Consider the following 517964-nt stretch of genomic DNA (forward strand, 5'->3'; position numbering starts at 1 on the left):
TCAGTTGAAACACAGTGGCTGCTACCAGCTGTCTAATATACATTCCTAGAAATTAGCATTTATATGCTTAAGTCCAAATTAAGCATTTCCGTTTTGCGTATCAAAACTATATCAACACCAAATGATTGGTCTTCTTTTGTATCGTTATTAAAACACGGGCACCTTACATATGTAATAAATGATAACACAAGTTTCCTAATAAATTATATACACCGAAAATGGCTATTATTTATAATCTGTTAATGGTTATAGTTCAGTGTACTGTTTTGTGTTTACTTAGAGCATTTTGGAACAATGTTTCTAAAAAGTAATTTATATTATGGGAATTGGTTATCTAAAAAAGGTTAAGTAATACTTAAGTAAAAACCGAGATAGACTTTGTGAACTCGTCTGCGCGGGTACCTCAATCGCGAAGCAGCTTGCTTTGTAAGTTGTGTTTGGGTTGAAGGGTGAGACAAGGCAGTGAAATTGCAAGGGACATAACATCTTAGTCCTCACGAGCGGTACTATAATGTCGGATAACCGGTAAAAAAGTAAAATCGGTGACCGTCTTATTTTTCGTCAGACAAAAGTACTCTGCCGCATTATTGTACTTTTTTAACCCACGATTATTGTTATCGCCAAATAAATATGCCTATAATGTTAGTTTAATTAGTATTTTCCTGCAACATCCATTTATTTTATCTGCGTATAGAGTAACCAGCTTATCAAGTTCCTTTCCCCTTTTATTATGTTACGCACGCTCTAATTCTACATAGGATTAAGTTACAATGAATTTTGTATGTACCTACATACTAAAACTATTCTATCTATAGAGTTAGTCGTCGTTCGTACATAAAACCTTAAACCTTTAAGTCAGTGAAAAAATTCCTCAAAGTAACAATGTGATAATGAATGTTGTATGAAAACTTCATAATTTATTTTGAGAATTATACATTATTTCTTGGGTAATATGGTTTAAATTCATTAGTATTATACCTGGCTCTAGACTTGGTATACGAAATTGGTGATGTAGTTTATGGATGCTCTCTTATACAGAGGCAAAATGAATAAAAACAAATGAGTTGCTTACACATATTTAGTTTTATTTGCTGCAATAGATAACTTATACTGACTAATTAAAACAAGCATGGCAACATCTTAGTATTACAATAATAAGACGCACTACAGGTACGCAGGTAAAAATACACAGTTCCTGGCACGCAATTTCATCGTTATTTTGCATGAAACCGCAAATCAAATATACGCTTAAATTACGTGCCGGGAATTATACAGGGATAACAACGATTTACATCTTCACATGCCCACTCAATACAGATATAAATAATAAGTACAAATTTAGTAAACTCATAGATAATCTATGTGTGAATTCAGTAATATCTAGGGTTACAATTTGAAATGCTATTCCGGAATGTAGGTATACTTACTAATAATACAAAATCTAACTATTGCTGCCCTAACATGTATTCGTCATAATTTTTAGCAAGATGCCTTTGTATGTGGGTTGTAGAAGGACATAGGTTTATTATCGCGGTCGTTAGATATGTCCCAGCCACGCAGACGAAGTCGTCATCACAGCAAATATTTCACAATTCATTCCACCTAATTTCAGAGTCCTCGTTAATAAACAGGGGGCTTAAAAAACCGCTGTCCTTGAATATTAGAAAACCAAACTACTAAACAGTGGTTACACTAAATTAATTTAATTATGACTCATGTAAAGTAGGTTTTAAATACTCCAGAGTTGTAATTACTTTCTTTGTTTTTTATTACAAATTCATGACACTTAATTGTGCAAAATTACCTATATACTACGTATACTAAAACAAAAGGTAGGGAATTAAAAAGTACACACGTCACCTAGAAACTAAAAAAAGCGTGATAGGTAAATATATACCTAAAAATATTAGGCCAAATAATCTTTAAATATATTAAAAATAGCTCGTCAATTTCGTGCGCGGTAATTCAGTGGTAGAAGACGTACAAAGATTAGTTTTTAGTCGTTGCTTCCTATAATCTGCTTCGCATCGTCGCTGATGTCTATGTCATCATAGGCGCTTACTCTTACAACGGCAGAGTTGAAGTTCGAACCTCGAGGCTGAGGTGTTTATGCTAAAAACGTATTTGTATTGGCGGGAGTTCCGATGAAGCTATAAATACCAGCGGCCAACAGGATTAGAATATATAATAACTTTGCCACATTAAAAAAATTCCGCACATGAATATGACGAACTATAAAACTGCCTGTAAGAAGCCATTACACACTCACTGAATGGAACTATAAACATAATGTAACTTTAATACGATGGTAAAACCTTCGAAAATTTAGCACCACATGTTGGCTTCTCACTTTCATTTGCCAATACTGAATTAATAGGTACATATTATGTCCATTTTATTATTTTTTCTGTCACAGCTAACTTGAATGTAATATATTTATAAGTAAGTCATTCTCTTAAAAATATTTGTTCATTCAGATCATTAATTACATTAAAAATCATAATACTTAAAAGCAGCCGTTTTACAAGATAATTTATCACCATACTATGTCATTTATGAATAAAATATCATTAAAAAATAATAAAATGGACAAATAGATTGATCCATAGATAGATCAATACAACTTTCATACAACCATAAATATTTTGATTAAAATTAATTGCATTTTTTTTAACTCACCGGTCAATATTATTAATATTTATATAAGATGTACAATTGACAAAGTTCCATTTCTTCACAGGTGTTCAAAGACACACCTTTCCTTATCATCCACCAAAACATGATATGTTTGTGAACACATTTTGTGCAACTTGAAACTTTGTTAACTGATACAGGAATTGGAGAGTATATTTAAGGGAACATATACAACATCAGATTATATGCAAAATATCTTGTAAACGGTTCAGGTAATGTATGCTTGGTGGACTTGACTTGGAATGTTACAGAGGTGGTTGATCCCATTTGAGGTGTTTTTCTGGTGTGAGGTGCACTATACGTACATGCACTGCTTGATTCTTCTCAAATTTGGGTGGGATTGGACAGAGGCGATATATTACCTCATCACCAGGCAGTGGAACAAACTCACCTTCAATACTGTAATATAAACATAGTAGTTATTTTCTATGAACTAAAACTTCATATAAGCACAATTAGCCTATTATAATATAGTGCAAATTTATTTAAAAATGAAATGAAACACAAAATACATGAGAACCTAAATTTTGTATTCATTATTTACACAAATTCAGCTTTTATGTTTTTACAAATTGAGTTATATTCTCAATAATATCATTTCATTAGACGCTATGGCAAATAAAATATATATTTGTAGTAGATAACTATGCCATGTAATAGGATACTATTACACTTTTATATATATACTCTTCTCTCAAATAGATACTGTAACATATAGAATCCAAATTAAAAAGAAATTGATATCAATAATTATTTATATTATGTACTCTACACATTCCGCAAAGTCTGAGCAGCATTTATTAGTTGATGAGTTATTAACCTTTCAAATGTCTGTCATTTGTCACAGCACCAGAAAGTGAAGAGGATGAATATTTTGTTTCAAATAAGGACTAAATTGGTTAAAAAGAAGTCACGGTTTTGCTTGCACAGATCTGTGACAAAACGGTAATATGGCTTAACAGGGATGCACAGATCTGTGTCAAAATGTTCGAATGGCTAATGATAACTTCAAATTTTTATTGCCTGTGCATGCTCTTTTTATTCAATACCTTTTCAAACATTATTGAATTAAATGATGAATCAATAATACACAAAAAGTTTGGAGTTACACTCTTTGTGATAATTGAATAATGCCACACATTGTTTTAATAACAATATACATGCTACATAAGTAATTTGTAATGAGGAATGTAAACATAACTATCTCGAGGTCAAACTATGCTCAATGTTAAAGTGAAGTTACTATATCTTATTTGAATGGTCACATGGTTCATTGTACACAACATTATAAAATTAAAACCTCAGCAAATCTCTGACAATATTTTTAATCCAATAAGTTGAGTTGGTCTTTCTTGATAAAGATTCATGATATTATAACCATCATTCATGATTCAAGATTCATGATATATACCAAATAATTATAACATTAATAGTTTTTCTTGTCTTTGTTCATGTGACCAGGATATATTAACTGACTAGAGTTAGAATTGTCATATGTCCTTCTTCATACTACAGATATAACAAATCTTATGATGACGGTTGAAGCAATCATTATAGAATTTTGCGATAGGGCGCCAAGAATAATAAACAATGTAATTATATCTATGGTATTATTAAGGTTAATAGAGTTTAAACAGAATACTTCCAAGAGATTTAATAAATAAGCTTACTCACTCAGAGATATGTACGAAAATGTCGGCGCCTCCTTTTTCCGGTGTAACAAAACCATGACCTTTTTCGCGACAAAATGATTTGATTTTCCCACTTTCCAATGGGTTAACTAAAGCTCTATCCGATCTGTAATTAATTATTAAAATATAAAGTCGACATAAAAATAATTTAAATAATTTCTATAATATAAACAAAATGAATAACTTACGTTGACGCAGTACGGTTCCGTCTCGTAATTATGGGGCTTGGGAGTTGTAAATGAGAATTGGTTTTATTGGGGGAATCGTCACTATTAAAACCATAATCATTGGACATGTTGTCTTGATTGTAGCAGAAATAGTACACGGAAGTAATATAAGGAAAAAATAAATTATCGGTTGCTCGTGTTTGTAAAGAAAAGTAAATTGTGAAACGTCAATTCAGTGTTACCATATTTAAATCAAGAAATTCCAAAAATCACATCGAATTTATTACTGTAGAATTGAGAAAGAACAAGAACATCTAATGCCGTTTATCTACAATTTTCTCTATAATTTTTAATAAATTATTATAATTACGTAATAAAAAATCCTTATCGTGTGTCAAACAACAAACATATTGTTTTCGTAATCAATTAAAAAATTATACAATTTACAATATCATTATTTATTGTGATATACTAATGTAGGTGTTTTTTGGTAGAAGGCATATGAAGTATTAGTTACTATTCTAAAATATGTATCGGCATCTGTAATACTAGCATTTTATTTTATAAACTCCTAAAATATATGTTTCCCATCCATATCTGGTATCATTGATTAACGTAGTGTAGTAAAAGCTATACAAAAAAGAAATAAGGGTTAACATTATAGAAATATTTTAATCTGACTTCCTGCACTACCAAATTTGGACTTTTCTAAACTATTTATACTATTAACTCTATGGCACTCTATGCCTAAATCTAGCATCATCACTAATGAATTTGCATATAAGTAGTATTCAAACAAAATTGAATTTCGTCTAGAGAGGGATTTAAGTAATTGTTCTGAGAATTAGACAACCTCTTGTACATTTTGAATGAATTTCACCTGATATTCTAATATGGTTCGGTCATTTGCGATGGCGCTTCTAGTAATCCATTACTATACATATTTTTTTAATTTTACCTCTACCTCAAAAAATCAGAAAATCCAAGATAAAAAATATTGATAGGATAAATAAAAAACAGTAATTAGTTTTATAATTCTTATTTTATATTTGTATTTTATTAGATATACGTACCGATGACATATTTAAAGTTAGAATAATGTTTATCACAAGTTAATTCAACATACTTTTAATATGTATTTAGTAATATTGGTTTTCTTGTTTGTACGAGTATGAGTAAGTAATTGTTAGTGTTATTGTAGTTTTATTCGACGCCGTTGAGAACATCGGGACACAATCGGGGCTCAATATTCAAAGGAACTCGAATTCTGGGAATTGGTATTCCTTCCCAATCACCCTGTAACGAAAAAAAATATATTTATAAAACTAAGTATTCAGATTATAGACAATAAATAGTGTATACTAGTCGTTTACTATCCTTAAATGAGTTAGTAACGGGGATATATGACTGCATTGCCAAGTTGACACACGGGCCCCCTCTGGATACCACCGTTAATATAATATCTGGCGAATAGGGCACAATTTGCTAACTGCCCTGATTTCATTATCATCCTATCATCCTTCTTGGGTGACCCCCTTAGCAAAGTCCTGGTGAATTCGTCACGTTGAGCTAACGGGCCTAATAGGTAGGGCGTTGATAGGTACTTCTTTCTTATCTATTACATGACAACTTCACCACAAGAAGCTGATATAAAGGGTGAGATAGGGTAGCATCATGAGGGATTATTAGCAATGGTGATTCCTGGTGAATTTATCAGGATAGGCTAACTGGCCAAACTTCATGCTCATTCTATCATCCTTCACTAACGCCTCGCCAGCGTATACTGTTAGCGCAGTCGAGTGCACCATTCAATTATCACCCCTTAAAATAATATTTATTCTCCCAATTGGACCACAATTAAGGCTTGAATCTAGCCAAAGACTTCGCGTGTCCATTAATATGTTTGACTGATTCTCCGGTGATGGAAACACCGATAATAACCGAAATTAATCCGCTCCCGACGCTCGCCTCCTGTCATATTGGATTCAAATATGCTCACTAAAATGAAGTCATATCACTCTATCTGTGACAACAGTCCGAAAGGTATTTTTAATATAAATCGAATAATTTAAATAGGTACTACAATATTTTATATTTGTATTATACTTATAATAATAAAGATAAGTGATTTATTCCTGAACGATTTTGGGTACAATAGAAGTACAATTAATTAAAATTAATTAAATCATGGCAAATATCATAAGGGATAAATACAAAATATGCTTATACGAAGCGTACAAATATTGAGTATTGAATATTAATGAAATATACCTGAAATCTATTACCATCCGATTTGTTACATTGCATAGATATTGGTGATTCAATATAGAGACTGTTCAAAGTATTAACCCTCAACGGCGTCCATGGACTGATTGCTAAGTAATTGTATCGTGGGGGCGATTTGTACGAAACAGACATATTATCCCACCTGAAATATAAAAATATGTTCTGTATGATTACTATGTATGATATTAAGTTTACTACTTACTTAAGAAAATAACGATATAGAAACGACATTTATGATATGGATCAAAATTAGGTATGTTACTTGAATTTTCGATGTTGATTTCTTTATGTTTATCTATATCTACCTGTGTTATAGACAGAGCTATATAGCACTTATATAGCACTACACACACAGTGATAGCAATATTATAGGTAAAACTATATAACTTAGGTTTCCTAGAAAATGTCCCCAATTTTTTACAATAATATAAGTAGGTATTAGGTAAACAAAAATGTATTGTATTTTATTTAGCGTTTTGTTTTCAAATTTTGTACGTATAGTATCGTCTCTATAGAATGAAAAGAATTTAAAAAAAAGTCGAGTATAGCTTGGTCATCCAAATACCTACTATCATGAATAAAATTGCAATACTATTAAAGAAAATTCTAGCGAAGCTTGGTCACCCAGGTACTTCCTTGAATAAAATTGTACTATTAATGGTGAGTAAACGAAATACTTGCCGATGTTCAAATTTAAAATAATTCTCAAGAGCAATATTAGAGACGGCGCTCTTGCAAACCTCCAGATGTGTAGCGGGATAGTAATGTATGTAGTTGACACACATTTCATCAGTGATCGCATGCCCGCCAATTGTAGCATTCTCTTTATCTACAGTGTTATATAAACAGGTTGTCTCTAAAAAGTCACCCTGTAATTATTAAAATATAATAAAATAAAAACAGTATCTTAGTTTCACAGTTTACAGTTTGCCGAGATGAGTATTGAGCGAGTTGCAATAGTAGCAACATACGAAGACGTGTGAAGGTAGACGAATATGTCTGTCCATGAATGATTTTATATACCCGCTACTCTTTTGTTTACCCGTGATCATGGCGGTTGAAACACTGCCGAAATATCGGTCTCTCAAATAAACTCAATAAAAATAAATGAGAGATGGTAATATCCTGTGATTTTTCTAATTGTGTGTATAAATTGATATGCATGCAGCCATACGGCGAAGTCACGCCGGCGCCATGTCAGGGTTTGTTGCTTTTGGTTGTTGTTCGAAAAAAATAGGTATTTACAAGTAGGTACATACCTACTTACCGACATATGCCTACATACGCTTGGTACAAACACTCGTATTCCCGAGTATGACGATTGTGACGAGTATGATACGATTGTTTGTATCGGCGGTCTGTCTGTGAGTTTATATATATATTATCGTCAAGGGGTATAATTAATATTTATTTTTGTATAACCGTAGTATTAGTATAAGCTGACTCTGTGTAAATTTAAAAAAATACTTTCATTTTTTTACCTACCGGCAAAACTTGTACAGGTTTATGTAAAATCCTAATTTCCTGAAAATGTGTTGAGTAGTGCATATCCTTATTGAGTAATGGCAATTCGACTCCATGACGGGAGTGTCGCGTCCAAACTGCTATACCGGTTAAATGCGTATGAAGCTGACTTCCAAATACTACGATTCCACGATCTGGTAGACCCTATAATTATAGCAATAAAGTTAAAATTACTACAGCTCAGATATGCTTCATCTGCGTTAATAGGTTCTTACTTACTTACTTACTTTTTTCTTTTCTATTACATAACAATTTCACCATAAGAAGCTGATATAAAGGGTGAGATAGGGTAGTCAAATTACAAGGTACGAAGCAATGATACTGACTACTATGTCTTCAAGACAGAACCTGAGGGGTATGTGGGATACTAGTAGCATCATGAGGGATTATTAGCAATGGTGATTCCTGGTGAATTCATCACTATAGGTTAACTGGCCAAACTTCATGCTCATCCTATCATCCTTGACTAACGCCTCGAAAACGTATACCGTTAGCGCAGGCGGCACTATTCTATTATCACCCATTAAAAAAAACCTGCGATCATCACAAATTTTGTAACGTCCTTCTTGTCTATAAACGACATTTTTTTAAAAATTGTTCATAATGGAATAGTGCACCAGTCAGCGCTACCGGTTTACCCTGACGGAGCTCAAGTGGAGCATGATAAGATGAATATGAGAACAAGTCAGTCAGCCCATTGTGATAAATTCACCAGGAATTTATCAGGTTTGTTTCCAGGGGAACCGCGTAAAGATCAATCTGACATAATATCTACACACATTAATACATTGCTAACAATGGGGTCATCAGTGGGCTAATTATCTAACTTCGATCGCAACGATTTTCATATGTAACGTAGTGAAAATGACGTCATCTGTCAATAATACGATTATACTGACGCCATTTGACGCTGTCATAGTTTACATTACAAATAACCCCTTCCCACATTATAAATCACCACGAGTGGTCATATTAGTTACACAAGAAAAAATTACCACGCCTGTGCATTGGGGTATACAATAACCAGTTAAGGGGAATGCCTTCTGTCCACCAGGGATGGCCATTTTATCTGTATATTCCAGACCAAGCTCCATAATAGCGGCATCGTATTGACGCTTATGTGAAGTTACATGTATAGTGATCCCTGAACTATCCACCCAATCTGAAATGGAACCAAAATATTTATCATTAATTTGATTGTTGGCTAGTTAAATCTTCCTAGTGGTCGAAATTCGATCGTAATAAAAAGTAAGTACAAAAAAATCTTTGAGCCAACAATAACAATCAAATAAAAAGAGTAAGTATATGTACCTATATGTGTGTGTGTCACATACATGGTCGTGTCTAATATTTTTTATTGATTAATGTATTTTTTGTACTTTATTTTAAAATGCGAAATTTCATACTCCATAGGCGCAATTTTCGTAAAAAGGAGTACAAAATGTTGGCTCATGTATTAATATATACATTTATATAGAGTAAAACTTTCTATTTGCGTACTATTTTGAACAAGTGGTACATACATTCAAACTTCGTACAAAGTCTGCGTGGGCACCTAAGGTAACATTACGGTAACAGTAAGGTGACATTACAGGGCAGTAAAATTACAGGGATAAAATCTTAAGACTTTCGAAATGAGACCACATACTGGGTTCTACGGGCGATACGTGATGACGTGAGAATTGCATCATATCTATGATCTACAGGCATCAAAGTATATTTTGTTATGTATTATTACATAGTAAGAGCATGTTTTTAAAAAAGGTTCTTTTTGACGTCAAAATTGTTCCTATTTATAGTATCAATTATTATGTCGATGATAAGTAGGTAAGTCGATGATTACCTTTTCTCAACGCAGGATTATTATAATGCACTTCCAACATTACATACTTGTTATTATTAGGACCTCCTATAGGTAATCCAGCTTCTTTTGGATAAACAAAAGGTGGTGCTCCCATGGCCCATGCCGCCTTCACCTGTTAGTAAAATAAGAATATTACAAAACCATCCGTTTCCATACATTATTTTCATTTAAAAACCAAACAACTGAATGTTTCCATTAAAATTTTGTGGGACTAATATGAAAGTAGGTATACATGTATACCTTTCCAATAGAAAAAATCATTTTTACTGAATACAATATACAAATTAATAATTTTCTACATTTCTAAAGTCTGTAAAAAATAATAATCATTCATTAGACACGTTTACACGTGAACAGAATTTATTTTAAATATACCTTTGAACATGTTTTTGTGATTTCTGGTCGATCAGGAGCAAAACAACTACCCTCGTATGTCGGTATGTCCAAACTGGGATCAGCATCGCAATAAAAAAGTTCCATATGATGAACTAAACCTTCATTGCCTAGAGTAATGGTTGATTGAAACTGTAAAAAAATAAATACCATCTTCACACTAGGTACCATACAGACTGGACTAAGTAAAACAAGTGTCATTCGCAGAAGCCAAGAATTTAATTATGGGTAGAAATTCCTAAGCACTATTGTTATTTCTTACTTCATTCACATCGATAAGACTTTTCAAGCGTACATTCCTGTTTTGAAAATATTGAAATCGTTGATTCGACAAGGTTTATCCTGTCAGTGTAGGTTACAATGTCGACTTGGCGGCCAAAATATGTACCTACCACAAGACGACTTTGTAGAAAGCCGATCTTATTATTAGGGGTGCAATTATTCCAGGCATTTTCTTTTTATAAAATAGACAGTCTATATCAGCTACTAGTTGATAATGTAATTAATTTAATATGTGAAAGAATTTTTAAAAAGATTCAAGTTTTTTCAGATTATTCAATATAAAATCTTTTCTCATTTTAATGTTGATAATCATAATATAGGCTGTACCTGAATAATGTGATGTGGTGTTCGTGTTATGAAATCGGGTAGTTTCACTACTTTACACCAATATGTTGTGTCACCGTCTGGTACTTTTAAATTGTTGTTAGTAATATGAACCTGAAGAGCACTATTCTTCAAACCAGCCGGCGGCGTTAGCAATCGCACTCTTATAAAACCTCGGTTTTCCTTTGCTGTACATGTTATACACAAACCTTTCGATGTAAATAGTTTATCTATCCCTCGAGACCAAATTACGTGAGTAGTACCATCCTGAAAGTATAATCTATTACATAATTAGTTTAGAGAAATTCATAGAAAATTCAGTATCTACTCTGAAATTGAGCAAATATTTTATGTTGCAGGTAATGCTTCAATAGTCTTAAATGGTTCTTTCAATAGTCGTAAAATCAAATTTTGAGTGATAATTCTAAGTGTCTAGTACTAGTATACAGAAGCTTCCTTTCGCGTTCATTTAGATTGTGGACTGATTTTCCTAGCCAGGTTTTCTCTTAGGATTGCAGCACGGGATATTTCGAGAAGGGTATAAGGTAATAATAAGGTTTCTTAAGGGTCGGCAACGCACACGTAGGCTACTGTAACCGTTTAGGATCAGATGGGCCGTATGCTTGATTGCCACCATTGTATGTATAAAAAAGAGTAATTTAGCGTCAACTGTAATAAGGTACATGCTTAAATGCAATTATGATGTACTAACTAGAATATATATCATCAAATAATTCGTAGGCTCGTTTGCCACTATTGCGACTTATAATAAATAGAAAAATAAGACACCTCAATGACGTAATCATCACGGTCACATGTATCGAAAAATCTTTCAAAAAATATACTTCTGGATTGACTATTCAAGTGAAATCCTTTACAATCCTGTTTTTTATCACGAATTAATTTTCCACTCTCATCACTGTGCATATCCTGAAAATAAAAATATGCAAAATAATATTAAATTTATATTGCTGTAAGTTTTTTTTATAATAATGTACATGATATATACGTTAGGCCTACCTCTGTCTGTCTATTGAGTTAGGTGGAGATAATGGCATTCCAAATGCAGGAGGCATTTTGCCTAACATTTATTTAATTTTATTGATGTTATTAAAAACTAAACCAAGTTCCACATTATCCAATTATGCTATAAGTCTGGTTATCCTCTAAGTAATTTGCGTTCACGAGTATGACATTTTTAATAATAATGCATTATTATTTCTTCACACATTTTTTAAAATTATTTTAACAAATAAATAATCAAATATTAACTACTACCTACTTACCTCGAAATGGTCATGGCCTTTGTAGTCAGTCCACAGCAGGCATACATCAGCATTTTCAAGATCACCTCGGTCTGAAAACCCTAATGCGAACCAACTGAATGGTGATGCCTTTTCTAACAATTTTATTTCGAATTGAATTTTTTGGCTTGAATAATCTACTCTCCACTTAAGTAATACTTCGCCATGCGGGTCTAACACTGATTCACTTTCTGCTAGTTCGACTTCTGCTAAGGAACGGAAATGTTAAAATTTTAATTTAGTAACGATATTCAATTTTACATTAAAATTAATGAAAGTATCTGTACCTGCTTTTTCAGGAATTGAAAATGAATAATTAGAACATACAAGGAATGATAATAGTACGATTATATATTTGGCATGCATTTTTAGAATAACTTTACACAAAATATAATTTTGTAAACTCGTTTTGAGCACTGTGTATGAACGTTTTCTTCAGAAGTAGAGACGATAATGAAGAAGGTAGTCATGGAGGCGCCATCTTGGCTCTGAAATAATCACGTCTCTCTCGGCCTGGGGCATTGGAATGTTATTGAGCAAGTACAGACAGGAAGAAAATGTCTATCGTTTCTTAAGATTATTATGACAAAATAAATACATTGATTAAATTTTTATTCAATCAAAATTGGTTAAAAGTTCAGTAATAAATTTATATGTAGGTAAATAAGAATTAGCTTTGAATACCAACGAGATTTTTCAAAATTACCTTGGTCAGCCCGACTTAATTTAATATGCAAAATAACTGGTGTTTTAAAATCAAAAACCTATTTTCGTGTTATCTACCCATTTTCATAAAATTTAGTTCATTCTTATTAAAATCATCAGTTAACAATTAATTATATTTTATAGATAAGAATCTCCATACCGAAACCAAATTACAGATTAATAAAAAATGTTAGTGTATCTTATAACTAATAAAACTGTTAGAGTTTCCATTTAAATCTAGTACCTACGTGTAAGAGAGAATATGACTGTACACGCAATATTAATATGTAAATCGAAGATGTGAGAATATTAAGAACGCCTGAGAAATGCCAGGGTTCGGGCGCAAAGGTATTTCCCAACATCGTTGACTCGAACGATATTAAATTCCGGAGGAATTAACGTCCGCTGCGCCAGATGCAATCTAAATCAAGTTAAGTAAGGACATATTAATTTGATCCACAAATAACTATGTATTATGGTTTAATTTAAGCTTACAGTTTTTGTACCTAGACAGGTCCCAAAATTTGATAAGTTTAAATGTACGACGAAATTAGAAATTAAAAACTCTGATTATTGAAACTATTAATGGCGTCATGACTTTAGTTTAAGGGTAGATAGCCTAATAGGAACGAACGGGTAGTTAATTACACATTTTTTTATAATAATAATAATCTTAGGACAGTTCATACAGCGCTATCTAGACCCATTTTAAGCTAGCTAAAGCTTGTGTTATGGGCACTAGATAACTGATACCATTACATATATTTTTAAATTTTAAATTCATCTATTTGATTTTTGTATAATATAATCTTATATATAAAATTCTCGTGTCACAGTTTTCGTTCCCATACTCCTCCGAAACGGCTTGACCGATTCTCATGAAATTTTGTGAGCCTATCGAGTAGGTCTGAGAATCGGCCAACATCTATTTTTCATCCCCCTAAATGTTAAGGGTATTCCAACCCTAAATTTTTATTTTTATTTTAAGGCAAAACAACGTTTGCCGGGACAGCTAGTATAATAATCTCAGGACAATTCACACAGCGCTATCTAGACCCAAGTTAAGCTAGCTAAAGCTTGTGTTATGGGTACTAGATAACTGATACATATATAGATATTTTTTTTGTAAATACATCCATATAATACATAGAAAACACCTAGACCGATACAAACAATCATACTCATGAATACAAATGTTTGTGCCGTGCGAAGAATCGAACCCGCGACCATCGGACGTAAAGCGGTGTGCTAGACCGCTAGACCACCGAGGTCGTCAATATACATACATACATGTCGTGTATATACATACATATCATACATATAATTTATTATTCATTATTTAGGTACAGCAATGCAACACTAAAGTAATTCTATAATTCGAACCAGAAGTTCCCGAGTTTAACGCGTTCAAACAAAAACTCTGGTTTATAATATTAATAATAAAGATTGACTATAATTAATCGTATCATACCTAAATAAAGTATCGCAATTAACAGTGTATAAATAATGTTTCCATAGGTTAAAATTTGCAAAACATATGGTAAGTTTTCAAAGATATTCGGTGCTGCATCGAGTCCGTTCAGGACTCTGTATTTCTTACTTTTTATGGCTGGTTTAACCCTAAAATTTGTCGTACCAGTAATTTTGTTGGGTAGATATGTCATGGATTTTCAGTCTGTGCGATATGACTGAGGGATACGACTTTAGTCTTGGAGTCTGCTGAGTAGAATCTCTTTTTGTGTATGTAATTTTTTGCCTAAAATGTAAGTATGGCTATTTAGTGAAACACCGCTCATCGTATATTGTGTACTGCCTCCATGTGCTGCTTTGGATAATAATGTTTTTTTTTTTGTGAATAATATGTAATCGTTCGTGATTTATTTAATAAATGGACAGATACTAGTTTTTACCCCTAAGAAAATATTACATATTATTATATAATACATTTTATTCATACATGGACGTACTGTAAAGGGTAAATCAGTCTCATTTTCTTTATTTGTTCACCTGTGCAAAGTCGGGACCAATAGCTAGTATATTAAATAAAATAGTGTAATTAAACAAAAGAGATATTTATTTCTTAAAAATAAGAAATACATTAACATTATTAGGAGCATCAATAGTATTTCAACTAAATAATTAAAATATATCGTTTCAATTGTTACGTTACTAACAAAGTGTTTTATTTGAAACATTATCATATATTATTTTAATGGATTCATGAACTATTATCACTTACCACTTTTTAAGTAACATTAGGTACAACCATATTTATACTTTGTAATAAACTTTTTATACCTTTATTGTAATTTACCATTACGTAAAAATATAAGAATACTTTTTCTTTATATAAATATAAACGTTATGTATATAGATTTAACAACAAGAAATGGAACATCACTAGGCACGTGTTGCTATATGGGTAATGAAATACTACTGAAGTATTTTTTTTACTATAATCTAGTTTTTATATATTTTTATCAAATAAAAGGAAAGGGCTTTTATTATATAACAATGTTATGAGCAATTCTCAATTGTAAAGAATTATGATTGACGATTATTAAATAATGAACACAACAATTACTTACAAATTGTCGATGCGAACTTAGATTACGGTTTGCAATTGCAACTATTATTAATAGTCCGTACATAATTGGAAAATTGTAGATTTTAAACCGTTTGAAATGGGAATTGTTAGATTGGTAAATAGTCAAGGCAGACTTCTAATCCCTTGGGTATATATTGTTCCATATATAAAATACTTTTTTGTATTAGCTATTTATATTCAGAGTGACAAATTTTCTTCTCTCTCTCTCTCTCTCTTTTTTACAGTTTCGAACTATAATTATTTAAAAATTAAATCATTATAATTATACTAATGACAGAAATTATTATTCAGCATCACTTTTTATATCTTCCTTAACTTCGTGAGCGTTGTCTTCTTTGATACTGACTTCCTGCTAGAACAAGAATACATGATATATCAAAAATTTCATTAATTGTATTATTTCAACACCATTAAATTAATATATTTTTATATATCTGTATTTATTTACATCTATATTTATTTTAAACATTTCGACCTAGGTAGACTATGTGCGAACGTCGGCATTTTTACCTCCGTCTTAGCTACTTCAGTTGGCAAGCAGAAGGGTAGGACTATGTAAGAAGGGTTCAGTAGAACGTTGAGATAGGGCAATAAAGTATATGAAGAATACATAGAATACACATGAGCAGTGCGCCAGGCGTCACAGGATAAAATTATATTCATGTATATAGGGGATATTTAGTGTTTACCATCAGAAGGACGGGCATGGACATTCGTGGCAGACAAACATATGGTCCATCTGATGGTAAACGGTTACAGTACCCTATGGACGCCTAAGATACCAGGTATGTCACGTGGGCGTTGCCATTCCAATGACATTTACTCTGCACACTCACATTTTTCTCTCCACATTGACTGTTTTCTTAATGTCTGTAAATTATGGCTTGTATATTTTATGTAATTATTGTTGCGCTTGACACAACACAACGAATCAATAAAATATATCCTATTCTATTTTCAAAAATTGCACAGTTTATGATAAAGTTATTAGAACTGTACCTCTTGTTCTCTTTCAAAGAGTATCACTAATTCGACATGCTTCGTATGCGGGAACATATCCACGGGGACCGCTCGGACGGGGACGAACGGAGCGCCGCGTAGTGTCTTTGACGACTGCCGCGCTAAGTCCGTCAAGTTTTTCACAGCCGACGCCGGGCTGCATGTTATGTACACTAATCGCTTTACCTTCTTTGTGTTGCGCAGTTGGGTTATAGCTCGCATATCTATAATGATTTTATATTTAAATACGCAACCTCATTATATATGTATAAAGCAAAAAGTCAACTATAAAAGTTTTATATGCAATATTCTTGGTAACTACTCTTACAATTAGATATATACAAAACATATTTACATTACCAATGAAAAAATGGTTTATATTAGTTTATTTAAATATAGATTATTTCTTCTTAAGTATCAGAGAATACAATCAATCAAAAGTATCTTTATTCATATAGGTCTAATTGTAGACACTTATGGAAAGTCAAATCTATCGTTAAATAACTACATATAGAATCTCTATGTATATTAAAAAACTACTTACGAAGGCCAGCTCTAGGGGGATCAACAATAGCTATAATATCATCAGCTGTAGTTCTAGCTAGAACAGACTGTAAGATATCCTCAGCCTTGCCCGTGAAGAAATCGCAGTTTTCTATGTTGTTCAATTTGGCATTCGCGTGAGCATCTTTTACTGCCTCGGGTACGACCTCGAGCCCGAAAACTTTACTGCAGTGCTATAAAATAAAATACACTAAAAGTACATACTATTAAAAGAGACACCAAATATTTATATAATCTGTATTTTTTAAATCTTCGTACTCGTATTCATTATTAAATCGCACAACCTTACTTATACTCTCGGTTCAGCGCCACGGTTGACTGGTAGATAATGTCTTATAGATGATAATGGAGTGGTGCATCCGCCTACGCTGACGGTTTACGCTGGCGGAGCACCAGTGGAAGATGATAAGATGAGCATGAGGTCAGGTCAGTTAGCTCATCGTGGTAAATGTACCATGAATTTATTATGATAGAAACCCCAAGGGGAACGTGGAGGTCAAGCTGATATGGTACATCGCTAGCAAATAGTTTATTAATCCAACAATCCTCTACCTTCTTTACAGTCATCAATTGCGATTTAAAAGATCTATACACTGTCTGGTCTGGTTTAGGCCCTTACCGACCTGCTGGGTTCGGGCCCCAAGCTTATGCTCTTTACCCTGGCGTACTGCTGGGGTGAACAACCCCAGTGCCGTTCCGTTGCACCTTTAATTGGCGAGGCCGGCTACGGTTATGTAATCGGCTAAAGGAATAGTATGCAAATTAGTCGTTCGCCGGGCCGACTTTACGCGACGCGTTTCTACAATGAGAGAAGAGACGGATTACGGGAGCGCGCGAGTTGCGTCCGTTGAGCGCGCGTGAAACTGTCAAACGGTCATTTCTGCACACTGTACGCTGTAACTTTGAAGACCTGCATAGAAAACTATTGTTACCTTAGCGAAGCACAATCCAATAGTTCCTGTGCCACAGCATATGTCTATTATAGTGGAGTCCGCTTTAATATCACTCATATCGATTGCACTTTGGTATAAGATTTCGGCGGCTGCCGTGTTTACCTACAATTAATAAAAAAAAAGTTCTTGATATATCCTGCCCTCTACAAACTGTGACTACTATAATAGTTCAAAGTTAATGTAGTAGACTTCTACATTTAAATCTAATATTGAGATAATTAGGGATTTACATATTTATGAGTTTAATTGAAACAATAGTACAAGAAATGTCATTAATTTTCCAACTATAATTTATACTTATTTAAACCAAAGCAGACACTAAAGTTGTACATTGCTTTAAAAAACTTGCAGCAAATTTTCTTGCGTTACGAATAAGGCATTAGAAGTTTAAATTTTTTTATTCAAAGTATGTTTATTTGCATAAAGATTATTTCTATTCTGTTCTCAAATTCTTTACTCACTTGAAAGAATGCTTCAGGAGATATTCTAAACTGACGTCCTAATATACTATCAGTTATATGCGTAGATCCCATCAAGTGCTCCGCTTTAGAAGTGTCTTCACCAATCCTCCTGGAAATACAAGTATCTTATGTAATGTACAATTTAAGCAAAGCTTGTGTTATGGGTACTAGACAAATTAGTCATGTGAAAGAAGAATGTATATATATATAAGAGTCAATTTTTAAATGTAAATATATTTTTACCTTTTAGTGAGCTGTTGAAAATACAGTGATTTGATTCCACAAGCAGTAGCCTCTTCTGTACTGAAATGTTCGATTAGCTGTTTCTTTACAGATTCTAACTGTTCCTCAGATAGATCCTACAAACAGAATGTAATATGTATATAACAAATACTGCTGGTTTTTTTTTTATACAATAAATATAGACACTGTGACAAAATATGTCTTGCAGTTTATTCAACCAGGTAATATTTGTATGTAATGTTAAATTCAGATCGTGAAAGATATTTTCAAATACGTGATTGCACTGCTCTGAATTTTCACCCATTAAACATTCTCTAGTGACATGTGGATTGTATCACATACATAATGATTCACTGTTTTTATAGCTTGGGATGGGTAACGGAGTGATATTAGTGGGGCCACCATTACTAAGAATATATCCTATCAGATTAATATATGGGGTTTCACTGGCAAATGTAGCTTATGTATGAAGGATTCTACACATTCAGCTAAGAAACTTAACTTCATACATAAGCTATCATCTTCCAATAATGCCCTGCCAGAGTATACTGTTAGAGTACACCAGTGTGTACCATTCCATATTTATTCACTCAAAAAAGAGATAAAATAAATTAGTATAATAATGTTTTCCAGTTAACTTAATAAATAATACACATTGATAATTTGCATATTGATAAACAATATGTGCAATAACTCACCTGCAAATGCAGATAAACAATAAGCATAATATCCCCAGTTGACATAGAATGTCTGACAGTTAGATATCTCCAATAACCTGAATAGTCTGCTGGTGAAAACGGGGGCAGATCAGACTTGCGAACAAAATCTTCAAACAACTGAAAAACAATGGTCACAATATTATGTATGTAATAAAAAATCGGATCATTTTTATTAATAATTGATTCATTATATATTCATAATTTAAGAGCCACACTATTGTTTCCATCCAACCATCCATTTCCATCAATGTCTTTACTTGTTGATATGACATAACTGCAAGTTTTTCCTTGATCTGCTTTATATAGCTGTGTCTTGGACTTCCCTTTCCCCTCTTTTCATCAATAATATTATTTATAACTTTGTTGTTTTGATTAACTGCCCCAACATTTTCCCCCGCCTAAATTACAATATCTATTTAGTAGTGTGCTCTATTTTTTACAGAAATAGCCTGTTATTACACTCTATGTACAGCAATGATACTAAGATTGTGTATAATGTGGAGTTAATGTATGCAAAATTCTGGAAGAAGCAGGTGGTATGTTCAGTGAAATGATATATTGAAATGTTAATATTTACCAAAACAGCTTTTTTAGTTCCCTCAGAGATGTGGTATAAGGATTGTATTGGAGCAACTGCCACAGTACCAGTGACATAACCGCCGAGTCGAAATCCCACCGTCGGCAGATTAGTCTCCTCATCCACACCAACTGTGAACTCGCATTTGTTTCTGTATCCTTCTGTAACAGGCGATTTTCTTATCCCCATCAGTTCGAAACTTAATCCATTGTATAGCTTTCGTTTGGCTTCTAATTCATCTCTATTCATTTTGTTAATTTTCCATATTTCATTGTCAAACTTCATAAGTAGATGCCTAATTTCTTTCTCTTTTAAGGTAAGCTGAAAATGTTATGACATAGATTATTTATATCTTTTTATGTAACTGGAATGGCAAACAAAACTGTTGTCATTCAAATGACAACAGCTTAATATTTTCATCATTATGTATAGGATCATAACTCATTGTATAAAGATATTGACTGCATACTCTGCAATTTCTTATGGATGATAATGGAATGGTGCACCTGCCTGCGCTAACAGTTTACACTAGCTGGGCACCAGTAGAGGATGAAAAGATTAGCATGAATTCAGATCAGTTAGCCATCATGGTAAATTCACCAGGATTTATCACAATGGTTTCCAGGGGGAACCATGAGGAGTTCAGCCTGACATGGTACATTCTTAGCAATGGGGTTATAGTCTACATTACTAAGAACCCCCTTCCCCCCTCTCTGTCATATTTCACTCTCCGACAGAACCACAGCAAAGAAGCTGCTTTGACTAACTAAAATGGGTGAGATTATCTGGCAGATGACTTTATACAAAGTCTATTTCATCTTCTGTTTACCTGATTTTCATAAGGCATATTCCAATATGGGATTGTGGCATCCTTCAATCTTTCTTCTTGACTTTTTGTAGCATCTTCTTTTTTCTTCTTACCTTGTACTGTATCTTCTTCATCTTGTTTTCTTTTCCTTACTAGAGGATCTGGTGCTGGTTTGGCTACTTCAGCTATCAGTGTTTTACCTTTAAATAAATACACATCTAGAATATTCTAGAGTTACAATTGGTCAAATATGGCATATAAACCAATTTTTTTAAATATTATGGAGAATAAGCACTCATTAGATTAGATTTAATTAATAGTTGTGCCTGCAGTTTCACCTGTGTGAAATTATAGCCTAAATATTATTCTGATGTACAATCTAACTGCTAAGCTACTGTAAAGTTGCATCAAAATCCATTCAGCAGTTTTTGTGTGAAAGATTAACAAACATCCATACTCACAAACTTTTGCATTTATAATATTATTAGGATAAAATAAGAGAAGTTATTGGCTAGGAATGTATTGGATGTAATTATACTTCTTAGACATAGAAACACATAATGAGAAATCATGGTACCAATTCCTTAATTAAGATACCATAAACTTTTTACTAGACAATATGGTGACAAGATACAAAGATGTAGAACAGGATGAAATTGTTGATGTAATTTTTTATGGGGAATTAATCAAAAAAGCATACAGAAATTAAATATGGACTTCTTGAAGTACTAATTTTTTGTAGATAATTTTACAGGCATGAACATGTAAGAAACTTTTTTACCTTTCCAAGAATAACCATTAAGAGCTGTTATAGCCTTGGTTCTTTCATCATCGTTTTGGAAGCATGCATACAGCCAGTGGCTGCCATTCTTAGGTCGTTTTATTTTACTAGTGTTAAGACTAAGTTTCTGATTCATTAGTTTCTTTAATTCCTAAAAAATAAATTGTATATTAACAATTTATATATATAAATATGCATAATTTGGTCTCAAATTATAAATATTATTACTTACTGCAATTCCATAAAACTTAGGTAGCCCTCGTAATTCAATTTTAAATTTCTCTGAAGAGAAACCACCTCTATCTAAATACGCATACTCCTCATCTATTTTATCATTTTCTTGATTTACATTATTTTGTGGAACTACCTCTGTATTTTCTAACATTTTAATTCAAATTCAGAAGTCTATAAACTCAAGTACCTTAGATGATTTTTGTGAGATAAGAGAGGAAAAATATAATTCGAAAGGAACTATTATTATTACTATTATAATATCATCAATAGCAATAGATGCGATTCTATGCCAGCTGTATCATATTTGTTTATTAATTTTAGGTTATGTATGTTTATTTTTCTGAAGAACGTGAACAAAACGACATTGAACATTTGATAAATGACAGCAAAGAATATACTACCAGTGGCACTCAATGAGGAAATAGCCATTATTATTGCTCAAAGTTGCATATAGATGGCGTGATTGGTATCGATGGAATTCTTCATAGTTTTGCAAACGTTTTAAAAAACAAAACTGTGTTTTCAAAATAGTTTAATCCATTTTAAAAAAATATATATACATGTTAAAATGAAATAATGCGTTTAGAAAAGTAATTTTCATATATTTACTCATTTTGTTATTTTCCAGTACTTAATTACACTTTAATCAGTGCTAATACGGGGCTCAATGTTTTCAAAATGCTTTCATAGATGGCATTGTTGTCATTTGTATCGGCCTAATTAAATGTCTTTTTTATATTTTCCAATAATAAGCACTTAATATATTATTATTGTAAATTAAACATATAAAAAAAGTTTAAGTAAATTAAAAATAGCCGAACAAGCAAATAATACTATTTCCAATAATACTTATGTATGAAGTGTTGTCATATTAAAAATAAATACATGTATTATCGATTTTTTTAATAATCGATAACAGGATTTTATTACAGCGCATTATTCGATGATGCTCTAATGAGTCGTTGTGAACAGTAAATTTTCATTATTTTGTATTAAGTATAGCAGTATTCCGTTTCAAAGAACGGAATATAGTAGTACATTATTAGTGTCGTTGGTTATTTACATTTTTACTGAAAAATCGATTACATAATAATTTAAAATATCGAGTACGAATCGTAGCTGTCTTCGAATACTGGCAACTGGTAAGATTAAAATAGTTTTAAAAAAAGAGAGAAATCGACCCTAACTCGAATACCATAAAGTTTATTTTCCTTTCTCATTAATATCATAGCAGTTTGTTTTTAACTTGCGTATGACTCTGTGGTATGATGTTTAACGTGTATTGTTATTGTACGGTGCATACATTTCAAAAATTATATTTTAATGTAGGTACAAACATTTCTTTCATACATTTCATACATGTCAAAAATTATCTTTTAATGTAGGTACATACATTTCTTTCATACATTTCATACATGTCAAAAATATCTTTTAATGTAGGTACATACATTTATTTCATACATTTCATACATTTCAAAAATGAACTTTTTATGTAGGTACATACATTGTTTTCATACATCTCATACATTTCAAAAATTATATTTTAATGTACATACATTTCTTTCATACATTTCATACATTTCAAAAATGAACTTTTTATGTAGGTACATACATTTCTTTCATGCATTACATACATTTCAAAAATTATATTTTAATGTAGGTACATACATTACTTTCATACATTTCAAAAATTATATTTTAATGTAGGTACATACATTTCTTTCATACATTTCATACATGTCAAAAATTATCTTTTAATGTAGGTACATACATTTCTTTCATACATTTCATACATGTCAAAAATTATCTTTTAATGTAGGTACATACATTTCTTTCATACATTTCATACATTTCAAAAATGAACTTTTTATGTAGGTACATACATTGTTTTCATACATCTCATACATTTCAAAAATTATATTTTAATGTAGGTACATACATTTCTTTCATACATCTCATACATTTCAAAAATTATATTTTAATGTAGGTACATACATTTCTTTCATACATTTCATACATGTCAAAAATTATCTTTTAATGTAGGTCCTTACATTTCATACATTTCAAAAATTTCATACAATACAATTCTTTCATACATTTCAAAAATTATCTTTTAATGTAGGTGCATACATTTCACACATTTCAAAAATTTCATACAATACGTTTCTTTCATACATTTCAAAAAGTATTTTTTAATGTAGGTACATAACACCCCATGTCAGACCCCTTATATTTGGAAGAAACTTAAAAATAATGCCAAAAATATTAGATGAATATATTTTTAATACGAATATTGTTTTATTTTTGTTCATCAACTTTATCCCTCACTAACAATACTAGTAGTAGTACATAACCTGGTTTATACCGCTAAAGATATTGAAAGATATACGAGTAATTCAGAATGTTATCAAGTTCAAAATAAGCACACATTACTTGCTTAGATAACAGAGTAATATTACTAGTAATAAAAACATTTGTAATACCCATATGTATACTACGTATGTATAGTAAGTACTTACGCTGCGGCGCCGTGAGACTCGTCTAAGTACTTCATCTACTCATCTACGCGCGGTAACCGCGCCGACCGACCAATAGGATAGCGCCTCTCGTGTTTCCAGAAAGTTCGCGACTAACGGACGATATAGTAGTAAGGCAATGAGTGTCCCAGTGATATCATTATAATATTTTCTCGTTAAATTTTATTGTAATATACACAATTTCGCACTAAATAACGTGTTACCCCGTTACACATTTCTAATAATGAAAAACCTAGACCGACCCTGTTCACTTAATCTTACAAGATCTGACTTTAAAAATTACGATATCCTCATATAGCCTTTCATTTCCCCTTTCAATACTTTTTCGCATTAAAAAGTAGCCTTTCTCAGGGTCTACATTATCTGTCTACCAAATTTCAATTAAATCAGTTCAGTAGTTTTGGCGTGAAAGCGAGACAAACAGACAGACTGAGTTACTTTAGCATTTATAATATTTGTAAGAATATCGCTATTAAAAATAGGGGTTGTGAAAGACGGGTGAAAATTTAGGCGTGTATGTATTTTCAATGTAACATTATAAATAAATAAAAAATTGTCCATAATACAAAAAAATATTTTTTCGGGGTAGGCCACCCCTATGACTTAGGGGTATAAAAAATAGATAACAACCCTACCTCAGATGGGAAGTATACATATCAAATTTCATCAAAATGTGGGAGAAATATGGCAACTAACACTGTGATACAAAATTTATATATAAGATATAGCGGAATTCTCATTAGGTAAAAGAGGGGTACATCGTAGAATACATGAGGTATATACCAGTAAATTAATTGTAGCTAAAATCAGTCTCATACATATAACGATTGAAATAAAAAATCGTATAGCCCGATTTTGATACGTACGAGTATAAACGTATCAAAATCAGGCTATACGTATAGCGCAGACGCGTTACAACATATCAAAAAAAATAGGCATGGAATGTAAAATAAACCATAACACAATAGATATATACATTGGCACATAAGCCATATCTGCAGAGTGTCGGCTAACGATATTATACCTACACATTTACATTGAATCTTGAATCGTCCCTAATGAGGTACACGATACAGTTACCTACATATCTATTATATACATATCTTTGCAAAACAGATGTCATGTAGACTGAATTCACTGCCATCTATTTTCATGCTTTGTTACTAAGCACCCACTAGTAATCCGAACTGCTTCAGATCTAGCGACATCTAGCGGCTACGGTGGCGAAATAAAATAGCCCGAAGAATAGCCCGAGTTAGGAAGGAACCATTTTCTTGTATGGGATGGGGTATCTGTATGTAATATTATGTTATCTGTGATACTACTCAAGAGAATGACAGTGTCAGACGCATTATAGCCACAGTCGGTCATGATGGCACAGATAATTATACAAGTCAAGGTACTGATGAGAATGTAATCACTTTGTTTTTAGAGTAGTACTTTTACTCTTGATGGATAACTATGACAAAAATCTAACGTAAATTTTATTTTTTGTACAACTAATATGGCTCACGAGAAAATTTAAAATACAAAGTAGCCTTGGTCGTGGCGTATATATAAAGAAACTAAATAAAATCGTTTACTGCTTGGATAGCGTAATAATAATAGGAATAGGAACTTAAATATGTATGTACTGCAATCGATACAATTCTTATTGGGTGTCGACCAGATTTGAGCGTAAGTTAAGACGTTCTGAAGAACACCGTATAATATTAACAATCAAATATACAATGCTTTTAAATATTTTTACACACAATTTTTATAAATATACACTGCGGGTTGTAAGTACATTTATTTAATCAAAATCACAAGAGATCACAATGTATGAAAAATAGGTATAGACAAAGCTAACAGATTTGTCGTGAAATTTATATACCCGGGACTGTTGGCACCATTCTCGCTGTGTATGGCACAGCCTAAAAAGCATAATTTAGATGACCACATCTTTAGGCACATTAAGTTAAGAAACAGTTCTTTTTTTAATTGAGCTGTTACATTTATTTATATATCTATATGTTTTATACCATTCTCTGTATAGCGACACTCGGCTATATTAACATTTTTTGTTCACAACACACTCAGTATATCCAGTCAGTTCCAGTCTGAATAATAAAATACGTATTTCATGTTTGTTTTATATGAGTCAAAGTGTCTATATGTGCATATCAGTCCGCAAAGCAACTTAAAGACTAGATTAAACATAGCATTTTAATAAAAACTACTAAGTAAGTGGGTATATGAAAATATTCAATTTATATAAATATGAAAAATTTAGAATAAGAAAAATAGACTATAGCATAATATATTCTCAGTGCCAGAGTAACACTGTACAAGGTACACAATATTTGGAGGCACAATTTTTGCTCATGCACTGTTAAGTACCATTTTGTTCATTACTGAACATATTTTTCAAAGCATCCTTGTCTTGTTCTTCTTTCTGTTTGCAGAGTTTTTTAATATTCTCTAGCTCCTTGTCAACGGTGGCACTTACAGATGGGTTCAAAATTTTTAGCTTTTTAAAGTCCTCTATAGCTAATTCTGGATTCCAAGCCCCAACATGTGCTTTCCCTCTTCTATACAAAGCCTTTTCATTATCTGAAAATGTTGAATTTTTTTGTGAAGCTAATAGAAGAATTAATATGAAGTATATTAGTGGAATACAGTTTCCATACCTTCATCATATTCTAGAACTGTGTTGCAATGTTCTATGACAGCATAATAATCTCCTTTGATAAGTTTACACTGTGCATAATTTAATAATATAGGAAGCTTTATTTTGTTTAGATTTATCCATTCATCATCTGTTTTCCTTTCTCTGTGAATAAAATTAAAATTACAAATACTTACTTATAAAAAACATAAAAAATATCCTATTAAATATAGCTAAATATTACCTAATCATTAACTGTTCACATATAGCAATAGCCTTACTATAAGCCTCTTCAGCTTCATCATAAACTTTCTGACCATACAACTTATTTCCTTTTTCTTTGAGAGTTGGTATCAGTTGTAGTCGTTCTTCACTACTGTACTGCCACACTTCTTTTTCATATTCATCTGATTTTTCAACCTTTAGTAGTTCTAAAAAAAAAATATGTCACTTTAAAAGTAAATGAATGTGATAATAAGGAGAAAATATAGTTGATAAATAGCAGAGTATCTCAATATGTTCTCTATGTTCTAATTAAAATGCAAAAAAATATACAGTTTTCAGTAAACCTACCTAAATCTTGAACATTGGTAAGGTTGGACCCTTACCAATGTTCAAGATACTATTATTATTACTATATAGAACTGAATAGAATAGAATAGAAAATCATTTATTCAAATAAACTTAATTTAGGCACTTTTGAATAGTCATAACAATTTGTTTTTTATCTACCACTCGTTCGGAAAGCTGTCTCATCACAAGAAGAACGGACAAGAAACTTGTGTGTTGCTCTTTTAAATAATCCTTGTAAGTTTACATTTACAAGTCGAAACGTGTGAATACAAACTACCAACAAGCACTAATTTTTGGGTCAAATATAAATATGCAATAAGATTAAATCAGTCGTAGTGATAAGAGCAGACCAGTTCCTACAAGCAGCACTCGTTTCACGAGTATGACGGATGAGCCAGCCATCACTGCGCTCGACCATATTTTAGGGAGCCCAATGACCCGGCCCACCACGCCGCCACATGTCTGGACATTTTAGTGAGCATGACTACTCATTCCACACGACCACGTCACAGCTACAAAAATTACTATATGGTAGTTACAGCATTCGTACTTTACATAAGGATGCATGCGGCAATCAATACAAAAGCCGCTACGCTATCATATATCAAGAAAGCAGTATGAAAATTAAAATTATAACGTTGTCCGCAAATAAACTTATTCTTGCTATCATCTATAAATTCATCTATTTTATAATAGGCTTTTTTACATAACATTTGTTTAATATAAGATTTGAATTGCCTCTCTGTAAGATTTAGCCTAGACTCTGGCAGTTTATTATAGAATCTTACGCAATTACCATAAAATTAATTACTAACTTTGTGCAGACGACATTTAGGTAAAATTAGCTTATTTTTATTGCGTAAGTTTCTACTTGTACAGTCTTTAAGTTTCTTGAAACTATCTAAATTTTTCCTTGTATACATAATATTTTCATAAATGTACTGTGAGGCAACGGTGAGGATTTGATTGTTTAAAGCATTGACGTAATGACTCTCTAGAACCCATACCATAAATAGAACATATGGCTCTCTTTTGTAAAATAAATATAGTATTTACATCGGCAGCTTTACCCCACAGCAGTATGCCATATGACATAATGCTATGGAAATAACTAAAATATACAAGTATTGATACATTACGACCAATTTTAAACACTAACGAAGTATCATCCGCAAATAACACTATATCTGCAACTTTCTCTACCATGTAGGGAAGGTCATTTATATAAATTAAAAAGTGAAATGGGCCTAATATTGAACCTTGAGGAACGCCCATTTTTATATTAGTTCCCTTATACTTTACACCATCAATATCTACAGTTTGCACCCTATCCTCTATTCATTAGACTTAGGTCATTATCTCTAATACCATAATGTTTGAGCTTGTACAAAAGTGTTTCATGATCTACGCAATCAAACGCCTTCGACAAGTCACAAAAAACGCCGAGAGCATGCTGTGAGTTTTCCCATGATTCGAAAAAATTAAATTAACATTCTCTTGTTAATAATAATCAATATAAATATAAAAATAGAAAGATAGTAATTAGCATTAAGAACAAGAAATAAAATAATAGTAATTAAAGTTTTACCAATAATAAATTCCAAATCGGATGGATTATTGATTAGGTCATCTAAATCAGGATAGCCAATGCCTTCTGTGTGTAATGTCATAGTGCAAGTATGTTTTACTTTGTGTGTCTCCTGACCAAGTTCTCGCAATGTTTTAGACACAAATGGGTAGCTATATACCAACTGTAAATAAGTCACAACAGTTAATTAACAATTTATATATTTTTTATTTTATTAAATTTTGTAATCTAACGACTAACACTCTAACAAAATCTATCTGCTAGGACTAAATTAAACTGACACAATCAAAATGGACATAGATAATATATATTTGGTAAGTCCCATGAAAGATTTGAATATCCTTGGAAAATTAAAGGCTACCCAATTTCTGATTACAGTTTTATAATTGTATAACTACAGTAAGCAATTACAAAGCAAGCAAAATTTACTAATTTCATAAAACATTATGTCCATATATGAATGTAATTACACAATACTGAAATGAATGTATTTAAACATACCTCTTTCTTCACTGTGAAACTTGCTACTTCACCAACAGCCATCATTTTCACAACAGTTTCCCATACCTCCAATTTGAATTTGTGACCTATTACTAAAACCATAGGTTCTTTCTTGCCAATTTTCTTACTATCATCAATTAAGATCTTTTCTTTTCCCAGTTTCCATGTTTGAAAATGGAAATGTGCCTGAAAATTATGATAACAAATTTAAATAGTAGGAAAAACATTCACTGTATCAATATCTCTATTTTAGTCAGTTTGAATTATCAGCCAGCATAAAACTTTTTTAACAGCTTCTTCAAAACATCATCAAATTAATTGAAACAATAGCGAAGATTAATTTCTATTTTATGTAAATGTGCTTATTGAAAAAAGATCACTATCATTATATAGTACAATGATATATGTAGGTACATAGAATTCAAAACCAGACTTTACCTTACTGCCGTTAGCAATAGCTATATACTTTTGACCTGCATGTAGCACATTTTTGACAATGGGAGAGTTAGCAGCACTCATTGTTTAATAACAATTAAATTAGTTTAGCAGTAATTCAATTAATTATATTTATTTCCTCGAGTTAACTTCCATTAATGTACAGATTTAATCGTTTTATTTTTGTAAAATTTTAAGTAAGATTTGTCAGAAATTATAATGTATTTGAAACATTTGGATTTGTCTAATAGATTAGTTGCACAAAACTATAAAATATTGGAACTTAAATAGAAATTGTTATTTATATACTTATTATTATTATAGCATAAATAATGAAATAGGAAACTATTGTCTTGTTATCTATTTGACTTTTGTTTGAACAGTGATACTGTAACACTGACAGCGGTCTGTTTTTGATTTTGACATTAAGAACAACAAATATCATAATCTTGGATAAAAAACTTTTAATCAAGCTTTGAAAAAAAAATTATGCTAACATTAACTAGTACCAACATTATAAATTTATTCTAGATATGAAAAAAAAAATTAAGAAATAAAAATTGTTGCTAACATTAACAAGTTCCAAAATTATAGGTAGAATATACGACATTAATTAGTGCTTGATTCAGCGTGACTTGAATCGAGAAATCGTGAGTAATGAACGATTGATTTTGAGTTCCTTTCATTTGAATGAAAGATACACTGAATGAATGAATTATTTGTAATTTTCTTGAATACGTACTTTTGTAGTTTAGAAAGAATAATAATTTGAATTTTAATTAATATTAATCCTAATCTAATTTCGTTAAATGTTTTAAACAATTAAATACAAGTACAGCTTTTCGTTAAAGTAGAAATGGCTGATTTTCTGGAGTCCGAGGCGGAGGAGAGCGAGGTTAGTGCTATGTCCAAGTTGTAATCTTGAGTTTTGGATTGCGTGTAGTAATTGTTTTGTGTATTAAACCTTATAACTATACGTTTTATCTTCGTAGTTGGATTCTGAAGATGAACAGCCAACTGAGCGTAAAAAACCCAAACGCAAGGCAGCAGTTCAGAGCGATGATGAAGACGAAGAAGAAGAAGGTAAACGGAACTATTTGACCTAAAATTGAGCACGTCTAGGTTATTTCACGCTTAGTTTTATTATTTATTGATCTGTCTCGACGCCAGGTTTCTTTCTATAAATACTACTGCGTCAGTTCGTTGTTTGATAGAAATACTATGCCATGTTATTAAACCTATAACTTAGGTTTAGATTATATACACTGCATAATTTCTTGCTTAAACGTTACTTGAAAGATTTGCATAAAAACTATAGTTGTAGTAAGGTATTTACCATTTCATAATGTTTGTTACATGAGCATAACCATAAAATTATCAATAACCTAGACACAGTAAAATAATCACACCTACCTATATAATTTAAAACCCAAAAAATGGAGGCTACTATTGTGATTTTTGTAAAGGTCCTTAATGAATTTCCTATCAAGAATTTGACTCCAATCTACAACTTTAGTATTTAAGTGATTGTTGTTTATTGGCTAATCAGTCCTTAATTAAAAACAAACAAAAATGAAATCTAACTTATACTATGCCATTAGTTCTATACCATCTATGGACACTTCAGGTGCTTAATTAACTAACAGTTATACCAACAATTCTTTTTGAAATGGATTAAAATCTATAAGCATTACAACAATGTATGAATTATTCTCTTGTTACTATTGTAAACATACAGCTTTTGTACCTATTCTCAAAATGGTCCTAGAAAACGCCAAACTTCTCATATATATACAAACAACTCATTGATCATATATAGGGCCCTTATATAAAAAAGCTCCATCTCATTGCTTTTTACACTTTTGACATGTTCTACATTTATACATTCATTCAAAGTAAAATATGTAACTTACAGATGATGAGGAGCGGTTACGTGAAGAGTTAAAGGACTTGATTGATGATGCTCCTATAGAAGAGTCCGGTAGTGATGGTGAGGATTCTGATGCCAGTTTGCGTAAGAAGAGAAAAAAAAGTGATGATGAACTTGATGATAGATTAGAAGATGAAGATTATGATTTAATTGAAGAAAATTTAGGTGTTAAAGTAGCTAGGGTAAGTAACATTGAAAATTATTATATTTTAAGGAGATATATTTAGTTGAAAGTTGCCTGCATTTTGTAAGCTATGATAATGTAAGCGGCTTTCAGTTTGATGAGGGAGAGATTATATAATATTGGTAGTACTATTTAGAAATAGAAATATTTATTCATTTAAACTTAATATGAGCAATTTTCTTAAGTCTATATATTTTTTTAAACCAGTTCTTTTAAATAAATATTCAGAATCAGATTTTTAAAATTTTGTGTGAATATAAACTGCCAAACAGCAAAGTAGACAAGTATAAAAATAGTTAGTTGAGTAATAAAAAAAATAAAAGTAACTAACAACTAAATAATTGCAACAAAATTAAATTACTTCATATCCAGAATTATAATATAAAACTTTGTAAAAAGGATTGTTTGTCTACTAAAATGATTTATTTTCCCCTAGAATAAGTTTAAACGTCTCCGTCGATTAGAGGATGATGATAGTGACAATGAGGGTGCTGATGACCCCGAGCTGGAAAGGGAAGTCATTGCAGAGAAATTATTTGTTGGTGGCTCTGATGAGGTAAGTTTAATATCTAATACAGTTCATCCATGTCAATCAATATGTATATTATGTAAATTTGTCAGGATTTTGTAGTCTATATTTTTAAAATTATTTCTTCTGACTGACTATTAATGTACACAAGTTTGTACAGCTATTTTTACGGATTTATTGGTAATTCTTCTATTTCCTGTGACAATGAGAATATAGATGCTAAGGAAATAGGATGTTTTAAACATCCTATTTCCTTAGCATCTACATGTATATTATATATGAAAATTAGGGCCTGTTTTTTTTATAATTGGGGTTCAAGGATACTGTGGTTAGGTCCTTCTAGGGACAACTATGTCATGTCATTAATATATATTTTTATCCTGTATTGATTTAAAAGTTTCTTACATTAAGAATTTTTATTAAATCCATTAATAGATTTTTTTAATCCATATATTATGCACATTGCTCATAAAAGTACTTAAAACTCAAATCCTTTACAATTGGTAAAAAAACACTATATTCATTATTATTTTTTTAATAATGTACTTTTTACAACTCATATTTTTAATGACATAAACTAATTATATTAACTGTAAGTTTATTCCATATACTTTGTCACAAAAATAATGCAAAATTTTCAATCAGGAGGATGAAAACCGCTCAGAGTCTGCGGCTCCAAGAGAGGTGGAGTATGATGATGAGAATGAAGATGTGGAGTCAGATGCGGATGACTTCATTGTAGATGATGATGGCAGACCTATAGCTGAGAGAAAAAAGAAACGCAAACTTATATTCACTGATGCGTATGTCGATATAAATATTGTATTATAAGTTCACATACATATTTTATTACAAGTAAATAATCTTAATGTACTGTCATTTCAATTGGCAATATATTTTGAGTTTGAAATATGATATACAGCAGTGAAATTTCAGGGCAGGGATTAAACTATTTAGTATCCTGAAAGGATAATGCAGGAGAGGTAACATGGGCCTCATAATGTATATTGTGAAGTCGGTGTTCCTGCTCATGTATATGTAATTGTTATCACTTTCTGTGTACCCTGTCATTCTAATGTCGTAAAAAGTATTAATATTAATCAATTATTATTTTTCTTATTCAGTTCCTTGCAAGAGGGTCAAGACATTTTTGGTGTGGACTTTGATTATGATGAATTTGAAAAATATGGGGATGAGGATTATGAGGATGAGGAAGAGGAAGACCTGGATGAGTATATTGAAGATGAGGATGAAGGTTTGTAAATATTTATTTAAGGTTTATTGCATAATAAAATCTGTACAAAAGGAGACCTAAGCTATGGGTTTCTCTATGGGCTAATGTCTTATATGAAATATAACACATGCTATAGTTCCTATCAAATGTTCTATTATTTAAGATTATACTTTTTTTAGGCGCTGGAAAAAGGCCAAAGGGTAAATCTAAACGCCCCAGTAAGAAATCTATATTTGAGATATATGAGCCGAGTGAGTTGAAGAGAAGTCATTTTACGGATTTGGATAATGAGGTAAATTATACAATATACTAATGTTGATCATATTGAGAGACAATTATTTTCTTTGTGTATAAAACATTTAACTATTAATAGTATACATTCATCATCTTGTTCTTCATTCATTCATCACCAGAGAGTGAGAAAGAATGATTAATTGACACAGTTTTTTGTGTGATCCATATTGGAACTTAGTACCTAAGTAAGTTGCGGTAGTAAACCTCTGGGTCATAATACTATAAATTATTATTATAATGTTTTAATAAAAATATGTTGATTTTTCTTTAATACTGTACATTATTCAAGTATTCATAATAACTAGATAATTTCTTCACTAGATACGCAAAACTGACGTACCTGAGCGTATGCAAATCCGCGAAGTACCCATAACAGCAGTGGAGGAAGGCAGCACCGAGCTAGAGGATGAAGCTGAATGGATATACAAGCAGGCATTCCTCAAACCACCCGTCTCTAAAGCTGACTCGCAGGAAGCCAGGGAACGATCGCGCAGGTAAATGAAATTTATAATGAATAGAATAGGTCCATTGAGTTTCTTGGCAGTGCATCTCAATTGTAAAAAATATTCGCTCCTATTTATATCATTACTTCGGAAATTAATATTTATATGGTTGAAATGAAGTTTATTAGTATTATTAAATTTTGTTTATAGGGGCCCAAGTACTATAACAAAGATCCGTCAAGCACTGGACTTCATGAGGAATCAGACCCTGGAAGTTCCATTTATTGCATTTTATCGCAAAGAGTACGTGCAACCGGAGCTGAGTATCAATGACTTGTGGAAAGTTTATAAGTATGATGCAAAAGTGAGTATGATATCACAGGTTAAATAATAACAAACCAGGACAATCCACACAGCGCCATCTAGTACAAAACTAAATATAATGTGTACAGTTAAAACATTGAATATCTCATTCAAATATGTATTTAAAAATTGTTTTTCACATATACATAAAAGTACCAGACCAATTCAAGCAACATTGTATATTATTATAACTCTATTTGTATGAAAGGATATAAATGTTTATATCCTGCAAGAAAAAAAACTCGTTACCATCGGAAATAAGGCAGTAGTTTATCACTCACATATATACCGGCTAAATATAAAAAACATGAAAATAACTAAATTTAGCATCCTCTATCCGTGTTGTCTTACAGTGGTGTCAATTGAAGCAACGTAAAGAGAATCTCCTCAAACTATTGGAAAATATGCGAGAGTACCAACTAGACAAAGTCATGCAAAACCCTGATGCACCCATACCTGAAAACATGAGACTTATCAAAGACGAAGATATTGAAAGGTAAACCAAATTTACTCACAAAAAAAAGACGCCTAAATAGATATACTTTCCTAACTAGACTAGATATCCGGAATGAAGCAAATTAATTTATATGAGATTGATCCTTCTGTTTTAATCGTATTTACCTAAACTTTTTAGGCTAAAAAATGTTCAAACACCCGAGGAGCTGCGCGATGTACACACACACTTCCTGTTATATTACTCTACTGAATTGCCTGAGATGCAGAGAATACAACGCATCAAAGAAAAAAAGAAGGAACTTGTAGATAAAAAGTAAGTACATTTATTTATATCATATATTATCAGTATTTTTAAAACTGTGTGTAAACTGTTGCAAGCACTAAAGTCGCAAAGAGTTTATCAGGGCGAAAATATCGGTTAAAGTAAAACAAAGATTTCAAAGAAGAAAATGTGTTGGTTCTATATTACAATAGAAACTAAAATTTACAAATATGTATATGTACAAACTTACTTGAAAAGAATAGTTGCCGAGTGTCTTTTCATATAAGAGTCTGTAATAGGCCTATTTGAATATAGATTATTTTCATTTGATTTGATTTGATATGTTTTTAAAATGATTTTTTTCATACAAAGGAGCTTATTTAAAATGTTGACACTGATCTATTACATAAATTCAATAAAAAATAACTGACGTATGCATGCCAGCATGTCACTCTAGCTCGCATTTATTTGAAAAATTAATATTTGCTTGTACTTGTAATTGTCAAGATTAGGTTTGCATGAAAGAAAATGTCTGATAAGTCATACAAAAAAGTATAAATTATGTGTTATAAAATTATTGATGTCCTTTTTATTATTAGTATGGTTAACGGTACTTAAAACAAAAATAAGAGCATATAAAATATTGTTTATGGTTTGTGCTAGGTTTATTATTATATTCCATGCCTGTATATTGTATAGGAGACTAGCACGGGAAGAAGCAGAGAAGAATGGGTTAGATCCTGATGAGGCTGTTGCTGAAGTTGAAGCCAGGGCTTTACAGGAAGATGAAGTAGTTACTGATGTGAAGTATGCAGTGAGGTCGGGACCATATGAACTCTGTAGGAAAGCTGGCATTGGTGAGATATTCTCGATCTTAACTAAACATAAATAATTTATAATAAAGCTTACATTAAAATATAGTTGTTTAGAGATTGTATCAATAAAGAGAATGAGTCTGAAAGAATTATATATATATATACTAGAGGGTGCGTGTGTGCGCGGGCCTCAAGAGGCCCGCGAGGCGTTGTCGTAGATTTTTTTTGTGAAGACGGTTTTCTTTTCGAATAGACTTGGTTGGCAAGTAGAGTTGTCTGTTTTGATACGAAATCATTCATGTGACTTCAAATTGTAACAGTGTGGCAAAACTTTATGTTGTAATGTTCACAATACAAAACCTAACCTAACCTACCTTTCTGTATACTATATTAGTCTAGGGTCAAGTTTTTAATGTAGAGATTAACCTACCTTTTTGTTTACTATATTATTCTGAGGGCATAATTTCTACTGTAAGAGTCGCAATAGAAATCCTAACCAAACGTAACTTTCAGTATACCATTTCGACCTGTGGCTTTAATTTTTATTGCAATAGGCACAATACAAAACCTCACATTACCTACCTTTCTGTATACTATATTAATTTGGGTTCACAGTTTATAATGTAGAAATCATAATACAAAACCTAACCTAACCTACTTTTTTGTTTACTATATTATTCTGAGGCCATAATTTCTACTGTAAGAGTCGCAATACAAAACCTAACCTAACCTACCTTTCTATATACCATTTCGACTTTTTATTTTTTTTTATTTTGGCTTAGCTACCCGGGTGACAAAAACATTTCGTCCATACATTGTCAACTCCTTCTAATAGTTTACTATGAAAACCGATGTATCAAACTTACATCGGTTTTCATAGTAAAGTTTTCCAAATAATTTTGATAAAAGCCTTAGGGTTATTATTTATCGTAGGTAAAGGACCTATGATAAATAATAACCACTCAACACTCTTTTAATTAAAATATCATAAATATTAAAATCGGAGAAAGTTTTTAGCGCTGGCAATACTAAGATTCAATGCCATCCCATAAAAGCGGACTCGCTGCATGGTTACAATGTACCAAAATAAAAAAATCTTCCAAATTTTGTTCAAAGCCAACCTCGGCGACCATCTTGGATTTTTCCATTTTGATACTTCTGACGTATATATTACATGACGACAGATATATTTCGTCCATATAATGTACAGAGACACGGTCCTTTTAAAATATTCGGTCGGTTCCTTAGTAAATATTACTTTCTACGAAAATCTATGCATGGTGTTGCCCCCTAATTTTACAAAAAATTGCATAAAACTATTAAGATGAGATTTATTATAGATACCCGTCACTTTTATGTTTAAATGTCGAAAAAAAATTCCCACATTTAAGGTTTGCAAAATTACCCAAAAATCGGGGAAAATTTGTAGCCTATATAATACTTCACGTCTTTGCTCCATAGAAGTAACTTGCTGTAAGAAATAAAATACTACCCCAAAAATGAGTTTTAAAACGTCCCTAAACTTGTCATCGGGAATAAAGTACCCTAACTCGGCCGCCATCTTGAATGATTCCATTTTAAATAGTTGTTTTAACATATACACCTTGGTGAGAAACATTTCGTCCATACATTGTACAGAGCCAAGGTAACTCCTTCTAGTAGTTCCTAAGTACTGTTTACAATGGAAATCTATATATGGTGTTGCCAGCTCATTTTAACAAAAAACACCTAAGACCCCTTGGGGATTATTTTTGACAGATCGTCATCATTGTTTGGTCTAAAATGATGAAACAAAAAATTCCACGTTTTTTTTTACTTCTCTCCGATATTACCCTAAAATCGGGGAAAATTTTTAGACCAGATAGTGCTTCGTACCCAGAGTTTCCACTGTTCCATAAAAGTCAACTCGCTGCAGTGACGATGGGTACCTGAAAATTGAATTTAAAAAAGTACCCTAACTCGGCCGCCATCTTGGATTTTTACTTCTTAATACTTTTGACGTATTCACCCTAATAACAGAAACATTTCGTCCATACATTATGTAGAGTCTCGGTGACTTCTTCTTGTACTATTCCCTAAGAAAACTGATCTAAGATGTTGCCAAATAATTGTGACAAAAACCAATAAGGGGATGATTTTTGACAGATATCCATCATTATTTTGTTTGAAATATCGAAAAAAAAATCCCACATTTTGGACTTGTCTTCTAAATTACCCAAAATCGGGGAAAATTTTCATACCATTTTTCCTTTTTCGTCCATATATTGTACAGAGACACGATCCTTCTAGTGGGTCCTTAGTAAATATTACTTTTTACGAAAATCGATGCATGGTGTTGCCACCTAATTTTACAAAAAATCGCATATAACTATTAAAATGATATTTATTATAGATCTCCGTTGCTCTTATATATAGTTTGTCGAAAAAAAAATCCCACATTTTGGGTTTGCAAAATTACCCAAAAAACGGGGAACATTTGTAACCTAGGTAATATTTCGAACCGAAATCTACCACGGCTCAATAAAGGTCGACTCGCTGCAGGGAAGCCAGGTAAATTTATCATCAGAGAAAAAATACTCAAACTCGGCCGCCACCTTGGATTTTTCCTTTTTTAAATACTTTTAACTTATCCACTTTGGTGACAGAAACATTTTGTCCATACATTGTACAGATGTAAGGTGACTCCTTCTAGTACTTCCTTAGTACTGTTTACTATGAAAATTAGTTAATACTTCGCACCGAGAGTTTCCATTCCTCAATAGAAGTCAGTTCGCTGCAGGGTTGATAGGTGCCACAAAACTGAATTTACTAAAAAGACCTTAAAATTGTCATAATAAATAAAGTATCCTAATTCGGCCGCCATCTTGGATTTTTCCTTTTTAAATACTTTTAACACATACATTTTGGTGACAGAAACACTTCATATATACATTGTACAGAGCCCAGGTTACACCTCTAGTTCCTTAGTACGGTTTACTATGAAAATCGATGTATGGTGCTGCCAGATGATTTTGACAAAAACCACCTAGGATCCTTTGGGGGATGATTTTGAACCAATGCTCATCACTGTTTTGTTCAAATTAACGAAAAAAAAAATTCCCACGTTTTTTTACTTTTCTCCGAAATTACCCCAAAATCGGGGAAAATTTTTAGACCAGGTAAAATTTTCCACCGAGAGTTTCCATTGCTCTATAGAAGTCAACTCGCGTCAGGGATTAATTGTACCCCAAAATTGAATTTTAAAAAGTCCCTAAAATTGTCAACATAAATTAAGTACCCTAACTCGGCCGCCATCTTAGATTTTTACTTTTTAATACTTTTGACATATTCACCCTAGTGACAGAAACATTTCGTTCATACATTGTATAGAGCCTCAGCGACTCCTTCTAGTTCTATTCTCTAAGAAAACTGATGTAAGGTGTTGCCAGATAATTCTGACAAAAAACACCTAAACTCAATAGGGGGATTGTTTTTGACAGATTTTCATCATTCTTTTCTTTGAAATGTCCAAAGAAAATTTTCCCACTTTTTAGGACCTATCTCAAAAATTACCCTAAAATCGGGGAAAATTTTTATACCAGGTAATACTTTGTGTTGAGACACATCATCTCTCCATAGTAGTCGACTGGCTGTGGGGTTGCCAAGTGTCCTAAAACTACATTTAAAAATATCCCAATTTTTCTCCGAAAAGCAAAACTCCCCTATCTCTGCCGCCATCTTGGATTTCTAAAATTTCATAATTTTCCCTAGAGGCCGAGTCCTTCGGCTATCCGACGCCGTACAGTGCGTTGAGCTAGCGTACTCGTAGGTACCCTATCAATTTCAGTTTTTGAAGCTAGACCTCAATTTCAAAATTTGTCCGATGATGTATGGGTGTTGCCAGCAAATTCTGAAGAAATCCACCTAAAACCCTTCAGGGGACGATTTGTAGTAGACCAAAACGAGTTCTTCATTTAAAATGTCAAAAAAAAAAATTCCCACTTTATGGGACTTTTTTCCAAAATTAACCCAAAATCGGGGAAAAATTTTAGACCTGGCAAATCTTCTTACTCAGACTTACCCATGTCAGTAGGTGGCGTTTAGCTGCAGGGTTGCCATGTGCAGCAAAAACTCGATTGAAAATATCCCAAATTTTTTCCAAAAACTAAATCTCCCATAGCTTGGTCGCCATCTTGGATTTTTGAAATTTCATAATTTTCCCTAGAGGCCGGGTCTTTCAGCCTCCCAATGCCCTATAATAGGGATCGGTAGCTCCCCCGCAAGTACCCTAGGAATTTCAGTTTTTGGAGAGACACCCCAATTTCTATTTTGGTCAAACCATGTATGGGTGTTGCCAGCAAATTCCAACAAAACCCACCTAAAACCCTTTAGGGGATGTTTCTCGATAGGCCTTGATGCCTCTTTTGTCAAAAATGCCGAAAAAATTTTTTCCCACTTTTTGGGACATTTCTCCCAAATTACCCTAAATTCGGAAATTCTTTTTATCGCTGGCAATACTTCTTACCGAGACCCATCATCGCCCCATAGAAGCCGACTCGCTGCGGGGTTGCCCTGTACCTAAAAAAAAATGATTTTGAAAATAATCCGGATTTTTAGGACCAAATTCACACGCCCCCAACTCGTCGGCCATCTTGGATTTTCGAAATTTCATAATTTTCCCTAGAGGTCGGGTCCTTCGAGTTTCCTATGCCCTACAACCGGTGTCGCCAGCACCCCCGCAACTACCCTGGGAATTTCGGTTTTTGAAACCCTAGAAAATTTTCAACCAGTTTTTGGCAATTTTTTCGCCGCCATCTTGGATTTTAATTTTTTGTTTTTACGCCATATTCTGGGTCCCGCCGAGACGTGCCAAATCACTCTTTGAACGGAATCGATCCGAGCGAAACTGTAAAAGTTAGCCGCCATCTTTGTCCGCCATCTTGGATTTTCCCAAATTTCGGAATTTTCTCGTGGTCACCCTAGCCAAAGGAACATTTCCCCCATACATCGTCTCGACCCCAGACGCTCCTTCTGGGAGAACAACAAAGTCAATCAGTGAGTGAGTCACCGTAATGCAGCTTTATATATTATATATATATCCACTTTGTATAAATTAAACAGTTATGTATTATTTAACATTACATCATCAACGCGAGATGCTTATGAAACTCGGTGGGTTATAAAATAACTAATTATTACTTTTAATATTCAAGTTTATAAAATATTTTTTTTAAATAATGAGTGCCTCTAACTTCGCTATACCTACAGGCCTGACATGGTTAATGTAGCTATCTGTGTGCTATATTAACTTGATTGCCTATTTTGTAGAGCCACTTGTGAAGAAATTTGGTTTGACACCGGAGCAGTTCGCCGAGAATGTACGCGATAATTATCAGCGACATGAGGTCGAACAACAACCTGTACCGCCGCTAGAAGCCGCAGCTGCCTATGTGAGTGCATTTTTTTATGTGTTTGAAATGGTCAGTAAGGGAGCGGACTATCTCATAGATAGTGGCAATCAATACTGAATATTAAAACATTAATAGCACTACAGATATAACAAAATATATTTAGGAATGTAAAAAAAAGTGATTATAATTTTACTTCGAGGCCAACTTATTTTTTTATATATTTTTTCACCTGGTAATCTAGTGGTGTATCTAAAGTTTTATTAGTAGGGATTTCATCACTCCATAATCCAATGGTCACGACGATATTCATTTGCATAGTGATGTTTTCTATTAATATGTTAGGTGCCCCCGCCTGCGCTAACGGTATACGATGGCGAGTCACTAGTTGAAGATGATAGGATAAGTGATTAATCCATTAGGAATTAACTAAAGTCGTTCCTAGGGGGAAATGCGATTATTTATTATAATGAACCATATATAATTGGCAATGGGTCCACTGTATGTCTGTTTTTTTATCACTGAGATAAAATTGACATCAGCTTAGTACATACACAGTAGTGTATGTACCATATGTGAATTTGAAATATCAATATCAATAATATCAATAATCTCAATAATCTCAGGACAATTCACCAGCGCCATCTAGACCCAAGTAAAGCTAGCTACAGCTTGTGTTATGGGTATTAGATGACCGATACAAAATACATAGATTTTGTTTTCGTAAATACATATATACATGGTAAACACCCTGACCGATATAAACAATCGTACTCATGAATTCAAATGTTGCGAGGAATCGAACCCGCGACCATCGGACGTAAAGCGGTGTGCTAGACCGCTAGACCACCGAGGTCGTCAATATATCTTGTATATTACCATACATGGAGTACCAACAACTCTCATAGAATGGATAAACAACATGCTGAAAAACCGTGCAATCCAGTTCACCGTAAACACTACCACACGTGGGATCGTAAGTAGAGGATGTCCACAAGGAGGGGTCCTGTCGCCACTCCTGTGGAACTTAGTTGTTAATGAACTCATTGAGGAGCTCAACGACAACGACCTCTACACGGTAGGTTACGCAGACGACATTGCCGTACTTATATCAGGAAATTTTGAGGGAACCTTATGCGATCGCATGAGAGAAGCCTTCAGAACAATAGAGAGATGGTGCGAAAACCATGAACTCTCCGTGAATCCTTCTAAAACAGAACTCATCATGTTCACCAACAAAAGAGCTCCAGGTACTTTCAATTTACCGAAACTCTTTAATACAGAGCTTAAACTTAAGGAGGAGGTCAAGTACTTGGGAGTCATACTAGACAGCAAACTTCTCTGGAATAAACATCTTGATCACAAAATTAACAAAAGCACAATTGCATTCTATCAATGCAGGAAAATGCTTGGTAATAAATGGGGTGTCTCCCCTGAAAATAACTCTCTGGCTATACACATCAGTAATAAGACCAATGCTGGTATATGGGGCCTTGGTTTGGTGGACAAGGTCGAAACTTACGACCACAGTCAACAAACTAAGATCTTTCCAAAGACTTGCATGCTCCTCAGTTACTGGATGTATGAAAACAACCCCAACAATGGCAATGGAAATAGCCCTTAACATTACACCCCTTGACCTATACATACAGCAAGAAGCAGCTATAGCTGCCACAAGATTATACCATCTTGGTCTATGGGGCAAAAACCATTACAGTTCTCACACAACCATCCTGAACCAAGCAATCGAATATGAACCTTTGATTGCCGCTCCGTGTGACAGAACTCAAGCATACCACTCGTTTAACAGGAAATACCAAATACAATTGAAGGAGGAGGAAAGGGACCAATCTGCAGTAAATGAACTACGCATCTACACAGATGGCTCCAAAACACAGAACGGTTCAGGAGCTGGGGCACATTCCCTTGACCTCAACATGAACATATCTATACCGCTCGGCAAACACAGTTCGATCTTTCAGTGCGAATCTGTATACAGGTTAGGGGTCAACAATTTCAACATTAAATTCATATCGGACAGTGCAGCCGTGCTTAAAGCACTACAGAACAGAAAATCCAACAACAAACTAATAATCGAGTGCCACATCGCCCTGGAAAAAATTGCAACGCATAACGGAGTAATTATCCAGTGGATAAAGGGGCACAGCGGATCATATGGCAATGACGCCGCGGACGAACTAGCGAGAGTAGGATCCGGCATGGTGGTTGCAGGCCCCCTCCCGCTCATGCCAATACCATTCTCGCAATTTCGCACCTGGATTCGCCAGAGATCCACCGAAATACAAAACCAAAGATGGAACCTAACCACTGATTGCAAACAATCTAAAGTGGCAATTCCAAAAACGAACCATCGGTTAACAACACGTCTACTTAATCTAGATAGACAAAACCTAAAAATAATGATAGGGACAATAACGGGCCATTGTTCCTTAAACAAACACTTATACAAAATTGATGCTACAGACAGCCCCCTCTGTCGGGGCTGCTTTGAAGCTGAAGAAACGGCGGCTCACGTAATCCTGGAGTGCACGGCAGTGGCCGAACAACGAAAACAAATCCTCGGAACGGTGAGGTCGCTCCGTGAAGCCTGCGAAGACACCAGGAGTCTTCTGCGCTTTTGGGAGGAGCTTGGCTGGCTACGTTAGTAGTCTGGCTCTACACGCACAACGGCCCGAATGTGAGGCTAATTGCGGAGAATGGAGTCTAACATACCATACCATACCATACCATATATATCTTGTATAATTTCATAGAAATCTTTGAAAATAATTTTATAATCTATATTTTTTGATCGTAAAGGCAGCTATGAGCAACGAAACCGACTTCGGGTAGATAACACCTAATCGTATGTAATATAATCAGACGGGGTCGATCGGGTCTGCGGCGGAGGTGGTGCGGCGCGCGGTGTACATGTGCGGCGTGCAGCTCGCGCGCGAGCCGCAGCTGCGCGGCGCGCTGCGGGACGCGCTCCGCGAGCGGGCCACGCTCTCCGCGCGGCCCACGGCCCGCGGCCTCAAGGAGATCGACGAGAACCACCCCTGCTACAGGTCACCCACTCCACGCTCTCGTTGTCTCTATGTTCGTATCGTGTATCGTGTATCGTGTATCGTGGCGAGCCGCAGCTGCGCGGCGCGCTGCGGGACGCGCTCCGCGAGCGGGCCACGCTCCGCGCGGCCCACGGCCCGCGGCCTCAAGGAGATCGACGAGAACCACCCCTGCTACAGGTCACCCACTCCACGCTCTCGTTGTCTCTATGTTCGTATCGTGTATCGTGGCGAACCGCAGCTGCGGGACGCGCTCCGCGAGCGGGCCACGCTCTCCGCGCGGCCCACGGCCCGCGGCCTCAAGGAGATCGACGAGAACCACCCCTGCTACAGGTCACCCACTCCACGCTCTCGTTGTCTCTATGTTCGTATCGTGTATCGTGTATCGTGTATCGTGGCGAGCCGCAGCTGCGCGGCGCGCTGCGGGACGCGCTCCGCGAGCGGGCCACGCTCTCCGCGCGGCCCACGGCCCGCGGCCTCAAGGAGATCGACGAGAACCACCCCTGCTACAGGTCACCCACTCCACGCTCTCGTTGTCTCTATGTTCGTATCGTGTATCGTGTATCGTGTATCGTGGCGAGCCGCAGCTGCGCGGCGCGCTGCGGGACGCGCTCCGCGAGCGGGCCACGCTCTCCGCGCGGCCCACGGCCCGCGGCCTCAAGGAGATCGACGAGAACCACCCCTGCTACAGGTCACCCACTCCACGCTCTCGTTGTCTCTATGTTCGTATCGTGTATCGTGTATCGTGGCGAGCCGCAGCTGCGCGGCGCGCTGCGGGACGCGCTCCGCGAGCGGGCCATCCGCGCGGCCCACGGCCCGCGGTCAAGGAGATCGACGAGAACCACCCCTGCTACAGGTCACCCACTCCACGCTCTCGTTGTCTCTATGTTCGTATCGTGTATCGTGTATCGTGTATCGTGGCGAGCCGCAGCTGCGCGGCGCGCTGCGGGACGCGCTCCGCGAGCGGGCCACGCTCTCCGCGCGGCCCACGGCCCGCGGCCTCAAGGAGATCGACGAGAACCACCCCTGCTACAGGTCACCCACTCCACGCTCTCGTTGTCTCTATGTTCGTATCGTGTATCGTGTATCGTGTATCGTGGCGAGCCGCAGCTGCGCGGCGCGCTGCGGGACGCGCTCCGCGAGCGGGCCACGCTCTCCGCGCGGCCCACGGCCCGCGGCCTCAAGGAGATCGACGAGAACCACCCCTGCTACAGGTCACCCACTCCACGCTCTCGTTGTCTCTATGTTCGTATCGTGTATCGTGTATCGTGTATCGTGGCGAGCCGCAGCTGCGCGGCGCGCTGCGGGACGCGCTCCGCGAGCGGGCCACGCTCTCCGCGCGGCCCACGGCCCGCGGCCTCAAGGAGATCGACGAGAACCACCCCTGCTACAGGTCACCCACTCCACGCTCTCGTTGTCTCTATGTTCGTATCGTGTATCGTGTATCGTGGCGAGCCGCAGCTGCGCGGCGCGCTGCGGGACGCGCTCCGCGAGCGGGCCACGCTCTCCGCGCGGCCCACGGCCCGCGGCCTCAAGGAGATCGACGAGAACCACCCCTGCTACAGGTCACCCACTCCACGCTCTCGTTGTCTCTATGTTCGTATCGTGTATCGTGTATCGTGGCGAGCCGCAGCTGCGCGGCGCGCTGCGGGACGCGCTCCGCGAGCGGGCCACGCTCTCCGCGCGGCCCACGGCCCGCGGCCTCAAGGAGATCGACGAGAACCACCCCTGCTACAGGTCACCCACTCCACGCTCTCGTTGTCTCTATGTTCGTATCGTGTATCGTGTATCGTGTATCGTGGCGAGCCGCAGCTGCGCGGCGCGCTGCGGGACGCGCTCCGCGAGCGGGCCACGCTCTCCGCGCGGCCCACGGCCCGCGGCCTCAAGGAGATCGACGAGAACCACCCCTGCTACAGGTCACCCACTCCACGCTCTCGTTGTCTCTATGTTCGTATCGTGTATCGTGGCGAACCGCAGCTGCGGGACGCGTTCCGCGAACGGCCATCCTATGTAGGATATAATATCCTAGTAGACTAAGATCATAATTTTACATAATAATAAGATGAAATCAAATATAACATACTTTAAGTGTTTTTTAAATTAAATATTAGTAACTGATATACAATACCTTAATAGTAAAACATTTAACCTAGAGTTATGATAACACTAGGGAATATATAACTATAATAATGAAGTAATTTTTATCTACAGCTTGAAATACCTAAAGAAGAAGCCGGTGCGCGATTTGACTGGCGACCAATTCCTTAAGCTGACGATGGCTGCAGAAGACAAATTAATAGAGCTGACTATCAGTGAACAGATTGAGGGCAACACAAGCCCTAGCTATTTGGAGGAGCTTAAGCAGCTTTATCAAAAGGTTAGTTATTACAATTAATGTAATTTTAGATTAAGTTGTCAACAGTTTTGCTTCGTAGAATTTTCTTACTTACTTTTATTGTTTTAATTCTAGTTTTCCTCCTTTTTAGCTCATGTGCTAAGGTTGTTTCTAGTTTTCTAATACAAATAAATAATGTTGGTAGGACGAGTTCGCCTCTACAGTACAGGCGTGGAACGAACTACGTGCGGAGGCAGTCACTATCGCTCTCAACAAGATCGTGATGCCGGAGTTGCGGCGGGAACTGAACGCTGTGCTGCTACAAGAATCAAAAGAATATGTACTCAAGTATGTTCATAATACAAAAAATATACAAGACAATTAATCTATTATTAGGTTGAAACCTTCACATTAAAGATAACTGAAAAACTACCGGTCAGATCTGGATAATGTTTATATAGATAACCTGAATATTCACAACTTTAAAAAAAAATATCCTAAAAAAAGTGGTCATACATAAACAACACATAAAAACAACAACATAAAAAATATTCGAATTGAGTATTGTCACCTTAAAAAAATATGAACTTTTCTAAACAACAAAAGTATAAAACATTTAGATATTTTATACATGCCTTTTGCTGTTCAATTATTAAAAAAATAAATAATGTACTAGTTTATGCTAGTGGTTGTATATACGAGCGTGTTTGTATTGTTACATAGATGCTGTCGTAGACGATTATACGACTGGTTGAAAGCCGCTCCGTACGAGTCGCGGGTGTCTGACGACGATGACGAGGATTGGGATGCATCGAATGGTATTTATTTATTCATCCAAAACAATATCAATTAGGTAGGATAACATAATAGCAACTCTTACATTAAACTTATGTCTACAACATAATAGCAACTTATTCAGTAAATCTCGTTTTATCAACTAGCATAGTGCAATAGGTCAATTGAAGTCTTTATGGTATATTATTATTTACATTTATAAAATTACTCTATTTCTATTTTGAAACAAAATATAGTCCATATTAGTTGCTGATAACATACCGGGCCTGTTTATGACAGAATTAAAAATATGGTAAAATATATATTTTTTGTTTCATTCCTATAAAACAAAAAAATATAAACCAAAAACTCGCTTGGTTGGTTATATTGTTAATATAGATTTGTATAACGTTGTATGCGGTGTGGGTGCGCAGGTCTGCGCGTGCTGTCGATCGCGTACGTGCCGGACCGGCAGCACTCGGCCTTCGCGTGCGTGGTGGCGGCCGGCGGGGAGGTGGCCGACCACCTGCGCCTGCCGCACCTGCTGTACCGCCGCAACGCCTGGGACGCGCTCGAGCGGCGCAACAAGGAGGCCGACATGACCGCCTTGCGACGGTAACGAGACAACGGCTCGCTGCTCACTGCTCACTGCTCACTGCTCACTGCTCACTCAGTGCGAGGTGGCCGACCACCTGCGCCTGCCGCACCTGCTGTACCGCCGCAACGCCTGGGACGCGCTCGAGCGGCGCAACAAGGAGGCCGACATGACCGCCTTGCGACGGTAACGAGACAACGGCTCGCTGCTCACTGCTCACTGCTCACTGCTCACTGCTCACTCAGTGCGAGGTGGCCGACCACCTGCGCCTGCCGCACCTGCTGTACCGCCGCAACGCCTGGGACGCGCTCGAGCGGCGCAACAAGGAGGCCGACATGACCGCCTTGCGACGGTAACGAGACCGCGGCTCGCTGCTCACTGCTCACTGCTCACTGCTCACTCAGTGCGAGGTGGCCGACCACCTGCGCCTGCCGCACCTGCTGTACCGCCGCAACGCCTGGGACGCGCTCGAGCGGCGCAACAAGGAGGCCGACATGACCGCCTTGCGACGGTAACGAGACCGCGGCTCGCTGCTCACTGCTCACTGCTCACTGCTCACTCAGTGCGAGGTGGCCGACCACCTGCGCCTGCCGCACCTGCTGTACCGCCGCAACGCCTGGGACGCGCTCGAGCGGCGCAACAAGGAGGCCGACATGACCGCCTTGCGACGGTAACGAGACCGCGGCTCGCTGCTCACTGCTCACTGCTCACTGCTCACTCAGTGCGAGGTGGCCGACCACCTGCGCCTGCCGCACCTGCTGTACCGCCGCAACGCCTGGGACGCGCTCGAGCGGCGCAACAAGGAGGCCGACATGACCGCCCTGCGACGGTAACGAGACCGCGGCTCGCTGCTCACTGCTCACTCAGTGCGAGGTGGCCGACCACCTGCGCCTGCCGCACCTGCTGTACCGCCGCAACGCCTGGGACGCGCTCGAGCGGCGCAACAAGGAGGCCGACATGACCGCCCTGCGACGGTAACGAAACCGCTGCTCGCTGCTCACTGCTCACTCAGTGCGGCGATACCAGGAGCATACGTAAAATACACTATTTTACATGTGCCTGGTCTGTCGTGGCGTTCTACATTTTTGTCCGTTTTACGAACACACTGTAAGAGCCGTAAAATACTCGATTGAGTCTCGTACTAATAAGCTGGTACAATCAATATGGAGATGGCTTTCCACTTGCTACATATAATAATGTTACCAACCATTTGCTCATAGACAAAAATATTGATTGCTTAATAAAAAAATCTAATTACTTTATCCGCAGGTTTATATTACATAAGAAACCTCACGTGATCGTGATTGGCGGGGAGTCTCGCGAAGCGCTCAACGTAAAGGCGGACGTAGCTGAATGTGTGCAACAATTGGTGGAGGATGAACAGTTTCCCAGGATACCTATAGAGATAGCAGATAATCACATAAGCAAGATATACAGCAATAGTATACGCGGACGGGTATGTCTTGTGTTTTACCATAATTTTTTATCAAGTGTATTTTAGACATATCTTAAATGGTTTATTTTATTTCCCTCAAAGCAATAAGATATTTTAAAAAGTAGCTTATTTCTTTCAACATTTGCTTGCCCAAATTATTTATTAAAATACTGGCTACTACGCCTCAGTTGTTGACTGAGGTTATTTATGGCACTGTTTAGAAAATAATGTACAAATTTGTATTTTTTTTTAGAAATTGACAAGAAAAGACTAGGTGACTTAATAAACTATATGTAATTGTAATATTGACTTAATTGCAATTGAATTGTTACAGAATGATTTTAGAGAGTACCCAGATATTCTACGGCAGGCAATATGTCAAGGTCGTCTATTACAAGATCCGTTGATGGAAATTTCACAACTGTGTGGCCCAGATGAGGAAATTTTATGTCTCCGCTATCACCCATTGCAGGATCAAATTACTAAAGAGGATCTACTGGAAGGTATTGAACTAGAATTCGTGAATCGGGTGAACGAAGTAGGTGTAGATATGAATGAGGCTATCTTGACTGGTCGCGGCACAGAGCTCTTGCAGTTCGTATGTGGTTTAGGGCCAAGAAAGGCTCAGGCCCTAATAAAGCTCTTTAAACAGACCAATCAAAAACTTGAAAACAGAACACAGTTGGTGACTGTTTGTCATATGGGCCCTAAAGTGTTTATAAATTGCTCTGGATTTATAAAAATCGATACGAGCAGTCTTGGTGATAGTACTGAGGCATATATAGAAGTATTAGATGGGTCGAGAGTTCATCCGGAGACTTACGAATGGGCACGAAAGATGGCCGTTGATGCTTTGGAGTATGAAGACGAAGATGCGAACCCTGCTGGCGCTGTGGAGGAGATTTTAGAGGCGCCAGAGAGATTAAAAGATCTCGATCTGGATGCATTTGCGGAAGAGTTAGAGCGCCAAGGATTCGGCAACAAGTGTATAACCCTGTATGATATTAGAGCTGAATTGAATTCTAGATACAAAGATCTAAGAGTTCCATATCGCTCACCGACTCCGGAAGAGATGTTCGATATACTAACTAAAGAGTCTCCAGAAACTTTCTATGTAGGGAAGATGGTGTTAGCCACTGTCTTCGGCATTACACACAGAAAGCCCCAAAGAGAGATGCTGGATCAGGCCAACCCTGTAAGAAATGATGAGACTGGTTTATGGGAATGTCCTTTCTGTCACAAGAATGATTTTCCTGAACTTTCAGAGGTAAGTAGTAATAGTAATAGTAGTAATAGTAATTACTAAATGTTATCCATAAGAAATTTTGCTTTTTTATGTTGCTGTGTATCATAGATGTTAGAGCACATAAAGTTGGACCAAACAATTGCAGTTTCATTGCATGGGGTGTAATTGTTTTGTGTGAAAAAAATTACTGGCTATAGTTTGGTAGTTAGATATTTTAAACTGCTGCCCCATCCTGAATCCAAGGCTCGCTACTCCCATAAGTGAATCCTGTTTGTCAATTAATGGTTGTAAAGCAATGGGCCAATATGAATACAATTGAGTGTTGTAATAATTTCTTCAAATATTTGATGGTATATTAGGCCTGACTGGTTATTAGGGATGACTGGTTATTTCGCCAAGCAGAACTAGAAACGCCATTAGACATCCTGTGTGTTGTATTGTAGTCTACTAATGCATAAACGAAATATCTTCTTTGTAAAGGATACATTCTATCCTGAGGAGATAAAAGTCATCGCACCCATGAATATCTTTCAATTCTTGTCCCTGACGCCTCTAGGTACTTCGAAAAAAGGCGAGCATAATAGATCTACGCAGGTCGCAGTCTTACAGGTCTTAGCACCTGACAATAGCCCAAAACTTTGAATAAAATAAATACTGGTGACAGGTGTGGAACCACTTCGACGCAGGCGCGTGTCCGGGCCAGGCCACGGGCGTGCGCGTGAGGCTGGACAACGGACTGTCCGGGTACATACACATCAAGAACCTGTCCGACCGCCACGTGGCCGACCCCACCGAGCGCGTGCGTATCGGACAGACCGTGCACTGCCGCATTCTCAAGATCGACGTCGAGAGGTTCTCCGTCGACTGCTCCTCCAAGTCTTCAGATCTCCTGGATAAGAATAAGGAGTGGAGGTGGGTCGTTAACTCGTTACATATAAGCGGTCATATAAGGATACTATAAATCCTCTCTTTATAAAGAAGAATCCACATGATCTAATGGAAGTCACTTACAAAAATTTGGAAATTCGAAATGTCTAATTCGTTTCATATCTTATTTATATAATAACGTACAGAAGTAAGAATAATTTATTATATTGTTGCAGACCTCAGAAAGATCCATATTACGATCAAGAATCAGAAGATAAGGATGTACGTAAAGACACAGAGGCAAAGCAGACAAAGGAGCGCATGCAATATGTGAAGCGTGTGATCGTGCACCCCGCCTTCCATAATATCTCGTTCGCTGAAGCTGAAAAGCTAATGGAGAATATGGCCCAAGGCGAGGTCATCGTCCGTCCTAGCAGTAAGGTAATAAATAATCTCCTTAATCATAACTTTTAGACTATTAGTGTTTTGTCCGTTTCTTTCTAATGAAGAAAATGGCCCGAAAGAAAGGATAGAACAACTCAAGCTTCAATAGGTTTATCACACGCTTAACGTTTTTATAGCTAGGTAAGTTCATATCTAATTATATCGTAGCTACAATTGGTAATTGGCACTAGGCATGTCTAATTATTGAAAAAACGAACAACTTCAATTTAAATGATCAACCATTATTATCTTTACTATTTATCATTATAGGGTTCTGATCATCTCACTGTGACTTGGAAAGTGGCCGATGGTATATGTCAACATATCGACGTACGCGAGGAAGGCAAAGAAAATGTGTTCTCATTAGGTTTGTAATATTGATTTATGCTCTTATTACCGTCGATTGTCTTAAAATTTTTATGTTTAAGAGTTTGCAATTAAAATTTATTATTTTATGACAGGTCGAAGTCTATGGATTCAAGGATCTGAATTCGAAGATCTTGATGAAATTATTGCACGTCACGTGACCCCCATGGCGGGCCACGCTCGAGATCTTATCGCCTACAAGTACTACAAACCACTAGGCGGCATGAGAGATAAAGCCGAAGAGATACTGAAAGAGGAAAAAGCTAAAAATCCAAACAAAATTCACTACGTCATTTCAGCTGCCAAAAATCACCCAGGGAGATTCCTACTCTCTTATCTACCTAGAAGTCGATGTACGCACGAGTATGTATCTGTGATGCCAGACGGTTATAAATTTAGACAAAGAATGTTCGATTCCCTCGGGAGCTTATTGAAATGGTTCAAAGAGCACTTCAGAGATCCGCCGCCCAGCGGTACTCCCGTGCAGCGAACGCCGGCGCTGAGGACCCCACACGGTGGAATGACGTCCACCATGTACCACACGCCGGCGGCCCACACTCCGGCCTTCCACACGCCGGCGCACACGCCCGGACCCGGCGCCGGATACATCAACACGCCCTACACTCCATCCGCTCAAACTCCATACATGACGCCGTTCGCGACGACGCCCCGCCAGCCGGACTTCCTCACCCCCATCGTGCCGAGGCACAAGCCTGTGCAGATCCCGTACACGGAGCCGGCGGACTGGCAGAAGGCGGCCGAGGATTGGGTGAGGCACAGAACGTTACGCGATACGCCGTCGACGCCGCGCAGTGACGCGATGTCGACCCCGCGGCCGTCGACGCGCACCCCGCGGCCGGACAGCCGGCCGTCCCGGCACGAGTCCCGGTCCGGCCGGCACGACAGTCGCCACGAGTCGAGCCGGACGCCGCGGCCGGGCTCGGGCCGGTCGTCGCGCGCGCAGTCGGTCCGGTCCACGCCGCACACCAACACGTCGCCGCGATCCATGTCGCTCGGGGACGCCACGCCCCTCTACGACGAGAATTAGAAAGACTGACGGCTAGCGTAAAGGATGTTGTATTTTATTTTTGTACCGCCTTAGACTCGACGGCGTTCGATTGGCGACTCGTAACTGCTACGCTCTGTTCACTTGGTATATTTAGTAATTAATCATGAAAGAATTGTTTACCTAAATAACGCGTAAAATAAATGTGGAATAAAAAGGTTTTATGGTAAATCGATCATGTCGTTAGTATTATATATTTAATGTCTTATTTTAAAACGTGTATATACGACGGAAATTTACAAAGATTGTAACAAACTTGTATTGTATCTGTCACTGAGTATGCCAAGAGGAAATGAACAGAAAACAAGCGCGCTTTCTGAAGAGTTCGTGTAAGCATAGCTTAATATAAATTCCAATGTTAATGTATGGAGTGGTTTATTTAGTCTAGTGACGTATATTACCAATTTTGCATGCATTCATTTTCATCAATATCAAATGGAGCATAAGTATCGCCCATTTTTATCTCCGGTGTTTGATACATGGCGTCATAATTAGAACAATTAAAACGAAATGATTAGTAGATAGTCGGAAACTTATTATTATTAATTACACATATAACAACATTTTATTTTTAACAACTGCGTAAGTATATTGAAAGGGAATAAAGATATTTCGCAATGTTTATGGTAACTATTACAATAGGTTTATGTAATACAATATTTACTTTCCGTTACATAAAATTTCACTTCAGTTTATATATTTTTAGATATTTAATTATCTAAATTACACTTATACAGTATTTATATTTTGACGGAACTAGTTGATTGTCCATAATTGATATTATCAAATAATCAGAGTTTCATAAAATTTATTATTTTGTTTTTATTTGAGACTCTAAGATAGGTGAATTTAATGGTTTATATTTTCCTAAGGAATTAAAGTGTAGATACCTGCTACCTAAGATATTTTAATTATAATAATAAAATCATAGTTATTGTGATTATGAATAATTCTATAAAAAGCGCCTTTACGATGTACGCAGTACTATGAATAAATATGTCCTATTATTAAACGGCCAAATATTTTTAAATTACAGTTTCTTATATTGTTTCCATTTTTTTTGTATTTTTTTCAAAACATACACTTCTGTATGTAACTATTATGAAACCCAAAAAGCTTTGTTTTAACTATGTTATATTTTCTCTGTCTCTCTCCTTTATTAATGACGAGTTGAGACTTGTACCTATCTTCTATTATAATGAACTGTTTTTTTCATATATTTAGTGGAAAGACTATGGTTATATGGAAATGCAGCGACAGTACTCATGGAAATGAAACAATTTTGAATAACCTATTGGTGAAAATTTTCTATACTTTTATATAAGCCGCGCCTTAAAAAAAGGAAGGTAAGTCCACTAAGATGTTACGCCAGATGGGAAACGGTTTCCGAAGCTTATGGATGCCTACAAGATGGAAATGGTACGAAAGCATGTAAGCGAACTGCAAATTGATCGTTGTACTCGATTTCATGAATACTATCGCAAATTATCCGTTTTATTTATATTAAATCTCATTAGAACGGCGACAGGCGCATAAAAAAAAGATAATAACGATAAAATTTAATATGGTTGTATTGTTGTGTTATTGCAAGAATTGTCGCTTTAGTGATGACGGCGACAAAGATTTTGTATTTAATTTTTTAAACTGACAAATACAGAATATGCCTTAGGGATGGCTATTGAAGTAATCCGGTTGTGTAGAGTATATTCATAGCCATTCTTTTTAATACACTACAATAAATATGATGACAATCTGATGTGATGTTTTATTTTATTTTATTATAAGAATTGTGGACGACGCGGCGACGGTGGTAGATTGTTTCCAGGGGGAACAGCGTGGAGGTCAACCTGATATAGTACATTGCTAGCAACGGGGTTATTTGTCATATTACCAATAATCCCCTTCCCCCTTATTCAGTATAAGGTACTTTTTTATACATGATAATTGAATTGTGCACTCGTCAGCGCTAATTTACGCTGGTTAGGTACCAGTGGAGTATGATGAGTATGAGTTGAGGTCAGTGAGAGGTGAGAGTCCTGGTGAATTTATGATGATGGGCTAACTTCATATATCCATCATCATAAATTCACAAGGACGTTAAGGTTTCAAGGGAAAACCGCGTAGCAAGTGGCTGATCTTGTGATACCTCTGCGTGGCCTTTCCTTTACTGGTGGTATGCATGACCCTTTTAATGTACCCTTTTAATTTTTAATCCAATATAAGATTAAAATATGAAACAATATCTACACAAATTGCATTGTGGATCTCGTTTCTACAAAACAATTGTGATAATGATTTAATTATAATTGTCTACCATAATTATTCAGTATGATTCTATATTTGTAAGTCTAGATACCATTATCAAAGCGCATCTTGTTGAGTATAATCGGTAGCCTTGCATGCATTAAGATCTTTTTGTTTTCAGTACTCTAGGTCATTAGTTCGGCATTGAAATTATTGATAATGATCAGATAATCGACAGTTGTACTTAATTTAAGTAGAAGTCATATTTTTTACACCCTACATTCTATTTTGAGTAAGATATGATTAAATAATTATGCATTGCGGTCTATTACCTACACGACACGACACGACACGACACTAATATTATAAAGCCTTTATAATAACTAATTTTGACGACCTCTGTGGTCTAGCGGTCTAGCACACCGCTTTACGTCCGATGGTCGCGGGTTCGATTCCTCGCACGGTACGAACATTTGTATTCATGAGTATGATTGTCTGTATCGGTCTGGGTGTTTTCTATGTATAATATGTATGTATTTACGAAAAAAAATATATCTATGTACTTGTATCAGTTATCTAGTAACACAAGAAATAGAAATAGAAATAATCTTTATTAAAATAAACTCATTACAAGCACTTTTGAATAGTCATATTTTGATTTTACCACTCATTCGGAATGCAGATTCATCACAAGAAGAATGAGCAAGAAACTTGTGTGTTGCTCTTTTTAATAGATGTTTTTTTATATAAATAATTCAGTATAACAAGTAAGATGCATGCGATAATCAACATAGAAATCGCTACGCACTCATTATTAGTGTAATCAGATAACATTGTCAGTGCTATGGATTTAAGATTTTTCTATAAAAACATTATTATCGTTAACGAATTCTTCAATTTAATGGTAAGCTATTTTGCAAAGGAAGTGTTTTATTTGACATTTAAATCTTTTTTTCTAGCAGATTTATAACAGACTCTGGTATTTTATTGTAAAACCTGACGCAATTGCCATAAAACGAATATCTAACTCTAGCCAAACGACATTTAGGTAAAATCAGTTTGTTATTGTTACGTAAGATTTTATTAGTGCAATCACTCTTTTGAAATTGTCTATATTCTTCCTGGCATATTTTCATAAATATATTGAGAAGCAACGGTGAGGATATTTGATTCCTTAAAGCTTTAGATAGCTTAACTTGGGACTAGACGGCGCTGTGTGAATTGTCCTGAGATTATTATTATTATTTGTGAGGATATTGTCCTTCTGTTATGCAAAAAATACTAGTCAGATTGAATTAAAATCTGGTAGACAGATAGATCGTATTATAGATTAGCACACAGGCTACTTTTTATTCAAATTCACACAGGCGACTCCAATAGACACAGATAGTTTCAAATAATTCGTAACTCGTATCAACGATTATGACAGATATCATCTTCATAACTGATAACAGTCAAGATTAAAGGCTTAATTAAGGCTGGCAAGCAATGACCTTGATATGTGAAGAGGAATGTTCTTACCTATGTCACATGCACGTGTACATATCTACAGTCAGGGTCATGTAGTTAGCGTCTAAATTGGTCAACTTTAAAAAAATACAAATTCTATTTCATGTACTTACTCAGGTTGATCCAGGTGGCGACTTTAAGACCTTCCTGGAATCTGAATCTCTCAGGAAAATAATAACTTTCCGATTGATTATAATAAAGGATTTGTATGTTTATAATTTTGAGTTAGCACTACTCTGACGATCAGACAAAAATAGTACCTAAATGGATGAAAAATAAATAAATTTCGACATTGATAATTACATTAAAATATGACCACACTGGGTGATTTCCAGTGTTAATACACTTCAAATCATCCAACCAAATTTGAAGTTAAATCTTTACTGATCTATTCAAGCAACAAGTTTTACTATAGAACATTTTTCGACAATCTTAAAAATAAAAAACGTCATTACATTCCTGTAATGTTGTTTTTGATGTTTTTTAAAAGTTTAGCATATTGTGTTCTTTCTGTTAGTAAAAAAAAACATGTCAGGTACAAAATAGAATATAGTTGTTTTTCAAAAGTTTCCGTAAGTAAATATGATTTAAATGATTATAGAAGATATAGGTACCTACGTTAATTTTCTAACGAGAGAAATAAAAATAGTAATTATTACATAGGTAGGCTCTTATGATAATTATTTGTTTAAGTAAGTATTTTTTATTTCACATATTATTTTACTATTCCTTATTATAATAATGTGTGCAACTTGCTATATCAACTTCTTTCTGAACTTTTATCCTAAACATTGTATTTTCTTACTAATCATTTAGAGGGTAGAATTATTAAGAAATTTAGAAAAAAAAATTCGATGTATTTTACTAACGCGACGTTGAAAGATAGTTGCTTTGAATAAGACTGTTATGTTGTGTGTGGCACATGTGGCATCATCATTAACTGCTATAGTGAACATATGTAACAAGAAGAAATGAAAATTTCTTCTTGGTATCGATATAGGATACTTCTATTATGCTAATTTAATTATTTTAATTCTATACTAATTTCATCACGATAATAGTTGGGTTGTATGTAGAAAAAATGATAAAATATTTATTTGCCTGGACACTGTTATAGCACTTATAGCTAACACGAGAGCGTAGAATCCACATAATTCGACATTCAATTAAAGGAGGTGGTTGCCCTCTTTATCTCTCTACCTTTAATTGTGTAGGTTTTTCCTAAATATATTTTAATTTATACATCAATTATACAGTTAGTTTCTTTTGCCATTAACAACAATGAATACTTCTTTACTATATGTACCTAATGCACGCTATCATGCGACCACTAAGTGGCTAAGAAAATAATCACATTGTGCCTCCTTCGTTTAATTCTACGCTCTCGTGTTTGTTCAATAAACCTACTTGGTTGTCGAACTGAAAGTGATAACAATTGCCATAAACTATTATTGTGGAGAGTTAATTTTCCACAATATAAGGGGAACACAAATCTGTTACAGTACCTGTTAGAAACTGAACTAGTTTCTTGTCAGTTCTTCAATAATCGTATCTAATAATAATCTCGGGACAATTCACTAGGATCCATCTAAACCCAAGATAAGCCAGCTAAAGCTTGTGTTATGGGTACTAGATATTTGATACAATTACATGGATATTTTTTTTCTTAAATACATACCTACATATTCGTAATACGCTGAAATACAAATATTTTTTTATCTTATAGTATGTACTCGAACCAACACAAATGCGTACCAATTTGTATATTTAATAATAATATCCCTCAACTATTTACACAATGTTGACTAGTCCCATGCTAAGCAGAGTCTATGGGTGTTGTAAGTAACTAGGTAACTGATATAAATACATAGACATATTTTTGTTGTAAATACATACATATTATACAGTAATCATCCAGACTGATATAAACAATCATACTCATGAATACAAATTTTTGTGCCGTGCGAAGAATCGAACTCGCGACAATCGGAAGTAAGGCGACATGCTCTAGCTACTACTGCTCGACCGCCAAGGCCGTCGAAGTCAAAGAATAAAAATATGAACCCATTATTAATACAAATAACACTTAGTATTAAAGAATAAGGTACAAAGAAAGGGTATCTAATGTACTACTTTGAACTCTAATGACAAAAAATAAACTCCCTTGCATTGTCTGTTTGTAAATTTGCGATAATCTTAAAAACTAGCTAGTGAACGGATTTTTACCTGTTTTTCATTATATTATACTAATATATAGGAACTTTAGGATTTGTGTAAATTGAACTTCAAATACCAGTGTAAAGCCGGGGCAAGTCACAAGTTCATCATATTAAATAGATATTTACCTTTCTAAGAAACATGATGTCTATAGCATCCATTGTGTTCTAACAGATTAGAACATCCACAATCCCCTCTATTCAGTACAAATAAGTGCGTATGAACTTGATCTATTCATGATTTATTGCATGAAATTACAGGATGTGACGCGTATGTCGCAATATATTGGCGACATGTGGGTATCAATTGGTAGAGGACGAAGAGACGAAGATGTTACTTGTAGTCTAATAAAAACGAAGTGATTATTTGCTTTATAGTTTTATCTTCAGTTGTAGAACCGTGTTTATACAACGCGCATGCGCACTGGCAGTTACGAAAAACGCGCGCGCGTGCAAATTGACGGTTATCGGTTAAATATTGTAATGAAATGTTTTCAGTGTTTAAAAATAGAATTACTAATGTCTGATTTTATTATTTTTTAAAATTATAGAATAAGTATTTTAAATTATTTTTGACATCCCAATATTTAAGCTATAGGTTAGGTGCGTAACTATAACAGAAACAAACGAATTTTTTAAAAGTAAAGTTAAATATTTAATATAATACCTAACTCTTTACCATATGGCATTTGTTCAATAGTGGAGAATGTAAATGTATTATCTAATATTATACATTCTTAAAGGTATCTAATTGTTGTCTGTTAGTTTAATTAGAAAAATTGTAATGTGCTGGCACTTAATTTTGGAGACAAATAATTTATATTTTATAACTATGTACCTACGAGAATTAAAGAAGTTAATATGTTAAGTCAAAACAATTGTAGCGAAAGTGGAAAACGTATTAATTTAATTAAAATCTCTTAAGGTTTAAGAAGTATAAATTTACCTTCACGGCTATAATCTTAGAAGGGGTAGTCAAAGGTATTAGCAACTGTCAACATCGTAGTGAACGCGACAATTATATTTTCACATTTCGTCTTGTACTTATGTAAGTGAAATTCTGAATCAGGTGTAGCGAGAAGCCAATCTACTGGCGTCTGTAAATTTTTAATTGCGTTTGTTTCAAAGTAGAGTTAGCCAAAAATGTGTTTTTGTTCTATCGACTGTTAGTTAGAGATATGAACTAACGACCTCTAGCGTTATAAGTTGGAGGTCACGACGTCTTACTTATTGAGTATCATCATGTTTGTAATCATAATAAAATGAAATCATTAATTACAATGTAGTTAAGTTATGATCGTATTAGCCATTGACTTGTAAGATGTATTAGGTATTATCCTTCAACCAGAACCTATATTTTAGTTTGCAAATTACAGAGTAAAATATACATCTAAATCTCTAATGCAACGAAGGCCTATTAACGCGACATAAAATGCAACCATGCAACGAAGGCAACGAATAGCGTTATAAAATAATAATTTCAGATTTACATTAACATTTAAAAAACTTGATACCTACCCTTAATTCAACGGAATAATATATTTTTCTGTAGTAAAATCAAGCCTATATTGAAAGTTAGGTATATTTGTGGTAACTGCATTCAATTGTATGTACTAGTCTTCCCGTTATGCGTTTACAAACATACAGACAGATAGACAAACAAAACTTTCTAATTTTCGTTTTGGCGTCCATTGCGCTAATAAAAAAGGCACCATATTAGTTTTTTTTAATATTTAATATTCAGACAGTGGCTTGATACATTTATATAATTACTATTATATACATATGTATGTACCTATAGATTAATAATGATAATTTATATATATGAAGAATAGTTACTTTATTTAAAATAGCAAACTAGTCAATCTAGAAATCTTCAATGTTCACGGGGCGCCAGTGGAGCCTATCATAAGTCGAACATTTTTTTTAATGGATGTTAAATTAATGTCTTTATCGACTGCCTTAGCGGTATCACAGGCGGAGTATCAGTGGAGAAGGATAAGATGAGCATAAGGTCAGGTCAGTTTGCCCATCGTGACAAAATCACCAGGGGTGCACCGTGTGTTTTGTGAGTTCTCCTCCACTTGTTGTCAATTTCTAGTCCACATTACCAACAACCCCCCCCCCCCTCAAATTTGACAATTAACTCCGGCCAGTTAGCCCATCGTGGCAAATTCTAAAGTAATTAACCAAGATGATTTCTAGGGCACTCTTCGAGAATGTCGGACTAAAAGGTTACAACATTATACACAACATTGTATACAAACATTACTATTAATCTACTCTCTAAATAAATTTGAGAATTTTACTTTCAAGATAGTTTAAAGAAAATTTTGAAAATGTCACTACAGAATCGATTCTTACCTCTATTTTTGCGAACTCTATCAAAATTAGAAGAAGTACCTAAGAGTCTCATATAGGTATACATTACACTCCTGTTTCGACGAGAACACATCGACATGTAGAGCACACACACAAATAGAGCCCCATTCCATATATTTTTTAAACTAATGTACCTACCCTATTTCCTTGGTCATGTCATAAATTAGAATTTCCGATTTCATTCGTCTTTTATTTATTTATTGCTTCTCCCATGGTACATTATAGATATTATCGTCTTTCTTTCTATTCTTTTATAATATATTATAGAATGTTCTTAAAAATTAAGGACATTAGGCAGAAAATTGTTAAATTTCTCTGAGTATTATAACGTTTGACAGTTCGCGATTTCACTAATAAATTTGATTCTTTCATTTTAGTTTCATCACGTGAGCCGCAAGCTCATTTGCCCCCTATAAAAAAAACTTCTTTAGAGTTGAGAGTGCGCGGCAAGTAGCTGCGGTGTATGTTCACATAAATATGTAGGTAATTATAAAAATGTTAGTGTAAAAATAAAATTAAAATCGCATATAAAAAAATAAGTAAACGAATTAATTAATGAAACCTTTCAGGAGATCACGATATAATTAGTTTATAAACGTCTATAAAAACTGTTGGCGGTATTAAGTCAAGGTTGATAATCTTCCGTCTTCCTAAAAGTTAAATGTCACGCGTTAAGGTTATTTGATAATGAAGTGCTGCTCTGAAAAACCATTGCAAACATCTTCATATTGATATTGATGTAATCCCGGCCGATTTCGGCCACGGCGATTACTACGGTTTTGCCTATGATGTGCTCGCATGTGACTTATGTAGCCAATTTTGTTTGTAAAAATCCTTGCATATCTTCTTATATCTTAGATATATAAGAAGAGGGTTGGCAGTGATTTTTCTATCTAATGGTTATATATCATCGTAGTGCCACGCGGTTTCATGCGACAATTATTTTATACATTCAGGATCATCTGCAGGCCCTCATGGACCGCTGGGTTTGGGCCCCGAGCTTGCTCTTCTTGCTTGCGCATAACTTAAGACAATTATTTAAATAGAACTGCCGCCTCCCTTATCCTCTAAATTACGTTGACGAGGTCAACCAGAGTGACATAGGCAATATTTTATATTAATACTAACTGACCCAGCAAACGTTATTTTGCGATATAATTTAAAATAATTATTTAAAAATAGTGGTTGGTGGTAGAAGGCTGAAAATTAAGGTTGTATGTATTTTTTAATGCCAAAGCATAATAAAATAAGAAAGAAAATACCAAATATTAAATATTTAAAGCTAGGGATGGACCGACCTTAGGGTCATGAAAAATAGATGGTAATCGATTCTCCGGCCTACTGAATATGCATTTAAAATTGTATAAAAACCGTTTCGGAAGAGTATCGTAACTAACGTTGTGACATGAGAATTTTACATATAAGATATAACTAATAAAATTAACCTGAGCGTAGTTAGGGCTAGTCACTAATTTCAGATACTAAGGTATTCAACAAACAAATAGCCTCGTGAGCTTGATATATGTACTATTTTAAAAAATAATTGCAACATTAAACGTTTAAAACTAAACGGTAGGAGTTTGTCTACACAACACAACCACTGATAGTGGAGTTCAATAACAAAAGGTTATTTCGTTAACAAATATTAGCATTTGTTAACGAAAACTTGTTAACATAAAAGTGATACAGTAATTTAAATATCTAATAATATAGAAGTAAAGCGAGTAACTTGAGTATATTTACGTATGTAGCACTTTTTTTAAATTGTATTTGCAAATTCTTTGAGATCTTAATGTGTGAAGTTTGAATTTGCTTAAGTTATCATGTACATATATACAATGATATGGGTACGTGACATCTCGTAGGGCTTCGGAATAGCAACGTATGAGAGATATATTTACGTATGATATTTAGCACTGTTTTTTTAAATTGTTCTATTTCTCGCAATGTACAAGCATTTATATTCGTGAGTATGATTAACTATTTATAATATGTAAGTATTTACAAAAAAGTATATATATGTATTTGTATTTGTATCAGTTGTCTAATATTCATAATATAAGCTCTGCTTGGCTTAATTTGGGTCCAAATGGCGCTGTGTGATTGTCCTGAGATTATTATATTATATGTACAATGATATAGGCCTTTCTAGTGAAACAGGATTACTATTAAATAACGATATGATTTTACATCGGGCATTTTACATCGGGAGGGCAGCTTATTCGTCATTTTAGTTACATATTGTAAAAAAATATAAAGTATTTAGTTTTAAATTCATAATCACAAGTAAATCTGTGTTTTTACTAACATTGACGGACTCGGTTTGCACATCGCTTTACATCTAATCATCGCGGGTTCGATTCTCGAATTTGAATTCATCTATATATCACTATATATAGAATGATTGTTTGTATCAGTTTTTTAGTATCACAATACAAGCTCTGCTAAGCTTGCGACAAGATGGCGCTGTGTGTATTATCCTGAGATATTATTATTATTCTTAATATACAATTTGTAATAACAATACTTTTTGTTATATTTACTAACAAAAGATTTCAATTTTTTTCTTACACGTATAGCCTGTACAATTCGTCACGTTATGGCTCATTAGTGATCATTGTCTTACGACTATCAGTGAAGTTACTTTACAATTTTTGCACATTACGTGACGTAAGTGTGATGTACTGAGATGTTTGTAATAAAAACAATCTTAATAGTAATAATCGTGTACAACGAACCGATATAAGTAACTGCTTGCCTTGAAAAAATTGCTATAAGCAATAAGGCCGCCATGTTGCCGCCATATACCTATATACACATATGTTTAGTTTACTCATTTATTCTACCTATTTTCTATCATAGTATAATGCAAATAAAGTATATTCTATCTATCTATGTACATACTTAGCATGAAATTTAACAACAAACAGGTTGATTTTTTTTTATATTACTACTATTTGACAGCCTCGGTGGTCTAGTGGATTAGCACACCGCTTTACTATCCGATGGTCGTGGGTTCGATTCCTCGCACGGTACAAACGTGTATTCATGAGTATGATTGTTTGTATCAGTATGGGTGTTTTCTATGTATAATATGTATTTATTTACAAAAAAAAAAAGTATCCATGTATTTATATCAATTGTCTAGTACCCATAACACGAGCTCTGCTTAGCTTGGGACTAGATGGCGCTGTGTGAATTGTCCGGAGATATTATTATTATTATTACAATTTGTATTACTGCTATATTACTACTTAACTATAATATACGCATATTGTATAATTGTACAATGAAAGAGTAACGATCTATTATTATTATTTATTACTACTGTATTATTATAAAAATTCGATACTATTATTATTTATGTTTCTTTCATTCCATCATGTGTCATCCACCACCTTCTGTCTTTAACTCCTCTACGTAAAGGTTGTCTAGAAGAGATCGCTTAAGCGATATGACCGCCTTTTGTGCCTATATACTCTAAAGTGGATTTTGCCCGCGGCTTCGCTCGTGTTAATTTATCCCCTTAGGGATGGAAATTATCAAAATCCTTTCTTTTGGGGATGCCTACGTCATAGTAGCTTTATGCATGCAAAGTCTTAGCCCGATCGGTTTAAATTGACAAAGCTTCATACAAATTTTTATCTCCTATTTTATTCCCTTGGGGGTAGAATTAATCAAAATCCTTTCTTAGCGGATGCCTACGTCATAACATCTACCTGCATGCCAAATTTCAGCTCGATCCGTCCAGTGGTTTGGGCTGCGCGTTGATTGATCACTATGTCAGTCATTCACCTTTGAGTTATATATATTTAAATATTCTGTTTTCTTTTGCATTATTTTTTGTTAATGTGCAATAAAGAATAATAAATAAATAACGATCAAAAGAGATATTTAGTATATCTCTCATAGAGCGAGAATAAGTTAACCGATCGAGGCGTAGTTATGTCGGCCAAATAGATAAAATACTTATAAATGTATGTGTATTAGGTTTTTGTAAAGGATGATAATGAAGACTGATAATTATGTATATATAGTGATATGATACAGCCGTCTGTGTTAACGGTATATGTTGGCTAGGCTGGAGGATGATAGCTGATGAGCGTCTAGTCAGATCAGTTCAATTCAGGAGCATTTGGCATTTGATAGAAACAATAACACAGGCAAGGACTATTAAAAATATATATTTATTTATTAAAACTACACTTTGCGCAGTTCCGCGATGGAGGCTGGTTCTTATAAATCTAACTAATATTAAATTATATATTTAAAAGGTATGGTGCTGTATCGTCAGCGAAACCTACATGTGAAAGAATTGGCAGCTGACGGAGCAACCTAGATGCCTATGTATTATAATAAAATACATATATTTATATTAATTTATTTATTTGATTGATTAATCCTAGTCGATAAAATAAGTTAAATGTTCATACTAAGAATAAATAATAAAAGGTAGGACGTTTTTTCTGTTAAATTTAGCGTTTGAAGTTGAACTAACTTGATAAGAGTATCATCAGTATTGTCGGCTCGTTATAGCATCATGCGGGCGACAGCCAAACAAATTACTTAACGTAAGGAAGTCATTTAAGAAGGATTCATCTATTGAACAACGCAATTGACACAAAGGTCATTGATTACAAAGGTCTCACTAAGTTTATAAATAGTACAGACTTCGGTTACTTTTTCAAAACCACGTAATAGAAATAGAAATACAAATAATCGTTATCGAAATAAACTCAATACAAGCACTTTTGAATAATCACACAGGGCACAGGGCAGACTTATCACAAGAAAAATGAGAAAAAAACTTTTGTGTTGCTCTTTTGAATATGATTTTTAATACGGTGTAATTTCAATTTCTTTTAAATGTTTATATGTATACATGCATTTAGTTATACGACCTTCGTCAATTTTATTATACAGCCGTAAGAACCCGAAGTGAATAGCAGTAATATATAATATATACCTATAGTTACTCTAACTAAAAGAAAAGACAATGACAAAAAGAAAGCTGTCACTCTCATGTTACTACGTCAAGAAAAATAAAGTTTTATAGGTTATTGATTTGAATGATTATTATTGTTATTATTATAAAGAAAGAAAAAGTCGTACGCTCATTGACCTTACTCTGTACAAAAAATATTGCCCTTAATATAATTAAGTATTTTTATTGTCACGTATTTGTATCGCGTTATAAAGTACGTTAATCTTAGTATAATCTACTATATATAGTAGTTACTAGCTATCCACCTCGGCTTCAAACGGGTCTACATGTATATACACATATTATAAATAAACCTTCCTCTTGAACCACTCCTATCTATTGCTAAAAACTGCATTAAATCCGTAAAAGCGTAGTTTACCATAAAAGATCTAGGCAGAGATAGCGGAAACGAGATCATTCTATCATCTATGTAAAGCTGTACTAATTGCTAATTTTTTTACTAAGCATAAGCATTTTTAAATGGATGTATATCATGCAGCCGCTTGTAGCAACGGTAAAGGGTGGAGGATGACAGAATGAGCATGTAGTTTGGTCAATGAGCTTATCGACTTTTTACACGATGGTTTCAAGGGTTATTCGCGAGTTGATCAAACTTTAGGGTCATCTGATACGGTACTTTGGTAGCACCAAAGGTAGAGTATAAATTGATAGGTTTACATTTTTTTACATTAGGCAAACAGACAGATGGAAACCTCGACGTTACTGTGTACTCGGGACCATTTATAAATTACGACACATGTTCATGGGAAACTCCTGCGACCTCTACCAACTGCTTTGAGGGGTCTTAAATTTTGTGACATCACATTTAAGATTAAAACACGAAATATTTATCTATAAAAATGTGACCATTTGTAACAGGGGGAGGGGGTGGAATGAAAGGAGTGTGTGACATAATTTATCGGCCCTATTTGTGGATACTTTACTTTTGTCGTTTCTTTAACTTTATTTGCGCATTACAATTTAATTAGTTTTATCCAAATCGGTATGTCGTCAACGTGACATACACATACGGGCGACCTCATTAGATATCAAGTACAACCACTGGGCAAATATAATCGAGAACCTGCCGCGGTATTGGTTAACCTCCGTTTAGTTGTCTTACACAGAGGAAATCTTACATCCACATCTTTCAAGAGCTATGTTTAAGATCAAAATCATCTATACTAATATAATAATTATAAATTCAAAAGTATGTTTGTTTGGTCTATTTGTTAACTTTTTATGACAGAACAGAGTTGTTACGAAGATTCGTTGTATCACCAGACAAATAGCTAACTTTTGTCTCAAACAGAAATCTAGAAGGCGTTGAAATAATGGATGAAAGTTTGTGCAGACGATTATTTCTATAACGAAAGATTTAATGGTATAAGTTATAAATATTCGAGAATATTATATTATACTAATATTATTCAATGTCTGTAAATTAAATGGATATAATTATTCGTTTATGTTATTATTTAGTGTATTATTGCAGAAAGACAACTAGAGCTACTGAAAACTGTATTGTAATCGTTTAAGGCCATACTGAGTGTAGCGTACATAATTGCACTAAACAAATAATACTTTAAAAGTTATTGATTTAACCTGACCGGAATTATAAGTATACTTAGGGGCCATCTATTAATCACTTATTACGAATTTGATATATTTTTTATTAGATTTTACGCCCTGTCCTTGTCACAGATGGTTACATTTGTAAGAATTCCGCCTCCCTTGTGTGACATTATATTTTCCAAGACAAGTAGAATTGGATATATTTTTAAGATTTTCGTTAATAGTTAAAATTTTCCTTATATAATAAGTACTTAGATTTTCAAATATGACATCACTAAATTTGGGACCCCTAATTGATCGCTCCAGAGGCACAGGATATCGTTGCACTGCTGTTGACCCAGTGCTTCTGGACGTAGACACAAATGTATGAACTGAGAGAATATCTCTATAAATTATAATTTACTAATATTGCTAACAAGTTGTTTTACTAACACAATATGGATTTAATCCGAATCAAATATGTATTATGATAGTTCTAGACAATTTTGATAGCGGGAATTGGTTCAAAAGTTACTTGCGAGTTTTGACCCTTCTCTCAGATAACGTACTACGTAACTTACTTAAACAAACGAAGTAAACTAATTAATAGTTAGTAAATAAAAATAATATTATCTTCCTTTTAATGTACTGAAAATTATTCTGTGATACTCTAACCTAATAAAAGTGGTGATAAATATGCCTTAAGGTCAGCGTAAACAAGGAAAATGTGTAATAGTTAAGAATTTCTGTCTGCTGCAACAAAATAATATCTTGCATAAGATTTCTAGTCAGAATTATACACATATTATACGCGAAAGGAGTAGGTATTGAGTACCAACGAAGTAATAATAAAGATTCATTTGTATAAACAGTTTTTATTTTAATTTCTAAGATATAGTTGTCCGATATAGATAATAAAATATGGTCTCCATGGATAACTGGATTCACTTCAGTCTCACATAAAGTGTTTCAGCCATCAGTTAGTTTGCTTGGTAAGCCGTGTTTCGAGTATAACGCGAGAAATCAGTGAATTCCATTCAGATAAGAGGCATGACATTAGAGTCCTTATATGAGCGGTATCACGGGTATTACATGATAACGTGATATCCGTAATGCTAATCATGTAAGTATATAGGTGATGATGTTAGCTTGAAGAAAGATAATCACTTATATGTATATGCCTAAATAAAGGTATAAATTTTTAAATTTTACCAAAACTATTTGTTATTAGTAATGTTATGTAATATTATGTTATCTGTGAAAATGTATATATTATACAGGTACGTCATATTAATTAAGTCGTGAAAATATATTAAACAAAAACTATATTGTTGTAATTAATAGAATGTCTACTATAAATCAACTTTCAGTAATAAGGTGTTTATACTAGAGAGAAGAGCAAGTAAGTAGTTTTCGTAGTTACTTATTCGTACCTTGAGAGGCAGTAGGTATTAGTTTAATGATATTACTACCTCACTTTGATAAACAACTTGGTACATAATGTTTTGCTATGGTGATTTCTATCTACAAAGAGTTAAACCACATTTAAATGAAATAAAAAGTGCCACGTATCAGATTTGAACTTAAGTTGTGGTAGTAAATAACTATGCAATAACGCTACCTAAACGTCGTACCTAGCGTAAATATTAATATTTTTATAATTATGACAATATGATACCTGAATAAATAGTTCCGAATGAAGTCAAAACAAATGTCGCGAAGACGAAAATTGAATAAGTTAGTAAGTTCATTAAATTCCCATACACAGTTATAAAAACGAATACAAAGTTTAAAAATAACATAAATATTGTTTTGTAAGTACTTAAACTATTTATAGAATTCACTATAAATAGATAAGGTTAAATAGGAACTTTGTATTTATATGGCGAAGGTTAAACGATCAAGCTTTTAAAGGTCAATAATCAGAATAGATTATTAAAATTAACAAATATATTTTTTTATACAAATGTTTGTTGCAAGTCACTATTATTTAATTATAAATATACAAATGATAATTGCGTGATGATTATCATCGTTACCAACAAATTTAGCTGCGAGGTATTCATAATACAATTGTTATGATGATCTTACAAGACAATAGGATTATTCCGTTTGTTTGTGACTTTTTGAAAATTAGTTTTTATTTATGTTAGATGCCTATATAATTTATAATCCGGTACCTACATGATTTATAATTACTTAATCACTTGGCGGACATCCTTCAGAACAATGTTGTATAAAAAAATGTATTGCACACGATAGGTACTATGGGTATTTTTTTTAGATATGGAAATGCTTATATAATATAATTTAAGGCTGTTTATATTAATATTCTTTACAGTTGAAAATTCGATTTGATAGACGTTAGACAACAGTTTGATACTATAATATCTGATATATAAAATTATCGTGTCACAGGTTTCGTGTTTATACTCCTCCGAAACGGCTTGATTGATTTTAATGAAATTTTATATGTATATTCAGTAGGTTTGAGAATAGGTTTATAACTAATTTTATACCCCTTAGTGTGTGGTGGGTCACCCCGGTTTTTTTTTCATTTTTTTGACAAAACTTTAAATTTTTAATTTTTTTAAATGTGGCATGTAAAAATACATACAATCCTAAATTTTCACCCTTCTATCACCAACCTCTATTTTTTTAATAGCGATTTAATTTATATGGCAAAACAACGTTTGCCGGGTCCGTTAGTATGAAAATATAAATAATCATCTTGCACTTATATGAATTCACTAACTATGAATACTTTATACCTCATAATTTAGTCTAAACGGCATTATTACGTATCACGGAACGAGTTATTGCTGTTATTTGTTTGTAGTTTGTCTTCTAGTATGTTGCACAGGTTTGTCTTTTGTTTCTGTGTCGTGAAATTTCGGAAATTTCATTCGTATTGGATAGATTTGACTCACCAAAAGTGTCTGCAAGCTATATGAATTGTTAATTATTATTTTGAGAGAAAAATAAATTTAGTTCAGTTTCTTGACAGTTTTTCTCAATTGAATCTGTGTACTGAATTGGACGGCAGGGGAAAAATTATAATTAAAAAAATATTACGTTCAAAAGCGGCTAAAATGTCCTACATGAATAAATTATTTTTGATTTGAGTGAATAATAAGATATTTATATTTAAAACGAAATTTCGCCTCTGCTATTTGGGATGTGTAAAAATAAATAATCCGTCAATTGTTTCTAATTTTAGTAGGTAATATAATATTATTTTATCAATGTTAATAATGAAAATGGAAAAGAAATAATATTTAATATTATACTCTTAATAAAGACAATAATCATACTGTACGTATTTATATAAAGTGAGTGAATGAAGAAAAATGGGTAAATTGGAGAAGAATAGTGAGAAGTTACAGAAGGAGGCGTTGAATGCGTCAGAGACGTGGCGCATTCTGAAGAATGTGGTGGTTATCAGTGCGGCTTTCATGGTGCAGTTCACTGCTTACTCTGTAAGTTATATTTATATATTGGACTAGTGGTTCCCGAGACTTTAACGTAATGTACACGATATTTCTATAGGCCATTTATTGACGGTAGTCAATTAACAAAAACAAATAAGCCTTTATTCAGTACTTCCATCAGCAGTAAGTACAGACACACAGACACACACACACACACACACGCACACGCAAACAGTACCCTGCGCAAGAACGACACGCAAAGTCTTGCAGCATAAAGGATTTGCGGAAGACTTGTGTCAGTCAGCTTTTAAACAAGGCCATTTTTTATTAACAAAATTAATTAGAACTAAATAAATTCATAAATCAATTGGTAATAGTGAATAGTGAAATAAGAGAGAGTGAGTGAATCACAGAGTTAGTAAAGATACTAACTCTGTGACTCACTCTCTGTTTCACTGACATTTAAGACAAGAGTCTTATATTTCAGCGTGACAAAAGAATGTAGAGAGTATAGATATTTACCCTGAATACATGGCGATGTGACACTTATTGTCTATTACAACTAATAATCCATAATTAAATCATATTTACGTGTATATGTGTTAACAATTACAGGGGGCAGCTAATCTCCAAAGTTCTATCAATGCTGAAGCGGGTTTGGGGACTGCGTCGTTGGCAGCAGTGTACGCTGGCCTAATATTTTCCAACATATTCTTACCAGCTGTTGTTATAAAGTAAGTTTTCTTACACAATTTATAGAATATATAGTCCTTCATTTTATTCATGATTTAAGAGCCACTCTCTTGTTTCTCACGATCTTCCACCGTGCTCTTTAAATAATGCGCGCGAATACAAATGAAAAACTCCAACGCAACTCCAACTTTGTCCTCTTTTTCTTTCAATATTTTCTTCAATAATAATTGTGGTATATATAGTCTTTGGTCTAATTTATTTATAATATTTGTAGTAGATGTTTATAACGTACTCTGTGCATTCGGGAAGTCTTTATTGTAAAAATGGCGGGAACGGCCAAATTTAAAGTGTAGCGCGAATTAGCTCTTTATTTAAATTCAGTACAATAATATTCTTTAATTATTCGTGCTTAAATATGTGCATAACATTTTCAATAAAATTGCTAACTTATATAATATTTCATAATTACAGATGGCTGGGCACAAAATGGGCGATATCCATTTCATTTATTACTTATATGCCATACATAGCGGCACAATTATGGCCAACATTTTACACACTCATTCCGGCCGCCCTGATTGTTGGCCTGGGCGGCGGTCCTCTTTGGTGTGCCAAATGCACATACATATCTGTGGTAAGTCTTTTATTTGTATTACTCGTATAATTATTAGAAATTACTGTATAAGAGGCATGACATCTTATTACTAGAAAATTTAATGATCTCCAACTACGTAATTTTCATCCTGATCTTGGTAGTTTTGGAGTGTATTTTTCTGTACAACAAAACACTTAATCTTTTTAGTTTAATATAGAAGAAGTTCAAGTTTTTAGTACTTAATTGTATTTTTATGCAATACCACATTTATGTTATTTATTGTGTTGACAGATATTTTAATTAAATATATTTTACATAGAAATGTATTTAAATAAGTATTACTACAATGGCATATATATGTATACATACACATATATATGCCATTCTCCTAATTATAAATAAAATAAGTACAATGCGTTTTTCTGTACCTACTGATATGACAATTTGTAAATTTCAGGTGTCAGAAGTTCATAGCAAGATTTCTAAGATACCCGTTGAGGCGCTTCTTGTTAGATTTCTAGGATTATTCTTTATGATCTTTCAAATGAATCAAGTATGGGGCAATTTAATTTCTTCGCTTGGTTAGTATTAATTAGATTATGGACGTATTTATTATCAGCCAATAAAGTATCATTAAAGATACACTACACTGTTGACTTTCAAAAAACTTTATTAATAGATTTTCGTACAATATTTTCTTTTTCTTTTATTAAATAGGCAAAAGACTGCCAACTTTCATCTAAAAAAAAAAATTTTTTTTTATTGAAAATATATATGTATCTATAAGCTCAATAAACCTAAGTTTCTAATAAAAATGAAATTAGTAGAAGATCTAATACAGAGGTTCCCAAACTTTTTTGTATCGTAGACCTCTTGCCATAATTTTTGGGTTTAGGGTAGACGCCCATTCTTTCCTGGTATTGATTTATTGTAAATTTCTAACTAAGTAAAGTTTAGTGTTAAAAATATAAAGCAAAAACAACAACATGACCGCGGTCGTAGACCCCTTGCAGTTTGTCATAGACCCCTGGGGGTCGATATAGACCATTTTCGGAATCACTGGTCTAATATAACAAATGTTGTACACACGATATGTTTTGTTTACTTTGCATTTTGCTCTAGTACTAAACATAAGATGTTTTTTACAACAATATTCTTAATACGGAGGTAAGTGATCTCCTTTCATCAGTATACAACCATACATCCATCTAATAATATATATATGTATATAATTTATATAATATTGTTGTTTTATAAAAAAAATCTTTGATTTTAGTGTTGTCATCTGGCGATAATGCCGCGGCTGTGACCGCTGTTAATGCCAGTTTGATACCGGAGATATGCGGTGCAAACTTCTTGCCCAGTGCGGATGCTGGAGAGGCATTGCAACAGCAACCGGCAGAGAAAATCCAGATGATTGTTGGTATGTATTTTATTACAGAGCATTTGTGTTTGTCTCTGAGCTATGTGAGCTGTGTAACTTATTTCAAAGGACTTTTTAGGGTTTTGATCTTTTTAAAACATATGACGTTTCCAATTACGGTTTTATTGAGTTATCATAGATAACCCAAGAAAGTTTATATCAGTAACAAATTTTTTTATATATTTGAACATAAAGGAAAATTATATGTCATGATTTTTTCCATCTATTCGTCCATTTATCCGGTCGACTGCATTTTAGGAAATAGTAACGCTATATTGTTTTGAAATTTCGTATAGCTCTATGTATTGGTTAGCAAATATTTTTATTTTCTTTACAAAAGTTATGAGATAACTCACGAAAGAGTAATGTGTTACCGAAAACGAAGTAAACCTAAACTGCAGTTTTGCCCTGGAATTCATCATACTTACAGGTAGAAGTATGAGGAGATATATAGAGTCAATGTAAAATAAATAAACAATATTCTACTAGAAAATAAGTTTAGTTCTTCAATATCTTTCCAGTCCTTAATTTAGTAATATAATCATTTTACATTGCAGTAACTTTGCCTATTAATTGATTTCAGGTATATACCTGGCTTGTATGGCTGGTGCCGCATTGATCGTTGCCATTGGAGTTGACTCCATGAAAAGGTATTTTCTACTGATAATATTATAAACACAAAGATATTTGTTTATATCTGTTTGTTTAAAATAGATAATTTTGAAAAATATCTGATTAAATTTAAAAGCTTACATATGATAAGATTTATTATATTATAGATTTATAAATATTAAAATAATATAGAATTTGCTTTAGCAGTGAGTAAGATAGCCATATAAGACACGTTAGATAGAGATAGAGAGGGTATAAAATTAATCTTTTCTAAAATTAGAATAAACCGACGTTTCACATTTCATGTGGGTGGGTACATTTTTCACTGCGGCTCAGCCCCTATTTGTTACTACAAATACGTCGGTTTGTTCAAATCTTGTGAAAGATTAATTTTATACCACGGAGATTTCTCTCTATCTCTATAGCCTTTCTCGATTAATGAGTACTTATACTACACTAAAAATAATTTTTAATCAGCTCAGTAGTATCGGAGTTCTCGAACTCGATAAGCCAAAGTCACTAACTATACCTCGTTATCATTGTCATTAGTATAGACAGAAATAAATAGACGTAATGACATGCATCGAACTGTCGAGGTCTCATTTCCTCGGTTGTACCAATTTTCAGATATGATTCTGGCCGTGTCGGCTCCGGTACTGGACTGTCTGGGCTAGCCCTATTGGTGGTGACAGTGAAACTACTGATCGAACCTAATCAATTGCTGCTGGTGACCATCAACATATTCATAGGCTTTCAGCAGGCTTTCTTTGGTGCCGATTTTACAGTGGTAAATAGTATTACCATTTTTTTATACCACAAAAGAGGTTTTGGCTCACCTGATGGTAAGTGATTACCACCCATGAGCACCCGCAATGCCAGCGGAATTTTATGGAATAAGTTGTTTTCTTGAAGGTTTCAATATCGTATCGGAAAGGAAATATCATTGCTGGAAGGTTGTAGATCCTCAATGTGGTTGTGTGTCGCAAAAAGTTTCTAGAAAACCGCACTGTGGAAGACCGTCATTCATCCAGATAATTAGGATGGTATTTTAGTTTCTCGCGAGAGGTACGGTGGCAAAACTCAGCAGTTACCTACTATATTATGACACCTACAAGTTAATAACTAATTAAATTTAATTACGCATACCTAGTTAAAATGTATTTATCAAAATACAATTATCCTGTAATAACTTTACATTAGTTTGAAGGAATTTAAAAGTGTTTAGGTTTCAGTACACAGATCGGTATTCCAAAACAATAAGTTAAAGGGGAAGGGGATTGTTAATAATATGGACTGGTGACTCCATTGCTAGCAATGTATGATGTCAGGTTGACATCCACGCGGATCCCCCCCGAAAACTGTCGTCATAAATTCCTGGTGAATTTGTATCGATGGACTAACTAACTTGATCTCATGTTCATTTTATCTTACTCCACTGGTCTCCCGCCATCGTAAACCGTTAGCGCAGGCGGGTACACTACAAACATTATCATGTATTAAAAAATAATAATTTAATGCAATTAAATATTCTATATAATTTGCTGTTCAAAATTTCACAGGCGTTAAAAATCTACTTAGTAGACGTATTTAGGACGTAATTGAAAATGAAGTTATCAAGTGACTACCAAGTGATTGATTAAATATTTATTTTAGAACTGCTTAGCTTTGAATGAATCCTTGAAGTAGAAATATTATTTTATTATGTTGTAATAGAAACTGCCATTTTGTGCCACAATATTATTCAGAATATAAAAAGTGTACTTTATTTATTTGCAGGCCTTCGTATCTTGTGCAGTTGGTACTGGGTCAGTGGGTTTTGTGATGTTGACATACGGTTTGGCGGATGCTATAGGATGTGTAGTAACTGGATATATTGCTAAGGTAATAAATATATTAATAGCCTAATTAGTACACTAATTCGAGAAGAAATTTATAACCTATGTGTTATTCTGATGTTCAATTCAGTTCAATTGAAAATTCATGTAGGTCTATTACATATTCTTACGATATGTCAAAGCTACCGTCAGTTCGGAATGATTTCGAAATTCTATTTGACCAGTAATTCTAATTAAAATTTTTAAATTATAATTCGTATATTATAAGTTAATATGAAAATTATATTGTTTCAGATTACAGGTCGTCTTCCTTTGATATGTTGTGCTCTGACGGTTCATATAGCGTTATTTATCACGGTGCTGGTGTGGCGGCCTCAGGCTGGACTCAGTCACGTCATGTACATTATAGCAGTGTTGTGGGGCTTATGTGATTCTGTATGGATTGTTCAAATTAATGGTAAGATATGTATAATACCAGTTGTGCCCGCGACTTCGCTGGAGTGGAATAGACGACAAATGACGGATTTCCTTACAAACTTTCATTATCTTTTTATTATACTCCTATTTTTTTGTACGAACTTTGAATGTCATTTTCATTTGTATTAAATCAACAGTCTAAAAAGTTTCAAGCTCCCAGCTTTAAAAATGACGATATTTCCATACAACCTTTCATCGCCCCTTTCAATACTTTTTTTCGCATTAAAAAGTAGACAAGAATTTTTTTTCAGGGCCTGACTGACTGACGTATGAAATTTTATTTAAATTGGTTTAGGAGTTTTTGTGAAAGCGCAATAGACACACAGATATACAGAGTTACTTTTGCATTCATAATAATAAGTAAAGAATCGTTTACTAGAATTTTTATTTTTGGTAAGTTAGTGTAAATTGCATACAATAAATAAGATAAAAAAACTATTTTGTATTTCAGCGTATTACGGGCTCCTATTCCCTGGTAGAGAGGAGGCGGCATTCTCGAACTTTCGACTTTGGGAGTCCGTTGGGTACATAATAGCGTACCTGATATCACCATACATGAGGACGAGTTCGAAGACATACGTTATGCTCGCCTTACTAATAGTTGGGGTGTTGTGTTACTTCACTGTAGAGTACCGGGAACGGAAAGTGAAAATGTTTGATATAAATAACCTGAATTTAAAAAACAAGGAGCCGTGCTCTGAGAAAGGCTGTGATAACATAACTTTTCAGCACATTGAATGAGCTGTCTCTATTTCTGTGATTGTTAGTTTGTAGTTAGTTAAGTATATTAAATAAATAAAATCTAATGAAACGAACCTATATTTGAATTTTGTCTTTTTCATTCAACTCTCACCTCTTCATTTGAATGAAAGTAACAAAACACTATATTAGTAAAAATAGGTTGGTTAATTTTATTTGGACGGTCATTTTTAATGAAATGTGATGTACAATATCAACTACATCAGCGCTTGTCAGAAAAAACGTATTCAGTAATGAATTAATGGATTTATACTATTTTGTTTAATTCAGCTACTAATAGCATATGTGAGACAACCTGAGACAAGACAAGACAAGAAAACCTGACCACCCTTGATACCGATCAAATCCCTGTCCCATAAGTTACATTCCAAACTGGTATCAAAAATACAACAACCTGAGACGAGGTTTGAGACATTCAGCGACTCTTTATGTAATCGCCCCGCTGAAGCTGTAATGCCAAATACGGGTTAAGGCCAACAATATATGTAAAATGGATGCACTATTATTTGTGTTCCTTAAGGATTTGGTATCGTCAGGACACAGAAGGTGAATTAATAAGTCCGATAGTGTTTATGTACAAATGTGTTTTCTTGAATAATTTATAGCGATTATGTGAATAAATAATAGTACAAAATAAAAGTAACGGTCTTGCCGCGCGCTGTCCATAGATTCGCCACATAAAAATAAGGTTGTTTTAGTTTTGACATGTTATCAATTAATTGAATAGTAAGTACAACTGTCGAAGATGTGTATCGCACATCTAGTATAATACTGGATTTACTAAAAAGATATTAATTATTGAAATTGGACTTTAAAACTAAAAATATTCGTACATATATATGACTTCAATACATTATAATGCCAATGTGTGCTGTGTATAGTAGTAGTGTTATATTACTGAACAAATAAAAGGTTGTGTGCGTAATTGTGTCTATGAATGAAAGCATAATAGTTTCAACAATGGAATTATACAATTACGTTTTTGGATCCCATGTCTGTTCAAACTAACGACATATCGTAGTTCCGGTGACCACGTTGTGACTGACAGTGCACTGTCATTTAATGATTTATAAAAACTAATTTAATTATAATTAAGAGAGAATATGTAAATACATTTTTTTAATATTGATATATTAGTTATCTTCATACAAGTTTTCATTATAAGTAGCTTTGGGGTTATAAAAAATATTTAGGTATTCAAAGGAACAAAAATCATGTTTCATAGGTATTTAAAATAAACAACAATCTTGTGAGATGACATAATATAGACTAAAACAAGCGCTAAAATAAGAAAATATAAAAACAGGAATTCGAATTATTGGAATATTTTGAATAAGACGAATGTCTATTTTAATATGAGTCAGTTACACATACGTGCTCGTATTTCTACTAAAAGTTTTATTTTCAACTATATCAACAACAGTTGTAGGTTCATATATAATTCTATACAAGTCAAAATATAACATAATGTTACAGAGATATACATAGATATACACGTGTTACTAGATAAATAACTATGTTACGGGAAGATATACACAAAAAAATGGTTCAATTTTAGTCTATTTAAGGACAAAAAAAATAATTAATTGGTATCTAATTGTTTTTTTCACAACATATATTGTATTATGTACATTGACCTACCAAATGGTTGGCCTTTTCGATTTTGCAATCGCTAATAATACGTGACTTTGTTACCTTGGACATAACTACAGGAATATAGTCACCTCTCAACTGTGACAGGAGACCAATGCAATGTTTAGAAAGGCAGTATAATAGCATTTACCTATTCTGTCAGTTATATCTATACCACAATGTTAAGCTGAAGGCTTTGTTTATATATTGTCGTATTTAATGAATAGGTAATTTTTCTAATGAATGTAAACCATTACTTGTCACTTGTGGTATTGTCAATATGGTTATGAATTTTTTTATATACCTAGTTATAAGGAAATATATTTAAACGTCATTCAAAATATTAATACTAATCTTCGACATATGTGGTTATAACTTTATTATACTGTGATGTAAAAATTATCGCAATTAAATATCATTTACGAAGTTTTACTTATTGTTGTGTTGTAATATGCTCTTTGTCGTTTATTAGATACCTTTTGCACCTGTCGTGTTGTAAAAAATAGTAATAAAAATAAGTTAATTAACTATCAGATTTATATCAACAATGTAAAATATTTATTTATTAATTTCCGTAATGTTTATAATTTTTAATTTCGTTTTAGTCAAAGAACATATGACGCAGTAAACATATAACACATTCACGAAAACTTTAGGTATGTTTTAGATGTGTAATAACAAAGATAATGGTAATTCTCTATAATGTAGGTGGTATTTTTATTAATAAATATACCGATTCTTTTCTTTGGCTTCATGTGAGCTAATTTTACCTGTTTTTAATTTCAACTTCAAAGTAACAAAGATAATATTTTTAAAAATGAAATGGGCATTATCAATAGTTTGACCAGTATACAATTATAAAAACTGCTCATAGAATCTTTCACTCAGGGATAAATGCTTGAGGAAACATCGTAATATGTATAAAATGTCTATACTGAAATTAACAAATTAACTAACAAAAATAAGGTATAATTCATAGTTGAGATGATTAAATTATGTCAGAATTAAATTATTGCACACAATGTTTATGTACAATATATTTGTTATCTTATTTATAAAATAGTTCCTTCATTATTATTAATTTATTGTTAAAACATGTATTATTTTATTACAATTGTTAAGTTATAGGAAACTTACTTCAGCCAGCTAGGTCACTTAGCTTTTGGGGTCATTTAAGTCACGACACAATTGCAATACAGATTTGTCTGACAGCCTGTGTCTCTATACAAGAAATCTTATTTTTATAGAATATAATTGATTTGGAAATAATATTTCTGTTTTGAATAAGACAATTAGAATACTAAACCCATCAAAATATGAAGTAGAAATAAGAAATTCTCCGAACTTTCGATTAAGTTAAGTTTGATTAGGTAATTGCTGAGTATGTGTGAGTAATTGGATCGATTTAAATCTAAAGTTGTTCTAAGAAGATTATCATAAGAATTTTCAGGTAATAATATAATAATAAGCATTTGCCTTTACCATCAATTACATTTCGCCTGATCTATACATACATATATATTTTCGAGTTCATATTTCTTGTCCTCTAATAAAACATTGTATTAATTAAAATTATCCAATAACACTATTACGACTCATGTGCATATTAAATACATTAATTAATGTACATATATTCGGATTGTTTTTGCATAAAATCGAATAAATATGTAGGTACATTATACATAGATCACGCGATACGTAACAGATAGTAGTTCGTAGTGGGAGCAAATGTATTATATTAAAATAAATCCACCGTTGTATACGGCACGACATCTATTTATCACGTTGTATATTATGTTTTTGTCATTTATATATTATAGCTTATGATCCGTATACTATATGTAATATTATAAAGATGGTCATTCCATTAATGACCCATAACAGAACAAATAATAAAATGATGTTAGGAAATTGTTGTAAAATTTTTTTAGAATTAATAAAATTAATTTATATTAAATGATGAATTTATATTAACTCTACAAAAACTCATCACAGGTATATTACTATAGATAAGGGGATTTTTTATTATATATTATATTATTTTTGCGCTATGGTGATTTTTACAAATGTATAAATATTATTATTATTATTATATTTAGTTACTTCAATATATTTTTTAAATGCATTAAGCAGTTGGATTGGAGAATTTTATAGGTAGGTATTATTTTATTAAGTAGGGCATACTATTCACGGTTTACAAATGAAAGAGGCAGACATAGGAGAACAGGTTTAGAGGAAATTAACTATAGATATTAAATTGGTATTAGTTAAAGTCAATTAATCAATTAAACAGATGTTATATTTTAAAGTAAAATACAAATGAATGTTTAAAGAAAAGGTAGACAAATAAAAAATATCTTTAAGAAATTATAAACTCTATGTAAGAAAGTTTCGAAACAATTGTGTTTGACGCATTGAAAGATTTTGGACACAGACGCAAACCGCAGCATTCATTCATTCATAGTTCTCCCACACTGGCAGGCTTGCGTCGATTCATAGTGTGCTCACACTGGCCGATAGAGCCTGCCATAAATTAAAAGCATGTTTCATTAAAATGATAAAATATTTACAAGACAGTGACTGTGTTAGTGTTTTGTTATTATCACATTATTCCATTAAAAAGGGTAAGTTACTCTATAGTATTTATACATTATGCTTATATATAAATTTAAGCATTTAATGCATATTTAATAAGCAGTAATGAGTATTTAATAATAAAAAAATATAGTTTGTTGATTAAATTTATTTAAATAAACAATGTAAACATTTCGAATTTATAAGTACAACTAGCGCATAAACTTTGTACACACACTAAAAATATCGTTAGTCGGTTGTACTAAAATTATTTTGGGAACTAAGACCAGATATTATTTATTATATATAGTGGCAGTATGTTTTTTATTAATTTGTTTAGTGAAAAGTATTATTCATTCATAAAATAACTACGTGTTAGAATTAAATAAGTAACAGTGTATGAAAATTACAAGAGGTTTAGTTCTGTTAGAAAATGAAATTCGATATCAGTATTATAAAACAGTATGGGTAACATATTTGGTGAGAGTATATATATAAAGGTGTAATAGAAATTACAGAGGACGATGATAGGATGAGCTGTAATGAGCATAAAGTCAGGTCAGTTAGCACATCGTGCGGATTTACCATAAATTAATCACTGTAGTGTCCAGGGTCAGATTTTTTCGAATCAATCTAATGCAGTTGGCCATAGCTGATTTCTAGCTACACCGAAAGATTGTAGTTGGCACTCCAAGCCCGTGGAGTACTTCGGCTCAGGCCGTCGTAATTTCGATCCCCGTTTGAATTGGACAGGAATAGATCGGATGGTTTCAGGGAGTGCGAGGTCGACTTGATATAGAACATTCTTAGGGCAATTAGTAACCATTACTTATCAGGTATCAAGGTATTGTTTATAATGTATTTGGGATAGCATCTAGTTAAATCTACTATAAATACATAAGTGTACATCGTGTAGGCTAAGGTCACAACCCGAACAAACAATGAAAGAATGACAATCGAGATTATATTCAATCAAGCGGAAATGGAAAATTACCTACAAATATTTGTTTATTTCGCGTAAATTGTAAAAAAACACTACGATTACTATGTCAATAAACGGAGCTCGCCTTGAACTTACAATTTGATTTTTACCCGGAAAACGTAATCGAAGTTATCCAATTGATAGGTATACGTTATTTGACAATTTTAGTCACGAATCGAGAGAAAATTAACGCAAGAAAATTATAGAATTTAGCAACATCTTAAATATATCATGAATCTATTTACGAGCGATAGGCTTTATTCATTACATTAATCCATTTATAGTTAATCGTTCGAGTGTGTTTCAAAAAATAATTGTTTGATAGTATATAGTATAGAGTTTTATAGAAAACAGCAGCTCGTATTATGATCAAATTTGTGAGCGATAGGTTTCACCTGTCTTAGTTTCATAGTAATTCAGACGAATTTATATGAGAAATTTGATATTTTTTTTACATGCCCCTCTATCTAATAATAAGAATTATTGTAAGTCACTATAGGTCCTGCGTAATCGGTCCATCAATATTAAAGCAGCAGTAGTTAATTATAGAGAATGTATGTAGGTCAAATATTAGGTAGGCGTTAAACGTTCTAAGTGCGTTAATTTACGATAATTTTGACATAGGTATGATATGTAGATACATCTTTATAATTACTTACTTTTGTTAGTACCTATATAGTATTTTAAGCGTATAGTTTGTGTCAGTAGTTGTGCTTTTATTCTGTAATGTATTTATAGGTCCTTATAGGAAAGATGGACAACATTACTTTGTACAATATTATATGTTCTTATTACGCGTTTAAATTAGGGATTGTGACTACATTTGACTTAAATCATGAAAGGATTCATACATCTGTCTATTGTAGACCTATTAACTTGATCATACGTTTCTTTATTCTACGGGAGTCGCAGTTCCACAACTGTACCGCTAAAAATCCATATTTAAAATATAATCGATTTTACCTAAATATCGTAAACACAGCGCAGAGTAGCCAGAAGAAAGACAAACCACTGAGCAAGTACTCATTATATTTTAAATATAACGTAATGAATACAAATAAATTTAAATGTTGAATGATCTGTGATGTTACATAAAACATTAGTTTCACTGTAGTACGACATTGCACTACTAATAAATAAAAGTTATTTAAAATTTTAAAACAATTTGATGTGAGAACCGTACTTGACGTTTCAATAAATTATAGTTAACATCACTGAACGAGTAACATCAAGGAACATAATACTCTAAAGAGTAGAAATAGTTCTTAAATTTTGTCTATAACTGTTTATATTTTTTCTTTTTATTGTTTACAAAGCGAGGGAAAAGAAACGCAGTATCTGTAGGTATTTAGCCTAAGGAGAATTTGCGCGCTGTAACGAAAATTTTGTTCTAAATTCAAAATGGCTATAATAATTCGCGCCAACAGAGAATTTATTGAGTCTTCTAAAACCTTATTAGCAAGAACTATTACTTTAGATGAGTCAAAATAAAAATGTAAGATAAATAGTCTTACTTATTTTGAGTTTAATAAACAATGTCTCTGGGAAATAGGATATTAATAAACAAGTAAGTAAACGTCATTTTTTTATTCTCTTGGAGGTGTAGTATAAAACAAAGCAGCAAGCACTACATAGGTCATTATAGTATAATGTATAATATATATTATTGAAAACAATCATGATAAAACTATAAAACAGAGATTAAAGTTGGTGCAACACGTTTCTGCGAACAGTGTTTACCTGTATGACATGTATTACAATTTTGATTTTATACCGGAACTGACAATCCAGTTAAATCTGGTTCTATCACGTGACAGTTATCCTTGAATATCAATTAAGGAGAAGGGAACGTATTTGCACGCTTTAATGCCCACAGATTTACTTTTGTCACAAAAAATGACAAATCACATCTTTTGTCAAATAATCTGTATTATCATTTAGTAAAAATGGCCATGGTGTACGTTTTGCGCAGTATTAATTTTTCATGAAAATTTTATTGCGGCCAACATCAATGTGTACATTAGATGATAATATTAATAAATATAAACTATACATAATAATAATATCTTAGGACAATTGACACAACACCATCTAGTTCTAAGCTAAACGGGCCAAGTGTTATGCGTGTTAGACAACTGATATAAATAAATATTTTTTTTGTATGAATATGTACATATATACATATGTAGATCGATACAAACACTCACACTCATGAATACAAATGTTTGTACCGTGCGAGGAATAGAACCTGCAACTATCAAATGTAAAGCAGTGTTAAACGGCTAGCCCACCAAGGTCGTCGTAGGTCGTAGTAGTCCCAGTAAGGTAGTAGTAGTAGTATGACAAATGATGCATTTGTTCTAACAAAACATTTTATAAATTTACAATCATATTAATCTAAGATTAATATTGCTTTCAGTAATAAGGCCGCCTTATTGTAACTATACATGTGTTGTTTATTATATTGTTTATTCCTTTTCTTTACTGTATGTTACAAATAATGTATATTCTATCAATCTATCTAAGTTATATTATGATTAGAAGAGTTTTGAAATGTTTTTATGGCTCCTCATAAGATTGTAAAATATTTAAACTATAATATCATGTATGTATAAAGTAATCAACGTAGGTAAGTTTCATTTTTGAATAAATATGACTGAGTTAATTGAGTAAATATGACTATATAATTTCATATATCTAAGCAGAGTTCTACTATAGAAATTAGTCGCATTATAAAATTTTGAATATTGATTATTTTTATTAAGCCGGTTTTATAATTCTTCAAACTTCTTCAGGAATAATAAAAATCACGTAGCGGGAAGCTACATGGACATATTTATATGTTTTTTATGAACTAAACTTCAAAATTATTTTAATTCTAAGGCGGAATGGAGTTCGCGGGGTCAGCTAGTTATTTATATAATAATATTTAAACATATTATATATTCCTTACGGTTTAACATAATACAAGTTTTAAATAAATGCGCACAAAGTTCTAATTGTTTTGTAGCATGTATATTACGTTAAAGCCATCTAATCCTGTAATAAATCTAATAATGGTATAATATACTGTGAGTAAATAAAGTCGATCTCATGAAACCAGTATTTCAAGTTGTGTAGGTGGTTTTACCACTCAGTTACATCAGCAGCTATTCTATATGTTTTGTTATATATTTCGATAATAATTTAAGATTATGTTATGCAAATAAACTAAAAAATAGTATAGGACTAGTACGATCAATCAAGCAATCAAGCAATATTTCGGTTAAAAAGAAACATCTAAATCGGTAATGATATCGTGATACATACAAATGAATACATTAGAATTGAGTACCTTTTTTAAGTTTACGTTGAGAATTCTCAACCAGATTTGCAGAGTTCCATAAATTATTGGACAGACTACTTATGTCTTAATTTGATTTAAGTAAATTTGTCGTAATCTAACAGACCTAGTGGCACATTTTCGCATTTATAAATTAATATAGATTAGTCCATACATACGGATTAGTTCTGACTCTACTAACTGTATGTCTATTTGTCTAATTATTATGAGTAAACAACTGAAGGGAACTTAATAAAACTTGAGAAAGTTGCTTTTTAGTTGGTTGTGTATCTTAATAAAACTATTCCATCTGGGATTACACTCGTGATGATATTATTATGTTAGTGTTAGTACTAACTATACCATGCTATCTTGGGTAGAGCGTATATTCCATAACTCAACGAGTATTCTTGCCATACCTTTCAGAGAAATCACCATGGCGGAAAACTCTATGGTGTTCGCCTCAAACGAGAAATGGCGTATCAACCGAAATATCCTGGTGCTTGGCTTCGCATTCATGATTCATTTCACTGCATTTCACGGTGCCGCCAACTTGCAGAGTTCTGTGAACACGGATGCAGGCGCTGGAGCCTTCACATTGGCCGCTATATACTTCTCCCTCATAATCTCCAATATATTGCTACCCGCTATTGTTATCAAGTAAGTAGCTCTACCAACTTATTTATATGCAAAACATTATAACAATTTTTGTAAGGATGGAAATTATCCTATCATATAAGATCCTTATAATACAATCGACTTAAAAATGTTTTTGTGTTTGTATTAATGTATAATCAGTAGATAAATAAACACAAATAACTAACAATATTAAAGCAGTATCAGATTGCAACTTAAGTTTTAGCATGATCAGTATCCAGTACCGTTTAACGGGAATTGTAATTATTACTATTTGTGTACACACGACAAATCACACAGCGCTGTCTAGTTTCACACTTAGCTGAGAATATTATGAGTGGTAGATAAACTTATTTAAATATATAGATACAAAATATATATAAAAATTAAACAATAAAAAAAAAACGTCTAGAAAAAAGACTATAATCATATGTATTTGTATAATAAAGGAATTGAACTTGCATCCATAGTTAGGTTGGATCACCGATATTTTCACAAATATCAATATGAATGTTATTTCGGATTACTCAAATGAACGTCTTTAATTTTGATAAGTTATGTTTGGTACCTACACACAAACCCGGTCTATTAAAATAATTATCGAGATTTAGAATTTAATATAAATGCGTAATGCCTATGGTATGGCCATATGCGCTAATATAGACGGGGATTAATATTCGGTCAACATCAATGAAATTATAGTCATTACCAAGATCGTATCTTCATATTTTTCCAGATGGCTAGGCTGTAAATGGACAGTGGCGTGGTCATTCATAACGTATATGCCATTCATGGCGGCCCAGTTCTATCCGAGATTGTACACATTGATTCCAGCCGGCATGATGGTGGGCTTCGGCGGGGGACCACTGTGGTGTGCTAAGTGCACCTATTTGTCCGTGGTAAATATAATTTAAAACCAAAAGCCTTACTTATCCAGGTTTGTTTTTACTTTTGAAACCATATTAACGTAAATAATACTAACTGCATTATTCATAAAAATATTAATTTAACGCTAATTATAACGGTCAAAGTAATTTAAACTTTGCCTGTTTTTTTACAACTACTTTTTTTATTTACTTATTTTCTATTTGTAAACTCTTTATTGCACCAATTTAATATACTAGATAAAAAGTCTACAGCCGAAGGGCGCAAAAAAAAACAAAAAATATTATATATTAAATTTAATTGAAATATAAAAATTACAATTTAACTTATTAACTATTATAGATGCCAATTGGTCGATGTTAGAACCAAGAGTGATTCAACTCCGATAGCGTTCTTTGGTCGATTTCAACATTTCAGTTTTGCTGACTCGACGGCACGTTTCGGCGCATGGTACGATGCGCTGTATTGAGGCCGCTGCCTATACAGCGTTTTCAATGTTTCATGATTTCGTAACGCCTCCCCTCGAAGATAGGCAACTATTCGTAAGCTGTACTGAGAAAGTTGCCGGGATGCTGTTAGTGTCGATCTTCACATCTTTAGGTTGGATATTTCTCACCTCAGGTTGTTCATTTGTAATGTTCACTGTATCCATTACATCAGTTGAATTTATTTGTCCGCAATAGCTACGGAATCGGCGATATAATTTAATAGTTACAAAACTTGCACAGATGATTACTATAATAGTGTAGATAGGTATAGTTGTGTGGTAGACACTATCTACATTGACTTGTTCTAAGATTGCTGGCTGCTGCAATGATATTCTAGCATTTGTCTCGTGAAGATGTTCTAGATTGATAGAATTTAATCTTACTATAGGTTGAGGTTTAGATGTGGCACGCTCGTCATATGGTACTTCCGTCAGTGTAATCTGCACGGCATGTCCTTTAATTCTATCTTGAATGTTAGAGATGGTAAAATCTGGAGTTGACAGCATACAATTTATAGGAATTGATACTAGATAGCTTCCTTTAAGAATTTTGTAGTACTCGTGCCCGCAGGATATATGTACTCTAGTTGCTTTAGGTAGTGTCATGGTGTAGTGCTGGTCATCGAGCTTCTCGAGGGCTGCTCTGGTAAGATTTACTGAAGTCAGGTCACAGGAAGGACTGACCTGTTGTTTTAGGATAAGCTGTTGCATGCAGTCTTGGTTATCACGAATCTGGTACTGGTACTGGAGCTGTTCTTCACAAAGGTAGTATGTGCTTAACTTCGGACATTCTGTCGCAATGTACATAGAACCTGTTCTCTGAATTGCTATGAAGGGTTGGGTAGGTATAAGTATTTGATTATGTTGGTTTGGTATGATTGATAGTTTATACAGGATATAGGTATTAGGAGAGACAATCGGCACCTTAATAACTATAACTATTTTATTTCCTACATAATATGAACCCGATTTTATAATGTAAAAATATTCCCTTAATTCTATATCTATAACCTTTTCCTTAGAATAAAGTTGTCTAAGTTTAATTAGCATATTATTTAATGAATTAATATTAATTATAGAATGAGATATACTCTTAGTCTGAATAAAAGCTAACGTATTTTCTAAATTAAGTAAATTTTCTGACAAATTATCTGTATTATCTGTGAGCATCAATAGATACTGAGCTAGATGTGCATACTTTATTAAGTCAGTATCTCTGTCTGCATCTGATTTTAGTATTAGGTTAATAGTTTTACTTATTTCATCCTGATTTTTTACTATGTTATTTAATATTACAGAGTGATCGGTTATCCATTCTTTACCTAAACTAATGTGTTCATTCAACTCTGTTTCTAACTTATTTTCATTATTTTGAAGAGCTTTTATAGCACTGTCATATTTCACAGCGTCAGAATAATCAAGATTACCTGAAATACTTTTAATTATTGAACCGAGACCATCTATGAGTCCTCTTTTATTACGTGACTGTAAGAAAGTTTGCAACTGTTCGCGTACTCTTATGAGCTTATTATTAAGATGTAAGAGATGGGGTTCATAGAGAGATAACGTTTTATTTTTAAGTTGAGGATTAAAATTATCTATCTGACTTATAACTGATTCTATTTTTGTGAACATGTCATCTAGGTCTATGTAGTATAAAAATGAGTGATAATGGGAAATGACTTTTGTGGGTCCAAGGTTGAAGGGAAGAATTCCTGGTCCATTGTCAAGGGTGTCAAGTGTTACGTCTTCCGCTCTGGTCAGTTGTAATGTGATCGTCAGGAATGTTCTGTAACAACGGGTTACTATTAGGTCTTCGCTTAAGGCGTGCTTTAGCAATGGGACCTCTTTTCTTTTTAGTATATATGTGTATTGGCAGATCAGCCAGTACCACATCTTGGGTGAAACGTGGAGCTAATTTTTGTCTGCTAGCCATAGGGTTACGAATGAAAACCTGCTCATCTGGACTATATTCTTTTTCAATTTCTCGATCTTTATTCCTAGCCTCTGTAATCTCCGTACGATTGTGTAAAGATGTTTCATTAATGATGTTATAAACCATACTCATTCGTAACTTATGATTTATTACGTACTGTTGGAGAAGATGTTCATTTATGTTCGTATCTATAGGGTCACGTGGGTCAAAGTGACCTGTAATAACTTCTATAGGCCTACATTTCGTAAAGCTATGGATAGAACTATTGTATCCTAGTACCGCGTACGGCATTAAATTGACAGCTGGTTCATTGCGATGTTCTAATTTAAGAATTCGTAGATGTTCCAGAATAGTCGAATGGAATCGTTCAACTATTCCATTGCTATTAGGATTATGTGCTAAAGTCTTATGATGCTGTATTTTATGTAATCTAGTAAATTCTAAGAATATTTGGTTTGTGAATTCAGGACCTTGATCAGATATTAACATTATGGGAACACCGTGATGAGTAAAATATTTAAGTAGCGCTTGTATTACGCTTACAGCTGTACCATCCCGAAGGTGATACGCCTGTGCGTATTTAGAATGCGTCAACCAAAGTTAAATATTTCTCATTTTCAGCTGTAAATAAGTCAATGTGTACTGTTTCAAATGGCTTAGTAGGAGGTGGTACAATAGAATATTTTTGTTTTATTGGATTACGGTCATACTTTGCCATTCCACAGATATTACATTCACTTATGTATTTAGAAATATGATCTCTCATCTTAGGCCAAAAATATTTATTTGATAATGCAAGATAACATTCACCTGCACCTCGGTGGTTAGTCTTACCCTCGTGGTACTTCTGAATGATATCCTGTTGACGTAAATACTCTTTAACATTTTCAACTTCTAATTTGGTTAAAATGAGATTCATAGCTGAGCTTTTAAACTTTTCTTGTATTATTGGAATGATCTTGTACATTGCTAAGGGTGGATAAATTATTATACCAGTTCTAACTTTGGGGTTGACATATTCTTTAATCGCATTTATGATGTCCTGTTCTAGATTATTTTCAGATAATTGAATATTAGTTCGAACGTGTGATTCGAAAGGTTTATTAACAACTGGACGTCTTTTTACATCGCCTACAATCGTGAAACATATTTGTCTACTAAATTTATTAATAGGTTCATCCGTAATAGGTATCTCTAAAATAGGATTTTCGTTACTAGTATGAGCTGTAAGGGTTGTAGAGTCGGCTCTTGATGGAGGTTTTTCAGAGGGTTGCACGGCAATGGAGCTTAAATCTTCGTTATGTATTTCAACTCGAGATAAAGCGTCTGCATTTTGATTGCATTTGCCTTGCTTATAGATAACAGTAAAATTGTATTCACTTAACTTTAATCGCCATCTAGTTAATCTAGAATTAGGTTCTTTTAAACTCATAACCCATTGAAGAGGTTTATGATCTGTAACTATAGTGAATTTTCTCCCAAACAGATAAGGGCGAAAATACTTAGTAGCCCACACAATTGCTAGCAATTCCTTTTCAATGGTGCTATAGTTTATTTCGCTTGTATTTAATGTTCTCTAAGCATAAGCTATGGGTTTATCGGCACCAATGGGTCCTTGTGATAAAATCGCGCCTATTGCCAAATTTGAAGCGTCAGTTGTTAAAACAAATTCTTTAGTGAAATTTGGGTATTGTAAAATTGGGTCATTGGTTAATAAAGTTTTGCACTTTTCGAAACAATTAATATATTCTGGGTTATTGATGGAAATTTTTGAACCCTTTTTTAAGCATTGTGTCATTGGTTTCGTTATGCGAGCAAAATCGGGAATGAATTTGCGATAATAGCCTAGTAATCCTAAAAATCGTTTTATTTCTGTGGCTGTTTTAGGCAAAGGAAATTTTTGAATAGCAACAATCTTATCTGGATTAGGTTTTATACCGTCTTTACTAATAATATGTCCTAGATATGAGGTTTCTAATTTTAAAAATTCTGATTTGTCCATCTGAATTTTGAAATTTGATTCTCTCAAACGTTTGAATACTTTTGCTAAGTTAACCATATGCTCTTGTAGCGAGACGCTGAATACAATTATATCATCTAAATATACGAGGCATATTTCATTTTGGAGGCCTCTTAGAACGTTATCCATTACGCGCTGGAACGTGGAAGGAGAATTTTTAAGTCCCATGGGCATACGCATGAATTCAAAATGTCCATGTTCAACGTTAAAGGCGGTTTTCTGTATATCATCTGGATTCATTTCGACCTGGTAGAACCCGCTAGCCAGATCAAGAGTTGTGAAATAATGACAATTACCCAACTTATCCAAAACATCAGTTATATTCGGGATAGGGTACTTATCATCAATGGTCTTTTCATTTACTTTTCTAAAATCTACAACGATACGCCATTTAGTTTTTCCTGATGCATCTGCTTTTTTGGGAACCACCCAAATGGGAGAGCTCCATGCTGATTGTGAGGGCCGTATAATACCTTGCTCTAACATTTTAGATATTTGCTCTCGAACTTCTTGCCTATGAATGAAGGGATAACGATAGGTTTTAGTGTAAACTGGTACCTCATCTGTTGTGCGGATGTGGTGCTTGATTTTATTTGTGAAAGTTAATGGTTCACCTTCTATATAGAAAACGTCGGAATATTGACTACAAAGAGATTCTAAGTTAGCTTTTTCTTCTGGATTTAAATGATCGGTACGCAAACGTGATAAAACTTCGTTTACGCGATTGGACTGCTGTTCGGTGCGAATGCACTGAATATTGAATAGCTCTGCACTAACTGGTTTGTCCATAGAAAAAACTATGTCATGTCTAGTCGGGTTAGTAACTTCTACTATGCCGCGGTTATTTTTAACTGTAGTTACACAACTTTTAATTTGACAGTGTGAGATAGTCTGATCATTTATTAATGCATCACCATCATGAAAATTAACTGGGATACGAACTAATTTAGATGTATTTGCGGGGATTATATCCTCATATAAATTTAAATTACGAGAATCGTACATTAACAGAGGTATTTTCGAATTCCGTGTAACTAAAACCTTATCCTTTAGATTAATGCTAGATTCTAATTTTTCTAATAAGTCATAACCAATAAGGCCGTCAAAATAATCATGAAATTTATAGATAAATAGAGTAATATCTTCATTCTCTTTAAATTCTTGAAAGCACGGTAAAGTTAAGGAATAATAATTTTTCGTGGTTGCATGAATGTTTGTTACCTCAAAAGGATCATAATTACATGGTATATGCTGAAAGAACTTTTCTACTGCCTTGGGGCTTATGAAAGACTGATTGGCACCGGTATCAATGAGTAATTTAAGGGGCGGATTTAATATCTGAATATACGGTAATTGTCGCTGTGTCTGTAAGTTTATCTCTATTTTAGTTTTCCTGATTTCTGAATATTCATTTTCATTTTCAGTAACTTCGTAATTTTCGTTTTCAGTAAATTCGTCACGAGTTTCCTCTACATACGGGGATGGATAAGTCTGTTCGTCGTTTTCTGTATAATAGTCGGGATAGTAATAGTCACTGTCAACGTTATTATATGTGTCGTAATAGTATTGGGGTTCGTAGCATTCAGTTAAATTTAATTCGCGTCCTTTAAGGTAATTAGTAGGTGGTGGATTTCCATGTTTCCTCCAATCATGTCCAGTCAACATCGGTTTTGTTGGGTAGTGACTGACACCGCTCATAGGGCGTGGCGTATTATTCGAATTATATGGTCGTTGGGGTAGTGCAAATACATTACTACGTGGATTATAATTAGGAGGGACTGCGCTAAATATCTGTTGAGTTCTAGTTGGACCTCTAAATTGCGATTGTTGATTGTAGTTGGGTTTCCACATCACGGGAGGACGTGATGGTTGAACCATATGCATGGGTTGCGAACGTGATGGTCCGGGCATATTAAATGTAAATGGTTTAGATGGACCTTGCTGTGGTGGTATATTATTAAATTTATTATTATAATTATGCATAAATAGAGGATTAGTCCTCTTTTCAGGCATACTTTCATTGCGATTTTGCAAGTAGAGTGTGTTCATCTCTTCATGAACAAATTCTAAAGCTTTTTCGATAGTTTCAGGCCTCATGCACCTTATACGCGATCCCAAGGGATCCTTAAGTCCGCGTAGATATGCTTGTAATGTAAGTTTTTTATAGAGTTCGCGCTTAGAATGTATAGTGGTGGCAATAGTTTCATGTAATGTTACATATGTTATGATGGTACTGTACAAATTTAAGCATTTTTCGTAAAATTCCTGAGGAGTGCTTGAGCCCTGAGTTAATAAAGCGAGGTCGTTATAGAGAGAGGTCTCGTCTCTCTGATCTGAAAAATTATTTATAAGTGCGTTACGGATACCCTGCCAGTTCTCCGGTATGCCGTTAGAGTTTATTAAACGTGCGGCGGGCCCAGTAACTTTATTCAGGATGCCGTTCAGTAGTGCAGCATTTAATAAGCCATTATCAGGTGATGAATTGACATACTCGTTCACTAAATGGTCACACAAGCCAATGAAACGTGTTAAAATATTCGGATTACCATCGAATTCAGGCACCATTCGAAGGGCCTTCCATATGTTGTCTAAATCTGCCATAATTAAATTAAATTTATCTCCTATAATAAAATTACTGCTTGATGAAAAAGATTTTTCACTGCTAGTGTCACTATCGTTAAAATTTAAATTCCTATTTAAATCTATATCTTTATTTCTACGGGTCCTCGATTGCCTCGATTGGAAAATCTTGGAAAATTAAATTACACAGGATCTAAAAAAAATGACACAGGAATATAGATAGGAAAGCAACTCTAGATCGATTCTAGTGGTACTTACATGAGCATTCTTTAGTTGTCTCTGCAGTATCGATGTCTGGATACCCCCTCGTCTGTAGCTTCTTAGGTTCAGAATCGCCGCCGCCAGATGCTTGATTCACTGACTCTACTTTACAGCGATCCTACCGACTGCGCCAGATAAAAAGTCTACAGCCGAAGGGCGCAAAAAAAAACAAAAAATATTATATATTAAATTTAATTGAAATATAAAAATTACAATTTAACTTATTAACTATTATAGATGCCAATTGGTCGATGTTAGAACCAAGAGTGATTCAACTCCGATAGCGTTCTTTGGTCGATTTCAACATTTCAGTTTTGCTGACTCGACGGCACGTTTCGGCGCATGGTACGATGCGCCGTATTGAGGCCGCTGCCTATACAGCGTTTTCAATGTTTCATGATTTCGTAACGTACTTGTCAAGACTTTTGATACACAAATGGCCGTCTTATCGCAAGCAAGCAATATTTTCCAGACAACTGTTTTAATTTTTTACAAAGTGACACTAAAATAGTCACTTTGGCTTTTATTTTTTACGCAACAAAATAAAACTTGAATTCTTATGGATAATAATGGAATGATGCACCCACCTGTGCTAACGGTTAACATTGGCGAGGCACTAGTGGAGATGATAAAATGAACACGAGGTTTGGTTTCCAGAGGGAAGTCAACCTGATATACTACATTGTTAGCAAAGGGGTTATTAGTCCACATTACTAACAATCCTCTTCCCCCCGAGAAACTTGAATTAGAAATACGAGTAAATTAATGATATAGGAGATTTCATTGATATATCTGAATTTTGGTTTGTTGTGAGTAGTTCAATATGTTATTACTCATATAATTACATATCTACTTATTTTAAAATTTTACTGTTATGTTTATATTTATATGTTATTCTATTTGGTCATTTATATTCACATAAATTTTGTCATTGTTTTCATGCTCATTAATCTTATCTCTGCGTGAATAATTGCGAATGAGTGCTTAGTGCATCATAAAAAATAAGTGTAAAAAGGAATTTTATGTTTGGTAAATTCGAATTCACGACATCTACGGTTTATAAGTAGAAGTTGTAACTCACTGCGCCATAATATGCGCAAAATTCTCACGTCGTCCGTTGTTCTTAAATTTTGCAGGTTGCGGAGCCATATGCCAAGTTGTCGGGTATACCCGCTGAGGTTTTGGTGGTGCGATTCTTTGGCCTTTTCTTTATGTTCTACCAAATGGCGCAGATCTGGGGCAACCTTATATCTTCTAGCAGTGAGTACTTTAGTTTGATATACATTCGTATTTATTTATATTTTTTATACAATTGGAATAGCCATTTTGAATTTACCATCGCAATACCCGCCATAAATTAAAATATCATGCTGATCATCTGGACCTGTCTGATAGCGGTATCTGAATAGCGGTCCTCTATTGTGCTATTTTCTAGAAACTTGTGCCACACACAACTACATTACCGTTCCCTTCCCCTTCCAATGGTATTTCCGAACCGATACTATACTGAAACCTTCAAGAAAAGAGCTTATTCCTTTTTAAAAGGTCGACAATGTGCTTGCAATTCCCCTGGTGTTGCGGGTGCTCATGGGCGGCGGTAATCACTTCCATCAGGTGAGCCGCATGCACGTTTGTCCCCCGTGTTGTAAATAAAAAATGTGATGTATTCATGTATATAGGAGATGATTATCTCTTACTATTAGGAGGGCAGTCAGCTTGTTTGCCATAATAATTATATAAAAACATGTAATATAGAATAGGTTATTAGAATATTATATGACATTCACATAATTGCAATTATTGACGTCTCATTGCAAATCAGTTCGCGGAATTCCTACAGGTGAGAGGCTGTGTCTGATCGACCTTCACAGAGCCAATACTTCTGATTTAATTGATAATGTATAATAATTTGTGTTCCTCTTGACAACAAATTAATATTCACGTGGGTACATTCCGTATTAAATATTTAGTATGAGTACGGACAAAAAGTAAGACTAGAAATCATGATAATTAGGGCCTCTTAATTGGCATTAAACACTTATTAATGTAATAAGCTGTATATATTATATACTATATTTTTTATAGTTGTTGTAGTAATAATTTCTAGAACATAGCGCCATCTATTACTAATAGCATAGCTTGATTTATGGGTGGAAAACAATTGATAGACTTACTTGGACAAATTTTTATATATCGGTAGTAATCGGTAGTAAGTTGGTCTGTTAAATCACTTGACGACCGAGGCCGTTATTATTACTTAATATTTCTATGATTAATAATATTATTATTACTTGGGAGAAGTACATACTCGTATACGCCAATTAGTGGACTATATGGTAGATGGATTAATTCTACTCTTACATTGATATTGTCAGTACTCATTATTGACTACTATTTAGCATACATACAGTTTTATGGTCGTAGATTCAGTTTCCATATGGTACAAACATTTATATTTTTGAACATATGCATACTAAATTAGTTTATATTGGTTTAGAAGTTTTCTGTACGTAGTACCTGTGTACAACGAAATGTATTTCAAAATGTCTATAAATTGTATCAGTAAGCATAGTACAAGCTTGGCCTAGTTTAGGACTAGATGGTGCTGTTGTTTGACCTGGTTATAAATTATTGTTATTTATATTTGTAGTTCTCAAATCCTCACTCGGCGATGTAGTATCACTCAACGAGACGCGGGCGATTGGTGACGTCACTAATAGTACAATGTTACCGTCGGCTCTGAACTTGGGAACTTGTGGCGTTAACTTCTGTAGCGGGAGTGCCTCCGAGGTAAATAATATGTATATTTAACTAATTATATTTTTGTAACTCTAAAGTTTTAAGCGTGTACCTATACGCTTCCACTAATGAGTAGGGCCAAATAGGTCGCCCTAACAACGAGTTAGAACCGGCCTACACCATCTATAGGGCGGGCCAACGCCGCCGGGTTTTGTTATGGTTTTCCAAGGTTGTTCCGACTTTGATGGTGATTGGATCACGTCCTTTAGTGACGACAAGTCCAAAGCCGGGTTGCCCGATTCGGTCTCTGACGCCGCTGAAGCAGACATCTCCCTCGATTTCACCTTGAACAGTGCCACTAGGTTCACCTCGGATAGCTCACTCAGGCTGCGTCAATGCCTTATTAGGCGCATCATGGAGTGCGACCATCCTTGGTTCCCCTGGTGCGGCGACTGTCTTCGGCAGAGAAGTGGGAGCTGCCTTTCTTGCATCTTTGGTCGACGCTGCTGGTACTTTACGGGACGCAGCCTGAGTTGGCGCATTCCGTTCAGTAACCTTTTTCGGCGTGTCCTCAGCCGCAGCCTTTTCCAGCGCATCTTTGGGTGACGTAGATGGTACTCCACGGGACGCAGCCTGGTTTGGCGCATTCCGATCGGTAGCCTTCCTCATCAAATCCTACGACGCAGCCTTGCTCGGCGCATCCTAGGATGACGTGGATGATACGTCACTGGACGCAGCCTTGCTCGGCGCATCTTTGTCGGTAGAATGTCCAGTGCATCAAATGACGCAGCCTTGATCGGTGGTCGTTTTGGCGCATCTTGCGATGCAGCCTTCGATGGTCGTTGTTTTGGCGCATTCGTAGACGCAGCCTGTTGCTTCTTGCTTTTTTGTTTTTTGCCTCTAAATCCATGAGGTTTTTTATATACTTCACCTCAGGAGCTCTCCACCCTCCACGGAGCCCTCACGTCGGGGACGTCATTCGTTCTACGAATGATCGCCAGAGCTACTCCCTTGGTATAGGTCCAGCAGGCTGAGAAGTAGACGAGTCCGCACGCAGCAGCATAATGAGGACACCTACGTCACGAGACGATGAGGCAGGCTAGCCCCGAGGCACCGCGCCACGCCAACTGCCTCCCCCCAGCTCACCGAACCTCGCTTGACTACCCGCTTATGGGAAATCGCAGCCGGTTGATCGTGGTTAGCTACTCTACGACCGCCCATTTGCCAATTTTTTTGCTCGATGATGGACACGCAAGGACATGACCTCTCCATCCCTGTATTGGTCGCCCGGTAGTTTCGGTTACGTCTATTTCATAAGGAACTAGACCAAGAACAGGGCGGCAACCTCTTGGAGGATATCTACCGAACTTGCCTTAAGGATCTACACGACTTGCGCTCTCCCTTATGACCACGCCTCTCTACCACCTCCCTCAGAGGTAGTAGGCCTGTGTCCATATCTTATTTTTTTAATGAAATATGACTGCAGGCCCGGCCCAAGGTTCGTAGGTATAAATATAGACGAGAAATATAACAAATATAACAGTAACAGAAGATTTATTAATACATTCGTACTACCTAATATTCCAATTAAAGCGAAAGTGTTTCTGCATATCATACATAGTGCATTTTACATTATCGTAAGTAAAAGGATGAATGGATTATAATCATGACGATGCATATCGATGACGATGAAGTGAAAGAAGGAATAAAAGTTTGGACAACTTACTTATAAAATTGCAATCATTGATAATGTGACGAAAATATACTTATATTCAAACAAAATAAATCTGCAACTAATAAAAAGAGCTGATGACCTTTAAACGCATGAACACATCTTCAAAAATTTGAAAAAATCGTATCTTATTCGTTTTTCTAATATAGAGCCTACGAAGCCACAAACACACACATTAAATGTATAACACTTCTCCTTTTTCAATCTCGATATTTTAGCTCTTTCAATTTTCATACTTGATACTGAGCCGACTAGTTCGTGTCGTTCACGGGTATGACGGGTGCGTTGTTCAATCTATGCAGACAATCAAATTTTAGAGATACTAACAATATTGATACAAAAATTAAGTTAAATCTTCTTGTTTCACACATGTATAATAAATATACATGTATATAAAATATTTATTATGACGCCAGATCGCCGGCAGTAAAACTAAACAATGCATGGAAATGTAAAATATGCTAACATCAATAATGAGGACAAATCAATTATTGTACAATTCGCAGAGTATACATTACTTAGAACATGTTATTTTTTTAATTTAACATATTATTACTTGGCTTCCGCTAAGGAACGCTTCCCTGATAGCGATTTAATTATAAAATGTAATGTGTACATTTGAAAACTATGCAATTACCTATAAGTTTCCGTAAAATAACTTCGACTCAGTTCTAAGAATAATAACTTATACATTATATAATTATAAAATATACCTACGATAGAAAAGTTAATACCCGGTACCCAATCCGATTTTGAAAATACTTTGAAAGTTAGGGAGCCCATATTACGAAGGTTATAATGAAGACGAAATGGTAGTAGTTCTGTTGAGCTGTATACCAGCTTAACAGAACCACTTGTACTTCATACAACAACACCACTCGTACATATAAATAAAACCCTATCTCCTTTGGTTACGCCAATAACTTAAGTATAAATTTACTGATTTCATTCATATCTTCATATGTTTTTTAATTGTATTTTTTGGTCAGCAGCACAGATAACATAATATTACATACAGCAGTAAAATGAATGGAATACTATAAAATACTAATTGATCTGACCGTCAGACTAAAGTCTTATCCGTCATGCAGGAGTCCGTGTCCTTCAGTCGCTCCATAAGTCCTCCCGTGGGTCTGCACACACCCCAAATCATTCGGTGAAGCTGTAAAGGCCAGCTTCGGCCAACAGCATTAGAGTAGTCCGAAAAAAAAAACATTATAAATCCAAATTTCTAAATCTAAATCGCAATATATTTTGTTCTAATAATAAGCTGTAAATTTCAACTGCACCCTATAATAGGTCGGCTAGTATAGTTCGAAAAATAAAATAGAAATAGTAATTAAAATAGAAATTCATATTGATGGACAAATCATGTCCATTTAACTATAGGTATCACTCGATGGCCATGACCGAAGTTAATAAAACAGTGTCAGCTACAGCGCCCTGAACTTGAACTGGCATACTTGGTAGCTTGATCAAACTTGTTTGTTAATATCGCGACTTGATATGGTCAGCAATTTGCTTCACTGACGAATATCAATTAGGCTGGCTAACCACGTTTTTCTTTACTGTATCGTCATCGGTTATTTAATGTTTGGTTCCCAGAAAATGTTAAATTAAAAGTATATATTGATATATTTTGTATAAACCAATGGATAGAATATATAGTAATCCGATATATTACCCAAAGTAAATAATAAATAAATAACATTCTGGACAACTAACACAGCGCCATCTAGAACCCGGTAAGCCGAACTTCTGTTGTGGGTACTAGACAAATATAAATACTACTTAATATACATAGAAAACACCCAGACCCATGCAACAATCATACTCATGAATACAAATGTTTTCACTGTGCGAGGAATTGAACCGGCGATTATCGGAAGTAAAGCGGTCTGCTAAACCGCTAGATCACCGAGGCCGTCCTAGAGAAATGTGTATTAAACCCTACAGTACAATAAAAAAAATTCAGTATTGCCACTTTTATGTCTCTATAGATGTAACTATTTGTCCATGGGACTTACCTAATGGACATTATGTATACCATATTCATTTGACGGCCTCGGTGTACTAGCTGTTTAGCTCACCGCCTTACTTCCGACCTACTACCCATAACACAAGCCTAGTTTGGTACTAGATGGCGCTATGTTGATTGTCAAACAGAGATATTATTAATATTATTATTTTTATACATCAGGAGAACACAAATCTCTCGCCTCCATCCGAGATGAAGATTCACGTAATTGCGGGAGTGTACCTCGCTTGCATGGCGGCTGCTGTTCTCCTAGTTGCTATTGGTGTCGATTCTCTGTCCAGGTAAAATAATTATCATCTATTTTACATATATAACATTTGTTGCCAATGTTTGTCTATAGGGCTAACAACAATTTCTCACATCTATGGTTAGTAGAAAAAAACAAATATAGGGATGATTGATATATAATTATATGTGTATACCTAAACATATTTTAATCGAGATAGACTTTGTAAAAAGTCATCCGGTTTTATAAGATGAGTTTCGGTTTAAGGCAGTGCATGTAATTCCATACATCTATCTATATAGATGGGTAGATGAGTATGGAGGCATGACAACTTAGTATTCTGGAATGGGAACAAATGAGTGATGTCCATTATTTTTTATTGGGAGTTTTGGGCTATTTATAAGGTGGTTGAGTCCTGTAATACTGCATAGGTCTATTGTGCTCGCCCTTTTTCAATGTTTGCTATCTAGACCCGTCGGGGATAAGAATTAAAGGATATTCTTATGAACGATGGTTTTTATTTCCTCAGTATAGAGTGTTTCTTTCCAAAGGAGATATTTAGTTAATGTAAGAGTGGGCTACAACCACATAGGATGTTTAGCGGCGTTTGCTCATGTCCATAGTAGGTATACTGTTCATTTTTATTGGAGAAGGTTACCCCTTACCAAAAGGTTAGCTTGTGAGCCATTCTAATTACATGAAAAAGACACTAATAAATACATTTAATAAGTTTCTATAATATATTATTTAATTATATTATAAAAACTTATTATATGTTTAATATTAATATATTATTAATCAATATATATTATTATTATTCTAATATATTATATATGTATATACCGTATATATGCAGTTAGAAATATGCATTGACACAAAAAGGTTTTGATGTGTTTCATGTTTAAACCTTTAGGTCCAAATCGGACAGGCAATACCATAGCATAACCACGATGTCCTCTAATAATATTAATATAATACAAATAATTACTGTACAGATACACTTCCGGCCGTAAAATAAGTAATGAGGGAAAGTCGGGAGTTCGGTTACTAGCAGTGACTTTGCGGCAACTTCGCCATAAGTACCAGCTGCTGTTACTGCCTGTGATCGGGTACATCGGTGCTGAACAAGCTTTCATGGCGGCAGACTTCACTCAGGTAGAATCTTCTAGAATTTGTAATAAAAAAGAACATCATGTTTATACTGACACAGACGTTGAACAAAGTAGTTGCATGTATGCTTTTTAAATATCTGCTTTGCAGCTTGCTTTCTAAGTTGTTTCGATTGAAGGGACATGAAGAAACATGCCAGTGAAATTACCATATGGAGATATTACACCCTTATGAAATGAAAATACCTCTGGAATGGCAACTTATGAGGGTACCATGGTTCTGCCCGCTGTTCAAGTATGTTTTTCATGGTAGCTATTAAGCTTTAGGTACTTAAAAGAGACAGCGCCTACGTCAATTTTCAAGCACAAACACTCAATTTTATAAAGACAATGAGTTGGAAGACAGGCGTGCTATTCAAAATGTAATAAACATATGAGATTACAATTTTAGTGGAATTTATATACTACAATTTATAAGCTAGTTCTATTGGTACAATTAAATGATTACTAAATAATAATAATAATTGTTCAATTTATTAAATAGGGCTTGGCCAGTTGTAATTCAAATAGGTAGAGTCGTTGTAAAGATGACTACTCTACTTAAATTACAATTCAGTATAGTAAAACAATAATATTCTAGTTAAAAAAATATAATCTGAAGTATACTAAAATAACTTTCTTTTAATTTTACGATATGTGATGGATTATGTGATATATACTGATACAGTGATATATATAATCGTCAGCCTCGGTGGTCTAGTGGTTTAGCACACCGCTTTACTATCCGATGGTCGTGGGTTCGATTCCTCGCACGGTACAAACATTTGTATTCTTGAGTACGATTGTTTGTATCGGTCTGGGTGTTTTCTATGTATAATATGTATTTATTTACAAAAAAAAATGTATCCATGTATTTATATCAGTTGTCTAGTACCCATAACACGAGCTCTGCTTAGCTTGGGACTAGATGGCGCTGTGTGAATTGTCCGGAGATATTATTATATTGGCAAATTATCTGAAGATCCGTCTAATGGTAGTCGTCGCCTATGTCGATGAATATAATAATAATACATTTAACCTTGGATAATCTACGCAGTGTCATCTAGTTGTAAGCTAAGCAGAGTTTGCTATAGGTACTAGATAACTGGTATAAATACTTAAATTTATTTTTTTATAATTATATACTCAAATAATCAATCATACCCATGAACACAAATGTTTGTACTTAGTTAAATAAAAAAAATAGAGAAAATAAGAAAGGCTTACTTAGATCAGAATACTTAGCCATTTCATAGTATTCTTCCTAACAGCGTGTATATTTTGCACGGCAGGCATTCGTGGGTTGTGCGTACGGCATCAGCAACATCGGGTACGTGATGATAGCGTTCGGAGTGTTCAACGCGCTGGCGGCGCCCCTCGCCGGGGGAATGGTGAAGATCACTGGACGGTATCCTGTCATGGTCACGGCACTGGTCAGTATATAACACGTATTTCTTTAAATAATTAGTAATATCTAATATACTTATATATATATATAAATTCTCATCACGATGCCAATCCGGTATTTTTAAAGATACTAAATGTTTAATGTAATTTGGTCTAATATAAGTTATATATATTATAAGGAGAGAGAGAGAGTAAGAGAGCAGATTTTGTGATATAGAGAGAATAGTAAACTCATAATGGTTCCGATCGAACGAATTTAAGAAATTGTTTAAGCCAGGGCGTATTTAGCTCCTTAAAGTTAGATATCACAACTACATCTTCCTTGCATTTTTTTATGTAATGATTTATTCACTATCGTAATCTTAATTATAATTATTCTCTGCACCACCTATAAGACTGGTCGATAAGTCCGCCATATGTACTTCGAAATTATATATTACATTAAAGTTTTATAAATAAATAAAAATACGTACCAATATGGGCTATCATTCTGGCAAGTAAATAGAACTATCTAGTTACATTAAAAAACACGATAAAACTAATTCTAAATCTGTATCCACAGATCTTGAATTTATGCCTGCTAATAGCACTGCTGCAATGGCGGCCCAATCCTGACCAGTGGTTCGTGTTCTACCTCCTCGCATCCATATGGGGGGCTGCTGATGCTGTTTGGCTCGTGCAAGTTAATGGTGAGTTATATTTTATATTTAGCGAAATGGACTTCCGCAAAATAACACATTTCATAAAACGTACACAATATTGTTGTCTCTGTAAATCATGATAACAACTGTTATCATGATTTGAAAAGACAAATAGTTAGTTCTTAGTTAGTCCATTTCATTACTTAATGTTATTATGGTTGATTCCGCTATCGAATTATAGTTTATACTCGCTTACTACTATTTATTATATTCATATACATGCTTGTACTAGGTTACCAACTATATCCATATTAGGCCTGAAAAAATAAAACTAGTGTGTTTTTAATATACTCTGAATAAATGCGTTAAGATGTAAAATTAAAAAAATTGCAAAACAAATACATTTCTCTGGTAGTACTATTCAGTATAATAATGTCGAAATGGATCACAACTAATAAATTATTCAAAGATATAAGAGGGTAATGGTATTATATTTATCAAAAAGCTATTTAATTACTTTGTAGACAAACAATATTATTGTTTTAACGTTCCTTAAGATTGTTAAAGTTACTTCGTAATTTTTAATTTTCATTTGTCAAATATTTGATTATATATTAATTATTAATATTCTATTCATAATTTAAATAAACTAAATTAATCAAACATTGCAGCCTTGTCTGGCATCTTATTCCCTGGAAACGAAGAGGCAGCCTACTCGAACTTTAGACTGTGGGAGTCGACGGGCAGTGTGCTATCCTATGCAACCGCACCATACCTCTGTGTACGAACCAGGTATGAAAAATATGTATATATATACATGTATCTTAGTTATAACAGATTTATATATATATAATAGGTTCTAGTTTCAATACAATTATACAATTTTTAATGTAAAATTAAGTAAAATATATCACTCTAAGAAACTGCACTGATTCACGATAATAGATAAAGGAATATTGTTTATAATTCCAAAATTATGGAATTCTATTAAATTGAAGTTTTTGAGATTTGCAATTTATTATTAATTATATTATATATAGATCATTAGAAATTTTTAGAACCACAAAGCATATAACATTACTTATGAATATTGAATCTTATTATCGCAAACAAAATAGAATTTATAATGAAGTTTGCAACCTTTATAGTTCTAAGCGAAGATGCTGGCTTGTTAGCTTGGCGTCATTTTAAAGTTTTAGCCTACATTAAATTTTTTTATGAAATAATAATGGCTAAGAACAATAAAACCCATTTGATGGTACTGAAACTACTTATAATCATGCACAGTTATGCACTATGGGCATAATGATATAAAAAAATATATTAAAATATAATATTTTCTCGAGACTTCGATCACGAGCATACTTATAATATTAGTGTGGTATTTAATTTTTAGGTTATATATCTTGCTGGGACTACTTATATTCGGTTTCTCCGGATATACAACAATAGAGGTGATGGAGTACAGAGTGAAGAAGGCCCATCACCGCGAGAGAAACTTCGACCTCGTGGGGAAACACGGGGACTTGTAGTATGTAGTGTGTAGTACGTATCATCAGTGACACATGTATTCTGTAGATAATTTAATGTAAAAAACCGTAAAATATTATCTCCCTTCCCTTATCCACCATAATATGTTTCTCTTCCCTTCTTAATCTTTGTTCGCAGTCATATCTTATTTAGCCTTTCTTGTCATATCATCACACAGTCCATCCATATCTTTTTGGTTCTAGAGAACAGACTCTTATTTCCATCCAAATTTATATTAAAACATTTTTTTTATATGATATGAGTTATAACTGTAATCTATCGCATACCTAATATGTCTTCAGCTTTTTACATTTATATTTGTTTTTAATGTAATTTTATCTGTATTTCTTTTCAGTTCCTATTTGAGTTTCATTTATAGAATTTCTTTTGGAAGTTATATACATATAATACATGCATACAGTACAAACTTTGTGACATCTTTGTACATGCATGCGAAGCAAGGGATGATCGCCAGTTTGAAATGCAAATATTTAATATTTTAGGTGTATCTTAAGGCGGTCCGTGAGGAAGAGCACATCTTAGTTTATTAAAATTTATTCAGTTTATACTATGCATAAGTCATATTTTTGTACTGTTAGTTTCTTCGAAAGTCTTTCGGTATAGGCTTCTACATCATCATCCCTTTCCATTTTGTAGGGCGTCAACTTGTTTGATATTTCAGTCATATAAAAATTCGCCTTTATCAACATTACAACATTATACATGTTTAAAAAAAAAATATATTATTATTTTAATATCATCCAATCCTATCATTATGAATGTAAACTCTTTCGTCAAACTCTTGTGGTGAGTATTGTATATAAGATTTTATTACATTGTATTTTTAATAGAATGAATTTCTATTTTTATATTACTAGCTGACCCGCGAAACTTTCATCTGAGTCACATCTTACTTGGCATTTATCATTACATTTCTCCCAATTTAAAAAATATATTTTTATATTATACCCTTAATATTTCCCTGTTGTATAAACTGTATCACTCTAAAGTTTTATCAAAATCCGTTCAGTAGTTTTTGCCAGAAAGTGTAACAAATATCCATCTGCAAATTTTCGCGTTTAATATTATTAATATAAATAATCGTTCTTTTTATATACTCATGTCCGGTATTCTAAATACGTAATGTCTTATGAATTAGATGAATATCTGTTTTTATATTTGCTTTTAAGTGTTAATTTAAGGTTTATTTTAAGTAATATATGACGCATATTTTAAGATATTTCTCAATTACTTGATACAAAATAGCCTAAGGATCCGTCTATAGAAATAAAGCCCATAAAAATTTACGATAAGATGATAAGTCAACAATAATGGAAAATATTTACAATTGAATAGAAAATTGTAAAATTATTTATTTTTTAACGAATGTTCAATATTACATTTTATTTTAAACATTATAATATTATTTACTTGCAACTAATGCTAAATTAATTAAATGAAATTATCCGTCTTAATGTATTTAGCTGTAATTAACTGTTAGCCTTAAGTGTTAAAATTAAAATGTACTCGTAGTTCCGATTTTTAGAAATATGTGATATAAATATAGATTTATAAGTATTTTAGCACCGCTAGTATTGTAAAAGTTTTAATTAAAATAAAATTCAAATTAAATGTAAATAATAATGTAATATATCATAATAATATATAAATAAAACAACAGAATAGTTTCAATAAAATCATCGTTTTATTCTCTCCACATAAATACTTATTGTTGGATTAAAGAATCCTTGATTACCAGCTAAACAAGTTATTTTCATTAACTAAGTACAATTGTCGATTAACAAAGTGACTAAAAACATGTTTCGTTACACACATACATTATTAACTAAATACAACATACATACATATTTCTTTGTATGGATTAGTTTCAGGTATATTAGTTGTTCTACGGTATTTACATGTTGTAAGTGAATTTTCACAAAAGAATTCATTATGACATAAACAAAATTGCGTATTACTCTTTATTTTATACAACGATGGTGACAATAAAGCTGATTTTAAGCTATGTACAGTCAGCTTCATGAAGTTATTATATATAGGTCCCAGAATGGTCAATTTTACATTGACCGTAAAGTTTCAAATACATAATTATGTAACATTTCACAAATAAAATATAAACTAACAATCTATTTTAACTACCTTCAAATTAGGTAACAATATGTATTTCTGATATGACACATAATAATGATTGGTTGTGTTTTACAAGAAATTTTCAAGACTCTATAATGTAATGATACTAGAAATTAAAGTTGATACAATGAAGCTGACTGTACAGTCTTTATTGCGCCTTTAAAATCAGAGAAATGTGTTGACGATCCTGAGGTATTTTAACTTATCGTAAACCATAGACGGAAATTTTATAAAAGTTCTTCAATATTTTATTAATTATTTTCAGGATCTAAAATCTACTACACATCCATTTTAACTTTTAATCTAAATAATTATAAGGAATTCTTTTATGAAGTATGACAGTTTGTTGGTCTAATTCAATCAATAGATAGACTAATTTAAAGTTACTTCTCTTTTTACGAATTACCTATAACATTATGCAGGATTTTTTCATTATTATATTTATGATGCTATAGGTTACCTGTAGTGATTTTATTTTTACTTAATTATTATTTCAGTCATAAGGAAGACTTACTGATATTACAAAAAATGGTGATAATACGTAAACTACAACTCTAATACGAAAGAGCTACAAACAGTTTTAGCAAAACTATTACCAATGATTCAAAACACTTGATATAGGGCTTTTATATATTAACATGGAATGGTTAAATTGCTTAGTATGGTGTGATTCACAATTGTACAAAATAAACTTTAAGTACCTGTTAATAAAGTAGGTTGTGTATTGCAAGTATATTCTGTTAGTAGATGGCGTTCAAAGAAGGTTTCATAAAAAAAAACTTTTTTAGTAGAATTCCATTACTAATTATGAGAATGTCGAGTGCTATTATTCAGGAAATTAAAAAAAATATTTCATTCTGTTATTATCTCCATAATAGGTTTATTAGTGATTATTTTTATCAATAAGGTAGTCATTATGAAGCAATATTTATAGATCTAAACTGACTAAAAATATTATAATATATTAATAAAAAAATAGCCCTTCTCAATTGAAGTAGATAAATGGGTCAGTAGGAATAGTGATAAAAATATGACGTGCATAAGAGGCCAAAAATGTGATCAAATGATCTTAAGTTTACCGATTACCAAACGACCATACTCTAACCATTCCATGTAACACACATCATTTTTCCAGTAGTATTTTCAATAGAGTTGATAGACCTAACCTGCATTTATTTAAGTACCATACAATGTTCAACGCACAAAATATATTTATACACATTTAAGTCACTGGTCCGTACAAAATACGTTAGTTACATAAAAGCAGTGATCTATTTTATATTAACATCAAAAATCACCTATAAACAAATTCGTCGATTCGTTACACTATAGAATAGTACAATTACTTGTATTATTATCATCATCAGATTTAAAGCGTAGAACCGTAATACTCGTGGAAAACATTTTTACATATATAATATTCATTACATTTACAAAGGAAGACCGATAAAGGCACAGACATTATCATATCCATCTATATTATAAGTAGCACCTCAAACTTTTCGCTGGCTGTAGTATTTACGATCATTGTATGTATATAGATCTTAAATATACTATTTTGGCAATTAAGGAGATTACCACAGGTAAAAAATATTCTTTACATTCTTTATTTAACCTCTCTCTATAACAAAATGAAAGTAGGACATTGTGATATATACAAACAATCGTTACACAAAAAATATACAGGCGAAATTGTGTTGTAGAAAATTTATACACGTATACACTAACTATTTCTAATACATTGTAACAATTTACTGTAAACGGTATCGTACTGAGCTTTATTCAGGTGTGGCATAAATAAATGCTATTTATATAATGATGTTTAAACTATACATCTTTTAACTCTACATGTATAATTTATATACAATATAACTTTGTGACCCTGTATTAAAATGACAGTAGTAGCCTCAAAATATTAATGAAATATTTTTACATTGCGGCCGCTATATACAAAAAAAAATCTACAATGAAAAGCTCGTCGCAGGGTCTCTTAGCACCGAAAACTTTATAATATAACATTTCATAAAACAATGTATACTAGCTACACGATATACAAATGTAATATAATTATGAAAAATAATTAAAGTTCGTTTTATTGGAAAAATATATTCAAGTTCGTATTTTACGAGTAATAATTGTGAGTTCTTTAAAATTACATGTACACTAGTTTTAGAACTCACATTCTTTTAAAAGCAGTTCTAAATTTAAAATAATTAGTACCATTCATTTCATTATTGTAATTTCCCTCAACATTCTTCTTATATTTAAACAAATGATTTACTTTTTACAAATGGTTTTGTTATCATAAAAAATATAGACAATCATTTTTAATAGACAAACGAACATAATATACCACAATCACATATTAACAGTTAAAACATTTGGACGGCATTACGTTATTTAACAGATTTATTTACAGTTATTAGAAAAAAAAAACTAAAATAATCACTAAAAATACACTAAAGCGCTTAAAACATAACTAAATGCAAAATCTATATTAGGAAGACTTTACGTTCATGAACCAACTGACTAAAGTAATTTATCTAACTAATAATTATTATGAAAATGTGAGAGAAGTTGGTTTGACATTAACATTAGAAAGTGATCAATCAGATTTACGGGATTTTGTGCTATTAATTTATTCAGATTAATTATAAATTAATTAAAACAGAAGTGACTAATATGAATGTCACAGTAAATTATTAAGTACACTGAGAATAATTTATATGCTCCGACAACATCATAAAATATATATGTACAGTATGGATAGTGATTTTGTGTATGTATCATTTATTGTTCAAACAAATTCTCTATGTTATAAATTAAAGCACGAAACGGATAAACAAAATTCAAATAACAAAATTGAAAAGAAAATATACTAACTTAAAAATAGAATGTCTTTGTTTTAACTGGGACTTGTTGTGTTGCTCCTTGGTTCTGGTTTCAATGCTGCACCGTTTATTCGGGGACCTGTTGGTTGTGCTATATTTGTGTTAGCGGCTGGATTCAGCGCTTGACATTGAGCACAGGGCTCGAGACGATTAGCCAATGCCACTTTTAACTTTAGAGCTGGACCTAGCTTCATTTGTAGCATCCCGGTCAGCTGATCCTCGGTGACGAGAGGCAAGACTGCGCCGTCGATTCTTTGGTCCCGAAAGTTCTGGAAAAAAGAAATAGCAAGTTTAGTTTTTACTCCATTTATACAGAAACGTGCATATTTTACTTAATTTTTATTTGTGTATTGTTTTTGCTTTTCTTAGAACAACATATTTTTTTATATAAAACTGTTGATCCAGTTTTTTAACATTGCATATTTGCAAATCAAGAAATTGTATAGATTGATTTTAAAGGTTTCGTTCCATGGACCACAGACATGCTTATGGCTGTGGTACTCGAACCAAAATAGTATAGTATTGCATTTTTTTTATTTAACACAATGTAAGAATGAATACAACGGTGCTACAAGTGGACATGAAGTTTTAGAAGTTTTAATCAACGGTCCATTCGGTGTCCGGCACAAGAGCACCTGTCGCGGTATCACGTTATATCGTACTGCGACCGAAACGTTTAGATACTTTGCAATATAAATAAATTATTTTGATTAAATAATGATAACTATATCTGACACATGTTTTAAAAAGATTCGTCAATACATACTTATAATATTTTCAATATCCTGGAGAATCTATAACTGAGACGAATTTTTTCCAATTAAATCAAATCAAAATATCTTTATTAATGTAGGTCAACAGACTCTTATGATATTTCAAAAACTACCTTTAGTTCGGAGAGCATTCGAGCTAAGAAGAACTAACAAGAAATTCAGCTTTTATTCTTTTCAAATGTTTGTACATGTTTACAAAAATATAGATTCATTTTAAAATTCAAAATTCACTCTGTTCTGCCTGAACAGAGTGACCACAATGCTATTGCAATTTTGTTTAAAGGAAATTGTAGCAGCAGTGCACCCGTTCACGAGTATGACGGATGATTAATTACGACCTAACACCCCAATTGATATATAGGTTTATTATTCACACATGATATATTCTCAGACTACTTAATGTATATATTAGGTATTTATTTCTAATGTAACTTGTAAATAACAAAAAGTGCAGATTGACAAACGAAATAGTAATAACAATTGTGAATCCAACAATAATACAATAAAAATGCGTTACAGATAACGATTCTATTGAATAAATGACAGAATATCTATAATATATTGTAAGTACATCAGTCGTAGAATAAGCTGGACTATGGTATCAAGATGTATCAATAGATCTCAGAGGGCTATGCTACGAGCGGCAGGTCGCGGTCGCAGCGTCCAGCGACCTGTCATCTCCGCGGGAACGTTGACAAAAAGCGAGCCGCCTACGTGACGTCCTGCCTCCCCCCCGCTCCCCGAAGTACTGCGCCGCCGCCCGCGCACTCCTCCACGCTCGACCACTTTTTACCGCGCGACATTTGCCCGGAGTTCGATCCGTGTCATCCGACGTATTCCTTTTTTAAATTGCGCCGGTGTTCGATTATTTTATTTTTTAATTTTATAAGGCTTCGAGAAATACGCGGACAGCCGCCGGCCCATTGAGCGGTAAAAAGTGATGGCGTATAAAAAAGTCTATGAATAATTAAAGTGAGATAGCTACTGGCTAGATCATGGGAACGGAATTACTTGAGCGGCGACAGGTCGCCGGCGCGCCGGCCGCTCACTGTGAAGGACAGGTCAATTTGCGGGGAGCATTTTGCTCCTAAGATTGCCATTAGCGCTATACGTTCCCATCATTTTCACTTTATTTATGTAAATGGGAACATAATACTTTAAACATTCTTCCTAAGGGCTTACTGAGGATAGGCTTTGTTTGTTTCAGTTTCAAGGTTGTGTTGTGGTGGTAGATTAGAGGGTAAGACGACAAGACTAAATAAGGGCTGGTTTCTAGAAATGGCAAAGCAAAGTACCACGATTGTCACAGGATGATGTCAATAGTACATGTAGGCATACAGGCGATGGTTGCCATTTTCTATAAAAGTGTCGATCAGTTTATTTGTTATTCCAGTTACATAAAAAATAGTTTCTTATTTTTAGATAGAATAGTACTAAAGTAGAACAAAGGGTCACGCTGACCCTGATAACCTTCGCTCGACTTGGTTGCAGGGCATATTTATGTATAATGGGGGTTAGACGCAGGCGCGGTTCGGGACTCTAATGCCTGTGCCCGGGGGTCAAGAGTGACCTGCGCCTCGGTTAAATGGAGCCGAGTGATATTTGAGAAAATTGTTTAATTGGGGGTTAAATTATAGGTCCGTTGAATTGGACTTCGTTATATTTCTTTAAGAGTTCGGATCGAAGTTGTTTCCAATGATTTCTTGTGATATAAGAAAGTAGTGTAAATATGTATGCATGTAATATATTATTACATATAACGTCGTATTTACTAATAAACATTAACATGGATGAAATTTTTAATTAAATACGAAGATATGTAACTTTCTCATTCAATATAGAAGATACCTACAACTACAGTACCTATGTATTTTTATTGGTATTTGTTAGTTAATAGTGAATTTAAATTAGATTACCTATCATTATCGTGAGTTTAAGTGAGACACCTATTTACTGCAAACTGCATTATTTTTTACGGTTTGTTTAGTCCTCTAAAAAGTTTCCCTTTATACTTGTACTAAGTTACTCGTCATATGAAATAATAAAATAGACTCTAAACTAAAATTTCTTAGAGTTCGTATTTGTTATCTAACAAATTAGTAGAGCAAATTAAAGATTATATCTCTACTCATTACTACCTCATGAATATGTTACACTTTATTTTAAAAACATTTACCCACATTTGGAGCATATATCTAAAAATACATAATGATTGTTATTAAAACATAGCTATTATTATGTTCTATATTACTCTCGCTTCTTTCTACATTTACCAACGACAGCTGGCAATGGCGATTACAAGACACGCTCGTATCCCAACTAAAATTATCATCACTCAAGTCATTTTTGCTGCAACAAAACCTCATTGTTGCTGCACTTAAACCGCCCGAGAGAACTGAGCGATAACTACTCACACCCAGGGCTGCTACACAAGACTACTGTAATATAGATACTATTTAAAAAACTCTTTAAATATTCCATATAAATACATTCCAACAACTATCATTTGTATTTATAGAATAATTACAGACGATTCCTTCCTAATACTACATAGTTTTATTAATGTTTTAGTCTGCCCTGTAGCCCTGTGACAACCCTATGGCCGCCTTATATTTACGCAGGCTATATAGTTAACAGGCTACGGATACTGCGTATCGCCTGTGGCCATGAACCGATCTTAAATTGCGGCGTGTAGCCACAGCAGCCGCGTCCTGCGAACAGGTTGCCAGCTTGTGGGGAGCAAAAAAGGTTAAAGTATGCTCCCTCGGGGTCGGGCGGCGAGGGGGGCGGCGGCGGGGCGCGGGGGCTAATGACAGGGGCGGCGCGGCGCCCGCGGCTACCGCGCGCAAATTGATGCCTGCGCCCTCTACGAACCTTTGCTCCCGGCTAGTGATGTACCCGCACGATAAACAGTGACAAGCACGCTTTAGTACCTATTATTCAGTTGCGATATTGCGCAGGTGGGATGCAAGGAATTATTTACGATGCCAAATAGTTTCCTTGAGGTACTTTTATAGCTATACAATTCTGATTGCAGTTTTTAAATTTGGAATGTTTGTACACACTTACATACCTAGATGTATACATTTGCAAGAACGCATAAGTAATATACGACATGCCTCAATTAGAGGTAGTGGGTATCTCTATAATTATGAAACGTAAGTTAGCAATTACAATGAAAGTCGTGGGTTACTATTAAGATTATTATGAACGGAAATTCATTCTGAGCAACAAAACAAATAAAGACTAATATTAGGTACACGCAATTTTACTGCACGCTAATAACATACTATCGATATCGATAATCGTCAAGGCGATAACATCACTATGTGAGCCCGCATTACTCTATAAAGATTGCTATTAAGTTTAAAGCATGGAGCGCACTGGCTTATATTTAGAAGCTGACGGTGCACGGCTGAACGTAATTATAATCAGAGACCATCGCCAATGGTGGTCAATTTTCAATGGCTTTTTTTTCTTTTTAAAAGTAAGAGGTAAGGGGTCATGGGACTGATAGAGATTTTGATTATTTTTTCTTTTTATATCAATTGTCGTTTTTGTCTATTGTGTGCGGACTTTCTAACTTTTACTTTGTGATGGTATCTGTTATATATGAATACAGGTACCTAGGTCACTTTTAATAAGTACTAATCAATATCACTTAGATTTTTTTGTATAATTTTATGTCTATAAATAACTTTGAATATTAATATTGCCGAATATATATGCATAGTTTTGACACTCTAAGTCTACATTTAAAACTTTTAAATTATTGTTGTGTTGAAAAACAAGCAGGTGTTTATTTTATGATAAGTTTGTGGCAATAATACGGTATCGTAGTATTTAAGTGAATATATAAGTTGTTATTGAGAACAGACAAAATATATAATTAAGCATATAATATACATATAGTATATAATATACATAGACATGACACGGTGGTATCATTTGGAACTCAGATTAAGTAATGCTTTTTAACTTATAGATAGATAATATAGGGACTTAGCTAAATGAACATATTTATTTTATATGTATCTCTAGAAAAAATGTGATTAAATCATACTTACTTATGTTCTACAACATATACATGTTAATTATAATTGTGAAACAATAAAAACAAATTCACACTTATATTATACTATGAATTTAAATTTATTTGTTTCAGCATTTATTACCCGTATAGTGTTTAATTAAGTAGGTACTATCTTACGGATTAAATGTGTGATTATAATAATTAAACTGAATAATATAGCGTTCGTATACTAGTAGAATTTAAATTACTTTACTCATTTTGTTACTAGAAAACTTATCACCGTGGGGATCGGCGCGAGCGCAAAAAGCTCTACGTAATAATTGGAAAATAGTTTAACGCCGACCTGTGGGTGTGGCGTGCATTTATAACGTTCTAGTGAGACAGACTATGTGAAGCGCTAGAGATGGACGAGGACAGCAATTGGCGCGCGCGCAGGTGGGCGGGGATATAACTAGCGAGAGTTCACGAGCGCTCCCGAACGTTGCCGAGATGAAACCGCCCAGTCGCTAATGTACGTTTGCCGGTTGACTGTTTAAAGAGACCCCTAGCTTTCTTCGATGCGCTTCGTAGAGAAGTAACATCGAGGACCATGTTAAATTGGCGCTATTGGGCCGGTCAATGTTAACAATGTTTGAGCAATGCGGCTCTATTATTTAGGTAGTATCGGCGTTACGTATGCTAGGTTATAATGGACGATGGTATGCCTGGATTGCGATATCCCTTATAATGGTAATTAGTTGTTGGAGATTTGTGTAATAGTGAATTCTTTGTATTTGTGTGTTGGTTGCGTACGCTTTATGATTACGAATTATGTTCATGCAGCTGATTTGAGTAGGTATACAGGTATTTAATTAAAATATACAAAATCGTACCTGCAGAATTCCTGATATAAAGTACAAAGAAGTGACAGATACTCATGAATTATATGTATGTTCCTTTTTTCTTTCAATCTCCTAAACACGACCCTTTAATCATAAGCAATATATAGTAAGTGGTGGTGGGGTAAAATCTAATAGGATGGCATATTATGAGAAATCAGCCCCGATTTCACGATGCACATCTAGGTAGCTACCACTCAGTCATACCGCCGGCGACTGACAGCGAGTCGAGCACGGAGGAGTTTTTAATGGGTAAGAATACTATATCTGCTCATACACCGTCTTAATGGCGGGCGGTTCTGCATGCAATATTTCCCCTCGTATAAAAGGTTACTACCTTGCTCCTGTATGATTCCTCTTGATTTTAGTGTTGTGGCTTATTAGAAATTACACCTCACCTGATTAAAAACGGGGACTATGTTGCAGTTACTGTTTTAGCGAGATTTTTGTGCTGATGAAGTTATTGTTTCATGCATGTATTGAGAGCCGCAGGACTAGAGAAAGGTGGCAACATGTGGATTAGAAAAGAATTCGAAAAGTTCGATGATTTTATATAGATATGTGTTTGTGTAACTGTTAGTGTAAGTACACAGTTAGTGTAGATATACAGTTAGCGGAGGCACTAACTGTATATAGTATATAGAGCATAGTTTTTGTTATTTGATCATTTAAGTAAAACTGTACTGAAATAATAGGTATATGTAGGTACATATCAATGATTGGTTATACTACATTTCTTGAATTTGTAATTTACTACTTAATAACCTTACACTTACAGCAGACGTAGGTATTTTACAACTTAATAAACTTCAGCCTAAGTAAATGAAACTGAACACGAGGTTAAGTTAAGGTTATTTAATAGTTAAGTTAATCAGTGGGATCGGTGAAACCACGGTCCGTGCAGGGCCCGGTATCTCCCGTTAGTCAAACACTTGAAATGCGCTGCTATGCATTGTGCAACAATGGCCCATACAGTAGGCTCTTCAACTGATATAATCTATTTAAAGCATTAGCAAACTCAATGTTCATTTTTTTTATTTTTATTTTCATTTTTATTTTAACCAACTTTAAAAAAATAGGTGTTGTCCGTTTCACTGTATTTTATATAGAAGGCAAGTTCTAATGTACCTACGGTATCTTCATCTGGGCATGACAGTTACTGTAATATTCTTCTTCTAATTCAATATTTCATTGCATTAATTATTAACTATTTACTACTATCTAACTATTAGATTAAGAAAATAAAGATAAATCTCGAAATCAGTTTCTTATCAGAGAATATAACTAATTGATTTAAAAACTTACATAATTAGAAAAATATATTTTTTTAAATAAAGGCACTTGATTGAATGTTCTTTAATTTAACATTATATATAATAATTCTTTAATTAAATATTTTTTGGTGAAGACATAGACGTCTTTTTTAACCCTCAAGTACATTATCAAAATTAAATTGAAAAAGTTCTTATCATGTTGAACAGAAAAAAACACTACAACAGAAAGCTGATAAGTAATTTTGCTTCTTAATCTATTATTAATTAGGTTTTATTTATATTAATATAGATATACAGCATCAAATTTAATTTGCTCAGTAATTAATTATTCAATCGTTATCTGATCGTAACTATGCATTATAATGAGAAAACGAAGATGTATTCACATCGCCTACTTATGTATTAATATAGATCCTTATAGGAAAACAATATACTTTCAGCAATAAGGCCACATTACTGTATACATGTGGGACTTGATATTTTATTTGTATCTTTATTTTATTGTATAATGCAAATAATGTATTTTTTATCTGTTTATCCAAAAGTATTCTATATTTACGTTTTATTGTGAAATATCAATTTATCTGCTCCATAACTGTCAGCGAATTATTCAATACGTAGTTCCGTTGTAAATAGCTGGAGGCGATCACAACACAACACTGAGCCTGACCTGTCGATCGATGTAAACTATTTGTTTAGATCTTTTATGGATAGAGATATAAAATGTCATTATATTATTATAGTAATGGCATTTTTAGCCAAAACTTAGTTCACGCCCTATATTATTAATATAGGGCGTGAACTAAGTTTTGGAAAACAAAAATAGTAAACGCTAAACACTTAAGTTTATATACAATCAACTACTCGCGTCGTCTTTACACGGGTGTACCTACATCTATTATACATATCAACCTTCCTCCTGAATCACTCTCGCTATTGCTAAATATTATGTTTTTTTTTTTATAATACAGGGGACAAACGAGCATGCGGCTCACCTGATGGTAAGTGATTACCGCCGCCCATGAGCACCCGCAACACCAGGGAATTGCAAGTACGTTGTCGGCCTTTTAAAAAGGAATAAACTCTTTTCTCTTGAAGTTTAATATCGTACCCGCGTCGGAAATACCATTGCTGGAAGGTGATTCCACAATGTGGTTGTGCGAGGCAAAAAGTTTCTAGAAAACCGTACTGTGGACGACCGCCATTCATCCAGATGATCAGGATGGTATTTCAGAATAGTTTTAATGTTAAAATCCGTTGTGTAGTTTAAAAGACCTAAGCGAACAGACTGCAGAAGCGACTTCTTAAAATATAAAAATATTATGTAAATTGAGATTTATTGAAAAATTTACTACTCTTGTTTTGTTGGCGTTACAGAGTACCAATATGATATGCTATACCCTATTACACTGTCATATCCCACTCATCTAGACAACTTGGTACAATATCTAACTCTTATTGTTTATGGCAAGTAATTTTGAATTCATGTTATATACCATACACACATAATAATACAGAATTGGTAGTAGATAATGAATAAATCTGCAACACATCGGGATAATGAATATGGGATTAGAGAAATTATTAATTTGTAACATATAGATTCAAATACCAAACGTTTGTCTGAAAGTCCTTAAAAAAAATAACCAGTAAACAATATTTATTTTAAAGAGTCAACAAAACTGCTTTCCAAAACGTGAATCGTTATATCTAATCGATTACCGATAATAATAATCGAGTAATATTGCAAACTATTACTCGATATCTGTATAAGCACCGCGTTATACCGGTGAAACAATCTAGTCGTATCATCGGCTGGTAGATACTATCGTAGCTCGTGCCACTTGTAAACGTGTACTAGTGCGATTGCTATAATGTCCGCTAATACGCCCACAATGTCGTCGTTATATCGATATTTTATAATTATTTACTTGTAAAAATAATTTATCGATATCGACCACCTCGGTGGTCTAGCGGTTTAGCACACCGCTTTATGTCCGATGGTCGCGGGTTCGATTCCTCGCACGGCACAAACATTTGTATTCATGAGTATGATTGTTTGTATCGATCTGGGTGTTTTCTATGTATAGTATGTATTTACGAAAAAAAGGTTATCTAGTACCCGTAACACAACCTTTAGATAGCTTAACTTGGGACTAGATGGCGCTGTGTGAATTGTCCTGAGATTATTATTATATTCTTAAAAATACAATTTTTGTCATATCAATATGTAGGTACTGTCAATATTATTCTAAAATAGATTATTCATAATTAAATAATTTTTTCAAAAATAAAATTTTTAAAATTGCATGCGTACATAAATACAAAGTTATCGATAATCAAACCTTATTTTTTAAATATATAGATATTTTAAAAATAATTTCAAAAGAAATATTTAATTAATATTATAATTAGCGTACGAACATATCTAACGATACAAGAGTCTAAATAAAGTTCAATTAACGACAGCCTCGATAGTTTAGCGGTTTAGCACACTGCCTTATCTTCTGAGACTGCGTGTTCCATTCCATTGTAAGATATAAACATTTCTATTTATAAATATGATTGTTTGTATTGGTTTGAATGTTATCTGTATACATTATGTATGTTTACAAAAAAAGTTATTACTATTAATTGTTTACTACACATAACACAAGCTCTGCTTAGTTTGGGACTAGAGTGAACTGTGTAACTTAGAAATTTTATCGCGAAAAGTCAGTTTTTTTCAAGTTTTTAATTAGCGGATTATGTCTTTATATTATAATAAAAAAATATTAAGTTTATCGATAATAATATACACGTGCCTATGTCTAGTTTTCCACGAGTAGCGGTCGCGTGGTCGCGTGCCGGGCGCGCCCTCTCGCGGCCATCTAAGAAAGTGCGCCAGTGCCTGCGCTCGCGCCCAGACTGTGGCCAGGGTTGCCAAGTTTTAAACAATTAACTTCGAATGCAGAAGTTTCAATTTCGTAACCTTGTTCTCTAGCATACTACAAATACGATAAGTTTTGAAACAAACTCAAAATATTTTACTACATACTTGTCAAAGTCGAAATAACTTAGAATTAAGACTACTTCCATCACTTTTGTTTGTATGTTATTAGAATGAAAAACAAACAGATTCATGGACATCACTCTATCAACGGGTATAGATAGCATCATCATCATATGCTTCCTTCATATCCCATTTATGTTATGTTAAACGAGTTCGAGTTTTAATATATCCTCGAACCGTAGTCCAAAAATCTCGTACTTATCTGTACGAGTATTCTCGTACTGTTGACATCCTTGACCGTAGTTGCTTGTATATTACGCCGCGCCCGATTGTAATCGCGGCATTACTGTTTGATTTGACCATGCCATTGTTGGTTTTTACCTCCACCATTTCAGACAATATTCCGTGATTATAGACGGCCTCGGTGGTCTAGTGGTTTAGCACACCTCCTGACCTCCGATGGTCGCGGATTCGATTCCTCGCACGGCACAAACATTTGTATTTATGAGTACGATTGTTTGTATCGGTCTTGATGTTTTGTATGTATAATATGTATAGTATTTACAAAAATATATATGTTTATGTTTGCATCAGTTATTTAGACACATAACACAAGCTTTAGTCAGTTTATCTTTAGTTGGGTGAAAATACCCAGGTTGATATAAAATCATACTTAGGAATAAAAATTTGCGTGGAATCGAACCCGCGACCATTGGAAGTAAAGTGGCGAGCTAAACCGCTAGATCACCGAGGCCGAGACCGAAATATAGACCTATATCCGACATCGAAATATATCTAAGTTAAATTTGGTTTGAACTTAGTTGAAAATAAAGCTTAGACAGGATAGACAGTCTTCGTCCGTTAAGGTAACCACTTGTAAGCGCAGTGTAAGCTGGTCGCTATCCGATATTCACATTAGCGGGTAGGTGTTAACATACGGCGTGGACGTAGATGGTCATAGATAAGCAAACGATTCAATGTGCTTTATTGACTTACTAGCATCTGCGTATTTACGTATTATTAAATATATTTCTTTTAGTTTTCCTGTGTTATCATAACAAATATATTAAAAACTTATATCCAATGCAATTTCATTAATACCGTAAATGTAGTATAACATATGTAGGTAAAATCATATTAAAAAAATATGAGTTTGGTTAACATGACAATAATACTGACTTATTTAATTCGCTATCAAAAAAGTATACCTATATTTTAATCTGCGACTATCTTTCTTATTATTATAAATACCTTTATAAAAGGTTTGTTATTATAATATCAAATAAAAGGAAGACTAAAGATAAATATAGAAAATGTGTTCTCCATTTCGGCTATTACTCTATTGTGTTTATGTTGCATAGAAAAGATCTCAACGGCATGGCCCGTTAGGTAGCGTCATTCAGTGAAAATTATAGACTGGCGGTTTCTTAATGTTTAAATTAAATTTTATTTAATATCTGTAGCCTGTGCAATAAAATGTTAAATATATTTTCCATTTTCATATTTATTACAATAGGCTTGTATCTAATAAATCTATATTCACACTTTTACCAGTAAACTCATTATTTCATTATCATCTGCACTAATAAAAAAAGAACCATTACATTGGTCTCGCTTATGGTAGATAAATAATTTTGAAAGTACCAAAGCTGCAAAATTATTGTGGGCTTACAAGACTCAAGTTGTTAGATATTACAATTACAACCTCAAAGCCTTAAATCTTTGCAACACCGGCCTAGTCGTCAAGGAGACTTAGATAAATTAGTATAACAGATGCCTAGAGATCTTAGTGCATTATAACTGGCGTCGTTATTAGTGGAACAGGGCTGCTTTCATCGAATAACTGGATCGCTGCTCGGTGGCTGATCGGCCCTTATACGGTGCGCGGATACTGGAGCTAAAGTGACCATAGCATGAGGTGAAAATGGGAGGCCATACGCTAATTGTATCTAATCACGGTTACATGGCGTATTGGGCACAATGTGGATTTATATGAAGTCAATTAATTATATTTCTACGTAACAGTTCACGTTAAAAGGATTTCTATAATTTATTTGTTATGTTACGCTTAGCAACGAGCATTTGACATGGCTGCTGTTTCGATTTATATTTTCGCCTGCCTTTGATTTTACCAATCGTACAGCAAACTCTGAGGCTTCGCCTGACATTTTGTAATTCTATTATATGTAAACAGCAGGGTGAGAGGATTGTCTTGAGTGGGGATTGAGGATCCCTCGTTGTTATTGCGAGTGAACTTGTGAAATGGGCTAATTTACCTCATGTTTATGCTATCCCCCACTGGTGCGTTAACAACATATATTGTTAGCGTCACCAGTTGGACGCTATTAGAGTACTCTATTCTAAGAGTTGACAACGCGCACGTGACACCCCATGTGTTTTAGGCGTCCATAGGCTACGGTAACCGTTTACCATCAGATGGGCCGTATGCTTGTTTGCCACCATTGTAATATAGTACAGCGATTATATATATAAATCGCTGTAGGTATAATAATAATATAAACAATATATAATATATAATAATAATATAAACAATAATTTTATTTATTTATTAAAACTTTAATGCACAAATACAAAAAAAAAAATAAAGGTGCAAATGGGGGACTTAACACCATAAGGCATTTTCTCTCAGTCGACCATGAGGTAAACAGAGATTAGTGGGTAGTGCATTATTAAGAAAATAACATGAAAATAAATACAAGTAAGTAGGAATAAATAAAGTAAATATATATATCCAACCACATACTTATATATAAAAACATAAATATATAAATGTATACACGAATACATACATACTAAAAAAAAAACATTAACAATGAATAGTCCGGTAAAAGCAAGAGATCATTTTGACAATATTCCATAAATTAGTGTCGTATTATTAATTACCGACGTCCTTGGAAAGATGTTTACGTACTTTGGATTTAAAGGTAAATTTGGTAGTACTAGATTTTATGTCAAGGGGCAAAGCATTCCAGTGTTTAATAGGATATATATAGTATATAAAGTATAAAAGGCGGTCTTATCGCTTATGCCATCCTTCCAGACAACCTTGGAGTAGATGAGAAAAGATATAAGATGTTTCCTTTATTTTAAACTTATCGTTATATATAGCTCAATTTACATAATATCTTTTTAAATTACAGCCTATGTGTTATTCTGATGTAAGCTATGTTATTGTAAAGTTTCATAAAAATCCGTTCAGTAGTTTTTGCATGAAAGTGTAACAGACTCACCAAGTTTCGCATTTATAAAATATTAGTAAGATATTAATAATGAAGTAGAAGATAAATGTGTTTATTCATTATCTGGCACGTTTAGCCACCCTACCGACAACTTCGTTGGTGTCGCAACAACCTATCTCATGCGTGTTTGTTCGCCTGTTGTTTAATATGCATGAGCCTTTATTTGTACCGTCTCTGACCAGCATTAGTGGTTAATGCATTAATATTAAATATACAGCCATTATACAGCGTGATTATTCCTCGGACCACACGTAGTTAACTAATATATGTTATGTTGACATCGGCAACTTTATGTGAATGAGCTTTCGCTGTTTTGTAGAATACATTTTGTACCAAAGATGTTTATGTGACAGATTTTTAGTGCGACATTGTCTTATTTTATTATTTGTATATTAATGAGATGTATTAATGGGAATAGTTGAGAATGTATATGATGACGCTGTGTGGTATTCTATATAAATCAATATTATACATTTTTTGTTGATTTTTTATACTTTTGTAGTCGATAGAATTGACTCCTGTATTGCATACATACCATTTTTTGCTATTGATTTTTTTTTTAAATAATATACAATCTAGAAGCGTATAACATATTTAGATTCCCAGCAGATGAACAATTACTAGGATTATTCATATTTTGATTATATGATCGTATACTAATGTGCATATGTGTTTGTGTGTATATACACATAAACACATATGCGCATTAGTATACGGTATAGTATAAGTATGTGTATGTGTGTATGATGAAAAGAATCAATTATTAACTTTCCGCATAAAGTAAGAAATGATATTTTTATAGTCAGTTGTATCAAACAGTAATAGCTGCACGTGTGTGGCGCCCTACAATGACTGTACAAGTATCTTAACATTACTTGTAACTTTGTGCTTTACTGTAAATCTTCAATTAGATTAAACCTTAACGTCTAATAAAGATAATAACTATATATACGGAACACTAATGTCACTTTTATCTAAGAATTTCTGAATGTTCGCAATCGTATAAAAGCAACATTACGACTGTTACGTCGTTTCTCCACCGGAGGTGTCGAGTACAAATCACCTTTTACGAGTTAAACAGTCGATAAATCTATCCGGTACACCCACTGCGCGCCGGTACCGATATTATCACGACACTACGCGCTTTGTGGTGTCCCAGACGCGGAATGAAGTGCGCCGCCGGCCAGCCGGCCAGCTAGATGGAATCATGATAATAATATCATTTTTAAATTAGGAATCAGATTTTGAATTGGCCTCTATTTTTATAGCCCCTGATTAAATGTATTGTAAAATTAATAAAAGATATTTGAATTTAAAACAAAATTAATATTAATAATCACCAACAAAAATTGTAGAGTGCTATGAATGAACATATATTTTAAATTACGAACGAAACTGTATCACTTGATTACATTTAACTATTATATATAAAAAAAAATAGAATTTATTACAAAAAAAGTATAGTATACTCACTGGCTCTATTCAAACGATCATAATTGATATTTGAAAACAACGCAATAACAAAACGAATAGCAATACAAAGCACGTAATATAGAATCCGAAAATTCTAACAGCAACGCCCAAACAAAAAACCCACAAGTAAATAAGCTCGATTACGTTGGGAGCAAATCATGCAGCTCCTTTTAAGAGCGATCGACATCCGGCCAGTAAACCGATTCTGAGTGGCCGATACCATCCGTCCGTCGGATCGGGCGATCTCTCTTTAATTATATTGTTATACCGCCCGGGAGGTCGTGAGGTCGTACACCAAATAGATTATCTACTGCTGCATTGAGAATAGCCTCTTTCAGTTGGATTCTTTTTAGTACCGCCCGCGGGTCATTATCATTAGAGTTTGGATCGCACAAGCGTCTTTGATTGCTTTCTGTAATTTGGATCATTCAATGTTTGATATTTGAGGAATTTGTATTGTTAATACTATCAGGTCAATGAGAGACTTTATAATTTCGTTGAATTGTAAAAAATATTCTATGGATTGTATCTACTAATTGCGGATTATGAAATGCGACAGTTATATATCTTGAAATCAGTAATAAAAACATTGTACATATAATATAGTGTTATATGTTTTGAGTTTAGTCGATATTAAGTCTGTTAATTATCTAGTTTTCACAATCAGATAGATTAAAACAAACGGTTGATTGTTAGAAAATTTTAAATATGTTATAATTCTCTCATATTCTCACTTAATCAAATCAGAAATAAAAAAAAAATATTATAAATAAAGGAAAGTAATAAGTAGTATAATGTAATTAATAGTAAATATGATTTTGTATAATTTTCTTATCACTTTTCATATATGCTACATCTTACAAAAACATGCAATTTGCCATAAGATTAAAAATTATAATGTATTATTGTAATAATATATCATGCATTATAAATTGGCAAATAAATTACTACAGATAAATATCTCAAATATGAAAAGCATTGAATACAATTCGGAGGAAATAATACATAATGTTTGTGACGTGACATTTGATTGCATCCTTCTATATTCATTGATTATCTACAACCTTTAGTAAGAAGTGTAACTATAATAAATAATTTAGTTACTAAACTTTAAATTATAAATTATATAATAAATAAACACATCTATCATACAAGCTGACATTGTAAACTATAAAATGCTTATTTATCAATTAATAAAATAAAAATATATCATATACTTTATTTTGTTAATCGAATGCTAATTATTCGTAAATAATATCTATAATCACATTAAGTTAGATTTTATCTAAAACAAATATATCTATTTTAATAAATATACGTTATCCGTAACGTAATAAAGATATTTAATTTTGACAGTGCTGTCAATGCACTGTTATATACACGGTTGCATTTACTATGAAATTGTAAGATGTGACAAGAATAGGTAATTTTATAAAATTCTAACGAACTATAATTTTAACTTACATTGTATTTATTGTAAATTGAAATTTCGAACAAACCAAATGTCAGATTTCATCGAAATATGCTATCGAAGCGACCTCAATGGACAATTGGAGACGCGTGCCTCATTCTAATTCTACTGAAGAAAACAAACAAAAAGTAATGATAATAACTTGCCGCTGGACAGTGGTGAATTCTGTGGTCGCGTGTACACCTGGCTACCATCTACATACCATTATACATGCACGACAAAAATAATAACATACATATCAGGGTTGCCAACTTCAAAATATTTAGCGTTGTATGAAAAAGTGAAATTACAGGATAAGGGGCGTGATAGTCCTATGGAATGATAAAGCGTGAGTGGTATCGCGGGTATTATATGAATTATTATGATGACGTGATGTCTGTAGTGCTGTTCATGTATATAGGCGACGATTATCGCTTGTATCGATTACCAGGTGGGCCGTCAGATTGCTTACATAAAAAAAAGTAAAAATTGTAATAGTATATTTTGGCTCTATCTAACCTTGAACATCATTGTAATTCATCTGATCTCCGGAGATCTAAACCTCCTATATACTTGAGGTAGAAATGTTATATACTGAAGATCAATAATCATGTAATTACACATGGAACCTGATACGGTTGACATCCCTGACACGTACTCCTTTCTATACAAAACGACTACCAAATGTGGTCACGAGATGATTCGTAATGTTTTTCACCATTTGTCTTGGTTTGTTACTAGTTTCAATAGCACTGCAATAACATAAAAACGTTGACAGCTGTAGAGAGTTGGTAATTTGACTTTTGTAACGGAATTTGTTGGTAACTTGATAGTCTATCGTCTATACATATACTGACCTACTGATCTACTCAATTATCTTTTTGCAATTTTAAAACCCAAAACTTTTTAATTTTGTAAGAAATTTTCTTATATTTCTAATTTATGGCTAAGCCTGCAAGGCAGCAAAGTATAATAAACAAATTATTTTTACATTTATACATAAGAATAATATTTCAATATAAATATCTAGTACTACTAATTAGTTATATAGGCTCTACGGATTTCTATCTTTAAATAGACCTGATTAGTTTCGGAATTGATTGGTGTTCAAAACTAATGTAACTGCTACTGGATAAAGCTAGGAGAACAAAAAGCAAATATTACAGATACTATTTTCAGATAATTACAAATATATTTTTTAGATTATTTACTAAAAGTGACAAACCCGAATTCAGTATATCTACTGATATTCCAAATTTCCAATCATGTGTGTATATCAATTTTGCCAATTTGTAAAACAATTCAATGGGCTGTATGCTTGTTTGCCACCATAGTAGTGTAAAAAACAATACATTGAAATTATATGAATGTAACTATATATTGCAGTTACTTAATAATAAAATCGTCGATGATGGTCTAATTGATCTGACTTCAGGCTCAGTTTATCATCCTCCACGGTGCCCCGTTAGTGTAGTGTGCTAGCGTAGTAGGGTGTATTATTTCATCAATATCAAAAATATATATGTCTATACATAATATAAACAATATTAGCTATGGTATAAAAAAAATATTTGATACGAACTAGCATTTTTTTTATTCATGTAGGATATATCAGTCTCTTACGCTTGTAAGTTTTATACAACCTTACGTTCAATATACTCGAGTTAACACTTACGCATAATAAATGTATTTAAAATAGCTATAACTATAATAAAGTACCTCGTGGCGACTATAGGTAATAATTTGCTGACAAAGATTATTGATCTATGAAAATGTATTGGTTTACAATTAATGGCCGGGGGCTTTGACAAAACGACCTCGCATACCTGGTTTGACATTTAGACCCGACCTTTCGGGGTTTCGAATTTGGCTACTCCCACAAATATATTGGTCGAACGTGGTTCAAATATTTGAGTGGATATTTTAATGTGATTTCCTTGTTCGTTAAGCTATATTGCTATTATTTCCAGCGGAATAAATTCACACGCACAGTGCTTTAAGTTGTTCGATATAAATATTATTTTAGGATAAATAAACATAAATATTTTTTCATTCTACCAGAAAATTATTATAAAGCTGAAGATTTTGTATGTTTGGTTGAATGCGGTCAGGAACTACTGGGCCTTTTAATATTGGATACCCAATTTATTGAGGAAGGCTATAAGGCTATAACATCACACGATCAAAAGGAGCGTAGCACCAATGAAAAAGAGTGCAATAAAGGGAAAAATGTGTGACACACGTGACATGTAACAAAACTAATATTGGGCCAATGTTGTACAGAAGTGGTCCCAACGTTTGACCAATGTGGGACCAATTGTTATTTGATACGTTCCGTGTAGGCCCACACGCGCCCCGGCGCCCACGCACCCGAACTAGATCGCTATTTATTGTGGTCATTGTTCAGTTTTTTATTCTGATGTTAGAGTAATAGCCGTTCATTTGTTGGATGTGCGCTAATGTGGAATGCCGTCCGTGGCCCAGCTACTTATAGCTACTTCATATTTTTTTTAGCAAATATTACAATCATCATTAAAAAAAAGTATAATAAGTATTCTCTATGTTTTTTTTGTCTACGTATTTTAATATTAGAAATGCGAAAGCGTGTCTGTCTGTTCGTTAACTTTTCACTACTAAGCTGGACATATGTTAACGAAATTTCAGATAAAAATAGACATAACGAATATAAGATATCTTTAGTTCTAAAATAAGTAGATGAAGTTGCGGGGTATACTTAGTTTAGTTCACTATGTTTCTATATACAGGTAGATATGGAGAGAATTGTCTTATTTAATTTCAAATAAGTGCTATATACCTACCCCTTAAGGTACCTGGCGTAGAATATTATATAACGTAACGATTGATCAGTGATGCTGCAGTTGTATAAGTTTTCTGTTCAATATTCTAGTATTACTGTGTGAAGTTTCGTGTTATGTGCCCAGTCTTTTCCTTACTCAAGGTATATTTAATTCATATAAATGAACTATAGAAATAAGAATCCAGATTAAACTTTGATATACATTTCAAAATATTAATCGATCATTTGTTATGCAACTTTGCTTAATGATAGCATGATCGTGACATTTCACGATGCCCGACACATACCCAGTGCGTTTTGTTTATGTTTTTGACCCGCTAATAGTCGACCAGAATCACTTTTCGCCATAAGTGACATATATTGCGAGGCACCGTTAAGAAATAATCGTTTTTGATGCAGTTTGATATTATTGCATAAATATTTGCACGCTGTATCATTTATATGTCTGTTCATTTTGTAATCCATTTGTGTCGATATAGGTTTATTAAAAGAGATGTTACTGTTACCATTTCTATTATTATATACAAAATTTGTGAAAGTAAAAGTTTTTGAAGCAAAAATTTTGTACGCCTGTTTATACAATTTGAAATGCGAACGGAGCATTATAAAATTTCGCACACTAAACTTAAATAGAGAAAATGACATTAAATCAATAAAAAAAGACATCACATCCACATCTACCATTATATTACAAGACTGATAACAAAAACTCTTATTAATTGTCAAAACAGCGAATTGAGGTTTGTTTATGTGCTATTATCGAAGTAAGTTAGATATTATATTATATATACGTGAAGTATTATATATATATATATACACAGTTCTTATTGAAATTAAACATGCAGGCAGTTGGTCAGTTGATATTATTATTATTTTCTATTATACGTTTTAAGTATACTATTAATTTTAATTATAAGTTTGAATTAAGGTTCTATTGTCAAAGACTTACATATGTGTATGTATATCGGCATTGTTTCTACATTTATTTTGTTTTGTTTTCTAATATATTGTAAAACTATTTCTAACCAATAACCAATACGTTCAGATTGTACATTTTAAATAATCTTTTAATCACAATTACAGCAATTAAAACAATTTTAGCAATGTTTCTGATAAATGCAACGATAATTTCTCCTCTCTATATTATTTACACGTAATTGGTGTCTAAGCTTCCTGACATTAGCATCGTAATCGATAGAAAACTGATCGATTGAGGGTGACAATTATGAACCTGTTAGGAATATAAATCTTCTTCGAAAGTCTCTGTAGCATGTTATAAATGGACCTCAGTGAGGGAATGAAAGTTACCTGTGATGTGTTCATTATAATTCTATTAGAATTATGGACCTTTCATTACTCTAAGCTCATTTAAGTGCAATTTTGTGGCTTCACTTTTGTTATACCTAGCGTTTACTACTGATTTTCTTAAGTACATCTAAAATATGTTTCTGTTATTATATTTTTCTTATTTATACTGTAAGATAATGGAATCGTATACTACAGCATTATCTATAGGTATTGTTAATATTTTAAGAAAATATATTATATTATATCCCTTTCTTTCTAAGAAATACGATTTTTTTTATTCCAAGTTTCCTGAATAGTAGATATTGTTTGATTGAATTATCTTTACTTTCATCAATTAGAACGTATTTTGATTTTTCTCAAGTTAACTAAAAATTTCGTAGAATTTATATTTGTCCTATAATTTAAGTATTTGTTACTGATTTCACTTAATACTAAACCATAAGTACTTTGTTTTGCTTATCAAAATTCATTAGTGTTATATGAAATTAGGCATTGTTTTCGATATTTATTATATATTTCTAATCAAACTCATTTAATATATAGGAGTAAATTGTCTACTATATAATATTTGTATTTACTACGTCCTGGTTTATAAACTTCATTGTAAAACTAATAAACAAAAGGTTAAGCTACAAAGTTGTATTGGCATGACAGCTGGAATAGCCAGAAACACCTTAAATCACTGTTTTATTGATATAAGCCGGTGAAAGGAGCAGCATCACCGGCGGCCGCGCACGCGCCGTCGAGGCCTGCGCCTGCGCACCCCGGCTCTATGAGCCACTCAATAAATATGGCTGCCATAAGTATAACGGTCCGGATATAACACTTTATAGCAGTAGATTATTAACTTTGTATTTAAACAAACAAGTTATTATTTACAATGATTCAAATAATCGTAAAGTCAAAACTGTAGGTTTTTAAATGTCCGTATAGAAAGAAAATTCTAAATACTTTCTTTTTAAAAATTTACTTACCTAAATCAATATTATTCTTGAAAAATACTTAACCGATTTAAACAATTCTTACATCTACAGAAAGCTGTAGAATATCATAAGGTACATTTAATTTTAAATAATTAGACAAATCTTCAAAGTTTACATCAGTTTTACTTATTACCCGACTGCGCAATGTAACGCATACGAGGGTAACGTATAATTTTTATTTTACTCATTATAAATCAATCAATCTAACAGAAATTTATCATGTTTATCATACATGATCTTATTTATAAAAAATATAAAATAATTATTAGCTTTTTGTAACTAGTACTCAACTAGAAAAATTACGATTATTAGACGTACATAAAATGCATGAAATTAATTTTATTGTAATAGCGTTTCCTACACGCTTACCATACATAGAACTAAGATTTCTTTTATCCCAATCAGTATCTACTGATAACGCTAACAATACTTAATAACAATGCCTAGTAGATATAATTTACTTGTAATTTATTTTTAAATTATATTTAGAATCACCTATAAACTATGTCATGTTACCTTTGTTATTACTTCACCCATTACAAAGATTGTCGGATTTAAGTCGAGTACCGATCTCGAGCGACCTTTCACTTGCACCAATAAAGAGTTATAATTCAGCGTAACATCGAGCAAATCTGTAACCGTAAAGCCGGCCGGCCGATAACTGTCATTTGGTAGACAACACTGTAATCTGCCATGTCCTATATTTTACTCACCCTGTTCTATTCACTTCATGGGTGGCATAAATAACAGAATATTGTAGAATAAATTGCATCTGGCTAATCGAAAATCAATTTTTTTATTCTAAATTTGTATTTAAATCTATAGTTCTTTAATAGTACTTTCTTGTATATACCATACTGTCTTGTCAATAGTTTCCCAATATATCTCTCCGAATACCAAGTCTTTTTCTATAGGTTTCTTTTTACCTATACACATATAGAATAAACCTATAACACATTATCAGTACGATTTCAACAAAGTATTTAATACATTTTTTTATGTTGGGATGGTAAATAGTTATCGGGCCACCTAATTTTGAGTGGTAACCATCTCAGTAACGATATGGGCCGAATACTGACACGGTATGTAGAGCCTTGTATGACGACTTACTTCTAAATGCATTACAATAGTCCACATTAGTGTATTGTAGAATGCAAGTGAGGCTGAATAGTGAGGCTCTACCCTAAACTCCGCTTTACAGATAAACGAACCGTCATATGTATAAATGAATAGCACAGCGGATATCACGTTATCATGTGATATCCGTGATACCAATCATGCGTTGCCATGATGATGACCATGTCGACACTCTTATCCTGTAATCCCTCCTGTATTCACAACTTACAAAGCATGGTTGCCTAGCGACTGAAATAGGTGAGACAGAGGTACAGACAACTTTTTAAAGATTCTACCTCGGTATAAAATTAATTATTCAATTATCCTCACTAATTTTATATAAATGCGAAAGTAACGCTGTCCATCTGTCTGTTTCGCTTTCTCGCCAAAACTACGGTACCGATTTAAATATAATCCGGTACACATGTAGACCCTGAGAAAGGACATAGGATACTTTTTATGCGAAAAAAGGGGTTATAGGTGGTTCAAAAACTTGAAGTATCGACATTTTTAAAGCTTACTATACTTAGAAATGTGATGAAGTGTTTTATTATAATTGATGCATTTTTTCAACTCCATGCATCAAAAAGTACATTTGAAAGTTATTGAATATGGTTACGTATTTGCTTGTAAATAATTCTCCCATTAACAGTAACTCAAACGGAAGACCTGTTCCGTTTTATTTACGGCTGTCTGTTTTTTTTTATGTGTAGGATCATCCCCATTCATAATCTTATGAATTGATCGTTCTAAAGTGTATTGAAACATTATACTCGAACGAATGCAGTGAGTAGACCACACACAGCGTTTACATTGGGTCTATGATATACTATATCAAAATAATCATAAGTTAGCACTTACTTATAATTTAAGAAATAAGAAGTTGTAAGTTATTGCTTGAATTATCAAAAACTAGTTATTACCCGCTACTTCGTCTGAATTTTTAGAAGTAAAAGATAACTGTCTTCGTTATATATTTTACCTTGATGTCAAATTCCATTAATCGCTTCAGCAATTTAGTCATTGCTAGCAATATTTTTTCAATTCAAGCCTCACAATCTTAGGTTGTTAGGATTTATTGAAAGAAAAAAATTCAGTTATGTTAAGCATATAGGCTTCGCACAGGGGAATATATATTATACATATAAATTTCTCTTGAATCACTCTATTTCTAAGACTGCATTAAATTCCGTATTTTAATTTAAAAGATTTCAGCGAACAGACAGTAGACGTGACATCATTTCATATATGTAAATTTTAATACTTCATACTATATAAATATTCTATACTCGTTGTTAATTTGGTCAAAAGTCACATCTTGCCAATTAAAGTAACCGCAGCCATCAAAAAACATAAGCATGAACGACACAAAGTTATTTGTCTGGTAGTTATATTAAATCAGCACGGAGCCTGCTAATCACTGCATTACTATTCAATTGCTATTCCCGTGGTTTTATCGGTGTTGTGGCCATATTTGTTTCGCTAAGTTGGCCGTTTTATTTACTTTTATTGAGGCAGTTACTCATGACGCGCGTTCCATAATCCCATTGCTATGGTGGTCCATCCACATGCGGTCCATACGTTCTCTTCTCTGTTTGTTATTATGTGGATGATTAGTGTGATTTACTAAACGGTTATGTTCAGACATTCAGAAGGAAAGGATTTTAATGGACAATCAAGATAAGGCATTATATACACCTATGAAATTAACTAATTTATCGATGCTTTTAAGATTTCTTAGTTGTGACAGTAACCACTTAATTTGAATTCTTGATTTGATTCTCATTTGTTAATTCAAACCAATTAAGTTTGAAAAAAATGTATCTAATATTAGAAATATTGATAGTTATTTTCAGTATTACCGTCCGTATATTTATATATATTAACTCACAATAAAAAATAATATATATATATAATATTTCATTTGCTGATGGATTTATATATAGGCTTACATTACATATTAGTACGTACATGAAAAAGAAAAATATGATATGTACTTCTAAATAATTTAGTATTAATGAAAGAAATTTGAAAAATCTTTATTATTTATATAAAAATTAAAACTATATTCAGGATTGTTCTTAACTTAATTATTCTAACACAACCTCAAATAGAGCTTATTATGTAGGCCACCATGCTTAAAAGTTTTTTTATTAAAGATTTATTCTAGACAATAAAAAAAATACAAACATTAGCTTCGACACACTTGATAGCTATATACTTTAAATTTATTATTCTAATTAAAGACTAATTTCAAGTTTAGACACTAATTATTCATATATGTAATAGTAATGAAAAAGAAAACTTAAATAAGTGTAAGTTATTGAGTCAAATCGCTAAACCGACGTCAACATTGCCCCATGTCAGTCTAGCAATGTGAAATAATTACATTGCAGACTACCCGGGTCATTGGTTAGGGATACCGGCTGAATACTAAACAGAACTAGTATAGAATTCCACTAACACTGGTACTAGACTGTCTGTTATACATTAAAAACATAGATTAGAAATAGTTTATGAAATATCATGTAAAAAAAAATTATTGCTTATATATAGCAGGTCGAAATTCAAATATTAAATAGTAATCATCACTTATTTAATAAATACCTAATAATTGGTTCGTATTTAAGGATTGAAAAATCCGTCAGTCATGATAGATAGTGCGTACGATAAATAAATAATAGCTTTAAGTAACTCATATTTTTTTTCTGGACAATTAACACAGCGCCATCTATTCTCACGGTAAGCAGAGCTTGTGTTATAGGTACTAGACAACTGATATAAATACTTAGAGTTTTTGTATATACATACATAATATACATAGAAAATACTCAGACCGATACAAACAAACATATTTATGAATACAAGTCCACCGTGCGAGGAATCGAATCCGCGACTATTGGAAGTAAAGTGGTGTGCTAAACCGCTAGACCACCGACGAAGTCAGTAAATGGGATTATAGTAAGTGATAGCATGTTACATATGAATAAAATAACTACCATACTGCTAAAATGTATACATGTAAAACCTACTAAAGTAACATATTTTAACTGAAACATTATTATTTTTCCATAGTAAAATATAAATAAAATCAATTGTAAGTACATATTCTATTTTATGTACATGATATTTTTTATTATCGACATATGCCTACTCGTTTCGTACTGGAATAATAAATAACATACTATAAATAATTGAATTATAAAGGTCAAAAGCTACAGAATAAACAGGTATATTGCTACTGGCAATTGTTGTTAATTCAGGAAGTTCTTTTACTACTTGACTACGTAGATGGTAGGGTATTTTTTTAGGTATATGTACATTAACCGTACATTTATGTGTAATATGTTTAATCATAATTGTATATACAAATGTATGAAATTTAAACGCGTTGAATCATGACTGATCTTACCTACATTTACATTACAAAAAATGTAATATATTTCACTATTCATATTTACTATTCCTTGAAAGAATCTGTGTTGTATAATGCTGCAAACATAGATAACAAGAAAGAATTCAGATATTTGTCTATTTGGATTACAACGAAGAAAAGGCAGTCGGCACGTCAAGATGGAATGTCAACAAAAATCACTAAACCGAAATTGAGATCGTTTGATGACTGTTACAGTAGTAAACTACTGACAGCCAGATAACAATCAGTAGAGTCCGTCCGATAATTAATCTTAAAAGTACTGAGTAACATTAGTCACAACTTCAACAACACTGACATTCGGTATTTAACTTCACTGCAACTGCCCATTATATAAACGTAATATTCTTTGTTACGACTTTTTTATGTTATTTTTTAGGACTCACTTCGAAAGACTTGTGGTATTCAAATAGAAACTATTGGCGTACGAGTTACGTTTCAATTTCCATTGGCGTTCAATAATTATACGACGACAATTAGTAAGTGTTGTTATCCAGTGAAAGGCGGTTTATATCTGCACTGGTTATCATTGAATGGTCGAGTTCCAGTGGTAAGGGTTTGAATAACGCGCGTACGGATAAACTTGTTCCTCTGGAGATGGATGTCAATGCATCAGTTGTGACAAATGGCGCCGGAGTCAGTTCTGTTCTAGTTTCGCTATAATATGTAAATCATGGTACGATTAGAAGCTCAGCCAATTAAGATAATTTCAGGCATTTATAGGTAAGTCTACTGTTGTAATTTGGAATGACGGACGTTAGAGATCAGTACGAGGAAACAAGTATTTCTAAAAAAAAAATTTATATCTGTAAGAAGTTTATTTAAAGTAGTGTCCATGTTTTTTTTAAATACATGAACAAAACGTAGAGACCATATTTAATATACATATTACGGATTTTAATTACTTATAATTTTATTTCAGCAATCATTTTTATATATGTTTTTTTTAACACTATATATATTATTTAGGAATTTGTTCAAATACAAATAAATATAATTATAGAAGAAAATACGCAAATTAAAAAATAATAAGTAAATTGGTAAAACTGATTATTCTACAAACGTTATAAATACAAGTCAATAAATTATTCTGAACGTTGAAAATAATCACTTGGAAATTGATTATTATATAAGTATATCAATACTGTATTATGAGTCTGTCTCATATATTGAACATGTATCAATCTAACATTGTATTTTTTATCGACCATTAGTTCATTCTATTGTAATATTACGCTAAGGTCATTTATTTTAATGTTACTACGGTGTTGCCATATTATTTATTTTAATGTTATTTATGACAATTGTCTTTTATTAACGAACAGAAAACTTTTAAAGTATTTCAAAAGTCAGTATACCTACCTACAGCGAACGTCACACACGTTGAAAGAATCGGAATTTAACAAAATAATAAAAAAATATTAAGTAATTCTCGTTTCTTTAAACTATTGTTGCTTACATTATAAATAACTAGCTACTCAACCCGGCTTCGTGCGAAGTCGGATCGAGTATGTACATGTATTATATATATAAACTTTCCTCTTGAAATACTCATCTATTAAAAAAAACGTTTTGGAAATCTGTTGCGTAGTTTTAATGATTTAAGCATACATATGGACGGACAGACATCGACAGCGACTTTGTTTTATACTACATATGTAGTGATGCAAGTAATAATATTTAGAAGGTCAATGTGCTATCGGATTCATAAATATTTTAATTTACACATGTCCGATGAAGTAAGAATTCACGGTGTTATAGATACAGATACATTAATTAATACATTCGGCTACTTCTTATAATTGTCTGAAAGGAGAGCGATGGTCACGACCGGTGAATAACTCTTTATTTATGTAGAAAAAATGTTACTTGTATAGTATAGGTAATAGTTTTTTATTCGTGACTTTGCGTGATCAGGACATATTGATTGACAGGGTAAGAAGTAGCCTTCTTTATGCCAATTTCTAAAAGTATTCCAATTTGTATGATCAAAGTAATTTATTATTTTAAACACTGAAATATTTACTAAGACAAAAGAAATTCTTTATACATCTGTAATGCAGATGCATCCAGAATTCGGTATTAAAATTGTAATTTAAATTAAGAATTCTAGAATTACTTAAAATGTATAAATTGAATTTTGTAACCATACATTCTTTTGTTTAAGTAGATAATAATTTTTAATTTGAAAACAAGTAAAATAATTTGTCTATGATAAAGAAAAAAATACACTATCGTTTGAAATATTCCTATAACCACATATCTACCCTGTATTGTAATCTAAAAAGTTCGCCCTTATATAAATAAATATTTTATGTATACATATATCAGTTGTCGTTATTCTCTTTATTTCAGATAAAACTAGTTATGATAAATATTGAAATACTTATAAATTATAGAGAACAATGCATAAATCCAGCTCTCAGCTAAGGCTTTAAAATCTAGTACAAACTATTATGAAGAAATAGAGGAACCGGAGCCATTACAAGATTACAGTACAGCAATCTTATCTAAACGATTATTGCAGTGGGCACTACCTCTAAATAAGAGTGTAGCAGTACTAAAGGCGACGTTGACATTCCTGGATTGAAAGGTCGAAAACTGCACCGATTACCGCAACTATTATGGTTAATGGTCGTACGGCAGTGGTCACAGAGATTACTGGCCATTCGCGTCTGGCGACCGTCGGCGACCGTCGGCGACCATCTGCCAGATCGCCGGCCATTACACTAGCACGCGCTGGCCGTTTCCGTTCGAAAGCGCAATTTCCTAGCACTGATTGGTAGGAGAAGCGTGAAATGGTGCAACTTTAATGGGCCTCGTCGTGTGTTGAGCGACCGCGGCGTTTTCTTATGGCCTCGATTGATTTTCCGTTTTTTCTCGCGAATGCCTAGAGACGGGTGAGAAAATTTCTTTAAGTTTTTTGTCTTGCGACTGTTACGGATGAGAAAGTTCATGGATTTCGTTTTATGATCGCGATACAATATCTATCTGCCTCTGAAATGTTCATATTGAAAATTTTGACATATTATTGCTAATAGATATGCGCGCATTAGTACATAAATTTTAACATATATTTTTATAACTTAGTACAAGGGATATTTTTGTAATATCTAGCAAAAATAAGGATTAATACTTTTATAGCAAGAAAATTATACATATTTTTAATCATCATTTTATTTTAATAAAAAACCGAATAGTCATTAGAAAAAATTGTCTGAATATAAATATTTCCAACACAATGGTGCTTTAGAGAGTTTTAATATAACTCTAGTTTAAAAAAGTATGAAAAGTGAGTAACTTATAATAACTTTAATTTTAACTTTTTTTTTTAATTGATTAGTTTTAGCTTTTTGGTTTGGATCTGTAGTCCTAAATAAATATATTTTAATTTCATATTATTGCATACAATTAACAAACTCACGTTACCGATCACCACAAAAATATCTCTATTAGTCATCCACGATATGTCGTGAGATGATTTGTGACAGATTGCAATATATCACATAAATTGTCGTAATATGACTCGATATGTTTTACGGAATGGGGATATTACCTTAAATTGAATCTCGGTCCCCTACGTGACCCATGGGTACAGAGTGATCGATTTAGAAAATCATTTTATAGCTTAGCAATCATTGGGGAATTTCATTTCATCTGGATGCGTGTTGGATCGGTTTTGATAGATGTATCTAGGAATTTCCGATTTACATAATTATGCATACAGATTATCTTATAGGCATATATAATTTATATTATTTCTTCCCTTATATTATTTTACGTAAGTAGTTACTTCTATCATATAAGATAGAATGTAGAGCTACGTAATACAGTAATGTCTGTGTTTTATTATTGAATAATATATAATTGTTACCTATGCCAAAGGCTTGTGTTCCAATTTCTTAAGTAAGATATTACAGTAAAGTTACAGGATTATAAGGTCTCAAAACTTAGTATTCTGGAATTATACATAAGGAGTACCATGATGTCAGGATGTTTATTGTGATGTCTGTAATAATTAAATCATCATCAACGTATATATGACGTTTGGCACTTTAATTTAAGTGTGCTTATTTCCTATAAATATATAATATGTATTTTGATTAATCTTACGATTCTATCCGGTATGTCCGATGAGTAGTAGAGTCAATGCAACGTTCATGAATTAAAACTGTTTTTAAGTATGTATATATCCATAAAGTAAGTAGCATATATAATCTTAGGCTGGTTACGATGGAATACAGTAGATACCTAATCAAACTCGTTAAAAACCACAAACCGATCGAAGCATCGTATCGAGTAAGTCGGTACGAGTAACTGATAAGATCAGCGTCGGTCGCCGCTATCGTACCATCTTACGTCTTCATTTAAATCCGCCACACTGGCTAGCGCGGAGCCGAGCTGAATTAAAACCACGTCCGTTGATTTAATACTGGCTAGAATGTTACACGTAGTAATTTACAGTAATAATTTATATTAGTAGTGATAATAATAAAAAAAAAAAATTACATAGGTACTACTTGCTACATTTAATTAAAATGTATTTTCCTAACTAAATTATGCGATAATTCGCTAATAAACGTCAACTAATTTAGTTGCAATCAAAATACCACTTATTTGCTTTGACTTTACTTATGCAACAAAGCTTGAAATGAATTCATGTTCGTCAAAAAAACCTGTTGTGTAAAGAATATTTATTCATATTTAATAAACGATTAATTAGAAGACAAATATGCAAACCGCTGATTATACATCCCGCAGCCAACTTTATTTTGCATGTTATTTTCGATTGAAATTGTCATCTGAACTGTTCGTTAATGATAATAATAATGAAAAGCATAAATGGCTAAATGTTCCATTTGAATAAAAAATCTAATATATTAGAATTATTTATTATTTTTAAAATATTATTACATTCTAGTCCTCATACATTCTGCAAGTATATGTATGAGTATATATAAATTGTTTTTTTTTTATATATAATCATATAAGGTTTAAGGTTCAAGATATAAAAAAGAGTTCTAGACCGACTCTCATAGAGTATAATTATAATCTGTACTATTTACTTAATGCTCATCACCATCCGTTGAATCCATATTGATTTTAATTTAAATAGATATACGCTAGTACGCACGATTGAATTCATTACAGGGTTAGAGGTTAATCAATAATTATATATAATATAATTGAATTATACCAATGCCATTATCTCTTACTTTCATTTTCGAAACCCATGTATATAAGGGATTTACGAGGCAAGACACATTCGCGGAATTATGGTGAAAGTGCAATTCGACTCGGAATGCAATGAAAATTCATAGAAATCGCTCACTTTACGTGTTGACGATTGAAACTAATTACGAATTTATGACATTACACATTTAACAATATATTACATATACATATATACTTATGAGATAATAAGAGATTATTAGATATTAAGAATTTATATAAATGGACAGCTTCTATCGTTATACGAACATACATACATATGGGTGACCTATAGTTAAACATCGCAATTTTATCTGCATCACTTTCACGCGTCTTAATTTCGTTATACATTAATACTCCGGATCTATTGGATGTAGCGTGATTTTTTGTAGACGATAGCTAGCCTCGATAAATAGGCTATTCAACACTAAAAGAATTTTCAAAATCGGATAATAAATACCCGAGATTACTCCGAACATTAAAAACTCACAAACTTAATGTATAAAATTGTGATATGTCTGAAATGAATTCTTATCACGGTAAATTTCTAAATTATACGGATTTATGCGCGTAGGCATACGTTTCTTTACGAAATTTAACAGCCGCCAGAACTAATTTTATATACTCAGCAATAAATACATAACATATAATTTTTTTACACAAAGACATTTCACAAATATTAATGGTATTAAAGATCCATCCATATAATTCATTACAAATATCACTCGGTATATAAAGGTACACAGCCATTTACACATATGTAGACTATTATAGGATACATTACTTTAATCATTAACATTATATATTTATAGTAAATAATTTTACCATTAAGGTTATATTACACGTACCACATAGTGGTCAAACTGGAAAATTCCGCATAGTGGAAAAACGCTAAGTGCAAAAATGTCTTTTATTAATGTCTCAATTAGCATAACGTTCAAAGGTTGTGCGAGTAGGTAGCAATAATAAAGTTCTCAGCCCATTAGTACCAGTGGGTATTTTAGCCGAGTCAATAATGATTAAGAATTTATTAAGGGATAACTTAATGATTATATTCTTACATGTTTATTAATATATAAATTGTGTATAGTTTATTTTGGATACCTTTAATTAAGTTTGTGTAAAATTATGTGGTTGCTAATTTTTTTTGTAAGGGACATTACGTTATCATTTAAAAAGTATTTTTAGGTATTTTATGTAGGCACCAAAATTCGACAATTGTTAAATGGCTTAAGGATTAGGTTTAAATGTTAAACATTTGATTACGATTTTCGTATAACAAATTATAATGAGTTTAGTATATTTGCTTTCCTACTGTTACCCTATGTATACATATACATACGTACTTACAAAATAAAAATGTATTTAAATTTGGAACTAGATGACGCTATGCGTGATATATTTATTTATTAGTTGGTTCTTGGGAGGATGTAATACTGCGTCAGAAAACAGAGGATGAACAACTGGTAATGTAAGTTTGGATTAGAATGCTGTATCAGCGTCCGGAAAATATCTAATTACAGTACCAGTAAGTACCTATTGATTAGAAATTCGCCGGATGTCGATGCTATGTTCGATTCCAGTTTGTATTTTACCGGCATTGATCAATTTCAATTTCAAACTTTATGAACATAAACTTTGAACGCATTGTGCATCGACTACAAAAAAGAGGTTCTCAATTGGACTGTTTTAAGACGTTGCGTCACATCTTCACTCATCTAATTTTTGTATTGAATTTTTATATTTTATCTAGTTTATTTCGGTAACGGTTTGTAAAACTGTAATCTTAAGAAACAAATCAATTCCATATAAACAAGATAAACCATAACCTACAGTATACTGGATATACTACTAAGAATAAGTCCATCCTCTTGTAAATCACTGTAAAATTTATATACCTACTTAGAAAAATACATGTACAGGTATTTTTAAATAAACAAAAACAATCATATCTTTACTAAGATAAGATTCTAGTATTAAAATAGAAACGATCATTATTCAAATCTAAATTAAATACTCGTAAGCAGTTTGTAGCCCCCACCCTCCCTATTCAGAATGCAAACTTGTCTATTTCTCTTTAAAACAAGATACTGTATTTACATTTTCCGAATTAGAATAGACTTTCGGTCACTTTGATTTATTGCGCCGAGTACCAGCACTAATGTAAACATAGCTTTACAAACCAATCACGGACGGTGGTCGTTACCGGTGGTCCCCGACTCTATTAGTCAGGTCTGGGACTATCTCGATGAACATACACGTTAAAGTTTCATCTCGTTATTAAACTAACTGGTTGAAAAACCGAACGGTTCCGGTAAATTGTTTGCGAGCTACGACCCATTTCTATTGAGGGTTTGCCAATAAAATTACGACTATCTATTTTAAGTCTTACAAAACTAATCTATCTAATTTGATACGTAAGAACATAACAGAACGTAAAAATGATTGCAATACAATATAAAATGTAATTACATTTAATTTTAGTTATGTCATTTAATGTTTTAATGATTAATAAAAATATCAAATGTCGCAGCAATATTTTCTTTTATAAAATTAACTCTGTACAGTTGTAGTTTTAAGATAAGTAGTATTTTGAGATATCCGAATAAAGATTATTTAAAAAATAGTAATAAAATAATTATTATTTATTACCAGTTGTAGGCGCTGCCCGGTCACCACTAGGTTTTCAGTTGAAGATTGATTAATTGCTCATATATGCCTTTTTAGAGTAGACTTAATAACGGTAGGTAATGAAATTGATTGTTGATATCGAAGGTAATGCCTATTCAGTTTATGAAAAAATAGCAACTATACGTTCTCTATTCTCTTATGTGTACTCTCACAAGTAGTGCAAATCTGTCATTACTCCATAGAGTATCTCATCATAACATGAGATTTACACTAAATCAACTTCATTTTTTTTTTATTGCAGTTTATATAATATTTCGCATTTTAATGAAAAAATATCTTCTTCATTAAAAAGGTTTGCGTGAAAACTAGATGAGAATGAATTATGATTATCACACATTGGACAACGGTCGTAAAGCGTCAATACCAATTAAACCGTTCAATAAATTAAAGTTTGGTCGCTAGTTTGGTTTAATTGAGGTTACAGGTCATCGATACGGTCTAGACTAGACGACTATATCTCGTTCTAGATCCAGATGCGGAGAAAAGGTAGTTAAAATGACTCGTTGTACTGGTAATAAAGTTAACAGTCTATGTTGCCCACCCGTGTTAGGAAGTCCAGTTTTTGTGATGGAGGATCGATTGGAAAGTTCAAACGCTGTTTGCAATTGTATCTTAATTTAGTTGTAATTTATAAAGCTTGAGTTTAGAATTATCCATCAGAATTTAATTATTCTAAAAGTAGGATCTTTTGTCAACTCGATGTTATAATTTTATATTACTTGGTAGTCACAATTGCTTTCTGTTTATGAAATCTTTACATAATTACAGAGGAAAAATATTTTTCTTGTGCCCTACATGTAAAAAATATTTTTGGATCGGTAGTATTGAGGTTGATGTACATATTTCTTGGTAGTAAAAATGTCGTTAATCAAATGACATGATCATTAATCCATCTATTTCGTTAAAACTATCCAAATAAGAAGACAGAGCAAGGACTTTTTATATTAATTAAAATTGCACAATCTTGGCGCCTCGATATTAATCTTCTGTGTATTGCTCTCATTTTGCAACGATCAAAACTAATGTCATCACTCTCAGGTGTCAAATGAACCGGTTAAATAATCGAGAGAAAGTCACAATTTGGATTTAATTTCAAAGCGTCTAAGATAATATTGCCAACTGATGAAATACATTAACCGAGTCTACAGCTATTAAAAATAAAAAAAAACTACGAGAGGTCGTAAATTGCGTAGTCCCAAGTGAGCGACGGTGGACATGCGAACTGCGAGCTAATTAGACTAGCGATCTTTGTTTTCAATGTGCAGACAGATATACAATAATTTGTTACAAATACGTCACAAAGTAGACATGTGATATTACAAATTAGATTGCTAATCTCGAATATCAGATGTTGGTATGATAAGAACAGGTTTTCGTTAATCGGCGTCATCTTGTGATTTTCATTGACGTATCAAGAAAATATTGTATTACTGAAAAGATGATGACATATTCGATAAATGATACTCATAGTATTATAATATATCTGAAAAATAGAATAAAATCTGCAAAATGCCGGTAATACCTGAACAAATATTGTTAGTCGAAAAGTTACATAGTGGTTATTGTGTAACATAGTTTTCAGCATATTTTGTGTGTTACGTCTAATTACGCATATGCATTTTCTAGCGGTACATATTATCTTGAGCCGGAATGTAGCTTTTACTGACATCCGGCAGTACGAGTTTGAAAAGAATAACTCTCTGCTTACATAGGACAATTGTTAGAATTTAATTTTGCAGTTTAATATAACAAATTTACTGCATCATTAGAAAAAATATATGATGAGCTTGTACAATTTGCCGCAGCAAATAACCGAGAGTTGATTATTAATGTGTGTGGAAATAGAAATTTTTATAATACCACCCGCGGTGTCGAGCGGCGTACTAAACGCGCCTATCACAGTCTCAGCCATACATCTATCATAATATAATTAACTAGTGGACACCGTATAAATGTTTATGTTTCCATTATGTCATTAAATAATAATAAATTGATTTGTGCGGAGTAAACTTTTAATACGATTTATTATTAAGTTTTTGTTGAAATTTCTTAATGTCATCGCAACTATTGGTGGAAATGTGAAAATTGGAATTAGTAGGGACTTTATTGACGGTACATTTTATAAATTAAGTCTTTCATGTTAGTAATGTTACCTACAAATATAAAAGTTTTATTGTAACGATTTAGTTAATAACTATTTTATGTCTATTAAGCTTTGATTAGCACGTTTTTTTAATACAGTAAGTATTGGCACAGATTGGGTTATGCTACTGGTATTAAGAAATAAATCCTTATTGTATGTTAAATATAAAATATAATGATTGGAAAATTTATTTGTTCAGTATAAACGTTTTGATTTGTTATAATATAATGTATACAGTGAATAAATCGGTTTATATATTATCAAATTATAACAGTATAGTATAATGTTTATTACATTCGACTACATTATAATAGTTATAGTATGTAATAAAGGGCACCTTTCATTTCCTGAACGTGTAACACGCAAACGTAGCTTGCCGATATAATATAAGGCCATAAATAATTGTAAACTGCATAGAATTAGTTCGAGAAAATGGCTATTTAGAAGTCTACCTCGGTTTACTTTAATGTCTGTTTTTATCGCATCTGTGACTAATAGTGCATTTAAAATGTATCTGCAAGCAAGTGTACATTTACGGAGCTGCCGAATTATAGTCGGTTCGTTTGCCACCGTGTGTAATAAATTGCACCTATTTAGGGCTCACGATCACGAGACTTGCTCGAGTGTGAGGCGAGTACGGCTTCTATGGGCCCGAAGTGGCCCTCTTCATAAGAGACCATCTATTTAATGATAAATGTGACGCGTGCAGCATAAACGCGTAATGAAATAGTATTTTGACGGAACTAATTCGACACGCGTGAGTCTAACGAATATCAATGTTTCTTGATGTTTTTTTAACAGACTACTCACGCGAAGGCGGCCGTAATTTTTCACTGTTACGTACCCATAATATTATGTCCGGTACACGGCTATTTACATGTTCTTTTTTTAAATGTATCATGTCGCGTTTTCTAAATTCAAATATTCAATTGGAGTACGTTATAGAGTACTGTTATTTTATACTAATAGTCCATGTGACTTCGTATTTGTATACGTTTGTAGATCCTTATCTATTAATTGTTATCAAAGGACGACAATAATTAAAACAGGTATAATTTTCACTAAATTAATTATTGCCTCCTTCGGTGGGTGGATTCTCTTATCAATATTTTCTATAGTCTATATTGAACTTCATATTCTTTGAAAATGTCGTCATATTAGTACTACATTCGTAAACAAAGAGTTTTCTCTTCTTCATGATATTACTATTTTATTAAATGTAAATAATATTTTAATGGTTTAAAGAATGAAAGTCGGTGTCGAAATTGGCGCATCCATGTAAATTTCTAATGTCGTGACAAAAGTTGATAAACGACCTCACATGTAATAAATATAAGAGATTCGTTAAGTGAAATCGAGATGCCCAATCACTTTGCGCAACAAACGAGAGCAAGTCACATGATCAACGCTGACCTGCGACTATTTTCGATTTCATGAGTTAAATCATAACAATATGTTCGAGTGGTCACGATAGAACCATCATCGAAGTAATTACGTATCAACAAAAAACCAAGAGGTTGTGCATTTTGATAATGTGGCAGTGGGCATAATTGGAGGTAATAAGGTGTATATTTGCTAGAAATCTGGTTTGATCACGTTAAAGCATTATTGCCATTGTATTTAACAATAGTTGGCTCTCTCGAGTCGTGTATGGCTCGGGGTGGTGACGTGGGTGTACATTGTTTGTTTTTGAGTGATATTTAAAGTGAATAACGTCGTACAGATGCTAACTAGACAGCAAATTATAGGGGCTTCCTTGTATCGTGTGTGGCATTTTGTAAGAAAGCATGACCTACATTGGAATTGTATTTAATACAAAGTGCAGTTCCTATAAAATATCAACAACGTTAAAACTAACATCTATTTTTTGATGTAACATCAAACAGGTAATTTCAAAGTATAGTGTCTCCAAAAATGTGTACATTCTAATTTAATTTTACAATAATTTTCTTAGCATTTCAAGTAATTTTATTCATAATCAAATTCTGATTAGATGACGCGTTGTGTAACTTATATGTAACTTAAAATTTTATTTTGGGACATTTGCGGTGTCTATTTGCCAGTTTTTATTTACAATCCAGTGCTGTTTATATATTTTGCAACTAATATAATTATAGGTATAATAAACGATTTATAATAGGTCAATATTGACATGTATTTCTAGGAATCTAAAGTTTACCTTTAAATAATAATCAAACGAAAATTGATTGGTGTTGTCAATTTGTACGGATTATTTCAATTAAGACTCGTGATGTCGTGCAGAAATACTTAACATTTTATAATATAATTGTTGAGATTGCAGATGAAAAGGTACAGTCAGTTGCAAAATATTTTTTTCCCATAAGTAGAACCGCAGTTATTATTCTTCATCAGAAACAGCGACAAATATTTTTGTTTTTTTTTTCATATCTAATTCTATTTTGCTGTGAGAATATATGTTCCTGATTAATCGCCTTGTATACTTCGAAACATAATGTCTAAAGCGCTCTATAAAAATTAGAAGCGTTCATACCGAAATTTCATAAGATCTGTATTACATGTGAACTATTAACATAATTGGAGATTTATAATAATAATAATTTTGAATTAATAATACCTGTTCTTCTGAAGTACTTTTAACCTGAGAATTACCATTTTTTCTCTACATTCGAGAATACATTTCTATACATTGAAATGTCATTAAAACACTTGAATGTGTGTGTGAATACGTGGTTATCCATAGATACTTATAGAACTGAAGTGTCGCGCGTCGTCTCTATGCAGTACAATATCTTACTTGAAAAGGAAACTTCAGATAAATGTAAAAAAAGTATTAAACATCTTATCAACAGTAGACGCTTGTTACTAAAATATATTTAACTACGAATTGAATGTTTAACATTTATTTCAAAATTGGCCCTATCGACGTCACCACAGGTATAACGAGTCGTTAGCTAGCTGTAACGTTGACTGCACAAGTGACAAGACAGATAACACAAGTCCGGTCTCTGTTTAATTAAGCCTTTACTTCAGAGGAATGCGCCAGTTTCGTATGGCGCAAGGTACCGACGGGCCAGTTCTGTCATCGTTGGATGACATATTCATATCTACTAGCTAATATTGTTGTGTTGTACATATATCCATATATGTATAATACAACACATATATTGTTGTATATACACTTAGTAAATAACTTCTGAAACGAGGTTCTTAATTTGAATGTTCTTAGAACCGATTTTGATGATTTTGAAATGGATTATTTTCCCGTGCTCGTGACTAGTAGTATATTTGTTGATAAAATTATAATTTGACATCATATCTTCTATATTTTTATAAAAAATAAAATTAATTAATTAATAGATACAATTTTAATATCTAAAATAGTGGTGAATAATTTAGGTACGTAAAAGTAATTTCGAAGCAATTGGAGTTACGTTATTAAATTTAATATATTATATCAATAAATATTATGATTTGAAAAATATGGATTTTTTAGTTACGAATTTGTTGACTGTACCTACGAAGACGATCACAATCGAAAATGGCCATATTTTAAGAGCTTTGTATTTCACATATAGTGCCTTAATTTATATAAATCACCTGATGTGGCAACACTGTATCACGATCGCACGAGAATCGCTCGTGCGCCGCTCGCCGCACGCTAGTGTCAATGTGCTATTACCATTATTACATACTATCACAAAAGTTTAATAATTACTATAAGTATCACTCGCTCTAGAATATCTCATACTGACACTGTCACTTCAAACACATATCTTTTTGTCTAACATAAATTTTTATGTGAAGCGACATAAGCCGTTTCTGATATTAGTACGTGTAATTGGACAAACAAATAGACAAAAAATCTAATATCACTTTTTTGGGTTTCATTGCATTTGCTAAAGTTCACCAATACAAATTTTTCCCATATATCTTTCATGTAGTGACAGCGGTCAATGATATCTTTATTATATGCATAGATGTACTGACAAATTCTAATTAAATCATTTTAAAGTTGAGCAAAATGTTCATCATGTAAACTTTCATATAAAAAAATTTTGAAATGAATGCGTTCGACTCCACAAGGCATAGTTTTAACTATTACTGTTTATTTAAAAATTGATTGTTCACAAGCCAATTTAATACTGTAGTATTTTAAAATAATATAAGAGGACATAAAATAGGCAGTAGCTTAAAATGATATGTTTGCAGGCATGTACTCTACCGTCGAGCACGATATATTGAGTAATTTAACAGGATTCTATACAGCGTGAGCCACTGATGGGGTCAGGCATCAAGCATCACAAGATATGCGAAACGTGGTGTATTAGCAGAATGCACCGAATTCATGGGTGTTGATAAATGCAGTCATTAAAGGTAGCAATATTCTCACCATCACAACTAATGTATCTATCAAGTAACAGATATTCTCTTATTTGTGGTAATTGTAGGTATATATGTATACATTAGATGTTATTCTAATGAACTAGTGTTTATAATTTTTTGTAATGCCCATTTCCGGTACTTATATTTCTTTTGTGATTGGAATGAGTATAAAATGCATTATGATATCGCAACTGTAAGTTTACTCTGGAGTCTAATTTCAATCGAATAAATATTTATACAGTTCTTTTGAATCGGTTGTTAGACTAAATCGAATTATTCGATAATGATACCAGTTAGTTCTAACATCGAACATGAAATATTGAATTACATTGCTATTATATTATTCAGAAGTACAAAAAAGTAAAAAACGGCAAGGGCAATGTAATACTATTGAATCTGAATTAGTTTTAAGAGTAGGTCTGCTATTACGCGTTGCTTTTCCTAATGACTATGATATAACGCTATCTCTACGTTTGTGCTCTAATTTCACTGCCACATGACCACCACATCTTTCAACAAACACCTGGGACTTCACCAGGGACACGGTATTAAAAGTAAGATGCTGGTGATCCTGGTTTGAAATTACATACAATATACAATAATATTAACAGACCCGTTCACGTTTTGCACAACGATGCAATACAAATATTATGGAAATTTTAAATCAGCCCCGTTTCCCACGTCTGGGTTGCCTCACGTTGACATAATGTATGCGATGCCATACTCTGTGCGTTATGGTTACACCACTTACGCTGTGCAATTATGGCAGGATTCACATCACGCCAAACGCATTGCCAATATAGCACAGATACTTATCAATCATTGTATCTACATATTCTGTGTAGACCGTAAAAATAAATATATAAATAAAATAGTCACTGTACATTTCATATTTTGACATTTCGATTCTTAATGCATTTAGTAATCTGTATTAATAATGTAAAGTTACTATAACATTTGTTTTAAAGAGCAACAGGCAAGTTTTTTACTACGTTGTACTGAAACTGCATTCTCAATAAGTGGTAGATTAAAAAGTGCGACTATTCAATCAAATATAGTTAAGTTTAATCAATAAAGATTATTTCTAATCTATATGAATCCATACTAATATTTCTTTTAGAAAAGTAACCAAATATCCTTTAATAATAACAAAGCATGGTTATATAATATTTATTATATATACAGCAAAGTTATAAGTATAATTATTTAATGTTACTTGACAATTCAACCTTATAAATTAGTTTCAACTATTTGCAGAAATAATATCTAGCTTTTGCCTAGTTGCAATTTAATGAGTTGTATTTTGATTATAAACAACTCAATTTAACAATGTTCACGTGAAATCACGTGTCTATTATTCAACAAGTTTACTTGCATTAATTTCCAATTGGTAGAATAAAGAATTTAATCTGCAATATAGTACAATATCAAAAGCTATTTGGTGATAAAATGAAAAATAAACAAAATCTTGGCAACATTTAGGCGTGTAGTTAAAATGAATTTTTAATAAAACTTGAACCAATACTTATATAGACGCATTATTTACATTTTTTTTAGTTATTTTTGTACGAATAGAATGATTTACAACTTTAATTCAGGGATTATATATCTGTTTCTGTCGATGTCAACCCGTGAGTGCTGAGTCATAAGACTTATCTATATATTTTAGGAATTAGAATGCGATATCGGAAATTAAATTCAGATTAATACTCTAATAAATAAAAATGATACCTATTTTAAAATACAGTTTTACTGCAATCGCCATTTCTTGGACGCAAATATACAGTGATTATACCAAAAAGGAATTTATAGCAGTATGATTGTATTTTCTTTAAAACTGTCAATTATAAATTAAAACATAAATAAATCTTATGTCGCGTCTGTCGCATCGCCTGTTCCTTGTCGTTGTCGCATATACGACTCGCTGACATGTGTCGCTCACTAAATTAGATAAATTATAGTGTCCTGGATAATGGTAGATTTATTTTAACTTTAACAAGACAATTATAATGGATCGTTGTTAAACTATCGAATAGATACTATTATTAGTTGTAACCTTGCGAATATTCTGTGTAAACAAGTAGGTAACTAGGTGGAATAAATTAAGCATAGAGTTTTATACTTACTATTGTAGAATGTAAGTAAACTGATTGATTCATCTTGCATTAATAAGCAATGTAATGAATGTTTTTATTGACTAATTTTAATAAGAATGTATTTATGTTATTATTTTTGTTATCAGTACACATTATATTTACAAGTTCTGCTTTGCTTTGTTTTGGTATGGTTTGGCATTATTGAATCACCTACTATTTTCTTCTTATTGTGTTTTTTTTTCCAATTTGTATTAAACATGTGCACTATAAATTTTAGACCAATGTCATTTCAAATTGTTTAAATTTGGTATAAACGCTATTCAAACAGACGGTTATATTATGTATATTGTGGAACTTGACCAAAATCTGGTCTGATCGGTAGTAAATATGAACAGATTCTCCGGGGCCGAATAATAAATTATGGAATCGAGACGGGAACTTAATCCCCATTACCAATACCAATAGCTGAGAGCGGTCATACTTACTATAATGTTTTAAGGCCTATAAACTTGGTTAGGGCTCTTATCAACAGTAATATATGTTGTTAGTACAATGCAATAAACCTAACTGTTAATACCCAATACAAATCCTTCTTTACTACCATACTTTATTAATTTATACCAAGTGCAAGTAAATAGGTGGTAAAGTTTTGTATCTGTCGTAGGCGCCAGAATAAAGCTTGAAATTTGTATTACAGTTATATTAAAGTTGTATTTTTTTATATAAATTTTTATCTTATTTTTTTTTCTACTAAATTTTATTTGGTAAATAAAGTTATTTTGTTAAAAAAAAGCGAATTGGCTATTTTCTATAGACTTTTTATAGAAAACGAGTAGAATATTTTTTTAAAGTTTTAGTCATAAAACAAAAAATATAAGAAATTTTAATGTCCATAAAATAAGCACTGATTCGCCCGGGACTAGATGCCGCTATTTGAATTGTCCTGAGATATTTTCTTTCTTTTTCTATTTAATCAATGAATTATTATGTAATAGTCACTGTACATTTAATATGTTTAGGTATAAATTACTTGTAGAGCACTGGTGTTATTTGCTTCCTTTCACCGTGGTAGCAATTAAAATTAATCACAGAACATTATGTTGGAACTACGATATGTATCGTCACTGGATATCGAGTTACAATAGGCATTCCGTAACAAATTTACGTAGACCTTCAGTTTATTTGTAGTTGTTGTATTGGCGGGGATCAACGTATAGTAGTGCGGTGGTGAGGTGTTGAAACAGTGAGTGATTACATGTAATCACGATTACAGCCAAGAGTGATGAAGTGATGCGGGTTTCACTGTTCGTAGCTGGATAACTTTATTGTTACGGAGAGTTATATAGGGTTGCTACTATTGCACGATATAAGTTAATAATATTATAACCGCGAAAGTTTGTGAGTATGGATGAATGGATTTATATTTATTACTCTTTCACGCAAAAACTACTGAACTTTGTGTAGTACGTTAGTACGGTTATATAATTAAAAAAATAATCTGATGCAAGTACTTATATATTATCAAAAGCAGACTGCAATAATAATAAAAATACCGTATAATTATTTTCATGAACTGACGTAATCATTTCCATTACCATTATATATACATATAATGCTTTTTCATTACGCATATTAAATTTGCTTACTACGTCATTTGACAAGAAATCTAGTACCATACTAGAATAAGTAAAACTTTCAAATAGTTGAATTTAGACTTAAACGCTAAAAATTCAGAGTGGATTTTCCAAAATCTGTAATTTCTGAATTAATCCTGTATATATACTTATACTGTATGTGCAATATTATTATATATTTACATTCTATAGTAAACGGATGATAACAATATAAAATTTAGGTCATAATATAATGATAGCTAATTAAATTTATCAAGGCAAAAGAATCTACAAAGAAATAATAGACGTATAATGTAATTACCATTATTACCCAGTAGCGAATTATTAAATTGTATCTATTATAGTTAGGTATAATTATCTACAATATTTTCTGTTGATAAATTGCACAGATAAAGGTTAAAACATTTACTCATTAATATATGTGTATCTAAAGCAATGCAGCTGAGGTAAGTATATGGAGTTATAATAATTATTTGCAATAAAAGTTTTTATTAAGTAATAATAATATAATTACTTGCAATACATAAAGTTTTTGATATGTAATAAACATTACTTGTAATAAACGAGTATTGTCATTGGTCAGTATACATCTTGAGCACCTGCTACGCATGAGTTACAGTTACAGGAGTGTTGCCGAGATGGATTAGGATTTTAAAGTTCCGAAATATTTCTGTGGGAAGTAATTTCAGAGTGGTTCCGAGCTGAATGACAAAAATTATAATACGAGTATATATATAAAATATGTTACATTTCGTTTAATTTTATCAATAGCACAGATAACATAATATTACATATCAATAGTAATGTTACGTAAAGAAAGAGTGTGTGTTATAAGGAAAGTAACCTCCAGAATCACTGCACTACCTTGAGTAATTCTTTCATGTTTCAAAGGTGTATATTTCAGAATGCAATAGGGTATATAATGTTAACATATAATAAATTGGTAAATAACAAGTACTCAGGTGGAGCCGGGGTAGACGAGTACTTATATAATAACATATGTTAATTACTGTAGTTTTTGTTAGTATGTTACGGTTGTTTTAATTTTTCTTTCGAAGGACATGGGAAGAATGTAAATTTCTTCATACGAGTAAAATGTATATTTTAGAAAACTCAATCAACTTAGAAAATATCTGTATTATACGAATTGCAAATATATATTTTTTTTTAATTAAAAATATTATACGGCAACTTGGCAACCCTATGTGGCAGTTCTGTTCGACTAGCGATCGTAAAAATTTGTTTCGACTTATGACGAGTTATTATTATGATTGGTCGCGATGTGCTTCCGATGAAAGTTGTTAATGGATAGCGAACAGTCGCTTATTATGTTTGTACTGGAATTTCTTATCCCACGTTAATTGCCTACAACAGGTGTAACCTCGTATTTATGAGGTATCAACTATGAACCAGCTTATTAGAGCAACACGCAATAAAAGTTACAGAGCGCCGATCTCTTCACTGTGTAATAATTTATGGTGATTATAGAGTTATATCTAGATTTTATTGTTAGTCTAGTGATGGGTAATGCAATTTGTAATAATGTAGCTTTAAATTAGCATTAGCGCTTTACAAGCTTTTAATTTGTAACTTAATTTCTCTTTTTTTCCTCTGATAAAAAAAGGCGAGAGCTTCCTCATTATTACAAAAAAAAAATGAAAAATTTTTTTTAAAAAAATTATTCTGGTTTTCATTATCTCAGATTACTTACAGATAAAAAGCTGCATTGACAATTCTTTTTAATAAGTATATAAGTACATATAAAGACAAAAATTATTGACAATTAATTGCAAATATGCAGTGCTAAAAAATTCAAACTAGAAATATTATGTTCTAAGTGATAGTAGTCTAGGTACTATTGCAAAACACAGGACATTCGTAAGTAATATCAAAATAAAGAAAATAACTAGAGATAGTGCACTTACCGATGCGTATTCCGCACAATTGTCTATGGAGTTGACGAAATCGCATACTTCGTCTACCGACCACGACGTAAGTCGAGCACGCGCCTCTGCGCACATACAGTCACTGCGGGCTTCGCTTCGATCTGCAATATAGACCACATTTAAAAACTCCTCTCAGGTATACTTAAATTAAAAAATCGTAACAAAATAAAAATGGAAAATATATTCTTTTTTCAAATCAAATCGAATTCAAATTTGAAATATTTCCTATTCCACAAAAGTACAGAGACGATTAAGGAAACAAATACTAGTTTTGGAAGTTGGCACTGTCATCAGAAGCATCAAATCAATTAAACTGTGCAATAAATGACTTGGAAAGTTTAATGCAGCAATGTATGATTCGAACCATCAAATTTACTTTACATCTAATCTAGTTCTTCAAAAATACTAACTGAATTTTTAAAGAACTAGATTAGATGTAGTAGTTAGATGTGTAAACATACTTTACATTATTTATTGAACACGCCATATGGAATTAGTACGTTGCCAGTGTATAATTTAATAGTATAAAAAGGTGTAAATCGGTTCAATCCAATGTGATTACATTGGTATTAGAGATGGCCAGCTGATTTGATTTAGAACAAAAGAACAAAATAACGTGTAAGGTGTGTTTAGATGAAGGGTGAGGCAATGAATTTAAATGAATAGTCATGACATTTCAGTCGTCCGGAATAACATCACCTGGTAAATGGTATCAGGTGCTTCATCTTATAACTTCATGTCCGTAGTTCATATATTCAGTATATAGGTGAGGATTACCAATTACCATCAAGTAGGCCATTAGCTTGTCTGCCGTTCCAATTACAATATATACACGAAAGCGAGCGAGTATATATAAGACTGTGAAATAAATTTGTTTACCATCATTAGAGATTCTGTCTCTGTCTTCGCTGTCGCTCCTCGTGCTGGGGCTGGCTGATAGCCGTGCACGTTTGGCGGCGCTCTCGCCCGCCGCAGACAGGTCGAGCGGCGAGTGGTCCGCGGGGGCTCCCGTGCCGATGCGCTTGCGACGCGATCTTCCGCTACGGTGCACCCGTGATATCGCCAGTAAACTCTGTTAAAACACATTCTAATTTTATAAAGAATACTCGAGATTGAATTGGAAAGAATTCTTCAGAAGTAATTTTTTTTTACTATAGCCATTTTCTTGGGTACTTCAGTGGGACCAAAATATTTTAGCCGCTAAGCAGCTTTGTAAGCTGTTGTCCGTTGTAGAGTGCAGTTTATACAGTGATATTATTGTATGAGAGACATATCATCTTTGTCTGGGCTAGCGAAGCATGGTGATGTCCGTGGTGCTTTTATTATGTATAGGGGATTGTTACCACTTATTATCAGATGGACCGTCAGCGTGGAACATAATTTACAAAGCAAATAGTTTTGCTGCAGAAATGTTCGAGACAAAGGTACCTTTTGTTTGTTTGTTGTTTGTACACAAACAATACGAAATCTCCATCGGTGGGTAGTTTAAAAATACTTATATATACAGTATATAATTATTGCAGTTTTTATAAAAAAATATATAGTGATGTTTCTAACGCATTCGATCGTGTGCGTTAGAAACATCACTAGTAGTTCCTGTTTAAGACGTGACCGCCTGCCGTGATGTAGGTACTCAAGATATCGCCCGCAACTGGCGAATTTATTTGATAAATTTAACGTAAAAGCTTTAATGGGTATTAATGGCTCTATAGAGGGAATGTGGACTGTGAAAGTAGACTGTTAGATTCCAATTAAATTATGTAGGTTCGTAATAAAGTTGACTTGATAATTTCATTAGATATCAGTGAAATTCGCAATACAAAGTAACAGTTAGTGTACTCTAGCTATAAGTATTCGCAGGAATTAATTGTTTATTTGGTAATTGCAAATAGTCAGATCAATATCGACTTTGTATAACCAAATTTTGTACTTAATCTCTTCAAACATTATAAAGTGTGTTTATAGAAAAAACCGATAAAATTAATATTAAGCTTAAAGGTTATGTCAAGGAACCTAATAAAGGTTGTTTGAGGTTGACTAAAAACGTGTAATATATCACAATTTAATTTTATATATCATAGTTATACGAAAGACATCTTTCTAATAATATCAACATGTAATAAATTGAATAATTCCCTAAATTTATAAATGCCATGAGATTATTCTAATTAAACCAACTTAATTGAGGCGCAATTCAAGTTTAAAAACTCAATTACAGAATACCATACACCAAGTAGCATATAGTACGGGTATTAAGCAAACACGAAAGCGAGCGAGTATGTTATTATCTGATCGAGAGCACTCTCAGATAGTAAGTGGCGGGCATTCATCATAATAACGTTCCGAAGCGTCACGCTCGCCGCCCGCGGGTCAAATTGCAATCTATCTTTTTTAATTGCCACGAGCACTAAAAAAGGCGAATGCAGGGTAATTCCGAATGAAATTCAGACGAAGGCGCGCGCGCGTGAAATGAACATGGTTGTTAGCGCTCGGGCGCGTGCGCAGACGCCCGCCGCGCCTACAAGCTACGTGCTAAAGCAGAGCCACTGCCATAAATTTCACGATTTATTTCCGCGTCGCTCCTGTTTCTCTTTATAGGCGAAAATAAATTTAAACTACTATTTATGGTCATGATAAAGCATAAATAGAAACTTAACAAACATTCGGCGGCCTCCACCTTATGCGCCACAGGTGTCAGATGTTATTAATACAGTAAAACAGGGATATATGCTTGACTCCACAAATGAATATACATGTTTACGAGGCAGCAACGTAGCAACTATTTTACTAGAAAGTCGAATCAAATAACTGTAACGATTTAATACTGCAGTTTGCGCGTGTTTCTTATTGCACTCGTTTGCAAAAACTTCTAATTTTTAACTGCTCTGTGTCGATTTCACATCCCATCACTAGCATGTCGCGGGGCGCGCTAAGCACCGCGCATGCGCGGCGCGTGCCGCTGCCAATTAGTGCAGCTCCAGTTCCTTTTACAGTCGAGTCGAGGAGAGTCGAGACGGTTCGCTGGCGAGCGTCGAGCAATAGGCGGGGCATCACTATTACCCCGCCGATTGTGCGCGCACAGCGAACGTTAAGAAGCGGTATGCAATTAACACTCTCTCCACCTTATCTGTGCAATAGCGAAGGAAGTGTAAAGGTCGTGGGCCTTATCAGATTTAATTGCCTTCATTATTACTGGAAAGGAAGCGGGTTGCTCATCGCGCATTATGATTTTAAAGAGGTTCAAATTAACATAAACGAGCCGTGTTCAATGGAGATGCGTTGCACGATAATGCCTTATGAATTTTACGATTCCCTGAGATATTTTAATCACAGCCGTGAACTATGAAACGGTGTATGATGTGTAATTAAAACAGGAAGGTCAGTGAGCACTTGTATATATAATTAATATGAATTTAAAATGTATCTCTTTTGAAACGAAAACTCAGCTGACCGTAAATTATTTCATAGGGGCACTGGCCTAAGTAAAGCACACGGTGAAGTAATAATCATAAAATTGAAACTGTTCAAAGGTTCCTCTGATGAATAATAAAAATAAAATTGCTATTATGACATAAAAAAGAAGAATTATATTTTACTAGTCGTTTGTTAGATTAGAGACATCCTGTTTCATGGCTCACGCGATCTTGGGCAATAGGAAATTATTTGTATTGAGGGTTCCATACATAATTTTGGGCAACATGACCCCCATTATTTAAAGCAATGCACGTTATAATAACAACCAAATTATACCTTATTTACGATAATATATTCAAGTCTACAAAAAAATCAGTATTCTTATCTAAAAATACTCATAAGAAATGAGAAGAAATAAATATATAGAGTTTAAGATACAATTATAGAAGAAAACGTCAAAAGCAACAGTGTGTTAATCAAATAAGAAAATTGTTTAATTTTTGTTAAATTACCTTAGTGGAGCTCATGTCGAGCATGACAGGAAAAGCTGGTAGCCGCTGTGGACCGCCTTGCTGAGTCGCCAGCTTTGTGAATAGTCCGCCAAGAGGGGGATCCGTCGCATCCGCTTGTGCTGGAGATGTTGCCGTTCGATCCACACCGAAGCCATTCATGCGGTACAGATAACTGGGTGAGAGATACAAATTTTATTATCTATACTAATAATGTAAAGAGACAGACCGGATTTCGTTATGAGGAAACTAACTTCGGAGCCACTGTCTAATTTGAAATTTTTTTCAATATTTGAAAGTTACATTATTATATAGTGACATTGGTTATATTATTATAAATCATGTTAATATAAACAATACTCATAAAGTTATAAGAACCTTTCAAACAAGTTATTTTTTTCTAAATCGTTTTATAGAGATGTCACACTCCTGAAGTAACAAATGTAAAAAACACACTACTGAATTGAGAACGATCTTTTTTTTGTTTTATTTTACGGAGTAACTAACCTTCAAGACGGGATTGTAGGTATGGACAATGTAAGTGAAAAAATATCTTATATTACATCTATTTACGTCTATAATACAAATAATATATATTTGACTATCAATTTCAATCGTCAGTCATACTGAAATAGTCAAATCAAATTGACTATTTCAGTATGACTGGGCATGAAATGATAGTAGTATATAGTTGTAGTTGTCATTTAAATTTTTATTCAACTCTGCGGTAAGAGTTCGTGCCCGAGTGTTCCCTTTACAGGTCATCTAGCTTAGCAGCAACACTAGTGCAACGGTATACTTATTTAAAGTAAGTTAATAATGAATTAGCTTTCAATAAATATATCATACTTGGTTGGAAATTTGTTATGAATTTTTAGATTAATTAAAATTAAAACGTAGCCGCATATAATTAACGTTTTAACGGCCGATGTTTCTGATTCTTACTAATAAGCTCTTTAATCTAATAAAGCGTATAATTTACAATCAATCGATATCTTTAACTCGCATTCGATGTGTGTCAAAACAGATAATATTTATAAGGCGCCTAGGAAGCCAGTGCTGCATGGATAATTAAAATTGACAGAGGTCGCCGACCGAGCACCGAGAGATGAACAATTCATTAATATAACATAAGTTCACGCCGAGAGCATTGGTTCTCACGAATCATGTAAATTTGTCGACTAAACGTAAGTTATCGAATCGATTAATATGCTAATTGGTTTGGGCATCACTAGCCGGTCGCTGAACTGTGGGTCGCGTAGTGTTGTGACATGAGTGACCGTGTGAAAATCTCGCGACTCGAAATTCGGGAACGCCAGTGATGGAACACTTCCCTTTTGCACAGACTATAAATTAACGTAATCAGAATAAGGCTAATCGCACATTTATGGAACTAGTGTCGTGTTAGAATGGTCGACAATATATCTATTTTATTTAATTGAAATCTTATTATAAGCAATTTGGATGATAATTTATTGATATCGATCATTTCAAGCCTATGACATGAGACCATTTGTGTAGTAGTTTTGCAATCATCTTAACTAGTCTTTATGATAAACGAGTTCAAACTTTTTTTATATTATTTACGGTTTACACTTGTTTTCGCCGTTATATGATAGGTTCTTCAAAGTTATAAACAAGGTAGCTAATTAAATTAATACACGTATTTTTGTCTAAGGCGGTATCGTATTATCAATTAATGTATTTTAAATTAACCCGCGTATATTAATTGGAAGTGATCAATTGGATTCTTTAATTATTATTTAAGTGATCGGAGACTTCACAGTCGAGAGACATTCTGTCAGAGAAAGGCTTAATAATCTGAATTCTTTATGGGTTACTTACACGGTTATGGTAAGCATGTTACTTCATATGTTTTTTTATACTACTTTGGTGGCAAATAACCCATCTGATGGTTAACTGTTACCGTAGCTTATGGACGCCTGAAACACCAGGAGTGTTACTTGAACAACCCCACGCTGTAGTCTTCTTGAGAAAACCTCGGCATGTTATATATTGATGGAAGAAAATAATAATTCAAGAACACTTAAAGGTCTTGTTGTCATTAATTCATTACAAAAAGACCTTTGAGATATAAACATGACAAAAAGACGTTTGAGGATTCTTGAAGTATTTTTGTTATTTTTTATTTATATATATATTGTATTTTATATCATTAGTTTTATGTATCACCCATGTTTACCTGTTAGAAAATGCCGCAACGTGTTAACTATAGTTACATAAATAAATAAAGTAGTATCTATAGATATTTCTATACATATGTATATGTACATAGTCCTAATTAGATATAATTCCAACAAGTCTTTAATAAAGTTTACTTACTCGTTGTTGGGATGCGTGTTGTATCGCGCTGCTAATGAGCGCATTATGTCTGAGTAGTTGCGGGGCGGGTGTGCCGGCGCCGGGTGTGGTGGTGCGTGCGGGCTGCCGCGCTCCGGCGGCGTGCCCGGGTATGACGATGTCGACGGCGTCACACTACGTGATCTGTACCAAGTATGATACTAATATAACAAAGCTGTTTCTTATATAAACTAATAGTGGGCATAGATTATTAGTAGTGTTCTTCTAGGATTAAGATCATGTCATTTTTCTTTCAAACCAGGATAATAGGTTAAAAATCTGCGTAACAATAGTGATATACGTATTACTGGTTTATTGTTTACAGCAAATAGGTCAAGAGAATTGCAAATGAGGGAGTCTGTTCAGCGTCCTTGGAAAATCCTGGGAAATTCACCACGGTGTACTAATTTGGTGTTGCAGGCGTCCACAAGATACGGTAACTGTTTACCATCATATCCTTTGTTTCCAATATCGTAATATAAAAAACCGGACCTTCTTAATTTTATCCAATCATCTTCCATTGGTGCCCCACCAGCGTATTATTATTCCCTCATAGTACCTACAAGGTATAAATAAGTTAACTAATTTGAGTCTTGTAGGCATGTCATCAATAGTGAGCATTGTTATCACGGTCGTAGTTAAATGTTCCGCCAAAGCCGTTCTGTTCTTTTGTCTCATACTAAAGTAGTATCCGTCAGGCAGGAGTTTGCCTTCAGCCGCTCCATAAGTGTTTGGAGTGTCATCTGAACTCGCCCCCTATTGTCAGGTAAAGCTATAAAAGCCATCTGCGGCCAACAGTATTCGACTAGTCTGAAAAACAATTGCCATATCTTACGCAACCGAAACACAACTTACAAAGTAAGCACTTTGTAAGTTGTTGTACTTGACTGAAATATTCGTAACTGAGGTATGATTTACCTACCTACTCGACTTACCTACGATCGTCATCGTAGGTAGGTTGGTTATTTGGTTTGGTAAATTGGTACCTTATTTATCGGTATAGGATCCGCGTGAGGTACTAACCTGGAGGCGTTCGAGTCATGTGGGCTCAGACGTTCGTTCTTAACGTGGGCTTGTGCTTGTCCGGGCGGCACTGGCGTCGGCGTCGGCGCGTGCGCGTGCGCGGGCGACGCCGCCGCATCGCGCGCACACCGCCGCGCCCCGCCACCGCCGCCGCCGCCTTCACCTGGACAAAAAGAAAAACAGTATTATTAACATAGGTATAATGACTAATTTTGGATAACCATTCAATAACAGATTTAGGGTGCTATTGTCGAAAATTTTTGTTGATATCTTTGCACATTTATATACAGTAACTTTTTAATTTCGAAGATATTGTTTTACATTATCAATGGAATGAAAATAAATTGACTGTTACCTGAATAAAATTGCTAAATAATTATATACGTAATATATTTGTTGTAAAAATTCATTGTATTCATTAGTTAGCCTAGTACCCCGGATTAACCCTCATAGCCGTATGACTTTTGAATATTTTAACTTAATATATAGTCTATACAACTCTGACATATAAGTAGCACTTTTCAAACAGTTAAAAAACATGCAAAGCATTTTTTGAGTTAGTCCATGAAAAAATAAAGATATTTTTCTTCATAATAAATAGTTCATAAAAAACATTAAAGTGATTTATAGGAGCTGTAAATTCATGCAGTTAATTCGCGTATATGTGGATCTTCCTTAGAGTATAAAAACAATTAATAATACCAAGAAAGGAGCGTATGTACATACGCATGTCAAGACAAATCCGGTTGTCGACACTCAGTGGTCGTATTACGCGCTAGATGTGTACCTTGATAACAGTTACAAGTTCGTGGGCACGAGTAACATCTTAAACTCATATATCTGTTGGCAACACCGGCCAACACTAATTTTAGTAAGTTTTTTTATAGATAGACTAGCTGTCCCGGCAAATGATTTTGTGCCATATAAATTAAATTATATTAAAAAATAGGGGTTAATAAAAAATGTCCAGAACATAAATGTTAGTGTTTGGAGAATTCTTTACACTTAGGGTTATAAAAAATATATAGTAGCAAATTCTCAGACCTACTATAGAATATGCTTATAAAATTTAATAAAATTCGATCTAGCCTCTTCAGATGAGCAAGAAACTAGCGTGTTGTTCTTTTAAATAAATGTTGTTAAGAATTTTGTGTGAATTAGGGTAAGCTTATTTATATTTTTGTATTTCTATATAAATTGAGGACAAAACGGGAGTCGTGTCGTATCAAGAATTAATAATAAATAATGGAAGATCGCGGAAAGTGGCAAGAGCTCCAACGATAAGAGCTATAGTTCTTAAATTATAAATGAATGAATATTAAAATGTTGTTATATGTCGTTTGTTTCTTTGAGTTATAATTGATGGTATTTTCATTACTTCCTATTTTAGATTACGTTTTATTCCAAATAGATCGTGTTTTATAATCAGCCATCTGCTGAGGACAGAATAATTAAAATAATACCTTGAACTCCTAAGCCTTTGACGACAAATTGATCAAACCGCTAACAATAACGTGGCAATTAGCATAATAAAGGATCCATTATCAGTCAACATGCACAATCGAAGCATTATGATAATTCAAATTATCGTAGTATTAGAATTTAGTTCATCACTCATTTATTGTGTATTTACTGATTAAATGAATTGACTGAGTACAATAAAAATAGTTATCCGTCATAAACTTGCATTATCATTTTTATTAAATATAAAACAAATCGTCAGATATTTTCAATTACACAACGAATTTTAAAGCAGATTTCAGCAACAGACAGAGTGATTCAAGAGGAAGGTTTATATTATAAACCTTCCTCTTGAATCACTCTGTCTACATATTATGTATAAGACATACATATTATAGCACTGAAAAGAAATTCAAAGATTTGTAATACACCCGTGTAAAGCTGGCCGGGTCGCTAGTGAAATATATTCAACTCACTCACTTATTTTATCTCTCCGTGTGACTGAACAATTATATATTATATATATTTTAATGAATTCTTTTTTTGTCTCAGTGGGTAGAGATTCATAATAGAACCCGGTACCCGTTGTAAATAGTTTTAAGGGATTTTTTTCAAAAATCTATTTTTAATATATATCTATATTCTTGCAAGAAAATGTCTGTCGCATCCCTTAGTACAATATAAATTAAATATTATAATATTAAGAAATAATTTTGTTATGAAGAACGTCCATTAACTAACAGAAGAAAACTAAATTTAAATTATTAGCGACAAAGGAATATCGTATACAGCCGAACCAAGTCAAACCAGTGGCCAATGTAGAAAACAAAAAGCTGAACATCAGACAACTGTCCGTGAACCGCGAGACATCTCGCACTGAGATAGAATCACCGCGGTCTGTTTGTGTCCGCGCCGTCTGAATTCTTACTTTCTTTGTACCCGACGCCGGTATTGCCAGTTCCACGTGAGTGAGGAATAATTTAGTAACGTTTTCAATTATGTACGCACTTATAAACGAATGCATGTGAAAGTTTGATTAAGACATTTTTTACTTAATTGTCGAAGAAAAAGGGTTAAATTTTTCGCCGTCTAAATTCTTACTTTCGTTTAACCTGAAGTCAGTGTTGCCATCTTAACATGAGTGCGGAATTAATTAACACTTATGTACTCATTTTTAAACGGACTCGCATGAAATTTTGAATCAGACTTTTTAATCGGTTGCCAAACATTTGTATTTTCTCGTGCATGTTTTTGTATATAATTTAACTGAATTAGGATGGCTATTTTCATCTAATAATGACTATATATTTTATTTTTAAATATCACTGTACCACTCGGCCATTCTGTATAATATTAGTTTTTTTTTCTGGAATATCTTCCGTCACTAAATCAAATGTAACAATAAGCTATAATTTTAAAATGATACGTATCAGCTAAATTTCTAAGTTTTATAATAAACAAAATGTTATATGTTATAGAATAAATGTTTGAAATAAACATTAATGTTCATTTGTGTTTGTGTTCACCTACCAACATAATACCACATTATATGCAATAAATTCCACACGTTCATTCATTCATTCTTTTGCCGACCTATATATATTATTTATTATTAATTGAAATACTTATCTGTTGCTGTATCAACCTTGTTTATATTTCTTTAGTTGGACGCGTTAATCTCAGGAATTACTGGATGAAATAGATTTTTTTTTAAGTTTTATATAGCTCACTTATCGATGAAGGCTATACGCTATATAACATTACGCTATGACTACTAGGAGCAAAGCATCAATGAAATTTGTATATGTAGCAAAAGCGGGGGAAAATTCCTCTGATTCTTATATTACAGACAACGTTACCCGCGGCTAGTCGTAACAAATATAGTTTATGTAATTTGTTTTGTAGTTTTGCACAGGTATATGAGATATCAAATTAAGGTTAACAAATTGCTATTAGCAGAACAACGCGACTAGTTATCAAGTTCTATTCATAAATCATAAAATGTTGCAAATCCTGTCACTTCAGGTTGTTAAATAAATAAATTTCAACGTCATAATGTCACCGGCAGTTATTATTTACTTACGCAAGTCTGTCACTCTAATATTTAGTGGTGTGACACATTAATAACAGGTGATATATCGTGTGACCGGAGCTGTTACTTGTCACAGATAACTAAAGCTGCATAATTAATTGTGGCTTTAACGACTTTACACAGTTTCACATTGTAACACGATACTATTATTTTCACTCAACAGGTGTTAAAGATAGCATTATGATATTTAACGACAATTTTATGTTGTTACATTAATATAAAACAAGAGATTTGAAACTATTTACGACTGATAAAGTTCAAAACCGAAATATTACTTCCAGTGCTGTCACGAAAGTTGCTTGGAATATTTATAACCCGCATTTATTTTAATACATAATCGTAAATCATATTTAATTAAGTTTTTATTTTTATGATTATGGCTAAAATTTTATGGTACTAAAATATAATAAAAAAGCATTTTTTTTTTGTGAATAGCACATGTTTTTGTGTATTTAACGCAGTAAATCGTCTAGTATATTGTTGAACGATGATTAACTGTTTAGTTTGCAATAATTCAGTCAAAATATATATCTTCAACGTATGTGGTCTCCGCTCTGTGTCATAATCGCTTAATAAACATAATAATATTATAAGTCTTTTGAAAAGGTGAACCCATAACTATCGCCTACGTAGCGTCTCGTGTGGTATCATTGTGGATCTAAGAGGCATGTTTTCCACAAAACCTGTCAATTTATAATCATTGCTTCTGCGGTAATAACCTCACCATATATGTCTGAATACAATAGAATGTCGCTCAAATAAATAATAATATAATATGGACAGGAAAGTCGAGTTTTTGAATGCGTGAAAAGAAATGACACAAAACGAATGATAATGTACAAAATGAACAATCCATTATATGAATGATTTTACAAGCTCAGTCTCATCAATTGGGTGGGTTTATAACATATTAGGGCTGCTCGCGATTTAGAACGCGTGCATGTTAGTATATATTGGTGGTGATAAATATATAACAACAATAAATAGAATATTGGTGGTGAATAACACATAAATCATCTATACAACGTAAACGATTAATGAATTAATAAACAAAATTATAGGTCCTTATTAAAAATTTACAAAAATTATTGATTGGTTAGGTTTGGTTTGGTTTGGTTGTTTTTTCTAATTTAATTTCTAAAATTAGAAAAAAAAACAATGTTAATTTTGATATTTAGACAAGATTTCGTGAATGTTTTATCCTAAACTTTCGCCGTTTCGCCTTGTCACATATGTTACAATTTTATTATATGAACAGATAATAAAGATTGTTGTCATTATACCGTGATAAAAGTAATAGTCATTTATATGTAAATATATATTATTTTTCTGCTGAAATGACCCGCTTGAATTGACCCATGGGACAGAAAACTTTAAGCATTTTGAGTGGGAGGGGGACAATAAATACTCGACGATTAAGTTTTTATAACGACTAAATCTAATAGACATTATTTTTGGCGGATAGTGCGGTATTTATAATAGCAATTTATAAATGATTTCCGGTACTTTAGATGATTGGTATGGTACATAGGTATTGGTAATATTGACAGGAAATTACACCGTTATTATATATTGCATCTTACATTCTGATATATCAATTTGATTAATATCAAAGACAGATTTATAAGATTTTGTGGCTTGTTTGTCGATGGTAATCGCTAATTAGTATATGCTGAAGGATGTAAGTCTATATATTTATTTTTGTAATATTGAGAATGGTAAAAAAGCTAACGGTCCACCTGTTGGTAAGTACCAATTATTGCCACTCGCACTACTCGCGCACTCGCCACATTAGTGGTAACCCTCATACATTGCTATTCTGGAGTACTAAGATGTCATGCCATCGTGCCCTATATTTCATTGACATATTTTACTTTTCAACTAAAATACAACTTAACAAGTTAGCTGAATAAACAGCTGAAATAGGCTGAAGTCTAAGTTACCCATGCAGACAATTTTATACAGTCCATCTCGGTAAAATATATTTACAGTTATATAAAAGCAATATTATAAATAAATGAATGTAACGGAACATAATATTAATTTCAGACATAACGAGCAGTTTAATATAAGTGTGAATTACCAATTTCAATAATTAATAAACTATTTATTTGATTTAATACTCTTGAAAATATTTATGTTGGTGCGCATGCGTGGGTAGTTATTTGCATAACAATATTAATTTGGCGCGAAACATGATGCACGACATGACTAACTGAAGCACCCACCTAGTGAATGAAAAAAATAAACAAATCTCTTCATCGTTGGCTTATTAATCACGCTGTTATTTTTAAATTTTATTTTGACTGTGTAATATATTATTAATCAGTCAGTTTACAGAAGCGTTAACAGTTATTTTGCAATTAATTATTCAACATTATTTGATATATCAACTCTATAAATTTGGTGCTTTGGTATCATAGTATAATTCATTACAATTATAGACGATATATGTATGTAGTGATACATAATAATTATTAGAAGTTGTTTTTTATCAATAAATGTCTTTATATCTGTAATTCAATAGGTTTTTTTAGGGATTTTTACACTGTTGACGGCCGTTAACAACTATTAGTGCAACCTAGTCAGAGACTTTTATTAACCATAAATAATAATATTAATAATGTTGAAGTATCCATGTCTTGCTGAGTAGTATATTCGAATCCAAATAATGAGAAGGCGAGATCAGTTCTGTCTTTTGAACTGGTGTCTTACTGGTGTTTTTATTACCGTGGAGTCGATCAGAAATATAAGCTGACCAAGTTTTTGTTATCTACATATATCCATCCAACAAAGATGTTTATCAAATTTTGTTTAGTATATATTGACAAACTTTTAGTCATACAAAGTAAGCCACCTATAGAATACTAGGTTCTTTACCAATTCAAATTTACTTTCGGTTATTTTTTCCTTCTGTATAAGAAATCAATTAATTGTTCGTTGTAAATGTTGTAATAAAATACATACTGATGCGTAGTTTAACTAACACTTACATTGTTCACAGATGCAATGGTCTTGACGCCTCTATGTATTTTGTGTTTGGTCTAAGTTATAAGCTAATCTTTTATAAATCTTCGGCAAATATGTACTAATTACTCATAAAACAAAACTACGACTATTAAAATTACATATGTACGTACATACATACGTTTACACGTTACATTACATATACACGTGTATATCGTGAGAAATTGTTTCAAACCGAATTTTAATTTTATAAAGCCTCAGTAATACTTAATATGTGTATATCTATTGTATGTATTAATATATTTTATATTTATTATTATTTATAGATATTTATTTGTTATTATTATTATTATTATATAGCCTAAAGTACAATAATTGCAGGATTTGACGGTTACAATTTAAGTCATCGTTTTATTGTGGTCTGTAATTATTTCAAAGTGTGAATATTTATTTATAAGCTAGGTATTATTCTGATGTTAAAGCTATATTATTACTCTTTGCGTGAGTAACAAACATCCATCTATCTATCCGTACTGACAAACTATTGCGTTTATATTATTAGAAAGGTTATTCTTATTACTTGTATCTAAGCATATCATAAAGTTATTGTAAATGACGAAATTCATCCGATTAAGCAATAGATTTGAAAGATACAGAAATCGATAGCTTCAATGCAATTTCCTTTGGTTTAAATTCGCTAATGGCTCATGTCTTGCGTTGCATCAGTTGCATCCGTTGGTAGGGTCAGCAGCATCGTCAAACAAGGTACCGTTGGCAGCAGCACCTGACCCGAATGGCGGCACGTCCGCCAAACAGACTGCCTAAGTGATCGGTACCGTTCACAAATATGTGTTCGAAGCTTGATTACTGTGCGAAGAGTTTTAAAATGACGCGGATGCGGTATGGGACTATAAGGTTTCATGAGATTCCTTCTTATATTTCAATAGGATTTTTGCATGACTAACAAAACTGTGCTGTATTTATGGATTTATTTAAATTCAGGGTATTTGTATCTTTAGATAGAAAAATAGATTTCATAAATATTATTTCCATCGGGAACATAACAATTCTTTTGTTACTTAATGGATTTAAATAATTTTGTTAAATTTCTCTACCATTAGGATTTGCGATATCACAATTATTCAGGGCGGTAACCTGACCACCGCTACTGGAGTGAATTATTCTATGATGGTGATTAAATTCTGGCCGTTATTGAATCAACTAGGAGGCATAATGAGGCATTGAATAGGGTTTAGATATAGCTTGGAAGTCTTGCGTTGACATTCAGAGATCAAATGCGACTGAATCGAATATTTTGTTATTCACATATTGTTGTTTTACCATATGGTAAATGATAAATATCTCCCATGTATATACAATAGTATCACAGTAATACTGTTACACTCAAGTCCTGCCATCCCGAAGAACTTAGACGTCATGGATTCATATCCTGTAATGTCACTGCCTTATTTCAGCCTTCAACTAAAACACATTTTAAAAGCATTTAATTATGTTACTACAACAATTACATTTCAAGCTACAGAAAACAAACCTATTTAATAATACAACTGACATTTAAATTCAGACCAAAACACGAACTCGAATCGAGTATTTATTTTTTTGGAAACCGATTAAAAATTACCACATCCAACACAATAAGTGACCGTGTGTGGTTAATGATATTTTATGGTCGGCAAACATAAGGTACGAGTATGTCTTTCGACTGTTCACAGCCGATCGGCGGACGGGTCATTTCGACTGACGGGGTAACTTGAACTGTATAGTACCAGGAAAGTTAAACAGCCAATACCGTTTTTATTACTTAATTTTGTGTATATGTCATTTTTGTTGCTGTGTGATTGTTGGTATAACTGTAAAGTCATTTTCCATACAAATGGTTTCTTATTCTTTTGAAAGATAGATCAGCTGATTTACTCTGGAAACTACCTATCCAATGAAACTATATTACGCTTTTAAAACACACTTTAATAACAATACACCTGAATTATACACTAGCAAAATATTAATTTCATATATGGTGATCAATATACGAACTATTGAAGAATAAAAATGTTATAAAATCATTCAGTTTACTTTGATTACGTTTTAAAAGAAAAATAAAAAATAGATTACATTGTGATATCGAAATACACTCTGAGGTAGTCCTGTTTGAAATGTTTAGTTCTTTCATTTATTTGTTCTTTTGCACATTAAATTGTATACATGGTGGACTTAATGCTTGATGGCATCTACCAGTCAACTCTAGCGTTGATCGGATATAACAATTTTAAATACAAGGTCAGTTGTAATATGTATACCAAGCTCAAAGCCAGTATTAGCAACTATAAAGTTGAAAAATTTAATCTAAGAAGTAGAGTGGAAAATTGAAAATAATATTAAAAACGTTCAGACAAATCGTTGTACGTAATCAATTTAGTACGAAAAGTTCAAAATGTAATATTAGTATTCTACCGTGATTATAGCTGAAACTGAAACAGTCTCATAAGTACTTATTACTACTTGATCTTAAATTTATCCTTTTATGATTATATACATCAGGTAACTATTTTCTATACCAAATTAAGCAGAGTTCTGTTTAGTTTGGGACTAGATGACACTGTGTAAATTGTCTAAGATTATTTACTATTACTATCGATATACATATATATGTAAAATATTATTATACAGTTTTACAAGTTTTATGCTGTGTGACAGCAGAAAGTAGCACCTGCTGACCGCGTGTCATACCAAGCATTTTGCGGTCACTGTGCTGATGGAATGCTATTAGATTATAAAAGCCTTATACTTGATTTCACATTTGAGACTTTGCACTGGGAATACTTGAAATTATATACACACCGGCAAATAACTTGAGCACAAATGAAATACACAGCATTCAAGCAAATTTTCTCTTTTAATTTCCGGCGTAGAATTGACGTTGCAGATACGTTTTAGTTTTAGTGGTAAATCTATCGTAACTCCAATTCCTTTTCTTTTTTTTATATAGTAGAAATGGTAAACAAGTTGTCGGCCCACCTGTTGGTAAGTGGTAACCACAGATGAGGTAACATGACGTGGTAACCGTCGCCTAATACATGAACAGTATACTAAGGACATCACGTTATCTCAAACTATTACTAACATAGATTGTATTTGCGCTCCTATCTAGTCGATAACCTAAATAGTGTAGTTTTAAAGAAAAAAAACATCAGAGAAGGTAGAAGCAGATGAATACTCATCAAAACAAGTGCTTCCGAACTCGCGACCATGTCAAACTGACCAGGTAGTCTATTCGCTAAACCGTTATACTTACAGAACTTATTTTATTCTGAATGTTTCGTAAACAGAAAAAGTCTATGCAAAAATGCAAAACTTTATTTGAATAAAGATTATTCTATTTATAAGAATGAGGATGTCACAGAAATCTTTGAAGAAATATATAATATCAATACAAAACCGTCACTGATCACAATACAGCATATCGTCATTGGTGCTCTAATACAAAAATCAACATGTATTGAAGTCTGTTTGTGGTGCGCGTCAGGCACGCGTCCCCGGTGAGTGAAGCGTGGGTGGGAGATACACGACCGCCCGTGAGTCCATCTAAGGCACGTGGAGCAGTATTGCCAACAAAATATAAGCAATTCCACTAGCTAGAACTTCGAAAACTACCAAATTGTTGAACGTTAAAGAAATCACTCATATAATCACAAAATTATAATTTTACAAGAAAATAAAGCTTATTTTCACTAAAATACTACTAAAAATAGGTAAGTAATAAATATTATTCAATAAGAAAAAAATATGTATTCACTGAATATTTGTAATGTATAATGTTAAATTTGTATTAATGATTTTCTGTTTACCAAACTCACTAAAATACGTTAAAACCTAGAAACAAAATTTCAAATGGCATCAAATCGACCAGTAATTGTAGTAAACTTACTAAGCTGACAACACTAACATGGAGACAGTTATAATGCCTTAATTAAAGTATACATACCTACATGTTTGCATAGCAAACAGATTAGTGACTTTTTTAATTGGCAGGTTTGGCACTGTTTATTTTTAAACAAAAAACTACAAACTAATAATGGAATGTAATCTATTATTCAGTTTGCTAAGTTTATTTGAAGGTGATTTTAAATTACTTGAAGAAAATACTATCAGATGGGCAAACGGTACAGTTTTATTTTCAGATTTCATATACACTTATGTGTTGTGCTTTGTTTTCCTAATCAAACGACGAAAGTAATGGTGATATACGTTTTTATTTAGTAGAAAATATGTAGAACGCATTTTAAATCGCAGCACTAAAATCTATTAAGCAATTTCTCAGATAAGCTCACACAAATTCTAAAAAGTAAAAACATTTTAACAATAATTGTTTTCGGTTCTATCAGGTTCATAAAGTTCTTAATAACAGTTAATATTATTAATATATCTCAGATAAGATAGCGATCAGTATTTTTTATAAAATGTATGTATAAACAAATTCCAATTGGAAGGCAGGTACGTAGAAGATCAGGAGTATCTAAGCACTGCAGTGACCATTGCATCGTTACGATGCAGGTGGTTGAGAAGCAAATACAAACACACTAATGTTTATGTAGTGGACCGCCCGACTGGACAAAGTCAATACTGACAGGTGAGTTTCGGGTCGATGGAGGTAGCATCTGGTGATCTCAGTTTAATAACAATAAAACCATTTGATATTTAATCGTAAAGTCATATGTATAAGGTCCATTTTATCCAGGTAATGTTAAGGTGCGATGGATGTTTTGAGAATTTGTTTGGAAATATTGTTAAGATCCCGTAAGTTCGTTTGGGTTAGTAATATTGATGGTATAGATCTAGTATTGTATACATGGTCATATATAAAGGTAGATATTGAATATAAAAAATTAAAAGCTAATACATATATTATAAAATTGTTATTACTTACATTGTGTTGAACAAAACAAAGCATTAACTTTGAAACCCGGATAAAATGTAAAGGGTATTAAGATAAAAAAATGATGTTCAGTTTTTTCAAAGACATATTCCCATTCAAGATGTAATGTAATGTTGCAATAAATATATATTTATGTATATGAATATGTGACCATTACTAGTTACATTAGATAGTTATGGATTAAAACAGCGATTGTATGTAAAAAAAAACTAAAGATGTTTGGATATATTTTACCAAACCATAATTATAATTCTACAATTGATACGGATATAATTTTTATTCTAGATAATAAGGTACTTCTTATTCTAATTCATTTAAACCTACGGATACATGTAATATGTAAGTTTAAATACAACTTGTAGAAGGAGTGCCATAAAATAAGAATTACTATCTTGTACGCCGTTAAAAGTAACCGTTAATAAACACATTAGGTACATCCACAAATAATATAGACATCTGCAGCTTACAAATATTGACACAAGTACAAGTCAAGCACGTTAAACAGTTAAACGAGTCGTCAGTCCCTCGTACGGGCCCAATAGTACCCTTGAGGACCAAACGTTTGGATGCCAAGGAAAACATTTGTTCAAATGAGGAGATGACCTCTTGACGACCTCTCAGGCGATGACAACCACCCAGTCCGGTTTAGGGAACCCGCGGTTAATTGATTTGGGTAGGCAACTTATTTTTAGTTACGACATTATCGTCATATTTTTAAGTATTCTGTTTCATAATTAGAACATTTATAGCCGATTTAAATTTAAATTCATCATTTAAAATATTTATTTTCTTGTTCGCGAAACGTAATATAACAGATGGGTTGATAATTGTTAAAAATATAAAAAGAAACTTCAATATTATTAAACGTATATCAAAAATTTTGAAAATATGTATATGATATTGATTTTTTACGACGCCAAACCCCAATAAAACTGAAGGATTGTATCATTCCTGCATAATAACCATATAGACGAACGAGTTCATCCATACATGTATCCACCTACATGTGCACAGGCATTCTTGAGATGCTACTCATACGGTGAGGTTCAATGGTTTAAATTCCACTCGTCTCGTCTGTTTTCTACAGGCTGGCTCTGAATTCGCAATTAACCTGTATTAGCATTCGAACCGACGCGACCCGCCGCTACCTTGCCCCACTACGACCCGCCTTGGCTCATGTCACGGGAGTTCAGCGAGCTAATAACCAGCTTTCTCGTTTACTAATTATACAGTTCTATAAATGATAGCTCTAAGAGATTTTCATAAACAATATAGTTTTATTTTAATAAGCATGGACAACTGACACAGTGTCATCTATTCCTTACTTTGTAGAGAATGTACTATGGGTATTTAAATCACTTATAGTTATTTTTGTAATATAGATATAAAATATTCAGACCAATATAATAATTATACTTATGAATACAAATATTGCTATGCAGCTAGACCAACGAGGGTGTGAAATATCAATATTTAATAGTAGATAGTAGGAGTTTTTTTTATAAAATTATTACATCTGAAGTATAATTATTAGGACGGCTATATAAGTTGGTGTTAGCCCCTCAGCTAACCCGAAACTTATCCGCTTACTGTATTTACTTATACCACGTTTATTTACTTCAGCCTTGAATTCAGCAGCCAATCGAAATGCTTAGTTCTTATATACCTATATTGAGGTTAACTTTAAATTTTACGAGAACTGTTTTTGTATTCTAAATTCAAATGATTAAATACTAGAGATTCTTCTTAGCTTATTACCATTTCTTTCTATCAATGTTTCTTAACTCCAAAGCATTTACAACTGACGGTACATTGGACTTTACATAAGACTATGTAATACATAAATAAAGAAATTTTGAGTGGAATGGACTACCTGCCGAGGTTTTCTCTGGTGACAACAGCAAGGGCGGTATATTAAGGTTTCTTAAGGATGGGCAACGCATATGTGATACTATTGGTGTTACAAGCGACCATAGGCTACGGTAACCGTTTACCAACAGTTGGACTGTTTCTTGATTGCCAGCATAGTTGTATAAAAAAAGTGTAATTTAACGAAATATCAACTAGTAAAATATTGTAACTAGTGAAGTATTTAAATATTCCGTTCATAATAATAGTCAGTGACTGAGGAAAAATATAAATAGTCCTCCATTTGCATAAAAAACACTGTTATCTGGCAACATAGCGTTGAATGTCAGGAGGGCGCAACCTTCGGCCCGCAGTGAATCAACATTAGCACACGCGCCCGTCTCACGACCTCTGTCACCCCGCACTTGAACTTCACCTTGACTTCTGACGACGAATTTTTACCTTTACCTACGTCTTTAATATGCCGCTTTGTTGAGATCCACGTGATTTGTAATCCGTTTATTTTTTGTACAGAAATCCTAATTGCTTTTGTGTTTTACGTGTACTGTTGTTTTTTTTTTTTATTTTATTTGTTTCACTGACATTATTATTATTATTATTTTTTTAATTAACATGTATTGACTTCAGCTGCGATTTGATACAGCAGAAGTTTTCGTAGGGCTAGTTGTGTTCGTGTACTGTTGTTATAAATAGGTATACATCTAAACTATATACTATTACAAGGAAATATGAGATGTGTAGTGGTTTGCTCCCCTGGGTCTAATTAGTAAAAGAGCACATGAGTGAGTTCATATCTTGTTGACCAATAAAATTTTATATTTTTGCTGACTCTCTAGTGAAAAAACTACTGATAACAAATCAAAAAATACTTTACAGATTATAAAAGTTTTTCCATTGTACAAAGGAGACTGCGAGGAGGATATTAGTGTTATCTATTTCAGTTGCTAAGCAGCTTGCTTTGTTGTTCTGTAAGCTCGGATGGAGAGTGAGATTTGACAGTGGTCTGAGAGAATTATAAAGATGAGATCTGACCAAATTAAAGCGAGAAAATTCGTTGTTCGGCAAGTTCGTTGCCGATATATTGGCCAACTGCCACGTTGGGTTTAAATATACCTACTCAATCATATGTGGCCATGTAAAATGTTGGTTCACTACGATATCCACCTCTAGTCCGAGTGTAGTCATCCTATTTAGGATTACATTCGTGTAGGAATTACTTTACAGTATTTTCAAACAAATATCTCAATCACAGGTCCTACTCAGCCTTGACAATATTACACATTGTTTGAACTGCAGTTTACAATAACTTATCCCCTGGGTACGTTTACAATCATCATGACCGTTCGACATTGTAGCGATTTCCTGGCTGTAAACATTTTTTTAACTATACTGTGTAGGTCGGGTACCTACCTGTTTTTTTTTTTTACTTCTAATGGTCAGGTAAGTAAGGACATAATGTTCCTTCTAGGAACTGCAAGATGCAGTTAAATACTTGCAAAAAAATTACCTTTATCTTTCTTCAGGTATAATTTTGTATTACAATTGTAATAAGGTCGAAAGTTGCGTGACAAATATATTCAATAGCAATGTGTAAATACATTGTTGGTTAGAAACTCAGTACATTGGAGTTATAATACGCAGTGGGGTCGAAAAAGGCCAGAGTAAGACCCTTTTTTTATTTATGCTTTGTTGTTTTCGCGTGGAGGTCGCATTTTATGTTCAATGAAATGCGAATATTTCGTGTTGTATTGTGTTTTAAATATCCCATGTCATCACTACTTGAATATTGTTAAAGTACAGTTTTTATTCATTACTTTGTCATATGCGTATATACAATTCTGATATTTGCAGTTATATCTAATTAATTTATTTTATAAGGTTGTCAAAAATAGATGGGTAATAAGGTAGCTTCTATTCGATATTATAATTTGGTATATTGAATTAGACTTCAACTCGCGACTTCATAAATATATCCTTCTTATATCGTTAATAGTAAATAATAATAATAATAAAACGACAATCTCTATCCTAAGTACTTTGTAAAGTAACTTTAATTTATGATTTATTAAACCGGTAACAAAACCGATTTGGATTATTTATTTTTATTTGAAGAGATACATTTTGCGATTGGTACCATAGAAATTTCATAAAAATCGATTCAAGAAGTAGGTATGCACCTAGTTTATTTTCAATATCGATATAACAATATAACTTACTACTACCTCTTGTCATAAACTACTTATAGAGAATACTATAATATATATAATAATGTACGCATACTATACATTATAGTGATAACGGTATATGGTCAGTAGAAGATGATAGTGCAAAAGTGAAATCAGTTAACTATAAACACGAACCACTAGATTAACAACAAACTTTTTAAACATGCATTTACAATAACGGTCAGGATACATTACATAAGAATTAAGTTTGTATTTATATCATTGTAATACAGTCTATACACGAATTGATTTGTGTTGCTTAAATTGAAGACATTATCATAACAGTTTTAAGTACAAAGAGTTCTCTATAAAGTATAGTTGAATTAAATCTACACTTAAAACACTTTAGTGTATATTCATTGACATTTAATGTATACGATTTTGTAAACAATAAACGGGTTTAAACAAATATAGCTACGCAGTAAACCGTTTAGTACATTGTAAAATAAATATTGCTAATTATTTTTATTGTTTTGAATTAACATTAATGTTCATACGAAGCGTTGTACTTAACCGTTTTACAGTACAATTACATTATTTACTACAAATTGAAAATTTGTTTATAATTTACTTTGTACAAGCTGATATTTATCTACATTATATTTTACATATAAAAATGATTGACGTTTATTAGTCATATTAGTAATAGACGTTTTTAGCTTATTATATTATACATAGATTTAGCTTATTTTTCTTAATAGTCCAAGAAATAGACAAAAGTAGAGAAAATATGATAAATTGCAAAAAAAAAAAAAAAAACAACGTAAAGGAAATAGTTTCGTTTTCTCCATATAAAATTACGAACAGTTTAGTCATGTCTTTCTAAGTTTAGTCATAAAATATTCAATTTTAGGATGGTACTACGATCGCCATGTCAGCAAGTAGGTTCAGCATAAATTTATGACAAAACTAGCAACCTTATTGATAGCCTATTTTTGGGTAAAGTACTTTATTATAGAAACTGAATAGGTAATCTACATAACAAGTAGTCATTTCAATCAATTTTGGGCAATACTTGCCAATTATGGAATGATAATAGTCAATTATGAACGTACGATAAATATTTAGAAAACATTACAGCGAAGACAGTTATGTTTTATTCGACTTGAAATGAAGACACTTAACTCCTATTTTCCTATTTTAGAATCTCAATTGCTTTCATGTAAAGAACCTTTAAGTACGGTACAATTTGGTACCCGATTGATCCGGGCGATTTGTTGGTTCCTAATAAACTAACACAGTAGGTAGGTAACACAACAGTTATTGTCTTTACTGTTATAACTTATTACAATATTAATATTTCAATGTAATTCTTAAGAACAACATATAATAAAATCAAAATAATAATTTGGAGAATATTATTTATTGAAGGCATTTTTTATATAATTGGAATGACAAAAAGCTAACGGCTGACCTGACCCTAAGCGAACATCATGACGCTCGTGACATATACGTTCCTATTCAGGTGGACAAGCCTTGTAACCTGAAATCTCACCCTTTGATAGCTTATAGAACAGCTTTGCTTGATCTGTAGTTAACTATACTAACTGGTTAAAATCCGATAATTAACCTAAGTATTAGTTATAAATAACAAAATTCTGTATTTCCAACGTTAGTTAAAGTAACTATATTTAAAAATACTAACAGTTGGTCTAAAAAGTTAACCACCCATGAAATATATAATTTTACAAGAATTTAACTGACGCACTTATTTAATTAAAAACTAACAGTTAACTTTTACAAATATAAAAATATGACAAATAACACTGCACATAAAAATGTACAGTCACAGTTTCATATTTAATAATTGTGAATTTCTTGTGAATAAATAGAATCTTTAATTTAGAAGAACCCACTAATCCTTCTTTACAATAAATTGACCACACAAAAAATATGGTCAACATTATCGTCCCTTATTATCTGCGGGCACGGTTGGTTGATCTGCCATTTTGGGTTCCGTACCTGCTTCATTTGATGTTCCGACTCTCTTTGTGTTTAATTAGCCCTTAAGCCTTTCCAAGGTTCAGTTTCGTACCTGATGCAGTTGTAAAATGTGAAAGTTGAAATGATTGTGTTCGGTAATATTGTCGAGACGGTACAAGAAGACTTTTAGGGTTAAAATGTGAAATGTATGGATTCTTTATTTATTTCTTTAGTATTTGTATTTATGATTTTCAAGTGGTGGGGTGGTAACAACTTGCCAAAATCATAAATACAAATACTAAAGAAATAAATAAAGAATTTACGCCGAAAAGAGAGAAAGATTATTTCATCTGTAAAAAGCTAAATGCAAATAATGCATCTGCAATATTTCAACTGGACAGCGCTGCTGAATACAACTATCATACATAATGATTTTCATTCTATCTTTCCCATTTCTCATCATTATATTTGAATTAAATTAAAATAAATAAAACTACTATATATTATATAACCATGATTAACAAAAACAGTAGTAATTTAATTATATAAAGGCTATATGAGCGAATAAATATCCGACGGATTATCGCGCGAACAAAAGACATCAACGCTTCCGAGAGCACGCTTCAAATTGGCCTACAATACATCATACTGTTAAAACTATTAAAATAAAGTTAACAATGATGGTTAACTTAATATCATAAAATTGCAGTTGACAGTCTATTTTTGTAAATTAGTTTCATATAAAGTCAGTAGTAAACTGACTTTAATAACATGAATAACAGTTTATAATAATAATTTTTAATTATATATTTTTTAATATAATAATAGTTTATAATAATATTTCAGGATAATTTACACAGTGTCATCTAGTCCCAAGGTGAGCAGAGCTTATATTATGGGTACTAGACAACTAATACAAATACATAGATACTTTTTTTAATGCATAGAAACATATTTGTACCGTTCAAGGAATCGAACCTGCGATTTTCGGAATTAAAGCGATATGCTAAACACTAGACCACCGAGGCCATCACCTATGTATTTGAATGTTAACTAAATTACTTTAATTAATGTTTTGTACATCGAAATGTAACTGTATCATATAATATGCATTTGTAAGAATTCACAGGCAATTTTATACACATATTTTGAGTTATTTAGATTTAAGAATTGTTTAAAAAATGTAGATAAAAGTAATAATATCAGACAGTGATAATTGTACTAAAACAAATACCTTTAGCAAACGGCCCACTATATGATTTGTGAATTGCTAAATAATAACTGAATTATAAATTATATTAATTAAAGTTAAGAGCTGTATTAATTAAAAATGGCAGTATGGTATGTGCTATAACACTTCATTAATATTATAATTATAGACATTGCAATTTCTCAGCGACTACACGTTATGTATAGTCTATTTTTTATATATCTGGTCAAAATATACGTAGATCAATATTATTTATTTATTTTATGTATTTTAATAGCTCATAATCAATTGTTATTAAAACAGCCGTCCTATGAATCCTTAAACTGAGGATATATGTAACATTCTCATTTTCAATTAATTTCATTCTTTTCACTCATTTCATTATAATATAATATATATAAAAATGACTTACGATCATCTAATTCTTCCTCAAAATCTGAAAAACATCTCTCCTCTTTCAGTGGCTGGTTATCAGGCTGTTGGTAGAACCTTTCCGATTTTATATACATTTTCAAATACATCACTTTCAATTGTCATGAAATTTATACAACTTATTTCAACATAGACATACAAAAAATATTCACAGTACAACACTAGTTATTGAATGCACTGATAAAAAATAAAGGTTAGTTTTATAAAAACACTAAATATAAAGTGTATTATACACGACACAAATCTAAAAGTTACATATATCAAAGTTATTGTTAAACAAAACACGCTTAACAATGCAATAACAAAACACAAAATGTCACGAACTGTCAAAATTGTTTGGTCCAATATCCGTTTATGTAAATGCACACTTTGGACACGAGTTCTAGAGTAGTTAATAATCGAATTACGATTCGGACGTTATCGATATATCGCGGCGGTACGGACGCGAGGTGCGCGCGACTCTACCGAGGTGCACCGACGCACTGGCGACCCGATGCTCGCGGCCGGTGCTTCGGACCCTTAACAAAAAATACAGGTAGTGCCTTTGAACTATACAATCATACGATTTACAATTTTGGTATTCCCGCAATGACATTTTTGTAACAGCCCCGCGTCGCATAGAACGAAATATTTTTGGATGCATTTACTTTTTTAATATTACATATTTGCAAGCAATTGATTGTGTAATTTAATTTTGCAGCATTTGTCCTTATATATTATCATATTATATTAATATGTAAGGTGAGACCAAATTTGTACCTTATTTACGAATATTGCGCGGTTGAAGTTGTATCAAATTTCGCACACATATAGTTTATATAGAGATAGAGTGCATAATTGTAATAGTTTATTAAAATGATGCATAAAAAATAGATAAAAACGATAAAGACAATACTACACCTGCTACAATGTATTTGGCATACAGACAATGTATTTGTTTATTGTTAAAGTCTATGGTCAAATTAAAAATAGATTAATGTTGTTTATCAATAATAATACTCATCTATAGTCTTACTGAACGTAAAATCATTTATAGTTGAATTTCGATCACTTAGCTACCATAGTAATATAAAAATAAATAAGACAGAACTGGATAGTGAGTATAAATATGATCTGTATTAACTTGATTGGATTGAGACTCATGAAAGGAGTGTTAATTATTACAATTGTTTATATACGCAGTAACTTTGGTTAATCCTGAAAGCACTTGAAACATTTATATATATGATAATTTCTGTAGAAACATATATTTCGATAATTCTTCCGAGTTTTAACTATATAAATGGATATTTCGTCTACACAAACCTTTAAACCATAGGTGATGCTAGTTTTACTGTTACATTCATAAATAGTGTATATTTTGAGGAAAATGTTTGTTATAACGTAAATTACTATATACGGCTGGTATATAAATACATCGAATAAGGAAAATACCACGTGCTTATAAGTAAAATCAACATCTAGCCTATAATATGTTTATTTTACCATTTTATTTATTTAATCTATATAAATAAATAAAATTAAAGTTACTGTTTGTAATTTCAAATTCATGTAGCCAAATGCATATGAAAGTATATATGGTATTTAGATAAAAAGTATGGTAAGGAAAAAATAGTCTGTTTGTGGCTTTGTTTTTGATAATCTCTAAAACGGCTGAACGATTTTGACGGGACTTTCATTAATATAGCAGATAGTTACAAAGAGTATCTTAGGCTACTGATATTTTTGTTTTTTTTTAAAAAAGGTAAATAATAAATAAATTTAGCTTTATATTTAGATTATATTAGACGGAGTGGACGGATTATTTTATCCATGCAGATGTAGTCACGGGTAACAAGTTTAATATTATAAATGCCACAGAGTGTCTGTCTGTTTGTTAATTTTTCACAACTAAAAGGCTGAATGAATCTTAATAAAGTTTGACATGAAGATAGATTGTATCACAAAGATGTAGGTACTATCATGAACTAGCAGAAGTAGTCACGGGTGAAACTAGTATTCTATGTTCAGAAACTCAATGATTCTTTCCAATTCTGAATATTTATAGCCTGTAGTTTCCTGCCATTTTGCCCATTTGTTGTTCGGATTGCCGATTTCTTTTTCTTTCCCTTGAGCATCACGTAGTTATGATTTTGCTTTATTTTTCCTCTCTATGAATTCTGTGTTTAACCCAGAGCCATTTCAAGTATCTAGTTTTAATAGTTACATATTATTTTCCTATAATTATATTTCTACACTTTTCCTAGTAAATACTATTAAATAAAATAAATAAATAACCCTGCATAATTAACACAGCGTTATCTAGTTCCACGGTAAGCAGAGCCTATGTTATAAATGTATTACTTTTTTTTTGTAAAGATATACATAATATACATAGAAAATATCCAGACCTATACAAACAATCATACTAATATTATAATACAAATGTTTGTAGCGTGAGGGGCATCGAACTCGCGACCATCGGAAGTAAAGCGGTGTGCTAAACCCCGCTAGACCGCCGAGGCCGTCGGGGTTCATTTGTACTCATCAGCCTGTCCGCGTTTAAAAACCATCCTAATAAATTCCTGCTTAATTTAGCACGATGACTAATTGACCTGACTTCACGCATATTTTGTCTCCGGTTCATCATTTTACTATTTTATTAATATTATAAACGTGTAAGTTTGTAAAAGGGGATGGATAGACGGATGTTTGTACTCTTCACACAAAAAACTACTAAATATATTTTAATGAATGATGATGATGAAATGAATATTATGAACTGAATAATAATATACGTCAGATTAATACATAGGCTACAAATTTCACGCGGAAGAAAGCGCGAGATAGCTAGTGCTCCATAAAAAAAAAAGTAAATTTAACATTACTGCATTATCATTTATATCAGAATAAAGGGATAAATTACAAACCAATAAACTTAATTTATATTTATTCGAAAAACTATATTAATGAAGTTATAAAAATGTAAGTTATTCAAACTTGGTCGTATTATATGACTTGGCTGAGAGCTTCCTGCTGAGTGAAAGGTCGCCACATCCAGTTGGTTGCGGCAATAAATATTTCGCCTATTCTGTGCCTCTACCAATTTCATGTGTCAATAATATTACATATTTACATTTTTTATTACGTTTTCATAAAACGCAGAATTTAAAAAAATACAATACATATATTATTGACCTATTAAAGTTTCGTTGCAAAGAAAAAAATTAATTAGAAACATATTTAAATAAAGGAATTATTCAAAGGAAAACTTATTGTGTAGTAAACTGGAACAGAAGGGCTGAAGATCGTGCCTAGTGGCTTGCCTTGGTAGAGGCACATCCAGTAGTCGACTGCAGTGGGCTGGTGATGATGATGAATAAAAAATATTTACTACTCTTTTGTATATAATTATACAAAGTACTTTTGTTATATACTATATAACAAAAGTACTTTGTAATAGGAATGTCCAACTGATAAAAAATATTCTGCGTCTACAATGTTACTGTCAGCTCTCGTGCTATAACACAAATTGGTTATAAAATATAGTAACTCATAATATTGTAAATTAGGCTCGGCATAACAAATAATATAATTAAGGTCCACATTTTATTCAAATATTGGTTTGTAAATAATTTATTGGCTGACGGCTACCGTGTTACAGCTGTTATAATTTTATGAACAATAACTTTGGTTTTGTAGTTACAATCGGTCAGCGTGGGCGTTTAACATATACAGGTTGCTTGTTTTATTATATATAGTAATATATGTATATTCTAATATTATCAACAGGAACGATTTAACTGATTAGTTACTCTCAGAAAATTTTTGTCTTATTTTCTAAATTCCTTTATTGTTTTCTTTTGTTTCTTTAATATTAATTTTCATAAAACTTATAAAATTAGGAGTATGCGGACGAAGTCGGGTGGTGCAACTAATTTATAATAAAATATTATAGAAATATGTAATTACATAAAAAAAACTTAACTACTTAAAAATACATTTCAGACAGCGTGTAGCTAGAGCGGTCGATAGTGTAAAAAATATATTAAATAATAATTTCTTTGTTATAAACATCATGTATTCTATAGGTCTGTATAGTACATAAATCAGCAGATAAATTTGCCAATGTGAATGTCCGATTGATCTGCCCATAATCTAGTTCTCGAGAGGTGCTCCTTTTAGTCACTCAAAGTAGCAATTATGTCGAAAGGACCATTAAAACCGCCATTTGATTCTGACGTAAGTAAATTAAGTAGATGAATGAAATGGCAGATTGGTATTTAAAATAATTCTAAATGTCAAAAATCCATTTGATGTTGTTAAATTAGTACGTAGGTAGATAATAATTATATGTAAAAACAACTATAGAATAGAATTTTCTAATGGCTGAGACATTTCTTCCTCCCACTATATTAATAGTTATGGTAGTTAACACGATAATGGCTGTGTGACTTTAAAAGTAAAAGAGAAAAACAGGCCACAGCCTGTTTTTCAGTATACTACAGGTATACTGAAAAAAAAAATTAAGTGACTACCAAACTTCAGTAATAATCACCAAAGTGTTGATTGATATGTATTATTATTATGTTTAGTTCAATCTTGTGAATATAAACAAAACAATCTGGTTTAATATTAAAATGTAGTTATTTCTAGAGTAACTTCTAATTTATTTGATAATTTTTTCAGTGTATGTCTCATACTGTATGATACTACGAGTCGCAAAATCATAATTACATTAGCATGATTTGTGGTCTTTTATGGATGATGATGGAATGGTGGATCATTACATTGCCATATAAACGGTTTAAAATGGAATCCAGGGTAAGCATATTTCAACATGTCAGTATATGGTCACCCATCTTAAAAATAACCGGACTTAAACGTTGCTTAACCTCTTCAAGTAGCATTCATTTGAGCGTTACGAGATGATGTATGTTATTACGTTATTAGTGTTTATTAGAAGCGACATCGCATTACAGCCGCAATTTATCAGTTTCAAATTACTTATAAACAAGGTTCGATTTCGAATATGTTAATAGGAGACTAAAACTAGTAATTAAAATTTGCGCATCAAGGAGTCCGTATATATTATTTTTTATATATATAGAATACTAATCTAGGTATATTAACATTAAAAAGAGATAAAGTTAATAAGTTTGGATGTGGGTAATCTCCAGTATTAATAATCCGATTATGAAAACTTTTGGTTTTGGATAGTTAATTTATCGAGGAAGGCTATAGGCTAATGTAATAGTAGTGTAATATGTATAGTTAGTAAAAATCACGGGATCATACCACGTTTTATATTTATTTGCCGAGGTCCCGATATTTCGGCAGTGTTTCAACCACCATGATCACGGGTAAACTGAGTTTACCCCTGATCATGAAATAAACTCAGCAAATAAATATAAGACGTGGTAAGATCCCGTGATTTTTACTAATTATACGTATAAATAATGACCGCGTCAAGTTTAAAACAGTATATAGTGTAATATGGATTCTATTCCCCGCTTTTAGCCTCTCTTCTGGGCCGTTCTGAGTGTAGGTCAAGGTCCTCCTAGAAACGGAGAAGTCTCCTGGTGTCGTCACAGGCTTCACGGAGCGACCTCACCGATCCAAGGATTTGTGTTCGTATAGTTCGTATATTCGTATTTATAGCTATAGCCATATAGCCAACGAACACAAATCCTTGGAACGCTATAGCCTATAGACTATATATCACGATCAAAATTACAGTTAACTTAGGTTTCCGTAATGACAACACCTTAGACGTAACATGGGCATCACATAATTACGTGATCTTTGTTATTCTTGTCTATAGACGACTATTGTTACTTATCATCCTTTGGACCGTCAGTTTGTTTGGCAATAGCATTTTTTTAGGTGTAGTGTAACATGGTCACACAAAAAAATCGTATAGAACCCTAATAATAATCTCCTCCGAAGAACAATTTTACGCATTATCTCTGATTTATCATATACAATAAAATATATTATTAAATTGTTTTTTTATTGCATTCTCATAAGAAGTTACTAACATATGAGCGACCACACTATGACATAACGATTTACTTAAGTTGCCACCAAGATATATGTTAAACTGACACGCAATAAGTGGGTGGGCTAATGCAATTATAATTTTATGTTCTACTCTTCTTACATTAGCTATCAATATCCAAAATTAATCGTCCATAGTTCAGGTTATACAAGTTCATTCAGATCTTATAATTGATATGTAAGATGTATGGCAGTATGCCAGTTGTATGTCACATTTAGTAGTTTTTAAACTGATATGTAATATATTTTTATGTAACCAGAATGGCAATCAATCTCACGACGTACCTAGTGATAGTAAGTGATAAAGGATATCACGTTATCATGAGATATCTGTCGTTCCCTCCGATCAGTCCCTCATCCAATTTAATCGGGAATCGAAATTACGACGGCCTGAGCCGAGGTTCGAACACCTAGCGGTGCCCTCAGACTAACATCGTATCCATCAGGCGGGAGTTGGCCTTCAGTCGCTCCATAAGTCCTTCCGCGGGTTTGGAGTGCCATCTGCACTCGCCCCCTATCGTCCGGTGACGCTGTAAAGGCCAGCTGCGGCTAATAACATTTGAGTAATCTGAAAAAAAATCCGTTGTACCATTTATACGGCGTCATTCTGGATGACTAAGAAGTTATACCACCGTACACTGTAATTTCACTACTTTATCTCAAACTTCAACCGTAATACAAATTTTATAAAGCAAGATGCTTACTTAGTAATATTGGTAAGACGAAGTTACCCACGTAGGCAGCTTTGTACAAAGTCTACTTTGGTCAAAGTATTCTTACAGTAGTAAGTATATTCTTAAGTTAACGATAAGATAAGATACGTAGAAGATCATATATGAATAAATATTCATAATTTTTGACAATGACACCGTCTACACTTTACTCTTAGTTTTAAATTCATTAATTCCAGGTTTTAAAAATTATTTGAAATTAAATTTTATTACAAAAATAATAAGAGTCACGTTATATTAAAATTTTACATAGATAAGAGATAGCGATAGGTTAACTTGCCCAGGGGCAAGATGGATTCGCAGCAAAAAGTGGACTGTCAAGTGACTACACCTCATCTCTTCTCTCAGAAAACAGATTATGAAAATATATACATTTATGGCCGGCTCAGTTTACGGCCATAGAATGTCATTAAAATCAATCAAAAAGTTGAATTTAGACAAATACATTGAACCCACTCTAATGGTGTTACTACAAATGTTCAAATTTTAAATCCGTCGATATTCTATTAATTTACATTCAATCTTTAAAAATAAGACATAAAATAGCTGTTACTACACATAAATCATGGCCAGATAATGTTACCGTCAGTCAGTAATGATGTCATAAAATTTTTAATTCCTTCACATAAAATAGCAAAAGGCTACTAAGCAAATTAAAAAGGCGTATTTTTATTTGCGATCAAAATTAACGTTTTTTAAAAATCAATAGCATTTTAAAACGATTTTTTTTTGTAATATATTATTAACTATGGATAAATTTAAAAAAAATATAATCGACCTTAAAAATTCTGTCAACTGATAGTTTCTTCTAGTTTAACGTTTAGCACTCCATCTTCCTTGCTTCCCTGTTAGCGGGTTCGATAGCTTGCACGATGCGAAATATTTGTATTCATGAGCGTGATTGTTTGTATTGGTCCGAGTATCTTATACATATATTGTGTACGTATTTAGAAAAAATGCATGTAAGTAATATTTTCTTTAATAATAAAAAAACTGCTTAACTTGGAAGTAAATGGTGCTGTGTTGTTTGTCCAGGGTTATTATTATTATTATCGTGTTTCTATAAAGTTAAATTTTCAGCACGTTCAATTTATTTTCATGAAAGCTTAGAACTCTTAATATACGTAACCGTGCGACGCTAGGGTGGGTTACTAGTAAATTAAAATAACAAAGAATATTATTAACCTAAAATATACACTTTAAAACCTGTAACTTGACCTTAGATTTCACATATAATAGGAACAGAAGAGACTCAATATTTAAACTACCAAATAAGGTTTAATTGGTATTTTATTCGGACATGTGTTTTGATTTGTGTGCTGTGAATATATGTGAACAAATTAACTTATGGACATTTATATACAATATAACAAATTAAAATAAGAATACAAAACGCTCTGAGAAATCTAAAATTAGTTTAATATCAATAAAAAGTTTTGAACACAAACAACTAATAATAATATAATAACATGAAATCAATACGGAGTAAAATTTATTGATTAATTGAAACAACTATAAAAGGCTTTCTACGACTAGCGAAAAAATTATACACTTCTTTTTTAAGTTGGTTAGAAATAGAAATTTGTTCTTTATAAATTTATAAAAAAAATAACAACAGTAACAGTTTGTGTTGCTTTGTTAGTATACCAATAAAAAAAGTAACATTATATAATATGAAGATTTTTGCGTAATCTTACATTGTTCTATTTCTAACAATTTCATATGCTACCTAAATATTTATCTGCAAATCCAATTGTATTGTTGTCGTATTTGTGAAACTAGAGCCAAACAGGTTTTATCATTACTGCAGTGTTATTTAACTCTCTTACGACTATGTAATAATATAAAACAAACGATTCTAGTGTATATTACTTTTAATTTTAATTATATATACATATATGTAGGTGTTTGTACCAGGACTGTAATAAGTGCTTACTATATATATAGTATTGATATGCCTCCTTATAATACCTAATTGTTACACAACCATGGCCAGATATCGACATAACTTCTTGTAAAAGTTAGGATGGGTTTAAAGTTAATAAATATATTTGGAAGCCTAAAGACGGACATAGAGAATGTGCCATTGTTATGGCATAGCTATACTTTAAATACGAAATAGAGAGATAAATTTGATAAATATGCCATGAAGAATAGAACTTAGTTAAGGATACTCAAGAAACTTAACCTCTTTTTTACTTCATAGATACTTACTTCAATATCATGACTTTGGCAACTAACACTATTTATCAACGTTTACCACCGTTAATTGATTTATTACCGTTAATATCCAGTAATGTCACTTCATATTGGTTCTTAAGATCGACATTATGATCCGACGTAACTATTAATTGACCAGTGGCGATATTCAAGTACAGTAAGCATTACTGTACTTGAATATCGCCACTGGTAGTAAGTATTTTTAGTGGGTGATAATAGAATTCTGCGTTATTAGCACACATTGCCGGGGTTTCAGTGCCGGATGATAGGGTCATAGTCAGGTCAGATGTGGATGTGAAAATGTTGTGGTGATTTTGCCCACAAGGAGGTGAAACTGACATGGTACTATTGACAACAGCTGAGCCAAACGCTCAAGCGTTTTACCATGGCCAGGTCAGCCCCTTTATTTATTGGACGGACAGTTGTATTGTAATCTGTTACGATTTCAATAGTGAGATATGGCAATCAGATTACAGGTTGTTGCTTGTTCGTATGTAGCCAAAATTGATATACTTTTTTGCCAGATTTGAAATCAAGGTCAAGTTTAAATAGGCATATAAACCACGATGTACATCAAGCTAGCAATGCCGTTATTCGTCTTGATTAAACTAAACTAAGCTAAACCCCTTCCCCGTAGAGTTTAATTGACCAGTGGCGACTTATTAAATACAGGAAGCATTACTTTTAGTATGTTCAAACTAGGAAGTTTTGAATTGCACCACAATTCACTCTGCGTGGTATATGATCGACTTTTGTCGTCTGATTAGCATTAAGGTCGGGGCGAGCTGCGTGGGTTGGGCGTAGAAGAATGCCACGCTACCGTGACATTTTGACTTCATACTTTTAAGTTATTATTAGATTTGGAGTATAGCTTGATTAAAATACTGCGTTTGAATTCTTCTAAAGACATTTTAACCGACTTTACAAAGGTGTTAATTTGAAAAGTTTTTTATTTAACGTCATCGATAGGATTGACAATAATTAAGATATTTTTCTATTATAGCAGTATAATTTTAGGTTTCAGCACTTAGCTCTTCGATAGTCGAGAAAGTAACCTTTTATTGCGTATTTATGACAATTCGATTCAGTAGTTTGTATCATTGTTAAGTATTCTTGTGAATATGTTGTCTAGAACCCATACTTCAATCTCTGCATAGTTTACAAATACTAATTTGCATAGATACTGCTGTGTAATATATCGTAATGGATTATTGGCAAAAAACAATCTGAAATATTTTCTTTCCCTTATGTATAACATTATAAGATCATATTTTTATTAAATAATGAGATACAATTAACAATCAGATTTTGTTATTAATACAAGATCGACTTTCAGATTTAATTTAGATAGGTACTTATTGGGAAACTTACTTTACTGATGGCATAGTATTAAAAAATAGTAGGAAGTGCAGCCCATAGTATCGATGATAATTACCTGAAAGAAAAAGAAATACAAATTATTAATTATTATTTTAATAGCATCTTAAACACACAAGTAGATTTTGTTCTATAAAAAACTAATATCAATAGTGAAATAACTGTCAGTCCACGAAAAAACAAACTCTAATATCGTTATTAAGAACTCTCCTGCACTACTCCGCCTATTCTATTTCCCCGTTTTTGTAACATTTTTCTTTGCTGCTCTGCTTTTGGTTGCAGCATGTAGCCTATAACCTTCTTTGATAAATAAGCTAAATCTAACACTAAAAGAATATACACAATTATTATATTATATTATTCATTTACTAAGAATAACTCAAATACTACTATTTAGATGTTAATCAAGATATGGAAATAAAATTACGTTGTACGTTCGTCTCTTTTTGAATCTATTGTAAAAAGATAAGATGGAAAATCGATCAAATGCAAAAAGATCATAAAAATATTAGTTTTGTTAACAATCATATATTAATTACGTTTGAAGACTTGGAAATGAAAATGACAACGACTGTGGTCACGATGATTTATTTGTGTTCAAATATACGGAACCACTACATTTCATTAAGTTGAACTAATAATTTGTCAACCAGATAATGTAATTAAGGATTATGGCAATGCGAAACTTTGGCAACCATGATTAGTTGACAGCAGTCCATTAGCCGGTAGATAAAGCAAAGGTCGTGTATGACGCGACACCAGCCGCCAATGGATTACAACCTTTAGCTATTACTTTTGTTATCGACTGACTGATCTCAAACGCCAAGTCATTGGAAAGTATAAATATAAATAATATTGTTTAGACGATAGTAAATTAAAACAAATATAAAAGTTGGGGTCATGTATTGCCAAATATTTATTTTGGACCGACTCCAAAAGAAGAGGTCTAATACTTATAAATATGCTAACTTTTCATATGATAATTCTAATGTATTATATAATTTATAAAATATATTATGTTGTATATTATCTTAGTGTATAGATTTTTTAATTCTTCACCTGCTAGATTTGAGCTCATGTCATTGTGGTCTAAGTTCGAGTTGTAAACTACTAGGCCGAGAGGATCACAAAATGTTAAATCTAGTTGAAAATATACGTCTAATTAGTGGTCACCCCAGTGTCGAAATTCGACCATAATCAACTTAAAATTTGGACGAATATGTCATGGTCGAATCGTTCGACCTTTTTTGTTTCTACATACGAACTTTAACTGTTAAATTTTACTACTCTGCCTGCCTAAAAATAAAATTCAAATTTAAGTTTAAGTTAAACTTCAAATTTAAGTTATTTTACTACAAATTTACTAATGACATTTACAGTATCATACGTTAGTCATAACGTATGTATCTACTTCCAGTTTACTGTTTCATAATAGTAATATAATATTTATAACAAATCACACAGATGGAGATATTTTATAACAAAATTGAATAAGTTAATAGCTCAATAATTTTAGATGCAACCCGTTTATTACTTCCTCAACTGACTACCTATCAATTAATAACGCGTTTTAGCACGAAATATTCAATTATAATCCAAAGACTTAATCTTGCACCGTAAAATTGCTTCTAAAACGGTAATTATAACTTCCATATATCTCAATTGATTATTATGACTACTTCGTACGTTTATGTACATATGGTATGTTCGGGATAATTTTATATTTTTTAATTCTACGAATATAATATTATAAACGCGGAAGTTTGCGAGAGTGGATTGATAGATTGATGAATTTCACGTAAAAACTACTAAATTAATTTTAATGAAACTTTACAATAATCTAGCTTTTACATCAAAATGGCAAATAGGCTATAAATTTCATGCGGGTGAAACCGCGGGCACAGCTAGTTAATTATAATTTTTATTTCATATGGAATAGAATAACATTTATTACAACACGCCAACACATCACTGAGATATCTCAGTGATGTGTTACCCACAGAGATGATGAGAAGTATATACTTCAGAGGTCATCTCTGTGGGTACCTTCTTTAGCTAGCTACTTTAATCGCCAAGCAGCTTAAAGTTAAGGTAGTGAAATTACAGGCTAAGAGGCATAACGTCTTAGTTCTCGGGAATGGCAATGCATTAGAGGTACTACTAGTTATGATAACGTGATGCTTGCAAAGGCGGTCTTTCTTTATGGGTGTATCATTAGGTGGATAGTCAGCTTGTAGGTATGCCAACATAGTCATATAAAAATCCTTTCCCAAGTCATAAATTCCCGCATTTTAACCTATACCAAATCTCCCTATTAATTTCATTAATATGAGCAGATATGCTCAATTACATTAACAATTTTATGATACCATAAGCTATAAGGTCAGATTACTGTGATAAGACATATATTTGTGTATATATAAACCAGTTCCTAATTTTTATATCCAGTAGCTGTAACCTGCTTATCATAAGATAGCTGTTTCTCTAATGGTATACCAATAAAATTAAAACAAACATTGTTTAACAGTAAACACGGACTACCTAGAAATTTTAGTTTATTTAAATTTCAAATTTAATTTAATGTACATACTAGTAATTTGTTGATAATATTCACATTCAATATAGATATAAATTTATTATTACTATTTTATGACTGTATAATTATATGTATTAATGAGAAGTATACCAACCGCTGTTTTATATACATAATTAGATTAAAAAGCAGGTATAAATGTTTATTATTGTCTTGGCGTTAAAATATACATAGACTGTGGTGACGTTAGCTTTTTCAACATAATAGTAGTTCATGTAAATCGTGTTATAATTTATCTTCATGTCGAATTTTCTCAGGATCCATTAAGACGTTTAGTCGTGAAAAGATAACAGACAGAGACTTTTCTGTATTACGTCCAAGTTGATTTTTTTGATGACCTCTCTCTATTTTGGATATGATCTTAGTTCAGCGATATGTTTGTCAATGGGAGACAATATTGTTTTGTCTGCACAGTGTATGAGCGTACACAATTATAGTCCAGTTTACATCTTACTAATATCATAAACGCGAAAGTTTGTGAATATGGATGGATTGATAGATGTTTGTTACTCTTTCACGCAAAATTTACTGAACCAATTTTGATGAAACTTTACAGTAGGTATTATAGCTTATAAATCAAAATAATACATAGGCTATAAACTTCATGCTGATGAAACCGCTGGCACAGCTAGTATTTTGTATATAGCAGAGGAAAGTCGAGTTAAAATGAAAATTTTGAATGTATGATAAAATATTGTATTACACTGGGTAAATTATTTAGCCAGTGAAATGTATTATATTAAGTTAAGTACCTTATCTGTGGTAATAATTCGTAAGGTCACCTATTTTAGATAGTTATATTAAATTTTAAAACTCCAAAGGTATGCATTTCATTGCAGAATGATAAGATCTCATACTTTAGAAGTTGGTTAGTAATTCGTAGCCAACTATTTTAAGATAATATCTAGCGGAACAGCAGCTGTAGCCAAATGTATTTACATAATGCATTTACATTTATGTAGGAGATTTAAAATGTCTACGCACCCGTATTGTGCTTGTCGTAATTGTATGTTCTTTCTAAGAATACAACATGTTTGTTTGACTAAACCGACCACCTACTTTATGTATCAATTTGTAAGAAGACAACACATCGGCTGATAGGTAGAACCGACATATCTAGAGTATCTAGTTCTATCTAGATGGGGATTGTTAGTAATGTAGATTAATAACTCCTCGTGATTAATTCTTGATATATATCAAGATAAATGGTGGACTAACTGATTGAAGTTCATGCTCATCTTATCATCTTCTACTGGTCAGCGTATTGTATTGTATTGTATTATGTAATACAACAATACGCTGACAGATTCGATATTATGTATGTTGATAGAATATCATTATATTTTCATTGTTTAGACTAGCACACTGTATTTAATATTAAGTAAATACTTTTCTGTGTGTTCACCTCATTATCTATGTTGCACATATCAGTACTAATAATTCACTTAACATAAACAGACACCATCGTTTTACTAACATGTCTTCAGGCATTTACAGTACAAATCATAGTCACAGTTAGTTTTGCTTTTCGTAAACAAATTAAAAAGTCACAACAATACCTCAAATTTAACAATATATGTTCTTATAATTATTTTATTAATTATTAATAAAATAATTAACACACACATATACATATTTTATAGAGCTCTAAATAATTTCGTTCAATTTATCGGTCCATTAAAATTTGTGAAAGTAAACTAAAAGGGAGAGTTGACTTGCTGCTTGTAAATGTTCTCAGCAATACATTATTGTAACTAACAAATAAAATGTTTACTAAACATTTTCATGCAAATATTATTTATACTTTATTATTTTTATATTTTTTTGATATATTATATCTTAAGGGTTATGGTTAAGCGGATTTTATACATTTTTTTCAGACTACTCTAATGCTGTTGGCCGTAACTGACCTTTACAGCTTCACCGGACTATACGGGGGGAATACAGATGGGCCTCCAAACCCGCGACAGGACTTAGGAACGGAGCGGCTGAGAATCAACTCCCGTCTGATGGATACGACTTTAGTCGGAGGGCACCGCTAAGGATTCGAACCTCGGCTCAAGTCGTTGTAATTTCGTTACCTGTTAAATTAGACGGGGGATCGATCGGAGGGTGGTCTGTATTGAGCTGACAGTAGAGAAGGTCCACGATGAGAGGTAAGGACTGATGGAATAGGTAAAGCACAGGACGTTACTGCGATTGGAGAACTATAGTCCTATAGTCCTGGATAGCTCTGGCTGAAATACAGTAATATGACTGTGAATTTTCATTCTTAACATCTAGTAAAAAATTTAAGATGCAATAATGTTTTTTTTTAATATTTATATAGGTACTCGATATGCATACATGACAATTTAATTTAAACTGACATTGATACCATTTCCGGAGGCAGGCGAAAGGTTTGTTTTATCTGAAATATAACTGTATTTAACTGGCACGGATGTTAACATTTATTATAATTCATACGAGCTGAGAAACAAATTTTAGTATAGGTGCTATGAGTAGATATATAATATTAAAATTTATTCCTCAATATGTATTAATTATACAATTTGACCTAAGTATATGTAGGCATTATTTAAAAGGATTTATTTCAGCGTTTTCTTTATTTAGTTAGTTGAGTAAGATTAAGGTGCCCCCTTATTGATAACTATATATTTTATGTTGTCAATGTATTTTATATTGTCTAAATATTCTTTATTAACTTAGTTTTTAGCCAGAACAATACTTATTATAATCCGTTTTTATTATTACAAACTCTACAAGTAAATGTCAAATTATGTATAAAATAGATATTTTCTAACCTACTTATGTTTCATCGATTGAGTAACGGAAACCGAGCTAAATTTTGAAACTAGAATTGCTGTTATACCTAATAAATCAAATGGCTACAACAAGGTAATGTATGGCTGACCTGCGCCCACGCATCGCGGTCGGGACGAACGCAGTCCACTAGCTGAGGGCAAAATATATGATGTTACTAACATACGGTAATCTGCATGTTTTGTATCATAGTTATTGATGGGTCATGACGGTATATTTTATGGAGTTGAACTTATATGTCACTAGCTGTGCCCGCGTCTTCTTCTGTGGGGAATAGTGATCGTTAAGCATTCTTAAAAACATAAATAATATGGGTTTTTGTTCAAGAGCTTGTACAAGTTGTGATACAATATCTAACACAAACACTCTCGCTATAGACTTACTTTTACAAAACCATAAAATAATCTGCCGTCATCACGAAAAAAACATTCTAAGGAACCGAGAGCAAGTTGATTTAACATCGACGAATAGTTTTAAATAAATTAATAAAATTAGCGAATTACAAGATCGTGTGTTATTAATAAAATCAAATTAAGATTTAATCAAATTGTAACTCCAATAAATGTATCCAAATAACTACTTTGAATTTTTTAAACTATAACTCCGTCCTATAATAACATTTTTAACACACATAACTGTGTAACTATGTTTATTTGTTGACTCTTATCACTTTCAATCTTGAAGAAATTTGGTAGATAAGTAGTATTATTTATTTATAATCAAAGTTAATTATAGTATTCTCACCAAAAGGGATGATTAAGAAGCTGCTTATAAGTATATTTATAAAAAAAACTAATGTAATTTGTACTTTTATTTGTTTACAAATAACTCCCAGATAGAGTCACGTCCATTTTATTTATCACTAGCTTATTGCTTTTTCGTGTTTTAATCTAAATAAAATTAATATACAGAATGTATTATATTAATAATCATTAATTATCCCTTATCAGCGCAATGAGAATAGGTGTTATGTGTTCAAAATTTGATCATTTATCACCAGATACATTAGCAGAATATTCTAATTCCGAAGTCGTATCGGCTGTCGATAAATATGTCTTTGGACCGTAAATATAAAAGTTATGGCCATGTTATGGTCTAGTTTATCGTGTTTTTTTTTAATTATAAGATATGGAATGCCAAAGGGATTATTTTCATACAGTTATGTCTGTTGTAATATTTGGTTATAATAAATTTTTGACAGGTTTAAAAGTGCATCACATATATAGATGCATTTCATGTTTTTATTTATTTTTGTTGGATCTATAGTTATATTCATTCATTGCTTAAGAAGAGTATCTCAGTTTGTTATATTTTACTACATCGTTTAAATTTATTATTGTATCTTTGAAGTTTTTTGATTAGTAATTAAGATGTTTTTTAATAAATAAATATAGTTTTTTGATTATAAAATGATTTTCAGTACACCTTTGCAAATGATGTGTACACCATTTGCAAAGGTGATTGTTCATTGATTATCCCCTTGTGTACAAGGGGGTAATTAGTGTAGGATGATAGGAATTAATCGCAATGGTTTTCAAAGGAGACCCCTCGGAGGTTGACCTGTTATTAACTATTATATTACTATTAAGGGTGTCTAACTATGTTGTTTAATAACAATCTCTTCATCCCCAGCTTGTAGATAATCATAGTAAGAATAATATAGTTAATAAAAAGTTGCTTTACTTTCATAATAAAAGGTTGTAAATATCTCGGTTCAAGGTAAACAGGACAAATCGAGTCATATCAGAATTTCAAACGTTCGAGGTACATTGAGTCAGTTTTGAGCGAAACAGGAAACTTGTGTGTTACCATATTAGTATACAAACATATGCGTAATTACTTATACACTCTTACGCAGTTATTTAACATGTACATTCAAATTGTATATAATATTTTATGTCCACAATGTACAGTAAATATTACTCTAATAGATAGATTTAAATAAAGATCTCCAATTAAGTTTCTTGCCAACTCTTATGAATAAAAAAAAAGGTCCTAATTGAACTGTAGGGTTAAGGAAATGGATATATAGGAACAGAGCGTCAATGAAAGATGTTTGTAAAAACTGCGCCTTCGGGGTTCTCTTGTATACTTGTAAAAGCATAATAAATCATTACATAGTATAAAATAAAGTCGCTGTCGCTGTCTGTCCTATGTATGCTTAAATCTTTAAAACTACGGAACGGATTTTGAAGCGGTTTTTTTTAATAGATAGAGTGATTCTAGAGGTAGGTTTATATATGTAATACATGTTGTTACTCGCCCCGGCTTCGCCACCCGTGCGAAGTCGGGGCGTGCAGCTAGTACAATATATATAAGAATATTAAAATTGGTAGTGTATGTTATTTAGTGTGACTGGAACTAAGATTGCGCAACAGATATTGCAACCAAAATTTATGGTAACTCAGCCTACTAAAACTAAAATTTATATCAGGAAATGATTTTTACGGCGATTATATTTTTTACTTAAAAAATGAGAGATATAACATAAACTCTCTATTCCAGATTGTTTTTTAACATGTTTACCACACAACGTCAATTCAGTGTTACTAAATTATAGTTGACGTAAGAGTAACTTCTCATATTAATACTTTACAGTATTAAAATGAAATGTATTATTGCGTCTGCTAATAAAATGACTAATGCAAAAAACAACGCAATAACGCGAGATGTATCTCCATGTCTGTAACCTACGCCGAACGTTTATAGCGCTGCGCCGGCGCACGTGGGCCGCAGTCATGACATTTGCCCCCAAAGTGCAAATGTGACGTCACACGACTGAATCATTCAATGTTTTCTTATATCTGAGTAGTCACCGTTTTCATAAAACCATATACAGTTACATTCGACTCGACGTGACGGCCTCGGTGTTCTAGCGGTTTAGCACACCGCCTTACTTCCGATGGTAGCTGGTTCGATTCCTCGCATGGCATAAACATTTGTATTCATGAGTATGATTGTTTGTATCGGTCTGGGTGAAAACAGATATAAAAAAAAATATAGTTAGCTTAACTTGGGATGGCGCTGTGTGAATTGTAAAAAAATTATTTCAGAAATTACACAGTATGTTTGTAATTATTTTTTAATATATGACTGGTAACGTAGGATTGGTAACGTGCTTCTATACATATCTATAATTCGTTTACCATTTGAGTTTTTTTTTATACTACAGTGGTGTCTACCAAACATACGGTTCGATCTGATTGTAAATAGTTACTTAGAGTTAGCCTGAAACGGCAGCTCATGTGCTCGTTGGCTATCTATAATAAAGGTATAATATACACTTGTTAAGAGTGATAATGTTAACAATCACCTATACAGGTAGTACATGAGTAGGGAGTATCACACTTACATATGTTCGTGGTACTTTAACACTGTTGCCATGCCTGAATACTATATTGTTATGCCTCCCATATGGTACCTAACCATATAAATGTATTGCTTTAGCTTATCTTTCATACCTACATACATTTTGTAGAGCGGAAGCCGACTTTTTAAGAATATGTAAGGGTTTGCTTCCATTTATTTTTCCTTAATTAATTTAAAGCACAGATACAGTTGTATTTTCAGCGGTGACCAGAAATGGATTAAGAATAGCATAAATTAAATTAAATTTATACCATTATCAATTGACTGAATTACATACTTTGAAGCCATACTTTATTCATCACTAACCAGAAAATATTATATTAAGCATCTTTAATAAAATATGCAATAGTTAAGTATAGACACATTTTTAATCTAGATTACAAGTGTAAAAAAACAAAGGCATGGTAGCTGAATCGGACGTGATCTCAGTTGGCGTTGCTCGAGGCGAATTCCGCTTGTGGGTACGAATAGAATGGTCTAATATAAATCGGTTTTAATATGTTAAGTTTTTATTTAATGAAACGTGATTTTATTTTCTGCGAAGTGTATTTATTTGTATTTGTCTACTAAAATTGTATTTTATTTAACTTTACTTTACTTTCTTTTGTTTCTAAAAGAAATGTTTACAAAATAATTAAATTTTTTACATCGGCTGTAGCGTCATGGTCATAGTCCCCATAAATTTCCGGTCCATGCTGCATTTTTATTCCTGAACAATCTGATTTGGCTGAAAGTCGATTTTGTAAAATACTTTTTTGAGTTAATGCAGTTAATCACTAAGTTTACGATATGTTTACGCACACGAAATCGCAGGCACAGTTAGTAATGTATATATATAGATAACCACGATTACTGTTTACTATCCGGTGGGTTTGTTTCGCTTGTTCAGTTTACCATACTTAATATAAAAAAACAGTGACTCTCATTACTATCTGGAATTACAATAGTAAAGGTAATAATTTACTATTTTCCCTACACTAATTCTTTTTAAGTTAATGAGAATATTATTCCGTTTTTACTCCAATTCCATCAAAATAAACGACTTAATCGGAAATGGTCTCCTTATTAGTGTCACATAGATAATCATTATCGAATATTTGAATGTTAACTAATTGCTTACAGAACAACATAAATATGATCTCGTATTAGATAAAATGTGACATCCCGTAAGCTACATGAGCGTACATGATCGCAGCTTTAGATACAATCTGTTAATGTAAAACAGTAGCCATTATGTTATTTACATGTCTGTCCCACGGCGTGAGAACTTTCTCAAACAACATTACAAGAAGTTTATAAATATTGAGAAAACATATTTTATTATAGATTAGCTACTCGCCGAGGCTTCGCAGGGGTCACATGTATTATATATATAAACCTTCCTCTTGAATCACTCTATCCATTAAAAAAACCGCTTCAAAATCCGTTGCGTAGTTTTAAAGATTTAAGCATATATAGTCATTTAAGCATACCTATGTCCAATCTTGTGAAAATACATATATTTCTACGGCTTTCAGTAGCATTCGGTCAGTTGTTTAGTCGTTTAAAGAAAACAAACAGACAGATACATTTATAGTTGTAATTAGTATAGATTCGACAATAGAAAACTGAGTATCGTAATAGAAAGTATATATATGTTAATTTACAATTTATGTATCAAAAATATAAACGGAAAATTGTGGACTACTTTAACTCTCAATAATAACAAAAAGAATTATCTGAAATAATACTTTAAGTTAAGCGTTGTATAATATGATATATTTTCGCAATAATAGATTTGGGATATTGTTTGTCTTTATATATTGATGTTATCTTTCTGTATATATATTGTGTTTGTTTTGATTTTCTTATTATCTTAAAGTCATTAAAAGACAACTGAATATATCGGAAAAGTGAGATAAATTCTGTTTGAAATGCCATAGCTAGAGAACTATCTCTAGCTGTGGTATTCAGTTTATATGCTCGAAAAAATGTTTTATTTTATAAAATTGAAAAGCAATACTTTGTAGGTCAGTCGGAGTAGAGCAGGAACAGAAATTAATGTCTTTGGTTCTCATAAAATTAAGGAAATATGTATCAGTAACCAGTATTAAAGTATCAATTATAGAACTGATCGGAAAAATATACAGTAGTTTTTAAAAGACAATAAAAAATAAACAAACAAAATGTCTGACATTCAGTTTGGTTTTTTCTTGTTTTTATGAGACATTCTTCAGAGTAATCTCGACACTATTCGCTCATGAGTTATATTCCTGGAAAAAGGAAGTAAGTGATTTTCACCAACTTTTCAGGAGCTTAAAAAAACTGTCCTATATTTGTTGTATGAGTTCTAGAAATAATCAAAGAGAAAATCGTAGGTCACAGTTGCCTTCAACTACATGTGTTATTTAATTTAGGAACAGCTTCATGTACTTCCAGATAATCTAAAAAAACACGATTATATCCACGAAACACAAAGAACATTTGCAGGGGTAACTACAATTATTGCTTTTTTGTTATGTATTTTGAAATATATGAACAAATTTAACTCTACTTACGCCTTTATACTCTTCTATATTTCATTATAATCTAGAGTTGCAAGTATAATTACGTTGTTATTTAACGGAAAATCATTTTTTGTACATCGAGTTACGTATTTCTAGGGAGCAATTTATTTTAGTTTAGTTAGTGTATTTATAAAAATAGCTTTTATAATGCGGAAAGTAACTGAATATTTAATTTGTATCATGTAATACCTACTTCTTATAGTAAATAGTCCATTATGTGCGTGCATGTAAGTCAAAAGTATAAATATAGGGACAAATTAATTTAGAGAATATGAAAACAAGTAGGGTTATTATTAATTTTTTATTATTTTTAAAGAAATGTTTATTGCCTCCATAATCAGCTTAATCAAAAAATGTTAAAAATAGTGATATTTTTATTATTTTTATTAACCTTCATTGTCCTCAACTTCGGAATCGGACTCTGTGGTAGCAGATTTAGCATATAGCTCTTATAAAACCTCTGGTAGTGTGGTGGTATGTTATTATCTTTATATAGATTCATCAAGTCTTTGTATATATTTTAGGTATCGGTAGCGGCGCATCATACTAATGCCTGAGTTCAGAAGGCTCGCTGTGTGCAACTCTTTTTTTCTCATAACTCTTCCGCTTCTATTTGTCTACAATGATTGGTGTCTCGTCAGCGAATGCGTATTTTATTTGGAATTTCCCCGAACATTGAGGATCTGCCGAAATCTCTTTAATGTTACTCCAACTCGTGTAGTAAATATATTAGGTCCTAACATATGAAATTTCTAAGGGAGTAACCTAATTACTCCCTTACAAAACGCCAATTTCAGTTGATTTTTTAAAATACAATATATTTATTTGATCAAAATATAGTCCATTGCTATTTATGCACTTTTGCCATTTGATAGGTAGTTTTATTGATCCCTTTACTAAAAAACCATTAGGACGGGAATCGATAAATCGGACTTGAATTTTTTCCCTTGCAAGAAATTATCCAAATTTTGATAGAAAGCAGCAAGATCCGGGAAGTACGGTGGATATATTGGACATTTGAAGCTCTTCTAATTTCGTAACGTTGTCCTGAAGCAGCAGTGGCCTACGGTGATTGACCAGTCTCGGTTGTTTAGCAGCTAGCTTTTCCATCATGGTTTGCAATTGCTGACAATACACATCTGCCGTAATCGTCTGACCAGATTTAAGAAAGCTGAAGTGAACAACACAGGCACTAGTCCACTAATCGCTCACAAGTAACTTTCTTTGAGTTTGAATTTTCGCTTGGGGCAGGATTTGGTTGGTTTGCTAGGATTCAGATATTGCAATGAGTGTTTCCGATTATCGTACAAGATTCACTTTTCATAACAGGTAATGATTCGATTTAAAATCCCTTCATTATTATGCCGGTTGGCTAATGTAACGCAGCATGCACGTTTGTCGATTTGTTCCATTCAATTCATGATCCACCTTTCAAGCTTTTTTCACCTTCCCAATTTGCTTCAAGTGGATTAAAACAGTTTTGTTACTAACACTGCAGCCTGCAGTTAACTCGGACGTGGTTAGTTAGCGATGGATCCGCATCTCACATTAGCCTTTAATTCTTCATTATCAACCTTGGACTCTGGCTGCTCACGGGGCTTGTTTTGCAGATCGAAATTTCCAGAACGAAAACATTGAAACCGAATACGCACTGTGTTTTCTTTTACGACACCATCACCATACACATTATTAATTCTTCGAGTCGTTTCTGCACACTGGTGCCACGACGGAATTCGTACCCTTAAAAAACGGGATATTTTATGTTTTACATTTTGTAAACTGAGTGACGGAAAGAAAAAACCAAAGATGGAAAAACATATGGATTACTATTTTCGAAAAACAAATGCATGAGTAAATAACTGTACAAATTTGATATTTGAATTCCTGGCGAAAGAGGAGATATTTGAGATCAAAGTGGCCAGTACGACAAAACAGCAATTTCATATGTAAGGACCTAATATTATAGTACCATCTCTCAGAGGTTGGAGTAACATTTTCATAATCTGGGTTTTTCTTAATGCACTATAAGTATAAACGATGCATTTTAGCGCAATTATGCTTTTCATCTAGAATTTATCTTTGTTAGATTGCGGAGATAATGCGATTCTTTATGTGGAAACATATTAATTTGATCAATGACATTTTTGGTTTACTACTTATTTTGATTGGTCTATTAGTATGTTGACCTTGCTGATCAACACATGTTGAAATTATGATGATTAGTACATTAATAGTTTTCAGAAATCTTAATCTTAATATAATATTCTAATCGCGAAAGTTTGTAAGTATGGATCTTTGTTGCTCTTACACACAAAAACTACTGAATGGATTTTTACGAAACTTTACACTACTTTACATCTGAATAACACAGGATATATTTTTTATTGAAATTTAACGCGGGTGAAACCGCGGGCACAGCTAGTAATTTATAACAAAGTAACGTTTGCGGGATCAGCTAGTATCTATTATGAGCAGTGGGAATTAATATTGAATATTATTGCTAGCAGTATAAGGTACATTCAGTTCTACGCGGTCCATCCTGGAAACCATCGTAGTTAATTCCTATTAGACCTACGATAAGATTCACTGCCAATTGTATGTTCGTTTATCCATATTTAAAATAGAAGTATACTTTTTATCTATTGTTTTTATATACACTTCTATCAATTCGCTCTGCTTTGGTAAATGTCTAAAAGCAGATCGATTTTGCTATCATTTATTATTACTATGCCTGGCAAATTCACCTGATCTCCTGCTCCTCCTATCATCCATCATTGGTGCGCCGTCAGCTTATACAATTAGCTAAAAATAGTTTATTTTTACTTAATTTTAATTACATGTACGTATTCTTAATTTTTTTTTCTTGTAAATAGCATGTATTCAAAATTACCCAACATCAGGTATGAAATGTTACGTGTAATAAAGAAGTAACTACAACTACACTTTACGCATTGTGAAGTTTTGCTGGGCGGAAAGTATGTAACAATAATCACACATAAACTATCAGCTAAAAGTTTCGTAGAAGAAGTAAGTAATTAGAATTACACAATAGTCCTAGATTGTAAGATATAGGAACAAGTATTTAAGTATATTTACGTTATACATTTTCTTGTAAATCTTCTTTTAAAATTTACGTAAATACAATTATGACTTTATGAGCGGGATAATTGTAAAGCGAATAAATGCAAATATGCATACCTCTATTTTATGCTGGAATTTTATGTTTTCTAAAGTCGCAAAATTTTAGTATTTTTGCATTTATTCCTTCATTTTTGTCGATAGCTTCATGAGATTTTGACAGAAGGAGTAATCCGTGAAGCTCGCTTTATGTATGTAATAATACATTTTTGACGCAAGTGTAGTTGCGGCCTTTTTACACGGGATGTGCGAGTTCATGACGTACATACTTCTCGGAAGGTCTCTGGACACCTTGACATTCGTGTCAAATGTCAGCCGGTCGACGAACTCAGCAGCGTGATAGTTCAACTGGTTCATTCTTTTATTTGTATTTTTATCCTGCGGCTACTTTCGAAGCTTCGAATTACCCTGATTGAATTTTCAAGGCGTGTTTTACATATTGTGTTTATGAAAAAAAGATTGCAACAGTATATGTAAATGTGTACATAGAATAATCAATTAAGTATAACTGATAAATAATAATCTGGTTGTATATAACATACTAACAATTAATAAAAAATAAAACCAGTCCCTTTTAAATGAAGAAAATAGCTTGAAAAAGGTGGAAAAGTAGTTTAATAGGTTAAATGAAGATCTTGATAGTCTAGCAGTTTAGCATACCACCACAACCGATGGTTATGGGTTTGATAAAACATTTACGCACGATATAAACATTTGTATTAATGATTGTTTGTTTTGGTCTGAGGGTTATATGTATTTTATGTATTTAAAAATGTTTTATACATGGATATTTCAATCAGTTTACATAATCTCTGCTTAGTTTAGACAGCGTTTGGTTGTCCTGGGCTATTACTCTTACTATTTGGGTGTTTAACGGTTTTTTTTAAATAAGGAAGTAAACAATTGAATATTAAATATATAATATTAATATAATTAACCAAATACCTACAAATAATAATATGGTTTTTTAGTTAGATTTTACCAACGGAATAGCATGTTTAACAGTTCATTAAAAATTATTTTGTATTCGCCATCGAGGTTTGAACTAGATGAGATCATGTTCATGATAATGATTTATCAATTACTGATACTTTTTTATACTGCTCGTGAGTCATATTATATCAATTGAGGCATCATCCTTCATTTCATTAATAATGAAGACGTTTCTTTATGTTGTGTAAATATTTTTTAAAGAACAGAATTTTATATATGGTTCCACCTTTATTGGTTACATTTTAATGTCAATAAAACATTATAAAAATGTTATATCATTGTGGTTATTAGCCTTCTATCATCATGCTGGTGGTTACTTAGATGTCACAGTTTTATACCTTGTCAAAATAACAGTCAATAAATGTACTTTATGTAACTTTGTTATAATGCAATAATGTTATTATAACAAAGTACGAAAGGGTTTACGAGAATGCCATATATATGGTTTTATGTCTGAAGTTTCCTTCCGTTGTATTAGAAACTTATGTATTTTCCTAGTCTTAGCGACATTCCTTAAGGATAAAAAAGTTGTGTACAAATTACATTTATTCCGTTCGAAGGTTTTTATTGATTGCTGAAAAAACATCTGGTGGAGATGGTGAAGAGTGATTTATACCGTAGAGTATGTATGGCCTTTTATGTCATTACTATCTAATGCCATATTTTTATCACTAATCCTTTTACTTTTACAAAACAAGTATTATAAACTTGCACGGGTAAAATGGCTAACAATCAGCGAACTTTCTCGAAGGATTAGCGTCAACGATAAAATGGACAACTGAACGTAATATTACTCTTAAGCGTTTTACTCTTGCGTTCAGGACCTGATATTAAATTAACGTTAATTTATTTAGGAAGCGTAACGTAATGAACTTTGCTTTAAAAGGTGAACCAGTTTTTACTCTATCTCGATTGCTACTCGGATTTGAATATAAAGTACCCATTGCGAATGTATTTACGATAACGGGAAGCTGTTTAGTTACGTGTCTAATATGTATTGGGTCAAGGAATTTGTTTATGGTGTGCTGTGAACTTAATAATTGCAAATGTATTACGTAATTACAAACTAAAAAGATATTCCTTATTAAAAAAAGAAATTATTAATTATTGTATAGTAATATATTATATTAATTAATAATTTTTCATAAAAAGGTTTCTTTTTAATTTAATAATAAAGATATGGTATATCCGTCTAATGGTATACAAAGCAAAAATTGAAGATGAAGACAGGTCAGACAAGTCAACGTTGTAAGTTCAATCGATATTAACAATGATAGTTTGTAAGAGCATCCACGTGGAGGTCGACCTGGAAGGGTAAATTTCTAGTAATGAGGTAATAGTTTTCATTACTAACAATCGCTTCCGTAATAAAGGGTATAAATATTTTGCTTCTTCTAGTCTGTTTCCGTTTCGCTAATCCGTTTTCCTAAGGTTACCTTCAAAATATTATTTTCAGCAATAAGGCCGTCTTATTGAAATTTTGCATGCGTAACTTAATATATTACTTATGACTTTTCTTAACTGTATATTGAATTCTTTCTTTCATACAATGATTGGAGTGTTAAAAGGAGAAAAAAGTACATTCGGTGAGTGGCAGTAGGCACCTTAACTTGATACCGAAGTTAAACCTACCAGCTTCTCAAGCAGACAGCACAATAGATTCACAGTTGAATGTGCTGGACATTCAAACATGAATTATATACCTGTATTATATTTTGAGTACACCTGTATTCAATAACGTTAACATAAATTAGTTTTCTGTAAAGGTTACGCCCTACCTGTCTAGTAGGGCCCCTTCAGGGTAGAAGGAATAGTGGGGTTGGGAGTGCATATATGTTGAATGAAATATGAGAACTATTCTTTGCATAAGCATATTGTGGTCTGTTTATTGTGTGTCATTCTACATTTATTTATATACATGATTTGTTTAATTGTGATGGTTAATGTATGTGACAAATTTAATTCCATTTGATGTCACCGGACGACACCGGGCGAGTGCAGATGGCTCTCCAAACCCGCAAAAAAAGCTGACTTATGGAGCGGTTGAAGGCCAACTCCCGCCTGACAGACGTTAGTTTCAGGGCACCGCTAGGGCATCGAACCTGGGCTCAGGCCGTAATTTCTAGTCCCCGGTTAGCTGTTCGTGCAGAGGTGAGAGCCACTACCGTTTATCTATTTCATTCACATCATGTTTGCAGTTTCAGTTGCATGAAATTAAACTATATTCTTTACACCATAACACTATATTCCACACGAGTATGTCACGGTATGAGTTATTCCTCATAAAAGGATTTAACCTATTGAATCGGTGACTTAGTTATATTCAAGTTTTCTTTTTATAATAATAATATTAACTAATATTGTAATTTGTAGGTTAATAATAATAATTTTACTTATTTATTCTCAAACATTAGATAGCAATAAATACATTTAGTATTTTTGGAATCCACAGTGTAAACATTATTTTGCACTGTTATAACAATTTCTAATCCTAACATTCCACGCTGACATTAATAAGATCTTGCAATCTTTGGACAAATCACCAACATCTAATCTACCCACATACTGGCACAGCTACCACGCTGACTAACATATTGACATAATTGGCTTGCGACCGACCAACTATGCCAAAACAGGCTCACTAAATGTAACACAACAAACAATGATACGGTGAAGTAAGCGATGCCATAACACATCTGATCGCAAACAATGGTTGGGTAAACAATTCGGACTGATGGATGAGATGGAATGATGTTCGACATTGTATCCAACTATACTAACAATTGAATTTACGACGTAATGAAAGATTATTGGTGATATATTTTGTGATAATTTGACATAGTGGCTTACCACTTTGGACTATGACGTAACTATACCCATGGTAAATACATTGGATTGGATAGCATATATTTTTTTAGTAAAATTCATATTTATAGGAGTTTTGTTTACTTATGTAACTTTAATACACCTTATTTGATTGTAATAAATTTTCTACCACTCAGTTATAGGTGGTACAATAATTCATTTATTATATTTGCATCGTCTATTGCAATTGGAAATTGCAATAGACGATGCAAATATAATAAATAAAATATAACATGATATGGGCATTAAAAACTTAAATGCAGACAGACCAGTCGTCACGACATGGGGTCAATTATTATCAATTCGGACCTTATTACTAGCAATGTCATGACAGCTTATCATTAACTACTGGAAACGATTATGGCACATTACCAGAAAATTCATGCTCATCTTATGATACTTCACTGGTACCCTACCAGCGTATACTATTAGCGCAGGCGGCTGCATCATTTCATATTCATCTATAAAAAAGCAGTCACGACAAGAGGATAACACATCGATGCGCCTGCGCCGCCTGACATATGTACGAGCATGACTTTATTATTCTACCCACACGCGTCTGTACTACGCTCATTATCAAAGATCGGTGTCATTGGTAATTTATAGATGGTATACTTGTTTCAAAACTCGAAAGCTAAGTAGTAGTTGATTAATAGTACTATAACTAATCATACTGAATCGAAAATGATGCAGTTTTAGTTTAGTTGCTATTAACGTTGATAATTAAGGACTTAAAGGTTTAATATCTGTATTCAATTGTACGTGTATATGTTTAGACAATGTCCAAAATATGTGAATATTGACTAAATATGTATTTGCGGTAGACACTATTACCAAAACATCAACTACATTTTATTATAATTAATAATTTGTCCTACACATATCTTCATATTACTGACTCTGAATAATCTTATAAATATAAATAGGTCTTAAGTAAAGAGAATTTTTGTTACAATATTTTTTTTAATAAAAATAGGATTCAAACAAATATATAAAAGTAAAAATAAATACAACGAAATACATTTTTTGTTTAGGAGATTAAAAACTACAAATCCTATTTACATATTGTAGTTATAGCTACACTCGTAACCTCGTATTACATGATATTCTAAAACTTAGCAAAAGTGCATTATTAGCTTTATAAATGATTATGATAATGATTATTAGATGTTTGTCATGACTTTTAAATTGATTTAGTATCATAAAGTCTTTGCAGTTCATGTTCGAATATAGATCAACATTTCTCCAAGATAGGAGTAGCTACCACTAAATTCATGTCTGCGATAATTGTTGGTCTGTGCCGGGTCACGCCTAGGGCGGCCGCCCACGTGTCAGGTGATCAGGTCTTAAAGGTTACACCTTTGCAGGGCTGCCAACCAAACAAGAGTCCTCGTAGAAATGCGAGATTTTGACCTACGAAAATTAGTTAAAATACTATAAAGAAAGAGTTGCTATAATGTAGGGAGTCAAATTGAATTATTGTATGCGATTTTAACAGATTTTTTATTTGTTAGCACAAGACAGTGTTCTAGGGTTGGCAACCCTGCACTTTGTGTATTGATTCGCGACAATACCACGTAGCCATACAACGACACCCGAGGTCGTTCGCCTTTGATTTATGAGATATCGATATGCACGATCGATATTTTGGATGCCATCTGTCAAAGAGGTTTTGTTAAGTTCATCTTAGATTTGTCAAGGTATTGTATTTCATTATGAACGGACGTTAAAAAGGAGGGGCACGTAATACGAAATTTGGTTTTAGTACAAACAAATAGAGATCAATTCAGAGTTAGTCCCATACTAAATTTATGAAAAATAAAGTAAGTAAAATAAATCTTAAATTATTTTAATTCGAACTAAAATTAAATTATGGTAATAATTTGTGATAGATATTTTAATCATAATATATAATATTCTTTACTTGGTTTAGAATCAGATGATCTTGTCTAGCTATATTTAATCGTAATTTAATGTTTAACGTATTGTATTTTTGTATGAAGTTAGTGCAATCCAAAAATTCTTCTCTATATTTTGATACCACACAAGATATATTACATTTTTAACTTTTTAATGTAATTTGAGACCTAAGAATGTAGGATTACGCATTTAAAATAATAAGTGTAATTTGAAAAGATTGCTTTCAGTAATAATACATTTACAGTTACAATAAGGTGGTATTGTAACTATACATGTGTCCTTTAATATATTGTTTACTGTATGTTACAAATAAACTATATTCTATTCAATCTATAATTTGGGACGTGAAAATTTTGGAAGACGTTTCCGAAAACATTTTTCGACCTAGATCAAAAGTTTATATATCTCCAAGAGAACATTAAAGAAAAGATGATTAATATATTATTCTAGATAAAATTACATATTTATAGTGAGAAAACTGAAAGCCATGTATATTAAAAGGTTTCACAGGCATATCAATATATTTCATAGCTGATTAATGATACAAGTCTGTCGCCTATATTAAGTCTGGTTGGCAATAATATACGAGGTTCCTATAACCTTGCGGTCATAGATTTAATCTCATCTGTCACCTTTAAGAGGAAGTATAAGACATACACATTAACATTGTTCCCTATATCATTGATTGCTGACATTCTCCTCGTATAATACATAATTATCATTCAATATTCAGAGCAGGCTGTATTAAAGAAATTAAATATTAGTTAAATAATTTTATATGTTTTGTAATTTTAATCCACTAATAAAAATATGGACAATTATTACATAAAATATTAAATATATGTATATGTACAACTAATACATGTATATTTAATATTTTGTGTTATAAATAACAAAGAAGAAAAATACAATATAGTGTTGTGTCATGTAGAATTAATATATTATTTAAATGAAGTAAAAAACACAGTATGAGTCAGAATGTAAAAGCAGGAAGGTTTCTGACAATATTATATTAAGTTCCAGAGGTCAAATTCTTGACCAAGGGGAGTGGTACCGAGACGCTTGTTGCGTTGGGTAATTATCTATCTTAGTTCATTAATTCTTAGTTAATATGCGAACTTTATTTAATGTTGTAGTTATTTGACAATTTTTTTATATAAGTGGCCAGCCATATTGACTGGCCACCTTATGGAAACTACTAACTATGGAAAGGCAATATTATGGAGTACACGTTGTGAAGGACTAAGGACTAAGGTGTCATACCTACCCTGTATTTTTGTTAGAATCTCTGTATTTTATAATTAAAAATAATAACGTATTCTGTACAACACTACATTTATTATTTGTACTTATAAATATTGTATGTATATTATCTATATTTTTTTTTGTATCCAGCTTCCACTTCCACTTCCGGTTTTTGTTAAAAAAAGACCTTACTTTTCGTGTTCTGATAGTTTTAATTATTAACTCAATAAATCATATGCTTCATAAGTATAATTAATTCAACAATTATCACACAAAATACAAATTACTCCGCGGTAGAAATATGTTAGAGAGAGGTAGGTCTCTGTCACGCAGACGTATTGTCACAAAAGCTCTACGTCGGTAAAAATTACAAGAAATTTATTAAGATGTCCACCTGCCCCTTAAAGTCACTCCAACTACATAGTACTTATTATAGTCAAAGGTCTACGTCAAATCCGATCACTTTCCCGTCCCGTACCGGATTACGATCCAAAATGTCAGTGGCTGTGACATTTTTATGTCGGGACGACATTTCGTTTATGAAACACACGATAGCATCGCCAATTAGAGATTAATTTATTATCAAATTTTAAATGTGAGATCTCAATGTAAGAGAAAATGGGGTAAGAGTGTTTTGATACGATGTATTTATTATATTGTATGATGTAAATATATTGTTATTTATATCAATAAACATTTGGAGAAAAGAACGACGTAGTTCTCTTTTCATATTATTGACAAAATAGATTATTGTCACAGATAGGAAATACCCGAATCGTCACAATATCATGGTGATCATAATAGAAATAGAAATAATCTTTATTCAAATAAACTTAATATATGCACTTTGGAATAGTAACTTTTTATTATTATACCACTCATTCGGAACCTAGACTCATCACAAAAAGAACGAGCAAGATACTTTTTTGTTTTGTTACGTTAATAATATTAAAATAATAAAAATAATATCAATAGATATTTCGAGAATATAATAATAGCATATCTATTGTACCTAACGTTAGATTATATTGAATGTTCATTCATTCATTTGTGTCAAATCAATCAAAAAAATTACTTTTTAAATTGATGTCATTAACTCGTCAACCAGGTCACATAATCATAGATTTCTTAATTACAAATTGTGCTCAATAATGTGTGTGTAAGTCAATGATTTCTTTACGTCATAGTGCATTTTTTTATTGACATATTTATTCAAAAGTCAATGTATTCGTGTAGGTAGACCATCACTAAAGAGTTACCAGTTCGCCTACTATCAATTGTTAGTAGTTGCCACGCATTCCATTTGTCCTGAACCAGCTAAAGATAGTTCCAAACTGGTCTACTCTCCTATAGAAAGATTGAACCCACGGATTTTCAATTATCTACATATTAACATTCAACATTCATACAATATGTAACTTAAAAATATGCATACATAATTAGTAATTACTATTCGGGTGTAACTATCGTATTCACAAGCACGCAATAGAAATATTTTCTTAGATACAGAACAGAAAAAGATTATAAAGAATCAAAATCAAAAAATCTTTATTCATGTAGGTGTAATTACAGACACTTAGGTATAGTAAGTCAAATATATATATATAATAAGTATGTACAATATATATAGTTTTTAAATTAAGCCCTAAATAGTAATGTCATCAATGAAAGGATATGTACAAAGTTGTCTGCATCTTTCATCTACTTCTGCCGACTTGCTTTGCACACTGTGTACAGGTTTGTAGGGCGTAACATGTTATTGAAATTACAGGGAACACAGGCACACCTTAGTTCACCTTAGACAGGATGGGTAGGTAATGCATGTGGGATACCAACCTTAAGCATGAATTGTAAGAGGTACCACGAATATCATAATGTATTTAGTGAAGTCTATAGGCGTTGGTAAACACTTTCATCGTATATACCCGTGAGTATACCTGCCATTCAAACTGTATAAAAATTATGTAACAACAAATAATAGTTAAAAATGATAGAAGGTATGGAACGCACTAAACTTGCATTCTTTGACGACCTCGGTGGTCTAGCGGTTTAGCACACCGCTTTACGACCGATAGTCGCGGATTCGATTCGTCGCACGGCACAAACATTTGTATATATGAATATGATTGTTTGTACTGGTCGTGGTATTTTCTATGTATATATTTACAAAAAAAAATCTATGTATTTGTATCAGTTATCTAGTACCCATAACACAAGCTTTAGCTAGTTTAACTTGGGCCTAGATGGCGCTGTGTGAATTGTCCTGAGATTATTATTATTATTATTATTCATACTCTACTGAACCAAAGAAAGCACCGATTAGGTATTTATATACATAAATATATTAGCAAATAATTCTATATACACATACATAATATATTTTTGTAATGGATGATAACGGTATGAGGCAAGTCTGCGTTAACGTTCAACGCTGGCTGAGCGCCCAGTGAAGGACGATAGGATGAACATGAAGCCAGAGGTCAGTCAGCCCATAATGGCGAATTTATTAGGGATAGACCACGGTGGTATCCAGAGGGGACTAGTTGGAGGTCTACCTGACATTGATAGCTATGACCCTATTATTAACAATCCCCTCCCCCAGAATGGTATATTATTGTAGGTATTTAACGCCACCTCAACACAACTAGTACAAACTAGACATTAAAGTTAAATTGCGAACTTAAGGCACTCATAAATAACTGGTATTCAATAGTTTCTCTGTGGCCTGATGTTTATAGTGCATAAGGAAAGCAAAGCAATGGCCCGACAGTGGACCTTTCACTACAAGACCTCCGGTTTGCTCCAAATAAGCGAAACTTCACTTTTATGTCGTAATAAAGTGGACACCTAAATATATAGCGATTTTATCGCAGCGCAGTGAATTAATACGAAAACAAAACAGTATTACAAAAGTTAAAGGTTAAATACACTTATTTGCTTCTTAACATCTTGATTATATATATATATATATTGATTGATTATATAGAAATGCCTGATAACCCCATTTGCGAATAAAACTTCCTACAAAGTTATCTTGCATGTACTCTAAAATTGAAAAAATAATGACAGAGAAAAATAAGTAATAGTACAATAGTTAAAATACGTTTTTTCGTTTCTAAGCTTATAAGAGTATCGTTACTAAATTATCGGTATTTGCCATCATGACATCATCATGTAATATTTTTATATTTCTCTAACATTAGTTGCTTTTCTCTGACGGTCTTCTCTACGAGTTATCAAATAAATCGATATTTGGAAATATTATTATCGGTAATATTAAGCATGGTGAGTAACCTCTAAACAAGATGGGTTGCATAAATATTAAAACAAGACACGAAAAATCTCTAACAACTTAATTATATATTTATCCTGTGTCATTCATCGCGATCAATCATTACTTATTATGTAGAAATTTAAATAACATCGAGAACAGTTCTATTATAACGGACTCTACGTAATGCTACAAAAAGATGACTTTTCTTGAATTAAAACCTAACCGGTTGTGAACATAAACTAGATTAGCTCGGTATTATGATCATCGTTGCTTTTGATAAAAATCTCGTTTTCTGCAAAAACATTAGTTTCGATGTGTATCTATCTAATATAAATAACAAGATGTAGATTCAATCTTTTGGATAGTGTATAAATGATTACTTATCTGTTGAAATACTATAAAATTTGATCTGATTATTAAATTGATTATATGATCTCAGAATTGGTTATAAACACTCTATTACATGTCAAATTAAAAATCGTATTAATTCTAATGAAATAGTGTAACATAACGCGTTGGAGACAAAATAGCCTATGGTCCGTCCGGTAATACAATCTAAACTAGTTTCACGTCAAATATCATTAAGATCCGTCCAGTAATGAAAAGCTACAAACAGACACAGAGACAGAAACATGTCGCTTTTGTAATATATAATATGTTCAGTATAAGTTGTACAAAATTTCATTTTTCTTGTCCGTATGAATTTCAATTGTAAAGGAGTGTATAAAGGATTTAAAGGAATTTCTTCTTGTACTCATATCAATAGATAGGATCGGTATATTATAATCGCCATTATAAAGGATGATAGTTGTGTTCCCGCCCACTGGCACAAGTGCAGAGCCCCCGGTCAGCACATTACTTAGCTAACATGTGATCCCGACCTAGAACGCCGTCGACCTCCGCTAACGTTACTTTATTAAGCATAAAGCTGTTGGTATACGCCTTAACGCTGTTACCATCGAAAACCTTGTATTTTGCTTTTGGTTTTGAATAGGTACTAAATGTAGTTATGTTTCTTATTAACAGTGTGTACGTTTTATCTAGAAGGTATAGGAGTAAACACTTTAGAGTTTAAAAAAGTCCTTCCGCCAGGTTTTGTTTATAAAGGCATAGTAAACGAATTTCGATTATGTTAAAAAAAAAACTGTAACACGTAAAAAAAAAAATTAAAAAAAATATCTAGTATCTTTTCAATGATATTTATGCACATAAAAGTATTGTATTATATTATGTAGGTAGTAGACTATGCTACGAAATATATATAATATTTATCTATTCAAACAGACTTAGTTACTGATAACGAACAATGAGTAATTTAATCTAATTATTGAATATATTTTGCAAAAATAAGTCTGTCAAGACATTAAATATCACCAATACATCCTAGACTTTCGCCAATTGCACAACTCTTTTGTTCGTAGCCTCCTTGAAATTTAAACCTTACAATAGAAATCGAATTGCGTATCGAGTCACTCGGACGAGGGCGACTATCTCTCGATTCTTGAGAATAAATAATAAATCGATGTGTCCAAGACACCCACACTATTGATAGAACATCGCACTGCTGGTGGAATCTAATATTGTAGCCGGTAGCAAGGTGCTGGTAATATGTTCCTCTCTACGAACAAATGTGCCTTGATAGTGAAACATCGAGAACGAATTGTGTAGTATTTTGCATAACAAAAGTTAATAAAACATTCTAACTTCATTAATATCTAAAAAATCAATAATCAAAGAATATAACATTTAAATTATAGTACTTAAAACTATATTCTAGTTTAGTTTTTCATCTACATTAAAATCCTTGTGGAGCTAAAATATGTTTTATGAGAATTCATATGAAATTAAGAAATGTCGATAGGCTCTCACCTACGATGTTGGATTATAAATAAAACATTATATCGATATATAATAAATATGAATAGCGAAATGTAGGAATGTCATATCAAGTGTTCTCCACAATGTCTACAGTAGACTGCATCGAATACTCTAAGGGCGTACAGTTGGAGTATAGTGATCTGGGAATATAGGTACTACATCTTTATGTAAATATGTAAGTATTCTTTTATATTTAGTAATTTTATTGTTTACTTATTTTTAATAACTGGTGCTGTTAATACCGCTGCCCTAAATATTTGTAGTTATGACCTCAATAATAAAATAATTCTAATGCAATAGATAGATAAAAGAATAAAAATACATTTCCCCTGGTGTACAACTCCTAGACCTTTTTTAGGGTTAAAGTGAAGTTCACGGAGAGCTCTATTAAAACCTTTAGTCCCCTACTAACTACTGCAGACGACTATGTTATCATTATCATACTTTTTCTTCTTGATGTTTGTTTATTTGATAATAATATATTTTATAGATATAACTTTTATACCTATAACTCAGTTGCTGCAATTTGAGTCAAGTCGCCAACTGGACAATAATTTGCACTTCTCCAAACACTTTGAAATTCAAATACTAATATTTATACGCAGTTGGAAGTTATCAAAGTTAAAGGGAAAGTAATGTTAACTACAGAAAATGATCTCTCTCGTGAAATCTTGCATGATTCGATCATAATTTAACACTTGGAATCTACAATGGTTTGTCCCGTCGTTACATTAGCGCCGAGTGCGAGGTATTAAATTATGGGATAGGGGATATACGGGGCTTAGTAGATTTAGATAGGTACGTTAATGATTTACAGAGACAGAAAATTTGTATTGTATTAAATATTATTACTTTAGACCTACTACCTATGTATGCAATATGTATTTATTTACTAAAAAAATCAAACAATACACTGAGTTTTTGTTTTTTTTAGTGTCAGTGATGCACACACTACTTTACTCACACGTTTTTTCTTTATATAATTGTACTTTGTGTATGTTTTATTTATACTACTACGGTGGCAAACAAGCATACGGCTCATCTGATGGTAAATGGTTACCGTAGCCTATGAAACACCATGAGTGTTACGTGCTTACTACTTCATACCTACGACCTATGTATGCAACATAGGTAGTAGGTATAAAATAATATGTATTGCATGCATAAATTATATAATTATTTGTTTTTTATGTGTTTTTAATCCAGATTGCCTACCAAATATCAGTTAAGTTCGTCGTATTGTTTGAACGTGATTGAGCAACTACAGTTTATAACATTTTTATATCCTTTCACATTTATAATAATACAAGCTACCATCCGCGACTTCGTATACATAAACTTTGATCCGTTGTTTTACCTGATGATCTTTTCTGATGATTTTTTAAAGTATATTTTTTTTTTCAATTTGTAATGTAAGGCATAAATTTGTTTTTATTTTGTTTATATCCTCAGGATACAATCTGTCTTATTTAGAAATTTTATTAAGATTTTTTCAACTGGTTAATAGTAACAAATAAACAAGGTAACAAATAGACAGAAAGACATACGAGTACAGTATTAGTATGGACTAGATTCTGCGACTTCTTTCGCGCGACCATGATTTATTATATACAACGTTGTACATCCTAATATATGTTACCTATATGCCAAATTGTAAGTTGACAACAGAAAGGCGTAACGAAGAAACAAACATACTGACTATTATATTATAAGAGGACTAATACATATATATTATATTATAACAAAACATTGTTTAAAATATAACAATAACATTGTCAATAAATTTTGAAAAAAAAGGAATATTATTAATAATAATAATTCATTTATTTCAAATATCTTGTATCAATAATTTGTGCTATCCCTGACTTGACAAGATTAGGTAATAGATATTTAGGAGGTGCCAATCTGATTCTATCAGATCTCTTTTTCGATGTAGGATTGTAAATGGTACCTTTCCGCAACTGCGACAGATTACTTTGTATCCGGTGCTGTAGTGTGACGCCTACGCAAGCGAGCAAGCCTATCGCAAACCACAGCGTAAATATTGCAGCTGAAGTAGAACTACCCCCGGTTATTTGTAAGGAGAGATCTTGATATTACCTGTTACTTCATGTAGTGTACTGAATGAAAAATTCTTTATTGTTACTCTCACAGGAAGAAAATAACAATTACATAAATATACAAATATTAAATGCGTATCAAAAGTATTTCGTCACTAAAGACTGTTAATTAATTAAATGTCACTTGACAAATTTAAGTCAGGTCAATTAGTGATCTGGATTGATAATTAAAATATTAATCGTACTATTAACATATTTAGGGTCATAAGTATATATGATTTGCAATGTATGATAGAATATTGATTGCGTAACATATAAAAAAAATATTACTTCTGTCAAGTCAATGAAGATAACAAGATAATATTAATAAAATAGTTTTTAATGTTATTATTATATCCAAAGAAAATACTTAAAGGTATATTAAAATAAACTATGTATTATGTGTATTTAATATTAGCTGTTTATTTTTCACATGGTTTTATATTACCATAGTGTTTATTTTCTATGCTGCCTAAAAGAAAACTATTTCTGTCTCAAAGACAAAACCGTTTGATCTATGACTTCCCCAAGCCAGCCGCCATCTTAACTATGCCACAGATAACACAACACGACAGCGCGGAAACGTGCCATAAACTAGAGTATGACCGATGACTTTTTATGACTTGACATTTACGCGACATTTGACATTACGCTGCGCGATCAGTCTAATTATTTATTTATTATCCGTGGGTGTGGGTTGTCAATGGATACCTAAACTGGGTTGCCCGTGATTGATATCGCCGTCCTGCTCACCGAACAAGTTTAGTGATTAATGCATTACGTTGAATGTCATGCGCATGTTTTTGTCTAATTAAAACTCTTCCTAAAGTAATATTTAATTTTATTTTTCTCTCTGTCTTGTCAGATTTGATTATTGTTTGTTTGTGATTTAAGAACTAGTTGAACTAGTGGAGTAAGTAGATTGGTGGTTTATAATCAGAAACAGACTTAATGCGATATTTTTGTTTTTACTTACAGTAGAAAATGTGATAGTTTTAACAAATGGACTTGATGATCACAATTTCTTTTAACATTTGTAAAATATCCAAAAGCTACGAAGTTAGTTATGAACAGCGGTGTATATGTATATTGCAAAAAAATATTATATTAAGCAGTATTTTATTTTGTTTCAATGCTGTACACAGAAACAGCATTTCTAGGATACTAATTGTGTATTATCTATGAATTCCTATACGTATTTTCTGCCAGCTACCCAAATTTGATTCTAATTAACTACTAAACAAGTTATTGAGAATACCCATGTTTTTGTCTTTTAAATAAACTACGACCAACGTGATTGAATTTTATAATTTTAACACTTAGGAAGCTTATCTCGAAAAAAATATATAAACGTTGATATTGATACTTATCTGATATGATCTCAGAACATCTACATTTCCATAATTTAAGGTTCCATGAATTTCCATTGACATTAAAGTAGATTAAGCAATAAAAAAGTCGTGCAAATCGTCGAAGATTCATTAGTTTCTCAATTCTATTTATACATTAACAATATGTATTATAATGATCGATGTCACACCAGTGGCCTTTATGTTCGTGAATATGACACACCTTTGGAACATTATATTTGGAGATTCGAAATCCAAATTTCGTCGTGATTTAGTGTAAGGATGTAGTGTTTTTTTCTTGTTTGGTATAAACTTTTTGGGTAGCCATTTGCCAATTTTTCAATGTTTACAGGAAACAATTTGAGAATACTTATACAATATACATACTAAAGTGTCTGTATGTCTGTCTGTTACTTCTTTACGGATATTAATAAAGAAATGATATGAACTTCTATAGATGGTGTCATTGTCGTAGGCAATCTTTTAACTAAAAAAATAGGCAGACTCCGGAAAATGGACAACTAATATTATGTAATATGTATCCTTTTCACTTATTTGTTTATCATATAAGAAGTATCAGACCGACAAACATAAATCTGTATTTAAAATAACGGATTATATCATATTGGATTTATTTGACATCGTAATTTCTGGTTCATTTTTGATATATCTAAAGCATTTATTCTAAAGCTTTGATTATGCTAAGCTTAACGTACGCGTAGACTTTTTTGCCATCTGTTATTCTATTATATTCCTTTTATGACCTCGAGAGATACGCCCAAATCTAAACTTTTAAAGGTGTAATAGAAACAAAACAACCTAATCAGTTCACAGACTAGTGTTGACAAAAATTAATGACATTGTTTTTTTTTAAATGTAGTATGTTTTTATAGGCTAAGGGATTGACTTAAAATTAGATACTTGCATGCCTGCAAGGTTAAATAGGGTATTTTCAATATTTTATTGTAAGAACTAATTTGTACCCATGTAAAATATTGAATAGAACTAAGTTATATGAATTCTGTGACATACACAGTACATCCCTGAGAAGCCAGAACAGGTCGCTACTGTTGCAATCAATTTTAATATCATAAACTCGTATCTGTCTATATGATACCTTTTTACAACTAAACGGCTGAATGGAATTCACTGAAATTTGGTGTCATATATGGTATATCGAGTAGGTACAAAGTCTATCCTTTAGTTTAAAAATTAAAACTAAAACTCAGCTAGTAAAAAATTAAAAATAAGTGCCTATTGTCATTATATTCTATAAGAATATAATCAACTTATTTTGACTAGACTATTATGAGAATGTTTACACTTGAAATAATTGCCCTTGAAATACAAGTATAAACCCAGCGTACTGTTTATATCTGTAGCATTTTTTGTCATCACATTATTGAGTGCCTACGCCTAGCCACTGGTCATTTTTTATAAATTAACACGCATAGGTATGTGTTAAAGCAAAAAATAAATATATGAATCATATCATATTGACGTCTATGATCTAGCGGTTTAACACACCACCTGACTTCCGATGGTCGCGGGTTCAATACAAACTTTTGTATTCATAAGTATGATTGTTTGTATCGGTCATGTTGTTTTCTATATATTAATATACATAGAAACGAATAACAAAATAATTACCTATTATTGTAAAATTCCTACATATATAATTTTATAAAATTAGGTAATTATTTTTTACTGCATTATAATAGACATATATTTACGTGATAAGGGCTTAAATATCTGATTGTCTAATTCAAATATATCGTAGTTCTCTCTAAGAGATCAGTCACGCTTGACCTTAAAGGCTCTTACGGACTATCATTAATCACGACAGTCCACAAGACACGCTGTTATCATAGTGTCCATTTGAATTGATAAAATGGCAACGGACAAGAAGATAGCTCTTTGTCAGAAACTGTTCCTGTTTAGATTTGACTCGTTGGTCGTTTGCGAATAACATTACCGCAATATTAATAAGAGGAGACATTTAACATACTCGCATCTAAACTCGTGCAATGAGTACAAAACAAGTGTGATAAATACATAATATAACATAGAAAACACCTAGAGCAATACAAACAAATAGAAATCATCATGATAAATTCTTAGTGAATTTGTCACGAAGGACTAACTGATCTGATCTTCTATTCATCTTATCATCCTCCACTGTTGCCCCGTTAGCGTAAACTGTTAACGCAGCCTGGTGCACATTTCCATTATCATCAATAGATTTCAATAGAAATACAAACAATCATACTCATGAATACAAACATTTGCATCGTCAAGCAATGTGTCACTCATCCCAATTGCTAAGAACCCCACCCCCAATAAATTGCTATTCATGCTTGGGAAATGCGAGCGCCTCAGGAATGGCTTTCTTAGAACTATTTCCTACCAGCTACATATTTTTTTATTTTTTAAATAACAATATAGAATTTACATACATTAATTATCTATGCTCTACTCCGATAATTGGGAATCAGATACTAGCCAATATTCGTGGTTAAAACCGTTCAATCATTCATTTTATAAATTGGTCCAACCAAAATTTATTATTCAAATTAAGCCACATGTTAGACACTATCACTGCGGAGGTCAAATAAATAATTAGTGTGACCTATAGACTAAAATAATTAGCGGGTGAAATTATTAACAGCTACTTTGACACAGATATTTTAATTCGACCATGAATCTACGGTATCGGTAGTTGCTCGATCTACATTCTTCGGAGCATAGTGATTAGCTTGCTGTTATCGATGAACGAGATTACACGTTTGATTCTTGGCCGGCCAGAATTACTTTTCGGCAGGGTCGTACTCACCGGCGTGAAAAATTAGAGGAAATTTAAGTCATTACTATGCTTTTAATTAAAGAGGCATTTTTTTTACTCACATTTATAAATAAAAGATTATACTTAGCTGTAAACGGTTAGATTGAGAGTAATAATTAGTTTTTCTTAATAATACTGAATTATAAATACATTTTTGTTACAAAACCTGACGCTAACACAAAAAATAAATTTGTGTATGTGAATATTTTGTTTATATTAAATATTTGCATTTTTAGCAATAAGACCACCTTGTGTTAATATAAAATATCAACTTTAAAGCTTAAGACTTTTATCTGTGCTGTAAATAAAGAAGAATTTCTTTGCATGTATTTTTATTTTACGAAGTACCATGAAAAGTAATTAGTAAGTTGTTTTTAATCATAGAACGGCTATTAAAGGCGAAACATCAATGAAAAGACATAACAGGTATCAATTTCTGCCAGGGCCGCGTACCGCGTAGCTCAATGAAGTGTAATTACGTACATTATAAAACGGGTCCGCTCCAGTTACAGGGCTGCATAGTGTTGTAGGGTAACTATGCGTTGATTATTATTAGAGACATTCTATGTTTAAATAAGTGTAACATAAAATAAACAAACTTAGATTTAGTGAACCTATAACACTAATTACAACGAGCATAAATAATATTTACATAATGTAAACTCTTTGAATGGGCGAAAACTGTATTTGAATTTAACAAGGATTTCGTGAATACGTTTAACTGTTATTATTTGTCATTTAATGTAATATGATAAAGTAGGTCTCTGGGAATGTATAGTCAATTGTATTTGTTTATTTTATATGTATATTATTTATGGATTAGTGGGTCAAAGATTTTAGGTTCAATTAACCTAAAATCTTTGATCCACTCGCAAATTTATTAGAATACTATAAAGTTTATTATATATTGTCCTGTAAAATCCCATTGCATGGCAACCCTGTCACAAGGGGACAGTGACCTGGCTATCTCGAGATCAGCCTGCGACCGGCCAGATGCCGAAAGATGTCAGCCAGGTATGGACTCGAGCGCTGGACACTTTGTTGATTAAACTTTATACTATTTATAATAAAATGTAAATATAAATATGAAACAATATGAGTTTTATTACTATACATTTACATTCTGTTCATTATTCCAACTAATAAACTCTGTTGAATAACTGTTCACAGAATATAAATACATGAAACCAATAAAAGGGTGACAATATTAATTGAATAATGTTTAACGTCAAGTTAGCGTGAATACATAAATAAATTGAATTATTGATGAGTTGGTATTCTGTTTATAAAACTAGATATTCTATTACTTAGTTATTATTGCATTGTAGTTCAACTTAATACTATTGTAATAATATTTATGTATTTAAAATTTATTGAAATTTGGTACGACAGATTACTATAACGTTATTAGCATTCCTTAGCAGTAAGTATCTGTATATATTATTACTGAACCTGGCCATACATGGGTGTAGATTAGTAATCGTTGTAGATATTATTACTAGTAAGTCTAAAATTATAGAATCTATTAAGTTGTTCAAATTTCATAAAAATGGTTAAAAATTAATTAAATTAAAAAAAATGGTATCTACATAGTTTCCGAGTTCATGTCGTTCTATAATTTTTATAAGATATTAAAAATACTGTTCAAATTTAACAAATACTTGCATTTCAATACGTAAAATTAATGAAATAATAATCACTTATGTAATGAAAGAATTCATTATAATGAGTAATAATAGAACTGAGTACGACCCTGTCATAACCTTTAGCTCGCGGCTATCGGGGCATTTAAAAATAAAAGAAGCAGCGTTAATAACGTATTTTTACTGCGGCCGCGTTTGGTGGCTGCTACCGCAGGTGCGTTGCCCTGCCCCTGGACGCCCCTAGCCCCCGCCTCCGCTCCGGCCCTTGCTCGTGTTTTGATTACTTATTAATTAATTCATGGATATTAGTATATGAACACTTGTGTATCATCTACATAATTATAAATGGGGAATTTATATCATTAGAAATTGTAGAGATATTCGGTTTAATGTCTTCGGACATTTTGCATATTCGATGCTTATCAATTATTACCTACAGCAAGCTAACTAATAATATATGGCCCGACTGATGCTTATGTGGTATCTTATACCACTTATATAATAACGTTTGTGATGACTCCATAAATCTTAATATTCAAAGAAATTAGTAGACAGTATATTATTGTCCATAACAGTATTTCAGAATTTATTATATACATACATGTACATCAAAACGATAAACAAATCAAAAATTAAAAAATAAATATTTACATAACTTTACATACTAAATTAATCAAACGACAGCGCAGATTGTATGAAGGTTTTAAAATTTATTTACCTATTTCTTTATTGGCGAAAGTGATTGAGTTTCTTAAGTATCCTATCTGGTGTTCAATGTTTGTATTTGAAACATATTATGATTATTCTGTGCCGTCTAGACAAGATTAATTATTGAAATATAATTTGGTGTCGTCTAAGAATTCTAACTATATCGAGCGAGGATTAAATCAACATGTTGCCTCTGGATGCTGGAACTAGATGAGATAAACATCAATGCACGACAAGCGTCTTCTCGCGACCATCTTATTACTACAAGTTCAAAGGGTTGTCAATGTCGTTTAAATAAACTATAGCAAAAGTGCAAGTCAACTATTTAGATAAATCAAAATAATAATACTTACAAAGATAAATCGAGTCAAGTCATTGTAAAGAGTATGAGATTCAAAATTACGGAGGTAATTTGAAGTATGTACTTTTCAAATTGGCATTAATTTGATCAGATCAGTAAAAGTTACTGTTTTCTTTAACAAGCCCTGATTTAACTTTATTCGTTAGTTAGTTAGTTATATTGAAGTCAAATAAAATTAAAGATAACATGTAATTTTTTTACTTTCTCATATATTAGACGAACGAACGGTATAATAAGTACCGTTCCTTTAACTGAACTAAAATTTGTCATTACAGTTGAATATTATGCTGTATTTTTTTTAATAGATGATATTTGAATAATGCACCCGCCTACGCTAACAGTCAGTAACATTGGTGCAGGACCAGTATAGGATGATAAATTGAGCATGAAGTTAGGTTAGTTAACCCATTTTGGCAAATAGGAATCTATCACGATGGTTTTCAGGGGGAAAAGAGGTCAACTTGATCTTGATGTATCATACATTGCCAGCAATGGGGTTATTATTCCATATTACTAACAATCCCTTCCACCCATTATGTTGTCTTTATATTATATTCATTACGGATTGATACATAATTTTCTTTTCTGTATTTTAAATAGCAAACAATCTGCAATTTCCGATTTTGTCCGGGTTTACTGTCTCCGATGCTTCTGTGCTGTATCGTGATAATAAATATTAACAATATCTAAATTACTCTTGTAGGTTCGGTAACTCGTTTTTATTTTTTTTTAATAAATATTAATATGCACTTGGTCCACCAAGATACATATCATAACTCTATGTTACATTACATTTTCACCAAAGAATGTACTTTGAATACTTATTTTTTTGCGATTGATATGCATCACTCTATTTTGATTTCCTAAAAAAATTAAGATATACAACAAAAAATAACAAAAAGAACAAATTAATACATATTATTCTTTTATTTTTCAAAAGAATCTTCAAACTTTCAAGAGAGAACAAAGAAGAGTCCTATCCTTTTCTTTAGACCTACTTTATTAATGTGAGCGAAGTATTCAAAGGTGGTTATATATATTTATTATGAACTAAGTAGTGCCCGCGATTTCGTAAGGTAAAATGTCCTTTTAATCCTTGTTATACATTTTATCGTCGTGTCAATTTTTTTTTTAAATTCTTTGTGTCGTTTAGTTGTGATAAGGTAACAAACAGACATGCTTTCGAATTTATATTTATTATTAATATTGACAAGGAATAGTTGTAGGTACCTTTATAAATACGTATACAATAAAAAAAATTACACCATTTTTATAATAACAACCCTGCGTGGCATTGTCAGCCCTGTAACGAGAGCATAATAATATTGTGGTTGCTCCTACCAGCTCTCAGCTTGATGTCACGGTTGCTAAGAAATTATTATCATAAAGTGGTATCTGAGGCACTTAGGGTACCTTGCACGAACTGTGTTTTGTATGACTTCCGTTTTACAGGTGGTTAGAGCTCGCAAAGGAAATGCACTATTTATGTGTGGTTTTTGTCGTCTTTATGTTATCTTATTGCTAATCCAGAACGCAAAAAATTCACTTTTTATAAAAGTGGACATCATTTCTCAGGAACTTAAGTTGGTTTAAATTATAGATTAGAACTGTGATAGAATGAAACCATTTTATACTATAATACTTTTATTTGTAGGTTTGTTGAAAAGTCATTTATTATGTATAGAGAAGAGCAGCGATAGACAAAATATTTTGTATTATAATACTTTTAATATGAACTTTGTTGTACAGTCATTTATTAAGTGTAGAAAAATAGCGATAATTTATAGTTTCAACGTTTTTATTAAAAAAAAAATTGGAATATTTTAATAACAATTGGTTGTCGGTTCATACACAAGAAGTGCAATTCAATAGTCAAGTACAGTCTATTATAGGAGCTTTACTATTGCGCTAAATTTTAGTTTTAATATCTACCATGGCTTATATGTATACGTCGATGTCGACGTGTATATATAGACATTGTAAAATGTGAAAATATCCTGTTTATTTTATTTGTACCCGACTTCAAAAACAAAGAGCTGATATATTTCATTGTAGGCCTCGGTGGTGTAGCGGTTAAGCACACCACTTTACTTCCGATGGTCGCTGTTTCGATTCCTGGCACGGTGCAAACATTTGTATTTATGAGTATGATTCATTCCGGGTGCTTCTTATGTATATTATATATACATAAGAAGCACCAAACAAAAATGTTTACAAAAATGTCTAAGTATTTATATCAGTCGTCTAGTACTCATAACACAAGCTCTGCTTATCGTGGGATTAGATTGCGTTGTGTTAATTGTTATTTATTATTATTATTATTCCACCCTATGAATATTTAACCTTGTTCACCGTTACGATTTTTATTAATTACTCCATCCATCGTAGCCATACAATGTATAGTTAGACAGATAATGAACTTTAATTAAAGTAAGTGACAATTTCCACCAGTTAAGAGCACCGGCCGGTGGCGAGGAAATGCCTAATTTTACGATGGCAATTGACTTGCATTATTATTGCAGACTTCATGGCTTTTATGGAATAATAAAGGGGACAAATAACATAAATTACGTGAATGTATTGGTTCACTTTCACATTTGATCATATTTACGCCAATTATGTTAGATATAGCTCCCGTCATAATTTTTACTTTATATTACGTTACTTTGGGGTGGTAAAGTTTTTAAATTAGATCTATTCTTTATTGTACATTTTGAGTATTATAGAAGAAACAATATAATTGGTGCAGAGTTGGCGAAGACGTGAAAAGAAAAATATCGTGTAACATGCATATGGCTTTAAGCTTCCCAATTGTACAATTTTATAAGTGCAATGTAGAGTAAAATATTGAAAAGAGCAATGAGATGTTTTATTCTTTTGAAATTAATTGTTTCATGGAATCTTATATTTTGCATGCATTCCAAATACATCCATTAGCAATTGTTACTAATATGACTCTTTAGGCAAAAGTGCTAAAATGCTCTTTAGTTAAAATGCTAAAAGAAAGCAAGGGTTTACACTAAAAATTATAGCAAATATTATATAAAAATACTAAAATCATACTCAGCTGTTTTTTAGGGGCCTTGGTTTAGTGGTTTAGCACACCGCCTTACGTAGGTTACGCGTTCGATTCTTCGCAGGATGCAAACATTTGTATTCATGAGTCTGATTGGTTGTATGAGGATGAGTGCATATTTTCCTAAATTATTAATATTTTTTATAAAAGTTTATAAATAAATACTTTCAATAAATGTCTGACAGTCCTTTGTCTTATGAATAATTGTCTTGTTTTGTTCTAATGCTTGAATTGTTGGTTTCACTGGTATTGAGCTAGGTTGGTAATTACTTAAAACGTTTTACATTAGGGAGCTGTTCTACTCCGGACAGTCGTGTTACTAATGAGTGGCCGCAGGGTATAATGGATTACCTAGGGTAGACCCCTAGGATAGATGATTACTTAGAAAATATAGTATTTTGTGTTAAAGTGCCCATATACTAGTGAACGTGGAGGATTTAAGTTAAACCATTTGCATCTTTATGTGTGATCTAAGTAATGAAATACTGTAATCAAATAATCATTACTTGTGTTACCACACATGACTAGAAGATAATTGTTAAAAAATACAGTCTTTCTTTTAAAGACAACAGATTATAGACTTCATACATAAAGAAGCAAAGCATATGATGTTTTGAACAGATTTTTTTAAATCTTTGTAAAGATGTAAAAAAAATTGTTCAAAACATCATCTGCTTATTTCTTATCCCATTTATTAGGGGTCGGCGTAACATGTTTTTCTCTTTCATTCAACCTTGTCGCAGTCATCTCTTTATTGACTACCTTTCTTACCATATCATCTTTCACAGTGTCCATCTATCTCTTTTTCAGCCTTCCTCTGCCTTTATAACCATCCACATTCGTCATGATTTTTATCTTTATAACCATCTTCGTCCACATCCACAGTCACACTTTAAGATAATATGGTGAGATTGGGTTACTCCTTTAAAGATGTAAAAAAATATTGTTATTAAATCATAAACGGTTAACAAGTATTATAAGTCATTGGATACACATATAGAACGCATAATATGTTGTGACATGTCAATAGATATGGAAAAAAATATTAATACAAAAACTTGATGTTCATCAGCGGCTAAAATTTCCTACATAAATAAAAGATTGTGATTTGATTAAATGTATATTTATATTGACAATTGATTTAATTGCCTTCTTATTATTTAATATAAAATACAATATAGCAGTATTTTACAACTGAATACAGAATATATTAACCTGTCGACCAAAATAATTTGAATTCCATACCTATGTAAGCATCAGAGCCTATTTACAACCTTTCAGAATTATAATATTAGTAGAAATAAGTTACAATGAAGATGATAAAAAAACAATTGAAATTAGAAGAAATAATCACTGACAATGATCAAATTTCAGATCAATTACTTCCTTTTCTAAAAACTACGTAACATCGGTACAATGGTCAATTTACACTTCCTCTTGCGACGCATTAATTACAATCAGTTCAGAATATCAGATGAAGCCCATAGCAATACTAAATTTATAGATATAAGTCGGAAATGTCACCTGTCCGGCGTAGTGTGGCTGTTGCATCGATATTAGAAAGCTCTGATTTATACTACCCGCGTTTGCTATTAAATTTGACTTTCGTTCAAATAGGAAATGGATATTCACATGATTATCTCATAAAAGTCAAAATAGCATACAAATAGGTTGTTTAAACATGTGTATTATGAATTTTACTCTTTTATAATTGTAATAGGAAATGAAGGTCGATATAATTGAGCTTTTAAATTTACATGACATGTGTGTATGTACTTTATTAAAGTTATTTATTTACAATAAATTTGACGGCCTCGGTGATCTAGTGGTGTAGCACATTGCCTTACTTCCAATGGTCGCGGGTTCGATTCCTCTCATGGCACAAACATTTGTATGATTACTTGTATTGCTCTGGGTGTTTTCTATGTATAATATTTATGTATTTACGAAAAAAATATCTTTGTATTTATATCAATTATCTAGTGCCTATAACATAAGCTTTAGCTAGCTTAACTTGGGTCTATATGGCGCTGTGTGAATTGTCCTGAGATTATTATTATTATTTATATTTTAATGCACAAATCTTATTAATGTTATAAACGCGAAAGTTTGTGAGTATGGATGGATGCTTGTTACACTTTCACGCAAAAATTATTGAACGGATTTTGATGAAACTTTACAGTAATATAGCTTATACATTGGAATAATATAGGCTATAAATTTCACGCGGGTGAAACCGCAGGTACATCTAGTGCAATATATAAATGTATATATGGCGAACTTAACACCTAAGAGCGTTCTCTACCAGTCAACCATAAGGCAAACTGAGAAATTAGTAAGCGTAAGTTAAGTAAAGTTGTAAAGGTATATATTATGATGGTTGATTGAATAATACTCGTATTGTATATTAAAAGTGGGTAAAACCGTGGCTGGTGACAGTTCCGCCATATTATTTGTATAATTGGCAAAATATTTAAATAACTCTCCCGTATTTATGACTGGTAGAGAATGTCATGAGTAGTAATAAGTCTGCCGAATACAGTACATTTTTGTTTTTATACAAAAGAAAATATCAAAACAAAACCTTTAATCCTCAATGTAAAAAAATTAAGGTTTTGGGATATAGTAATAAAATATAAGAAAAAAATATTTCTTTCCTTTACTCTAGTAGCTGCCTATTTATTTAATATTTCACTCACATGAATACTATTTAGTCGTTTGTATTAACATAAAGATATAAGAAGTTTAAAATTAGGAAGATATCCCTTTGTAAAATTTTTCAAATTTTTCAAATTTTTCCTCTTATTTCATCATTATTTTTATGTGGTCATTTGCTAAAGTTAAGATTTTTTTTATTTTTGTTACCTACATTTTCATTCAAGCTCAGCTAATACCAATAACATATGGATATATTCTAAATTATGTAGGTTCTCGTTAAAAACATTCACCAGCACGACAAACAAGCAGGTGTTCGGAGGAGTCAGCCGACGCGATGTGACGTTGTCAGGCGGTTTCCGGAGCTCGCCGCGACAAGGTTACATCGTGCTGCACCGATCTTTGATTAAGGAGTTGTTTGTGTGAATTACATATTATTTACGGCCTACTATAGTAGTAATACTAGTCATAAATAATATACACTTACTTTTTTATCATTTTTGTACGTTTAATAGTTTGGCTGATATAGTATATATATATACTAACAGCATTAAGCCCGCCTAATGTACAAAATATTTATAAATTTTATTAATTAAAAACAATAGGTACGAATTTTAAATGTTTCTTTGGTCAAAGGTTTAGGTATATAGGCTTATAAGAAATATACGTATACAGCAATTCGAACCCTAAGCTTAGTTATATTAAAACAGATAATACTCTGCATATAAAGAAATTATAATACTATTACGAATATTTGTAATGAGTAAAAATAATGAGTTGTATTGCGGCGTCTTTTGACTTTATTTCGGTACATAATAACGTTGACTGATTGGTTGGTCTGTGGCTTAGAAGCTGCAGTGAGAAACTGCGGTTTGGTGTACTCCGGGCATTTAATTAATAATTAGATTTCTTACATTACATCATTATATTTAACAAAAAAAATATTTAAAGATGTCAATCGTTTAATTTCATAAACATTATGATCTATTTTAACTATTCAGTAACATGACCATTATCTTCCAATAAAAAAATTCATGTAAGAAACGAATAAACAGTTCAATAATAACATAATATTTAATTACATTAATAATTTAGAAACAATGAGTAAGAAACAAATAAACAGGTCAATAATCAACATAATATATATTTTATATAGCACAGATGATTATCCCTAGAATAAATCTCTTCCAGTCAACCCAAACCAATAGCATAAATCGTATTTAGTTGGTAATAATTAGTGCAAGAAAATATGATACCTACTAAATACTAGTTATAATATACAAGTAATTTTACAAAATAATAATATATTAGATAATAAGCTCATAAAAATGCAAACATTGAATTAATTGCGGTTAACGCGACGTCGACAGTTCACAATGCTTCTGACTACCCCATCAAGGAATAGAGTTACGAATGTGTATTTTATATTAATAAACTAGCTGTCCCCGTGACGTGTGGAATGTATCTTTATTTTTCTAAAATAAAAGTAGTCTAAGTTACTCCTTATTACATCAGCTACGCTGGTAAAAAAAAGTCCCGTCAAAATCGGTCCAGCCATTATAGCATCAGCGGGCAGAGATTAGCCGGAACAAACAGATAAACAGACCAAAATTATAAAAAATGTTATTTTGTTGTATATACGGTATTTATATTCATATGCATGTAGTAAAACGGTTATTTCAATATTACAAACAGACACTCCAATTCTATTTATATGTCTCCAGTCCAGTCCTCCAGTCTCTACAATACAGGCCTGCGAGCCTAGTGTAGAACTACAGTAAATTAAAATGTGAATGTGTATCATGAATAAATATTATTATTATTATTATGTATAGATTATAGTAGTACCTACTAGTACCTACCTTAGGTATATACTAGTTCGAATCTCGTCAAGATCAAGAACTATTATTTCCTAGTTTGAACTTTATAGCCTATGTGTTATTCTGATGTCTACATCAGAATAACATAGCTTCTAAGCTATGTATATTATTTTAAACTTTCATTAAAATTCATTCAGTAGTATTGTAATATAGGGCTATTAATTGTTCTATATTCATTCTCTGTCAGGGTACATAACTGATTGTTACATTTTTTGGCAAAAGTGTAACAAATATTCATCCATCCATCCACACTTACCTACAAACTACCGCGTTTATAATTTTAGTGAGATTATTAAATTCTATTGGCTTTCAGAAGCGGAAGTTTGTACCCTGACAGAGAATGAATATAGAACAATTAATAGCGATATATTGTAATACTAATTGGTACTGAGATAATATGCAAATGGAATCGCCCGGGCACTTTGTACTATGGACATCGACACGGTACAGACAGACCGCTGCAACAGACATACAAGGATTTCCAATTAGACATAAACATACTTATTCAATGTTCATTTCATACAATCTATTATTAATATCTCTTGTATTTTAGTTATGATTACATTAATACTGTAATAGCTCATACAAATGGAGCTCCTTTATGAGAATAAGGAATTGTCTGCAAGGAGGAAAAGTAGACCCAATATATAATAAAAATATTTAAAAGTGCTTGTATTGAGTTTTATAATAGTAATAATTTATTGCAATCTTAGTTTGTGTCACATATTTAAGTTGTACATACAGTGAAAATACATTTAACATATAGACTGTATCTCTGGTGTCACGTACTTTCCCACCATTATTTTCCATTTATTAACATTTGTGTTACATGAACAATAAAAAATGAAACAATCTATATATATATATATAACTCAAAGGTGATTGACTGACATAGTGATCTATCAACGCACAGCCCAAACCACTGAACTGATCGGGCTGAAATTTGGCATGCAGGTAGATGTTATGACGTAGGCATCCGCTAAGAAAGGATTTTGATTAATTCTACTCCCAAAGGGATAAATGTTTGTATGAAACTTTGTCAATTTTAAACCGATTGGGCTGAGACTTTGCATACATAAAGCTACTATGACGTAGGCATCCAGTAAGAAAGAATTTTGATAAACTCCACCCCTAAGGGTAAATATTAACGCGAGCGAAGCCGCGGGTAAAAGCTAGTAAAATACAAAAAACCAGTTAAAGTTAAATTCAATAGGTATAAATAATTTCAATCACAGTTTTGCCGATCACCACGCACTTTTATTTCTATTTCTATACTAGCATTGTAGAATACGTTCCTTGTAATAACGCGTTTATAGTGAATATACCATGATGGGCTAATCGACTTGACTTCATTATCATCGTATCATACCCCACTGGTGTAAGTGGGTGCACCGTTCTATAATGATTAACAAAAAAAAACACCGTTTTGTCGAGGTCGAGTAACGTATATTATATTTTTTTACAATTAACTATATTGTTGTCGTAATTTTATATACAATATTACTTTTAATTACTTACACAATTTATAAAGTAATGGGCTGGATTATTTGGATGCTTACCTGCAAAAAAGAAACATAATCTATTAGTTAATTTTCCAACTGTAATAATAAATGAAATTAGTTTATTTATAAATATCATGGTTAACAATTTGAACATTCACAATTAAGAAATTATTATTAAATAATTATATGCAGTTATAATAAAGTGCAGTAGATTATACATTAAATAGTAGACGAATTTAATCTATAATTATAGCCTGACACAGATAACATTATTTTTATAAATTGCTTCGGCATAGTGAACTAAAATAGTGTAACTTAAAAAAAAAGTATTCTACTAAGTAACTTTGCAAACTGAATTGTGAAACTGCCTAGATTGCAAATGTACTTAATACCTAACGGGAAGGTCAGTTTACATTCCGTCACTAAGATAATAGAGGCTTTAAGCCCAAGAACTAATCATGAATGTGTCACAACAGAAATATAAATTTAAAAAAAAATAAGAGTCACCTGTCACAATTCATTGTGTCGAAATTGGACACATGCGAACACATGATCGTGATTAGTGCTAGATATTAAGTCATATAAACCTTAGTACACACTGTCATACAGTATTTTTTTATTGGGTCATTTGGGGTACTGTTAGGTGCTTGGACCTGTAGCACTGCCATCTACATAGATGTACTGTGCTCGCCCTTCGTCAAAGTTCGCTGCCTAGACCCGTCAGGGCCCAGAATTGAAGGATATTCTTAGGAGCGATGGTTTTTATCTCCTCAGGAAACAGTGTAAACTTTCCACAGGAGATATTTCATTCTCTGCATGAGTGGGCTACAACCATATAGGATGTGTAGTAGCGTCTTCTCTTCAGTTTGGCAAAACACACAGTAATACAATAATAGTGACACAGTAACGTAATTATAAAAATAAAGAAAATAAGACTCGATAACATTTATTATTAGTTTAATTTTTGTTATAGTACAGGGGACAAGCCAGAAAACTCGCTTACCCCACCTTCCCACCAGCTTGGCTCACCTGCTAGTAAGCGATTACCGCCGCTCATGAACATCCATAACACCAGGAGAATTGTAAGTGCATTGCCGCCCTTTTAAAAAGGAATAAGCTATTTTCTTGAAGGTTTCAATATCGTATCCGTTTGGAAATGCTGGGAGGTGATGATTTTCCTTTTATGTCACATTTAATTCTTTCGTAATTCATATGATCTGAGAAACAATAATTTCTAATATATATATAGGAAATGTCTTTAGGAATTATGAACCAAGAAGGACGATATGTGAGTTACAATATATTTATTCCGAGCTTTAGGGTTAATAAATAATATCATAATTGATGTTCATATTTTTATTGTAGTTAGTTTTAGTGTAGCTAAAAATCTAAGAAGCCGATCACAAAATCTTGAGTTTTTTTAAATGTTAATTTATGAATTATGAGTTACTAAGTTGTAATACCGATTTGGAATATCTGTTATGGTATTGCAATAATAAAAAAATAAAAGTTTAAACAGCATTCGTGCCTTAGCTGAATTAATTTTATAAAAACAGAGAAATATAATGAATATACAAGTATATAAAATAAAGTAAATCCTTATATAAATAAATTATATGACTATTTGTTTGTAGAACTGGTCGTTAATACATAGCCGACTAGTTGTATACATTATATACCATAACAAAATTAATAAAAAATAAAGCAGATTTTCACCACAATCACCTCCACATACAAAATTACTTTTGTAGAATAAAAAAAATTCTGTGACAGGCACGTACTAGTAATTTAACCCGTGTGCACGCATACTTATGACGATAAAAAACGTAAGTAATAACGAGTCGAAACAATCGCTCGGGCGGACAAAGAGAGAAAATCGCTGCTCTAATGATAGTGATTTGCGGAGAGAGGCTGCTACCGAAACAGGGTTAGTAAAAACAACAGCTGGCACGTTGAATTATTCGACACAGTATTGTGTAACTTTGGCTATTTCGAATCAGGTGATATTATGTATCTCTTTTTTTATACTACGTACAATGGCAAACAAGTATACGGTCAAACAAACAAGTAAATGGTTACCGTAGCCTATAGACGCCTGAAGCACTAATGGTGTCACGTGCGCGCAAACTGTCTCACGATTATAATAAAAAAAATCGATATTTAAAAATAAATTCCACATTCTGATAATCAGATTAGTAAAGACGTCTTATTAAAAAATACAGAAAAATATAAACTCAATAATCGATAATAATTAATTTAAATTATAAGTTTGATTAGTAGTAAGGTTCCATTGCCAAATACTTCTATGCACGTGTGTCAAATACATGGTAGTATGTGTAATTTTTCTTTTTATTGATTTAATGTATTTTTATGTATAATGTTATAAATATATTACAATTCTGCACTTCTCCTCTGTTTAAACTGTAAGTGTACGAAATTTCATATACCTCGTACTCGCCCGCGCAATTTTCTTAAAAAGTGATACAATGTTTTTGCTTCACGTATTAATATATAAATAACTTGAAGTTTTGCTTTAAGACGAGACAATACTGCGTGAATAGAATTTGACCATAAAAAGGTTGTAGTAAATTTTTAAAGAATTTAAAATGGCTGCAAAAAAATGTGTATAAGAATAAAATATTTTATTCTAATTATTTATTCATTTTATATTTCAATTCGACACAAAAAATTAATCACATAATCCCATCCCCTCAATACGTACCTGTAACATATTATAATGTATACACAGTGTAATGCAATAAAGGCGTGTTCACAATAATGCGATATGATCGCGCGTTGGCGGTAACTCGTTACCTCGGATTAGACGCGCCTCATCGAGGGATGTCATACCTATGCGGCTCTGTTCCCGAGTAAGATCCATAGCCTTATTGACACTTTTCTGAAGTGGTCAACTGGTGAGATAATTATTTTATCTCGGCAGTGAATATTTTAAAAATTAATTAATGAAATTTATTATAACATACATGAATATATAGATAACGAAGATTAGTTATTTATATAATCCTGCATATATATATATATATATATATATAGGATGACAGTGAAATATACTTATATATAATCAATCAATGAAATTTGTACGAGTAATTGAAGAATACAGTGAAACTTATTATCTAGTCAAAGGCCTTTATAACCTGTATTTTGCAAATAAAGAATTAGAATTTATGTTTAGCCGTTTAGTTGTGAATAGACATTCATATTTAAATATTATTATGTTCATACATAGTAAAAGTGGGAACAAATATAAAGTTCGTAGTAAAGTCTTTATAGAGATATCATGAGACTTTAGCATTCGATAATGATGTTACATACAAATAGAGCAATATTCTTAACGGGGAAGTGCCGTTGACGATTGGAATGTACGATATAAAATACAAATTGCAAAAATGCTATTACTGTCCGCAAATTGCGACTAGCACTCGCCTCGCACGATACAAATCGTAAACGACACGCTTATTTCACATACCATGACAACAACAAGCCATTACATACTTTACAATAATCGTAATAAAAACTAAATTCCTTTTTTGTCATCTAGAAGCGGTAGTAGACTATTTATATACAATACTAAGTGATAATCAGTCTGTGACTTATGCAAATCTTTTTATAACATATCCTATAACTTTATGCTAAATATATACATACTCGTATATACATATTTATCAAGCTATAAAACGACTATATTTAAGTAAGACATTTTGAGATAAAATATTTTTTATTTAAACTTTCTTTCATGTTTCTAATTAACTGTAGTATTGAAGACCTTTTATGCTTTCAGGACATTTCTAATAATTAATTCTTAAAAGTCAAATTTATATTTCATGTATCTAAACATATATCTAAACAATGTAGTCATATGCAATGCATTTTCATAATTTTGTAAAATTGTATCTACACTGAAATTATTACTGGGTTTATGAACTAAGTAGTTTGTAAATTATTAATAAATAGTTGTTAGTATTGGGTATTAGATAACTATAATAATATCACAAATGTTTATTAAGAAAATTATTTCAAAAGAAGAGTTGAAGCACAACTTTTCATTTCTTATGAACTATAAAATGACTGTGCTAAACAAAAGGCGACATCATGGATTCACCAGGTGAGTGCCGACTCCATTGTGTGTCAGGGAGAGGAACTTCTAGCCATTCCCGAGAATTGTGACACGGGTGTAGTTTTAAGGAGCCCTTTCCGATGCAAGAATTGTGGTTTTACGCAATTTTGGCTCTTTTACATTAATACTTTGTCAAATTGCTCTCCCTGTCTAACCAAATCTGATATTATTTAACCTTTAAATCAATAAACCAAACTTTCACTATAGAGTAGTTTACTGTAAAGTAAATATCAATTTTAATTGACGTTCACACATTGTTGCGATTTTTCCTATACCAAAATAAACCGGTTTTCACGACATTGCGAATAAATTTTACAAAACTAGAGTTATAAATGCTGTAATAAAATGTATGATTCCAACATATCCATATGAACAAATAACGCGACAATACGATTAATTCAAATTGAAGTGTTCCAAATTAGTTTCGTTAATAACCATTCACTAATATTTTATTAATATAATATAATAACAAAGTTTTAGTCAAAGGTACAATTTCAACAGTGGTATGTTTGAACCATTTAAAAATTTCAGTTATAATATTACATGACATATTTATTTATTTATGTATATTTATATATTTATGTAAATAGGCTAAAGTTGAGTAAATTTTTAATGAAAAGTGCCATTTTGAGTACATGATTAATTTAATTTATTAATAATAAAATGTTTCTAGATCTCGCATCTGCGAGTGCTAAGAAATATATTAGAAGTGTAAAGGAATGAGTAAATTCAAAATGCTCTACTGATCACAGACTATAAACAAGAAATATTGTCAAAGTTTCAGTGCATTTTCTCACGAATCATGCTACAGCATACAGTCGTACACATGCGATTAGGATTGCTTATCATCATGCTTTACTATCCAGGTTAGGTGCAGTGGTGCGGAAACACGATCTTCACGAACTAATTGCACATACAGCATGTATATTAATGGTTTCGAACTGTAAATTGTATGACTGTAAATGGTTGATGGAGAACTTCATTGATCAATAAATTTGAACTTGGGAGAGACCTATGTCCAGCAGTGGACTGATGATGATCAATAAATGAAACAATATTTTGAAGATTTTTAAATCTATTAACATCGTCCATTCTATGTTATACATTATATGAGTGGGTACGACATGTATCAGGTAGAACTTAATATTAAAAATAGTTCTCAGAATACTACAGAATAAAAAGATTCAACAAGACAAAAAAATAGTTGACTCAATAGCCGTTGTGATACAGTTATTCCTTTGAATAACTAGAAAATGTACTCTAAATAACAATAAGTCAGAATAATATAAGCAAACCAAACAAAACTATTATAAACAAACTAATGATATAACAACATGGCAGCTAGTTAATAATAAACTGAATACAGTATGCTCTATCACCATTATTATTTTTATTGGACATTATTACACTAAATTATACATAATCGTAACAGAAATGGGTAATTTGCAATTGTACCCGATCTACATTTCGAAAGTAATTTAATAGTTGTCTCTTAAACATTAATTTGCGCCATAAGCATGGCCCGTGGCCTGTTGAAAGAACTCATGGATTATGACTTCAAGTAATGACCTTAACAAGGTATAAATAATATCCCAACCTCAGGAAGAGTTACTCTTACTATCGTATCATGGAAACCAAAAGAATATATGTATTACTACTACCATTCCATTCCAAAATCATCATATACATATATATTTTCTTATGTAATTGATGGAAAACGGTCACCTATACAATGTTAAGGACATTACGTTATAATATTACACTTATAAAACTATGAATTAAGAGCCATTCCAGAGGACTCATTTCACTTATCTTTTGAACTACTCTCACTATTGGTATCCCAGATGTTCTATTATCTAAAATTTTGACTCAATGTAATGCAGTAATAAAATATTATTATAAGTATAAAATTGTAAATACAAAAGTGCGTCGTATTGTTGTCGTTTTACAACAAAACCGCTTAAGAAGCTTGTACCGGATGAGAAGTCTTAAAAAAAGCAAACGAAGTCACTTTATAGCTAGTTGTTTACCCCAATCGATTAGTGTAGTATTAAATCCATCAGTGTAATGGAAAAAAGTGTTGATTGCAAGCAAATTTCAAGACATTAGGTCCGTCTCGTGCGGCGAGGCGCGTGTCCAATCCTCATCATGTTAAATTATACACCACTGTTTGAATAGCACCTGTTTTATTGCATCATGCAATCTATTTGACATCAGCAATTTCCCTGTACAGTGAAATCAAGAGTTTATTATTGTAATAGAAGGTTGTCAAAGAAGGTTTTAAGGTTATTGGCGCGAAAATAACTCTAATAACATTTTACTTCATAAAATAGATTTTATTTTTTTATGTTGTAGATTTAATAAAATATTCCAATGCTGTTGCCCTTTACAGCTTCACGAATAATAACGGGAGCGAATGCAGTAAGCACTCCAAAATCGCCAGAGGTCTTATGGAGAGGCTGGAGAGGTTAAAGTCGAACTGTTGGGTTATGGATAGAATTTGGGTAAGACTACCGAATTCGTAGTGGTCCTTAGACTAAATTATCTAAGTAATGAGTAGCGGTTCAGCATACCGCCTTACTTCCGATGGTCGTGGGTTCGATTCCTTACACGGAACAAACAATTGTATTCATAAGTATGGTTGTTTGTATTGGTCTGGGTGTTGTCTATGTATAAAATGTATGTATTTACGAATATATATATATATATTTGTGTCAGTTATAGCTAGAGCCTATGTTATGGGTACTAGACACATTGCATAGGCTCTAGTTGGTTAATTTGGGTGTAGATGGCGTTCAGTGAATTATTATTATGATATGTTAGTCATTTATCGATTCAGAAATTGGTCTTTAAAGTGGATATAAAAGGTTAAAGAACTATCTATGAATAGTTTAATAATTTCTATATACACACATAAGAGTAGACCGCTCTTTATAATTAAAAGGATTTTAAGTAGCCCAACAATAATTATGAGTCAAAATTAAATATGCTAAAACTTAAGAATAATAAAGAAGCGCACAAAAACTATCGGCAACCTCTCTATCATACTACCAGGACGTAGGCTCCTTTCCCATTTGCTAGGCCTCGGTTTTTAATTTTAATAGCCAGTTTTATATTTAATTATGTAAATTATTCAAAAAGTCGGCTTTTCTGTTTAATGCTATGTTTACATTACTTGTAGCTTAGTCCGCATACATGTACTTCAAAAAGTATATGCAAATATATAATCGTTGAAACTTTTAAAAATTGTACTACTATTAATTTAACGTATCTTCGAAACAAACATATATATTATTAAATACATTTATATCGTGGAAACGTATAGAAATTATTACTTGTTACTTCACAACTATGTATTATATAATTCAATCAATAGTAGCAGAGTATTAATCTGATAGAATATTTTTCCGTTCCATTCCGAAGTAGATATCTATCATATAGATTAACAAGGCTTCTTCTAAAACATAACTTATGTAAGTATTTTATATATAAATCGTATAAAATTTTATACATGGATATTACATAGGTTTAGGTGTAAAGGTATCAAGATTATTTATATGATTATATAATAAATCATGCCAAACTTTATACTTATTTACTATATACTAGGTTAGTTGCAAAGCTATCAAGCTCAAACAAAACCATAGATATACATATGAAATATTATCACTTTCACTAATAAACAAAATGGAAACTAGAAAGGAAATTATTGCACAGTTTGTATCAGGTTTTTAAAAATATATTTCAATTTTGCTCCTTTGGGAATATTGTTTAATTTCATGAATACTTAGTGGGTTTCAGCTTGACATGCCCTTTATGAATAAGCATGTATAATTTTTATGCATGTTTTATATTGTTATTTTAAAATAAAAATAAAATTAGTTATCCTTTTTTTTTTATATCAGTTATCTTATATATGCTAATATTCCAATTATGTTTTATTCAAGTATTCAAAGCGCTCAATCTATAATTTCGTATGAGTATGTAAACGACATACAAATAAACAGTTATAGTCTAAGCATAAAAATAAACACATATTAAAAACGCCATGCAGATCGGATTATAAAAAAGATAAACTAATAAAACTGGTACTAAACCGATTGTAATTCCCGTTTACACTATTTTAACGTCTTCATTCACACGAAAGAAAAATATTCTGTAACAATATAAGAGTAATAAAACGTTCCACGTACAGAGGCTTTCACTATTTAGTGGCTCAATAAAAGTCAATAAGACATCCCTAGAAAGCTACGATACATTATTTACAACGAAATTATTCCAATACAAAGAAGAAACTATCATTTGGGTTGCTATAGTAAATTTGCGTAATTCTAAATGCTCCAATACTCTAGTGATGTACTTGCCACGACAAAAAATTATCGATATTATTTTTTTATAACTGGTAACCCAGAGTTAATTATTCCTTTAAATAGATACCCTTCCGTGTAGATAGCTGTATTTAACTGTAAAATGAGATGTCAATATGTAGAATGTTAGTTATATTTATAAGGTTATTAATTGAATATTTCATTTGCGTTAACGTACTATAAAATTTTATGGCCCTAACGACACTGTGATGTATAGAAGTTGGAGACAACATCACACAATAAAACTTAGTAGTATTGTGTCACAAGAACAGGGAACATGTCGTACTTTGAACAAATTTACGAGGACAGTAAAATATGTTGTAGTGCTACGATTACAAACGTTATCCGAGATGAGCTCGCGGTAAAACAATCGAATTCTTGTAAACAAAGCACTTCACTACGCATTAATAAAGCCATACGTGTGACGGCCGCTATAATGCCTCAGATTTACACCGATCGTACAGACCCCACATAAAAGTCGATATAAACGTGTTTTTATCGATACCCGCAATCCGCGGCTCGTTACCACGTCGATAATTTCTTCATTTCATATTATAAGTATATGGTGTCTCCGCGCAAATGGTGGACCAGTTATTTTTATTATTACATAAAAACAGCCGGACGGACGCGATTTTTGGTAATTAAAGAAAAAAACGGGTTCATTGCAGCCAATAATAAAAACCAATTTCGTATTTTACAACTCGGACTAATAACGATACATTGATGTATTTGAACTTAATTTGTACGGTAATTTGACTACCGGATTTTAAGGCAATCTGCAGTTTAGTGGAGGTCAATGGTCCAAGAAATAAGCTTACATATGTCGTAATTAAGATAGCTCTATCGATACATGTAATCAGTATAATTGCGTATTTTGTAGCATCGAGTTAAATCGAAGTGAAAGTGGTGTAATGCAACGCGAATCGATATATTTGATTAATGTTGCCATTCGAAATATTTTAGAGGATGATGTCATTAGATAAAAATAAAAATAGTTTCTGTTGATATACAACCTTTTACATTTAAAATGGATTAATAAATAACGTTTTGTGATAAATTATTGGCTTATACATTTTAATAAGTATGTTATAAGTGGGGTAATGGTGTCTTGTGTCTGTAAATTGATAAAAATCTTTGATCCCATATTTCATTTGTATCGACATTATTGGATCACAACTAAGCGTTTTAGACATGGAAGTTAAATATAGCGCTAAAATTTAAATTCAGAATTTTTTAAACATAGTAATAGTCTTTTCGAAAGAATTATATAATATATGGGATATATATAATTCTTTCGAAATGACTATATATATAAGTTTAAGAATTTGATGTGAATTTAATTTATTAGAGTTTAAATTTAGAATACTGACTATCCGTGAAATCCAGGCCACATATTTTTTTTTTAAATTCGAATATAAACTTAATTTCTAATGTGGTATATAAGTATGTATGTATATAAGTTGATAACAAAAGAAAGGGCATCCTTCTTTCTTCTTCTTCTTTTGACTTTTTACATCATAAATTAACTTTCTTAATTATAAAAAGAGTCTGTAATTGTTTAAAGATTGATAATTGACATTGCAATCTTTCTATTCTTATTGCAGTATGCCTATTGCCTGTACTCCAAATAAATATATTGTGTCTGTATATAAAAAAATAAAATATATCTGTATAAAAATAAATAGCTACAATCTATCTTTCAAAAGTTTAAACTACTGTCCAATGATATTATCTAAACCACATAATATTTAATTCAATTTAATCCAAGTTTTAAGTAATATACGATTATACCTATCGTAAAGCCAATCCATATATAACACTATTCGACATACATTATCAAAACAGCGTCGCAGATAATGAAAACCATTAATTCACTGATTCAACGCTATCAATAACAGCAGAGACGTTCGACACTGGCATTTTCATTGATAATGTCACTCAATAAAATAGCGACGAGAGGCGTGGCCCGTGCTCCTCCTACGCGCATATTACCAATGCAAATAAACTTAAATAGTAAGCGGATCCAATGCCACACATTATTGTTCAAACATATTTTAGGGATGCTTTGTTTCTTGACTTTTATGTGAATCTGATAACGCGGAATAATAGCGACCACATAGCCTATTTACATACACATTTTTGTTATTGATGATAATGGAGAGATGGATCATCCTGCGCCAACAATATATATAAGGGCACCAATGGATGATCTGGATGTTCATGAGATCAGGTCAGTTAGCCTGTCGTGACAACAGGAATTTATCATGATAGATTATGGTCAAGGGGCACCACGTAGAGGTTAACCCCACATAGTACATAGCTAGCGGTGGAGTAATCAGTCCACATTACCAATAATCTTCTTTTCCTCCTACCTACACATGTTCGACCGCACCTTTCTGTATTTTTTATGAACCTGGCTAGACTATTTATTGACTGGCCAGTAATAGATATAATAAGAAAATGAAATAATATATAGTTCCGTAAAAAACAACCATTGAAATGGTTGTTAAAATTGATCTCTTGTTAAAATGTTGACTTGCAAATACATTAATTCTATTTTTAAAATATCATTGAAACATTGTAATTGTGAAATAGACTTTTATAGATATATATTAAATAGAATTATGTCACAATTACAATATTTCAACACTTTGAAGTATAGAAGTACTGTCTGACATTTTTTAATATAGCGTTTCCTTCCGTAATGCCGCCTGAAAAATATATGTGTACAATTTATATATATTATCAGTATTGATTCTATTTTTATTTGCTAATTTTATTTATATTTCCCAAATTACAAGTGGTAGATTATGACTTTGAATTAAAGAAGAAATCTGTGGTATTTTATTCACCTGCCTGAGATAGGTTTGAATATCCCCAGAAACCAGCAGAAGACTGTGTAATGAGAGAAATAGGAAGGAGAAAGCGGGACTCACCGACCGGGCTAATTAGATTGTAAATTGAAGACCTTGGGTGCACCCTTCGTCCTTGACTCCGATTCCACACACCACCAGCAGTTTATTTCACACTTATAATGCACTGGACACGTGAATTCACACAGATTTTCTTGTTAAATCTTAATTAATATGAGTAATGTCAACTCAGGTATTAACGGCAGCCATAATGAATTGCACATTTTTCTTTTTTTTCGGGGTTCACACGCTCACGCAGTTAGCACCGGTTGGCGGGAATATTTGAATTAATTGAACGAATGAAATATCTTCTTACTGATCGTTGATTAATACAATGATATGGGGATTGAAAAAGGATGTTAGAACAACAAGTAATATAATTTATGCTTACAGTAACTGCCTATTATAACATTCCTGTTAATACCAATTAATGCTTAAAAATCAGAGATACATTTAATGTAAACATCAATCATATATTCTCCCCAAGAGGCCTTTCTTGTTTGCTACATAAATTCAATTCAATCTCAGCTAAAAACTAGTATTTCTTATAAAAGCATCTTTAATCAAGTCTTTAAAAAATAAGATCAACCATTTTATTAATGAAACGTACTACCGTAATGTTCCTATAAATCACCTCATAATTATGTTAGACTTATATATGGTATAAACCAATTTTATAGTGTATTTGAAAATTCTGAATGTACTTTATTGATAACATGGCGCCTAGCCTATAGTGACCGCCCTAATGAATAATTCATCGATAGAATTTAAATACATTTCCTTCAGATATGTATATATAATGTTGTCCACCTTTATTTTAATATAACTATTAATCAAGGCATGTATAGGCTTTATTAACATGATTATTGGTTTGTATCAAATCTGTAAATGGCGTATACAGGTTTTTATAACAAATATCGAAAATAGAAAAAATACGATAAAGAATTTTACCTACTCTAGATCTACAACATTTTGTAGAGTATAACGCCAGACTGGTTGAGTAATTTTAAATATGGATTATTAATTTTGAATATGGAATAATTTATTTATTACATATTTGAAATTATTAAATTCAATACTGATTAATTAATTTAATTTTTCATCTTCGATCAATTTTATTATTTATTTAAAACTGATATATTTCCAAACATTCTACATATTGTATGCACCATTATTTAAACCCCATTAAGTTCACACACTTAATGGATTTATATTATTGAGTCCAACCGTTATTGAGTGTACATTCATATTGCACTATGAGTGTAGACTCATTTTGCAAAAAGGGTGTAGACTTAATAACTAAAATTTGATTATAGAAGGTCGTAACGGTAGTCAAGTTTCTCCACTGAATATTTGTGATGGTGCTTATTGTAGCGGAATTAAACAAAATAATATAAATCCACTAAGCAGTGACAGCTAATTTGACAAAATATACCCATCAGTGTTGCCAAGTGCCCATACCCTAAGGTTTTACTGACTGTCCTCCATTTAATCTAATTTATTTATACCAGCGTATAATAAAACAGTATATAACCGGGGTCCACTAATGAACTAAGTCTCGAGTCCCAGTTAGGAGCCTATTTGAATACGACCTCACTTTGTTAAACTAAGCTAAGCTATAAGCACTGAAAGCATTACCATAATAAAATCGAGATAGCTTTATCTATTTTAATTTGTAACTTGAAATTTATACATTTCTGGATTACTATCTAATAATGGCGAGCAACGTTTGTTTATTATATTGTCTTCATCGATTTGGATGAAAATTATACTTATATAACGGACTTTTTTCTTCGAATAATAAATAAAATAAATGTCGAAATATGTAGTAATGCTTACATTTTATCATTCATATGTCAGACACTCATAATAGACGTAATAATAATAAGAATGATGATAAAGTAATTACTTTATTTACATAGTAAAAGATCGTGAAAACTGTTAGTCTAAAATCCTTGAATAGAACAACAAACCGTCGCGATTTATCGACCTACAAACAAAAAAGCTCAAATAAACACAGAGCATCTATTTGAAATACACAGTTTGGTAGGCAAGTATAAAGACAAATATGTTAAACTAATTTTAGTTAAAATCTTTTTTCTGCGGAGGTTCAAAAATAACGTTTTACCTAAATATCTGAAGTCCTAAAAACAGTCAATAGTTACGATATTAAGAATCATTACCTTTACAGTCAATTAAGGTCTCACGGTAATATAAGTACTAAATTATTTATATTCATTATAATTTACCATTTTGTAGCCGGAAATTAGCGACCATAAAACAATTATTACATTACTTTACTCCAAATACTCAATGCAGTACCTACCAATCTGAAAATACATTAATACCCAAGCTGCATGTTGTTAACAGATATATTAACATACATAAATGAAATAATTACAATAATAAAAGGTTTAACATAATTTAAGTGTAAGTATTGAAGCACATGTACTGTAAATGGAGATATTCAGTGGATATGCAGCAGTAAATATAATTTTTCCTTGATTTCATCATAGTAGCACGTTAGACATAAGTGTTACTTAGTAACAATCCTTCTTGCTAAGTAACTTAATTTTGAATGTGATGGATTATAGGTACTTTTTATTCCAAAACCAATGTACCCAGTACGGTGCCTTAATGCATTACATTTAATACACTCTGGATTGGAAGTCACGACCTTTTTGCTTGAAATCAGGATAGATCATAAAAGTTATTATTAAACAATTTGTTTATATGAATAATACAGCTATAGTCTTTGACAATTCACACAATGTCATCTAGTCCCAAAGTAAGCAGAGCTTGTTTTATGGGTACTAAGTAACTGATATAAATACTTACATATATATTTTTTGTAAATACATAATTTATGTACTTAGAAAACACCCAGACTGATACAAACAATAACACTCATGTTTGTACCGTGCTGACCGTGAATCTGCGACCATCGGATGTAAAGCGGTGTGCTAGACCACCGAATCCTAGTCCGACCCGACAACACTATAGCCTTCTTCGACGAAGACAAGGCTGAGTGTCTAGCGTCCAACTTAGAAGCCCAATGCTCCCCCAGCACGCTCCCAGTCGAGGCAGGTCATCTCGAGAAGATAGACACCGAAGTCGAACGCATCGCGTCCACCCCGCCCACCGAATCCCTCTCACCAGTCACGCTTGATGAGGTCAAAACGCTAGTTAAACAACTACCTATCAAAAAATCACCCGGCACAGACGGCATATCGAATAGATTAGTCAAAAGTCTGCCATCCCAACTTTTGTTATTACTCGTCGCTATTTTTAACGCGGCGCTGTCCAACGCTATATTTCCAGACAGCTGGAAAGAAGCCGTGGTCATTGGCATCCCCAAGCCCGGTAAAAATAAATCCGACCCGTCCAGTTATCGTCCTATCAGCCTCCTCAAGGCTATAGGCAAGCTGTACGAGCGAATCCTCCTCGCTCGCCTAAAGGAGTTTATATACTCCAAAGGCCTGCTCATCAATGAGCAGTTTGGTTTCCGAGCCAAACACTCATGCGTCCATCAAGTGCACCGCATCACGGAGCACATTCACAAAAACACTCTGTACTTCGCCACCAAGTCCCCCAAGCGGTACAGGCGTCCTATTTTTCGATGTGGCTAAGGCTTTCGATAAAGTCTGGCACAACGGCTTGGTTTACAAGCTTCATCAGTTAGGTGTCCCCGACAGGCTAGTACTCATTGTACGAGACTTCCTGTCGAATCGCTCTTATCGCTACCGTATAAACGGAGCGTTATCCGACCCGCACCCCATACGAGCCGGCGTCCCTCAGGGCGCCGTCCTCTCTCCGATGCTCTACTCGTTGTACACCAACGACATCCCTAAATTCTCCGACTTAAAAGTCGAAATATCGCTGTTTGCCGATGACACGGCTCTCTTTACATCCGCCAAGTCCCGTGCGACAATAGCCAGACGGCTTCAGAAAGCCGTAACGATACTGGGCGAATGGTTCCGTCGGTGGCGCATAGAAGTCAATCCCGAAAAAAGTGCAGCAGTGTACTTTAGCAGGGAATTCGACTCTATGAATCACCCGATTGAACTATTCGGCCAAAACATCCCGTGGGTTTCGAAAACGAAATATCTCGGCGTCACCCTAGATAGGAAACTAACGTTTCGTCCTCACATCAAGCGTGTCCGCGACCGAGCCGCCTTTATACTAGGGCGACTCTATCCTTTTATTAACAAGCACAGTAAAATGTCGCTTCGTAACAAGCTGACATTATACAACGCTTGCATCCGTCCCATCATGACCTACGCTAGTCCCGTATTCGCCCACATACCCTACTGCTTAATCAACAGACTACAGGTTTCTGCGTTGAGCCACCGGTGCGCCGTGGTTCGTTCGCAGCGTAGATCTCCACCGCGATCTTAATCTGCCCTCCATCAAGCAGTTTATGAAGGAAGCGTCTCGACGCTACTTCGACTCTGCCCAATCCCACCCTAATCCGCTTATAGTCAGTGCGGTCGACTACGCACCGAGGAGTAATATCCGACATACGCGACAACGTCGCCCGAGGCACGTTCTCATTGACCCCGACGACCCCATAACGGCAGGTAACCTCCCCACGGGCCCACCCGTTCCACCCCGACCACACTTTTACACACACACACGACACCGTCCTCGCCGGCGAAGACGACGACCTCAAACACACGATATCGCGCATTCAACCGGGCGCCTGCGCGCGCCCGGGCGCTCCACACCGGCGCCCCCGGGCGCCCATCCGATCGATCCCCCGTCCAATTCAAACGGGGATCGAAATTACGACGGCCTGAGCCGAGGTTCGAACCCCTAGTGGTGCCCTCAGACTAAAGTCGTATCCGTCGGGCAGGAGTTGGCCTTCAGCCGCTCCATAAGTCCTTCCGCGGGTTTGGAGTGCCATCTGCACTCGCCCCATAACGTCCGGTGAAGCTGTAAAGGCCAGCTACGGCCAACAGCATTAGAGTAGTCCGAAAAAAAAAAAAAAACCACCGAATCAACCGTTGCCGAGTTGTTACAATGGTAATAATTATATAATAATAACAACTCAGGACAATTCACACAGCGCCATCCAGACCCAAGTTAAGCTAGCTAAAGCTTGTGTTATGGGCACTATATAAGTGATACACATACATAGATTTTTTTTTGTAAATACTTACATATTATATATAGAAAACATCCAGACCTATACAAACAATCATACTCATGAATACAAATGTTTGTGCCGTGCGAGGAATCGAACCCGCGACCATCGATCGTAAAGCGATGTGCTAGACTGCTAGACCACCGAGGTCGTCGATTACCCTTACAATATACGATCTTCGTCAAGGTCATCAAACTCCACCAGTATCTGCACAAGATGTGGAGGCAGTGAACCTCACCATGCGACATATTCATTGTTTTCTACAAAATTACATAATTATGGCAGTTCTATTTCATGGCACTTACACATTGCGGTATTTTGACTGCGTTGACTGTTTGAACTCCGATTCAAATTGGCCAGATTTGAATTATGGTAAATTACTAATTGCATTGCAATCTGAATGTTATAAACCACAGCAATAGACGCAAATGATGTCACAACTAGGATTAGCAGACACGTGAAATCGAAAGAAGTGTCGATTTGGAGTTTACAAAAACTTATTCTCTACAAAAACTCCAATTTATGTACTAATATAAAATACCCACACCGATATAAACAATCATATTCATGAATACAAATATTCGTACCGTGCGAGTAATCGAACCCGCGACCATCTGAAGAAAAGCGGTGTGTTAAACCGTTATACCACAGAGGCTGTCAAAAATATATAAAGAAAGAAAATAAATTAGTTTCTAACACTTGGTTTAGGGGCACTTCACCGTTAGGTTCAATCATTTACGCAATAAATAGAGTAAAAATATCAATCACACAAAGTGGAAACAAATGGTACCAATTTGAACGTGTGAAGTACAGTTATTTTAACTTTAATTGGCAAATTATTGACAGCTCAAAGTGAAATAGTTGGGAGTAGGTGTGCGTGAAAAATATAGATTAATTTTACAACATTCTCAAGATAAAAGGTTATAATATTGTTCCGTTAAAATAAATGGAATGTAATAACATTTTAAGACTTGAGAATTATTATTTTTTTATTTCATGACACAATTCAATTGATTACGCATTTATATTGGTAAAATCATTCTCTTTCATCCAAATATCGGATAGAATATTACTTAATTTGTTTGATAACTAGTGAAGACTTGCAATGTTCAAGCAAACGTATCTATATTTATTTTGTATGTTGTCTTCACCAATAAATTCAAATTAAAAAAAATCTTCATCAATACATATTCTTATGAATGAGGATTATACTTTAAAATAATTTCATAGTTTGTTATGAATATAATATAATCTTTCAAAAATATTAATCAACTCATATAGATAAATATAGAATTTTACAATAAATGGATTATTAAATACTATGGAATATTACAACTATTTCTTAATTAATAAGAAGACAAGTTAACAAATTATTATTTGCCGACAATAAAGGAATGCCATTTGTTCCCATTACTTACATTGTTTACTTATACTTTGTTAAATTAGGTTAGTATTTAATGGATTTATATTATTATGTTTAATTCCGCTACTATACTATACTAGCATGTGTGAGACCACAAATATTCAATTCAGAAATTAACAACCTCTAGATGTTGGCCTATTTTCATGTCTCATATAGGTTTTGAGTAATCATTAAGTACCTTCAAAATACGAGATAAAAATAACACACAGTCTAATAGACTTGAGCCGATTGATAGTGAACGGTGAACGTGGAAGATAGAAATAAATTTATCTTCTGTGTAGGTGTTAATTAAAAATAGTATTAGCAGGTAATTAACATTAAGAAATACGTTGAGTGACCGCAACGCATTTTTTGTCTAACTCGCTTCTAAAGTAAGACTATGTTTTAATACTTTAGTACGAACTAATACTATTTTTATTGCATTTCTGAGGAAAAACATCTAGAATGATTTTAAAAATATTTCAGGTACGCTATTCCAGAGTGAAATATTTATTTCGTTACTGCCACTCATAAATTACCATTCTGGATGACTGTCATGATATGGTAAGTGATGTCCTGTAATTTCACTGTTTTATCAGCCCTTATACATAATACAAGTTACCACCGACATTTAGAAAGTCTACATCGTTAAAACTTCATCAATAAAAATCCTCATATGATCCCGGCGAGGCAATAAGCCGCTAAAATTACTTGGTCGCAGTAAACTTTAACAAACAAACGAATAAAAATATTTCTAAATAACATTAACGGAGAAGTGTAAATAGTACATTATATCTAATATTGAATTAACTGTAGGAGCAAAAAATGCCGAAGTCGTGCGCAGGCGCACGGAAGATGTATGGAAATAGCGCACCTGCCACGCCACGCCACCCACTGCGCGAGATAAACGGGTGCTTAGTTAGACAACTTCTTATTACCTGTTACTGATTGCCTGCTACTTTTTCAGTAGTACTCGCAACGTAACAACTGAATATTTGTTTAGCGGTTAGATAGTTCACACGTTTTTTGGTTGATTCAAACTACTAACAGGTTTAATAGACAACTTGATTTGACTTCTGTTATCTATTTTGTTACTCAACCATTTTTTAATATTTGCCTCTGAAAAATCCATTTTCTTTGGTGAATCGAAATACGATTTAATAAATTAGAGTTGTACAAAAATTGTTTAAAAGAACAATAGGCAAGTTTTTCGCTCATTCTTCATCGGTTTCAATGATGGTGAGTATTCAGAAGTACTTAAAATTTAAGTTACCAATATTTTGGGGTTTAAATATGCATTTGATAGGCAGCTCATAACAATTGATTTAACACGTTCTAATATACTTTAATATTGCTATTCTCGTCTAGAAGAGGTTTTTTAAAATCAATCTAAAAAGCCAGGTACAATATAAAGCAAAGAAATACTATAAAGCATCAACTTCCATCCATGCTTCGTCATAAAATAAGAGCGGCATAATATGTATCTCTGTTCGCATCGCATCAACTTGGTAAATTCTCTTTATATCGCTATATAATTTTTCACACATTCTATCTATCTTTTGTTGGGTCTTTCTCTCCTCTTAAACTCATTCACATTCATACAGATAAACGATTGCTGTTTATTTTTCCGACATTGTCGGTAAAATACATAAGTAATATAAAGCGAATCGCAGTTAGCTTATATATACTAAGCCGAAACGTATTGTAATAAGCATAAAGTTGATTTTATAGTGGCAAATTCTGCGCTATGTGCCTTTCTGTGGGGTATACCTGAGTAGCACCATGCTGGCCAGACGACCGGCGTCTCAGCGTCCAGGGCGCGGCGAGACGTCAGCGAGGCGAGCATCAGAATAGCAGCTCATCAGTGGCCGCGGCCCGCCCCAACATCGCAACCCCTATGGATGAAGGACAATGCACGATGAGGTGATGCGAAATCTAATGATTTTTTTATGAAACTGGCCGGCAAAACTGATCTAGGCGTAAATCTTAGCCTATATACATGAACAAGCATCACAGAGGTAAGCTGTGATACCTCTCATGCGTTGTCATTCTAGAGGAAAAGGGCACTATACTATATATATAATATGATAATAATGTATGGGTAAGTTAAGTTAGCGAAAATATTGTAGGTATAAATCTTTTTTTTTTAAGCATAATACAAATTTTACTCGGCAATAATTTGACGATCTATAGATGAGATTTTTGTAATTACTCTCAATTATTCTTTCACTACATCCATTATAAAGAAAACACAAAACAAATCTTAATAATATTCATAATCGATACTAACTTTGTGTTGGTCGGCGTAGATTTTTAATAATCATAAACTATTATATACTACCTACATGCGTACGACGACGCAATGTAATAATAGCTACGTATGTGGCGAAAGACGGAACTATTTATTGGGGGCTTCTATAATTTATCGTACGATATTATCGTTGACGTCTACGATTTATTCACTGGTCGTGCCCGGCGTGACGTTTAACGTTGACGGTAAAGTAAAAGTGCTTTCATACAACTGCATCAATTCTGCTTCTTTATTAACAAGCCTATTTAGTACCTAATTCTATTTTTTACTGACAATTAATCCTCTTAAGATCTCTGTAAGAACTAAAGCAATCGACAGGCTCGGTGGTCTAATGGTTTAGCTCACCGACTTACTTTCGATGGTCGCAGGCTCGATTCCTCGCACAGTACAAACATTTGTATTCATAAGTATAACTCATTTATCTGGGTGTTTTCTATGTATATTATGTATTTACAAAAATAGTGCATATTTTCTAGTAACCATAACACAAGCTCTGCTTAGCTTAAAACAGGATGCAGCGTAGTGAATTATCATGGTGTTATTATTAGTATTATTTAAAACCTCATAAATATTTTTATTATTTTAGAAACCAAAGTAAACGTTGCATATCAATTTATCTTTCTGCTGTCAAGCATATTGTTTTGATTCTAAATTTTGAAGTGAATTATGAGATATGGCAATGTATAATTAAAGTTTAATAAAAAAACATGTATATGTAGAAAATATTATAAATACATGACACCATTATTTCTAGGAGTAGAACTGCATCGTAAATTTTCGCGCGATTATTTCGGAAAATTTTGCAGTTGGACTTAATTTTACTGAACTTTAGCATATAGATGTGCTTGCAATATCTTATTATGCTCGTTTTGCTTAAGACGGCTTCGCGGTACGACTTTTCAAGTGATATCTGTACCAGTCATAACATAATGACAGTAGTCTTTAATCTTATACTCTACCATCGAGAACATGCCGTTTTAACACCTAAAAAAGACGAATATATGATTTATTTTTAATTTGTAACCAAGCACGAGCTAATAACGATTATATACAACCGCAACTTCCGTTCTATATTGCAATTATTATTATGACTACATAACAGTGTTTATATTACGTGGTATTATTAAATGAATCGTAAAAAAGTTGGCACAGCACGCTAGATGCACATTAGTATCGAGTTAAATTGAATTCGGTTCAAGTTCGTACGCCGCCAATGAACCACGGCGAGTACAGTCGACTATATTTATTTATATATTCATTTAATTCAGGCTAGTAATTGCCCATATTATAAATACCTTACAGACTAACATACATATTGAAATTAATATAAAATATAAATTTTCTATATGGTCACGGCACTGGTGACGGTAATCAGCCACGGTTTATCACTAACGCGAATGCTCATAACTTTATGATTTTTGTACATATTAATTTAATAAAGACCTTGGTGGTTTAGCTGTATAGCTTACCGCTTTAATTCAGATCGTCACGGGTTCGATTCCCCGTACGGTGCAAACATTTTACATTCGTGGATCTGGTTGTTTTCGATATGTGTTATGTATCTAATTACGAAAAATCTAAGTATTTAAATTAGATGGCTAGTATGGGGGTACTAGCCATCTAATTGTAAAAAATAACTTGTGTAAATTGTCAAATCAATACAGTGGTTCTGAAGTTTACTTTCAGTCTGTCTCGCTCTCTCTCTCTTTATGATATTGGTGTAGAAGGAAAGACAATAGGTAGATAGGAGAAAATAAAAGATAGACAATTATTTTAAGGGCTTGTTTATTGTTGTTAAATCTATATGTCTACAAATGGATCTATATGAAACTAAGTGTATCTCAAAAACGTTCACATAATGGATTTTAAAATAGAGTAGTGATGGGAAAAAACAGCTGTGTTTTTAGTCTTTTTTACGAATTATCGGTTTTGGGTGCCGGTGCCGTAAAACTGGAACGGTCGCGACGAGAGAAATCGATTTTCTACGGTTCAGATGATCCGTCGGATGCTGTCGATGTTTGAGGTTAATACACTATTTTTTATATTGATGGATAAATATTTCGGGGCCCATGACAACATTTTATAAAAAAAATATTAGGAATATTTGTATTTGTGAGTTTCTTAGTGTGTATACCTATATGTGTTACATATGTAACTGGAATTCTAATAATAAATTGACTACGACCCACCTGACAATAAGTAGTGATAGGCTAGCGTACATGATAAGATGATAAAGAACTCAGATCATGAAGGTTATCAGGAATGAATGAAAGCGTGGTAGTCCAACTGACACAGCAATGGACCCCATTTACTATTTTTAATATTCATAACGTATATGCGAAAGTTTAAAAATAATTAAAATTTACAACAAAATCATGGAAGCGTGAAAATTTTTCGCTTTCAGAAGATAATATAATTCAAAACATTTATTAAATTTGAATTATATATTTAAGGACGTAAAGAACAATTTCAAATAATGTAGGTAGTTTCCGTGACAACGGTCAAATTTAAACGTCGAACAGGCGTTCTAATTCTAAACGCGGAGCCGCTGGGTATGTTCTTAATGCACGCGCCATGTCTAGACCCTCAGGGCATGTTCTCGTTGGTCTAGGGTTATGAAGTATGTGAATAAGATTTTATTTATTCTTTATAATAATAATTTAAGAATTAAGTTCTTATATTTTCATACCCTGTAATTTCACTATCATATTTCAAACTGAAACATAGCTCTGTTTGACGGTTGAAATAAGTGAATAGAGAAGATATGTAGAACACTATATACAGTATCTGCCTTTGTAGTTTTATATCAGTACTAATTGTACAGCTTAGTCCGCAGAGATGGACGGAGCGTCTATTTGTTTGTCATACTAGTTAGGCACCCATTTTAAGAACATTATTTGTATGTTTGTTTGTTACCTTTTCACGGCTAAACTGCTGAAAGAACCTTAATGAAATTTGGCATAAATAAATAAAGCAATTGGAGTCGCGGGTCGCAAGTAGTAAGCAATCATTTTTAATTTGAAATAATAGTAACGTGTGCAGCCCTAATAGTACGCCAGGTGGTGCGGTCGTGCGCCGGAGATCGTAAACTCGGTTGCACTCGTCAATTGCCAGTCGAGCAATTGCGCTTTTTTTCCGAACGCCCATTAGAGACGACACGCGAACGTTTGGGTGACACTGGCGGTGATACAGCGGGATTTCTGATTGCAATAAACGTACACATAGATACAAATTCACATACATAAATAAATATTTTAGCGGGATTTCTGATCACAGTTAACGTACACATACATACATAAATATTTTTACAACTGTAATCATTGATTGGGTAAATTTTGACATTGTGATGATAATAGTACTTCACATGACGACCATTCCTCAATTTTTTTTATATTACGATGGTGGCAAACAACCATACGGCCTAAATTAATTATTGGTAGTTTTATCACCGAAGGACAACCGTTTACCGTTGTTTACTATTATACACATTTGTAGGTCATGGGTCGACCCATAACTAGGACCTATGAAACGACATCAAAATATCGAGAGTCAACATTCAGACAGCGCCATCTAATCCCAAACTAGATTATGGGTACTACACAACTGACATAAATACTTAAATAAATACATTGAAAATACCCAGAACGATATAAACAATCATACTCATGAATACAAATGTTTGCATTGTGCGAGGAAGCGAACCCATGACCATCGGAAACTAAACTGCTAGACCATCGAAGTCATCAAATAATACTATTATACTAAATATCCCGTTTACATATTTTACTTGTATGTACAAATAAAATATTTATTCAAAGTTAACCATTTACATTTAACCTAATTACCAACACGCTATTATATGTAATAAACAGAAAGCTTTAAACTGATCTACTTATTCATGTTACAACTGAACCTACTTATAAAACTATATATTTATACGTCATCGGTTTGAGACAATGACGAATGATTTCGTTACAGATAACAGTATCATTATAGTTTACAAACGATTTATAACATTAGAACTAAATGTCAATGAGTTTTTGCATAATATACACAGTTTAAATGTATATTAATTATAGCTGTAATGGATTATACATGCTCTAGGCTAGGTTTCATGTTCAACAATGTAAAATTTAGAGTCGTAATAAAAGATGTAATTACGTAATTTTATATATATACTTTCTTATTTGGAGTTCCCCGATTCAATAAGCATTCCATTAAATATAAAATTCGTAGCATTTACAATATACAATACGAAAAAAAATGTTTCACAGTTTATACTTTATTGGCCGTTAAACACATCTATAATACACATTTAAAATGTTTATGATACCAATAATAGTTCTGACTAAAATAATCCAATATTACTGTTAATAACATAATTTTGATAATCATTAAACAACATATCGTAAATAAACAATTTCCGTAAATTATTCTATGAGCAATATTTTTTTAAATAAGCTCTATCTATTTCATATAAGATGTCCATACTCGGGGAACGATTAGTTATGTTTGAATATAAATAACATATTAAAAAGAAATTTAACACGGAGAAGAAGAAGCGACCGGATTCTGAAAACTAGCGGAAGGTGGGCTATCATCCGAACATGCAGTCTAACTATAAAATAATGATGTGTACCATACAACCAATTTAATACTGATTCTGATTTTAAATGTGTATTGATCAAGTATCACGCTGTATAACAATGTCTGTGTAGAAAGCGGTGCCAATTACGTGCCGGCCGCTGTCTCTGTGCCTCTATCGCTGTACACTCCACTTGTATCGTACAGATTATATTCTTAACCATATCAAGGTTGGAAATCACTAAAATACCTTTATTTACCTATTCTAATGTTAATATTTAGCCTTTAAAGCTTTTCCACAAGAGTAGAGAAGTCATTCGAAATCCGCGATAAACTATGGAGTAAAGTTTAACTCCTGACAGAGAATGCGACTTCAGTGACACGGCGTTATAATACTAATAAAATGAGGACAAATTTCTTCTAAATTTGAAAATTTGTTGTTGTTTATATGTGTAAGGTGTTAATGAATAAAATGGTGTCTTATGATAGCAGACAATTTAAAGGTAGGCCGACATTTTCCTATACAGAGCATAATTGTATTAATATATATATATTTTAATATAATATAATTAATACGATTCTTTATTTTATATAAAATAAAGAAGTATTAATTATATTAAACCATAGAGTAGGATTTTTCAAAGAGACAAAAATAAATGCACTCAATTTAATCAGCCTTATTAATACAGTATTTTATTACAGCAGCAATAAAATAAAAGTGACAGATGGCAATTAGGTTATAATTACTGTAATATTATTGTAAAACGTTTGTATTTTATAATTAGTGCTTCCTTATTTATGTTTCTTAAACGGTGATGACAACATTAATTGAGATACGATTCATTTAAATACAATAAGTATATCAAATTATATTCTGAAAACACTCGCAGCGTAATGCTTAAAAATATGTATAATATTTTTAATATAAACATTTCTTCTTTCTTGCAGAGAAACTTCAAGCCTGTTTGTTCGCATAAATGCATTCCATGGATTAATAATTGCAGTCCAAGTAACATTTTGTATCAATAAAAAAGAGAATAAATAATGTAGTTTAATTTCGAATATCTCCAATAATTGTAGATCAATACTTATTGTGTGCAGTACTATGCACTTATATATTAAGAAATAAAATAATGTATTTTTTTTTATAATATCTCGAATAGAAAAATGTCTTATGTTCTGAATATACACCAATATAGTCGCAATGAATACGGCTTTACGGTTATATTTAAATAGTGGTCCCAGTTGGTCAGCTTTAACTCGATGTCAGTTACGTCGTGTACAGACGACATGATATTTATGAATGGGCTCTCAAATGCGGTAGGTGCGCTGAAACATTAAGAGTTAGTGTCGGCTTTATATCGATACATCATGTCAACATTTATCGATACATTATTATCTATACCAAATATTCTATTGATAAAAATATATCATCACTTGACACCTATTTTATGAACTGTCACTGCTGAACCGAACTTAGTATAAGATAACGCAATAGTCTTCCTGAATGAATTCTAAAGTATAAATGAATAACAGAATAGTTCAACAATGCAACATCTGGTCAATGAAATATGTATTTAATAATATTATAATGATTATTTTCTCAATATGATAATATAATTACCATTATTAATTTATTTTATATCTGAATTATACAATATAGATTAATGTCAAAGGTGTTTTGAATATTTATTCGGATTTAAGTTTCTTTTGTGTTTTATGATGAATGATAATTGTCTATAGAAACCAGGTCATAATATTGTCTGCTGGATATAGCTACAATGCTTAAAATATATGTCCATTTTATTCATCGATTCATAAATAAAATATACGTCCAATATTTTACATTCGCTAAAGTACCATGCAACGATAAAATAACCCAAATTTATGTGAAAAACTGTCAATTTTGTTCGTTACCCCATTATTAATCTACTAATTCATATTAATGATCTATAGTATAAGTCGATATAATCACATCAATTCTTTAGTACAATACCAAAACATTTAATGAATTATTCATAACTTTTATGAATGAATATAAAGCATCGTGGTTTTTCACATCACTATTAAGGCCCCACAAGTGGCCGCTACCACTGCACCTAGTTATACCGGGACCTCTAAATGCGGAGTATATTACCCCTGCAATATCCCTGCATAGACACGTAGAGAGAGGGGAGGTAGGTCTCATTACTCTGGTGTTTAATAGTCATATATCAAGATTTCGTTATATAAAATGGCTTGCAAGCAATTCATTAATGGTAACATTAGATATTAATGATGAGGTCGAAGGTAAAGCGGTACGATCAAAGATAGTTACTGTATGTTATAATTCATTTAGTTAGGTAGATACAAGCCTTTACAATGACTGGGAGATATAAATTACAATTTGCTTATTAACGATCTCGCCAAAGTTTGACATTTGATCGTAGAAGTTTTTATTACTTAGTCTACATGTGAAATATGTACTAGATATACACAGTTATTAGATATATAAATGGGGACATATCTATAGGTGTGAAGGGCAGGGAAGAACAGGTATTTCAAATTGTTCTCCGTTAAAAAAATATATGTTACAATATATTAACTTCAATTTAGTTAACTTTACATTAACTTTAGAAAATCCCTGGGCTTATGCTATTTTATTATGACTAGCTAGCATCCTTTTAATTTAGAATCTGGGTATGCAATATATTGGTTACTGAAAAATAACGGATTTTTATGTATCCAAAAATTGTAATATACACAGATGATATTTATACACATATGTACATTTTAAAATTATTGAGACTAAAAAATAGCTATAAACGAAATAATTATCACGTAAGTTAATAGAAAACCCCTCAAAAAAATACAGATATTATTTAAAATTATTTTTTATACTTTTATAAAATATCAAAACAGATATAAAAGAAATAGTAAAAACCCAGTATAATTCACACAGCGTCATTTCGCCCATAGCTAAACAGAACTTATGTTATGGGTACTAGACAACTGATAAAAGTTCCTAAATCTATATTTTAAAAGAAAAAAACATTATATATATATAGAAAACACCCAGACCGACACAAACAAACTCATGAATACAAATGTTTGTATCATGCAAGAAATCGAACCTGCGATCATTGGAAACACAGAACAGAGTAGTAACATATTCCTTTATTTGTGATCGGAAGTAAAGCTAAAAAGTAATAGATCACCTAAGCAGTCAGTCTAAGTGTCGTACTAATTTTTACAACAATAGAATTAGACATAGTTAAGTTTTTTTATTACATTACCTAACTCATTAGTGTATCTTACCCACTTAGGATAAAATATATATCATACAAACTATGTAACTACAATACCAAAACAATATTGAATAGGTGCTTATATAACTTTCCTTTCAATACAGATAAACAAGCGTAAATTTTAAATTAATAATACCTTTGTCAGACAGCATAAAGATATAACAAAAAATACTTTGTTAATTCACATATAATGACAGCGATATGATTGAGAATGCCAACAATGATTAAGTTGCTACTAACAAGAAACGATGCGGCTAAACTTTCAAACCCCATTTAATATCGACAAAACACAATTATTTCACGTCACTTGCGTCTAATTAACCAATTTTATTTTTTTTACGCGTTACGCATCGGTACATTGTGATCATTCATTTGATTGATGCTGGTTACCGTACATGAAACAATGTAATTGGAGAGCTTTAACGATATTTTTAACCCAATTAATAATGATATTACGCGGCCATCATTAATTTGGTTACGGACTTCATCGTTCAAAAGTATTCGAGTGCTGAAAAATGATAAATGGATAGTTTTTAAATCAATGCATTAAGGTTCAGAATAATCTAATTAATTAAGAACTGACATATCTTAATCTGCATTGTCACACGTTGTGATATTAGATCTGATACGATTTATGACTATTATGTAATATGATGTGAATTACTTTAAAAAAAATTTTGCTTACTCACACCAACACTAATGGATCAAGTTTTGAGGGAACAAAACGTTAATGCAAAGGAACCGATTAAAACCCTTTATAGCATCTCTGTACAAAATATTGTGTGTGTGTGTGTGTGTGTGTAATTATGAATTATTAAAATATAAAACGCGGCATGATTGTACAAAATATTAATGAATGAGTACGTATTTATTATATACATTTATAAATCTATAAAAGAAATAGCGCGTTACGTTTATATGTGTGATGAAATACGGTAAAATATTTTACGATATATTTTATTACAAAACCGCATTAAGAAAATAGCGACTCATCGTTAATTTTAACACCAGATGACCTCTTAACTTTAATAGAAATAGTTCTTTTTAAATGTCATCAACTGCATATTTAAGTAATTGCCGTGCCAAGTTCAATCGAGTTTCCGCTTTATATATGATCAGACAGATAAACCCAGGCAGATATATAGTATATAATAATATTGTTTATTAGTTATATTTCTTAGAAATTAAAAAACTTGACTTAGATCAGTGAGTTTGTGTTTGTGAGAACATGAGTTTGAATATAGCCACCATATAATATAGAATATAGCCATAACACCAAAAAATCCTTAGGAATACCAATGATTTTTATGTGATGAAAAAGAATATTAATCTGGGCGACTGCTTTAGGTTCGCCATCTGTCCTATGGGTTTATTTGAATCTGTAGAAACAGCATAATCCAATGTAAATTGTTGTGTTGACCTCTACAAAGATATATGACAATACCTTCCAAACTTTTACCGAGGTAGACTGTAAAAAGGCTTCTGCGTGGGTACCTAAGTCTCACCTAATTCGACTGCCAAGCATCTTATTTTGGGTGTTTAAATTGTGGGGTAAGATTAGGCAATGACACTACAAAATAAGATATCTAAGTCCTTCAGAATGGCAACGCATGAGTGGTATCACGGGTGCAACATGATAACGTGATATCCAGGGTATTGTTAATTCATGCCCCCTATTGCATCCCCCTAATGTCAGATTTTTTGCTATTTTATATAATCATAAAACCTTATACGAAAATATTTTAGTCTTTTATAAATTTCTATGTAGCCTATGTCACAGAGACGAAGTTGCAGATAAAAACTAATACAAACAATAAATTTTCTAGTGACATGACCACAAGATAAAGCCTATAGTTCACGAACAGCGACGTACATTGATGTAACCTGCACAACCTACATAGAACAAAAGGTATCGACGTCGAACCTTGGCCCGACCTCCGCGCATCCTCGCTCCACATGCTTTGTTCTTTCCGGTTGCGGCTGATAAATGAGATTCTTCTATTGGATTTATAGCTATCAGCGCTGTGAGAAAGTTTAGAGATTTACGAAGATTTTAGAATTAGTTATAACTTACGAGTCAAGTTGTAATCGATTTTTAATAAAATACAAAACCGAGGTGTTTTCACTTTTCTAGTGCATTTGAATAGGTTTCTAATTTGTTCTTTTTTATATCTGCAACATATTCGCCAAAACCTAACGAAAGTTATTGTGCATATATGTTAATATAGCAACTCTAATGAATTACTTAGCTAATTTTGATCGGAATTAACATTCGATGGTATTTGTCTTATTGAAAAACCAAAGGTTTATTATGAAGTGTATAATAGTTCAATTCTGTACAATTAACTAATACAATGTCCTAGATCGGACCTTGATAATGATCGATTTATAATAGATGTACTATTTGCGATTAACTTAGCTTTGTTATACACTTAAAAAATTTCAACAGCACTGCATTTTGTATATTGAGTTCTAAAACAAATCAAATCTTTACTATAATAATTGTTATTACAGAATATTCTTTTATCTGTGGTTAAAAATTGGCACCGACTGGACTTGGCTTATTAAAAAAAATATTTTAACATTTGTTACGATTTTCACTTTGTCAACTTAAAATATTTAACAATTAAAACTAAACGTTTTACAAATCTATCCATATTGTTAAAAATGTGAAATCTGTAAGTTCATAAGGTCGCATGTGGCTTGTACGTGTTCGCAAATTTTCAACGGGGTTCGTTTGAAGAGCGGCCGAAGCGTACGTCCTATAAGTGACCTTCGATCCCGGCATAGAGGTCGGCGCGGTGACCGGCCACCTATTAGCATACAAACAAAGCCTCCACAATGAATAAAGACCACTTGACGCACGACACCTCTGTGAGCGGTAAAATGTACCATTTAAACATAATCTATATATACATATATATATAAGAAAAATGTAACTAATAAATGTCTGTAACTGCATGGAAGTTACACGAGTATGTATAAGAAAAACAATTATTATTGGACGACTGACTGTTAGAATTTTGGGCTCTTCCTTTGAGTGCTTTTGCAAGCTACTTTAAGTAACGACTCAATCGATATGGTTTTAGTTTCCGTTAATTAATTATGATAATAAACTATACCTAAGTTGTACTCATAATTTATAGTTAATTCTAATCTGTTTACGAACAATTTCAAGTATTGAAATTGCGGAATTCATATAGTATAATAAAATCATATAATATGTTCTACATTATATTATTACAGATCATCATCATTATCGCAGCCCGAAAGACGTCCACTGCTGGACATAGGCCTCCCCCAAAGATCTCCACTACGATCGGTCCTTCGCTGCTCGCATTCAATGCCTTCCAGCGATCTTGACCAGATCGTCGGTCCACCTTGCTGGAGGCCTTCCCCTTATTATAGATATAGCATGTTAATTGACTGCTATGTTAAATATTATGTTCAATATTAAAAATCACAGAGTAGCACAATTTTAGCGGCGCCATTGTCAATCGGCAGCCTTTATCATGCAAACACGTAACTTTAGTTCGATTCAGTCGAGACGAAGTATATTAGCATACTTCAAAAACCTAAAAAGAATGCTGTGGAAATATTCAATCTGTGACATCTCGTGAAAAACATCGATAGCCAATTGTGAAATTCATCTATTTTCACGTAAATACACTTGCTGTGACCTGATCTTGGCCCAGTTCTCTTTGTTAGAGGTTGTGACATTTTAATCTCATAAATCGAGCATAAGACAAATTACTGAGTATTTATGAAATATTACTAGTATTCTGTATCTATTGAATTTCATTATTATTACAATCAAATATCATTATGATTAATATTTAATTTAAATATATCATAGGGATTTAATATCTATATTTATAAATCTGAAGTTGGAGAAGATTCATTAAACAGATATATTAGCATTGATGTATCACAAACACGGTCTGGTCCCAAGATAAAAAAGTCATTCACTGTGTGAACTAACACTCATATAAGTACTTAAATGCACCGAGATAGACATACTTCTTCTCCCTGTCCCAGATTATGCTGATGTACTCTATTCAGGCACTAAATCGATTTTATCAATAAATTAGAACGTCTCTAAAACCTTTATATCCCATTTATTTAAGACTTCACAAATTTTAATCATGGATCGCAATATCGTACTTAAATTAAAAGGCTTCCTATCCGCCTGCGAAGAGATATATTGCATAAGACCCTTACATTCCTTTACAATGTCCTTTTTAATTCCAGAGCTCCTTCCTATCTCAAAGAACGTTTCATAATCTCCTCTTCTACTCTCGTTTTTTTCATTACGTTTTTCCGAAAATCTCTTCCACTGGATTCTATCACTTTATAGGTTTTTTATATGACCGACAGCTTGTTTGACATTCCAACTAGGTAGATAAACAAATGTTTTTTTAGCAAATATGCATATAGAGCACATTCAGAATAATACAAAAAGACACAGTCAATAAATAGACACAGTCATACAATAGTCTGTGACTAGACATCGAACTCTCTGCTGTCTGAGGGAGAGACAGTATGTTAAACCACTATACCATTGAGGGTAACAAAGAGTACGAAGTTGCTTCATAAAGATGATCATGTTCATTGTAACAAAATGGATAATGGATATTCTCGTATGTAAACGAGAATATAGATAAAATACTAGTGGTTATGCAAATTCTCATAATCAGGTATGCAAGTAAGTAACAGGTATATTACGTGGCATGTACATAGGCGTGTATGACCTTGCACCCGCGTGCTACGATCGGTGATACTAGTGTACCAAGTTGTACGAACATTAAATAACATCATATAAAATAATCACAGTGATGAATCACTATTTCTAGGAAAACTATCCGCGATTCTTTGAAACTACTCGTTTGTGAATATGTGTAGGTATAAAGTGACTTACTAATATGGTGTGGATAGACGACAGAGGTCAAGATATAAAAATAACTCATTCAATATTTTAGTTTTTTAATAATATTTAGTAGTTTAGTTAATACATTATTTTATAGAGTGAATAAAGTGATATAGAATTATATTAATACTATGTATTTTTGTTAATAATCAATATTTTGAAAAATATGATAACAGTAAAATTATACTTCGTACTACTCATTCATAGAAATGCGTATATTTTGTGTATAAATAATGTAATTATTTTGAAAAACCAATATTATAAACTTATAATGCAGTCGCGACCGTACAAGTTTAGTTTTAGCAAATAATAGTATAAGTCTGATACCTAAACTATTATTTGCTAAAACAAAACACAAGGAACTAAAATTTCAAGGAACAGAGTTCCAGTACTAGATGTATTTGAAAATGTATTTTACTTGACAACACAAATATTGAAATAAATATAGAAAAACTATTTTAAGTAAAAATGATCTTATAGTCAATAAAATTGCTATATAATAAATACCAATAATCTATACACGTGATATGTATTTTAATAGTTTTAATTATAGATTTGTATTCCAATCCAGACACGTCATAGATGACCGTGAACCTTAATGAGTGCAGCCCACACATTTATCTCACTGTTAATAGACGTACAAACAGAAGGAAAATGATTGGCGCGTGACCCGAAGCGACCCACAGGCGAAGGTCACAGCCGGCAGCTGAGGGTTTGTCGTGGTTTAAGTTGTGAGAGATCAGCGAGAATCTTGCTAATATAAACGCGAAAATTTGTGTATAGATGGACATATGTTTATTACTCTCACACAAAAACTACTGAATGGATTTCGATGATTTTTTTCATAAATATTGCTTATACATCAGAATAACAATATATAAAGAAACATTATTTAAATTGGACGTAATTTAAAGATAAACGTAAGTGTGATCTAGACGAAGTTGCGCGTGTCAGCTAGTAACATAATATAAATCTTATTGTGCATTGATAAACAAGTCTAAAAGAATTTTGTATAAATATTCTTACCAATATACGGCCTTATTGCTAAAAACAATATCTTACAGATAACCTACTTAATTAGTGCAGGTATTAAAATTACTTCTAGACGTTCATGTTTAACACACATTATTATTATAATTAATCGGATCTTAACACGAATTGAATGGTAAATAATAAGATATTTACCTTTCTCGACATTCCAACTAGGTTGTACTTAGACGTCGTAATGAGATGACTGAGTTAAAGAAGGTGATATATTTGTTATATGAATTTATTAGCGCACAATGAAATTAAAAAATTGTATATTATTTTAAAGTCCAATAAAGAAAATACACTAGTGATATTTGTGAAGTAAATGTATATTAAATAAGATATATTAAAAATAATTAATGCCGGTAATCACTAGATTAATTAACAAAATAATAAATTAACAAATAAGGAATCAATGATTTAATTACTGTTACAAGCACTTTGTGTTCTCAATTAAGAATCCTGGAAACTTAATAATACATATTGTTATTAAAATTAAAACATAAACAGCGAATACAAAGTAGTCAATAGAAATTTTCTATTAAGCCCATCGAGAAATGATGGAATCTCTATCTAAATCGATATGCCTCATTGGCTTTAAGTATGTCATATAGTTAACGCGTTGATGATTCTAAATATTAATTAGTTTGGAATATTTTAATAGCTTATGACTTAATAGCAGCCTGTTTATATTTAACGAGCACACGTGTAAAGCTAGCAACTTCACGTAAAACCTGCATGCTGTTATGTAATACAGCAAATGTGTCAATGGTGCCGGCTCTATTAGTTACAACCTTCACCTGATGCTGCCGGGGCATCTATGAAGATATCCTACGAGATTTCCAGTCATTTTCTATATATTATATATTATGTAAAGCAAAAACTTTATACCCCTTTTTACGAAAATTGCGCGGCGGAGTATGAAATTTCTCATACTTCTACTTTATGAAGAGAGACAGTGCAAAATGATAACGTTTTTTTTAATTATGCATATAAAATACCTGAAATCTATAAAACAAATATTACACACACTGCCATGTATTTGATATACACACACGCATATACAATCTGTGTACAGTATCTTATACAATATTTTTTTATTTTAAATGTTTTTTTAGGCAAATTTGAAAATTACCATTCGGTTTTATATCCTTAGCGTATACTTATATATAATAAATAATGAATAAGCAATTTTCAAATTTAATCATTAACAATTGCATGACATCACAGTGCCACTGGTTCTGTCTTATGTCAATCCTTGCTTCAACAATACGATAATAAATTTACCTTATGGACATAAAACTAACAGACAACAAAATAAAATTATATACTTTTATATAATTTGAATGGTAAAAAAGCTGACGCCTGATATTGAGTGGTAACTGTTGATTATATGCATGAACATTCAGTTTTCATTTATAATTCAATAACGGCTTAAGAAAACGAGGAGGTTCTCAATTCGTACATAGGCTACAGTAACCGTTTACCATCAGATGTTTGTATGCCACTTACGTAGTATAAAAATTCTGTACTATTTTTTGTGTGTTTATCCCAAAAGCCATCTTTTGTATTTTGTATTATAATTGAAAGAATATATTATACCTGCTGATTAGTCACGTAAAATGCAATAAAAATATAATCGAATAGCTATTTTTCTATTACCTGTTTTTAATATTTGGTTAACAATGATCTGAATGATAGATACTATCATAAGAACTATAACAATAACAATAAAAGCAATTTTATTTACTCATTAAAACTTTATTTCCTAAATACAAAAAGATGCACATGGATAATCATGTAGACAGTGCATTTTCAAAACTATGTGTAAAAACAATTACGGCTCAGATACACTATATGCAGTCCATTATAATATTTAATATTATATATGAGTTTTCATATAGGCTGGGAATTTGGAGTCTAATAGACTCATCAATGCAGACTATGTAAAAATTAGACATAAATAAAATTAAAAAAATGTTTTTATAAATACAAGAAATAAAATTCAATAAAATCCAAATTTTACGCATCGAAATGACATCACTCAGGTTTAGGGCATGTTCTATTCGAAAATGCCGTTGGTTTTCAGTGGCCACCGGTGTGGCTAAGAGATAATTGCGGATAATTACAATTTATAGAAACCGATTTACAAATCTATGAATGGGTTTGAAATATTTCCCGTAAGTAATAACTGTGCGGAAAAAGCTACAATGTCTCGGCCATTCCTCGCCGCATATTCAGTGATTAAAACTACTTTCACGGCACATAACATTCGAGTTTTCTACAAAGCATTAAACTCTGTATTAATGATTATTCGCGTCACCTAGTTACTAGATTGCGAGGGTTAAGCAAATAGTATTTATATACGAATTATATAGCAATTATAGCATTTAAGGGGAATGGTTAACAAGCTGTCAGCCCGCCTCATGGTAAATGATATATGTCGACTATAATAATAATATCTCCGGACAATTCACAAAGCGCAATCTAGTCCCAATTTAAGCAGAACTTGTGTTATGGGTACCACCCATAAGTTATACCCACAGAGTTCCCATAAGACAACTGATACAAATACTTACATATTTTTTTTGTAAATTCATACATTATATTATGTGTGTATCGGTCTGGGTGTTTTCTATGTATATACATACAATCATACTCATGAATACAAATGTTTTTACCATCTGAGGAACCGAACCCGCGATCACCGGACGTAAAGCGATGTACTAAACCGCTAGACCACTGAGGCCGCCTCTATACGGTAACCATTTATCATTACATGGGGCGTACGCTAGTTTGCCACTGTCGTTGTGTAAAAAAAATGCATGAAAAGCATAGATATCATACTCCTCATGTGTTGCTATTTCAGAGTACTAATATGTTATACAGGGTACAGAGTACGCTGTAATTTTAGTGCCTTATCTCACCATCTACTGAAACACATTTTACAAAGTAAGTAAGCAGTTTAGCGGCTGAACTCATAGAAATATGTACTACTAATACTCGCGAAGAAAGATAACCTGTGACCCTGCTCTTGACAATTTAAATCACAATTGCGATCATGTAATGAAAAAAAATATCTTTGTATCAATTTTTGGTATACACAGCTGTTTAGTTGTGAAAAGGTAACATACAGACAGATAAATAGACAGGCCTACTTTTGCAATTTATATTATTAATGTTAGGATTAGTAAGATAGTTAGTAGAAATATGAACAATATATTCACCATACTTTTCACTTAATAACTACATATATAGGCGATGTTCAGCTACATGGAACATATATGTATATAGGTCGCGAATAGGTAACAGATAGACAAATTGACTGACCTACTATCGTAATGTATTATTAGTATAGATTAGTAAGATAATATAATAGTAAGTACAAATATCAAAGTAATATTCGGCAGACTTTTTAATTGATAGGCGTTATTTAGCTATAGACAACATGTATATAGGTGTCTATGATTTAGCTATATTGTGTTCGCTAACGGGTAGTGACGTTATTGCTAGGGTAACAGGGTAACAATAAAGACGTTGAACTTTAAGCCCACGGTTCCCCGAACGATAGCTCAGTGCAGTTTACGAGCGGCGCTCGTTACCGCGACATGTTTATTCGGACGCCCACGCTGTGGCCCCACGCGTGGCTCGTGCCTTTATGCGGCGAAAAGCACGAGAGGAAGCGATTATAAATTTTGTACTTCCCTGCGATCTATTTATATTACTCACTGGCTGTTACTTTGTCTACACGAACTTTTAGTCCTTATTCCACGTCATTATAGATTATTTTTTAAGTTATAAATTTAGAGATGTCTTTGTATCGCAATTGTAATAATAATAATACTATGGTTAGACATAGAATACTAACTATTTACAGTATGATATTCTCAAATGGCAAACAATTCGAAGACTTACCTATTGGTAAATGGAAACCGTCGTCTCTTTACATGAACCGAACTACAGATATTACGTTATTATAAGCGACACCCCTCATGAGTTGTCATTCTGAAGGCCTCATGTAATGCTTGCGTACCTTGTTATTTCAGTACAGTGTGATGAAATTACAGACAAAAGCTATATCACAGTTTACGAAGAAAGTACGTAAGTTACAATTCGGCTGAAAGAAGTAACTCAGAACTATCCTCGAAGATGACTACAAAGTCTACAACGGTCAAATATATACTAGAAATTTAACGATTGTAACTTGTATTTGTATAAACAAAGGAAAATAAATTAAAAAATATACATTAACAGTGTCAATATTAGTAAAAGTTTAATTGACTCTTTTTGAATTTGACCCCTTAAGAGTCGATTGTAAATAACAATATATGTATTTTATTTATAAAAAATACAATTCGTTTATAAAGACACCATAGTTTTATAATGCTATGCATAATCTGAATGTGATGCAAATAAATATAACCTTAAAACTATTGTCACAAATTTATTGGCTTTAGAAAATATTTTATGAAAATAAAATCGATGTCTTTATTGTAATAATTATATATTTTATTGAACATTAATGTAGATTATAATCTGAATAGAAAGTCGTATTGCTTGGACCACCGTCGACCACTTTACACCTTTCAAACATAGACACACGTAGAAAACCATAAACAATGCTAATATTGTAATCTAAATTCATTCTGACAAACACATTGATGTTTTCATCTTATATAGCGGAGATAATACAATATGTAGGATTGAAGAAAATTACTTCATAAGTTAAAAATGCAGTGAAGTGTATGTCCTTTTGTCCATTTGGAGTTCCGTATGTATGATTAAATAAGTGATCACAGCAAAATAGATAAAATTAATTTCGTATTTATAAAAACATATCAAATTTTATTTCATTCGCTAATCGATGTTAGAGAAAGCTAATATTTACAAAAATAATCGTAGTCATTAAAAAAAAAATTACATAGTATAAAATGTCTTTAGTTTAAATTTTTCAAACTACGCTACGGATATTATTGCAGTTTTTAGCAATAGATTGATTCAAGAGTGATTCAAGAGGAAAGTTTATAAACACTATTAAACAGACCAGGTGGCAAAAATTCATATTAAGAAATGACAAAACCTGATTCATGCCTGAATGTATAAATAGAACTAAATATATTTCAGTCCAAACAATATTCATTGTGACTTGAAACATAATTGAAATAACGTTAAGTCCAAGACAAATATACCGAAGTACTTATTTAAATAGCTTTTTTTGTTCTTATTGACTTTGTTTACTAAGTGATCATCTTGGATATCGTCATACTTCTACATATTACAATATTTTGAGAATGAGTTTGTTATTTTATAATTTCTTGGCACCATTGCGACTTTAATTATTACGAGGTTAAGCATTATTGTGGTATTGGCATGTAAATATATAGGCTATTTTATCTAGTTCCTACTTAGTCAGTATTTTGATTATACTAGAGTTCCAAACCAAGCAGAGGTTGTGTAGAGCACTAGACATACAAACACTCATGAATACAAATGTTTGCATCGTTCGAGATATCGAACCTGCGACCATCGGTAGTAAAGCGGTGTGTAATAAACGCAGAAGTTTATAATTGTGGAAGGATGAAAGTTTGTTACTCTTTCGCGCAAAAACTAGTGAATGAATTTTATTGAAAGTTTTTATAATACTTTGCTTTTATATAAGAATATATAATTCGTATTTATAATATACTACATAGGTTATAAATTTCACGAGAGTGTAATGGCGGGCACAGTTAGTATATATTAATAGGTAGAATATGTTTAGTTTTATTTTTCTTTAGTGGAACCCTAATACATCAAAAACATTGTCTCTATTTGACACTAAAATTAAGTGATTTGCATCAAATACTTGTAACTTTGAGTATTATCTAACAAACTGCATATGAAAGTAAATTTGACAGGTTTAGTATAAGGCTTAATTGGTCGAATCAAACATTTGACAAGATATTTTTAATCATTATTAATGGTAAATTTTGGCAATGTTAACGATGGTTCTAATAGGTATATTGTACTTTATGACGAATCTTTAAAATAACAATAGTATATGCCGGTGGTCACGATATTCTCCCTAATATAATTTACAAATGAATCTAGGTATATATATATCGGTGTATATATAACAGAATTAAAAACTCAAATAATAATTAATTTAACAACTGATTTAATAAAGTCATTGACATTTTGACAATATACTTTTTATTAAATTTGTTTGTGGTAATTAGTACATCTACATCTACTTAATACTCAAATTAGATTCAATTAAGATTTTATTATATACAAATATCAATATAAATTCAAATAAATAACAAATTACACTATAACAAATTGCAACAAAGGTATTTTATAAATCAAATAACACAGTTGAAATGCTTGCAAATGCACGTACAAAAATGCCTAAAACATGAAACGTTACGATAAGAACGGAAAACAATTTAGCGGTCGGTTACTCCCTACATTATCACCTTCCCTTATTGTATTAAGGTTGATTATTGTGTGAACTTGTATTATACTTAAGACGTTATATACCAATAACAGAGGTTACTAAAGAGGTCATGTGATAAGGCTGCCAGTTTTAATGGAGGTCGAGTGGAAATCGGGAAATTGAGTTATATTTACAATTCATTATGCCGGGGTTTTTCGTATTTACACAATTCTGCAAACGGTGTGCAAATTTGGAAAATGTGTATTAATAGAAATACAATCAAAGAGTACGTGAGTACTAATCTAACAAGAGTACGTAATAGCAATGCATGAGAGGTATCAGCGGCGTCACATGTTGTCATAGACAGTAACCGTTTACCATCAAATGGGCCATATGCTTGTTTGCCACGTACGTAGTAAAAAAATCTGAAGAATTAAGATGCATCTCTACCCTGCAAATTCACTGTCACGTCTCATCCTTTAAAGAAAATACACACAAAACAAATTGCTTAGCTACAGAAACTGAGAGACTGACTACAGTGAACTAATAATCTGGTTAAGACCGCTGGAAAGTGTCGGTTGCGAGCAGCGTAGGACCGATCGTCGTGGCAATTTTTTTGGAGGAGACCTTTGTCCAGCAGTGGATGTCTTCCGGGCTAAAATGACAACGATGATAAATATACTGACAGCGCCCATGTAGATAACTTTGTACAACGTTTATTTCAGTAATTTGACATTTACGAACAAAATAAAAATTGAGGAAACTGATCGAGCCCTTCATAAGTGAAGTTACATGTAAATGCGACAATTTATTTTTGTTTATACAGATATTGTAGCTACGTATTTCTATCTACGCTTTGTTATACTGAAATGATCGCTTGTCAAAAGGTATTGTTTATTTTGTTATTATAAACAAACTATGTTTGTTTAGATAACACAATTCTCGTCGTTATAGCGTAGCGACAACTTATGTTCCAATTATAATGTAAGATTAATTTTAATTTAATTTAAGTAATCATATAATAAGGTCTAAGGCTTATTATATTATTACTTAACTTAGGACTAAGCGAAAACGTCGTCCTAGCATGTCAACGCCTCAGAGGGTATTTAGTTACGGGGAATTCAATCCTAACTGTCATAATAGTAGACAAATTAAATGTAAAACGAGTTTTCGTCTATATTTTTAATATACTAGCTATTACCTGTGAGGTTCGAACATTTTAAAGACTCATGTTGCACAGACCTCACTCAGTGCTCGTGATGTAATGTAACTTCATATTAAATTTAATTAATATCCATTCAATGGTCTGTCGACAAATATTTCGAATTTATTAATATTAGTATGGATTTTAAAATTGTGTGACTAAGATTCAGAACGAACGCAAAACAAAGACCTCTTAAAATACATTACAACTGTTAAGTTAACGTGACATAAATGCGATTATTCTGCAATGTCAAGGCGTGTATTTATTGGTACAGTAAAGAGAAATAATTGTTATACATGTAAGAGAATGAAAATAATAGAAAATCTTTACAATTAGTAACACAGAGGTCACACGGACAGTTATTGGCCTCTCAGTCCCACAATGTCAATTATCACAATGGTCGTTTACAAAAGTAGAGTATTGCCAGACGACTAACTGATTTCCCTTAACTAACTGACTTCCTTTTGCCTAAAATCCCCCGAAAAGGTTTGGAAGAAAAATCCACAAAATTTTTGTATACTTAGTTTTTTTTTATATTTCATCTATCATCAGCGAAACTGATGTTTTTTTAGGACCCTTTACTTATAAGTTTTTTTAATACTTGATAGTCTTGTTAAACTGCTAATCTTGTTGTTAGGTCGCCTCGGCAACATTCACTGTTTGTTTTAAACAAGACTTAATTTTAAAATATTTAAGTCTACTAGCGATGTCAATAATAGAATTATTCGTGTTAAGATATGAATAATGATTAACTATATAAATAATGTATATTAAACATAAAAGTTCAAAAATAGCCAAAAAAATCATCCTTATACAGTCCTCTAATTAGCGAGAAAACCTCCAATCTGGTAACACTGGAATGAATAGTTAGACGTAAGACAAATATTATCTGTGATGAGGCACGCTTGGCCTTCGATGTGGGAGCAAGGTCGAAATATAAAGTGAGACGTGTCACACAATAACTCCATTGTGGTACTACTTAATACCTGCCCTATAGTACCTACTTGCCTAACACTTGAAGGCGTAGACATACTTTATCTACGCTTGAATAGTTTGACGTGAACATAGACTAGATGTTTGTTTTCTTTTGTGTAAGTTGTGTCGAAAACAGTAATATGTACACAGTTGTAACAAGGTTAGAATTCTGTATAATATTATCAATTTTTAAATTATATATATTATATATATATATATATATAATTTAAAAATTGATATTCATTAATATAGTCATAAGTGTATTGAAAAACAAATGTATTTAATCTTATTATTATACCTACCTTTTTCATAGGCGCAGTGCCGATTTATTAACAAACTTTCAAAAGGAAAAGGTTGTTAATTCGATATTTTTTTATTTTTCAAACTGAGAAAGTAGTATGTATATATAACATCACCCCAGGATGGGGTATTCAAGGCATGATCCCAGTGTCAATGCCTTGGTGAACTCATCATTTTTTCTTTTTGACAGTGATTTTTAGAAATATTTTAAACTTGTAATATATAAATAATTTATTGTTCCACATTATTTCAATGATCTTTGACTGAGCGAAGCACTGTGACCTCATTACGTAACTTCTGTCACGTTTGACCCTACAACAACAATTGTTCACACTATATTGGAGTATGACAACACTCCATAAGATAAGGCTTGGCAATCGTGCTTAGCTAATTTGCCTCTGTATATTATATTTAGACTAGTATATTTATATTGTACTGTACAGCAATTGCTGAGTGACGCTTTCCATTATATTGTATACGAGTGACCAGCCCTTGCTTCGTATGAAATTAGATATATTCTGCAGTAAAATAGCATATAAGCACAGTAAAAAAAATTATGTAGCAGAAAATCCATATTCCATAGAAAATTATAAATATCTCTCTGTCTATCACTTTGTAAGCTTTTTACGACTATCCTGAACCTGACTGAACGAGTATTTTTTTTGTGAATCGAAATTGTTACAGACTGATCGATCACCTGATAGTTAGCTGTAACCGTCGTTTTATTAGGTCACATTTGTGATATCACTCATGTGTTTGCCAATCCAGAGTATCAATATATCCAATCTCTCATGCCTCTTATCCTGTAGGTATTTTCACTGCCTAATCTGACCCTACAACCTAACAACATACTGTACACACACATATATATATATATATGTGATATCTATACATATGATATATATAACAATATACGAAACAAGTTTGCTTAGCAACTGAAATAACTGAGACTGGGATACCTCAGATGATGTTTTACAAACTCTACCTAGGTAAATCTAAATACAATACGAGTACTAATTCACACTTGACCATCCCATTTTTGTATGATGCTGACGCATTACGATCGCTATGTAGCCGTGCCCCTTGAGGTCATTTTTAAACAACGTTGACGATTCAAAATGATCGCATATATTATACAAACATATAAAAATATAGAGTCGGAACTAGAACTTCCATCTTTTTGGCTTATAAATAGTCGGCTCTTCATTCATGCTCACTACTACAAAATTTATTATTATATATATATTTTTATCATAAATTTCAATATATATTGACCACTTTTACATAAACCACTTTTTTGTAGTAGTGAGCATGAATGAATTGAATGATTTATGTATTTACAAAACGATTGATACAGTATGGTGTCAGAATAATGCTCAAGAAAGTTAATAGAAATATATCTAACAATACCATTACTATATAGATGCTTTATCTTTGTATATGATATCTAATGAAAGTACTACTGCGAAGAAAAGAGACCGTAAAAAATATGAGGGCATCGTATAAAATAGTCTAAAATATTAATTTTTACAACGTAAAATATAATAATATAAATCTCTACTGAAACTATCTGTTAAAGGCAGCAACAATGTAAATATGTTATAGATGTTGGCAACACTAATAATTATATTTGTATAACCTAGCAATTCTATAAGTTCGCACTGAATTAAGCATATTCAACTATAACCGTAAATTCTAAAAAGAAAAAAGGAGAAAATATCCATTAAAAATGATCAATGATTGATACGGAAACCATTTCCGCAAATGCATAAAGCACATTATTATATAAACAGCAATCGCACATCAATAAAAGGTATGATCATTTACTAAAAATATAAAAGGGATGATCATTTACTAAAAATATATTTAGTAAAAATATAAAAGGCGCGAATTCTTAATCTAATTAAAACAAGAAAGGTCATAACACTTTACTATCCAATTGAAAACGGATCCATATAAGGCCGAACAAATTAATTTTAGAACAATAAATTCTAACACGTCTCAATTTAGTGTTCATATATCTTTAACACGCGGTCATCTATACATATAAATAAAATTGGAATGTCTGTTTGTTAATATTGAAACAACCGTTTTTTACTACATGCATATGAATATAAATACGGTACATACACCAAAATAACATTTTTTACAATTTTTGTCTGTCTGTTCCGGCTAACCTCTGAAATGGCTGGACCGATTTTGATTTTGACAGGTAGCTGATATAATAAGGAGTAACTCAGGCTAGTTTGATTTTAGAAAAAAATCTTTTATTTTAAATGTTAAATGTGGAATTTAACATGCGGACGAAGTCGCGTGTACAGTTAGTTCGTCATAAAATTTATGATGCCTATTAATTTTACAATTCCAACAAATGGCGGGTATATGCGACCTGTTACATAGTGAGTGAGGTCAGGCTGACAAGGTCACTATACAAAGCTATACTGACTATTTGTCACGCGGTGTCATGTGGAAACTATAGCGATAATTTAATATCAGGGTACACTTTATAGCAATTTAGCTGTGTCCGCGACTTCGTTCGCGTTGAATAGTGCCCTTATATAGCATTTTTATTTATTTATTCTAATTATTTTATAAATAAGACATACATGATATCGTTCTAGCTTCAAAAATGATGAATTTCCATACAAACTTTCATTCCGTTTTTTATTTTACCCTCTTAAGGGTAAAACTTTCACAAACTTTGAATGTCATAATATATAAGTATCTAGAGCCTAAAAAATATTAAGCTACTAGATTTAAAAATGACGACACTTCCATACAATCTTTCATCTTCTTACACTTTCAACTTCTTACAACCCTTTTTCGCATTAAAAAGAGCCTATATCCTTTCCCAGGGTCTAGACTATATGTATATAAAATTTAAATCAGTGACGAAAATTAAAATTTAAATGGCGTAAAAGCGCGACAGACAGTCAGAGAGAATTACTTTCGTATTTATAATAATTAGGATTATAATGGGAGTGACTTTGTACAGAGTTATCGGCATGGGGTACCTCTCTCTCGCCTTATTCTATTGATAGCAGTTAGCTTCATACCAGATTTTCGGTATGAAGGATGCAGCACTGGAAATACAGGGTATTAACTCATGAAAAGAAAAGAAAAGAGTATATTCCTTTTTAAAAGGCCGACAACGTACTTGCAATTCCACTGGCGATGCGGGTGCTCATTGGCGGCGGTAATCACTTACCATCAGGTGAGCCGCATGCTCGTTTGTCCCATGTGTTATATATAAAAAAAATAAAACGACATTCCTCAGTAATGACAACGGATGAGAGGTTCCAAGGGCCTCGCTATACTTTATAACATTCACGGTTCTACTAATTACTAGACAACCGTTGTCATTTTCCATTAGGTGGGCCTTCAGCTTGCTTGCTATTTCTAAACCCTTTAGTTGAGTCAGGTTGAAGGGCTTTTATTCATGTAGATCTAAATGAAGGGTTACTTATTAACCCTTCATTTTGCCGCAGCTGCTCGTTCGCAAAGCCGCTCCTGTTTTACGCTTTAGCTAAACTTTAATTTAAATATTACATTGATACTTAATGATTATTTAGTGAACTGTGATTGATTACTTAAACACCGGTATCTGTTGACTAAACTAACATGGACTGGTTTCTAGTTGTATGCCTATAGAAATGTATTCTAGTTTTATTCGAAACCATTCGAGCACTTAAATAACAGTAAACATTTTTTATAAACATCTAGTAATTTCCAATGATTTTCAGTGTATTCATTTGTTGGTTTAATAATCGGATTATTTATCTATGTCCCCTTAAAGACACTTAAAGATTTTGACAGGTTCGGTGATCTAGTGGTTTAGCATTCCGCGTGACTTCCGATGGTCGCGGGTTCGACTCCAAGGCACCAACATTTATATTCATGATTATGATTGTTTGTATCGGTCTGGATGTTTTCAATATACAAATACATAGATATATATTTTTTCGTTTTTTTTCTTTCGTTAGCATGCTTAACATAGGTCTAGATGGCGCTGTGTGTCCTGAGATTATAGATTATTATTATTATTATTTGATCAATGAGACTGATATCAGAAAAAAATCAGTTCGGTAAATTCAGATGATATTTTAATATAATTTCTTTCTCTAAGCGTGTCCCAATCGAATGCAAATAGTGTGGTATTACCAATAGGTATTTACATCACCTTACCTTATTATCTGTCTCCCATTGAAGTAGGCAAAAACAATATAATCATTTCATAATTTCTCAAGATATAAAGGAATTTTATTTACTGATGGCTTGTCGAAATATTATCCGGTTGAAACCGGTTATATTTAATAAAGCATGCTTATGAAAATATGTCGAATTTCGTCAAAGGTTTTAACTCGTCTTTCTTTCGCATTTGTCTTTACTTTAAATTTGAAGAAGTTCCCGCTATAGTAATTAAAAACAAATAATACAAACATACATGAATACCAGAATGTGCGGAGATCGAAGCGCGACCAACTGAAGGTGAGGTACCTACACTGCTGGACCACCGAGGTCGTCAAAATCTTTAATTCTCTTTAAGGGGACATACCTACATAAATTACGTTATACGTCAAAGAAGAGAGGGGTCAATATGTATGACGTTGTATGACACACATTAATTCAAATGTATATTAAAATAAAATTTAATACACACATTGCTATATTAAAATCACACTTGTGATGTCACACTAGGGAGAGGGAACTGTCACAAATATGACCACGTGTGCCTAGAACGGGGAGAGGGGTCAAAAATAATGAATTGTTTCTGAATTATATGTGGATGGATTGCCCACAACTTGCGGCTTTTAATCAGTAATAAAAATAATCTTGTTTTATGGTTTCAATGGCAACTAAATGCACTTATCCTAGAAAGTTGCGACGACTTTTGTGCATTCCGTCGCATTTTTTAGATTTTTCTTTGTGCAGGACGATGGTTACAAAGGACAGGACAATAGGTGAGACGGCGCTCCGCAGTCGCATGCTTCAAAAATAATAATAGCTTAGAACAATTCACACAGTGCAATCTACTTCCAAACAAAATGTTTAGATACATTTTTTTTGTAAACATAATATCATACATAATATACATATAAAATACTCAGACCAAAGCAAATCATACTCATGAATACAAATTTTGCCAGGGATCGAAACCGAGACCATCTGAAGTAAAACAGTGTGCTAACCCATTCGACCACCGAGGCCGTCAAATAGAGCAAAATGTAAGAAATGCCGGTATAAGTTATCTAGCGGCGTATATAATGTGTAGTACAGTGAAAACCTCACATTCCTGCGCCGGCGCAGGTAGGTATTCGCACGCGTGCTATGTTTACTAAATACTAATGACTATGAGAAACTTGGCCGGTCACTGCCTATTCATTTTCAAAATAAGATGACCCTGTCTTATAAGTACATACAGTTGAAACGTGTCGCCATATTGGAATTCTAGTTTTAACTTACATTGTATAGTTGTAGTATTATTATTTTAACTAACTATATATTTATCTATTACTTGACGATTGTAATCTTATATAGGTCAGAGGTGTTGTCAATTTGAGGTGTTGCGAACACACATTTCAATCGGATTAGTATGGTTCGTTATCGGTGTTTCTATATATTAATAATCTGTTAGTGAAATTATTTTATATGAATTTCGACGTACATATGTACAAAGATAGAGCATAGTTGAGGTTGACGTTTTATCAAGCTTTTATTGACAGCTTCGATTGCTTTACAATATTAATCAAAAGAAAGAAAAAGGTTTCTTCATAATTTAGATAGAAAATACCTGGGTATGTTAGAATTTACCAACGTAAATTCTAACCTACAGACTATAGCTATAGATTAGATTTTTTCTAATTAATAACTATGACGGCCTCGGTGGGTTAGCGGTTTAGCGCAATGCTTTACTTCCGATTGATCTGTGTATTTTCTATCTATATTATGTATATATTTACAAAACAAAATGTATTTAATTATGTCAATTGTCTCGTGCCCATAACATAAGGGACTAGATAACGATGAATGTATTGTCTAGGGTTATTATTATTATTATTATAATTTAATTCAAATATATCATTGCCATTAAGCATGCTAAATAAACTGAATTAGGATTTATTGGCATACTAATTAATGCAGAATAATTCACATTCTGATCAAATTAATGTCCAACATACTTAGCATTATACATATACTTAAATTCTTAATTCTATTCAACATTCAGTGTGAATTAAAATTAAGCATGCTTAATTTATTGAACTTACCTAATGCCTTCACAAGATTTAAAGATAATAATATGTTTAGCATCTCGGTGGTCAACCAGTTTTTTTAAATGAATGTTTATGGTATGGTGCACCCGTCAGCGCTAACGGGATACGCTGGCGGGGCACCAGCGGAAGACAGTATGAGCATGAAGTCAGATAAGTTAGCCTTTCTTACTACCAGCTAAGCTACCGTATGAGTTCATACTTCATATTCACCCGGAAAAGACCCGCTGTGGACCGCGATATAGGTAAATTCTACTGTCGAATAACATATAATTAAATATAATTTATACATCCTGCTCATTATGGTTTCCGTCTAACAAATTATATTTTAAACAAATTCATTAGTACTAGTTAATATACTATGTGTTATAAAACGTTCAAGATACGCTTCAATATAAATTAAAACAACATAAAAATGTCTCAAAACAATTCAAAGGTAATTTAGTGATTTGTGTAAAAGCATAGACTATATAATATTATACGCTGTAGTAAACGTCAGAAACGTTCGACTTCAAACGATCGTAAAGGATAATTAATAAGGAATAAATTATTATAATTTTACTAGCTATGCCCCACAGTTTCATCGATCGCATTTAGAAATGGCGATACCTTCACCCCATAACCCACAGCATCGTATCACGTCACTCACCTAAATTTTCTTTAATTCTAACTTATTTCCTTTTGGTCGTATCCTAAGGATCATAGCGTGATGCCTATACCCATTCTTTCTCAAGATTGTGATGCAAAAAGGTTTTATTGATATCCGATTGAAATTTTCAATTTCATAAACCCTATCTATGCCATTATGATTTCATTATTCATAATAGACAAACTCAAAAAATATATGACTGATATAAAAATTCAATTATTAAAATTAATTAAAAAATTCAGACACATATTCATATGCCTATACAAATAAAACTCACAAAATTATGTCCAACTGGGCAAATCCAGGGTACATAACTAGTGTTTAGAAATGAGTATAGATATCACCAATTAATCAATCAGCGAAGTTGATAATATGTAAATAGGCTTTGGCGCTGTCTCAGCAACTGGGCCATCAATTTGCTAGACTTTCAGTGTTTCGTAAAAGTAGTCAAATGCCTATTAGGTAAGTCATTGTTTGCATAATATATTTATTATTAAAAATAATTGTCAATATGAAAAATTTCGTCTGTCTGTTTATACGGATTCAAGACTTATTCTCTAAAATGTAGTATTCTCTAACTAGCCACATATACACATCGACAAAACATAATATAAGGAAATTTAAAGACTCTTGTTTTGACTATGATACGAGCAATACGAATTATAAGTATAATTAGAATCATAGATCACTTGCTATATCTGTATACACAATGACGAAAGATTTGATTTGTGATTTGTAATAAATAGACTAAAAAATATTTATTAAAATTCTTTTACCTATTCAGAAATACATGTACACATTTTCAGCAAATAAGTTGGGTGTGTATTTATTTTCAAAAGCAAAGATCTCGTAATATTCGTACCCGTATGAAGCCGGGGCGGATGTCTAGTATTATATACTTCTCGCTATGACATAAAAAAATAGTCCCAGTGTATTCAATTACCAATAAAAACAACGAACAAGCAGTAATTACTCGTAAATCAATAAAAGTGTTTCCTATCTACAAATACCAATTAACTCAGAGTAAAGTCTTCATTGAAAATGTAATAAAAAGCGTATAATATAACCTTTACAAGTTAATTGTAGGTCTATCATTCGTTTAACAAATTTATAAAACCCGTAGCCTACTTGAAGATTAAAAATTTTGACGATGTTAATATAGTGCCTAGAGAGAGGGTTTTCTATTTCTGAAGATAGTTTAAAGAAAATATAGTCAAATTGTTTACGATTCTATTAATATTACACATCCGAAAATTTTGTGAAAATAAATAAGTATATGTTTGTTACTCTTTCATTTACTTACACTTACTTACATACAAGAACTGAATATAACAAATTATATAATAAAGTTATAAGTGAAATTATAATACAAGAGCCATAAATAACATTTTAGTTCTCTGAAATGGCAATACATGAGTGCCATCACGGGACTCACGTGATAACATAATGTCCATAGTGCTATTCATGTATATAGGTAACGGTTATCGCTTACCATCAGGTGTGTCATGAGTTTGTTTGTCATTCCTATTAGTAAAAACAATTAGAAGGATCTAATTTAAAACGAGAATTATATTTAGTACTCGTATAAATCATAAAAATTCTAGATGTTAATCTAAAATAAATCATATCTAATAACATGGGATAATGTTAGAGAAATTAAGAATTCTTTAGAACCGTATAAGGTTAGGAGTCAGTCAAGTAGGTACCTTATTTTTGCTCTGATGTCTTCTGCAGTTCAAATACTGCATTCACGTGGTCCGGAAAATACACACAAAAAGACACTCCAGTACACTTCAAAACACAGGATTTTAATATTTACAGCGCTGCAGATACAGCTTGGAATCAAATAAATATTTAAAAAACTATCTACTATGTTTTGTTATTTTTCTATGTTTGGAACGAATAACGTAAAAACTTCTGGACTGTTTTTATAATTTCTTTTACCATTACAATACTACATTATCCCTAAATATTACTATATACTAGTAAAAAGTAAATATCCCTGCTAAAACTTTAATAATGTTTGAACTTCAAGTAGATGTAAAGAAATGTCCATTCATGGAAAGCCGAGGCTGGCCGTTAGACGTTAATCAATTATTTCTAATACTAATATATATATTATGTTCTATCCGCTAATCTAATCCGCTTCGCTCATGCCCAAAGCCTAAGTGTCCGATGCTGCAGCATAGAGGCCAGGTGCCACAACCGGTTTCTTAGTTAGCTGATCGTCGGTCCCGATTACCCGTCAATTAGATCCATTGTCACAGAGTTCGCCTCATAAATAACCGAACGGTCAATCCAGTTCGATCTAGTGATGCTATCCAAGTCTATTTTCAACTGATTTCCAATAGAACGATTTCTTAATACTGAGCAACATTCACGCCATAGGTCACAATTTAATTATTCTATTTTGTATTAAAAATAACGTTTGTCTAATATTTATTTTTACAGAATTATACAGTTGAATTTAATTGTATAATAAAAAAAATTTAAGTAATAAGCTTTGTTTATATTAATAATGATGAATTTTATACCTTAACTTATGATAAGGAATTATTGTGAAATACCACAAACACACAAATAATATCAAATGCACTATATATTCTAAAACAATTACAATAAATATTTAAATGTCATATAGTATTATATCGTTGATCCGAAATAATAATTGGAGTAACAGCACTATGTAGTAAGATCAAGTTTCGTAACTCGCTGTGACGTCTTATCCGACGTTATATTGACAGTTAATACCTTTAAACGACTGGTCACTGTCTTATTTGCGTTGTTTTTTATTTCGGGATTCGTTTCCATGTAATTAATTGAGGATTATATTTGTATACCAGTATATGTATGTTACAACTTGAATTATTAAAAACCAAGTCGAAATTCCAGTAATAATTAAAGCTACGTAGCTTAGTTGCGTTAAAAATGACCAAGTTTGTTTAGAATCAAAACCAAAGAAATGTGTTCGCGCGAAGTTCGGGAAACAACTAGTCTGTATATAAATTTATCGAAGAAAACAGTGATAAAACCCTATATACCATTTTGCTTCCGAATGCTATGTGAGTTCAGTGACCTGGATACGTTTTGTGCAATTCAAGCATATGTGATTGCTTAGGTATTCTGGTCAGTTGCATAGCTGACACACGACCTCGATGTGACCCGGGGGTAAATGACCGGTGTAATGTAGAGCACTATTAGTTGAAGGGACAGCTTTCCTTAACTTTAGATCAAAAACTCTATAAATTTAGTACATAATAAATCAATTGTGTCACCTGCCCTGTATATTAGGCATACAAGTATCAGTATCGGCATTGCAAAAAATCTTCGTACTTCTTGTTGTGTCAATAAAAAACATAGAAGAAAAATATAACACAATATCATACCCCATATTGTATTTCAATAAATATGCCTCTTATAAATTAAAAACTCAACTGCCTTATCAGCGCGCGTCAAATATTTATGTTCGTCACAATGTGGCTATTGCAGTCTTCAACATGTCGAAACACAATGGCAAACAGTATGACATGCCACATAATCGTCCGCTATTACCGGTTCACAATAGAATTGGGCGGACAACATGCAACTCCCGTGAAATTGCGCTTTTTAAATACTTTCTACATCTTCAGTGCCTTCGTGACTTGGCCCGTTCATGACACCGTGGAAATATTCGCTGCTCCGCTCGCAGTTTCATTTAGATTTTTATGTTTAATTACATTTAATTAAGTTTCGGTTCCATAAAGAAAGGGAAACAATCAGAACAGAAAGATGTGTGTGTGTGTGTGTCTGTGAGAGAGAGGGAGAGTGAATTTTATTTTGATTTTTTATGAAATTAGCAATATAAAATATAAAGACTAATAAGCTGATATTTGACCTGATGGTAAGTAGTACCGTTGTATACATACATGTACATGAACAGCGCCGTAGATATTCCGTCATTATGTGACTTCCATATAAAGCATATGTTGGCATTCAGAAGGACTAATGTGTCATGTGTAATTTCACTGCCATCTCTCAACCTTCAGATTGAAACATACCATACCAATCAAGCAGCTTGGTGGCTGAAATAGATAGAGGTATCCATGCAAAAGAATCTATATAAAGTCTATCTTAGTAAAATACCGAATTGACTGCAACCAGAGACGAATGTAAAATAAATTCTCTAAAAGTGTTTGAACTCCGCACACATTTATTGGAAACAACACACCATTGCCGATGCGTCGCTAAAACCATCGACTTATGTAATGATGAATTATCTTTTCATTATTATCGCCAGTTCTCGCATATATTCTATAGGCATAAATATTCAATACCAAATATAAATCAAATATAAAACTTAGATTTGGTAACATTTAAACTTAGCGAAATTTTGAACTGTGAACTTTGAAAAAACAAGATTGTGAAACGGATGTGATAAATGAATTTATTAATACGATTTCTAAAATGTTTACATTTTGTTTTATAGGCATTGGTATACTACTTTATTTTTAAAACCAGGTTTATTAAAGCCATATTATATTATATATTAACGCCATATTTTATCCCTTTTAGCTTTACAAATGTTTGTCTCGTAATTTCATTAAAATTTCTTCGTTGAGATAACGTTATTAGAATTCTTAAACTTCTCACCATCTGAGCATATTATAGTCATCAAGACATTGAAGTGTTATTCGAATTTCATAATAATTAAATTAATTCCAATATTTTTAGGAAACTGGAATTAAAATGAACTGGAATGAAATAATATCTTTATTGAAATAAACTTAATATAAGCAGTTTATAATTAAATCGTACGCAAATACATATGACGAGAATTATTTCACAATATTTTATTTTAAAACATATAAAAAGTAGGTCTTGTATATATATTTTTTGTTCCAAAATTTCAATTCACAATTAACTATCTCACTATAGAGATATCACCTCATTTATTTTGTATTGATTAAAATACAATCCACTATAAATTTAACAAGTAACTAATCAAATATAATTTACATCGCACAGTAGACTAATTTGAATAAATGGACGTATATTAATGATAAATATAAATATTGCATTTAATATCTAGTTAAGATTGTTTCTACCGAAATAAAATTATTGCGATTAATTCTAAAACAGCGGAAATTACTGTTTGTTTTTTAATTATGAATATTTATAATTGTTAATTAAGATTTATACTTAGAATTACGTTCTATATCCGCGTTCTAATATTTAAAATAAAGATAGACAAATTATTTTTCTTTTTTTATGTAACTGGATAGATAGATAGATAGAATATACTTTATTTATAAGATACACTAAAGAAAAGGCATAAACAATACAGCAAAAAGTTTGAGGTTTCCAGTAATTGGTAACATATGATACCTATAGTGCTGTTCATGTAATATAACAAGTAATAAATCAATACTAATAAAATAAATATGTGTCTGTTTGTTACCTTTTTACGAATAAGCGGCTGAATGGATTTTATAAACGTGAATATATTAAGACTACAAGTATAGACTATTTTTATCTCAAGGAAGCCGACAAAGTTGCGGGTAATCCTAATAATATTATAAATGCAAAAGTTTGCTAGTATGGATGTTTGTTACTCTTTTACGCAAAAACTACTGAATGGATTTAGATGAAACTTTACAGTTATAAGAATAACACATAGGTTATTGTTTTTATTGAAATTTAATAAGAATGAAACCGCATGGACAGTTAGTATATTTATAAATAAATATGATTTCCGATACAATAATCAACCATATATTACATTATTACGGGCCATACGCCGAGGTGACGCAACGTTCCAAACTTGAAATTTAACGAAGTGTTCTTCGTCCATTTATGGATCCCTTTCGACGCAACCTTGGATCAACTGGAGCAGTTCCGCCAGTCACTTGACACTTTCGCTCCGATTTTCGCGACCTCGCCTCTCCAACTCGTACCTCGTCTGACCGTTCATTAGGGTTGCCAAACTTAAAAACTTTACCTCGTAGGAAATAAAAAAGTCTAATAAAATCTCCAAGACCAAAACACAGCTATATCAAGCAGATTAAGAAAAAGTTGGAGTCGTGTCAACAACTAAATAGATTGATGGTAAATGGCAAGAGTTCCACTGACAAGAGCGCACAGCTCTTAATTTATGAATGAATGGAATCTCATACATTAGCTCAATTTGACTCTCTAATCTCGTATGTCATAGTATTTTGAACGTAGATCGGAATCTCACACAAGCTTGTTTGAGACTGAAAATGTTCTTTTACCAAATACTTCGTATTTTTACGATATACTTTATACAATTGACATCCCTGATCAAGATATACATTATTATTGTCATTATTAAGGTACCTTTTACATTTTAAAGGCACCGACACCGGCATTAAATAAAGCATTGTGTACCCGAACTAAAAAACCCGATAATTTTCTTTCAACATCTGACTTTATCCAAAATATGTTTTTTTTTCTTAGTTTACTATTTAACTGATTGCTAGACGAAGCATATTTTCTATTCTTTTGTGTGTCCATCAACAGGTACATATAATAAAGACGTAACGGATACCTATCTGTACATAATATGAAGGTATACATATAAAACATATTAGTAGGTTTAAAATAATTATAAGAATTTATGTATTTATGTTTGTCTGTACTCGTTAATATCCGAAACAGGTTAGGAGGTCAGTTTCCCATAATTTTTTGCAATTTTATCAACTAAGCCGTTTACAAAAAAGCTGTAAACTATTGTTATACCGACTGTACTATAGTATAAAGTCACAGGCCCAGCTTGTTTTATCTGTATTTACAAATTAATAGAATGATTTTATTTGTTGTGTTATAACATAGGAAAAATAATAAACTAGTTTCATAACAATTGTCTAATCTTGTTTTTATATAAATATATGTAAATAATTAATATCTATATTAATAAAGAGTTTCATTAATATTATAAATAGACTAATAGTCTATACCAGAGGTTTCCAAACTTTTTGTGTCGTCGTCTACGACACAAAAAGTTTGCCTTTTTCTTCGGTTTTGAGTAGACCGCCATTCTTACCTGGTATTGATTTTTTGTAAATTTCTAACTATAGTAAATTTTAGTGTTAAAAATATGAAGTAACAAAAACAAAAGGACCGCTGTCATAGACCCCTGGGGTCGACCCCCAGGGGTCTTTAGATCACTTTGGGAATCACTGGTCTATACATTAATTATTGTTTTAACTTTACATTACCTCAGGTGTTACGTAAGAATACAGTTGTTTTTGAATTAAGTTTACGCAAACTTGAAATGAACGAGTAAACGTAAATAATGACAGGGAATTACATGTCACGAGAAATAAAGGCCGCGGCGGTATCAAGATCTGGATCAGAGTGATCAACAGAATATATATTTACTTTATATATTTTTAATGTGGCTGTAAAATTTACGAAACTAACATTTATTAATTTTATATTGAAGATTGAAATAAAAAGGAAAATAGATGATAGCATATATTCTATTTGTAACATTCAGGAAAGAAAAGGTAACTTAAACATGTTGTTTAGGTATACCTTTTCTTTCCTTCATTGTTGACTTTAACTTTAATGAATACACGTGTATAATGTAACAATAAGACTACAAAAACAAGGTTGCAATAAAAATACTAATTTTTTACTGGATTTTCCAATAGTTTTCTCTCATATAAACCTTGTCAAGGCAAATCAGTGAAGATGAATTAGAACATACAGATAGCAATTTATTTTATATTACTAGTTAAGCCGTATATAGAGCAAATTGTAATATGACAGGGTATGACGACTTCCACTCGATTGGTAGATTTGACATGTCATAGGAGTCTGTAATAGACCCAATGAAAAAATATATTCTGATTTGATTTGACTTGACCTTTTTTAGAAAGTGATCATTCACTTAAATTCGTCAGGTGACTAAACGACCTGATTTTATTATCATCCATACATCCTATACAGGTATACTATAATCTAATTATTAAAATTATTATTATTTGTTATACTTGCAAGTAAGCTAAGTTCCGGTAGTTTAGCTAAAAAAAAAAGAAATATTATATATAAGGGTGTAGTATCCTACACCCTTATATATAATATTTCTTTTTTTTATACTATGACATAATATGCAAACAAACATACGGTCTATCTGATGATTAACGCTTACCGTAGTTTATGGACGCCTCAAACATTAGGCCTGTCACGTTCGCATTACCGACCCTTAAGAAACTCCATGCTGTAGTCCAGAAGAAAACCTAGGCAGGTAGTTCATTCCACAGTCTAAATGTACGCTGAAGGAAAGTCTCTAAAACCACAATGTCCGAGACCACTTAGGTTCTAGCATGTGGGGATGAATTCTCTGTCCATGGCGAGCAGTGCGATTGTAAAAGGTAGCCCTGGGATACATGTCTAACAATTCTTGAGAACAATACTAGTAGAATACACAAAGCAATGCGAAATCTCTGATCTAACTAAGTGGTTAGATACCGACTTTAAGATCTACATACGTTTTACGATACCTATAAGGTATCGAATTACAAATGACTAACACAAAATCGTTATGCATCGGATAATTTAAAGAATGCGAGCGGGCAATAAAATGAAAATAAAGTATTGGACCGTATCACGCGATCTAATACGTATATCTGTCTCATAATCGTTGAGTTTTTACGCCGTTTCCATCAAACCAGTTCAAAGATCACTTGAATTTCGAACACAAAAAAATTCAAAAAGAGATCAAAGCTCGATGATATTTAACGAGTGGGTTCCGTGAGTATTGCATTTGCTAGTGATGAATTAAAAAAAAAATAAGTAATGTATGTTTTGATTCAAAGTAAGAATATATTCCTAATAAATAATGATTTACATGAAATAATAAATGAAATAAATCTAGTTACAGTATTTCTATACTGTACTTAATCACAGCATAATAACTCATTAACATCCTTCATAACTCCTGCAGTGGTATGTTAATGAGTGAGTGATGAATGAATGAGTGTTAGAGGAGAGAAATGTTTAGCGTAGGCCTCTCCTAATATAGATATACTGCAACCAAACATGGTTTATTTGATATCATTACTTTAATAATTAGAAAGAGACAAATCATTATGAATAAAAAATAAAATCTTCAGAAGGTTTTTCGATTCAAATATGGTCACAAGATGAATAGATAATTATAAATAATAAATATTTTATGTTACTTACATTAGGCGCTTTATACATTTACGTGTAAATTGCGCGTTGTAAAAATTAATGTTAACGATATAGTATGTACATATAATCATTTGCTTACGGGTAATTTGTAATTTATGACTCATAATGTACGAATGTCATTACATATATTTTTCACTACAATTTTGAACAGAAAATTATATATTATCTACTATATTTATAACTATATGATTATATTTTTTATAGCACAGTAATACCAAACAAGCATACAGCTAATGTGATAGTAAACATTTACGAAACACCGGGGTGCGCGTAATCGTCCCTTAAAGAAACCTTAAAATAGTCATCAAAAATATAAGTTGTTTGTAATATGCATACATAATATAAGACGAAACTGCATATACATAATACAGGCTGATTTTTATAATATATCAATTACTTTCTTCAATTAATGAACGTGACATATTAATTATTAGACTAATTTCTTTTTAATATGTTAGTTATCTTTAAATACAAATCATTTGCATTTTATCTGACTAACACAGTATCTATTCGACCGCTGTACCCTAACCCGAGAGATATACCAGTCACTCCGCTCGTGACTTCTCGCGACACTTGTCGACCTCACCTGCACCGCAACAAATCGTCTGAAAATGTCCATTCATCGCACAAAAACCGCCGGCGAGTCGCACTTGTCGCTAGATGACGTCGCCATTCGTGATGGCCCGAAACGTGACCTGCACCTGCGACGCTGAAAAATGTCACAGGCGACAAAAACTGTCGCAGTTGATGTGATAAAAAACAAATTTGTCCGTAAAGGATGGAGCGCGATCCTTTGCCGTGTCGACTGTACCGACCAATCCAGCCTGTAGAATGTTAATAGGATTTTCATTCGTGCTGTAAACAAACGGTTCAGCGCAAGACCTACTCGTGCACAGGGGTTCTGTACTAAAGATAAATTGCTTATAAAATATTTTTTTCAAAAAATATTTTTTTGTTATTGGAACAACAAAGAAGCTGAAAACTCTTCTGATTGTAAATATATATACATGAAAAACCTAGAGATCACGTTATCATGTGACACCGGTGGTACCACTCAAACGTTGACTTCCTGAAAGACGCTTCAAAGCAAGCTTCTAGACGTTTCACATTGAGGATACCACACCGATGATACTTTATCTTGTCTATCCTTTGAAAGTCACTATAAACACTTGCTATTCGTATTTATATTATTAATAATAATAACTCAAAAAATACATTGTCACGGTCACTAGTTAATTTAAAAATATTACACGTTTGTGTCTCATGCAATAACAAAAAATAATGAAAATAACTATATCTGCGAATATTTTATTTATTACAGCACCTGCATCTAATTGCTACGAAAAATCTTCTTGCCATTTTGGTTCGAACCCCAAAAATGGACCTTATAAAATTCTTTAGTAATCGACTGGTCGCAAGGTGGAGGTGAATATGACAACTTAATTCTGCAAATATTGAGATGTAAAAAAAACTAATAATAAAGGCACTGAATTTGACAAGGTAAATTTATTGGCTCATTAAACTATGTAAAATAATAATATTATTCTTTACATGTGTATAAAGTTCATAACTCTGATTTTAATTAAAATTAACTTTCTATATTTTTGTAATATATAGTAGTAAAGTCATATTGATTAGGGATACGAACTAAGCAATTAGATTTCCATCCTACATTTATTTATATATTTAAATCCGACTACGATTTCTGTCTATTGGTTATTATCGAAATCACCAAAGTTAAGGAGTTTCTTAATATATTTATAGTATATTTTACTAAAATTGCTTAATTTTAGATGACTGATAAATGGCACAGCGTTCGATTACCGATTGCGAACTGAATTTGGTGAAATAATACACGATGTTAAATCGTACGTAATAATTATAAAAAATTTACAACGAGATTGAAACTATAGTTTTGACAGTAAAAATAAATATCCAATTATGATGTAGTTTGTAAGTATATTCTTAATCAACAAAGTGTCAACCCAAAATTACATATTAATCTTAGACATTAATAAAACAAGATGATATATTTTTGTTTCTAAATTTTACATATTTTATATTAGAGGAACATATTTTTTAACTAATTACACAACCTTGGGTCACACCTACGCACAACCTAAAAGTTTAAAAATATGTTTCACAAATTGGTTTTCTAACACCAATCAAAAATTGAATAATTAATTTATCTAAACACTAGACGCTCGAAGCAAGACTTATTTAGTTTTAGATAACGATGAGGCGTTTCTAATTAGCTTTTAACGTATTGAAATATAAGGACAGGTGCGAAGAAAGACATTCCTAGATAACCATATTAATTAACTTATGAAAGTTATTTACATCCGTGTTAGCAGTTAATTAAAACAAACTTCCAAGAAAAATAGTTTCAAATCTTATGTTTCATTCGGAAGAGCGGTTAGTACTCTTTTAAGGTGCAAGTTCCTTGGCCATTCTTCTTGTCAGAATTTGATTTCGAATGTGATTGTGAAATTTAAAAAAATACTATTCGGTAGTACTTAAATTAAGTTTATTAAAAAAAAAAGCTTTCTTGGAAATAGAATAGAAATATTGTTTTCTCATGTCAAGTATAATTTTTGTTTATATGTGTATTATTGTGTATATGTTACACAATATCTTTACCAGTTTTATTTATTGTTTTTGTATATCACATCTAACTGTTTAAAATACCTAGAGTAGAAATCGTGAATTTATTTTTAAACAAAAATATACAGATTTTTCTTAACCTAAATTTATAATAATAATAAATACAACCTTACGAATAAAATTTTGTTGTGTAAACATTGCGCTCAAATAAAAAACTGTTATAATTTTCATCAATATCCATCTATTTGTTATTGTTTTTCAATAGCATATCTAACTGTTAAAGTACCTATAAGAATTCGCGAAATTATTTTTAAAGTAGAAGATACTATTTTTTTAAATATACATAAAAAGAAAGAAATATTTACTATTCCATCATTTATAAACACTGTCTGGCGTTTCCCCAATCTAATCATCTACTGGAGTAAATTGGTTCGTCAGATTCGCAAGAAACTATCACCGGGTACAACCTACGTTCCCATCAGACGGTCACGTACGTTTGTGGTAGCGGTCACCACGCCAGAGTGGTAGCGGTCGTGATCACCGTCCGGTCGCGACCTCCGACTGTCTTGATGCGGAACGGTAACTAAAAAAAGCGTGATCTCGAATTACTGCCAAGATGTTTCAACTTTTTTATATGTAATTGGAACGGCATACAAGCTGAGTGCACACCTGATGGAAAGTGGAAACCATCGCCTATATGCATGAACAAGACCACGTTAACAACGTTATCATGTGACGTCATGCGTTGTCAGTCCGGAGGTTAATAATTTTAGTTAAAAATTTCAGAAATAAGTTTGCATGATATTTTTCAAATTAATTTCTTTTTCGATTCTTTGAGTATTTTGTTCTCTTTACGATTAATCTCTTATATTATTTATTAACTGAGACTATAGTACCCAAGTAGCAGTATTTGCACAAGTCCCTCTCTGGTTAATACATAACGCCAGACAATTTTTTGTTCCTTAGGATTAGGACCTTAATTAGCAACTTCCGGCGCAAAAGGCAACACAATTTATATATTTTTAATGGATGATAATGAAATGGTGCTTCCGTCTGCGCTAACGTTTCATGCTGGCACTAGTGAAGCATAATGAAGATGAAAATTAAGTCAGGTCCGTTAGCCCATCGTGACAACTTTGCCAGGAATTTATCGTGATGGTGCATTGCTAGGAATCATAATGTAAGTCAACATTACTAACGATACTCTTCCCACTAATATAATTATATTATTGATGTGTTACTATATCTATTATATGTAGATACGTATAACAATTATATGTTATGTGCATGTCGTGTAAGGTTATGCGGATGCCCGCGCTTGTGCGTGCGCAGACTGTGGAATCAAGTACCGAGGTCGCGGCTTCCCGACCGAGCCAATCTGACCACAGATTATAATAGATGCAGTATAATAAATCCAAAAAGTTGTAATACTTATAAAATTTGTAAGGAAGCAACATTGGAGTTAATCTTATCGATATCCAAAAAAATTCGCTGAAATACGTACAAATTTTGCAACAATAGTATATCACATATATATACAAAATTATAGGCATTTAAAATATATTTCAGTGTTTAGTATACGTAATTCCATTAGTATATGGGCTATTGGGCTATAAAAAATGGCTTTTTTTCCATACATTAACAGCCTATACATATATACATCAAACATAACATTTCATCAATGTAGCGGTTGAAAGTGAGTTTTATTATTCAAGATAAATATTTAATAATAACAGTAAATGACAAAACCCATAGCACCTCTAGTCTAGCAAGCCAAGCACAGCTTTGTTATGGGTAATGGACAACTGATAGAATACGTAAATACATACGTAATAGATAGAAAACACTGATAAACATAAACAATTTTATTAATTCATGTGTAAGGTACACATGAATACAAAAGTTTGTACCGAGCGAGGAAGAGAACCTATGACCATCGGAAGTAAAGTAGTGTATTAAACCGCTAGACCACCGAAGCTTGAATGTTAATGAGATATATGATAGCGAAATTACAGGGAATATAAGCATGATCATTTAGGCATCCGAAATATGGTGTCAAAACTAACTATTCTGTATGTGCTGAATATATTTTAAATGCATATAATTTTTGTATATAGCAACGTATGAATACTACAGAAATTTTCTAACGATATGACGTCCATGATTATCTTCATATCACATATAGGTGATGGTTGTTTGACATTCTAAAGTGTCACAAATAGAATAATAAATACCATATGGACGGACCCTTGAGGTCACGACGGAATAGTTTTTTGATAACGTTGAACTACTGTTCATAGTTTATCTGTGCCCACTGACCGAGCGATCGACCTGTGGAATGTCTCGCTTTACATATTCTTGTATCATATTTATATGTATTGACAGATTGGATTGAATGCCTTTTAGTCTGTGTATTATATATAAAAACAATGAAGCTATTTGAATATCATAATTTATAAAATAAATTGTAGCAACAGACTTTAAAGGAAGTGCTTCTAAATTTCTTAAATTCTTGTGTGTATTAAGTAATAATTTGAATCAAATAATATTATATTAAAACCTTTACTAGTTGATCAAGCAACTAAAAACATGTTCTATCAGTTATTATGTGTATAATAAAAAGAAAATATATAAGAACAAGATACAGTTCTTTAAAACAAAAAAATAGTAAATAGTACTTAGTAGAGTTTCAATTGGTCTTATAGTATAAGTATAAACGTAAACAATAGTCAATTTAAATGTACACGTTATAAAGTTTATTTTACTATAGATCATTATCTCACAAGCTATCTATTGTATTGGTATTATTTTGTTCAGTAATTACGTGTGACCCCAAAACTTTGGTGTGGAAAACTATTATGACTCTACGACCTTTATTAATGACCTGTGACTGTTATTAAACCTACCTAAACCTATATTAAGATACTTTTCTTTACCTTTAAACGATTGAACGAACGACGAATAAGCCGTTATTCAAGGAGAGTATAATATAAAAATATAAAAACTATCCCGTAATACCAGTGGGCTGAGTTCTTACACTGTCGCTGCGGTCAGTAATTTGATCAAGCCGTGATATGAACCCATGAACGTCTCAGTTTCAATCCTTTTATTGTAATAACCTTTTAGAAATCAAGAAAATATAATAACTTATTTATAAGAAGAGAAATCAATCGATAGGATTTATTTACCTGTTGCCGACATTTTACATGAAAAATAATTTATTGTTATAAAAAGCATATCTGCTGGCTAACTTTGTATTCTATAGAAATATGATATATAATAACATATCCCTGGACAATTGATACAGCGCCATCTTGTCCCATGTTATGTAGGTGTTGTGGTATATAAAACAACTGATAAATATACTTAGATATATTTTTTTAATACATACTTGATATACAAATATAACACTCAGATGATACAGAAAATTATATTCATGAATACAAATATTTGTACCGTGAGAGGAATCGAATCCGCTACAATCAAAATTTAAGAGGTGTGTAAAACCGCTAGACCTCTGTGGCCATTATAGTAATAAAAATATATGCATAAAAGTATGACTACTTTTCAATTGTCTATTTTTCTTACCATGTTTCTTCTGTGTACTAAAAATAATAAAGAGTTTATAATAATGGTCGGTTCAATAGAGAGCTAACTATAAATATTATATTAACCGAAACCGAAATCCTAATTTCCAAGGAGCCACCCGAACAGCTATTAGTATAGCTAGTGTGACAATCACTCGGTCGTCCGGGTCGTCCCACTTCCGACCCGACCCGCCATTGTCTAATCACTTACAGACTCAACTTAGGGTTGTTAAAGATTCAAAAGTTTTTTTTTTATTTAAACTAAATTGACAACAAATATGAAATAATTTACTATGACATTTCTAGTAAAAATAGAAAGAGGAAGAAGGCTCTCAATCTCGATTGAATGTCACCTTATAATACATACATATATAACTTTTTTATAAAAAAAAAATATCTATGTCTAAGTTTCACTCATTTCGACATCCAAACAGCTTTCATTATATAAGGTGTGTTTCGATTATAAATTGCAATGAAATTCAAGATATGAGGCATGAGATTTTAGTTCCCTAGAACAGCATAGCATTAGTCGCAAATGCACGGGCATCACATGATAACGTGATGCCCGAAGTACTGTCCATGTTTATAGGTGACGCATGTCATGACGTGGGCTATCAAATTGTTTGCCATTCCAATTACATAAAAAAAATATTTTTTTCATTTTAAACGTATTATACTTTATTGTTATGGGTGATAATTGAATAGCGCACTCGCCTGGTGCCCCGCCAGAGTATGCCGTTAGCATGGGCACAAAGGATGATGTTAGGTAAATGTGAATTTATTTGAATTAACCCGTAATCCACCGAATTCGCGTAAGAAATCCGCGTGGAGATCGATATAACATGGTACAATATTGCTAATATTAGTCATTATTGACAATCCTTTCCCTTTCGTTTATAAAGAAGTGTATTATGTTTCATTAGAATGTGGCAACCCTGTCGGAGACGAGGGTGCCACGCGAGTCACTCCCGCGCACTGCGTGTAAATGAGGAACATGGACGTATGTCTTCCGGAACGAGACCGCCCGCATGGTAATAAGTTTCGATTGATATGTGTACACACATTGGATGAGACATAGTATACGCCTACAGGACTTAAAGAAGGATATTAGTACTAAATCATACTGCGATAAGGTTCATAAAACTGTATCATCTATATCATTTTGATATTATAAAAGTCTCACCGGGTTTTGTCTTATGGATGACAATGAAATGATGCACCCGCCTGAGCTAATTGTTTACGCTGGCGGGTCACCAGTGAAGGATGATAACATGAACATGAGGTCAGGTTGGTTACAAACGAGGTAAATTCACCATGAATTTATCATGGTGGTTTCCGCGAGGGAACCACATGGAGGGCAACCTGACTTAGTACATTGCTAGCAATTTGGGTTTTTAGTCCACATTACTAGCAATCCCCTTCTCCCCAATGTCCAGCTGTTTGTTTGTTACCTTTTCACAATTAAATTCGAATTTAGTCCTGAACGGACTAAATTTGATATGAAAATAAATACTACGATGATGACGAACTTAGGCTTAGAGATAAACTTTAAAAAAGCAGACGTAATTTTGTATACGGATTTTCCATTTCTCAAGTGAGGAATATAAAACTTATCACTAAAATAAAAAAAATATACAACTAAAAATATAAATCTGAACAAAAAAATAGTGGGCTGTTTCATTATTTCATTGTCAGGTATTATTTATACAATGTATAATGGGATAATATAAATTACATAAAAAAACCCATTGATGTAACAAATCATAAAATTAATAAAATAACCCAACTAATCTTAGGTGTTAATATTTATTGTTAAAAAAATTAATGACTGCAAAAAATATAGGTCAAATGTGCAGAAATAAACGAGAGACAAATAGTTAATAATTATTCAACGCTTCAGTATTTCTATAGAAGAATTAATAATTTAATCGAAACCACTCACAACAAATGTGTCTTGTCCGGTTTTCGTAGAACAAAATGAGTCATAGTATGCAGATTTTGTAACATGAATATCTCATTAATATATCGTTAAAATCTGTACCACCTTGCACAGTATAATATCATATATATCAAATAATTTTTTGTCTGATGACGGAATATTCTACCCGCATTTGCTGATGGTATACTCTTGCGCAGTCCCAGTGGAATATCATAGAATGAGGATGAAGTTAATCAGGTCAGTTAGCCCATCGTGGCCAATTTATGGGGAATTAACCACGATTGTTTCCAGACAGGTCATTAATAGCACTGGTATCCCCCATTGCTATTAATGACTACTAGACTAAACTACTAGAAGACTAGACTGAACTACTAGAATAAAGGGATTGTTAGTAATGTGAACTGTTGACCCCATTGCTAGCAATGTACCATGTCAACTTGGTATACGCGGTTCTCCTGGAAATAATCATGATAAATTCCTGGTGAATTTCACCAGGAAACATGTTTCATGAGATCAGGTCAGTTGATTTGATCTCATGTTCATCTTATGATCCTCCACAGGTGCTCCGCCAATCCATTATCTTCCATTAAAAGAAAAAAAATACTTTTTACTTACAATACTCTTTCCTGTCTTTTTATACCTAAATTTATATTACACAACTGAAGAGTTTGTTTGGTTGAACACGCTAATGCCAATGCAACCTACTAATTATATTGAAAAATTATTTCAGTATTAGATATCCCATTTACTGAGGAAGTTTATAAACTACTAGCTATCGTACACCCGTGCGAAGCCGTTGCGGGTAGCATATATATAAACCTTCCTCTTGAATCACTATCTATTAAAAAAACCGCTTCAAATTCCTTTAGTATTTTATTAATTCCGTATTTTTAAGAGACAGACAGCGACAGCGACTTTGTTTTATACTATGTAATAATATATAATATCACGCTACGACTAATAGGCGGAGAGCATCAATGAAATACGTAGACAAAATCGCGCGGGTCAGCTAATACAACAGGTATATAAGTGGTCTATTTTAAAATGATTCATAATACCTAGTAATATGTTACATAATAGATTATATCAAGTTCGTGGTGCATTTACAATATGATGTAATATTAAACTGCTCAAAATATACTTGTATATTCAATTTTAGATACAGGTGACGTAATTTTCTGTCTATAAAAAAATTGTCTACATATTTCGTTTACATGGATAATATAGTATATTTATATAAGCAGATAAATTTAATATTACAAATGCATTTAAATATAGTTTTCGTTTTTTTATGTACTATAAGGATAAACTCTAAAAGAGATTAAAAAGTTATTATGTGTATTGACACTGAAGACATATTTACTATTTATAGTAATAAGAAATACGTAGGATGCAAGCAGCGCAGGACCGATCGTCGTGGAGATCTTTGGGGGAGGCCTATGTCCAGCAGTGGACGTCTTCAGGGCTGCAATGATGATGATGATGACGAAGAAATACGTTTATGCTACAACTAATAAAAACTGTTACTACCGTCTCATACCATTATGTATGTATACCCATAGTATTATCTTTTTTTAAGACAAATAATATAAATTACGCTCCGTTAATAAATATATTTAAAAACAAATAAATTTATTTGACTTTAAATAATTGATCTAGCTCTCTTAATTTTAAAACTTAAAGACAGGTCTATACTCGAGTTTTATAATATTGATATTTTCTATATTTGTAAGAGATCTTAGACGCGTTGTAGAATGTTATAATAATAATAGTAATAATAATCACAATAACAGGACAATTCACACAGCACCATCTAGACCCAAGTTAAGCTAGCTTGTGTTATGAGTACTATATATTTGATACAATGAATTTTTTCATAAATATATTTACAACAACACAACAACAACCAACAATCATATAAACACAAATGTGTATGCCGTGCGAGGAATCGAACCCGTGACTTCGAAAGTAAAGTCGTGTGCTAAACCGCTATACCACCGAGTCCGTCAAACACAGAATGTAAACATCAACAGACAGCTTACACCCAATAAAAAAAAATCACAATCTGTTAAGTAAATAATTTTTCTTCTAATATCAAGAAATATAGAGTCGATCGTAATATATGCAAGTAAATTACATGCATTGTCCTTATGGTGACCCACACTAATTACAAAATTACAACCGTTCACACGCTTACGTCACGATCCATATTATAGTAATCGATACTGTATGACGTTCACAGAACGTGTTTCATACACTTGTATACCATTAGCTTCTATTAATATGTTTCCTTTATATTCAAAAGTATAATTTTACGGTACATGTCTCTCAATAAATTTTATGAGAGCCGTCAATGATTTAGTTTGCGAGTTAGCATTAACTTTCTTGGAGTAAATATAAATTATTTATTTACGACTTTGAAATAGAATATAATCTCAGTGAATCATTTTAAGTTATTGATTTATATACGAGTGTATAATATATTAGCAGTAGCTACAACTGTATGCGCGTTGATTTAGATAATTAATATTAGAACAAATATTGCTTTTAGCACTTTCTCTAGTTAAGTATGAAACAGGAGTGATCTGAATTTAGAATATTGAATAGAATGTTGAATGTTAGACGTGAAGAAGACTTTACGTCTAACATTCAACATTCTAATATCTAGTAGTTATTTAGTAAAAACTAATGATATAAAATTTTGGTGATATTATTTCTTTACACGTGGTAATGCGTACTTCGTTCTGAATTATTCAATAGAAGGCAATTATTAACTTGTTGTAAAATAATTTGAACGTGAAATTAGTTAATTAAAAGAACTTGATAGATTTGTATTTGATATCGTGACATATATATAAATTATATACATATTTGTGCACATTACATAAATGGTATATTTACTATGGTAAAGTTTATTTACAAAAAAATAAAGATGAATGATTACTTACCAATTTGCACTAATATAGTAAGTGTGCATAGAAACCTGCCTAGTGACTTTAAGAAAGATCATAAGGAACGTTCCTCCATAAAATTATTAGCCCTTTATTTTGTGTATATATTCATAGTTGTGAGTATGTATACCTAATACACCGCTAAAATAACTGCGGACTTTAGCATCCCCAAAGAAACTAATAATGTAGTTTCTATAGCCCGGACATCGCACTCTGAGATTTATTTTCGTTCATACAGTTTAACTCGGTAGTGATCGAGATTCAAGAAATTAGAATTAGAAAGAGAAACATAAAACAAGTATAGTAAAACATTAGGGAAACTATGTAAAATACAAGCTGTACCCGTGGTTTCACTCGCATGGAATTTATAGCCTGTGTGTTATTCTGATGTTATTATTGTAAAACACATTCAGTAGTTTTTGCGTGAAAAAGTAACAAACAAACATCCATCAATGTATCCATTCATACTCACAAACTTTCGCACCTATAATATTAGTAAGACTTTAAATGATAATAAATACGAACGTACATATTTTTGATAGTTGAGTTTTCAATAGATTCGATAATTTCAAATACATAGAGATTATAATTTGTATCCAACACAACTACAAATAAATGTTTTTTATATAATGAGAGGATATTTATTTGCAATAACAAAGTGTTGTTGTTAGTCCTAATTTATTCAACAACAAACAACGAATTAGTACTGGAATTAATCAAAGTAGCAAACAGTTGAACTGAATATTACATTTAGCTCATCTCTTTCGCCGAGTTCTAATAAATTATGCCAATAAATCATTGCTATCGGAAGTGGTTTTTGTGATTCCTCAAGATTAAAGCGCAGCGGACTGAGACGAAATTATATATCCAGTAGGCACCGCTAAACTAATTTGACTCCATAATCATATAAATTATAACTTACTGGCAGGTACTCTATAGATAAAATAAAGGTAATCTAGTGAATTCGCAAGTATGTTAGTAGGTTTTAACTTGCTTTAATAACAATTATATATTTTATACCTTATTATAAAAAAAATAATTCGTGAAAATACTAGTAATCATTTGGATTTATTGTTTCTATGCCTCTAGAGATTTACAAAAAAAAACTATAGTAGTGGTAGTCTTTTAAATATTGTCTACCTCTGTTGTTTTTAAACATGGGTATTTTAGGTACTCATCTTATAAGAATAGAAAGAAAAAATATTGTACTTAAAGTAGGGTCGTAAATAAAAAAATTACTATTACATCTCACTGGAGGCACATATGTATTTTTACTAAGTATAATTGACTAATTTATTATTTTATATTGGTATCAGTTTTGATAAAATTGTTTGTTAAATAAAAATTTAATCGCCTATTAGTAAAGTAATATACATCTTGTATATATTTGGTAATAATATGATGATTAGATGAATTTATATATTTATATATATGTTCAATATTTTCTTAAATATTTTTGCTTTATTCATTATCCATCTATTGCATATTATCACAGTATTACTAATACAAGAATATATTATTTTTGTATTGATTTTTTACACTAACTAGGAATTAAGATACTTAGTGTTTTTTTTTAATGCTAATATTCACTTATATACCTAAAATTTCTATAAAAAGTATTCATAGTTTCAATGCCTTTATTACTTTAAATCCTAAGTACCTAGAAGATAAGTACAGTTAAAGTACTTATCTTCTAGGTACGTAAAAACATACAGTTAAAATAAAATATTAATAAGCAGCACTAGGCCTAAACAAAATGTAAAGTTTTAGTAATTAAATTTTTTTCTTAAATTTTGATAATAATTATTAATATAATTATTTTTTGAGTATTTATATTTCTAATAAATTATGATATTTATGTCTGAAAAAAAAAATCAACAGCATGTTTACAGATTATTTTTCAGATCAAATGCTATTGTTTTTGGGGTTAAACTGTCGATTTGACAGATGTCAAATTGACATATAGTTCATACCTATGTTTATGGAGTTATAATTCTGTGCTGCTGTCAATATACTTCATAAAACTACTGGTCGTAGGATCTGTATACCTAGGTTATTTAGTAATAAGTGAATAACTTAATTCCTATATAATGAATTAAAACCTATCTAAGTATAATTAAATATTTACGTAAGCATTCTACAAATCGATATTTTTTTTATTTATTATGAAACAGAATTAAACAACGTTGTAAACTAAAATTTTGTTTTATTACTAGGTAATTTAGTAATAACATATTGTACTTATATATAGGTTTCAAGAAGTAAAACTACCATTCTTACATACGTATTATCTCTAACATATTCCACATAACAAAACATTGTACTTGTTTTTATACTTTCATCATTATTCGAACAGCCACCACCTACCTTTCACGTATTTCCAAATATATTCCCCGGCCGTCGATATGTTCCTCAGTTTGCCGAAATAAAAACAAGACGTTCAAAGTCACAAGTTCACTCTCTTCAAACAGTCCACTAGCACAGTCCTGATAATACAGGGTTAATGGTAAAAAGAAAAAAAAATCCAGAAGCAGTTCCACTGTTATCGGCAACTAAAAGTTGCCGACTTACTATCAGCAGGTAAGTACGCAATTAGCATTCAGTGCACAGCACGTGGTCGATACAGCAGCAAACGGTCCAGGCGATACGACCTTAGCGCGCCAAACAGAGGGACCGACTGAAACACATCGTCTCACCACTACACTCTCAGCAGTCAACGCATCAACAGGTGAAAACGCAACAGTGTGATATCAAGTGAACTCGTATACGACCCTTGTGTGGAGGTTACTAAGGTGAAGCGTGTGTGCATGTGTGTGTGAACTATTTTGCTCGTGTGGGCAGATTTATTGCGCGGTTGCCGTGTGTGCGCATGTACAGGTGATCCATTATTGTGTTTGTAAGTACTTACACGCGGTCACATGTCATGTGCGCATGTGTGTCGCCTACCTGTTGTGCCCCCGCAGTTATCAGTTTTATACTTCTTTTAGGGTTGAAGAAAAATATATTATTTTTCAGATGTTTATTTTGCTTGTGATGTTTGTCATGTCTGTTTTATTTAACAACATAACAATCATACGAGTTATTTATTCACGATGATGTTAAGTGGTCATGTATGTGATGGAGATATTCAGTGGATAATGTAATATAATGTAACCTTATTTACATTACATCTGAGTTGTATATATGACATGAATGTCACTAAGGAGTAGTAGAACAGTACTAATTTGCATGTGATTGATTAAACTTTTTCATTTCAGCCAATGTGCCTAATACGGTTCTTTACTCCATTATATTGTAATAAACTTCGCCTTTAAATAATATACATAATATATGACAATACGCAAAATAATGTAAAAAAAATCCAACATATAAATCTGTTAAACTTAATATTATTTATTAATTACTAACATTGCGCCTACGCCTTAGACGTCTCGCAAGCTAAAATGTGGTGTATACAATTGGACAAGGGTTGTTATTTCAGTATCTTGTAAATTAAATCTTTACTTAATACTACTTTATTCTGTGATGTCGGGAATGAAGAATCGTCTATAAACAAAACAAGTTGTTTCTCAACAGAAATAAATTAAATAAAGAAAGAAAAGTCATTTTATAGTTTGTTCAGGTTACACTCCCTTTATTTACATTAATTTTGTCCAATTGACTTTATATTATTGAAATTAATCTTTTGTATATTATTATATATATTTATATGGTAAAGTTATGAGAGAGAGCTGTAATCTAGTGGTATACTACCCCAATTTCAACTGAAGTGTCGGAAGTTCCAATCTGGACGACAACAAACAAGAAAAAACAATTTTTTGCCGTTTTATATCTGACTTTCAGATGACGGAAACGCCGATTATAAACCAAATTAATAAGAGCAAAGAAAAGTAACCTCGCTCTGGCACATTCAATAATATCCAGTGAAATGTTAACATGTCCGGTGTTGCGTTCACCACGACGTCGACAATGCATCCGACTTTCCCATCTAGGATATGATTCGTGAAGGGAAGGGAAGCGGATTGAGTCAATCAAGCAATGAGGTCAAGAGGTCCCATTGCTAGCAGAGATCCGTAGAGAGAGAGTAGTAGTCAACATTCCCGCGGTCCTCCCTGGACCATCATAGGTAATTCCTAGGAAACTTGCTACGATGGGCTTATTAGCCTTTCTATTCATTCTATAATCGTCCACTAGTGCCCGCCACTATTACCATATACATTAAAAAAAAATAAGCTATACTATAATAATATTGTTACTATCTAATATTATAAAGTCGTTTTTTTAAGTTCTACTGTTCGTCGTGTAGTTCAGTGGTAAAAAGGGGAATAAGGATTAAAACGCTAACAGTAAAGTTCTAATCCAATCGTTTTAGTGTTGGATAGCCCATTTATATAAGAAACTGAGAACAATGTTACAAAAACCGCGAAAAGGTGACGCAGATGAAGTTCGACAAATTATTCTATAAAATCATGTTTCCTAGATCTTGTTTCAATAAAATAATATCGTATAAAATATCTCTTTAACCTATTAAATGTCTGTTGTGGACATGTTTACTAGCTATATTTATTAACTTGACCGGTCAATGTGTAGCAGAACATCGGCGGATTTCCGTTGATTCTAAATTATAATATTATGTTAATTAAAATCAAGGATAAGTAGATATTGGATCAGAATCATAAAAATCATTAGAACCGTTAGATTTGAGAAAAATATACATTCACATAATAATTTTTACGTAAATTAAAATATAATCATAGATAGGTGACTGTTGAAACAGACATCTGACTATGGGAAAGTCAATGTATCAGTAAAATATATTTTAAATATTCTCGGTCTAAAAAAATATTTCTTAATTCATGGATTCGGTAAATTCATTCAAAGTAAAAGTAGGGATAGATTTATAAATGTCATTGTATTCATTAAATAATTATTGAAACTAACGTGAATAGGTAAATATTTTAATTATCACAAAATTTAATCGTATGATAAAATAACATTCATTCCATATTTTGGTTAACATTAAATTTATCCATCTATTCATCCGGTGTTACAACCATACCAATTACTGCTTTGACCTTTTTAGTAGTTTTTGACTCGTGTCATTCCGTAATGTATACTAATTAATGTATGATATATTTGTTCAAAAAATTTCCGAGAATTTCCCACCCAGACGTATCACTCATATAACATCTGTGCATGTGTGTATAAAATCAACCTTCTGCACTTAGTGAACTTTGTACAGCGTAAGGTCACGGATGTTTAGCAGTAACACAATAGTTAACATCTCGTGTCACCTTGACGTAAACGCAAAGACATTGTCACAATAGTTTCAATATCGTAACAACTTAACTATACATTGTGGTAATCGTAATTCGCTTTTATGTCACACACTATAGTAACTACAATCCAATATTTAATGAGCGTGTTTTATGACGTTATAAAGAAAATCCTTCTTTAAGTATAAAAATGTTAGATTCACGATCAGCTGTACATGACATATAACTCTAAACATTTGACATTTAGTACTCAGTTTTAAAGATACACCAAATGTACATAAAACCTACTTGCTCGCAATTATTTGTCGTGACTCGTCTATTATTATTGTAATTTGCACCTAATCAGATGTAAAACTAGATTGATTATCATCTATACGAGTCATTCGAGAGTTGATTGAGGCTCTTTTGTTGGTTTGTTCTCCGAGACAATTCGTCCTATTGTTGACAAGTTTTGAAGGTATTGTGTTTGATTATTGTTATACTTTGGTCCACGCCTCCAAATGTTTTTGTTATGATACAATTATGTAACACGTTTGGTTGTCTGTCAATTGTTTCAGGTTTCTATTGCTCGTCTCGTTTGTTCGTATTTATAACACTGTTTTAATGCGGATTACTATACGTAAGAACACAAAGTGGCATCACTCCTTTTCATCTCCAAGATTCCTTTTATGACAAGAGGCGAGGAACAAAACAGAGATCAGAGAAAAGGCAAAGCTCTGTGCAATCCTTCTAACTATTACGGATGTGAACGAGAAGTGGCAAATCACATTCCAAATTAGCACATATGTTACTATTTCCTTGAATTCATACAGGTTCCTTGGGATACTACTACATTATGTTATCTGTGCTACTACTAATACTATTAGATATTTATACCAAACAGTGTTCTTTTTATGTACTTGGAATGACAATCAAGCGGACGGTGCACCTGATGGTCAGTGGTAACCAACAATACACATGAGCAGTTCATAGTTCTGCTCATGTATATTGGCACCCGCGATCCCGCTAATGCATTGCCATTCTGTAGAACCAAGATCTGTCATTCCAATTATCCTGCAATTTCTTGCCTCACCCTTTAACCGCAATAAAGTTTACGCAGCAAGCTGCTTGTCGGCTGAAATAGATGACACGCAGACGACTTCATAGAAAGAATACCTTGGCAGATCTTAAAACGTTGTATTTTTCATATTTTTACTCTTTATTACAAAGTAACAAATGTACAAAAAGCGAGCAGCGTTCACTACAGCTAATCTTTAGGTAGAAATAGAAAGCGTTGTAGGGCAGTAATGCCGAAAAACTGTGATAATAACACTATATATATAAGAGACTAAATAATATCTATGTACGTATATAACTAAATTATATAAATTAATACATAGATATATGTTGTTCTAGTATGACTCAAAGTAATAAATAGAAACACCGTTTCGAAACCGACCCGTAAACAAACATTGTATTACGCTGTAAATTAACGATTAGTAACAAAGCGTGTTAATAGAAAATAACAGTACCTCACTATAATCTAAACGGTCTTAGCTCAGCTTCTGTTAAGAGGCGAGCCTTTCATGTTGTCTAAATAGATATTACTAACACGCATAGGTTCACAGCGGCAATAGATAATGCAGTGGTATCTCGACAGATGAATCACACAAGACTATATTATTATCTATATATCTGTAAACATATAACTTGAAACAGATATGACTAAGAGATCAAAGTATATAATATAAACCTTTATTACGAAAAAAAATATATCTATGTATTTGTAACAGTTATCTAGTACCCATAATACAACCTTTAGCTAGCCTAACTTGGGTCTATATGGCGATGTGTGAATTGTCCTGAGATTATTATTATAGCTACCTCCCTGGTAGATAGAAGCATCAATTACAAACTAAATTAATTGGATTAATAGCCTCAACTTCAACCTTGCTTTTTTCGGCTTTTTTATAACACAGAGGTGGTCAAGAAGCATATGGCCCATCTGAAGGTAAACGGTAGCTTATGGACGTCAGAAACATCGGATTTAAATATGCCAAGCTAAAAGATGGCTTGTTAAGATTTCACCACGACATTTAGTTGGGAATGCCTCTGGCTATCCCATCCTGAATAACAGTAGTGAAGGTACATTTGTATCATTTTACAGTAATGCTATAAATGAAAATCAAATCAAAAATCATTTATTCATGTGCCATTTTAGCCGCTTATGTTTTTGTATATTATTATACATTTTCCCCCTACCGTCCAGTTCTGTATACAGTTTCAATTGAAATTAACTGGCAAGGAACTCATTTTTAATTTCTTTTTTTTTAAAGCCAGTTTATTTACATTATGCATTTAAATAGGTATCTATGTCTAACATTAAATGATAATCCCGTGCATGAACAAGTATTGCGACGTTTGTCATTCAATTATTATTACATAATGATTACAGAATTCCAAGATTCTCTCTAAATATTAATATTAATACAATAATATGCAGGAATATAATCAATATATGATTTATATCTGCTGAAAATACATATGTAAAAGTTAATAACAACCTTGTTTATTATACATGCTGCTTAATAAGGCTGTATCGTAACCTCTTCGAGCGCAAATATTTACATGCGTTTTAATTAAGAAACAACAGTAAGGAGAATGTAGTTATAGACAAGCTCGACAAACAACTACGAAAGTAGTATTATTAGTAATCTCTTTAAAGTACAGCAAAATAAGATATTAAGCCTGCCTCTATAAAAATGTTAAATTTTATTTATTAAAAATATATTCCGATACAATAATTTGTTAATTATTAAAAAAATTACTACAACTTAATTTTCGAATTGAAATGTATGATGTACAGTATCGCCAAATTAGTTCTTTTTCATTTATTACCGAAACTGAAAAAATCCAATTCTAATTTTGAGTCCAATGAGAACATTTATTAAAATCGAAGCAAACAAATCAATTTCTAATTATAAGTCAAAGCTTATTGAATTCGAAGCCTAAAGTTCGATCAAACTCTAGAATTGTCTTCTTACCTTTTGAATTGCAACGCAATAGACAGCATTGCTGCTTTGCGGCAAAAACGAACGGTGGTATCTACAAGCTATTTTTACTTAGGCGAGTTATACAATACTCTACTGCCGGGGAAAATAAGGATACCATAACTATAAAGCATTTCGTAGCTCACCCACCGCTCGGCCATAGCCGATGGTATTCTTGTTTTAATTTATGCAAGCGCGCAATTAAGGCCGTGTTCCCACTAGCACAATGGGTGCGCGGGCGCAGATGCGACAATTGTGCCCGCAAACTGGGCTATCTGCATCGCTACAGGCCGCGACCTGTCCAGTCTCTGCGCAGATATCGGTGCCGACCGCTTTGGGAAAGGGAAAAATTATATTTCGTTACGCAATCCACTGTCGGCTTCCTGATGTGGACACCTATCGTGGTTTTGTAGATAATTTCAATGGCAAATTTAGCAAAGCTGACGGCATGCCTGGTTTTAAATAGTAGCAATATGCCTTTATATCCTGCAATTGCGCTCTCTTCAACTTAAATACTCCAAAGTAATGTGGTATAGTAAATTACTAGATCAGCAAAGCCGTCAAATTTCGAATGTTAAATTCAGACTATATTTTTTCAGAACGTAACATTAGAGACATTCAATCAAAATTATTTGAAGTTGATTAGTACTGGAAAGATTAGACGATGGATTGTTACATTAGACTGCGAAAATTTCATATATATAGAAAAAAATAACCGGGTAACAGCTGAACCCACAGATTTCTTATTTCGTAGTAGAATCTTAATAAAAATATAACGGCATCTTCTCTATTATAAATTCTAGAACTGGTCACTTCGCCAGTACGTTTAACTAAGTAGGGACCCAATTCTCATTGTTCGACTAATTGTCAAATAAAAAATGCAGAGTTCGCATTCAGATCAGACGAGAATGACAGATAAAATAACATCTCTGCATCTTGATTTATGTGTACATATCAAGAGCACCGCTTATAGGTAGCCGCTGGGGCACTGCTAAAGATTGCTCCTTATCTGCGCGACGATAAATCTCCGAGCAGGAAGCGCCAGCGATGAAAAATGTAGCGGCGGTCACCCGATGCAACGTCGTGATGATACGTATAGTTGCCTCTGAACGATTTATTGGTTGTAAACGAGATTACGGGTTGCAACTAGTTTTATTATATTTATACGTACAATTAGAAAAAATCACGGGAACTCACCACGTTTTGTTTATTATTAGTTCCCGATATTTCGACAGAGTTTCAACCGCCATGATCACGGGTAAGCTGAGGAGCGGGTAGATGGTAAACAAAATATTTTATGAGCAGTCGTATTATCTATTGAAAGTTGCTCGAACAAAATCAATAAAGTTAAAATTAAAAGTAAAAATTTCTCATGATTTTTCCTAATTGTACGTATAAATTATGACGCGTCAAATTTAAAATTGTATAATAATATTGTATTTTATTTGTGTTATTGAATAATATAAGATAGCTTAAAATTATCTAAAAATTAGAATAAATAGTTCAATCCAGGTTTTCAATCGGTTTTCAAGCCAAATGTTTTACGGAATAATCAGGATAAATCGAGTGCCATTGAATTATATCCTTAAACATAATTATTAATTAATTCACATTCATTGTTATAATATGTTATTGCCGCGTAACCAAACGCCAATGTTGTTCTTTTTTTATTGAGTAGAATGTATATAAATAATAATATAAAATAATATAATTTTATATTTGCCTAATTAAAATCTAGCGAGAAAAAGAGGAAAATATTTTTATGACTTATTCTTAAATTCTGTTTTATATATCTACCGATTGATTGCTGATATTATAATTTGTATTTATTCAGAATTCAAAGATGTAAACTTTTGCATCCCAAATTATATCACAATTGTGCTATATAAAAATGTAAATAACTACCCACGGAAGGACTTACGGAACAGCTGAAGGCCAATTCCTGCATGATACGACTTCAGTCTGAAAGAAATGCTTTTATTCTCATAAGGAAAGTGCTATTTCTCAAAGGGTAATTCTTTTTTCAGTATTATAATTTTTATAGTCATCTATTTTAAAAAGATGTATAAGTATAAGTAGAAATAACATTTTCCGTTATGTTACAATCAGTTCTATCAATTACTTCCTATTAACAAAACTAACAACAACTTGTTCGTACTTTGTAATAACCTATATAATTTGAATATCTACTTATCAACGCACACATAAAGCAATGTCACAACAATATAATATCGATAAATGTGACAGAGTATTGCATTAAATATATACTTGTATTGATAGATTTATAGGTTCAGTATTATAATTTAAGCTGTTTGTTTGTAGAGCACAAATACATGCGACGTTAGACTTATGTTAACATAAGCTCAAGTAACGTAAATGTACACAATGGAATATGATCTTTGTTTTTAATGACTAAGAAACTAATAGGGTTGAATATGGCTTGGCGTTTAGTCGTTTCGGGTCGGTTAGAGCGGTCGGAGAGCGAAGGTCGTTGAAGGTTGGCGCGCTTTTCCGCGATCAACGGCACTAGATAAAACAAGATGGCGGGAGCGGCGCGTGCGCAGGCCGTGTTTACTGGCGGTGTTTAAAATGCTGCTGGTATTGTTTATGATCTCTTATAGTTTCACTTTATTATATCTTATAGAGAGTTTTAATCTCCATACGTTATATCGTAACGCGATGCTTCCCTTGATTTACTTTTTATGAGATATAATAAATTTGAAATATCAGATCGCCTAACATTTTTTATTTCAAGGTTATTTATAAACAATAAGTAATCTAGAAATTATAAAAAAAATCTTACATAATGTGTATACAAAATCTTTGGCATATGTGAGTCTGGTCATGTGAGTACTGAAGTAAAAAGCACTGGGAGGATAAAATTTATTTAGTGCTTCCAGGACAGTAATGGTTCCGAATCGCCAGATAAAGAGTCGATTGGAAGAAGTTAGTAGCTTTGCGTATTCAGGCTAAACTAAATAAAATTTGGCTAAATTTGTCCCTTTATTTAGATAAGTTGTTTACAAAGTAGTAAAGGTTAATTTACATTGACAACTAGATACAGTTCTAGTTGTCAATGTAAATTAACCTTTACTACTTTGTAAACAACTTATCTAAATAAAGAGACAAATTATTATTATGTAGTTATGAATATGAAATTTAACACATAATTAACAAAGCGTCATTTTATCGACCAGCTTTAGTCAAGTTATAAATGTGCTTTTAATCCTACGATACTTCGGCACGAGCGGACAGCCGATACTATTATGAATTTTCTCAACTACTTCACTAGTATAACGGGTTCGATTACAAAACGTGATATTTTTAATTATACAATATATTTTCCGGGCAAAGTTCATGTCGAGACTAATAAATGTTTATAAGTACTTGAATAACTCATGAACCTCTTGATTATTAATTTAATTGCAGCAGGTAACAATAATATTGCTTACAAAAAAAAACGCATATATATCTTACAGATTTATATACATATTATACTAGATGTAAACTGCGACTTCTGCTGTTTTTTTTATTTAAAAATATCTTAAGTTCCCACTTTTGTCAATTAACCTTCATGTCAAATTTTATTAAGATCCCTTCAATAGTCGTAAAAAGATGACAAGCAAACATACAGTCATATATACGAGTGTTAAAACCACAAGGTCCTAAGGATACTATAAACCAAAACACTACACTCGTGTATATAAGGTTTATTGGTCGGTTTCAAATACAGGTACAGATACAAAAATATTACAAATAACATATGAGAAATCAATAAAACAAAACATTAGCGCGTTTCAATTTTGTTACATCGCCATCTATTGGCGTTGAATGCAAACACTATTGTTTCACTGATTATTATCTATTTAAACATTAACAACGAGTACATAGGTATACACATTTGCCTTTACCCGCGCTTCATATATAAAATCATACCAAATTTCATTGCGCTCCGGTCAGCCGTTTAGTTGTGAAAAGTGAAAAACAAATGTGTAAAAGCCACTTGATGAATACAATTTTGCTTTTATTATATCACATAATAATACTTTCCAATTAAGAGACTAATAGTTGTCCGCAAAAAAAGACTAATAGGAATAAAAGGAAGAATTTTTCTGTTCTACCTGACTTCAAAATGATACCTACTACTTTCCGAATGTAAAACCGTAAATTGAGAGTAATGATGATTGATAATATTCGCCAATATTAATTATTTATGTAATTGAATGGCAAATAACAAGAAAATTCCTTATGAAAACAACATTTATTGGGCGTTATTATAGCCTGCTTTGTAAACGCTGATTTAATTATAAATTGTTCCGTTCAACTTTCCCTGATTTTATCTCAACCCCAAGGATAGTGGCTCGCTCTCAATCAGATTATACGAAAACAGTAGCAGCTGAAGCGAGAAAGCATTATCCCATACACGGTCTTGGTCTGTTCACCTTGTCTTTTAGCGTACCTTTATGTCTTATATATTAAATTCACCGTCACAATGTTAGTTACCATGCTTCGAAAATGCTTGACCGATTTTTACGAAATTTTTTTGAAATTTGCCAGATCAGCTAGTAATAAATAAATATTCATACATAATATCATGACTACTATCCCAAACTAAGTGTAGTCAGAGGAACTGTCAATTGTCGACATTATGGTGAACGCAGACAGTCGACAAAAAACTGACCACAAAATTAAAAAAAATTCAAATTCAATTTGAATTTTTTTTAATTTTGTTGTCAGTTTTTCTCAGATCAGTTAGTAATAAATAAATATTCATACATAATATCATGACTACTATCCCAAACCAAGTGTAGTCAGAGGAACTGTCAATTGTCGACATTATGGTGAACGCAGACACACAGATCTATTGAAGTAGAGCAGCAAAATAAAAGAAAAATGAATTAAAATTAAAAACATAATTTGTAGAATAACATCTGGTATTCTTAAACATTTTAAGCTTAATTAAATAAAATATAAATAACAAATTTGTGTGACAATTTATTATTAAGATATATTATTACTTTATGTCTCATTATTGAAATTCTAATTTCAGTACAAAAATTTGTTTACGAGTACTGGGTTCCATAAACTCAATCGTCGTATTAATTGCACTTGATAGGTTTTTTATGGTTCAGTGGAAACTCTAGGTCCAAACGCATTGTTATCGAAAACTTGAGACCTTGTTGATGTAAAAGTAGAATGGTCAGTAGTTACATTTCACGCAGTTCAATGGTAATTTTAATGGTAACTGTAGAGACTGTAAGTTGATATATAAAGAATTTTATTTAATATTTCTGATTACCGAATAGAAAAAATAAACCTTAAATATATTAATATTAAAAGAGACAATTATATGTCTATGCATCAGTATGATTGTTTGTATCGGTCTGGGTGTTTTCTATGTATTATATGTATGTATTTACGAAAAAAATATATGTCTATGTATTAGTATGAGTTATCTAGTATCCATAACACAAGCTTTATATAGCTTAACTTGGGTCTAAATGGCGATGTGTGAATTGACCTGAGGATGCTCGCTAAAAGTATAATAAAAAGGGAAAAGAAAAAAAAAAAAAAAAGGGGATAGGGAAATGAAAAAAAAAATTGCCGAATTATGACAAAAAGTGAACTGTGAAATTAAACAAAACCTGGACTATAACAAATAGTGAACTTTGAAAATAGTGTTAAAATAAGATTTCATATAATTGTATATGCAGTGTAAGAATTCATAATGTGTATTGTTACATTATGAATTCTTACATTGCACAATGTAATGAAAACTGTGAAATTAGTAGTACTGTAAGATTTATATAATTGTATATGCATATTGGTAAATCTAATCCTCCAAATAAAGATGGGTGACACTGCATGTTGTCAACTCACCCGGCCGGCCAGCGGTGGTTCTGGGCCAGACGGATAAGGTCTGCCTCGGTGTCACTGTTAGGCAAATTGTAACATCTATCGATATCGATTCAGGTGTGTTTATATTCCTCTGGTTATAAGAAAATGCCATAGCCTAGAGACATATCATTGTCAGGATATATGTCAAGAGCATTTTTGAAATTATTGCATAATACACATAATCAGTATACTTGGTCACCGTCCAAGATTATAATAGTCTTAGTATTGCACAAATCAAATAACTTAATCTGTTATTACAAAATGTTGCGCACAATGAAATGTTATAACTCACAGTAATTTTAATTAAAATTCTTGTGTCTAATTATAAAATATTGTTAATATATTTATTCATAATAATCTAAATTGCGTAATAATATTAAAAAAAATAATACTCAAAAGCGTTAAATATATGTATAAGCAACCCCGAAAGACGTCGAAATGTACTTTAAAAAAATCGAAGTAAGTAAGTAACAAATAATATAAAATAATAATCTAATCAGCCGATAATAATAAAAATAACTCAGAATAACTCACACACCGTTGTTTAAACAGAAATTATACTGTAGGTAGTAACCAATTGTTAGAAATAGTTAAATACATTTTTTGAAAACAATACACAGAAAACACCCAGATCAATTCAAACAATCATGAATCCAAATGTGACGGATTCGAATTTTTAGCCATCAGAAGGAAAGAATGCGAAACCGCTGTACCACCGGGGTCGTTATTAGTTGTATATAATTAATAAAAAAATACATACTGTTACGACAGTCATCGGACGGTTTGGTCAGAAGCATTGTAGCATAATATAACAAAATGTGGGTATGCAAAACTTGACACACTCACATTTTGCTATATTTAAGGTGATGTGCAAGATTACAGCCATCCTTTACATTAATTTTGTTTGTATGAAATATGTGTTTCCTGTACCAGACAGTCAGAAATATAAATTGGCCCAGAAAAGATTTTTTCTTAGTGTTTGCCATATTTGAACTCTTAATGAGTTGGTGTTGGATGTAGTTCAGTAGTTAAACGCTGTAAGCTACGACGCTCACTTAGATAGAATGATTTCAAATCAAATCAAATCAAAATTCATTTATTCATGTCGAACATTGTAACCGCTCATGAGCGTAAAATTTTTTGTAGTCCTACTTTTTCCATACCATCCAGTTCAATATACAGATTCAATTGAGAAGAACTGGCAATATATTCAACTGAATTTCTTATTTTGTGCTATGAATAGCAAAGTATAGTCCATAAGATCCTTTAAATATCCTAGTAAGCACAATATAATAGGATTGCAGGTGAACCCAACGGAAACCCAAATCAGCCATATTTCAATTTTGCCAGAGCAGCGTGAAATTGCCTCGCGGTTCAGAGTCATAACGAGTAATTACCTCCCAATTATCACCGGACAAGGGCCCGTAGCCGCCGTAAACAAGACGATGAGCGCTAGCTGATAGTAATTATCGATAGTGCAACACTAATTGTGTACCAGATATCGGTGCCATCGATTGACGTGCAAATGACTATAAGAGACTATAGATAAGATGGTATATGTAATACTTATATGTAGCTACACATATAATAAGTATGCGCATCACGGCCTAATCGTAAACAATGGGCTACAAAAACATCCCATATGGTTGTAGCCTACTCATGCATAAACGAAATATATCCTTAGCAAAGAATACATTCTAACCAGAGAAGAAAAAAACCACGGTTTCTAAGAATATCAACCTTCAATTCTTGTCCCTGATGGATCTAGGTAGCGTACTCTGAAAAAAGGCGAGCACAATAGATCTAGGTAGGTTGCAGTGCCACAGGACTAAGAACGTGACCCGATCCTCCTGAATAAAAAATATATAGCTGTATGTAGAAAGTCGTAAAAATCTGGCCGACACCAAAACAAATATACACATATGTCAATTTACATTTCTAGCTGTCTCTCCGTTGAAATATACGTGGATATCAAACTATATAATGCATACTATGTCAGGTAAACGATTACTTAGTCATATGTTGTATATGAGCACAGTGTTATTCAGATTTCTAAGTTAGTATTTAATATAAAGGTCAAAATTATATATAGACATTTCCACAATAGTTCTTGTTTTTATATTCAAACTAATCTAATACTGTTGCATTGCAGACCAGTACTACTTTATTAAGCAAATGCGAACGAGTGCAGAGAGCAAGCACACTTATCTCGCAGAAGGACTTATGGATCAGCTGAAGACTAGTTTCTGCCTGACAGGTACTGTGCTTCTTACTGCAAGTCGTTCGGTTGCATGAATATTCCATTAAGCCATTGGTTTGGCCTTGGCTATTAACTAATATTCTATACAACAGAAAAGTCTATGTAAGCCTTTACTGTTGTACAGAATTTTAATTTTGTCAACTCATGCATATGTATGTAATATAGCATACAGTAAATAGTCGTTTGAAAGACAGAAATTGGTAATTTTATAATGCAAGGTAACTTTATGAACATTTGTTTTTATACTGTACCAGTATAAACAAAGTTAAAAACTAAACTAAAAGTTGTAAACTGTAAATTTAATTGTGAAAAGGTTTAGTTTAATTACATATCAATATTTAAAACAAAAATCACTTACCTTGATAATCTTGAGTATTGCAAACACGACGAGTAACTCTTCTTCTCATAATTCCTCCTCCTCCTCCTGCATGAATGATGACTGCGTGACATACATACATACCTGAAAATTTAATAATAATTTATTCCATATGCTTAATGTATTAATAAATTAATAATAATAATAATCCTGGACAATTCACACCGCGTCATCTAGCCCCAAGCCAAGCAACGCTTGTGTTAGGGGCCCTAGACAACTGATACAAGTACTTAGATTTTTATGTAAATTATTCATAGAAAATATCCGGATCAATATTTATTTATTTATTATCAATTATACTGCGAGGAAACGAACCCACGACCACCAAAAGTAAAGCAGTGAGCTAATCTGCTAGACCACCGTGGTCATCAAATGATTTAAAACTAGAAATATATATAACTGGTTAATGATGTGATTTGTTAATTTATATATTGCTGTAATAACCTTTAACTGTAACAAAGATATCATGTATTTCAAATAATTAATAACTCAGTCAATTATATTAACGCAAAACAAAAAATATTATAATCCAAGGAAACCTAATGTACACTCTACCATATAACTTAAAGCCTGAAAAATTATTGTAATAGAATTTAGTTATTATCGAATTATATCTAAAATAAATATGACTATATATATATATATTTGCATCTTCGTATATAAAAGAGTTCAACGTGCTTCTGCGCTATCAAAATATTTATAATATGTTCTCTAGACCAAAGATATCAGTTAATATTAGCTATAATCAATTTCATGTAATGCATTATTGTATAAATTATAAAAATTATGCTCCACTAATTTGGAACTTCATTGAATTTCGAATAGTCTAAATTAAATTATATCTAAACGTAATATTATGTATATTTTACAACGGCACGCACGATATCTAATAGCTAACAACGACATAAATTTCAAAGCCACATGTAAAAATTAAATTAAAAACCATTCTTCCCGCTTTCTAAGATAATTTATCTTGTAACATTAACATAATCATTATCCATTGCATATGTTAGAAGGTAGATAAAGATAGTAGCGAAGTAGTTGTTCTAATGTTCAGTAATACGAAATGGAATCGAAAATGGCAACCGCTAACAGTAAAGTAGCATGTTTACAATAGCTACCAGCATAAATCCACACCTCCAAACAACAAAACATCTATGAAAGTGGTTCGATGTAAATGGTCATCGCCCACAGTGTTGTCAGATAACGGCATTGATTTAGTAAAATGAATAATACCTAAAATTCGGTTCTTGAAGAAAATCTCCACATAAAGTTCTGTATTCATTGTGACCATTTAAAAAAATAATTTTAGGAAGAATACAGAACTTTATGTGGGGATTTTCTGCCTTTTTTGGAACCATGACAATATACCGTACTTTAGTACAAGCTTAGATAGTTATCTTCTTATTTTCTTAGTCCCCTATTAAGACTTGTTAATAACCCCCACTTCTCCATAACTCAAATTTCTTCCGCCACAATTCCCAATCGCCAATGTATGAACATTTCTTCATCCCAAATTTCCCTATCGCTAAGAAATCCCCCAATTTTGGGGTAAACCTTCTAATCTGGCATCACCGATCACCCAACAGCACTCTCATTATAAGATAACCAGCCCCGCCGCAATTGGAGTGTACGCTATCGGCAAGATCCCTTTCCACAGACTCAATAACAACTGCCATTTTAAAACGGCAGAGCTGTAAAAGCGCTTGTATCTAGAGTATACCTTGCCAGCGCAAAATGTTCATCAATTCCATTCAGATAGAGAAAATTACTTGACTTTTTAATTTGTTTGGATTGCAACTCGATCGCAGCGTTATCCGCAATAGATGGTAATCCAGATAAATGCGAAAGTAGATGGTAATGTGCTAAAGTGGGCGTGCGAGGGTAGCACTGAATTTGTTTTCTTGCAATTGACCCGAGAGCGGTGAACTGAGGCTGACCATTATAAAATCTAATCTCACTTCTGTGTGGGTCGCCGCCAGAGTGTTTTTATTTTTAATTTATGTTAGCAATAATTATGTTATGAAGCCTAAAGCTATACAGATATTGACATCTTTGTGAATAGTCGATAAGTTATTATAATTTGATTTTGTATTAAATGAAGATATTAAGTAACTACCAAATTATTTATGTTTAACATAAATCAAAAAGGTTTGTTTTGTAATTGTTTACAATGGTTTAGAATAGAAAGAACAAACAAATTTTCACATCTTTTAAAAGTTGTTTTTAAGAACTTAAATTCATTAAGATCAGTGACTTGTTAATATAATGTCTATTATTTACGTATATTTATGGATTTCCCATAGAGAATTTGAATGGCAATTGATTACATCGAGCTGAGGTTTCCATAAGAAAATTTATAAGCCTAAACATTATCTATTCAGATCTATATTCTATAACTATTCTTTATAATTTATAGAAACCACGGAACCGATAAGTAAACGGTGGTTTGTGTTGCAGTCATATAAAAAAAATAGAAAGTTTGAACATTTAAATTTTGTTTTTATTTGCGTTTAGGCTGGTTTTCTTAAATTTACAGAGCACACACACACACATATCTAGCGCCAGCCATCAAGACTGAAGCTAAGCAAAGCTTGTGTTATGGGTCTTAGATAACTGATACAAACACATAGTTTTTTTATATAAATACATACTTAACATAGATGAAACATTATTGGTACATATTTGGTACATATACAAACAATCATACTTATGAATACAAGTGTTTATATTGTGTGATTGGAGTGATTCTAAATTTCACGAATTAGATTTTAAACGAAGTTTGTGATTTCTTCGACTTCTTATAAAGGACTTCTCCGCCTTTATATATAAATAAAATACATAAAATGTATTCAAAAATATTAAGACAATAAAATGGCTGCCGGATTTTTCTACATTCCCGCTACACGCGTACAAGGAAAGGGCCCATTACACTGGAGCACAACGCTTACGGAAGCCTAGAATATCTGTGTTTAATGCCATCCACCGCGGATGTCCTGCAATAAACGCCGTTCTGTCAAACATGGCATATTTAAGACCTATCATTGGACAGTGGTATATACCACCGGCATAATTTCCCGCTTCGCAGAGCTGACTGTACAGAAATTAAATTACAGCCATACTCCAGAGAAATTAAATTGTGATCAGAATCACTGTATAAATAACCGCAGTGTGTAGATATATTTACTGCTAAGAATTACTCTACGGACACCAGATATTATTTTACTACTTATCATCTGCATATTTATTATATTCATAAGTAATATAGTACAACATCGGATGTACGAATGACAAAAATGGCTATTACAATATGGTAATTTTATTCAAGTACTAAGGGAGATATAGGCTGTACTATTATATACATATGTAAAGCTTGTGTTTCGGGTACTACATAACTGATACAAGTACATAGATATTTTTTTTCCGTAAGTACATATATATTATACATAGAAAACACCCAGACCCAAACAAACAATCACACTCATAAATACAAATGTTTGTGCCGTGGGACGAATCGAACCTGCAAGCATCGGACGTAAAGCGGTGTGCTAGACCGCTAGACCACCGAGGTCGTCATAATATAATACAATTACTATTAAAAAAAATATTATTTATAGTATTTCTTTATTAGTAATTATGTTCTGTAATTGGTGCAAATAAGAGTATGTGTGAAATATAATTATTGTATTGTAGATTGCTTTACTATCTGATGAACTGGATACGCATTTAATACACCGACGTACTGGTTGAAAGTTCATTTCGAACCGGAATTACTTTGTTTTACATTGCACCATGTCACGAGTCACGATACGGCATCGCTACCGTACTCCTACCATGGTATTACAAGTATTTCTTACTGAGATATAATCTTACACACTCCTCCATTTACTACAACATAATATCATTTATTAGACGTATCTCTAATGCATTCTTTGACCGCTTTCGATCAACTAAGCGGAGTAACTTTCAGCGAGGCTGTGCTAAAGATGGGTAATCTGATAATTATATCGAGATACTGTTACTATGCAGTATACTGCATAGTATTATATATAATATCCTGTAAATAACATTAGCAGTAGACATAAAATAAATATTTACAGCATTTTTATATACCTGTAATGGCAAAGAATTTGACTGCCAACCTGTTGTCGTCTTGTTATCATGAGAGATGTCATAGTATCATTTACTGTTTACATTTGCACCGCCTACAGTTTCTCTGCACAACCTGTGGTTGACTGGTAGAAAATGCCGTAATGCGTTAAGTCCACCATATGTAATTTTACCTTGGTATTTTGTGCATTGAAGTTATATAAATAAATAAATAACTCATTAATGCGTTGCCATTCGGGAAGACTAAGATGTTATAGATTCCGTCCGATCGGATCAGTGCCGTGGCTTCGACTGCAGCGATACGGAGTGAAGCGAGTCTTTTTAGTACATAATTTATTGTATCATATTGTTTTTTAATTGTTTTATTATGTCAGAATGGCTATGTGTATGTGTACTTATACGTATACATAACAACACCAGCATGGTGTGTATGTATGTCCATGCTACCAATATATATATAATTTAGTCTATGTTATTTATAATACATGTTAATGTCAATCATATTTGTTAAATAAATTTATATTATTATTATGTACTATTATCTGTGTTATTATTAAGCCGTCGTACACTGTAATTTCACACTGCCATATCGCACCCTACAACCGAAATATAGCTTACAAAAAATCTGCTTTCCTAGGTACTTTGTGCATATACTGCTAAATTATAACAAATCGCGAATAAAGAGCAATATAACATTTGTACATTCAAACACATCACAATTTTATCACTTATCAATACTTGACTGCAATGGAGTGTCAGTCGACAAGCTTAGGGGTGATCGATATTAGAAAAACGTGTTGATATCGAATATCGATGTATTATAAATATCCGTTCCAGAAAACATCGACGTATTGAATGATCTTTCTTTCAACTCATTATATATCAAATCTTATGCGGTTTCTAATCATTTTGCTTTTCGAATTACCTTTTTTTAAATAATCTTGTTTGAAGTCCATATTTAGTAATTATTTTTTTGTTAATGTTTCATTATCATGGAAATCTTGACATCGATGTAAAGCATCGACATTTTTAGTTAAACATCGTTGTTTTTCAACCATCACTAGACAAGCCAGTGAGTAAGCAAGTGGGCGAGCCGATTGCACTGTCGACAAAGCGATGGTTTGTCGAAATTACGAGGACTGTTGGACACCGCAATATAAAGTATCTAGTTTACAGTTCTTAAACCTTACATTTACATTAAACTTAACTGAGAGTCTCTTAAAGATGCTTACGTACCATTATTGTGAATGTTTATTAAGATAAATTATATCTTAGACCTAGCAAATTCATATAAATACAACTAATAAGTAATTAATTAATTAAATGAGGTGGTAGCTATCATCATTATGATATTTGTAACCGCGTTATAATGCGAATAGTGGAAGTATGTACATACCACGATTGGTCTCGGATATCCGGGACTGGCGTGTATGAATGAGTCGAGACTGAGACCCCTGATTTCAATTGCTATTTTTGATACATACATAAGTTCTATTATAATGCTGCGTCCGTCCTTGACTTGTAATATTCAATTTATATTCACTAAAAATTTTGTTAAGGTTTCTCAGTCGTGAATTGGTGACAAACGTATTTATAAGGTAAGGTGAGAAGGTAGTAAATTTCTACTAATTTATAATAACTTAAATAATTAAATTATCTGATCTAAACAGATACAATTAAATATCGGTAACAATATTGATACCCGAACTCAGTCCATATACATATAATTGAAGAGAATAGCAAATGTTTTGCTTCCGGGGTGGTTTTGTGTCAGAAAGTAGAATGCGACGACCTAAATGGAAAACCCATTGTTTTCTTTGATAAACAGTCTATATTGTAGATACAAAGTAGAATATATGACTCCTTATATGTTTTATGGGAGCTTTGTCTTTTGTTTTGGAAAAGCTTTGTAAAACTTCAAAACTGAAACCGCAAATTCTTCAAATTGAACACTTTGCTCAGGTGAATTGTGAAAAAGAAAATTGTAGATTATATTTGTAGTTATTTCTGTAAATTTATTTATTTATATATCTCTAATGCACGCAGTAAAAAACGGTATATTTGGCAGACTTAACATAGATAGCGGAGAAACAGATGGCGGTGCAAACATAATCATAGAAAAATAAATCTGAAGATATAATTAAATTGCTATAACGATAGCTTTGTTATAAAATATAAAACTGACCATTATTTATTAAATAAAACTTTTCAACCGTTTTGCATGTACTCTATGATGTGCACCGTTATATTTAAATTAAAAAGAATACAAAAGAACATACATAACATAATAAGAAAATAATCTTCAGTCTACGTTAACGGATGCAAAGTGAAACCAATGCAGACGTTTCATGAAGGCATACGATAATATAAAAAAAAAACATTGTAGTCTTAAGCTTAAGAATGAATAAAACTTATTCTGTTCTCGTAATATCATTATACTTCTGATGTATTTGGATTTTTTCTGTTGACATTTTCCATTTTCAGTCAGACTAATCTAACTTAATTGGAAAACATCATTAGAAACATTAGTTATTATAAAGATTGTAGCTCAGTTTTCTTTTTTTGTTTGTACTTTAAGAATTTTCTTGCTATATATGGCACAAAATACTTATTTAACAACATCTAATAATTTGATCAAAATAACTGTAATCATATCAAAATAAACTAATAATTTCAAAATAACGGCTATTATTCTATTCCATTACATATGCAATCATCTCTTATGCTATTGCTATAATTTATAAAAATAATTTTTGATCTTAATTATCAAGGTTAATTGGAATTGATAAATTAAAAAGAAAACAGGACAGCTCGTTCCACTAATTAACAGGAGCTGGTATAATGAATGCCGATTTAATTCTACGAGCATATCGATAAGATGTCGATCGTACTGGTAGTGCAGTTGCTTCGTCCGAGGTGTGACTATCAGATTGCTCTCTTTTGTATCAGTAGCTGCCCACTCAACTTCGCACAGTGTACAATGTATATGCATGTATCTTTTAATGGATGAAAATGAATGGTGCTTGCATAAATGGTATACACTGGCGAGGCACCGTAAAGGATGAGAAGAGTAAGGTCTGTTAGCTCGTTTTATGTGGCGAATTTAACAGGAATTAAGCACGATGGATGCTAGAGAGAGAGAGAGAAAAATATTGAAAGTTTTTTGTATGTTGTTGTGTTAAGGTTTGTATATATTGATTGTTGAAATTAAAATAGGGATACCTTTTAATTTCATCAATCAATTTCACCCCGTGAAAATCAAAATGCGTTGCGTTCAAGTCACAAAAAATAACTGGCATGGGAAAAAAATGTTTTTTGTATTACACTCTATTGAAATAAAAATATTTAATTCACAGTAGGTGCTGTATACTTTTTAATTACCAATTTATTTATTTGTGGAACACCAAAAGTCACTTAGTGTTATACAATCGCAGGACTAATTCGAATTATCCCCGTGAAAGGGTATTACGACGACCGGAATTCATATGTAACGTTATATGCTCGCTTTTTTATTGAACATTGGTATAATTACAATGTTTATTGATAATACATATAGGAAATATGACAGTGTATGTCTGTAGCGCGAAGTCGGCGAGATATAAAAGAGGGACTGCACTTACGCGTTGCATTAACTATAGTCTCGGTCTCAATTTGATACTAGAAAAAATTACCTTGCATACAAAGTTCAGATTCATACATTACGAGTAATGAAATCATGTCTTAACAATTACCGTTCTTTAAAAATATTGTGGATAATAAAAAAAATAATTATCTAATATTCTTATTCCGATATTAAACATTGTTATTTTTATTTTGTTTTCATATAGATGTCCTAATATAGATTAGGATTAGGTTATATCTAACATAATTTAAGTTACATTTTTAAATATAATAAAATCATGAAATATCTGGAAAAACTGTCTCTTAGTGTGTAAAGTTTTCAGGAAATAGTATAAAATTGTATAGAATATATTGTAATATATATTTGCTAAATAAAATAAATGTTTGAAATAAGATCCACTAATTAAAAATACTTGGAACAAAAATATATTTCTGATAAATAAAAAATATGAATTAACAGAGTCGCTGTTCTCTCGACTTTTTATATTCAATATAGGACAGTATTTGATTTATTAGTGTGCTATGATGCTCCCATATAAAGAGAAAAAAGGGCATGTCACCTTAGTTTCTGGAATGGCATCGCATGAGTGTGTCACATGATAATGTGATGTGTGTAGTTTCCGTTCATGTCTACCTATGGTTACCGATCGTTACCGCTTACCATCATGTGGGTCGCCAGCTTGTTTGCCATTATTAATTACATAAAAAAATATATTAAAACTCAAGCCTCGACTATAAACACTGTCGGCATTGGAATGTGCTACAGTTTAAATGAGGCTGCGCGGGAGTTGAACCGGTCGCGACCGCCTCCGCGAGTTCGGGGAAAGGCTGGCCATGATTTATAGCTAAAATTAAACCTTGCTGCATGAACAACTCGCACTGTCCACTGACAGAAATGAGATCACAAAGTTTCATGATAAAATTGTGCATACGTACATATACATTAAAAATACGTGGGCATCTGTCCCATTTGTTATTATAGACAACTTTACAAAACAAACTTGTTGTAACAATATTTTATTACAATACAACTATATATTATTAGTCAGCCTGAAAGAACCACGTTTTATTCATAAGTGTAAATATTATATACTCTGTAATATACATATTAGCTGTTTACTATGGCTTTAATGCTCAGAATTATCTCCTGTTGTCGAAGTAATGTCGCCTCTGCAGAAAACTGAAAATCTACTAAACATTATTAAAACATTCAGTTTCAGAGTTTTATGTGGACAATTTTTATAAGAAAACAAACTTGTCGTTTTCTCGAACATATCTTGGCGGAAACAAATACAATACAAATTGATTCTACGATTCAAAATACTTATTTACATGTGATATATACGTACTATGTTATACATGTGCCCAATGTGATATAGTAAAACATGTTCAAAACAAAAAAAACTCATACAATACAAATTAATTGTTATTTAAAGACACAACGACCTTCAGTATCGATTTAACGCTTTAACTAAATGTGACATAACGTTGTCAGTTTGTCACACAAGTTACAGTGTTACGTCATGCCTGGTTTGACATTTGACATCAACGCGCTGTTTAACTGATTGACATCGGGTTTAATTGGCAATGTTTAGTTATTGACATATTTTTGTCTTTGGGAACTTTACATATTTTATCGAATTAGGTGTTATTTTGCGGAAGTCCATTTCATTACTTAATTGATTTATATTATTTTGTGTAATTCTGCTGCCACGAGCTTGCGTGAGAACACAAATATTCACTGCGGAAACCTGACTACCACTACTGGAAGCAATCCTCTCTATTGGTGATCATATTCCAACTGTTATTGAGTATACACCCATATTGCGACACGTGTTTTAAATTTTGATTCTGAACGAAGCACTGAAGAGAGTTAGGATATACAATTGATTGGAAGTATAGTGTTGATAGTTAAGCCACCAAACTACGACCGCATTGGGAACTATAGGAACTTTGTCTACGGAACGCCTAGTTAGTCTGAGGGATTAATTATGTAATATATGTAATAATTATGTAATATGTAATAAAAAATAATAATAATAAAAAATAAATATGTAATAAAAAATATTTCCTAACAATTCACATTTAAAACTAATTGTTGTCTTCAACTATGTCTACTTTTTTTGAGATAAAATATAGCTGATCTAATCTATTTTCATATAAAATATCAAATTAATTTATTTCTGATTACGTTTTTGAATTACAATAACATTATGAACAGATTAAATTTATGATTAAATTAAAATTAGTATAATTTTGTACTACGAACTATTTTACAGTTTTGAGTTTTCCCAAATGGGAACCATTTAAATCTGTCAAATTATTCATAGAAAACTGTACTAAAACATTAAAATACTTTTTAATTATGACAATCCCTCTTTTTGGGTTGGAGGACAAATAGAAAGACACAGATACAAGCAAATGGCGACATTATTAGTGGCGTAAACTAAAATTTACTATACATATACGCGTATGCTGTGATACAAAATGCACATAGACTACTATGTGTACCTACTGTATTTACGGAATTGTATACTTGTATATTCCATAAATACAGCAGCTATTTAATTTTATATCGACATTGTTGCACCGTGTTGTCCGGTTCTAATATTTTACGCACTTCACCTCTGACACCCACGAGTTTCGAGTCGATTTTAGTGTCTTATATTATCTCTTATCTACTGTCAAATGATTTTCTTACCTACTATTTTATAGACTATTTTCACAAACGGATACAAGTGCTACTAAAACTAATATATTATGTACTTAGGTCTAAAGGCCTAGTTCGTATTTTAAACCTAATGTTTTCTGTATAATTCAATGTTGTTGAAATTAAATGAATTTATTCGCAGTAAACAGATGAATGTAATATGTCCAGGTAATACTATTATTGGCAACTGTTTAATTACTCCAATGCTGCAAGTTTTAAAAGTTTTAAATATATTACAAAGTAAAAATAATATCTATAATGTCATCATTTATTATTGATGTCTGACAATGCACAATAATAATTATATATTAATAGTAGTAATTATACAATATAAGAATGTCAACAATTATCAAATATAAACACTCCTATATCATAAAAACACTTATCCCATTAATCAATACCAGTTAATGTAATCTTTTTTTGAGTATATTTAAAAGCATACCTGGCCTGGATTTAAGGGAAAACTAAAATTAGTGTAATTTATTAAAAATATTTTGTGCCTAAAGCAAATAAATTCACTTACGTCTATAGTACAGTATAATGTCATATGGGATATCTACATATATCTGCGAGACGACTTCAAATTAATTTGGGTTGTTAGTAGTATTTTTGTCATTAAAAAGTTAGTCATATATTATTAAGATATACAAATTTATCATACACGTATCATCTACGACTAATCGACTAACTTCTGACCCATATGAAGCGACATAAAAAAATCAGAAAAAATGAACATCTCTGAAGATTTGATTAAACATGGAATACCTACTCTTTGAAATAAACCGTTGCATCTAAATATGTACCTACTTGCTTGTACATCCTGATCACACAACACCTTAATGCGCATTGTCTTTATAGGTCCATCAATCGACGCAATGTGAAAAACACATCTCTGAAGATTTGACACAACATGGAATATTCTTTGAAATGAAAGGTTGCATTTAAATATGTACCTACATGCTTGTACGTCCTGATCATACAATACCTTAATCCGCATTGTTTTTATTGGTCCATCAATCGACGCATACGCTGTACCACACAGCACGGGTATATATTGCGGGGCGCGATAAAATCGCACCGTCTCGCTGCCGCAACGGTGGCGTTATCTAGATCTGCAAGCTGGTAAACTGCAGCCGCAGGTCGTTCCATACAAATTGTATGGCATATCTACTACTACTTTTGGGCATAGTTAACCTTATAGTTTTCTTGTACGATGTTCTAGCCCGCTAATGGGAGCGATTCATCGTCAGCGGTGTGAGAACCGTTCAGAACGATAACACTGCAGATAAGAGGATTTGTATCTGTCTCAGGTTTTTAGTAATTGTGCGTATTATAAGAATTTATACCTTTTAACACAACGGACAAAGTCCCAAACTTTGGCGCACTATGACGGTTTACTTTGTAAGTTCGGGTAATAGATTCTTAACAAACACAGATTACTAAATAATACCAACAGATTATAATATAAGCGTGGTCATCTCATCCATCCATCATCTTCGTTATCAAAATTATCGAACTCCGATGAAACATCTTAAGGAAAAGTTGAGTTTAGTTTGGAAAGGATACGGAAGCGAAACTAAAAGGATACGTGGTTTGGCACCTTATTTCTCCTAAATGCCAATGAATAGAACTCGAAAAAAATTTAACTAACATAAGTCTTTTGAAATAGTAATACATACATATATGTAGAATGTTATAGGCGATGCTATTCTAGTGGTTTAAAAATTACTACGCACCGCGCATTTAACTATACAGTTAACCACAAAACTGCTGTTAACTGTATAGTTAAACGAGGTTCTCGATTAATTGAAAAGTAAGTCAATCAGATAAAGTGACACGTGACCGCACGCAATGTGCTACTGGGTACAGCTTCTTATTAAAAAAAGCTTAAATTTCATAAATTTCTTCGTAATAACCACAACGAACTAAATAAAACAACTGAACGCTGGTCGCTTCGCATAAAATCACTGAGGCTTATTATTCTTATTAAGATAAGATTTTGTGCAATAAATATTATTAACTGAATTTGTTATTGTCTAACAAAGTTCTTTATTACACTATAATGTTATGTATATAAATATATTATAAAATTCTTAACGATAAAAGATATTCAGTTATTGACTGATACATTAATATTTCACTCCTTAAAAAATGCAGCATTCCAGTTATATTAGAACCATCTAACTACCTTCATGCAAATAAAGAATGTGTATGACTATTTATCTTTGTTAATAAGAGAACACAATGGTGAGTACATAATGTTTGAACCCACGCATATCTAATAATCGGATTTGAAGAACACCTTTCTTCATTTAATAGTACAATATTTGAGAAAGGTTAAGCAATATTAGGATCCGATTACAAATTTAAAAAGTCAGATTGTACGCGATGCTAAATACAAATAATAGAGTCGGCGGATGATGCGATGCGATGTATGTTTTGGCCACGCTGATTATGTATATATGATCAAAGTATGCATACGGACATAAAGACATAATAGCAATATCTTTTAAATGAGAATTAAAGAAAGAAATCATTACAGCATTAAGCAAATACAATCTATAAATAATATTAATAATAAGTAATCCTGAAGAATTCAGACAGCACCAAGTCCTAAATTAAGCAGAGCATATGCTACGATTATTAGAGAATTGTTAGACAAATATATTTTCTATAACAATATATGTTCATAAAATTACCAAATTTATACAAACATGTACATATCATGTACTCAAGAATGTAAATGTTTGTATTGCGCGAAATTTGAACCCGCAACGACTTCAAATGAAGCAGTGTGCTATACTACTAGACCATCGAGGACGTCCGACTTGTATGTGCCACATATAAACGATACCTATTAAGTTGATTGTACACCGCAACTTCATAAAACAGCCACTTTAGGCTGTTTATTGCCAGTTGACCCGCGTGCGCCCTTACTGTTTACCAGGGTTGCCAGCATCAGTTCGGTATTCTACCAAACCGTGTTCGATATAATAAAAATACCATGTACATGTCACGAAAAACTAACTTCTAATGCATTACTAACGATAATTTCAAAACTACTGATAAGATTTTGGTCCAATTTATGTGGGAATACATAAGAAACACAAGCTTTCAAATAGAGAAAAAAATATCATTAATAACTATGGATTTCTATATATTTTTCTGTTGTATAATGTTTGTTTGTAATGTAAGTATGTTAGTGAGATATCTATATAATTGATACAATATTGACTAGTGGCTCTTGTGCAATAGTAGTCTCTTTCTTACCATTATAAAAAAATGTCGTCTGCGCGTGTACCATAGATTCACGTATTTCAGACGACAAGCAGTTTTCTGTATAAGCTGTGTGTATATGTGTGTGTGTGTTTTTCTTTATATCTTAATCATCCATAATGAATCACGAGTGTCAAATGATATCTGTGCTATATATAAAAGGTGGTTACTATTTACCATCAAGTGGTTCGACAACTTGTTAGCCATTCAGTTGTCCAATAAACTAAAAAAAATAAAATATTGTTCTTCTTTGGTAGTTATTTTTTAATCTAGCAACCCTGCTATTTACTGACTTTACTGTCATATAGTCGGTAGGTTCAAGGCTAGTGTTAGTAGAGATACGGAACAATGGTCACCTTCTCCTTAACGACAAACAAAGTAATGAACGACTAATGAAAAATTTACGGTTTCTTTATAGCATACACGCTATTATTACACTAGTGGTACCTGCGACTTCGTCCACTTTGTAGACGATATTATGATTATAACAACTATGGATAATCGGATAAAAAAATACCATTTACACAACCCCGTATACTATTTTACTAACTGTGGCCGCGATTTCACCTGCGTGAAATTAATAACTTATGTGTTTTTCAGGCTATATACCTAAAATGTTAATCAAAATCCGTTCAGTAGTCTTTGCCGAAAGAGTAGTAAATATCCATCCATCCATACTCACAAAAGTTCGCGATTTTAATATAATATTAGGAATATAAATTAATTAATTAACAACAGTAAATGATGAATTTATACTTAATTAAAAAATATTACTAATTTGTTACTTTGGGGTATAATTTTCTAAGATTGTTTAGCTTTATTTGTTTACAACATAGTCCTTCGTTCATTCAGCCATTTTTATGTGAATATTACCACACAGACAGATAGTTTTCGCTTCGTCACAATCTTACGATTTTATTATATGTAAGGAAAATAGCCGGCTGTTTGGTGTTATATAGCCTACAAATGGTCAAAGGTGTAGAAAACATGCAGTATAGTAAATATTTTAGCTGCATATAGTTTGTAGTTAAAGGAGTATTTATCGACACTTCAATTATATATAATGTTACCATTTACTGTGTTCAGATAAACAATTTAAGGTTTTATTAGCTGGCTTTACACGTACGCTCTTTCACATAGGAATCGGCTTTCACGTAAAAGAATGAGCATGTAAATCTAAATAAAGAGAACGAGGAAACTACGCGCGCCGCTAGTTCGCAGATGCCCGCGTCTTTCAAACTTGCATGCTTTAGCGCCTTTTTATCATTGCAAAATGGCGGCCATCTGATTGTGGAACAAAAACTAAATTATAATATTTTATTTTTTTTATTATTGATTATTATTTTTTTACTTTATAAATCGTAAACTTGTCTGTATCAAATAAGTAGAATAAAAAATAAACATTGAAAAAAGACTATTTGATTCACGTGGGAAACAGTGAACACAAAAAAATATTAAATGGAATCCTTACGATTGCGTACGCTAGATTTCCCGCGCTAAATCGCATGCGATCCTGATCGCGCGTAAAATAACGTGTCGTGTAAACGGAGCAATTAGGTAGAGTCGTTTGCTTGGCTACCTCAGTCTCACCTATTACAGCCACAAAGCAGTTCTTTTATGTATAAGCTATCTCTGTTGTAGGATGTTATTCAGTAGTGAAGTTACAGGATAAGAGGCATTACTCAGTCCGCCGGAATGGTAACGCATCAGTCGCTTCACGGGTGTCACATGATAGCGTGATGTCCGTAATACTATGTAATATTATATTATCTGTGGTAATACTGTTCATGTATATAGGCGGCGGTTATTGCTGAACATCAGTGGCAGATCAACTTGTCTATCATTTTAAATTCTTTAATTACATAAAAAATATAATAGATTAAAAAAAATAACCAATATTAACCCAATATCTAGTAATCCTATAAATGTAAGATTTTTTAGAAACCAAACCAGTATTTTGTTAGTTATCTGAATATTTTGTTCGCTTGTTTTGTACAAGCGAACAAAATATCCAATCATCCTTTTTTTTTGTTAATATTTTTATCTGATTTCTTTATGGTAATATTAAACAATATAATTTCATCCTAATTCTTCTAGTCATATATTTCTATGTGAAATTTAACATATAAACAAATGTACAAACAATTTTCACAAGTCACAATTTTTTTTTAACAATGGATATTATATAATAACAATGCGTATGCTATATCCTCAGTATATATACACGGTCTGTATGTTCACAATAATTTCAAAACTAATCAATGGATTTGCTTACGTTTTTAATCTATCAGCAGAATAATTCCTAACGAAGGTTTAATTGTTTAATATAATGTCGTACTAACCGTGCAAAGCTGGGTAGCTAGTTAAGTATATATATGCAAAGAAAAGACAAAAAGAGTCAGTGAACAATCACTGTTGTCAATCAGTTTATTAATAAGTTCTGTATGTGTATTGGTCATGGCAATTGGTTACTGGCGTGCTCTACTTTTGTAATGATCTGCGCTAGACAATTGCACCAATTGACAGTTCACCAAACTTATGACCTGACATTAGTGGAGCTGGCCATTTAAGTATTCTGTATTCTTCCAACGATAACATTTAAAAAAGATTTAGAGATTAAAAAAATTCTAAAATTGTAATCTATTGCGACAAAATAGCAGAATGTACTTTAATAAAATTTTACGTAAAGGTACGGTAAGGTACGTAAAGGTAAGTATACCACGAGGACAGACGTAGACAAGATTTTATCTCAAAAAAAAAGTGGAGTAAACGGCGAAGAACGGCCAGTATATGATAGATATACGGCAAGAATTTTCTTTATTTACATCTATTTACCGCGATCACTATCTGACACCACAATGAAACCTTTACTGAGCCTTTACAAGACGCGACGCCGCTATCCGTTGCAAACCACATCACTTCACCTAACTCCACACTAAATGGTAAAAAGTGTTTAAATAAAACATGAAATGGCTTCATTGAATTCGTATTTTAGGATTCCGTACTCATATAAACACTTGCTTTATCAACGTACTTCAAAAGGGAGGACGATCTTCATTCCATATTCCCAACACTTCCTTAATATAAGCAGATTGTAACATCTGCTCGATTACTAAAGCGCAGGACGTTCGATAATACTGACCACTAATAAAAATATGTGGCCACTTAAATTTAGAAGAAAAATAATTAATTCAAAATGAGAACTTAAAAAAAAGAACGCTATGTATTTTATCAATCAACATGGAAATACGTAAATTAATTAAGTTAATAATTATTTTAATAAAATCTTCGCGTCATCTATGTGGCCATTAAATTGTACTACAGGTCGGAACGGCCCTCGAAACGTACTTTTTTATGCTTACCATATGCTTTAAGTGGTGGAAATCGAACTTTTTTTCTTTTTTACATATTTTTTTCTTTCTGTAAAATATAGTCTGCTATAAATTTTTATTTGTTATTAACGAAATTATTACGTCATTGAAATTAAGTGAAGCTAAAATAGCTAGATTTTTACGTGGTTTAATTTATTAAACGCAACAAACATATAAACTACTTACCGTTATTTGAAGTGAAGTTGCAGTTTTCTCGCTGTGTACTTCCTGTAACAAGAACTTAATATAAATATTACCATTTTTATTTATAGGTCATTTTAATATAGATTTTGTCATATTACTGACAAAATCTATATTAAAATGACCTATAAATAAAAAATCGAGTACTTCGTAACTTTTCACATTACATTTATGCCAGTTTTAAACTGACGACCAAATGGTCTATAGAGTAGTAAAGTGTCACTAGGTCACAACGGTCAACGTAAACGTATAAATAAATTTTACGTAAATGTAAAATAATACAAACTTAAACCTATAACGCTCTATATTAAAAAAATAGTTCCTAATATTTCAAATCAAGTATGTAATGTATTAGTGAAAGATACCTACTGTATACAGTATTTACCAATGTAATTTTGTAGTTTATCTACACTATACTGTGTCTATATAGTCTCCATAAATTACAGTAAGGGCCTATTCACACTGTGCGTTTTTCCGCCAATAAAAGCCAAAAAAAACGTGCGAAATCCAGACAAATAGGCGTCCTGTTAAAACTTGAAATTCGTTCGAGAAACTTTTTCGTCTCTAATAAGTATTAAGTTTAAAATTGATTCAACAATTTTAAACTACTTAAATATTATCAGAGACGAAAAAGTATAAACTTATATTGATTCCGATAATGCGAAGCAAATACCGGCACATAACCTCTACTCGCTGTCTCACTTGAATGTCTCAGTGTAAATTACCCATAATTAATTTAACAATAATTGTTTTAATAAATCAAATCAAAATCAAATTAAATAACTGTATCGCAGAATAAACAATATAGTACCTCTGGTTAGAAGATCCAATAGTTTGCTTGAAAAATGAAATTCAGGTGTAAACATTTTATTACACATATATTATCACACAAATTTCTTTTCACTCACAGACGTCTTTGCAAACAATAAAAAAAATACTCTGAATCAATTACAAACACTTATATAATCGTATCAACAGATAAAATAACCATTGGAAACTCAATTACATAACTTTGTTCCGTATTAACGTTCAAAAAAAGGTATTAAATAGAATCAATTTTTTTTTGCGTTTGGAAATGTGTCAACGGTTATTGTGTCACAAAATATCGGTTTCAGGAGGCATCGGACGTGGCCGATTGTCGCGAACTGTTTAATTATGCCGCCTGTTCCGATTCATTAGTGCACTGGAGATCAGGGACGGAGCGTTGTTTATTTTTCTATCTTGATAAAAAAACTATTTTTATTATATGTATCAGTCCATTAAGTTCACGAGCATGATAAATCCAAATGGGCCGGATTAGTTTCATGGAGTAAAAAAATAATCGTCTCCCAAATATTTTTATTGATTTTCTTGACTATACATGTTTTTGAAGGATATGAAATTGTGCACACGCCTCAGCTAACGCTATAGGATATAGCAACCTCATCATGGATTTACTACAAGATTTTGCACGGGTTTCTTTCTTCATTATTTCTATTCATGTACCGCCTACTGTATATTATGTAATTGATCATATCAGAATACATGTGTCGTCGTCTCATGGAGGAGTCAAAATTTCTGGAGCAAAAAATAAAGCAAAAATTATTTGTAAGAGCAGAAGTCAACGGTATTGTTCTTACTCTGCACAAACAAATATAAAAACTACAATATATTAGAAAAAAGGTGACGAAAAGCAGAATTATTGTTGTAAGCAATCAATTATTTAGTCGTAAACCGCGCGAGCACCCTCTGGTAGGTGCATCCTAGTTTATTTCGGTGGATTCACCACCATAGGTCACATCATTTTCATCCTATCGTTCTTCACTGGTACCCTGCAGTCATATAGACTTTAGCGCAAACTGATTCACTATACCACATTTTACTATTCAAAAAATCTACTTATTTATCGATTGTTATACCTATAGATAGTGTGTATTTAGTCTTAGACATAAACGATAATCCCATTAAATTCAAAACTATATGATATTTATAAAAAAAAATATCTACGACATTGTTTCTATATTGACTGGTGAACGTCCTCTTAAGCTGTTCCTAGACACTGCTAGATAGACTAAGGTTATATGGCACAGGTAAATCTATGGTATCTCATTCACTTGTAACAACCACCATAAACAAGAGGAACAATGCAATACCGCCACGTATTTTAACGACCCTGGAAAACTGTCCTATTGAAAACGACTATTCTATTGCCGGCAAACATTTTAAACATTTTATTTACACTCAACAAACCCTGAGTGCGGCCCACGGAGCGTCTGGAGAGGTCAGGGTTGCCGACGCTCGTCTTTTGACCCTCGTAGCTCCGTCCTCCACTACCGCACGATAATATTAACGAGGCATCCCTTTCGCACAGGCCGCGACACTTTGCTTGACATTTAACCCTTCACGTCATTGTCAGCGCGTTCCTTTTCTGGCATAAAGCGTCATATATATGGCCGTTTCGCTCAAACGGGTTATGACATATCGGTCACCTTATGACCCGAACATCGGCTGTTATACTGTCTTTGTTTATCGCGAGTTTTTACAATATGTGCGTCCTTGTTGCACGTGTCGCGACCCCTACGACTAGCCACTTGAATAGATTAGGTGTTTTTGTATGTGTGGTGCGGGTTTAATATTCATTGATAGTCAGTTCGTTGGCATTTCAAATAAAAGACATTTATGATAGTTTTCTTTCGATTCTTGTTATATTAATTGTGTATCATATATTTCACTTTTAATATTCCGAATGTAGTATACATATATACCTAATGTCTAGCAAAGTAATTCCTAACATTTTAATATATATATATATAAGATCTTATTCGTTAAGTATATTTACTTCCAATGGGTTCGTATCCAGGGATGGTAGGGAGCTCCGTAACCGTAACCGATATATCCTCTTAGGGATTTATCAAAATCCTTTCTTAGCGGATGCCTACGTCATAACATCTATCTGCATGCCAAATCTCAGCCCGATCCGTCCAGTGGTTTGGGTTGTGCGTTGATAGATCGCTATGACAGTCACCTTTGAGTTATATATATTTAGATTTGTTTTTACTTTTGAAATTCTTTAAAATATTAATATCCGTTACCGAAATCATCCGAAACAAACCTGATAATCTGAAATAATTTCATATCCGTATCCGTATCCGGTATAATAATCATTCCTATATCCGAAACCTATCCGTATCCGATATTTTATATCCATAACATCTCTGTTCGTATCCACGCACGGTACAAACATATTTTGTACCCATGAGTATGATTGTTTGTATTGGTATGGATGTTTCCTATGTAAATATATTATGTATATATTTACAAAAAAAAATTAAGTTTTCTATCAGTTGTCTAGTATATATTACATGCTATGCTTAAAATGGAACACGATGTAAATTGTCCAGAGGTATTATTATTATTTCTGACACATGAGGGTATCGTAAGTGTCAGAATTAATTCACTTCATAATCTCATAAAAATATATACATAAAACATATATACCATCATGACTGCTATCACAGATGGGATAGATAGATAGATAGATAAATTCTTTATTCACAATTACAGACACATAACATACATGAGATAGTCAGAGGCATTGTTAAATCTCGATATTGTAGTGGGTGCAACACTTTACATATCAATATTTCGGTCATTATACGAACTATACGAATAATATTTCCTGTGGTAGTTAAATAAAAATATAGGTATTTTATGCACGTAGTATGGTGTAAAGTACTAGCGAGAACTGTGCATTCTCAATGAAATGTTGCACACAGTTGCACACAGAGCGTGTCGCTGTTAGTTTTTCTTGCTTCTGACCTGCACCGATACAGTGCATTCCGAGAGCTAACAATGAGCTAAGAATATATATAATACACACAGAGTTGGTAATTGTAATAGATTATACCTTCACAGCAGTGCTAAATGGGGTGGTCAAAGGTAAATTCATATCGTTTCTAGAGGTAATTTACCCACCACAAGATTTATCATACCCATGCATATAGGTTTTTTTCTCTGTTATATTATTTTACATACTTCAAAGGTATATTATTTTGGTCTACATAATATCCTCCGTATATATTAGTCGTATCCCTCTCTTAATTGTACATATAAATCTTAGCGCAGAAAACCTAGTGTCAGGTTCTTTGGACACCTTGTAGAGGCACCTTGTAGTTTTCCACAAATCTGCATTCTAGCATAGAATTTTACATGCCTCAAAGGCTTTGTTTAACTGCATATTATGTATATGTTTTTGTGGAGAAAAATGAATATATTATTATTAATGTCAAATGCAGACTATGTGGTGAATGCAACTCTTGACATGTCCGCAGTTCGGCGGGTATAGCTTGTATGAGTGGGGGAGTAAGTATGTATAACAATAAACACCTCCGGCATGATAATATATTAAGGTACTAAAATCGTCACATGGCTAACATCATGAATATCGGAAACGGTTACCACTTACCACTAGGTTGTGAGTCTGTTTGATATTGCGATTACCTAAAAAAAGTAAGTTACAATTGGAACTTTTCACGCTTTATTGGTAATACTGAGTTCCCGATTTGTTATTAGTATTGTAACCGCACTGATCACAGGTAAACACAAAAACCATGTAATATATACAAATAAAATATATGTATACATATGATATTGGTATACATATGTATGTAAATATATTTGCCTCAACCCGGACAAAATCGTTTTAACCTACATAAATTGCAATTTATTTAAACGGTTTTATATAATCAGGTTCATTTTCACATGATAATATTTCATTCATGCCTTATTGAATACTTAAATTACAAGCTGTGATTGTTTTTAATCAATTCTGGGACCGTAAAAATGATGCGTGAAATCACTTTTACTTATTACGTTGGGTATCACTGCCCAATATGTATTGAAGTTAACGCATTCATACAGTGTTGCCAGCTTAATGGTTTAATCGCTATAATCTGTGGACTAGAATTTCTCCATATTTTTGAGGGACAACATTTATAAAGGCTGATGGATTTTATGCGGCTTTATAGACTAACAAAAAAAAGTTAATGGGTTAAAAATATATCACATTACACATTAAAAAAATCCGATAAAAAATATTCCTTTGTCCTTAATGTCTTATTTTTTTGGCACAAATATGTAATATATATTTCAGTAATATTATATATATGATATTGTAATTTACTTGTTTTTGTTTATATATAATATAACTTCTTAAATTTGTTATTACATTACTATTATTTAGTGGTTTAAAGAGGTATGAGCTGTCTAGGCAGTTGTATCAAACACAGTTGGCAACACAGTATTCATATTTATCTCCCGCGGTTAATTAAAATTAAAGTTGATACAATATAATTGATAGATTACTTCCATTTCGAAATGTTTATTCGCAAAAATAGAGTGTAGTCTTTTTGTGTGTGTATTAAGTAGGAATTATTTAGCAATGTTCATTTCTCTTTCTCACCAATATGTGTTACATAATAGGTATGGCTTTATTTTGCTCATCAATGAAATTAATTGGTTTCTAAAGAATTATATTATTTGCTACTTTCTCGAAACCATTTCATTAACGTTTATGTATTTTCCTATAACCTAATGAAAAACATACTTATTATAAATATTTCCTTAACGACTCTTTTCTTTATTTGATATAACAGGATATCACAACATAGATGTAGAAAACTCTATACGCTATCTATAATTTTTTAGTGATATGTTGATCCTGTTTCTATTTTGGTACCAATATTCGTATAAAATTTATATTATGTCCTTATAGTATATAAAACTGAAAATATTAAACTTTCAAGAACTCCGGTGAAAAAGTAAACATTTTGAGCCGTAAATAAATCAAAGTAATAGGATAGACGACTTAGAGATTCAAATATATTCATCTGCTAGCAATATACCATGTTATGTTGACCTCCACGCAGTTCTCCCTGAAAAACCATCTTGATAAAATGGTGAATTTGTCATGATGGCCTAACTGACCTGACCTCATGCTAATCCTACCATCCCCCACTGTTGCCCCGCCAGCTTAAACTGTTGGTTGGTTAACGGGTGAACCATACCATTATCATCCATTGATGTTTTTCTTCTTCTTCTTCATTAAAAAAAATACCTCTGAATATCCTAATAGGTATATTATACCTCCTCCACGAAATGACCATAGTAAGTTCCTCGTAGCTGCAGGAGAAGAAAGCGCGCTGTCCGGCGGCGCGTGCGCACTCCGTGTTTTTGCCGCGATGAATATTTATCGTCGGCCACGACCATTACCATTATCATTGCGTAGTGTTGCCAATTCCACGGATTTTTATAAGACGTACATTTGCGCTTTACCTCAGTAAGTATGTATAATACGCTAAAATATGGCTAATTTGTAAATGTTCTTTTTATGGATTTAATTATGATATTATATAGTCTATATAATTTATTTATCAATCAATTGCCGAATGTTGTCGCCGCATCATTTTAGACCGGCTGTACTAATGGCTAATTTAGTTATTGTTTGGTAAGATTAAGTTAAGTGAGCTAAGATTTGGAAGAATATGTTGGGAAAACCGTATGAAAAATTAAAAATTTGGGTTACAAAAACTCTATATAAATAAAAATTGAAAAATATTACCAGAATTGACTGAATGACATCCATTTGTTCTGTCTTTCATTACTATCATTGGTAGATTTGGTCACATTTTCTTATTTAGTACACCCGTGCTATCCCAGTACAAATATAATATATTTAGTATTTCTTTTTCATTCTTTATTGCATGTTAAAAACTGCAAGTTATAACTACTTATTAATCATTTCATCTAGATATAACTATATATTTCATTCTATCATATGTTATCGGTATATATAATATGTATGTATGTTATGGGCTTACAAATATATACAGATGTCCCAATTGGAACCAAAATAATGGTGATACAAGCGCACGCGGCTAGCGGTAACCCGCCGGTCTCCGATACACTTTCAGACTGATTGATGTTCCTGTCTTAGAATCAATTATACAGAAAATCTTTAGCTAGGAAATAATGTGGTCGATGTCCCGATAACAAGTGGCCGTTCAGTTTCAGTAAACTGTATGTACAAGTAAACAATATGCCTCTTTGTACTATATACATATATGCATGCGATGTAATCTTTTTTATGTAATAACTACCTATACCGGCATAATTTGTTTTGCTATATAAATTTAAGTACTAATATTCCTATTAAAAAATAGGGGTTGGTGGTGGAAGTGTGAAAATTTTGGGTTGTATGTATTTTAATGCCGCATATAAAAAAATAAAACTTTTGTCCAAAAATAAATAAAATGTTAGAACCTTTATCACTTAGGGGTACGAAAAATAGATAGTAGCCGATTCTCAGATGTGCTGAATATGCATATAAAATTTCATAAACATCGGTCAAGCAACTTTTGTATATTTTATCATATTATATATCCTATGTCAGTATAGAATAATGTACTTTTCAAACAGAGAAAGAATTTCTCGAATGAGTGCGGTGAGTCTGGAGTTTACTTAGCTCATAACTAAATTCGCTATTTATTTCTATAACAGTCCCTTAACTATAGGTTATAGTTAGACATATGATATCGCAGATTTTTGTAAATATTGATGTCTCCTATAAAACAGTAGTAAGTATTTTGTCAATAATTTCCATACCATACGCAACATAGTGATGTTTTGGTATTTTTTTCACACGTTGGGTTACATTATCGTAGTTTTCATAAGAATCTCTAACGTTTTCGAAAATATTCTGTCGCCTATTCATCAGGCATTACTTAGCGCTCTTAGGAAAATATTTTTTTTTTAATCTGACCAGTGGTTTCGGAGTCTGTTCAATGCTATTAAACAAACAATAAAAATATTTCTCTGTAATTAATATAGAAATATATTCGAAGGCAACTGAAATAGATTTTGTACAAAGTGGTCTGTATCTCTGCTGTTTCACTCATTTTAGCCGCTGAATAGTATGCTATGTAAGCTGTGTTTCGGTTTGTAGGGTTAGAAATAAGAAAGAATTGCAGAATGTACAAAATACCTTGACAGTATTATTACCATTTCAATTACATAAAACAAATTTATATTCGTTTTTGTAAAACCCCTTTTTTGTTTATGAATAAACTAAAAAAGACTAGATTCATTTTAGACTTTATTTCAACTATACAAAAGCAACATTATTAGTTGGTAACATGGGATGTAATTCACTCGGACACAAAAGCTACTAAATGCTATAAATAAATAGTGAACTACAAAGTCAACAAAAAGACTTTCCGTTAATAAAAATTAACTGAAATTATAATCAGTAACGTTAGTGGACCGCCTAACAATATTATACCTGTATACCTAAGGAACGTTTGTAACAGCTACAGTACATGTATGTACCAGAGTGAATACTACAGATATCGAGAAGAATAGGCGATGCAATTGTCTACATTTATCGGAAAACGTGTCTTTTTCAATAAAGCGGAAACCGTTTTTGTTTTAATATTGCTACAGGAAAACCAGGGCAATTCATATACTATATACATATATGTTTATACAATTTATATAACAACATAAGCCACTGACAGGCTTTCACAAATAGCAACAGAATAATAGTTTTAAATTGATATCATATTTACAGACGTGGCCGACTAAGCTATTTACAGTATGGTCATCTGTGGTGAGTACAGATTCTACGCAAGCACCCAGGTCATTAAGTGGCCACGGTCCACCTCCAGCACGCATCTACATTTCACACTTCACCAAACAAATCTGCGAGGAATCCTATTAGCATTTAACATGTAATGCCACTTGGTGTTTACATATGATTTCTCGTTTGACCAAACCCCCGCTGCTAAGTGAAATCTGTTAAATAATTGTGAAGAATGAAAATCTTTATTGTAATGAACTTCAATCATCTGACACCGTACGGAGATAATTTTATACCAATATCATTTGTTGTTGCCGTAATAACAATTTATCAGTAATAAGTCAAAATAAGTTGTCAATAATATCACTGTAAAAAGGTATCTAATACCATGCTATTATACATATTTTTATAATATATATTCCGCGTATATTCCTTTATTTGCATGTACCTAATTCATACGTTTCATAATTATATTTTTATTATTTTTAACGAAACATTGTTTTTAATCTTTTTTTGTAAATAAAAGCGTGTTATATCTATCTAACATTATTATTCATTTATCAAATTAATCGACAAACATATTATAGGCATATTAACAAACAATCACAAAAAAAAATTGTAATTAAACGGGGTACATAGAGGTAGCGGCCCCAAGATACTAGCAGCGTTGCCTCTTTAAATGGTCATACTTACCCTCTGGGTAAACTAGCTACAGCCTATCTATCTATCTAATAATAATATCAGGCCAAAATCGGTGGCATATTCAAAATATTGTATCGCTTAACAATGATACATCGTAGTTTCGCCATTCCATACAGCGGTTGTTAAATAAATCGCAATGAGATTGATACAGTCCACCTTATCACTTTATCAGTGTCCACACTACCATTAGAATTTATGTGTCATCCTTTCCAAGAACAACTGAACTGAACTAGATCGGTGAAATTATTGTGACATCATATTTCTGTAGAAAATTTATCAACACATTACTTCATGATAAGGTAACATAAAATATACAGTGAACAGTGTAATGATAAATAATTATTTATACGAATACACAGAGAAATACTTTGTACAAAGTGGACTTTGTGGGTACCACTGTCGTACCTATTTCTGCCACTAAGCAGCTTACTTAGTAAGCTGTGTTTGGGTTTGAAACCTTAGTCTTCAGTAATGAAACTAATTAATTTTTTCACAAAATTCATCATTCATATCCGTAAATGACAATAATCACCCTAAGTGCATCGTACATTTTTTTGCTACTCTAAGAATTATACGATAGAGGCATGTCATGATTAAGAGTCCTCTAGAATGGCAACACTTGAGTGCTATCGCTGGCATCACTTGATAACCTGAGATGATCCTAGTGCTGTTCATGTGTACAGACGACGGTTACCATTTTCAATTTTATTACTATTGGTTTTTTAGTATCCCGCCCTAAGAGGCTTAAATCCAACCACCCGGGAGTTGTTGACCCCGGTGTTGGTCCCGAATCAAAGAGGTTCGCCCTGAGGCCCCAACCTTCACCTCCCTAGCGGTTTGCGGAAGACTAGTCATTCATTCAGTTACCGCTTATCACCAAGTGAGCTGTCAGCTTGTTTGCTATTTCGATTAGAAAAAAATGTACACAATTCATACTTATATTTACTTTCTGTAAACTGTTTATACATTGTTGTGTGACAGTGGTGGTACAATGTGGCAGCAGCGGGCGGGTCGCAGTTACGGGTCGCGTGCGGCGGGCGTGCCACCATATTGCCGGCACTAACTGTTACCTCTACTGTTTTCCCTTCTATTTTGTACATTTCCATTGTGTTCTAGAAATAATACAACAACGAAGATCTATATTGCTGGGGCTGACAGAAAAACAAACAAATTTGCACAATACTTATAAAAATGCATCTAATGTCTGAAGGTTACTAAAATTTTATATAAAAGTTTGTAATATCATTAAAATTTTGAAACAGAGTTTGTTCATTTAAACATCTTTCTTATGTAACTCAATGGAAAATAAACTGGCGACCACTGATGGTAATCTACAACGTCGTATATATACACAAACACTACTATGGACATCACGTCATAGTCTCTCATATGACACATGTCGGCAAATATACAGAAGACAATTGCCACTTATCTTCTTATCTTACTTGGCATTCCAGTTGTAAAAAAAGTGAATGAATTTGTACTGTAGAAGAATATAAAGAAAAATTGACAAATCACTTTGAGCATTTGATGTCTTTATGGATAACGCCTTGGAATGTACCAGAATATACGAATGAGTATATATAAATTTACAAAAAGAAACAAAACAATATCGGAATTCTACGTTCGACGTTCCATTTTCAAAATTGTAAATTTTATTTTAAAAATATGTAATGGCTACAAGTATTCCTAAACATAGCAACTAGAATTTTGTATTTAGAAATGTAGTTTATTTGGTGACTTCGCTTGTTCGTAACTTGTGACCCTTTTACATTTTACCAATTATATACATATTTTACTTTTGTATATCACTATATTCATTAACACTGCGTATTAAACCCCTACAAGGTGTTCATGTACTTTTAATTAAAAAACTATATTAACCGTGATCCAATGGACACAGTCAACAAGTGGTAACAATAAGCAGTATGCGTAAAGGCCGCGACGGAAGTGCGCCGTGAGATATGGTGAGGCGTGCCGTCCTACGCCCCCACTTATAATCGGACAGACATACCGACTCTACCTGTACTAACCATTCATTTGTACGGTCACTGCTCGAGAAAATTTATTAACTTGTACAGTAGCCGTATCATAAGTATAGGTGACATTTTTCTATTGTTTGGAAAATTATTCAATTGAAAGATGTAGTTAGGTGCCATAATTACATTTTTTTATTAATTCTCCTTAATTTTACCTATACAAAAGTAAGTCCGATGAATATCTTCACAACCTCGGTCCTATGAAGTTTGTAAACATTTAAAATAGTGCCTTAATTGTAGCAATATCTCTCAGGTTGACCTCCACGCAGCTCTGCCTAGAAACATATATGGTTTAACTATTTTATAATAGATATTTGAGATGTGGCATACTAAGAACATATTTCTAGTAATTCATACAAAAAGGATCAGCACATTGTCGACTACATACAGACTAGAAGTATTCTGACAATAAGGGTGACGCATCTGGAATCGCGACATTCAAAGCGATTGTGGCCAGAGACTATTAGAACTCTTGAATCACTCTATTAAAAAAACCGCATCAAAGTCCGTTGCGTAGTTTTAAAGATTTAAGCATTCATATGGACGGACAGACAGCGACAGCGATTTGTTTTATACTATGTAATGATTCCTATTTCATATGTATGGTTAGTCTTAGTATCTATAATATGGGCTATTAGTAGCCCTAAATAAATAAGTAAAAGAAGTTAAAAAAGTTTTCACGCAGGCAAAGCAGAATGCAACAGTTCACATAATCTACATAAACTTCAACATATTTTTGCATTTCTCATAATTATGAACAACAATCAACAAGACGACAATCTTTTCAATTACATAGCTCCATTTTCTCGCCTAAAAGCACAATATGGCTTCATGGGAGAGTGCGCCTGCGTCAACTTGCCAGACCACGGGACCATAAACCACGCAGTAGTATTACGATGTAATAGAATATCATTAAAATCCAGTAGATACGTTATTCCTGTGAAGTCCCCAAGAAATAAAACAACATTTATTCCAAGCAAATTTCATTACTTAAAAGAAAATGATAACAAATAATAATTTTAAATTATTTTTAACCAATGTAGATAACTTACAGAGGAAGGATGTAGGTTTATACTTCTATGATTTACAATACTGACTATTTATCTTCTAACGGAAGAAATCCTCAAAATCCGTTTTATGACTTATAAGAAGAAAGCGAAGAAAAGCAAAATAGCATCGTAGTTTTATAATATTTGTTTGCTGAAGGAATATTGCTATGTTTAATTTGTTGTAATATTGAAATAAAAAATGGTTAGAAATTTATTGTAGACTGAATTTAATAGTGACGTCACGGAATATTCGAGAAGAAGTGCAAAAATGACTATAAAATAAAATATAACAACATTGATGTTCCATGCGTGACTTTCCAAATTTGAAATTTATAATTTTATTTTTAAATCTATTACATGGCTATTTGCGATCGCAAACAATATTTATAGGTAAATTGGGAATAATTTATTTATTTATTTATAAAAATACATGCTCTTGGTGAGTATTATAGTACGCAATACATATATAGTAAAAATAATTATAATAACAATAATAGCAGCAGCTACTATACAAATTACAATGATAACAATAATCTAGGTACGAATACTACTCTAATACTGTGACTCCACAAAACTACCGCTTTGTGAAACTCTGTGGCAGTACATTTAAATTTGTCAAGTGAAAAAATTACAGATACCTCATTAAGCTGACGGAATGCTCTTTCCCACTCCCTCACTCCCGTGCTGGATGATCAACATCAACACCGGGACTGGGTTTACTACTACTACAGACTATTTATCTTCTAACGGAATAAATTCTCAAAATCCGCTTTATGATTTAGAAGGATAATTCGAAGAAAATCACTGAAGAAAATAGCGTCGTAGCTTTATAATATTCATAGTTAAATTAGGAATAACACATATCTACGGTAGGTTCCCATATAAGATTGCCGAATGTATGCAGATTTTACGCAATCTTTCGTCAACTAAAGCGATTGTCATATACATATTTGTGACAGTTCGTGATAAATGAATGACAAACTCATATTGGTAAACAAACAATCTGAGAGTTACTCCTATTCTGTGTGCTTGAGAAAACCGGACATCGGTCCGTTCTCACGAACTGTGTCGTTTTCCTACACGGGCAATTTGTCTTGCGCAGATTCTACCCAGTAATTAATATATTACTGGGTAGAAATTGCGAAGCTATATGGTACATATGAGTATGAAATTTCAAGCAAATCCATTTATCTGTTAAGTAATTAAACGAAACTAAATTATTACAACATTTCACACTTAAGCATATAATATTAGTTGTTGTAGATTTGACAACAAACATATTACAAAATTGAATAATAGCTAAATAAAGATTTTTATTCCAGTAAAATTTAAAAAAACAAAAATATACTGACCGGATGCTGAAATGATAGACGTGCATGGTCTTAGTAGTTTATATTCGTGATATTTAATTTAATTACTTAATTAAACTAAATATCTGTTTCCGGAAAATAAATAATTGTTCGGCGACCAGACTTGTTGGTTACCGATGAATCGACACCAGGCTTCCAGCTATATCCGAGCTCTTTTTAACAGGTTACCATCAGAGGGGCCGTATGCTTGATTGCCACCATCTTAGTATAAAAAAACAATTGCCTGACGATGGCTCGTTCAGAAGCGAAACACGTGGTGTGTTATAATGCTTCCAGTAGCGGTGGCCAAGTTTCCGCACTGAATATTTGTGGTCTCATAAATGCTAATGGTAGCGGAATTAAAAAAATATATAATAGATTTACCATTCAGTTAAGAAATGGACTTCCCTTAAATAAAACCTAATTTTATAAAATATTCAATTAATGTTACATACCTATACCACCAAAATTAGAAGAAATAATTAATCTGAAGATTCATTACAGATGATTTTGCCTGTCATGTCTTATTTATAGATGTCCAATCTATAAATAAGACATGTCCATTCCTGAATTCACGCGGACAGAACTGCAAAATATAGGTAGTATAAAAAGATGTGAAGATATAGATAGACTCAAAATAACATATACTTATTACACATATCTAAAACTAATCTCAGTTAAACTACTGTTAAATTTGGTATTACTGGCAACTTTCTAAGAACATTAATCAGATACGGCGTCTTCATCTAACGACAACAATCTCTGTATACACCTCACGTGTCAAAACATCACAACATCTGAAATTACTTGTAGTTACTAGCTACCAGATACCATACAATATAATTTGTGGATGTACACATGGAACCAAATTGACTGGAAGAACGCATATGTCGGAAAATATTTTCATTCCTATGGGAAACGGTAAGACATATGTCTTTACTGTACCTACGGTAAACGGTAGGATTATACTGTACTGATTATACTATCTGAGTCGCGCAATTTTGCCTGCATATCTTTTCCCCACCTTTTGCAATATTGTTCATTGCAGCTACGTTCTATAGTCGTAGAGTAATGTTATATATCTTAAAGCCTTCCTCGACAAATGGACTATCCAACACAAAAATATATTTTAAATTCAAACCAGTAGTTTCCGAGATTAGCGCGTTCAAACGAACAATCAAACTCTTCAGCTTTATAATATTAGTATTGATTAAAATACTTGTATTAAACCACAAATTTAATCGACGTTCACGATGGTCTAGCCATTTAGTACAGTGCCTTTTGTATTCATAAGTGTGATTGTTTGTATCCGTCAGGCTGTTTTTTTCTTGTTAATAGCATTATTCAAACTATTTGTACTTGTTAAGAGATGTCCAGATTGTAGTAAGTAGTTACTGTACGCAAAATATATTATTACTAATATTACTTATGTATGTTAGTCTATAAGATATTAATAATATCTAGCCTTAGCATGAAATATATAAATAAATGAATATACATAAAAAACAAAAGAGTTATCGATTTCTTATAATTCAAACCACGATATATATGCATACGAATATCACTTTCAATGTTACTTGGCGAGTTATTTGACCAATTCGTGTACTACCTCTTTCACAATATTACATTTAGATAAAGGATTTTCGATAGAGGAATCACTCGTGCCACAAAAAGTTGGTTGAATATTATGAAGACATATCCAGGCGAGGCAGAGTCTATGACACAATCATCGCCGTCAGCTATCATCTGTTCCGTACACTGCTTTATTAATAAAGTACCCACTTGACAGAGCAACCGGCATCATTCATACACTAACTATGTTATTGCCCAAATTGTCGACAGCTATCAAAACATGAAGATACAAAATAATAGAGGCACATACAATGAGCTACAAGTAGTAGGTAATAGGAGAAAGTAATTATTCTACTATATAAAAGTAGTTAATGAAAGTTAATTTGATATTTTAATTTTTGATTTCACACCATTATACTTAAATAATAAAGTTACTAAAGGGTTTGCTGAGTATCTTCACGTATATACTCTGATTGCGGAATAATATACCTGCTTTAGAGACTACAGTGTGTGATTTTTCGTGTGATGATTAAGTAACGTGCAAATTAAGTACAGAACAGTATAAAAACACCTTTAATAAAAGAAAGATTTTTTTATGGATATGTAATATGTGTCTTTTCATTGACGAATATACAGGTATTTAATCTGAATTAATAGTATATGGGCGGGGGGCACCACTATAGAAAAATTGTTTTTTGTTTATGGATGATAGTGAAATGGTACACCCGACTGCGCTAACAGTTTACGCTAGCGGGGCACCAGTGGAGGATGATAATATAAATATGAGGTTAGGTCAGTTAGCACAATTCCCAGTGAATTTATCACGACGGTTTCCAGGAGGAACCGCGTGGAGGTCGACCTAACATAGTACATTACTAGCAATGAGGATTACTAGTTCTCATTACTAACAATCCCCTTTCCCTCTATAGAAAGATAGTATTAAGTTGAAGTGGGGTTAGTCCATCGTAGCGAATAGAATAGAGAATAATCACGTTTCTTTTCTAGGATTACAAGAAAAGGTTAACGGGATAAAGTACAGCTGATTAGGTTAGACGTAATGTCTTTATAAGTACTGATCTGATTTGAATTATATTTTTTTTATTAAAAGAATTAAGTATAGTTGGATTAACAAATGAAAAGACATTTCCTCAAGCTTTTTTAGGATATTAATAATTGACGCCAATAAAAGTTGTCATCCCCGCCCCAATATGAAGATCGTAAGCATAGTACTACAGCTGAATATTCACATCTACACATCCACATCTTGCTACACAGTACTTCAAGCCTCACTTGATTTCATTGTAATGAACATTAAAGATCAGCTCCATAGAGCACAATTTTTTCTTGAGTGCTTTCAAAGAAATAGATTGTATTTTTCACTGCGAACTCCATTTAAACGAGTTAATAATACTAAGGAAATAAAAGAAAAGGTAAGTCACCCTGGCGTGGAGCGGATACGGAGCTGCAACTACCACTTTGCGTGGGTCGCTGCACACGTGCCTATATACACACTTGTAATTTTTTGTCAACGATACAATTGTACCTCTATTTCATAGATATTATTATTCTACGTAATTAAAGTGTATAACAAAGTATCTTACTTTGTCTGTGTGTTCATATTATTTAATTTATTTATGTTTTAGAAATAATACATGTTTAAATTGTGAGCTAACCAGAACATAGTTAGTTAACAGTTATAGACTTAGAATTAAAATTAGATTTTTCCTTCATTGTTTAATAATTTATATTAGTCGTAGAACGTGAAATTATTATATTCGGTATCGTGTTATATATTTACCTTAATTTATGTATAAATAAGTTTGACTTTGAAATTAGCGAATTATTTATAGTAATTCTGATTAATTATAAACATAAATTACTTTTGTATACATTTATTAAATATTTCATCTTTTTTCAAATACTTAAAAAAATATGTAATAAATAAATAGCATTCATATTCTCATATAAATAGTATTCTCATTGTAATCACATCCCATTATATCAATGAATCTAAGATAAAATCGATTTAAAATAATGTTGCGGTCGGTATCACGCTAATGTAGAACAAAAAACGAGTGAAGCCGCTGTACACGGCTAGTTCGCCAATAAAAACCGCCGCGTTGACCTAGCAGGCGATACACTCCGGTGAACGTAGTCAATCGTGGCCAACGAGCTTAGAAATTAGGATACGGTTATATTATATCATGAAAATAGATACATATATAATTATACTAGACGAACCCGCAAACGTTGTTTGCAAATTAAAAACACTATTAAAAATAGGTGTTGGTGATAGAAGGGTGAAAATTTATGGTTGTATGTATTTTTAGTGCCACATTATGAAATATTAAAAAAAAATTGTTAGGGTTGGACAACCCGTATCAGCTATGGGTATGAAAAATTGATAGTAGCCGATTCTCAGACCTACCGAAAATGCATATAAAATTTCATAAAAATCGGTCAAGCTGCTTCTAACTGACATTGTGACACGACATTTTATATATAAAATATCTTTAATATAAACACGTAAAATTCTCTTATATATGTTTTAAAATAGTTTAGCCGCTGTCTGTACGCTAAAATCTTTCAAATTACGCAACGGATTTGAATGTAGTTTTCATCAATATTATTCACTGATTCAAGAAGCAGGCATTTTGTATGTCTGTATAATACATGCTGTATAACTTAACTCTAAACTCTGGAATACTTAATAATATCGCCGTCTACTTTTGATACACAAAAAAAATCTATAAAAATATTTTCATGTCACCTCAAGTCAATAATTTATTATTTAAACAAATCGTACATTAAAGCTACTTTGAGTAAATATACATACTCTTCCTCATTCTACTCAAATAAGTGCCCATGGTACAAGCATTAAACACTACAAGTAAATATTGGAGATTACCTAAATCATTATTTTGAAACACATATAGAATACTGACGTAGCCCTTGTGCAGAGCTTGTGCTATGGTTGCTAAACAACTATTAGAAATACTTAAATACATATTTTATCATAAACACATAGATAATATATGCGGAGATCGAACCCGCGACCACTGAGGTTATTAAACAACTCAATGGCCGCATCACATTTCCTTCGTGCTCCGTGGCTATTTCTAATGAGCTTCGCGTAATAAAGGCGAAGATGTGTAATTGGCCGCTAGGCACGCGCGCGGCACGCGTCCGCTCCCCTGATAAACTCACTTGCTCACTCGAACCCAGTGTTGCCAACGAAGTTAGACTTAACCTACAAGTTGGACCAACCACCAAATTTTTAGATATATATTAATTGACAAACCTCGTGAAGGGGACGTGCGCTTTCTTCTCCCGCAGCTACGAGGAACTTATTATGGTCATATCGTGGGGGTGGTATAATATAGTATGGGATAGCCAAAGGTATTGTCTACACTCAATGTCATTGTGAGCGCAACAATTGGCACGCCTATATTTTGATGGGTATATTTTTAATGGATGATAATACAGTAGCTTGCTCTAGGTATTTGCTGGCGGTTAGTCCCAGTGGAGGATAATAAGATAAGCATGAGGTCAGATCAGTTCAAATTTATCAGGATTGTTATTTGTTTCCAGGGGAACCACGTGGAGGTCAAATTAACATGGTACATTGCCGGCAATGGGTTTATTAGGCCACATTACTAATAATCTTCTTCCCTCCGTGAAATGGAGGTATCCGAAATCCTAATCACAAACACATTTTGATAAACATCTATTTAGATTGAATATACAACATAATGTAGTTACCTATTCTAAAATCTAATTTCCATAGACTAACATGTCCAGAAAAGTATGTTTAACTAAAACAATTTATTATATGTATAAATTCACCAGATCACTGGTAAAACCACTAATATGGCAACACTGGACTCCAACCATTGCTGACTCGCTGACTGATGACTGACTACACTTTTTACCATACCCCAAGAGGGGGCAGATGAACTTCTTGCTCTTTTTCATACGGAAACGCAATTAATATTTATAACGGCGCGCTTTATGGTACACGCGTTTTGTAATTTTATTCAGGCTATTATAGTCATGGTGTGTAAAAAGTGCGTATTTTTTTTAATTAGTAGGTTATTAACATGAGTTTAGACAGTAATAAATCAACGCTTTTTAAGGTTCCATTATTGTGACTGTTTAAAATTATGACTTTAGCATTAATGTTTTAAATTATAAACAACATTTCTTGTAAACATAGCATTCTCAATAATAATATGTTATTAAATAGGTTTTGTCTTTTTTGCATTTCTATTTCCAGATACCAGTATAGGATTACTCAAATGAATCTTTTTAATAAGTTTTCAATTAATTAAACGCTAGTTTGATTGGAGTGAGCATAGCTATGTATGTTTGAAAAATCAAATTACTATTTACATTCTAAGACAATAGTCAAGTAGCAAATTAATTTATACATATTAAACAGTTACATTCTAAATATAATAGTTCATATCTCCAAAATATACTTAAATATTTAAAACCCTATGAGTTTGAAATTACACTTTCCATTGAATTTGATGTTTCCACCACCGGAAGTCATTATTAGAAATATAAACTAAGCGCCAGCATCAGTAGCTAATGAAAAAGTTTATATATTGTAAAAAAATTAAAATAACTTATTCAATCACAACACCATTATCCTAACTAACCTAAATCTAAAACGGGATAAACATACACCATATACCCAAATGGTCCTAAACATGAATGAACAGCATCAATGAAATTTTTATTACTGTATATTCAAATTGTTTTTATATTTTATACTATATTAAAATTAAAACTACATATGATTAATTATTACGCTTAGATTTTAATATTTCACGTACTTTTATGGTTAATTCATTTTCTTTTTATATAATTAGCATATAAACATGTTGCCCACTTGATAAGAGTGGCAGATATCACTTTCGCCTCTTATCCTGCAATTTCACTGCTTTTACTATACTAGTACTACTTTTAATTACTTTTTCTTCCTGTTTCGAACCACATTGCTGTGTATCAGCTGACATAAGTAGACAGAGATGCCAACGCAGACTTTTTACAAAATCTACTTTAGAAACTCAATAACAGGCTTTATTTCACGTAATATTTACGGTTCACTAATAACGATTATGTACTATACAATAAAACGATATTTTTGCACTAAACCAACGAAGAGGTCACGATTCTTCGAGAAATTGATTTTTTCCAACACGATCTCAGCTCGTGCTGTCTCGCTCTACCAATTTTACGATACATAGTGTTATTTTTTATTGTCTATAACTGGAACGCTCGTCTTTTGCACTAATAATTTTCACAAAACGCTAACTACGTCATAACTGTTCTTTTTTTTATATAAAAAGCGGTGTGGTAGCATAGTATTGTATATTTTTCGACGGGCTCGGCGGTCTAGCGGTTTAGTACACAGTCTCACTTCCAATGATCGCGGATTCGCACGGTGCAAACATTTGTATTCATGAGTATAATTATTTTTATTGATCTGGGTGTTTGAATCCATAGAGCATTTTAGGTACGCGTTTACAAAAAAAACTATCTAAGTATTTCTATTATTTGGTTACTGGAACTCAATGACTAATCAGGACCATATATAGAGACAATGATTTTGCTGAGAATCAAACTACCCGCGACGTAACTTTTACCATATCTGTTCATAGTCTTCAACTGATTGTTGGATAGAGACAGAAAGAAAAATATTTCTATCGGCTGTTAGATATGCGAGAAGGGGATTGTTAGTAATGTGTTGTTAACTCTATCGTTAGCAATGTACCATGTCAGGTTGACCTCCACGCGGTGATTTCCAGGGTAAACTCCCTGAAAAATATTGTGGTACATTTCCATTTGCCCAGACAAGCCAACAAACCTGACTTAATTTTATTATCCTCCAGTGGAGGTGCCCTGGTAACATAAACAGCGAACGCAGGAGAATGCATCATTCCATTATCATCCATTAAAAAAACACAAGATCTGATTCACTAAGGACTAGATGGTGCTGTGTTAATTTTTTTTTTTCATATACAAAATTGAATGGAGTGGCGATTATTGATTTTGTATAAGGACCGAAAAAAAACAAATTAAAATTATATTTCTTTGTTAACCAACTTTGGCGACAAGAACGCTTTAATTGTCAACATTAATCGTCATGATAAATATCTTATAATCAACATTTGTGATGAAAAAGAACATCCTACTATTATAAAATAGCTACTCTCGTCCCAGTCAAACGTTCTATTCCGTCCGCGAACTTTGCGGATAAAATCACTATACCAATTATACGACTTTAAACTTTCTATGTCTATGATCTGGCTGATGATTACTGCCAGCCTATTCGTTCATCACTGATTCAGATTCAGCCGCCAGTTCGTTCATCACTAATTTTATCCTTATCAATATTTAGGCGCAAATGTAACAAATGGTTGCTGCAAGAACAATCCCTCGTTTCGTAGTATTGTAATCTACTAAGTTGTGTCGATATGTGTGTGTACGCGCGAGTCTGCGTCTGATGGTATATATGATAAAATAATCCTGAATAATTCTTAGTTTTTATTTAATGTTGTAATTAATCCTGAATAATGTTTAGATTATATACATTTAAGTTTGTTATTGTCCAATCTTATTAGTTTGTAATCTTGTTATTGTCAATTTTTATGTTTACTTTGTTAGTTGTAGTTTAGAACTTAACTTAATATGCTATCGTCGTCGTCGATCTCAAATTGTATTATTTTACTGATAAAGGCTATAACAGAATAGCAGAGAGGGTGGACTCACTGCTCTCTGAGTTATAGACAGTTTTGTCTCGTTCATTAGTTTTAAATTATATTGTATGGGCAACAGTTGTATTGTGTGAAAGGTTTTTGTTTGAGACAAACAAAGATTACTATTATTATTATTTTTAATATTTGTTTCAAATTAGAACGAATGAATATCGAGAGCAATCAGACAGACATAAATTAATAACTACATTATTTTATTACAAATTTCTTATAAAATATCCTGCTTAGTTAAATATAATAATGTATAAATAGGATAACAGCAAGTGCTTAAGTAATACAGAAGTACGTATGTGCGAAATAACAGAACGCTTGTAAAAATAAAAATCAATGCCTAACTAAATAACATATCCTCTTAACAAACAGGCAGTAGGTGTCATAAAACGAAATAGGCAACTCCTTATTGGTTATACGTTCAGAAATGGTCGAAGCTGCAGTCATAAACCATATATTCAATTATTATCATCCACAGACCCTTCACACCCTGTAATTGGAGGAGGCTCAGCATTTGCGATATTGTAGGGTCGCCATAATTTATGAGTGGACATAAAGAAACCACCGGTGCAAATTTACATAACAAAATACTGTCGTCAGTACAACCCGGGTGGTAAAATATTGCCACAAATTGGAAATTTTACGTCTTGATTTTAATTATTACAATTTATGCATCGTGTGCCAACTAACCACAAAGAATAGAAATAAATAATAAACAATCCTGTCTAATAAAGTCTATCTTGGTCAAATTTTTATTCCTTGCAGGTTATGTGAGACTATCTATGAAGACAAAGTCAAACGAAGAAAAAATATAATACAAAGTCTAACTCAAATAATAAACCAAATATGCAAACCGTTCAGCAGAATAATTGTTCAATACAAAGATTCATAAATATTGTTTTAATAAGATTCCTATATGATTGCACAAAACATGGTCATCCTTTATATAAAATAGTACTTGAATATAATGACCATTGGCCACAATTCTGCTCCATTCCGGTTACTTGAAAATTGTTCACAATGAAGTAAATCAACTTCTGAGATTGCCCAGTGATTTAAAGGGAGCTATGGCTGTTATACTTAAGGCAATTCTCTTCCTGCCCGGCCCATTATGGAGAACTGGACATTTATGTAAAAAAATAATATTCATAAATATATCCTCAACATTATTAGAAATTTCTTTTGCAGATCTATAAAAAATAAATCTACTACAATTTGCAAAAGTCATATGGGTCGTATAGAGCAGACCAGTAAACTCAGTCGACAAAAGAAATTACAGAAGTCTGTTTTGGAAATAAGAAAAGTAGTAGTAAATATTTTATGTAGCGTTCACACATAAAATATTTACTGTTGAAATGAGAAATCGTGTGAAACTTAAAATATTTCAACGATTCCATATTATTTTTTAAAACCTTTCACATATATTAGACACCTATCATAAGGAATCCTTAAATATATAAATCACACATTCGAATAAATATCAAACAAACAGTCGTAAATAAGTATACATGTCAATTTAATTTAAAGTTTATCTCACTATGGTGATATAGAAATATGGGGACCATTAAAAAGTCACATTTTATGACCTCAACGTTATAATAGAAGTGTACCAAAGTATAGAAGCCGGGTAGACTGGTCGGCAGGTGCCACCGAAGGTTCACTCGGGTTCACGCCCCCTTCCGTCTCCCACCGCCCCTCTCAGCATCCGTGCAAACCCGTTCCTCTAATAATATAACGTAGAAATGAAAGATTAATGAGAGCAACCCGCGCACGCCTTTTCACTCGACCATAAGGCTGGATCTCGGTCGATAAAAAAATATCGATTAAAACATACTATTACAGTAGTACCAAATATTATGATAGTAGTAGATGAGATTGTCAGTAATGGTCTAATTGCTAGCAATCTATTTACTATCAGGTCGACCTCCACGCAGTTCGCCCAAAAAACAGTCAACATCATCTGCTTCTTCCTTATCCCATTTATTTGGGGTCGGCGTAACCATCCACATGCATATGTAACACTGTCCTTAGGATATGAAAAACAGTGGTAATGCTTAGTGAATCCACTACAAAGAGCTAACGACCTGAAATTATCCTCATCCTAACATCTTTAACTGATGCTCCCTGCAAGCATATACTGTTAGAGCAGGTGGGTGCATTATAACATTATCATTTATTAAAAACTACAACCCACTAAATAACTAAAGAAAAGTTATAATTTAGGAATGATTATCATTTCTAGGAAGTGTGGTTCCATATACATATATAGCTAAGAATTAAAAATGTAATAGTTATATGGGAGCTCTATTGATTAATTTTGTCGAAAGTTGTTTTTTTATTAAACCGAAATATGATAAAATCATATTTAATTTGTACAATTAACTTAACTTAATAATGACAAAAGTATGAACCGTCGCTAAAAAGTATGATTTTAATCAAAATTTTCAACGATTCTCCATTGAATATTAAATATTCAAATAAAAAAATCTGACAATATTCAGTACATCAATTTTTACGTAAGTACCTAGTATAGTATTGTAAAATTAATATATAGTTTTCTTAATATTCAAAGACGCATTTTTTACCTACTATGATTGATAATTTTATATATTATATAAATATAATCCGCAGACATCTGAATTATAATAACTTAAGTGATATTTACTTATGATCAATTAATAATTCATTTTATTTATGTTTACCGTAATCGACAGAAACTATCAATAAGAAGCGACAACAACACTGGTCCGTAAAGCAACAAGTCTCGATCGCCGCAATGAAGACCGCCCAGATAAAATATTAGCCCCGTACTCGACCGGTAGCCGCTGTAATATATCGATGACAGTGGCATTGTGTCCCGTACATGAGCGGTTTGGCTCACTTTGTAATAGTGATGTATAATGTAGCCAACTACCACCGATCATCGTCCACCGATGACAGTTATGACGTTTCAGATTGATGTACTACTGTCGTTAAAATGTTTTTAGAGAGTCTTCTAACCTAATAAAAAAAAACTGTAGTATTATTTTATATATTATGAGAAAATTTCAATTCTATTATAAATTATGTATATATGTAATAACGATCGGTATATATTAAAAATTAATTATTTTTAAAACCGATGTTCAATTTTAATATTACATTTTTATAACTATGTACGGGAAGCCCTAGAGGTCGTATCCGTCAGGAGAGATTTAGCCATTCTAAAAGTCCGTCCACAGGTTTGGACTTCTGATGTCTTTTTTTTGTCTTTTTCGTCGGATGAAACTGTAAGTGCCAGTTACAATAAATAGTATTAAAATGTTACGAAAAAAATGTACACCTATTTCGCAACAAATTGTTTCGACTTCATCTGTCATATCGAGAGCGAGTGCGGCGCATTTGTCCATTTGAAACCACTATAAATAAATATTAAAATGTAAAAATAATACAACAATATTTAATTGCAATAGCACTTTTAAGCAGGAACTAATTATTACATCATTTCCTGAATCATTGTAAAACTTATCTAAAGATCAATCAGATAATGACATCTAAAGATACGTACAAAGCATTATGATACATTAACAGACGTTTGTTCCTATTTGATAGCAAAAGTATTTTATTACTGATAAAAAAAATCATTATTCCATTTTTTACAACTAGACAAATAAATTCAATAAAGGAAGTTAATAACTTAAAGACAACGGTTAATTACTGAAAAGTAACAACAGTCGATTAACTATAAAAATAAAGAGAAAACAGTCCGTTAAAATTAGACCAAATAATAATAGTGAAGCTACATAAATTTTCAACAGCATATTTTAGCCAGTCCGCCAGCGTATACCGTTAGCGCAGGATAATACATAATTCCATTATCATCCTTTAAAAAAATTAAATACATTTTTAGTAAATACATACATAATATACATAGAAATCCCCGAGACCCTATTATTATTCCAGTATTTCAAGCAACTTAATTCTACGGATCTCTTTAGAAATCATTAACTAAATTGGTCACGTGCCATCACTTTGCTCAACTAGAACTTAATCTAACTATTAATAACAGCATATTAACATAAAATGGTAAAAAGCAAAGATCGATGCACACGACCGCACAGAAGCGGGTCCATCCAACCGTATGATATATGTTGATGATGTTAGCTGAAATGTCAAGAATTACACTCACGGAATAGGTTCAATATGTAGAATTTAGTAGTCTGAGACAGGTGGAAAGTATAAAAAATGTTATTAGACTTTAGCCAATTTATTTATTATAACAACGGTTGGATGGACAAACATATGGCCCATTTGATGATAAACGGTTACCGAAACCTATGGACGCCTGAAACATCAGGATTGTCACGTGTGCGCTGCCGTCCTTCTTTATACCTCTTTTCCCTCATGCTGTAGTCTAAGTGTACACGGGCAGAAGTTTCTCTGAAACGGCACAGTTCGTGACCACTTAGAGTCCAGCCTGTAGGGATGAATTTCCTGTGACAATAAGGCTAAAGTATTAAAAAATACATACATATGTCTATGCGAGACATACCCGCTCGTACATAAGCTGTTGCAGCACATATTTTACTTATAATAAACGAACAATAAACAAAATTTGTATTCCGTATTTAGTTAAATTTTACATTACATTAATACATCTTTATCTTTAATATATCTTTTGTAATTTGTTACCAATAAACAGCTTCTTTACGACCTAATTAATTGTGATACGTTTAGATTTCTACTAAATGCTTGCGCTTGCTTTACCTGTCATTATGTCTAGCCCGTGTCTGGTTCATTAATACTACTTACAGCATTATCTATTGTATTTTAAAATCCTTTTTTCATTTATTTTAAAATTACAGATTTCCTTAATACAACTGTATTAGCAGTAAAATTCCTGACAATCAGTTATATAATGTTTATGATGATAAATGTTTATGATGATAACGTGATCACGTTATCATCGTTTCCCGTGATATCATTCATTCTTCATATCCTGTCATTTTACTGCTATACCCTTTAAAAATATTTTAAAAATCAAGTTGGAAAAAGGGGTGAAGCACAAAACTTTATAAAAAAAATCGTCTGCCTGCCTACTCAGCTAGGCAACTGTACAACGTTTACTTCAGTAATAAATCCTTTTAAAGAAGTTACCATTGAAACGGTTATTTATACACTTCTGAGTTTAACATCGCGGACGATCGGAACACGTTAAAATTTGTTTGCAAACGTCCTCAACCTACCATAAACTAGACAATAAACAAAGTGAGCAGATAACGAAGCAAACCGCGCGGCTCTGTCCATTGTGTGCTGCCAGTGATACCATTTCACCTGGCTTATCAAGATTTTGCGCTGGCACTCTCGAAGATATGGTTAATTGCTGCATTTGCGGTAACGGTCACGCTTTCCCGTCCACGTGACGGCTGTGACTTATAACACCTCGTAATTCGCATTTCAACGATTTCATGATATTATCTTCATATTTGGTAAAGACGTTGCTTAAAGAGATTATATTATTATATATACTTATAATGTCGAAAAATCACAGGATCTTACCACGTTTTATAATTTTTTATTGAGTTCTCAATATTTCGACCGCGTTTCAACTGTCATGATAACGGGTAAATAAAACGTGGTAAGATCCCGTGAATTTTTCTAATTATGCATATAAATAATGACCGCGTCATATTTAAAACAGTATATATTACTTCTGTTTATATATATTAATGTAATAATGGACGTACTGAAATTGCAAAATATTATGTATTGCTATCATACCATAATTGAATGTATGTAACATACTTATGCGAATGGATAACATCACGAGATTTTATCTGAAACTTGAGCAAAATGATTACACCTGAGACAATGCATACATATATATCTTTTACGATAGAATATTATCATCAGTTATAGGCAATCGTCTCTTGTTGCGTTACTTACTGTTACTGTGTAACTCTATTTTATATTTAGTTGTTATAGTTATTTATTAATTAGAATATTTCGCTAGACTACTCATTGTTATATCCTATTTAGAACAACTTGTTCATAGTTACTATTATAATAATACATAATGAAACTTATTCTAACGTAATATTAAGTATAAATTCATTTAACATGAGTTTGTTTATACACGATGTCGGTACATATAATTGGGGCACATACACACATAATTAAAAACTACCTATTAATAACCAGAAAAAGTGTGAAAGTTGTACACATACATAATTCCATAAACATAAGTAATAATGTTCAGAGCACCCAGTGAATAGCGCAATAAGTTAAACAGATATGGTCTGATATACGAACCGAATAATTAGAACTACGGGCAGAATTGATCTGCACTGATTCACAGCATAGTGTTATTATTACTTTATACAGTACTAACTGTAGCGCGCGACTTCGTTTGCTTTTTTTAATATATAAAAGACATGCTGTTTCCGTCCACATAATACAGTCTGTGTCCACATAATACAGTCACGTCAAATTTAATAACAATCCATTCATTTCTTTAGTCGTGACACAAACAGACACACTTTCGCATTTTTAATATTAGTATGCGCTATGTCTAACTAAAGGTCCATGTCCGTGTCCACAGCTGTTTTATTAAAAATGTGCCGATACGCTATTTCTTTCAAAAATATAGTGTTGCATGATTGATTGATCAATATATGAATAACTAGTTGTGCTCGTGAATTCATCCGCGTATTAATAATAGTGAACTTGACCAAATAAAGGAAAATATTTAATAATCTAAAAAAGCCAATGAAATAAGTTTCATCGATAGAGAATTTTCATACAAATTTTCATCCCTTATTTTATTTTACCCTCTTAGGAGGATTTTTTTTATAGACTTTGAAAGTAATATTTATTTATATTTTTAACAGCTTATAAATAACTTTCAAGCTTCTAGCTCTAAAAATGATGATAGTTCCATACAATCTTTCATCTCCCTTTTCAACCCCTTACAACCCTTATTCGCATTAAAAAGTAGCCTATGTCCTTTCTCAGGGTCGAAATTACTATACGAAATTTCATTTAAATCGGTTCATTAGTTTTGGCGTGAAAACGAGACAGACAGACAGACAGAGTTACTTTCGCATTTATAATATTAATAAAGAAAATAACACTTTTACTTTTATGCAATATTGTTGTCTAGAAATAAGTAAACATGTATTGCATTCTGTACTTATTCTATGTGCAGATGTAAACATAAATCTATTGATTCGTTTCATTATATAAAATGATTTATCAGCAAATTAGGCGTGTAACTACGTAACTAATTGGTATCAAATTTTGATTGATTGTAATTAAAAACAATTAATTTAATTAGTTCTTCTGCATTTATATATTAATCTATTAATGTTATAAAAGTGACAAATTAAAAAAACTTTTCTACGCAAAAAATATAAATACATTTAAAAAATTATTGAAACACTATTACATGCAACACTTAATAAATAACAAAAATATTGTTTCCAAACACAATACAGTTTCTTACTATAAAATCTTATATTCCTATAACAAGACTAAGCCTTCGGCGATCTTATTTCGCATTTAATAAATATATGTGAAAATGATTAATATATGCACTAGTTGTGTCCGCGGTTTCCCCCACATGAAATATATAGCCAGTGTATTTTTCTGTTAGGCTATAAGCTATAAGAGCAACACGCTAGTTTCTTGCTCATACTTCTTGTGATAAGATAGCTTTCTAAATGAGCGGTAGATTAAAAAATAAATATGACGATTCAAAAGTGTTTAAAATAAGTTTATTTTAATTTCTATTCTATTCTATCCATCTATTCATACTCACATACTTTCGCGTTTATAATATTAATTATATTTAAATTACCAACAACTAACATTTATTACATAGAACATTGCCTATTTATTAGATAATCTATCAAAAATAATAAATGAAGCGGCAGGCAAAGCCACGAAGCTGCTGGTAGTCTCAAATGAGGCAAATATCGATCATTATAAATTTTCTTGCAACGTTAACTGCGTGTGCGCACGCGACCGCTCAAAGATTCAACAATAACAGATCCACCATTAAATTGTATTTAAACTTTTTGTTCATTTTGACAAGACTTTTTTTTTTAATGTGTAACTTTCATATATATATATAATACTTACTATAATATTATATTATAAACGCTGTTTTGATGGATGTTTGTCAGTCTTTTACGCAAACACTACTGAATGGAAGTTAATGAAACTTTACTATAATATAGCTTATACGTCAGAATAATACATAGGCTATAAGTGAACGGAGGAGCATTAAGCGACTTCCATTATATGACAATTAAATTCCTTATGGACAACGTAAAAATGAAGAGACTTGGTATTTTATAAGAGTACATTTTTACCGAACATGACTAATCTAAAATTTGAATCTTGTTTCTAAAAACAATGTACAATCATGGCATGAGATTAGACAGAAAGATTATGTAAATATGTGAATGTAAATTATCTCCTCCGTAAATTCAATTTACAAAAACATAACATAAATAGTAAAAATCACGGGATCTGACCACGTTTTATATTTATTGAATTCCCGATATTTCGGCAGTGTTTCAACCGCCATGATCACGGGTAAACAGTAGTTTTAACTAATTATACGTATAAATAATGACCGCGTCAAATTTAAAACAGTTTATAACATAACATAACCCTAACCGATCTGAGATATCTGTGATTTACTCAAGTAGAGTAAAGTATTTAAACTGAAAGCTTATTTGTTATTCTAGTACAGTAAAATTTTACATAAACAAAACATTGTATTTGTATATCTACTAAACAAATATATAATATTTAACACAAGTTCATATGTATTAAACATTAATATATACATTTATCCAATTCCCAACGATGATCGATCCCCCATCCCATTTGAAAGGGAATCTAAATTACGTTCGCCTGAGCCAAGGTTCGAATTTCCAGCATTGTCTTCAGACTAAACGACAACAGACAAAAGTAAGCTTTCAGCCGCTTCATAAGACTCGCCATGGATTTAGAGTTCACTCTGTACTCGCCTCCTTTTTTGTTTGACGAAGCCATAAAGGCTATCTACGGCTAAAAGCATTAAAATAAATCGAAAAATAGTTACTTCAAAGAGGTTTACCATATCACGAAGACTGGACTCCAATACAATAAGGTACTATTATTACAATGCGTCCCTAACCCAAATATACTGCAGCATATTTTAAAGAAAACTGTAATCAGTGTTGCGTCAATGCTTGATAACACGTTCTTAATAAAAAAAACAACAGCCTTATCTGGTACCGACTATACTGCGTTCTGTGATTCATTGATTACTTTGATGAAAACGGTAAATAATAGACATTAAATTCTAGTAGTATAATATATAAAGTATGAATTTGAACGAAAAATAAGTTTAAACACAACTAGATAAAAGTATGAGTAGTTAATTAAATAATTATACAAGATCTACAGTATTTTCGTCAATCGTGTTTTAGCCAGATTATTTTCGTGACCGTAATCAAATTTCAAACTGAAATAATATACTATAAATAGGAACCCTTTACCTAACCATCTAATATTATAAATACAAAATATCTATCTGTCTATTTATTATCTTTCAACGACTCAATTAATCGTCTAGACTAATTTTAATAGATTAAAATGTAAAATGTATCACAATGATGAGCAATCTAAAAATCAGGCAATTGTTATTGACAGCTAGTGTTATAAATATGAACGTGTGTCTTTATTTGTTACATTTGCACTAATACGGTAATGAATCTTAATTAATACAGATTTAAAAAAAAGTAAGATGCACTCACTTTTGACTCAAAATCATTATTTATTAGAAACTTTAATGATGTAATCGGATACCTGAAATAAAAAAATGAAAATTGTAAATTGTTACAAAATTAAAGTTCTATTTTTCGCAACATCTAACAAAAGTGTAAGATGCAAATAATATTATACTATCAACGCCATATTTTCACAGAATATAGCAATCTATTACTACACTGGATGGACAAATGCAATGTTTTATGGTAATTGCCTATAGAATTAGGGAATGTAATATAAACCATCATCCCAGGAATAGGAAAGATATCAAAACTATGACCCAGATGTAATTAATGTTAAGTTATTGAGAATAATATTTTTTATTATTAGTAGCGTTGTCGAAGAAGCCTTTTCTATTAGACTTACTGCTATTTAACCCGAGAAAAAAAATCCTTCGCATCTACTAAAATTGTTTCTTCTTATAAATACATTAGACTTTAACTAATAGTTGATTTTAATTTTATTTTCACTAAAAGGATGGGCTGCATCCGACTACTATCCAACGTAATTCAACGCGTTGGCGAATAAATTCCATGTTTGTGCTGATTAACGCTATCGCGTCGGAAGTGCGCCGGCGCTTTTCGACAGGGATTTATCCATTCATTAGCTAAATACAGGCTTTAGATACGCTAATTGAGTCGATTGATTAAACGAGCTTCTTGCAACTTTCTGCTGCATTCTATTTTTGGATATAATAGAGATATTACATGAAAATTCATTTGTACGGTTAGACAATTGTTGCTTTGCAACTATGTTAGTATTCAGTAGTATTTATAGGAGGACTACTGAACTTTATAAATTATTACATGTCTTGAGAGAAAGTTCTATAATATAAGATAAGAATCTTCAGACACAATGGGTGTCTCTTCTAATTACTTCATTACGTTATTTCAATAACTGGTACTAATGTAATTAATTTAATTTGTTATGTGATCTTTGCGAAACTGCTCAAATTGTTTGGACCAAATTATAAAATATTATCCTGAAGCCAGATGAATGGATACAGTTATGGGATATGCAAGAATATTTTTTTCTAAATTCTCTTAGCTATTTAATAGATAGCGATGCTCTTGTATAATTTGGGAAAAAACAAACTCTTCTGAATTAACTCAGTAATTGCAAAAAAGATATAGTACGGATTACAAATACTCTCCAATTAAATACTAACTTTTTTAAAGTTGATTAAAATGATCAGATTCAAGAAGCAAGTTCAACGGAGTCAGCGTTACATCCTAAACAAACTAATTCAGAGTAATGTTAACGTGATCTTGCGATATGCTATCTGCCATCAAGTCTATTGTGCCTGTATTGTTACATTTAAGACAGTCAGCTCGAGCTTCTAATTGCGCGCAACCTGACCGCGTGGCGCGTGCTAAGGGCAAATGTAATTGCTTTTATAAATCCACTAAGCTATTTACATGCAGATAGCATCAAAGGTTGCGACTTTTGTCTCGGTTACGGTCGAAATATCTAACTGTATGCCGCTTAAGAACATTTGTCTTGGCCTGACGTTTAGCACCTTTATTTATAATTAGGTAGTTTGTATGCTTTGAGCTAATTGAAACTTTTATGCTTTATTCTTAAATCTTATTACTAATTGAGATGTAATAGATAGAACTTGCTAATAGATTTCTGAAGCGTTCAGACATTCCATGTATCGAAATGAATTTGACAAGTTGAATTGTTGCATTATTATGCGTCTTCTCAAATATCAACAATTTCAGTCAGAATTACCTAACTAGTTTCTACATTTACCAATATGTCAAGTTCCTCTACGACATTCTACTAAATAGTTAATAGAATATGGTGTAAATAGTTACTAGATTTCCTAACTACATTCAAATCAAGACTTCAACATTACATTTTCCATTCGATCGGTGGATGAAATCGAGAGCGCAACCTATAATTATGTATATGTTTTATACATTGTTTATGATTTCATAGGACTCACTATTGTTTATAACATACAACAGTATGCAATAAAAGTAATGTTTAATGTTTTAGAAGAAATACCTATTTCTTCTAAAAACATTTTTGAGTACCTACTCAAAAATGTTTTTTTGATCCCATTACACGACATTCATTTAAATGTTTTCTTCTTCTAATATCGTTTTTTAATTCCTTATCTAATCAATAATTGTAATATTACAATAAATTATTAGTAAGTCAAGAGTAGTATTAATTCAATAAAACTATACTTTCCATTCCCTCATTGGCAAATATACATTAAAAAGAATTTATTACATCTTAATCTGGAATCATAGTAAATTAATAATTCGTATAAGCCTAATTCTAGAATTATCTTATAAATTCTGATATTTATCTAAATAATTTTAAACTAAAAAAAAATATTGACTAGTGCAGAACCTTTTATATTTGTCCTAATTTTTTATCACTATTTTTCTCTCAGAAAACATTTGTATGTAAAGCAAAAATTTTGTACCTCATTTTACCACACACTTATCTATACACATTTAGTCTTTGACAATAGAACCCTCTTAACATTGAAACATATATTTTATAACGCAATTTCGACCACAGGGATACCACTAGTTTTATCAAATGAGACTTGTAGGTAGGTAGGATTTAATAAAATAAAAGAAGATAAATAAATGAGTCATTGTAGTTTTTATCAAAGCCGACTCTAGTATCTAGTAGTATGATTAAATATTATGCTGTAAATGTCTTATTTAACCTTACCTTTCAGTTTAGTCTGGCATATCAGTTGGTCGATGATACTCGTCAATCGATTCTCCCTGTTGATTGCAGGCTTCACTATTTCATCGCCATCGTCCAATTCTAATTTAACAGACACTTCACTTTTCACTTCAACGTCATCACTACACTTCACTTTTGCCGTTTCACTATTTGAATCAACTGGTTCCATGTTATTCTCCTTTTATAATTCTTTAATATCTTCAAATCAAAAGAGATAATTTAAATTTAAAACATTAATAGCCCAATATTACGTTTTTGAATTACTGAAATTGAAATATCAAGTATGTATAACACATTACTCACAGTCGAATCATTATAAGACTTTTGTATAGATCGATCATGAAAACTGAACCATACAAAAAATACAAGTTTATGCTTTTATTTTAACAATGATATGCACTACTGAGGCGAACAATTTCGTTGATATGTTGTATGAAACAATACGAACAGTTCCATGTGTTAATTCTTATTATCATAGTCATAAGAGTGAAATTTACATACACGGCGTATAATAGATTGTGTATAAATATTAACAAGAATGTCGTTATTATGTAGTTTTCAACATTGTTTGGATTACTTATAGTACGATATATCCACTACACATATCTAACATTTACAGAAGGCGACATTTCTCTTTAAATAAATAGGTACTTGTAATGTAATATTATATCAACAGGATCAGTAATTCAAATATCACCATATATATGACATGGCCATATATATTACAAAATAGTCGATTTTCATTTGAATATTACAACCCATTTACTGTAAAAGGATGACTTAATAACTCTCTCTCAGCAACGAACGAAACAAAAGACATTTAGTATCAAATTCACTTACGAAAACAAACCAAAATATCGAAACTAATGAAGAACCACTGAGAACAAAACACAATTTAGGTAAAAATTATGAGTTTTCCACGCAGTTTTTCATGTCAAAATTAAACATTAAGTTGAAAAGGTAAAACTGGCAGGTACAGTGCGCGGTTATCGCAACGAACAACTGATAACTGAGGTGTCAGGTCAAACGAGCAAACGGGGCGGCACCTAGGTACGTAGGTACTTAATACTGATAAGAACCGATAACGGGCTCTTAACCTTCCGACGCCGACGGTGGCACTTGGCTGCAAACGATGCCATCGCCTGTAGTCATTCGTCATTGCATACTTTTTGTTTAAAGTGAAATTGAAGATTAGACTTCACTTTGTTACAACCAAAGAATTTAACTCGTTATTAAAATCATCAATAGTAGCATTGTACTGCCCAAGTGTAGGTGATCATTTATGGCAAAGGTTATAACTCTATATAAATAAGGTAATTTGATCATATAAGTACATATATATAAGATAGCATACGACTAACAATTTCAGATAAACATATTTTGTTGTTTCATACTTTTTAGGAGGTGATATTTCAGTTAGGTCTTTTTATCTGATCATGTTTACCAAGTACAAAATAGATACCATTTCAAATTATTGACCACATAGATAAAGAATGATTCTAATACTGTTATGACTGAATATGACTGCCTAAATATAGGCTATAAATAACAGAGACTAAAATCACCGACACACCGATCTTTAAGCTAACATGGTTGATTCCAGAGGACTAAGATGTCATGCCTCTGCCTAATCTGCATTCTACTACCAAAACACAGCTTACAAAGAAAACTGCTTAGCGACTGAAATAGGTGAGGCAAACGACTTTTTACAGGCTACATCTGGTTAAGGTTCAGTCGATCAGTTGCAACGGAGTGAAAATATACGCAGTGTAGGGAATAATAACGGGAAATTAAGAATTGGCGATCATGCTCAGTGGCGTGTCATAGGAGAAGCCTATGGCCAGTTATAAACTGTAATAACAGATTATCATGATAGATAAATATTTAAATTATAATTTCATTACATACTGTGCAAGCACACAGTATGTAATGAAATTACAAGTTATAAAACAAAATGTTGTGCCGACCCAGATGGTCAAGTTGGCTCATTAAAAGTTAGCTAAAACGAAGACCACTCTATACCTGATAACATTAAAAAACGTATGCACCTGACAGTTAAGGAGACAGATAATAATTTAGGATGCAGCTATCCTACGTATATGTGTACTTTGAACATTCCTTTTTTCAATTAACTAAAAAAGTAAAAAATTAAACACACAACCTGATGGAAATGAAAGAAAATTCTGACAAATTAATCGCGTTATAATTATTAATAGATTGTACTTGTTTACTTTATGTTAAAGTGTAAAGAGTCAGTGTAGTACTCTTCTTAGTATAGTATTTGTATCTATCAAGCTGGCATTGGAAACATTTTTTTGTATCGTACATCACAGTACGATACAAAAAAATGTTATTTGGCACGGCATTTACAAACAATTGTTGACATAAATCTCTTAGATAATTTTGTCTACATGTACAAGCCCCTCAGTCATAACTTCATTCTTATCCTCCACTAGTACCCCAACTATATCGTTAGCACAGATGACATACCTTCATTCATAGAATGTATATATTCATATTTTGACTCAATGATAAAAAATTTGTTAATCTGAGAGAGAATTATTCTTTTACATAGAGATTATTTGTTAATACAAATAATTATATTTTATAGATAAAAAGTAGAGAGAGACAGGGCATTCGTAGGTAGATAGGTATAGTTACGCGTTCGCCACGACCGGTCACACGTCGTGACTGCTGATAATGTGATAACGGCTATCACCTCACGGTGACTCGCGACCGAAGGACAAAGGAGGCGTATCGAGGAAAATCTGCTATTGATAAATATTTTCAACGTACAGGATCTTTTAAATGCTGTGTGTATTTTATTCTGCAATCTAAATATGCGAACCGTTTTAACTCGGTTGACAAAGATATAACAATTGAAAAATTGGAATAGGTTTTCAACTGTATTTTTATATACATGTTTAGAATCCGTAACCTATAAAAGTTGAAAACATATATTTATATATACGCGTTACAGCTTTTTTCAGAGTGTTCTGTTTCTTTAATCAGTGTTTTTCGATTATTCTGTTTGTGAACGCTGGTGCTTTTAATGTCCGAATAATTTTGATGAAGATCTTATCAGTATTATGGATTTATCCTTAATAGTGTAATTACAGTCTATTTCTTATTGCCTGGACACGGATATTATTTTGACTCTTAGTATTTTAAAACGTTTCATACACAATAGACAAGTTTTTTACCCATTCTTCGTAGGCGCATATTTATTTCGAATGTGCTGATAGAATAAAATAAAAATTTTAAACACTTAAATTAGTAAGTTAATTTCAATAACTAATGGGTCGACCTGTCATCGCTCGTATGGTTTTTCGTGAGTTTTGTATTTTTTTGGTAGTGTGTACCAAAAAAAACTTTCAGCTTAATGCTGCGGCAGCAGTAGATTATGATAAGATGAGCTAGAGGTCAGATCAGTTCATAGAGTCAAAATGACCGTGAATTAACCAGGATATATATATTATACATTTGTATTAAGATTCCGTGTAGAATAGACGAGTGATTCTATTCAATTCTATATAGATTGCTATTTAATTATATGTGCATTAATAGTTTTTAGTACTATACTACCTAAATACATTTCAATGTAGGTTTTTGTTTTAAACATAAAGGATATGTGTCTCTTAGAACGAAGAATAGTGAAAAAAATTAGAAACTAAACTAAGAAACTACCTAATCTATAAACTGCAGACAGACCACGTCATTTAGATTATTGCCTGTGTGATAAATACATGATAATAATGATAAAATTAGCGATAGTAAGTTTGTCGACTTGTAACATAAATCATTAACTATATTAACCTCGTTGAGAAAAACATTAATTGATGCATACAATCTAAAAAGCAATTATATTAACTTATAACACCAGACGAATTCGGTTTTATTACTCTTGATAGTTATATTGTTATAGTTTTGCTTCTCATCCTGTCCAGATTTAGTTGAAGAAAGCAGATTCGTTAACCTAATAAGGTCATTATTTACGATTTACTTTGCTGCTAATTTGATTTGATTTTTCATTATATCTTGATCTAATTGGGTTATTGCAAGTTTATCTATGGTTTTACGAATACACAATTGTCTATGCTCCGTATTCTTTAAGTGACATCCGCTTCAACTATAGGCCAGTAAAAAAGTTATAATTCCATTTTTAAAATTATCACCTACAGAAACAACTGAATGCGACTATCCATAAGGCGACATCATATATTTATCATAATTACGTCGGTGCGGTGCAGTTGGTTGGCACCTGGTGTGGTGTCGTCACGAGCTAATTCCGTCGTGGCGAGGTCGTGACCTGCCCTGCGTGTACGCAGCGACACCCTCCCACCATGTCAAACGAATGCTGATTAAAGAATTTTGTATGTAATGATGTATCAAATTAATGAATAATGAGATACTAATATAACAATAATTTCCTGGATGATTCACACAGCGCAATAATAAATATTTTTTGTACATACATACATAATATACCTACGTTTAAAACACCTACGCCAATATAAACAATCATACTCATGAATACAGGATATCGATATGATTGAATTTAATACAGCTATTAATTCTATTGCATGGGAATCACTCTTAACTGAAGACGTTAACGAATGTGTAAATAATTTTAATCATGAAATAATTAAATTATTTGATAGATATGCTCCTATTAAGACAATTTTTGTTAAGGACTATACATACCCCTGGATAACTGATACAATTAAACTAATGATGAAGTTACGTGATAGGGCTTATGTTAGAAGTTGTAAAACTAAATTGAGTTCACATAAAGAATACTATAAACAGTTAAAACGTACAGTTAATATTGCTTTACATCGTGAAAAATCTGCGTACTTTAATCAATATATAAATAAAAACATAAACGATCCTAAAACTTTATGGAAAAATGTTAAAAATAATGTTGGTAATTTTAAAACTAAAGTTAAAGAACTGCCACCTCATTTACGTGATCCAGATGCCATAAATGCCTTTTTTCTTGACCTACCTAATAATAATGTTCCTGATATTTCTGATTTATTACACTTTGCTTTAAATCGTTTCAATTCCTCTGTGTTTAAATTCAAATTAGTGGAACCAAATATCATATTAAAAATGATTAAATCTATGAAATCAAACGCGATAGGATCAGATGGTATTTCCCTAAACATGATATTGTTAACTTTACCTAGAACTTTACAAGTAATAACTGACATAGTTAACTTATCTTTTAAAACTAGTACTTTCCCTAATGCCTGGAAAATGGCCATAGTTAAACCTATACCCAAAAATACAAATCCCACAGAGTTAAAAGACTTACGACCCATTAATATATTACCATTTTTGTCCAAAATAGTTGAAAAAACAATCTGTATTCAAATTACGGAATACTTAGAGTCTAATCACATACTGCCTGAGCTACAGTCTGGTTTTAGAAAGGGCCGCAGCACATGTAGTGCACTTACACAAGTAGTAAATGATATTTTAACAAATCAAGATTTAGGCAAGGTTACTATTCTTGTACTATTAGATTTTTCTCGTGCATTCGATACCATTAATATATCACTGCTATTAGCCAAACTGACTTTTTATGGATTCGATAACGTTACAGTAAAGTGGTTCTCTAGCTATCTAAGTAATCGCTATCAAAAAGTACAATTGACCACAACAAATTCTCCCACTTTAACATCATCATCTGCTCAAGTTGTAAAAGGTATTCCGCAAGGATCTATTCTAGGGCCGATATTGTTCATACTCTTCACAGCTGACATCATTAAGTCTATGAAAATTTGTAAATATCATTTATTCGCAGATGATCTTCAAATGTATAAATCTATAAATCCCTATAATCCTAATCCAGATATAGCAGTGTTAAATAATGATTTGAACAATATAGCGAAATGGTCGATATCAAATGGTCTTACTTTAAATCCAACAAAATCAAAATTACTAGTACTTGGTACTAAAAATAAAATAAATCAGATCATGGCACAAAATCCTACTCTGTCAATTTCAGAAAATCCTCTAATATTTGTTGATCAAGTTCGAAATCTTGGTGTCATTATGGATAGCTCTTTACACTTCGAGAGTCATATCCATGAAACCATAAGAAACTGTTACTATAGACTAGGAGTACTGTATAAAGTACGTGATTTTCTAAGTGAGAAAATGCGTATCACTCTATGTGATTTATTAGTTCTGTCTAAACTCAACTATGCGGACACAGTCTACGGAGGCTGTCTATTAAATCGTACAAAAAAAATAATACAGCGCGTGCAGAATGCATGCGCACGCTTCTGCTTTTCTATGCCCCCCCGTGCTCATGTTACTCCCTATATAAATCAATGCAACTGGCTAAAAATGGAACACAGACGATCTCTACATTTTGCAGTATTACTTTTTGGAGTGGTGAAGTATAAGAAACCAATATATTTATTTGAAAAACTTTCATTTTCTATGCGAAATCATCGATTGTCACATCCCTACATGATCTATCCTCAATATAAAACTGCAGCATTTCGTGGAAGTTTTAAATATACTGCCACGAAATGCTGGAACAATTTACCACCCCCGCTTCAAAATACTATTCAGTCAGTTTCGTCTTTTAAACATAATTTTAAAAAATATTTACTCAAAGTACAAAAATTTTAAACGTGGCAGATAAATACAGTATTATTATATACATATATATTGATTAAATAAATAAATATATTCAAGCTATACTATATTACACAAGTCTTTCTATCAACACTTTTTTATCCTTATATATTTTTCTTCTATTTATCACACATATAATTCATCCATTTAACTGATTCTTCATTTTAGATATTTGATTTGAATTTATCACGAATGCTATTTCTTTTTTTCAAGTGGCTCCACTGAAAATCAGCGCTGTAGTGATACGCTGCGGCACCAGCTGAGTGGAAGCCTTTTCAGCATAGCGAATTATTAGTTTTTAAATTTTCTTTTTTATCTGTACGCTTTTTTATGCTGAATAAATGATTATTATTATTATTATTATTATAAACATTTGTACCGTGCGAGGAATCTAACCTGCGACCATCGGAAGTAAAACGGTGTATTAATCCTAGATCCCCCAAGATCACCGAGGCCGTCTTCAAATGTTAGGTTAACTACTATATGGCAATAATATAACTTTGTGTTCAAGTCCAGACCAGATATGGTGGTAAGAGGCGCTAACAATTGTTTTTATGTGATTCGAATGGCAACAAACTGACGCCCCAGCGGTAACTACTAATAGATTATATTCCAGAGAACCTTAATTCTCAAATCGCGGCTGAAGGATAAAAATCTATTAATATACATATAATGGGAAACAGCTTACTACTAGACGGCTTAAAAAGGTGAAACTGAAGAAAACAAGTAGACGACTTTTTACAGTCTACCTCTGAAATCTCTCAACTATCGACGTCCGCGTCGTGGTAAAAGTAACATTTGACATTTCACTCTGTATATCTGAATCCAACGTGAAAGGGGGGGGAGGTGAATATGGTGAATTTGATCGCTATTTGTGATTTATTATCGTTAACAACAGAGTGTTTGAATTAATATACCAAGTTTTTTATAGATGTGCCAAATTTGAATTCACGACTCTGCTATAACTGAATTCAAATGAACGCAACAAAGTTTTTCGTTTTTGTTTTTAATCGGTGGGATTAAATATCGAAAAATCAATCAAAAACGATTATAACCACTGAAAATATTGCTTAGCATGTACCAACCAAGTACTGTCAAAATTAACACCTTGTTTCCAACTCGCTTATGCTATGTTGAATTTCTTGACAGTTCTTATCAATTGAATCGATTGACAATATTATATTGGATGGTAGGGAAAAATAAATTTAATGCAAAAATCTTGACTCGCGTAAAGCTTTGATTGAGTTTGAATGTTCTTGACAGAAATGTATACTTCAACTGGTGACCCATCCCGCCTTTGCACGGATGCATTACAAATCTTTATTACACGCATATTTACTACACATATTTTTGACGACCTCGGTGATCTAGTGGTTTAGCACACCGCTTTACGTCCGATGGTCGCGGGTTCGATTCCTTGCACGGCACAAACATTTCTATTCATGAGTATGATTGTTTGTGTCGGTCTGGATGTTTTCTATGTATAATATGTATGTATTTACGAAAAAAAAATATATCTGTATTTGTATCAGTTGTCAAAAATTAAAATCAGTTGTCTAGTGCCCATAACACAAGCTTTAGCAAGTTAACTTGGATCTAGATGGCGCTGTGTGAATTGTCTTGAGATTATAATATATATATTATATTATAATTCAATTCAATTTCAGCAATAGATGGAGTGATTTAAGAAGAAGGAAGGTTTACTTCTTCTTGAATCACTCTATCTATTGCTGAAAACGATATTATAATACGTTGTGTAATTTAAAAGATAGGTATAAGGGAACAGACAACGGCGGAGACTTTCAAAGAAGTTAATTTTAAATTATATACCTACTAATGATTATTATTAATAAAAACTTCCTCATACTTATATATTTTAAAAGTAAGTTTGTACGTTTATTCTTGACATTTAAAATGGCTAGTTTCTATCTTTGCCAAACTACATTTCCCTCTCGCAGTCAAAGTAATAAGTATAAACTACTGAACCTATATCTGTGCTATGTCAATTTGTTTTTCTTGAATGTTCGTGTAAAATATTTGTTATCCACTACCGCTAGCCAAGAAATCTTTATCTGAACAATTAATTGCTGCCACGTAAATATTTATTGTAACAAAATTGTTATCAATTCATAGCGGCACATTTAAGTGTTTTAGCACATTTTGGCATGTTTCCACGCCGACAGTTATTTCTGTAGCGGGTGGGCCGAGGTCGTGACCCTTCCACCTTCGTCCCTCGTGCGGTTTACTGTCATCGCAAACCACTGTAATATAGACAAAGTGTATAAATAAACATTACCAATTACTTCATACTGGTTGTGATTAATAAAATACATAGACTAGTTCTTATTATATATAGACTTCAATGATCTAAATAGCTAATCAAAACAAGGTCTGTTGAAATATTTTTTTATTACTGATGTTTCATTTTTTCATTAACTAGCGAAACAAATCATTGTATTATGATTTCTAATGTTTGTGTAGTAATAAATATACACAAATATGAGTTAGGTTTTAAAGGGTAACCTCTACTCAACCTTTTTGAAATTTCTTTTTTGAGTTAAAAAAAGTTATATATTAACCATAAAAATGAAAAGACTTGTTCGTGATAATCAGACGTGTTTACCGCCTATCGAAGTGGACACGAGGCAGCTAGTTTGTAATAAAACGACTGAATAAGTATGTAAATTGCGTAAATTAAAAAATAATTAAAATCGTGGAACTGTCCTGGTTCATTATTGTAAATCTTTTTTAAGTAGGCCCACTATCTGATACTTAAACAGTACCGTCAAGTGACACTGTGATGCCTACCTCGCATGCGTTCTACATCTACCATTCAACTCTTAGTGTTACGCTGTCGTAATATGTAATACCACTACCATATACCACCCTTCAAATCGTAACACAAAGATTGACCATTGATTGTAAGTACATTACGCCAATACAAACTTATCGCTCCATTGAATTGACGACGTAATTAACAAAGAGGTTCCAAAACGAAAAATAGAAGAAAGGAAAAAATCCAATGCTAGCTCACATATTATTAGAACAGTGTTCGAACCACGACAAGAAAATCTGTACTGTGAATAATCAAATTTTCATTCTTAGAAAATAACAAAATATGGAAAAAATAACAGTAAGTATAATATTGCTACAATCTTTGTAAATAATATATTCTAACAGCGACTTCGTGCGGGAACAGTAATTCCGAGGATAACATATTGTTGTCATGTTATTGGGATAGACCCATACATTGTGTAAAGATAAAAAAATATTTATTGTCTTTCATCTTATCTAAATATAGCTAAATTCTATTCATATTTGTAACTACTTTAACAATGTATAATAAAAGATATTTTATGTTATTATTTGTAATTATTATACACAGAAAAGCAGATTTATTTATAAATTCCTTAATCCAGCTTTTTCTTAATTTTAGTAGAAATAAAGAAAGCCATTAAAAATATAGTCAAAATTTAGGTAGAAGGTTGTAATATTGCATATTAACAAATACATAGAGTAATTATGTCAGTATATAATTGTTTGTTTTGTTAAATAATTAATAACTTCGAAACTCATGAAGTGCCGATAGTTCCGTCTGGTGAACATGTTAAATTATTTATATATATAATAATAATAATAAAGGACAAATATTTAATTATTATTAACCTTTAAGGTTTTTTACAGGAACTATGATGTAATTTATTTAGGTGTAACGTTAGTTAGCAAACCTTATGAGTGAGTAGTAGTGAGTTGTAAATGCCTTGATAGTAAAGTGATTAGAATTTCCGTAATTTAGACTATTTAGTCTAAATTACGGAAATTCTAACGGAAAGTCTAAACGGTTTTAATATTAGATAGACCATATTACTAAGTTTGTTTGTGAAGAGTATATTATTTATTTCAAAAATTATGCTAAATAGCTTTAATTTCCTTCAACTTCTTTAAAATTTACATACCTAAAAAACAACATATCTTTGTGAATAGTAATTATTTAATTTTTTATTTTTATTTATCATATTTCAGAGTTATAGAAGTATTTTATAACTCTGAAATATGATAAGAAATAAGATTTATTTCCCCAAAACAGTTGTATAAAACTGTTCACAGAAACAAAATAGATTCCGGAAATTGAGTATTCATATTCAATACTTACTTTGTGAAATATAGCATTTCAGGTCTAAGAGAACATGCGCCATAAGAGATGTATATATTTTATCGTTCAGCTAAAAATATTGTTACAATTTCACTCACTGTTCTCTTTAATGCTGTTTTTTATAACTTTCAGGTACTCAGTGTACACATAGTGTGCATTCTACATAAAACTACTTCACAATATCTAGATCACTACAATCCACAATTACAAACTCAACAGGGCTATTACCAGCCTCAAACTATCGTGGATTATGACAGTGTACCCTCTGCCTATCAAGGACCTAAGCACCATAAAAGAAAATATAATTTTGCAGATAACATTAGATCATTTCCATACGGAGATTACAGTGACTCATATTTAGAGGAATGCAAATGTGATTGCATTAGTTGCGAAGAGGTAAAACCATGCTGTAAAGATGTATGCACTGATTGTAATGCTCAAAATAGCCAGTCAAACCTCGTTTTTGTTCCATATCCCTATCCCTTAGTCGTTCATGGAGTGGGAGTAAGCAATACCCCGGCAGGGTTGATAAAATTAACACTGAATAACATATCTACAGCCATTACTACACCCTCAACAACAACTACATCTACAGTCACTACTACTCCATCTACAGTTATTACTACTTCAGAAACTACTTCAATCCGAAATGTACTTACAGGAATAATACGCAGCTCTGCATTAGAGAATAAGTACCCTAATATGTACATAGACGGTCCATTAAACAGAGATGGAAGAAACAAGTACATAGTAACATCTTTACGCCGCACGAAACCGACTTGGCTGCCGAAATATGGTATTGTGCCAATACCAGATCAATTAGCTGAGAAATTGATGTCCCAAATAAGAAATATGAAAGGTTTACAATCTAGAAAGTACTATGATTAGATAGTATAAAATAGATTGATAATAGCCATAGTAAATTTTGTATACAATTTACTCATAAGAGTATTCTTAGCAATACTGATCTCTAATTAACTAAATAATTAAACATTTAAAGTTAAACTTTACGACTTCAACTTTTTTATTAAAAAATTCGACTGGATTCTTCTGTGTAGATAACAATAGAATTATAATAATATTGAACTAATTTTCAAGCTATATTAACATTTCCTTTTTTTTTATTCTAAGTTCAATTGTATTTTCTATGCTCCCATGACTTAGGTAGGTGAACCCTGGCAGGCCACGCCCCTTATAACGTCAATTATCACAAAGTAATTTATTTAAGCCGTAAGGTGCTAGGGTGGACAATAGAAAGCCTTTCATTAGCTTTCGTCAGTTTGTAATTTTTATTCGTATTTAATTTAGTTTCGTAATTTTGAAACAAAAATAATATTAGTTTTGTTGCCCTATTGTTACTACATGCCAATTTTAAAAGGGTTCAATCGACATTTTTACTTTTTGTATGTATGAAAAAAGTAACCTATTTTTGATAATCTGATAATTTGTGAGATTTTTACTATTGTGGTATAATGTAAGTTAAGCTATATTTGCGTACAATGAAATAAATAAGAAAACACTAAATGTATTACTTGTTTTATTTGCCTATGTTTCATAAATTGAATTATGTATTATTCTCAGCAAATATGTATGAGCTATTTCCTTAATTCTAAAAATTAAATAAAAACTATTTTAAATCGTTATGATTTGAAACATTATATAATCAGGTACCGAAATGCTGTTCAATTGTGATTTTAAATTGATAAGCCAGTAAAAATATTTCGACTAAAAACAAGTACGTTGAATCATATGTTTTATTAAACAAATGTAATGGTAAACAAGACGACTGCGCATTTGATAGAAGAGGGCAACCGGACCACAACCATCGATTAGGACCATACACACCACTCCGTCACGAGATGCAGTGATACCCCTAATATGTTACTATTTTGAGGATTAAGAACATTGTGTGTCATTTTGCGTGTCAATTTATGTTTTTGCCTATTTCTGCGGTTGTGGAAATATCGATAACAACTAAACTAATCCGAGAACTAGCGGTAGGCCTGACACCCTACCATCGGGGATATTAATCATGAAAGAAGATTTATTTGTTTATTATATCTTATAGATATGTACCTTTTTATATAAATGGATTAACAAATAAGACGACGGCCCCTTGATGGTTATCAAGTCACGTCCATGTCACTACTCAATTGAACCGATAGTATAATAAATTAATTCCTTATTATAAATAGAGAAAAATCAATGTATTAGATAAATCTAATGTATTTGGTTTAAATTACAGATACAAGTGTTTTTGTTCGTGTACCGAATGTAATTATTGTAAATCATGTTGCAAAAATTACTGTAGCAATTGAAACCTCAAGATCACCCCACAACCGAATATTATACTATATCTATACCCGTAATGCTACCTAATAATTCAATACATACACTTTGTTCTTAATTAAAGTATTATACCGATCCCATAAAATTTTATCATAAATATTTGGTATAAAGAATCAACGACAATACGGACTATATTAAATTATTAATCAAACAAGTACACAAAAAAAGTCACCACCTTGTACAGAGTAATAATATTTATATCATTAAAAATACGCAATATTAAGAAAAAAATCGTAAACAGAATGATGAATATCGCATCTGTATAAGTGTTTGGGTGTAAAATTAGGAATATACAGATAATATAATGAATACGACAGAATGAGATTTGAAAAACTAACTACGAATAAAATATAGAAAACAAAATTATAAAAATATTCATATTCGTTTTCAAAACTTAAAAAGCATAAAAACTTGTTCTATGTTAGTAGGCATAGGTATCACATTTGTGTTGCTTTGGTTGACTTTAGTTGTCATACTAATTAGTTATGTGAGAAAATATTCGAACTACCTACCTAATAGAAACTCAACAACACTTACTTCTAGACCTAATAAACCTACATAAACTTTTTGTTCAATATCTATGAAAATTATCACAATCACAGGTCGTTATTGACACTGACACAATTTCCATTTTAAGTCACCGGTCACTTCACTGTTGCTTAGAGTAGGTATCACTTGAAATTATGTAAATTAGGTATTAGATTATAGATTTAACAATTGTTTAGACAATGACCAACGACATATTCAGCGTGGCTTGACCTTTCAGAAGGCGGCGAGACTGCGCGCGAGTCGAGCGGGGTCACCAACGATGTATTTTTAGAGTTGAAAGTTCAAAATACGTCGGTTACTCACGCGTGCGCGTCTCTTGCTTCCGCCGCTGTAAAATCGATTTTAATCGATACCACACGATATATAACGTTTTCAAAATAATTCACAGATGACAGAGTTCAGGTCTAGAGTTTACTGTCCACTGGCCTACCTCAAACTAACATGCTCGAGTACATGTATATAATCGACTGTATACATGAACTGTGCCACATTACGTACTTCTAATGTTTTGAGTTGAGGTCTGAGTTCGGAGATTATAAATGATAATAAAGTTTGTAGTAAAAAAAACTTAAAATTCATAGTGACATTAATATCTAATTGCACATACGTAACGACAGACAGCGGACTATGTGTAGACCAGGGATGCCAACCGCACTAGACGTAGTCAGTACTTTTTTTTTTAGGACTACTAATGCTGTTGGCCATTTCACCGAACGATAGGAGGCGAGTGCAGATGACACTCCAAACTCGCGGAAGGACTTATGGAGCCAACTCCCGCCTGATGAATAGAAAGAGTTTATAGTCGCTTCCCGTGTTAATGTGTATTTACTAAATATTATCTTTTAACAACATTTATTTAAAAGAGCAAGTTCGAGTTCGAGCATGTTCGAACAACACACAAGTTTCTTCTCATTTTTCAGTTCCAAATGAATGGTAGAATAAAAAACATGACTAAACAAGTGTGCTTAAATTAATTATTTGAATTAAGAATAATTCTATTCTAATGTGTTGCCATTGCATTCGTGGTATAAAGCCTTCGTACCTTGTAATCTCAATATCATATAACACCCTATAAGATGAAACATTAAAAAAAAACTATTGAAAGGAATTTAGTTACGTCAATTATTGCTTATCGCTCTATTGAACTAACGACGTAATTAACAAACAGGTTACGAAAACGAAATTTAGAAGTAAGAAAGAAAACTCAGTTACTAGTGAGTGTACGAATCACGAAAAGAAACCCTATACCGCTAATAAGCAAATTTTAATTCACAAATCGAGGACAAACATGAAAAAAATTGTAGCGAGTAATTCAATTCTGTTACTATTTATATATACCTAAACCACATTTTACAAGCGACCAAAACAAGCAACAAATAAAAAAATAAGAATTCATTCCAGGGATAAAAAGAAGTCATGTTATGTTCTATCACAAATATACCCGTAGTATCATTTGGGGTTTTGTTCGCCATTCATCACTATTCACTTTTCATATATAGTTTCATTCATCTCTTTTTCGGCCTTCCTCTGTCCTTATAACTGAACCATCCACATTCATCTACAACACCTTTTCCAAATATTATCGATGTTGCTGTTTATAAACAGTTGTTATTCATAATCTGTACCTATCAAAACCCGAATATTTGTTTATATATGTATATTGAAATAAATCTGTTGTAGGTATTTTCTTCATTTTTAATTGATAAATTACTTGTAATGTAATTAGAGGTGATCCAAGTGGTTGAATAGAATTTTAATATTTTACTACATTACTAAGTTTCTCTGTGTAGAGTTTTAAAGGATGTTTCAGAAATTTTGCGAATTGCGCTTCTATTTGATCCTATTTCTGTAATATTGAAATCCTATACCTTTTTCAAACGTAATTATTTCAGATTATAAGTTTCACAAACTTCAATGTTAAAAAAATGTTTTATTTATCATTTAGACAATTTTTCAGATTTTCTGTTTTCTAACTGTGGCATGAAACTGTGTCCATAGAGGCGAAGTGGTTGAAGTTTTAATATTGAATAGTCATTTTCTCAAATATAACACTGTACAGATGGAACAGAGTATGCATAAGTTTTGTTATAACACGGTGGTCCAATACTCTAAAATATAATGTGCAACATTTGCACTTCAATCATTGAAAACAGTTATTCATATTTTTATCATTTCCAGATGCTCATTGTACATATAGTGTACATCCTACATAAAACTACTGTAGACTTCCTAGATCACTATAATCAACAATTACAAACTCAATAGGGCTATTACCGGCCTCAAGCTGTCGTGGACTATGACAGTGTACCATCAGCCTACCAAGGACTTAGACACCATAAAAGCAAATACAATTTCACATATAACATGAGATCATTTCGATACTCAGATTACAGTGACTCGTATTTAGAGGAATGCTACTGTGCTTGCAGTAGTTGCAAAGAGATAAAACCATGCTGCAAAGATGTATGCACCGATTGTACTTTTCAAAAAAGACAGTCCAACCTCATTTTTGTTCCATATCCCTATACCTTAGTCGTTCATGTAGTGGGAGTAAGCAATACCCCGTCATGCATGTCAACATCAACACCGACCAGAAATTTAGTAATTACTTTATCAACGACAACAAAAACCCCGACATATATACAACTTTCATTGAACAGAGATAAAAGAAACGAGTACATATTAACGCATTTACGCCGTACGGAACCGAATTCGCTGCCAAAATATGGTATTGTACCTATACCTGATCATTTAGCTGCAAACTCATGACCCAAATGAGAAAAATGAAACCATTACATTCTAAAAGGTAGTAAAATAGCTTACTTTTTAATCAACTTCGGGATGGACAAGATTTTAATTGTATTTTTATAAGTTTTTTTGTAAGTAGATATCAATAAAATTTTGGTAACAGTAATTTGTTGCGGTTTTCAATCTATATATTTTCTTTTCTGGATTGCAAATTGAAACATCTAATGAATAGAATGTAATTTAAATTTCTATGACGTATGTCATACAAAAAGCAGGCGGACCGTGGAAGATCGTGCTCCTTATAGCGCCAATTACTAAGCAATTTTAATAAATTAGGTCTTACGACGGCGGATTTTATAGTTCACTTGCTACATACGACGTGGCTTGTTTGAGATAAAAAATAGCCTAAAGTAAATTTCATTATGAATCTTTCAGTTGTTTAGTCGTGAATAAGAAAAAAACAGGAAGTCCGGCCGACATATTTTCACATTTATAATAATTTAGTATGGATCAGCAAATTATTACGCGTGCTGCTTCATGCGCATGTCTCATACAAATTTTATTTAGATAACATTGACGTCAAAATTTTTTTCAAAAATTGTAAATTATACATTTATTTCATTGAAAGTGAATTTTAAAACATTCACAGCATTTCAAAATGTATATCTACGTATTTTTAATATTCTGAATATTTGTAATATTTTTTATTGTTATAGCTTACAATGTAGTTTACACAATATCATATAAACGATAAAATTACAATACGTATTACTTGGTTTATTTTATCGTGATTGTACATTATTCTCAACGTATATAGGCACTTGCATATCAATTATTTCTTTAAGTTTACATATCATACTTTTAAAACAAAATTCTAATAATACTACAACAATACGGTATCAATTGGCCTTTAAAATGAGATAAGCAAGTAATTACAGTAAGACATGAAAAAGGTATGTTGGACAATGTGTTTTAAATTCAAATTAAAAAATCATTTATTCATGTAGGACATTTTAGCCGCTTATGAACGTCAAAGTTTTTATATTATATTTTTGCCCTACGGTCCAGTTTAGCATACATATTCAATTGAGAAGAATTGGCAAAAACTCAATTAAATTTTATATAAAATTCTCGTCACACACAATGTTAGTTACCATACTCCTCCCAAACGGCTTGATCGATTTTTATGAAATTTTATATGCATATTCAGTAAGTCTGAGAATCGGCTACTATGTATTTTTCATACTTAGGGGTGTAGTGGTAAGGGATATCCACCCCTAAATATATAATTTTTATTTTTTCGGCATATTTTATTTTCATTTTATTATTAAGGATTGAAAAATACATACAACCCTAAATTTTCACCCTTCTATCACCAACCCCTATTTTTTTATAGCGTTATTAATTTATATGGCAAAACAATGTTTGCCGGGACATATGGATGGATAGATGTTTGTTACTATTTCACGCAAAAACTACTGAACTAGCCTATATTTATATATTTTATCAAAATCCGATAAAATATTACAGTAAAATAGCTTACACATCAGAATAAAACATAGACTATATACATTTCATGTGGGTGAAACCGTGGGCACAGATAGTAATGTATATTATATATATGTATAATTTTTCCCTTTTTCCTTTTCTAGATACTCAATATTCTAATAACATGCGCCCTATTACAAAACAGAACTACACAGTTTTATAACTTACAACCATATCAACATAGATTAATGCAAAAAAAATATCAGTTGTATAACGAATTCGTTCATACTAAGCGAAGACATTATGAACTTTATAAACGGACAAATATCAATATATTGGATGAATCTAACGTATATGGTTCCGGTTACAGAAATATATGTTTTTGTTCGTGCACCGGATGTAATTATCATAAGAAATGTTGTAAATATTATTGCAGTAATTGCAACCTCATGATCACTCCACAGCCGAATATTATATTATATCCATACCCTGTACCTGTAATTATACCTCATAATTCATTACATGTTACTACTATTATTAATACTGCAATTACTAGTACTACTGCTCAAACAACAACACATAAAACTCCTATAGCTACATTAATATCAACTGACAAGTCTTCTATATTAACAACAATACAAACTGAAAACCTAAAAGTTACATATACTAAACCTGAAGAAACAAAATGGTCATTATTAAGCGAAACCACTCTACAATTACCATCGACAATTTCAACAACACGGGCAGGGAAAGACTGCTTATTTAGGCATTCTACATGTTGTGTCCGAGTTCTGAATACTGAATACAATAAGTTAAGAGATAAAGAATTTTATACATTGATACATCGACCAACAATATCATTATCACAAAATAAAGAGAAACAATACAATATAAAGCCAAAAGAACGTCGCGCTGACATGCTTCCTAAATATGGTATTGTACCTATTCCAGATAATTTGGCCATAGACATTATGTCCCAATTGGAAGCACTTAAAAGATGACAATCATTGACAATAGCAACAACATTACACTATTATAGAATAAAGTATTATTACGAGAAAAAGTAATACACCTTGAACAAGTAGAGTACCTACTAATACTTATATTATTAATAATACACAATACGAAGAGAAAACTCCAAAACAGATTAATGAAGTTTTTGAGTTTAGAAAATACGGATAATATGATGAATTAAGGCAAAGATGAAAAACGAACAACAACGGATTTTTTTACATTTTACAAATAGGTATGTCATAATTGGATTACTTTGGTTGATTTTTGTCATACGTAAAATAATTCAAAAACTATATTAAATAGCATACCTACCTTATTGATATATTAGGTATTTACTTAGGTACCTAATTATACTTTTTGTCTGCTATTTATAAACAAAACTACTGTCACAAGTATCGTCGTGAAATATGGGCATGTAAAATTGACGGCTGACGGCTTGTGTTCCAATTAATAATACCCACTCATCTGGTATATTTATTATGAAAAATAAACAGTTTATAGACTACTAGCTGTGCTCGCGGTTTCACCCGCGTGAAATCTAAAGCCCAAGTTTCATTCTGATGTACTAAATAAATATATATATACTTAAATTAACTGTAGGTATCACTGTAAAGTTTCAAGTTTAAAACCATTTCAGTAGTTTTTGCGTGAAAGAGTAACAAACATCCACCCATGCATCTATTCATTCATACTCACAAACCTCCGCGTTTATAATATTAGTAAGATAAGATACTGAACAAATAATAGAAAATCATAAGCAATATCTTCGTAAAATGCCCTATAAAAGCAGTTTTCTTAATATTATTTCCAAGGAGGTCTATTTCTGTTTACTACCATACCAATGTCTACTAAAGTATTATATATTTCATATATACGTGAACATAGATTCATAGACTGGTCTATTAATTATGTGAAACGTTGTGAAAAGGGGAGCACATATGGTAGAACCGGGAGGCGGTCCCAACGTGACATTTTCGAATTTCAGAATTTGTCAGAATCGTTTCACGGAATAAATAGACGTCTAGTAGAATTTTTACAGTGTACATATTTGATAATTTGGATATGATTTATAAATCACGACTAAAATAGAATGAAGCATATCTGCTGTCGTTAATATTTATTAATAAAACTATGTAGGTACATTCTAATTATGAACACAAGGATAATAGCTGGCCAAGATTCCTAAAATTATTAGGTTTTATTAATAGAGTAAACGGGTTTTAAGATCAATAATTTTATGATATGTAAGGGTATTCACCTATCTCGACGTTTAGGCAAGGTTGCACTAGCCATACAGCTCATGACCACGGCTAGTGCAATCTAAAAAAATAGCATTATTTACGATAAATTTTTTCTTGTTAAAATGAGTTCAATCATATTAATAATGTGTACCAAACGAACGAAGAAATTTTCAAAATAAGTATTAGATATTAAATACTTAAAGAAACACACATAAAAAACGGGATTGTTAGTAGTATGGGCTACCTGCCCCATTGCTAGTAATGTACCATGTCAGGTAGACATCGGCGCTGTCCTCCTGAAAACCGTGTTTGATCAGCATAAACCAAGGAATTCCTTGTGTATTCGCCACGATGCACTTAGGAAAATGGTAGAACAAGACGATATCAACACAGTTCTGGTTCTGACAGAGGCTTCGATTCCGCGCACAATTGCGTATATTATGCATGTATTTACAAAAAAATGTATTTCAGTATTTAAAACAGTTATTTACTTTACAAGCGTTGCGTAGCTTTGGATTGGAAGACGCTGTGTACCTATATGGAGAATATAGTATAGTTTTTGTTTACTGCCCTCTATTTCATAAACAGAATTACACTATTTTTATATTCTCATAACAACTCATCGTAAGTAAGTTTATAAAACAAAACTAAAATTGGAATAAGTTATACAAAATATTTACTATTTACGATCGCCTAAAATTTTATACATAGCAATTATGTCAAATTATTAATTTGCTTCTACAATACTGTAGGATTACGAATCTGTGCAAAGAAGAAATAAAAATATATAGTTAAGCTATCTAAAGTTATATTATAGGTACTAGATAACTGATACAAATACATAGATATTTTTTATCGTAAATACATACATAATATACATAGAAAACACTCAGACTGATACAAACAATCATACTCATGAATACAAATGTTTGTGCCATGCGAGGAATCGAACCCACGACCATCGGACACAAAGCGGTGTGCTAGACCGCTAGACCACCGAGGTCGTCCATTATATTTAGATATATATATTAAGTTGTTTTATTTTCTACTTCCCTCTTGTTTTTTCCCGCTTGCTTTCTCTCTCACTCTCTCTCGCACACCTCTCCTCTTTTTTTCCACTCACAGTTCCACTTCATATATCATTATACAATCTCATTTCATTTCGAGTATTCAGCTCCTTGCAATCGTATGCTTTGTTCTTTCGATCGGATTTTGGGTTATTCTTATGAAACCCAGTACACCACATGAATAACCACCACAAACCTTAATGTTCCATACTAACTGAATACTCGGTATTATATGTATATATGTATTATAATACGCCGTGAAATACAGCCATTTCTAGATCTGTTGCAAACTCTTTGTACATTATTATACCAATTTTAATTGTATTATCTTTATTGTCATATTTTGATTGTCACTATTGCCTGATGAAGATACGAGTACAAACAGTAGCACTGTTTCATTATAAGTATTTTCTATCCATTGTTTCATTTATATCACGCATATAGTCGATTCATTGTATCACATACTTTTCTATAGAAGGTATATACTATTTCTATGTAAGGTATAGGTCACAAATATACCTAGAAATGCAACACCTTGTTATATTCAGACAAGGACGAAGGGGTGAACTGAAGTAAAAAATCAAGATATTTGGTTCACGTCCGCCTTGTTATATTACTAGATATAGATTAAACTTACACACTTGCGTGGCAATACTAAATTATAGATATACATATTATACTATATATGGATTTTCGTAGGATGGCGGTAGATTATTTAGTTTGTATATGAACATACAATTGTTTTCCTTTAAATTATTGTTTATATATATGTATATGTATGTAATCTTCATAAGCGGCCATGTTGGAAAACTATAAAGCTCGCTTAGTATAATGTAAATAAAGAAATATCTCAAAAAACATTTAAAAGACTGCTTAGTCCTAATAGAAGTTAGAACAATATCAGGAAAATTAATAATAATAACAGTAAAACATTATATTCTTAATTTTATTTCTTATGTAATAAAAGTACACAGCCGTTTTTGATAAATGATATTTAAACTATAAAAATATCAACTAATATAATATTATTTATTTAAACAATTGTATTAGACAACCACTGTACGGTAAATATAAATATTAACAAAACAATGATAAAAATATACTAAAAATATGTATCTATAAATTGGCTACAGAAAATAAAATATAGAATGATCTTAAAATGCTTAAATACAAATTAGCTACCTACGCTACTTCTTAAAAAATACCTATTAATTTTGTCATAAATGTCGCAATTGATAAATTTCGGGACTAAGTCCCTGAATACTTATATTACTCAATTCATGTACTCAGAGTACCATCAAAACGACAAATTACAATTATTATAAACTATAAATGCACAAACAAATATAAACTTTATATTTATGTACCGTGCATTGAAATTGACACTAATATTTCTATGTAAAACAGCACCATTTAATATTTAAACTATGCCTAAAATTGCTAACATTTTCTTACATCGTTTTTAATTTTGTACAATAAATACGTATATTACGTAATACTATAAAGCTTGAGATAATCACAAACATTTAATTCGAATAAAAAAATGAGTTGAGGCTCATTTCGACGAGAGTGCGGGACAGCTATTTCGCTTTCCATTCAACGAATCTTAATACAACGCTGGCAATTATAAAACTTATTTCGTTGTACTAAGGTTCATTTCAAATGCACAGATAATTTAGTGCATCAGAGTTATTGATGTTCATTTTGTTTGGATGGTGAGATTCTGGATCAACTCTTGGAAGTCGGTAACGTACCACGCCGCCTTTTTCCTCACTTCCTCGCGTGTTACATTTCCTCCAAAACCTGTCAAAATATATAATTCCATTTGTTACAAGTTATTAATGAATGTACAGTTTGTATGTTACATAGCTATAAAATTCCAATCAGTGTCTAGATTATTATCTACGTAAATTACTATAAAATATAACTAATCTGGTAACATTAATTTTTGATGTTGCCTGCAAACAAATTTAATTCAATTTTTTTTAAACCAACCTAATGATGTTACTTGGCTTTTATAACTTCACTCCAAACCCAGGCAAATACGTATGTATGAAACCAAGTATGTATGGATCGACTGAAGGCCAAATCCTGATGACTTTAAGGCACCTGAAGGCACCACCAAGGGTTAGAACCTCAGCGGCATCGTTATTTCGATCTGCATTCCAATCCGTTTAATTATTTAATCATAATCAATTGCCATTACATTTAATGGTAAAAATCAAGCAAAAACGTACTGATGCACGTATTTGGATGGAATTCACACATAGATACCTATTTTTAAACTTTCGCATTTAATACATATTATATAGTTAAACGAGTTTTAACACGAATAATGTTATGATAAATAAAGGTCCACCTCTCTTCAGTGGGCTCGTGACCACGGCTAGTGCAACCTAGTCGATACGTTGAGCGAGATAAATACCTTTATTTACTATAAAATTATTTGTGTTAGAACCAATTTTACTATATTAATCACATATAGATAGTTTGTTACCTCAATTAACCCAGAATACTCTTGTAAGTAAATTGCGAATAATGACTTGAATAGAAACTAACCGATAAATCCATCAGCGGGAGGGCTAGCCTCGGCGTCAGTAGCGCCATCTCCTATCATTATGAGCCTCTGGTAGCCGTGCTGTTCCTTCAACCTCCTGATCACCAGGCCCTTGCCACCCGAACGGGAAGTGGGTTCGTTCTCATCGAAGCCGGCATATTCGCCTGTAATAGAAAAAAATATTCGTTAAATTAGAAATGAATGCAGTTATAAAAAAAATATTTATCAATACTTTATTCGACAGTTAATTTGTAACGTGTAAGAGGAGATTCGTTTGAACAGGATAGCCTAATATAAATCTGATGCGACTTATATATATATATATATATATATATATATATATATATATATATACAGACTGTCAAAAGTCGATGATAAACAGAAAAAAGGAAGAACAAGTCATCACAGCAAGAATTAAACTGTTTAAAAAAACACTCAACACACAGGGTCAAGATTATTTGTTTCTGATAATTGTTCTCTCTCGATCTCCCACTTGCGGATTTATACTAATTATTTCAGAGTTAGGATATGATTATTTATATTTGACAATTTAATTATATGCTATCGACAACGCAAGTGTTAATTAAACATATTAAGAAACAATTAAATTCAGAACCTACTAAATCGTTTCACGTTAACCTTCGTTTCCGAAAAGTATAATTTGTACAGGTGTTTGCTATAGAAAAATAATGGTACATAGCAACGATGTCTCTCTGTTTATCTTCTCTTATATATAAAAATGAAATGACGTTTGTTAGTTTCGCTAAAACTCGAGAACGGTTGGACCGCGTTGGCTAATTTTGATTTTTAAATATTTGTAGAACTCCAAGGAAGGTTTAAGTGATGAGAAAATATGAAGAAATTTCATGGAAAAATAGCAAAATCAACATTTTTATTTTCCAATACAAACTGTTCGTATATATTATTTAATTCTGACGCGTAACGAAGTTCGCGGCGTCAGTTACATAGTCATATAGTAAATAAGAAATGTATCTGTATTGTATGTTAAACAAATTAGGAAATGTACTTATTGCGTTGGTTTATTTAGTCCCAAATGAAGCAAAGTTTGTACTACGTGTACTAATAAAATTTAAAATAAAATATTAAAAGTATATAAATAATCAAATTTATTTTTACATATTTAAACACGACTCGTTTACTATTCTATTACAAGTGTGATTAAATAATAATTCTTAGAGCATTTACACAAGGAGGAGGTACTTTCCCCTGTGATAAGATACCAGGGTTAGGACATGCCGGTCATTTATAAAAAGCATTTTTATCAATTAGGACTGTCGTAATATGTTTTCCTATTTCATTCGTCTCTATTAGCAATCATCTTTGTATTCACATCCTTCTTGCTATATCATCTTTCTTTATATCTTTCCCCTCATTTATAGCTCTGCCTTATTCTCATAATCATATAACAAAATACTTTCGTAAAAGTAAATATTTACTTCATTCCTGCGTATGATATGTACATTAATCAATGTTGATCATCATTGCCTTGCAGTTGCCTCATTATTTGGGGTCGGCGCAATATGTCATCTTCCACGGCTCTCTCATATATGAGCTTACCCTCCTTTTATGCATATCGTCTTTCACACAAGCCATCCAACATGCCTATACGAAAACAAACAGTTACCTCGCATCATCTCTATTACTGGCGCAACATTCAAACTTCTTCATATGTTCACATTAATCAATGTTATAGCTGAAAAGTCAAGCAGAAGAGGAAACGCCACTACACATCCTATGTGATTGTAGCCCACTCATGCATGAATGTGTATATTTCCATTGTTAAATATACACTCTATCCTGAGGAGATAAAACTATCCCTCCTAAGAATATCCTTCAATTCTAATCCTTGACGGGTTTAGGCAGCGATCTTTGATAAAGGGCGAGTACTATCGATCTTTACAGGCCTCAGGTCTGTCAGGCAGCTGACAATAGGACAAAATTCTCAATAAAAAAAATAGCTAGAAATGGATGAATCGCAAAACAACACAAAAGGTAATTGAACCCTATAAATATTCTAATATTAATAATACAACAAAAAAATACTAAACATTGGTAAATATAATAACTTTGCACCGAAGTCAATGACGTCTGGACAGAGGAAAGATACACACCCACATCATTATCAATGATCTATAATAACACACTTGAAATAGAGCATAACAAATGTCATCATCCGCCCCACTTGGCGATGAGAAAAAAGAAAAACAGCCACGCAACAGGGACCGCGCACGCGCAGACTTCGTGCGCGATAAGACAGCAACGGGCTTGTTTGTTTGATGTCGACGCAGTGCCGCATCAGTCTAGTAGCCAGTATCAAATGCTATGGGCCCCGCACATTGAGGGGTCCTGCGCAAAATACGGCTGTCTAAATAGAACACAACAAAAAAAGTTATTGGCTTTATTTTTTAAGTTTGTTTCAAGATTAACCGAATAAAATATTTGTTTGTGAATTTATAAGTGTTTGATTTTTTAATCCAAACATAAGAACTCATACCAAACTATACTGTTTTAATAATTTCATACAGGACCCGCTCTGTCTCAATGCGGCACTGTGTTGACGACATGGCAGCGCAACGATTGTAAAATATGTTGTTATTATAAATGTTTATCGCATTTTTTCCAGTAAATTCTAGTTTATACATATATCTGTAAGCAATCTGAGCGATAAAATGGGTGCATTTCTTGTTTTAATCAAGGCAATAAATACCGAGGCGACGAAATGTTTAAGAGGAATATTACACTATCATATGTAAAACGATTCTATTAATTTTGACGCTAGTGAAGCATTATTAGAGGAAGGATGGATGGACTGTGTGAAAGATGATGTGGTATGAAAGGGAATAAATAACGAGATGACCGCGAACAGGGTTGAATGGAAGAGAAAAACATAATTACGTCGACCCCAAATAAATAGGAGAAGGAAGAAGTAAATGATGAAGAAGAATTACTTATACTAACAAAAAAGTTTTTAAATTTATTAATGTCTGAAGTCACATTTCCATATTTTGTACTCACTTACATAAAATATTTAGTACTATGGTCTTATTAATGAACTTTTGATATAGAAATGGAATTACGTAAAGATCTTTTAATTACAGCGTATATTGTTGAAAAACTTATTTATTGAAGCTTCAGTTACAATATTAGGTCTAATTACAGCTATTATTGTAACTAAAACTTTGATAATTAAGTTCACAAACTAAATTAATCGAAGATTCGCTAAGATAAACTTAATTTGTGTGGAATTTTCAAATGGAACATACAATTTAAGATGCAATACTATTAATTAACCTAGACTTGGCAGTCATACATCAATCTTAGCCTATAACATATAATATAATAATAATTGTGATCTTATATGTCAATAGAATAATAACTAACACAGTGGTATAACGATTGCTACATGTCGTGACAATAAGTAAATCATATACTAGAAATAATATTTGTAGTAGTTTTAATATCTTAACCGACTTAAACAAAGGAAGAGGGATAAATTAAGTTGCATTTATTTATTGGAAATACTAGCTTATCTCGCGACAAAACATTTTTGATCGATCGATTGGAATTAAGCAAACACTAAATTTCAAATAAAGTTCACCACAACAAATTAGTGAAAGCCGTTACGCAGTTTCAGATGTTACAGATAAAAATTGTAACTGTCAATGTTTTATATTACATTATAGAAGGTTCCTAATAATAGTTGTTATCATATATCCTCCATATACAGACAGTGATCGACTATTTTTTTTTAATATATTAATACCTTAGACCGTGTACCGTAGATTAATTAAATATATAGATTATTATTTCCATGCAAACATATGTACACATATAAAGAGATATTATTTTCCAGGTAACCTTGACATAAAACAACAAGAGACAACAAAAGAATGGTTGCATTGAGCACAATTTACTGCCTTTATCTAAATGGAACTCACAGATGTTCCATCGGAGATTATAGGTAATGATTTGTTATATTGAACTTTAGATTTTGGTGTGTAATATAAATTTTAAAGCACTATTCATTTAACAGACACAAACAATTTCTTCATTTATTATTACACATAATAAGGCTCATATTTGCTTCAGATCGATATATTCATAACAAATACGTAAATATTTTTTATAGAATTGTTTATATTTTTATATATAAAATTTACGTGTCACGTTGTTTGTCCGCGATGGACTCCTAAACTACTGAACCGATTGCAAATTTGATTTGCACATTGTGTGCAATTTGATCCAACTTGAAAGATAGGATAGCTTACATCTCGATTTATAGTCGCAATATTATTTTATTCAAGAATCTTAGCCAAGGCAACGCGTGGACAGGTTTACTAGTATATACAATATATATAATTGTTACAAATATTCCGTATTTGCACGAGGTCTCGTGCGGAAAACAACTAGATTTCCTTCAAGCAAATAAACCTTATCTCCTTAATTGTTCATGCAGAATCGAAAGCAACGTGATTAACCTAGATTAGAAATGCTGTCAAGTCGTGATAATTACTAAATTGTATACATACATATACATACATTGTACTAAACTATAGGTCGAGTTCAACGTAACTATAATATTTGTAATCCAGTGTAGAAGCAGAAGAAATTGGTTTTAATTTTACATTCCCAATAATTGTAAATACACAAACAAATATATAGGTTGTATATATTTGCAAATCACAGATATGCATTGAGATACCTAATAATATAATGTAAAATTTCATCTGTGTTTACCTATTTCAGCTGCCAAGCAACTTACTTCTCGTAAGTTGTTCCAGGTTTAACGTATATCGTGATAACATGTTGTCAGTAGCTTATGTATATAGGCGATTGTTAGCATCACGCGGACTTTAATCTTATTTGCCAATTAAAAAAAACTAGAATATATTACTTACCGTTAAAGTAAAATTTGAGTCTATTTGCGAATATGTGAGACGATGGGATGCCAAGCTTCTCAGCGACCGGCTCTATAAGGCTTCTGAAGCCACCGGATACAAGGTACACGATCACGCCTCTATCTTGAAGAGCTTTCACCAATTGTCTAAAAAGATAAGAGAAACAAAGTATAAGTAATAAGTTGTATGTGGATTATCTATACAAATAAAAACCAAACTCAGAAAGTTTGTTGAATAAATATATATAAAACAATAAAAAATAGTAACAGAATGGAGAGGTAGATAAAGGGAAGATTTCATCTCATTTTGTTCAATAAGATGCCGAAGCGAGGAAATAATCAAGTATGAAAAACTAGCTGACCTGGCAAACGGTAAATTTGCACTGTAAATTATTTTTGGATAGGATCCCATTAGATGACCTTATGAAAATAATAGCCTACAACCTATTATTAGAGCTAGAAAATATTTCAAGATATACACTAAAATTTTTATAAAATTCTGTCAAGTCGTTTCATCGGAGTCTCATAACAAACACTGTGATACCGAGGTTTTTATGTATTAGAAGTGTCGGTATTATTAAATACCGATTAGGTATGTAGCATATTAGTAATATAATTATTTGGTAATTCCGATTAAAAACGGTAGCTCGTGGCACACTAAATAACATTTAATTAATACCTACATAATTGGACTAAACAAATATTGACACATGATTTCTTAGGAACTGTTTATATTGTTTACATAGTGGACAATTCCATAGATAATTGTAATTCCTGTATGAAAATAAAACTGGTATCGAGCACTTAGGAAACCGGTTATTATCAAGTCACTGGAACATTGTGCAAAGGTGAATATGTCAAACCTTTATCGATTGTTGTTGAAGCGCTTTGTCAACTAAAAATTGTATACATATCTGCTCGATCCCTAATGCATTTTAGGCTACTAAGTATATAATAAAATATAACAATAATATGATATAATTTACTTATATCTCCTCACAAGCATGGATGGCATATACATCTAGTTATGCTTATGCTTTATGCTTAAATTTATTGTTATAATCAATATGCTGTGAGGATTTGGTGTCTCAAATATGGAGTTTGAGTAAATTGAATAAATATTTTAACTTTTAACTACTGTTGGTCGTAGATGACCTTTAAAGCTCCACCGAACGACTGGAAGCAAGAGGTCACTTTAAACCCGAATAAGTACTTATAGGGGGACTGAAGACCATTCCTGCCTGACCTATACGTATAAGGCATATTTTGACAATCATATGTTTTGTAGTTGAAATTCAATCTGTGCTGTACATTTTTATAAATATTGTTATACTCAATCAATCATTTTTGTTTATTATAGCGTTGTCAGGAAGAGAAGATAGAATAAGCTTAAAGGAAGATTAATTGTTACATAACCATATTAAATCGTCCTATGCTAATATTTTTTTTTACTACTCTAATGCTATTGGCCACAGCTGGCCTTTACAGCTTCATCGGCCGTTAGGGGGCGAGTGCAGATGACACTCCAAACCTGCGGAAGGACTTATGGAGCGGCTGAAGGCTAACTCCTGCCTGACGGATACGACTTTAGTCTGAGGGCACCACTAGGGGTTCGAACCTCGGCTCAGGCCGTCGTAATATTGATCCCCGTTTGAATTGGACGGGGGATCGATCGAAGGGGATGCTAATTAATAATCGTCATCAATAGTATTACTAAATAAATTTTACTCATGATCCAAATACTTCTACAAAAATATTAAAAAATAAACCATACGACCTTGTAAATAAGAGTTTAATTACGCACCGCGAAAATGAGGAATTGCTAAAATCGTGTTGCTGTACGAGACAGGGTCATAGATAAGAAATGGGTTAGTTCCAAAGGCAGAACCAACCGGTTCATATGACGACCAAGTCTATATACCACTTGATAGTAGGGAGATATTCTGTATAAATAATGTTTTAATTGTTTCATCACGCACACACGGGTCCATAACCTTATGACACCTACAAGTGCGTAAATATTGCATTGTGTTCACAAAGAAAAACAGAACACATTTATTATACAAATATATAATTACGATATATCTACATAAAAATCAAACAAGGAGTATTAAGTTACTTTATCATACTAATTACATGCCATACATAGGTTATATGTAGTAAATGTGTTAAAACATAATCCAGTATTAGTTTATATATAAAATTCTCACAACAATAATTCAATAATAATAATAGTAGTAATTTGTGAGTTACTCCAGTATTGCAATAGCTACTACAATACAGAAGTAACTGAATAAAATCATTTTTTTTAAATTAGACCTTCAAATTAAAAGTTTAGAGTGGTTTTCCCGAAGTTTGTAATTTTTGAGTTAATCCAGTATTGTACTGTGTGCGATATTCTAGTACGAAACGTCACTTAAATACGAAATTATTGTTGTTTGTTTCTTTTCTTTTATAAAATATAAGTAATATAAAAGTTTGGGTAGCGATTAAAAAAATGACCCTGTACCTATAGGTCATGAACTGTCGGATATAGTTCACATCCGACAAAACAATTATTTGTATATCATTATTAATATATTGAACATGATTTCAATATTTTTCATCAACACCGATTAAATAAGAGTAACTGTTTTGGATTATTGTCATCATAACACAATCCAATACCCTATACCCAATAGCCCCAAATCCATACATTAGGAAAACGACTTTACTGCTAAGAATTTAAATTCGATATTAAAATTATAAGTCAAGTAAGTATTTGTTTTTATAGGGAGTATCGACCAACTCTTAGAATCCGGTGAGTATATTAGCACCAATCGATTCTTACCTACCATATGTTCCAGTATATGAACACTTAGAATAGAAAAACCACATTATCTAATACCTGCTGACATTAATAACAACAGCTGCATTAGTCTTTCATAACTAATATTACAATGAGGAAATATTAGAGTTTTGTAATGCGTAAACCAAAAATTTCACCTTAAAATATGTCACCTATAAAAAGCTATATGATCAGTACGTAAAATGGGATTTATTTAATTTAAAAACAGTGAAATGGCTATGTTAATAACACCCGTGCTCAAATAGCTGGTAGTTATTTTATATAATTAAATATACTATAATTAGTATACAAGGTGTTTATTGCACTTTTAGATAAAAGACATAGGCATCTTCTAACAATGCCGTCCTAGTAATACAATAAATTTTCATGTTTTTTTATTAGGATCCGTTTAGAACTGAAACGGTAATAAACAGATAGACAGACACATTTTCGCATTTATAATAGAACTAGCTACTCGCCCTGGCTTCGCACGGCTGTACATATATTATATATATAAACCTTCCTCTTGAATCACTCACTCAAAAAAACCGCTTCAAAATCCATTGCGTAGTTTTAAAGATTTAAGCATACATAGGGACGGACAGACAACGACAGCGACTTTGTTTTATACTATGTAGTGATAGTGATGATGCATTATTTGGAATTGTTTAGCAGTCTTTTGTAACTAAGTAATTTTCTATACACTAGCTAGGAACAGACTCAACGTTTGTTCCTACTTCCTAGCTATTACTGTAGAAGCCATGAAATAAAACTAAGAACAGATAATATTATACTTACGAAATACCCGGCGTGAGCCGAACTGGAAACTTTTCTAAAAATTCCCTAACTTGACTAACGCTCGGTCTGATGATGTCGAGCCTCTTCTTTAACGCTTCTTGGAAGGTCATGTTTCCGCCCATCGCCTCAGCAGTACTGTAAATACACACTATATTTAAGATACACACCATATATGTATATAGCATATATTTTATATGTAACACAACTATTATATTGTCCTTAGTTAAATACGGTGGTAGTCAATAAGAGAACCCTCCTTACGGAAGTCGGTATATTGAGTTTCTTTTTACTTATTTTATAGTTTTTGTTTTAATCTGAATACAAGTGTTAAAACACACTGCTATGTATTGAAGATTTTAGTTTTTATAAATAAAAAAGTATAGTTACACTCATACCAAATATACTCATATTCATATACGTGAATTATCAAAGATTAGCCTCTTAAGAGTATCACGTATTATTGTGAAATAATATGTAACCATAATGCACAGTTAGAATTGTCGTAAATGAAATCTATTTAAAACAAAATGTAAGAATAAACTGGCGATTCTACGTTACTATAACTATATCACTAGACAACTAAGCGTAATTATCTATGATTGGAGAATTATGATGTATCGTAAACTAACAATAATAATCAGATAAGTATCTATTACCAAATTAGCAAAGTGTATTCCCTTAATAGGATAAAAACAAAAATACATCGCAGTTCCGATTGATAATAATCTTTAGATAAGGTTTGTTAATAACACTGTCATATCAGCTTAGAGGTATCATAACGCTATGGCAACACATAATATTTTTCCATTTGAAGTAATCGTTTAGTCATCTTATTATGGACACTTGGAAAATAAATTACTTATATTTCTTGTAATCAATAAAATGGTGAATATTATATTAGTGGTATACAGATAGTAAATTCCTAGACTAAAGATTGGGCATGGAAAACAAGCTGTTTACCTGTAATTTAAGAAAAGCATAAATCATAAAATACTTTTTTATGATCTATGGTTTTGTTTTGACAATTTATGCACCAATTAATATATCTAAATCATCAGGTATCTTTGTCGTCAGGGCATACCTGACAACTGAGATATCGCGCCGCCGTATCCTATAAAATATCTCACCCTTAAACTGAAACACAGCTTACAAAGTGAGCTGCTTAGCTCCTGAAGTAGGTGAGACAAAGGTAACCACGCTCACGATATATGTAAATGATACCTTAGTGAAATACAGAGTACTATGATTATATTTACAGTCTCTTATACTTACAGTCTCTTAACTTCATCTCCTTTCCCGCAGAAGTTAGCCAGCTCATCGATACCCTCGTCTTGTATAACAGTAGAATCAACATCAAAGCACACACAGTCTGCTGTTCTGAAGATTTCCTGCACGCTCTGCTGCGGGGACATGACGCTGATGGAAACCAGCGACAGGGTCTTCAGAGTTGCGTACTGAAGGTTGTTTTTCAAACTATAAACAAAACAATATTATGACATTACCATGTGAAATTATGATAATTGCATTTAGGGAATTTAATTAACTTGTCAGAGGACATAAAATAATAATTCATTTTAGTAAAGAATTATTTGTTTGAAATAAAACTATTATGTAAAGTTTAATTGACTAGAGCATTGAAGATATTTAGAATTTTCTTATATTTATACGACCAGCGACCTAATAAACCTAATAAAGGAAGTGTACATATATTTTTCTTTCAATCCAAAATGTCAAACATTTTAAACTTGTATTTTTTAATAAAATACGTACCTATATTTAATACAATAGATATATTATTGTTTTTTTTTTTATTAATCTGCTTTACACGCAAAACCACTGATTTGGATGTGTTAATAATTACATTGAATTATGTTGAATATGGTGAAAGATAGACCTACCTACATTATACATATTTTTATAAATTATCGTTCTAGTGAATTATGAATGATACTAGTCCCTACAACCATATTACAATCTTATTGTAATGCCTGAAGATACGGGACGATGTACCTATTTTCCCATACATGGCCCTGCTTTCAAGACAGGCATAACAGGTTTGCGTATGTGGCATGTTAAGAAAAAATACATCACGGCCCACAACTTGCGATATTAAGCGAAACCAGTTTTTCCAATAAATATAATGTTATAAAATTACATAATTAAATTTAAGTTGTGCTTACTTAGCAACAAGTAGAATACATTTAGTTACACACTTAAAAAATATAAATTCATAGATTATAATAAAAATCCAAATAATAATTATAATTTACTTTAACTACAAGAATGTTTCGTACAATAAGGCTGCCTTATTGTACAAAATTATTATTTATTTCTCTTTTCTCATTTTTATATTGTTAATTTTTTTTATAATTTATGTTTTTTAAATATAAATTATAATTGCCCTATATACGTGCTTTTTACACTAGAACAGAGCTTTTGATACTGACGGAAAACATAATACCAGATTAGGTGAGACAGGGGTATACCTGTAGACCACTTTATACCAAATTTCCCCCCAAGTTTCTTTCCTGCTTACTATCTAAATTATCATATTGCCTAATTATAAAGCAATACAATAAATACTTATCTAAGATCAAAATGGATTTATTATTAATTTAAATTTAATTATATCTGATTTATTATAAATTGTTCTACCTATTATAAAAATATTTATTGGCTATTATAATAATAATCATATCACTTAATCGCATGATTATAAAGCAAGTATAATAAATTGTAGGTAAATTTTAACATGCAGTAATTAGTAAATTTCAAATACCTGTATAGGGCCATATTTTATATATGATCCTCAAGAGATGAATTTGGTAAATAAATTAACACAATGGTCGAAATTATCTCAGGGCAAAAACAATAAAAAAATGCTTTTGGGAACCGCGCACACGCCTCTGTTGTATGTACAATCACAAAGTACAGTGCACTTCCAAGTCCGTTATCGCCTTATATGCCACACACCCCGTGTGATAAAGTGGTGATGCGAGCTACACCACAGCTCTCTGAGAGCTACGTACTATGAATGACGTCACAACACCGTCTTCATTGAAAAGACTACTGCCAGACACGAGCAACAATTCAACCGCAATAAAAGAACATGCTGTCGTCTCACTCACTCGCGATAGAAGCGTATGGAATATTTGTGGCAACAGTTGTTTTGCGAATTGCGCGCATTGAAAAACAGATAATGACCACGATCGTAAAAGGTGATAAATATGTTATGATATAAAACAAATAATAATTTAAATAAGAGTCTACGAAATTGAATGACGCAGTGCTTCATTATATTTTTGTTATTTGTTTTTCAGGGTCTGTCTAATGATGAAAATAAGTGTGAAGTTATTCATTTTTATAAAGTAATCTTTACCTGATAATTACCAAAACATAAACAGGATTTACATGTTTTTGGATGGCACATGTATTATCAGAGACAAATAAAAACTAATAACGTAACATACCATACTATATTCTGAAAATAAAAAATATATGTATTTCCAACCCTATAGTTTTTATAGATATTATTGTTTTTCAAATAAATAAGTCAACTGACTCCTAATAGCGTAACATCTTTATTTATTTATTATCTTGCACACAAAATTGTATACATTGCAGACTAAATGCCTGATGGCATTCACTACCAGTCAACCATCGCACTGATCAAATATACTAACATCTTTCCCAACTACATTCACATATACACATATAATAAAAAATAATATATTTCCATTCTTCTAATCTTTTAATTATATATGTATACATGATATATCTATTATGCATATAAAAATATCACAAATTAAGAATAATCTTTGTATTAAATAAATAGATTAAACTTCTACAACTACTTTCTTTTCATATTAAATTATAAAAAAAAACCTGTACCTAATTATAACATGTGAATACAAAGATCGATTATTATAAATAGTTATTTAATTATAGATTTAAGCTTATACCCATAACTGATTTACGAAGCTGAACTTCGTAATAACTGATAACCTTAACAATACATTTATTGTCACGAAATAAATATGGGTTATCTTTAAACTGTCACGCTAAGAATAAATGATAATTTTACCTACTCACTTGAATAGTTTATCTGTATGATGCTTATCTGCTTCAGATTAACATACATACTTAAATTATTTTATAATTACATTGGAGTTATTAAAATTAATTAATCATGATAGATAATTTTATTTACTAAAACAAAAATCAGATGTAGGCTTAATTTATTTGTTGTTTATTATTATTATCCAAAAGGTAATCAAGACAATATTACATTTGTTTTTGTTTGATTTCATTGGTCAAACTTGAGAAGAAAAATAATGGCTGAAAAATTTGTGTAATCTTAGTGTTGTATAAATATAATTAAGCTATACCTTAAAGATTAAACAAATCATTTATAGATATGTTCCATGTTTAATCATAAAGTCAATAAAAACTTCTTCTGTCTATCACTTCAAAGTTTTATATTAAAATTAAATAAAATAAACAAAGACATTACAATATTTTAACTTAATGTTGACTATCAAGACAATCATTGTATGGTTGTGAATGTTGAGTTTTATTTCTATCATTTTAACAATAAGGTAGACAACTTAAGACATATTCAAATTTGTTTTTCTTACTTACATAATCTGTATAACTGTCTTTTTTATAGTCTTAATAGTTTCATGGTCAATTTTGTTTTTTCTAATATTCCAGCGTAATCGTAAATAACTATAAAAGCTGAACTGGCAGAAAATATACACTGTCTACTCATTTAATTTTCGCAATTTTATAATAACTTAGATTTAAATGTTACACCTTAGATTTAAAAATATACGATAATATATTAAAAATATATTATCGTAACAATAAGAAGAGAGATTTCAAAATTTTATCTAAAAAGGATATCCTCAATTAATAGACAAGGCTATTGAACAATCATATTGAATCGAATCAAGGTTATCAATCAACATTAATTAGATTGCTGATATCTTCCACTTTTACTATACAAATTATATTTTATTTCAGGAACAAGTTACGTACCTTTGAAAGCCATGGATAAAATTTTATCTAAATAATGTATATTTAATTTAAAACTTAACTAAAGCAGTAAAAACATAAAGTTGAGATTCGTTTTGTTTTGACATTTGACAGTTGTGGTTTTGACAGTTTGTGAATAATTGAAATTTGTAGACGATGACTGACAGACTAGTAAAAAAACAGTCAGTCACCATGTATTCGACTAGCTGTATGGGCGCAGTTCCCTTTGCCTTTCCTTTAAAGGGTAAACAGAACCAAAAAAAAATGATAATTGGAATCTAAAAATCCCTAAGGATCCTGTACCTAGGACCCAGCAAATTAAACATTAAAAAAAGTCATAAAAATTGGCGCGTAATTTGAAATAGCACTCTGTTCATTATCTAAATTTACGTAATTATTGTATTAAAAATTACAAATTATAAAAGTAAATAGCGTTGGTTAATACATAATTAACTAATTATCTTACAAAGATGAATGTAGTGCAAAGAGAAAAAATATTGAATTGTAGAGAAAAACCAAAAAAGGATTTGGTTAGAAGAGATTTTTCGTTGGGTATGGATATTCAAATAAAGATGCTCTTGTTTTTTTTAAGTATGTATCTTTTTATTTATTGCAAAATTATTTTATTCGGAATAAATACTTTTACAGTTAGGTACCTGAATTGGCGTATAAAATCAAATAAGTTTTTTTTATCACACCGTAGTGATAAACAAGCTGGCCAAGCTTATGGTAAATGTCGTCAATATACATCTTCGACCGTTACCTATATATATGAACATTACGGATATCATATGTCGTCACGTGATGACCGTAATCACGATAACGCGTTGCCATTCCGAGAGACTAAGGTATCGTACCACCATATCCTAATTTAACTAACCTTTCAAAAGAACGATTTACGACTTGATACAAAGTCTGCCTCTGTAGTATTTAAATGTATAGCATCTATGGCAGGTATAAGAGGTCCGACGTCATTGCTGCGTACAGTAACGTATAATGTTTCAAATGCAAGCCGGAATCCTATTAAAGCACCTCGATATCAATTTTCCAATGATCCAACAGCAAGTAACGTGACGTCTATGGGCCCTCCAAGTGGCCCTCCACGGAATTCAAAGCGGAAGTAAGTACCTATTTTTGAACTAAGTAGGTTCGAGGTTATCATTTTCAAGTTTCTTATAATTTTAAAACGCTATCTCGTTTCCGTTATGAAGACTTGGAATTTGATAGATTTCGAGGACGCGAATTTTATTTTTAAATACGCAACACTAGGTATGCGGTACACTATAACTGGATTTATTAGTCTGAAGAAATCTAACTATGCTTTCTTTAATCATAGTCTCAAAATACGGTGTTATATTATTATACTAGCTACTTGCCCAGGTGTATTTATATATAAACCTTCCTCTAAAATCACTCTATCTATTAAAATAACCGCTTCAATATCCGTTGCGTAGTTTTAAAGATATAGGGACGGGCAGATAGCGATAGCGACTTTGTTTTATAGTATGTAATGATGCGAGTCTATAATTCATACTTTAAAAAATGTTTACGTCGTAAATAAATACATACTTGTGACACTAAAGTAAAAAATATTTTAAAGTTTTTCTGTTAGTGCTTTTGTATCCGTTTTTGAGTTTGAATGTTTTTCTTTTGATTTGTTATCTCTACTCTTATTGAGAGATTCCCGTAATGCTTAGTAATTAGTAGTACCTATTATTTTATTTACATCATTTCATATACCTATTATGCACAGAAAACACCTATTCATGAATATAAAGATTTATCTTGTCCAAGAATCAAACCCGCGACATCGCGGATGTAATAACGTTTGCTAACCGCTTTACAATAGCTCTCTTCACATATTATATTCTAGAATAATAAACTCAAGTTCTACTAAGCCTGAATCATCTGCAAGCAATAGGCCTAGACCTAGGGTGCTTGCGAGCGAATCTGCAGACGAAGAGATGTGCACACCGGCTAATAGACCTACTGCACTCAGATACATCAGCAGTAGTAGTAGAGGTAGATTAATAGATCTATTTTAATTATATAATAACCACTAGTTTCACCCACATGAAATTTATTAAATTATAATAGCCTATGTAAGTGCTATGCTGATGTATCAGCTATATTATTGTAAAGTTTCATTAAAATCCATTAAATAGTTTTGGTGTGAAAGAGTAACAGACATCCATCCACAGTCACAAACTTCTCTTTTCTTCTTCTTCTTCATAGCAGCACCACTGTATGTATTTTAGCGCCGCCCGTGACAATTTACTAAGGATTATCGGATCTGGCAATTTTTCCATAGCAATAATATTACTTATAGGGGTCCCCCAGGTAGCTGTAGGATTTCCTCTACCTCTTGTACGTTTGGGTTTATAACACTAATTAGTAGAGGACTCTCTAGTCTTTTAAAAGTATATCGATACTTTTAGAAGACTAGAAAGTACTTGTACAAGAGACGTCTACGTGGGTACCTCTGTCTCATTTATTGTAGCCTCCAAACAGCTTCTTTTCTATGTTTAAATCTGGGTTGCAGTAACATTACAGGATATAGAGGCATGACATTATAGTCAATGTAGTAGTAGAATAGAAAAGCTTGAGTGAGAAGTACCACGGACATTTCATGGCAATTACGTTAGTTACGTGGTGCTGTTCATATAGCTATAGACGGTCACATGGACCAATAGCTGTTTGTTTCTTTTTATTTTATTATTTGTATTTTTATTGCAATTGTTTTACATGTGTATATGTGTACATATGAATTATATGTATATGTAGGTATGTTAATAATGGTTGTCAATAAATGTTTTTCTTTCTTATTTGCCAAATGATGAAATCAAAGTCAGTATACCTCCCTGTATTACATGTAACCAGTTAACGAATATTCTGAAATGATATAATCTTTTCAGGATATTCGTTAACTGGTTACATGTTAACTGATTCTGCATAAATTGTACATTGAGTATTCATCAGCATAGATTGCTTATAGGTTCGCCTTTTGTACCTTATTATTTCTATTTATATTGTTTATAATTTACTTCTGGTGCAATAAAGAATAAATAAATAAGCAATCAAACGTTATTTGATAAATTAATAAAGAATTCGTGTCGCAACCACAAAGTACTCCCCTGGAACTGCTTTTTCACATTGATTGTTATTTGTATCAAATTTAAATATAGTTTTTATTATCAATTATTATTAAATTATCAATTAAATTATATTTACTGAAAAAACGCTATGTACTACTGTAGTCCAATGTTAGTTACTAGTAAGTAATATTCTTAATTGGCCTATATAATTAACTTAATATTGCGAATATAACCAAAACAATGTTGTTTATTACAACAGTTTGGTTATTCATACAGCAAGTCAACCAATTCAATTAGGTACAAAAAAAATGAGAGAGAGTGTTGTGGCCTAGCAGTTTACTACCTCGATCAAGACCTAGAAGATTGTGAGTTCATATCTGCCTGTCAATAAAAAAAAACTTGTGTTTTTTTGAGTATTTACATTCAGTCGCTTTCCTCTCTTCTTAGTTTATATTAAGAAATACGTCCACGTGGCTGTTATTCTATTATTTCCAGGTGGACACAGCGGCACTAGATCTGCTCGATCTACAAGTACCTCAGCGGTCGAAGCTAGTGTTATTTTGGGTAACTCCTTTCGATAAAGTTCTACGTAAAAAAATTATTTGAACATCGACTTTATTGTTATCTGTATTAATATACTAATATTACAAAGATATTTTAGTTAATATATGACTGCTGGTAGTGGATAACTTCAAAAAATAATCAACCGATTAAAATAACAGAGTTTATCAGAGTTTACCGAGTTAGTTGAGTGTGGGTACCTCTGTCACACCAATTTCAGACGCTTCCAAGCAATTTGCTTCGTAAGATATGTTTCGGATGAGAATAAGAGGCAGTAAAGTACAGATTAAACTTAGTGAATGGCAATACCTTATAACGTTATATAAGTAGTGATATTCATGTATATAGAGCTGTTTCCACTTACCGTCAGGTGGATCATCAGCTTGTTTGCCATTCCAATTACGTAAAAAATATATAATTTGTCTTACAAAACTCTACCAACAGGTAAATAGATGAAAAATATTAAACTCCCATCAGGGGAAGGCCTATCATAATCTGGTGACATCAATAATTACTGTTGGTAAATTGTTACGCGCTGATTTTGCCTGTAATTAGTAAAATTACTTAGTTTAGTTGATATATGTATATGGGAAAGACCCGGCTCCGTATTGTCCCAGAATAGGTAATTCTGTAATGATAATGACAAGGGTACATTCAGTTTTATTTTAATCGAATTATTGGAAAGCATTGACGGTTACAAAATGTCTTGTTAATTACTAATGAACAATATTTTATTAAATCACCTTTAATTGTTTGTTTTAGTTAGTCCAAATCAGATAGATTTACAGAGCGCTGTAGTATAGACTACCTTACTTAATTTGCATCTATAATGCTAATGCATCACATTTACTGGACATTTATCGTTATATTTTGCACTAATTACATAATATATTTTTGAAATATAGTCTGTGTTATAAGCTACATTGCTGTAAAGTTACATCAAAATCCGTTCATCAATCCATCTATCCATACTCGCAAACTTTCACATGTGTAATATTAGTAAGATAGTATAATACTAAATATACAAAATTAGATATTTTATCTTGTGAATATAATACATACGTATAATAGATATATAAAAAACACCCAGACCGATACGACACAAACAATTGTACTCATGAATACAACTGTTTGTACCGCAGCCGTCATTTAGACCGATTGTTCAAAATAACCTTTTTTTATATTACAATATGACGTATGATGATTTGTATGTAAATTTCAGCTTTATCAGAAGGTAGAGGTATGGCTCGAGGTGAGATCGGAATAGCTGCTGTCGATTTGAAACATCCACGTTTAGTACTGTGTCAGTTCAGTGACACCTTGCTGTACACCCATACGTTAACGAAAATAAACTATTTTAATCCTGTAGAGGTAGTCATCTAATATTTATTACTTAATTAACTACCCGCCCCGGCTTTGTACGTGTATACATATGTTATACATAAGTCTCCCTCTTGATTCACTCTATCTATTGCTAAAAACTACATTATAAACCGTTGCATAGTATACAAGATCAAAGCGAACAGACAGTAGATGCGACTTCATTTTATACTGTAAAGGTAAGTCTTTCCACGGGTTTGGAGTGCTCTATGGATTCGCCTGCAAGCCCCTCTTTTTTGGTCCGGTGAAGCTGTAAAGCTGCCTGACGGACGCCAGTTGATAATAATGAAGTCAGGTCAAAAATTCATCGTAGCGTAGTCACCTGGAACCCACATAACCACTATGTTTTCCATAGAGAACCGTGTTAGTGTAATAGATTATATCTATTACTAATAATTACTTTCTACTGCACTATTTTTTTTTTATGATGCATAGTGCACTCTCCTGCACGAGCGGTTTACGGGCGAGACACCAGTAGCATATAGCAATTTACCACGAAGGTTTCCAGGGGGAACCGTGTGGAGATCAACTTGACATAGTACATTACTACCAATGGTATAAAAAACTTCTATTGGTTTATTCAGATTATAGTGCCACACACATTCTGTGAAGGAGTTCAGCCCATTCAACTATACCAGCTGATTAGGGAGCATTATCCCCTAGTCAACCTAACCACTGTACAGAGAAGGCACTTCAACGACGCAGTCGGCAGACAGCAAATTCAAACCCTTTGCGCTCCTGAATACAGCGCTGTATATCTGCAGGTGTTACACAAGTATGTATATCTATTTTTTAACCAACTTCAAATAGGAAGATTCGGAATTTGGGTAGATTCTGATCAGGATTTTGGGGTTAATGATGTAATTGTCCACTCACCTACGCTGAAGATACACTAGTGAAAAATAGTATGAAGAGGAATTCTTAGTTCAAAAGCACTCCGACTGATGGTAGATTTGACATATCATCTGAGTCTGTAATAGACGTACATGACAATTAGATGTACATGTCATTCATGATGGAAGATCGCGGAAAGTGGCAAGAGCTCCACCGACAAGAGCATAGCTCTTAAATTATGAATGAAGATGTAACGTCATCAGTGTCAAATTGCAAAGACTTCCTAGCAGTCTAGGACTATAAATTTGCATACATTAACCTCTAAGAAAATTTATTAATAACTCACACAATTGTCGCTTTTAATACCATGCGGAAATAGATGTGGAAAATTGATGTTGCTCGTGTGAATTCTACCAAAATTAAAAATTAACTGTGTGTTGCACAAAATCTATTATAAATCGTTAATAATTAGCATCAGCGCTTTGTCAGCCTGACTGCTAACCGAGACATTTGTTGGCTTGTATAAAATGTAACCTAAGTGCTTCTCCGTGCAAAATATTACGTTTATAAATTATATTTCGTAGCCGTTATACCAAGAGCGAATAAACAAAAAACTCTTCTTTTAATTTATAGAATCATTGGTCTTAGGTACCAATGCATCGTAAACAATGTAGATACTCTACGGGAACCTAAAGCAATATTATGCATAAGTTCATCATCTTCAGTTCGATACCAGACGAAAGCAGTTCAGGGTTATCATTGCGAAGCATAATTACGTCTTTATCGTATAAAACCAATGTTACCTACCTACTAGTTAGGAATCGAACGTTGACGCAATATGATTTAGCATATGTCATTAAAACATACAGCTAATAAGCTAAATACGAGTATGCATTCATCATTTCTTAATTGCCAACCCAGCTATTGAAGTTCCTACAATATATAGCTAATAAATTAATACCCGAAGGAGATTTTTGAAAATTCTCTAAGTACAAGCTCCCCTAAGTGGATACATTAACATAAGTATTAAATCAAGAGAGACAGAGAGAGTTTCTTAAATCATTAAACAAAGGTTTAGTAAATTATGCAATATATTTTATACTGTGCGTACAACATGTTTTGAACAATGTTTATTGAAAAGAGCAACGCGCAAGATGATGCTATTATGTGACTATTTATTTATAGTACATAATCGATTTTTTTATTGGTAAGAAACTTGCGTTTATTTATTACATCTTATTTTCCAGTTGTGGTTCAAATATCTATCTGTTACGAACATAGGTCGTGCAGCTTTTTTTTTTCGGACTACTCTAATGCTGTTGGCCACAGCAGGCCTTTACAGCTTCATCGGACGTTAGGGGGCGAGTGCAGATGGCACTCCAAACCCGCGGAAGGACGTATGGAGCGGCTGAAGGCCAACTCCTGCATGACGGATAAGAGGGCGTTTTACCGATCGATCGGCAGTGCATCGATACCCAGTGCCGTTCACTGAATAACAAACTAATAATATATAAACTATATACGCTATTGTTGTGTTACTTAGTGGAACCTCTGTCTCATTAATTCTGCCGCCAAAACGTATTAAGAGAGAGATGCACGAGAGAAAAACATATTACGCCGTATTAATACCGGTATTATTATTCCAACTATTTACGAATAAATGGGATAACCGCGACTATCGAAGCAGATGATGATGATAATAAGAAACTATTATATTATAATTATATATATACGTATTGCATTAATATTGTTCTTTCTAGTCTTTTCTGATCAACAACTGATTGATATTTTCAGGTTCTACGCACTGACAGCGGCTGCAGCGGTCCTTAAATACGTTGAATATATTCAATGCCTCGTTTTTGCTAGAGATTCGCTAAAAATCGAATATCATTCTTCTGAGAACACGATGATTATCGGTATATTTAAATATACATATATAATAGTTTTTAACTATTGCTATTCCTTGAATTATAGGTACATGAAAGACACATCGAGAAAAGATAGACCGTTGTATACGTCACGTAGGTAGGTATACGTAGGTATATTAACTAAAACTGATACCACACAAGGTTTCAGTTTTCTTAAATATGGACCATATATCCAAAATAATTCAAATATTAGCATCTTCAACTATGACATAGCGTTCATTGTCATGAGGATGTTGTTTTGTTGTTGTTAATGTTTTAGACATGACTTTAATAGTCATGTCTAAAACATTCTTTAGTGATATTAGAATAGTATACTCGCCTTCGCTAACATTTGCTAGGGGGGGGGCAAAATTGGACATGAAAAGATGAGCATAAGATCAGGTTAGTTAGCCCATAGTGATAAATACACCAAAAATTAACCGCTTTCCATCAGGACCTAACTTTATTTGCCAATCCAATTAAAAAATACTACGATGATATCAAAATGGAACTGCTTGGATGTCGGCCTGATTAAAACCCCATTAGTAACAATCTCCGTCCTCCCCTGTGAAATAGCTACACATATAGGTAAATTGCTTCTCATAAATTATTATGCACAAGTAACACTCTAAATATATTATTTAATTCAACTAGGAAGATGCTTTATTACAAAAAAACTTATCTTGACTGATTGCCGGATCCATTCAATCATTTGAGTAAGATACTTTTATTGAACTTTCTCGTATAATATCCACGAGAAGAATTAATACATGTTTAGTTTTCCTATATTACGAAAATGCTTAGATGTCGGCACAGCTACTCAGCTGGAGTTAGTCCAGCCGTTGGTTCTATCTGCCGGCCCCACATGCTGCCTTCTGGGAGTCCTAGGTCCTACTTACACTGTTGGAGGTATCAGGGCCCTTAGAGCCTGTATTCTACAACCATCGTGTAATAAGGAATTTATTGAAAATAGATTAGACGCAATACAGGATCTGATCGAGAATGAAACTGGATTAATGTCAAGTTTACAGGTAGGAAATCACAATATTATTTCTGATCTCATAAGCAAGACAAACATAATATATGACTAACTATCACTTGACAGCCTCGATGGTCTAGTGGTTTACACCGGCTTTAATATGAATAATGATATGCAGTCTCGTCGTTACGCCCGTAGTTGTAGTACTATAATTTACAAAAGTTAGTTAGTAGTTTTTGTTTTAGTACTTTACAGCACACTACTTATATAATTTATAATCATACTATGTTAAGAATGTAAAAATACACCTGCATTTTCAGAATGTAATAAAGAAGTTGTCAGAAATTGACAAGATTCTATTCCTTTGCGTGGAGACTCCAAACCAAAATATGGACAAGTTTGGAGAAGCGCAATTGAATCAAACTTTACTCCTAAAGACAACGATGGACTTAGTTCCAAATCTCGTTGAAGCACTAAACACGGCAATGAGTGGAAGACTTCAGAAAATTAAAATGGTAAGCAGTTTGATGGCCTTGATAGTCTAGTGATTGAGCACACCGCCTTACTTCCATTGTCATAGGTTCGATTCCTCGCTAGATACAAACATTCATGAGTACGATTATTTGTATTGGTCTGGGACGTTTCTATAATATGTGTATACATATTATGTATGTATGTATTCATGTTTTTCTATCAGTTGTCTTATGCCTATAACACAATCTATGCATAGCTTGTAACTAGATGGCGCTGCATGAATTCTCCGAAATTATTATTATTTAATTATTAGTTAAAGTATCTTATAAATTAAAGTGGTCAGATTTTTAATCACGTTTCAAGACGCACAAAACTTCAAAGTACAGTGTGATGAAATCGGATATTTTTAGAACTTATGTAGATAAACAAATACAATAAATAATACAATGATTATTGACTATTGTTATATGATATATATTATTCTAATATGATACCAGGCAACTTACCTCATTTGTGTCGATGGTCAGATCAGATTTGATGGTATAGATCACTACCAGATCAGGACCTACAGTAATACTCTATCACTAGTGGGGGGGAAATAGGATTGTTTCTTTTCTCCATTTACAGTTTTATTTTTTTTTTACTTGAAGGCTATTACGTATATAATGTTTTTTATTATTTATATACTTTTTTTTTAATTGTATAATATCTGTTTTTTAAAGTTTATGTATACGTAGTTTTTAATTGTAATATATGTGCGTCCGTACTGTGGGTCCAACTGAAAATCAGCGCTGGAAACTATGTTTCCCAGCATTATGCCGAGTTGTGGTCCACAATGACTCTGTTTTTTTAATGTGTAAATTATTCTTGTACTTCTTATGTCATTACTGTATAAAACTAGTTAATAAATTCTATTCTATTCTATTCTACAAGTTTTTTTGTCTTGTTACTCAGGAAATAATGTTACCTTCTGCGATATCCTCATTTTGTTTACATTTATTCCAACGTGCAGTGGGCCATTTAATTCCAGAGTTTGATAAAGGTCGTTAAGGGTCGGTGGGTTAAGTTAGTAGTCTACAGCTCTTGATAACCGTCGGGAAAATCTTGTTACGAGTTACTTAATTAGGGCAGAATATTTTAAAAGTCATGTACAATAATTTGACTGTTTATTTATTGTTGTTTTTAAAACTTTATTTACTGTAAATTGAATTAAATGATTGGCTTTACAATAATATTGCAAAGGGAGAGCAAATATTGTTAGTAGAAAAGTGAACTCTAACTTTTCCTACAGTAGTTCTTACTGCACTGATCTGAAAAATTATTTTATCGTTCGAAAGGTATTGCAAAGTGACAGACAATACGTTATTTTAATATGTATACAAAATTCATAAGACACCCGGGCACAACTAGGATGGGTCACCTCTTAAATATAAATTAAATTTACAAAATAACATTTTACAGTTCTAAGTTAGAAACTATTATGTACCTGATGATTATAATTTTATAGGACTTTGAAAATCCAAATTACAATGAGATTGCATCCCGTATAAAAAACATACTTCAAGAAGATGCACATTTAGAAAAGGGTTCTATGGGTAGTTTACAGAGATGTTTTGCGGTCAAGCCAGAAATAAATGGTCTATTAGATGTAGCTAGAAGAATGTATTCAGAACTGATAGAGGATATACAGAAGATGGTGGAACATCTAGGCGAAACGTATGATTTGCCACTTAGAGTGAATCAGAATATGCTGAAAGGATTTCACATAATGATGCCAATTGCACCGAAAAATAGAAGGACCTTTAGTGTTGACGATTTACCACCCATATTCATCAAGGTGAGTAATTATAATATTTTGATTTAGGATTCTGTTTTTTTTTAGATTCTGTAACACCATATGTATGTATGCGTGCTTATCTTTTAGTGGTTTTCGGTTTATTACCCGTACAAATGTGAGTTCAAATCTGATCACGAGAAATGGCGGTGGATTTTCCTCTTATACGCAGCGAAATGTGGACATGTTAAATGTTACCCACGATGTAGACCATTTATTATTCCTCTGATTACACCTCCTAAGATAACAATTGTGAGGGTATTTTTTATGTCAATGAGTTAGTCAAACCCTGTAATTTGTATACTAAATGATACCTAAAATTATTTGAATTTGAACCGTGGTCCTTTTTAATTATATGAAGCTATCCTATATAACATAAAGGGAGCCTTAAAACAACGGTATATCGAAATCCTATCCAGGCCTAGGTCAAGGAATGATGTAATACTATCACGTGTTCATCACGCTGTCTAATAACATTATGATAGCGTGGCATGACCACACCCCTTTAATTATCATTATAATAAAGTTTAATTTAAATAGTAGCATGTATGCATATTATTAAGGTTCTAATTGCTTTCACACAATTACGTGTGTTGTAGAATTTCCTCATATTAGGTTTATTTTTGTGATAATTTTTTCCCTATAGATATATTATAGATTTTTAAAAAATAGAATACGTAGTTTCCAATATACCAAAATCAGGTATTATAATTAATTTTGAAACTAATGGGTTCAAAAGACACCCAAATACTAAATTAACCCATAGCTACTTTTTACCTGGGTCCATCACAATGACTCGTCGAAGTTAGTTTTATTATAATTTTGGTACCGGACTATGATTTTGTATGTATAGATAAATCTTTAATAGTATAAAAAGTCTCCGGGGCTGTCTGTACATTTAGATGTAATAAACTAAGCCATGAATTTTAAAGCAGTTCTGTCAACCGTCAACAGATAGAATGATTCAAGAGGAATATGTATACATAATGTACACGCAGAACAGCCGAGAAATTTAATGCGTTATAAATTAGAATGCACCCGTGCAAAGTCGGGCGAGTCGCTAGTAGGTAAATAAAATATAAAAAGATAGTGTTATCATTGTATGAAATGATACTACATATAATTATATGTGGGTACATGAACTTTATCTACGTAACTGCGGTTTGCGGGAGTCCAATTAAAATGACCGTCGGATTAAATATGTACTATATATACATGTACATAGATTAAGTATATAATGGAAATATACTCTCGCGAGTTATCAGTATATCCTTAATTAGTTAATGAATAATCACTACTCTATACGTGCTAATCACAGTATGTGTAATCCATGAGGTTGGTGTCATAAATATCTTCTGTTTGAAGGTATTTTATAGGTGATAATAAAAATGCGCACCCCTCCGCGCTGACGGTATACACTGGCGGGGCCAGTGGAGTATGATTATCATAAAATACGGTCAGTTATCTCATCGTGCCAAATTTAACAGGAATGAACTAAGATATTTTTAGGAGAGAACACACGGTTTTAGCTCTGATAGTGTAATAAATCAATATTAGGCTAGCTATTGATTACTATAGCCTGATACTAACAATCTCCTCTACTCTGTCCGAAGGATAATTTCCATACAATATAGAACTCCCAATAATAATAATACCTATGTGCCATAAAAATGCTGATTTGCTGTTTTCCAGCTTTTATTTTATAACTTAAGTGTCTTGAAGCTGTTTAGGGTTTTGAACTGTCTTAGACAGAAACCGTATCTCATTATTCATTGTATTATTATCTGTGTTTTCCATCATGCGAAAGTTAGTCAGAAATATGTAGAGACACATAATTTCTTTTGTGCTAGTTAGATTTGAATTCCGGAATTTTCGGTCGAAGATGGAGTAGTAAACCAGAAAACCGCTAGATTACAACTCTCTCTGTAGTTGATATAATCAAACTAATAAATAATTTAAGGTACACAACAGTGGTGCCAGCGTGTCCATGACCACTGAGGAATTAGTCGTGATGGACCGGCAGGCTAAGGAATCCTTGAACGAAATACAAAGAATGAGTAACATGTAAATATTTCCCTTACACTTGCCTACAATTTCATACTCTTATTGGATTTGTAACATTAATTTAAAAAAGGCGAGAATAAATAATAAATAATGTATATATCTACTTATATTAATACATTATATCTACTTATAATATATTTACACACATTTGCCTTACAATTAGAAATAGCTTATGCAACTGTGCCCCACGGGGGCACAGTTTGTCAATATTGATTGTTTATATTAGTAAGATAGTATATTTTATAAAACTCGATTCAATAATGAGTTTGATAGGTAATTATTTTCTACAGTGTTATATCTGGTCTGCTGAAAGAATTACGACCGTTTATGTCCAGTCTCTACAAACTGTGTGAAAATGTAGCCGAACTGGATATTTTGCTTGCAATGGCGCAGGTGAGTTTCAGATAAGTTGTAATAATTTTCATTAATAATAATAATATCCCTAAATAATTCACACATCGCTATTCAGACCTAAGCTGGGCACCAGTGGAGGATGATAAGATGAACATGACGTCAGGTCAGTTAGCCCATTGTGACAAATTTATCACGATGGTTTCCGGGGGGAACCGCGTGGAGGTCAACCTGACATGGTACATTGCTAGCAATAAGATCATCAGTCCACATTACTAACAATCCGCTTGCCCCCCAAATAAAGGTATTTAACTATTTACCTCTCTCGAAGTTTCGACTAGGTTACACTAGCCTTGGTCGTAGCCGTGCTACGATCGTGTTAGGACCCGGTTAATATAAATAATGTATATTAAACACGAAAGTTTAAAATTAACAATCGATATACATCCTTATTATTCATTTTTTGGAACTAAATACATAATATCTACATACATACATATAAAACCAAACACCCAGACCAACACAAACAGAACATATACTCATGAAATACATTTAATTTTATACTTGTGAATACAAATGACTGTACCGTGGGACGAATCGAACCCGACACCACCGAGACCATCATTATTTTAAAAATCACTCAGCCTAAATCACAACGTCATCTAAGCTGAATTTGTGCTACTATTACTAGACAACTGGATAGAAACAAAATATTATTAATGGATTTAATTTAATTTTGCTTAATTAAAGGCTAGTATTATTGTGTGTGAGACAACAAATATTCAATGCGGAAGTAGGGTGCTAGAATCAAACCCGCGCAAAAAAAGTACCTAATGTCTTAAGTTGGTGTCAGCTTTTTAAACCTCCAAGGAGCTTATGCGCTCCTGATCGTAATTTTGGCTGGTTGTGTTAACAATATTAACCCCGTAATGGCTGATAGCGTGAAGATGTAAATAGTTACTTATGTTTTAACCAGAAATAAAGTTACTAGATTGTAAAAATACAATTGATATTTCAGGCTAGTATAGTGGGATCATACATAAGACCGGAGTTCAACAACTACACTGATATAAGGAACAGCGTACACCCTCTCCTAGATTACAACAGCCAAGTCATGCCCGTACCCAATGATATCGTATGACTTTTATTAAAAATAGACTAGTAGTTGTGTTGACTTGTATTGTAGATCGCCATATATTGACGGTGGATTAGAAATAGAAATAAAATTCATTTAAATAAACTTAATATAATCATTGAATAGTCATATAATACTTGTTTATTCGGAAAACATTGTATAATTTTTTTTTCTTACGGATGATAATGGAGTGGTGCAGCTGCCTGCGCTAATGGCTTACGCTAGCGTGGCACCAGTGGAGAGAACAATAAGAATTTACCACGATGGTTTCCAGGGCGATCCGCGTGGAGGTCAACCTCCTATATTATATAGCAATGTGATTATTGGTCCACATTATTAACAATCCCGCCTTCCTCTTTTGATTGATATTCAAACGACTACAATAAAGCATCTATATGATGTGTCATTCTCATTTTTTGCCTTGGGTCAATATGACTTTACTTAAGTATATTCACCCAAGCAGTGGCGGATTAAAGATCTAGAGCGCCCTAGGTAATCACTCTATCGTTCGCCCCTGTACCGGCCATAAATGGCCATTATAATACTATAAATTTTAACTAGATATTTTTCCAATAAGGTAGATTCAATGTTTAGTATTGCTAACAAATTGAAACTCTTATCTGTCATGGTTGAGCGAAGTAAGTTTTTCACTCTCTTTAGGCAGGAAAAACTCCGCTTCCCACTGCAATTACTGACTGCCGTCGATACGCACATTCTTCTGGCTATGTCAGGCAATATTGCATAATACAAGTATATCGATGCTTGTGCAATATAATCGATTATAGATTTTGATTACAGATCAGCATAATTCTTAATCGTCTTTATGTTATTTTCTTTATTTATTTAAAAATTCTGAGCTCGCGCGCCCCTTATTAAACACACGCCCTTAGGCACGCGCCTAGTTTGCCTTACGGATAATCCGCTTCTGCACCCAAGGCATATACTATACTATACTATATTAGTTACTATAGATTTTTAACCTACTTTCTTCACTCTTTAAATTTACATGAATAAAAGTATCTAAGTAATGTACAAACATTCATTTAAATCGATTCCTACAGATTCAGAGATTAGCCCGTACAAACTGACAACCAGACAGGGAAACAAAAAAAAATCTAGATGTTCCATTTCACTTCTCACTTACCTCTGACTCAGTATCCTTTTATGGTTTTTGGCGTTTTTTTCTATGTATTTATTACATGTAATTCCTAACTGCATAAATGTCTGTATTTGATTACAGTACGCAAGTCCAGAGCAAAACTTCACAATAATCACTGGACCGAACATGGGCGGCAAAAGTATATATATAAAACAAATTGCTATTATGCAAGTAATGGCGCAGGTTAGAAATCTGGACTAATAGCTTTATTATTATATTTAATTATTATTCATAATGCAGGTAACAATTTTTTTAAAGGCGTAATTATTCAAGTAAATATTCTATGGGTCGTATTGGTGTCTACCATTTACCATGAAGCATGTAATGCCCAGAAGCCGAAATGTTTTTGATGGATATTTCAGGACGAAAATTAAATCGAGGTTACTATGGCCCAAAGCTGCTAGCTACTTTCCCTAGATGATAGGCATGGCGATTAATGACAAAGATAACGCTATCAGTATCTTGAGTACACTACCCCGATATGCCGCGTTGACTAACAATGATTATTTTTAAATATTAAAATTTATTAGTTTGATTTCATTATTTAATTAAACATTCAATAATTATATACGCACCAATTGTTTATACAACATGTTATAAATGTATACCTATCCGCAGTTATTTACAAACAATCATACTCATGAATACAAATTTTTGTACCATGCGAAGAATCGAACCCGCGATCATCGGGCCATCATGCTACTCGTAAAACCGTAGCCGTAACCACCGACTAATATTTTTATATCGCCTTAAGAACATGCAGAATATGAAATATAAAAATAATAATGTCAAAAAAAAATACTTAATTTTATGTTTCCAGTTGGGCTGTTTCTTACCAGCCACAAATGCAGTATTAAGATTAAGCGATAGAATTTTCTCGAGGATTGGATTCAATGATAGCGTTGAATTGAACGCATCCACATATGTGCTTGAGGTAATGTACCTTCTTAAATTTATATAATTGGAAATTCAATATAAACTAAAATATTTACTGATTTAACTCTTATTGATCAACTGCTTTTTCCTTATCCCATTTATTTAGGGTCAGCGTAAAGCGTAATATGTCTAACTTCCATTTATCCCTGTTCGCAGTGATCTCGTTATTTATTCCCTTTCTTACCATATCAGCTTTCACACAGTCCATCCACCTCCTTTTCGGCCTTCCTCTGCCCTTATAACCACCCACATTAATATGTAACATCTTCCTTAAATATTATCTTCATTCCTACGCATTACATGCCCATACCACCACAGACGATCACTCTAATCTCATTGTGCACACAATTAAATTGCTTTTATAAGAATGTATGAATTTAATATTGAAATGTACCTAGTTTCTTTTACTGTATAATCCAAATAAAAGAATATTCTATTTAATTAAATGATAAAAATACACTATACTCGAATGGTGTATCTGGTATGTAGGTAACAATAGAATGGTGTGCAACAAACGGTTTTGTAGATTCTTGCTTGTATATAATGTTGTAATTAATGTTCTTTTTACATTTATAGATGAAAGAAATTCAACACATACTGAAAAGTCTAACTTCTTCTAGTTTAGTTATTATCGACGAATTATGCAGGTGCGTATCAAAAACAGTTGTTTCTTGGTCAAAACTTTGTAGATTTTGCCAAATAGAAGAAGAAATAATCCAATGTGGTTGTAAGCCCACTTATCTATGCATAAACGAAACATCTTTAGAAAGTACACACTTTATCCTGAGGACATAAAACCATCGCTCCTAATAATACACAACAATTTTGGTCCCTGACTGGCCTAGGCAATGATCTCTAAAAAAAGGACGAGCACAACTGATCTATGCAGATCGCAGTACTACAAGTCTCTTGAGCACCGAGGTCAGTTCAGTTAGCCCGTCGTAACAAATTCACCACCCCTTTCCCCTATAAGCAGTGATTATTATCTCCCATTATAATAAACTGAATATCATTTCTTGATATAAATAAAATTTACATCAGAAACAGCGAATAAAGTTAATAATTTTGAGCTTTGTAAATCGATGCAAATTATTACAGATAAGATTAGTATAGAAGAAGTCAGTTAGACTAAAATGTATTTACAGCTAAATAAGATAGCAAATTAACTTAATAAATAATCTGCACCTTTTAGAGGAACCTGTACTGAAGAAGGAACCAGTATAGCCTGGGCCATTTGCGAAGAACTGCTCAAGAGTGATGCCTTTACGTTTTTTACCACGCACTTCATATATTTGACAAGACTTCAAGATTTATACTACAATGTGGTCAAGTATGTATTTAGTTAAATTTGAAAACAGTAGAATTTGTAAACAGTTTGATATCTGTTAAATATCTGAAAAAATACGAAAGTTTCAAAATAACGTATATCGATAAAATTAGACTCGTAGTTGTTTAATAAGTACTTGAAAAGATATAACAACCTGAAAATAGATTATTATTTTTCAAATATAAATAAAATCCTAAGATAAAAATAGATTCTTGTTTTAGTCGCCATACTACAGTAAAAAAGGAAGCTATATCAGATACAGAATCATCGCAGGAGAGACTTGTGTATCAACACAAGGTGGAACTAGGAACTACAGATATTGAGTGTTACGGTTTGGCTTTAGCTGCTAAAACCAACTTACCAAAAGACACTGTGAAATTGGCCGGTGAACTGGCAGAACTCATAGCTGAAACAAGAAAAGTAAGTATCGTCAACTTTAGATATTGTTGTTCCATTAAAAATATTATCTTTAATCACAATAAAATTAATATTGGCGCAACACAGTAACAAATTGTATCGACTGTTTAAATAATGAATGAATGAATGAAACTATTTATTGTTCCTCTCACAGAAAATACAATTACATATACAATTATGTATAAAATGATACAATGTATATATATAATACGATAAACAAGACAAAGAGGTAACAATGGGCGGCCTTATCGCTAAAAAGCGATCTCTTCCAGGCAGCCTTAGGATAGAGAGGAGTGATTAGATTTGCGTCTGGTAGAGGTGTAATGATAGTAACAATATTGGAAGAAAAGTTATAAATATACATATAACATTATACAATACAAAATAATATACCTAATAAACTTACATATACATACATATATATGAATATAAATAAATAGTTATTTAAAATCCATTTAGTATTCAGAAAGATAGTATCTAACTACGTAATAGATATGTCCTAAAAGAGATGTTTATTAAATTGTTTTTTCTAAAGTAAACCGGTATATTTATAGAGACTATTCTTATATTTTAGCCTCGACATATAGCAACACCACAGAGGAGTGACGAACAAATTCTTTACAATTTGAACGCTGACTTAAGATTACAATCAAGAAGAAATGAGAACTCAGACGAAAATTCATTAATAATACGAAAATTTAAAGAAAGTAACCCCCAACTGATACAAAGGCTAAGGGGTCAACATAACATAAGCGACAAACGAGACAGTAATACTAATAATTCTTCAATTCCTAGTTTCTCGTTTTTACGGTGTGATTCTTTGGATTATGTCTCCAATATTGACAACAACAATAATAATGATAAAAGTAGCAATTCAAACAATGAAGGAGCAGAATTGGTACCTATAGCTCAAAATATAATGAATGTAGATACAAATGTTGTAAATAACGAAACAACTGATAACTCTTTAAATAATGTTAACAGAAAGTTTACATTAGTAAAATCATCCAATGAACTTCTCAATACTATGATTACTAGAGACGATGATAATTTAAAAAGTCTGTATTCTCAAAATAGTAATAAGGATATAAGACTCGTTGAATATCAACAAAGTATGGAATTAGATGTAAATGAAAATGAACACATAAATAGTTCTCTACATATAAGTAACGTTGATAGTAATTATACTAATAATTATTTAGTGGTGAATGTAAACAATGAAATTGAACTTGGTAATACAGAGGATCTTAGTCAAATAGCAAGCAGTGATGACTCAGACTTAGCAGAAGCTCTTACACAGGTTTTGAATGATAGTTCCGTTGATAGAGTTTCTAAAAGCAATAGCGACAGTATGTCAATTGATGAGGAATTATTAAGGGAGACTGTTGAAGAAATTAATCAAGAATTATTTACAATTAGCATTGAAAGTATTATTCTTACACCACCTAGAGAGTTTTGTGACTGCTAAGTTCATAATAAATAATATGATTCTCTTTGTATTGTATTTATTTTGACCCTAGAAATAAATAAAGTGCACACCAAAATTCTATATTCAGAGCACACTTCTACTTGGATAGTAATAATATAGTCATATATCTTGTACGATACTACGAACTAATTATTAATGTTCATTCATAGTCTCCATAAATCAAATAAAATTAAAATATTTTACTTTTTAAATATTGCTTAAGATTGAGTTATGCTGTGGTTATGCTAAGGTATTCCTAAAATAGTCTACGAAGTATTCCCCGTACTATTGAGAGTGTGGCCAATCTATTTGAGTGTAGCCATTGAAGGTTTTGTATTTTCCTAAGTTTGTATTGAATATGTTTTGCTTCATAATGAGAAATACAAACAAAATTATTAAGAGATACCTACCTAGCTATGAAATTATGGTGGAACATAGTATGAAATTGTATTTTCTTTTTTTGTGATTAAAAATAAGAAATTATAATAATCGCATTCGATATTTTTTAGTATGCCTTTATAAATAAAAAAGTGTGGCTCTAAATTAAAACTAGAGCAACATATTTTTTTTTGGAATTTTCTTCCAAACCTCTGTTTTAGAAGAATTTTTTTGGCATAAAATGGCAACACTGCCTAATACTATTTTTTTTGTGAAATTGCAAATGGCCGATTGCGCTATAAGCAAAGTTTGCTTTCTGTACTTTTGGTTTCCATTGTGTAATTGTCTATAAATCTATTACTATGTCAAATGTTACTTAAATATAAAACTGCATTATCTATAAAATAAATCAAGTGAGTGTTAGTTTTACTAATGTACTTGTTTGATCCCGCCCGGCGTATTTCGGTTGTGCATCTTTTGCAATACAACACGTTGAAAATGTTCAAATAGATAACCCTATTTTATAAATCGTGGTTGTAGAAGGCGTGCAGCCATGTCGCTGCCGCCGTACCTTCTGGGGCCCAACCCCTGGGCCACCATGATGGCACAACAGCAGCTGGCGGCGGCGCAACAGGCCGCACTGCAGGCCCACGCCGCCGCCGCTGCTGCTGCTCCACCGGTGCCGCCATCGCAGCCCCCCAAATCACATCACATACCGGAAGAAAAGATCAAAGAAAAATGTAAGCATTATTTTTTATTAAACAAATCCCGTTTTGTTCTTTATGGCATCTAAGATTTTTTTTGCCTAAATGTTTTTATTATAAATGCTTGCTATAGATAGTGATAATGGAATTTATTTATTGTATTTTTATTGTTGTCATTCATACCAACGTAATATAAAGATTCCTACTTAAATTTTACAAAAAATTACAATAGGTATACATACCTATATTATATAAAAATTGTGCACTAAATATTTACACATTTTTATGATAGGCACTTTATTTACTGGTTATTATTTCTTTCTATTTTATTATATGGGAGTATAAATACAAATTATTGTGAGTAATTTTGAAATTATTTTTGCTAAATACATTGTCTTCCATACATTCCTTTATTGTGGGCTCAAAGCAGTGTTATCTTATTTCGCTGATCTGTATCTGCTATCATGTCTGACTTTACTCTCTTTTTAGACATATAATGATTTACACACTCTATCCATCCACATTCATATTAATTCGTTTTAAGTAATTGTCATGGTCCACACTCATATAGTTTGCTACTGGCTTTATAAATAAAGATAATAGGCATTTATATATATTATGTACTAACAATATATATATACTACTCAATAATAATGAATTATTGATATGTTATTTTCTTGTCTTTTACTTTAGTCAATTTTAATCTACTGAGTGACCCTTACTAGGCCAAAGTACCAGCTTATAAGTTATTACTGGAACTATTATGTGAGGGGAAAATTAAATGTGGCAATTGGATATAATCTTCCATGTAATATATAGTGGAAGGTGCTGATATTGTTACACATTATATAGGCATCTGACAGTAATGCAACCAATGGGGACAGTTGGTTTACAAGATAGTATAGAGTTGTGATCCTCAGCAGTGAGGGAACAATTAAGAAGAGATCTTTTTAAAAATACTATTATAAATCTTTTTATCTTTACATATTCTCATACTGTATTCTTTTATATTGTTTATTAAGTATATACTACTATATAGCACTAACATAATAGGCATGATGACTGATTTTTAAAAAACACTCCACAATGTTCATACATTCTACATTCAACATCGCCGAAGAAGTAATTTTACAAAATAATGCTAAACAACTTTGTGTGAACTTCGCATAGTACTATGTACAGCGTTGCCATCACAACAATAAAAAAATTGCTAAACTGTTATTAAAATTTTAATAATTGTTTTTAACAGCCAAAATTATACTAATTGTTTTAAAATAATGCTAACATTTTTCAAATAAAACATCATTTGTTTACATACACGTTTTTATTATATCTTAATATTATATATTAAAATCAATAAAATCTATTTTATTTTATGTTTTATTCAATTATGTTATGGAACAAAATAAATATGGGAGGAAATGCTAGATTTTCTCCCACTCTAATCGGTAATGCTGACTTTAGATAATTTAAGTGATATATTAACGACTGTCAAGCACTTTATTACTCGTAAAATTTTATAGACTGTAAAAACTTACTTTCAATTCAAATTTCAGTATGTATGTGATATTTCTATCTCGCATCTTTTTGTATAAGAAAAAGGCAGTGAAAAGATGCTGTTGCACATAGCTTATAAACGGGGACTTGAACAAACAACAAATATGTTAAAAATCGTAAAAGTATGCGAAATCTAGCAAAAAATATGTTAAATTACTCGATGGATTTATATTATTTTGTTTAATTCCGCTACGATTAACATGTGTGAGACTACGAATATTCGGTGTGGAAAACTGACCAGCGCTACGACCTTCTCCAGTGATGATCAAATTCCGACCGTTATTGAGTCTACATCCATATCGCGAGGCATCATCAGGCGTTAATTAGAGTTCGGGTACAGCTCGGAAGCCTAGTGTTTACTCATCAGCGACCAAACCGCGACAGGTTAATTTGAGTTCGGGTACACCGATTTTGTTTACGAATGAGTGACGTCACACGCTCCTGATTGATGTTCGATCTATCATGGTGGATTGATGTGTTTTGCATTTTATTTTTACTAAAATAAATATAATTTCGCTTGTAATCTGAAAATTAATTTTTAAATATGAATCAGCCTATCATATAAAATTACATGAAATCCTGTTTTCGGACATTCTTATATAGTATCATCATGCCTATTTATATTACAATTTTATTTTATTTTATTCTATACATATATAAATGTTTAGCTTCTAAATAAATAATGATTTTCACTTCAGCTCAAAAATGGCTCCAACTCCAATCAAAGCGTTTCTCAGAAAAGCGCAAATTCGGATTTGTGGATGCTCAAAAAGAGGACATGCCACCAGAACACATCAGAAAAATCATCCGTGACCATGGTGACATGACTAGTCGCAAATACCGACATGACAAAAGAGTGTATCTTGGGGCATTGAAATATATGCCTCATGCTGTAATGAAGCTTCTTGAGAACATGCCCATGCCATGGGAGCAAATCAGAGATGTAAAAGTCTTATACCATATTACTGGCGCTATCACATTTGTGAATGAAATCCCATGGGTTATTGAGCCAGTATATATTGCACAGTGGGGAACAATGTGGATTATGATGCGTAGAGAAAAACGAGATCGTAGGCATTTCAAACGCATGAGGTTCCCTCCTTTTGACGATGAAGAACCTCCTTTGGACTATGCTGACAACATCTTGGATGTAGAACCTTTAGAACCAATCCAAATTGATTTGGACGCTGATGAAGATGGAGCTGTGGGGTCCTGGTTTTATGACCACAAGCCATTATTGAATACAAAACATGTAAATGGTTCAACATACAGACGTTGGAACTTAACATTACCACAGATGGCGACTCTGTATCGTCTTGCTAATCAATTGCTGACTGACTTGGTAGATGATAATTATTTCTACCTGTTTGATTCCAAGAGTTTCTTCACTGCTAAAGCCTTGAATATGGCAATACCGGGTGGACCAAAGTTTGAACCTTTAGTTAAAGACAATTCTGCTGGAGATGAAGACTGGAATGAATTTAATGATATTAACAAAATCATTATTCGTCAACCAATAAGAACTGAGTATAGGATTGCTTTCCCATACTTGTACAACAACCTGCCTCATTTTGTGCAGCTGTCTTGGTGAGTACTATACAATAGTAAAGTTCTCTTATTATTCTAGATTATTTATTATAATATAACACTGACATTTAATTACTGAAAAATACCACCATTGGGAATAATTCAAGTAAAATTACTTGTTATGTGTCAGTATATTATATACCATTTATATTTCCAGGTATCACACGCCCAATGTGGTCTACATTAAAACAGAAGACCCTGATCTCCCAGCATTCTACTTTGATCCCCTCATTAATCCCATTTCTCATCGACATTCGGTGAAGTCTCTAGATCCAGTGCCTGAGGAGGAAGAGTTTGTTCTACCGGAAGAGGTGACTCCTTTCTTACAGGAGACTGCACTGTACACAGATAACACAGCTAACGGAATTTCTCTACTGTGGGCGCCCAGACCCTTCAATACGCGATCAGGTAAGAAGCTGAAGAAATGCCAGCAGTGGCAAAGCCACTATACTATATTTATATTCTATTAAATTTTAAATACAAAATCAGATTCAATTCCTTCTATTACAGTAAAAATATTGTATTATTCAGATAATGAAGTTACTGAAGTGTACTAAATATTACTCTGGAAATACCAATGCATCCAAAATTTACGGAATTTATTTTTTATTTTAGTAACAGGGGATTTTATTTTTAGTCAATGGCTACATTCTGTCACTATTGTATATCACAAACTTATTATTACACACCTAGTATAATACTGTATTAACTCAAAAATTACTAACTAGAAATTCTACTCTAGAGCTTTATTATTAAAATCCAAAATTTCAAACATTTTTGGGTAATTCCAGTAGTGTACTAGGTGTGCGATATATTGACATTACATAAGATAACTATAAAGCAAGAACTTTCTTTTACAAGGTCGAACTCGTCGCGCTATTGATGTGCCATTGGTAAAGACTTGGTACAAGGAGCATTGTCCCCCAGGACAACCAGTAAAAGTCAGAGTGTCATATCAAAAACTACTGAAGTACTATGTGCTCAATTCTCTAAAGCACAGACCACCAAAGCCACAGAAAAAAAGGTAAGAAATTGAAAAAATATTTTGGGACTTAAATTTAATTGCATCTGCTCATGAGGAATCTACAACTTTTATTACTTTACACAGATACTTGTTCCGCTCGTTTAAATCTACAAAGTTCTTCCAAACTACAACATTGGACTGGGTTGAGGCTGGGCTTCAAGTGTGCCGCCAAGGCTACAATATGCTCAATCTGTTGATTCACCGGAAGAATCTGAACTACCTTCATTTGGACTATAATTTCAACTTGAAACCAGTGAAGACTCTCACTACTAAAGAGAGAAAGAAGTCTCGATTTGGAAATGGTGAGTTTTATTACACATATTTAAGTGTCAAATTCTTAAATTATCCAAGTCATATTGACTGCAATTCTTTTTAAGGAAATACCCATTCATATTTTGAGATTTGAATATATATATTCAGTTAGCCAGGAAAGGCAAAACTTTATAATCACTTATCTATAGTTTATCAAGTGTGTTTTGGCTGAAGGACTAGCAAGTCTAAACAACAACGGAACGACTTTATCTTTTTATATCACCTAAGTTATCTTAAAATATTGTTTTTTTGAAATTATATATTTTATAAAGGCTTCTTTTTAACACAGCATTCCATTTATGCCGTGAGATCCTCCGGCTCACAAAACTGATCGTTGACTCACACGTTCAATATCGTCTCAACAACGTGGACTCGTTCCAATTGGCTGACGGTCTACAGTACATATTCGCCCACGTTGGTCAGCTAACTGGCATGTACCGATACAAGTACAAGCTAATGAGACAGATCAGAATGTGCAAGGATTTGAAGCATCTGATATACTACCGGTTCAATACGGTGAGTTATTACTAGTAATTTTTGGTAGAATTTTTTTTTTAAGTCCAGGTAGAATTTTTATGGTCTTGATTACGTTGCATATGTCATGAATGATGGAAATTATTGGGTCTAACGTTAATATAGCTAAATTATATTTCCATTTACTTCCTCAGAATTAGTGAATTAACAAAATTTTAGATTATATTTACAAAATTGCAATAGTTTGCCAATCACATTTTAGTTGCTGCACATATACTTTTATTATAATTTTGCTATGTGGTTGTAAATGGTGAATAAAGAATTTATTTATCTGTTCGCGATATATTAGTTACCGGGACCTAAGGGGCCCTAAGCAATATAGCGAATAATCACGCGGCTAAGGAAGGTCCTTGGTATACCTTTGCGTTAACATATGGATCAAACAGTTACTTTTTATTTGAAATATCTCATGGAATCAAGTTTGTGTATATGTACATAATGCTACGTATATTATTATACATTTTGAACTAGCAACATCTTTAGAAATATACTTTGTATTCTACAAAGATGTTCATTTCATTTTTTTGTTAGGGTCCGGTGTCTAAAGGTCCTGGCTGTGGTTTCTGGGCACCGGGCTGGCGTGTTTGGCTATTCTTCATGCGTGGTATTACGCCGCTACTTGAGCGCTGGCTCGGTAATTTGCTGTCCAGGCAGTTTGAGGGCAGACATTCCAAGGGTAAGCATTTTACAATAGAATGTATTTTAAATGTGTGATAGCAAATCAGTATGTATATCCTAAATGCTGTTGAAATTATCTAAGTATGCTAATAAAGGTTCGTCCGCGTGGAATATAAATTTATTTTTCTAAAATAAATAATTTTTCTACAATAAAAGTAACCTAATAAATAAGTAATAAAAGTACTCATTATTACATCAGCTACCTGCTAATAAGTATAGTCCCGTCAAAATCGGTCCAGCCATTTCAGAGATTAGCCGGAACAAACAGACAGACAAAAATTGTAAAAAAATTGTTATTTTGGTGTATGTACCATATTTATATTAATTGCAAATTGACACAGTCCATTAGTGGTTCCTTAGGGACTATATTTAATTGTAAATATTTTTTTAATGTATGATTTTAAACTATTCACATTTACGTTCACACCCACTGTACATCATTATATAATTATTGCATTTCAAGCAACATTTACACATCTAGGAATTTTTAAAATTATGGTTAATTACGTTGTCTAGGTGTTGCCAAAACGGTGACAAAGCAGCGTGTCGAATCTCACTTCGACCTGGAGCTGCGCGCTTCTGTCATGCACGACATCGTGGATATGATGCCTGAAGGTATCAAACAGAACAAAGCCAGGACAATCCTGCAGCATCTGTCTGAAGCGTGGAGATGTTGGAAGGCGAATATACCTTGGAAGGTTAGTGCATCATTTCTGATTATTGTAGTTTTAAAAGATTCCAGGAACTAAAGAAATTAACATAGATAGCTTTCATGGAATGTTGCTTTATTTATAAATTCAATACATACATTACAAATCCACTTTAATATAGTAATATTAAAGTATATTTTTGCAGTGATTTTAAAGTCACAACTTTAAATTTCATTTCTAAAACTTCTAAATATTCAGTTACTTTATTATTGAGCGTGCGATTATTGTAGTTGATGAATTATGTCTATATATTATTATAAAATCGAAATCTGTATCCATTTAGGTACCAGGTTTGCCGACCCCTATAGAGAACATGATTCTCCGCTACGTAAAGATGAAGGCGGACTGGTGGACAAACACTGCACATTACAACCGCGAGCGTATACGTCGTGGCGCTACTGTCGACAAGACTGTTTGCAAGAAGAACCTCGGTCGTCTCACCAGATTGTACCTCAAAGCCGAACAGGAGCGTCAGCATAATTATCTAAAGGTAGGCCAAAATGTGGCGCACACTACTTAATAATATTTTGATTTAAAGTTTTATTTTGCTAAGTTTGTTAGGAATACAATTTTAATAACATATTTTTAGCAGTTTGTTGTATTATCTTGTGTATGTTAACACACGATACCACAGAAACTAAGTTTACTAATTTATATTTCTGATCGTCTCTCCAGTGCTGAAAAAATCGAAACTCAATTTCCGATAACAATTCAAATTAACCCAAAAGACGGTGATAGGTATCAGTCAGTCATAGGTGTCAATCAGTCTATTTCTTAATATTCTAAACGTGTGATATTTTTATTAATATAGTATGTTGGGTATTAATATAAGGTAAGGTATTACGATAATTGTATGGCACATGAAGGTATTTATTATAAAATTATTCATGTTAAAACCAGTTTACAATATTAATAATGTATATTAAAAAATTTATCGCGAAAATTTGAAAGTAAGAGTGTAAAATTTTTGTTTATGTAGGACGGTCCGTACATCTCTCCCGAAGAAGCTGTAGCCATTTACACAACAACCGTTCACTGGCTTGAATCGCGTCGTTTCGCACCAATACCATTCCCACCCCTGTCATACAAGCACGACACAAAGCTGCTGATTCTAGCGCTCGAGCGGCTAAAGGAGGCGTACAGCGTCAAGTCCAGATTGAATCAGAGCCAAAGGGAAGAACTTGGGCTTATTGAGCAGGCTTATGATAATCCGCACGAAGCTCTTTCGAGAATTAAGCGTCATTTACTTACGCAGAGGACATTCCGAGAGGTTGGTTTTGTAGATGTTTTTCTTTAAATTAAAAGGTATATCTGACTAATTAATAGTATTTTTTGATATTGTTAAAAATATTTAGGGACACAGATGTGCCCCTAAGCACAGATTGCTTATGTATAAATTTTAAAATTAGAAATAGAGGTATTAAAAGACATTGTAGGAATTACCAATGTCTTTTTTCAATTTTTTTATATAATAAAGAAAAGGAATTTTAAATACAAATTTTTAAAGAACTGATATCTTCTTTGTTACTTAATTTAAATATAGATTTAGACAAAGATATTTCAGATTTTCTTTAGAACTATCACATTCATATTTTAGTCTTTATGTTTACTTAACTTTCTTTTGTTAATAAACTAAATTGTGTTGTTTATAAAACACATTTTTTGCTATTAACAGGTGGGTATCGAGTTTATGGATCTCTACTCCCACTTGGTTCCCGTGTACGATGTAGAGCCCCTGGAGAAGATCACTGACGCATATCTGGACCAGTATCTGTGGTATGAAGCTGACAAACGGAGATTACTGCCGCCGTGGGTGAAACCAGCAGATACAGAGCCCTCGCCGTTACTTGTTTACAAATGGTGTCAGGGTAAGTAAAAGTATAATATACCTATGTTTGTTATTAAGGTATAGCGAAATTTTCTACTGCTGCTTGACAATGTTTGTCCTGATTTTCTTCATTGTTTATATATAAATCAATCATTATTCACATATTTAGCGCTACCTTGAAATATGTTTGTTTTCCGCTCAATGTATCGTTATAGGTTTTATTTCTATTAAAGAACTTTTGTTAAAATTGTCATCTGTCATATCTGTGTATATATATTTATACTACTACCTGTTAACTTTAACTATGACTATGTCTGCTTTTTTCTGAGATACAATCTGTATTAATTTTAATTTCATTTAAATATGTAAATTAATCTAGATGTGAAGATTACAGATATTCAAATATATAATATTACTATTGGATTCAATATTTTAGAAAACGAATTATCTGCTTTCTACTGATAGAATTTAATATAGGTTTAAATATTGTATTCTTGGGACTATTATGATTAGATTAGAATATTGTTGTATTACTTCTTTAACCATGAAACATGAAGATGTGTCGTGTTGCAATTGCCCAGAGTGTGCGTTGTGGCAAAGGAGATATGTATGTCGATGCCATCCCCTTGTTACAAACCTCACTTTGGTTGGTTGCACTTGTCTACAAATGCAAGAGGAACGCCAACGAAAGTTGTCATCAGTATTCATCATTCATTTAACAAACATTGCCAATCTTTTTCTAAAATCTAGTAAAAATGTATCTGTGTACAAATTTGACCAAAATATAATTTAATTATATTATGTAATGCATAAATTACGTTGCACGTTAAGGAAAATGACGGGGGTGTTGACAAGATGAGGTCATGTTTGGAGGTCCTAAGTTACGTGATGTCTCATTTTAGGTCTTTATCTAATAATAATATTGATTTCATTTTTATTTAAATTAATTTGATGTATGAATAGAATTAAATTCTTAAGTACTGTTTTAATGTAATCATTTGTGTATGTAAAATGATAAAGTGTTTGACATCGCACTAAGGATTGTAAAATTTAAAAATGTTCTGGAATAAATGCTGAACAAAGTTTATTTAAAAGAGCAATATGTAGGTTTCTTGTTCAATCTTGTGATAAGTTTGCTTTCTGAATGAGTGGTAGTATTCTACCACGCATTCAGAAATATAAATGACTGGAAAAGTTTATTTAATTAAAAATAACATAGATTTACTACATCAGCAGTCATAACTACTGTCATGAAATTCGTCTGCCGTATTTTATCATGACTTTTTTTACATAGTATCTCTGTTGTCCAATGGTTCGCTGTGATAAAATGCCTCTAGTTGTTAAATACTTCATATGTACTTTTGTTTGTATATTTGTGTGGTTAAATTTTAATATGTAAATAACTTATACACTTAAATACGTTCATTCAGTTTTACTTTTTTGTATTTGTATCGCGTAATAATTCTTGAATGTTAAGTTTCAAATATACATATATATATATATATATACAGGTATAAACAATCTGCAAGATGTCTGGGAAGTAGGCGAGGGCGAGTGTAACGTACTCCTGGAATCACGGTTCGAGAAATTATACGAGAAAATCGATTTGACACTGCTAAATAGATTACTCCGTTTAATTGTGGATCACAACATCGCTGATTATATGACTGCAAAGAACAATGTTGTTATCAATTATAAGGTATGTGATAGATTTCAACTTGATTCTATAATTGTTGTAATTATTATTCTATAAATAAAAAAATGTTCTAAAAGCAATCTTAAACAACTCATCATGGTATGGAGTGCAAAGGCTGTTTTATTTTATAAATTTCTGCATCGTCCATATATTAGCTGCTTTTATGCCCTTATGCTCTTTTATGCACGAATTAAATGTAGGCAAAGAGAACGAGAACAACTGCGCGCGACGTTGACTCTCGCGTCCTTGAATCATGCGTTTAGTGCCTCTTTAATAATTATCGCTGCAAAATGCTGGACATCTGTCTATGCAGCAAAGAGATAATTATAGAGTTATTGATAATGAATTAGTCTTAAACGAGTATCCGCTAAGTATAATAGAAAATTGGCATGCTATAGGTATTATAAATACAAAATATTTATTCACTGTTTGATTCAGCAATACATTTAATTTGTTTTAATTACTAAAGTATAATTGCTCTAATTTGTTTCACATAGGACATGAACCACACAAATTCCTATGGCATCATACGTGGTTTGCAATTCGCGTCATTCATCGTCCAGTACTACGGCTTAGTACTGGATCTACTGGTGCTGGGGTTACAGCGCGCTAGTGAGATGGCTGGACCACCGCAGCTGCCAAACGATTTTCTATCCTATCAAGACAGGCAGACTGAAACAGCACACCCTATTAGGCTGTACTGCAGATACGTGGACAGGATTCACATATTCTTCCGGTAATTAAACAACTATTGATATAAAATTGTTTATATTGGTTGATTTGAAGTCTCAATAATGTGATATCTGTCAAAATTGAAAAAAAATCACATTGTTAATATATGATTACTTATAGGAGTGTTAACAAGTTTTGATAGTATTTTATTTGATATGTTTTGTCTATTAACATTCGCATTCACTACAATACACAAGAATGAGTATTCTATATCTCTTAAAGATAATTGACAAACACACAGATAAGACACATCGTGAAACTTTCGTAATTCATGCTCTTATCCCATTTATTTATATTCTTTATTGCACAATAAAACATGTACAAAATACGAGCTTAATGTCGTAATCTGTGTATAGATTCACGGCTGAGGAAGCTCGCGATCTGATCCAGAGGTACCTAACGGAGCATCCCGACCCCAACAACGAGAACATCGTCGGCTACAACAACAAGAAATGTTGGCCCCGCGACGCGCGCATGAGACTCATGAAGCACGATGTTAATCTGTAAGTCTGTTCAGACTATTTTATACAATAATTTATAATTCTTTTTACTTGCACAGTGCATTCCTTTGTAATATGAAAATCATAACTGTATACAAGCTTTAAGTTTATGTGTAGGCAGTTAAGATCTTGATCCATACTCTATGTATTTCTTGATTATAGCCTTTTTTTATAATATATTTTATTACTGCTGTATGTATTTTATGTATTTCATATTCTATATAAATAGAACAATTAATATTAATGAACGGTTTACTTGTAGTGGTCGCGCCGTATTTTGGGACATAAAGAATCGCTTGCCGCGTTCTGTAACAACTATACAATGGGAGAATAGCTTTGTATCTGCATACTCAAAGGACAATCCCAACCTGCTCTTCAATATGGCCGGGTTTGAATGCAGGATACTGCCTAAAGTAAGTATTAATACTATATAACATGAGAAAATTAGAGTTAATATAAATACTACATTCCATCAAGTGAACTGTAATTTTTTTTGCCATTCTAATTATATTGGATGAGATTGTTTGTCGTAATAAAATGTAACATAACTTGTGTTAGATACTATTTGTGAAAGCCTGTCAGTGGCTTAGTTTGTATTAATTTTAAATGTGGTGGTGTGGTGTGGTGGTAATATGACTGGTATTATCATTTGTTTTTGTTTTTAATTTACTTTGCGGCAAACTATTTCATTAATTATACAGTTCTTAGAATTTGCTTTAATTTAATTTAAAAAATGAATAATGTGTATTTATAGTAAAATACAATATGGTACTTTCTCATATTAAGTGCCCAAATAGCCTTACTACACAATATACTATTATCTGAAAGCAAACAAAGTCGTAGGTGGGTATATTTAGTGTACGAAATTACTATGATGAACAGAGGAATAGTCTGTAATCCTAATCAGTATTCTAAAATTATAAATACTTTAACAGTGCCGCAGCCAACACGAAGAACTCTCACATCGAGACGGAGTATGGAATTTGCAAAATGAGGTAACAAAAGAGCGAACCGCGCAATGTTACCTTCGGGTCGATGACGAGTCTCTCGCGCGCTTCCACAACCGAGTACGGCAAATTCTGATGGCTTCAGGTTCTACCACGTTTACGAAAATCGTTAATAAATGGAACACGGCACTTATTGGTGAGTTTATACTATAAAATCTATTTGTATACTAGCTTCTGTACTGCATTTCGTCTACATTACAAACATCAAAAGCAGAAATTATGCCCTTAATCCTAATGCTTTGTGTATATGCCAAATATATATGAAAGTGTAGCAAATATAAAAAAGTAAAAAAGATTTTCCAATTTATACTAAAGAATACATAGATAAAGTATGTAAAAGACAAATGAATTCACAATTATGTTGAATTTCAACTCTAATGTGAAGCCTTGTAAATAATCTGTTCTTTTTTTTGTAGTGTTCATTCTTCCATTCTAATTATGACCATAACATTATTTTTAATAAATAATTGGGAAATGATAGTAAGCAATAATTACATACTATAGTTTTTTGTCTGTAGGAATGACCATCCATCAACGAAAGTGGAACGATATTTCCTAAACGACTTATACACTGACCTATAATGTTTTGCCTTCCGTCTGTAATCTGTAGTAATATTATAACAATTACATAGTAATATAAAGTGGATGAGTGTTTTTAATCATGCTTAATAATGTAACAGATATTCGACATCGCAAGAACTATATTTTTGCGATGGTCAATAATCCGGATTATTGATATAGTGTAAATATGACTTAATTTCATATATATATATAGTACAAATATGACTTAATTTCATGTAACACAATAACAATAATGTCTTACATTCCAGGTCTAATGACATACTTCCGTGAAGCAGTAGTAAACACACAGGAGCTCCTCGATCTGCTAGTGAAGTGTGAGAACAAGATACAGACCCGTATCAAGATTGGTCTAAACTCCAAAATGCCCTCGCGTTTCCCGCCCGTCGTCTTTTACACACCTAAGGAGCTGGGCGGGCTCGGCATGTTGTCTATGGGACATGTATTGATTCCACAGGTAATATAAAACAAAATCTAATAATTTTACATTGTCTGTGGTTTAGCATACTACTTTACTTCCCATACATTTGGGTTCATATTCATAATTATATCTCTTTGTAATTGTCTCAGTGGTTTCTCTATGATATGCATATATATGAGAATGTTTATTGTATGATTACGTGATATCCATAGTGCTGTTCATGTATATAGGCGACGGTTACCGCTTACCATCAAATGATACATTACTTGGTTGCCCTTTATTATTTAGGATTGTATGCTTGATTGCCACCATCGTACTATAAAAAAAAAAATTGGATTTCTTCAGTAATAATTGTGGCTCCCATACATATGTTTACTGACTGATGATCTCAACTGATGGTACAAAGATAATGTAGATGATGCTCATTCTGATTTCTTATTTACAGTCTGATCTCCGCTGGTCGAAACAAACAGATGTTGGCATCACTCATTTCCGTTCGGGTATGTCCCACGACGAAGACCAACTGATTCCCAACTTGTACCGCTACATCCAGCCGTGGGAAGCAGAGTTTGTCGACTCACAGCGAGTTTGGGCGGAATACGCGCTCAAACGCCAAGAAGCTAATGCTCAGAATAGGTGAGAAATTAATGCAAACCCTAGTGTTGATACTAATATTCTAAATTCCTACATGTGTCTATTTATCAGTTTGTTATCTATTCACGATTGAATGGGTAATAGTTATGTGCTGATAATGTTATGACTGTCTGAAGAAGTGTGTAAATTAACAGAAAATCTCAGTCTTTAGGAAGGGTAATGCATGGTACATATGACAGTGCTTTATATTGTCTACATTTGACATTTGTTAGTTATTACATTTAGTAATACTGGCATTATTGCAAATTATCTTGAACAAATAAATAAGGTGGAACAAAAGAATGTTTTCCTTTGCAAGTTGTAAAAAAATTGAAGTGATGAATCGCGTAGGGGTCCTGAAACCAGAGAATCCCTGTGCTCTGGGGAGTGGTCGTGATTCCACGAGCGCTGATCGCGTGTCGATGGAACGCGGCCCCTCCGAGACTACGCTATCTGATCAAATTCAATCACACTATAATATACTTTGATGACTATAGTAAATATATTGCTAACATATATTAATTTATTTAAAGACGTCTCACTCTGGAGGATTTGGAAGATTCATGGGACAGAGGCATTCCAAGGATCAACACACTCTTCCAAAAAGATAGACATACCCTCGCTTATGACAAAGGCTGGCGTATACGAACAGAATTCAAGCAGTACCAAGTAAGTATTAGTAACAACAACCTAGTAAATCTTTAGTGCATGAAAGTAAAAAAGAAAAAATAGTTTTAAAGACTAAATAATAAAAATTGTTATGACTTCAGCTACTTATAAATCTATTTAACAATAAATAGTCGAGTTTCTTTTTAGTTCTCAAGCAATATTTCGAAGTGATTGTATATTGTATTTATCATAAGTGTATCTAATAGAAATATACATAAAAATAAGTATCTCATACATATAAGTGTCCTGAGTCACAGTAAGAATAGTCCTACACATAAATAAAAATATTGTGAATGTACTATTAAAACATGTTTGCCACTTTTGTATTATAGAATAGAAAAAAATATCCCATTGTTATTTAATACTGCATTATCTTCTGCAATGCATAATCCTATAACGATATATACTTTGTCTTCAGGTGCTCAAGCAGAATCCGTTCTGGTGGACGCACCAGCGTCACGACGGCAAGCTGTGGAACTTAAACAACTACCGTACCGACATGATCCAAGCCCTCGGCGGAGTTGAAGGCATCCTCGAGCACACACTCTTCAAGGGCACATATTTCCCAACATGGGAAGGTCTTTTCTGGTAAGTTCTAATTCTACATACGTAATATTTAGTTATTGTTATAGTTCCACCATACGATATTACAAATTTAATCATATTATTACCCTAAAATGGATCAATTTTCTCAAGATTCCTTATTCATGTAACAATCCATTTATAAATTGTTTAATGACATTACTATGTGACAGGAACTGGAAATAAATATTGACACATAGTTGAAGCTCCCATAGACAGTTTTAAAAGTCTTGATTTTTGCATACAGGGAGAAAGCGTCAGGTTTCGAAGAGTCAATGAAGTACAAGAAGTTAACGAACGCGCAGCGATCCGGTTTGAACCAAATCCCGAACCGTCGTTTCACATTGTGGTGGTCGCCCACTATTAATCGCGCCAACGTATACGTCGGTTTCCAGGTATGTAGTTTTAATATTTAGACTGTTTTTGCAAGTCATTATTGACGGCCTCGGTGGTCTAGTGATTTAGCACACTGCTTTACTTCTAATAGTCGCGGGTTCGAATTCTCGCACGATGCAAATATTTGTATTCATGAGTATGATTTTTGTTTGTATTAGTCTTAGAGTTTTCTATATATATTAGTTATGTATTTACAAAAAAGAAATGTAACTATGTAATTATATCAGTTGTTTAGTTCCCATAACACAAGACTGCTTAACTTGGGACTAGATGGCGCTGTGTGATGTGTCGTGTGAATTATTCTTATTTTTGTGGCAATAAAATACAAATCTATAGTTACAACCACAGTATTGAGTTGCTATAGTAAAAAGTGTTTTATTATAACTATAAAATTATGGTAAAAAGTGTCTAGCTTGACATGGGTAAATAAAATTATATAAATATTTTATTATTTACCTTGTTTCCGAATCCTTGATCGGCTTCTGAATAAAATGTAATTATAATTTAATTGTCGTCACACATAGGTACAACTGGATTTGACAGGCATATTCATGCACGGCAAAATCCCGACGCTGAAGATATCGCTCATCCAGATCTTCAGGGCTCACTTGTGGCAGAAAGTGCACGAATCAATTGTCATGGACTTGTGTCAGGTAAGTTTCGATTTAGTGTAACCACAAGTACTAAATTGTAGATTAATGATTTAAAAACTGCTCAATCAATATTAATGCGACTAAATAATGTAACAATGTAATGTATTCTTGTAAATTGTTGTTTTTCATTACTTATTCCTTATTAGCGATATAAGGGAACAGACAGCGACGACGACTTTGTTTTATACTATGTACAGATTGTGTATAAATTTATTATTATTATTGTTTGACATAACTAAATTACTTTCTTTTTTCTACTGTACAATACACTTTATAGCTCGCCTTCTGTTTACTTATTAACTTTTTTCAGTTTTTTTTTTTTGCTCCACGTGTTTGCAAGGACGCCATCATTTCGGGTCGTACATACTACCATTACAAAAGCGCTAAAGTTAAAACTTCTTTCATTCAGGTGTTTGATCAAGAGCTCGACGCGCTTGAGATTGAGACAGTGCAGAAGGAAACCATTCATCCTCGTAAATCGTACAAGATGAACTCGTCTTGTGCCGACATACTACTCTTCTCTGCATACAAATGGAACGTGTCCAGGCCGTCACTACTAGCCGACACCAAGTATGATTTTTTTGGTTCATGTATATGACATTGTTATAAATTGTCATATTTACCTGCTTATGGTAGTGCAAATCGTAATATTGCATTATTTTATGTAATGTAACATTTTTCTTGAAACTCAGGTATAGTGTATAGAATTTTAAGATTATTTCACCATATGAAATAGAATACAATAGAAATTTCCTTATTCAAATAAACTTACAGTTAAGCACTTTAGAATAGTCAATCATGTTTTTAATCTACCACCCATTTGGAAAGCAGTCTCATCACAAGAAAAATGAACAAGAAACTTATGTGTTAGTTAATATGAAATGTGTGATTGTATTCACACATTTCATATTAACTAACACATCTTCCAATTAACACTAATTCATTAAAGTCAAAATTATAAATACACAACCAACTGGTTGAGTAGTTAGTAGATAGTTCTCTATCGGCCTTATTACTTAGTAAAAAGATAAATCTGGTTTAGCAAAGATATGTATATAATAGATATGTAGGTAACTAGTAATAGGGGACACATTCAATGGCTTAACCATTCACCAATGTATTCCTTATTACAAAATGAAGTTTATCTCTAAATCGTGATTCGTCTATGGTCTAAAGCTACAATTAATTTAGACCTGCGATGCCCTATATCTTATAGTTTAACAGTGGTCTAAATGCAAAAATACAAACTCCATTTTACAAAAATTCTATTGTTAGTTGTAGTTTTAAATGAAAAATATTTTAACTAAATTAAAAATATATTAACTAAAAATATTTAAAGCAAATTTTACGACAATAAAAACATATAAAAGACGTTAATTGTTATTTTTTCACTCATTTGACTTTGAAATAGTCATCATTCGAACGATCCAATAAAAATATCTCGCCGTTCCTTTTCTCCGTATAGGACTCCTACTTATAATTTAAAACTGATTTTCAGCCTAATAGTACATTAATAAATATTATATATTAATGAAATAGTTATAATGAAGACATAGATAAATAGAAATAAATTTATTTTTAGTTTATACATTTTTCTTTGAACTAATATTATTTTTGATCTTTTCAGTGTAAAATGGAACGTAATTGTACGGTGACAGACATGAGTGACTGATTGTACCTACATTAAAAGATATTTTTGACATGTATGAAATGTATGAAAGATGTATGTACCTACTGTATGGAATACATAATGAACGATTTAACTGTAGTACTAAGTAGTCCTCTGTTAGATCTGGATTCGTAATAATGTTAGGTTTATTCCAAGTATTAACTTTAGGAATGGTTTAAACCACGACCATTTAGACCACGTTTCGTCCGAGTTTTAACAGATTTTTTGTAATAAGTTTTGACCGTATGAGTCGGTTTGCTTTAGTTCTCTATGAGTCGGTTTGCTTTACCTTATGCAAGTTATAAATAATAATGCAAAGTTTTATTGTATGGTTAAAATATACAATACTTATTTACAGAATTAAAATGTTTGTTAGAACAACAACCAATAATGTATGCTTACTTGAAATAGTCCAAAGTAAAAGTATTTGTTTATGAAAAAAAATTATAAATACTACTCTCTCTTATTATAATAGAGATACAATGGACAACACGACGACTCAGAAATACTGGCTGGATATTCAACTGCGGTGGGGTGACTACGATTCACATGACGTGGAGAGATACGCGCGCGCAAAGTTCCTGGACTACACCACAGACAACATGTCCATTTATCCATCACCAACGGGCCTACTCATCGCCATCGATCTCGCGTACAATCTGCACAGGTAACTGACTTGCAGTCTTTGTATTCTGACATAACTTTTACCACATACATACTATATGAGCATATAGTCTGCGACTGATGACCAGATGGACTGAGAAAAAACTGTTTGTGTCTTTTCTCTCTGGGCTTCCTATGTTTAACTATCTCAAACAAAAGGTTATATTTTTCTTTGCTGATAAATTAGATTAGTTTTTTATTCAGTCAAAATTTTCTTATTTATTAAAAATGTAATTCCATTTTATAACATTTATATATTGCAGTGTGATCAGCCTAAAAATTTGATATTTATATTAGTACTAGGTTTTACTAGAGACTATATGGTTTTTATACTAATATATTGATAATTTATTAGAATAAAGCTGAACCTAGCTTTTAAGTTCCACCAAATAAGTAGCTCTGATATGACACATATAAACATTCCTCTTAAATTACACTTATCTACTGGTAAAAACTGCATTAGAACCTGTTGCGTAGTTTAAAAGATCTAAGCACATAGACAGCGGAAGCGACTTTATTTGAACAATGAACTCAATACGTATAGTTTTATAATAATAGGGTAATGTTATTATCACAGTGCATACGGCAACTGGTTCCCTGGCTGCAAACCCCTCATCCAACAAGCTATGGCGAAGATAATGAAAGCCAATCCTGCCCTCTACGTACTCCGGGAGCGTATCCGTAAAGCTCTGCAGCTTTATTCTTCGGAGCCCACTGAACCGTATCTCTCGAGTCAGAACTACGGTGAACTGTTCTCTAACCAGATCATTTGGTGAGTGAAGATTGTATCTATACTCTTATGTTTTGTTTTGTCACTTTGTTGATGAACTAATTTATAATTGTGTAAAGTGTAGCAGTTTTTTTACATAATTATAATTTAGTTTATTTTGTATAGACACGAAAATAATTCGAGAAATGGAAAGAAATTGAAGTGATGAATATTTTGAAAGAGTAGATATTATAATACAAGAGAATTTTCTTGTGAAGCCGTCTAGTAAAGAACATATTAGAAAGTTATTAATTCTTGTTCAAGTTGAATGACTTGTCTAAGAGATAACACACAAATTCAACATTGTTTATGTTATTCACATAATTATAGACGAATCATAGACAAGTTATAAACATGAACAGAACCATGCCCATCAAATATCATGTAGCGCCTGTAGTACCACTTATGTATTTTCACTTCCTTATACTCACATTTCAACCGAAAGACATTTTACAAAACAAGCTACTTGGCGACGCAAAAAGGTGGGAATAGAGGATAGATGTAAAATACATTTATAACATTAACAAATATTTAGTGATGTATAAATCTCTGAAGAACATTTTCTACTAGATAAATTCAGTGTTTTCACGCAAAATTTGATCGTGTTCGTATTAGGTTTGTCGACGATACGAACGTATATCGCGTAACGATCCACAAGACGTTCGAGGGCAACTTGACTACAAAGCCCATCAACGGTGCCATCTTCATCTTCAACCCGCGCACCGGCCAGCTGTTCCTCAAGATCATCCACACGAGCGTATGGGCGGGACAAAAACGTCTGGGACAGGTATACATGTTATAAAATATATTTTATATGTACATCTTCAGCGTGGTGTAGCCGAACGGTGGACATGTCTCTACGAATTAACTTACTAATGTTATAAACGCGAAAGTTTGTGAGTTGAATTAATGTTTGTTACTTTTTTACACAGAAACTACTGTACGGATTTTACTGAAACTTTACAGTAATATAGATTCAACATCAGAATAACACATGGGCTATAATTTAAAAAGATATTTAAATTGGGCCAAATATAATGTCAAGTAAATGTGATGCAGACGAAATTATTACATGTTTCATTTTTATGTATATGATATAACGGCATTGATTCTTTGTCAATATTCGATTATATATAAACATTATTTATTAAATAGCTCGCCAAATGGAAGACTGCTGAGGAAGTGGCTGCGCTCATTCGTTCCTTGCCAGTGGAGGAGCAGCCTAAACAGATTATTGTCACCAGAAAGGGAATGTTGGATCCACTTGAGGTAAAAATAAAAATTATATTATGAGAATATTCTTTATTTATGTTTATGCAATTATATATTAATAACTGGGTACATAATTAAGCCTCTGTACAAAGAGTGCATCTTTATCTTTTTTAGTTTGTACAAACTCATCTTGTATGTGTGTCCCCAACACAGGTAAGAACGATTTAATTCTGTCACACCTATTTCTATCTCAAAGCATATTGCTTTGTAAGATGTGTTTTAGGTAAAGGGCAAGATACTGCCAGAAATGATAGGGTACAGAAGTATGACATCTCTTTTCTTTGGAATGGTAACTCTGATCTGCTTGTTTGCTATGCCAGCTATAAAAAAACAATATTTGTCCTTAGGTCCACTTGCTGGATTTCCCGAACATCGTGATCAAAGGGTCCGAGTTACAGCTGCCGTTCCAGGCATGTCTCAAGGTGGAGAAGTTTGGTGATCTGATTCTGAAGGCCACAGAGCCGCAGATGGTGTTGTTCAACTTATATGATGATTGGCTGAAGACTATATCGTCGTACACTGTGAGTATCGTATTGTAAACACATAAAGAAATATCCTCATAGTTTAGTCTCAAACTAAGTAGAACTAATACTAGATATTACGTTTATTTGTATATAGTTAAAATGGTTCATAGATCAATATGAATACTGTAATGTACTATTGTGCTATATAATTACTGTAATAACGGTTTTTAAAGTGATGAATCGCGTAGGGGTCCTGAAACCAGAGAGTCCCTGTGCTCTGGGGAGTGGTCGTGGTTCCACGAGCGCTGATCGCGTGTCGATGGAACGCGGCCGCTCCGAGACTACGCTATCTGATTGGAAACCGAACAGTTCTACATTGCTTATAAAAAGACTGTGACGTCATTGAAAATAATACGTGAAAAGCATTATCTTTAATATCTTAACCACTACTGCCATCAAGCTTGATTTGTAAGAAGTTGTTTAAAAAAATGAGTAAATGCAAAGAATATACAGAGTATGAAGCTATAAGCTGGTGCAACCATCTTTGTCATTCGAAATGGCTATACAAGTAGAGAACCCCTATACCACTAATACCAATAATAGTTGGTAGTTTGTATACACACATATCGACTTAAAAATGTAAAGTTACAGTGATTATTTAAAAGAGCAACACGCAAGTTTTTTGCTCATTCTTTTTGTGATAAGACAGCTTTCCGAATGATCGGTATATTAAAAAAAATACTATGACTATTTAAAAGTGTTTCTATTAAGTTTTTTTAAATTTCTATTCTATTTTATTACAAAATTTAATTAAATCCTGATATTTCTGCTTGTATACAGGCGTTCAGTCGTCTCATTCTTATCCTACGAGCGCTCCACGTGAACACTGAACGTACCAAAGTCCTATTGAAGCCGGACAAGACGACTCTTACCGAGCCACACCATATCTGGCCGACATTGTCAGACGATGACTGGATAAAAGTGGAAGTTCAACTTAAAGATCTCATATTGGCGGACTACGGCAAAAAGAACAAGTTAGTAATATTCATACATTTGACTTTTCCATGTACTTAATTATGCTCATTACTTTTAATAACAATTCTCAATCGTAATATGTACTACTATTGCTACTATTTATATAATTGCCTCAGTGGTAATACTAATAATCAACATAGACAACTACTGATTCTTGAGAACACTTCCACACTCGGCAACTTTTCTACATTACATTTGTAAAAAGGGAAAAATGTATAAACTAACTCCATTTTAGCGTGAACGTGGCGTCACTAACTCAATCTGAGATTCGTGATATAATCCTTGGTATGGAAATATCGGCTCCGTCCGCACAACGCCAACAAATTGCCGAAATCGAAAAGCAGAGTAAGGAGCAGAGTCAACTGACGGCAACCACCACCAGGACTGTCAACAAACACGGCGATGAGATCATAACTTCTACCACCAGCAACTATGAGTCGCAGACATTCAGGTAACAATCTTCTTCTAATATATAAAATCCTTGTGTGTTTGTTACTTCCTCCTTCCTCCGAAACGGCTTTACCAATTTTTATGAAATTTTGTGTGCATATCTGGTAGGTCTGAGAATCGGTCAACATCTATTATTCATATCTCTCAATTATAAGGGTCAACCTCACCTCTAAATACTATTTTTATTTTTTGGACAACCCTAAATTTTCACCTTTCTGCAATCAACCTCTATTTTTTAGCGATTTTAATTTATATGGCAAAACAATGTTTGTGGGGTCAGCTAGCATCACATTAATTATTACATTGCGATCTTGTACATAAATTGCAATATTGATATAAGACAAATAAAGCCTTCTTCCATATTACTATTCGTCTATATATGACATCCACTAGTATAATTTAGTTAAATATATACTTTAGTATATTTATATATACAAAAAAGTAACTATTAATATCTAGAATTACATTAATAACAAGGGCTACGTTTTATGATTAAAAATTAGAATTGTAAACCGATTATAAAATGAATTAAAAAGATTAATCAATGAACTTTAAACAATTTCATCTTTTAATATTTTAAGAATGTAACTTTTTTATTATATATTGTTATTCCTTTATATAAAATATTATATTTGTTTGTAAACAGTTCGAAAACAGAATGGCGCGTGCGAGCAATATCTGCAACGAACCTACATTTACGCACCAACCACATTTATGTGAGCTCCGATGACATCAAGGAGAGTGGATACACTTACATTCTACCAAAGAATTTACTCAAGAAGTTTGTCACCATTTCTGATTTAAGAGCACAGGTGAGTTGTTATATTTACTAAATGATGACAATGATGTTTGCAAAAGTGTACTTACGAAATTATGTATGAGATATAAAATTATCAAGTCAACACGAAGTGTCTATATCTAGTAGTATAGAAAGAGATGTAGATCTGAAGTTTACACAGAAATTCTAAAATAAAAAATGACAGCACCTTCACTCATCATTGCCCTGTTTATATCAAACATTTAGTAATAACATAATCTCAGGACAATTCATACGACACCTTCTAGCCCCAAGCTAAGCAGAGTGTTATGGATACTAGACAACTGATACAAATACACAGATACATTTTTTTGTAAATACATATGTATACATAGAATACACCTAGACCGATACAATTATACTCATGAATACAAATGTTATGCCATGGAAAGAATCGAAACCGCATACATCGGTGTGCTAAACCGCTAGACCACTGAGGTTGTAAATTTAAAACAATCCAGAATCAATACTGGCTGAATAGCTTCAACTCTGTATATTAATCCTCTGTTGTATTGATGCTGACTATTAAATTATATGTTGATACAGATCGCTTGCTACTTATACGGCACGTCACCTGCGGATAATCCGATGGTGCGCGAAGTGCAGTGTGCGGTGGTTGTGCCACAGTGGGGCACTCACCAGCAAGTGCACTTGCCGCGTCAACTGCCGCGCCATCCCGCACTCGCGCATCTCCAACCACTCGGCTGGATGCACACGCAGCCTAACGAACTGCCGCAGCTCTCTCCGCAGGTATCTATTACTCACTACTGACGTACACTTTGTACAAAGTCGACTGCATATTCTGCTCACCTATTTCTACCATCAAGAATCTTGATATATATATAAACTATATTACAGTTTGTAGGATGAAACATAATATGTAGTACAATTACAGGTTATAAAGGCAGCTTATGATTTAGGAATGGCAATGCATAAGTGTGACCACAATTTTTTTAGTGTCGAGTTTTGTACATGAATAGTAGTATAAGTAACTGTTGTTCTTTTATCAGCTTTTATCAGATGTATCTTTAGCTTCTTTGCCATTTTAATTACATAGAAAAATCATTACCAGGAAGTGCCACTCATCGCATTAGTAGCCTCTGTTAAATTACTGACACCCAAAATAACCATATTTTTACATGACGATCTTGTTTCATAAAACTACATTATACCTTTAACTAATTACTCACTATTTTCAGGACATAACAACACACGCTAAAATAATGGCTGAAAATCCATCCTGGGATGGTGAGAAGACCATAATCATCACGTGTTCCTTCACGCCCGGCTCGTGTTCGCTCACCGCATACAAACTCACCCCCAGCGGTTACGAATGGGGCGCCCGGAATACGGACAGGGGTAATAATCCTAAGGGATACCTGCCTAGCCATTATGAGAGGGTACAGATGCTGTTGTCAGATAGGTTCCTAGGATACTTCATGGTTCCATCACAAGGCAGTTGGAATTACAATTTCATGGGTAAGTGAATTTTTAATACAAATTAATGTACATAATCGAGAACACATTATTGTCACATATTTAATTTTTATATCCTTTTTAACACATATAAAAATATTAATAATATCTAAATTTATTAATCTTCGAATTTTAATATATTTCAAGGTTTCAAAAGAATTTTTTTATAAAACTAATTACAGAAAATTGAATCTACTAAAGTAACTCAATGTATATATATACATATATAGTTTAAATAATTGGTTTTACAGTAATGCATTATTAATTCAATATTTAATGTACGATTTGTTTCGTTAACGAGATAAAATAATAATAAACTTGGTAATTTTGCAGGGGTTCGTCACGATCCAAACATGAAGTACGGCGTTCAGTTAGGCAACCCTCGCGAGTTCTACCACGAGGTACACCGGCCAGCTCATTTTATGAACTTCGCAGCGATGGAAGACGCCACTGCGCCAACGCTCGCAGCAGACAGAGAAGACCTTTTCGCATAGTTTAGTTGCATTTCGTTCTACATAGAAACAAATGTATATTATATTTTAAGAGAAATAAATTGTAATAAATTTTTCATTTTTGTTATCATTACCCTGTAACGTAGTTTGCAGTTCAATATTAGGTTCGTTAAAATAGCTGATATAGTCATCAGGTTAAATTTTTTTTAACTTATGTTCTTCACATAGTACAAAATGAAGTCGCTTCCGCTTAGATCTTTTAAATTACGCAACGGATTTTAATGTAGTTTTTAGCAATAAATACGGATTCAAGAGGATGGTTCATATGTATAATATATGTACATCCGTGCGAAGCTGGGGCGGGTAGGTAGCATATTATAAAATTAGTAAAACCTACTGTTTAAAGTTGAAATGTAAAGTATACTCGATACAAATATCGAGATTAAGGCAAGGCTAATGCTAAATAAAGATGTTAATCAAAGCAACACAAATTTTTGGTATTATAATTTAGTGAGAAATGATTCAGTTTCTACTTTAAATATAACGTGTATTATAAACAAATAATAACTTTGTAGAGTTTATTTAAACAAGAGTGCCTCAAAATTATAGGTTCTAGTCTAGTCCTAGATGTAAGTTGAAAATCACACTTGCGATCACTCTTTGTTATGTTGACGCTGCTTTTTAAGGTTAAATTGTGTTTGTCCACGTCATTAGTATCAGGGATGCCGAAGATTAAGTCGGTGAACGTTGTTTTGATTGATATATGGCACGGTATGTTATATCTTGTAGGTCAACTTTAGTTTTTTTTAATATATATATATATATATATATGTAGTGAATATTGGTTTCTTACATTACCAATAACTGACGGATTAATTAACAATAACTGTTTTTATTTCTATCCACTTATAGTAAATTAAATCATGGAGACTTCAAAATTATTTTGCCTGTATGATTTTCAGCTCTTTGCCTACATTATCTTCAATGATACCAATAAAAAAAACCCAAATGACGTTCGTATATTGATAGATTAAGACTGACAGCTATTCTCTTTTCATTATAAATAGTAAAGCACAGCTCTGTGGTGCTGTCAATTTCTGACCTTTGTATCTGTCAATTCTAATTATCTGTGCTGTGTATGTTTTATTTTATTTACTGCATTTGAACTTACATGAAAGCTTATTTTATTTGTTCTCATTTAAATTCTGACTAATACTGTTCAATATGGGTGATCACGATGATTTCGAAGACAGTCAGTTTCCGGATAATGATGAATTTATCCCATACGTAACAGGCGGTAACCTGGTACAAAAGAGTGGCGCGAAAGTGTCTTTGTGGGGAAAAGTCGTCAAAGTTACTGCTAGTGAAGGGTTTTACGTTAAAACTGTGGATGATCAAGAAGTGCTAGTAAAGTTGAGGAGACCTTTAGACGAACCCCTTGAAGGATGGTATGAGATCAGTGGTGTTTCTCAGGGAAAGAGTATTCTTTGTGATGAATATGTGCATCTACCTCAAGAAATATGCAATAACATCGATACAGAAGGCCACAAAAGCCTCGCGAGATTGCTGGTCGCCTTAGATGATCCCTGGAACCTTGGCGAAGATAACTCTAACCTGATGTCAGGCATTGAGCCCATGCAATGATTACTGTTATTTACATGTATATTATTAATTAAGGAATTAAAAGTTTATTTTAATTAACTAAACTATTTTTATTACAACCTGATATAATTACAGCAATAAACTAAAAAATCTTTAAGATACAGAAATTGTAATATTTAGAATAGCAATACACTTATATTCATTTCTTGATTCTCTTTCTTACACCAATTATATTCTTATCAGTAAGTATAAAAATACTAAACATTGTCATTCTTCAAACCATTGACAAGTTTTATACCTTTAAATTTAATTTATAACAGCATAGATATAGGTTGTCTAGTTATATATGTGAAATTATATGATTATGCACCCATCCAGCACTGTACTCGAGGGTAGGCTCGTATGCCACCTATTTCTTTTCTTCTCTTTTCAAATGTCTTCATCCGTTTGTCATGCATAACAGCATTGGAGAGAGCACCTTCTATGCATGTCACAGGTCGGTTTCTGAAATGCACAAGGTTTAAATAAATGTGTCAAAAAATTATTACTTATGGGTTTAACTTCTAAATCATTGTTTTGTATATAATTAAAAAGTTTGACACATCATAGAAAATTAAACAGTTTTAAAATGAAACTTGAAGGCAATATACTGACTGAGCAAATTATTACTATGTATAAATTTATCTAATAATCAAAATCTCATTATGATTATTGGTACCTAAAAATAGATATTCTAATCCTATTGAAATCAAGTACCTATACAATTTTTTATGGTAGGCACAGTGCATACTTACAATGCTTTTCTAGTTGGATTAATTTTCTGCATCTCGGATTGTAGCTTCACACTATGTGGTCTATCCTTTCCTTCCTTGAGCGCCAGTTCCGTCAGGTATCTCTTGATGTACGATTTCAACTGCACATTCTCTTTAGCCAGCTTAACTTTCTCTGCTTTTAAGCACATAGTCTGCACTTTTACTCTGTTCATCTTCAGCATAAATTTATCCAGTTTGCTGTACTCTTTACATTCGTTCTATAAAACAATTAAAATAGTAACAGAAGTAAAGTTACTGTATAAAAATATATAAATGAGTATTCATTCATAGTTAATTTTTAACTAATATTTGGACAGTTTTTTTTAACTAATATAGTTTAATCGTAGTCACATAATGTTTCTATTGAATACATTTCTTACGGCACAAAGTTTAATAAATTGTTATTATTTTAATTCAACTTTACTTCTCGAAAAATTACATAGATATAAATAAATTATCCAGTCATTTATTCTTAAAGAATTCTTACTTACAATCATCGCCCTATCAAGATTTTCAAAATCAACAGGAGCTCCATTACCTTCTGTTTCTGCAATGAACACATTATCATCGCTATGTTCGTATTTTTTACAAATTTCAGCCATTTGTTGAATCTTGATAAGTTTAGATTTAATTTGTTCCAATTGCTGAAAGTATATTTTACTGTATCCAGAAGTTAAGAATCGGTTCCTACCTTTATGCTGGATGTCTTAATGCGTAGACAGCTGATCAGAGTAGTCATATAAGAATTTTTGATTAAAATATTGATTTACCGACATAGCGAGCGTTTAAATCAAATAATGATTTAAGTAATTAATAGGTACACATATGATAATAATTTAGAAAACAGTCTAAATTATTATCATATGTGTACCTATTCATATTTAGACAACTGATGAATACATTTTTTTGTGAATACTTGGAATAACGTCTATAAACTGCCATAAATGAATATCGACATTGTTTCAAAATTTGCAAACTGATAATAAGGTAATGAGTTAAACCTCTACCACTAAGGTCATCTCATACGATAGAATCCAAAGTAGAGATAAAATATGTTTCTGTGTTATAAAAGTTGGATTTTGAGATTTAAATCTTTAAATGCGATGTAATGTGGTCAGGAATAATTAATACCTTAATAGCATCTTGACTGGCATTAACCATAATAGATAATTGTTCATTTCCTTTACATTTATCAATCTTACTGTCCCTCTTCATTTGCCAATACCGCCTGGACAACTCTTCTTTATGGCTCATCATTTTCTTTAGTTTTTGTGCCATTGTATTTGTAGTTCGAACCCATTCCTTTTGCAAGTTCAGAAGGATTTCCTAAAAAGATACGTATTTAATATTTAATTATTAATATAGATACACATTTTGTTTTGTAATACATTGAACGATGTATTCACCATTCTTTAGGGTCGGCAACGTGCACGTACGTACAATAACATGAGTACATACACATACAACCGCACACATACACAAACATCACACACACTCATACACATACACACACACGTAAACACTATACACACCATTATATATACATCTCTTTATTAAATAGTATGAAAATGTAACATTAAAAATATACACCTTAAACAAGCAATATATATATTTATATACATCTACGATATACTGTTATTATAAACAAATTTAAGATTAAGCGTACATTAAGATATAAAGAGATAAAATTAAAACTATATTATTTTAGTTTGTTAACTAACGTTATTATATTGTTTATGTTCATGGTTATTGTGGTCCTGGCTTGTAAACCTGTTTCCGAATGGATTGAGGCAATTCATTCATATTTTGGCAGGTTGAAATGTAAATCTACCCACGCAATTGCAACATTTTAATTTTTATATTATTATTATGATAACTTAGATGCACTGGTAAATTATATGATTGTATTTAACAAAAATGTAATAGTTTATAAGGAGAATAACTGTAACTACTTAAATTGGTGTCAATAAATATATTATTATTATTATTATTATTATGTACACCCTGGTGTCTCGGGCTCATGCGTCCTGGCATCCATAGGCTACGGCAAGAGTATATTATTATTATAAACTTACAGTTGATTGCTGAATCTTCAGATCGTTTCTTGCAATATCCCTTTTATAGAAGTCGTCTTTCTCCCGCAGAGTTTGATAGTGTCCCATAATAGGATTATGGTGTTCCAAATAAGTGTTGTAAACATCCCGTAGTTTGGACCAATACGTTTCTATCTCCAGTCGTTTTGGTCGACAGAGGATATGCATATCTTCAGCATGCTGTACAAAAGTACAAAAAAAAGTACAATGGAAACAAAGAGGTCGGTTATTACTTTTGTTGACGTCTCTGAATTCTTTTTATAGTGTTTTCTTATTATTGACTCATGTTTTTATACCTATACAATTTTTGACTCTTACGTTTTAGCTTTAAGCTTGTGACTCCTGTGATTGGTGAGTTATTTATTTTAACCATTTAAAATATGCTGCCGTATTAACGTAATTAGTAGACGTTTATTAAAAGAAATAATTTAAGAATATGTTTTTACCTAAGAAAGAATCATTATTTATGTTAAACGCACGCATGTACCTACAATTTTTTAACTTTTTGGAGTAGTAACAGATAGTCTTCCTTTGGTAGTATTGACGTACTGATCAGTTTTCTATTGTGTCAGTAGCAACCTACATATATATGTATAGACACAAAAGGACACGATAGTACTTAGTGTCTCGCAAACCTCCCCAGTAGATACCCCATATCAGCAGGGCCGATTAGGACTTATTACGTCCGTATTTAGGTTTAGAATTTAGGTTTAATTGAGTAGGTACTAATCTTATACTTAGCACAAGACAAAAAACCAAAATTAGTCGAGAATGTGATTGTTTCTGCACTGTATGAAGTGAGGGCGACGGATCTTTAACGCATGGATCATTAATAATTAGGTACTCCAATAGTGGTCGACTGCAATTGTTTTTTGAATATTTGAAAAGAGAGTGTATTGACATCTTGTCTGCCTTCATGTTAATGTATCATTGTATCTGTACTATCTATATTGTTGTATTATGGATATGGAATATGGATCAGAAATATATTTTGGTTTATCTACTATTCTACGTTATTGACTTGTACAGCACTATAGTTATTCTGTTAATGTTAAAAGTTTGGAGGTAACTTCCCTCCTAATCCAATTCATGGAGAAAAATAAAAATATCAGTGAAACATTAATCATGCATGCATTATTTCGAGCGTATCCCAATTTGAGGAACTTGACAGGTCATATCGCGTTAACAACGCTATCAGGAGCAATATACTCTGATTTACAATTGGTTTCATCAGATTTTCCTGCAATTATTGGATGTCAAGAGCGTGGTGCGTGATTCCGTTGATATCATGTCGCTGGACAGCTAGAGACGTGTGACGGATTCGCTTTGTCCATTAAACACGTGACTTTGGACCTCGAAATCCACATGAGCTGTATATAGGTACTGATTCTAATTATCTGTATTGGTAATTCTTATTTTGGTAATATCACCATAAATTGTAAATATGATTTAGAATATTACCATTCAATTAATTTATAAATAACTGCCTTGGCTTCCACGGGTGTTACCTATATATATTACTCATATAAACTTTCCTTTTCAATCACGCCTATCTATTAATAAAAATTGCATTAAAATCCCTTGCCATTTCATTTTATATCTACTACATATGTTAAGATATGCCACCATAATTGTAATTTTGGGGTAGTTACGAGGCATTATCCACTGTCCATATTGTGTATATGCAACATTTGAAATACCCACGTTTCGGTATAAGATATTTTTTTATCTGTGTGTCAGGACTTTTACACATGAAATTTGTTGATGTCAAACTTATAGTCGGTTTTTTAATTTGAAGATACAATTTTTTTTAAATTAAAGTTCTTTATAATTACAAAACTATATTTATTAAAAATATAAAAAGTAAAGGTTCCAGTAGGTAAGCATATTAATTGAAAAGGAATATTCGCATAACAAATAAATACGACATAGGTTACCATGACGACCTACTAGGTACTGGTCAAAATGAAAAATGATTGAATCTGGGAATTAGTTCAACAAATAATCGTAGCAATTCAAGGAATTATTTTATGATACCTGTAAACCTACGTGATACAATAATTGATCACAATTTACCTAATTGATAATTTGATCATATCACTTCTGTTTCTTTTGTGTGTTTGAGTAGTGAAGCGTGGATTGCATTATATATGGCTCGTTATACAATCATAGTCATCAGTATAGTGATCACAACCATAGTGAATATGACTGTTAAAAGAAGTTTTTTTCTAGTAACCTTGTATTTTTGGAATAGCCACGTGAGTGTAATCATTATTTTACTATATACTCATAAAATAACTCTTACGTACATAGATATTTTATTTTAAAGATATTAAGATACGATATTATTTAAATTATAAGCAGATACTACGACTACGATAGTGGCAAACAAGCATACGGTCCATGTAATGGTAAAACGTTACTGTAGCCTATGGATGCCTGAAACACTAAAGATGTCACGTGCGCGTTAACAACCCTTAAGAATTATTGTCATACTAAAAATCTTCGCCCAGGTACAGGAATAAAAATCAACAAAGTTTTGACCGCCTATATTTTTTCTGCAGGCCTTGAACTGTCGCTCTGATGGCGGTCCAAATGAAAGTGAATTAAAAACAATATACCTAACCTGCTTAAAGGAACAAGAAAACAGAAATTCAAGTAGTTCACGAAGATACCACAATGATCAAGACTGGACTGATCCTCGTGGCTATAACAATAGGGATCAATGGGATAGAGATGATAGAGGGCGAGGTGATCGTGATAGAATAAGAAATGATAAGTTCGGTGGTAGGAGAAATGATAGAAAGGATGCTAGAGATGATAGGATAAGTAGTAGAAACGATAGGACGTATAGAAGAGATATGATGGGTGACAGAAGTGATGAGATGGGAGGTAGGAATCGTGATATGATAGGACGAGATGATGATGGAATTGGTAGATATCATGTAACAGGGAGAGACGATTTTCCAAATAGTGATGAGTATTTGGGTGTAAGTAAAATATTGATGCTTTTTAATAATTGCTTGTTTATTTCTATTGATTTAATCTTATATTCCGAATCAAAAAATACTTTACAAAATACTTAAAATTAAGTTAATTTGATTAAAGATTCATTCTACTTTAATTTCATTTTAATATCTATTTAATATGTAGGGAGCTTTATTTTTAATTTACTTATTTAGTATTCCACACATATATTTTCATAATATGTGTGGAATTTTGTAATAAAAAAATATAACTTAGTTCATCCTTATGAGTTTGTTTATGATAAATAATTAAAATTAAAATATTTTATTATTTCTTATAATAATCTTTAGGATATGTCTCGGCACCATAATTATTACTCATCCACGCAATCTTCGAGACGGTTCAGACGTGATAGAAATAAGGAGATGAATTCAGGACACCGTAGTCAATACAATCCGAACACACAAAGACCGATGGAGTACGATAGCCGCCACAGGAATGAGGACCGAAACTCCAGTAGAAATGAAGAGAGTAAAGCTTGCGCCTTGCATTGTTTTTTGGAACAACTTGAAATGGTTGGTTATTCAAATGCACATCTAAAACATATGTGGCCTATTATGATAGTGTGTTAACTGTCAAATATAGTTATGGTACTGGCTGACCCGCGCAACTCCATCTACAGCTCTGCTTCTATTAGTCGCAGCGTGATGTTGTATAACTTATAGCCTTCCTCTATAAATGGGCTATCTGTCACTAAAATAATTTTCAAAATCGGTTCTGAAATACCGAACAATTACCCAAAACATTCAAACTATCTACGATATAAAATATCTATAAACATCTTCAGTAAATATAAGAATAATAATCAAGGTAGGTAGTTTGTAGCGATAAAATAATTTTAAATTAAACATATAACTAAAAAGTTTTTTTAGAGTCACTCTTAATGTTATGTACGAATTGTTTCAGACAGGCGACGATGGTATGCCTGACAAATATTTGGTGACACAAGTATTAACTAAAGACATCAAAAACGAAGACCTCCGAGATTTTCTTCAAGAATCCATTGATGAATGTTTCCAAATTTTAGAGAATGGTAATGTACATATATTCAGAGAGTAGGATACTCAATATTATAAAAAATCTGAATAATATTATGATAACCATACTTCAAAAATATCAAATACAGAAGCTCGAAGGTCTAAGGAGTCATACATATAAGGCAAAGAAGCAGTGGTACTATCTCTAACAAATGATGACTATGATGTCATTGGTATTGTTCATGTTTATAAGCAACGGTTGCCATTTTTCTTAAGATGGGGCGTCTTTTTTTGTAAAGAATTATTAAATAAAAATATGTATGTATAAAAAGCTAAAATTATATTGTCAGCGATAAACATGGGTTATATTGTATTTTAAAAAAGGATTCTTACAATAATGTGAAAATTGTTTACAGAGAACTCTGAAGAAAAATGTGACTTCTCGAAAAATCTTCTAATGTGCTTATCGGAAAAAGGTCGAGCAAACTGTGATGACTGGAAAGATGATATTCAGTTTTAAATATTTATAATAAAAGTATGTTTTAAAGAACTTGGTCTTTAATTAGAGTTAGAGAATCTTTGTAATTGAAAGGGTAGCCATTTTAATATTACTGATTTGTTGGGTACCTACAACATAACAAGTAAGGAACATAGGTAGGTTTTTTCGGACTACTGTAATGCTGTTGGCCGCAGCTGGCTTTCACAGATTTACCGGACAGGGGGGATAGGGTTGAGTGTAGATAGCAATCTAAACCCTCGGAAAAACTTATGGAGCGTCTTAAGGCAACCACCCGCCTAACGGATACGACGATTTGGTCTGAGGACACAGCTAGAGTTTGAACGTCGACTCAGGCTGTCCCAATTTCGGTCCCCATTTGAATTAAACAGGGGATTGATCGAAGGAGACAATTATCATAGCTGTTTTTGTCAGTTAAGGATACCTATTTACCTCTAATCTTGAGTCGTTTTTCGCGGTAGCACTTTGCAACTCCTTTTCATTCTTATACGCCTGAAATTCTCGATTTTGTATGTAAATGATTAATTTAAGCTTTAATTCAGATCTATCTTGACCATCGGTTATGTCTAGTTCTTCTTTGTCCCAATTTTCTAGAAGTGTGTTCTTTTGGAAATCATATTCCGTTTGCAGTTTGTCGAGACGCTGTGAGCCGACGCCTGTAACAACGATTTTCATGTTATAAACAAGGTCATAAATATAGCAATAAATATATTGCTAAAAATTATTATTTAATAAAAATACGTTATTGTTGATTATTTTTTTAATGAATATGGTGTTTATTTGCCTATCATCAATGAATAATTTTAATTGAAGATAGTTTTAACTAAATTTTAAATAATTTTGTAAGATATTTTTACTCTATCGATTCACAATGTAAAAACAGAGAAAAAAGAGAATTAAATATTTTTTTTTAATTCTTAATCCCAAAATTTGAATATTTTTTGTGCGAATACAAACTACTAAAATTAATAAAAAAATATGATATTAATAAACGTAGTTACTGGCAGTGACAGTAACATATTATATATATATATATATATATATAATAATAAATGTTGTATTACGAATAATTAATATAAATATTCGTAATACAACATTTCCAGTACCTACAAAAATAACATTGACTGCCTCTACTAATAATGTAATTATATAGTCTTCTGTGACCTTTGATTGTCCTTGATGTCCTGACCACAGATTGCAGATAATTAATAGTCTAACAGTACATAAGTCACTATACGAAATGGCAATACAAATGTTGTGCTATCCATGATGGCTAACCACAAGGGTTTGTAGATACAAATGCAGTACATGTACGTAATAAAATTCGTAGGTACTTAATTGTACTGTAGGTACGGTATGGGCTTACCTAGGAAATAGCTGAGTGTCTCTGTATGAGCTTGGAAGGCTCGGCGATGCTGTTCATCCGAGTCCTCTATGGCTGCCATCAGTGATTTTATCAAACGGTCTTTACGATCTATCATGAAGTTGAAACTGGTAACCATACCCTATGTGTAATTAATATTAATTTATAGATTATTTAAAAAAAAACAATATTCAGATACAATATGATGATTAAGTCTGGTGATTCATCCCATTGTTAACACTTCATGATAGGTTTCTGGGGCACAGTGTGGTCTACCCTATACCGTACATTGCTTACATTTAAACAGTTAAAAATTTTAAATGATATAAGAATAATACCCAAAATATTTCTAGCGAAGAAAACTTTTTGATAGGGCTTCAATTATCGAATAGGGTTGAAAAGATTCCTATTCTCAAACCTTTCATAAAAATTAGTCAAGCCATTTGGGAGGAGTTCAATAACAAACACTATGACAAGAAAGTTTTATACATTAGTTTAAATTTATCTTAAAATGATCTATCGGATCACAATCGTCTCCAGCATATATCAGCATTGCGTATAGATATAACGTTATATATGAAAGGCATCGGGATCACCAATCCATAATCACTCGAAGAAAAATACTTACCTGTATTTCTAATGACATTTGCTTGCATTTAATATTTCGTAACACATACCGCCATTGCTGATTTAATTTCGCCGTGTTCATCCGACTATATGCTTCTTCTTTATCTAATTTATTCTGAAATATATACATTTAATATCAGTATAAAACGACCTCGGTGGTCTAGCTTTTTTTTTTTTTTTTTCGGACTACTCTAATGCTGTTGGCATAAAACGCTTCACGGACGTTATCGGTGCAGATCTAGCGGAAGGTCTGAAGCACACCGCTTTTTGAGGGCACCACGTCCGATGGATCCCCGTTTGAATTGGACGGGTTCGATTAGCCTAGCACACCGCTTTACGTCCGATGGTCGCGGGTTCGCACGGCACAAACATTTGTATTCATGAGTATGATTGTTTGTATCGGTCTGGGTGTTTTCTATGTATAATATGTATGTATTTACGAAAATAAAAAATTATCTATATACTTGTATCAGTTATCTAGTTACCCGTAACACAAGCTTTAGATAGCTTTACTCGGGTCTAGATGGCGCTGTGTGAATTGTCCTGAGATTATTATTATTATAAAACTTTTTACGTAATAATGTTAAGTCACAAAACTTTTTATGTAATCGGAAATTCAATAATCATATTCAAGACTATAATTATTGAGTTTCTTATATTTTATCGAGAATATTGGGAATTGTTAATATAGCTTTAGGCCACCGCTAGTACCGTTCAAACCTCAGCTCAGATTTGTTACATATGTATGACATAAGTACCGTTTACCAAATTTTATATTAGTGTCGAATATATTTTATTCATCCATTTATATTATTTCTGTAATTGGTTAATAAGCTCATGAACTACCTGATGTTAAGCGGTAGACGTCATCTATATACATAAAAGTTCATCACGTTATCATGTAAAACCCATGATACCACACATGCTTTGCGCTGGATATTATGCAAAATATATTAGTTCTCTACTAAGATGTTTTGCATAATATCCTGTAATTTCACTGCCTAATCTGCACTCATTACAAAAAAAAGCTTAAAAAGCTGCTTGACAGCTTAATAGTCAAGAATGAGGTACTCACGACTTTTTCAGTCTGCCTCTGCTACGTGTGCACAAACCCTACAACCGTACCTTTATAAATCTGGCTATAAGTTCCCGTTTTCTTCTGCGAGCCTCCTCCTCCATGTCAGCACGGAGCTGCAGGTACCTGGCTCGCTCCTCGTCTGACATTTTGGCCAATTTGTTCACTTTAGGCTTCGGCATCTTGAGTGGTTTTTATTGCTGTATAAAATATAATTATTTTTTATATTCAGGTAATATTTATTTACACTACGAAGCCAGGACGAAACTTTGATAGTTCATAAATAATACATCAAAAGAATTAAAAATATATGCTGATATTTATGAATATGCTATATAAAATATATACCTACGCTATTCAGAAATATTTAAACTTATATTTAACTATATAAATAATTAATTAAAACAGGATAATATATGTAACTTCTTCTATAAAATTCTGAAATACCAACCTTAGAAAGAAATAATCCAAAACTTTATTTTCTGTGTATACTTGATCTATCTAAACAGCCTTTTATACAGCTTACTTTGAAGTGATGATTAATAAAAAGTCTATTGAACAAACGAACACACAGGTACCACGGCAACAAGTGTCGCAGCGGACAATTATAGTGTAAATTGATTTATTATTGTACAGTACACAGAAAAATGTTGTCATGTTATAATAATATATGTTTCGAGTAGTCTCTTTTTAGGACATTTATTGGTGTCTTTTAAAGCCAGGGTAAAACAAACAAACCAAAAATTTACATTCTTAACTCGTTAAATGCATACATTCGATTATTTGATTCTGGATACTTTCGATTATTCGTTGGAATTTGGTGATGGAGTAACCAAGAGTATGTGATCTCATATAATTTCCTAAAACATGTCCCCTACACCTATTCCGAAATAGATACAATGTGAAAAACTGTGCAAAACTCTACAGTCAAGTAAATTACGAATGTGAAAACCTTTTATTCTATTAACATAGGTTTTTTCAATTACTACGATGGTGGCAAACAACCATATATCCGATCTGATGATAAACAGTTACCGTACCCTATAGACACGTGAAACACCAGGGGTGTCACTTGCTCGTTATCGACTCCAAATAGTAAAATGTTTAATAAGAATATTGTATAATAAATACATAAAAAAATCTTTTTTTTAATTTGAGTTGCATCTACTTTTTTAAATCTCTTGTAAAACGTATAGATACTTAGCTAGTCAGAAATCAAATATACAAAATTTCGATTCATACACTAAGGCGTAAAAATGTTTCAGATTTTTATGAGAACAAAAATTCATTATTTCTAGAGATGGTTTTTTTTTTATTGTCTTTGCATGGACTCGCAAAAAAGCAACAGGCAAAGTAAAAAAGGCAAATTATGTTTCAGCCAGTACTTTACTGATAAGCAATCTCTATTTATTGCCATGGTAACTATAAATACATTTCTATTTACAGTTGTCATAGTTATTACAGAGTTGTCAAGGTAGACTTTATTACTAGGTCCTTTTACAGTTAAGCAGCTTGAAGCTAGCTTGTAAAATAGATGAAGCTCTTCTGATTTGTTTTATACCATAAATAGCAATAATGACAGAGGAAATAATTAGTAACAAATATGCGCTTATTTCAAGCCGCTTAATGTCTGCAAATTTCCTCGGATTAATACGCTATAGTGATCGATTCTGACAACAAAACAAGTTTTTATGAAAATGTCCTAGCCCTTTTTTTAGAATAGCGTTTTATTCTTAACAATAAAAGTGATTCAATAGATAAAATATAGGTTTCGTTGACACAAGACAGTGCTAATTCATATAACAACAATATTCAGTGGTTCTGATTAGTTACTTTTTCTGTTTTTGGTTGATATATAGTTTACACAAAAGCTTTAATTTTGGATGTTATGTGTTAAGTTGTTTATGGAACTCATTAAAAGATGGATGCTCTATCTTCTGGTACTCTACAGTCGCCTTCGACGTTCTCAGAGTGCTCGAAAACTGGAAGCAGCAAATCAGGAACAAGCGCCACTGAAAAGGAAAGGGATATAGATCTAACGAAAGACAATGGTAATTAATAAAACTGATATTTTACTTATCTAAATTATACTTTTCTGAGATTCAATAAGATTTAAATTTAGAGTTGCTTCTGTAGGTATTTGTGTTATCTCTCCTATTTCAATCGCTAAGCAGTTTGCTGTGTGTGTAAGTATTATTTTTGTTAGAGTCACCCAGATTTCAACTCCCGATCTATATATCTAAGTTTGGATAGTAACCACTAATCCACGATACTCTTCAGTTACAGAAAAGTATATATGCTATATTTAATAGTAGCTACCCACCCTGACTTCACACGGGTACACATGTATAAAACCTAGAAACTTTCCTCTTGAATTACGCTATCTGTTGCTGTAAACTGCGTTAGAAATCTTCGCTAACTTTAAAAGATCTAAGCATATATACAGCGGGAGCTTTGTTGTATAGGTACTACGTAAAGACTTAAAATATAGATAGTTATATACAGAGCCCCTTCTGATCGATCCCCTGTCCAATTCAAACGGGGATCGAAATTACGACGACTTGAGCGGAAGTTCGAAACTCTAGCGGTGCCCTCTGACTAAAGTCGTATCAGTTACATAGGAGTTGGCCTTCAACCGTTCCATAAGTTCTTCCGCAAGTTTGAGATTCCATCTGCACTCGCCCCCTATCGTCCGGTAAAGCTGTAAAGGCCAGCTGCAAAAATTAGAGTAGTCCGAAAAAAATATCGTTTATTTCTTTTAATAGTTTCATCCCCCATTGACCTGGAATGTCATATCCAAGCTGAGCGTATCACCAAAATATTGGACGAGGCTATATATAAAACCAAATTGGCACTCTGTCTACCAAACCTCGTCCAAGAGTACCGGACCCTCAGCTCTGTGCTGTCCAGACAGCATATGGATGATCTGGTCTTCATCTTTGAACAATACGACAATCCCTTGTTCTCTACGAGTTTACTGAACATGGCTGCAATGGAAGATATGAAAGCGGTGAGTATACTTTAACATTTTATTAGTGTAAACATATCAAGTCATAATATGTTATAGATAAAGATTTCTTCCTCTAAATATTTTCGTAGTATTAAGGCGTAAATTCTAATTTGCTAATATGAAATTTATTTAGGTATCTACCTAAGTACTTATAGAAATGGGTAGAAATATGAAAATATACATATTTTGACTTTTGTAATTTTTTTTATACTTTTTGTAATTGTTCAAAGAGGAGACAGGAATAGTGAGCTTGTTGTGTTTAAGATAAGGATAAAAAAATAATAGTTGAATTCACGACAATTTTGTTTGTAACTATAATGACGAACACACTGATAGATCACTAAATGATAATCCACGTTTATAAAAAAATAATTACGAATTTATTACGAAACATACTAAAAGTGATTTAATGACCTCATTACATCAAGTATTTCCGCCCCGTATATATTTTATCTATCGTTATATATAAAAACATATATTAGAAAATATATTAAAGAATTTCAATGTTTTCAGGGTGATGTTTCATTAAAAAATCGCTTGAACCCGGAATTAGGACATCTATTGTATATCATGAATAGTTATCCAGCGCTGAAGCTTAAAGTAGAGGAAATGATACAGGAGGTATATATATACAAACATTATATATCTTATCTGTGACATAAATATCGGTTAAATCAAGTAATTTGTATAATAGTGTATATAATTATATTTACCATTTGGCAGCTTGTATTCACGCAAAATCTTAAATACGTAATTTTCTTGCTCGTTCTTCTTGTGATGAAGTTGCTTTCCGAATGAAGGGTAAAATCGAAAATAATATATGAAATAAAAATAATCTTCATTCAAATAAACTTAATATAAGCATATTAAGTTTATATATATTGTGAATAGTCAAATTTTTCTGATTCTACCACTCATTCGGAAAGCAGACTTAACAACACATGAACGAGTAAGAAACTAGCGTGTTGCTCTTACATTTTATTGAAAAGTGCTGATATTATGTTTGTTTGCAGTCTTCTTATCTTAACTTAACTTCTTTATCTGTACAGATGAAGGCAGACTATGAAACAACACGGGAGGTACCTATTCTATTTTTACTCCGAACAACTCGCACAGGATCAACGATTTTTTTTTAATCTCGATATCAATTTTCAGATCAAGAGTAATAACTCGTTGGAATACTTACTGACTTTTGAACACTTCCGCGACTTGATGGTGACACAAATGAATAGAACTGCAGCGGAAGAGTTGGCTGACAAAATTTCCACCAGGAAACTGGAAGCTTCCAATGAAAAATTACTCGGGAAAATTAAAGGTAGTAATATATGATGGTACTTTTCTACATTTATAACTTAAATTTTAAGTTTTTTTAATAATTTTGAATATATTTAAATAAAATTGGAGTATCTATTTGTAATATTGAAATAACCATTTTTACTACATGCATATGAAATATTATGAATATAAATACGGTACATACACCAAAATAACATTTTTTACAATTTTTGTTTGTCTGTCTATTTGTTCCGGCTAATCTCTGAAATAGCTGGACCGATTTTGACGGTACCTCTATTGGCAGGTAGCTGATGTAATAAGGACTACTTTTATTTTAGAAATATAAAGTTAATTTCCACACGGACGAAGTCGCGGGTACAGCTAGTAGTAAATAAGTACACGGTTGACCTGAGTGATCACAAAATATATTACAACCACCGCGGTACTTCTAACCACCATCTTTGCCATTCTTGAGAATGAAAGTAATATTTACCCTGTAATTATGCTGCTGGCGGCAGAATTACCTGAGTGCATATCTACGACTACATAAAATTTCTTTTAAAAAACTTATTCCAGTATTATTATTGAATCCATTCCACTTTTACGATCTCGGCGGCAGCGGTCTAGTGGGTAGCTTTACTTCTGATAGTCGTTGTTTCGATTCCTCGCACGGTGCAAACATTTATTTTCATGAGTGTATGTTTGTTTGAATCGGTCGGGGTGTTTTCTATGTATATTATATAGGTATTTACAAATAATATGTAAGTATTTATTTTAGTTGTCTATTGCCCATAACATAAGCTCTGCTTACCGTGGGAGTAGATGACGCTACTTTAATTGTTCAGTTATTTTTTTATTATTATCTCTCATTATTAAAATTATAAATATTTTATTATGAAGATGCTCTTGATACTACTAAATTTTTATTTTTTTTAAATATTAAAAAAAATATCTTTTAGAATATTCGACGTCACTGAAGGAGGAAGGCGACCGGTTTGAAGAAACATTAGCTCTTAAAGCAGATATCATCGCCAAATTAGAGCACGAACTGACGCTGCTCAACCACGACGCTACTATTAAACTAAAAAAGAAAATGTAAGTTAATAAATTACGTGAAAATTCTAAATAACCAAACCATTTCATTAAATGATTCATAAAGCAAAACAAAGATACCGTTACGACTGATATCCTAGATAAAGTAGTCAGAGCCATTGAGTATATAGAGAGATCATATATCATAGAGTCAGAGTCAACTGTCGATATAGTGGTAAATGCAACAGTTGACGTGTCCACGTATCGCACGGTGGGTATATTTTGAACTCAAAATTGCAGGTGGCGAACTTACTGCCATCGCTCGTTTGAAATCTAAAATCTTTCACTGGAGAGTTAGAAATAAGTTGTGTTGTAGAAATGTAAATTGATACACTTTTTTATGTCGGCCAGTTTTGAATTCACAACCTCTTGGACATAATTTAGAATAGTTAGTAAATAAAAATAAAAATAAATTAGTTGATTTTATTCTTATTTAAAATGAATTATCGAACTATATGTATGTCGCTAAGACTAAAAATAAAATAAAAATATATAATAAGCTGACCGTAAGCGGTTATCGTTACCTATAATGTATATAGAACTACGAACAACCTCTCTTTTCAATTCTGTATTGCCATACTAAGGTATCATGCCAACGTACCCCGTAATTTCTAATATAAAAAAGGGTTAATTTTCTCATTAGAAAATTATACTTTTCTTCAGCTTGGATTCAGATCGTCAAATGGTGCTCGCTAGTAGAGCTCATGCAGTCAAGAATGAAATGCTTAAAGAAGAAGAGTTAGAGGTTCGAGAGGGATACGAATCATTGCTAAGAATGCACCTGACGGATGAGAAAAATCAAAGAGCAAGAAGGTAATAAATTATTTTTACAAAAAAATATACAATTGTATTGTTGACTAGCTGTTACACGCGACTACTAACTCGGTAACAGCTTGTAAACAATAAAAACCGCGTGGAATTAATACATAGAATTCCTAAAGTAAAAGTAGCCTAAGTTACTCTTTATAACAGTAGCTTTTACGAGTGAAACTCCAGTCGAAATCGGTCATATCAGAGATTAGCAAGTACAAACAGACAGACAGACTGACAGACAAAATATTTTGAATTAAAATTTTGATGTAAGTACCGTGATTTTGAATAAACCAGACACTATTTATTTTTGTAATAAATATGTTATTATATTGTTCAAGCTTAATTTTCTTCCGCAATTTTTTTATATTTTTAATAGACACAGTACAATAACATTTAAATTGTTTTCTTACTTACTTTCTGCCAAGGTTCAAAGTGGAAACTCAGCTGCTGTCGTGGCTCCAAAAATATGATTTGGAGATGGGCGATAAGCAAGTGGAACTAGATGAGTTCACGGAGAAATATGAAGATGAAGTGAAGAAATGCGAAGACTTGGAGGTACTGTTCTTAGTTCTTTATATAAACAACAAGAGCGTATCTTTATACCGACAACATGAGCAGAAACTTCTACCTCTTTTGTGTCTATGCCACCTACCTCACAAAAATATGTCCTTCTCTGGTTTTGCGAATTTAAGTAGGTACTATCAAAGAATAATAATCAATAAATATTAATAAGTAGATATCAATTCGTCGACGGCGTCGGTGATCAAGAGGTATAGCACCGGTTCAAACTCTAATCAAGCCATGGAATTGACGTTTTAGATACTATTATTTTAAGCAATCACTTCAATTCTGTAGGCAAAACTAGCGGAGCAAGACAAAGACTATATTCCACTGATGGCGGAACGCGAAGAAGAATATCATCGGGAGATGACGGAGAAAATGACGAAGTTCTTGATGGAACATGCTGCGAGAGTTATACAGAACGCGTGGAGAGAGGTGTTGGCCAATCGTGCAGAGAAGAAACGGGTAACTACAGTTTGATTTTTATGTTATATCTTTTATTATAGAGTATAAAGTGATATCTATTTACATCTTGGTCTAGCTAAGAATAAAATATAATAATTATGGAATCATGGGTGTCTATATAATTTAATAAATCTTGATCATGAATTTCATTATTCTATAATTATCGAGAATTTCTGCATTATGTAGATATTTTGTAATCTAGACTTTAAGACTTTATATGTCCGTCTGTCAGGACGTCGAACATTGTATACTGAACGTCACACCATGGAACATCATTAATCATAGATGGGATTGGGATGAATAAGGAAAACATTTTGTTATATTAATTAAATTGTCAATTATATATTTTTTTACATGCAGCAAAAAGGAAAGGGCAAGAAAGGAAAGAAGAAGGCGTAATAAGATTTTTTTACTTTGTAATTTATGATTTATATTTTTTTATTTGAAACTACCTTTGAGTGCGTATAAATAATTGAGATAAACACTATACTATTTTTTGAATGGCTTAGAATATTCTTTTAATACTTAACGTTATATAATAAACCGTTTGTAACAGATCTAAAAAGAGCTATCAAATTCTGATAAAAACGTTTGATTTATGTTTTGGTTAAAATAATTTTTTTTTGAGAATATTTTGTAACTGAAATGGCAAATTTACTGTCGTTCCACCTGATGGAAAATGTACGCCTGTAGAAGTTCTGTCGTTTCCGTACTAAACAATTCACTGCCAAATCGTCAGCTTTGAAATATGTAGTCTATTGTATTACAAGTAAAATAATTTAATTTACAGTTGAGAAAATTGCAAAAGAAAATGCAAACAGCTGCTGCCGCAGCAGAGAAGAAAGGTGGAGGAAAGAAATAAATTTATTGCGTTTTGTAAATTTTTATTGTTTCTGACTTAACTTACAATTTCTAATTTGTCTAAAACTAATAAAATTTATATTCTAAAATAATTATATACGAGTAACTTATATTTCACCATACGAAGCATAAGCACAGTTCAGTATGGAGTGGATTTGCTTAAAATCTTTTAAATTAAAATAGAGACTTTTAATTTAATATTCATTATAATTTTGTGACCATAACAGCAACGACAAATCGTAAATGAAATCACTTTATATTTCACAATTTATAATATGACCTGATAATGAATAGACAAATAATAAACTTAGTTATACACTTTGTACTGAAATCCGAATATTATTAATACTGCATTGAAATCTCTTAAGCAAATCCACTCTCTACAAATAGCTCTAGTAAATGGTAACAGTAAAGCACTTTGTCTTCACACCAGCAGGTCTACTCTGGAATCTAATTTCAATAGCGATTTTAATCCAATACATTTTTATACCGTTGCTATGAAACGTAATCATAACAAAACGGAGTAAATTGTTAAGTGTCAGTTCTTTCATTAAAGCGAGCCTTCAAGAGCTATATTTAATTTGGGACTAGATGACGTGTGTGAATTGTCCTGAGTTATTGATTCCGACGCCAGAATATAAACGCATATTACAAAGTTATCAGGATAGTCAATGCATGGAAAATTCCATGGGCGTTACAATGAATATTGTGAAGTCTGTGATGCTATTTATGGTGGAAGGAATGTGGAAGGTAGCCAATTTCACTAGGATCTTAGAAGTTTTCTACCAGTGAGATGACATAGGCGACAATTACAACATACTATATTCTCCGGTTCGGCCCGTCTGCCAAAAAGCAATTTTATTAATAATAAAGACATTTATTCAGCATTACATCAGTATTCGTATTTACAATAATGTTTACTATATAACTTAAAAGCTAAAACATACTGGTAACACTGAATGTGACTCTTACTCAGCATTTAGGTATACTGTAGTATAACAAAGTTATACCACAGCGCTGATTCTCAGTGGGGCCAACTGTATAACGGTATTAATATTATAAACACAAAAGTTTGTGAGTATGGATGGATGTTTGTTAATCTTTCACGCAAAACCCACTGTATCGATTTTTATGAAAATTTACAACAATATAGCTTATATACATCAGAATAAAACAGGCTATAAATGAAACGGCGCCGCGGCGGGCATGGTACTAAATATTGCATTTCTCAAAATAGATGCCTTTCGTTACAATTAAGATAGAAAAAAAAAATTATAGGTACAGTCAACTAAATCTAATATACATCGTATGTATCATCAAGGAAAGATTTTAGGTAAACATGTACATATGCATACTGAATGACCTCATCACTGTTGCAATATCCATAGTCAATAACATCTCAATAAGGCGATAGAGTGAATCATACTTCTGTATGTAGAAAATTGATGAATACAAACACAACTTTATTTGGTATGATTATAACTGAAATTGTGATTATAATATTCAACATATTGTTACTGGATTGTCAGATGACATTAGATTAGATGATAAATAAAATTTAAGTTTCTGTTTGTAATTTCAAAGATTTTCACTTAATTTACTTTAGATTTTCACTAAATGCATATGAAAGTAATACATAAAAAATAAATGAAACAAACATCTGTCTGTTTGTTCTGGCTAATCTCTGAAACGGCAGAACCGATTTTGACAGTACGTCCCCTTGAAGACAGCTAGTGTTGTAAGGAGTAAGTTAGGCAATTTTTATTTTATGAATTTTATTTACTTTACAAAAGGTATATACCACACGATGAAGTCGCGGGCTTAAGCTAGTGTCATTATAACTGCTTTATAATGTGAAATACCTCAAACGCATGTAATAACAAATAAGAATGACTCTCGTATCACAAATTTAATAACACAGGCATCTTAGTCACAACTGATTCATATTCGACATTTATTGGAGGAAGGGAATTGTCAGTAATGTGGACTGATTACACAGTGATACAACACTATTCTATAACATGTTCACATTTTCTCATCGTCATCCGCCGCCATAATATGCCTGATAGCTTTAAGGTCTATCAGGGTATCAGAGGAACTCTTGGCAGTCGGTATGAAAGAGATGGCTCGACGCACTCTCTCACCATTGCGGAGAATGGGGTTTATATCCTGGAAATTAACAGAAAATAGAATTTTATACACAAAATATAATTGACAACTGAAATAAACTAGTTTTCAGTTAGTTGTATTTTTTTGTCCCGTTATCCAATATCTTCTTTTTGTCAATAACTGTTGCATTGAATAATAAGAGATTCTTATAATTATTTTTATTTTGTTAAGATTAAAAATGCAATTTTGTTGTGTAACATCTAAAATGACCTATACATATGCATTTTATACACATACTATGCGATATATTCGCCGACATTTGATCAAATTTTTGTTTATTATCTTTACATAGAATAATATGAAGTCACTTCTGCTGTCTGTTCGTTTAGATATTTTAATCTACGCAACGGATTTTAATGCAGTCTTTAGCAGTAGATAATGTTTCAAGAGGAAGGTTAATAGGTGCGGGCCGGGTAGCTAGTCATATGATTGATGATTTATACATATTTTTATGAAATAAGTATCTACTATTTTTTTATCAAAGATAGTTTATTGTGGAATAAGAACTTCTATATAAGCCATGAACAATTTCAAATATTTTTTGCTTTGCGACATAATGGTTGTTGTAGTATATAAAAAGGCGTAATATTTAAAAAAACAATTTTAAAGTCTATTCTTTCTTACATCAGTCATCAGTACCACTGTACTCACTCTTAATTGGACGTTCAAAGCTTGTGCTGTTAGCTCAGTCTTGGTAATCTTCTCCTGCGCTGCCTTCAGCTCGTTGTCTAACCGTTGCTTCTCTAATTCCAGTTCTTTCAGACGCTTTTCTGCTTCTATAATTATCAAGCATACATTATTAATTCATATTTAAATATTATTTATTTCTTTATTTGAGATTAGAAGATCCGCGCAACTTCGCTTGAAAATTGTTGTAAAAACGGTGGAAATTTTTTCAGTGCGGTTGCACTGAAAAATGTGGCAAAAATTTCCCCTCTCTTATTTATTCTAGCGTAATGTAATATAGCTTACACCTTTCCTCGATAAATGGCCTATTCAACACTAAAAGAATTTAAAATCGTTTCAGTATATACAGAGACGTAATTTTTTGTCTGCCGATATTTTCATTATTCTGTATCAATTTTCATTACACAAAGTTTTTCATTTACTATTTTTTTACTAATTTAGTGATTAAATTCAGTAGTTTGTGGAATAAATCACATAAAATGGTTATCTATTTTCAAGCTATTTTCAAGGGCAACCTCGCAAAGGTCGACCTTATAGGGTCTCTTCCTTATCACTATTACTATCCTACTTCTAATACGACATAATGAGTTGTAATAATTGCGGTACATGCAAATTATTCTCACCTCTGTATTGTTCTTCCTTCTTGGCTTGTAGAATTTCGAACCGTTTTCGCTTTAACCTCTCCTCTTCAAGCATTCTGTTCTGTTCCTCTTGAAGCCTTTCCAATTCTTCTCGCCTTTCCCATTCCTCTGCTAAAACCCTTAATTACAAAAATCAAATTAATATGTAATAAGTATGTAGTTTCAAGATAAAGTATTTTATTTAATTAAAATTATGGCCTCGGTGGTCAAGCTCACTTCCGACGGCCGCCGGTTCGATTCCTCGCACGACAATAATTTGTATTCATGAGTATGATTGTTTGTATTGGACTGAGTATTATCACAGATAATATTATTTAAAAATATATAATTAAGTATTTATATGAGTTATCTAGTATCCATAACACAAGGTCTGCTTAGCTTGGAACTTATATGGCGCAGTATGGAGAGTCTTGGACTATTGTTTTTGTTATTATAATTTTTCTAAACATATAGGCACCTATAAAATATGTACAACCAAATCGCAGTTTTAGACTGTCTGTTTCACGCACCGCTTTGATACGGTTTTTACTATCATTTCGAGATGTTCTTCCGCAAAGTTTAAATGTATAAATATGTTAATATTTAAAAATACTTTTCAAATATAATATTACAATATACATCTTTAAGTTGAATCTGTAACGACACCTACCTGGCCTGCAAAGCCCGTACAATTTCTTCGTCCCTCTTTGCTTGAATTTCTTCTTGCAACAATTTTTCCAATTCCGTTTGAGTACTTTTCAATTCTTCTAACTTTTTGTTGTCTTGTTGTGCTAATTCTGCTAACTCCTGTAAGAAATAAGTATAATAATATATTATATATTTCCTATTAATTATCCAAGATAGGGTAGATAAGATAGAAAGGTTCTTATCAGTTGTCGATGGCGTTATGAACAGAACACTTGATATATCCACATTTAAATTACCTATATTGAATTTAAGTTGGCGAGCTTATTGCCGGCTTCCAGTTTTTTAAAACAAATAGATACACAATGGTTATGGTGTCGATAGACTGAAATTCACGACTTTTGAGATCTAAGTTGGCTACTAAGTTGTGCACGAAATGATTTTTATATTTATACTAGCTGTCCCGGCTAACGTTGTTATGCCATACAAGTTTATATCGCTATTAAAAATAGGGATTGATGGAAGAAGTGTGAAAATTTAAGATTATATGTATATTTTAATGCAGAATCATAAAAAACAACCAAAATAAAGAAAGTTAACAAATAAAGAAAACAACCTATTCTCAGATCTACCGTGTGGACATATAAAAAACATCAAAATCAGTTCGTAGTTTAGAATTTCATCGCGGACAAATAACGTGATACTTAATTTTTATACATTAAGATAGTATTTAACTATATAATGAATACTTGGGCCTGCGCTTCTGCAGCGAGTCTCGCTCGCACTTCATGCTGTAGTCGCGCGCGAGCGTCTCTAGCTTCTCTCTCTTTCCTGGCGCCGGCACCACGTCTGCACGCTCTAGCTTTCCTTTGGTAACCCTCGGCACCTCCTGAGACTGCTGCCGCCTGTCGCACCGCTGATATCCATTGTAGTCGGCTTCTGTATAGTTATTCTGTTTTGTATCTAGGTACACTTCGTAAAATTGTCGTGGGTATCTCTATCTCACCCATTTCAGCTACTAAGCAGCTTAGTGAGCTTTGTTCTGGTTTGAAGAACACCCCAAAGCGTTGCCATTTCGAAAGAGACCTTAGTCCCTCGGAATAGTAAACATTTTGGGTTATTGCGGGCGTCTCATGAAGACGTTACAATCTATGTTAATGCCATTTTTAATTAAGTTCCGTTCAGCCGTTTGTCGAGGAAACAAATTGGCAGACACACTGTTTTAATTATTATATTAGTAGATGATATAATTATATTAGAATAAAAATATGGCTCTAGTGCCATTCTGTAGAAATTTGAAATGAGAATTATGCTCAGTTAGGCCCTTTTTGTTTACAGTTATACTGTTTTACAGACTTGACGCCGAAGAACGGGGCGTAGCAACTAATCGCACGTGCCTTTCGGTCGGAACCTGATAATGTGAGCCCACTCTTAGCCTCTCACTTGTCTTATTGTGCGTTACTATCAAACTATTGCGTCACGACCAGGGTTTTGTTTTGCGTAACGTATATTCAGAATTCTAAGTATAAATAAAACAAAAGGTGGTGTATCTGCGCTACCTCGGCAAATTGTCGTCGTCAGTGTCGTAACCATAAAGACAACATTATTTAATATGTATATAGACTACTATAAGGTATTTGTAATATGTGTCATTAGAAGCCTGAAATCAATAACCTAATTAAAACATATTTTGATGAGAACTCACTTGTGGTCTTGAGTGGCGAATTCGAATGTTCTATCTGGAGTGACGAGTTGGAATCTTTGGATTCTACCCTCGCCTGCTGAAGCCTCTACGGAGCAATATTCGTCTATTGTGATTCTACCGCACTGTTCCTTCTGCGAGGAGCTTTTGTAGTAGGTGAGGGCGCAGGGTTGTAGCACACACCAGTATTCGCGCATTGTTGGCAGTAAATAGCCCCGTTTGAATAGGTAGCCCTGAAATATATTTTTTATTACTGGAATGGACAAGTTGGCGGCAACCATTGCCTATGTACATGAATCATCACAGTCATCAAGTGATACCCGCTTTACCACTCATGTGTTTCATTCTGCAGGATTTAGGGGTCATGCCGCTAGAGCCAGTAATATATGGTTTAAGATATTTGTTTCTTATAAAATTTTAACAATTCACTTGCGTAATAAAATTACAAAGTGTGTACATATAATATTTGGTGAACCGAGCAATAAATAAATAACTACCTTCATTACATAATATATATATAATTTTTCATTAATATTATAACGATCTATACTGCCTAACGTATAGTTATATGGATGACACAAATTCATAAAAATAGTTTAGTGCCATCAAAATAATACCGAATACAGCCTACAAATTATGGCTTACATCAAAATATTTTTTGTATGAATCCATGCTACTAATTCTATTGAAAATAATATAAAAAGAGGCACTTTTTAATAATCATTTATTTCATTCTATCCCTTATTCGGAATGTAGATACAGTCAAGAATAATGGACGAGAAACTTACGTCTTTTAAATAACTTGTTGTTTAACTTTACATTTTTAAGATTATGTGTCCTTGTTACCAACAATAAAAACCAACATTTTGTGAGCTTCAAGTCCGATTTAGGTTAACGGTAATGTAATGAGTTACTGACGTCATAATAGCCGCCGAGTATCAAGGCTCCAATAAAAGAGAGAGTCAAGTTACGATTGGCGTCAGAAATGGTTTGTTATCTTTGAAATCTAGGGAACTAACCTACATATACCTATGTATGTAGAATGTATACAACATTCGCTAACATACTGCTAATTAATAATTTCGTTTTTCTACTCCACGCTGAAATTTAGAAAAGGGTAACTCATTTATCTATTTCTTTACTGTGTAAAAGAAAAAAAATAGAAAAAATAATAGAGATTGCAATAAGAAGTTTGCATATTTAATGGTGTAAATTATGCAGACTTCTTATTGCAATTTTTAACAAGAGATTAAAGTAAAAAAAAATATTTTGTAGTTTTTTGTGTCTGTTAATAACTAAAAAGTTGCATCAGCAACGCTATATTTGTAAAATACAGCCTATATTATTCGCTGAAAATGTAGCTTACTGTTTTTTTTTAAATAGGTTAACTATTTTTTGAGTTTATCCAATTTATACAAAATATAAAAACTTTTTGTTTTACAATATTAATTTCTTCTTCTATAGTCGTTCACTCTTGACAGAGTAGTCCTGGTTTTTATGATGGTATCTCTTTGTTGTCCTCCTTGGTTACAGAGCTCCTCGCAATTGCCTCTATCTAGTTCGATTTTTGACTGTACGAGAACATAACATACGAGTGCAATGGACTGCTGTGTAGCCGTTTTTCGGGTTCGTGATTGGTGATCAACACCGAGTATGTTTACCCTAAACTGAACCTTCGATAATTAGCCGGTCTTCTAAAAAATATTAATTTATATGAATTAAATAATACCTTCTTTATAATATCTTCAATGAACACATCATAGATCTCGTCGACAGCTTCCACCAAAGCCTTAGAGTGTAGCTGTTGGTCGGAGCAGTATTTAGCCTCCAATACTGCAAGAAAAGCTGCCCATTTGAAATGACCGATGGAGGTCCCCAGTGCGTCCCAGTCTGCCGCGTCCCATCGGAGCCCAAGACAATGGACCAGTTGTTCAGCGACGATGCCCGCTTCGGATGGTTGCAGTATTACCTAGAATTATTTATCACCATGTAATTTGTGAACACTTTCAGCTTAAACAGTCAAATTGTGAACAAAAATACACAATCTAAAAATAAAAGAAAATTCAGTTGTGTTTCTTGCCAGGTCCTCTTAGTTGAATCTGAATACTGAAGTGGACAGTAGGGTAAAAATATTAATATAGAAAAATTTAAGTTCAGAAGCTGCTAATGTCCTACATAAATAAATGATTTTTGATTTCATTATTCCATTTTACCACAAATTTCGCAAAAAGATGAACCATCCTAGATTCTACCTATACCTGCAATATTAGCTACAGTTAGTTATGTATATATGGCCAATTCACAATTTGACGATTTAACTGGTTATAAGCTGTAGAAGTTCACAATACAATCCTATGAGATAGATTATAAACTAAGTGTGTTCTAATAATACGATGATACATACAGACAAACTGCTAAACAGTTTGGCGGTTTCATGATACTTATTTTGTATTAAATTTGTGTGATAATTAATTAAAAAACATATTGGTGGTATAGCGGTTGAATATATTGATTTATTTTTGGATATACGCTGGTTACTTTCCCGAATTTATATTATAAACTTTTGATTAATTTAATTCATGAATATGACTTTTCATAACATTAGATGCATAATACAAAACAATATTTCTGTCGGTCCACTTAGCGGATGTGTCATATAGTGAAGAAATAAAAGATTTAATATAACGGACATTGACCTCAGCATAATTCTCTAGACACCAGTTGTACAGTTGTAAAGCAACATCTGGGCAGCACATTTCCTTTTTAAACTAATGACGTCAATGTAAGTACTTGGGGAGGTCTTATCATCATATAGTAAAATGCGATACGCAGTATAAAAGTTTGCGCGGAATTATCTAATATTTATAATAATAAATAACCCTGGAAAACACACAGCGCTATCTAGCCCCGCGGTAAGCAGAGCTTGTGTTATGGGTACTAGACAACTGATATAAATACTTAGATATATTTTTGTAAATACATAGAAAACACATCATCATCATCATCATCATCGCAGCCCGGAAGACGTCCACTGCTGGACATAGGCCTCCCCCAAAGATCTCCACGACATAGAAAACACCCAGACCGATAAAAGCAATTATACTCATGAATACAAATGTTTGCACCGTGCGAGGAATCGAATCCGCGACGATCGAAAATAAAACGGTGTGGTAAACCGTTAGGCCTCGGTGATCTAGCGCACGTCAACTTACTAGTTGTCAATAACTAGTAAGTTGATGTACTACATGATGGTAAGTGTATAAGTACTATTGACTGCCATGTCTCACCCGTCAACTAAGGCACAGCTTACAAAGCGTGCTAGACGTCTAAAATTGTTAGAATAGAAGTATCCAAGATGATTTTTTACTTGTAATTTTTTACTTTTACTGTTTTTACGTGGTCGCTCAGTGCTCGAAATTAGACCGTAATTAGTTTGAATTATAAGTTCGAACATTATTAAGAATTCATTATGGCTGGGTTTGACATTTAGTAAGACTATAGGCAAGTAAAAAGACAGACAATATTAATGTGTTCTTAAATTGACATTTGTGCGTGTGTGTGTCAAATACATGGTAGTGTTTTTTTTTATTTATTGTACTTTTATTCATAACTAGCTACTCGCCCCGGCTTCGCACAGGTGTACATGTATTATATATGTATAATAAATAAACCTACCTCTTGAATCACTCTATCTATTTAAAAAACAGCTTCAAAATCCGTTGCGTAGTTTTAAAGATTTAAGCATACATAGGGACGGACAGACAGCGACAGCGATTTTGTTTTATACTATGTAGTGATGCTAATAAAATATTTTGCACTCTTTCCCTGTATCTTACTTATAAATTTATAAATGTGAAAGTTTGTGAGTATGGATGGATGATATTTTGTTACTCTTTCACGTAAAATGGATTTAGATGAAACTTTACAGTATTATAGCTTATACATCGGAATAAAACATGTGCTATAAATTTCCGGCGGAACAAACCGCGGGCACAGCTAAAAAGGTGCTACAGGTGTGAACAATTTCATACTACGTCAACCGAGTAATTTACTTAAAAAGGGGTACAAAGTTTCTGCTGCACTTATTAATATATAGATGGTTTACTCCCTCAGTAATCAATGTTCATATCAACAGCACTAGAATACCATTCATCATATATTTATTATTTTTCAAATTGGTAAATTAATCGTATACAGTGTGAAACATTTCAATAATATTTCATATGTCGTAAAAATAACATTTGTTAATAAAAAGTATCATTTGTCGTCATTTGCTTTTGTAATGCATGCAATAGGTTATCGCAATTGAAGCGTAAAGTACACAAAACAAAAATAGATCTGTCATCATACACTTCTACGTTATGATATATCTATAGATTTTCATATAGAAGTTAATACGACTAATGCTAGTTCACCTTGACATTACAATTTGTAAAGTAGTTTTATCACTATGTTTCATACGAAATGTATATGTAGTATTCGATCGTTCCATCACTTATCTCTTTTTTAACATAAAAATAAGTATTTAATAGTAGCTGTGCCCGCGGTTCCGTCCGCGTTTTATAGTGACCTTGACCAAATGTAGACAAAGTATTCAATAATCTAACCCATAAAAGTTTCATTGTTCTAGCTTCAATAAACACTATTTTCCATATAAACTTTCACCCCCTATGTTATTTTACCGCCTTAAGGGTAAAATTTTTACAAAGTTAGAGTGTCATATTTATTTATTAATTAAACCATTAGATTAAAAAATAAGTTTCAAGATTTTACCTTTAAAAATTACGATACTTTCGTACAACATTTTATCTCCTCTTTCAACCCTTTTTTCTTTATTTATATTTAATCAACAGCCTAAAAATAAATTTCAAGCTTTAAAATGTAGATATTTCTATATAAACTTTCATCTGCCGTTTCTAACCCTTACAACCCTTTTTTCGCATTAAACAGTAGCCCATCACCCTTTCTATGGTCTAGACTATATGTGTACTAATTTCATTTAAATCGGTTCACTTTTGGTGTGAAAGCGAGACAGACAAACAGACAGAGTTACTTTCGCATTTATAATATTAGTAAGGACTAGCAACCCTCACATTATGTTCTTTTAATTTACTTCTGGTGAAATAAAGAGTAAATAAATAAATAAATATTAGTTTTGAAAAGAGGATAAAGGCTATATGTAATAGTTTATAAAAAGAAAAATGTTTGAAACTTTACCATGTAATGTTCGGAGTCATCTGCATCCTGCACCAAATCCGCGAGTAGACAGTATATCCTGAATAACTTCAGCACGGAGTCATCATCGAAGATAGGTTTGTCTCGTGCCAAAAGGTTCTTGCGGCAAACCAGCCAACAGACCTGAGAAGTACACCATTTTAATTATTAAGTTGGCAGCACTTTATTGAAAAGATTTCTACCAGCCGATATCAAAAATTTTGCATATTGTATGTAACATACATATGCAATATCGTCTGTAATTTTTAAGTTTTGGTGAATCTTTTTCTAATAACACGCTTCTCCAGCTTTTTACGAGTGCAATTATATAATAGTAGACAATATTTTTGTCGAAACTAAAATACAGCAGCAATCCATATTTTTCGTTGACAATGTACAATAGATTACTGCAAGTGAAACTATTTTTTAAGTCATAAGTATTTTTTGAGTTTATCCGTTCATATTATAAATGAGAATTTACATGGAAATATATTATATTATATTAATACATGAGGGCGGATATGAGCTACAGTTTATCTAAAAAAAAAAGTCTGCTTTTTTTAATAAATCGTAGCCAGTATTATCTAGTAAAAGCAAATAAAAAGTCATATCTTTCCTCTTTAAAATATTACTAACTAAAATCAAATTTGTATAGCAGTTTGAGTATTATGCTGTTTGAATTTCGATACATATACATGTATATATGTGTTCTGTATGTTCATTTGTGCGTTAGTAATTTAATTTACAATTCCATTCTGTTATCGCGTCCCACTTACTGCAGCTGTACAGGAGATCGTTTGTTCCTATCGTGAATGAAAAATAGGCCCGTTCAAATTAAGAGAAACTGCGAACATGTGCTCAATAAAATTATATTTCTCCTCACATAGAGATATATACACACACACATATATATATATATATATATATATATATGCGTTCATATTGAACGTATGTACATATATATAAGTTGTAATTTAAATCGGTTGATACTCATAAAAATAAATAAGTAAAATAAGTTCTTTGAATTTTACCGACTTCAGATAAACTATAAGTAGATACCTACTCAATTTTGACAATATTTTTACCTCAGTTATCTATAAACAGATTCATATATTTTATTTGAAAATGTTAGAATATAATTTAGTCTACTTTCAAATGGAAACAAATGACTTTGTCAAAATAAGTAAAATAAATAAGTAAATAACCACGGACAATTAACGCAGCGCCATCTAGTCCCAGTAGACAACTGATAAAAATATATTTTAATTGTAAATACATACGTACATAATATAAACAGAAAACACCCAGATTGATACAAACAACCATACTTATGGATATAATTTTTGCACCGTGCGAAAAATCGAACGCGCGACCATCGTAAGTAATGTGTGTTAAACCGCTAGACCAGTCGGCTGTCATTGTCAACATGAGTGCTATGTAAAATGTATTGTATGTGTAATGATCTGTAAGTTTTTATAGTTAAAATAAAGCGACCTTTCTTAGACGAGAACTTATTTCCTTGCTGTTATAAGAAAGGATTGATCTCACAAATATTATCTAAATTTAGTTGTTTGTATTTAAATAAGAACGACTTAAAAAATTATGCTACTCAAAGTTAATTCAATGTTCCCTTAAAGCGGTGGAAGTAGTTTTTTGTGGTTTGTATTCGTACACGCATATACTATGTTAGGTATTATATAATATAGATGTACCCGCGACTCCGATCGCGTGGAATTTAACTTTATTTTTCTAAAATAAAAGTAGCCTAAGTTACTCCTTATTACATCAGCTACCAATAAAAGTTCCGTCAAAATCGGTCCAACCAATTCAGAGAATAGCCAGAACAAACAGACAGACAAAAATTGTAAAAAACGTTACTTTAGTATGTACCGTATTTATATTCATATGCATGTAGTAAAAACGGTTATTTCAATATTACAAACAGACACTCTAATTTTATTTATATGTATAGATGTATAGGAAATATTTTTTAAAAATTTTAATCATTCTTTGTAACGTTATATTTATTGAAGTAAGATTATAAATTATTAACTTCTATTTTAGAAATATTAAAATTTCCACTTATCTCTACCATTTGTTTAAAATTAACTCGATCCTCTTAGAAATGTTTCACTTTTGGATGACGTATATAAATCTTCTGCCAATAATTCACAACATCTATACGAAACCTTGATAATGTCTGCTTCTATTCAAAGTAGCGCACAATAATCTAGACCAGGGGTTGCCAACCAGTGGTCCGTCCGTGTTAAAATGTGAACGAGTTAATTATTTTGAAAATCTGATTATTATAACCCTGGACAATTCACACAGCGCCATCTATTCCCATGTTAAACAAAGCTAATATATGGGTACTTACAAACTGATAGAAATACTTAAATACTTTTTTTGTACACATACATAGACAATACCTAGACCAATACAAACAGTCATCGTGAATTAATGAGAAACATTTGTATGTTTGCATCGTACGAGTAACCGAATCCGCGACCAACGGAAGTAATGCGGTGCGTCAAACTGCTAAACCACCGAGACTGTCATTATATTGTCGTTGTATTTTATGTTGTATCGAAATTGTGCCGCCGCGCCGCCAGAAGATTTGTCAAAGTCGTCAACTTTGACAAATCTTCTGGCTCATAATTATCAATAATAACATTTGATTGAAGTTTATTTCATTTTAGTATTAAATATGATTTTAAAGTGCTTTTTGTACTACATGTCATTATCAGTAGTACACTGATTTCTAAATTTGTGGACTTGTTAACAACAAATAAATCTAGACCTATCTATACAAAAAAAGGTTGACAGTCTCTGATTTAGGCAGAAGCAATTTGGCGCAATTTTTGCTATATACAACGTAATCTAGAGAGGCCTTGACCTCGAGTAGCAAACTATAGGTAATATAATTATATCATAGGTTTTACGTAGGAGGCTGACGTTTCATTGATATTTCATCGAATATGGCAACACCAAGGTCGAAATAGGAAATAGAAGACATAAATTGTCCAAATATATCTTACTAGGTGTAGGTCTCGACTTCGTCTAGTTTTATTGTCATAAAAGGTAGTTTATGTCAGTTCTCAGGGTCAGTATCAATCTATCTTCTAAATTGTAATACAAAAGTTAATCAAGTTAACGAAAACAAGAAAAATGATGTTAAATATATGAAAAATTGAATACACAAATATCAGCCACGAATGGTTTGTTATTGCTGAGAAAAATTGAGATCTCTTACGTCAATGTTTGCGGCGTGTCGTTTTAATAATTACCTAGCATTTGTTATGATCAATATCATTTTTACTAGGATACACACTGCTGTTATGGCAACCAGTGGCATGTTTTTTTAGGGCATTTTTGTGCCTACGTTTATGATTATTCATTTATTTATTTCCATCCTCTATTCACACTTTTCTTACAAATATAATTAAAACGTACGAAAGAACGAACTGTTACATCCCCGTACAGAAAGGATTTCAGTTAACACAGTATAACAATAATACTAACAAACAAAAAGATTGTTTATAACCATTGTTCTTTTATAACTTGTAACTAAAATGAATCAGTCCAATACAAGATCCCGACCTATTAACTCGTGTTTGATTAGGTAAAGCATCTAAGTATTCCAATAATATACCTTCTCTTAGTGTTAGTAAAAAATCTATTTTTTAAAAAGGCTTCTGGACTCCGCCGACTAACAGAACATAGAAAAACTATGTGGTTATCTACATATAACGATGGCAATGGTAGTGTATCGGTTTAATAATACCACATCCCTTTCGGATGGTCGTTGTTACCATACTCATAGAATTCAAACAATTGTATTCATGACAGTAATAATCACGAAGCTGTTATTATTATTTAGTTATATGTATTTTTAACATATAAAATTATATATATTAGATTTGCAAACTAGAATAGATGGATAAGTAAACTGAATGGCAGTCATTTTCAGAGTTACCAGTATGTTTTAACATTTCTTACTTATACATATAATAATAATCATCATCATCTTTATTTGTCTCAAATAATAAATTGTTACAATTGCTGCTTATAGTGAGAATATCCAGACAAAACGGTCTACAACTCAGAGGGGGCAGAGTCCACCCCCTTTGCTATTCTGTTATAGCCTTTATCGGTAAAGTATTACAATAAAAAATCAAAGACTACGATAGCATTTAGGTTCAAAACTGCCCTCTACTAACAAACTAAGTAAACATAAAAAAAAACAATAAAAAATTACTCAGAGTCAGGATTATTAATCATACATATATATTAGGACATACATTATTGTAAACTTCAGATACTGATGCAATGCTGAATAAATGTTTTTTTATTGTAATATATATGTAATATGTAATTAATATTAGTCCAAATAAATAAGACTATGTATTCGGTTACTTATCTCCTTTCTCATTATTTTATTTATTAATAATATATTGTGGCACGTATTACCGCAATGCTATTTGATACTCTGTCTCGGATATCAAATTATCTATTAGCCCATATTAGTAAAGTTTAATGTCTGCGAGCAAAGACGGCATTGAGTCTGCTAACCCAACAAAAACCGTTTCGAATTTATATTCAACAAGAATAGTAAAAATAATAGCTACTTAGTATTTCCGTAAAAAGACAACTGCTCTACTTTTTTTAAATAAGATTTCCGTATATTGTTAAGGTTAAATACCTATAAGTTTATAATAAAAGTTTTTACTGGGTTTATTGTATACTTTACTGTTGTGATTGTAGGAAGTATAATATTTTTTTGAACTAGCTATGTTATACATAGTAATTTAGGACCAAATAAATATAATGTACCTAATCCCCGAGTTGAATTCAATTGAATAAAAATATAAAAGGTATAAAAAGACTCAATACGAGATATCGTATATATAAAAGAATTGGAAATATTCAACATATTATATTTATAGATAAAAAAAAATATTTAAAAGACTGTTTACAATTTATAATAATATTTTTTGATATGTACTATACTTATTAAAAAAAATATAATCTACAGTTATTGTTTGTAATTTATATTTCTGTTCACTTATAAAGCATATTTTCGCGCCAATTAAAACCACAGATAAGAAAGACACTAATAATGACAATTTAAATTTAATAATTGTTTGTTTTTCTGTAACAAAGAAATTTTGTGGCTAAAACGGCTAAAATGGCGTACATAAAAAATATTTTTAATTGAATACATATTAACAAACAGATTGCATATAAATTACTTTCTATTTTATTTTGCAACACTACACTACACAAAAAAGGAAATAAAGTTTGGTCTATTACCAAAAACACCTGTTGTCTAAAATTTTGATTTTAGAATTTTATTATAATAAATACAAAATAGCTTAAATTAATAATACATTCTTAATTTAATAGAGTAATATTCTTTTGTGCAAAGATATTTTTTATACCGAAACAAAGTATTATGTCAATTGAAATGTTAATTCTTATATTTTTTTGTAAAAGATACTTTGATTTTGTGTATAAAGTAGTTTTGTATTAATATATAGTATTTAAACAAATTATTTAGGTGATATGACATGTTTTTTTATACAATGTCAATCAACAGCTCGATGATTGATAAATAGGAAGTTAGTCTATAAAAGATACATATCAGTAAAAATAGGAAGTTCAATTACTCTTAGTCAGTTATCACAACAACTTGCTACTGTATACGAGCAAACGAACAATAAACTTTTTTTGAAAAATAAAATGGTTATGAGTATACCTCGCTTATTTTCTTCTCGTAATCTCTAATAACCGGTAAGGTCATGGTCTTCGGCAGCGAGCTGAACACTTCATGCTGGAGGTAATATCGGAACTCATCAAACGTTAACTCCTGTGAGGACTTGAAGTGGTCTAGACCCTTCTCCACGCCATAGAGGTCTAGGAGAGTGCCGATGTTAGCAGTCAGCACCTGCGAAAGATACAAATATATTTTGAGGTAAAACAATAATTTTAATATTACTTTATAATAATAATAATAACTTTGGAAAGTTTACGCAGCGCCATCCAATCCCAAGCTAAGCAGAGCTTGTGTTATGGGTACTAGACAACTGATATAAATACACAGATAGGATTTTTTTTTTAAAACATATAATATAAATAGAAAACACTTAGACCGATACAAACAATTATATTTATGAACACAGACGAATCGAACCTGCGATCATGGGAAATATCCCCAGACCATTATAAAGAGACATACTTTTAAATACAAATTTGTATTATGCGGGAATCGAACATGTTAACAATGGAAAGGTACGTGAGACCACTTAGATTATCAAATAACACATAAGAGTAGCTTCGCGTGTCTACTGATTTCAACTGCATTGATTTTGTTTCCATGTTATCAGGATGGTAATCATATGATATCCTTCAGTAAATTAGAAGGCGCAAGATTTATGCGTTTTGAAGGAAAATCAGAGTTAAGTAGATAATAAGCAACACAATGTAACGTGGACTGAGAACATGCTTATCCCCCCCCCCCCCTCTCCTTATCTACCTACCTAACGTAACAAATAGTATTGCATTATTATGTGGGCGAAGTAAGTCTTACTTAAGATCAATGCTCTTAACATGAGTCACTGTATGTACCTATCTACTCATTTGCATTTACAAACTTGGACTAGATCAGAGATTCTCTTTATATTACAATATCAAACATATAATGTATTTGAATATTTTAGCGAGGTAGAGTATCTACAAAGTCCTTCACGTGGGTACATACTTCTCATCTATCTCTGCCGCCAAGTAGCTTGCTTTGTAATCTAGGTACATGTGAAGTGAAAGTAGTGGATTTTTAATGTATGATAATGGAATGACGCACTAGCCTGGGCTAACAGTTTGCACTGGCTTGGCACCAGTGAAGGATGATAAGATGAACTTGAGGTCAAGTCAGTCAGCCCTACGTGACATCATCATCCACGTCCACTGCTGGACAGACCTCCCCCAAAGATCTCCAGGACCTCCAGCGCAGGACCGATCATCGGATCGGTCCTGCGCTGCTCACACAAATGTACCATGTCAGCAGATTGACAATGCTCTTGGTCGCAGATGGCCTTTACAGCTTCGCTAAATGATGGAGGGCGAGTGCAGAAGTCACCCCAAACCCGCAGAAGGACTTATGGAACTCTGAAACCTCCTGCCTGACGGATACGACTTTAGTCTGAATGCGTTGCTAGAATTTTAGAACGGTCGGCTCAGGCCATCGTAATTTCGATCCCCTTTTGAATTGACGCGGGATCGATCAAATGGGAAGCGTCACATGGGATCTGGCAAGAATTTATATAGGTAATGGTTAGTGCCAGAGTTATCAACCATAAAAACGAGTAAATTCGTACGAAAAAATGAATATTCAGATAAAGGCTCAATGTACGATGTTGCAGATCTAATCTCCATCATACATTATATGTATTTTTACCGATATAGGATTATCGGTAAAAATACATGTTATACAAATCTGTTCGAGGATAAAAATGTCCTTGTAGCGAAAATAAATAATTCTCATATTCCATATTAGTACGAGAATCTTCGTATGTTTCGCATTCATATTTACTCCTTATCGCCAAATTTACCATTCCAGTTACATATATATACCTATGTATAATAAAGTATAATTGTACACATAAAATTGACTTTGTGTCTGCCCGTTGGTTGCAGTTTTTTATTTATCATGCTACGCGTGTCAATACAACCATTTGCATTTGCATGCTGCACAATTACAGGAAATTGATAAACAGAAGTCAGGTATGTACGCATACTAAGTCAATAGTAAGTAGTAACGCGTACATATCATTATAATCAGGTATATAAATTGATATAAGCAATGGCCACTTAAGTCAGTAAGTTTTCAATAAAGTCAACACAATTTTTCCATGTTTTAATATGTATTACTACTACATAATATGTACGTATATGATCAATTATCGATCAATCATCCAGTTGACACAAACATGTCATTATGAAGTGACATACTTTTAACTAAATGTCAGTATTTTGACTAAAAACGCCGTGAAAGCAACCGTAATTTGACATTTAGAGTTCATGTCAGGGCTGCTACATTTAAAAAATTTTGCATGCCTAGGCACCTTCTTAAGTAATTATAATTCATAAACATAATTAACTGCATTTTTGCAATTACAACACGTGTGAGGTTATTATTCTTACTTGAGATAAACTGGGAGTTAAATTGTCACCTAATTAAGTAGGTATGTTTTTTTAATAATTATACATGCCTACGTAATTGCAGTATATTATAAAAGATGTTATATTGATTGTTAAAAGTATAATAATGATTATACTCGCAATTATTAATAGATTTAATAAAAAATATCCTGTAAAATAGAATTTACCACAAAGTAATTGCAAATATTCACGTTGCGCTGATTATTTTAATGTAAAATACAAACCACAATGCTTTTTGAATAGTACATCCCACATATAAACAAATTTCCTTCATTCATTCATAATCTAAAAGCGACGCTCTTGTGGTCACAGTATTTATAATTTAATAAAATATTAAAGAAGAAAAATATTTATTAGAAAAATATTTTAGTGATAACCCTATTATATATATATATTAATATTTTATGATATTTTTGTTACCGTTTTAATTTCAGTCGAGAATGTTAAATTTGAAAATATTTATTGGAGTTGACTTGACGTGATCCATTTATTATTCTCTTTGATGTTATGTGTATGAATTACTTAAACGTCATAGAATAGTCCCTCTTGGAAACCATCGTCATTCATTCCCAATGAATTTATCACGATCTGTTTCATGCTCATCCTAATATCCTCCGCTTATAGTGCAACAGCGTATACCGTAAGCGAAGACGGTTGCATAATTCCGTCATTATGCTTAAAAAGGAATAATAAAAATTCGTTATCATATACGACCAAGTAACAACTAAATGTATGTACACACCGCCACACAGGTATCAATTCCTTAATTAGTAATCCTTTCAAAAAGGAAAGTATGCCCAATGCTCTGAGTTTACAAGCAAGAGTGCGTAATCAACGCTCGAAATGATTTTCGAGAAAGTTCACCGCGTATTGTATGTTCTTAATTTACAGTGGTTAATTAGTGTTATATTATAGATATCTCTATAGGATATTATATATTAAACTAGCAGTGCCCGCGACTTCGTCCGTGTGGAATAGTGACCTTGGATAGTATTAAATATTTAATAATCTAACCCAAAAAAATAAGTTTTATCGTTCTAGCTTCAAAAATTACGAATTTTCATACAAACTTTCATCCTTCATCTATCTTTTTTTTTACAATCTGAGTGTTAGGTTAGTGTTAATATATATATTATTGATATTTAATCAAGAGCTTAAAAAATAAGTTTCACTTATTTTTTAAGCTCTTGATTTTACCCTCTAGTTTTAAAAATGACGATACTTTTATACAACTTTTCATCTCCTCTTTCAATCTCTTACAAATCTTTATTGTATTAATAAGTAGCCTATATCCTTTCTTAGGGTTTAGACTATCTGTGTTACAACTTTCTTTTAAATCGGTTCAATAGTATTGACGTGAAAGCACGACAGACGGACAAAGTTACCTTCGCATTTGTTAGTAAGGATAAAAATGTACAATTACAATAATCTTGGCTTGGTTTTGAAACACTGTGAAATAAATTGAAAGTAAATGTTCTGTTATCATATTCTATTTAAATGAATCATAATGCAATGATCACCTGCTTTCCTTACGTTGGCGGGGCATCAGTAGAGAACTACCTATCTGCTCATCCTGAGCATGAATTTAGGTTAGTTAGCCCATTATGGTGAATTCACGAGGAATTGTCACTACCTGGTGAATTTACCAAGATAATTTCTAGGGTAACTGTGTGGAGGTCGACTTGACATGGTACATTGTGAGTACTGGGAGAAGAGTTCATATTATTAACAACCTTTTTTTAAGAAACATGCGGCACTGGTGACTCAATTAAATATAAATAAATTAAAACTGGGATTAATTAATTGTTAAGTATATTGTAACGGAATATTTAGTGCATTTAATTTTTGTAAGCTCCTGATATTTTGGTGCTGTTATGAGCATCCTGCATGAGTGGGACCGTTATAAAAATGTGTTGTTTGTGAAAGTGGTCAAGCTCGTCTCACCACCATTTATGTGGTAGCACTTGATACACGTGGTTTGTAGCGAAATTTTGTTTTACTGTATGCTAAGGTCTATTGCAACCAGGAGTAATATGTACAAATTCATGAGTTTCTCTACATTTGTCGTCAATATAATACAATATAAGTACATAGGAATAAAATTTGAATTAATTTCAGGACTGCTAAGATTTACAACATTTTGTTAAATTAATAAATGTTTAATTATAATATATAATCTCCGTAATAAGGAGGAAATCTTAGTTGACATGAATTGAATATACAGTGAAATTATCACGAGGAATTATATATAAATTTCTAGTACTTGTCATCCTCACAGTAATCACAACTACAAACATTTATAAATACATAACAAAGAATTGTTATTGTGGTAAGGCACAATAATAATATTACTGTTCGTGACTCTACTTAGGTATTATTATATACGTACAGCCTATTTTGGTCTAGACAAAGGGTGACGTAATCCCCACCTCCCTTGACCTGGGGGGCAGTTACTATAGGACGCAATTTGGGTCACTGTAATAGGGAAAGGCTAATAAAATATCACTGTCTAGATATAATACGTATTGTATATAAATTAGCAGATACAGAATCGTAATTTCATTATCGTAAAAAAAAAACTTTAATACGACTACGATGAAAATTTTATTTGTATTCACACTTTAACTAAAAATGTAAAGTAACTATAAAATTATTTAAATGTGTTTCCTGCTCCTTCTTCTTGTGATGAGAAAGCTTTCCGAATAAGCGGCAGATTAAAAAAAATGTGATGACTATTCAAAAGTGCTTCAATGTAAGTTTCTTAGAATAAATGATTTTCTATTCTATTCTACTGTTTAAAACATTCTAAAACTAGGGGATATTCGCTGTATACTTGCATCCAACGGACATAGCATGATAATGAGTTCTTAAAACAGATTATTCGGTACAATATTCATGTGTATCAGGGATGTTATGGATATGAAATTTCGGATACGGATAGGTTTCGGATATAGGAATGATTATTATACCGGATACGGATATGAAATTATTTCGGGTTATCCGTTAGTTTCGGATAATTTCGGAATATTATTTTTTTAAGGAATTTCAAAAGTAAAATACAAATAGCTAATAAAATGGTTACATAACGTGTCTAAATTACGCTTCGCCCCTATCCGATATTGTCCGAAACTTTTATTTCGGATTCGGTTACGATTACGAATATTTTTTTATATCGGATATCCGATAATTTCGGTTACGGTTACGGAGCTCCCTAACATCCCTGATGTGTATAAATCAGAGATAGATTTTTTAATTAGTTGCTACGTCGCCTCCAAAGTGGTCGGCAGATTATATTTACTTAGCAGATAGCAGTCTTAGTTAAAATGTTTTATACCTTGTTGTTTATGTGTTAATCATGTAGTGTCAAAATTCCAAAAAATTCAAAATTTGTTGATTTTGCTTTTTGAATTTTTGTTGTTTATGTGTTAATGATGTAGTGCCTATCATATAGTTATTTTATATAAGTTATCTATGATTATAAAGGTGTTTGTCCTTAGACAAATGATTATTATCAGTAACTTACAATCAATCTGTTTTGTCTGTGTCAATAAAAATTATTAAGTACCTATTTTACATACATTCTTGTTATCTATTATTATTGATATTTTGTCCGATAATTGTGTATGTACGTACTTATAACTACATTACCAAAACTCTATCTACATAATAAGTATCTATTTACTATACCTACTTCTTTCTACCATACTAGAGTAATTGTTTTTTGTATTTAGTGACCAAGTCTGATTCACCTCCTTGCGCTGTGACCTAGAAAGCTTCATGAAATACATGTTGTCTAGCGGTTTCGTCGCAGGTTTGATTCCTCGCTCTGTATAAACATTTGTATTCATGATAATGATTGTTTCCAAATAGAAAAAAAGTATTTATGTATGTATTTCTACCAGATGTCTAATACCAATAACAGAAGCTCTGCATAGGTTTGGATTAGATGGCGCTGTTAATAATAACAATATCTCGGGACAATACAAATCCTGAGATATTAGCGAAGTCACCACCGGCTAACGGACGGACGGACTTTACCTCATGCTTATCCTCCAACAACTTCGTCTGCGTTTCATTTCAATATTTTTAGTTGCAGCTCCGCTCCTATTGGTCGTAGCGTAATGTTATATAGCTTAAAGCCTTCCTCAACAAATAGACTATCCAACGCAAAAATAATTTTTCAATTCGAACCAGTAGTTCCTAAGATTAGCGCGTTTAAACAAACAAATAAATATAGTCTAGTTTTATAATATGTATTAGTATAGATAGTATCTCGCCAGTGACAGCCGTGTGTGCCGTTAGCGATAGCTTCCTGATGGAAGCAATCCTAAACTTCCATCAGGAAGAGTTCGTAATTTCAATCCTTATTATAAAAGTAAAATAAAAAGCATTGTATTCAAGTAGCAGAGAATATTACTTCAAATTTTGCCAATAATCTGCCCAAAATTCAGGTTTTGAATACAAAACACCAAATAAAGTGATCAGTATCTGACAGTAACTTCACTTCTGTTCTTATGGGCAAAAATTCTCTCAAATTTAGAGTGATATCAGTATCAGTGATCCCAGTATCACTGCTGATATTTTGCCAATAATCTGCTCAAAATTCAAGTTTTAAATAAAACTCCCACATAAAGTAATTTGTATCTTGACGACCTTTTTTTCCAAATACCACAGAATCCCAACTTTACCTCATGGGCAAAAAAAATCCCCTCAACTTTAGGGTAAAATCCGCCGTATCACTGCTGGTTCCCAGAAATATATACAAATAAACCTTAGATTCAGTATTTATTTCCTTTGTGGTAAAACGAAGTGACTAAATGCTCGCGCGACCTATATTTACTACAAAAATACCTACCTACCTACTTAAATAAACAAGACATGACTTTGTCTAGGTAGGTATTAATATTAATATTTTTACCCTATGGTTACTTTAGTATGTGTAATATATTTGTTTCATTAACTTATAATTTAGTTTAATAAATCAGTAACATATGGAGCTTTTAATTGGTCTAGATGGGCAATGAACCGCCAAGCGTTAATAATTTTAATCATGTGAGATTGGTCAAATCTTTATTTCATGAAAATACTAGCTGTGCCCGCGGTTTTTCCCGCATGAAATTTGTAGCCTATGTGTTATTCAGACGCAAAAACTACTGAACGGATTTTGATGAAAGTTTACAGTAGCTATATTACTGTTCAGTTCAGTAGTTTTTGCGTGAAAGAATAACCAACATCCATTTATAGTCACAAACTTTCGCGTTTATAATATTAATAAGATAAGATCTATTTCTTTATTGACTAAGATAACATTAATAGTTTTATTTAAAGAAATACTAATTATAGTATTTAAAAGTTAACTTTTAAAGAAATAAAGTTAATATAGAAATTCACATAATTTATTTATTTAGTCTGATATTATATAGATTCTTATTTATTGTATTATACAAACTAAATGGATCTTAATATTTATATTATACCGATTAGTATTACAAACCTTCAATTTTGATTTGTGCACTGTTGATTTATTTTGCAAGGAGTCGAATGCGTGCCAGATGCAATTTGTAACATTCTTCAATAGAGCCGACATTATTCAACACACAACACTGGCATACATCACAAAAATGTCTACAATAAAAAAAAAACAATCGCGGAATTTAAATTTCGAAATACCATAAACGATAATTTTTTTAATAACACTATCTATAGGAGGCACAGACGTGCGCACTTGACACGTTTCTACATAAAACTGACATCACGTATTCGCCGATAACAAGCCGAAGGAAATGAGTGGAGCAAAACGGAACAAGCTTGACATGAAACTTTATCCACCTAAATGTTGAATGAGTAATAGCAGAAATTACTTTGTATCTACTTATTTATATTTACCTACACCAGCGGCACAGAATATAATAAGTACTACTGTTTGATTCTGTGTAGGAATTTATGATGTGTAAACAAGTATCATAGTTCTGTTAGAATAGATCACTTTGTGTATTATTCTGTGATACGAACTATTTTTTTATCTACACTAGTCCATTGTTACTACTAAAATTATTATAGCGAAAGTGTGTATGATTGTCTATCTGTTACCATTCCAATTTAAACGGTTAAACGGATTTTAATAAAATTTGATGTGAAGGCGGCGTCAATCATGAGTCAATCATTGATAACCAAATAATTTATGCGTGAATCTACACAAAATCCCTTTCTTTAGACCCATTACAATTGTTACATATATGCAATTTTAGTTCAATTCCACAGATAAGAGAATATTACATTAAAATCTTGTTATGACGATGCTAACTCTTATAGAACGATGTGTTAATTTCTCTATAAATATATATTCATAGAGAAATTAAGAATAAAAAAAATTAAATATGAAACTTTTTTAAAGATTATATGTGATAAAATAAGTCTGATAGTATCCACATACAAGAGCAGAATGTCAGAAGCTGATTACTAACTCTGTTTTAACTAATTATATTTTGTTAAATCTTAAAGAAAATGATGCCTACGAATCCTGTCTTGATGCTGGCAACTGGTAAGATTAAAATAGTTTTAAAAAAAGAGAGAAATGAAAGTGGTAGTAATCGGCTATAGACAATAAACAGCACCACTAATTTTACAAAACATTCTATAGTTTCTTTAAATAAAACCCCTGCTCATCACGTAGGTACCTAGTTTATTGCTAAATCAATATACCGAGAGAACTTTTCTCAACCGTATTTGATTGCGACTGCATATATGCATGTATACATTTATTTTATACAATATAATTATGTTTCTACATTCTAATTATAATGTATAAAAAAAATGTAAAATAATATTTCTAGAAACATTATCAACAACGGTGACCTTTTTAAATTATTACTTGTTGTTCATAAGGTATGTAGAGTCTATGAAGAGTATCTATAGGTTTTATCCAATTGGTAGAGATATTTACTAATAGCACAGATAATATATGCTAATAGACAAAATACATTTGTTCTTAACTTAAAATATACTTGTGTTATAACACAAATATTTCCATGGGAATGGAACCCACAACTAGACTATGGAGGTTTTCAATATGCAAGGTGGGTTTTGCTCTTATCAGATTCAATGAAAAACACCAATCGACGTATAAGGCCCGGACAGCGTCTGCATCAGGCATATAATTACATTACTCATCAAAACATCGAGAAATCATCGTCCTCGCATGTTTTCTCCATATCTGTGCGCACGCGCCGCCGTCGCTCCTGAGTCATGGAGACAAGCGACATACTTACATGATATCTTATTTCATTATTTAAAGTCTTTTTTAATAAGATAATAAAACTATGGTTCACCCCTCTGCGCTGACGGTTTACGCTAGCGGAGCACCAGTGGAGGATGGTAGGATGAGCAGGGAGTCAGGTCAGTTAGCCCATCGTTGTAGATTCACCCAGAATTTCACGATGATCACGATGGTTTCCAAGGGGAATCATTTGGAGGTCAAGCCGACATGCGGCCAAGCCACATTCCTAACAATTCCCTTACCACATATTTAATGTATTTTGAACTGCAATTACATAATATCAAAATAATATATTTATATAGGTATTACAAATCATATTCGCTAACAATGTTTGGGCGAGTTCACTAAGCACTACCAGACAGACACCAGAAATAAATACTTAGAAAACATCTTTTCAAAATCTTCTCATTGTTTTTTTATGTAATTAGAATGTACAATAACTAGACGCCCCACCTGATGATAAACGACAATCATCCATAAATGTATAACCTATATATGTACATAAACATTTCACCCATGATACCACATTTAATAATAATACCCCTGGACAATTAACATAGCGTCATCTAGTCCCAAGCTAAGCAGAGCTTGTGTTATGAGTACTAGACAACTGTAAATATATGGATAAACTTTTTGTAAATAAATACATATTATACATACAACCAGACCGATACAAACAATTATACTTAGGTGTAAATACAAATATTTCACTGTGTGAGGAATGCAACCGCCCGCAACCCGCGACCATCGGAAGTAAAGCGGTGTACTAAACCGCTAGACCACCGAGACCGTCGCCATTTCTCTCAGCCTACAATATCCTTGCCTAATCTGCACTCTACAACCGGAACACAACTTACAAATAACTTGACGACTGAAATATGAAAGACTAAGTTTAAGTACCCACGCAGACGACCTGTGAAAAAATTAAAGTTCTTTACGATATAATTAAGCAGTTATCCAGTTTGGCGAGGTCAGTACCGACTTCAAACGCAGGAACAATCTCGATCTCGACATGCCCATATTGGTGCAGGTAGATCGGACATGCAAATAAAATAACGTCTATTAGACTCGGACCAAGGTAACTTCCTTATACAGCCGTATTTGTACTTTCAACGAGTTTACGTTATATTGTAATTGAATCCCAATTAGGTTTGGTAAGGTTAGCACTGGACATGTGTAATTTTGTTAGTTCCGCCACTGTTTAGACCTTTTTAATCTGTGGTTTAGACAAACAAAAAAAACCTAATATGCGGGATATTAGGGTTTAAAGCAACAACAAAATGCAGATCAAACACTTTCATGCTTTGTGATTGGACAAAAAATCGAAATCGATCGAGACAATGTACTTTTTTATTTATGGTACACATTCAAATTTGCAATTTATATGGTATTTTAAAAATAAATCCAAAAAAGTTAAACAAAATTATCAATTTCTACACCCTATCATGTATTGAAGAAGTCAGTACGTACCACACACCTTAATTTGAAAGATAGGTAGCAATTTCTTTTGTTCGGATGCATATTGATCGTGGGACCCGCCTGAGTTAATGGTATGCGTGGACGGGGCACCAGTAGAAGATAGGATGAGCATAAAGTCAGTTAACCCATCGCACCAAATTTCAGAAGGAACTGGTGGTCAACCTACCGTAACATGATACATTTCTAGTAGTGGGGTCATTACTGCCATAACTAAAAATCCCTCCCCCCAGAGCAAGTAGCTCTACGCCACGTTTGATTATTCTATGAAATATTACCGTAATGTCGTGTTCTTTTAATGTTAAATTATACCTAAATTGGCCGGAAAGAGAGGGAAATGGTAATAATGGGTACGAACTAATGACCCCATTTGCTACCAATGTAGGTACCTTGGAGACCAATGTGGTCATTTCTTCGTGAATAAGATAGGTATATACCATTTGAGGTGCACTGTACTCCTATATGTTTAAAAAGCAGTTTATGAGTAGTGCCGAGAAAACTTGGCGGAACAAATATAATGTATATAAGTATGGCTAGAACTGTCGTATTATTGTGTATTTCTAAAGATGTTAACATTTAGCGGGTTATATGCTTGGTAGTGAATAAAAAATACGGAATTCTTTGGTAAGAGTTTATTTCATATTCTACGTATGACAAAATTACGTTTACAAAAACTGACAATGTACCGAATTCACGAATAATGCCGATGAATGTGAATAGCACGACATGATCCTAGAACATTAAAAAATAATTACAGACACCACTAAATTTTCGAACAAAGAAAATTGTTGTTGGAAATTTAAGTAATATTTATATATAGGTACTTACTAAGTATTTATGTGTCCGACTTTAGTCGAATAGTCACACATACAAAGACATATCAAGAAGAAAACGTAAATTACAAAATACTTCTTATATATTTTTTTCGTGTGCCATTTATTCAGACATAATACATTCTACATATATATTTTATGTATTCTTTTCTGTTAAAATCATAATATTAGTGACAACTGAAATTATTTTTTAATGTTTATCATTTTATTTACTTACCCTATCTAAAAGCCGAAACTATTAAAAAATTACACTAATATTATATTAATTATTGTATATAGTATAGCTGCAAATTTAATAAATAACAAAATAGGAAATTGTATAATTTATATGATCTACGTATCGTAGAGAAGTAGTGCGTCTTCCAAACCTTATGTATCTTTCCTTGTTACTGACCAAAAATATATTTATAAAGTATTTATAAAAACATAAATTAAGCGTGAACAATATCTGAGGACATTCAAGCTTGAGAATATTTATATAAGGTTAGTCCTAAAAAGTATGTAGACGGAAGAAAGCGAAATTGTCGTTTAAAAACATTACACCAAAGCCAAAAAACTATTTCAAAAATTCATAACTCATATAGAAAGTTGTTAATTGGTTAAATACATACAATTTTCAAATTTCAATATAAGAATCTAACAATTTTTGTATTGTGTTTACAAGTTATGTACGTCAATTCCGCGTTCTCCCTTCGACATATACCAACAATATACTAAAGCGTATCTTATATAATAAATCTATTTTGCTTTTACATATAATATATAAAAGCAATATAGAACAACAATGATACTGAAACACTTTCACCAAGAAATAAAGTGGAAATTTGAAAATATATTTGAACTTTGAGTACTAAATTTCCACGTGACCGCGGATAATTTCCACGTTACTTGGGGAAAGTTAGTCAATTATATAATTTATATATACTATATTTTTTTCGGTTTGGTAAATATATCCTTTACGACTAAACCTGTATAAATAATATTTAAATTCTCTAGGCGAAGAATCACATATATCTTGTAGCTTTTGCCATTCTTTATCTAAAAAGTATATTAGTCACATTTGTCTTTAACGTTTCTTTTTTATAAAAGTATTTTCGAAGCAAAATTAAATTAGTTATTGAATTATCGACCTTATAATATATACAAAATCATACCCAAGGTAATGGAATGTAAAACAAGAAAATATTTAATATTATAAATTATTATGATTATAAAAATAAGTATTAACTATATGGCAAGAAATTCATTGCGTTTCCTACGCAACCAAATCTACAATTCATATAAATTTTATTATGAATCCATTAGAAAAATTACAATATTTATGTGTCCAATGAAGACAATGAAACTGTTAGACAATTCTAAAAGAACAGAAACCTTCATACTGACATTAGATATTCCAAAGTGTGTAGGTCTATTACCTTTTCAAAGCCGGCTGGGAGGATTTTATTTTGAAATTTATCTTATTTTGAAGAGATCTTAATTAAATTTGGCATAAACATAAATTAGATTAAATCTTAAGGACATATACTATGCTATGTTTTATATAAAAAAGTAGGCAATTTAATGAAAAAAAAAAATGTTATAATAATTTGCCTTTTTTTTATTACTTCATACGTATCCTAACTGACAATGGTTGTCCACTCCCAAATATATTTAAGTAATTTTTTTTTGCGTTAATTTTATTAGTATTCGCCATTAAAAAAATACAACTCTAAATTGTACCATCAACCCTATTTTTAATAGCGATATTAGTACTTCAATTAATATGGTGAAACACGTATGCTGGCCGGATCAGCTAGTTCTTCAATAAAGAAATTAAAATGTAGATTTAGTTACAAGTTCGCAAATTAATATACAATACAGTACTTACTAAAGCCTGAGATTCAAGTTATTACATTATAATTAATTTTTAAATTACTGATCCAATTAACATCAGGACCATTACAGACTGATTTCTAGACGAAATAGAATCTAAATGATGCCAAATGGTACTCCTGAAAACGGTTCAATAGGGTGAAAGGGTTGTGAGTAACAGGTACTAGAAATTCCATCTAGTAATGTACTATGTGAGAATGACCTTCTAGATATTACAGTGGTTAAGGCCTAGTGATTTGATCTTCATCCCTATTCTCCATTGGTGCCCAACTTAACAGGATTGGTGCACTCAGCACTTTTAAATCACCCATAACAATTCATTTAAACTTAATTGTAAATAGAAAATATACAAATGTATATAAACTATTTAGTAAAATAATCTCACCAGAAATGCATAAAATGATTAGCTAGCATTAAAGATTAACAGAAGTACCATTACATCATGTATAAAAAAATATGTTTACAAATATTTTCTGGTAAGCTTTCAGTAAATACTGTTTTAATAATAAATCTAATCCAAAACACAACCAACTTAGAGTGAACATATACCTATAGTAGGTACTATAATGAGAAAACATATAATTATGTGCATATTACTTTAAGTGACTTGCAAGACAGTGATGACGTAGGAGACAAAATATAAGTATACATATACTAAGAAAAAAATTAATATGATTTTCTGAAATATAAGCCTCAAATTTAGTATGCTATAAAAATATCTGCATACGGTGGTACAGGCTGTAGTGTTATTATTATAAGGAAAAAATCAATTTTATATCTTGATTATGATAAAAAAATCCTTTCTAGTAACTATCAAAGCATGCTGCGACCAAAGCGGCGACAGCTGTTTTTAAGACAATTTAAAGGAAGTGGAATATTGTCATTTATATATCTATAATCACGTCCAGCTGATTGGGCCCTAATGGTGTAGGCAAAGTGATAACATTTAAATTTATAAAGTCTATTATTTTGTATGAAATATTAATGATATTCGTATCACGAAATTCCCTATTAATTGTAATTAATAAATACTACGCCTTGTATAGGGGAATGCAAACATTTTGGTAGCATGCTATATATTTTTATATACTTATATGAATTTTAGATAAATAACACTAAAATGAAAGTAATCAAGTATAAAAAATTACTTGGTGAAACCTTCACTTCACAATTCCATAAAAACTTACACTCATCGAATATTACATATTAGGAAATCGCATTATTTCTATAGCAATTTACAAGAAAATTTACAATTAAAGGTAGCATTCCGATGACGGCGACAGAGACTATAGTATAATATTATAAAAAAAATTACTATTTAATCGATTACGTTGCACAACACAAGCTTTAGTTTCGCCGTCGATATGTATATCACAATATATGTATTTAAAGTATGCAAAAATACATTATATAATAAATAAATAATAATAAAATCGAGATTTCATCCACAATGTTAAAGGTAATTAGAGTTTATTTTCATAGTCAAGGGTTTAATTTTTCCAGCGATGCTTATGCGCTTTATAGAAATAATATTCTACAACCTCACAAGGTTGTAGCAATAAATTCGCAAAGCGTATTACTTAAAAAACATGAGATAATTAATAGTAAATCGCTTTTAAATATCACATACTAAAAATTCGGTCGCACGATGCAATTTTGGTCATCGGAAAGCTATCTTAACTGTAAGTACAGTTGCAATATATATTTAAAACATTGGATATTAAACATTGTATTAAATAATTAGATTTACTTTGCAACTGCATAATAATAACAAAAATAAATGTAACTAGTTCATTTAAAACGCCCATATTCAATTAAAAAGATAGAATTAATTATAAATTCATAACAATATAATAATAAATCATATCGTATCATCAAGTAAATATTAGAAATTAATAAAGATAGACAAAAAATATAACGTACACATGTTTTAAGCTATTGAATCATTCATACATAAGTATGAACACTTTTAATAAACAAAATGACATTGTCATTTGGACAACTTATTGTTATAAAGCAGTGACTTTTAGAATTTTTAGACTATAATATTAATTAAATGGTAGGCATAAATTTGTAGAGTAAATTACGTGTGCATTAGGTTTGCGAATTTCTAGAAATCTAACTAAAACTCATTTTCACTTTTTATTTTAACTATAAACAGTTAAATAGATAAATTAGATAAACTTTTACTGGTTTAGTATTTTTTTATTTATATTATTTTAAACGGTGACCGTACTTAGATATGTTAAGCTATCTTTCATTGCTTTAATAAAAATTAAACACAAATATATTATGACGTGGTCTAAATTGAGGCTTAGTGTAAACGTCATTGATTGAATTAAATTCAAATTATACTAGAATTATTACGCGCGTACTGAGCTATCTGTACTTCTGTGACTAAAGTCATATCTGGCAGGAGTTGGCATTCATTCGCTGCACAAGTCATTCTGCTGTTTTCGACTACTTTCTGTAGCTTATGAAAAAGAAATCAGAATTGTATTTGTGTAAGAGCCTGTAAATGTTTTAAAAATGAAGTAAACACTGCAATTTCTTAAGTAAACCTTTAAATACATAGGTATATCTATGAAACTGCTGAAACTGAAAAATTGGTTTCACCGCTTTATACCGTAACTTTTTTGTTCAGAGTGACGCAAATCTATTATATATGGAGGCGTAATATATATATATATATATTATATATTACGCCTCCATAGACAAAATGTCCCACCACATTTTGCATCACATTTTTTAAATATAACAAATAAGTTGACCAAAGACTTCAAACATTTGACACGTTAATTATTACCTTATTACATGGAATACTAGGGCTTGACTAGGATTCGTTACAGAAATGTGTCTTATACTAAGAGTACATTGAGTTACTACCATATTTAGTTATATGTTTTGTGCCGCGCCCCACCTTATGTGTATAGCATTATGGATTATATTAAAAAAGAAAACACATTTTTTAATATATCACGTACAATTATTAATAAAAAGTAAGTTGTTACTTAAACTGTCTTTTCTATTTAATCAATTCCACTTTCAAGTCATACTACCAAGACTAGGGTTATTACACCTGGAGAGGGTATATGAAAAAAAATTAATTTGATACAATTTTAAACAACATTATATATTTTTAAATTATAAATTACACGAACAAACATTCATAGAGGATTCTCATATAAATATTTATATGGCTTCAATAATACTCTTGTATTATATGAATAAATTATTTTGACTTTGACTTTGATGCCCCAACAGTTACAACAACCCTTGTCAATACATTAAATAAACCACAACAATTAATGGAAACAATATCCACAGCAACAAAACCATGATAATAACAATGATTCGTTGTCATACTAACCTTTAGTATGATGGCAAAAGAATATAAACATAAATTCTTCACCCCCCCCCCCCCCCCCCCCCCCTTCCTCTCCAAACGCTCCGTGTGTATATATATATGTTTATATTGTAGACAGTTTCCATCTGGTAAAACATTTATCACAATATTCATAGAAACTAAAACGCTCTACAAACCTATTTTAATTATTATAGGGTGCTGTCCTTTTCTTTCAAATGAACTTTTTAGGTTAGGTTGGGTAAAGGACAACATAATTAAAGTAGGTAAGCAAGATATTTGGCATTATTATGAATAAGGGGTGTCAGTTTTCATTTCCATATCAGTGGTAACAAAATAATGACTTAACTAAAACATGTGACAAAACAGAAAAATTAATAGTAAAATTAGCTAAACTATTGTAACCTTTATTATTCCTAGATGAGTCGCTGTGGATATATTTTCCTATAGAATGCGGATGCGAGAGTCATGTTTCGTAGACTGATTATGAATAGTATCATAAACTAAGATAATTTAAAGGAGAAGAGAGAAACTGTAATATGTCGTAAAATTAAACCGTATGTATATCATTAAATTAAATAATGAATTCGTGAATCACCGTATCACATTGTATTGAGTTAAATTCTGTAAAAAATAAAAAAAATAGTAGATTTAAAATTAGAGATTA

General features: G+C 32.3%; 17 protein-coding genes across 19 annotated transcripts; 9 read left to right on the plus strand and 8 right to left on the minus strand.

Annotated features, from left to right (window-relative positions):
• Positions 1–2729: 2729 nt before the first annotated feature.
• Positions 2730–4784, minus strand: LOC131846674 (cold shock domain-containing protein CG9705). The gene is made up of 3 exons (XM_059196015.1): positions 4574–4784; positions 4369–4491; positions 2730–3093 (listed from the first exon to the last, which is right to left on the minus strand). Exons 1-3 carry the CDS (start codon positions 4678–4680, stop codon positions 2940–2942), a joined length of 384 nt encoding a protein of 127 aa, XP_059051998.1. The 5' UTR covers positions 4681–4784; the 3' UTR covers positions 2730–2939.
• An 847-nt stretch (positions 4785–5631) lies between these two features.
• Positions 5632–12898, minus strand: LOC131846669 (tyramine beta-hydroxylase). The gene is made up of 11 exons (XM_059196011.1): positions 12817–12898; positions 12512–12738; positions 12015–12155; positions 11229–11492; positions 10602–10751; positions 10206–10338; positions 9358–9524; positions 8324–8506; positions 7520–7707; positions 6824–6980; positions 5632–5848 (listed from the first exon to the last, which is right to left on the minus strand). Exons 1-11 carry the CDS (start codon positions 12893–12895, stop codon positions 5756–5758), a joined length of 1782 nt encoding a protein of 593 aa, XP_059051994.1. The 5' UTR covers positions 12896–12898; the 3' UTR covers positions 5632–5755.
• Positions 12899–15343: 2445 nt separating this feature from the next.
• On the minus strand, positions 15344–22538 carry LOC131846677 (tRNA (uracil-5-)-methyltransferase homolog A). Its single transcript, XM_059196019.1, has 11 exons — positions 22180–22538; positions 21948–22098; positions 21188–21366; positions 20359–20679; positions 19761–19898; positions 19063–19178; positions 18820–18928; positions 18338–18460; positions 17386–17578; positions 16842–17065; positions 15344–16191 (listed from the first exon to the last, which is right to left on the minus strand). Exons 1-11 carry the CDS (start codon positions 22330–22332, stop codon positions 16126–16128), a joined length of 1773 nt encoding a protein of 590 aa, XP_059052002.1. The 5' UTR covers positions 22333–22538; the 3' UTR covers positions 15344–16125.
• Positions 22539–26940: 4402 nt separating this feature from the next.
• LOC131846672 (AH receptor-interacting protein) lies at positions 26941–30801 on the minus strand. Its single transcript, XM_059196014.1, has 6 exons — positions 30469–30801; positions 30031–30216; positions 29530–29692; positions 27613–27799; positions 27391–27533; positions 26941–27313 (listed from the first exon to the last, which is right to left on the minus strand). Exons 1-6 carry the CDS (start codon positions 30547–30549, stop codon positions 27093–27095), a joined length of 981 nt encoding a protein of 326 aa, XP_059051997.1. The 5' UTR covers positions 30550–30801; the 3' UTR covers positions 26941–27092.
• A 394-nt stretch (positions 30802–31195) lies between these two features.
• On the plus strand, positions 31196–55610 carry LOC131846675 (transcription elongation factor SPT6). The gene is made up of 24 exons (XM_059196017.1): positions 31196–31360; positions 31458–31548; positions 32381–32577; positions 33016–33135; positions 33754–33911; positions 34233–34363; positions 34522–34634; positions 34958–35130; positions 35290–35443; positions 35796–35938; positions 36077–36211; positions 36860–37017; positions 42283–42404; positions 45246–45430; positions 47639–47804; positions 47968–48110; positions 48486–48580; positions 48971–49151; positions 50401–50587; positions 50901–51833; positions 52477–52724; positions 52916–53120; positions 53394–53490; positions 53585–55610. Exons 1-24 carry the CDS (start codon positions 31322–31324, stop codon positions 54535–54537), a joined length of 5127 nt encoding a protein of 1708 aa, XP_059052000.1. The 5' UTR covers positions 31196–31321; the 3' UTR covers positions 54538–55610.
• A 17076-nt stretch (positions 55611–72686) lies between these two features.
• Positions 72687–79251, plus strand: LOC131846670 (UNC93-like protein). The gene is made up of 10 exons (XM_059196012.1): positions 72687–72923; positions 73491–73609; positions 74040–74202; positions 74621–74744; positions 75440–75586; positions 76170–76236; positions 76826–76985; positions 77975–78079; positions 78328–78490; positions 78962–79251. Exons 1-10 carry the CDS (start codon positions 72795–72797, stop codon positions 79249–79251), a joined length of 1467 nt encoding a protein of 488 aa, XP_059051995.1. The 5' UTR covers positions 72687–72794.
• Positions 79252–83440: 4189 nt separating this feature from the next.
• LOC131846671 (UNC93-like protein) lies at positions 83441–108788 on the plus strand. Its single transcript, XM_059196013.1, has 11 exons — positions 83441–83525; positions 88206–88439; positions 89152–89314; positions 97721–97844; positions 99235–99374; positions 103256–103374; positions 104315–104474; positions 105760–105900; positions 106437–106563; positions 107187–107307; positions 107912–108788. The coding sequence occupies exons 2-11, from the start codon at positions 88216–88218 to the stop codon at positions 108045–108047; spliced, it is 1455 nt and encodes a 484-aa protein (XP_059051996.1). The 5' UTR covers positions 83441–83525; positions 88206–88215; the 3' UTR covers positions 108048–108788.
• A 1983-nt stretch (positions 108789–110771) lies between these two features.
• LOC131846761 (uncharacterized) lies at positions 110772–379670 on the minus strand. 3 transcript variants are annotated; one of them, XM_059196152.1, is made up of 8 exons: positions 379461–379670; positions 344841–344882; positions 166272–166434; positions 165231–165392; positions 162891–163062; positions 159844–160036; positions 158944–159065; positions 110772–113356 (listed from the first exon to the last, which is right to left on the minus strand). In XM_059196152.1, exons 1-8 carry the CDS (start codon positions 379645–379647, stop codon positions 113102–113104), a joined length of 1296 nt encoding a protein of 431 aa, XP_059052135.1. In that variant the 5' UTR covers positions 379648–379670; the 3' UTR covers positions 110772–113101. The 3 variants fall into 3 exon arrangements, with proteins under 3 accessions (XP_059052135.1, XP_059052137.1, XP_059052136.1); XM_059196154.1 differs by lacking the exons at positions 344841–344882; positions 379461–379670 and adding exons at positions 260263–260387; positions 313095–313430; XM_059196153.1 differs by lacking the exons at positions 344841–344882; positions 379461–379670 and adding an exon at positions 185385–185873.
• Positions 379671–396878: 17208 nt separating this feature from the next.
• Positions 396879–398423, plus strand: LOC131846845 (uncharacterized). The gene is made up of 2 exons (XM_059196264.1): positions 396879–396887; positions 397587–398423. Exons 1-2 carry the CDS (start codon positions 396879–396881, stop codon positions 398421–398423), a joined length of 846 nt encoding a protein of 281 aa, XP_059052247.1.
• Positions 398424–401721: 3298 nt separating this feature from the next.
• On the minus strand, positions 401722–414850 carry LOC131846680 (phosphoserine phosphatase). Its single transcript, XM_059196022.1, has 6 exons — positions 414624–414850; positions 413117–413317; positions 411845–411979; positions 408221–408366; positions 403304–403465; positions 401722–402547 (listed from the first exon to the last, which is right to left on the minus strand). Exons 1-6 carry the CDS (start codon positions 414635–414637, stop codon positions 402444–402446), a joined length of 762 nt encoding a protein of 253 aa, XP_059052005.1. The 5' UTR covers positions 414638–414850; the 3' UTR covers positions 401722–402443.
• Positions 414851–417960: 3110 nt separating this feature from the next.
• On the plus strand, positions 417961–436802 carry LOC131846847 (mutS protein homolog 4-like). The gene is made up of 18 exons (XM_059196265.1): positions 417961–418001; positions 418797–418903; positions 420472–420540; positions 421760–421908; positions 422502–422692; positions 424546–424667; positions 425463–425689; positions 425958–426152; positions 427619–427948; positions 429906–430009; positions 430300–430402; positions 431379–431495; positions 432736–432837; positions 433475–433588; positions 434167–434237; positions 434783–434920; positions 435139–435337; positions 435909–436802. The coding sequence occupies exons 1-18, from the start codon at positions 417961–417963 to the stop codon at positions 436800–436802; spliced, it is 3273 nt and encodes a 1090-aa protein (XP_059052248.1).
• A 663-nt stretch (positions 436803–437465) lies between these two features.
• LOC131846886 (pre-mRNA-processing-splicing factor 8) lies at positions 437466–463167 on the plus strand. The gene is made up of 35 exons (XM_059196315.1): positions 437466–437593; positions 437721–437920; positions 440140–441028; positions 441186–441436; positions 441890–442052; positions 442137–442354; positions 442654–442880; positions 443430–443574; positions 444093–444274; positions 444570–444776; positions 445266–445556; positions 445962–446154; positions 447626–447813; positions 448308–448546; positions 448899–449045; positions 449305–449455; positions 449978–450185; positions 450880–451085; positions 451495–451685; positions 452216–452351; positions 452770–452939; positions 453181–453328; positions 453854–453982; positions 454392–454552; positions 456127–456318; positions 456892–457086; positions 457699–457870; positions 458239–458352; positions 458703–458876; positions 459660–459853; positions 460090–460305; positions 460951–461116; positions 461668–461871; positions 462321–462600; positions 462931–463167. Exons 2-35 carry the CDS (start codon positions 437734–437736, stop codon positions 463089–463091), a joined length of 7095 nt encoding a protein of 2364 aa, XP_059052298.1. The 5' UTR covers positions 437466–437593; positions 437721–437733; the 3' UTR covers positions 463092–463167.
• A 996-nt stretch (positions 463168–464163) lies between these two features.
• On the plus strand, positions 464164–464749 carry LOC131846826 (uncharacterized). The gene has a single exon (XM_059196240.1). The coding sequence runs from the start codon at positions 464274–464276 to the stop codon at positions 464691–464693; it is 420 nt and encodes a 139-aa protein (XP_059052223.1). The 5' UTR covers positions 464164–464273; the 3' UTR covers positions 464694–464749.
• A 145-nt stretch (positions 464750–464894) lies between these two features.
• On the minus strand, positions 464895–475339 carry LOC131846708 (dynein regulatory complex subunit 2). The gene is made up of 9 exons (XM_059196081.1): positions 475193–475339; positions 474069–474182; positions 473444–473582; positions 472510–472733; positions 467539–467736; positions 466595–466789; positions 465955–466107; positions 465446–465681; positions 464895–465155 (listed from the first exon to the last, which is right to left on the minus strand). The coding sequence occupies exons 1-9, from the start codon at positions 475322–475324 to the stop codon at positions 465014–465016; spliced, it is 1533 nt and encodes a 510-aa protein (XP_059052064.1). The 5' UTR covers positions 475325–475339; the 3' UTR covers positions 464895–465013.
• On the plus strand, positions 469588–472080 carry LOC131846709 (uncharacterized protein DDB_G0284459). The gene is made up of 5 exons (XM_059196084.1): positions 469588–469814; positions 470121–470546; positions 470874–471098; positions 471490–471616; positions 471977–472080. Exons 1-5 carry the CDS (start codon positions 469707–469709, stop codon positions 472078–472080), a joined length of 990 nt encoding a protein of 329 aa, XP_059052067.1. The 5' UTR covers positions 469588–469706.
• Positions 475340–476627: 1288 nt separating the features above from the next.
• On the plus strand, positions 476628–483271 carry LOC131846799 (dynein regulatory complex protein 10-like). Its single transcript, XM_059196206.1, has 10 exons — positions 476628–477193; positions 477908–478152; positions 478666–478773; positions 479202–479231; positions 479308–479467; positions 480387–480522; positions 481183–481332; positions 481758–481887; positions 482188–482358; positions 483149–483271. Exons 1-10 carry the CDS (start codon positions 477064–477066, stop codon positions 483218–483220), a joined length of 1332 nt encoding a protein of 443 aa, XP_059052189.1. The 5' UTR covers positions 476628–477063; the 3' UTR covers positions 483221–483271.
• A 1896-nt stretch (positions 483272–485167) lies between these two features.
• Positions 485168–508235, minus strand: LOC131846800 (differentially expressed in FDCP 6-like). Its single transcript, XM_059196207.1, has 10 exons — positions 507968–508235; positions 500015–500203; positions 494260–494400; positions 490772–491011; positions 489046–489275; positions 488090–488279; positions 487366–487502; positions 486699–486835; positions 486040–486164; positions 485168–485388 (listed from the first exon to the last, which is right to left on the minus strand). Exons 1-10 carry the CDS (start codon positions 508058–508060, stop codon positions 485245–485247), a joined length of 1626 nt encoding a protein of 541 aa, XP_059052190.1. The 5' UTR covers positions 508061–508235; the 3' UTR covers positions 485168–485244.
• Between the last annotated feature and the right edge of the window lie 9729 nt (positions 508236–517964).

This window comes from Achroia grisella, unplaced genomic scaffold (genome assembly GCF_030625045.1).
Source record: "Achroia grisella isolate CSIRO2021 unplaced genomic scaffold, CSIRO_AGI_Agris_v1 utg512, whole genome shotgun sequence".
NCBI classification, from domain to species: domain Eukaryota; kingdom Metazoa; phylum Arthropoda; class Insecta; order Lepidoptera; family Pyralidae; genus Achroia; species Achroia grisella.

Bases quoted from the DNA above. Each gene is read 5' to 3' on its own strand.
- LOC131846674 (XM_059196015.1), bottom strand. From the start codon at position 4,680: ATGTCCAATGATTATGGTTTTAATAGTGACGATTCCCCCAATAAAACC. The intron at 4,492-4,573 runs GTAAGTTATTCA...AATTAATTACAG, and splicing joins CGGAACCGTACTGCGTCAAC to ATCGGATAGAGCTTTAGTTA. The intron at 3,094-4,368 runs GTGAGTAAGCTT...TTTATATTACAG, and splicing joins ATTTTCGTACATATCTCTGA to TATTGAAGGTGAGTTTGTTC.
- LOC131846669 (XM_059196011.1), bottom strand. From the start codon at position 12,895: ATGCATGCCAAATATATAATCGTACTATTATCATTCCTTGTATGTTCT. The intron at 12,156-12,511 runs GTAAGTAGGTAG...TTTTATTTTCAG, and splicing joins AAGGCCATGACCATTTCGAG to GATATGCACAGTGATGAGAG. The intron at 7,708-8,323 runs GTAGGTAAAAAA...TAATAATTACAG, and splicing joins AACCTGTACAAGTTTTGCCG to GGTGACTTTTTAGAGACAAC.
- LOC131846677 (XM_059196019.1), bottom strand. From the start codon at position 22,332: ATGTTAGAAAATACAGAGGTAGTTCCACAAAATAATGTAAATCAAGAA. The intron at 20,680-21,187 runs GTAAACAGAAGA...TAACATTTTCAG, and splicing joins ATATGCCTTATGAAAATCAG to CTTACCTTAAAAGAGAAAGA. The intron at 19,899-20,358 runs GTAAATATTAAC...ATTGTTTTTCAG, and splicing joins GAACTAAAAAAGCTGTTTTG to TTGTTTGAAGATTTTGTTCG.
- LOC131846672 (XM_059196014.1), bottom strand. From the start codon at position 30,549: ATGAGTGCTGCTAACTCTCCCATTGTCAAAAATGTGCTACATGCAGGT. The intron at 30,217-30,468 runs GTAAAGTCTGGT...CATAATTTTCAG, and splicing joins CTATTGCTAACGGCAGTAAG to GCACATTTCCATTTTCAAAC. The intron at 27,314-27,390 runs GTATGGAAACTG...CAACATTTTCAG, and splicing joins AGTTCTAGAATATGATGAAG to ATAATGAAAAGGCTTTGTAT.
- LOC131846675 (XM_059196017.1), top strand. From the start codon at position 31,322: ATGGCTGATTTTCTGGAGTCCGAGGCGGAGGAGAGCGAG. The intron at 47,805-47,967 runs GTTAGTTATTAC...TAATGTTGGTAG, and splicing joins TTAAGCAGCTTTATCAAAAG to GACGAGTTCGCCTCTACAGT. The intron at 53,121-53,393 runs GTAATAAATAAT...TTATCATTATAG, and splicing joins TCGTCCGTCCTAGCAGTAAG to GGTTCTGATCATCTCACTGT.
- LOC131846670 (XM_059196012.1), top strand. From the start codon at position 72,795: ATGGGTAAATTGGAGAAGAATAGTGAGAAGTTACAGAAGGAGGCGTTG. The intron at 72,924-73,490 runs GTAAGTTATATT...TAACAATTACAG, and splicing joins TGCAGTTCACTGCTTACTCT to GGGGCAGCTAATCTCCAAAG. The intron at 76,986-77,974 runs GTAAATAGTATT...ATTTATTTGCAG, and splicing joins TTGGTGCCGATTTTACAGTG to GCCTTCGTATCTTGTGCAGT.
- LOC131846671 (XM_059196013.1), top strand. From the start codon at position 88,216: ATGGCGGAAAACTCTATGGTGTTCGCCTCAAACGAGAAATGGCGTATC. The intron at 97,845-99,234 runs GTGAGTACTTTA...TTATATTTGTAG, and splicing joins CAACCTTATATCTTCTAGCA to TTCTCAAATCCTCACTCGGC. The intron at 104,475-105,759 runs GTAGAATCTTCT...TTTGCACGGCAG, and splicing joins TGGCGGCAGACTTCACTCAG to GCATTCGTGGGTTGTGCGTA.
- LOC131846761 (XM_059196152.1), bottom strand. From the start codon at position 379,647: ATGGAACCAGTTGATTCAAATAGTGAAACGGCAAAAGTGAAGTGTAGT. The intron at 166,435-344,840 runs GTAAGTAGTTTA...CTTTTTGTCCAG, and splicing joins CAACTTCACTTCAAATAACG to GTGAAGGCGGCGGCGGCGGT. The intron at 163,063-165,230 runs GTAAGTAAACTT...TCTCTCACCCAG, and splicing joins AACACGCATCCCAACAACGA to TTATCTGTACCGCATGAATG.
- LOC131846680 (XM_059196022.1), bottom strand. The intron at 408,367-411,844 runs GTAAGTATAATA...TTATCTTTTTAG, and splicing joins CGGCTCACGCCGGGTATTTC to ACAATTGGTGAAAGCTCTTC. The intron at 403,466-408,220 runs GTAAGTAATATA...TTTCTATTACAG, and splicing joins ACTCAAATTTTACTTTAACG to GCGAATATGCCGGCTTCGAT.
- LOC131846847 (XM_059196265.1), top strand. From the start codon at position 417,961: ATGGGCCCTCCAAGTGGCCCTCCACGGAATTCAAAGCGGAA. The intron at 432,838-433,474 runs GTTAGAAATCTG...TTATGTTTCCAG, and splicing joins TTATGCAAGTAATGGCGCAG to TTGGGCTGTTTCTTACCAGC. The intron at 434,921-435,138 runs GTATGTATTTAG...TTCTTGTTTTAG, and splicing joins TTATACTACAATGTGGTCAA to TCGCCATACTACAGTAAAAA.
- LOC131846886 (XM_059196315.1), top strand. From the start codon at position 437,734: ATGTCGCTGCCGCCGTACCTTCTGGGGCCCAACCCCTGGGCCACCATG. The intron at 450,186-450,879 runs GTGAGTTTATAC...CTTACATTCCAG, and splicing joins ATGGAACACGGCACTTATTG to GTCTAATGACATACTTCCGT. The intron at 460,306-460,950 runs GTAACAATCTTC...GTTTGTAAACAG, and splicing joins TATGAGTCGCAGACATTCAG to TTCGAAAACAGAATGGCGCG.
- LOC131846826 (XM_059196240.1), top strand. From the start codon at position 464,274: ATGGGTGATCACGATGATTTCGAAGACAGTCAGTTTCCGGATAATGAT.
- LOC131846709 (XM_059196084.1), top strand. From the start codon at position 469,707: ATGGCTCGTTATACAATCATAGTCATCAGTATAGTGATCACAACCATA. The intron at 469,815-470,120 runs GTGAGTGTAATC...TTTTTTCTGCAG, and splicing joins TGTATTTTTGGAATAGCCAC to GCCTTGAACTGTCGCTCTGA. The intron at 471,099-471,489 runs GTTGGTTATTCA...GAATTGTTTCAG, and splicing joins TTTTGGAACAACTTGAAATG to ACAGGCGACGATGGTATGCC.
- LOC131846708 (XM_059196081.1), bottom strand. From the start codon at position 475,324: ATGCCGAAGCCTAAAGTGAACAAATTGGCCAAAATGTCAGACGAGGAG. The intron at 472,734-473,443 runs GTAAGCCCATAC...TCGTTGTTACAG, and splicing joins GACACTCAGCTATTTCCTAG to GCGTCGGCTCACAGCGTCTC. The intron at 465,682-465,954 runs GTAAGTAAGAAT...ATTGTTTTATAG, and splicing joins ATCTTGATAGGGCGATGATT to AACGAATGTAAAGAGTACAG.
- LOC131846799 (XM_059196206.1), top strand. From the start codon at position 477,064: ATGGATGCTCTATCTTCTGGTACTCTACAGTCGCCTTCGACGTTCTCA. The intron at 478,774-479,201 runs GTATATATATAC...TTATCTGTACAG, and splicing joins TAGAGGAAATGATACAGGAG to ATGAAGGCAGACTATGAAAC. The intron at 480,523-481,182 runs GTAAGTTAATAA...ACTTTTCTTCAG, and splicing joins ATTAAACTAAAAAAGAAAAT to CTTGGATTCAGATCGTCAAA.
- LOC131846800 (XM_059196207.1), bottom strand. From the start codon at position 508,060: ATGTCGGCTCTATTGAAGAATGTTACAAATTGCATCTGGCACGCATTC. The intron at 488,280-489,045 runs GTGAGTTCTCAT...ATAACTATACAG, and splicing joins TTCGCCACTCAAGACCACAA to AAGCCGACTACAATGGATAT. The intron at 486,836-487,365 runs GTAGGTGTCGTT...TTTGTAATTAAG, and splicing joins GTACGGGCTTTGCAGGCCAG to GGTTTTAGCAGAGGAATGGG.